This window comes from Trichosurus vulpecula, chromosome 4 (genome assembly GCF_011100635.1).
Source record: "Trichosurus vulpecula isolate mTriVul1 chromosome 4, mTriVul1.pri, whole genome shotgun sequence".
NCBI lineage: Eukaryota > Metazoa > Chordata > Mammalia > Diprotodontia > Phalangeridae > Trichosurus > Trichosurus vulpecula.
Genome location: NC_050576.1, coordinates 334,073,707 through 334,650,422, shown reverse-complemented (window position 1 = coordinate 334,650,422; position 576,716 = coordinate 334,073,707). Strand labels below are relative to the sequence as shown.

The window sequence follows — 576,716 nt, the reverse complement described above, 5'->3', positions numbered from 1 at the left end:
CCTTAAAAATTAGAATGGAGCAAATGGAAGCTAATGACTTTATAAGACATCAAGAAACAATCAAGCAAAATCAAAAGAATGAAAAAAAATAGAAGAAAATGTGAACTAATTCACTGGAAAAAAACAACTGACTGGGAAAATATATCCAAGAGAGATAATTTAAGAATTATTGAACTACCTGAAAACCATGATCATAAAAAAGAGCATAGACATCATCTTTAAAGAAATTATTAAGGAAAATTGCTCTTATATTCTAGAATCAAAGGATAAAATGAAATTGAAAGAATCTACTGCTCACCTCCTGAAAGAGACCCCAAAATGAAAACTCCCAAGAACATTATGGCCAAATTCCAGAGCTTTTCAAGGAGAAAATTTTGCAAGTAGCCAAAAAGAAACAATTCAAGTATCATGGAACCATAGTCAGGATACCATAAGATTTAGCAGCTTTTTCATAAAGGGATTGGAGGGCTTGGAATATGATATTCTGGAGGGCAAAGGAGCTAGGATTGCAACAGAAGAATCTGTTACAAAGGGTAGGTGAAGAATCACCTACCCAGCAAAACTGAGTATAATCCTTCAGGGGGAAAACATGAATATTTAATGAGATGGAGGACTTTCAAGCATTCTTCATGAAAAGATTAGAGCTGAATAGAAAAGTTGATTTTCAAATACAAGATTCAAGAGAAGCATAAAAAGGTAAACATGAAAGGGAAATCATAAGGGACTTAATAAGGTTAAACTGTTTACTTTTGTACATGGGAAGCTGATATTTGTAACTCATAAGACCTTTCTCATTATTAAGGTAGCTAGAAGGAGTATATATAGACAGAGGACACAGGTGTGAGTTTAATGGGAAGGGATAATACCCCCAAAAATTAAATTAATGGGTGAGAGAGAAATATACTAAGAGAAAGAGAAAGGGAGAGGCAGAATGGGGTAAATTATCTCACATAAAAGAGGTAAGAAAAAGTTTCTATGGAGGAAGTGAAGAGGGAAGAGGTGAGGGGGAGAAATGAACCTTGGAATTGGCTCAAAGAGGGAATAACATACGTACTCAATTGGATATAGAACTCTATCTTGCCCTACAGGAAAGTAGGAGGGGAAAGGGATAAGAGAAAGGGGGTGGGGTGTGATAGAGGGGAGGGAAGACTGGGGGAGGGGGTAGTCAGAAGCAAAACACTTTTGAGGAGGGACAGAGTGAAAAGAGAGAATAGAATAAATGGGGTTGGGTGGAATAGGATGGAGGGAAATACAGCTAGTGATAGTAACTGCGAAAAAAATTTTGAAGTAAGTTTCTCTGATAAAGGCCTCATTTCTCAAATGTATAGAGAACTGAGTCAAATTTGTAAAAATAAGAGCCATTCCCCAACTGATAAATGATCACAAGACATAATCAGTTTTCAGATGAAGTAATCAAAGCTACCTATAACCATATTCAAAATATTCTAACTCACTATTGATTGGAGAAATGCAAATTAAAACAATTCTGAGGTACTACCGCATACCTATTAGATTGGCTAATAGGACAGAAAAGAAAAATGACAAATGTTGGAGGGGATGTGGGAAAAACAAGATATTAATGCACTGTTAGTGGAGTTGTGAACTGATTCAACCATTCTGTAGAGCAATTTGGAACTATGCCCAAAGGCCTATAAAACCAGGCATACCCTTTGATGTAGCAATATCACTAATAGGCCTGTATCCCAAAAGAGATAAAAAACAAAAACGAAAAGGACACATATGTACAAAAATATTTATAGCAGCTCTTTTCTGAAGGTAAAGAAATTAGAATTTGAGGGGATGCCCATCAATTGGGGAATGACTGAACAAGTTGTGGTGTGTGATTATGATGAAATACTATTGTACTGTAAGAAATGATGAACAGGATGCTCTCAGAAAAACCTAGAAATCTAGAAAAAACCTAGAAAGTATGGGCTGGTACAAAGTGAAATGTTATGAGTACAAACTAACAGCAATATTTTAAGACTATCAGCTGTGAATGACTTATCCATTCTCAGCAATACAACGATCCAAGGCAACTCTGAAGGACTTATGATGAAAAATGCTATTCATCCCCAGAGAAAGAACTGATGGTGTCTGAATACAGATTGAAGCACACTTTTTTTACTTTACTTTTTCTTGAGGTTTTTTTTTTTTGTCTATGCTTTCTTTCACAACATGGCTATTATGGATATGTTTTACATGACTACACGTGTATAACCTATATGGAATTATTTGCCTTCTCAATGTGGGGAAGGGGCATAGGAAAGGAGGAAGGGAGAGAATTTGGAACTCAAAAATTTAAAAACAAATGTTAAAAATTGTTTTTACATGTAACAGAGGAAAAATAAAATGCTAAATAAAAAAAAGAAGAAGCAAAAAATGGTAAACAGGAAAGAGAAACCATAAGATATTCAATAAGGTCTAACTGTTTACATTCCTAGATGAGAAAACGATACTTGTAATTCCTAAAAACTTTCTCATCATTAGGGCAGTTAGGAGTATACACAGACAGAAAACATAGTTATGAGTTGAATGTGGTGGTATGATTATCTAAAAAAATAAAATTAAGGGATGAAAAAGAAGAATGCACAGGGAGAAGGAGAAAGGGAGAGGTAGAATGGGGTAAATTATCTGACATAAAAGAGGCCCTAAAGAAATTTTGTAGTGAAGGGGAAAATGTGGGAAGGGGGCCCCAGTTTCTTCATTTGTAAAAAATAATAACAAAAATGGGAAGTTTAGATTAGATGACTGTAAATGCCCCTTCCAGTTCTAAACCAATAATCCTATGATCCTATGACCTCTGATTAGTCCCCACCTCCAGTTTGCTATAACATTTCTGCATTCTGTTATTCCTAGTGCTCTAGATAAACATTCAACTTTCCTTGACCTATTGCTCCCAATCCAATGGTTAGACTTCATGAATTAAATATTGGAGCTGACAGGGAACTTTTTTAAATGTATAAACATGTACAGAAGGCCTATCAATAAGAATGCTTGTTTAAGAACATTGTCATGTACCACAACATGATTGATAAACTAGGACAGTGGCTACTTCTACACCACACCAAATTATCAGACTTCTTGTTGTGTCCAACTGATTCATCCGTCCAAAGACTTATCTGAGAACTGCATGAAGACATTTTGTCTTATTGACTTCCTTGGGAAAGTAAAAGCAAATACTCCAATTTTTTTTCGTTGAAATAAAATAACTTAGCTAATGCCAAAGGAAAACTAAATTTTTAATAGATCTGTGACTTCATTGATGTAGGTCTTCCTGAACTAGGACAGATCATACTGCCTCATGAAATAGTCTTGAGGGGTTACTATGTCTAAAAAACTAATCACACTTAAGACAATCTGGAGATGAGCCTCTCCCGACTTAGCCAGGCTACATCTAAGCCAAGCTGCCCTATGATAAACTCTCCGTCACTGGGCCTCTATTGTACTTGAAGCTTTTATAGCTTTGAAGAACTTGCCAGAGCTTGCATTCTGCTAGGATAGCTTTTAAGAAGCCAAGGTCACTTCCATGACGTCAGGATGTGTCAGAATAGTACATTAGAGTCCTGCTTCCTAGAGGAAAATTACATTCCTGAATATTCCTTGTCCTATTTAACATGGGAAAATTACAGGCCTGAAAATACTCTTCTGGAGTCATAATCCTCTTCCTTCCAGAGTCTCCATTTTAAGGAAAAGATTCAGGTCCAACATGTTCACCACTTTATTCCTCTCCAGGTTCCACTTCTGATTCTCTAGACCCCGTGCTCCAATATGAATATCTTTTACCTCTCCCTTCCCCCCTCCACTTTTTTGGCTTCCTTTTTATGTGCTGTCTTCCTCTATTAGGATATAAGCTCCTTAGGGGCAAAGACTGTCTGTTTTTTTGTTTATATCTTTATTTTCAGTGCTTAGCACAGTGCCTGTGCTCAATAAATACCTGATGATTTGACTTTACTTGATTCAGGAGGAGAAAAAAATTATTCTACCACTTCATAGAATCACACACACACACACACACACACACACACACACACACACACTTCTCCTAAATCTCACCTACTCTTCTTTCAAAGTGTTTCTCATACTAGAATTCCAGAAAGATGAAACAATGAGTCGTTGTGCCTAAGTCCAGTTTGCCTACCTTTCTACAAAAAGTGTCAAATATACCAAATAAAATAAAAGAATAAAAGTAAAGAAACTCTCCTATGAAAAACTTTGGAAAACTAGCAGAAAGACTGAAGAAATGGATAAATAACAACAACAAAAAAAAAAAACAGACCTCACTGCAATGAAGAGATGAGCAATCTCTAAGAGGAAAGAATAAGTCTGCAAAAAATAGCTGCACCCCTAAACAAAGAAAATGGAGATAAGGACCTCCAGAGTGGTTTAAAGGCATAGAAAGAGAAATGAAGGAAGATCTTTTATCTACTAGATTAGGAAGAATTCAAGAATACAACCATGTGACTCAGAAACTTAGAAAATATAATAGAAAATCTCACCAAAGCAATGGAACCCTGACTGAGGTAGAATTTAAAAAAAAAAAAAGCAGCAATGGATTGACAAATAACTAACAAAAAAATTTAATGGCAAAATTGGAAGAAGACTCAAAGAAAGTAGAGATAATGAGTCTAGACAAGTTATCAAAACTCTATATATGAGAAAACATCATCTTGTTTCCCAAACCAGGGAAGGAAAAACAGAAAAAGAGAACTATAGACTAATATCACTGATGAATTTTGACGCAAAAAAAATTCAGGTATTGTCAGGGTACAAGAATATTTCAAGTAAATTATTCATTGAAAGCAAGTTGGAATTCAAAGATAATATGACATTAAATAAATTAGGGATGGGTCAATTCTAAAATATAATTATTATAATAGATAGTATTAATAAGTAAAAAGGCAGCACCACACCTCAGACATATACTGATCATAGGCAAATCATTGAACCTCTCAAGCAACACACTAAGATTATAAATTCAATCAGTCAATCAATGAACATTTATTAAGCATCTACTATGTGCCCGGCACTTGGCCAAGTGCTAAATTGTAAAACATTTGCTGATCTACAGCAATAAAGAAAGTTTTCTTACCGAGAGGCATTCTCTATACCAAGGGAATCACAGGCCCAAACAACCAAACAACAACAACAAGGCAAACCACAAAATTATAACAATAGATGCAGGAAAATCCTGTGTTAAATTATAGCGCTCATTTATAATAACAGGAATAAAAATACTTTTTCTTAATATGACCAAAAGCATGAATCTAAAACCCAAAGCTAGCATTATTTATAATAAACACTAGAAGCTTTCCCAATAAGATCAGAAACAGGACAAGGATGTCCACTTCAATGGGCCCAAGTACACAAAGTATTGGGAAGAGTACTCTTTATTCAACCAAAATTTCTGGGTTATTTTTTAGCAAATATATACAAATACATATGTGTATATGCATATGCACATGCACAAATATCTATATGTCTACACACATAAATATTTTATATATTTAAAAGCCACACCATTTAAAAAGTTTAAATAAATGCAAAGTTATATCTCTCTCAGCTATTAATAAAGATATGTTTAGAGTCAACCACAACAAAGAAAATATTATAAAATTCAAAATAGACTGGTTTGAATATATAAAAACAAAATTTTTGCACAAATAGGGTGCAACCAAAAGAAGAAAAGATGGTCTTGGGGAAAAAAAAACTTTGCATAAAGCACTTCAGATAAGTCTGTTATTTAAAATCTATAGAATAGACACAAATGTATAAGAGCAAAAACAGTCAAGTGGTCAAATGAATGTCTTAAAGCTTTCAAAAATCATCTTCAAAAGTACTTAAAATTACTAATAATCATAGAATGCAAATTAAAGCAGATCTGAAGTGTCTCTTCACATCTATCAAAATAGTAAAAGATGAAATAATTCATTGTTGATGGGGGCACAGAAAAACACATACATTAATTCACCACTGAGGGAGCTGTGAAATGGCCCCTTTGTTTTGGAAAACAGTTTGTAATCATTCATGTAAAGTTACAAAAATTTTTGCATCCTTTGACTCAATGACCCTACTATTACATTTATACCTCAAGGATGTTATTGACAACAAGATCTCTCTGTAAGAAAAGAAACAGTCATCACAACACTATTTCAATACTCAGAAGTTGGAAACAAAGTTGTGCCCACTGAGTGGGGTAATTAATGAATGGTTGAATAAATTGTGGTACAGAAAGTAATGGAATATTATTACATCATGCAGTGCCAGGAATAAGAAGACTTCAAACAAATAGGGGACAATCTGTATGAAGTGTTACAGAGTAACAAACAAAGCTGAAGAAAAATACCAATACACACCATTACCATGGCTACATACATGAAAACAACTTTAAATGCCAACAAAATTCAGACTAAAATTAAGGGACGCAGTTATTACTAAGTTATAAAGCATTATATCTGTCCTTTCTTCTAACGAAGGGAAAGTTAACTGAGGTTGTCAAGTTAATGCTATATTAATAGCAATCATTTTTTAAAATGTTTTATTTAACTGCTTTCTGGTATTAATTGTTGTTGGGGAATCAGTCATGAGTTAATCTGATATATTGAAACTTAATATATCTATAAAAATAAGTCCAAAAAGATTTGCTGCCCATGTCCATCCTTTCCTCTCCCTTCCTTGTCGCCCCGTGACGTGGGGCAGGCTTTTAATACCTTGCGCTCTGGATTATTTCAATAACTGTCCTCTCCTGAGTGCTCTTGCACACTAAGAGGCAGCTTAGTGCTTTTAATGGATAGAGCACTGTGCCTAGAGTCAGGAAGACCTGAGTTCAAACACTAGCTGTGTGTCCCTGAGCAACTCACTTGACCTCACTGTGCTTGTTTCCTCAACTGTAAAATAGGGGTGATAATAATAGAACCTACTTTGCGGAGTTCTTGGGAGGATCAAATAAGAGAATGATTGTAAAGTGCTTGGTACGGTGCCTGGCACACAGGAAGCATTATGTAAATGTCAGCTATCATCATCACCATCATTATTAGTTCCAGACATCTTAAAACATTGCTTTTATTATCTTATCGACTGCTCAGAAACTTTAAGTAGCTTCCTATTTGCTACCATATTAAACTAAAAATCCTTTGCCCAGCTACCAAAGCCCTCTGCAGTCTCAGTAACACCTCACCTATCCAATTTTACCTCCCAGCCACAAATCTAGCACAAAGAACACTAATGTGAAGAAATTGCTCCTTACTACCAGTGTGACTTTGGGAAACTCATATCACCCAACTGGGCTTCAGACTCTGTATCTGTAAAATGAGGGAGCTGAATTGAATGAAGATTAAGGTCCCTTTGAACTCTAAATTCTATCATTCTACTCCAGTCGTTCTGGTCTGTTTCTTGGACAAGCTTTCTGCCTGCTTGGCTTTGATCATGTTACTCCCCAGGTCTAAAACATCCTCCAGTCTTCCTACCATCTATCTAGGTGCTACCCATTCTTTATGACACAAGGGCTTCCCTGACTAATGCCTGCCAACCTGGATATGTCTTTTTTGTGAACCTAATCTGTTCCATCTAGTTTAGTTTTGATTATATTTTAGTAGCTTTAAATTCATTAAATGGGTTCTGTATGTCAATTTATTTTCTACTGCCCTATATGAAAGGGTTTTTTTCCTAATACATTATGGCATTCCATAAAAATGTTACATTGCTTGAAGGTCAATCTGACCCAAAGGCCCCTTAAGAAAGATCATTAAAATGTTCCTATAATTGGTCCAGGTAACCCAAAGGATTTTAATACAACCATTTTTGTTACAAAATTATTTTGTTATATATACATATACATGTATATATATATATATATATACATATTTTTTTCCTTGAGAAAACCTTAGAACTAGATGAGCCCCAGTCACAGACCTCTCTAAAACAGGAGTTTGTAACCCTTCTTGTGCGTCACAGACCCCTTTGGCAGGCTTGTGAAGCCTCTGGCCCCCTTCTCGGAGTATTTTTAAATAATTGAAGGAAATATTAAATTTCAGTGAGAGGTTAATGAAAATAAAGATGCGATTTTTTCCCAATCCAAGTTCATACACTCCCTGAAATCTGTCCATTAAAAATCACTCTTCCAAATTATCATTTCTGAGCCTAAATACATATTCACAGAGAGACCCATTTTTTTTTAAATCTCAAGCTCTTGTACCTCGATTACTTGATTACTAATAGTTCAAAAGAATTTACCAAATACTATCTAGATTCGATCATAATAGTAATTCACAGCAAGGATAAAGAAGGTCTAAGGAGACTACTCGTCTGTCTTGAGAAGGTTATGCAACTGATGTAAGGAGTCGGTGAGAGATTCAATTATTCTCCAGGAAAAAAAACAGACTACTTGTTACAGGCTGTTTCTTCCAGAAGGAGCCAGCCATGACACATAACAACCTACTGTGAAGTTGCAAACACAATGTTAAATTACTTTGAGATCCTTGGATGAAAGGAAAGTGCTCTCAGGGCTATTATTATTGTCATAAATAATAATGCTTTATATTTTATCAAAGGAGCTCAAAGTAGTTTGCAAACATTAACTCATTAATCCTCACAAAACCCTTGTGAAGTAGGTAGAAGGAAAATATTATTATCCCCATTATACTGGTGAGGAAACTGGGATATATTCAGATCCAATGACTTGCCCAAGGTCACACAGAAAAGTTAGCCAGAGATGTGGAAAAAGAACCAAGGTCTCCTGATGCCATTTGCCCATTAAATGCCATTGCTTTTCATAGTGTGTAAAATATATGTGTGTGTGTGTGTGTGTATATATATACATATATATATATATGTATATATATACACACATATATATACATATATATGTATATATATTATAAAAAATAAACCACAGAGGAATTAAAAAACAAATCCAAGCACCTCAGTGGTGTGTCATATAATAAAAGAGCAGACATTGGAGAGACATCTTACAGGTAATACACGTGGGCAGAACATTTCAATAAATGCAATATTTTTTATCAAAACTTTCCAAAAGGAAATAGTGACTCTTGAAGGAATTTGATATTTAATCATTGCTGTTCTAATGGTTTAAAACAAAGAAGTGTAATCCACCAAGTTTAAAACAGAAACTAGTCAAACAAGTTCCATACCTCATTTTTGAACTTTATTTCCTTATTTTTCAGTGATCACAGGAACATTTTTAAACTTCTGTCCATGTGATACTTCTATCACATGGCTGACGAAAGTACTGCTCTCCAAGTAACTAGTCTTCAGTCAAATTCAAGGGAGTAAAATTTTACCCTTGATGTAGCTTAAGAGATTGACAAAGAGTCATAGATGTAGAACTAAAGAGGCCTTAGAGGTGACCTACTGCAGTCCCATCATTTTATAGATAAGAGAACAGAAGCCCAGAAACTTACCCAAAGTCACGCAGGTAGAAAGCAGCAAACTCAAAGTTTAAATCTAGTTCCTCTGACAACGAACTGGGTGTCACTATGCATCCATATCTCCTAGAAGTGTTAAATTCACCTGTTGAGAATAGGGCCCTGATTTGGGGGGATTGATTTAATGGACAGCTCCATTTTAACAATGTTACATCAGTTCATCTGCTTCCTTGCAAGGATATGAGTGCCCTCAGCCTGCTGGACACCAGCAAGAGTTTGGAAATATACTCCAGTACATACTAAATCAACAAACAGAAGTAATTCTCCTGTGTAGAATTTATCTTAATTCTTTGTAAAATTTATTTTATTTTTACTTTATGGAATGAAACAAGCATTTATAATACATTTCATTATATTTCATAATATAATGAAAAAAGATTGTAAATGAAATTCTGAATTTAATAAACAGCCCCCAAAATTCCACATATAAGTAGAATAGAAAAAGAAGTTATATGAAAATTCAAATGCCTAATATGTACAATTTGCTTTTAAATGTATAATAAATTCAACATGTTATTTGCAATTGTCCTGCTTTTCTGTTTCCTTCTGAATTTCTATTAGTTCTCTTCTATGCATTTAAAAAATTTCTCTGTTGACCTCTATTTCTTTCTTTTCTTCTTTTTTTTTGCAAAAAAAAGGGCAAACCTCCTCTCCAATCCCCCATCTCCTCAACTACTGAATTTAATGCCCAACAACAAAAACTAAAAGTACAATTTTTGTAACTATGTGGAATTTTTGTTTACTGAATTTAATCAAAAAGCCTGTATAAGATAACTTTAAAACAGGAATTCTTAACCTTGCTTGTGTCATGTACCTTTTCTCAGAATAATGTTTGTTATCTATATTCATAATCAAAGAAATGCACATTGCAGTAAAAGGTTAGAGAAACTAAAAATGCGATTTTTTTTCCATGTGAGTTCACAGATTCATTGAAACTTATCCATGAATCTGTGGACCCCAGATTAAGAACCTCTGTTTAAAGAAGAGGAATACATTGCTTCTCCTAAGAATGACTATATAGAACAATACCATTTTTCATCTTTAAAGCTCCCCCTAAATTTTCAGATCCTAATTTTCTCAAGAGTATTTATCAAGTCTTCCCAAAAGTCCAACTCCAATGCTTCATCCTGCATGGGGATGACTTTGGGTTCTAAAGGCTATGCCAGTGGGGCACAAGGGCTGCTGGGTTCTATCTTTGAGCAGAATCCTGGAACAAACTGTATTTGCTTTTGAGCACATCTGGCTAAGTATGCGGAGGCTCCTCTCCAGTAAGTTGACCATTTGTCATGGGCAATAGCAGCCCACAAAACAAACCAAAAAAAAAAACCAAAAAACATTCAAAATGGCCTGTGGTCCTGTTCAGGGGGTCCCTTCAGCTCATATAGTGACAGTGGCCAACTGGTAGAAAAGGGAACTAAGAATCTCAATAAGAAAATATGACTGGGCTCAGAGAGCTAGGGTGCCGTAACCTCTCCCTCACTACTATGGACCTCTCAGGTCTGAACCCATGTAGGCTCTCTGATAAAGCTCAGTCCTGAGGGAGCCTGACCATTTTTTAAAAAGTGTCTCATTCCTTTTCTCGGATTTTCACTCTTTACATCTCTACCCAGTGCACTATGGAGCAAACTTAAGTTAGCTCATGTTTATGGTCTTCCAAAGGTGGGAAGTGGGGAGCATAGGAAAGTACTCCATATAGATAGAAATCAGGTATGGGACAGGTATTTATTTCTTATGTATAACATAAATGCTGTCAAAGGTACAACATAACCCAGGTCTTTCTGACTCTCAGGCTCTCTATTATGTCAAGCTACATGTGCTTATGTAAGAGAGACAAAAGTCTTGATGCTATGATTTGTTAATAGAATGGTTTAAGAAAAAAATTTTATATATTCATATAATTTAACTCCTTTATTCTACCTCCTAAATTCTTCTTTAAATAATACAGAATCACAAAATTTTATCTCTCAGATGTATGAAAGAATATCATCAAGAATGAAAAGACTTGACCCTCTGAAGAACTGAAGAGTTTGAAAGACCGGGGTTCAAATATTGCCTTTAACTGACCAGCTATGTGGCTCTGGGCTTAAGCTCTCTAAGTCTCAGATCCCACATCTATAAAATGACTTGCTTGAATTAAATGACCTTTAAGGCTCTTTCCAGATCTAAATCTAAGATCTTATGAATTATATTAATTAAAACCCATAGAATTTTCTAGCATAATTAATTAGCTGACATTCAGAGGAGGGAAAGAGGATTCTGAACAGTGCTTTTTAATTTTTTTTAACACCTATCCAATAAATATGTACCTATTCAAGGTCTTTCAGTGGTACCTATTACCCACAATGCCTGTGGGGCTCTGGAAGCTATTCCAATGAAACAGAATGAGATTCTACATCAGATGGAGAGGTCCTGTTGGTTCAGACAGACTCAATACAGGATTAAGAGTTCAGACCTCTGAACTCTAAATGTCACTGACCTTGTAGATAACCACCTGCAGTGACCTAACTCTCCTCCCCTTTAGTTGTGTTTTCATGAGGAGGGAGGGAGGGAGGGAGAAAAGGAGGAAAATACTCAATGGCATCTGATAAAAGAACAAAACCTTTTGGGGGGGGGAGGGAAGAGGTAGAGGGGAAGGGGAAGTTAACTTTCCAATGGTTGTAAGAGTTAAGCAACAAGCAGCTTCAAAAATGGATAATTAATGCTATCAGATATTCCGCTGGTTTCAGTAGCTTTCTGTGACCCTCCCACTGCATGAGTTCCATCAGAACTCTTCTCCACCTACGAAAATAAACTGAAATCTATAAAAAGGAACTGACAGAACCTACTGCTTAACACACTCAAATATAAAACCCTGACGGCAAGCCCTCAGCTCTGAAAATAAAATTCTGGTCACCCCTGGGCTTATCTGTGTTAATTCCTAGTCTTTGCTGATAAAAAGTAACCTATCAGGATTTAAGCATTTCTTCAAACCTAGCAACCTGTTGAACAACTTCTTAATGTGCCTATCAATCACTTGGCGATAAGGGGAGTTTGCATTCATAATAGCTAGTTGTAAAAATAAATACAAGTTACTATAACCGATTCCAGCCACAATGAGATCTTGGAGGTCAGAGCAGAAACCATCAAACAATGCCCATGAATAGGTTGTAGGGGTTTTTTGATTAACAAATGTTTCACTTGTCATAGGTTGTTAAGAGCTTCTTAAAGCAGTAAAACAAATTCAGAATGTATGTATTTGCATTGGATCAGTGTGCATATATACACTTGAATTCAGAGAACTAGGAACCTGGGTGTCTTGTAAACATCAAGGGTTTCGCTCTCCTAAGGCTTTTCTCTTTGGTATACTCAGGGCAGATAGAAGTGTCAGCAAAGCCCAGAAAAGATCCATTTATTAAAAAAAAATGTTAAGCCCTGGTCCAATACCACCCTTACAAACCAACCATAATATTAAACTGACCGATTCCACTTGTTTTCCTAACAAAATTTTGTTGTTCAAGTGAAAAATAGAGATGAAAAGAATTTTTAAAGGAGAAAGAGGCATCTGAAACTTGAGTGCGCCAACTCTGAATGTTCTATGTGAGCTAAAGAGGCCTAATCATAATCTATTCCTTCTCATCCTATGCAACTCTTAAAAACAGAAGTCATAATCTAAAGAAAACCTACAATGTAGATGTATGTAAGTCTTGGCTCCTAACAACAATTATTACACACGTAGAAGCTTTTGTTTAACACCGAGAGGGAGGGCAGAGGCAGTAAATACAAATGTGAAATGTAATTAGCGCAGTTAAGCTGTAAGTTGGCCGGGGGGGGGGGGGGGAGAAGGTGGCGTTTGCACAGTGTTACGTGTTGCTGGCAGAAGGACAACATTCATTCCATGCATACAGGAATGCACGTAGAAAAAGATTGATGGTGGCTCAGAGGAAGGACATTTTCCCCATTTGACACAGCTTGCCTCTTGATCTCCACATTGCAATATGTGGGATGGCCCCGAAGTCCCAGTCTTCATAACAGCAGCCTGATTAAGCAAATTGCCCATCCCAGGGCCCTCATCACTTAACCTGGAGGAATGGAAATTATTTCTCTCACTTTGGTGCTTGAGTCTAGTCTCCTAGGGGAGGATTCATTAAGCACCTATTTGTGTATAGTGTAGTTCAGAGAGATCTAGACAGACAGAGAACCTTCCCTTGGGGGCTTTACAACCTATTATCTCCAGTATCTAAACTTAGATGCTTGAGATAAACTTGGTGGCAACCAGGTCCTAAGAAATACAAAGATCTGAGAAATATTTCAAATTGTATTTTCAAAGGAAGCAGACTGACACAAAATGAATAATAGAAGCCTAGTAATCAGATCATAAATGTCATCAGAAAATCAGGTATTTCTGGATGAACTAGGTTTTGACTGTCACTTTTCCTCTTACCTCTTCATTACATAGTCCATATAGAGGGATTCATTTTCAAAAGGATTTGCTTGAACTTCCACCTCAAAACCCAATTTGCACATGCACCTGCAATTGAATTTTCAGTCTGTAATAGTCACAGGTGCTACCCTTTGTATGCAAAAGAGTCCAAGTTAATAAGTCAACCCATGGCAACCAGCTGTGTTTCTGAGCACAGGTGATTTGCTAGGCCAAATCTCCACTATGGAAACAAGTCAGATAATTGAGGCAATTATCCACATTGTTCATTCCCCAAACATACCTGGGATGCGTCCTGCTCATATAAATATTGTATAAAAAAAAAAGTTCAGGACCTGAACAATTCAGACCCCAGAATTCCTTAGGTTTCATTTCATTTGGTGACAATGTGTTCAGAATATGCAAAGTGTTCCCCTGTTTTTAGGAACATGATTTGCATAGTAAAGTCACTACACAATACTGCACAGAACTCTTTAAGGTCACACAGTTACAACTTTTTTTTTCTTTTTTACAGTTACAATTTAATCAAGTTTCTAGAGTCTCTTTAACAATAGGTGGTATTTACACTTTACATAATTAAATTCATTTTAATAAATATTTATTGAGAACCTACTATGCACAAGGCACTAAGAGCAACCACTAAACAAAATCAGGACACAGTCCCTGCCTTCAAGCCATTTACCCCATACTGGGAGAATCCCACATGTATGCAAGCAAGGCAGTAATTTCAAGGAAGGAAGATTTGGAAAGGCCTCTTGTAGAAGGTTGTAGAAGGGTGGAAGCAAGGGATTCTATACAGTAGAGATGAGATAGAACACTCCCCAAATGGGAAATCCAGGGAATGGAATGAGGGAAAGCTACTAAGTCAGTTTGATCGAATAGAATGTAAGTGAAGCAATGTAACATAAAATGAGACTGGAAAGGTAGAGAGAAGCCAGATTGTAGAGAGCTTTAAATGCTCAGCTGAAGAGTTAACATTTTATCTTATAGATCAGAGCTTTTCAAACTTTTTTCCACTTTCAAGCCTTTCAGTACTTCTTAAACTGTGAATTTAAGAAGCATTGAATAGATGATAGAGAAACACTGAAGAGTTTTGAGTATCAGTGGCAAGGTCAGATCTGTGTTTTAGGAATATTGATTTGGCAGATAGATTGGAGAGAAGGAAAACTGGAGGCAAGGAAACTGATCAGGAGGCTGTTACCAAAGATCAAGTGAGAGGAAATAGGTAAGGTGAGAGTGGAGAGAAAAGGAAGGTATCTTAGCAATTGATTGGATGTAGGGTTTGAGGGAGAGGGAAGAATCAAGGATTACTCCAAGGTTGCCAACCTGCGTGACTGAAAGCTTGGTGGTACCGTCAACCAAAATAGACAAGTTACATACTTTATCTCATTTGGTTCTCACAACAACCCCTCTCATCTCCATTTTATGGATGAGGAAACTGAAGGTCGGTAACATGGAGCAGCCCGTGGTTGAGCAGGTAATATGTGTCAGAGGTGAGAGTAAAGCTATGGGAGCTCCTGACTCCAGATTAGTACTCTATCTACTACAACACTCTCCTCTCTCCTTGAGTGGACATATATTTATCAAAGATTGTCATTCTCGGACAGGTAACAAAAAAAAAGATTTATTGATCATCTAGAATAGGGCTAGTGACTTGTCAGATCCTAATCTAAAAAACCATTAGATAATCCTACTACTTTTTCCCCTCTGAATTACAGTTTTTCAGTAGCAGAAACCATAATAACAAAATCTATTCGTACCTCAGTTCATGAGACATAGATTCAACATGGTTATCAGAAAGGAAAACCTACATAAAATCAGAGAAGACTCTGAAGCACAGACTGTCCCAGGGAACAAGCAAGGACATATTTTAGACTTTACTGTTGGAACTTACTAGCTAAATAACCATTAGCCTCCTAATTGAACTCTCTGCCTCAAGTTCTCTCCCAATTCCAATCCAGCCTCCATGCAGCTAGCAAAGTTATTTTCCTAAAGCATAGATCAGACACTTCTTTACTCAGTAAACTCCAGCGGACCCCCTATTACCTCTAGGGTTCAATATATACTTCTATATTTGGCATTTAAGATCCTTCACAACCTAATCCCAACCTTTCTAGCCTTATTACGTTGATCACTCCCCTTCACCTACTCTACAATTTAGACAAAGTGACCCTCTTACTATTCCTCATGCATAGCATTCTACTTCCTCTATGTATGTATGTATGTATGTGTATATATAGATATATGTGTATATATCTATATATCTTTGCATTTGCTGTCCTTCAAACTTGAAATACATTCCCTCTTCACCTTCACTTCTTAGAATCCCTAATTTCCTTTAAAAAAAGCTCAAGCCATCTTCAGTATGAAACCTTTCCCTATTCCCCCAGCTTCTAAGTCCTCTCCCCTCCCCAAAATTACCTTGTATTTATTTTTATATATGTTGTGTATACCCTTTTATGAGTAAATTCCCATAGGTTACATTACATGCTATACACCCTCAGTTTAACATGAGCTCCCTGAAGACATTTTCGCCCACAGTGCCTTGCAGAGTCACTTCATAAATTTTATTGGATTTGATTAGATTAGACAGTTTACTTTAATACTAGCTGATGTAATGACAGTTGCAGCCCACAGATCATGCTCCTTGAGCTGACCCTGCAGGCCCCTCCTCCTCCCCAGAAATTTAGGAGGTACAACCCAATTACATTAAGGAAGGAGATAACATTTTTGTTTTTGTTTTTGTTTTTTAACTTGGGGTGATCTGGGAAGGATACACAAGGTGTGTCGTATGACTTAAATACCTTGAAGAAAGATGAGTAGTTAGAAAGGCAAAAACAAGGAGGAAATGAATCACATCCACGGGGAAATTTCATGGAAAACGGAAATGGCATGTCAGGTTTGGGGAACAGCTGGTAATCCAACTGGGCTAGAACATGGAATACCTGAAGAAAAGTCATGTGAAATAAGAATGGGAAGTTAGATTGGGGCCATATTTTGGAGAGCCTTAAATTCTAGGATAAGGAGTATGTGTATCCTGGAGATGATAGATAACGACAGAAAGTCTTTGAGCAAAAGATCTGTGCCTTAGGAAGATTATTTTGACAGCTACCTGAAAGATATATTAGAAAATTAAAAGACAGAAGGCAAAGAGACCCATTATGAAGCTATAACGATAGTCTGAGCAAGAGAGGGTAAGACTCTTAATTAGCATGATGGCAATTTGAGTGGAGAGAAAGGAATGTATGCAAGAGAAATTGCCAAGATGAAATTGACAACACTTAACAGCTGATTAGATATGGGGAGGAGTCAAAGGAGGGGGAAGGAAAAGGAAGAATCAAAGATGGCTCCTGCGTTTCAAACCTGGATGGCTCAGAAAATGAATACACCATCAACAAAAATGGAGATCTTGGAGAAGAAAACTATTTGGAAGAAGATAATAATGATGATGCTGTTTATATAGTGTTTTAGGTTTGCAAAGTTCTTTATGGATGCTGTCTTGTGTGGTCTTCACAATAGCCCTGGAAGAGAAGTGTTATTATTATCCCGTTTTACAGAAGTGGAAACTGAGATTGAAGCAGTTAAGTTACTTGCCTAGGGTCACATACTTAAAAAGACTATGAGAGAGGATTTGAACTCAGGTATTATTAATTTCAAGTCCAGACTCTATATACTATACAACCTAGCAAACTCTAAAATAGAAGATGAAGGAAGGAGATATATTCAGTTCAGTTTAACATACTGGTAGGTACTTCATAACCCCACTTCCCTCTTATTTAAAGATGAAAATGAAATTAATTTTACTTTCACTTTACAAAGTTTTTCACTTCCATTCAAAAACATTAGAAATATAGTATATGCGAAGCCTAGAGTTGAAAATCAGGTCCAAATTGCTTTCAGAAAATTACAAAGTTCTTTTACCAATCCAAAGCTTCCCATAATGGTGAAGGCCTTGCTTTTCAATACAAACATTGTATTAGTGTTGCGTTACAACATTGAGACTTGGAATATTAGTGCTTTGTAAGAGCTAAAGATGAACAAACATCCCTAAAAAGCAATGAAGAAGCCTTCTGGGTAGGAGAAGTTTATAATGTATAACTAAGGAATACAGAAGAAAAGGAATAAAGGATTCCACTAAGGAATAGCAAGAAAGAGAGATGATGGTCTGGTCATCTGACAAGATGGTGGGATGACAAGTAGAAAGTTTTAGTAGTTCAATGGCACCTTCGCAGTGTCAGGGAAAGTGAGGCATGCTTCTAGCATATTCAGTGGATGTCCTCTGTTGATTATTCCAGATGACAAGAATGAGAATCCCATAAGAAAGGCAGGTACCAGTGGGCTGCAATTTGCTGGAAGGAACTCCCAAATCAATGAGAAGATACACTTATTTGAGTTTTTGAGTACATGCAAAGCTCTAGGGTAAGGCACTAGGAATGCGAAGATAAAAATTTGGAGATTATAAATTCACTGAGGGCAGGATCTACTAGGGGAAATTCTACTTGTGTTCTTCCTTAGGTTTTTTTTTTTTTCCAAGAGGAGGACCCTGAAATCGTGACTTACAGTTGATTTTGATTTGAGTGAGGGAGGGCCAGTCCCAAGCTGCCTGAATGGGGACCCAGTCAGTTGGGTAACTCAGCTCGACCTCTCCCTCTCCCTCTCTCCAAAGGGAGGTAAATTTTGATGGCTGGAAGCTCCCTAGTTAATTTGGGGTTTACTGGCTAGATTCCTCCCTTCCTTCCCCATTTCACTCTGAAGTTCATAGATTGGACCACAATCCCTGCCCAAGATCCACTTAATGGCTATAACTCAGGCCCTCCTGGCTCAGAGTGAATGTCTATGGTAACTGTTTCTCTTTTGACCAGCAACCCTGAGGGTCTTCCTCTCCCAGTTTGATTTTTTTTCTCTTTTTTCTAATTGAAAGGGCCACTCCTTGACTCACTTCTTAAAGAGGACTATTCACAGAATGGGCATTACCTCACTCAATGTGAGAACCTGAAATGTCCTTAGCCTGAAAGGGCCAGAGTCTCCCATTGCATCCTGGGCCATCTCCAGTCATCCTGATGAATATCAGGCCACAGGACCCACATGGCTCTGGAGGAGAAAGTAAGGCTGGTGACCTTGCACAGCCCTCCCTCACTCAAATCAAGGTCAACTGCTGGTCATTTAATCATTTTCCTGATGTCATGGTCTTCTTCAAACACGAAGGACAAACACAACTCGTACACAGATAATTATAATATAAATTATAAGTACAAAGATCTAAACGGAGTGCTATCAAAGACCAGAGGGAGACATTACTTCCATTTGTATAGACCAGGGAGGAAAGCATCGATGTAGGAGTGAACATCTGAATTTGATCTTTTTTTTTTAATGTTTTCATTTCTTAAATTTATCTGTCCCTCCAGCTACTCCTCCCCCAACTTGAGCAAATTTTAAAAATAAATCCAAAACTAAAGCCCTCAACACAGAGTCATATAGTCAGACAAAACAAATTCCCATATTGACCACATCTGAAAGAGACATGTCTCTTTCTGAATTTTAAATTCATTACCTCTTGACAAGATAAGTGGTGTGTTTCATCTTCATTCTTTTGGATTCATAGTTTCTCACTGGGTTGATCAGAATGCTAAAGTCTTTCAAAACTGTTTCTCCCTGTAGTGTTATGATTCTATAAACTGCTGTAGGTCTGCTCACTTTGAATCAGTTCATAGAGGTCTTCCAAGATTCCTCCAAAAATGTCCATTCCATCATTTCTCATTGCACAATAAGATTCCATTACGTTCATATGCTGCAGTTTGCTTAGCAATTCCTCAATAGGACACCCCTTAGTTTCCAGTTTGGGACTACCAGTTTGTACATACAGATCTTTTCCCTTTTTCTTTGATTTCTTTGTAAGTATAGACTTGGTAGTGGTATTTCTGAGCCAAGGCACATTTTTATAATTTTTCTTTTTGTAACTTTTGGGGACATAGTTCCCAAATGCTTTCCAGAACAGTTGGACCAATTCTTAACTGTACCAACATTGCTCTAGAATACCTGTTTCCCCATTACCCCTTCAAAATTTGTCATTTTCTTCTCTTATCTTTGCCAGTCTGATAAGTGTAAGGTAGAACATCTGAGTTTGACCTTGAGAGAAGGATTCAAACAGAACAGGAAGTATTTCAATATATGGAGATAAAGATTGAAGGAAGTTATGAGGAAATGGTATGCCAAGATACAAAATAAAAACCATGAGTGATTCAATTTGACTGAAATATTGTGTGTGTGAAGAACACTACAACTGTCCGTATGATTACTGGCTTCCATATTTAACATTGCCCCATTTGGAGTATAGAGTAATTTAGGGTATAGGCTTCTAGAGAGTACAACTTGCGTCTTTGCTTAACTGGTGCTGCAAGTAGTCAGCACAAAACAATTCATGCATGTAAGGAAACCATCTGATGTTGATAATTCAGGGGTGGTAAAACCTGAAAGCATTTTTATCTATTTGTCCTCACTCCACCTTTTTTCAGTATACAATAAACAATTATGCAATGTGGTTTATAATTTGAGGTTTTAGGAGAAAGGTGACCACGTAAATTGCTAGATTACTTTTTTTTTTAATCCTTAGATTAACACGATATTAGCCAATTAGATATCTATTGGCAAGATGGGAATCTGGAACACTTCCCCTTTCACTTTCCTCGAATGAAAGGCTTGGACTGGTTGATTTAGAAGGCACTTTTCAGATCTGAATCTATGATCCTGTGATCTCCTGATTATATAACAGGTATCCTGAAATAGTGCCTTCTGAGTTGACACTAAGGTAAAGGCAGATTCCTAGCCCCAGTTTTGAAACACCCCAGGGTGTTTATAATGAGCTCAAAGAGTGGTGACAAGATAATGATCTCAAGAACAGATTCTGCCCTTCCCCAGCCTCCAGGCAGTACTCCATTCAAACATCTGGGCACTGATTACTTCTGATGCCACCACTCAAGAGATTAAGAAGGATTCTCCTCTGTAGACTTTGACTTTTAGATTGTGGTTTAGTTCCACTCTCCTGTTCTATATGTACCCACAATGAGTCATCAAAACATCACATGCTTAGCCTGCTGTTTACAATGCAAAATCTGAACGTATATGAGATAATTTGAGAGGTGGAAAACAGATTATACAGAAGCCTCATACCTCTCTAATGTGAATCCTTTCTCAAAAATTGGGAGGTAGTGGACATAGCAAAAAACAAACAATGTCACAAAGAATGAAATTTACAACATGTCATCAGGCAGGAAGAAACTTATGAATACTAGAATTATCCTTAAGTCAATTGTCTGTTCACTGTATGGCTGCTGCCCTATCAGAATTAATATCATCATTTATAATAAGCAAAAAGAAGTGAGAAAAAGATATGGCATATGGTTAAGAAGACTTAACCCTGAATTATTCAAACGAATTATTGAAAATGAAAAGTGAGAAACAGACAATTGAAATTACATTGACACCAACTATAATAACTTCATCCAGAAACTAAACCAATGTAAATTCGTTTATTCTGAACTTAACAAACAACAACAAAGTGGGCATTCCCACACACAGTAAAACAGAAAAATACAATTGCGGATGAAACTGCAAATATTGTATAGAGCTTGCTTTTATTTTGAAACATATCATAAAGTCTCTTCTACCTATTTTTCCTTCCTTTAAAAATATTATTTGTTATATGGGATAGCTCTCTGGAAGGGGACAAAAGGCAAAGATGCTGGGAGAAAATCTGGAGATGTAACAAACAAAAGATATTAATAAAAATTTATCAACTAAATGAGTGAATGAATAAATGAATAGACTAAATAATAAATTATACACGTACATTTTAAAGATGTCCTCTATCCTACTTGTCAGATTCTTCTGGCCATTTTTTAGTTCTCTTCATTTAAAAAAATAAATTTATTGATTTGTTTATTTCACATGCATATATAATCTGTTCCTTTTGTTCCTTACTCCAATATTATTTTTATATTTATTTTCCTTCCTTCAACAAATATTCACTGAGTGCCTGCTTGGTGGGAGGCTGTGGGGGATGAAGAGGTGTGTGTATCCTCAGAGAGTTTAGAGTTTAATATTCACAGGCTACAGGAAGATGAAGAGAAGTCCATGGTGAGGGGAAGAGGCCAGCTCTAGTCACTGTTGATAGAATAGTGCACACCCATGGACAAACTAAAATCTCTTTATGCTCATGCTTCATGCAAAACGGTCAATTCCACCAAAGGCTTTGAGTCTTCCCTGTAACACATGCAGTTTAACTCCTCCCAAAACAAATGAAAGATTTCATTGTGTTTATTAATCCCAACTTGGTAAAACAAAATGTTGCCTTACAGGCTCTTTTAGAAGTTGTTTTTCATCCATTTATCAAGATCGCTTTAGGTTTTTTTGGGAAGACATAACAATAGATATAACTGTTTGATGACCCTCTGATAATAAACATCTTGGAAAGCACTAAGCAGGGTGGTGTATGCTGGCTAAAAGCATTCACCACCATAATGCAAGGGCTTTAGCACAGAGTCCCTGGTAAGGAGGGACTTCCTGTGGATGGTGAGGTTCTCCAAATGTTCCTGTTTTCAAATGATGTTGTGTTGGTTGCATCAGACCCCAAGATACTGCAGAGCCTCCTTGCAGAGATCTGTAATCACGCAAAGGAGTTTGGCCTGTCCATCTACACCGGGAAAACCAAATGGTTGAAATATGTCTGTTGCCCAGATTTCAAGATCCATTTGAATGAATACCCTAGAGAGCTTATCCAACAGTACAGATGGACAATGAACTAGGCACAGAGTTTTAAAAAAGGAAGAGGTCAGACTACATTGCTTTTGAGAAATTGCAAAGCACTTTTACTGACCTTGGACTTGCCATAAATGAGGAAAGGGGAATTGGCCAAAAGGGGTCCAGGCCTTTGAGAACATATACCAGCATGGACACTCGAGGAGTTTTTTGGGAATGTATAGTGGAGGGTCCTCTACTTTAGTGTACTTGCAGGGATTGTCACCATTTCCTGTTTGCTCACTAAGTGATGCTCTCAACTGGCTGCAGAGTTTGAACTGAATATGCATACAGAAGGCTTCAAGGGAGAAGGCTGTCTCTTTCCTGTTGGCAGTGAGGTGTAAAGATGACTCTCTGAGCTCTTGTGGATTATTAGGGTGGGAGGAAGGGGAGGCATCCTACTTACTAATGTCCTTCATCTAATTGGCATAATCCATGAGTTAATGGCAAGCCTCTGTCTTGGATGGGGGCCCCCTCTTGTTTGTGTCATCTTTCCTTTGATACAATGCTTTGTCTCCAAAGGTCAGAAGAGCCACAGGAGGTTTGTTGTCTGAGCCTAGGAAGAAGCCAGACCTAAGGAGCAACCTGAATGACCTGGCCTAGCAGTAGATAGAACAGACAGCTAACTAACTGGGTCCTGCAAGCAAGGGAGCAACTTGCCATCAGCTATCCCACTCCTGGAGGTAAACTCAGTGGTGGAAATGTTGGTAACCATGACTTTATGTTAGTACCCACTCTTCCCAAGGATCAAGGTTGTAGAGGGGAGGAGGGTGCTCTGGTTGGAGGTTAGGGAAAAGGGATATATTTGTACTTCTGTTCTCTGATCTCACTAGGTCTTCTAGATAAATATCTCTTTGTAAAAGCTAATTAATGTTAATTAGTGAATTGATATTGAAGAGAAACCAACTACTAAGTTGAAAACAAGGTGTTTATCACTAGAATCAGTTATTCTAAGGAGCTATTAACTGGTACTGGCAAATGATATTGGGGAGAATATGCTGAAATGGAGACTTAAACTGACAGTATTAAAGAAAAATACAATCAAGGTACCATTTGATACCTAAGGTGGAGATGCAGTCAGTGGTAACCTGGGGACCCAACATGCTAGTGTGCTTGTGGGCGGGGAGAATAACTCCAAAATCCCATTACAACACCACTGGCTCATCTTTTCAACAGAAATATTTTACTAGCATTGCTGTACGGCAGTAAAAACTGGAGCACCACGGCCTCTGAAGAACTAGAGATGGGCATCATACTGAGGGCAATGGAAAGGCAAAAAGGAAGAAAGGCCTCCAGCATATTGGATAGACTCCAATGGTGAACTTTAGGGAGAATGTGGCTGAGTTACCTAGGTTAGGTAGACACAGAATGGTTGTGACCTGCATCTTTAGAGTGAACGCCTGAATTTATAAGATCACAGATTCGAATATGAATGAGAGATTTTAGGGTACAAGCTTTAGGCAAAGTATAGGTCCTCAAATTAGTCAGAGGATCTGCTTGACACAACTTAACATGTAAAATGGACCCTTTTCATTCTAAATTGATTCCCAGGCAGGTTGACTATATGTCTTAGTCTTGGTCCTAATGAAACCACGTCTTTTATGGCCCAGTTCCAAATGCATTCCCCTAATCCAAATCAAAATTACACTTGTTTTGTACCCAACCTGGTCCCAATCCTCTGGAGTCTTCAACTGGTAACTTTTCAAATCTTTTTCCTAGGATTTCCCTCCCCTGTTCAGCTTCCACATGAGACATCTTTTCTCACTACAGTTGTAAACCAGTCTTTTCTCTCTATGCCTCCGGTAGTTTCTGTCAACCATGATACTTATGGATTCTAAATGCAATTCAGTGCATCCCTTCTTTCCTTAAACTTATCTTTTTTTTTCCTTCTTCATTCCTGTCCCCATATATGACTAGGGCTCCTTTCATCTATCTTTGTGTTCTATTTCCACCCTGTCCATCCCTGGATCATCATTAAACCAACAGTCACTACGTGTGTACATGTGTATATACGCACACACACACATATACATATATATATATACATATGCATGTATATACATACACTTGTGTGTATATGTGTACATGTATATACACACATATATACACATATATGTTGTTGTTTAATCATTTTTTAGTTTTGTCTAACTCTCCATGACTCCTTTGGGGGGGTTTTCATGGCAGAGGTACTGGAGTGGTTTACCATTTCCTTCTCTATCTCATTTTACAGATGAGGAAGCTGAGGGAAACAAGGTTAAGTGACTTGTCCAAGGTCATATTCCTAATAAGTATTTGAGACTAGATTTGAACACAGATCTTCCTGACTCTAGGCCCAATATGTCATTCACTGTGCCCTAGCTGCTGTGTGTATATATAGATACAGATATAAATATAGACATAGACATAGATATAGATATATGTGTGTATGTATATATATGCACATGTATACGTGTATAATATGTATCTGTATCTATACGTGTATATACACACATATGTAAAACATTCTCATAAATAATTCACATATAAATTTATATCACATGCATAAAATAACTTTGACAATTGCAATTAGTTGATATATTTATAAAGCATGATTGGGGAAGTGAGGAAAAGGTAGTAGTATAGTGGAAAGCCTGGGCTTTAGGAATTAAGACACCTCAGTTCAAATCCCTGCCCAGCCACTAGCTAGTTGCCTGACACTAAGCAAGTCATTCGTGTAACCTGTTGCCCATCGATAAACTTTATAAATTAGAGACTTTTCAATAATTAATACTCTCTCCCCACCCTTCTCTGAGAAAACCTAAAGTTGGTTCATTTATAGCTCTTTCTCCATGTCCTCAGTTCCCTTGAAAGCACCAAATTAACAAAGCATGGAACATAGAACAAGTTTATTTTACACAATAAAAAATAATAGTAAGGACTTGTTTCTTAGCCCAGAGACAGTCAAGAAAATTCCCCTCTAGCAGCCCCTCCTTTCACAGTCATTCCAGCTCTGAATGGCAGCATGTGGTTATTGACCCAAATGGATAAATCACTTAAGATTGTTAATGAGTCAAGAAACCCATCAATATGATAAATACCACTTTTTCATTCTGTGCTCCAGACTTATATCGCTGCCCTGGTTCTATGATATCCCCAAGCATGGAAAGAACTTGGCATGCCTAGAAAAGTATCATCTTTCCCTCTGTTCTACGTAATCTGTAAGGCTCGCAGTATCAGTTAAGGGCAAGGATCATGTTCAATCTTGGTCATAGTTCTATGCTCCATTGCTTTGGTGGTTTCAGCCCCTCCTCTGGTCATTGTTTCCCTGTCATATTGATTACTCTCCTTCCTCTGATGAACCCCTGCTCTTGACGCCCCTGCCTCCAGGGATTCCATTTTCTCCAGCTTACTTGCAGCTCAGCAGAACCACAATGAAAAATTCTTGTGCCTGTATTGGTGCACTCTTGGTGGAGCTATGACTTGATCTAGCCCGTTCTAGAAAACAGTTTGGAACTACGGCTCCCCTCCCCCCTCAAAAAAACCTAACAAACTGTATGTACTTTTGACTCAACAATACCACTACTAAGCATACACTCCCCCAAGGAGATCAAAGAAAGAGGGAAAGGACCCATATGTACAAAAATATTTATAGCGGCTCTTTTTGTTGTAGCAAAGAACTAGAAATTTAAGGGGGTGCCCATCAGTTGAGAGCAGCTGAACAGGTTTAGATGGACTATTCACCTTTCCCCTATCTGCAGTTCAGCATCACCCCATCTCTTGCTTGGAAGTTCCATCGCTCTTATTGTAACTATTGTCGCATCTATTCCCTGCTTCTGTCGCACCTACTCCCATAAGTACCATCTGTTTCTCAATGCTGATATTGTGGCTGCCTTCCCATGCCACTATCTCTTACTCAAAGTGTTACAGCTCTTGTAGAATAAGAAACTGGGAGTAAACACACATGCACACATACATTCAGGTATGCATTTTCAGCTAAGGTTATTATGACACTGACGAAGAGACAGATGACTGCTATCAATTCATCATTAAAAGTACTCTTTAAGACAGAAGGTAAAGCACAGATTTGGAAAAATTCTGTTACGGCTTGAGACAACTTAAAGAATTTATTTGTCCCTGCACTCTTCCATATTTAAGTATTTCTTATAAAGTAGATGAAGATTATTTTTCCTAAACCATTATAAAAATTCCATTTCTTTACTAGATTTGAGAGCAGCTTCGCCTACAAATCCAGTTTCTGATCTATATATTTCCAGAAGGACCATAACATTTTTTTCTACTTTTACTAGCTTTATTCTGCTTTTCAATACGGAGTTCAAGTGGCTCTAAAAATAACTTACTATAATTATCTTTCCATTTATCTAGAAATAAGCATAGATTTTCTATTTGCTCTCCTATACTTCAGTACTATTGCAAGTTCACAAGGCCTTGAATAACTATACAAAGATACAGGTGCTAATGTACTCATTCTTATGCTGGCACATAAAGTATGTTCTATTCACTGAAGACCCACATGCATAGTAATACTCACACACACACACACACACACACACACACACACACACACATACAGATACCCCACTCCTGCTCCTCAAATTATCCCCAAAACAGTATTGGGTGGCTAGAAAGGGCTTGAAGCTAGACATCCAAGAACCAACTTGCATCTAAGTTATACCACTGATGACTTGTGTGACCTTCATTAAATTGCTTATCTTCTCTAAGTTTTCACTTTCTTCATCCTTAAAATAAAGGACCAGGGGCAGGTAGGTGGCACAGTTGAGTGCTAGGCCTGACAGCCTCAGGCACATCCTAACTCTATGACCCTGGGCAAGTCTCTTAACCCTGTTTGCCTCAGTTTCCTCATCTGCAAAATGAGCTGGAGAAGAAAATGGCAAAACACTCCTTCATCTTTGCTGAGAAAACAACAACTGAAACAATTGTATTACAAAAAAATAAACAATATTCAAGGTTCTTTCTGGCTCTAAATCCTACAATCTTCCCTCTAATTATCCCCTACCTTCCTTTCCTACACATGATTCCCCCTAACTTTCTGCCTGTAATGCCTGGTCTAGTTTATCAGTAAAGAAGACTCAGCCCCAGGGAAATGACTAGTGGGCTTGTACCTGCTGGCTCCTTCCTGGGGTAAGCCTGCCTTATGGGTGCTTACCAGGGTTAGGAGTTACAGGTACACATTAAGGGCAGCTACACCCTAAGGCACCAATGCAGTCTAAGCAAAGTATGAGCTCATAGGTCTCTGTTTACTTTTTAAAGAAAATATTACAAGATCCAATTAAGTAAAATGTCTTACTCATTGAAAAATTTAAGAGAATGGTAGAGACCATGTTTCTTTTCCTATACTAGGCAATAGACGAGATGATATGAATTGCAGTCTGAGGATCTTCCTCTTCCTAACCAGCTAACCTTAAAAATCCACTCACAGTAACAAAACTTTTATAGCTAATTTGGGCATTTATAATAGTCAAAATGACTTATTCACTCAAAGGTTGTTCTGAAAACAATATTGCTATTATTGTATATAATGTTCTGCTCATTTCATTCTTATTTCATGCAAGTCTTTCCATGTTTTTTAAGATCACTGAGTTCATCATTTCTTATGGACAGTAGTATTCCATCACCATCATATACCACAACTTGTTCAGCCATTCCCCAATTGATGGCCATCCCTGCAATTCCCAGGTGTTTGCTACCACAGAGAGCTGCTATAATCATTTTAGAACATATAGTTTCTTTTCTTTTTTCCTTAATCATCTTTGGAAATGACATAGTAGTGGTATTGCTGGGTCAAAGGGTATAGGCAGTTTAATAACTCTTTGGGCATAATTCCATGAATTAAAAAAATTAGTAAAACCCCCAGTCTGTGATATGCTTTTTGCTGGGTATTCAATATGGAGGAGAGCTTTTGATGACTGTTTTTTGACCACTGAGTAAAATTTAACACACATTAAGCCTATTATGTGTCAAATACTGGTGATATAAAAGCAACAAATGAAACAATTTCTGCCTTCGAGGAACTTATGTTCTACTGAGGAGATACGTGTACACAAATAAATGGATCCTAAGGAATTGGAGGAAAAGAGAAGTCTAGAAACGGTGATTCGAAGAAGGCATCATGCTAGAAGATAGCCACTAAACTGACTCTTGAAACTTCTGAGATGCATTCCAGCCTTGGGAAACCACTAATGGCAATATAGAGAGGTGAGAAATGAAATTCTGAGTACAAGAAGCAGTAGTCCAGTTTAGTAAGAATACAGAATACAAAAAGGGGAATAAAGTAAAATAAGACTAGAAAGGTAGATTGGAGGCAAGTTGGGGAGAACCTTAAATACTAAGCTCAGATTTTACATTTTATTCTACAGGCAACAGGGAACCACTAATGGTTTTTTAACAGAAAAGTGACAGCCCTCTGCCAGATCATTTTGGCAAGCATGTGAAAGACAACTTAGAGAGGAAATTCTAAAAGCAGATATGAAATACTGTATATAAGTCTTCCACTTACCTATTTCCAATGTCTGAAATTCTTTTATTAGAGATTTCATTCCTTTTAAATTGACTCTGGACTAAGTACATATAACCTGGGAGTTGTAATCCATTAAGATTTATCAGCTCTTAATACTTTAGTGTAAATGAGCTTATCCAATTCTTTCATGAAGCTAGTAAAGACTAATGTAGTCCGGTATGCCAGAGCAAGACTGCTACATCTCTACTTCAGAGATTTTTCTACCACCTTGGGCCTCCATTAGTTGTGTATCCCCTCTACCCGACTCCAGTTCTAGTCAACCAATCAACTCTTACAAAGAGATATTTACTTAAAAGACATAGCAGAAAAAAAAAGTACAAATATTTTCTCCTAACACTTCCAGAATACACTCTGCTATACCACCTTGTTCTCTTAGGGAAGTGGACTCATACTTAGCATTACTGAGGTCACTCACAGCATTAGTCCCACCAAGTTCACATCCAAATTCAGCATCGCTACCAGATGAGTCCTGACTTCAGCAACTACTGGGTTGGATCCTGAAGTATGTTCTTCCCTCCATAGGATACAGATGCTGAACTATCTACAAAAACTCAGTGTGAACTCAACTCCCAAGCAGTTGGGGCCTAGCTCTCCTGACCTTTTAAAACTCCCAAGTTTGAAGCTTTTCTCCATTACTTAAATGAAAGAATACATGCTGAGACAACATTGGAAACATCATCAGAGGCACTCTGAGTATGTATCACTTCCTTATTATAACAGCATTCCACAGAATGAAAAAGATAGTGCACAACCTGTGATATTGCTAAGTACAAAGTAGGCTTGGGGAAGAGGTTAATCAGTGAAGAAATTAGGTAAAGACTAATATCTCACACTAGACACCAAGATAAGCTCCAAATGGATACATGACACAAATATATAAAAAGTCAACTATGGTTAGGGGAAGAGTTCATTACCAAAGAAAGGAAAGAGAATATCATGGAAGATAAAAGGGATAATTATGATTACTTAAAACTGAAAAGCTTCTGCATAAACGAAATCAATTATAAAGGAAGCAACTGACTGGGGAAAAATCTTTGTAGTAAGTTAATCTGATAAAGGCCTCATTTCTTAGATACATATGGAATTCAAATTTATATATGTTTTTCAGAAGAGTCATTCCCCAACAGATAAATGGTCAAAGGATATGAACAGGCAATTCTCAAAAGCAAACATCTAAGCTATCAATAACCATATTAAAAAATGTTCCAAATAACAAATAATGAGAGAATATAAATTAAGACAACTATAAGGTCCATTTCCTTGCATCAAGTCTATTCCCATTCTTGTGTTCTGCACCCCCCTCCACTCAGCTGTAAAATTAATCTTCCTAAAGTTCAGATGGAGGAGAACCTGGCCTCTCCAGAGAAGGGTAAGGATCTTTTTCTTAGATTCTCTGACCATACCTGCATGCCCCAGAGCCTTAGGAAGAATCATTTAAAGCTTAGGTTTGCCTCATGTCTAAGGTTTTCCCAAAAGGGATTAGAAAGGTACTCAGTGTACAATGTACAAGAGAGAAATATGAACCATGAAAGCAGAATTTATGACCTATCTAGCAGAAATAAATAATAGAACAGGACAAATTGAATCATAGTGGTAAGTCTCTCCAAAAAGAAAAAACAAACAAAAGAGCAAATAACTGATTCAGAAAACAAATATACCAAAGTAAAGGACAATCTGAAAGAAGAAAAGCAAAAAAGTAATAATATTTAAAGTACAGAAGATCACTATAAAGGCAAAGCATATTGATCCCAAAGATAAGCTGCGTAGAAGCAACTTACGAATCATAGATTAATTAGCTAGCTGGACCCAATTAGTCTTTAGAAATAGGTATCTACTAAGTTGAGTTAACAAAGACAGTATAAACTATCATTCCCCCCCCAACTGGAGGCAAATTCTATTATAAGTATACATAAAGTCAGGGGAAAATTTGGCTCAAGTGTAGAACATATAACTACTGTGTCGAAGGAAGGAACTCACAGGTCCTAGAAGTCCTTTCTGCTAGAAGAACTTTTCATTCCTTCTCGAGGCCTTCATTATGTTTTCCTTAGGCACAGGGTAGCTTTCTACAGGATTCCCCAAAGAGTCTTAAAATTGCCTATCCTCAATGCATTCAGTTTCTCATCAATTCCTGATGTACACATTGTCATCTATTACTCTAGAGACATTACTAAGACACCCAATGAAAGTCCAAAATCTTGCAGCCTTTTAAAGTTCATTATGTCATCCTCTGGGAAAGAGACAGAAGTTCTTCTCCTTCCACAAGCAATTCCCTTTCAGAGGCTTGACTGGCACTTCTCTCTCCTTTAGATTGGCTGGCCACTCAAATACTGAAGTTCTAAACTGTTCTGCTATTTTATACAAGCCCCACAGGGCATGACTGAGTTTCTTCAACCAATCTCAATATACTTCTGTGTAACACCATTTAATTTCATCCTGTAGCTTTCACTCCTTTCAAATTAAGAATTTTTCACACCTAATTAGGTACCTCTGATGGATTGGTTGGTTTAATAAAGGTGTTCTCAATTGATTAAGGTAGTTTCCTTAAGTGGGATTGGGTAATTGATTAATTCAATCAACCCCTACCCTTACAAACCTAAGAATAGGGTGAGCACATGGGTATCTGCTCATTTATGCACAGTTATTTTCATTCCCATGTAACAGACAGGCTCAGGACAATTTCCTAAAAGCTTTTCCTGTCTGCTTACTCTCTTATACAGGTTGTCAAATGAGTCGTTGCTAGTTCATTTCAAGGGAGATGAATGTTCGTGGAGTCCTTCAGGAAGTCTACTCACCTTATTTCTATGTTGTTTCAGGATGGATGGATTAGAAATACAGTCCTTTTGAATAAGCTTAGCTGTTGGCTCAGATAACTTCTTTGGTAAACATCATCTATTACATAAACCAAAGGCCAGGGATATTTGGGCCAGTTCCTCCATAATTTCTACATTACGTCTTTCAACATCAGACCTCTCTCTACATTCAAATAATCCACACTCCATTCACTAATCTCCTGTGGTCAGCAAGACAGCTGATCAGGGTTGGGGTTTCAGCCTTTGGTTGTATGACAATAGAATCTCTGTGTGTGCTCTCCACAGTAAAAGTCAACTGTTATGCTTCTACTACTTGGTACATGTTGATGAGTGGGACCCTCATATTAATGGAGGGAAGGAATATGAAGAGTGTCTTAATTATGCATTCAGTACCTGGGACTTCCATCAGATGCTATGTAACCAACTTGGACCATTGATGACTTTTTCCACCAAACACAGAACAGATGAAGGAGATGGATGAATTAATGCAAAGACATTTATTAAGTACCTAATTATGGGTCCTGAAGTGTGCCAAGCATTTGGGATGCAAGGAATGAACTTATAAGAGGACAAATTTTTCAATTTAGCATAGTGCTAAAAACAAACTAACCAACCCTGGTTTTAGAGTCTGTTGACATGAGTTTCAGTCAGTCCTGGTTCTGACACCTACTATCCTTGCAACTGTGGTAAAACCATTTAGCTTCTTAAACCTAAATTTTCCCATCTATCAAGAGTGATCTATTTGTCAATTGGACAGTCCCACTATTTTGCACACTTGTCTATAGGAGAGGAGGCAAGAGGTGGAGATTTCAAAAAATATTTGTAAGTGCTTACTATGAGATATTTAATAAGGATATGAAGACAAAAAGCAAACAGTCCCCCCTCACGGAGCTAACAAATCTATTGGATGCTGTTAGAACAAAGAAGTAGCCTACCATGAATGGACTTGGACTCTGGCTTGATAGTAATTCTGCATCCTCATTTACAGAGGCTGGTCTGAGCATGTTTCTGAGTACAGTCCAAAAGAGTTATATGTTTATGTACATTTGTTCAACCCTGTCCAAGGCCTCTTCTGAGCAAGAGAAGAGAAGAGAAGAGAGGAGAGGAGAAGAGAGGAGAGGAGAGGAGGAACTGAAAGTTGATGTAAAAAGCCTTGAATACATTCAGTCTGTCTATCCTTGTCTGTCTGTCCCAGTAGATATCCTTTATTGATTGTTTTGAGGATCCAAAGCTATTACACTATATACTATACTACACCACTATACTAATACCTAACCCCACACCCCTATGTTTCTTCGGGCCTAATCCCATGATTCCTTCAACCTCAATCTCGCTGGCTACATATTAATAAGGAATGATTGGTAGAATCCCTGGATCCGGTTCCATGACATTATCTTTACAATCAGAAATCTACAGGATTGTAGATTTAGCCCCAGGAGGCAATATATAGGTGACCTAGTCTAACCCTTTCATTTTAAGGACTGGGAAATTAAGGCCCAGTTTGGCGATGTTACTTGCCAAGTAATAAATGATCAAGCTCAGGATTAGTACCCAGGTCCTCTGACTCCATATCTAGAGCTCCTTCCCCCTGGACCATGCTGCTGCCTAGGCATTTTTTCCATTTTCTACATTACATAATTAAATTACAAATTACAGATTTAAATAGAAGATGAAACAATTACCTTTCAAATAAAAATTCTTTACAAATCAAGATAGAATCGTTTTAATGAGGATTGACAGAATTCAGAAGGACAATCAGTGCAACGTTTGCATAACACAAAGCAGCTTGTTCTAGTAGAAAGCACAGCATTGGGGTGACCTGGACAGTAACCTCTCTGGTCCTCAATTTCCCCATCTGTAAAGCGAGGAAGTAATACTGGGCCTCTAAGGTCCCTCCCAGCCCTAAATCGATAACCCAATGAGAAATATTAAAGCTGCCACCAATTCGTTACCCCTGGGCTACAAATAAATGGGTGTTAAAAGCATGTAGACAAATTTTCATTAGCTAAGCAATGTTGAATAATGAAAAGGGGAGAGACAGCCACTCTACTTACCAGCGGCAACATTATCTGTCAGATTGCCACAATCACAGCAACATTTTGCTGGGTGCTGTGTACAAAATTACTAGGACATGACATTCACTTCTGAAATTAAGCCTTCTCAATTGGGTTTTTTTTTTCCTGCCGAAGAAGTGAGGGAAAGAAATGTCTAATTTTAATTTAACACTAAATCCAAAGGCAGTACAGCTGTTGTATTTGGGCTGTTGAGCTCAGCTGTTTTGTTCTGAGAGAGGCACAGCTGCCTTTTGATGTCGCCTGTTATTCAAGACTGCTCTCACAGAACAAGGTTTAAATGTATAATGAGAGGCCCTACATTGGAAGCTCACATGTCTCTGATGTGCTCAATTTCCTTTTTTTGCTACAGTTTCATTTCTTGGCCATGATCTTTCAAGTTCCAACATGGGCTAAAGAAATTGACCTTCGGTCCAGAATTAGGCTCTCAAAAGGATCTTCCTTATGTATAGATGACTAGAATTTATAGCTGGAAGGGGCCTTAAAGGTATTCTATTCTAATTCTCTGCATGTACCATTAAAGAAGCCCAGAAAAGTCCAGTGACTTGCCCAAAGACACTGGGCTCGTTAGCTGAAGAGCCAGGACAGAGCCTGCATCTTCTGGTCTTCTATCTGCTAGGCCAGGGTTCTTTCTGCTAACACTAGAATGCTTTCCTGGGCTACTTTTTCTCAGCTTTTATTGAGGTCTTCTCCCTCTCACCTCACTTTCATCCTGTTTACAGTTTCTTTTTCTTCACTGATGATTTTCATATTTTACCTACTTTCCTCATTTTCTCTGCTCAAATATCATATTCATGAATCCATCCATTCAACAAAGGGGTACAGAAGCTGTTTTTGACGAGTTCAAATGTCTAAGGCCACAGGAACGACATTCTTGTGTACTAAAGAAATGGGCAGAAATGATAACTTAACTAGTATCAGTGAACTTTGATGGACTGTATGAACATGAGACATACTGTTGACTAGAAAAAGGCAAAATGCAATTCTAATTTTAAAAAAAAGGTGAGGAGAGGAGGATATTGAAGGGGAATGGGGAAATGAACTCCGACAACATCAAGAAAGAGCACTTGACAGATTGCTGGCAAAATTCAAGAACATGTTATTAGTGAACATATTATATTTTTATAGAATTAGTGAAAGGAAGTAAAGGAAGAGGTAATCCTCTAGAAAAGAAAGTAGTAATCGCTAAGAGCTAATGACTTTGCACATTAATTCAATAAGCATTTATTAAGTACCTACTATGTGTAAAGTTTTCTTCTAGATGACAGCAATATGATAAAAATGCACCTCCCTTCATGGACCTTATATTCTACTGGTGGGATAAGCCAATAAAAATATCTAGAGAAAGTAATTCAGTGAAAGAGGGAGGAGCCCTGAAACCTAGGGAAATCAAGAAAGGCCTCTAGTGAAAGGCAGCATTTGGGATGAGCTTTGAAAAAAAACAAATAGGAGTTCTTAGGGCAGAGATGAAGAGGGAGAGCACTCCAGGCATAGGGTACAGCCCTTACAAAAGCGTGGAAGTGGAAGATGGGATGTCATGCACAGGCAGCATCAGGGAGGCCAGATTGGCTAGAACTCAGAGTACAGGGGAGTAAGTAATGTAAAATCAGTCTGGAAAAATATCTTGGCAACAAGTTGGGAAAGGCTTTAAATGACAAACAAAAGAGTTTGTATCTTATCCTTGAGGCAACAGAAAGCCACCAGTGCTTCTTGAGCAAGGGTGTGTGATATGATCAGACCTGTGCCTTAAGCGTATCAATTTGGCACCTGTGTGGAACATGGTTTGAAGAGGAAAGAGGCTGGATGCAAAGAGATCAATTAGAAGGTAAAGGCTATAAGTGATGAGGACTTGAACTAGGATGGGTGCTTATGGCATAAGTGGAGAGGTTAAATCAATAAGACTGACATCTGATGGGCTACTGGGGGAAGGGGCAATAAATGAGAGCAAGAAGTTGGATGGAAATGACTCCTAAAGGTTGTAAATCTGAGAGACTGGAAAAATTTCTCTCCCTCAAGAGGAATAGTGAAGTCAGGAAGAGGGGTGATTTTAGGGTGGAAAATAATGAATTGTTTTGAACATGTTGAATCTCACATGTTTATGGGACATTCAGGTAGCAAGATCCAGCTGGCAGTTGAAAAGATGGGACTAGAGCTCAGGAGAGAATACAATCAGTCAACGAGCATTTATTAACCACCGACTGTATACCAATCACAGAGCTAAGCACTGGGGATACAAAGACAAAAAATAAGCAGTCCCCATCCCCAAATACTTTAAAATCCTTGACTTTACACAGGCTGTCCTCAGTGCCTGGACTGCTCTCCTTCCTGTGAAATACTTTTTGGTCTTTTGAATATTTTTGCCACATCTCCATTCTCAGGAAAATCTACATTTAAGAAATAACTTTTAAAGCCTCGTTTTATTTCTTCACTGGAAGAACTTTATAACAAACTTTTATATAGATGTATAAATTTCATAATGCTTCAAAATTTTGTATTACGCATTCATTGTTGTTATTCAGGCCTTTCAGTTGTGTCCAACTGTGACCCCATTTGGGGTTTTCTTGGCAAAAATACTGGAGTGGTTTGCCATTTCCTTCTCCAACTCACTTTACAGATGAGGAGATTGAGGCAAACAAGGTTAAGTGGACTGCCCAGGGTCACACAGCTAGTAAGTGTTTGAGATTGGATGAACTCAGGTCTTCCTGACTCCAGGCCTAGAGTTCTATCCACTGCACCATCTTAGTTGCCCTATATATTCATATGTGCATAAATACAGATTTTATAATCTATATGTTTTCATTTTGAAATTGTATATTACACACACATGTATGCTTACATGCATATACAAATACCATATAAATTCCTTGACCATATTCTCTTGCTAGCTGTTTTTCAATTCTCATAAAACCCCTTGAATTTTAAGATTATTTTGTAACTTTAACAAACCACAGTTAGCTATTTCATGGCAGTTACTTCATCAATAGGAAAAAGGAAAATGTTCCCAAGACCACAGCAACATGCTAAGAATGAGTAATTTCTCATAGAGCTAGAATAGAAATGGATTTATACTGGGCTCTTGGGCAGCTGCCCACGATACCTTTGCAGCTTATTGAGACTCTAACAAGCCAATGGAACCTTTGAGTCTGAGTTTTAGTGATAATAAATGAAGGAGTCTACGATGTGTGTCAACTCATTTCATTAACTGCAAAGCCTTTTTCATAAGATATCTAAACAAAGGGATCCCTTCATTTACAGATAAGGAAATGGAGGAAAAGAGAGCTTCACTGACTTGCCCAAGATCCTAACACTGGTTAAATGCCAGAGCTGAGATTGAAAGTGTTCTGTTCTCTTCTACACCAAGCCATGGATCTCTTTTCCTTTCTTCCCTTCTGATCCATATTTCAGCCCTTCAAGGTCAAGCTCTCCTGCCTTCAAAGATAACAATTAGTTGATCTGATAAATCCATTGTTCTAATAGAAGGCTCCTTGTCCCCCTAGTTACATGTAATCACACCTTAGATAGGGGAGGTAAGGCAAAGGGCAGAACTCTATGTACAGCTCTAAGATTCTACGTTATGAATTACAGCTTTTCCGAAGACCACTGTTTCACCTTCTATACTCTTCCAGGTTGCTGTCAGGATTTGCCCTTACTCTAGCCCTGGGCTCCCGATTATAACTGTATTAGTCTACTCCCTAACTTCTCCGTGTATTCACCAGATACCACCTGAAGGCCCTAGGCTATCCATACCCTGAGACTGGCTCTTGCCCAAGCAGGAAACATAAGAAACTTTCTGGATGAGGTAGAAGTTTCCTTTATTTCATAGTCTTATTATAAGTGTCATGTCTGATTTCTGCCTTTACCCCACCCAGTCTAACACAACATTCTCTCAATTGCCAGTACCCAGTATATACTTCTTGGCTTTCCCTGCTTGCATGATTTCTTACCATGCTAAGAGCTTTAGGTTCTTTATTTTTTTCATAATAGTATTTTATTTTTTCCAATTATGCATAAAGACAATTTTTAACATTAATTTTGAATAAGATTTTGAGTTCCAAAATTTTCTCCCTCCCTCTTCTTCCTCCCTCCTCCTTAAGAAGGTAGATAATTTGATACAGGTTATATATGTGTAATCATGTAAAGCATATTTAAGTATTGATCATATTGTAAAAGAAGAAACAGAACAAAAGGAAAAAACTAGGAAAAAAAAATAAAGTGCAAATAGTATGCTTTGATCGGCATTCAGATTCCGTAGTCATTTTTCTGAATGTGGAAGTATTTTCTATCATGAGTCCTTTGGAATTGTCTTGGACCATGTATTGCTGAGAAGATCTAAGTCAATCATAGTTGATCATTGCACAATGTTGCTGTTGCTGTGTACAATGCTCTTCTGGTTCTGCTCACTTCACTCAGCATCAGTTCATGTAAGTCTTTTCAGGTTTTTCTGAAATCCGTTTAGGCTCTTTACTTACCAAGCTTTTGATCCCTAGTTCCACCTCAACTGCTAGTTTCCATCTGCCCCTGTGCCTCAGCCCTTTTATTCCTAGCCTTATTTTCCCTCTCTCAGGCCTGGCTTCTCATCTTGTCAAAGCAATTCACTCACTGCTGTACATAGTAGTACTATAACAGCTCTACTATACTGGGCAGCTACAGGAAAGTGTGAGAATAATATAATAAAGAAGGAAGCCATATTGAATTTTGACAGCAATTAAAATGGCTCTCCTCTTAAAAAATCACAATAGATTTTGAAGGACCTTAGATATGGCTGAGATCAATCCACTCATTGATATTTAAGAAAGGTAATACAATCTTATGCTACATTAAGAGAGATAAAGCTCCCTGGATTAGAGAAATGATGGTCCCACTGTACTCTGCCCTGATTAGACCACATCTGGGCTATCATGTTAGCTTAAGGGTACCACAGTCTAATAAGGACATTGAAGGCTGAGATCTGTCCAGCAGAGGACAACCAGGATGGTGACAAGACTTGTTAGGAAAATCTTCACAATTAGGGTTCCTTAAAAGTGGAATGGAATGGGAAAAAGCTGAAGAAGTTGTGGTACATAATTATAATGGAATACTGTTGTGTTATAAGAAATGACAAACAGGATGATTTCAGAAAAACCTGGAAAGACCTACATGAATTGATACAAAGTGAAGTGAGCAGAACCAGGAGAACATTTTACACATAATGTATGATGATCAACTGTGAATGACTTAGCTATTCTCTGCAGTACAATGATCCAAGACAATGCCAAAGGACTCATGATGAAAATGCTATCCACTTTCAGAGAAAGATGGAGTTTTCTTTCACTACATGACTAATATGGAAACATGTTTTGCATGACTGAATGTGTATAACCTATATCAAATTGCTTATGATCTTAGGGAGTGGGGAGAGGAAGGATGGAAGGAGAGAATTTGGAACTCAAAATTTTAAAAAACAAATATTAAAAAATGTTTTTGCATCTAACTGAGGGAAAAAATAAAATATAATTTTTTAAAAGGTGGTATGGAATGTCATAAGACGTAGAGGGTTCCCCCACCCTCTCAAATGGAGATCTTCAAACAAAGATGAATGACACTAGTAAAATGTAGGTAGCAAGGTTATATAGAGGAGAGAGTGCTAGACTTGGAGTCAAGAAAACCTGAATTCAAATCCCATCTCAGTCACTTATTGGCTGTGTGACCCTGCAAAGTTACTTAATCTGTTTGCCTCAGTTTCCTCGTCTATAAAATGAGTACACAAGCACCTACCACCCCGGGTTGTTGTGAGGATAAAATGAGATACCTTTAAGTGCTACGTAAATGCTAGCTATTACTGTTATTATTATATGTGTTTTGAGGAAAACTCTTACTTAAGTATAGGTTAGGCTGGATGTTCCAAAGGTCATTTTCAACTTCAATACTGTGATCTTGTAAAACTGAGTCCCAGAGATGTGAGTGACTTCCCCTAGGACACAAAGGTGGTTGAGACTTTCAGAATTAGAGCCCATTAAATGCAATGCTTAAAACACCTACTAATTAGAAAAGAATAAAAATTATAATACTCTACTTTCTATCAGAAAAAGTTAAGTACTAATAAATTAGCATTTTGTAAGATATATTTTTGACACAGTTAAAACATGTATTCCTTGTTCTGTGATTATTTTTCTTCCATGAAGCTTTCTGGGAGAATCCCAGAAGAGATGTAATCTCTTCTGCCTCAGACTTGTTGCAGCCTCAAATCAGGACCACCTGATTTCAAGTCCCACCTGTCTCTGACTCAGTCTGACTGTGTGACCCTGAGTAAGAGATTTAACATCTCAGTCTCTCCTTTCTTCCTTATATCAATTAAAGTGATATATAGCAGATGAGCCACCGATCTGCCCTGGTGAAGCAGCTTTTTAGTGGATAATTTACTATACCAAAGTCACAGGTTAAGTTAAAAAAAATCCTGATATGTTGTATTTTGTCTTATCATTTCTACTAGACTGTAAGCTTTATGAGGGCAGGAACTATGTTTATTGTTTCGGCAGAATTTCTTGAATGTCATAACAAGCTCTCCACAAATGAATTTATTTCTCCTTCAAAAAACGGTAAGGCATTTCTTGACATGCATATTTACTTTCCAAGGGTGCCTAGAGTATTGACAAGGGACGTATTAGCCTTCTTAAAGTAGAATAATTTACTACAATTCATTATGCTAGCCAACCCAAGTTCCAAGCACATTAACCAAGATCTCCACATTATTACCACAATGTAGTCGCATTGGCTTAGTTTGCTTACTTGTTTATTTATTTATTTCACCCTAGGAGTCCGACATCTGTGGTAGAAAGCCCTAGGTGGTAGAAACTTAAGCCCCTCCCATCTGTTTCATTATTGATCAAAATTTTGCCACCACTTAGGCCTTTCCTTATCTTTATAACAATAAAGGCTTGACCTCTAAGGAATCTTCCATCTTCAAAGCCTATGATCCTACTGGCAGAGATCACACTGTCAGAGCAAGAAACAACAAATCTTTCCATAAATAAATATTCCCTTTATAAGAAGCTAATTACTGCCAGGACAACTCATTCATTTCTGTCCTTTTATAACATCTAGGGTAGCTCTGACAGACTTTAGCAGGACTTTCAAAGAAAAGGCTGCTAGGTGGTACAGTGGTACAAGAACTAGACAGTCAGAAAGATCAGAATTCAAATCCCACCTCAGACTCTTACTATTTCTGTAACCCTCAGCAAGTCACTCAGTCACTTACTAGCTATGAGACCTGGGGGTGAGTAACTTAATTTCTTGCCTCAATTTCTTCATCTGTAAAATGTGGATAATAGTACCTACCTTACAGGGTTGTTGCAAGGATCAGATGATACAACATGTACAGTACTTTGCAAAACTTAAAAGCACTACATAAATGTTACCTATTGGTATTATAAAGTACTACATGAAACTGGAAGCTCATATAAAAATGTTTTCATTTTCACATAAGATTTCGACATATGGTTTATATTGTTTTCTTCCTAGCTTTATGTTTAATATGTTTAAGTTCAATGGTATCATCACCATAAAATTCCTGACCACCCCTCGGAGCTGGATAAGAAAAGCAGATTCTGACTGTTCCCTCTAGTATTATATCAAAATTTGTAGTCCTAAAATTTCTATTCATGTACAAATTCAGAACACAGGATGACTTATTGTTCTATGTGGAATTCATGCCAAATAGTCTCTAAATCTGGTATTTAGTAATCAGTAAAAGGAAAGAATGTTTATTGTAGTAAGTTTTAAAAAAAAAGCTTGCCTCTGGAACAGAGGAATAGTTAAAATCAATTGGCTACCCTCAAAAACTATAAACAAAATTTAAAAATACTTTTTAAAGAAATAGTGACTTAAATGATTGAAAGAATATTCAATACCCATGCTTGGACTACATGAATATAATTTTTTAAATGATGATACGACCTAAATCAATTTACAGATTTAGTACTATGTCTATCAAACTATCAATGGGATACTTTACACAACTAAAAAATAATAAAATTCACTTGGGGGAATCAAAGTTCTAGAATATCAAGACAATGAAAAAAAATGTAGGAATGAAGGATGAATAGCCCTCCAGATCTCAAATTATATCATAAAACAGGCTTTAAAACTATTTGGTATTCACTACTATGTCTGTATCCCAAAGAGATCATAGAAAAGGAAAAAGGACCCACATGTACAAAAATATTTATAGCAGCCCTTTTTGTGGTGGCCAAGAATTAGAAATTGAGGGAATGCCCATCAATTGGGGAATGGCTGAACAAGTTGTGGTATATGAATGTAATACTATTGTTCTGTAAGAAATGAGGAACAGATGGACTTTGGGAAAACCTGGAAAGACTTACAAGAACTGATGCTGAGTGAAGTGAGCAAAACCAGGAGAACATTGTACATAGTAACAGCAACATGTTGTGATGGTCAGCTCTGATAGACTTAGCTCTTTTCAGCAATACAATGATCCAAAACAATTCCAAAAGACCCATGATGGAAAATGCTAACCAAATCCAGAGAAAGAACTGTGGAGTCTGGATGCAGATCGAAGCATACCATTTTCACTTTTTTGGTTGTTTTTTTGTCTTTTCTTTCTTGCAATTTTTCCCTTTTGTTCTGATTCTTCTTTCATAACATGACTAATGTGGAAATATGTTTAACAGGATTATATATGTATAACCTATATCAGATTGCTTACTGTCTTGGGGAGGGAAGAGAGGAAGGAAGAAAGTCTGGAACTCAAAATCTTACAACAATGAATGCTGAAAACTATCTTTACATGTAATTGGGAAAAAAGTATTGTTAAATGTTAAAACTATTTGTTATTGATTGAAAAATAGAAAAGTAGATTAATGAAACAGACTAGAAAAGAATCAGCAACAATCATATTCAATGACCCAGTGTTTTATAAACCCAATAATATAAGTCATTTGGGGAAGAACTCCGTTTGACACGAACTTCTAGCAAAACTGGAAGACTGACAGAAATTAGGTTTAGACCAATGTTGTATACCATATACTATGATAAGCTCAAAATAGATACATGACTTGAATGTTAAAGGTCAAAAAAATAAAAAAGGAAATAGAGAATGAGATCAGGTATCTTTCACCGCTATGACTAAGGGGAGAGCTCTTAATCAAACAAGGGATACTCAATCACAAAAGATAAATTAGATTACTTTGATTATATGAAATTTAAAAAGCATTTGCATAAACAAAATCAATGCAAATAGCATAAAAATGAAGCTGTTGATTGCCCCCCCCAACAATTTGTTTCATCAAATATCTTTGATAAAGATCAAATCCAAGAGATATAATGTGGAGTAGTAGAGGATAATAATAATCTAGACATGAACTTCAGTGATAGAAAGGTCCCATATGTACCAAAATATTCATAGCAGCACTTTTTGTGGTAGCAGAGAATTAGAAACAAAGTAGACGTCCAGTGACTGGAGAGTGGTTGACAAAATGTGGCACATGAATTGAATAGATTACTGTGTTGTCAGAAATGATGAAGAATACAGAAAAACAAGGGAAGACTTATAAGTACTGATGCAGATGAAGTAAGCAGAAACAGAAAAACTATGTAGGATGATTGCAACAATTTAAATGGAAAGAAATAGTAACAACCACAAAACAACTGAAATTGATTTCTATAAAATTATATTTACCAAGTGTAGCCCCAAAGGAGATATTTGAGAAGATATCATCCCTTGCTTCTTTGTAGCGATGGGTGGCTACGGATATGGAATACTGCATATAACGTCAGGCTTTATAAATATGTTTTGATATGTTTTGCTTAATTTTCCCCTCTTTTTAAAATTTCTAATAAAGGAAGACAAAGAAGAGGGATGCTTTGGGAAATTCAGGTTATTTAAAAACAAAAAAAAAATCAATAGAATTTTTTTAATGATCAAAATGTCTGTACCCTTTGACCCAGAGCTAGGTATATACTCCAAAGACAAAAATAAAGGTACCAGGTACACCAAAATATTCATAGCAGCTCCTTTTGTGGTGACAAAGCACTAGAAACAAAGAAAATGCCTTTTGATTGGGTTATAAAAATTGAGTTATAATAATGATAGTTAACATATATAATAGTTTTACTATGTGCCAGGCACTGTGATAAGTGCTTTGCAATTATTATCTCATTTGACTTCGAAACAACCATGGGAGGTGGGTGCTATTATTATCCCATTGAACAGATGGGGAAACTGAAGTTAAGTGACTTGTCCAGGGTTACAAATCTAGTAAGTATCTGAGGCCAGATTTGAACTCAGATCATTCCTGACTTGAAGCCAAGAGCTCTATCTACTGGGCCATGAGGCTGTATCTCATGAATGTAATGAAATGTTACTATACCAGAAGCAGTGATAAATATGAAGAATTCAGAGATGCATAGGAAGGCATGAAGTTTATACAGTGTGAAATATAACCAAGATAACAATTACATAATGACTATAACGAAAATGGAAAGAAAAAAATATGTAACTGAATACTGAGCAATTATGACTAAGGCTGGCTCTCAAGAACAGATGAGAAAATGTACCTCCTTTAACATCTGCAAAAGTGGAAGACTATTGGTATGACACATTGCATATGCCATCAGACTCAGTTAATGTGTTGGTTAGTTACTGAACCGCTTTTTTTGCTTTTTTTGTATTACAAGGGATGACTTTCTAGGTCAGGGATGGAGAGGAATATGTTGATAAATGAAAGTAAGGAAAAACAAGAGTTATTAATAAAAAATGTTATGAATGCCATGGAATATTATTATTATAGTTTTCAACATTTACTTTTCTATGAGATTTTGAGTTCTAAACTTTTTTCTACCTCCCTCACCTCCCCAAGACTTGGCAAGCAATCTAATATAGGTTAGCCATGTGCAATCATATTAAACATATTTCCACATTAGTAATATTGTGAAAGAAGGATCAGAACAAAAGGGAAAAACCATGAGAAAGAAAATATTATGCCTTAATCTGCATTCAAATTCCATAGTTTTTTCTCTAGATGTGGATAGCATTTTCCATCATGAGTCCTTTGGAATTGTCTTAGATCATTGTATTGCTGAGAAGAGGTAAGTCTATCAAAGTTGGTCATTGCACCATGTTGCTGTTACTGTGTACAATGTTCTCCTGGTTCTGCTCATTTCACTCAGCATCAGTTCATGTAAGTCTTTCCAGGTTTATCAATAAAATTAAAAAATAAAATAAAATAAATTGGTGGAGAGACTCGGATGTACCACAGTTGTTGACTTCTTCAGACAAGTAACCCAGGGTTCTGGGTATAATTGGGATCCAGTATAGGCCAGGTGGGCGGCCACTGTGGGTATAGCATCAGTTAAGGATTTGTTCTCCTACTACTACTGTTATTAACTGGATGAACTGATACAGAATATAGTAAGCAAATCTTTACACAATGACAATAATATAAAGTAAAACAACACTCTTTGACAGCCAAACTCTGATAAATGAAATGACCAATCTTGACTCCATAGGACTGACTGACAGTTAAACATACTTTCCTCCACTCAAGAAAGAGTTGGTTGACTATAGGTGTGAATAAGGAAACCTATTTTGAGACACAGCCATTGTGTGAGATTATTTTGCTCAACTAGACTCCTTGATTATAAGAAACAGTTCTACTGAGGCAGAGACAATTTGGGAAGCAAAGAAATACAAAAAAAAGAAGCATCGATAAGACACTTTTTTAAAAATACTGTTTATAAATGTACACACTTTCCATGTCAAAAAATTTCATTTTCTACAGCACTAGGGATTCATTGTTGAAGCCCTAAGTGTTCAGTTAAGTCTCAAAGCTTCCACTGGTCAGTGACACACAAATGGAACCATTTTCAATTTCAAAGGAATTCAACTTTCAAATTTGGCCTAGGATATACAAGTACCCTAGCTTATCCAAGCTCTGGACATGAGTTAAGCTAAGCCAACACAGTTTCCCCAGCTGAATGTTCCAAGTGTATTATTAATGATATTTATGTTCAACAGTCCTAGCTTTAATGCTGAACTTTTACATAATACACAAATGTTTGTACAATAAATACTTCCTATCCCTCCCCTACAATGCAACAATAGAAATTTTCCATGCTTTTCTTTTAGAAATACCAAGTTCTAGCTGATGGATAAATGGATGGATGGGTTGGTGGGTGGATGATGAAAGAGAGTAAGAGAAAGAGAGACTGATAGAGGTAGATAGATAGATACAGCTATAGATACAGACCGATAGATGGATAGGTAGATAGAGCTGTAGATACAGACTGATAGGTAGATAGATGAGTGGATAAATAAGTAGATAGATAGATAGATAGATGGATGGATAGACAGATAGATGGACAGATGGATGGGTGGATGGGTGGATGAGTCTTCACACATATAGGAAATTGGCCACACTTTTATCACAGTAAAGACATTTGAATTTCTCCTTTGGTAGAATCAATAAGCATAGTACTTGGTATCTTTCATAGTGGTGAAAGGATGATTAATCACTTAATATTTTTAGAGGGTACTAGATTCTTGGATTAGAATCTGAAATTCCAGATGCAAATAGAATCATATCATTATTTACCTTCCTTTATTTAGAAACAGAGAATAAAAAAAGCATCATCTTTTTATCTCTTATCCTTGCTTGTGTTTTTTTTTTCATGAGATGTGCAAGTTTCAAAGATTTAAAATGGGGCTTTTGATCCTATTATGTAGATTCTACTATGTGTATTATTTGACGTAATATTACTGTTCCCTAAAACATTTTGCGAGTTATAATATTCAATCTAAGATAATCTTATGTTGATTTTGAGAATTGTAACACTTGAGAATTGAACTGAAAAACTGAAGGGCTGTATAACAGACTGATATTACCAGTTAAAATATTGTCTCAGATTATCACCCCATATTAATTTTCTAAAACTAATGGATTGAATACGAGGCCGGGAGTCAGAAAAACCTGAGTTCAAATATAGCCTCAGACATTTACTGTATGGCCCCATACAAGTCACTTAACCTGTTCACCTCAATTTCTTCAACTGTAGAATGGGGATAAGTACAGCACCTAACTAGCAGTGTTGTGCGGATCAAATGAGGTAGTATTTATACAACACTTAGCACAATGCCTGACACATGTTGTTGTTGTTGTTCAGTCTCATTTTAGTTATGTCCATGTCTCTATTTGGGAAAAGACACTAGACTGGTTTGCCATTTCCTTCTCCAGCTCATTTGACAGATGAATTAACTGAGGCAAACAGGGCTAAGTGACTTGCCCAGGGTCATACAGCTAGTAAGTGTCTGAGGCCAGATTTAAACTCAGGAAGATGAGTCTTCCTGACTCTAGATCCTGCACTCTATCCACTGTGCCACCTAGCTGCCCCCACCTGGCACATAGTAGGTGCTATAAAAATGCTTGTTCCTTTCTCCCTTCTTAGCCTGACATTTAACAGAGCTCTTTTATCTCTATTCACAGTATAAATGTCCCAGTTATATTCTGCAAAATAAAATCTGACCTCTTGATAAACAATTCACTCTTCCCCATGGACTTTAAAAATAAAAATGAGTCAGGAAGAGCAATGGTCTTTGACTAAAACCAGCTGGATTGAGTCCTACTTGTGCTGCTTGTTGTTCATCTTTTATTTTCAAAAAGGACCAATGACATCATGGAGTGATAACTTTCAAGTGAATTGGATTTAAGTGAGGCAGAGCTGCATAAAGTCATTCTTTGGAATGGTCATCAGAGGCCAGTGGCCAGACAAAAGTCAGGAAGACTGGCGATGGCCTGGCATGCAGTGGATGAACTTGGCATCTTCAATGCCTGACTAAGCTCTAAGCACTCCACATTACCAGCTTCCACTGTCTTCGTGGCCATTGGGATAAATTGTTCTCATCTATCCATTCCCCTGGAGGAAGTCTTCACATGCTTGAGGTAGACATCCCCCTAACTCATCCAATGGGTTTGAGGTCTGTTAGTTACCCTCAACCTGGTTTAGTGCATCTGCCAAGATGGTTTTGCCAGGGTGTGGCTGCTGCACATGCTACAGCTTCTTGGAACCACAGGTGAGAGTTGAATGAAGGTGGACACCCAAGGTGGATGAGCAAGCCCTAAAAAGGGCTCAGCAAGCCCTCAAATCAGAGGTGCTAGTCCTCCCTTAACACCCCAAACACCCATACATCTCTGAAACTCAGTTTCTTCATCTGTAAAATACAGATACTAACATTTGTATTACAAAGAACCATAGGTTTAGATCTGAAAGGAAGCTTAGAGATCTGACTGATTTATCCAGTCCCTTCATTTTACATTAGAAGGACTAAGGCCCAGAGAGATTAGGAAATTTGCTCTAATCACACAGATTAAGTGGCAGGAACAGGATTCATACTCAGGTCTTCCAATTTTGCTTATCATCATAAGAATGTTAAGTGAACACTTTCTTTTTTGTGAAGCTTAAAGTGTCATATAGCCACATTCTATTTCTGTAGAGCTACCTGGCCCCACACCCAACCTCGCTCTTCCACTCTGTCCTTTTTCTAATCTGCTATAGCATGTATTCACCCCTTCCTCCGTTTCCATTCTTTGCTTTGATAACTGTAATCAAATCAACGCTAACATTATTTCTGGACACGTCATTTTGGCTGTCCTGTTGTTCCAGTCATCATCTCTGTGACTTTCCAGACCAAAAATGCTCACCACGCCCCATTTCCATTATCTCCCTTTGTTAGAAGTTCCTTGAAGGCAGGAACCGTGTAGTTTGTTTGTTTGTTTTTTTGTATTCCCTGGTGCTGAGCAGTGTCTGGTTCGTAAGTTAATAAAAGCTTTTTTTCTTGCATAATACATTCATTCATTCTATTTACAAACAGAAGCATTTGTATTTACATTACTGCCATAATTTTATGCCAGGGGGCTTCTTTAAATCATTTTGGGTTATGACTTGAGGTAAACCAATGTCTTTTAAGTTCTCTAGCTCTATTACTCTATACTTATACTTTTGACTCAGTTTTCTTTTTCTTCTTTTTCTTCCTTCCTTCCTCTTCCTTCCTTCCTTTCTTTTTCTTTCTTCATGTATCTGAACCTCTGGGCCCATCCTAAGCCTATACCTTGACCAGAGGCATAGCAGGCTTAGGGGAATTCTACAGGAGCAATTAAAAAATTATCAGTGTGAATCATGGAAATTACAGTCCCTCCCTTCCTTGTTTCCTTTCTGCCTTCCCATTTTCTATAGATTAGTCTATAGACTATGGGGAAAGGAGAGTCAGGAAGAGAATTTGGGAGAGTATATAAGGCAACTAGGTGGTGAAGTAGATTGAATGCAGGGCCTAACACCAAGAAGACTTGAGTTCAAATCTGCCCTCACACTTACTAGCTGTGTGGCCCTAGACAAGTCACTTAACCTTGTTTGCCTCAGTTTCCTCATTTGTAAAATGAGCTGGAGAAGGAAATGGCAATGTGTGCCAAGAAAACCTCAAATGGGGTCATGAAGACTCTGAAACAACTGAACAACATAGTTTGTAGACCACGGATTCTCCCTGATTCAGTCTGGTAGCTAAAGCTACCAGATTGAGTCAGAAAAGACCCACAGAGGCCATATAGTTCAAATCTTCATTTATGTCAACTGATTTGCCCAGTACCAAAGGGGTAGATCATGGGGGTAGCATCAATCAATAAGTATTAAGAACTTCTGTGCCAGGCATTGTAAGAAAAGACCCAAATCCCAGATAACTAACATTGTCAATGGCTTATTTTCATCATTTAAAAAATTCCATTTCCTTCTGGTTTTAAGTTTCCCCTATTGAAGAAGAAATGTTTAACAACCTCAGTACTTTGTCATTACCAAATTATGGTTTGAATTTTCTCAAGTTTCATTTTAGTCTCACTTAAGAGGAAGATGACCAAAAAAGCAATTTGGTTAGCTTCTGAGAACAAAGGCTACATTTGGTTAATGCCGAATTAGACCTTCCCTACTCAGCAGTTTTTGTTATGACCCAGATGTAAATTTGACTATCCCAGAGGTGATCTTGCTGGTCTTTGCTGCAAATAAGAGAAGGTTACTTACTATCCAGGGTGATTAGATAAGCACCCACCCACCAGTCAGATTCCAAAGAAGTCATGTTCACTTATTTGGAATTACAAATGTTTGTCAAATTTAATCTAATTCATTTCATCACAGCCTGTGATATCATCAGAAAAAACAAGGATACAATAATACTGTACAGCTATAAAAAACAATCAGAGGGAAGGGGACACATTAAAAATAATCTCAGAATTTGGATTTTTTTTTCCTGTCTTTGTTGGTATTCTTGGCCTGTTTCCAAATTAGGTAGGCCAGATCATGTTTAAACACAAATCTACATTCAGGCCACATAACTTAAGAGCTAGAGGATATCTAGAAATCTAGCCCAACCCCCTCATTTTATAGATAAGGAAGCAGAGGCCCAGAAAGATCACAGTTTGGGATTCATAACCAAGCCCTAGTTTGAAATCTAATACTCTTTCCTCTAAATCATTTCATATAGCAAACTGAAATTAATATTTTAAAAATATCTACAGTTGTGTTTGACTATATGACTCCTCTAAAATAACTTTCATATCCCTCCTTTCTGTTAACAACTGGATCAACTGTTTCAAGATTTACTTGGGGTTTGTTTGGTTGGTTGTTGTGCAGCACATATTATACATAAGTAAAATGTATGAATAGATTTTTTAAAATAAAATCATCAAAACCCATTAATACTTTGGGAAAATACTTTAGGTATCAATAATTTGCAGAAATTTTCCTTTATTACCATAGCCATCCATCTTGCTCTTTCTTTTTTTTTTTTGGTTTGTACATTTCTAAAATGCCATCTTGCTTTAAAAAAAAACTCAAAGGTTATACATGTGAAGATTTGACAGTGCTGGGTCAATGTCATTGATGCAGGCTGTTAAATTTGGTCATGTACCATTCAGCAAGGCGAATTTTCTTTTTAGTTAAACTAAAATCAATGGACAAGTATTTGTTGAGTGTACACTAGGTGTTCAAGAGATTTTAAGGTCGTTAGGGGTAGAGACCAGCCCTATTCACAACTGAACAGCCCCCAACACCTATCAGAGTACTTGGCTTATTCTGTTTGTTGAATGAGTATTTATTCATTAGGTCAGCAGAGGATACAAGATAACACAAGGTCTTTGTCTTCAATGAGTTTTTGAAGATAACAAAGTACAATACTCACACAATATTCTCCAAACAGTAAGAACTAATAAGTTCTACAGTGGTACATTGGAAATGCCATTGGACTGATGAAATAGAAGTCTTCAAAAAGGGATAAGACTTGAGTGTCTTGAAGAATGGATAAGACTTGAGAGCAAGAAGAAGAGAGAGAAGAGCCTTTCAGTTTCAGGGAGAAAAACTGTGGGTAGACCCAGGAATATTATGTGAGGAGAGAAGCCATCATGCTGTGGGCTTGAAGTTCAAGACATGATAGAAAGGGTAGCTCTAGATTATAGAGGACTTGGTCATTCAGACAACCTAACTACCAAAGAGTACTGAACAGGGAAATCTGCTGATTTAAGTGGATTGGACTAATCCAGGAGTAATTAACCAGTAATTAGCACAGACAACCTAAGAGGTCCATGGATAGATTTTAGGGAGTCTGTGAACCTAGAAAGGAAAAAAAAATATATTTTGACTTCAAATGTAATTCGTCTCCCTTGCAATCCTATGTATTTTTATTTTATGCATTTAAAAATGTTATCAAAGTAGTCTTCAGAAATTAGACCTTGACCAAAATCTTCTACCATATTCCACAATAAATTCAATATGGATAAAAAAAAATTCTGAGAAGGGGATCCATAGGCTTTCACCAAACTGCCAAAGGGGTCCGTAACACAAGATTGATAACCCTTGGACTAATGTGATTTCTGAGGTTCCCTTCAATTTAAGAGTTTTGTGGTTTCAGAATCCATCTATTCTAACCTGGATGTGAACAGCAAGAATCCCCTCTACAACACCCAGAGGTGCTCATGGAGGCTTTCAATTAAAGATCAGTGAAGGACTCATCAAGTAATTCATGCCATATAATTCTCCCTCACTTCAATAATAGAAACTACTATTTCTGTTCGTGGAGAAAATGGGAATTAGTGACAAATTCCATGGAAAAGGTTTTTAAAATCTTTTAAAAGAATGGATGCCATAGTGAATATGAAGAGGTCTGTTCCTTAGAACAGACTTTCAAAAAGTTTAAGGGCCTTCAACACCAAATCTCAGTTCATGGGCAAGGAAAGGAAGATAGAGTTAGGAGGCAAAAGTTGATACAAAAGGACTATTTGACAAAATGAAGAAACCAACATGACTTCTGCCAAGGAATAGCATGTATGAAGTGATTGGGAAATTTTATGGTACATAATTAGTTTTCGTGTTATCAGTTCTCAAGATCATTATTCTCAAGGTACCATTCTATCTCCTTAGTATCTCTTGTATCCATTCCTAATCCTTTCCATTCTCACTGCCTCTACTCTAGTTTAGGCTTTCTGTTACCTCTCCTGGACTACATTATTATCCAGTCTCTACCTGCTCTAGTCTCCTCTTTTTGGGGAGGAGGCCAGAGTAAAGTTCCTAAAAACATGCAGGAAGTATGAGATGGTAGAAAAAAACATTACACTTGGGAGTCTAGAGACTTAGGTTAAAATTCACCTAACAGTACTAGCTATGTGAATTTGGGCAAGTCACTAATTTCCTCATCTATAAAACAGGGAGGAATAAATATATTTAAAATACTTACCTTAGGGAGCTGCCATTTAAAAAAACAAACCTTTGTAAACCTTAAAACATTATACAAATGAATGACCAGTTTGCTCCTATGGCTCAAAAGCATTTTGGTTTCCCAATACAATGCAAAAAAAAAAAAACCACCACCAACAGCAACAATGTCGTTCAACATGTATTAAACATCTACTACATACAAAATCAAGAGGTCACACTCCTTGGTCTAGCATTCACAACCTTTCTCACATACAACAATTTTCTAAGCTGTTTTTTTGGTTCACACCAAATGATTTATACATGATTTTATGGTGTCAGGAATACCATAGAATCTGAATTGGAAGAGATCTCAGAAATTATCTAAGCCATTGGAACTCATACACGAAAGGACTCTCCACTAAAACACCAGCTTGTGCTTGAAGATTTCCAAGAAGGGGTCACCTATCACTCCTTGAAGCAGCCTATTACACTTTTAGATAGCTCTTAAGTTTTTGTTTTCCTTACATCAAGCCTAAATCTGCCTTCTTTTCATCTTCAATACATTAATTCTGGTTCTGTTCTCTGGGGCCAAACAGAACAAGATTTATCCTTCTTTAATGTAACAATTCTTCAAAAGCTTGAAGATAACATTCATGGCCTTTTGAGTCTTCTCGCTGCTAAATGCAATCCTCATAACCATAGATGCAGACTCAGTCAAGTCTTCACCAGTCTGGTTACCCTCCTCTGGAGACTTTCCCCCTTACTAAAATGGGGCCAAGAATTAAAATACTCCAGCTGAGAAACTATTAGGGCAGAGTACAGTAGGACTTGACTGTTACATTATAGTAATGTCATACAGCTGGTAATCCACTAAAACTAGAACTTTGAAGACCCTCTGTCTCTCCCATCTTGTACTTGTGAAATTTATTTCTTATACCCAAGTTCAAGATGTTACATTGGCTCTATCGAATTTCACTTTATTAGGTCCAGCTAAACACTTAGGCTGGTGCTTTTGGTTCCTGTAATCCCAATGCCTTATCTATTTCTTCTAGCCTTCCGTTATTCGCACATTTCAAGTATTCCATCTTTGTCTTTATGAGTAAAAGACACAGGGCCAACCACAGATCCTGGAGCAACGCCAATGGAGACCTACTATCTTGACATCAAACTATTAACTACTATCTTGGATCCAACCAGTTCCAAATCCATCTAATTACATTATTTCATCTATTTCCTCATCTCCTCCAGGAGATTATTATCTAATAATTTCATCTACAAAGTAGGGGAATCCACCAGTTTAGTAATTTAGTCAAAAAAAAAAAAGACATGACTTGCTCTTAATCAAGCTATGCTAGCTCTTTTAACTACCACTTCCTTAAGAATTTTTCCCCACAAAATTTCTCACTGTCCCTAGTTAAGACTTCATGTTCTCTTTTCCCCTTTTTGAAAACTGGGACATTTACTCTTCCTCTCCAATCTTGCGTTAACTTTCCCATTTTCTACGATCTTTCAGATATCACTGACAGTGACTCAGCAATCTTATCTGCCAGTACTTTCAGGTCCCTAAGGTACAATTCAGCTGGGTCAGGTGACTTGAATTCATCTAGGGCATCTAAGTCCCCTTACAATCTCCTTATCTCTCTGGTAAAGATAAAAATGCAATTTCTTAAGAGAAAGTTGGGGGAGGGGATATGTGTTCCACCCAAAGGTTAAGTGACTCCTACAACTAGTGTCAGAAACAGTGCTTGAACTCTTTCTGAATCTTGTGGACCATGACTGTCATACACCTTTTTCCACGCTCCACACACAAGTCAAACCACAATTAAGGTTGGCCTAGAATAGTCACAGGAAGGAAAAAACAATTAGCTAATAATTATGCTTCCCCTTATGCTTCCATTCTAAAGGCTAATTACATGTTAGGTCCAGTCTTGGTTATCTTAAATGAAGGTTTTGGCTGTTATAAAATGCTATCTTTAAACATTCTTGTGAACTAATTCATTTACTAATTGCTCCAGTAAGGCAGTAGCTTAAATAATTAACTTCAGGAATGGAATTTGTCAATTGTCAGTATGATAGTACTCATTTGACATATAATGTACTATAAAATTTATAATTTTGATGATTTTAAGTTAAAAGGGATTGCAATTCAAGTTTACCAACTCCTGAGTGCCTAGGGTGACTTGCTAAGACCTAATCCTTCAGACATTCAGCAAAAGGGAGGTTCAATATAAAAGAACACCATAAATGTTTTAGGCACTTTTTATTTTTCAAAAAAAAAATTGTCATAATATATAAACATTTCATTCTCTCAAAAAAAATTCTACAACTATACAGCTGTTTGCTCCATTATTTGCATAGGAAATACCACAATACAAAAATAAGGGGGGAAAAGAAGCAAAACAGCAACCAATTTATGCTTTGTATGTATGTTTCCATGTATAAACATATTAAGCCTCTTACAAAATTATTTACACCATGTCAACTATTTACATTTCTTTTAAGAGCAAGTTTTCTAACAAACAAAACTATAATTTATCAAGTGTATGTAAAATTGTCTTCTAAAAAAAAGTCACTATACTTCCACAAAATAAATAAAGACAAACATTTTCAAACAAAATTAAATTTTCATTTTTCGCTTCGAGACCCTTTTTTGGCATTTTGCTTAATTATTCTGCCCTTTGGTTAACAGCATTACATTACTATTCTATATTGCATAAATGTAGCAGTTGCATCCTTAAATTTTCAACATGTCATTTAATATTTAAAGGCAGACACTGCGTCAATATTAACAATGGATTAACTAGACTGCACTGTAATTTAAGTAAAATTACTGTGTCTTATCTTACTGTACATTACTATAAAGTACATGCAACGTCCACATAAAATAAAATTGGCATTGAACCAGCAGCAGTACTGCACAAGCTAACATTTCAGTATACAAAAACTGCATCATAAATCCTTCTTTAGTGATACTGTGTTTAGCTTACTGTAAGAGGTTTAACATTTTATATATTGTAACTCTCCTCATTAAGCCACTGACATTTACAATTTATGTAAAATGCTTTGCCCCTTTAAAAGCAACCCTATTTCAATCAGTGCATAAATTTTGCTTTTAATCATTGTCTGAATGATTACCAGAGTGGGTTTTTTTCCCAGGATTTTGTTTTTTTACCATAAAGTAATGTCGGATAGTGTTTGGAAAAGCAACTTAAAACAAATTCCATGTGAATGTACTACTGTTATTTTCAAATCAGTAACTTTTGATTTTTCTACAAGAATCCTAACTTGTGATAATCCTAGAGCTGATCTGAACATTTACAAAAATTTGTATAGCAAATATATGCAACACATCCTTTAAAAAAAATAAAACCCACACATTTGTTCAATGGCTGCTTGTGAATTTCCACATACATTGCTTCTTCAAAGAATTCCAGAACATTTAAAAATTATTCAATGCCAAGTAAAATCTTGACATTGTAATTCATAATTCCATTCCATGCCTGCCAACTCATTTGTGAACTAAAGAAGGTCACAATAAATGATGGTACTTAGTAAAAACGAGGCGAATGTTCGCCATCCCCTTCCAAGGTAATCCCTCCCCTCCCTTCTTCCCTTTAAAACAAAACAAAAAACCCAAACCTACATACTCATGGTCTTGAGATGTGACTACAAGTTTTGAGATGAAACCTGCCAAATAAAGCCATATATGTTACAGCAAGCAATATCAGACTCTTAAAATGAATGAACACTTTGGTATTAATATAACATATTCGCTGTTATCTCTTAAATATACAAAATATACACTTCCAGTTTTCAATTTCTTTATGGTAAGTTCATAGTTAAAAATTTGCCACATCTAACTGCATAACATCAATAATGAATTGCATAGACTCTGACAAGCCTCAAGAAACAGTTCATCTCAATTCTGGTGTCTTTTCATGTGCAGAGCCAGGTGATCAGAGCGAGAGAAGCTCCGGTTACACACAGCACATTGAAAAGGTTTGGCTCCTGTGTGTTTCCTGTAGTGACGTGTTAACTCATCAGAGCGAGCAAATCTCCAGTCACATCCTTCCCATGTGCACTTGTACGGCTTTTCACCTGCAACAATTAAAGTATAGTAGGTTAGATAGCACATTCAAAGAAAATAGGTATCACCTAAGACAGAACAAGGAAAAGGGGAGTTACAGCAATTATTTATGATTCACCACTTCTGTTGGTATTTTTTTTTTACTTCCAACTGTTCATATTTTGAGGAAAAGGCAAAGATTAAAAGAGGGATGTGGTATTGTAATGTTACCAAAACCGGGACTCAACCTTCCCATTCCACAGGTGAGGAAGAGGCTAAATGACTTTAGCCACGACTACAAAGCTAGCAAGTTTCAAGACCGATACTAATACTGATATACCATCCACTCTCAGATAATTAGAACATAATTTATATTACATGCATTCCATTCGCTAAAATGTCTTGCCGAACACTTAAAATCTATATAAAAACTTTACCCAAACATTCCAAAAAGTCTAGTTCTTAAAAGCTTCAGAAGATGAGGAACACAAGAGTGGAAAGGGAGGGAAGAGCTCCTGATCACCTAATATATTATCTACTTCTTATGCAATAATCTTTTTTTTTATACCTATGTAAAACCTGAAAGTGGTCCTGGTCAAAAGATCACAGATTTAGACTTATAAGGAACCTCAGAAGTCATCTAGTGCAATCTAACTCCCTAAAGCCTAACCCAACTCTTTCCTATTTTAAAAATATTTCAAAGAACTACTACTATCACAGATTTGAGCTCTTTTACTTCCAAAATGTGTCTAAAGCATTGCTTTATTATTTTCTTGCATTTTCATTTTCATGCTGTATTCCCAATCCTGCAATTTTTGAACCACTTTTTGGAAATGAAGTTGACCTAATCTTGTCAGAAATCAGCTTGTTGATTGTTAAGTAGGCCTTTTAAAAAAAAATCTGCTGCACATTTTCTCCAAGTTTGTAAATGACTGTAAACTTGACTGAGAGTGAAAAAATCCAGCAGAGTAGGTAGTAGATTTACACATCAAAAAATTGCCTTATGACCGACCATACAGCATAGAAAAGCTCAATTGTCAGAAAGTAGCAAGATCCCTGCAAACAATCCACTGTCCAGCAGTTAAAGAGTTTAAAATATTGGGGCTGGGGGGAGTGGGAGGGAAGTAGAAAAGAAAACCTACTTGTTTTATTCACTTTATTAAAAGTGAAGTTTGGAAAGGGAATTTTACATGGATGCTAAATTTTTAAGACTTTCCACACCAACAGAGACATCTACAATTTGCAGATAACAGTTTTTGCTACATTAGTAACTATGCCTGGCTTAGGTACAATGAAATTAGTAAGTAAAATGTTCTATACTGCCAGGCAAATAAATACATCACACTTGCTGGAGGGAATGAGATAGGAAAAAAAAAAAAAGGGTGTTCCTATTTTTTTTTAGAACAATTAAGCTTCTTCACCTTTACTTCTTAGTGGTTGAAGTCTTTGATATAATGCCCTCCCCATCTTGTACCCTTCCTTTTCTCTTGTGCACTGATAGCCAAGGAGAAGGGGAATTACTAGTTTCTTTTTTAAAAGGTTTTCCATCTCAAAGCCTAAACTCCTCCCCGCCATGATATATTTTTAAATTTTACATATATTTTAATTTTGGAAAGGGGGTGAAAGAATGTATAATTCTAAAACTGCATATAATCAGGGTCTTTTTAGTTAAGACTTCCCCCTCATATTCACTTTAAAATGAATTCAAACTTAAATACACTTTCAACTCAAGCTAAGGTACTTATAACACAAGTGCATTTCCAACATTTCAATTATTTACTTCAACACCAACAATTGCTCACTTTTAAAGCAAAGAGGACGAACGAAGCTGAGAACAAGCCATTTATATAGAAGGTACCATGTCTGCTATGACTCCCATTTTGCAGTTGAGGAAACCAAGGCAAAATGGTAGTGATTTGACTGTCCAGAATCACACAACTAATCATGTCTGAGGTTTGATTTGAACTCCAATCTTCCTGAACCAGGTCTAGCCCTCTATCCACCTCACCACCAGCTGTGTCCTGGAGGAGCAGGAGGTGAATATGTCTTTATCACTTCTAGCATTTTTAGCCTGTTTATTTTGTACATATTCAAACAGGACACACTTAATTTCTGACTTGGAGATACAGCTAGTGCTGTGGCTGAAAAAAACAACTTAGGAGTAAATCAAAATAAGACCATCTTTTTTACAGGGAAGGAAAGTATTTTTTATTCCTCATGAAAAATATACAAATTCTGGAGCTAAGCATACTAGATATGTACTTTTCTGCTATTTATTGGAAAGAAGAATTTATCCCTGGTTTCTGTGGTGAGAAAAAAATTGCCTAAAATTACCTTATTTTAAAAAAAATCGTTTGACCCTTTTGCAGAATTTAACGAGCAAGAAAGATTGGGTTGTCAGGATTTACCTTAACAACAAGGGACAGTAGACCCTTTTGTCCAATATTTTTGTTGGCTATGAAGAAATAATAAGACTGCTGATAGTCTGAAAGTTTATTTTACTGATTGTGTGAAATACAGTAGCCATTAAATTTCTGAAATCTTGGTTCTATTCCAACACTTGTATGCCTATAGATTAATTCAAACAAGAATATTCTTGGTTTCCTAGACTTTAGTTATTAGATCATTGTATCAAGCAGATATTTTACTGTAAAAGCACAACCCAGCTCCTCCTCCACTTCAGCGAAGCTTCCATGGGATTTGTTAAAGTGTCAACACGGCTCAAGTAAAACACCATGGAGGAAGCTGGTACCAACTTCGGGCCAAATAGCACACTCTAGCCCTTTCTTCCACAGCCAGAAATACTATACACAGTACTTCTGGGAAACTGAACTGCCTTCCTTTTAAGTTATATTTCAACAGGATTGAGGTTTCATAAGTTTAATTGGATTTTTGCACAAACCCCCTTCCAATGCCACCAAATTTAAAATATTTTGTTAGGCTCTTTCAACATAAAATGTATTTTTTAAAATTCTTGCAGTTAATATAAAGCTTTCCAACAGCTAAGAAAAATTACAAGTTTTCACAACTTGGAAAACAAGCTCCCACTTTCTTAATCTTATGTATTACATAATTCTATTTTTAAGAAGTATGAAAAATTAGCAATCCTAATCTTTTAAGAAAAATATTAACTATGCATTGAAAATAGCCATGTTAAGTTTGGAATAGAATAATAAAAGGAGAAAAAATGCTTTAAGAAAGCAAATCAGGAGATGGACATTAAGAATAGGTGCCTGTAACTTTGCCTTAATATCACATTTAAATATTCCATTAGCAAAACGGAGAACAGATGCCTTGATTTTAAAAACACATAAGTATTGTTCCAAACTATGCATTGATTATAAAGCCACTTGTGAAATTTTGCTTAAGAGGAGTTGCTTAATGGAGGTAGCATTGGGGTTTTAAATACCTAGACTCTCTGGAACCACAAGTGGGAACTCTGGCAGCAGGGAAGCTCATTTTAAGATTGGAAGGACTCTTAACTTAAAAGGAAGATTCACCTAGGCAATTCTGAGAAGAGTTACATGTAAACAAAGCTAATTTATAATTTTCTAAAAAGTAGTAGCACCAGGTGAGAGAAAAAACAAATCAATGCCATACTTCCTCTTCATTCTGTCAGACTATATTTGTAAATCTTTTAGGAGTCATGATAAGCTACATTAAAAAACTGGCTGTTCATCTCATGTATTTACTGCCAGCATGCACAGAAAATCTAGTTAAGAAGCTAAGAGCAAATGATGCAATTGGAAATTGCAGATTGAGAAGAACCTACAGAATAAATGGACTGAGTCGTCAGCTTCATAGCTAATACTTTCATGAGAATGTGGTCAAGGTTCTTCTAATAAAGAGAAGTGGCAATATTTCTAGAGGAAATACTTTTCTGCATCATTTTAAAAGTAGTCATGACAGCCAATTCGTATAGCTCTCTCTAAATTATAAGTCAATATACAATGGCAAAAAATGAACCTGGTTCCTTGAAGACCCTACGCAAGTAGATCTCAAGCTAACAGGTTCTATCAAACTGGACGTTAACCATCTAATCTGGAAGCCCATCACCTAAGCTTACATTAGGGAAGTCTCATCAAAACAATACTGGCCACAACTACCCAAGAATGAATGCCCTTTATTAAAAATAGGATTACAGAGCTGAATCAATTATTAAGACATAGAAGGATTACAGAGCTGAGTCAATCAATAGGCAAATAAATACCCACACCAATGAAATTACAACTTCTAGGTGTAGCAGTACTCATGTAACATTTAGAAAAAAAAAAATCAAGCAAACCATGCCTAGTGTCTAATAGATGCCAGCACTGTGCTGGGATATAGGGAATACAGAAGTAAAATGTATACATGTATGTATGTATGTATGTATGTGATGTCAAAACCTAACTTAGACAATCTGCAAATCTTTTCTCATTTTTTTTGTAAGGAACAGAAAACTACTGCCTTGTCAACCCACAGAACTCCCTGGTAGTCTAAAGGAAAATAAAACTTACTGAATTTGTATCATGGGTATTTTATTACCCAAAATACAGACTGTGAGATAAAATAAGATCTTAGATTTAGAACTGAAAAGACCTCAGAGGCCAATTACTCCAAAGCCCCTCATCTTACAGTACCTATCTAGAGGTTACCTTAACCTGGGATAGATTTTGGGAGGAAAGGGGAGAGATTTAGCTTTATTTTCATTAACCTCTCATTGAAATTTAAAAGAGTTTGATTGAATTGTTAAAAATCTTATTTCTAGATCACAAACTTCAAAGAAAGCCTTCAACCTCACTGCCAAGGATTTAACTTCAGTTTTTGTGATGATAATGTTCAGCCACGACCACAGTAAGCCTTCAAAAAATTTTTAAACTGAATTGTTTACTTAAATACAATCTCAAAAGAAAAAAAATTGGTTTGCTTTTTATGACCAAAAGTTATAAACTGAACCATATTTCTAAACAAATGTTACCTAACATAAGAAAAAGCTCCACTGTGTGTGTGTGAGAGAGAGAGACCTGGAGGGGGGGCGGGGAAGATGGGGCAAAATAATTCCTAGGATAACAGATTAAGAGCCAGGACCTTAGAGATCACTTACTCCAACTCCTTTTATCTTACAGATGAAACTGAGGCACAGAGAGGTTGTGACTTGCAGAATTAAAACACAGGGCCTCTGGCTGCAAAGATATTGCACTATAATGCCCTTTCCTTGATATAAAGATCTGCCTTACTGCACACAGACTAAGTGGAGCAATGTGAAGATACACAGGTTCAGGAACAGAACCAATAAAACCACTCTGGATCATTGAAAAAGTATTCTGAGGTTCAGGCATAAGTTTGAATTTCTAAGTCTCACAAATCCAGGGTACCCAAGAGTATGGAGCCCCAGGTTCAGCTAAATTCTCTGCACCTAATCCTGTCAGAGAAGCAGGAGGGTCTGTCTCTTGAAACAGTCCAAGAATGTATCTTTCCAAGATACAGTTAAGCAGGAAACATATATTCTATAATGAATCATTATGTCTCCTGCGGTAAAGTTTCTAGTAAAGTAAGATATTAGAATACAGCTGTCTCATTAATGAGAAATATTATTAGAATGAACATTTACTAAGCTCCTATGTTAGGCACATCCCCATCTTCCTGACTAAGGCCATCCTCTTAGATTGTTAAGTGTTAAATGCTACAAAATTACTTTTCCATTCCCAAAAGCTTATTGAAAAAGTTTTTAAGATGATGTGAAATTTTTTAAATCATGTGAAATTTAATCAACATGCTATGTTTAGATCTTATCTATTCCTTTCTACAAAGGACTGCATTTCAAGGTCATCTCTAAGAATCTTTTTACCTCTTACGTAAAGACTTTTTTTTTTGGGGGGGGGGGGTAGGTCTAAGTGAGATTTCAATGGTATAGGCAATTTCTAGTAAGGTAACTTTTTTTTAATTACCAATTGTAGATCAGTACTTTCTTCACATTTTAGTCTTTGAAAGTGGCCTAGGACACCAAAGTTAAGTGATTCGCCCAACACACAGCTTCAGAGATAGACCTTGAGAGTAACTTATTCACTGTTTCATGTCTTACAGATCTCAATTTCTGTAATAAAAATGAAATTCATTCCTACAGGTATCCAAGTTTTCTAGACCTTTTACCCCAGTTTCACAAAGTACACGATAAAACTAGTTGTTGCATGTGCTACTACCAAGGAAAAAAAGGACATTAATCAAGTATTCATGATAAAACTAGCCTAATCAACAAAACTGAGCTCTCTGGATGCCTAGAGCAGTGCCTGGCACACACTAAGCACTTAAAAACACAGAATGTAATTTCCAAAGCATTTCCACGTGCCATCGTCTAAAAAGGATGCCAATACAAAATTCTAAATGGACGATAAATAATCATTAATGAGAAATGTATAAGCATTTGAAATAAATGCAATTATCAAAATATTAAGGAGCAACCTCAGAAACCATTTCTTGACAACCTTGAATTAATTTCCCAGGTACTAAATCCACTCTTTGAAATAAAATCTTTTTAAATCATTTGAGATTGAAAGCTTTCTTTAAAAGTAATGCATCTATCTATACATGTATGCACATATGAAATAAACACAAAACAGAAGTTAACTATATACTTAACCAGCTATATATACCCACATATCTCAATCTCCTTACTTACAAAATGGGGGGGGCAAATAATACTTGTAGGCAAAGCAAAATCTTTATAAAACCTTAAAGTGGTAAATAAATGTGATCCAGTTATTTAATAATAAACTTTAGGCATCATAACACCCTCATATATTGGGGGGGATGTCCTATGGAAGTATAGAGGGTTGTTTGCTTCTAGGATTGTCACCCTTGACTTGTGCTTTTTGAGTTCTTAAGTCTTTTTAATCTTAAGTAAGAGTAGAAGAGTAAATAGACTGAGAAAATAGGTTAAGGTCTTTAGTACATGAACTTGGTGTCATCTTTTGCTTTCAAGGCCTTGTTGCTAGTTTCCTAGTTCTGGGCCATGTTCTAGATCACTGAAATTAATGGGGAAAAAAATGACCATCGGGCGAGGGAGAGCATACAAACACAAATATCACATCTCTACATACAAGGTGGCATTGGAATGGTCTCTCAAAGTTAGCTACATTTTTGATTAATGCAGTATATCTCCATGTGACTAGGAAATATGGTAAAGACAAAATACAGATGACAAAATACAAGATGAAAAAATTGTCATTTAAAAGAAAAGGCTTTATATTTTTTTCTGCAAAAATTTATTTAAAACATATGCAACAAGTACACCCAATGGAAAAGAACTCATTCAAGCTTACTGCTCAGAATACTGATGCTTTGGGATACTTTCAATTTTCTTTTAAGGACAGGCGTGCCCCCCCCACACACACACACAGCTTGTTCGTAGGGTTCTCTTCTCTCCAGTTTATGGCAATTTATGATAGCACATTGGGTGGATTTAAAGATCAAGAGGGAAGATAAATGGGAAAAACCAAAGGGCTATGACTTTAGGTAACTTCAGATTAAATTGACACAGTTGTTAATAGAAGGAATGAGAAAGTATCAGGAGAGTGCTTACACTTTAGATTAACATGATGATTTAACTATTTACATCGACACCTACAGATCAGGGTTTCTTAATGTTTTTTGTATCATAGACCTCCTTTTGGAAGTCTGATGAAGACCATGGACTCGCCATTTTGAGAATGGTTTTAAACAGGGGTGAGGAACCTGAGGTCCTTGGGTGCAGACTTTTGACTGGGACCAAGATTTACAGAACAAATCTTTTTCTTAAGGGAATTTGTCATGTGAAGTTTGTATTCAGTCAAAGGGCCACACCTGAGGATCTACAGGGCCACATGTGGCCTTCAGGCCGCAGGTTCTCCACCTCTGGTTTTAAATGTATAAAACAGATGAAGTAGGATCAAAAGAAATCAAAGATTTAATAACATCTCTATGCCTTGATGTTCATTTTAATAAAAATTATCTATCTCCCATGATGTGAGCAAAGTGCTTTGTAACATACATCTTAGAAAATTGGAGAAATGTTAAGTTATTATTTTTAAAACATTTCCAAGTGTCCTAACATGCTAAATTTGCGCCAGTGGGAAATGAAACAAAATCTACTAAATAAGAGTGAAAACACTTTGAAAATTACCAATTATCCAAACCTCAACAGAAAAAACAAAGTGTATCTTGACTTGCTTAGGGCACCCGTATTTAACACAACTGGTGGGGGTGGGGAGCATGCAAAGAGATAGCACAGGCAAATTTAAAAGGCATTGTCTAAGAACTCAGAATAAGGAGAAAACAACTTCAGTGCTCAATGACTACTGAAGAACGGGTTTAGCCAGATGAACAAGTCTGCTAAAGCCCTCCCCAAGGCATTTGAAAGACTATCAAACAAAACTTTATTAAACTGGATTACATAGCCTCACTCACTTGTTAGATGAAGGAAAAACTTCTTAGTGAATAAATGAAAAAAGTTGATGGCTATGTAAACCAAACCAGGAATGATCTTTTTATTTTAACAATGTCTTGTTTTTAAAATTACAATGCACAAAGAAAAAGCCAGTTACAGGTCAAGTTCCTGAACCCAACCCAACACCCCCCACCCCCCCCATCACACTAAAAGTTTAAGAGCGCTAAAAATCTGACGTGGTTGAAAGGCTATTTAGATACAACTGGCTCCAACTCGGGCAGTATAAGATAATTACATAGTAATAAACAATTTAACTACAATGCTTCTTTTCTAGAAGATGTCAAATCTTTACCAACTCTTTTCCCTATCTCACACACCCAAAGCCTTTCAAAAAAAAGCTCAAAACCCAGTAAAAAGACAACCTCGACACTTAAAATTATTTTTTCAAGTAAAACATTAAGCCTATACGGAAAATGCAATGTGAAGGTATTCTTTCTTGGTTTTTAAAAAATCATGTCCATTATTTGTTCAACATTATCATATGCCTAAACCTAATATCACTCATTTTTCTTGATTAGAAAAGCAGAATTCCTTTATGGAATAATTTAATTTTAACTTTCCATGAGCTTCGCACATAGTAGGTCCTTAATGGTCAATTGTGTTTCCAAGGTTTTAAAAGTGATTGTATCAACATCATGTCACATTTGTGCCTATCATCAGCCAAAACAACCTGTTTTTTTAAGTGATAGTGAAGATGTCCTTTCATTTTCAAAATTCAATCAAAAGGCCAAGGAGTCCTGAATAAAAAAAAATACTTCATCTATTAGAAACAAAGTGTTTAGTGTTCTGATGTGTAGTATTGCCATCTCTAGACCATCAAGTCATGGCTCCTACTACATATACAAAATGTCTGAAAATCTTATTCCTATTAAGTATGTTCAAGCAGTGACCTTTGTTCAAATGCTTTTACTTCTTTAATGCAGCAGTTAGAGATAACTACTTCATTTATCAAAATTCAATTTCCATAGTAACATCTAGCCTGGGGAGATTCAAGTCTTTACACTAATCCAACAAACCATTCAAAGTAACTGTTGAATACTCTTGTTTCCATAGCAATGACAGAATAATACATTGTGCTAGGTCATTGCTTATATTAACAAACTTTTTCTTTGAACTTCAGGTAATACCATATTATTCAGACTTTATCTAACCCTTATTTTTCCTAAATGGAGGGTGCTTTTAAATCCACAGCTTTAAATATACTTTATTATTTGACTATACATATATTGGCTATAACATATATTATCAATACTACTTCACCATTAAATATGGTTTAGCACTTGACTAAGATTATAGTACTGCTAACAAAGCAATTAAGAATTAAAAAGCAATTGCCTGTGGAAATAGGTATATTATACAAAAATATTTTTTTATTTTTAAAGGTTCTAAATATAGACGTTCTGGTTTTCTGCCGTGGGTAAGTCTCAGATTCTCTTTAAATAAAATATTGTATCATCTCCCCCACATATCTAAGGGAAAATAAAAATAAAAGTTCTTGACTTGCAAACTCTGGCCAATTCCTGACCACTTATTTTAATATTTTAACCCCACCTGCCTAGGGAAAATGCACATAAAGAGATATTTTAGCTGAACTGAACAAGGTGAAATCTAAAAATATTAGCATAGCAATTATATTTAAACTGCTAAAAGAAAAAAAATGTTTAGTAATTACGGTGACAGATCACCAGAAAAATCATTTCCCAAAGGAAAAAAAAAGAAAGGGTTTTTTTTTTTAAAAAAACAGAGCTTTAAACCTGGAATAACATGTGCCATTGAGGTTTTTAAATCCATTAGTAAAAATCACTGTTTACATTTTTTGAGGAACTGAGAGCCAAATGACAGAACTACCTCTTCTATTAAGACTCTTTGACCATTCTGGAACCATACTGTCCTGGATGTTTAAACTTAACTGGAGGCTTGAGCCAAGCCCATGCTGAAAAGGCAGGCCATTAAAAAAAAAATAAAGTTGACAGGAGAAAGAAGAGATCAAACAGGTTTTGGCTTTTAAAAGGATGAATACCACTTACGATATTTACACAACTCCCAGAATTAACTAGAAAATTACATACCAGTATGAGTCCTCAGGTGAGCTTTTAAATGGGAAGACTTTGTATAAACTTTTGTGCAGCCTAAAATAAGAGAGAGGAGGAACAGCTTGTCATTTTGTGGATCCTTTCGAAATCTTTTATGTCTGATGATTCAATGTTTAAAATCAAGATGAAACCCCTCGTGTGGAGCTTCACATTTAAAATCAAGTTTTTACTGAAGTATCCCATTAGTCAAAAAACATTAGGAGCTTGTTCTTATAGATAAGAAAAATAGACCTAGGAGCCCAGTTACAACTGGAAAATGTCTGTGTTTATGTTCCAACAGATACTTCAGTGACTTACATCCTTAAATTTTTTAAAGTCTTAAATGTCCCCTAGAATTAACTTAGTTATTATTACCCAAGATTACAGTAATTTTCCATATGTCTACATTTGTTTCTTCATTCAGCATTTGTCATGCCATATCATGTACCACAGTAAATAAATTACACCCTGTATTAAAGGCAGAAACTATCTTATGTCAGCAACTTGTCCAAACCTACATTGTGGTAGTCACTCCATATTTGGGATCACGTATGTAGTTACAAAGTAACACTATTAGAACCCCATTTTCAAACTATTAAGTATATAGACATCTTTGCAGATCTTCAAAAAAGAAATAAGGGCAAGGAGGTCTGACTTCTTTTCTACCCACCCAAATCTCCCTGCTCTGAAGTCTGATTTCAAGTATGTGCAAAAGAGAATCAAATAACCAGAAGTGAAATTTAAGCCTAGTTTTTAAAAAATATGTTGTGAACTTCCAACGTAGATCTTAGAACACCACATTCAGTCATAGTATGTAGTGCAAACAATGTGTACCTCATAGTTGATGACAGAAAGAGAGAATTTCCCTTATCGGCTTCAGTGTATATGAATGGGTAATGTACGTACACTTGTACATGCAAGGTTAATTGTTCAAAGATTTGAGATTCAAAACAAATTGAAATTTGAAAAGTTGTCTAAAATTTGGGAAAGTACCACTAAATTGTCATAAGTATTCCACTTTTCCATATACTGCCTTATATTATTTTTAATTAAAGATATAACTAAAGTTCTTGATTTTCTTTTTTTAAAGAGGTGAAGTTTATAAACATCTTTTTTCCCCCCAAACTTGAGTTTTCCTGCCAGTACCTATTATTAGCAGTGCATGTCTTTGGATCCCAAATCTGAAGAAAGAATAAAAATCGGGAGCCTGATCTTGCTGCTGACAAGTAGTACTTTTCTAAGAAGCTTTAATCTTAAAATTGAAGATTAAAAGAGCACCGAAAATGCTAACTATGACGACTGGTGCTCTGCTAGGTGAGATGACTTACCAGGATAATCACAGTAGTGTATTCGTCTCTTCTCTAGATCTGGGTTACTCCTTCTATTGTATCTGACTGTTTGGATGCTCTGTGAATTAATTGGCAGGGTGGCTGGTAAATTTGGATTGTGAATTGCCAGTTTAGAAGCAATTGTAGCAGCATAAGAAGGAGGGGGTGTTAAATTCTGCAACATCTCTGCTTGTCTGTCTGGACTTCCAGGCTCTGAACTTGGTGGTGAAGGGGGGAAGTAAGTGGCCTGTTGTGGAAGAAACTGATTTGGCATTGTGTATGTGCAGGGGGGCATACCCTGGAATTGCTTCATTGCAGTCTGTGGAACAGCTGAGGTGAGTGTATTAAGGCCTGCCATGGCTGCTGGCATGGAGACATTAAGTGTGTCCATTACTGCTGTCTGGTTTGTAGAAGTGGGCATATCTAAATCCGGTGAACTCAAAAGTTGGTACAACTGGCCTTGCTGGGGGGTGACAGAAAGGTGAAGATCTGGTGTTGGAAGTTCTTGCTTGATGAAAATGTTGTTCACATCTGGAGTTGCAGTCTGGTGGGAGCTGAATATACTGGTGAATTCCGGAAGAGCCTGGGTGGGGGCTGGGGCAGGGGCAGGAGCAGTAGTTTCACTCTGATGGCTGAAAATGGTCACAGGTTCTGTCTTGATGTGGGTTACGCACGGTCTCTGAGTTTTGTACAAGCCAGTTCTCAGGTGGGTGATGTCAGGGAGGAAGACATTCATGTTGATACTGTAAGGTAACCCTTCACTGTCCGTGAAGAACTGGTCTACGACTGAGGCACTGTCTCTCCTGTACTTCTTATGCTCTGGGATGATAGTAACTGGTGGAAGCTGAGGTGTCAGATACTTCTCCATTTCACATCTCGTCTAAAAAAAATTCAAACACACACACATAACCCACCTATTTTTAATCATTTATGGAGGAAAAAAAAACACGTTATTAAATTGGAGGACGGGGGTACAAAAGCCAAAACAGACCCCTGACTACTCCAGTAAAGCATATTAGTGCAAATCTCCCCGTGAGCTATAAATATAGCAAGACATTTACTCCGGCCATTCTGTCTTTCATAATTAGTTCAGAGACTGAAAATTACACCACCACCCAATTAAAAAAACAAAAAACAAAAACTGACCCCAGACAAAAAAACTAAAGGAAAGGGAGACAAAGAAAAAAGGAAGCAAGAGTAAAAATATCATTCCTTTCTGATGCAATAAAGCATTACCCATAAAAAAGCACATGATTTTTGTCCTATTAGTTATTACAATTAAAGCACTGTATTGTGATAATGCTGTATTATGTCTTCCAGTCTTCACAACATACTTAAAGAACATTTTTGAAATAAGAGAAGCGATGTTAATTAACTTCAGGAAATTTCATCTTCAAGGCTATTTTCCCTTTTAATTGTTAAAAATTAAAAATATTAAAAACAAAATACATCTCTTGGATATTCCGGTGACTTTATTTCAAAAATTTAATGAAAACTTAAAATACAGTGTTTCCCCCCAAAAAGTGACCTTTGAACAAAATACTTGATTAAACATTTATTTTTATCAACAGAACCTGTAATTGGTTAATATGATAATGAAATGTTCCTATTCATATCCCTATCTTAAACAGATCTTTAATTACCTAGGGGAAAACCATTCCCTTGGTATAGTGGTGCTAAGGAGCCTGTGGGTGGATATAGCCTGACACATTACCAGCACAGTCATCAGCAAAACATTTATCATGTACTCTTCAGTGGACAAATGCTACATTCCCCCTTACTCTGTAAAAAGTCCAGCTATGTCATATTCCTTCAGTAGCCCTAAAACTACACACACACACACACACACACACACACACACACACACACAATCTCTCTCTCTCTTTCTCTCTCCACCTGAACAGACTCACAACCCAGAAATGTTAATCACAGGATTAGGTAGTCATTTTCTAGTCCTGCGTAATTTCAAAAGGAGTTTCATTTCTGAACTTGATTCACTTACTGTGGACATGTACTGGATTTCCCGGACTAGGCTCCCATTTAAAAATAAAAATTAACATGTCATGTGAGCCACATCACTGACAAACGACATTACCATCTAACAAACCCTGTGACATTGCTCCTCACCGAGTAGAAGGTTTGGGTGTTCAAGTACACAATACACCAAAAGAGGCTATTAAATAAAGTGTCTGGAAATAAAACTAAAGTAAACCCTTTCGTGCACTAGGCTCACGTTGTGGTTAGTGGTTTCTGATTTTAGCTCTTCCAGCTGTTTGCATGTGGGTATGTTTCCAACTTTTTTTTTTTTTCGGGACAGGCTAAAAGTCCCGGGAAGTTTTTTCTGGGCTATATGACTCTCTGCGTGGGCGAGAGAAACAGGCGGCTGCTCTAATTCTGCTACTAGGCAAGTGCAGAGCCAACTGCCAAGCTTTCAGCACTGATCCAAGAGGAAATTTGCGCGCACACTCCAAGAAAACGACTCTCTTATACACACGCAGTCCCTTTAGCCCCTTCTAAGAGGAACTCACGTCCACACATGTACCAACCTCACCACCCTCCCCGTTTCCCAACCACAGCCCCACCACGAGTCTAGGGCAGGTTAAGGAAGCCAAGATTTGTGCGGTAGTCTCCTAAGGAGCAGAGCATTCCCCAGCAACCCATTTCGACTACACGTTACAAGGTGGACGTACGGAAAACCGTTCCAAAAGCCAACACTCCCCCAGCAGGTAGGGTATTCAGGAAGAAGGTTTAGTATTGGAGGCTTTTGCGGGTGGGGGGGGGGGAGGGAAGAGAAATCAAGGGTTTAAAATTGTAGCTCTTTTTCCTCCCAGACACAGAGACGCATGTTAAATAGACCGCCCCCAATTCTGTTTTCAAACGCTTCCAGGCGGTTTCGCCCAGATTCACTCCATAACCAGTGTGTGCTGGATGGCACCTCGACTTTTCCTCCGCTTACGCGGGTCCCCGAACCTGCACACCCAGGGCGGAGGTCCCCCCTCCCCCCCTCCATCCACGCCCTAGCGCCGCTGTCCCTCTACCCCGAAGGGGAGAGTTACTGCGGGACACACCCGAGAGGAGAGCGCACTTCTTCCTACCTGGACCAGCTCCTCGGCCGGGAGCCTGGTGCTCCCGGGCTGGGGCTGCTGCTGCTGTTGGGGCGGCTGCTGCTGCTGAGGCTGCTGGGGATGGTGGGCATGGTGGTGCGGGTGCTTTATCTCCTCCCCGGGGAAGAGCGCCGCTTCGCGGGCCGCGTTCCCGGCTCCCAGCACGGGCTTGAGCTGGGCGAACACGGGCTCGTCCTGGGGCGGCTGCTGCTGCTGCTGCTGCGGTACCGGCCCCAGCCGGGCGCTCATGGTCAGCACCCTCGTAGCCATGGCTATGCTCGCTCGCTCGCTCGCAGGGCAGCTCCGGGGACAGAGCCGCCGCTCCGCTCGCTCGCTCGCTGGCTGGGCAGAGGCTGTGGATGGAGCGCGCTCCCCGCCTCCGCTCCGACCCCGCAGCGAGGGCTAGGAAGTTGGGGGGTGGAGGGGGAAGGGAGAGGGGGCACACCGAGAGGTGAGGGAGGGAGGCTCTGGGCGCTCCCACCGACCGACCCCGCCGAGCAGCAGCAGCAGCGGCAGCGGCGGTTTAAAAAAAAACAAACACCCAACAACAAGCCCAAAGTCTTCCACTCGCGGCACGCGTGAACTCCGACGTCCCGTCTTCCGGGCTGCCACTTTCTCCGCCGCCCCACCCCACTACAACACACCCCGGGATTCCAGCTCCCACGACCGCTCCGTGCAAACGCCCGTACCTGGCCCCGGCTGTCTACTGACACATGATGCCCGCCTCTATTTCACCCTACTCCAGGGAGGCGGGGCTTCGGCTCTTGACTGGCGGGGCCAGTGGCTTATCCGAAGGCTCCTGGGCCGGCCCTGCGTGGGCGGCTAGCCTATGAGAGGGAAGAGTCTTGTTAAATTAAAAAAAAAAAAGGCCCCGCCTTCCCTCTCTGGGACCGCACCCCTCTCAGGCCACGAGCGGAGCATCGCGCAGGCCGGCGGCGTAGTTTGTACACAACTTCTCTGACAGATTGTAGAGCCCAGGGAAAGGAGGGAGGGAAGGAAGAAGGTGGGGGCAGGCTGGTGGAGGAAAGAGCGTTTTGGGTGGAGACGCCGGGGGCAGATTTCTTCGGACTGTTCTCTCTCGGGATTAGAGGGAAAAAGAGTTTTGCACGTCGTAGGTGTTGTGCAAGGACCTGAAACTCCAGTTGAAATCCAGAAAAGCTACTAGGCGGGGGCTCCGCCGTGTAAAGTCTATTGAAATTAGCGGTGGGCGACGTAGTGCTTCTGATGGAAAACCCGTGCAATGGGTGATAGACGAATTAATTAACGAGCAGCTCCCTTCTTCGTGTGCCTTTAGCACTGAATGTATCCATTTAGGCAAAACCAAGTAGGAATATTCTCCATTAAGAGAATTATAGCAAGGTGTTTGGTTTTTACTTTAAAGCCCTTGCAGGAAAACCTGCCCACCCCCCCCCCCCCGTTTTCCCTTTAGAATTTTAAATGGCCAAAGAAAGTTTACTGCCTTACGTAGGAGTGGGACTGATGCATAAATTTGGCAGCCATTAACCTTTTCTTTTAAAAAACACATCTTGAAACTATACATTTCTGTATGGTGCATTTTTTTTTAAAAAACCTGTCCACAAATCAGCATATAAAAAAATAAGTTTTTAGTTACCACAAAGGAAGGAATTCAGTAATAATAAGTAGAGCACAAAATGTTTAAAAATAATTATTGGGTACTTACCAGGTGCTTGTTTGGACATTGAGATAATACCCTGGTGCCTTTCATTAAAAAGGATAAACAAGATGTGTTCATAAGTCATAGATACATAGTAGCACTGAACTGAAGGGACCTAAATCTGAAGGAGGGTAACAACCATACTTATTGGCTGTTATTAACAATTTTTGTTTTTGCTGTGGAAAGTGAAATCTTGCCAGTAAATAGCTAAAGAAAATCTCTTCCCCCATTTGATCCTTAATGTTTTCGCAAGCTGCTTTTATCAGCTGCGTTTTAAAAACCTCACACAATCTATTAGATACCCATTGTACAGATGTTTGTACACAAATACTATTTATCGTTTATGGTTTACATTATACAGCTAGATATTCTTCATTTCACAGTAAAGCAGGGGTAGGGGTAGGTAATGTTTCCAACACAAATAATATAAGAAAAAATGGAATATGCCCCATAGATTTTTTTCCTTACTACTCAATTCATTAACATGCTTGTAATAATTATAGGGAATGGTGGATGATTATATTCATGTTTAGAAACTGTAATTTATGAATTAGTATCAAAATAAGTGGACAGCCCCACATTTTCTCCTCCATTTCATGAGGTATCCAGTTTTTGCTGTAGCGTACAACTTGTTTCTTTCTTCAGATAATTTGTAAAATAATTGTAGAATCGATTTTGGCATTTCAAATAATCCCCTACATAAATTGGTGAGATTTTTAGTCATTTGATGCTTGATGACATTTTCTAAGTCCTTTGACTCTGGCAAAGGTTTGGTATTTCATTACTAGGTCTATTCAGAACTTTTTAAAAAACTGTACTTTGCTGGTTTCTCATTTTCTTACCTTCAGTGCAACTTACTACTCCAGTTTAATTTAAACAATTAAATCCATTATTTACTTCTTTCAGCTTGAGCTATAGTGATCTACTATTTCAGTCCAAATTATCATATTTGACATTATTTACAACACTAGAAAACACCTTATTATATTTGACATTATTTACAACACTAGAAAACGCCATTCAGCAAGCCTCTTTTTCTTCATGTATATTTTAACCAATTTTTTTAATCAAAAGAAAATTACTGCTAAAGCTATTTTTTTTTACAAAAAAAAAAACTTTCTATAAACTTACTATAATTTCTCAGATTTCCACCTTTCTTAATGAACATAGATATGATCACAGCTATGGATGTTGTGCTTTCCACATATTTATAGTGTAAAAGCTCAATAAATTCTTTTCTAGCTTAAATACAGAGCCATTTATTCAAATTAAGTTTCTGGCATAAGGTTTCATTAAATAGTGCTACTACTTTAAGTAATGGTTTCTCTGAAATGCCCAGATCTGGCAGTCTCACAGAAAATAACTAGCTTAGCTCTGTACAATAGTACGGAAATTGGAAAGTAATCCTTTACTGAAACATTCGCCATGCAGATCTGAACACATAAAGAGCATTTCTCACAAGCATTTTTGTTGCTGTTGAGTCAAACATTATGCCAGTGAAATTTTTTTTCCCTAAAGTTAGCTAAAAAGGGTTAAAACTTGATAAATATTTTCAACTGCTCCAGGTTCTCCATTGGCACGGAGCCAAGCAGTGTGAATGGACAGATCTTCAATTGCTTTGAACTTTTCTAGTTCTTTGCATTCCTTCCTGCTTAGTGGTTCTGTACCATTAGAGTAGATAGGAGAAAACAAAAAACAAATGTCAGGTTTCAGAAGTTGGTGAGTGGCCTGGCAAAAGTGTGTTGCTGAACACTGAAGAAGGATTGAAGAAAAAAAGGAGTTAGGGAACTGAGATAGGAGGTAAATAGTAGAAGTAATGTGCATGCTGAAGCCCTTAGTCACTGGGCACCACAGATTTAGTCTTAGAATAAACCCTAAGTGTGACTATCTTTACGGGAATAAATGTTTCTGAATGTGTGGGGGCTGTACAGGCATTTATGGGGGGGGGGGGAAGAGGGAGTGGAAAAAACGTGGATAAATAGCTCCTGAATGATGAGATGAGAGAAATGTGAAGGCTGCCCTGCCCCAGTGAGACCTTCATATCAGGACAAGGAAAAAGAAAATCTATATTCAGATGCCTGGTAAAAATATCAAGGGTTGCTGGAAAATTAAGAGGCTTAGACTCTTCTTGGTGAACTTATATGCCTGTTAGTACAATTTTCCACTGACTTTTAGGGGAAAAAAATGACTAAATTGTCCCTTATTTTTGCAAAATTATGATCAAGTTACCCAGATATTTGGAGATACCCATTTCAAATTAGCCAGTGATCACTGGGACTTGAGGAGGCAGGGTAGAAAAAGAGGAGTAAAAACAGTAGGGAAAAGAGATGAAGATTATCTGACTGAAAGTTATTGTTTCATATTTATTGATTGCCCATGGTATGTTAGGATCTGGGTCGATAACACATTCATAAGACAAATGCAGTGCCCTCTAAGGTGGTACTTTACATATACATGGAGGGGAGGACTGGATCTCTGGTTTCATTAAGTAAAGGAAACGCCCTTTGCCAAAACAGGCAAGTACTTTCTGTGCAATTTATAGTCTTTGAGAGGTGCCTAGAGTACTGAGAAGTTAAGGACTTGGCCAGGGTCAAACAACCAGTATGTCAGAAGCAGGACTGAAACCCAGATTTTCCTGGATTCTAAGCCAGCCTTCTATCTACTATATGACTCTCCACATAGAAATATTAGCAAGAATAATTTTTATTTACATATTACTTGACAGTTTGCAAAAGACTTTGTGAGCCTTATCTCACTTGAGCTTCACAGCTCTTTGACATAGGTGCTATCACCTTGTAAAAATTTGTTTATTTCTTTTTTTCTATTGACAAAAGGAATCAGTCACTATAAGTGCGAAACCTAGTACACCTACATTCCAGTTAATAATGGTCTGAACTTAAAGAAAGTAAAACTCTGTTTAGTGACCTCCAAAGAAAAGATTGGCATAAGTGTAATGCAGGAAGGTTTTATAGACCTGAGATACTTCAAGATCGTTTGATTCATCTTCTCCTTACCTTTTCAAAAAACACACAGCATCATTTATGAGGCTTAGTCATAACCTCATTTCCTTAAAAGTAATAATAAGATCCTCGATATCCTAATCTTTCCCCCTCCTTGTTCAGGGTGAAAAAAAAAGTAAAATTAATTTTATACTTAATGTTGTATTTCTCTCTCTCTGTTTTTCAAAAGGTACCACCTCACAGCAATGTCATTGCATTTTGGAGCCCAAACTCTAACTTTTCAAGTCAATGTTTAGGATTCTCACAGTGTAAAACAGTAATTTTTACCTTTTCTTCAAGTTGACCCTTCTCTTGAACACAGGAATCAATTTTTCCACCCTCCTATCACACGATGGGCTGGCAAAACACACACATAATGGAAGGCTTACGCCATTTTATAGGCCAAGTATAGTTTTCCTTAAACTGTATTTCAATTCTGACTCTGGGTAAAAAAAGACTAATCTAAAAAAAAAAGCCTCAACTGCTACAGCTATACCCAACAGCAGAGTATGAGGGGCTCACTTTCAGAACATTTAGAGTTGCCACATCACCCGCATCACAATGGGCAGAATTTTGAGCCAATTGCCAAGCACTGTGACCAAAGCAGCAGCAATGCTATGCATGTAGCAGGCCCTCAATAAAGACTTATTGAATGAACTGCCTACTGGCTACTCACAGAAATATTCTTTTGATCCCTGTACTACAAATAAAGCTTGTAAAGATGACACTATCAAATATGACTCTTTCATGTTTTCAACTCCAATTTGAACAAATGTTGATTGAGCACCTACTATATTCAGAGAAATATTTTAAGTGCTAAAGGAAAAAATAAAGAATAAGATATGGTTCCTGCCACCATGAATCTCACACTCTAAAGCATAGATGTAAACTATATACAAATAACCACAATACAAAAGAATACCAGAAAGATGTATGAGTGTTACCAATTGTGTTCTCTAGAAGTTCAAGGTTGGGAGAGAGTATTGCTGACTGAGGTGTTCAGAAGTATCAAGGAATAAATATTCCTGACTCCAGGAGGGCTGGGCTCTCCATCTACTGTGCTACTTAGCTGCCTAGGTGACAGGAAAAAAGGGTGATGGGCAGGGATACCTATATGGGGTGGGGGGATTAGGAGTCTAGTTTGGTTAGGATATAGAGTTTAACATGAGAAAAATCTGGAGAGGTTAAAGAAGGCTAAACAGTGGAGTTTTGTCAGCAATAGAGAACCACTGGAGAGTTGTGCACATGTTCATACTTTTCACAGTACTTTGGTGTTCTCCTTTGTACTTATCTCACTCTTGAAACAGTTATTTATGTACCCATCTTTCCAGTGGGTATATCATAAATGTATATGCTGTGTGAATGAATACATTCAAATCAGTACATAAGGACAATTAATCAGGGAGCAATGGGAAATATTAGAAGATGGAAGGGTTAGAGGTTGGAAATGGCTAATATAGCATCAGGAAAGTGGTCATTATGGCCTATTCTAGGCTGGAGAAGATAACAGATTCGTTAGATATTGGAGAAGTAGAAATAATAGACATTGACAATCAAAGAACTAGAATGTAAGCTCTTTGAGGGCAGGAAACATTTTTGATTTTTGTCTTTGTATCCCCTAGTGTTGGCCATAATGTCTTACAAATAGACATTTAAAGAACCGGGAGAACATTGTACACAGTAACAATAACATTGTATAATGACCAACCTTGATAGACTTAGCTCTTCTCAGCAATGCAATGATCTAAGACCATTCCAAAAGACTCATGATGGAAAATGCTGTCTATATCTAAAGAAACAACTATAGGGTCTGAATGTAGATCAAAGTATAGTATATTCTCCCTCTTTTTTTTTCTCTCATGGTTTTTCCCTTTTCTGATTCTTCTTTCACAACATGACTAATGTGGAAATATGTTTAATATGATTGTATATGTATAGCTTATATCAGATTGCATATGTTCTTGGGGAGGGGAAGAAATTTAGAACTCAAAATCTTATAAAAGTGAATGTTGAAAACTAAAAATTAATTATTTAAAAAAAACACAGATAGATGCTCAATAAGTATCTGTTGAATTGGATCAAATTGGCAACTAATTGTATATAGGAAGAGAGGGAGAGGGAAGAACAAATGATAATAATACCAAAGGTTTAGGCATGTATGCCTAGGTGAATGATGATACAATTGACAGATATAGGAAAATAAGGAGAAGTAGGTTTTAGAGGAAATAAGTTTGGTTTTGGTCATGCTGAGTTTGAGATGCTGGTTCATAGAGATATCCAGGAGGCAAAGGAAAACGTGGTTCTGAAGCTCAGGAGAGAAGTGAATGGAAAGTACAGATTGGTAAGTCATTTGCACATAGATGAATTTGCCAGGGAGAAGACCTCTGTGCAGCATTCGACATTGTTGTCTGCCATCTCCTGAAGACTCTCTTCTCTAGGAATCTTAGTGAAATGCTTTTTCTTGCTCCTTATCTTTCTGACTAACCCTCTTGTTCTCTTTTACTGGATTGTCATCCATACGGTATCCCCTGACTTGGGTATACTCATGTAAGGCTTTGTCCTGGACCTTCTCTTTTCCCTCTATGCTCTCTCTGTTAGTGAGCTCACCATCTCTTATGGGTTTAAATATAGTCCTTTCCATGTGGATGACTCTCAGATCTATTCATTCAAGTCTAGTTTCTCTACTAGACTCCAGTACTTCACTACCGATTGCCCATTGGACATTTTTAACTGAATGTCCTTTATGCATCTCAAAAGCAATACATCCAAAACAACTCATAATATTTTCTCTCAAATCCCTCTCCAGCTTCTATATTTCTTTCAGAGGATCACCATCCTTCCAGCCATCCAGCTTGATTCACTCTGGTTCACTTTATATATCTGATCACTTACCAAGTCTATCCCCATGACACCTTTCACATCCCCCACCTTTCTCTCTACTCCCATGCCTACCACCTTAGTTCAGTGCCTCATCATCTCTTCTTTGAACCATTGTAATAGCTTCCTAATTAGCCCTCCTAACTCAAATCTCTTCCCATTCCAATTCATCTTCCACACAGCCATCAGAGGGATTTTCCTAAAGGATAGATCTGGCCAGATCACTGTCCAATAAAATCCAGTGGTTTCCTATTATCTTTAAGATCAAATATGATCCTGTTTGGCATTTAAACCTTTTCACATGATTGCTTTAACCACATTATGTGTTATTTCCCTCTACGTACTTTATAGTTCAGCCCAACTGGCCTTCTTGCTGTTTCTTAAACATATTTCACCTGCTGTTTCTACTTTTTCACAGACTGTCCTTTGTGCCTGGAATGTACTCCTTTCTCCTTTCTGCCTCTTGAAACTCCTAGTTGTAGATTTAACTTAGTGCTAATCTTTTGCTGCATAAGGCCTTTCCTTATTAACACAGATGCTGTTTTCCCCTCCCCTCTCCCCTCTCCCCCCACAACAAAAGCAAACAAAAACAAAAGCCTTGTATTATTTTGTATGTGCTTATATATAGTATCTTATCCCCTGATAACATGTCAGCTCCTTGAGAGTAGGGACTGTTTCATTTCTGTCTTTGTATCCCTAGCACAAGTGCCTGGCACATAGTAGGAATTTAATGCTTTTTGATTGTTAAGAAAAGAAGAGTCAAAACCTTGGGGAATAATACCATTAAGAGGCAATGAAAAGGAGGGAAGAGGCAGCAATAAACGAATCAGAGAAATGATTAGAAAGGTGCGGGGAATCGGGAGAGCAATCCCATGAAAGTAAATGAAGAGTGTACAGGGAGGCAGTGTAACCAGAGGACTTGGATTCAAATCCCACTTCTCCTTCTAACTACCAGGGTAACCTTGGGCAAAGTGGATAGAGTGGTGAGCCTGAAATCAGGAAGACTCATCTTCTTGACTTCAAATTTGGCTTCAAGACACTTACTAGCTGTGTGACCTCAGCTAAGTCACTTAACCCTGCTTGCTTCCGTTTCCTCATCTGTAAAATGAGCTGGAGGGAAATGGCAAACCACTCCAGTATCTTTGCCAAGAAGACCCCAGATAGGGTCATGACAAGTGATACTGGACTGAAACAAAACAACAACCTTAGGCAAGTGACTTAAACTCCCTAGGCCTGTTTCTTCACTTGTAAAATGAAGAGCATGAACTGGCTAACCTCTGAGGTCCAGGCAAGATCTGTTATCCTAAGTCTAGACAAAATGAAGGCGTGGTCAACTGCTTCAGGGAGAAGTTGTAAGGATAAGATAGAATAATTGCATTAGGTAAAGGAATTTTGTATAACCTTTGTTATACAAGTCTAAGGTAGCCCTCTCCCACTACACTCTTATCTCTGGAAGGAAACCACCGTCTGCTGATACCACCCAAAAGGCCATACTAGAAGGAGCTTACGACACTTTTTGTGATTACTAGTTTTCTTCATATTTGATGTACATTGTTTACTGGAGCAACTTGAGCCAGGAAACTAGATCCAAAAAAGGCATTTATGAACATCCCCAATATACCACAATGATGATACAAGGATACAAATTGGAGGAAACAGAAACCTAAGTCATAGGCCTCCCAGCCTCTACCGATCTCTCTGGCCACAGATATTCTACTAACATATTATTTGATTTGTTCACTTCAAGTGATATACTCTCCACTTAGTTGCCTACAACATCAAATAATGGCTACCCCAACTCCTTAGAGCCTTGCCTAGGCACCTGAGGATCATTTAGTTGGGGGAGGGGGAAAACGGAGAGTGTTGACTAAAATGGGGCTACTGCCTTGCATGGCTGAGATAGCCTATAGAAGGAGGTGAGGAAGCTGAGAAATTAAGAGGACTGAGCATTCGAAGGGGACGGAGATTGAAATGGAGAAATCAGATATTGAACTTACTAGAGAAGAAGGAGAGAGTCTTGAAGGTCCATAGATGGCAAAATAAGGATCTGAGCAGAATGGAGTAAAGTTTAAAGGAGACTGCTAAATGATAGAGGCAGAGGGATATCCTGAAACTGGCAGTGAGGAACAAAGAACATCCCTCCTCTTCCTACTTCTGGCTGTTATTGTCACAGAGGGTGGGAGAAGAAGCAATTAGCCTGGGAGAAGGCTCCAAAGATGTGGGGTCTTCAGTGTGAAATCTAGGTTTCACCGAACACCAGAAGTTTAAAAACAAAGGTGAGAGGAAGAGATACAAGATGAAGGAGAAGGTTTTTTTTTTTAATTGATGTCTTTTGTTTTCACATGGACATTTTTTCTCCTTACAACTCTTCCCCTCCCCCCTCTCAGAGAATAATCCTTTATATTAAAAAACAAAATTTAAAAGCAAAAAATTCAGCAAAGCCAAGTAATGCATTGAAAAAACTATGACAACATATGCAATATTACATACCCATGGATTCTCACCTTTGCTGGGAGTGGGTGAAAAATATAGGGATTTTTTTAATCTTTTCTTTGGGACCAGGCTTCCTGCTTATAATTTTATATTGTTAAGTTTTAATTGTTTTATGCTTATATTCATTCCATTTATTGGGTTGTAGTCATCATGTATAATTGTTTTCCTGGCTTGGCTTATGAAAGAGTTTGTTACCAACAGAAGTGGATTCTCAATGGCACAGGAAAGGGAAGGTGGAGAAGGATAGGGATTGGGGAGACCTGGTGATGAAATGTATATGGATAAATGTGTGGGGAGAGGTAAAAGAGAAAAGAAGTTACAGAGATGAAGGTGGGGGAGAAGTGGGGAGACCCCAGAAGGCACCATTGCACAGTGATGGGGGCAATGGGTACTCTGCCTCTTTACTTTTCTCTCTGAAAACTAACACTAGCAACACCACCTCTTCATCCTCTCCCAGGGCCATATTCCTACTAATGCCAATACGGACATGGGCCACCAGCTCAACAAAGATGATGCTCCTAGGGAGGAGAAGTATAAGGATACCAAAATAAGTGAAATGTTTGTCAGAGGAGTGAGTCACTTGGCCATCTGTGTGACTCAGTGCCAGTGTGCTCTATATGTGTGCCCACTCTTCCAACTGATGCTATGTATATTGGTGGGAAAGCATATCCCAGATTTATAAGAGGAATTTTTTTTTTAGCTACTACTCTTACTATGCCATTTTAGTAAATTTAACTGCTATGAGCTAATTGTATTTACTAGTAGATTACTAAAGGTTGCCTTGATGGGAGCTCCTGAACTATATGTAGTTTTAGGAATAGAGACTCACAAATTAACTTTGAACCTGAAATAGCCATCCCACCTCTGTCCCACCAGAGACTCAATATAAAAGTTTTAGTTGGGAGAGTAGCCCCAGAAGGAGTTCTTTATTGGCAGTGAAACTAAAACCCAGAGAGGTAAAATATTAGAACATCAGACCTAGAACCATCACTGAGGCAAAAGAGAGTGGATGATCCTTAATAGGATCACTCAGGGTCTGTAATCAAGGTATTAGCATCTGTTGGGTAAACACTTACATGCATACACATGCATGCAAGCAATGGGCTTATTTGTTTGTAGCTTAAAGAGAAAATTTACATTCATTCTGAGCAAAAAAAAAAAATTTACTCAGAATACATGTGAATTTTTTTTTCTCTTAAAGACCAGTCTTAACCCCAAATCACTCTGGCCCCAGACCAAGCCCAAGTACTGGTTAGCTCAGAATGAATATAAATAATAATTCTTTCTGTTTTTGCCAGAAACCTTGAGGGTCTTTCCCTCCCAGATCTTTTTTTTTTTTTTAGGAGGCCATTCTTGTCAAAGGATATGAACAGGCAGTTTTCAGAGGGAGAAATTAAAGATATCTATAGTCATATGAAAAATTGCTCTAAATCACTATTAATTAGAGAAATGCAAATCAAAACAATTCTTAGGTACCTGTCAGATTGGCTAACATGACAAAACAGGATAATAAATGCCGAAGAAGATTTGGGAAAATTGGAACACAAAATTTATTGTTGGTGGAGTTGTGAACTGATCTAACTATTCTGGAGAGCAATTTGGAACTTTGCCAAAAGGGCTATAAAATGTGCATACCCTTTGACCCAGCAACACCACTTCTAGGGCTGTATCCTAAAGAGATCATACAAGTGGGAAAAGGAGCCATATGTACAAAAATATTTATAGCAGCTCTTTTTGTGGTGGCAAAGAATTGGAAATCAAGGGGATGCCCATCAATTGGGCATGGGCAATTGGAATGGCTAGGCAAGTTGTGGTATATGAATGTAATGGAATACTATTGTGCTATAAGAAATGAGGAGCAGAGGGACTTCATAATAAGCTGGAATGACTTATGAACTGATGCTGAGTGAGGGGAGCAGAACCAGGAGAACATTATCCACAGTTACAGACATGGTATATGTGATGATTAACTTTGATAGACCTGGCTCTTCTCAGTAATCCAAGGTTCTAAGACAACTCCAAAAGACTCATGATGGAAAAAGCAATTCACATCCAGAGAAACAATTGCAGAGTCTGAATGCAGATTGAAGCAAACTATTTGCTCTCTCTTTTTTTTGTTTTGTTTCTTCTTTCTTGTGGTTCATACAACTTGACTATTGCAAAAATATGTTTAATGTGAAGGTATATGTAGAACCTATATCAGATTGCATGCCATCTTGTTTAGGGAGGGGTGAGGAAAGGGAGGGGGAGAAAATTTGAAACTCGAAAACTTGAGGAAACAATGTTGTAAACTAAAAATAAATAAATTTAAGAGAAAAAAAAGAGGCCATTCTTTGCCTCATTTTTTATTAAATCTTAATTACTGAATAGGCCTGCCTCAGTCAAACTGAGACCTGTTAAATACCTTAGCTTGAAAAGGCCAAGGTCCCCCACTGCATCCTGGGCTATCTCCAGTTGTCCTGATCCACATCTGGCCACTGGACCCTGATGGCTCCAAAGGAGAAAGTGAGCCTGGTGATTTTGCACAGCCCTTCTTCACTTTTTAATATTATGGCATCACCTCCCTGATGTCATGGTCCTCTTCCAAAATGAAGGACAAACAACAAAGAGAAAATCACTGAATATGCTGATGGTTCTCTTCAGTTTCAACAGTTGGCATTTGCTATTTAGCTGTGACATATATGTATATTTAAATAAAAATATAAATGTGTACATGTGTGTATGTCTATATTTATCCACATGTGTGTGTACATGTGTATATATATATATATATATATATGTATAATATTTTGTGTATACACATTCATATGGAGACACAGTGAGATATAGAGGATTGAATGCTAGACCTGAAGCCAAGAAGATGAAAGTTCAGTCCCTTTTCCGAACACATACTTGCTATGTAACCTTGGGCAAGTTATTTAACTCTTCAGTGTTCTAGAAAACTCACCAAGACCATAAGTTGCAGAAAAAATGCTGACCTACATTGCTAGAATTCCCTCATTCAGATGTGAAATCATAGGTCTATCCCTGCTCCTATTCTATGATCATCTCTATCCTTTGGCTAGGAATTTTTTCCCTTAGACATAATTGTGATCAATATTTCCTTCCATCATCTTTATTTTTATGCTAGAATCCTCTATACTTGGATAGTGAATCCATTTTCATATGGTATGTCTTAAGATATTGGTATAAAGCTAATTTTTGTTAAATGATATTCCAGTTTTCCAAGCTGTTTTTGTCAAATAGGGAAGATGCCCCCTCCCCCCCATAGTTTATATTCCTGAGTTTTTCAAACACAAAGCTACTGTGTTCATTGCTTTGGGTTTTGGTTATATTGTCTAGAAATTTGAGGTCCAGAAATTCTATGCCCCCTTTCATTTCTCCTTTTTTTCATTATTTCCTTTAAGATTCAAAACTCTTCATTCCTCTAAATGATTTTTTTGTTATTTTGTCAGTTCCTTTTAAAAAAAGCAATACCTTAGTAGTTTGATTAGTATGGCACTAAATCCTTAATGTAGTGTAGTAAATATCACAATATTTATTGTATCATCATAGTCTATCTAGGAGCAATGAATGTCACCTCAATTATTTAATTGCTATTTTAATTTTGTAAAGAATGCTTTGTAATTGTGCTTATACCAGTCTGGAATGATCTTGGTAGGTTGACTGGCAGATATTTTATACATTCTGTGGGTATTTTGGAATTTTCCATTTTATTCTTTTGTGTTTTGTTATATGAAAATGTTGGTGATTTCTGTGGATTTTTTTTTGGTAACGTGCTACTTTATTAAAGCTTTTAATTTTTTCAATAGGTTTTTTTTTTTTTTGCTGATTCCCTAGTGTTATCTAGGTGAATTGTTATATCGTCTGTAGACAGGAATAATTACATCTATTCCTTGCTAATGTTTATACCTTTAAATTTTTTGTTTTGCTGCTATAACTAGAATTTCTAGAGCCATGTCAAATAATAATGAGAAGATGATATATTATTGCTTTACTAGCTCCAATGTTTTTCTATTATAAATAATCCTAGCTCTTGGTTTAGATATATACTTCATATTGAATTAAAGAAGTATCTTTCTATGACTATGCTTTTTAGGGTTTTTAACACAAATGAATGCTGAATTAATTGGTGGCTTTTTTATATCTATTGATAGAAGCATTTGGGGTTTTTCTTTATATGATTAAATAAAATTATTGTTTTCTCTAATGTTAAACCATCTTTGCATTCCTAGTATAAATCCAAGTTGGTCATAATGATTAATATTACACTTAACATTTTTGTGTCTATACTTATTAGTTATATTGGTGTGTAGTTTGATTTTTCTGCTTAATCCTTTCATAATTTTGGAACCAGAACAATATTTGTCTCATAATAGCACGACTTATTCTTAACGAATCTGTTCTGGCTCATAGTGATCATCATTTTCTTGCCTGAGAAATTTTCAAGGAATTGACAAGAAGTTCTTGTGTTCATATATTGAAAAATCTCCCTCACCCTCTCTTTAAGCATGGCAACAAATTTTTACTATCTTTAGTTCTTAATTACCAACCTTAATTCCCATTTTTTTCAAAAATAACCTGGAGTAGAAGATAGCAGCAATGAAAAAGATAGACAGCATAAATCAGGATGCATAGATTTGGAAGTAAGAAGATTTATTGAGCAGTGAAATGGTCTAGAAACAGCTACAGAAAGCAAGAAATATAGTGAACCCTCCTTTTGGTCCTGTCTATTTGGGGGGTGGGGGAGACTAGCAGTAGGTGGAAAGGGTCATGGAAAGGTTAGCTGTATTAGAGATTTCTAGGTAAATAACATCCTTAGAAAAAGCCAAATTTCAGTTAAATCTGAGATGTAGAAGGAGAATTCAAGGAGAATTTTGAGATTGTAGGTAGTGTATTCTTAAGAGAAAAGCTAGAGTTCCACAATGGAATGGATTAAGAAAGGTGCTGAAGTAGGCTCAGAAGGTATTAGAATCGATCTTAAAATTGTAATGGAAGTCTTGAACATGTGCACACCCTATCAGTTAGCTAAGATAGCATCATTCCTGTGGAAGATGTTTGCAAGCTACTTGTGGGAGAATCATGAGTACTGGAGCATGGGTAAACATTCTTTAACTGATTCTGGCCAACTAAGTTGTTGAGAGAAGCCTTTTATTCCATTGACATAGCCAGAACTATCTTTGTATTCCAAGGGACCTTAGTCAGCACCAGTCATGGCTGCATTTGTGTCTGAGAGAGTGAGATGGTTCCTTCCCTAATGCTTTCAGGAAGAGAATCATGCTATAAGGGCAAGAGACATGGAACCTTCTCTTTCTCCCTTTGAAGCTGTATGGTCTCCTAGAAACAGGCCTGGGTCTTTGGTCTTGTCATTCATTCCTTTCCGTTCTAGGTGCAGGGAGTGGAGTGTCCCTGGCTGAGCATGAACCACAAGGATCTGAGAGTCCAGGAATCCTGGCCAGGAGTTGCAATCATTCCAGCATTGACACTATGAGTGAGAAAAGTCTGGGAATCCAGGCTAGCAGAAGCCAGCCTTGAATGTGAACTTGGTGGGACCAATGCTATATAGTAACTGAATTAAATTATGAACCTAATACCCCTTCCATGCCCTAAAACTGAGGTGCTACAGGGGGGATATAATACTCCAAGGTATTGGGGAAATTGTATGTTTGTTCTTTCTATAGGTAGGAAGTAAATAAACCTATGTAAATGTCAAATCAGTGTTCAATGGTTAAATGTAACTAGAGTGCTAGTCACTGAGCCCCTAAAAATGAGCTGGTAGAGACTAGAGCCAAGCCAACCACAAACCCCTTGGCATACCCTAGAATCCCCGAGAATGTGGGGCAGCAGCATCCACTAAAGTCAAATCTTCAGTAAAAAGCCTTTCTCAGTTTTTCTTAATGTTATTTTTCTCCTTCTATTGTTTTCCTTCTAAAGCCACCCAGTTGGTATCTCCATTATCTCCATTGCTTTTCAATATTGTACTAGAAATGCTAGTTATAGCAATAATACAAGAAAAAGAAATTGAAGGGATAAACATAGGCGATGAGGAAACAAAGCTATCACTTTTTGCAGAGAATCCTAGAGTCAACTAAAAAACTGGTTGAAACAATGAACAACTTTAGCAAAGTTTTAGGATATAAAATAAACCCACACAAATCGTCAGCATTTCTACATATTAAGAAACCTTAGTAGGAAGAGATTTAAAAAGAGAAATGCCATTTAAAATAACTGCAGACTGCATACAATGCTTAGGCGTCTACCTGTGAAGACACACTCAGGAACTATATGACACAATTACAAAAAAACTTTTCATACAAATAAAGATAGATGTAAATAATTGGAGAAATATTAATTGATCTTGGGTTGTAAGCCAATATAGTAAAAGTAACAGTACTGCCCAAATTGATTTACTTATTCAGTGCCATACCAACGAAACTACCAAAGGATTATTTTATAGAGATAGAAAAAATAATAACAAAATTCATCTGGAGGAACAAAAATTCAAGGATATTAAGGGAATCGATGAAAAAAAAGAGGGTGGCAGAGAGGAAGATGCTCTAGCAGTACTAGATTTCAAACTATACGATAAAGTGATAGTCATCAAAACAATCTGGTACTGAATAAAAAATAGAGTGCTTGATCAATAAAATAAATTAAGCACACAATATATAGAAATAAGTGACCACAGGAACCTAATATTTGTTAAATCCAAAGATCCAAGTTACTGGGGCAAGAAGTCACTATTTGTAAAAAAATTCTGGGAAAATGTAAGGGCAAGCAAAGTGGGACTTTTTACTGTTTTTTCTTTTGGAGTGCTTCTCAGCACTAAGGCAATGAAGTGCCTTCGATGGAGTCTTGCCTTTGTTTGTAGGAAGGCCCACACCCTTTTACTAATTAGGTCAGGAGAGGTATGAAACCCTAGGAGAGACATGAAGCCCTCAAGAGGCATGAAACCCTCAAGAGTAAGGAAGTGCTCTGACCCTAAAGAACTGTATATATACTCTGAGGTTAGCATTTTGTTTGGGGCTCTCACTCATTGGAAAAATGTTGTGTCATTTGACCAGAGAAGACTCTGGGTAGCTGTTGCTAGGGAGCTCCCCATGCTCCCGCCAAGCTTGAAAACCCATATGTTGGTGCTTCCCTGGTAGACAGAAAGCTAGAAGCCTGTCTACTGGTTTGTGTTATTTGACCTGTTGATATTATCTGTTTGTAATTTCTGTTTGTATTTGCTCTGAAGTTCAAGGTGCTTGCTTTTCCTCTGAATTAAGTGAATGATATATGTATATTTGATTAAAGTGAGATTGTTTTTTTAGTTCAATTTTTTAATTTCAATTTTATTAATTTCTTTTATTTTCTTTTTTAAAAATGTATTTATTTCTTTAATATATTTAGTTTTCAGCATTGATTTTCACAAGAGTTTGAATTACAAATTTTCTCCCCATTTCTACCCTCCCACCCACTCCAAGATGGCATATATTCCGGTTGCCCCTTTCCCCAGTCAGCCCTCCCTTCTGTCAACCCACTTCCCTCCCATCCCCTTTTCCCCTCCTTTCTTGTAGGGCAAGATAAATTTCTATGCCCCATTGCCTGTGTATCTTATTTCCTAGTTGCATGCAAAAACTTTTTTTTAAACATCTGTTTTTAACACTTTGAGTTCCAAATTCTCTCCCCTCTTCCCTCCCCACCCACCCTTCCTAAGAAGGCAAGCAATTCAAAAGTCTGAGTCTGAATCTGAGTCTGTTTTCGCTGCCTGGCCATGTTCCCAGCCAACAACTTGACCCTTGAGTTTTTTGTCAGGGTATGACTGCTTGCAGGGTAGAGAGTAGTTTGCCCCAAACTTGAGGGGTTGTGCTATTGTTTTCAGAGCTATTTCTACACAGCAAGCTCTGCCACACCAGAACTCCTCCTTCCCCAAGAACCACCAACCTGGACCTGACTCAGATCTTAAGCAGGCTCTGAACTCCTGCTCTGATCCACCACTTAATTCCTCCCACCAGGTGGGCCTCGGGCCTGAAGCAGTTGCAGCTGTAGTTCTGTAGCTGTACCACCTCCTCTGCCCCTGGGGTGGTGGCTGAACCATGAACTCCTTTCATTCTGTCCCCCACAGCTTTTCCCACTAACTTTCTCTGATCTTTGGTGTTTGTGGGTTGAGAAGTCTGGTAATTGCCACAGCTGATTCAGGGTACTAGGGCCTGTTCCTCCTGGCTCCCTGTCTGGTTGGTCCAGACGCAGCCCACACCGAGCTCTGCTCTTCTCTGACCCCAGCTACGTGCTTGACAGACCTTACCCAGTGACCATCCAGGCTGTCCTGGGCTGGAGCCCTGCTTCCCTCTGCTATTTTGTGAGTTCTGCAGTTCTAGAATTTGTTCAGAGCCATTTTTATGGGTTTTTGGAGGGACCTGGGGGGGAGCTCACGAAAGTCCCTGCTTTCCAGCTGCCTTTTTGGCTCCGCCCCCTAAAGTGAGATTGTTAACCCCTTAAGGTTGCTTTCCTTAGAAAAGCAGATCAAAGAACATGTGCTGCAGCTCTTCTGTGTGCTGGTGTTGTTGGTCTTACACAGCCACAGTAGTGGCAAGCCACATTGTTGTTACAGAAAACTTGAAAGCAGTGTGGCAGAAAGTAGACATAAACCAACATCTCACACTGCATATGAAGATAAACTTAAAACGCTAACATGATTTAGACATAAAGGATGATAACATAAGCAAATTAGGGGAGCATAGAAAACAATTACCCATCAGATCTATGAATAAGGGAAGTTTATGACCAAATGAGAGATAGAGAAGATCATAGGAGGTACAATGAATAATTTTGATTAAATTAAGTTAAAAAGGTTTTGTACAAACAAAACCAATGCAATCAAGCTTAGAAGGGAAACAGGAAATTGGGGAAAATTTTACAGCAAATTTCTCTGATAAAGGTCTCATTTCTCTAATATGTTTTGCATGATTTAATATCTAATGACTATTGTGCCTCTTGCCTTCTCAATGTGTGAAGGAAGGGAGGGAAGAAGATAATTTGGAACTGAAAATAAAATTTTTAAAAATCCCCAATTTATCCTGTATATATCTAGTTTGCATATAGTTTACACATTGTCTCCCTCATTAGACTGTGAACTCCTTCACAGCAGGGATTTCTTTGTTGTTGTTGCCTTTTTTGTATCTGGAACTTAGCACAGTACTTGGTACTGTAGAGGCTTAATAAATGGTAGTCGACTTGACTTGAATTCAGGAGGGGGGTAGTGTTTTCAATTTAAATTGTTGAAATTTACTCATTAGTAATCAGATAGACAATGCAATAGCTTTGTTGCAGGGGATGTCCTAGAAGTTGTTTCTTTATCTAGTCATCTAAGCCATTCTCTAAAGTCCTATCCCAATGCCTATAAGATGGGATATACTCATGCCTTTACTGAGTTGGGAGGGCCATGGGCGTGGAATATTGAATTTTTTTTCAGACTTTTTTTGATGTATTGATTGGTTTTGCTGATTTTTTTTTCTTCTTCCTCTCTTTTTTTTGTTGGAAGGACAGATTAATAAAATATTTGTTACCTGAAAAATAAAAGTAATAAACTTTATTTTTAAGAAAATGAGGGATAAAACATGTACACTGAATGTTGCACTGGTATCTACAGAAATTTTTAGAACATATATCCTTTATGACAGATTTGAAGGAGGTCATGGACACAGTTATCACAGAATATGGTGGAGTTTGATTGGGATTTGCACCATTGAGAAGGGTGTATCCACAACAATTAGATCACAGACCCAATGAGATATTAAGGAAAATATTAGAAATGTGTGCATCCGTATCAAGAAGACCGTATTAAACATTTCTCTTGTCTAGGCCCTTCTACCCCAAAATATGTGCATGTTTTTGTACTTTAGAGAAATCTTTTCAGCATGCCTACTGACTGACTCCTGTACCTCTCAATCAGATTTTTGATGCCCACATATCACTGCTTTTCAAATTTCAAGTTAGCATGTTGCTGTAGTTGTTCCTAGTGGCTGAAAACATTAATCAAAAAGTGACCATGCCTGTAACCTCAAGAGGAAAACCCCCACAAAAAAATTAACTCCCCAAAACCAGGCCCTGAACTCAGAACAAAATGCTACTTATTTAGATTTTATTTTCAGCTGCTACCCTTCATCTTAAATTACTCAGGTCCTTCATGATTCCATTCCTTGTTTTTTTTTTTTTATGACACAGTAAGTTTATTATTCTTGGAAGGTGGGGATAGTAGGACAATAAGGGAAGAGAAGCTGGTTTCAAGGTACTCAGTGCAAGTAAAACATGCCTGGAGAATTCTAGGGCAAAAGTGTGAAAATGGATCCTCCTTCCCAGACCTTTGAACTCTAATGGTTTATTTTGAAATTACCTTTTTTTCAATTAATAAGCATTTATTTTCTCTTAAACTCCATTTTAAAAAAGTGAGTTCATTTGCTGTTATTTTCTTTCAGTCCTGTCTGACATTTTATGATCCTATTTGGGGTTTTCTTGGCAAAGATATTAAATAGTTTGTCATTTCCTTCTCCAACTCATTTTACAGATGAGGAACTGAGGCAAACAGGGTTGAGTGACTTGCCCAGGGTCATACAGCTAGTAAGTGTCTGAGGCAAGATTTGAACTGATGAAGAGGAGTCTGTCTGAGTCTAAACCAGTACTCTAATCACTGCACCACCTAGGAACGGTACTAACGGATACTGTATAAAGGCATAATTTGTATAATTAATTATTTAATAGGACATTTGTATGTTCAAGGTGCTAAAAGAACAAGAGGAAACCTTCTTCAGTTTTTTGGGTGGATTTCCCCTACAAAATACTTATGAAGAAACATGGGTAGGAATCACAACATGAAAAAGGGTAGAGTTGTGAGGTATCTACTGAGGCACAGGCACACATATTATGATGTTAAAGATCTATAAAAGCAGAGCTCATCCATGATGAATTTAATATCTGTTTTAATTAACCTTACTCCAAACCAAATTTTCAGTAAACTTCCAATTTTTATTAAATTTAAAGGCAAGAAGTAGCAATGGCTCACATGGTCACATCCCAAAAGACACAGTGACTAGAATGGATGAACTGGTGTATTTCAATAGAGAGGACTCTTATTTCATCCCTTCAAAAGGCCTAGTGGCTGAAAACATTAATCAAAAAGTGACCATGCCTGTAACCTCAAGAGGAAAACCCCCTACTGCAGATCAAAACAGTAAAACTCTAGAATTAGCTGAAAGTTGTTGTAGGAAAAGCCTGGTAGTTAAGATTTAATACTGGCATGAAATGAAACATCTATAGGATATCCAAAAGTTAACGAAAGGAGATTTTACCTAGCCACAACACGGGAAAGATATTTGACTATGATATTCAGCAAAGTCATCACATCACATTCAGTGTAACACACTCCCCTGCCCCTTCTTTGCCCATGACTATCCTCTTGACTTTTGTCAGGAAGGAAACAACAGTGAGCCTTTGGAATCATGGTTGATCGCTGCACCAATCAGAGAAAAAAAAAAAGAGGAAGAAGAAAAAAAAATCTCCAAAACCAATCAATATATCAAAAAAGTCTGAAAAAAATTCAGTATTCCACATCTATGACCCTCCCAACTCAGTAAAGGCATGAGTATATCCCATCTTATAGGCGTTGGGATAGGGCTTTAGAGGATGGTTTAGATGACTAGATAAAGAAACAACTTCTGGGACATCCTGTCAGTCACATAGCTTCCATTTTCAGAAATACCATACACCTCAGTATACCTACGGAACTGGAGTCCCAAAGCCCATCCTCACTGGTGAAGATCAATGTTCTGTGCTAGTGTGAGGGTTGGGGTGGAATCTCAGATCTCTTGAATCTCTTCAAATTGTGTAATTATTCAGTTGCTTATGGGTTCCATCTTGGAGAAAAGATGGGTGATGCCAATCCAATTTCACTTTGTTACTGAAGGGAAAGTAAGACTCTGGGAAACAGCAGACATGAGAGGAGGTAGCAGTCTCCTGCATGACCTTATACTCAGTTTGCTACACTAGAGACTTTGGAGAACTTCTTCTGGAGTGAGATCTGAGATTTTCCCTCTTGTTTGAGCTGAGTTACCTTGATCCCAATGAAAGAGCTACTTTACTCTGTATTGTCCAGAATATATTCATCTATGCATACTTCCTCTGATTACTATTTTACTAATGATTTGGATAAATGGATTTCCTTACTGCTCACTATTTGTCTTCATTTTCAAACAGGCATTTGGTTGGAAGGGAGTCAAGCAATGGTTATAAAGCTTGGATTCTCCTCTCCCCATTATGAATAATGATAAGAAGTTTTAGTTTGAACCTGAAAACTACATCTCTAAACTGATAATATTTAAGGTAGCAGATAGATATAATTCTAGCCTAATACCCCTTCTCTCAGAGAAGAGCAGAGTGGCCAAACTCCTGGCCCCAACTTCCTGTTACTCTTCCTGGCGGGAATTCAAGTCTCCCCTGGAGAAGAGGCTGGGGGTGGGGCAGGGAAAGAAGCTAGAGATATCTATTCTGCCTCCCTTAGAGCCACACAACAATACCCTCATGGTTATACCTATGAAGGATTATAAGAGAAATAGGGAGGAAGGAGAGAGAGAAGCAGAGCAGAAAGAGAGGATAACAGAATACAAAGAGGGATGGATGAGAAAAAAGGGAGAGGGAAGAGAATGAGCAGTAAGAAATAGGGGACTGGAGGAAGAGTAAACACATAGTTGAGGCTTAGAATCCAAAATTGTGCAAGCCACATGTGGTCTAATGGTATACCGTGATAAAGGGCCAATTATCACAAAAATTTTTGCATAGGGAACCATAAATGAATATATGTGCCATCCTTATCAGTCAGGATAAGGGGAAATATGATGAGTTAAGTAATTTGAAAGTACAGAAGAATTCACATATCAAAGGATTTTTTTTTTACAATTAAGCAAATATATATTGAACCTGCCTATTCTATTCAAGGCATAATGCTGAGTTTTTGAGGAGATACAAAGTATAAAACAATTTAACAAATACCTAATAAGTACCTTATGTATGCTGATGAGAATATATATCTTCAAAAGAGGGATAAAGATGTAAAAGTTTCAAATTTTAAGTAAGTAGTAAACTTTGAGAAAGCAACATGAATAGACTATTTTCTCAAAGTTTTTACTACCTCATTAAAATTCAAAACTTCTAATCTTTATCCTATCTCCTCTTCTGAGCACTGTGCAAAGGCGAAGAAGATAGATACTGTCTAATAAAGAGCACAGATTTTTAAGGAGACAGGAAACCTACAGAGACAGCCCTAAATCAAAATGGGAAGTGATTTTGTGGCTGCCAAGGAGAGCCACAAAATCCCTTGCAAGGTCTAAGAAAAGGTTATTTGCTCTTGAATGGTGTCAGGATGGAGGAGGTGGATGGAAGGGACGACTTCATCAGGCAGAGACTGTTAGGGATATGGGAGAGAGACAGTATTTCAGGTTAAAAGAACACAGTGAGCAAAGACATGAAGATAGTTCAACTCCAAGTATTTATTAATGATAATAATAGCTAGTATTTAAGCATATTAAACACTTGCTTGCCCTAGGCAGTGTGATAGGCATTAAAGGAACCCACTTTCTCCTAAGCTGATTTGCATGTAGTTGGTCTGTCCTGGCTAGAGCAGAGTGTATTTGGAAGAGAGTTATGTGAGATAAGGCTGGTGAGGTAGGGCTCTATTAGAGTATAGAGGGCCTAAGAAGTTTAGACTTTAATTGGTGTGCAACTGAGAGTGCATAAAAATTTTTGAATGGAAGAGTGACATAGTCAGATCTGTGTGAAAGCAAGACTAATCTGGAACTAATGTACTCTCATTAATGATTTCCTAATCACCAAATCCAATGGCCTTTTCTCAGTCCTCATTCTCTTTGGTTATTGGTAGTTTGGGGTTGGGTCTGGAAAGATTCTAAGCAGAAAGAGTGCTTAGGAAGCTATTGCAGTAGTCCAAGTGAATGATAATGAAGTCTTGCATTGGCACATTGGAGGAGTGATAATTGAAATAAAGAGGAAAGGATAGATGGAAGAGAAGTTATGGATGTAGAATTGACAGGAATTGGTAACTAGACATGGAAGGGGAGGAAGAAAGAAGAGTTAAAGTTAACAGCAAAGTTTTGAGTATACCTGACCAGGTAAATGGTGGAGCCATAGGGAGGATCAAGTTTTGATTGACAAAGACTGTGTATGGTTTTGGATATGCTAAGTTTAAGGTGCTGGTGGGGCATGTAGAGGAAAGTGCCCATTGGGCAGATGGAAAGGTGAGTCTAGAACTCAAAATAAATGAGGGCTGAATATAGAGGTTTGGAAGTCAGTCACCTGGTGAAGATAGCTGAAACTGTGAGAGTAATAGGATAATAATAGCTAACATTTATATAGTGCCTACTGTGTGCCAGGCACTGTGCTAAACACTTCACAAATATTGTTTCATTTGACCCTTAGAATAACCTTGTGGAATAGGTGCTATTATTATCTTCATTTTACAGAGGAGGAAACTGAGGCAAACAGGAATTAAGTGTCTTGCCCAGGGTCACAGAGAGAGTAAGTGTTTGAGACTGGCTTTGACCTGAGGTCTTCCCAACTCCATGCCCAGCATGTTATCCACTGCATCACTTAACTGCATGAAATCATAAAGAAGAGAATGTAGAGGAAGAAGAATCTACTGGATGCAAGATTGAAGGATACTAATATTATGGGATCAGAAAGAAGAACCAATAGTGGAATAGTGGAGTAGTCAATTCATTCCAGAAGCAGGTGAACTCTGAGAATGTAGTTTCAGAGAAACAAAGAGGGGAGGGATTGATTAATGAGTGGTGTCCAGTGCTGCAGAGAAGCCAAGGAGAATGAAGACTGAGGAAAGATCACTGGCTTTCAGGCAACGTCTTTGTGCCAGGCACTGTGCTAAGCATTGGGAATTCAAAGAAACGTAAAAGACAGTCTCTGCACTCAGGAGCTCATCTAACAGAAAAGACAGAATGCAAATAAATATTCACAAGCAAGCAATATACAGGAAATGGGAAATAATCAGCGGAGGAAAGGCACTGAAGTTAAGAGGGACTGAGAAGGACTTCCTGCAGGAGAGATTTTAGCTGGGACTTGAAAGAAGCCAGAAGATGGGGATGAGAAGAGAGAGAGCGTCCTTTGATAGCTCATGAAAATGCAATCATTATTGAGACCAGAGAGATGGAGATGGAAACCAGAAGGTGATGGCTGCTTTAGGAGTCAGGATGGGAGATTAGCGGTTGATGAAACTTAGTCTGCTTTTCTGAGAAGTTTGTCAGTGAAAAGGAGGAGGGGATGACAGACAGGATGATACTTTGGTAGTCTGAGGGATTAGAGGAATCAAGGAACGACTTTTTTTTTTCAATTGATGAGATATTGGCCAGTTTGTAGGCAAATGGAAGGATCACAGGGCAAGAACTTCATTTCAAGAAAAAAAATCTAGTTGGGGGCAGATAGTATTTAATTCAATACAATAAGACAATTCAAAGCAACTGAGGATCTGCTAGGTTCTGAAGATACAAAGCCAAAAATGAAAGAGCTCTTCCTCTCAAGGAAATTACATTCTCCTGGGAAGATACAACATGTACACAACCTTAAGCATATTGTCTTGGGGGCACTGTGCTAGGGATAGGCACGAGCAAGAATATACTACTGTTATTTACCAATTAGCAAAAGAGCTCTTCTATTAACTTTCAAAAGATAACATCAAAGGCGTACATTTTATTCACTGTGAGTTTTGTTGCTGCTTGACCTTTTTCAGTTCAATTCAAAAAGCACACGAAGGACAAAAACCAAAAAAAAAATCTCTGTGCATTCTTTTATAGAATGTACAACTATGCATAGTCATTTTTTCCCCTTTTTTTCACTCTAAATCATTATCTATATAGAGAGGCAGCAGTAGCATCATGGATACAGAGTCAGCCAGGAAGACCTGGGCTAAAATTCCTCTTTTGACACCTATTGGCTGTTTGATCCTGGGCATTTCTCTTAATTGCTCAGTGATCCAGGTAACTTGAATGCCATAAATTTCCAAGAATGTACTGACCTTCATTGACAGAAGGAGTTTCCTCATCTGTGGTTCCCTATACCAATGAAATCACAGGTCTGATCCCTATCTCCCATCCGCTATCATTTCATAGATGTCCTTCCATATTTCTCTGTATTCTTTATGTTAACCATTACTTACTGCACAATAAGATTTCATTACAGTCATGTGCCATGATTTATGTAGCCAATGCCCAGTTATCGGGCACATTATTTCCAGTTTTTTGTTATTATGAATAGCTGCTCAGAATATTCTAGCATAGACAGGTCCTTTCTGTTACCAACCATTTTGGGGGTATAAACTTAGAAGAAGAATTACTAATTAAAATAATAAAAATTAAATTAAATTAAAAATAATAAAAAATTTTTTAAAAAAGAAGAAGGATTCTTGGTGACTTTTTAATTGTATAACTGCACATTGCTTTCCAAAATTGAAGAATAAATTACTAATTTCACTAGTCCTGAGGTAATGCATGTAAATCACTTGCAAATCTTAAAACCCAATATAGTTACCAGCATGATATATTATGTAGAAGAATTTAACAATTCAACCTATTATGTATTAGGCTCTTAACAAAGACCTGGGGATACAAAGATAAAAAAGAACCAGTTTCTGCCCTAGAGGAGTTTAGATTCTACTATAGGAGTCCAAATGTAAGCCCGCAAATAAGTATAAAGCAAGTATGACCTAATTTCAAGAAGTTGTGAATAACTGCCTTTGGGCCTCCTTGTTAGTCCAGGAATATGATAAGCTGCCAAAATGCCAATAGAAGTTTCATGTGAGAAACTAGCTTCTGTGGGTTTCTGCCCCTCAGGCATGGGAGAAGTGTGTGGTTTGAAAATCATTGAGATACATTCTTACATTTGCAGATAGCTTTCAGAACAAACCTAACTAAATTAGCTATAGGTATGGTGTAGTTGATGATACCTGGACTGTTTCAGTTAGTTCACCCAATGGCTTTCATCACTTTTTTGTTCTGTTTTGGAAGGCAATTAGAATTAAGTGACCGGCCCAGGATCACACAGCTAGTAAGCATTTGAGGCCAGATTTGGACTCAGGTCTTCCTGATCCCAGCGTCGGAGCTCTATCCACCTGTACCAAATATATACATTTGTATATATTTATTTGTACCCTGTCTCCCCTATTAGATTGTGAGCTTGAGGGCAGGGACTATCATTTGCTTTTCTTTGTATCCCCAGTGCTTACACAGGGCCTAGCCTACAATAAGTGCTTAATAAATGTTTATAGACTGACTCACTAACTGATACCCCCTCATTCAAGTCTAAAGCATAAGATGAATTAATGTTCTCACCTGGTTAAATGATCAGAGTTTAATAGCATCTAGTCATATTAGAAATATACTTAGTCTTTAAGCCAAGGTGGAGTAACACTAATTGATTCAATTGGCCCTTATCCTTACACATAAATATCATAGTTTTACTTCTTAAATCCAGGCCCTGGCACAAGGGGTAAAGGGCAGAGTATGTCAGGCTTGCGTATAGTAGCAACTTAAAAGGTGATCTCAGAAATCACAATGAAAGATTAATTCTGTGAGGTTTTTATAGTCATCCTCACAAATAGTTAAAGGCAGTTTTCCATTTTTTTGTGGGGATAGTTTCTGAATAAAGGAGTTCCTCTCGTTCTGGTAAGACAAAATAACTCTAGAAACTTTCAACTGCTTGGTTTCATTCCTCAAAACACAGGGCAAGAGAGACTACCATCAGTAGGTCAAGAAAATAGACTAGTGGTATCAGTCCCATCAGTTGTGGACAAAGTGGCTTTTTGTTGCTTGACCTTTCTTCTCATTGTTTTTCCCTCCACACCAAGCAACAACGTGCTTAACAACCTCTGCCTAACTAGATTTTTCCTATCCTTTATATTTAAGGCTAGTGGTCACATAGAATTATAGGATAGGAATGGGACCTTAGAAATCACCTTGCATGTGCATGCACATTCATGCGTGTGCGTGCTCACACACACGCACGTGCGTACACACGCGCATGCACACACACAGAGCTAGTAAACAGCAGAGAGAGAATCCGAACCTAAATCTTCCAACTTCAATCCGCCCCCCCCCCTTTTTTTGCCCACTACCAGAGAACAGAAGCTCAGAGAGCTACTTACTAACTAGGACTTCTGATTCTCTTCACCTAGGGCTATATAGCTTGTCTCAGAATGGTGTATTGGAAAGAATGCTGTGATAGGGCCGACCATGTCCTCCATATCATTATCATTAAAGTTGTGAAAAAGCTATGTATTCTAGGACGCTTTTGAATTGAGTACCTATTTTTTTTTCATGAAGATTATTGAATTTGGAATGGGGGGAGGTTCAAATCCTTATTCTGCTAATTACTAGCTCTTAAACCTCAGTTTCCCCATCTGTAAGAATTAGGGAATTGGACTATATGACCTCTAAGACCGCTAAGGCTCTAAATCTAGGAACCTAGGATACTAAGCTCTACACTTCTAAATAAGCTATGCTGCTTGCCTTGAAGATGTCTACGGATACGCTTATTTATAATGTAGGATTAGTAGCAATATCTTGCGTTACCTTTTCAAGAATGTACAAAAAGGGAATTTCATTGTCAGGGAGTATTTTATGGGAAATGTTGGATGTCCCAGAAGTCTTAGTGCAGGTTTAAGCTTTAACATAAAAATCCCTTTTGATGGCCTTGCCCTTTAAAATACATACTGTATGTTCCAGGGCCAGGAGATTCCTTAGGTTAAAACCCATTCTGTTTAAGAAACAAAGTCACTTCCTGAGAACCATGTTTGCAAAGATCTGACCAATAACTCCTTTTTTTATGACAGCTTGGTAAATCTCTTAAAGAAAAGGGAGAGGTTTATGACAGAAATGTCGATAAAAGCTTTAACTACAAATGTGTGGTTAGCTCCATTTCAGTCACTCAAGTCAACTTCTACCTATATTTATGGGTTTGATTGCATAATATATGAAATTTGTGGGAAGTACCAGGATGATAAGGTTACGCTGACAAGTTATTTAAGTTTGAAAACAAACTGCTGCTTGTGATGATGGGAAACCAGGTTGAGGGCTGCTTTGAAAGAGAAATGAAAAATAAGGCCTTAATTTTCCTTGGCTTTTCTCTTATCCTTTAATTGCATGAGATGATTAATCATTTTTGGAACTTCCAGTGGAGTGATTTAACAAACTAATTTACCTTCAGGGAGAGATCAGCTTAACCCCTCCCCTCCCCCCCAACAGTGAATTAGATGTGAAAAATGAATGATAAACATTTGATGGCATTCAAATCTGCTGAAAGAACGTGCTGTTTTCTAAATATCATAGTGCCCCCAAAGAATGGCCCATCTCCCCTGCCTAATTCAGTAACAGGGAAGCTGTTTTACCAGCAAATGTGACTTGATCAATAGACCTTGCATTTGCCACAAGAAATGACCTTTCCTGGTTAATGTGTAACTGATGATTGTTCCTTTAAAGAAGTCTGAATTTTACAGTATAGAAATACACTGTCTCTATCTAGCACCCTAAAACACTAAAGCATGTCAAATGATCCTATAAAATCACCACATTATATATGGCATTATATAGTGGTCAGAAGACATATCTGTTTTGCTCCTACAGTGTTTCAAGTTCTTCCCGGAATGCAGTAATTTTGCTGTAAGGTTTAAACATCTGGGGGAAATCAAGGACATCATTTTTTTTTTTACTAGTTTCTTTTTAAGAGCATTAATGGTGACAGTGAAGGATGTTGAGTGATAACCCAGTGGTGGAAGGAAAAGTACTCCATTCTACTAAAAGCAAATTACCCGAAAATCTTTGTGGTGGAAAATTAAAACTAATGACATGTTCATGCTGTATTGCAAAACTGCCTGTAACCCAATTTCCCAGCGTGAGATGCTGTTTATTTCCAAACTTAAATAACTCGTCCATTTAATAATTTACTTTTCCCTATTTACTGAAAAAAGAGCCACTGAAAACAGCTAGCTTTCTATACCATTAATTGGCAAGAGCAAGCATAAGCCAAAGAATTTTCAGCATTTTGGCTGCTCTCTTAAAAAAAGATTAAGTTGATTCCACACACACACACACACACACACACACACACACACGCACAAACATATATTTGTATATGAATTCATTCTACTTTCTTATAAATCTTTGTTTTCCTCTTTTGAAACCAATTTCCACAGAAAGTTGTCACCTTCTTAGGTTTGTGATGGCTATTTTTTAAGGGATCTCTACATCTATATACATATATATAATATACATTTATATATAATATACATTTATATGTATACATATGTAAGTACAGAAAGACAGAGACAGACAGACGGACACACACACACACACACACACACATGCACACACTGTTTCTCTTTCTGGTTTTCTGTGACAAGTGAATTAATCAGGTGATTGAGACCGTGGCCAGGGACACTCCAGTCCCACTCCATTGTGCTGGATGGCACCCGGCAGTGTATTTAGATTAGCCTGGAGAGAATTTGCCAAGGTGACAAAGAAAGGTAAGCTCTCTCCTGTTTCTGGTAAACACCCTTATTGTTCTCCATCCCTGCTGGCTGGAATGAAAGCAATGCTACAAAGCTAATTACTACCATAATGAAAGAAACCACTCATGGATTTGGAATGTGCTAATTCAGTTGGGTCAGAAACCCTGTAGATAATCATTTTTCCCCCCTCTATACAGGTGTGCCTGGCTTTATTCATTGCTTTTAAGTTATGTGGTTAAATGCCAAAATAGGAATGATTAATATTCTTCCTGACAGTTTCTTATTGTCCTTTGAGTTCTCTAGCAGACACAGACACAGACACACACGCACACACGTACACACACACACAAGCTGCCACACAGGTTGACAATTGTGACTCCACAAGGTGCCTGGTATCTGGATGGTATCTGGGATACCGTCATTGTGGCTCTTTCCACTGAAAATCCCAATTTAAGCAAATAGTTATTATTGCATTAATTTTTAATCTTTACTGATCTTTTGGTTTTGCATCATGTTCTAGATGTCCCCCCTCCTTCCTCTCTGCCAGATAGCTATCCTTCGTAACAAAGAATAAGAGAAAGAGAAGGAAAAAGGTTCAGTAAAACTAACCATCCCATCACCTGAGTCTGATGTTATATGTAATATTCCAAACCCATTAAGTTCTTCACCTCAATTTATTTAGAAAAATCGTGGGGATGAAACAGACCTTGAGCTTCATCTAGTTTTACCTCACATCTTATCAGAGAATACCTAATTTTTAAAGGACCTGTCAGCAGTACATACCATGGTTTTCATTGCCCCAAATTTTCTTCTTGACTTTTCATTTTTTTTTCCATAGAGAGATTACTTGCAGACTCAATTTATTATCTTGTACCAGAATTTTAAAACAACTTTTAATCAGTCTATTTGGGGTATTCTATTGTGAACTAATGTAGCTTCTTGAAAAGTGTATTTCAATTTTAACATCTAAGGCTTAGACCGCTTTCAGAAATGAGATTTTCCTGCTTACCAGGAGAAGAAATTATAACAAACAGGTTAGAAATTAACCTTTGATCATTATTATATCTATTACTTAAATTTGAATGTAAAATGTCAAAATCAATCTAATTTTTTACTAAGATGACCATTTTGACCTTGTGACCATTAATGAAAACTCTTCTAATTACAGTTGTTATCCCAGGTAGCCTAAAATGATCTTTCAGCTATAATTAGACTTGAAGGGAAAACTGAAAAGACCCTCAATAAAATGCTGTCACAAGTTCCCCCCCAAACTACTTACCTGTACTTAAGTTGCATTTGCTGAGCTCATATTCTTTCAAAGGAACATTAACATTACAAAGCTCAATTATTCATGGTCAAACAAAGTATATGCCATGCCGGTCCTAACAAAGCAGTCTCTTTTACTGTTGTTATTTTTGAAGTATCTTCAAACAGAACGAACACTCATTGTCTAGGTAAATAGTTATAGCTCTGGGCTAATTTACTGTTTACTTGATTGGTCTATTTTCCCACAGCGCTCAGTCTCAACTTATACCCACTTTACTTCCCCAAATAGAGACTCCAAATTACAGAAGGGTTGTACACAATCAAATCACTATCTTAAAAAGGTTTTCCTCAAGTTCTCAGCATTCCTCTAGTCCTATTCCCAAAGTCTTATGAGTAGTTTTGTTATGTGGGATTTGTTAAGAAATTTTCACAAACATTTTTAAATGAGCAAAGGCAGAAAGACAAAGAAGTTAGTTGAAATCAGAATGTGTTTATCCTGGAGCATCTATGAATAACCTCTTTTAATCAGCGCCTAAGGAAAAATAGACCTAATAGTTTACATGATGCCAATCTTAAAAGGGTTCTGCTTTGCATATTAAAAGTTAAGTCAATGAATGGTTTGCTCCTACAGATGTGCCCTTCAGTTTGTGTGGCTTGTTACCATAGAAACTTTACTGTGCTGTGCGGTCCTTCTAGAGTTAAGGCTTTCTTGGAGAATATACAAAACCTGTCCATTGTGTCATTCTTTCTCACAACTCACGAGCCAAAAAAAAGGTAACCACAGACTTGGGCTGATACTAGATACTAGGAAGAGAATCTCTCTTTATTACCAATTACTTGTAAACACACAGAAATTCAGAATTGGAAGTGACCGCTGCAGCCATCTAGTCTGAACTGGAGTCATGACATACACCCAAAGTGGTCATACACCTTTTGCTTGAAGACCTGCAGTCAAAGATCGACTTTTGGATAGTGCTAATGGTGGGGAAGCAACATGCCTTCCTCCCACTTTAAAACAAAAAAAAAAAACTTTCATTTATTGCTGCCAGGGGCCAAACAGATCAAGTCTGATCTCCTTTCCACAAGACTGCTATTCAAATGCTTGAAAACAACACAAATGATTGCTTTCAGTCTTCTCTTCTGCAGACTAAACATTCCCATTTTCTTAGCTCGGATTGAGGGCTCTGCAAAGTCTTTTACCATCCTGGTTATCCTCTTCTGGACACTCTACAGCTTATCGATGTCCTTCTCAAACTGTGATGCTCAGAACTGAACACAGTACTGCAGATGTGGTCCGACAAGGTCAAAGTCAAATGGAGTCTGGCATGGCCTGTTTTTGATGAAACCATGTTGCTCTCTGTAATCACTGCTTCCTTTTTTTTAAAATTGTTCCTAATTCTTTTTTTTCCCCCAATTTAAAAAAAAATTTCTATTTAAAGTTTTGAGTTCCAAATTCTATCCCTCCCTACTTCACTCTCTTACCCCCTCCCTGAGACCAAAAACAATCCGATATAGGTTGTATATGTGCAATTATGTAAAAACATTTCCATATTTGTCATTTTATATAAGAAGACTACAACACTCTCATGGAAGGAGTGTTGAGACTCTGGGCAAGCTGCAAACTGCACCCCCGCCCCCAGCTTCGCAACTCAGATGTTGGTTCTTCTCTGATAACTATGTATTATGATTTGAATCAGACAAGGTCTGTCTGTTGATGTTTGTAATTTCTGTTTGTATTTGGAGAGGGAGATGGGGAAATTTAGGCAGCATCCAAAGATGTCAATAAAGAAATTTTTAAAAAAAGATTAATGCTTCTTTCAGGGTAGACCTCGTTTGTAAAAATATTGAGCACTCAAGTTTCTGCTGTTTATCTACAAAAGTATGTGCCCCATACCAACCATGAAAATTAGGGGGCAAAGGCTTGTCTCTGCTCTTGGCTATAGAAGCACTTTTCCCAATACAGAGCCAGCTCCACCCGTATCACTTCAACATCTTTCTTCATGTTTTGAATCTTTAGTTCCTCCAGTCGATCTACTTCTGACTGCAGCTGCAAAAGGGAGGAATACCAGAAAAAGCTTACCTTCTTAATCTGGAGAACAGTGGGAGCGCTCCCCCACTCACTGACTGCCCAGCTTTTCCCTGGCAGCCAGCAATGTACTCAGAGCCGCAGTTGAGAGCAGAAGAGACGTGACGAGTCCTTTGCTATCAGGCCAACCTCCCAAAGCATCCTGCGCCTCTTCAGTCCTTGGCACACACCATAGCGCCTAACTGGACCGTCACCTCCCTAAGGGGTGTCTCATAGAACACAGGGCAGTAGCAGCAACAGTTAACCGGGAGGAGGATAAGAATGGAAGGTCGGGCTAGCATTCAAAGGAATCAACTATGATGATTTCCAATGGGTAAGGAACGAAGGAGGTTTCCTAAATCTTGCAAATTGTATTAAGGAATTATAGATGTGTCTAGAATGTGTCACAATAGTTGCGTTTTTATATTCTAGGAGTATAATTCAAACCAGCAGGCCATGGAGATACGCTCATGTTCGATGAAACTTAAATGTGAGTTATAGGGGTCTGAAAATCTATGCATGCACACACTAAAACCAACACTTGGGATGACTGCCACTATTCCTTGAAAAAGCAGCTTACACAATCCTTTCTATAAAAAAAAAGAAGACTACAATAAAAGAACAACATGAAAGAAAGTGAAAAATAGCATAGTGTCTGTATTCAATCAATATCAATTCTTTCTCTGGATGTTGGTAGTAGGCTTCGTCATTAGTCCTTTGGGATCGTCTTGGGTTATTTTATTGCTGAGAATAGCTAAGTCATTCTTCACTCAACAATACTGGTGTTACTGTACAACATTCTCCTGGTTCTGTTCACTTCACTATGCATCACTTCATGTAAATCTCTCCAGGTTTTTCTGAAATCATCCTGCTTGTCATTTCTTATAGCACAGAAATATTCCATTACAATCAAATATCACAGCTTACTTAGCCATTCCCTAATTGATGGGCATCCTTTTGATTTCCAATTCTTAGCCACTACAAAAAGAGCTGCTATAACCATTTTTGTACAAATAGATGTTTTTCCTTTTTTTTTTTTGATGTCTTTGGGATATAGACCTAGCAGTGGTATTGCTGAATCAAAGGGTATGCACAGTTTTATAAACCTTTGGGCATAGTTCCAAATTGCTCTTCAGAATAGTTGGATCACTTCACAACTCCACCAACAATGCATTAGTGTCCTAGTTTTCCCATATCCCCTACAACATCCACCATTTTCCTTTTTTTTTTTTTATCATTTCCTCTTCATTGGTGATGAATTCACCCCTTTTGTTTTTGATACTAGTAATTTGGTTTTTTCCTTCCCTTTTTTAAAATAAAATTAACCAATGGTTTATTTATTTTATTGTCATTTTTTTTCATAAAACCAGCTTCTAGTTTTATTTATTAGTTCAATGGTTTTCTTACTTTCAATTTTATTGATCTCTTCTTTGATTTGCAGGATTTCCAATTTGGTGTTTAATTGGGGATTTTTAATTTGTTCTTTTTCTAGTTTTTTTAGTTCATGCCCAATTCATTGATCTGCTTTTTCTCTATTTTATTAATGTAAGCAATTAGAGTATAAATTTTCCCCAAATACCACTTTGGTGGTATGTATAGTTCCAAATTGCTCTTCAGAATAGTTGGATCACTTCACAACTCCACCAACAATGCATTAGTGTCCCAGTATTCCCATATCCCCTACAACATCCACCATTTTCCTTTTTTATCTTTTCCTCTTCATTGGTGATGAATTCACCCCTTTTGTTTTTGATACTAGCAATTTGATTTCTTTCCCTTTTTTTTTAAATAAAATTAACCAATGGTTTATTTATTTTATTGTCATTTTGTTTCATAAAACCAGCTTCTAGTTTTATTTATTACATACATTTTGGTATGCTGTCTCATTGTTGTAATTTTCTTTTCTTTTCTTTTTTTTGATTGTCAAGTTTTATTGTACAAGACAAATAGAAGGGTACTATGTACAGAGGTGATAGGGGAGGATCATTTCTTAGTCTCCTCCTCCTTGGACAACGTCTTGATGATCTCCTCTTTCTTAGCCTTCCCGATACTTTCATGCTTCTTTAGTCTTGTACCAGAGAGTATCAGCCTGGTCAGCCAAGAGCTTCTTCCAGGCCTTGTCTGCCTTCAGTTTATGGATGTGCTCCATGAGGATCTGCTTATTCTTGAACACATTTCCCTTCACCTTTAAGTACAGGCTGTGGTACATGTGGCAGTCAATCTTTTTGGATTCACGATATCTTTGGAGCAGATGGCGCAAGCAGAAAGCACAGAATCTTCATTTGCCTCATCCAGGTCACCTTCTCGGGCATCCAAGCGTTGGCAGTACCCTTCCTCTTACCAATGTCCGTGTGCCTGCCCTTCTGTCGAGCCAGAGTATTTTTCCGGCATCTCACAAGAGAGTGCACAGTAACAAGCTTTCAGATGATCAGGCCATCTTTAATCAACTTCCTGATCTACTGATGGGAATTGGCATTGGTAATTTCATTGGTAGGGGCGGAGCCGAGATGGCGGCTGGAAAGATAATTTCATTGGTCTCATTGGGGTCAAGCCATACCTTCTTCATTCCACATTGAAGGACACTAAAAGCAAGCTTACTCATGGCTGCAGCCACCTGGAATTTTCTTTAATGAAATTATCAATTATTTCTATGATTCATTCTTTGCCCTATTTGTTTTTTAGGATTAGATTATTTGATTTCCAATTAATTTTTAATCTTTCTTTCCGTTGTCATTATTGAAAGTAATTTTTATTGCATTATGATCTGAAATGGATGTGTTTACTTTTTCTGCATTTTGTTGTAAGATTTTTATGTCCTAATACATGATCAATTTTTGTGTAGCTTCCTTGTAATGCTGAGAAAAAGGTATATTCACTTCTATTCCTATTCAATTTCCTCCAGAGGTCTATCATGTCTAACTTTTCCAGAATTTTATTCACCTCCTTCTTGTTTATTTTTTGGTTAGATTTATCTAGTTCTGAGAGGGGAAAGTTGAGGTCTCTCACTAGTATAGTTTTATTATCTATTTCCTCCTTTAGCTCATTCAACTTCTTCAAAAATTTAGATGCTGTACCGTTTGGTGCATATATGTTTACTATCAATATGACTTCATTGTGTATGGCTGGGCTTCTTAAATCTTTTCTACTTATAGCCCCTCTTCATGGTTTGGTAGAGTTTCTTGGTGTTGTGTGGCCTGAGGGCTTGTGCAGTACAAAGTGAGCATGCTTTGTGTTCAGAACCAAGACTGCAGTGAAGTTGCAGGATGCAACACAGGCAAGGGCTGCCAGAAACACCTCAGGTTCATTACGTGTTTGATTTTGAATTATTTTTTTGGTCATTGTGTGTTCAGAAACCTTTACCAAATTTTTTCGCGACCTCACATGGGGTTGCAATCCACAGTTTAAGAAGTACTGGTCTATGATACCTTTCGGTAAGATGTAGTTTCCTTCTTTATCTCTTTTAATTATATATATATATATAGATATAGATATAGATATAGATATAGATATAGATATAGATATAGATATATTTGCTTTTGTTTTGTCTGAGATCACAATTGCTACCTTTGCTTTCTTTGCTTCAGTAGAAGCATAATAGATTCTGTTCCAGCCCCTTGCTTTTACCTGTGTATATCTCACTGCTTCAAATGTGTTTCTTGTAAACAATATATTGTAGAATTCTGGTTTTTAATCCATTCTGCTCTCCTCTTCTGTTTTATGGCTAAGTTCATCCAATTCATATTTATAATAATGATAACTTTGTATTTCCCTCCATGCTATTTTTCGCTTGTTTATCCCCTTTTCTCCCTTGCCCTCCACCTTTTCCCTCCTCACAAATTTTTTTTCTGATCACTGCCTTCCACAATATAACCTGCCTTTTATCAGTCCTCCCTCCTTGTTTTATTATCTCCTTCCCTTTTTTAAGATAGATTTCTATATTGAACTGAGTGTGTATGTTATTTCCTCTTTGAGCCAATTTTGACAAGAGTACGGTTTAAACTTTTCCCACCCCCACTTCTTCTCCTACATTATAATTCTTTCATGTCTCTTTTATGTGGGATAATTTACCTCATTCAATCTCCCCCCTCCTTCTTCCAGTGCAATTTTCTTTCTCACCCTTTTATTTTATTTTATTTTGGGGGGTATCATCCCATCAAAGTCACTTTGTATCCATACCCTCTATCTACATATACTCCTTCTAATTTCTCTTGTAGTAATAAAGTTGTTGAGTTACAAATATTATTTTGCCATCTAGAAATATAAACATTTTAACCTTATTGAATTTTTTATGTTTTGTCTTTCTTATTTCTTTCTTGCCTTTTAGTGTTTCCTTTGAATATCATATTTGGAGGTCAAATTTTTTATTCAGCTCTGGTCTTTTATTTTGTTTTAATTTTATCATTTTTATTTAATATTTTAGTTTTCAACATCGATTTGCATAAAATTTTGAGTTGCAAATTTTCTCCCCATTTCTACCCTCCTGCCCACTCCAAGATGGTATATATTCTGGTTGCCCTGTTGCCCAGTCAGCCCTCCCTTCTGTCACCCCACTCCCCTCCCACTCCCTTTCCCCTTACTTTCTTGTAGGGCATGATATATTTCAATGCCCCATTCCCTATATATCTTGTTTCCCAGCTGCATGCAAAAACAATTTTTTTTTGAGCATGTACTTTTATAACTTTGAGTTCAAAATTCTCTCCCTTTGTCCCTTCCCACCAACCCTCCCTAGGAAGGCAAGCAATTCAACAAAGGTCACACATGTATCATTATGTAAAACACTTCCACAATACTCATGTTGTGAAAGGCTAACTAGATTTCCTTCCATCCTATCCTGTCCCCTTTTATTCAATTTTCTCCCTTGACCCTGTCCCTTTTCCAAAGTGTTTGCTTTTGATTACCTCCTCCCCCTATCTGCCCTCCCTTCTATCATCGCACCTTTTTTATCCCCTTCCCCTTACTTTCCTGTGGAGTAAGATACCCAATTGGGTGTGTATGTTATTCCCTCCTCAAGTCAAATCCAATGAGAGCAAGATTCACTCATTCCCCCTCACCTGCCCCCTCTTCCCTTCCAACAGAACTGCTTTTTCTTGCCACTTTCACGTGAGATAATTTACCCCATTCTATCTCTCCCTTTCTCCCTCTCTCAATATATTCCTCTCTCACCTCTTAATTTTATTTTTTAGATATCATCCCTTCATATTCAACTCACCTTGTGCCCTCTGTCTGTCTGTATATATATATATATGTATATATATATATATATGTATATATATATATATATACACACATATATTCCCTTCAACTACCCTAATACTGAGAAAGGTATTGTGAATTACACACATCATATTTCCATGTAGGAATGTAAACAAAACAGTTCAACTTTAGTAAGTCTCTTATGAATTCTTTTTCTTGTTTACCTTTTCATGCTTTTCTTAATTCTTGTATGTGAAAGTCAAATTTTCTATTCAGCTCTGGTCTTTCCATTGAGAAAGCTTGAAAGTCCTCTATTGGAAATCCATATTTTGCCTTGGAGCATTATACTCAGTTTTGCTGGGTAGGTGATTCTTGGTTTTAATCCTAGCTCCATTGACCTCAGGAATATCATATTCCAAGCCCTCGATCCCTTAATGTAGAAGCTGCTAGATCTTGTATTATCCTGATTGTGTTTCCACTTTCCACTATATTCAAATTGTTTCTTTCTGGCTGCTTGCAATATTTTCTCCTTGACCTGGAAACTCTGGAATTTGGTGACAATATTCCTAGGAGTTTTCTTTTTGGGATCTTTTTGAGGAGGCGATCTGTGGATTCTTTCAATTTCTATTTTGCCCTCTGGCTCTAGAATATCAGGGCAGTTCTCCTTGATAATTTCTTGAAAGATGGTGTCTAGGCTCTTTTTTTGATCACGGCTTTCAGGTAGTCCAATAATTTTTAAATTATCTCTCCTGGATCTATTCTCCAGGTCAGTCAGTGGTTTTTCCAATGAGATATTTCACATTGTCTTCCATTTTTTCATTCCTTTGGTTCTGTTTTCTAATATCTTGATTTCTCATAAAGTCACTAGTTTCTACTTGCTCCAATCTAATATTTAAGGTAGTATTTTCTTCAGTGGTCTTTCGGATCTCCTTTTCCATTTGGCTAATTCTGCCTTTCAAGGCATTCTTCTCCTCATTGGCTTTTTGGAGCTCTTTTCACATTTGAGTTAGTCTATTCTTTAAGGTGTTGTTTTCTTCAATATTTTTTTAAGTATTTTTTTGGGTCTCCTTTAGCAAGTCATTGACTTGTTCTTCATGGTTTTCTTGCATCACTCTCATTTATCTTCCCAATTTTTCCTCTACTTCTCTTACTTGCTTTTCCAAATCCTTTTTGAACTCTTCCGTGGCCTGAGACCAATTCATATTTTTCTTGGAGGCTTTTGATGTGGGGTCTTTGACTTTGTTGACTTCTTCTGGCTGTATGTTTTGATCTTCTTTGTCCCCAAAAAAGGAATGTAGAGTTTGAGTTTGACTCTGAGTTTGAGTCAGAGTTCATTTTCGCTGACTGTTCATGTTCCCAGCCAACTACTTGACCCTTGAGCTTTGTGTCAGGGTATGACTGCTTGTAGAGAGTACTTTGTCCCAAGCTTTAGGGTCCAAGTACTGTTGTTTTCAGAGTTACTTCTTCTCCATTGTCACCACAGGCTCTGTCACAGCAGTGCTCCTCCTCCCCCAAGAACTGCCAACCAGGACCGCAATTCAGATCTAAGCCAGCACAGCAACAGAACCTGCCTCTGTGCCCTTGCACTCCCGCTCTGCTAGATTCCTCCTACCATGTGAGCCAGCGACTTGGGAAGCAGCTGATGCTGGAGCTCTGGAAGCAGCCTCAGGAGTTTGGTGCTGCTACCACCGCCACCACTGCACCACCTCCGCCACCCCCAGGGATGGGGCTGGACCACTCTCACCTCCATCCCACAGTTTCCCACTAACCTGCTCTTTGGCGTTTGTGGGTTGAGAAGTCTGGTAACTGCTACAGATCAATGATTCATGGCCTTAAGGCCTGTTCTGGCTGGCTGACTCCCAGTCTGATCTGTCCTGGTGCAGCCCACTGCTGGGCTGTGCTCTGCTCCCAGCACCATGTGATAGACGCTTCCCAGCAACCATCCAGGCCCTCCTGGGCTGGAGACCTGTTTCTTTCTGCTGTTTTGTGGGTTCTGCAGCTCTAGAATTTGTTCAGAGCCTTTTTTTTACAGGTGTTTGGAGGGATTTGGGGGAGAGCTTAAGCAAGTCCCTGCTTTCCAGCCACCATCTTCGTTCTGCCCCCCAGCTCTGGTCTTTTAATTAGAAATGCTTGAAAATCCTCTATTTCATTAAATGTCCACTTTCCCCCCTGAAAGCTTGTAATCATTTTTGCTGGGCAGGTGATTCTTGGTTGTAATCCTAATTCCTTTGCCTTTCAGTATATAACATTCCAAGATCTCTGGTTCTTTAATATGGAAGCTGCCAAATCCAGTATAATCCTGACTACTATAACTCCATGATATTTGAATTGGGTTTTTTTTGGTGGCCTACAATACTCTCTCCTTGATCTGTGAGCTCTGGAATTTAGTAATGATATTCTTGGGAGTTTTCACTTTTGGATCTCTTTCAGGCAGTGATCAGTGGATTCTTTCAATTTCTATTTTGCCCTCTGGTTCTAATATATCAAGTCAGTTTTCTTTGATCAGCTCTTGAAAGATGTTGTCCAGACTTTTTTTTTTCTTATCACGGCTTTCAAGTTGTTCAATAATTCTTATATTATCTCTCTTGTATCTATTTTCTAGGTCACTTGTTTCTCCAATAAGAAATTTCACTTTTTCTTCTAATATTGTTTTACTTTTTTGATTTTTTTTTATCATATCTTGATGTGTCATAGAGTCATTAGTTTCCACTTGTTTAATTATAATTTTTAAGGAATTATTTTCTTCAGAGAGTTTTTGTACTGCTTTTTCTATTTAGCCAATTTGATTTTTTTAGGGAGTTATTTTTCTTGATAAATTTTTGTATGTTTTTTCCCATGCTATTGACTTTTTTTTTTGTGATTCTCTCGCATTTCTCTCATTCTTTCTCCAATTTTTCTTCTACTTCTCTAATTTGCTTTTTAAAATCCTTCTTAAGCCCTTCCAGGAATTCTTTTGGGGCCTGGGACCAAATTACATTTTTCTGTGAGTCTTCACATGTAGCCATTTTGACACTATTGTCGTCTTCAAAGTTTATGCCTTGATCTTCCCTATCACCGTAGTAACTTTCTATAGTCAAGCTCTTTGTTTTTTGCTCATTTTTTCTGCCTCTTTTTGTGACTTGGTGTTTGTATGTTATAGTTGGGCTCTGGGCCTACACTGTCCCAAGCTTTTTGTGCTGGCTTTCCACTGGGCTTCAGGGCTTAGCTGCTTACTTTCTCTGAGGGGTAGGATTCCCTTCTGGCTTGTACTGGGGGCCAGGGGGAGCCTCCCTCTTGGCCTCCCCTAGCTGCTGGTCTGCTCCAGGGGTGGGGCCTTGCTCTTGGGTTGCTATGGTAACAGAGTCTTTCTGGTGGCTGGCCCTGGAGTGAGGATCTTGTTGCTGGTTAGCCCCAAGGGTGGGGCCCTGCTGCTGCATTGCTATGGCAACAGGATCTCTCTGCTGGGAGACTTCAGTGGTGGGATGTTGCTGTTGACCAGCCCTAGGGCAGGACTTCAGTACTGGTCAGCAATAGCATCAAGGTCTTCCTGGCAGCTTTTGCTGGGAGTGGGGTCTTGCTGCTTTACACAGACTGCTCACTTAGCTACAGTCCTGCTGGTTTGCAGGACCTGGGTGGGATCTTGCTGGTGGATCACCCCAGGCTTAGATCCTTGCTGCAGGCCTCCTGCTGTAAGCCTGGATGCTGCTGCTGCTCTTGGAACTTGTTCCCCTCCCACCCCAGTGAGACAGACCTTTCCTGCACTGCTGGTAAGCTGGTTCTCTGTTCCTAGATCAATTTTGAGGCAGTTTTCAAGTTGTTTTGAGGGATATTTGGGAGAGCTTCAGAGGGTTCCTTCCTCACTCCACCATCTTGGCACCAGTGAATATTATCAAACATTAAATACTATTAAACATTATTAAACATAAATATGAATAAACAATGTTACTCCCATCTCCTTTAGTCTATTGTTTTCCCTTTGAATAATTTACATCCAGTCATGTTCTATTGGTGAGTTTTATATCACTTCAAGTCTCTGTGATACCCATGAGGAGAAATTTGACATCTTCCATTAGTATTTCTAGCTTCCACTATTGTTGCCTAAACTTTATTCCTTTATTCAAAAGCTACTTAGGTCATGGGTCTGGGTCTTAATGCTTCTTCTTCTTCTTCTTCTTTTTTTTTTTTTGCTGTGAACTTGTGGATGTTTTAACTGATTTTCATTTTTTCCTGTATCCTCTATCCTTCTAGCTTAGGAGATATACGTAGGCAATTTCCTTTCTCCTCCATTTTATTTTAATTTGGACCTTTTAAATTTAGTTTTTAATTTAATTCAAATTTTGATTTTGATTATTTTAATTTAGATTTTTAATTAAGAATTACAATACACTAGGCAAGTATATTATCACTAGTCTTTGTTAGGTCTAACCCGTGCCTAGCTAGGAACATGCCATTTCTATATTTGAAGTGACACCAAATCTTTCTTTTAGAGGCCAACTTCTTAGACAACTAGTCACTTAGCAAACTGACTTTTGGGACATCCTGTACACTTCCCAGATTGATTTTTTTTTTCTCTTCTACATCCAGCAGTGAGAAAAATATCACCTATGCTCCTTTGGTTTTCCATTCCTTTCCCAAGACTTTGTTATCTTTGGCCAATTGTAACATTTTATCTGCTGCCAGATAATGTGAAAATGGAGAATACAGTTGACCAATCAACCATCAGCATTTGCTAAGTGTTTAGTATGTATCAGTCATTGTTCCGACCTGTAGTATAAAGACAAAAGTGAAATAGTCCTTGCCTTCAAGGAGCTTATATTCTAATGGAGGAAGCAATATTATTAATGAGAGGGAGGAGACAATACATACAAACAGAATTAAGTGCAAAATAGTTTTGGGTTGAAGTGCACAAAAAACAGCTGGGGGAATGAGGAAAGGCTTTGTATAGAAAGTAGTAACTGAGTTTAAAAACATGCAGGAAGTGGGGAAGATATACATTCTAGGCTTGGAGGATGAGAGGAGGGAGAGGGAACATGGAATGGCCTATGCATAAAACAAGGAGTAGTCCAGTAGGAATGTGACTAGGAGGTAATCTTAAAAGGCTAGAAAGGTATGAAGGAGCCAGATTGTGAAGAGGTTTAGATGTCAAACAGATCTGAGAGGAAATAGGCAAGTACTGTAGTTTAGCGGTGGTTAGGTCTGTGCTTTAGGAAGATCACTGTGGAGATGCTATGGCAGATGTTGTGGAATGGGGTAAGTCTTGAATAGGGGGATCAAAGAGGAGTCTATTGTAATTGTCCAGGTAGTAGGTAATAGGGCCTGAACAAGGGTGATGGCTGTGTTAGTAGAGATGAAGGGGAAATTGTGGGAGATACTGTGAAGTTGGAAATGACAAGATTTGGAAACTGATTAGACACACAGGGTGAGTGAGAGTGAAGAGTCAAGAATAACTCAGATTTCAAGCATTTGTGATGCTAATGCCAGGGGGCAGGATTAATCTGAGCTGAGCTAGATTGAATCTGAACGCCTTCATGAAGGCAAGATGGAGCTTATATACAGAAAGACTGTGGAGTCTGAAGTGACAGGAGAAGGGGTTTAGGGTGGATTGGGGTGACTGGGATGAGGTCAGACTCCAGGGTAGGAAATAGCTGAAGGCTACCTGGAGATGACCCAACAGAGGGCTACATAACAGACTTGGGTATAGATATTTTGATCTGGATCAATAGTGGGAAACAGCCAGAAGGCAATCTGGAGGTAACCTGACCTAGGAAGGTGAGGCTAGGCTATTTGGGCATGAAAAGCCAGATCAAGTGAGAAGATTCAGGGTGGAGTTCAAGGGGGTTACCCACAGTCTAAACCTAGTGGTTACAAAGAAATACGTTCAAGATACAGTTCCATTCCTGTCCTTGGGGAGTTTACAACCTCATTGGAGAGGAGAGGACAGATAAACACATAAAAGCAAACTAAGAAATCAAACATGATATCATAAAGGTCAAAGGCTGTGGGGATGGGATGGAGAAGCCTTTTTCTAGTCCTGTTTCAAAGTAGGCCAAGATCAACTTGAGCTAGCATAGTTGCAAAAAGCTTTGTGGAGAAGGTAGCCCTTGAGCAGAACCTTAAAATTTTGACAAGCCGAAGGGTGAGTAGGAAAGGGAAGTTCAACCCATGCAGAAAGAATCATTCCTGCAAAGGCATGGAAGTAAAAATTCCCAGGGTATTCCTTGAGGACAGTGGATGGATCAATCCAGTTGGAGCAGAAAGCTAGGCTGGTTTGAAGTAATAATAGCTAATGTTTGTAATAGCACTTAAAGGTTTGTAAGGTATTTTACATACATTATCTCATTTGATCCTAGCAACCTATTTTTATCTTTATTTTATTATGTGGGAAAACTTGGGCTGGATGACACAGCTTTTAAGGGTCTGATGCGGGATTTGAAGCTGGTCTTCAAAATCCTGTGCTCTCTCCACTTGGCTAGGCTGGCCCTTATAGAGAATAAGGCTGGAATCCTGGGGTGATGATAGATTGTAGAGGGTCTCCAATAGCTATATTATGAAATTTGGTTTTAATCCAGTGGGCATTGAGGAGTGGCTCACTGAAGGCTTTGGGGCAGGGAAAGAACAGGACCTGAGCTGTACATTAAGAAGTTTAATCAGCTAGTTTGTGTGTAGTATAGATTAGGGCAGGGTGAGACTGGAGGCTATGAGAAAAGTTAAGAGGTTGTTGCATCATGAGCACATGAGGAGATAAAGGGCTTCACTAGGTTTTTGCTTTAAAAATTGAGCAAATTTTAAACTTGTAGGGATTAAATCCCTATCAGAAGTGAGATTTCTCTGGTTGCCAGGATAAGGAATTATAGTAAACAGGTTAACAAATAACCTTTAGTCAAGATTTTGCCAATATGGAAAAATCATTGCAGGAAAGCCAAAGATTAAACAATACTAGTTCGACTATCTACCCAAACTCTTAAATTTTATTGAGTCAAAGAAAAATCATTTCAACATTTTAGCAGTTTTTTTTTTACCACAAACTTCCACCCTAGCTCTCCAAACTCCAAACAAAATAATCAAAAAAAAAACCTTCCCAATTAAACAATTGCTAATATTTGCATAGTACTTTAAAGTTTGCAAAGCACTTTACATATATTATGTCATTTCATTCTCACAAAAACCCTCTAAGCAGGTTCTGTTGTCTTCTGAGGAAACTGACTCCAGAGGTTAAGTGACTTGCCTACGGCTCCACAGCTAGTTGGGAGGCCAGAGCCAACTCTGATCTTCTGGACTCCAAGTTTAGTGCTGTCCACTGGGCCATCCAGGCTACGCCTTTGTTGTTGAGTTGTTATAGTAGCTTCAGATACTTCACCCCTTTTGGGGTTTTCTTGGCAAAGATACTGAAGCGGTTTGCCATTTCCTTCTGCAAGGCTGTGCCTAGGTGATGAAAAATTCTCAGCTAGTGATTGCATTTGATTGTGTGACTAAGTGAATTATTTGTACAGAAGTCCATCATCAAAAAAGCCCCCCCAAAGGAGATCTAAGTTCATACTGGTATAATCATGACATATGGGTAGAGACAAGACAATGGCCCTTTCTCAAAATTTTACTTCTGTTAAGTCCACCAAAGTTTTTAAAGGGCAACTAGGTAGCATAGTGGATAGAGCTCTAGGTCTGTAGTCAGGAAGGTCTGAGTTCAAATCCAGCCTCAGACACTTACTAGTTTTGTTACCCTGGGCAAGTCACTTAACCCTGTTTGCCTCAGTTCCTCATCTGTAAAATGAGCTGGAGAAGGAAATGGCAAACCACTGCAGTAGCTCTGCCAAGAAAACCCCAAATGGGGTCACAAAGAGATGGAAATGACTGAATAACAAGAAGTTTTATAAGTTACAAATCCAGTATAAGTCAGTACATTGCAGCCTAACATGGAACCTAGGGTGATCACGAATTAATAGCAGCCTAGGATACAGAAGGAGGGAGGTGTTTGAGAATCTTGATGTATTTCTGCCCTGGTCAGCCTCATCTGGAATACTGTGTTTCATTGTGGGCGTCACAATTTAGCAAAAATATTGACAGGTGACCAGGATCATTAGGAAATGGAAACCAGGTCATCCAAAAATGGGAAGAACTGGGAAATTTTGCCTTAGAGAAGTCTTAGTACCTTTAGACCACCTAAGTGACAGAACAAGCTCAAACGAGCATTTTAAAAAACAGTTTTGACCAGATCAGAGGAACGGTGCCCTGCTTACTGTAGCCCATATGCTTGCTTCCCTTTTTTCATTCCCTTGGTGGGACTGTGATAGCTAGTTTGCTTAGATCTCCTGGGGAAACCCTACCAAGGCGTATCAATAATAATGAATAAGTCAAGATGCTTTTAACCAGATATAGATTAAGGAGAGCAGAGGTAAGAAAAGCAGAGAGATTGAGTTTGCAGAGTGAAGCTATGCTTGAGAGGATGATGCTGCGAGTGTGTGGGGAATGGCCATGCTTGGATTTAGGATCACATTTTTAATGCTGGTGACATTTTGACTACACATGTTCAGAACATTAAAAACTTGCTTAATTATAGCACTAACAAGGCTGACATTCAGGGAGTAACATATGCTATGAACTAAATGTTTGGGGGATAGGAATTTAATTTTAGTCAATCTTACAAGTGTCTAATTGTTCATGAGAAGATGAAATTAGCTATATTATTGTGGATAAAATTTATATTAGGCAAATATCTGAGGAGAAGTGTAGCACAGGAAATCCAGGAAGACCTCCACGTCACATATACTTGCTATGTGACACTGGGAAAATCACTTAACCTCTTGTCCTTGGGGTGTTTTTCATTCATGTCAGATTCTTTGTGACCCCATTTGAGAGTTTCCTTGGCAAAGATACTGGGGTGGTTTGCCATGTCCTTCTCCAGCTCATTTTACAGATGAGGAAACTGAGACAAATAAGGTTAAGTGACTTGCCCAGGGTCACACAGCTAGTAAGTGTCTGAGGCCAGATTTGAACTCAGGAAGATGAGTCTTACTGAATCCAGGACCTGCGCTCTAATCTCCTGCACCACTTAGCTGCCCCACCCCGCCCTGTTGATAGCTTTCTCATTGTATGGATAAGGAAGGCACAACAAATTTCACTGAACTACCTAGCTGCCCCACTAAACCTCTTAGGGCCCCTATAGGTTGCAAACCATTGCTGATCAGTATTGATAAAGGGCATCTCTTCTGGGGAAGTTCCCTATACCGATGAAATTACAGGTCCGAACCCTTCTATTGAAAGTTATGTCAATTTTCCTTTTAAGACTCCCTCCCTCCAAAAGTGATCATTTATAAAGGGATAAAGTACATAGATTATTTAACAAAATGCAGAAACAAGTTATTATGATGAGTCAATCAAGAAGTCACATAAAGGAAATCTTTTTAAAAAAATCTTGATATATGAATGTAGCTAATTTACTTTAATTTCTTGAAAACAATATCAGTGAAAATACATAGCACGACTAAATCCTTTTGGGAGGGGGCAATTGGGGGTAAGTGATTGGCCAGGGTCACACAGGTAGTGAGTATCTGAGGCTGGCTTTGAACTCAGGGCCTCCTGACTCCAGGGCTCCTGCTCCATCTATGGCATCACCTAACTGCTCCCCAACTAGATCCTTCAAGGGAAAAAGTTTCTTTGATTGGCTGAAGGGCACTTCAAAGTTTGGGGGATGTACATGGTAGAAAAGAGACTCATTAATGGATTTCTGGAAGGAAAACAACCCCTTAAGCCTGACGTTGGGTAGAAAGGCAAGGTGTCCATGCTGTTAGGTCATGAGTGTCACCTTCCCTGCCCTGGTTTCTCTATTTTCTCTAAGGCAAGTCTTGAAAAGTAGGTGCAGTTGTACAGAAGGCTTTGCTCTGGGCAGAGGCTGGATACTGGAGGGAGTGGGAAAGAAAGACAGAGTGAGAGGTGTGCAGGTTGTAAGCAAAGCTCAGTATTTATTAGAGATTCTCACAGGTTGGAACCGGGTTTAAGCACTGAGTGGCTTATTTAGCCTTGCTATATCTACCTTGCTTTAATCTCTCTTCCCCCCCTCTTCTGGAGGCCACAGGGTTAAGTGACTTGGCCAGGTTCACAGAGCTAGTTCTGAGGTTGGATTTGAACTCAGGTGCTCCTGACTCCCAGGTTGGTGCTTCATCCGTTGCATCACCTAGCTGCTGGGCTTGCTTTTATCTCTAGATCAAGCAGAATTTGGAGTTTCTGTAGCGGGAGGCCAATAATGATTCATTGGGTTGCAGGTGGGGTGTATGTGCTTGCTTTGGGGCCTTTCCACAAGCTTGTGGTAAGTTGGTATTTTGGGGGACAGGTGTCTTTTGCAAAATTTATTGATTAGTAATAAACTATTCAAAAGAGAATTATATTTAGTACATTTGAAATGCAGTTGTGAAACAAAATGGCTTTAGGTCCTCTGAAAAAATAACAAATTTTTCAAAGATGTGCAAAGTACTTTCCAAATATTATCTCATTTTGTCCTCACAATAACCCTGGGAGGGAGGTACTATTATCATCCTCATTTTATACAGGCTGGATTTGAACTCGGGTCTTCCTGGCTCCAGGTCCAGTTGCTCTATCCGCCCAGAACATAGCCAAATGAATGTATGAATGACTACTCTCCTTGGTTCTCTTTCTTGGTGAACCTCTTGTTTTTGATGCCTTCAATGATGGTGTCTGATGACAGAGACTGGGGGTCGTGCTGGACCCCTAAAAGGAAAAGACCATGTCTTTGGAATCTGGACCCCAAAGCCCCTAAACCCAGGTCCCTGGTGTTCATCTGAGGCACCCATCCCATTCCAGTCAATAATCCTTTTAACTGCCCTTTTTCATTGCGGCCCTCATTGTCTGCACCTGGCCCACGGGACCACCCCAGGCTACTTGCTACTCCTTAATTCTATCCACATCTTCCCATAGTCTTTCTGTATAAAAGTGTCCATCTTGCCCCCCTACTCCTACCCCCCATTAAATTGCTCAGATATTTAAACTCTAGCTGGCTTGTATTGGCGTTATATAACACATATAACACATATATAACACATATAACACATACTCGCTAGGAATCTTGCTCATCCCAACCGATGTTTTAATAAATTACTTGGACTGAAAGAAGGCTTGAGTACGGTTGATTTCTTTCTAGGCAGACCTACACCCTTTGCCCTTGCATTTTGGGGTTCCCAAGACCCCTAGACCATAATACTATCCCTCCTCAGCTGACATGTGACCTGTGAAAATGAGCCTTGGTCTTTTGCCTCAAAGTTTGAGCTTTCATTTTAGGCAAAGATCTGACCTTGAGAGTTTTAAAAGGCCAGGCTTCTAGGAATCTGGAAATCCTGTAGTGGGAGCTTAGCCAACTTGGTTTTGCAACCATCACAGCATCAATATTCCCTGGAGGATCTAGGACCTTAGGGAGCCAGCCTGGCAGTAGCTGAGACAAGGTTTCATCTCTGCCAGCATGAAACATTTTGACCATAAGATCAAGGTAATATAGATACTGCGCAAAGCATTTCTCAGAGACTGAGTTGGTATAATAGAGGAGAGTGTGCTTCTAAGATGGTGGTAGGAAATTGTGCCTTTTGTATGTTTTTGAAATAATTATCCCTTTGTGGAAAAAAAAAGTGAATGGTCTTAGTTTTAGGTGATAACCCACTACTGTTAAAAAAGTGGCTGGATCAGGATAGATGGAGGTGAGATAGCAATTCCATATAGAGAGGAGCAATGAAAAGGGCAAAGAAGGAAAGCCTGATGAACTAGAAAATAACGGTAGGCAGTGGTGTTGTTGGGTGATAAGGTAGAATGGATTCCGAGCCCCTAAATAGCCTTAAAAACTTTGATAAACTTTTAATACAGCAATGTGCCTCTCAGAAAGTGAGTAAACTCTTTGAATCTTGAATAATTGCAAAGATTTGTAAGTGCTCATGACAACATCTTGTAGATTCAAACCAATGATAAGATGGAATTTTAAAAGTACCCGGTATTGATGGGTCTTTCCCCCACTTTAAGTGGAATTATCAGTTTATATCTATTAATTTAGTTTTAATGAATTATAAGACAATACTGGGATAAAGATGAATCTCAGAGGAAAAAACTACTTTTATGTGACTTTGCTACAGACTTATTTATGGAATACCCAATTTAAATGAAAGAATAAGACTTAAAGCCTCTCAATCCATAGTAGCAAAACTATCCCTAAGAAGGGCTTTTTTTGACCTTTTTGGCCTCTCCCTGCACCCAACCCTGGAGTGCTGTTGACTTTCGAGGTAAAAAGCAAATATTCTTAAAAAAACTCAGCAGAGAGAAACGTTGTACAAAACATAAAAATCAGAGACCGTGGTATTCAATCCAAGAGGCAGCCCTGGAATAGTGGATGGAAAATGGGCCTGGGAGTTTGAGTCCTGATCCGCTGTGTGACCCTGCTTAGAGAGGGTGCCGGTGAGCACTTGCTGGGCTTCTTTGCCAGATGGCTGGTGGAGAGAGGACGGACAGAGGCATCGGACAACAGCGCAGTGACTCTGGCCAAGTCAGTTAACTGCTCACGACCTCACTTTCCTCAGGTGTAAAATGGGAATAGTAAAAGCATCGGGGCAGCTAGGTGGCGCAGTGAGTAGAGTACTGGCCCTGGAGTCAGGAGGACCTCCTCAGGCACTCGACACATGTGCTAGCTGTGTGACCTTGGGCAAGTCACTTAACCCCAATTGCCCTGCCCCCCCCCCTCCAAAAAAGCAAACAGACAATAATAGCCGCAGCCACGCAGGGTTATTTTGGAAATCGAATGATATAATAATATATGTAAAGTGCTTCACAAATTTTAGGGACTAATATTTAATGCTAACTATATTATTCCCTACATGGATGAAAACAGTCCAAAAATGTATGTTGTTGTTCTGTCATTCCAGGTGTGTCCAACTCTTGGTGACTTCATTTGGGGTTTTCTTGGCATAGATGCTGGAGTGGTTTGCGATTTCCTTCTCCAGTGCATTTTACAGATAATGAAACTGAGGCAAACGGGGTTAAGTGACTTGTCCAGGGTCATACAGCGTCTGAAGCCAGATTTGAACCCAGGCAGATGAGTCTTCTTGACTCCGGACCCAGCATGCTATCCCCAAAATGTTTAATCTGGTATAATTTAAGACAAAAAAAGTGTGAAATAAACAAAATCCTACTGGTTTTATATTGGCATGAAATTTAGGTTATATTACACTTGGCTACTTGTTGATTCACGGACTTATTTAACTATTTCTATTAGTTTACTGATTATCTGAAATATATCTAATATATAATTAAATGGTAGCTGACCCCCAATTACTTCTTGAAGCCTTCCATGAAGCTACATTTGTTAGTGCCCTCTCTCTCTTGCCTCAATTTTCCATTACACACACACACACACACACACACACACACACACATACACACAGTATACACTCACACACACTTCGCATATATATGTATACGAATGTGTGTGTGCCTCCTGTCCTTTCCACCTGCCTCCCCCAAAAGAGAGTTCCTTGAGGTCAAGGACTGTTTTGTATTTGAATCTCCAGCTTATAGCACAGTGCTTGGTATATGGTAAGTATTTAATAAGTGTTCAGTTAAAATGAATTGCTTACTAGGATGATTCACACAATGGCCTTGTAATAATCTAAGAATATGTTAAATTGTAAATTTACAGGGCCTGGACATTTTTTGAAAAAATTGATGAATAGAAACACAAATATTTATAAGACATATACTTTAATGTAAATTAAACAAACGTAAAAAACTTCCTTTTTAGCCTAGATCATAAATAATTCACTAAAAATTATTATTCTGTATTAAAATAGATAAAAATAAGTATGAAATACTTTTTTACTCTATGTGGCTTAACAATTATAGTGAAATCAGCTAGCACAATTCAACTTTAAAAATATGACTAAAATAAATCTCAAAACAATCATTCCAAAGGTACAAAGAACATGATTAGGGTTAAAATGTTTCTCCAGAATAAGTCCTTTCAAAGTGATTGTCAATATTTGAAGTTCTTCCAAAAATTATGTCCTTTTTGTCTTCTGTGTCTTAAGCCCCTCAGATGGTCCTTTTTTGGTCTGTAAAGTGAAAGAATATGAAAAGTGTGGTCAGCTGGATCAGCTAAGAGTTTATAAATAGCTCATATACAGCTAGGTTTTTCATGAAATTGTCAAGTTGTGACAGAGTTGTAATTATTTGCTTTTCTTAACTTAGAAGTACTGACAATTTAATGGCAAAGAGTCATGATTACATAAACTAATATCAACATTTAACAGTGAGCTAACTGTAACTTATTCTGCAGAGGTCTGTGTTTTCTGGATCTATTTACATCTCACTGAGAATTATATGTAAGGATAAAAGTTACATCTGGAGGTGATATTCCTAAAGCATCTTGTCAATCCCCTGCTCATCAAACTCAGCAGCTCCCTCTTAACTCTGGGATCAAATCCAGACTGCCTTACTGGATATTTACCATCCAACACAAACTGACTCCAAGCAGCTAGGTGAGGTAGCGAACAGTGTTGGACTTGGGAGTCAGGAAGACCCAAGTGCAAATCCTGCCTCACATACTTATTAGCTGTGACCCTGGAGAAGTAAGCTAACTTCTTTAGGCTGTAATTCCCTCCTGAGGTGGTTGGCCTTGGGGATCTCCATAGTCCCAGCTCTAAATTTATGGCCTTATGATACCTTTCCATAGTTATTATATAATCCTCCCCTCCATGAACACTAAAGGCTGCCAAATTGGTCACTGACTTCCTGTTCTTCACACATAACGTCTCACCTCTTATCTCTGTGCCTGTACCTGTACAACGTTACTCCTTCTCATGTTCTCTATACTCCAATTAAACTGGTTTGGGGCATACGACATCCCATCTGTGTCTTTTCACAGGTTTTATTTTCTATGCCTTTAATATACTTCTTTCTCCTTATCTACATCTTTCAGATCCTTAAGACTCATTTTCAGGGTCAGCTCAAGTGGTACCTCCTCTGGAGGTCTTATATAACTTTCCCAATTGTCAACAGCTCTCCCCAATTCACTGTATGCTTATTTTGTACATAGTCTATACTTACTGATCTGTGAACATGTCTTTCACTTTAAGCTCCTGGAGGGCAAGGACTGTCACACTTTTGTACTTGTCTTCTCAGCTCCTAGCACAGGGGTTGGCACATAGTAGGCCCAAAATAAATACTAGACTGATTGACAGATATCAGTCCTTTCATTTTTCAATAACTCATTCTGTATTACACTCTCTGAATCAGCTGTAGTAAACTTCCCTTTCTTTAAGTCCTCAGCTATCCACTGCCCCCCACACAGCCCCAAACTTTAGCAGACAACTTAACCAATTAGTACGTCTGTGATGAGCTTCCTCGTTTTCCCTAATCCGTACCACAAAGCCTCCATGTGTTCATTCAGCTTTTCCTCCCTTGTTTCAGTCTCTGAGGAAGACCTTCTCCTTGCCAAGAAAGGCCTTTTCCTTGTCACCCTTTGATTTGATACTTTAATTCTGTGTGTGTGTGTGTGTGTGTGTGTGTGTGTGTGTGTGTGTCTCTCTCTTAAGGATAACATATCTGGAAGTGATATTCCCAAAGCCCCTCATCAGTCCTCTGCTCATTACACTCAGCAGCTCTCCATTAACACTGGGATCAAATACAAGCTGCTCTATTGGAGATTGAAACAAAGCTGCCCTGAGGTAGCCGGTGGCACAGTGGAGAGAGTGAGGGCTCTGCCTATTTAGTTGCTTTGTGCCTGGTCAGGGGCTAGTCTCTGTAAACTTCTGCAGGGAACATCTTGAGCTGGTACTGCCGCTACCTTCTTGGACTACTACGTGTTATATTATTCCAGGACCTCAATAGCTTCTCAGGCTGGAGACCTGCAAGCTTTCAGTGTTCCCAAATTGATCTGATCTGGGGCAAAGCCTAATTGCTACTTTCCCCTTCCTCCTTCCTCTGCCCTGTTCCCTCTCCTCCCTCAAGTTCAGCTCTGCAAATTCTGGTTTGAGGCTGAACAATATACCTGTGGGCTTGCTCTAGTTGGAGTTCCAGGAGATTGTGGCTGAATCTGACAGAAAGGAAAGTTTGCCTTTCATCTGGGATTCCTGCCCTGGTTATTACTTGGCAGGCTTCAGAATGGGCTGGAGCTGAGACCCTACTCTGCTCCTGGGGTCTGAGCCACATAGGTGGTGCTTGCTTCTGAACTTGCTCTTTGCTTGGTACACAGGACTTAGGGTCTGTGACCGCTGCTTACCCTGGAATGCTACCCCTAAGCACAGATTTCCTCCTCTCTTCCCCCAGATCTGTGACCTGAAGCTGGGTAGTGACAGAACTGCTAGTTGTTAACTATTCCTGAAACTCGCACAAGTTTTGGCCCTTCTTTGCTGGCTTTGGGACCTCTTCTTGTCCTAGTATACAGCCTCTCCTTATACTGGAATGTTTCAGGGGGGTGCTACTGGAATGCTCCACGGGGGTTCTCTTAGCTAGAGCTTGTTGCCCAGTATTCACATATCTCTTTTTCCCAGTGCCAACCTGCGCTGGAAAAATGACTCACGGTGATTTTTTCCCTTGGGTTTCCAAATCATGAAATCCAAGTCTGGTGTGTTTTCTAGATCTATGTAGACTATTAGATTGGGTGGGGGAAATGCTGAGGGGAGACTCACTATAATTCTTCCTGCTACTATGCCATGTTGGCTCTGCCTCCCACAAATATTTATTTTCTCTCTCTCCCACCCACCCCATTATTGAAAAAAAAGGAAAAAAACCCCTTTATTACAAGTATTTATAGTCAAACAAAATGTTGACTGAATCCAACTCCACTGGGGGTGGAGGGAGGAGCTATGCAGCATTAGTTAACAGTACCTCTTTCTAACAAAAAACTGAATGGCAAATCTTGTTATTTGTAGGTGCTTTGATCACTATGTTGCCAACTTGCCTCGGCGTGATCCTTTAACAACAATAAGGCAGCCCCTTTTGTCTAGCTTTTGGACAGTAGAAGGATATAAGTCTTAATTATGCCTTCACTGGTGCAGAATGTAACGCCAGTACTTCTTAAAAATGACCTCCTCTGCCCCCTGGAAACAGGCACAGAGGATGAAAAGCATAATGAAACAAATCAAATATACTAACAGATGACTTTTATCTTATAACTCTTTGGGTTATTTGAACACTAGTGTGTCTTCTTCAGATTACATTATTTAACCTGTACACCCAATGAGGTGGTGACTTATATAATCTTTCTTTGATATGTCTATCCATGAAACATTTTTACCTTTTAACTGGGGAAGGTGCACTTTTTGAACATGGTTTTACCTCTTCCCTCCACCCCAGTACATTGCTTCTGATTATTTAAATATCATAAAATCCAATATATGGAGCTTTTTTCCTTAAACATAACACCTCCCAATTAGACTACTATCAACAGAAAGTACCAATTTCTGTTGGGTGAAATGGCAAAGGGTGGTAATTTAATTTTAATATCTCTGTGTGATTATTATCATAAATCCATAAAGTTTACAGGTAGTCAGTATATTTAGACCACATGGATCTAGAGCTGGAAAGAATCTGGTTGTTGCTCAGTCATTTCATTTGTGTCTGATTCTTCATGATCCCATTCCGGTTTTCCTGGCAAAGATACTGGAATGGTTTGCAATTTCCTTTTCCCCCTCATTTTACAGACAAGAAAAAGAGGCAAACAGGGTAAAGTGACTTGCCCAGGGTCACACAGGTAATAAGTGTTGTAGGCCAGATTTGAACTCAGGAAGAGGAGTCTTCTTGATTCCTGGCCCAGTGCTCCATCTACTATGCCACCTTTCTGCTACACCACCATCACCACCACCACATTCAGATCATAGAGCTCTAGAACTAGAAGGAACTTTACAGGCTCTTTAGTCCAAACCTTTTATTTTAAAGATGAAGAAACTAAGGCATACATAGAGAGGCAAAATGACACAAGTAGAGTCCCGGAGATAAGATCTGAACCCAGGTCCTTTAACTCCAAATCCAGCACTTTACACTTCACTTTGCTGTTACTCCAAGCACAGAAGTAAAGTGTTCAAAGACAAGAGAAGCTATTATTCAGCGGTAAGAAGCATGCTAGTAACTAGGAAAGCCCATTCATTTTGTTTTTAATATTTTATAGACACCTTATCACAGTCATTTCCTTCAATACTCCCTTCCCAATAACAATGAATTCTCTTTTGTAAAAAAGAAAAACAGTTTAGCAAACTGACGGAACAAAGATGGCTGTGTCAGACAGTGCGCCTAACCATTTATTCCTGTAGCATCCTGCCTCTTCAGAGAAGTGGGTTTCATTATTTCTTCTCTGGGACCAAGACTGATCACTATAGTTAATCTGAATCTGGCTCCCTGTGAGCATAATCTTCCCATATTTTCCTGAATTCTTCATATTTGCCATTTTTCATGGCACATGTCATTGTTCAGCCATTCCCCAATCAGTGGGCACTCCCCACATCTTCTATACTTTTTTCTTGCCACAAAAAAATACTACTAGAATAAATCGAGCAGGACTAATCTTCTTAAGGGCAGAGACATTTCTTTTTTGTTTTCTAATGCCTCCCACTTAAGATAATGTTTTGCACATAGTAGGTTCTTTTTTGCAGGGGGGGGAGGGAAGGCAGGGCAATTGGGGTTAAGTGACTTGCCCAAGGTCACACAGCTAGTAAATGTGTCAAGTGTCTGAGGCCACATTTGAACTCAGGTCCTCCTGACTCCAAGGCCATCCTGACATTGCACCACCTGGCTACCCCCCACTTAGTAGATTCTTAAAGAATGTTTATTGAACTTAATTTAAATGAATAAAATAAAATGATTAACATCTCCTATGTGCAAGATACCATGCTTTACTGGAAGAGGACAATTCAGCAATCTCTACAAGAGTTGGATGAAACATCCACCTATAAGACCATGAAACTCTTTTGCTCTGACTACATGCCCATTCAGCAATCTTCTGGTGACTAATTTGTTTTTTTTTTCAAGTACTTTGTTCATTAGCCCTACATTTCAATATTTTACAAAATAAAACACAGGTGCTTTTGTGAATGCAAATAATTAACCTGCAAGCATAAAATGAAAAAAATATCTTTCACATATCTTGATATTAGGGCATAGGTCCTACATAAGGGTACCATGAATATTTCTGTCACTGGAAATTATAAATTAATTTTCTGGTACAAATGAAATGTATATTAATTTCAATAATGTGAGATAAGTATCTCAAACCTGGGTCACCCATGAGTAAGTTGAATATTGAAGTTCTAGAGCTGATAGGCCAGACCCTAGAACCTTGGTAACCCCACCAAGGTAAAATCCTTTTTAAGGCTTGGCTTGAAACCAAATGCCAGCCTTACCCATTATATTAGTATACCAAAGACAGTCTCAGAGTTCAATTCTGCCCAATAATTGAAAGCATTTCTCAATCAAATTTTTATAATAATAAGTGAAATTTTTTTTTTATAAAAATAAGAAGCCAAAAAAAAAAAACGTCTCTTGTTGTATCGGCAAATGTTAACGAGTGGCAAAGTGGTTAAAGGTCAGGTAGAAAGGAAAAAGAGAAGATAAAAGAATGCAAACCCCATACTAGATAGTACGTTCTTATCAACAGAATCCCACGAGGGAGAGAGGCAGACTAGAAAACATTTTACTATATTAATACATTTCTATTTAATTTTAAAGTTAACCTATATAGCTTTGTCTCTCCTCCTAGATAATCTTCTAAATTATTTTGGAAAATGATTAGTATATTCCATTAAATTTAAATGATTTAAAAAATATAATTTGCATAGATTCTATTCAACTTGGTTCTCCACTCCTACCCTTAACACAAAAGTACACAATACTAGAGACAAACATTTAGATACTCTATGTGTGGACTGGAGACAGAATATACCCATTTTATGCACATATCCTAGTACATATCCCACATAAGAAAATTCTAGATGACACTGCCCTAACCTCTTTTATCTTGAAACAATGTTAATAAGATATCCAAACCCTACCATAACCCTTATTAAATCCCACTGTAACCTTCTTCCAGATGGTTTCTGTTTTTCCTCTCATCCTCATTGTCTTTCCCCTTACCAACATTGTTCTAAAGGAACCTGTCATTCCTCTCTGATGTTGTTTCACTTAACATGTTCTAAGCGGAACCAATGAAAGAAATCATGTTTGTATAGACACAGACATCGTGGAGTTATTGTTTCCTATATCCTCACTAGACTCTAGGGCTATTTTTTATTCTGCTGCCCATACTCCACTTTGAGCACAGAGCTGCCAGTAAGTATATATTTAGGAGAGAAGTGGGAGGGCAGAGGCAATACTATGAGCCAAGGCACTGCATACCATTTTGGAATGGGGTAAGGTAGCAGAAGCAGTGCTAAAGACAGACACTGCTCTAAGAAGGTAAAAAGTAAGGGTCCACAAAGATGATCAAGTTGTTCCAGGTTATAGGAGGGAGTGAAGGAGGGCCTGAAGTAAAGGGCCGGCACAGCTTGGAGTCACTGTAGGATGCAAAGTGGATAGACTGGACGGAAAGGTAAATGTGGCTCAGGGAAAAAGACTGAGGCAGAACTGCAGTAGAAGGAGCAATAGCTGCAATCTGCTTCTTCACAAACTATAGCATTTCTTCCAGTGGGCTATTTTAATTTTGCTGTCTGTATAATTATAAGACTCTTAACAGCTAAGAACACAGTTAAACTGGAGCAGAAAAAAATTGAATTTCTGTGGCTCATATGGCTATGTTGGCTACATGAATGATCTAAGAAATAAGTTATTAGTTTATTTCACTGAGAATTTGTGATTGCATTTATTATAGCTTTTCCATAATGTTTTGTATTTTAGTTTTCGGTAAAGCATATAACTGGCAAATCATTTCAGTCAAAGGACCTAGAAATGAATTGCAAATGTCACCAGGCCATAACTTAGAAAACTATTATGGGATGGGGCGGAGCCAAGATGGCTGAGGAAAGATAGGGACTTGCCTGAGCTCTCCTCAAAACTCCTCTGAACACCTTTAAACAATGCCCTAAAACAAATTCTGGAGCAGCAGAACCCACAAAAATATGGGGTAAAATAATTTTACAGCCCGAGACAACTTAGAAGGTCACCAAGAAATGTCTGTTGCACCAGAGTAAGAGTACAGCACAGTAAAGGGCAGGCTGCACCAGCACAGACTGGACGCCAGAAAACCAGGAGCAGGCCTTGGGAACCCCTGAATGTGCAGCAGCTGCCACTATTTTCAGAGCTCTTAGTCCACAGACAGTAAGGGGGAGTCCAGCAATTGGTCAGAGGAAGATTACGGGGGTCTCTTTGCTAGCACTGAGGCAAGATTATGTTGCTTTGCCCATTCTTAGATCTGGGTCACAGTGCTTGGTGGCAGTCTCAGGGTGAGGAGGAGCATGAGCATGCCAGAGCTTGTGGCAGCAGTGGAGTGGGGACCCTCTCACAGTTCCAGGGCAGAAAAGAGTAGTCATTCACAGATTAGAACACAGGCCAGGAGAGAAGTAAACACCTCTCCTTAGATCATACCACTTGGAAGAAGTGAAAACTTGCAGGTCTCTATAAGTATCTCTCAAAACAGCTGCCCAAAACCCCTGAAGCCTGGGACAGTGCTTGCTCCACCCTGGAAGCAGAGCTGCACTTTAGCAAACAGTTAAAAATCAAGAAATAGGCTGGAAAAATGAGCAAACAATAGAAAAAATTCTCACTATAGAAAGTTACTATCGTGATAAGGAAGATCAAAACATATCTCTAGAGGAAGACAACAAAGTCAAAACTCCTACATCCAAAGCCCCCCCTCCCCCCCAAATGAATTGGTGTCAGGCCATTGAAGGGCTCAAAAAGGATTTTCTTTTTGTAAAAGCTAGAGATTTACTGTTATTTTGTGATTAATAAATTGTCAGATTGGCTATGATACTCTCCCACAACTAAATACCACCATTCACCAGTATAGAAGTTGGTACTTAACCTGATTAAGGAACAAGGCAGAAAGAGCAGACATGTGAATATAACTAGTAACTCAATTTATATTCTTTGTGCCTGTGTACTGCACATTATTCTTGCCAAAGAAGAGTGTCCAAATAGATTAGTGGGTCAATATGGCCTCCACAACCTTCAAAAAGGATTTTAAAAATCAAGAGAGGTAAAGAGAAAATTGGAGAAAGAAATGAGGGTGATACAAGAAAATCATGAAAAAAGAGTCAACACCTGGTAAAAAGGAGGCGCAAAAAACCTGAAGAAAATAACATCTTAAAATAGGCCAAATAGTAAAAGAAGGTACAAAAGCTCACTGAAGAAAACAATTCCTTAAAAATTACAACTGAGCAAGTGGAAGTTAATGTCTCTATAAGATAACAAGAAAGAACAGCACAAAACCAAAAGATAGAAGACAATGTGAAATATCTCACTGGAAAAACAACTGACCTTTAAAAATAAATCCAGGAGAGACAATTTATAATTGAAAGCCATGTTCAAAAAAAGAGCCTAGACATCATTTTTCAAGAAATTATCAAGGAAAACTGCCCTGATATTCTAGAACCAGAGGGTAAAATAGAAATTAAAAGAATCTACCTCTTGAAAAAGATCCCCAAAAGAAAACTCCTAGGAATATTGTTGCCAAATTCCAGAGTTTCCAGGTCAAGGAGAAAATAATGCAAGCAGAAAGAAAGAAACAATTTGAGTATTGTGGAAACACAATCAGGATAACACAAGATCTAGCAGCTTCTACATTAAAGGATCAAAGGGCTTGGAATATGATATTCTGGAGGTCAATGGAGCTAGGATTAAAACCAAGAATCACCTACCCAGCAAGACTGAGGGGACAGGGTGAGTTGAATATGAAGGGATGATATCTAAAACAATAAAATCAAATTAAGGGATGAGAGAGGAATATATTGAGAGAGGGAGAAAGGGAGAGATAGAATGGGGCAAATTATCTCACATAAAAGTGGCAAGAAAAAATAGTTCATTGGAAGGAAAGAGGGGGCAGGTGAGGGGGAATGAGTGAATCTTCCTCCCATCGTATTTGACTTGAGGAGGGAATAACATACACACTCAACTGAGTATCTTACCCCACATGAAAGTAGGGGGAAGGGGATAAACAAGGGGGGATGATAGAAGGGAGGGCAGATAGGGGGAAGAAGTAATCAAAAGCAAACACTTTTGAAAAGGGACAGGGTCAAGGGAGAAAACTGAATAAAGGGGGACAGGATACAATGGAGGGAAATATAGATAGTCTTTCACAACATGACTATTTGTGGGAGTGTTTTGCATAATGAAAAATGTGTGGCCTATGTTGAATTGCTTGCCTTCTTAGGGAGAGTGTGTGGGGAGGGAAGAGGGGAGAGAATTTGGAACTCAAAGTTTTAAAAGCAGATGTTAAAAAAAAGTTGTTTTTGCATGCAACCAGGAAATAAGATATACAGGCAATGGGGCATAGAAATCTGTCTTGCCCTACAAGAAAGTAAGGGGAAAAGGGATGGGAGTGGGGGAGTGGGGTGACAGAAGGGAGGGCTGACTGGGGAACAGGGCAATAGGAATGTATGCCATCTTGGAGTAGGGGAGAGGGGAGAAATGGGGAGAAAATTTATAACTCAAAATATTGTGGAAATCAATGCTGAAAACTAAAAAATATTAAATAATAAAGTATGGAATTAGAAAAATAAAAAATAAAACACAAAAAGAAAAATAAAAAAAAAGAGGCAATATATAGCGGAGGGGAAGATGGAAGAAGTGGCAGGTAATGCTTGAAAATTACACTCATTGGAACTGGCTAAAGAGGGAATAACATATACACTCAATTTGGTAGAGAAATCTATCTCACCATACAGGACAGTAGGAGGCAAAGGGCATAAGAGAAGTAGGGGGCGGTGCTCATAGAAAGGAGGGTGGATTGAGGGAGGGGGTAGTCACAAGTAAAACACTTTTTAGAAGGGAGAGGGTGAAAAGAGAGAGAGAATAGAATAAAGGGGGGGGGGGAGGATAAGATGGAGGGAAATACAGAGCAATCATAACTTTGAAAAAATTTTTGAAGCAAGTTTCTCTGATAAAGGCCTCATCTCTCAAATATGTAGAGAAATGAGTCAAATTTATAAAAGTATGAGCCATTCCCCAACTGATAAATGATAAAAAAAATGAAGTCAGTTTTCAGATGAAGTAATCAAAAGAGAGCCATATGAAAAAAATGCTCTAGATTACTACTGATTGGAGAAATGCAAATTAAAACAATTCTGAGGTACTACCTTACACCTATTAGATTGGCTAAGAGGACAGAAAAGGAAAATGGCCAATGTTGGAGGGGAGGTGGGAAAATTGAGACACGAATGCATTGGTAGTGGAGTTGTAAACTGATTCAACCATTTTGCTAACAATTTGGAACTATGCCCGAATGGCTATAAAAAAGGAAAAGGACTTGTATATACAAAAATATTTAGAACAGCTCTTTTCTGGTGGCAAAGAATTGGAAATTGAGGAAATGCCCATTAATTGGGGAATGGCTGAATAAGCTGTGGTATATAATTTTGATGGAATACTACTGTGCTATAAGAAATGATGACCTAGATGCTCTCAGAATAACCTGGAAAGACTTACATGAAGTGATGCAAAGTACAATGAATAGAAAACAGATCACTGTACATGATAATAGCAATATTGCATGATGATCAACTATGAATGGCTTAGCTATTCTCAGCAATACAATGATCTAAGACAGCGCTGAAGAACTTATGATGAAAAATGCTATCCATCTCCAGAGAAGGAACCAATGGAGTCTAAATACAGTTAGAAGCATACTTTTCTTACTTTTATTTTTCTTGGGTTTTTATTTATTAACATGACTAATATGGAAATATGTTTTGCATGACTACACATATGACCTATAAAAATTGCTTGCCTTCCCAATGAAGGGGTGGGGAGGGAGGGAACTTTTAAAAGCAAATGTTGAAATTTGTTTTTATGTGTGATTGGGGAAAAATAAAATACTAAATAAAAGAGAAAATTATTATGTATTATTACTCTTTATCATAATTCAAAATCAAAGACAAGACAGAAGAAATATGTCTTTTTAAAAATGGATTTTTTTCACCAGTCATTAATTATGAAAAGTTATAGATGAAGGACTATAAGATAGAGGCTGGCCATTTGCTACCTCCCGGCACAAGTGGGCATAAGCTAACTCATGAAAGGTTTAGTGTTAATAGAAAGCACTCAGACCTTCCTAGCTAAGTCACTTTGGCCAAATCATTCAGAATTGGGGTGTAATCCTGGCTCAAAAATGCCAAATCAAATAGTAAAGTTGGGCAGCAATAGATATTTCCAGTTTTGGTTGGGTAAGCTAGCTATCTTCAAACCCACAAGGACTGGAATGTCTGGTGAAGCAGATGCAACAAACATTAAATGAGGTATATGAAAAGTATAAGGAGATTAAAATTAAGTTGGTAAGCCCAAGTCAGGAACATAGAAGGTCAGGGTCAAGAAGGGTGGGGAAAGCTCATCAAAGCTCAATTTTAGGGGCTGCCACAGTGTAGGGCCAGTGGGGCATGTAGAGACAGAGTAGAGAACCAGAGTTCCTTAAACACCAGGCTGTACCTGGTGGTATCTATTCTATTGTAACTGCTAGGCAGGTTAACTTTATGTGAATTGCATATCTTTGTCCCCACAGGGATCCCTGACATTTAGATTACTAAAAAGAAAAACTTTCTAATTCTGAGGGTTATTATACATTCAAATAGGTTACTGAAGGAAGCTCTAGAATTTCTTTTGTTAACATCTTTAAAAATAAGATAAATTAGGATAATAACAGCACTTATCTCTCAGGGTTGTTTTGAGGATGAAATAACATAAAAACTGGAAAATGTTTAGCACAGAGCCTGAACATAAGTGCTATGTAAATGTTAGCTATTATTATTAATATATGAGGAAACTGAGGCCAATAGAGGTGAAGTGACTTGCCCAGGGTCAGACAGCTAGTAGTGTCCGAGGCTATATTCGAACTCCGGCCTTTCTGACTCAAAACCCAATGCTCTATCCACTGTGCTACCTAGTCCACCCATGGTCAAATATCTGAAGATGTGATAGTTGTTTTGATACATCTGAAGGGATACCATTTGGAAGGAGGCTTAGACTTATTTTCTGCAGATAGAACTTGGACCAGTAGGTAGAAGTTTCAAGGCAGAGTATTTTGGTTCAAATATAGTCAGATTTTTCTTGTTTTTAAAATAATTTTTTATTGATGTTTTTCTGTTTTTTTGGGGAGGGCAGGGCAATTGGGGTTAAGTGACTTGCACGAGGTCACACAGCTAGTAAATGTGTCACATGTCTGAGGCTGGATTTGAACTCAGGTCCTCCTGACTCCAGGGCTGGTGCTCTACTCACTGTGACACCTAGCTGCCCCTCTCTGTTTCTTACACTCACCATAGTATCCCATGTCCTTTGCTCCCTCTCCAAGAGCCATCTTATATGTGTTGTCTTTCTCTTTATTTGAATCCTGCTTGATCTTTATAATTTTGTTACATTTACTTTGATTTTTTTGGTGTGTTGTTCTTTTCAGTTACATTGCTGTAGTTTCTAGGTCTTACTTTACTCTGCATTAGTTCATATAGATCCTTCCATGCCTCTCTACTGATCACACACATAATTTCTTACAATGCAGTAGTGTATTCCATTACATTTATGTACCACAATTTGTTCAGCCATTCCTCAGTTGATGGGTATCTACTTGGTTTCCAATTCCAATTTCCAATATCCCAGCTTTCACCAAAAATATTGCTATAAATAGAAATAAATAAAATATATATGGGGCCTTCTTTGCTTTCTTTTTTTTTTTTAAATTATTGATGGCTTCCTGAAGGCACTAAGTCAGTAATAAGTCTCTGGTTCAAAGAGTATGGACTTTTTAGTCACTTCATTTGCACAATTCTAAACTGTTTTCCAAAATTGTTGTACCACTTCACATCTCCACCAATAATGTATTAGTTTTCTTATTTTCCCACAACCCCCTCCAACATTCACTGCTGCCATTTTCTGATCATTTTTGACAATTTGCACGGTATAAGGTGAAACCTCAGGGTTGCTTTGATTGTATTTCTTTTTATTATTAGTGATATGGAACATTTTTTTTCATGTGATTGTGAATACTTCGCAGTTCTCCTTTTGAGAACTGTTTGTTCTTATCTTTTAACCATTTATCTATTGGGAATTGGCTATCAGTTTTAAGCATATTTATTATTTACATATCTTGGGTGACAAACCTTTATAGGATACATTTGATACAAAGATTTTTTTTCCCTTTTGACAACCTTCCTTCTTATTGTAGATGCATTAATGTTGTCTATGCAGAAGCTTTTCAGTTCCAAGTAATCAAAGTTATATATTTTATCTTTGTAACTGCCCCTATTTCTTATTTGGTTAAGAATATATCTCTTACCCACGGCTGTGAGAGGTATATGATCCCTTTCTCTTCTATTTTTTTATAGTATGATCTTTACTATTAATGTGAAAAGTCCCTTTAGGCTATATTGTGGTGTAAGGTGTTGGTCTAAGCCTAATTTCTGCCAGACTGCTTTCCAGTTTTCCCAGTATATTTTTTTTCAACTGAATAGAAGATTATTCCCTAGGTAACTTATGTTTTCCACTTTATCAAACACTGAGTTATATTGCTTCTTAATCTCTCTTGTCTAGTCTATCCCACTGATTCCTCTATTTTTTTTAACCAGTGCCAGACGGTTTTGAAGACTGCTGTTTTAGAGTATCGTCTGAGGTCTGGAAGTGCTATTCTCCCCTTTGTCCTTTACTTCTTTTCATCATTTCCCTTGATAGTGTCTTTGTTTGTAAAATGTTTCTTGTAAGCAAAAGATTGTAGGGTTTTGTTTTCTTATTGAATCTGTCACTTTCCTTTTTATTGAAATGTTTTGAAGTTATAACAGTTTGGTTTATGTTTTTCTCCATCTATCTCTAATTTTTTCTAAGTCATGATATTTTGCCTTCTGCTGTAAACACTTCAGTTACTTTAGTCTTTTTTTTTTTTAATGTGGCCCTGTTCCCACTGGCTCTCTTCCCTACGCCTCTGACCCCTTCTTATATTGTTAACCCTTTCCCTTTTGGGTTTTATTTATTAATTCTTCTCTCTTGCTTTTATCTGGTTATATATTTATACCCCCTCTTTTTTCCTCTCAGTCAGGTAGATTTCCCCCTTATTCTCTTCCCCTTCAGCTAGTCCTGTTCCTTATATTTTTAACATCCTTTTGCCTCTTTTGAAAAGGGATTTTTTTTCATTCTCTTCATCATCCCTCTGTTTACTCTAGACTCTCATTCTCTGATTCAGGCCGCTATGACCATCTGGTCATACTCTCTTTTCTCTGTATTCTTCACATAATCAAAGCTTCCAAGTTATCCATTCTAGGCTGTGGCCTCTAAGACACTTTCTGCTGCCTTGTAGGGATTCCCTTTTTCTCTTTTGCCAATTATTGCAGGTGTCACAGATAACACTGCCCCATGCCATGGTAAAGCGTCTCCCCCTCCCTCTTGTTGACTCCTCCCCACCCCCCACGTTTGCCTGGAAATCTCCTTCCTGGGTCCATGTTATCCTAATCCTCTTGGTGCACTGCTCTCAGGGGTTCCAACTCACACCCCTCACAGGACAAAGAAACTTTTCAGGCATCAAAACCGCTCAGGAATAGTGTATTGTGGTTCCATGTTCTCCTAACTTCCACAGGGTCCTCTATTTTTATCATTTCCATGTTAGATAGTTTCTCTTCATTTCGCAGTGCTTATTCATAGACGCCTGAACCAGTTTACTGCATCCGGAGGCCATATTTCCTTCTGTTGTTACTGTTATTCCTATTGATTTACCTATTTATGTTCAAGGTCTCCTATAATCTTTGGTACTTTCAGTCTCTTCTTCCTTTACCCCGGCCCCCTTCCTATTTTCCTTATTGCTCACTTCAGACTCCCTTCTCTATGACTGTGGTTTCCTTGAAGACTGGGCAATTCACAGTTCATAGCCTAGGTCTCCGCCCCAACTGACTCTTGGGTGTTGAACTTGCCCTAACTGGACGCTACGCTTGGCTTGGTGGAGTGCTGCGCAGCTCCCTAAATGAAGTGTCCTGTCCTGGTGACCCATCCCTACTCTCTCTGTTCCATAGTTGTATGGCCTAGCACTGGCAGTTTAGAGCTTTGCAGTGTCGGTACTTCTGGGTTGCAGTAGCTGGTAGGCTTTTGCTCCCGAAGGGCCATGGTCAAGCTGGCTTTCAAAGCCTGAGAAAACTTCCACAGCCTGGAGCCAAAGACTCTGTGGCACTGGAAAGGAAAAGGGGAGATTGGAGTATAGGGGTGGGTTTTGATGTAGGCCTCTGTTGTGTCCTTGGGTCTGCTAGTGTGGCCTTGAGGCTGGTAGTCTGGGAAGTGGATGAGGACTGCTGAGCGATCTCAGGGTCAGTGAGCATTAGTTCCTAGGTTTGGGTTCTTTTTCAAACTTTGTTTTGGATTCTTTGTGTTCTAGACCATGTGAACAGATGAAGCTGCTTTATCTTTGGTGCATGATTTCTATTTTGGGAAGGTTTGAGAGGTTGTGGGGACTGGAGAAAATATTTAGTCTGCCATCTTGCTGCTCATGTGATCTGAAAATAGGGGAGGATTTTCTAACAATCAGAGCTGACTGAAAATGGAATGGATTACCCCAAGGAGGTAGTGAGTTCCCTGTTACTGAAGACCTTTGAGCAGAGATAGATATCTATTAGGGATATTGTAGAAAGGATTCAACCTCCACAGTACCTTCTAATTTGATTCTTTTAGCACATTACACTAGCAGGTAAAAGGGCTTAGTTTTATCCCCAGCTTTATCACAAATTGGCTGGATGACCTTGGGCAAGGCAACCAGCCTCTCTGGACTTTAGATATATCTGATGTAAAACAAAGGGGTTGGATTCATGCTGATATTTCATGAGTTGATATGACATTGCTTAGTGCTTTTGGAATGGGGAGACATGGTCTTCTGCAAAGCAATTCCATGAGATCTTTTCTAGGGTTATGAAGGTCAACATAGTTTAGCTAAACTTAGAAAACAAGGCTAAGAATACGTATCCTACTATGTTTGTCTTCCCTGTCCTCCTTGCCCTTTTCTAGCTTTTAAACTGACTTACTTCCTCATTCTCATTATGTCTAAATTCTTAGCTTATTCTTCCCTACTCCATCCTTCCCTACTCAATTTGCCTCCTCACATTTTTCTTTGTCTGATTCCGCCCCCCCCCCCAGTTTCCTACTTTAATTATTAAGGCATTTAAATTTATATGCAACGTATTTAGTTTCATATTTTTAGAAGTAACTCTTAAAACAACTTATGCTATTTCCCAAAGAAAGCCAAATCTTGTTTAGTCTAAAAATTCCCTACTTGTATTCATCTATAACCAGTGGCTAGGCAATGACAAACTCTAGATCTGGGGTAACTTCTGCACGTTGTTTTGGAAATGTTGGGGGGTCTCAATCCATAAGACACAAATATCAGTAGGCAACACAGCACATATCTGCATAGCACTTGAAGGATTATAGAGAGCTATTCAAAGGCAGGATAGGATCTCCAAAGTCCCTTCCAACTCTAGGAGCCTGAAGTGTATTTTAAAAAAAAATACAACAACCAATATAGAGCAAATGTAAGGTGAAATATATTTAAGAGTCTGAAGTAAATTCTATTTATATGACAGTGCGTATGACAAACATATAAGTTATTTCTTATTGTACTTACAAACACCGTTGGTTTGGGTATAAATATATTTTCTTCACTTTCTCTGGGTAGATCAATAGGATATGTCGTCTCAGTCATAATTTTTGTCTCATTTTTAGGAGTAGGTAATTTATCCCCACAGTGCTTGCTGTGCATATTAATTAGAGTTTGTTTCATTACTGCCAATTCCTGTTGAGTAATAGAATAAGAAAATATGAAACAACTGAAAAGTACAATTATATAAATCTATCAATCAAAAGCATTTATTTTAAAACTTAAAACACAAAGGAAAGCAAGAAGAAAATATAATTATGTAAATGAAATCTACAGAAATAATACAAAAAGTGTAAGTCAATATAGGATTGTAGAATCTTATGAGTTGAAAGGGACCTTAGAAATCCTCTAGTCCAATTCTTAATCTGAAATATGAAGTATACACATATATGCCTCACATATTTTGTAAATTGTCAGTACCTTTTAATACATGTTATTAAAATAACATCATATAAGTGACAACAAGTTTCTACTTACCTATTTTGTTTCTGTGTTAACATTTAGCTCTCGAACAGCCTGGGTTTGCTTACTATGCTTTTAGTTATCTGGGAATTTAATTTTTTTTCCTTCTGAATCACAGATGTAAAGCTGATAGAGACCTAAATGGCCATCTAACCCCTAATTTAACATTTGAGGCCCAGAAAAGTTAAGTGGCTTGTTCGAGGGCACATAGGTACTAAGTAGCAGAATGATGATTCAAACTCAGGTCTTGTAACACCATGTGGTATTTCCACTGCATGTCTGCATCCTTTATTATATTGTTTGTTTTGTTTATTTCACTCTTAACTACTTGACCTATCAAAATGGTGGCAAAATTTGGAAAAGAAGAGACACGGTCTAAGTATTTCCAATTGGTTATTTATTAGCAATTTTAGTAAAACATTGCACAGGAGAGCTTGATACTCCTGGCTGACATGTGGTTTACAAGCTGCCTATGTATTTTTTCTAATCCTGCTATAATTTCATCCTTCAGTAACTTGGGCAACCTAGAGTTAGCTTTAGGAGTTTTCTCTTATAATTCACAGAGCCTGCGCCAGACTTTTTGGGGCCAGATTAATTTGTATTATTATACAATGACAAAGTTGGAAGATACTTGAGAGGTCAATCAATACTTAAACAAGAATCAGTCATGTCTAAATACTGCTAAAAAAGTTACCCACTCTCTGTATGAAGACTTTTAGTAAGGGTAACCTACTGCCTCCTGAGGCACCCCATTCCAATTCTGGGTAGCTCTAATTGTTGGTGGGTTATTCATACATCAGACCCAAATATGGCTTTACAACTTCTATCCAATGCTCCTTATTTTATCCTCTGTCTGGAATAAGTCAAGTTCCTCTTCCTAATAATAGCAGTTAATAGGTCTTTGTGAACAGAACTCAAGTGATCTGTTTGAAAATGCTTAGCCATCGTGGAGGCTTCATGATTCTAAGCTAAGTAGAGTTAATGATGGTCAGTACAGGTATAATAAAGCCATGGTGGCTATTATCCATAACAGAAAGAACTTCCTTTTGTTCATAATACTTAAAGAAAACTATCATATCCCCTCTTCTTTAGGCTAACCACCCTTAGTTCCTTGAAATCATCTCTGTATGGCACATTCTCCAGTCTCCTTGCCATCTTATTTACTTTTTCCTGAATTCACTATAGCTTGACTATGTTTTTCCTAAAATGTGAGATCTAGAACTGAATACCTCAGAAATAGTCTAACCAAGAAGCATCCAGAAAAACTTTTACATCCCTTGTTCTAGACACTATACCTCTTTTAATGCAATTAAGGTAGCACTAGTTTTTGCTGACTACCACATCACAATGTTGATTCATATCGAATAATTAAACCTCTCAGATTTTGTTTCACAGGAACTGTTGGTTTAGCCACAACTCCCTTAGGTTGTACTTGTGAATCTAAGTACATAACTTTATACATATCCATATTAGATTTTTTTATAAAAGAGAATGTTCTAGCTTTTAAGATCTTTTTTGAATCCTGACTTTGTCAACCAACACATAGAGTTATGACACACCTATCCACTTCCCTATTTTCTTCCTCATTGGCAGCACAGAGATGAATTCTTCTGCCTCCCCAGACCCTAATTTCATCCCTATAATTAAGATAAAGCATCAATGGTGAAGTGTAGCTTATTTCTGTTATGTGCAGCAGCCACCATGGCTTATTTTTACTTACCTATACTGACTATCATTAGTGAAATGAGCACAATTGTTTGGTTATTTGAACATTTGTTGGCATTGCCTTTCTTTAGGACTGGGATACAAACTGATCTTTTCCAATCCTGAAGCCACCATTGTGTTTTCCAAATTTGCTGGCATACTGAGTGCAGCACTATAACAGCATCATCTTTTAGGGCTTTAAATAGCTCAGCTGGAATTCCATCAACTCCACCAGCCTTATTGTTAGCAATGCTTCCTAAGGCCCACTTGACTTGATTCACCAGGATGTCTGGCTCTGGATCAGTAACCACACCATTGTGGCTATCTAAATATTAAAATCTTTCTTGTATAGTTCTTTTGTGTATTCTTGTCACTTCTTTTTAATCTCTTCTTAATATTAATTCAGAGTGTGAAAAGCTTTAAATGAAAAATTAGGAATGGTATTTTTTCCTAGGGCAATGGGGAACCATCTAAGCCTGTTGTAGATAGAAGTCTATGAGAGATGAAAGGAGATGAAAGGCTAAATAAGTGTGGTAACTGTGTTGCTGGAGATAAGGGGATGGTTGTGAGAGATATTGCAGAAGTAAGAGCTGTAAGACTTGGGAAGTGACTGGATATGGGAGCGGTAACTGGGACTGAGTGAGAATGAAGCGTTGAAGACAAACCAATCAATCCTAAATAAATAAACATTTACTAAGCCCCTACGTGCCCTTAAGGAGCTTGGGGAGGGGAGAGACAACATACAAACAAATATATACAAAGCAAGCTATGTACAGGATAAATAGGATACAATGAACAGACTGAAGGTACTGGAATTAAGAGGGACTGGAGAAAGCTACCTGTAGATGGTAGGATTTTAGTTGGGACTTAAGGGAAGCCAGTGAGATCAATGGTTGAAGCAGAAGAGGGAGAACATGGGGGTACAGCCAGAGAGAATGACAGTCGGTTAGAAATGTCTAACAGCTTGTGACAGAGCACAGGAGAGGGACTAGGGCTAGATATGTAGCTTTGATGATCATCTACATCATAAGTATAAAACTTCATCGGCAATATGCTGCTCTTAGCACTCCTAAGTGCACCAATCAGATTAAAATATAATTGGGAAATGTTTAATAAACAAAAATGCAATATAACATAATATTAATTTGTGGTTTTCTATGTCAGTGTAAGGTTGCAGGGATCTGTTCCTATTTGAGTCTGACACCACCGATCTAAATCAACATAACTGAACCCACTGGAACGGCTAAAGTAACCAAATAACACAGAATAGAGAGAAAAGAGGTCACAGGATAGTTAGGGGGCATTTCATGGATGATAGAGGAAAAGACTGGTCAGACAAATCAGAGTAGAACCAGGAGGGAACAATGTTATGAAAACCTAGAGAGGAGTGAGTATTCAGGAGGAATGGTAGGTTAAGTGTCAAGTGCTGAAGGGAGGTAAAAAAGGATAAGGATTAGAAAAAGGCTATCAGCTTTGCCAATTAAGAAATTTCTGACAACTTCAGGACAGAGAATTTTCAGTTGGATAAAGAAGTTAGAAGATTCAGTTTGGCAAAAAGTTGAGTTAGTGAAAGGACAGTGAGTGGACACAACAAGTAGGCAACTTTTTCCAGAAAAGATTAGTGTTCAGGTCAGAGTGTAGTGTGTTGCCTTGGTTAGAAGATGGGAAATGGATGATGATTTAGCAAAAGATACTTTAAGAAAATCCACACTAAACGTCACTGTCAATTTTTAGGCTCATTATTTTGATGCTCTTTTACATCACTTAATCATTTTGAATTCTACTCTGATGCTTTATTGTGGTGTGAAAGTACCTGGGGTTCTTGATCTAAGATCTAAAAATCTGAAAATGAGGTTGTTTTTTTTGGTGGGGTATGAAAACAAAACCTATGTAAATGGGTTGAGAGAGAGGCAGAATTAGGATCTGGGGTTGTAATCAAGAAAGAAAAGCATTAGTATCTGTGTAAATTTATTGCTATCTTTTTTAATTCTCTTCTGTAATATTTCCCACATGCATTTATACTCTAAACCAGTGTCACCCTTCACTACCAGGTCTCTCTGGTTGGTGAGGAAATCAAGTATTTCTGAGCTGGGGTGGTTTCTGGGCTCTTTGGGCCTCTTCACTGTGAGCCTCTTCTGCACGCACTCAGTCACGTTTATATCAGTTAAACTTCTCTAAGAAATGGCACGAATCAGAATCTATTTATGTACTTTAATCCACCTCTCATTTCAGAGTTAATAGCTACTTTAAATACCTAATCAAATTCTTCTAATCTTTACCTTTTTTTCTGATTTAGTGTTTGACCTCCACTTTAACGTGGTTAGATACAACATAAACAGATGTTTTAGAAATGATGACATCAATATCTAGGTGTTTACTGTCTGTTAAGAAATAGTAATTTTAATTTTCAGTGATATTGTTTGGTGTTTGTCATGTCTAGTGTTTTCTAACTATCTTCTTGAAGAAAGTATATGATAAATAGAATGACACTTGATGAAGCATCTACAAAACACTGGCCTCTTTCATTTCTTGATCCCAAATCATATTTTTCCACGTATGTCACTATGTACCCCTGATATCCATCTTTACAGTGATGTTATGGAATATGCCAAGGTATATATCAGCTTGATTTTAAAAACCTTAATTTCCTTGAACAATTTCTCTGACTCTGTGATTTGCCAGAAATGTTGGCTACAAATACCTTTATGGCACATCATAAGCACTGTGGATGATCAATCTCCCATGAAATGATGTTTCTTATATAGAGTCTTTGGATGCACAATAAAAGTATCTCTGCAAGTTCCTTTATTTATCTTTTTGAGAACATGTGAGCCAACTTTTCATTTAGCTACTTCTACATGCCTTTTAGTTTTATAGTGAGAATATCAATATTGATGTGGTTCAGTTCTTTTAGTTTAAAAAGTGTCTATAGTTAAATTAATGTTTATTATTTAATATTTTATTTTCCCCCAATTACACATAAAAGCAATTTTTAACATTTTTTAAAATTTTGAGTTTCAAATTCTTTCCCTTCCTCCATTTCCTGCTCATTGGGAAGGCAAGCATAAATTAATGTTTATGAACATAAATAGCACCCAATGTCTCCTTATCCATCACTCTGCCACCATTATTGTGGTAGTAGAAGGAGACCACACTGGATGGAGGTCCATTCTATTTTCTTTGTTTATTATGTTGTCATGGCCAAATAATTAATCACCTAGTACCCAAACTGCTCCTTTGCTAATTCATGAACAGCTAATACTTGAAATCTGTCAACAGTATGATATTCACTAGTGGTTGTATAATCAAAAATAGCACTGATGGAAAAAAATGAGATTGCAGAAAGCTTGGCATGAGACTAAACTTTTGGATGAAACTAAAAGGATAATAATAATAATAAAAATGATGGCTAGCATTTATTTAGTACTTACATATATGATCTCCTTACAACTACTGAGGTAGGTGATCTTATTATCCTCATTTTACAGATGAGAAAACTGAGCCTTTAAGGTTAAGTGATTTGCTTAGGTCATGGCAAGTAATCCTATCTGAGGCAGGATATAAATTCAGATCTTTTCTGACTTCAAGTCTAGTGCTCTATCCAAATAAATTCAATACTTAACAAATTTGTTAATGATTTTATAGTGATCTATATTTATCATTAGAGACAATGGAAATGCCACATTTGGCCCCTTCAGTCCTTAGTAACCAATGCATTGTAGGATGAAGAGGAAATGGCTCTTTATTTTTTTCTTTTTTTTTAATAGTATTTTATTTTTTCCCAATTATACATCAAGACAGTTTTCAGCATTGATTTTTATAAACTTTTGAATTCCAGAATTTTCTCCCTCCCTCTTCTCCCCTCTTCATAAAATTGGAGGGGTAGGTTACATATGTGCTATCATATAAAACATATTTCCACATTAGTCACTGTCGTGAAAGAAGAAACAGATCAAAAGAAAAAAAAAGCCCATGGGAAAGAATAAAATGAAAAAGGTATGCTTCGATCTGCATTCAGACTCCATCAGTTCTTCTTCTGGATATGAACAGCAATTTTCCTCCTGAATCCTTTGTACTTGTCTTGGACCATTGTGTTGCTGAGAAGAGCGGAGTCATTCATAGTTGATCATTACACAATGTTGCTGATACTGTGTACAATGTTTTCCTGGTTCTGCTCATTTCATTTTGCATTGGTTTATACAAGTCTTTCCAGGTTTTCTCTGAATCTTGCCTGTTCATTTCTTATTGCACAATAGTTTTCCATTGCATTCATATACCACAGCTTGTTTAGCCATTCCCCAATTGATGAGCATTCCCTCAATTTCCATTATTTTGCCACTAAGAAAAGAGCTGCTATAAATATTTTTGCACATGTAGGTCTTTTTTCCTTTTGTATGATCTCTTTGGGATACAGACCTAGTAGTGGTATTGCTGAATCAAAGGGTAAGCAGAGTTTGGTTGCCCTTTAGGCATAGTTTCAGATTGCTCTCCAGAATGGTTGGATCAGTTCACAACTCCACCAACCACTAATGCATTAGTGTTCCAATTTTCCCACATCTTCTCCAACATTTATCATTTTCCTTTTCTGTCATGTTAGCCAATATGATAGGTGTGAGGTGGTACCTCAGAGTTGTTTTAATTTGCATTTCTCTAATCATAAGTGATTTAGAGCACTTCTTCATATGCCTACAGATAGCTTTGATTTCTTCATCTGAAAACTGTTCATATCCTCTGACCATGTATCAACTGAGGAATGGCTTGTATTCTTATCAATTTGACTCAGTTCTTTATATATTTGAGAAACAAGGCCTTTATCAGAGACACTTGCTGTAAAGATTGTTTCCTAGCTTTCTGCTTTCCTTCTAATCTTGGTTGCATTGGTTCTGCTTCTATAAAAGCTTTTTAATTTAACACAATCAAAATCATCTATTTTACATTTTGTAACGCTCTCTATCTCTTGTTTGGTCATGAACCTATAACTCACTTAACTTCTTCTTTAAGAATTTAGGTGCTATACCACTTGGTGCACATGTTTAGTATTGCTATTACTTCATTGTCTATGTGACAGTGAAGATGTATCATTTTAGCAAGATGTAGTTTGCTTCCTTATTTCTTTTAATTAGGTCTATTTTTGCTTTTGCTTTGTCTGAGATCAGGATTGCTACCACTGCTTTTTTTTTTTACTTCAGCTGAAACATAATAGATTCTGCTCTGTCCCTTACCTTTATTCTGTGTGTTTCTTGTAAAAAAAAATATTTTTTAATCCATTCTGCTATCTGCTTCCATTTTATGGGAGAGTTCAACATGTTCACATTCACAGTTATGATTACTGTGTATTTCCCTCCATCCTATTTTTCCTCTTGTTTGTCCTCTCTTTTTGCCCTTTCCCTTTTGTACAGAGTCCAAATGAAAGAGTGAAGTGATACGTAATTATAATATCCAAGCTTGGTCTCAAAGGAAAGTTAAGAAAATATATCTCCTTTCCATCAATGTGGAGGAAGGAAATTGTGCATGTGGAAGTTTACAAATATTGCCAAAGTTGTTAGTTTTGATGAACTGCTATTTCGTGTTTTTTTTTTTTTGAAATTTGTTATAAGATGCCTCAGTGCATAGGGAAGAGGGAGAGATATTCAGAAATAAATGTGACTGTAACCTGGGGTTGGAAGGGGATGCCCATCAACTGGAATGAATGGCTGAACAAATTATGGTATATGAATGTAATATAACTGTGCCAAAAGAAATAATGAAAAGTTTTAGGGAAACCTGGGAAACTTGTATGAACTAGTGCAGAGTGAACTGAGGAAAGAATAACTTATACTATAATGACATTTAAAAAATGAACAATTTTGAAAGATTTAAGACATCTAATCAGTGCAGTGACTAAATATGACTCCAGAGGACCAGTGATGAAGAATGAAACCCATCTCATGACAGAGAGGTAATGGACTCAAGGTGAAGAATGATATAAAATTTTGGACATGGTAATGCAGGAACTTATTTTGCTTGACTTTATGTATTTTCTTTTTATTTTTTTTTCTAGCCAGATGGGGAGAATTAGGAAAGAGAGAAGAAACACTTGATAAATGAAAAAAAATAATTAAAAAGGAATAAATGTGATATGAAACCAAGACACCAATGAAAATAAAATAAAAATCTTAAATTTCCTGTAGATGGCGAGATCCTCTAGATGTTTTTGTTTGTAGATAGCTCATATCACATGAATTTAATTATCCTTTTTATAACCAGATCTCTATGACCATCCCTAATCTCACTTCAATGCTCCAGTCCTGCCATCACTAACTACCTTTTCCACATTTCAGATTGGATAGAGGTATTTCAAAATAAAAATATCCATAACAGAGCTCATTGTCTTTCCCTCTACATCCTCCCTTTCTCCAGCTTTTCTATTATTACGAAGGGTACTGTCATTTTTCTAGTCACCCAGGCTTATAACTTCAGTGTCCTCCTAGAATCTTGACTTGCTCTCACTGAACAGACTGAATTTCCTATATATGAGAAAGATACTCAGAGGAAAAAATAGATTTTGAAAAGAACATATATGTATATGTATATATATGTGTATATACATACTCATACACATATATATGTATACATATACACACATATATGCATATCTCCCCTTATCTCCACTCATAGATGTCCTCATCCCCTCTTGCCCGCACTATTTTAATAGCCAGTTAATCTACCTCAAGTCTGTCCCCACTCCAATCCCTACTCAGCTAGCAGTCAAAGTGATTTTCCTAAAGTAGAGGTCACCATGTCACCACTCCCCCTCATCTTCCCTCCCCGATAAACTCTGGTGGCTCCCTATTACCTCCAGGATCAGTTAGAACATCCTCTGGTATCTAGAGCCCTTCACACTTGCCCCCTTCCTGCCTTTCTGTCCTCCTTACACCTTACTCCTTTCTTTTTACTCTATGATCCAACCACATTGTCTTACTTGCTATTTCTTGTGCACAACACTCTATTTCCAGCCTCTGTACCTTTGCCCTGACTCTCCTCCCTGACTGGAAATGCTCTTCTCCTCTTACCTGTGCCTCCCAGCTTTCCTTGTTTCTTTCAAGATTCACTGCAGCAGATTTCAGAAAAACCTGGAAAGACTCATATGGGCTGATGCAAAATGAAGTGAGCAGAAGCAGGAGAACATTGTACAAAGTAACAGTAACGCTGTGCAATGATCAACTATGAATGACTCAGCTCTTCTCAGCAATACAACGATCCAAGACAACTCCAAAGGCTCACGATGGAAAATGCTATCCACATCCAGAGAAAGAACTAATGGAGTCTGAATGCAGATGGAAGCATAACTATTTTTACTATCTTTATTTTTTTTCCGTGGTTTTTTCCTGTTGGTCTGTTTTTCTTTCATGATGCAACTAATATGGAAATATGGTTTTTTTAAATTTTTTTAAATTTTTAATTGTTTTTTGGAGGGTGGAGGGCAGGGCAGTTGGGGTTAAGTGACTTGCCCAAGTTCACACAGCTAGTAAGTGTGTCAAACGTCTGAGGCCAGATTTGACCTCAGGTCCTCCAAACTCCAGGCCAGTACTCTACTCACTGTGCCAATTAGCTGCTGTGGAAATATGTTTTACACAGTTGCACATATATAACCTACATCAAACTGCTTACCGTTTTAGGGAAAGGGGGATGAGGGAGAAAATTTGGAACTGAAAACTAAAGAAAAGGAATGTTAAAAATTATTTTTACATGTAACTGGAAAAAAATACAATAAAAAAAAAGATTCACTGCAAATCTCATCTTCTGCTGGAAGCCTTTCCCAGGCTCGTGCATTTCCTCTAAGATTACTTTCAATTTACATTACCCGTATCTGATATTTATGTAGTTATTTGCAAGTTGTTTTCCCCATTAAAATGTGAGCTTCTTAAGAGTAGGGTCTGTGTTTTTGCCTCTGTTTGTATCCTCATGGCTTAGCACAGTACTTGGCACAGAGTAAATACTTAATCCCCAGAACACTGCAAAACCTCCTCAAATAATTTCTATAACCTCTCAAAAGAAATCTGCCTAAAAATCTACACATGAAAAACTAGAGGATTAAAGGATACTTATTGTCCATACTATGATGAAAGTTTGGGAAGACAACATGTATATTTGGACAGGCACTGCAGTTATCTGGATAGTGAATCTGGCCCAAAATTGAATAGGAGGAAGAGAAGAAGCTACATTGTATTTAAGAAATTGTGTAGTGCTTTCAGTGATCCAAAGCTTTTTTTTTGGCTTGTAGATTTTAGCTTGTTCTCACATTTGCTTGCCTGAAAGTAGGTTAAAAGATTATCATCCAGAAAATATATGATCAAAAAAGAGACCGGCTACTCATTTAGGGAATGATGGATGAAAGATGGACAGACCAAGTATTGCCTTGGTACCCTGAAAATGTTAAAAGACAAGAAGGCATACTATTCATTAGTTGGGTCTGCTATGAAACACTAAAAGATGATTAAAATCAGAGACCTACACATTCTCACCCCCAGAATGCTGAACATGCACTGGACAGGAACCACTGCCTCATTCCATTCTAACTGAGAGGTAACTCATAGAGTCACTGAATGATATGCATTCCTTCCACCAAGCCTATAGGAGAAGGCCCAGTTTTTATTACACTTTGAGGCCAGGATAATAATATTAGCTGATATTTATACAGTCTTATTTCTGTCTCTATCCACCCCTCCCTCCTCCTCCCACCACTATGTTGTGGGATCCTGTAACAGCAAGCACCTGAGCACATCCAGGATGGCTTGCTAGCACAGGTTCTTTGACCTGCTTTTCTCAATGGAAGGCAACTTCAAGGAGGTCAACAATCTTACTTTAATTACAGATAAGTAGAAAATACAAGTAGAGAAATTAGCACAGAGATCGACAGGGTTCCAACTGTCTGAATAAAGTAATACAACTACCTACATATGCCACCAGATTGGGGGAGCATCAATATCTGTGTAGTCAGGGGGCTCTTAACAAAGGACAGAGTCCTGTCCAGGGAATCAAAAAGTCCTTCTCATGAGCGAACCCCCAAAGCAAAATCTCACCTCAGAGTATATATACATGCTTTTTGGCTAATAGGCTCAGAGCCAGAAGGTATCACAGCCCTCATGACTCAGTGCCTAATTAGCCTAGTACCAAAAAGTGTGAAAGCCTTTCTACCAGCAAGCCTCCCAGTAAGCAAGCCTCCCCCAAGCAAGCTTCTCCTTAGGCAAGTTTCTCCCCCAGTGGGCTCTATGTGACTGAGGATGTATCACAACTGTGATTGAACACATGTGGTCACACAGGCCTATTAACGGATGGGGAAGATCTTCCTATTTCATTAACATCATAGATCTCTCTGTTTTTTGCTCTTGTTATTTAGATCTCTACTCCTCCCTGCTAGTTAAAATCCTACCCCACCCTTTAAGGCCTACCTCTTCCAGTCCACACTGATCTCTCTCTCATTTCCTGCCATGTTTATTTATTATTTCATCATATAATTTAACAACTTATTATATCCTGCCTTGCCTTCTGATTGTTTCGGATATCCAAGAAAAATTTAAAGTTCTTTGAGGGATAGTTTTATACTTATAATTTTTCTTATGGCATTTTTCATGATGAGATATAAAGTATATAGTGCATTTGGTAAACCTTAAAGCATTGTGTAACCATGAATGACTATATTAACAGGCTTTCAATAAATATTTGTTAATGATCTTTGGTGGCCACTCCTTCAGAACTGGCATAGCACAGGGTCTCTCAGATACCTGTTTCTTTTTCAGATGATAAGAGGCAGGTAACAGATGACTGCTATGCTACTCCACTAAAAAACTGCAGTGATAATACTCAAGTTTCCTGTAAAGGCTTCAGTAAGTTGGTGAGTTATAACCTAGGGGAAATGCCATTTCCACAAGCTCTGCTAGTGATTCCCAAGCTCTGGGAGGGAGCTGTCTGAGGCTAGATCTGGATCCTGATATTACTGATACTGGTGGGCAGTTTCCTGGGTGACTACCCATCTAGCAATTCAGGTTGTTTTCTGTCTGCCAAGAAGAGTGGCACACAATCCTGCCACTTTTGAAAGTGTTGTGCAAAGCAAAGGCAGGAAAAAGGAGTATATTGCTGGAGAAAAAGCTGCCAAGAAAATTTATGCCATTACATAGTCACCCAGTAGTGACCCTTTGTATAGGGAGTTTTATTGAAAAGGCCAGAAAGTCATTTTATTATCTAACATAATTTAGCCTAGAGTAGTCTGAAAGACTTACAACATGTTAACATCGTGATCCCTACAGTATGCCTTCTGTGATTTTTACTTTTCCTTTTTACTAAGTTATCTCAAAGTACATTACTAACCACTTTTGTTTCTTTTCACTTCTTGCGTCTATTTGGCATCTTTCATTCATATTTGTTTTTTCCAGTTATTATTATCTATAATGATTTATATCATGGATCATGTCAACTCTTTCTTTTCTCAGCTAATGTTTGTTTTTTTTTCAAACAACTCTGGTCTGTTACAAGCTGTGATGTTTGATGAAACACCAAAATGACTAATTACACAATATAGATATAAAAATTTCATATTAAAATGCTGTTTCCCAAAATTAGTGTCAGTATAGTATAATTCCTTTTTTTCTTGCACTTTTCAAAAGTTTAAAGGTAGAATTTATGTTCACTACCATGCCAAACACAGGAGGAAAGTACAGTAAGTATAAGTGATTTACTGAAATGATCTGAATTAAAATGACTTGTATAGTTTGCTTATACTGTTGATGATATAATTAGGATCTATCACAAAAACTTTATTATCCTATCATAATGAACATGATGTAGACTTAAGAAGCAATTATTGTTATGCAAATTAAAATGTAAAATGGCTGAAAAACTAATGTATGGCACTCCGGGATTATATTTTTGTCCCAAACAGCTTCTCTAAGGGAGCCAAATCACTCTCTTGAAGTCAAAAGCGCATGTCTTGGTCATTTAATATTAACTATTTGCATAGTGTAGTGGCATGTTAAAACAGCTCAGCTGCACAGCAGCTGCTTAAGAGGACGGCACAGTTGATGCCAACATGTTGCTGAAAGTTGTAAACTCTGCAAAGATGTTGCCAAGGGGATACATAGACAGCATTTCTTGATGAAAATAGCTCAGACAAGCATAATACAAACTACGTGCTCCATTGGTAGAAATGAAGCAGTGTTTCAACATTATCAAGTATTTATATATGTGATCTTAAATTGTGCATTCAATTATACTGACTTACAAAAAAAACGGATATTGCTTTAGTGGTACTTAATTTTACATAGGTCAAACCCCATTAATTTTCTCATGAAGTAAAAAAAAAGCACAGTTAGCTTCAGAAATTGAAACTCTGAAAAAATTAAGAACAGAATCTCAGACACTATTCTGAATATTTTTAGATAACATGTTATAGGAGTAGCATCAAGATGAATTTTCCTCAAAGATTTATAGTAATAGGTGACATTTCTATAGCACTTGCAATGTACCAGACACTGTGCTAAGCATTTTACAATGATTATGTCATTTGATTCTCATATTGATGCTGAGAGGGCTATTTTACAGATGAGGAAACCGTGGTAAAGTAACTTGCCCAGGGTTATACAATGTCTTAAAAATCTAAACACAGCTCTTCCTGACTGTCCACTTTGCATCCGGTGCCCTGCCTAGTTTCAACTCCAAGGAAGAAGATACCCTTCCCAAGATAAGCTCACCACTTTTAAACTCACCTCCATGTGGCTAACTCAAGCCTGGACTGACTCCGCCTTCCTCAGTCTCCTCTCCCCTCTATCTGGAGGACTAGAGCGCTGACTACCAAACTCTTCCCAATGTTTTCCTTTAGAGAGGGCAGAAACTGGACTCTTAGATCACTCCATTTTGTATCTGCTGCCCTGCCTGGCTTCAACTCCAAAGAACATGATGCTCTTGAGCTGGGTACTCCCTGGCATCCCACCCACTCTCTTTTTTGACTCCTTTTGTATGTTGCCTCCCCTTTTAGACTGTAAGCTCACTGAGGGCAGGGATTGTCTTTTTAAAAAGAAAAATTAATTCTATCTCCAGGCTGAGTACAGTGTTTGGTATGTTGTAAGTACTTAGTAACTGGTTACTGGATTGGATTGACTCCAGGCTCAGTTATTCTATCCTAGTGCCACTTAGGTGACACTTTCTGTGCATTTTATGATGCTAAGAAGTATGCAATATTTTGTGGAATATGACACCATTTAACTTCAAATGCCAGTGCCCCTAGCTTTCATATATGCAAAGCATTTTCATAGAGGGAGTTTTTGGCAAAATTTCCAAAGAATACACATCCGGATTGGCCTTTCATAAGCTGTTGTTCTATATCACAATGAGGTGCTTCTTAGGATTTGGATCATAGGAACATATAGGAACAAAGATTTAGAGCTGGAAGGGACCTTATAGTCTAACCCCTTCATTTTACAGATGAGGAGATTATGGGAGAGAGGCTAAATGACTTGTTCCTGGCCACACGGTAGTACACAGCAGTTAAGATAGGAATCGATGGCCAAATCCAGTTCTCTTTCCAATACACTATGCTTCTAATTACCTGTTCCCAGGTTCAAGAGGCATTTGGATTGATTCCTGCTTCAACAGGAAGAATACAAAAGGTCTAGGCCTGAGTAGACAGACTTCCTTCTTGTAGTTCTTCTTCCTGCTTGTTTAGCTTTAAAATTTTTTTTTTAATTCCTAGTCCTTAATTGATCCTTGGGCATTAAAAATACAAACAAACAACAACAACAAAGCAAATTATCTTCTTCCTTCTGTTGTTATCTTCTTGGTTCCTAAACCTTAACTACTCCATTGCTCTGTATAAGTACATCTAGTGCCAGTGGTGGGGAATCTGCGTGAAGTTTGGAATCAGTCAGAGGGCTGCACTTGAGGACCTGAAGGGCCTCCCCATTCATTTGACTAGTCTCTGACCTATAGCACCCCCTCGAGGTTGGGTGTCTGGGGAGGGCAGAGTCTGACCCTGACCCTTTTGGTGCATACTTGGGCCATGGCTTGCCTATTGTGTTTCTTATCCCACTACAAACCCTTAGCTGTTCCACTCTCTACTCTAAATGGCTTATCCAGACCCCAATGCTAGCTTACCCACTGACCCTTCTCTGGATGTGGCTCACTTCCATGAGTATCTTCTTATCTCTCATTCACATATTTATCCCACCTCTGCTGGTTTTAGCTCTATAACCTACAGTCTGTGACCTCCTGTCACCCACAGGCACAGGTATGAAAACAAGGTAACTTCCATTACATTATGGTGGCAAGATCTCATATTATTGTCAACCTGTTATTTCCTGAATCATCATAATATCACAGAAAAATCTGACTTCTGATACTGAATGATTTGTGGATAAATATACCTTAAGATTTTATAGCTTTGCACTTCTGATAGTCATTTCAGATTTTCCACTTCACTACAACTGTGTAGAAATGCTTATTGTTATGTTTTATTGTGTACCAGAATCACTTTTAGTAATGTTCTACTCTACTACCTCATTGTGGCTTGGAGGTGACCTTGGGTTTTTGAAGACTATACTAGTGGTGTGCAAGACTTGGTGGGGAGCAGGGTTGGGAGTTGTTGAAGTTCTGTAAGACTGAGCTTCTGAATTGCTCTGTGACAATACAGCAGTCAGGAGAAGGAATCTGTAAGAGATGGGAGGTCTGACAAAGCTCAGAAAGAGGAAGATCAACATTCATTTTGCTTGTAAAAGGGCAAAGGTAGACAAAGGTGCTAACCAATAGTTGGCCTAAAAGAGGAGGGCTAGAGAGTATTAAAGATAGTCAGGGGAAGATAAAGTCTGTCTATGAGAGAAGGGCAGGACAGTGACACAAACCCTGTGGAGAACTGGTGGAAGCTGGTAGTAAGTAAAAAAATACAAATAATTTAAATAGGACAGATCTAAATCTCTCTCTGGACATTAGGAACTCTCCTAGCTGGGGTCTCTAAGCTCCAATATTAGTAACTTTTTGTCTTATATAAACTACTTAGCCTAGCAAAGAAAATGATCCAGATAGATTAGGGAGCCACGCTGCCTCTAGGATAAAACAAGTGCAACCTGAAGCCTATTGTAGCTAGAAGTATCTGTTCATAGGGGTGAGATTTCAGGTAAAATTCCAAAAGATAAGGGGGCAGGGTGTAAAGGAGGGGACCAATATGAAAGCCATACCTCTGTCGAGTCAGCTAAATAGTCTCTTATGGTTATAAAGGATATGCTAAAAAAATTTATTATTGATAAGTTTTTAAGAATCTACCTTGCCCTGACCCTGTGTTAATCAGAACATAAATTAAACAAATTTACTAATTCAGCAAACAATAATTAAATTTCTGCAGTGTGCAAAGGAGAAGTAAACATATAGCTTATCATATATGTATACAGCATAAATGTGTAAGTATATTTAAGAAATGACATATACACAAATAAGCATAACAGTACATGCTAAGTACCTAGAAGAGGTAAAAGTGCTATATGAGAGCCAACTCAGATTAACAAAGGCTTCATGGTAGACTTGGAATTTGAACTGGGTCAAGAAGGACTGGGACAATTTCAATATATGGTAATATGAAGTTCAATCTGCACAAACATTTTCTCCGTCTCTTTTATTTAGTCCTCACAATTAACAAAATAAAAAATCAAGCCCTGATTTGTAGCATTTGCTGGTTTCTGAGGTGCAAATGCTCACAATGAAAATTTAACAATCTTCTCTTGAGGGCTAGTTGGAGCTGGTTCCAGTACATCCCTGGTAGTAGGCAATGCTGCAAGATTATGGAGATCCTTGGATGTCACAAGTCTACAAGTCTAAACTTTACTTTTTCATCAATAGGTAACCACTGATGGGTTTTGAGCAAAAGAATGAAATGTATAAGGAGGATCTGTATGACATCAATATTAAGGGTTTCTTAGATGAATGGAGGTGGGAGGACCTATTAGGAGACTACTGTAAAAATTCAGATAGGATAGCAATGTCAACTGACTTGGTCACTATATATTTATAGTGCATATTCACACTAAGAAACTTAAGTGTTTTATGTTGGTAGGCACTGTTATAGACCCGGGGGATATAAAGACAAACTTAATCTTTCACTCTCAGGCACTTACATTCTATTTAGGAGGGACTTGGATGATACATGTACATAGACAAATAAACACAAAGTAGATCCAGGGGCTAGGGGAAGACCACTAACAACTGGAGTTGGGGAGGTGGCTATCAGCAAGTCTTGTGTTGAAGGTGGCAGTTCACCTGAATCTTGATTAAATCGTGAAGGGATCTGAGGCAGGGCCAATAAAACTTTTAACTGCTACAATACTTTCTACAGTGTGGGTTCTATAATTCTACACTTCTGTTAATAATGTATATAAGGAGGTATTTGCTATTTAGAATGTTATAACTACAAGTGCTATTCTTCATTCTGGGGAATGTAAAGAGTTGATATTATTTGTGATGGAAAATGTATGTGCATAGACACATTTACATAGAGTTATATAAATGATTCAAGGCCTTTTCTCCCTATTACAGCATTTATGTATTGGAAAATTATTCTGTCCTCTCCTCTGTAATATGAGTTAGCATTCGTATTTGGAAACCCAAGGGGGGTTAAAAAAACAACAATATAAGAACAGTCAAAGGTCAGTGTTTTAGCATCTCCTTGAGAATGTACAATTTAAGATTCCCTGGGAAGATTTATAGCCATTTAAGTTGGCTGGTATCCTCTAACATTTCATTTTTTCATTGCTTTGACTCAAAAGCAGCCGAGAATCCCCCATTTTCATAATTGTAAGTTTGCAAATAAGTGTTCCTTTGGATTCATATGTGCCCTGTAGTTCCTGTCATCAAAAATAGGGCTCTTTATACCCACCTTGTTAGCTAACCTGGAATAAATCAGCGAGAACTCTATGCTTATATGTCTATTGACCTCAACCAATAACTAAAGTATAGTTCTAGAAATGAAAGTAGCAGATAACACCTTGGTATCCACATATCACCACCCTGGAAATGGCTTTCCCCACAAAAGTAAAGAATATATCTAACACCTGTGAAAGATGGGACTTTTCTTATATAAAATGTAAAGCTGGTCAGATATCTTTGAAAAGCTGGGGAACCGCTACATTATCCTTTCAATCTGGTTGCAGCTTTGGAGGCCCATACCATCCCACTGCCATCTCTAGCCAGATGTAAAGAAAATCCTTTAATCAGTTTCTTTGGACACATAAATCTTGTACATTGGTTTTCTTTTCCCCTCCCTGGAATGGCGGCAAAGTTATTGCATAATGACTTATTTGGAGGCATTTGCCAACAGATTAAAGAAGTGATTTGGTATGAGAAACTGATCAAGCCTCCTGATTTTTTAAACACTTCAAACTCAGAGAGCTCCCATTCCACCTGCTGTCTAATAAGTGGTTATAATTTAAGGATTCCAGGAATTAAAGGTGAGGAAAGAATGCAAAAGTCATGGAAGTGGAGAGATGAAGTGTCCTCTGTGTGTGTGTTTATGTGTATATGTGTGTGTGTGTGTGTGTGTGTGTGTGTGTGTGTGTGTGTGTGTGTAAGTAAGCAGGCCAGTTTGCCAAAAAGTGCACAAAGGAAAATAATGTAAAATCAACTGTCAGGCTGGAAAAGACAGGCTAAAGTCTGATTATAAAGGTCTTAAAAATCAAACAGAGAAGTTATATTTTATCTTATAGGAAATAGAAGCTTCTTAGGTAAGAGAATGGCACGGTGAGACTTGTGCTTCAGAAGGATTATTCTTTTGGGGGGGGGGGGAAGGCAGGGCAATTGAGGTTAGGTGACTTGCCCAAGGTCACACAGCTAGTAAGCGTGTCAAGTGTCTGAGGCTGGATTTGAACTCAGGTCCTCCTGACTCCAGGGCTGGTACTCTACTCACTGTGCCACCTATCTGCCCTTCAGAAACATTATTCTGGAAGCTGGGTAGAGGATAAATGGAAAGGGGATCTGGATATAGAGAGTCCAATTAGGAGGCTATTGCAATAGTCCAGGCAAGAGGTCATAAGGGTTTGGTCTAGGGTAGTAGCTATGTGTACTGAGAAGTTCTGGGTAGTTTTCCTGATTCATTCCTGGTATTATGGTGTTTAGATTTTTTTTTTTATTTTTCATGTTCTTCTGCAAGTTTGATGATCCTCAAGTCATATGTGTATAACTTGTCTTTGAGAGAAATGGATTATGCCTTTGTGTGTGTGTGTGTGTGTGCGCATATATATATGCACATATATATGTGTGTGTATACATATATATGCACACACATATACATATATATGCTTATATAGAGATCATGTGGCATTTTAGTGGTATTGTGTTTTGCTTCTAATCTTTAACACTATTCCAGATATTATATTTTCAGATTTCACTTTTAGTATAGATGTATTCCAAAATCACCATTTTTTTTTCTTTTGTTTCTTTGGAGCCATTCATTACTATGGAGTTTTAAAAATTCTAATAATTATTTATCCTGTGTAGGCTATAAGTTCTGACATTTGTAGAACATCTTGTTATATACGCTTGGAATTCCATAAGGTTATGTGTTTTATCAAGTGCTGGCTCAATTTCCTTTGTCTTACAATATTTAGTTAGAAAAGTCTGTATTCTTTTGAATGTTTTGTTGTTCATTCTTTTTAATTTTAGTATCCTCTCTGCTGATTTATCTGCTTGTGCTGTAGCTTTTTAATAGAATTTTCTTGCCCTGGAAGTCTTTGGTGATTTGTCTTTTAATCAACACTCACCCACTCTCTTTCTCTATTCCTTGATTTTCTAATTCTTCTCACTTTGATGATAGGTATACTTCTGGGTCTGCTTTGCAAAAAGAACTCAGCCTACTCCCAAGTTGGGAAATTTACTTTTCACTGGTCTGGTCTCTGTCCTAGGGAGTTTTAGGAGGGGTAGGGCAGTATTGCTGGCTCCAGCTAGACTTCAGACCTCTTTCCTTCAGGCCTAGTATGGTCACTCACAGCGCTCTTCTGTTCAAGTTCTATCCTTGGTGCTTATCAACAGGGTATGTCAGCAGAGTCTATGTTGCAGGAGGGGAATCCCTGTGTTTATCCTAAAGCATATGCTCATTGGCAGTCTATAAAACCATCAATGTGTAGAGGCAGATGAAGAGATGTTGAGTTAGCTTATAAAGAATTAGCATTCTCCAGTATTAATTTATAAGGCCGTTATAACCTTACTGGGCTTCCTCTTTTCTTATCCTTCAGATTCAGCTGTAATTGCTTTACCTCTGGTACCTTATTCCAGAGTGAGAATATTACTGAAGATAGGAGAAAATGTCTAGTCCTTCATTTTGTTGATCACATGACCTAGAAGTTTCTTGGTAGTGACCTTGTGAATGGAGAGAAGGGGAAGATATGAGAGATACTGGGGAGGTAGCTACAGTAAGACTTGGCAACTGACATGATATGAGGGCTGAGGGAGAGTGAGGAGTTGAAGATGCTTTGAAGTTTGGGAGTATGGATGACTACAGGGATGATGGTGCTCTCAAAAGAGGTAGGATAGGAAGAGAGATATGTTCAGGGGGAAAAATAATGAGTTTTATTTTGAACATGTTGAGTCTGAGATGCCTTTGAGACATTAAGGTAGGATATGTCTAGAAGGAAAATACATGATTCTGAGAAGCAGAGATGAGTAGAGAATGCATTTTAGGCATGGTGAATGGATTGTGCATATGCAAGGAGGTGGAAGATGAAATGTCAGGTTTGGGGAAGTTAGTATTTCAATATGACTGGATCATATAATATCTGAAGATAAGCAATATGAAATAAAGCTGAAAAGTTATGCAGCAGCCAGGTTATGAAGGCTAAAGCTAAGCCTATAAAGATTTTGTACAAATCTATTATCTTTCTTATACCTCAATCTTGGTTTCCCCAAATTCTTAAGTAAGTATACAGTAAGCCCAACTACATGTGTTTTGGTGTGGTAAAATTTTCAAAGGGAACAAAGCGTGAAAGTATGTGTGCTTGTGACACCTCTGTTCCATGTACCAAATACCTCAACTAACCACATGCTTCAAAATAAGGAGACTAACTTTGTTATGAAAATATTTTTGTTGGTAAAATATGGCTTATACCATATTTCTGAAATATTATCACTCAGATGCTTATTTAATACATTAATTTTTGCTAACAATGCTAAGCACTTAGTGAGTGCATACTAAATGCTATTCATTCATTTATTCATTCATTCATGTGTGGGAGAAGTGGTAACACATTTAAAAATATAGACATTTATGAAATAAATTATTATATCCTTCATTTAATTCAGTAAGTTTTTAGATTTAAAATCAGTAAGTTTCAAAACAGTTAAGAATGAAACAAAAAACATGACACACATTTCGAAATACATCATTTGTTTGAAAACTTTGTTTGAAATGTATTTAGATTGCCTCAGGGGCTACTTGTGATGCTGAAATGTCCTTGTAACCTTCTGAGAAAACAGAAAGAACATAGAAGTAAGAATCTTGGAACATAAACATAGCACAAAAAGAATGATAATTATACCATGACTTTACTTTTTAGAAACCTAGTAGACTGTACACCAGTTTTTTATTTTTGGAGATGAAATATAATACTACAAAAGCAATGTTGCCTAGTATACTGGGATTCAGTCAAACATTCTCTTATGCACAACTCCTTGTATACAAAGGGTACTCAAAGATTTGTCGACTGGGTTGACTGATTAATTTTGGTTAACTAAAAGTTAACTATGAACTGAAGTTCTAGTAGGCCTAAACATATCATGGGGGCTACTGTATCACTGAGGTTGGATGGGTAATACAAGCTAAGCCTCAGCAAAGCAGTATCTGTCCTTGAAACAGAGATACTGGGCAATGTTACAGCTACGTCAATTGCCATTGTGAGAGGAATTGTTCTTTTTCTGGTAAACCCAAGCAAAGGCAATTTATTTTCTGGCTATTCTCTTAAATGATTCTTAGACATATAGATCCTGAATAGTTTCTATGATTACTTTGGGTAAAATTATTTACTAAAAATATGGTAACAGAAAAAATGACAGTTTGTAAAGCTTTTTAGTGGGTAAGGTGCTAGGTAATACAGCTTTTAATATGTACAGAAATATTTTCATGGAGTGCAGGAGGGACTGAAATAAAATATTTAATACATGCATTCCTGCCCTGGTTTGTGAGGGATAAGGAATGAGGAAGGAAAGGATACAACGTTAATTAATTGTAGAAAAAAACATAGCTGTGTAATCTTTTCCTTCAGGAGAATAAAAATTTATGTCACTACATAAGCTTTTAAGGCTCCCCGCTCAGTTAACTATTGGTGTACCTCTTGGAAAAGGGTAGTAGGGATTTGTTTCCACAATCTGGCTAGCAGCTTCTGTGGGGGTGTAAGATCCACCCACAGCCAGCACCCAGAAAGCTGCCAACAGCACAGGTTCTTTTGATCTGCTTAACTAAGGAAAGCAAGGTGAAGGGGTTGACAAGCTTACTTTAATTCAGCATACAAATATCATTCACTTAGTTCAGGGAAAAAAGCCAGCATACTGAACTTCAGAGCAAAATACAAACAAATTATAAACATCAACAGACAGACCCAATACCGAATCATAGTTACCAACATCTAGGTTCAGCCCAGGAGCTCAGAACAAGGGCTGGCCCAGAGACACCGCGCCACCACTGCTGCGGGAATGAGCTCCAAGGAAGAGGAGGCCAACCCCTGGTTTTATATCTTTTTCAGCGTCACGGGTGAGTCACACATGGGACTCACCCACGTGACCTAAAATCGTCACAAAGAGGTGACTTAAACCCACATGGTCTAAGAGCCTCTGCTGTCCCAGACATGTAAACTAGGCCCTCCCTGGAGTTAGCCCCACCTTGGGCCCCACCTTAGTTGCCAATCCACACCCACATAGGTTTTACACCTAATAGGGGTTTGGGCCTGGGGCTTAGCACTTAGTAAGACTCAATGAAATACACTGAATTACTCAAAGCGAACAAAAGCCAAACTCCTCAAGGGTACTTGTTGAACTAAGTGCTAAGGAGCCCATTTTGCTTACCAACACAGGATTGGGGTGGCAAAATGTGTGTCTATAAATTTTTAAACAAGTCAATATCTCTTATATATATATATATATATATATATATATATATATATATATATATATATATTTTTAAAAGAAAAGCAATTTCTTTGAAATTAATTTTATATTAACAATATGTAAATAGTATAACAAAAACAGCAATAAACTCAAGACGCTTTTTATGAGATTGTGTCATTTCATAAATGGAAGGTTTTTATAACTGTGTCATCTTATGAACAATAATGATATGTTAATATAAGTTATATTTATCAGAGGAACTGAGCGGAGTAAGATCCAATGCACATACATTAACATAGACAGTAAATGTTTTTCATTAATGAATTTAAATTGAAGTTGATATTAAGCACCTGTATTTTGCTAGAACCTAAGTATGACGATATAAAATAAAATAAATTACAAGTGAATGCTGTGATATAGCTATATCTATATATGATTCACTTACGTGAACTCTGGTTTATAATGTTATTAGAAATCCTTGATAAAAGTTCACTATATATCTTATATTTTAGTATAATTTGGGCAATCAGAAATATTTAACTTTTTGGTCCTTTGAAAAAGTTACACTTTTTAAAAAAGATGACATTTAATTGTTAATTTTCATTTAATCTTGTTAATTTTAATTTAACAATTTGATAAAATTTCAAAACAATGCTTTAAGCAAATAAATGCACATATGAACGGTTCTAAGCGTTAAAAATAAACAATTTGGATTTGACCAACAAGATGAAGGACTAGACATTTTCTTTGTTCCTCATGACCTTTAAACCTCTCCAAAATAGGAAGTATGTGCAAGGGATAAAACAATTTCACCCTCTTCCACAGTTTCTAACTAATCTGATGACAATAATCTGATGAAACAACAATAATGAAGGCAAATTTCTAACCCCTAATTTGCTCATTCAGTAGGTCCTTTTCCCTTCCACCAGGATATGGTTGGGATGCACAAGCCAACCCCAGGGTTTACAACAGAATTCAATGCTACCCAGCTCCCTCCCACAGTGCCTCAGAAAATGAAAAGGCAGGAGCTAGTCCTGGTTAGCTCAGCAACAAGGCTCTGTGGTGAAACAGCTCTGCCAGGGAAAAGAGTGAGGTAGGGAACTAGGTGAGGAAACACGTGGCACTCCACTACGGCCTGTTCTGGTTGGTCTGGGTGCAGCCCACACTGGGCTCTGCTCCTCTCTGCTCCAGCTCCGTGTGATAGACTGTACCCAGTGACCATCCAGGCTGTCCTGGGCTGGAGCCCTGCTTCCCCCTGCCATTCCGTAGGTTCTGCAGCTCTAGAATTTGTTCAGAGCCATTTTTTATAGGTTTTTAGAGGGACCTGGGCAGGGAGCTCATGTAAGTAGCTGCTTTCCAGCTGCCATCTTGGCTCTGCCCCCTCAATTGTATTTTTTAAGCACTTGGTTTCTACAGTCAATTTTTGTCCTTCCTTTCCCAAGCTATTGACTCTCTCTTGCACATCTCTCATTTCTTTTCCCAATTTTTTTTTCTATCTCTCTCTCTCTCCTTTTTTTTTTTTTTTTTTTTTTTGTTTTTGGCAGGGCAATCGGGGTTAAGTGACTTGCCCAAGGTCACCCAGCTAGTACCTGGGTCAAGTGTCTGAGGCCAGATTTGAACTCAGGTCCTCCTGACTCCAGGGCCAGTGCTCTACTCACTGCGCCACCTAGCTGCCCCCTCTTCTATCTTTCTTATTTGACTTTTAAAATCCTTCTTGAGCTCTTCCAAGAAGGCTTTTTGGACTTGAGACCAGTTCATATTTCTCTTTGAGGTTTGTTTTGCTTGTTTGTTTTTAATTTTTAATTTTTTTTCCCTTTGAGGTTTTGGATGTGGGTATATTGATAATGATGTCCTCTCCTGAATTTGTGCCTTGAACTTGTTGCCTTAATAAGAATCTATGGTCATTGTCTGTTTCTGTTTTTTGCTCACGGTGTTTGCCTATTTCCTGGCTTTTAAAGTTGAACTCTCTTGCTAGAGTGCAGAGGGCACTGACCCAAGCTTCTTGTGCTGGAAGCCTGGGACCTGGTCACTAGCTTTGTGTGCTGGGGCCTTAGGTGGTGGCAGCTGGAGGCTGTAGTGGTTCGGCAGCTTGCCTGGTACTGAGCTGGGTTCAGCAACAATGGAGCTCTCAGGGTGGGGGTGGGGAGTCTGAACTCTGGGGGATGCCTGCTCTTGCAGGCTTCTTTAAAGCACTCTAATGTTTGGCTCCTGGAGCATGTCTGCCAGACTGGAGCTGTGCTTCTTGGAGTTGTGATGAAGCACCGGGAGATTTGGTTGTGCTGAGGCACTCAGGGGTTCTGGTATTGGCACTTGCCTTCTCTACCACCCACTAGGGCTTAGGATTTCCCCCTGGTTTGCTGAGGTGGGGCTTGCTGCTGGGTTGGTGGGACACCCCTTACCCTGCACTGCTCCCCCTCCCCCAGAGCAAGAAGGGCCTTTCCTGTTAATCCCCCAAGCTTTCTGGGCTATAAGACTGCTGTACCTTGTTTTTCTGCTGGCTCAGCTGTTTGAGGGTTTTTCTTGAGGTGATATTTTCTGGGCTTTCAGAGGTCAATAAAGGAGGGTGAGAGCAACTTACTTCTTACTCTTGGCTCCCAGAAGTGGAGGAAAATGACTTTTTATGCTATGACTGAAGTAGAAAATGTAAAATAAAAACACTTTGCTACTGTGTACAGCTTAAAATGTTGAGGTTCTAAGAGTTACCCAAAATACTTTTCTGTTTTCTAGTTATGTTTACATTTAATAGATGCATGGCAATTAATTATTTTCATTTATTTATTTTTAAAATTATTCTATTTTTTTGGAGGGGGGAAGGTAGGGCAATTGGGTTTAAGTGACTTGCCCACAGTCACATAGCTAGTAAGTGTGTCAAGTGTCTAAGGCCAGATTTGAACTCAAGTCCTCCTGACTCCAGGGCTGGTGTGCTACTCACTGTGCCACCTAGCTGCCCCAATGCTTGGCAATTAAAATAATGACTTGATAACATATCATATTAGAAGACCATATAGGGATTCCTTTAACTCTTCTTTGCAGTTTAAGCAAAGAAAATCTGGACTGAAAAGGGCTAACCAACACTGCTTGTGAAGGCATATAGCTATTGCTAAAAATGAACAAATGGAAAATTCCCAACTCTAAATCTGTTAAATTGTTACCTTTAATAGGCACCAAATGAAATAATCTAAATTTAACCAAATGTTAAAGCACTGTTCTTGAATTTTTAGAGTAAATGACAATTACATTCCCTGATCATTCATATTAAAAGGAATATTTACATTCAATAATTTTAGCATTTACCAACTGTATTAATTTGTCTGAAAAGCTGCCTTTCTACTTCTCTATGTATAGCATATCTGCCACAGTCACAGAGTAGGAAAAAATATTCCGACAATCCCATTTTTCTTCAGGATAAAGGAGGGGACAGGCAGAGAATGGGGAGTAGTGGGGGTCACCAGGGATCTCCATGGGTCATGTAGAAGTTCATATGAGGTTAGGAGAGACTTTCCCATCCTTACATCAATCTATAGAAGGTTTCTCTCATAAATTTGTGTATAGCCAGTATCTACTTTAACTTATGTCTGCGAAGTAGACTAACTAACTACTGTTTCACAGAAATGAAATGAAATATGTGGCTTCTGTAAAAAATTCTTTTATTATAATCAATGCTAAACATATGGCTTTTGCTCTTAGAAAATTACTTTGAAAAGGAAAAAAAAAGTATTGCCTCTCTTTGGAATACTTAGTATATAGGTGTTATGCTTTTGGGTTCACTGAATTATTATGGCTGAATGAAAATCTCTTATGCCAAATGACACAAAATTAAATGACTACTATGTCATCATATAAGTTTCTATACAAATTTCATCTGTGCAGTAGCAAACAATTTATTGGGGATGTTTCATCCTGCTACATGTACAAACATATATTTCCCTAAATTCTATTAAAAAATCAATAGTGTGTAAATTAAAAAAAAATTCAAACTCATGAATAATGCAATTCTAATTAAGAACAAGAAAGTATCTAGGCTAGAATAGTAGTGTCAAACTCAGATGTGGGGAAGACTGTGTATGTAAGTGTATGTAAGGATCCCCAGGCACATATTGACTTAGAAAACCATATATTAACAATATCTATGTTCTATTGTATTTTTGCTTATTTTGCTAATATTTCCCAATTGCATTTTAATCTGGTTCGTACTGTCTGAGTGTGGACATCTCTGGACTAGAATACGAATTTAATTTTGATTCTATCAGTGTGCTTTTTAGACAAATACTTAACTTGTTACATAAAAAAAGACATAGTATTTGTGAACAACCTATAGCTTCAGTTCCTTACATATTCAGTTTTATTAAAAACATTTAAAAATTATTTAATCTTCCTTCAAAACTACTCTAAACAGTACATCCATCTGCTTTACTACATAAACAGGACTGATTAAGAATCAAAAGGGTAGAGATGGTTACTTGGGAGGCAGAATCCCTGGAAATCTGTGATAGTAATAGTGGTAGGTGGGCCTGGAAATTCATGCTGTCAGGACAGAAAAGATTCTGAATTTTTTTGTGGGGGTCATGAAACCCCCTCTGGTAATTTGGTGAAGCCTATAAATCCCTTCTTGGAATAATGTTTTAAAATGCATAACCTAAAAAATATGGAATTACAAAGGAAACCAATTATATGGAAATAGAATTACCAAAATATTAAAAGTTCCAAGTTCAAGGACTCCTTAAAACCTACCCATGAACCACCCTAGGTTAAGAACCCTTAGCGTAAAGAAACCCTCCCCTCCCTTCCTCCAGGCTCATAAGCTTACTACTCTCATCCCCTGTCCTAGGACTTTTTGCCCCAAAGGTTATTTCTATGACCAGGAACTGCTCTACCTTCCGAATTCACTATATAGCCACTTCGAACTCCTTAAGATATCTCCACACTTCCTTTCTAAGACCTGGCACATCTGTCTGAGACCAGGAACTACCATCACCAGGGATGACATCAGAAGAACAATCCTGTAATTCACTTTTTTTAAATTTTGTAGTGGTATTACAGTAAAATCTGATAAGTTTTCTGCAGATAGATTAGGATGAAGGACACTCCTATTTGCTCAAGCTAATAGACAGATTCTGGACTCGTCCCAGGAATAAGAATATCAAGGGGTAGGAACAGTTTTCAGAAACAGCAATCACAATTCCCCCTCTAACAAGCTGTTTGAAAAAGCATAAAAACAATGAAAAAAGGGTGAGAAATATTACCTCACGGTGACTTAGAAGTTGTTCCAAATCTGCTGCCATTTGATTCTTAATTTGTACCAAAGCCATCTTTTCTTTATGCAAATTACTGAAAGAAAAAGAAGAATATTCAAACATTCCTCATAATGGTTGAAGTCTACAATGAAAACACATAAAATTCAAAAGTGTAAAGGCAATGAACCTTTCTTTACCCCATCATATTATGGCTATAGTACACTATATACTTTTTCTATAAAGTAAATTTAGATAATAAAAGTAAAAATTATAAATCAGGTAATTTTATTTTAAATAACATTTATCTTACATTTATGATTTATAAGACCATCTAATTGATGCATGAATTCACTTAACAAATGCATTAGTATGTTAGCATGAACAATTTTCTAAAGCCATTCTTTTCCTTGTACAAACATTTCCCCCAAACAAGTAACTAAACTATTGTAAGAAAGCAGTCCCATATCCCTACTGCAATAATTAGAGAGACCGAAATTCTCAACTGAATCAATGGAGGCATGAACTATGTGAGGATTAAATGTTTCTACTGAAGCAACCATCAATTAGATATTTTAACTAGATGAGAAATGTCCTCGAAAGGTCTTTGAAAGCCAATGGATAAAGTGTGTTAGGACTGGTTAAGAGATAGGGCATATCCTAAGGATTTTGTATAAAATAGCAAGCCAATTAAGAACTTAAAAATTTGAGTGTTTGGTAGCAGAGAGCACAGGGGCCACAGGTCAAAGAATAAAGATAAAATAGGGCTGACTGAGTTGTTAGAAGACAAGGGAAAAGTGGAAGACTTTACAGGTATCTTGGAGCAGAAGACTTCAGTTGTGCCCATCTCTTTAAGGACTAAGGGAAGTTTTAAGAAAAAGTTTGTTCTTTCTAAAACTTCTCTTCCTTGTGCCTTACTATTAAGAGAAGTGATGATAAAATTGTTCATTTCTCTAAATGTTTCTAGTAATTTGAATTTTGCTTCAATCATGAAGAGGCCAGGGTTAGCTAGAGGTAAATAACAGATTTAAATTAAGGCAGAAAGCCAAACCTCGGCACAATATTAGGAATTTTCCTAAGCAGAGGCCCTGACCAATTGTGATTTTACTACTTACTTGTTGTTTAATATAAACTCCATAAAGCAGCAAAAGAGGGAGTCTCAGGGAACTGAAGGGCTATTATATCGCCCACAGCCTAACAATGTTGTAATAGGGTGTGGCTGATTAAATTTCCAAGACAAAGGGGAAAGGGTGGAAAGGAAGGTGATGATAATGAACTACGACCAACTTTGTGACTGGTCACCTCCATTTTCCACAGGTATGGCTATATCTACCTCCCACTGGCTTATGCATGCACACATATATGTATACATATATGTAAACATGTAAAGATAATAGAAACTATATGTATGTATTTTATTAAGCTATAAGCATATGTTATGTTTATTTAATAGTTGAGAATTTACTCTGAGGATAAAGAAAAAAACTGAGCAAAGACTCAGAGACGTAAGTGATAGAGATTATGCCTGTGATCTCCCAGATGAGGAAACTCCCTCCTGGCACATTCCCTCTTAACTTACAGATGCAGAAAGTTGGTTACTACACTGAGAGGTTAAGTGACTTGCCCAGGGTTCCAGGGCTAGTAGATACTAGAAGCAAGCCTTGAAGTCTTCCTGGCTCTGAGGTCAGCCCTCTATATACAACAAAAAGTGTTGTATTGAATTAGTTTTGTTTTTTCTTTAAAGAAAGCAAAAACATGGAAAAGAACAAGAATTCAGAATCATGACAAATCATGTATTCCTAGTCCTATGATTTTAGAAAGTTTAAAAAATGAAATTTATATATTTGAATTAATCTCTTACAAGCATTAATTTCATTAAGATGTATAATTTATGGTAGTTATGTTTTTATTTTCACATTTTTCTGAATGTGTTGTATTATCTCATTTTCCCTGAAAACATCTTCCTCACTTTTTTAAGATACAGAATCAGAAACTGATTTAGGATTAGTTATTTGTCTAAACTCCTATAAGTTCACTGGGAGACCTAGGCTTACAATCCAAATTTCCCAATTTTCAGTTCAGTCTTTTCTTTGCTAGTTTACATAATTTTCTTTATGTTTATATTATCTTTGTAGTGATGAAAAGCTCTCTCAAATCCATTCGATTCCCTTTGCTGTAACTTCATATTCAGCAAGCAATCTACTTTGCTTAAATCTGTTTTCTAAATAGGTTTCCATGAAGAACGACTGATTTTTAAAAAATGTACCAGTATTTATACATTTAAAATGTGTTGTCCCTTTAGGTATTCTCCTTGGGTGGCTATATATTTATTCCCATAATGTTGCCATTGCTCAAAACATTTTGAGATTCCCAAAGCCATCGGTGCAGTCTTTTGAAAACCCTCAACAGTGGCAAACGTTCACAAAATCTTGGGGTTGGAAGGGATGTCAGAGGATATATGGAAGGAATAACTGGAGCTGAACAAGAATCTTTTCTATACTATCCCCAGCAAATGGTCATCTATCGTTGGTAAAAAGAGCTCCTCATACAGCCCATACTATCCTGAATTTGCTTCTTTGTAAATTCCAACCATTATTCCTAATTTTTTGCCATGGGGATCAAACAGAACCAAGAAGAGTATAATTCCCTTCCACATGACAGCTCTTCAAATACTTAATGTCTGCTGTCATGTCCTTCCTCCTCCAAGTTTACTTTGTTCCTCGTTAATGTCCCTATTTCTTCAACTGATTCTCAAAAAGCAAGATCCCTCATCATTCCCTTGCTCTCTTTTGGATGCTCCCTAATACATTACTCCATATATTGGTCATATGAGGCCGAGTATATTGGTTCTCTCATCATCCATATTCTGGAAACTTAGTTTCTCTCAATGTAGCCTAGGAGATCATTTTTTAGATGTTGCATTGCTGACTCATACTGAATCTGCAGCACCTAGTATAGTGCCTGTCACATAGTAGTAATAATGACATATAATATACACTAAAAAATTTATCAATTAGTGAACAAGCATTTATTATGCTCTTAGTGTGTTCTAGCCTCTGTGCTAATCATTAGGGATTTTAGAGCATGGTCCCTCTTCTCAAAGATCTTACATTCTTTCAAATAATTAAGTACATACAAGATATAGACAGTGTAAATGGAAAGTATTAAGAAGTAAGGGACTTTTAGATGAGGAACTTTTCAATGGAAGGTGAGATCTGAACCGAGTCTTGAGGGAAGTTGGAGTCAGAATTAAGAAGGCACAGCATTCCAAACATGGGAGACAGCCAGCTCAAATGCAGAGAGTTTAGAGATGGAGTGTCATTTGTGAGGAGAACCAAGTAGGCCGTTGCAGTTGGATCACAGAGTAAAGGGAAGGAAGTAAAGTGTAAGAAGATTGGAAAGGTAGCAAAGACCTATGTTCTGAAGGGCCTTAAATACCAGAGTTGATCCTGGAGGTAAAGAGGAGGCACTGGAGTTGAAGAGGAGGTGAATGGTCAGATTTGTGCTTTAGTAAATTATCTGGCAGCTTGGTGAAGGATAGAGTGGAATGAAAAACTACTTGAGGCAAGGCAACCAGTTAGAAAACTTTTACAATAGTTCAGATAAGAGGTGATAAGGGTTTGCACAAGGACAGTGGCTGAATGAGTGGAAAGAAGGGAACATGTACAAGAAATGCGATCAATGCGAAAATTTTAACATAAATTGGATATATGGGGTGAGTATGAATGAGGGTGGCAGAGTCTGGGAGCTTGGGTGACTTGGAGGATGGTGATGCCTTCAGCAATAATAGGGAAGTTGGGAAGGGAGAAGGTTTGGGGGAAGGATGATAAGTTATGTTTTAGACATATTAGATTTGAGGTGCCTGCAGGACTAACAATCTGAGATGTTCAAGAGGCAGTTGGTGATGCAAGACTAGAGCTCAGAAGAGAGATTAGGGTAGGATATGTGAATGTCGATGTGCACAGATATATGGAAATCATTGGCATAGATGATAGCTGAACCCATAGAACCATGTCTAAGACTGAACCCATAGGAGCTGATGAGCTTTCTGAGCAAGAGAATATAGAGGGAAAAAAGAGGACCCAGGATAAAGCCTTGGATGACACCTACAGTTAGTGAGCAGGACCTGAAAGGAGATCCAGCAAAAGACACTGATAAAAAGCAGTCATACTGATATGAAGAGAATCGGAAGAGAGTAGTGTCAGAAAACCAGACTGACAGTGCCAAAGGTTGAGCTATGCCAAGAATAAGAATCTAAAAAAGGTCATTAGATTTTATCATAGGTAACTTCCATTTCAGTTGAAATATGAGGTGGGAAACCAGATTGCAAAGAGTTGAAAAGGCTGCATACAATCAGTGCCTCCCATGTCCTTTCCTTTCATTCCCTTCTTAAATCTATAGTCTGGACTCCTTCAACTGAAACTGCCCCCCCTGCCCCTCCCCTCCAAGTTAGCAATGAGCTCATCATTGACAAATGTGATGGTCTTTTCTTAATCCTTATCCTTCTTAATCTTTCTGAAGTCTTTGATGTTGGAAATCACCTCCTTGATACTCTCTTCTCTCTAGGTTTTCATGACTATACTCTCTTCTGATTCTCCTCTTACCTGTGTGACCCTCTCCTTCTAAGTTTCCTTTGCTGGATGTTTATCCAGCTTGTGCCTACTAGATGTGGGCATCTCCCAAGGCTCTATCCTGGGTCCTCTTCTTCTTCTTCTTCCTCTAGACTCTTTTGCTTGGTAATCTCATCAGCTCCTATGGATTCAGTTATCATTTCCATGCAGATGATTCTCAGATTTACTTATACTTTGGTTTATATATACACACGTATATAAATATAAAACTAACATGTCTAAGACTGAATCCACTCCCCTTCCCCCTAAACCTCCTCTCTTCCAAGCTTTCCTATTACGGTCGAAGATACCACCATCCTCCTGGTCACTTAGGTGAATAACCTAAGTGTTATCCTTGACTCTTCCCTAACTCACACTCACTCTTTCTCCCCCCACCCCCCACACATCCTATTTGTTGCCAAGTACTATCAATTTTACCTTTGCAAAACTTTTAAAGATTAATTTTTAAAAAATTTATACAATAAAACAAGCATTTCCATAAAATAGTACAACAAAAAAGATGATTGCGCATGAAACTGCAAATTCATGATATGCAACTTGCTATTCCTTTTAAATATATGACAATGTCACTGTGTAAATTTCCTTTCCCTTTATCATTACCCCCCCTCCCACCATGGCTACCATTAGACACAAATACATATATGTAAAATTATTCTATGCATACTTCTACTTTTCAGTTCTTTCTCTGGATGTAGATAGCATCTTTCTTCATATGTCCTTTGTAGTTAATTTGGGTATTTATAATAGTCAAAATGATTTATTCACTCATTCTTCAAACAATATTGCTATTCCTATATGCAATATTCTGTTGGTTCTGTTCATTTTATTCCTCATTATTTTGTGTACGTCTTTCCATGTTTTTCTAAGTTTATTGAGCTCATCATTTCTTATAGCATAGTAGTATTATATCACAATAATATTCCACAACTTGTTCAGACATTCCCCAAGGATGGACATCCCTACAGTTTCAAGTTCTTTGCCACCACAAAGAAAGCTGCTATAAACATTTTAGAACATATAGATTCTTTTCCTTTTTCCCCAATCATCTTTGAAAATAGACCTAGTAGTGGTATTGCTGGGTCAAAGGGTATAAGCAGTTTAATAACTCTTTGGGCATAATTCCATATTGTTCTTCAAAATGGTTGGATCAGTTCACAATTCCACCAACAATGAATTAGTGTCCCAAATTTTCCCACATTCCCTCCAACATTTGTCACTTTCCCCTTCAATCATTTTAGCTAATCTGATAGGTATAAAATGATATCCCAAGGTTGTTTTAATTTGCATTTCTCCAAATAATGAGTTAGAGCATTTTTTTTCATATGACTACAAACTGTTTCGATTTCGTCATTGGAAAACTGCCTGTTCATATCCTTTGACCATTTATCAACTGGAGAATGACTCCTATTCTTATAGATTTGACAAAGTTCTTTTTCTGTATTTGAAATATGAGACCTTTATCTGAAAAACTGTCTATAAAATCCACCCCCACCCCCCATTTTCTGCTTTCCTTCTTATCTTGGATACATTTGTTTTATTTGTACAAAACCTTTTAAATTTAATGCACTAAAATTATCCATTTTACACCTAACTTTGCTTTCTATCTCTTGTTTAGTCATAAATTGTTCACCTGTCTATAAGTCTGATAAGCAATGTTCCATGTTCTTCAAATTTCTTTTGTAGCATCTCTCTTTATATCCAGGTCATGTATCCATTTTGATCTTATCTTTGTAAATGGTGTAAGATACTGGTCTATGCCCACTTTCTACCATACTGTTCCCCAGTTTTCTCAATGATTTTTTACCAAATAATGAATTCTTATCCCCAAATCTTAAGACCTTACACTTGTCAAATACAAGGTTATTAAATATTTGTTGCTTTACATATCTCTTGTATGTGTCCCCTTTTCTCCTGTGATACTATAACCATCCTGGTGCAGGCCCTCATTACTTCATGCCTAGACTATTGTTAATAGCCTTATGACTAATCTTTCCACCTCAAGTCTCTACCTACTCCAGTTCATCCTCTACTCAATTGTCAAAATGATCTTCCTAAAGCACAGGTTTGATTATTTCATCCCCCCTCCCTGCCCCAAATAAACTGCAGTGGTTCTATATTATCTCCAGGATCAAAGAAAAAATTTGTTTGGTTTTTAAAGCCTTTCATAACTTGATTTCTTCCTATCTTTCTAATCTTATACCTTACTCTCCTCCATATACTTTGTGATCCAATTTTAGCTTCCTCACTGTGCCTTATACAAAAATATTATATTTCTCTACTTTGGGTATTTTCACTGGCTGTCTCTGTGTGTCCTCCCCCTCCCCCCCCCCCACTTTGGATCTATCTCTCTCCTCACCTCTGCTCCCTGGTTTCCCTAGATTCCTTCAAGTCACAACTAAAGTTTCACCTTCTTCCAGAAGCCTTCCTAGTTCTCCTTAGGCTTAGTGCCTTCCAATTTATTATACACACACCCACCCACCCCCCATCTTATTTGTACATCATTGTTTGCATTGTCTCTCCCATTAGAATGAGTTCCTGGTGAGTGGGGACTGATTTCTTTTTTCCAGTGCTTAGTGCAGCATTTGGCACTGAGTAGGTGCTTAATAAATATTTGTTGACTGCATAATGTCCTTTGCATGCCTCCTTTTTCTCCACTCACATGTCTCCAACCTAGTTCATATTGTCTTGTTTCTAATTTAACTGGTCTATCTGTCTCAAGTATCCCCACTGTGATTGGATCACAAAGTACACGGAGGGAACTAAGATGTAAGAAGACTGGAAAGAAAGGAAGGAATCAGATTATAAAGGGCTTATAAGCCAAACAGAAGATTTTATATTTGATACTGGAGATAACAAGGAGCCACTATTGCCCAAAATGTTACAAGTCTCTGATAAGGATGTTTATGGCTGAAAAACTATTATTTTTCTCTTACAAGAGACAAAGTATATAAAGTTCTGGACTTGGAGTTAGGAGACTTGTATTACAATGCCACCTGAGACATTTGACATCTGTATAATGATAAGCAAGTTACTTAACTTCCTGGAGTCTTAGGGTTCTTCATCTGTAAACTGGAGATAGTAACTGTATTTCCTATTTCAAAGTGTTATTGTGGAAAGGGGTTCTACAGATCTTATAGCACTACATGACGTGAATTAACATTGTCATTATTAACAATACAAAGTATAATCTGGGATTTGATGGTATTTAGATGTTGCCCAAACTATAGGAAGAAGAGTACTTAAGACTAATGTGGCCTGATTATGTAGTAAGCTAGAAAAATAAATAAGAGGCTAGACTCAGTCTTAAGAGTTGTCTCCTGTGTTTTAAAAGGCAAGTCTTTTCTATCTGTTTTGTAGTTAAAAAATTACACACAAAATAGAGGCTGTAATAACTTGTGGACTAAAATACATAAGAAGAAACTTAAAATACTGGTCATAATAAAATTTTCAATATGCTCACTATATTTAAGTCAGATACATATATGTAAAGTAATTCCTTATATTTAGATTTTATTTCTATGTCGCCATTGTAAGAGCAAATGATAGTTTCCCTAAGAGTCTATTGTAAGGTTGTGATGGTTAAGTTGAATGCTTGTCCTTATTTTGTTGCTTGGGGTTACAATTTTCAATATTATTCAATGATAATGATCTTCTGAAAGCTCAAGAATGGATCTTTTTTGACAGGATATTAAAGAGAATCAAGATCATCAATAAATAAGTGAAGCAGAATACTGCCTCACACATAGGTCCAAATAAAATTCTGAGTGCATAAATTAGTGGAAAGAACCAGGCCCAATGGAATCTGACATAACCTCGAAGAAGATGGGAAGACCAAAATTTTTAAAACATCAGGTTGGCTGAGATTTAGGTGGAGATTTTCTGGAAGAACTGGTAATTCCAGGCCTTTGGAAGTAATACTTTAATTCCTTAAAAGTAACAAAGATTTTCCTTCCATAAGAGGGATCACAATCTATAGTCTGAGTGCCCAAGTTAATTATAATTTTGATTTATGCTTCTACCTCTGCCCCTGACTCAACTGTGACCTAAAACAACACAACTGCATTTGCCTTGGTTTCCAAATCTGTAAAAGTGAACAATAACTCATGTATCTCAATGGGACATGTGGATTAACTAATTAATGATTACAAAAAACCTTTGAACACATAAAACTCTCTATAAATACTATGCAGTATTAGGACTTTGGATGAAAAAACAGGCATCGGAGCAAAATAGTAATTAAGCACCAATAAAGGTAAACAGCTCAGCAGAAAAACCAATAGACGTTTGGAGTCAGGCGCCAGAGAGCCTACTGATCTGGGTAGTTGAAAAGAACTGTGAAGAGTCAGACTGGGTAAGCACCCTAAAAGTCATAGTAAGGATCTCATGTTTCTTTTACCTGTAAAATTCTACTTGATTTTATGCTGACCTATTCACGGAATCATTTTTTTTTAAAGAAAATTCACATACATACCAGTAGGCAAGTTAAAGTGCCATGTAAAAGAACAGAATGTTCAAAGCAACTAAAGGAATCTTATTGGATAATTTCATAGAAACAGTCTTTGCTTGATGATATTTCTTTGTTTCAAAATGAAGTAAATACACTGTACTTAGAGGTTAAACTGTAAGGATAAATTTGGACGATGGAATCAGGGATTAAGTTGGGAAATCGGTTTTTAAAACATCTCTTTTCCACGTTTAATCCTTGAAACCAGTCATCAGATATTTGGAAATGTTGGCATACTTAACTTGTGTATTTTCAAAATTTGTACAATTTTCTCAGGTGCTTTTCACATTAAATCATCAAATAAGTATGCAAAGATCAGATTACTTTCTTATACCACTTTGGTTCATCATTACTAGATAAAGTTACTAAGATACCCAGTGCTCTTCCTCTATGCATTTATATACAATGCATTTATATGCAATGACTCAGTAGAAATTTAGCCAGTATAAGATGTATTTCATAACAGTGGAAACTCACCTTTTAAAAATAAAAACCTCTTGCGTGACTCACAAAGCAGCCACAAAACAAATCTCTTTGTAAGCACATCTACCTTGAATAGTATATTGCATACATAATTGTTCAATTCCCTGTTAATTATTACTCAGACACTCATGTTTATGGCTCTGTTTCACCTGCTCTATGAAAACATATTCCTGTTATATTGCTCCTTCACTTCCTGGATCAATATAGTCTGGCTAATCCTTAAAGGAGAAGCTGACAATGTCGTCTTTTCTTCTTTAACTGGTAGTTAAAAAATAATAAAAAAAAAACTGAGTACTGACACTAGGCAATGAAATTTATGCTAATTATTTGTTCTTCCCACACATACACTAGTACTAACTTATGATCTAGTCTGTTTAACTCAGGTGGAGGGAGAAGAAGCAACATCACTTCTTTTAAGATATGCTTTTACTTTTGTTGTGGGGAAAATTTAAAACACTGACAGTGGTGTTCCTAGTATTCACTTTTAAAATCATTTTAGAGAAAGCTCAGCATGAATACAGAGAAATCTGATTTCTACTTCCTAAACCGCAGTGTATGACCAAACCAATTTTCTAAGTTTGTTACAAGATAATGCAAAATTATTGCAGCCCAGTTATCTACTTGACAACTTTAAACAATTTTTACATTTTTAAAGAAAAAAAGAAAAACTATTCAGTTTAATTTTATTTTGTATTCTTTGGAAACAAAGTGAGACTTTTTCTTCAGATAAAATTAAAAAAAAAAACTAGTAGAACAGGATCCCCAAACACTTGTTGTAAGGAACTATTAGTCTGCTCAGCTGATATGGCAAACAGAAGTGGGTTTGGGATCTGGGAATACTGATAGATTATCAGACTAGGAGTTAGTGACTTAAGTATTTAAAATCCTCAGGTTTTGGGAAAAAAGTATTCCTATGGTTAAGACAGGAGAGTCAATAAACTGTTCTTCTAGCAGTTGTGTGGTGTCCAAAGCCATGAGAACAAGGCCTTGAGGGTTATTTGCCCGAGATTGAATTATAATTATTCTGTTGGGTCTCCTTGTAAAGAAGCATGTACTTAGTAGCATTCTGCACTGTAATAATTTCACAACTGATATTGCCTTAATTTTTCAAATGAAAGCTATCAGAAACTACAGCAGAATATAGTACCTTGTAATGTTGCACAAGACTACAAGACTTCTGGTAGTTTTGCAATATATTTGCATAGCACAGGCAGTTTAACTTTAAAGGATACAGATACTTAGCATGAAACATTTTATAGTGTCTGATTCCATAATAAGTATAGCCTTTGTGATGCATATGACTATCATAAGGTGAGGCTGATGATGTAATCATGAGGATTACACATATGTATATGCCAACCTTCATGTTGAGAAATATTTCTAAATCTGAGATTACTTTCAGCTTAAGATTTTTTCATAATTAGGAATGGTGTTGATGTTTCTTAATTAACAAGGAAATTCACTGACCTATATTCAATTAAGAACATTCATTAGGTGTACACAATAAACTTTGATATGACCTATTTTAATTTTTGGCTACAAAATTGATTTCCTAGAAAATAATTTAAGAAAGGTCATTTCAACAGCAAAGAAGATCCAATATTTACCCAACAATTGCCTTTATGAACATGTCTTGTGACATTATGATTATAATCCTCAGCTTACAGCAGAAATGATTCATTTTCACTTACAAAGTCTTGACTAAATGCTTGAGAATAAAGTTCACAGGAAGAAAGGCACTATACCAGTACACAACATTATTATTATTATTGTTAATAAAACTATTATAATAACTTTGCTTCCCATACTTATGGCTTCTGTAAATGTTTTATTCAGAAGTGGTCAGAGGCAGGGAATCCTTTTAGTAACTTTAAAACCCAGTGACTAAATTGTGAGAGAAATCAATATCTTATGAACCTCTTTCTTATGCACAGTCATGTCTTTTTATTTTAACTGAAGAGAACTAAAAATGATGCTATTATGCCTTCAGTTCAATTGAACAAATATTCACTAAACACCTTATGTCAAAACTAAGATGAGAATTACAGGGATACGAAAGTGAATAATGCATATTCTCTGTTTCAACTTCGGGGAAAAAAAGGGTGATGACAACATGATATAGTAGAAAGAAGAGTGGATTGGTAATAAGGAGACTCATGTTTTAGTCTTGACTCTCTAATTAATTAGCTTTGTGACTCTGGCCAAATCCCTCAACATTTCTGGGATTCTTTATTGGGGGTGTGTGTGTGTCTGTGAGAGAGAGAAAGAGAGAGAGAGAGAGAGAGAGAGAGAGAGAGAGAGAGAGAGAGAGAGAGAGAGAGCACAAGAGCATGAAAGGGATAACTGTGACTAGATTATCCCAAAAGATCATTTTTGCTCTAACATTCTATAACCCAATGACTTTATGACAAATGCAAACCATGATATAGTGGGAAGTCAAATGAAGGTAATAGAAAAAGGTATATTAGCAATCAGAAGGTTTCAGTTAGAGTACGAGCTTTACTGTGTGATGTGATATTGAAATTGGGTCAGTTTCCTCATCTATAAAATAAGGGGAATAGACCTCTAAGGTCTCTTCCAGTTAAAAAATTCTATAGATCTAAAAAATAACTATAACATAAGGCAGATTATGATAAATTTCATTAAAAGACGTAAAATTAAGTGCTATAGAGATTTCAAAAAACAAAGAGATTCTACCCAGTTGGGGAGTATCAGATAAGGTTTTGTGAAGGAATATGTTAAACTATCAAGGCCTGTGGTAATTTTTTTTGTTCTAACTCAGGCCTGAACAACCTGCTGCCCACCAAAGGATTTCCTCTACATGAAAAGGTTTTCCTCTACCTTATTTTTGCAGCCGCAAGCAGCCTGAGGGCCAGGCCACCGGTTGCGCAGGCCTGGTCTAACTGGTCCTAGCCATATATAAAAGTATTTTCTTGTTCCTAGCTATGCTTCTCCAATCATATGCTCATGTGGTTGATTTTTTTGAACTCAAGTGTAGTATCTTACATTTGTCCCTATTAAATTTCATCCCACTATATTTGGTCCATTGTTTGATCATCAAATCAAAGAGTTTAGAACTGAGAGAGACTTGAGAAATCATCTGTTCCAACCATCTGATTTTACAGATAAGGTAACTGAAGCCCAGGACAGCTTAGTGAATTTCTTCAAGTCACACCAGTAATAAATGACAGAGTCAAGATTTAAACCAATGTCTTGTGACTTCAAATCCATTGTTCTTTTTATTATAAGAGGATGCCTCACTTGATACCATCATCCAAACTGTTAGTCATCCATGTTGTGCCATTTGTAAATTTGAAAAGTATGACATAACGCTCTCATTAAAGCCATGAATAAAAATACTGAACAGCATAGGGTCAAGGGCAAATCCTATGGGTACTACACTAGAGATCTTCTACTAAATTGGCACTGACTCATTCGTTAATAATTATGGTTAGGCTCTGTTCATTCAAATAGTTCTGATTCACATAAACTATACAGTTATTTATCCTACATGTATTCCATCTTTTTTTTTCAAGTTTAATGAGAGAAACTTCTTCAAATGCTTTACTAAAATCTGGTTATGCTACATACCTAGAATTCTCTTAACGTGCAATTTAGTAACCCTATAAACAAAGGAAATGAAATTAGATTGGTATGTTTTATTCTTGATGAAGCCATGATGGCAATAGATTTGGCAATGAGGAGGGGAGAATAAGTATATTTATATAGCACCTCCTATGTGCCAAGAGGTAGGTGGTATTATTATTCCCATTTTAGAGTTAAGGAAACTGAGGCAAACAGAGGTCAAGTGATTTGCCCAAGGTTACATAGCTATAAGTATCTGATGCTAGATTTGAACTCAGGACTTATTGACTCTAGGCCCAGTGCTCTGTCCACTGGGCCAACAGCTGTCTCAAAGTTAATGGCAATTTGAGTAGTGTTTCTAGCAGAATATAGGGATTAAAGAGTGAATGGGTTATGAAAAAGTAGTGAGTGCAAATTACTCTTCTGAAAGGTTTGATGATAAAAGGGAAGAAGACAGATTTGATGGTAATTTATAGTTCGATTAAGAGAAAATAATTTCTGAAGATTTAAGAATCAATATAAATTAAGAGACATAGGAGGGTAAAGTTGTATAGGATCAAGAATTCAGGTTAGTCATGTCTGTTAATCTCAACTGCACCTGCATCACCACATGGCAATTCTTTTATTTTTATTTGGTGAACTATCACATTTCAGATAATTCCAAACTTTATTCTCTTTAAGCTCCTCAAATTCTATAACTTTGTTCATGCTTCTCCCCCTTGTCCCCGCTGAAATCCATTTGTCCTAACCTAATGCGCAGTGTTATCTATACACAAGTCTAAATTGCCAGGAAAGGAACATGTCTTATATTTGTGTATCCTCTAGCTTAGAACAGTGTAGGGTATTTTCCCCCACGTGGGGCCGAGTGCTGCAGACTTTCCTTGGCGAGGCGACTTCGAATTCACTGTGACTGCTGGGAGGCTGGGAGCGCACCCGGCCACGCGGGGGCTGAAAGAGCAGCTCAAAGCCACAAAGAAAACTGACAAACCCAGCTCAGAGGAGAAAGATGATCTTGAAGTAACTGAACTCACTAATGAAGAGCTGTTGTCTCGACTTGTGAAATAAGGAGTAAATCCTGGCCCTATTGTGGGAACTACCAGGAAGCTATATGAGAAAAAACTGCTAAAACTGAGAGAACATGGTCCAGAGTCAAGATCTTCAACACCTCTGCTAGCAGTTTCTTCATCATCAGAAAATGCTAGACAGAATGGAAATGATGACTTGGACAGATACAGTGACAATGAAGAAGAGTTCAAGCTTGAGAAGAGACAGCCATTAAAAGGCAAGGCAAAGCCTCCAGTAACACTCAAGAAAAGAAGAGTTGAACATAATCAGACCTATTCTCAAGCTGGACTTACTGAGACTCTCTGGACTAGTGAGTGGATCTTCAAAAAGCAGACACCTGCAGGGATTAACTAGGGAGCCTACAAAAGGCTTGAGAAAAACTCCAGGGAAGAGGGTGGAAACTGCAGAACAGTTGCGTGTAGATGGTGAAGTAATTTCAGAGAGTCTTCTTATAGCTGAAGCTATAATGGCTTCAAGCAACGAGACCTTAGGTGTCAATAGGGTGACTGGAAATTTCAAGCATGAAGCTCCTATTCTGCCAATCAGTGAATTCTCAGACATACCCAGAAGAACACCAAAGAAACCACTGACAAGAACTGAAGTAGGAGAAATAACATTAACAGAAGACAGAAGAATTGAAAGAGATGTTCTTAAAGAAATGTTTCCCTTTGAAGCAGCTACACCAACAGGAATTAGTGCTAGTTGTTGCAGACCTATCAAAGGGGCCGCTGGTAGACCATTAGAACTTGGTGACTTCAGGATGGAGGGAACCTTTTTGTCAAAATATTTCCCTAAATATGCTCCCTTGGCTGATGACAAGACAGAAAAGACAAGAAAAGGACGCTCCATTCCTACGTGGACAAAGATTTTGCTTTTTGTTATTGTGGCAGTTTTCTTGTTTTTGGTCTATCAAACTATGGAAACCAACCAAGGAAATCCCTTTTCTAATTTTCTTAGTGATAATTCTAATACTTTTCAGGCAAAGGCCAACGAGGTGTTATCTCGATGGCACACCCAACCAACTTGGTCTCCTATTTTTAATAACTGTAGAAAGAACTCTTGTTGGCTCAAGAGTTACTTTTAAAAATGTGATTTCAACTTCTTAAATTTAATATCCATTGAAAATGAACAAGACAGTACAAATAGACTCCAGTTTAAATGTTTTGGACCTTAGACTAGTAGGAGATCACTTTGTGCCATATGAGTAATCTTTTTGTAGCTCTCTGGAACTTTTTTGTAGGCTTTATTTTTTTAATGTGAGCATTTTAATTCTTTTTTGAAAAAAATGCATATTTGGTTTGTGTTTTGGGGAAATGAGATGGGCAAAACATTGTAGAATAATGTGAAGCTAAATGTTTTAAATGCCCTGAATTCATGCAGAAAAGATTTTTAAAAATTATTTCTCCTGGACAGAAGGTTTAGAGAAGAAATGTGAAACATAACCTAATGCAGGATAAAGGGAAATTCATTGGAGGTTGTGTTTTTTATAACTGCAGCCCAGTATTTGACATTGTTTATTTGAAAAAGTACAGCAATAATCACTTATGTAACTTTGTAGCAATGTTACTGTAATCCTATTGTATCCATTTTTGTAACAAATTTCTAGTATCATGAGTTCTATTAGTAAAAAGTCACCTAAGCATAGAATCAGGTGTTACTTGATGATCGTTTTTTAGTGTTACATTTACATGTTTGCAAAACCTATTACTGTAGCACCATAGTTCAAAACTTAATACTTGTTTTCCCCAGAAACTTTTTTTTCTTATTGATTGGTTTAATCAATTCCAGTTTACTACTAAAGGCACATTTAGATGAAGATGTGTGTGTGTGCGTGTGTGTGTGTGCAGGTGCCCACGCAAAGAATTTAGGAAATTTATAATACCATGCTTACATTTCTTCCACTCATTTAATTTTGCCAATTCTTTTTGCCCTATATGTAATGTAATCTGATTATATGTTTCATAAATGATTATTTTTAAATTGCATTGTTACTTTCTTGGATACTCCATCCTTTACTCATGAAGTTCTATACTCTTGATGTGAGGAGAGCATTATAATACTATGTATTCACTCACTGTAGTTCTCTTATTTTTTAAATTGAAATTTACCTCATATATAACTTGGTTAAGTAGACATATACACACACACACACACACACACACACACACACACACACACACACACACACACATAAAGAATAGTGCAGGGCACAGAGCAGTTGTTTTAATAAAAGTTTTGTGAATGCATCAAGCCAATAAGTAGGTAATAAAGAGATGCTGAGCAGCTGGTAAGGGCCTAGCTCAGTTTAAATACTATGAATTTGCAGTGAATCACATTAGCATGGTTTCTTAACTCCCTCCAGAAACTCTGCAGTCCAGGAGAAATGTATATTGAATTGAGTTCAGAGGTTACACGGGACAAGAATTGGCAAGGTAAGATGGAAAGGTCAAAGGGGTACACAGGTACTCAATAAATATTTGTCATGTTCAACTGAAAAAGATTTAAGGGATCATAAATGGGCTAAGTTAATTATCTGCGGTATCAAATAAGACACCAATTTGATAATTTAATTGTATTTGATTGGGGAATTTTTTTTACCATGAAAGTTGGGAGGTGGTAGGTAGGGTCTATTAGTTCATATGCAGAATATAAATTTACTAAATGTAATACTTTTATTTTTCAATAAAGTATTTTTAAAGCCAAGATGACCCAATAAATAGAAGCAGGAAGTACCTCCTTCCTACTCTGGACTAATTCTATCTATCTATCTATCTATCTATCTACCTACCTACTTACTTACCTACCTACCTACCTACCTATCATCTATCCTTAGAAAGTACAGATCAAGATCTGACATCTGGATCCATTAGATTGGGTTGGTATTTTTATACTGGATTTCTGATCATTTCTGATGCTTACTATAGTGTCACTTTATTGTCTAAAAGAAAATCTAACACCAATTTAAGTCATTCTAAAAACCTTTATTTTCACAATATGTATTTTTGTTGAATAGCATTTAAACTTGATATCATCATAGTAGCATTTTATATTTATAATGTTCCCATTATTCAAATAGAAAGATATTTAACTGTTTTACCTGACATCCATTTCAAGTTGTGAAATACGTTCACTTTGTTCACTGATCTTAGAATCTCGCTGACGAACAGATTCAATAAGATATCTGTAAGGTTGCTGTGTTTGGTCTAATAGGGAATTGGCCCTTTCAAGCTAAAAAGAAAGAGATTATTGCATTAAAAATTTCATAAATGGGACAAGTTATGATCATGTATTAATGTTCTAAAAGTCAGATGAAAATCCACTTGAAAACTATTTTTTAAATTACATTTTAATTTTTTTACATTGTCTACATTTTCTCTAGTAACTTCCTCTTCTCCTCATATTAATCCAAACCTAAAAAAAGACTTTTAAAAAAGAAAAACAGAAAAAGAGGAAGAAAAATAAAAGATCAGTAAAGCTAAAAAAAAGTCAATATAAACAATGTTCCATACTCATGAATAACTTCGCTTCCCAAAACCCTTTCAAAGGAGTAGGGGAGGAGTCTTCTCAAATCTCTTTAGAAGCAATCCTGTTCTTTATAATTTTTAAACATACACTTTCAATTATTTGTGGTGCTCTTTCCATTAAAATTGTGGTTGTCACCATATATGTTTTCTTGGCTTTGCTTACTTTACTTTTGCATTAGTTCATATAAGTCTTTTGATGCTTCTCTGTATTCATTATTTTTGTTATCATAGCACAATGGTATTCTATTGCATTCATGTACCGCAATTTGTTTAATTATTCCCCAATCTATGGGCGTCTGCTTTGTTTCTAGTTCTTAGTCAACACAAAAATGCTACCATAAGTGGTCTATATGGAGCCTTTCTTTTCATCAGTGACCTCTGTGGGGTATATATTAGTAGTAGAATCTCTGGGTTTAAGGGTATGAGCATTTTAGTCACTTTATTTGCATAATTCCAAATTTCTTTCTAGAATGGGTTATGTTTGTCCTTCATTCTTGAAGAGGACCATGACATGAGGGAAATGACGACATGACTTGCAGCTGACTTTGATATGAGTGAGGGAGGACTGTGCAAGGTTATTAGCCTCACTTTCTCCTCCAGAGCCATCTGGGTCCCGTGGCCTGATATTCATGAGGACAACTGGAGATGGCCCGGGATGCATTAGGAGACCCTGGCCCTTCCAGGTCTTTTCAGGTTCTCACTTTGAATGAAGTAATGTCCATTCAGTGAATAGGCCTCTTTCAGAAGTTAATCAAATATGGCCCCTTTAATAAAAAACTCAAAAAAATATATCAAACTGGGAGAAGAGGACCCTCAGAGTTCCTGGCCAAAAGAGAAACAGTTACTATTTAGTGTTTACATTCACTCGGTGCTAGAAGGGCAGGGACCTATTGTCCAATCTATGAGCCCCAGAGAAGAAAGTGAGGCTTGTGATCTTCCATAGCTCTCCCTCATTCAAATCAAAGTCAGCCTCAAGTCATGTCATCATTTCCCTGATGTCATGGTCCTCTTCCAGAACAAAGGACAAACACAACCTGTGAGTAGCCTCTCCTCTCCTCACCTGAGGGTGCTCTGCCCAAAGGAACGTACATTTCAATGGCCAAAGGCTGACTCCTTAACTTTGAGATTACTGGCTAGATTTCTTTCACAAAAACCAAGCCTTAAACCCAACTCACTCACTCTAGAATGGGTACACTAAATCAAAACACCAACAATGCACTAGTGTGTTTCTCTTCTTACACCCCCTCCAACAATGAATATCTTAATTTTTTTTCATCTTTACCAATTTGTCTGGTGTGGGTAAAACCTCGTTGTTTTGATTTACTTTTATTATTAGTCATTTGTTGCATTCTTTCTTATGATTTTTAACAATTCACAATTCTTTTAACAACTATTTGTTCTAATCCTTTGACTACTTATCTACTGAGGAATAGCCTTTGGTCTTATATACTTCTATGAATTACACATCTTGGATACCAAACCCTTATCTGGATACAAAGTTGGTTTTTTTTTTCCCATTTGACTGGTTATTTTCTTATTCTATATATATTAATTTTGTTTGTGAAAAAATTCTTCAATTTCATATAATCAAATTATCAATTTTTTCTTTTGTAACTGCCTATATCCCTTGTTTGAATAAAAATTCATCTCCTAACCATGCCCATGAGGTAGATTCACATCTAATTTTTTTATAATTATCTTTAATATTCAGATCATATAGTCATTTAAAATTTATTATGGAAGATAGTTTAAAATGCTGGTTTAAACCTAATCTCTGCCAGAGTGTTTTCCTAGCAGATATAATAAACTAGAGAATTCTTTCTTAAGTAATTCATGTTTAACACTAGGTTACTGAGTTACTTCTGCTCTTCCCTTTTCTAGGAATTAACAATTTTTTCTTTGGTAGTTTCTTTATAGCTAGTTCTATTTCCTTTCTAAGATTAGATGACTTAAAGCTCTTTTTGTTGTTATGCTACTTTGAGTATTTTGTATTTTTGAAGGCAATCCTTTATTTCTTTTATGTCCTCAGTTTAACTGGCATTTAACTATTCATATTAAGTTCAAATCATTTAAAAAAGTTTCTTCTGTTTTTGTTGTAATTTTACCTGTAATTTTATGATTTGACTTTGTCATCTTTAGAATCAGATTGGCTAAAAGTTTAACAATTTTATTAGTTTTTTTTTCAAAGAACCAGATTTTGGTTTTGTTTATCATTTCTCTAGGGATTTTAAAAACTGGTTCCAAATTTATCTACTTTTCCTGTAATTTTCAAGATTTCTTCTTTTGTATTTATCTCGGGTTTGTTTAATGGGTTTCTAATTTTTAAAAATGTATATTCAGTTCACTAATACTCTTCTGTTTTGTTAATATTTTCGGGGATATATTTTTTTTTGTCTTTAAGATGGCTTCAGCTGTCTATCAGAAATTTTTTTCCCCCATCATTACTATTGTCTTTCGCATACTTATTATTTCAATGATTTGTTCTTTGACCTGCTGATTATTTAGGATTTCATTATTGTCTCCATTTAGGTTTGTATATTTGCTCCCTGGTTTCACTACTGTTTTTAATAGCAGCACAGTATAGAAAGGCTATGTTTATAATTTGCAGTATCTCTGTATCCTAATTTTTGTTATGACCCTGAAGAAGTCACTTAACTGTTCTGTACCTCAGTTTTCTCACTGTGAAGGAGTGACTAGATGGCCGCTAAGGCTCCTCCTCCTACTTCTAAGTCTATGATCCCATGAGTCTATAGCTGATGTGATATAGTTGATCAACCAGAAGAGGAGACTGAGGAGTGTTAGACATTTAGGAAGAGAATCAGGAAAAGTAGTGTCATGAAAAACCACAGGGGAGGAATGTCCAGGAGAAGAAGGTGGTCATCAGTGTCAAAAGGTAAAGTGTGATGGAATTCTATTGTGCTATAAGAAATGATGAGGGGGATGGTTTCAGAAAAGACTTGTCTGAACTGATGGCAAATGAACAAAACCAGGAGAACTTTGAAAATTTTAGGAACTCTAATCAACACAAAGCCAAACACAATTCCAAAGGACTCATGATTCAGTATGTGATCTACCTCCAGATAGAGAAGTGATGGACTCAGAGTAAAGATCAAAGCATTTATCTTCCCTTCCTTCCCTCCCTCACATCCTCCTTTTCCCTTTATTTTTGTTTCTTTCTCATGGCTAACATGGAGATTTGTTTTGCATGACTATGCATATTTGTAATGGGACCCTCTCCCCACAGATACCTTAAAAAATGAAAACCAAAAGACAGTCTGTTCATTTCTGTATTTGCTAAATATTCCAAAAAAAAAAAAAAAGAAACCAGTTTTCTCCAATATGTTAAATGCCCATAGGGTGATTGTCCTTGGAGAAAAGGGGTGGGGAAAAGCTATGGTTGGTTTAGGGTAGAGAGAGAAGGAAACTAGATTCCTCCAGGCTCTGAAAAGTAAGCTTTCACCTTCTCTGGTCCAAAACCAAATATCCATGCCACTTTTAGGCTGTGACCACAATTTGTTATCTCCCTTCTATCTCACTTTCCAGCTCTCCTTAATGTGTGGTTTTCCCCCATTAGAATACAGGTTCCTTGAGGACAGGGACTACTTTGCCTTTACCTATATCCTTAGTTCTTAGAACTTATTGCCTGTAATATATTAACAAAGTAAATGCTTAATACATGCTTGTTCTAATCCACTTTTCCGTCTCTTTTCTCTTTGAATTTTCTCCCTCCCCAAATCATTGATATCACCATGTAGGGACACTAGACAAAACAAAGACATTTCATTGCTACCTACTATTCTACATATCTTGGCTTCCCTTAAGCCATGAAAAGAATTAAATAAAGCTGGATGTATACTTAGATACCAAATGAAAAATGTGCCAATAGTGTGGTAGGAGGAGAAAGTTTGGCAGTGACCCTTTACTGCCTCTCCTGGCTTAAAAAGCCCCATTCTTCTCTAAGAGTGAAGTAGAAAATGATGACTAAAGGAAAAGTCATACCCATAGAGGTACCTGCATTGCTGAGAAAGAGTGGCTTCCCTACCCAAACTCTCCCAGAAAGGGAGTGGCTAGTTTTTCTCTTCAAACAAATCTATGCCACCATGGTTAGATTTTTCCAAAACTGAAGAAATCATGTAAGTATAACAACAAAAATAACAAACTGGGTAAGTAGGAAATCAAATATCCAAGGAAATCACACATAAGCCTACATTTTTGGATAGACTTGAGAAAATTCAAAATATAATATTAATTTTCTTGTGGTTAAACTAAAAATATTTTCTAAAGTACTATTTTAACTTTAAATAATATAAAATACAATCAAACAAAAAAATTTTTAAAAAAAAATTATTATTGAGAGTTGGTGTTTATAGAGAATTTGAAATACTTGTGCTATACATCTCTGGTTTCACTTTGAGATATTTTTTATAGTAACATATATAACCAAGCAACAAATATTTATTCATCTATGAAGCACTTCTGATGTTCCAGGTACTGTACTAAATGCTAGGTTACCAAAAACAAACAAACAAACAAACAAAAAACTGCCAACACTCCAACCCTAAATCAAAAAATCAACCAGCCTTGCCCTCAAGGAGTTATATTCTAAGTGGGGATAAAACACACACACACACACACACACACATGTATACACACATAATATGTACACATATATGTGCATGTGTATATATATCTGCATATGTATATGCATGTGTGTATATGTATACACACATGCATATATAAATTAGTATATGCAAGATGAACGAGTACATGGAATATAGCCTTATAGGGAGAGGCCTTAGCAGCTGGGAGGACCATAAAAGACCTCATTCAAGTGATGGTGCTTCAGGTGAATCTTGAAAGAAACTAGGGAATTTAATAGGCAGAGGTGAGGAAGGAGAGCATCCTAAGTGTAAGAAATAGCAAATAGATCAGTATGGCTGAACCAGAGCTCAGGGGGGAAGTAATAGGTTCAAAGATTGGCTGGGTGTCAATATGGAGGGAAGTGTCTGTTGGAATGCCTCAGGGACTGTCTTTGGCTCACCAAGTATTAAATGTTATTATTAATGACTTGCACAGAGGCATCTTGGCTTAGTCAACAATAGCATAGTGAATAAAGCTGAGTTCAGAAACCCCCTTGAAAAATACTGGCTATTTGACCCTAGGTATATATTTCCCTTTCTCCTTTTCCTTTCCTTCTTTCCTCAGCTATTGGTAAAGCCTTATCAGACAGACATTTTGCTTTTTTGCTCTTCTTTTCCTTTGGAATGTTTTTTGTTGCTGCCCCCTATGTAAAATTGTTCTTCAGGCACTCTATCTACTAGACTTACTCCCTTAAATCTATTCATCACATCCACTTCATCATATTCATAATGGATGTTAGTTAGGTTACATCTATATGGTCTGATAGTTTTCCCTACTTCCTTCAATTTAAGTTGGAAATTTATAATAAGAAGCTCATGATCTGAGCCACAGTCAGCTTTGGCTGCAAAGTTTTTAATCAATCTGATTTCCATACTGACCTGCTGGTGATGTCCATGTGTCAAGTTGTCTTTTGGTATTATGGTAATTAGGGTGGGACTTTTTTGCTGTTATTCTCTTTTGGACTGCTAAGGCCATCAAATGCCTTTAATGAGCTTTGCCTTTGTTGGAATGGGGCAGGTAAAGTGGGACCCTTTTGTCTTTTGTTTTGGAGTCCTTCTCAGCACTGAGGTAATCAAGTGCCCCAGGGCCCTGAGATGTGTATGTCAGATCTGAGGTTGGTGTTTTGTTTTGGGGGCACACTCATTGAAAGAGTGTTGGTGACAAGACTCTGGAAGTCAAATTTTCTATTCAGCTCTGGTCTTTTCACCGAGAAAGCTTCAAAGTCCTCTATTTTATTGAAAATTCATATTTTGCCTTGGAGCATTATACTCAGTTTTGCTGGGTAGGTGATTTTTGGTTTTAATCCTAGCTCCATTGACCTCTGGAATATCATATTCCAAGCCCTTCGATCCCTTAATGTAGAAGCTGCTAGATCTTGTATTATCCTGATTGTGTTTCCACAATACTCAAATTGTTTCTTTCTGGCTGCTTGAAGTATTTGCTACTTGACCTGGAAACTCTGGAATTTGGTGACAATATTCCTAGGAGTTTTCTTTTGGGGATCTTTTTCAAGAGGTGATCAGTGGATTCTTTCAATTTCTATTTTACCCTCTGGTTCTAGAATACCAGGGCAATTTTCCTTGATAATTTCTTGATTTTTTGATCATGGCTTTCAGGTAGTCCAATAATTTTTAAATTATCTCTCTTGGATCTATTCTCCAGTTTAGTGGTTTTTCCAATGAGATATTTCACATTGTCTTCCATTTTTTCATTCCTTTCGTTCTGTTTTATATCTTGATTTCTCACAAAGTCACTAGCTTCCACTTGCTCCAATCTAATTTTTAAGGTGATACTTTCTTCAGTGGTCTTTTGGACCTCCTTTTCCATTTGGCTAATTTTGCCCTTCAAGGCATTCTTCTCCTCATTGGCTTTTTGGAGCTCTTTCGACTTTTGGGTTAGTCTATTTTTTTAAGGTGTTATTTTCTTTCCTTTAGCAAGTCATTGACTTGTTTTTCATGGTTTTCTCACATCATTCTCATTTCTCTTCCCAATTTTTCCTCTACTTCTCTAACTTGCTTTTCCAAATTCTTTTTGAGCTCTTCCATGGCCTGAGACCAGTTCATGTTTTTCTTGGAGGCTTTTGATGTAGGCTCTTTGACTTTGTTGACTTCTTCTGGCTGTATGTTTTGATCTTCTTTGTCCCCAAAAAAAGATTCTAGAGTCTGAGTCTAAGTCAGAGTTCATTTTCGCTGACTGTTCATGTTCCCAGCCAACTACTTGACCCTTGAGTTTTTCGTTGGGGTCTGACTACTTGTAGAGAATACTTTGTCCCAAGCTTTAGGGTCCAAGCACTGCTGTTTTCAGAGCTACTTCCACTCCACTGTCACTGCAAGCTCTGCCACAGCAGTGCTCCTTCTCCCCCAAGAACCGCCAACCAGGATTGAGACCCAGATCCAAGCAGGGCAAAGCAAGCCCTGCACTCCTGCTCCGGTCTGCCGCTTGATTCTTCCTACCATGTGAGCCAGGGACTTGGGAAATAGCTGATGCTGGAGCTCTGGAAGCAGCCGCAGGAACTTCCTGCTGCTGCTGTCACCACTGCTGCACCACCTCCGCCACCCCCAGGGCTTGGGCCAGACAGCTTTCTAACCCGATCTAGCAATTTTCCCACTAACCTGCTCCGTGGTCTTTGGCATTTGTGGGTTGAGAAGTCTGGTAACTGCTACAGCTCAATGATTCATGGCCCTAAGGCCTGCTCCGGGCCAACTCTCAGTCTGGTCTGTCCTGGCGTGGTCCATGTTGGGCTGCGCTCTGCTCCCAGCACTGTGTGATAGCCCCTTCCCAGTGACCATCCATGCCATCCTGGGCTTCCCTCTGCTATTTCATGTGTTCTGCAGCTTTATAATTTGCTCAGAGCCATTTTTACAGGTGTTTGGAGGGATTTGGGGGAGAGCTTAAGCAAGTCCCTGCTTTCCAGCTGCCATCCCTGGTGACAAGAGTCTGGATAGTGGTTGAAGCAGCCTCCCCAGCTTTGAAAAAATCTAGATTTTGGTGTTTCTCTGGTAACTGTGTGATTGTGATTTGGTCAGACAGAAATCTGTCTATTGATCTGTTTATATTGTCTCTGTAATTTCTGTTTATATTCTCTCTGAAGTTCTGGGTGCTGGCTTTTCCCACTGAACTAAAGGAATGGTATGCGTATGTTTAATTAAAGTAAGATTGTTTCCCCCTTAAAGTTGCTTTCCTTAGAAAAGCAGATCAAAGAACTTGTGCTGGCAGCCCTTCTGTGTGATGGTGTTGTTGGTCTTACACAGCTATAGTAGTGGCAAGCAGCATTGGTCATTGTTGTTACATTTGGGTTGTTGAAAAAGAGTGTTTTTATGACCAATGAGTTATCTTGACAAAGCTCTATTAATCTCTGCCCTGACTCATTTTGTATTCCAAGGCCAAACTTGCCTTTTATTCCAGTTATCTTTTGATTTCTTACTTTAGCATTCCAATCTCCTATGATGAATGTGACACCTTTTTTGGTGTTACTTGTTCTTGTAGGTATTCACAGAACCGATCAACTTTGGTTTCTTTAGCATCAGTGATTGGAGCACAGATGTGTATTACTGTGATGTTGAATAAATGGTTTGCCTTGGATTCAAACAGATATCATTGTTACCTTTGAGATTATAACTCCAGTACTGCTTTTCTCACCCTTTTATTGGCTACTTGATTTCTTCTAAGGGATTCTTGCCCACAGTAGTAAATGTAGTGATAACTTCCTGGCAAATCGTGGGAGAAGAAATAAAAGGCAGTGTCAGATTTTTTATTTTGGGGTTCAAAGATCACTGCAGACAGTGCCTACAAGCCACGGGATTAAAAAATGCTTGCTCCTTTGAAGGAAATCTATGTCAAATCTGGACAGCATACTAAAAACAGACATCACCCTGATGACAAAGGTATGTATAGTCAAAGCTATGGTTTTTCCAGTAACAATGTATGGCTATGACAGTTGGACGCCACAGAATTGACTCTTTGGAATTGTGGTGCTGGAGAAGACTTCTGATAGTCCGTCGGAGAGGAAAGTGATCAAATCAGTCAATACTTCAAGAAATTAATTCAGGCTGTTCGCTGGAAGATCAAATACTGAAGCTGAAATACTGTAGCCACACAGTGAGAAGATGGAACTCACTGGAAAAGACTGAATGTTGTGAAAGACTGAAGGCAAAAAGAAAAGAGGACAGCAAAGGATAAAATGGATAGATAGTGTAAAAAAACAAACAAACATGAACTTGGACAGACTTTGAGGGATAGCGCAGGACAGAAGGGTCTGGCAAGTCAGGGTCCATAAAGTCATGAAGAGTCCAACACGACTGAACAAGAACAAATCTGACCCTGGGCAAGTCATTTGATATCTCAGGGCTTCAAGTATACTTTAAGACTATGAATTGCTGTGAAGGTGCTGATCTGTATTGCTCAAGGGAATTTCCTCTGAGGAGTTCTTACTCCTCAGTGAAATAAGAGGTCCAGTCCCATTCCAATGAAGGCATAGATAGTACACTTACCAATTTGTAGATAACAAAATACTTGAAGAGACAGATAACAGCAGTGAAAGAATCAGGATCTCAAAAGCTTATGACAAGTCAGAATGATGTATTCAGATTTAATAAGAAATTTAATTGTGATAATCTTCACAAGTACAAGATAGGGGAAGGCATAACTGTATAGAAGTTTATTTTATTTTTTATTTTCCCACTTAATAGCATTTTATTTTTTCCAATTACATGTAAAGGTAGTTTTCTGCATTCACTTTTATAAGATTTTGAGTTCTAAATTTTTTCTCCCTCATCCCCAAGATGGCAAGCAACTTGCTATAAGGCTATACATGTACAATCATATTAAACATATTTCCACATTAGTTATGTTGTGAGAAAAAAATCAACAGAAAAGGGAAAAACCATAAGAAAGAAAAAATAAATAAAAATGAAAATAGTATGTCTCAGTCTGCAGTCAAGACTCCATAGTTCTTTCTCTGAATGTGGGTAGCATTTTCCATCATGAGTCTTTTAGGATTATCTTAGATCCTTGCATTGCTGAGAAGAGCTAAGTCTATCATAGTTGATCATCAATGTTGCTGTTACTGTGTACAATGTTCTCCTGATTCAATAGCAGTTTATTTTAAAAGTGATCTGAGGAGCTAGTGGACCACATCCTACATATGAGTCAAGAATAAGTAGCCAAAATGGTTATTGGGATCTTATGCTGCATTAAGAGTAGGATAGTGATGAGAACATGAGAGATGTGAATTTCACTGTTCAAGGCATACTACACATGGAATAGTTTGCTCAATTCCGGATGCCATATTTTAAGAGGGACATTGATATATGAAGAATGTCCAGAAGAGGAGAATCGGGATGAACAAAGGGCTTAAGAATACGAGCACTTGAAGGAAACTGGGATATTTAGGTCAGGGAAATAGGACTTTGGGATATCTGAACACACATGGAAAAAGAGACTAACAAGAAACTTCTTGGATCCAGAAGGTGGAAATAGGAGCAATGGAAAGAGGACATCTGGAATCTGAAAATTTAGGATTGATGTAAGAAAAACACTCTGAGTTATCCAAATGTGACAAAGCCTGCTTTGGGAGGTAGTGGGTTCCCCGGGTATAGTATATAGCGTGGTAGGCCTGGAGCCATGAAGACTTGAGTTCAGACACTAGCTATGTGACCCTGGGAATGTCACTTAGCTTTAGCTCCATCATTTGTAAAATGAGGATAATCATAGCACCTATCTCCCAAAGTTGATGTGAGGATCAAATGAGATTATATTTGTAAAGTGCTTAACTAGTTCCTGGATCATAGCAGGTACTTAATCAATCAATCTTTCCTTCCTCTCTATCTTTAAGTGAAGTATGAATGATCATCCCTTAGGGGCAGTAGGATAATGTCATGGGGATTTGGGGGAGATTTAGTTGGCCTTGATGGTCCTTTTTAACTTTGAAATTCTGTCACTAGTTATTAGTAGATTTTTAGTCTAATGTGGTTATACATAAAAATGACCAATTCTAATTCAATAACACCAAAAGTTTATGAGAATTAACCTTAATTATTTTAATTCAGTTTATTTTATGAAATGTTTGTTAACTTTTAAAATCATGCACTTAAATGTAAAAGAATAATAAAAATACCGCTAATATACTACCCATTACTTTATTTCTTCTATAGTAAAGTACAAGCAATACTATATCATTGTTGGTCATAAGGATATACTTATCATAATGTGTGTGGGTTTAATTATCCTTCTGACCCAATTATTATTTATTTTTCAATTTCCAAGATAAAACATTTAGGACATAGAGGTTCTAAGTGAATATAAACATTAAATTTTCTTCTTAAATTTTAAAATTATTAATCCACTATTAACTGACAAATTTGATTAAATTTTTTCTAGGCACATAAGAAATGTCAAGTGAGCAAATAAGGTAGGATTTATGCCAAATAAAACTCTTTAACTTAGGATATATTTATCCCAGCTATTAGTGTTTGGTAAACAAGGTTATTATTATTATTTATTTAGTATTTATAGAACTTCAGTAATAGTATGTTACCTTGAAAATGTACTTTTATATGTATGATATAAATCATTATTATTACTTTTTCTGCTCCAAATTCAAGTAAACAGACTCTGAAGCCAAATGAGTTACTAAAGAAAATCGATGAAGCAATTAAAATGATAATTTAGTTTTTTACTACCTTAAATGTACTTAGCCTACTTAGTAGAGTAGAAGATTCTATCTCATGAGTAATTTATCTTTATAAAATCAAAAGTTTAATTTCTAAAGATTGTGGTAATTTTTAGGTAAATAGACTAATGGAGAAAATTATATTGGTATATAGAAATATAACTGAATTTTGCTCTGAGGAAGAATTTTTGACACTTAAAAATATCACAAACCACCTCATTGAAAAGTAGCTTAGATTTTACTTGTCTAGCAACTGTTGTCATTTACGAAATGTCCCGCAAGAGCTCACTTTCAACTTTGCCCATGATTACTAAGTAAGCCATTTCCTTGTAAGAAGCCTTAGTAATTTGTGACTCAGAAATCATATATGCAATGAATGACTCATAAAGTTATTGATGAGAACTAGTTATATCTGAAACTTTGAAGCACACATTCTGTAGAATTGTTACTTCTTTCTTATGTCAATATTTTATACTTATGATTCAGAGAAAAGTAATATCTGATTAAAATAAAATTATATATTCTGGTTCTCCAAATAGCCTGTTTGGTTATCTTTGATCTTAAAGAGCAAAATAAACAAAAGGTAACTAAAGTCTTGGTTTTCTTTCTTGTTAAAAGTGCCTTTCTAAGAGTTGTAATTTTGGAGTGAAGTTTCATACCTCTGAGGTGCTATACTTTGCCTGCCTTCATGCCTCTCCAAAGACAGAATGACCTAATTTTTGCTTTGAAGCATGTTCACCAGGCCATGTAACTAGAACTTTCCCAGTAGCGATAGTGGGCTTGAATTGATTGAATCATCCATATATCCTAGCCTAATATCTAAGCACAGCATGAAATATAAAAATGTGGGACTGAGATTAAGAGGTTCAGTTTGTGGCAATGCCACACATTCTGTGAGACTTGGAAATGCTAAATGAATATTCATCTATTTTCTCTCATAGTTCTATCAAATCAAGCCATCTTTAATATTAACAGCAAGACAGAAATAGCATTAAATGATGTCCTTTGATGAAGTCTGCTAATTCTGAAGAAATGTTTGCTAATAACGCTTCTGAATTGAACAGACATATGTGGAGAACACAGAAAAACAATTCCCCAGTGGCTTCCATGTAGTGAGCTAAAAATCGAACAATTATGAGAATTTTTTTTGATGGGGGGAGGGGGAGACGGAGATGAGAAAGGTGGAAATAATTTGGATCTATGCTATAAAGTCTGGCAACTTATCTGTAACTGATAAGTTTTACACAGGTACCTGGGGAACTCTGAGATAAATAAATTGTATATAGTCACAGAATTAGTATGTGTCAGAAGCTTTTTCTCAGGTCTTTCTGATTTCAAGGCCAGCCCCTCTATCTATTATACCATGCTGCATCTCATCAGCATTTGCAGAGCATTGTACAAGTTGCTGAGGGAGCTATACAAATAAATAAGATATGGACCGTGTTTTCAAGAAGCTTACAATTTAGTAGGAGAGATAAGATGTACACAAATTAATAGCATACAAAATAGAAGAGCATAAGTGTATAAAAGAGGTACAAAGTGACACAAAAATTATGAGAAAGGAAAGATAATTTCTGACTTGAGAATCAGGAAAAGCTGCACAGAGAAGGTGGCTTTTGGTCTGGGTCTTGAAGGACAGGTACAATTTCAATATATAAGAGCCAGAGGCTTGGCATTTCAGCCACAATGATCAATCTGACCAAAGGGACAAAGGTGGAAATGTATTCATGGAACACAGAGCAGGCTGTTTTGGATAGAGATATCATAAATCTGGAATATGCAGGGTTCTTAGAGATCTCAATCCATTTATTTTATAAATGAAGAAACTGGGGCCCAGAGGGGTTAAGTGATTTGCCCAAGTGATTCACAAAGGTCAATAGAATTTAAGCCCAGGTTCTCAATTTCGAATTCTGTACTAAACAAAAAAATCAAATAAAAAAATTAAACCATGAACTTCATTCAAGGTGTATATAGTATGTGGCAGGTAATGAAGGGGCTAATAACTTTGAACTTTATTCGGTGGGCAGAATGGGGGGCACTGGAGGTTTTTAAACAGGAAAATAGTATGGTCAAATTTATGCACGAAGAATATTAATTTGGCCGTGATACGAAGGATTGATTGGGGAAGGGGAGAGATGGACAAGCGGGGGTGGGGGGGAGTGGGGGAAGGAGAAGAATGATTAAGAAGGTGTTGTAATTACACAGGTAAGAGGTAATGAAGGCCATCAGAGTCTAATGTTGATGTTGGCAGCAATGGGAATAAAAATCAGAGCCCTGATGAGTGTCACATTCTGCAAACAAATATTTTAGTTGTAAGCTAAATAATTTTTGTATGAGAGTAATATGGAAAGGGCTGCTGATTACAAATAGGTCTTTTCAGCTCAATCTAGAAATATGAAGACCCTTTGCTTAAAGGATTATTAACATCTCACACAAGAGAAATCTATGCAGTCAGCACAGGTGGCTTACAGATTCTAAAGTGGGTATCTTTCTGATGTGAAACAGAGTATTATTCTGAGATGGAAGCTAATAAGATGAACATAAAGTATGAGAGATCAACAATTTGCACTAGTAATCCAACATCCTGTCTTGTTTCTACCCATATGGGGCCAAAGCAATTCAAAGTCCTAGGCAGGAAATTAAGGATAGAGGTGGCCAGAGTTCAGCTGTAAACAAGGGACTGAGTTTACTGAAGGATCTATCAAGTAGATTGGGAAGGAAAAAAAGATCAGAAGCACTTCAAAGCAACATTGTTCAGCATTTAGGCAAGAAGAGTGAGGTAAAGTAACCAAAGGCAAATAAGACAGACGGGAAAGGGACCATGGTTTAGGCAGAAGTCATTGGCAGTATAGGCAACCTGCATGGGAAGAGTCTGGATAAGATGGAGCTAAAGAACAATGCTGTCATGGCAACAATTTGGTTTGCTCTTTATCCAAAGTGGTGCTTTGTTTTTGTTTAATTTCAATGCAGGAGGAGTTTACGGAGCGCCTCTCTACCACCCCAGTCCCCCAGTTTGGAGCTGCTGAGATACTAACCTAGGAGATTATTTTTATTGATTTGCTTCCAAAATCTTATAGAGGAATGAAGATGCCTCCCCCTTCCCATGAGACAGATTATAGCATCTTCCAAATCCTGCCAAAAAGTCTAAAATGTTAACTAATTTAAGATAAGCTATGATTTAATTAACTGCAATATGTCTTTTATATGATAGAAATCTACATGGAGGATTAAAAAAGGAGAATCAAAGATCAAAGTTTTGTTACAATATCTCCGGCACCATCCAGAGGAAAAGTAAGTCTAAATCTATGACTTAATACCAGTTCTCTAGAGAGAAATGATTTGGATGAGTAAATACTCCCAATATACAAAGGGTTAATATGGTACAAGTGGCAATAGTGCTACAAGTGGCCACTAGGGGGCAGCCAAAGGCCAGGGAAGGTATTCAGGTTCAAGTGATGGATGTACTGAAGGTAGCTGTTGACAGCCAAGTCTACTTCCCAAGAAAAGAGGTTTTCCTGGGGTTCAGTGTTCACTGGGTCATTTCTTAAAGGAAGGTTTAACTTGCCAAAGAATGCGTGGAAGACCCACTATACAGCCAGGAAAGCTGGACATTTCCAACACCAACAACAGTTTTTGTAGTAGGTAATGATATCAGGAAGTGTGATAGATGGACCGCTTAACTAGAAGTGAATGAAGTACTTTTGATATAGGAGGCTCATGTAGTTTTTGTTGCAGGTGAATTTGGGTTGTGGGGTAGAAGGATAGCCAATCATCTTTGTGGAGGTGCTCTACACCATCACCAATAATGCTTCAGGGTATAATTTGTTCTGTCTGTCAATGTATCAGAGAGTGAGGATCTGAAGAAGCATACTTTTTCCTTTAGGGAAGAAAGCAGGAAATTTAAGAAGATGGGTAAATTGCCAGGGTTCTGCCTTTGGGTGTTGGAGGACAGAAGGTTAACTTGGCCAGCAACTGATTAGAAATCAACACAGGAGATGTACGTTAGCTTCTTATTGCATCTGGCTATGAAAGTGGTACAAATATCTTGGGGTCCTGCTCAATACATGGGATAGCCTTGTTTCATAGCAAGCATGTAGGGCTAACAAAACCTTACAAGGGCATATAAATATGAGCTGCTGTTACATCAGGGGTTTACTTGAGTGCAAGGAACATAAGACTGGAAGGGATAGATCTAAAGAAGTAGTAGCTATTTGGTTTCCAAGTTGATGTAACTATAATATGGTTCTGAAAAGAGACAGCCAAGTGGGAAAGAGAAAATGGAAAAATCTAGAATAGAGAGTAGCTCGGGTAAGAATTACAGTGGAAAAAGCCAGCAATTGAGGGAAATGGCCAAGATGAGTAGTAGCATTTGTAGAAGTGCATGGATTTACCCATCCAATGTAATCATTAAATCTATGTTGGCTTGGATTTGTAATAGGTAGGGGGTGGGAGGATAGCAGTAAAGATTGGGGAATAAAGGAAAGTAAGAAGGTATGGGAGCTTTCTAAGTGCTGAGCTTGTGAGGTGATCAAGATTTTTTTTTTGTCCATTTATGGATATTTATGTTCATATGGTTTGCTTATTTGTGAGAAATCTATATTTGTTTTTATCTGTCATTTTTCTGTGAACCAGTTACACAGAAATTTTAAGTCTAAAATTCTTTTGGCTTAACTGAAATCTATGAACTCTAGGCTTTCCACAAGTGAAATTAAATTGTGAGATCCAAAATTTGTATGTATTTCATATAAGAGTAAGAGATTATCACTGAAACCTAGAATCATTAAAGGACTTGCCAGTGGTCACCCAACTAGTGAATGGCAAAGCTGGAACTAGAACCTAAGTTTTAATTTAGCACCCTTTCTATTATATTATATAATCTCCACATCTTTCCACAATCTCAAATTCATGTAATATTCACCTGAATTCACTTCAATCTTTAGTTAACTCTCAATTATTCCAGGACTGGTTTATAATTTGTGAAGTCAAACTCTTCTACTTGTGCCATGGATTTCCTCCACTCCTTTTAGCATGTTACTTGATCTATCATACACTTTCTTACTCACCTTCAATCTCACATCTTTCACTGGTTCCTTCCATATGATTTTCAAATATGGCTAAATTTCCCTAATCCTTGAATTCTCTAAATTGTTGTGCAGGCAACAATTGCAGGCACCTTCTTTTACCCTCTTCTCTCTTCTCACTGTTAACATCCCAGTTCAGACTCCCATTCTATTTGTTGAACTACTGTGACACTCTTAACAATATACAAATTATTAACGAAAATAAGCTTTATTACATCAAGCAATAAATATGTGTAAAGATGCAAATTATAGCTTTAAGCCATTTATCTAGGTTAAAAAAATGATTCTGTGGCAAACTCAAGATCTGCAATCTCTAGCCATCAGGGTTCTTGTTAGCTATTTAGTAGGCTGAGAGGTTGTCTGTATTTGTAATTGCAGAATTTTAAATGGACTTCAAAGCACAAAGAACCATGTAAATAACTTATACAATGTTATTTTTGAAAGCAAGGCTTACATCATATGGCCAACTGACATATAACAAACAATTTAAGGTAAAACACACAGCATCTACTCATGAAATACAAACTCCTTAGAGACGGATCTGCTGGATAAAAAGAGCAAAGAATAACAATTTGGGTGATGTTAAGTGTACTCAAAGAAAGAAAGTCAAAGGAATGACATGCTGGTGCAAGTTAGTATACTATAGTTTTTAGCAACATAAACAGACCTTTTTACATGCAGTTTTGGGGCCCAATGCTTTAAAAAAGGAACCTATGTCATTCCTACCTACTTAAAACGCAAATTCAAATCAATTGCACAATTATCTTTTCTCATATTCTTACAGACTATGTTCTAAGGCCACAGAGGAAGAAAAGAACAAAGAACCCAGCTCTTAGAACATTCAAAATAGGGGATTCATATTAATATTTTGGAAATCTCCAGAGGAATAAGTAGTAAAAATAACAGCTATCATTTTTGTTATCTCATTTGATTCTTACAATAGCTCTTGGTGTTACTATCATCTACATTTTAAGATTGAGGAAAGTGAGGTTGAAAGCACTTAAGTGACTTACCTAGGGTCACACCACTAGTAAAGGTCAACTTCAGGGCTTCCTAACTCCAAGTTCCAGCACTATATCTACCATGTAACCTAGCTACACCACAGAAAACTCTGGAAACAAAATGGAAGGTTACCTTGCATTCTGTTCTGTCTCTGTCAAGCATTCCTAGATAAATCCTTTGAGAAAAAGTGATTATCTCATGTTATCCCCTCTATCGTGCTTTTGCTCTCTCTATACTTGCTCCTTGATGACAGTTAGAAGTTTTGCTCTTGGTTTTGGGGTACCACCTCTATCTATAATCCATAATCACCAATTAGCTGTTAGCCCTAGGTGCATGTATTATACAAGTGGAAGGACCCTCCTAGATTGTTCTCCTAGCATGTGGCAAGCTGGGCTTGTAACACAGGACTGGTCTGGTTCTGAATGTGCCAACATCTCTTGATGTGGCATCTCTCTTTCTCTCGATGCAGCATCTCTTTTTTGTGTTTTTTTTTTGAGGGGGGAAAGGCAGGGCAATTGGGGTTAAGTGACTTGCCCAAGGTCACACAGCTAGTAAGTGTATCAAGTGTCTGAGGGTGGATTTGAACTCAGGTCCTCCTGACTCCAGGTCTGGCGCGCTACTCACTGTGCCACCTAGCTGCCCCGATGCAGCATCTCTTGATGGGTTATCCAGCATACTTTTTATTTCAGGCTCCAAAAGTACTAGCAAGTATCTATACTAATAGCCTATTAACAGTTCTATTTACCTCCTTCAATCCTCTTCTTCAATGTATCTTGAATATAGATCTGATCTGTGATTCCTCTGTCCAAAATCTGTTAAAGGCTTCTGATTACCTGCAATGCCTTAGCACAGCCTTTCTTGCATCAAGGTTTTCTTACCCCTCTGATCTGTTCTGGATACTGCCCTTCATACTGAACTTTCTCATATAGAGATCTGATGATTCATTTAACAACAAACATTTACTGTATGCACGTCAGTCCTTCACTCATCACACTTCAATGGTGTCACAGTGGTGACCCAGTGAAAATCCAGATCTTTAGTATGTTATTTCAATTTCTCAACAGTAGCTCCAATCTACTTTTCCACCCTTGTTTCACACTCCTCTCCAACATGTATTCTAGAGCTTCAATAAATTTCTTATCCTCTTAACTTATTTTGTATCTTCTGTGTCTGTGTGTTTACTCATGCTATTCCTTTTCCCTGGAATGCCTTCTTTCCTCAAATCTGCCTTTTGAAAGTCTATCTACTCTTCTGAACCAAGTTCAAATGTCACCTCCTTCACAAAGCCTTCCCTGATCTTTCTCCTCCCCAATTCAAAAAAGAAAACCCAGTAATGCAGGCTAGAGCATTTACAATAAGTTAATATCCCCTGAAATCAAACAATTATTTTAACAAAAAGTAAAAATAATTTAAAATTCCTTTTAACATTTGGTCAACAATTATAGAATGTGAAAAACACGAGACCAATTATTTGTTTCATAGAATTCCCAGTAAATTTGTATTGTAATGCTTCTGAAAACATGACCAGAAATGTAATATTCAGCTTTATAATAAAAAAATACACTTTAGAGCAGTATATGTGTTATGGCAAATAGTCAAAGATTCATACAAGGAGAGAACAAAGGGAAGATTACTGAATGAAGTTTTCTGCTTCTATTTCACCTTCAACTTCACACCATTCCTAGGGTATAACTAACTAGGGCAAGTGTCCCTCATTCCTATAGTCTTGGAAAAAGAGAATACTACACAAGAAGGTAGCTGGGGGAAGAAGCAGCAGCTCTGTAATTTTTTACTATAAGGGATAAAAGACCTGAAACTAATATCCAGAAAATTAGACCATAACACCTTCTTACCCATAAAAAGCAGAATGGTTGACTTTTAATAGTAGTTACTTATGGAGTGTTATCAAGGCATTAATACTTCTTGGATAGAAACACATACAAAGTAACACCCATGCCCATCTAAATAATAAGCTAATTAGTCTGAAGCTTAATGAGAGAATTACTAATCAATATTTTTATCATTCTTTACTATTTTAACAGTAATTGGAGAGGTGGAGCCAAGATGGTGGCTGGAAAGCAGGGACTAGCATGAGCTCCCTGCCAAGTCCCTCCAAAACTCTATAAAAAAATGGCTCTGAACCAATTCTAGAACTGCAGAACCCACAAAATAGCAGAGGGAAGCAGGGCTCCAGCCCAGGACAGCCTAGATGGTTGCTGGGTGAGGTCTTTCGCTCATAGAACTGGGAGCAGAGCAGAGCCCAGCGTGGGCGGCACGGACCAACCAGACCAGGAGCCAGGCGAAGCAGGCCTTAGCGCCCTGAATCAGTGAGCTGTGGCAGTTGCCAGACTTCTCAACCCACAAACACCAAAGACAACAGAGAAGAATTGCAGAACCCACAAAATAGCGGAGAGAAGCAGGGCTCTAGCCCAGAACAGCCTGGATGGTCTCTGGGTAAGGTCTATCCGGCAAGAAGCTGGGAGCGGAGCAGAGCCCAGTGTGGGTGGTGTGGACTAAACAGACCAGGAGCTGGGTGGAGCGTGCCCTAGCACCCTGAATCAGTGAGCTGCAGCAGTTACCAGACTTCTCAACCCACAAACACCAAAGACAACAGAGAAGGTTAGTGGGAAAAGATGCTGGGGACAGGGGGATAGAGTCCATGGTTCAGCCACCGCCCTGGGGGCAGCAGAGGTGGGGCAGCTACAGAACTAGAGCTGCAGTTGCTTCTGGCCCCAGGCCCACCTAGGGGGAGGAATTAAGTGGCAGATCAGAGCAGGAGTGCAGAGCCTGCTGAAGATCTAAGTCCAGTCCAGGCTGGGGGTTCTTGGGGAAGGAGGAGTGCTGGTGTAGCAGAGCTGGCTGTAATAGCTCTGAAATCAACAGCGCATCCCCCCAAGCTTGGAACATAGTACTCTTTACTCTACAAGCAGTCATACCCTGCTGAAAAACTCAAGGGTCAAGTAAGTTGGCTGGGAACATGGCCAGGCAGCGAAAACACACCCAGATTCAGTCTGACTTTGAAATCTTTCTTTGGTGACAAAGAAGACCAAAACATACAGCCAGAAGAAGTCAACAAAGTCAAAGAGCCTACAACAAAAGCCTCCAAGAAAAATATGAATTGGTCTCAGGAAGAGCTCAAAAAGGATTTGGAAAAGCAAGTTAGAGAAATAGAGGAAAAATTGGGAAGAAAAATGAGAAGGATGCGAGAAAACCATGAAAAACAGGTCAATGACTTGTTAAAGGAGACCCAAAAAAATACTGAAAAACATACTGAAGAAAATAACACCTTAAAAAATAGACTAACTCAAATGGCAAAAGAGCTCCAAAAAGCCAATGAGGAGAAGAATGCCTTGAAAGGCAGAATTACCCAAATGGAAAAGGAGGTCCAAAAGACCACTGAAGAAAATGCTACTTTAAAAATTAGATTGGAGCAAATGGAAGCTAGTGACTTGATGAGAAATCAAGATATTATAAAAGAGAACAAAAGGAATGAAAAAGTGGAAGACAATGTGAAATATCTCATTGGAAAAACCACTGACCTGGAAAATAGAACCAGGAGAGATAATTTAAACATTATTGGACTACCTGAAAGCCATGATCAAAAAAAGAGCCTAGATATCATCTTTCAAGAAATTATCAAGGAGAAGTGCCCTGATATTCTAGAGCCACAGGGCAAAATAGAAATTAAAAGGATCCACCGATCACCTCCTCAAATAGATCCCAAAAAGAAATCTCCTAGGAATATTATCGCCAAATTCCAGAGCTCCCAGATCAAGGAGAAAATACTGCAAGCAGTCAGAAGGAAACAATTTGAGTATTGTGGAAACACAATCAGAATAACCAAAAATCTAGCAGCTTCTACATTAAGAGATGGAAGGGCTTGGAATACAATATTCCGGAGGTCAATGGAGCTAGGATTAAAATGAAGAATCACCTACCCAGCAAAACTGAGTTTCATGCTCCAAGGCAAAATATGGACTTTCAATAAAATAGAGGAATTTCAAGCTTTCTCAATGAAAAGACCAGAGTGAATAGAAAATTTGACTTTCAAACACAAGAATCAAGAGAAGCATGAAAAGGTAATCAAGAAAAAGAACAAGAAAAAGAAATCGCAAGGGACTTACTAAAGTTGAACTGTTTTGTTTACATTCCTACATGGAAAGATGATGTATATGACTCATGAGACCTCAGTATTAGGGTAGCTGAAGGGAATATGCATATATATATATATATATATATATATATATATACACATATATATATATGTGTGTGTGTGTATGTATATGTGTGTGTATGTATGCATATATGTATGTGTGTGTATACATAAAAATATATATGTATATTAAGAGAGAGAGAGAGAGGGCACAGGGTGAGTTGAAGATGAAGGGATGATATCTAAAAGAAATAAAATCAAATTAAGGGATGAGAGAGGAATATACTGAGAGAGGGAGAAAGGGAGTGATAGAATGGGGTAAATTATCTTGCATAAAAGTGGCAAGAAAAAGCAGTTCTGTAGGAATGGAAGAGAAGGCAGGTGAGGGGGAATGAGTGAATCTTGTTCTCATCGAATTTGACCTGAGGAGGGAATAACATACACACTCAATTGGGTATCTTACCCCACAGGAAAGAAGAAGGAAGAAGACAGAAAAGGGAGGATGATAGAAGGGGGGCAGATGGGGGAGGAGGCAATCACAAACAAACACTTTCGAAAAGGGACAGGGTCAAGGGAGAAAATTGAATAAAGGGGGATAGGTTAGGAAGGGGCAAAATATAGTTAGTCTTTCACAACATGAGTATTGTGGAAGGGTTTTACATAATGATACGCATCCGGCCTATGTTGAATTGCTTGACTTCTTGGTGGTGGGGGGAGGGGTGGGTGGGTGGGAAGGGAAGAGGGGAGAGAATTTGGAACTCAAAGTTTTAAAAACAGATGTTCAAAAACAAAAAAAAAAAGTTTTTGCATGCAACTAGGAAATAAGATACACAGGCAATGGGGCGTGGAAATTTATCTTGCCCTACAAGAAAGGAAGGGAAAAGGGGATGAGAGGGGAGTGGGGTGACAGAAGGGAGGGCTGGCTTGGGAACAGGGCAACCAGAATATATGCCATGTTGGAGTGGGGGGGGGGTAGAAATTGGGAGAAAATTTGTAATTCAAACTCTCGTGAAAATGAATGCTGAAAACTAAATATATTAAATAAATTAAATTTAAAAAAATAGAAAAAAAAAGAAAAAAACAGCAATTGGCATTCGCTCTTTAGTTGTTACATATGATAACACACATCTGTATGTACAGATATGCATACACTATATGTATACCTATATTAATATGGAGAGTTAGTGGGGGATAGAGGATAGATGGCCTAAAAACCAGGGAAACCGAGGTTCAAGTCCTGCCTTTGGCACTTAAAGGCTATGTGACACTGGGTGAGTCACTTAACCTCAGTGCCCCAGGCAGCTCTTTAAGACTTCCTTGAAGAAGCTTTTGACCTCCCTTAATCAAAGGAGTTTCCTCATTAAGGAGGAAATCACTGTCAAGATTCCAGGAGAATATGTAAGAATTGGCACACAAACATGGCTTAAAGAACAAATTCTTGCACACTCTCCTGGAACCATTGTGAAGCATAACAAAAATCTCTTGGTTTAAGCACTTGACAAAACTACATGTAAAGTATAGCCAAAGTACTGAGTTTGCACAGTTAAACTGAGTACAAAAAGGCAAAGCAAATTAAATAGTTTATACACAAGTCCTCAGACAGTAATTTTTGCAGTGTACTATTATTATTAATCAAATGCAAGTTTATAAACATTACCCTTAATATGAAAATGGTATGTGCTATCTTTCCTTGGCAGCTAGGTGGCACAGTAAACAGTGCTGGGAGACCTAAGTTCAAATTTGAGCTCAGAATCCTACTAGCTGTGTAGGACCCTGGGCAAGTCACTTAATTTCTGCTTGACTCACTTCCCTCAACTGTAAAATACAGATAACAATGGCACCTACCCACCTCAAAGGATTATTGGGAGGATGAATAATAATAATGATAGCATTTACATAGCTGCTACTAAGTGCTTTACAAATATTATTTCATGTGATCCTCCCAACAATCCTGGGAGGCACCTAGTTTCCTCTATAAAAAAAGATTTTTAAAGCACTTGGCTTAGTGCCTGGCACAGAACAGGTGACTGCTTATTCCTCCTTGTCTCCCCTTCCCTGGTATACCATAGGCATACCAAATTCAGCATCTTAAACCGGACTCACCTTCCCCTCCTCCCTTCCTTTTCTTTGTGAGGGCACAGCTCTTAATGACCTAGGCTCACAACTTTGGTGTCTTCTTTCATTCTTCCCTCTCTCATTTCTCTTTCCATTTTTGCATCTGTGTCCCTAGGGGCCCAATTTCTTAATCCCGAGATGCCACCAGTTGCCAAGTTAATTCTGCCCATAACATTGCTTCCAACTGCTCTACACTCACACAATCACTACCCTAGCTCAGGCCCTCATCACCTCGCACAGCAACTACTTTAATAGCTCCCTAATTAGTTTCTGTGCCTTTGGTCTCCTCTCTACAATTCTTCCTCCACATGGGAATGAACATGGGACCCTTCTCTCTAATTAACTCTACTTATCCAAGCAGTTACTGAATATTATAATTTTGTTCTCTACAAAACCTCTTGCATATGAACCCTTCATGCCACTGCCACAGTCACCACTTCCCCCCCCCCAGACTACTGCAGCAACTTTTATATTGACCTCACTGCCTCAAATTTCTCCTCCATCCAGTGCTTCCTCCAAAATGACTACCCTATTCAGTAAACAACAGCTCTCTATTAGGACTAGAATCAATCTTCTGTCATTTCAAGTTCTTCACAATGTCCCCTCTCTATGTTTCCAGTCTTTTAACTCATCACTGTATGGTGTAGCTAGCATATCTGTCTACTTGCTGTTCCTCCGCCACAATGTTCTCCTGCATTGTGCTAAGCCCTGGGAAAACAAAGAAAAATAAAAACAAAGTCCATGAGGAGCTCCCTCTGTAATTGGGGAGACAATATGAAAATAATGATACAAGTATAAGGGATTAGCCTGAGTAAGACTCAGCCTTGAACACTAGAAGGGTTTCTCAGAGGGATGTCACTGCGGTTAGGACTGGAGGGGAGAGAAGAAGGTAGGATTGGAGCTGAGACTTTGAGGAAGCCAGGGAAGCTGGGAGGCAGTGCTGAGGGGGGAGATAATTCAGGTGGGGGGCAGCCAGTGCAGAGTCTAAAGATGGAGTGGGAGGGGTAGCAAGTAGGCCAACGTAGCTGTCTTGTTGAATGCACAGACGGGGGGTGTACGTAGAGTGTGAAAAGACTGGAAAGGCAGTAACGGACTTTAGATCTGATCCTGGAGGTAACAGGAAGCCCCTGCAGTTTACTGAGTAAAAGGGCTGCCATAATCACACCTATGCTAGAGGAAAAACATTTGTCAGATGAATGGAGAATGGATTGGAGGAGGGAGGAGGGAGAGACAAGGCAGGGAGATCAACTAGAAAGTTCTCATAATTCAGATGTGAGGAGATGAGGCCCTGCTTTAGGGTTTTCTCTGTGAGTACAGAAAAGTGGACATCTATGAGAGAAAATGTGAAGACAGAAACAAGATTTCACAACAGAATGAATATGTTCTACCCACTCTGAATTTATCTTGTATATACTAATTTATACATATGTTATCTCCCCCATATGAACATAAGTTCCTTGAAAGCAGGGATTGTTTTTGCATTTTAAAAAAATTTCCAGTGCTTAATAAAAGTTTGTTGATTAATTATTGCTTTAACCATTCTAGGAAGTAAGAAAGTAGCCACATATAACTACAGAACTAACTTTTAGTATGACCCTCCTGCTGAGGATACTTTATGGGAATGGATCCAAATGTTATTCTTTATTTTTCCCAAAGCTAACTACAAAGTTAAGTGAGCTCTTGCTAGGCTAACTGGCTAAAAGATGCACTCAGGGTCAGGACCATTTTGATCCTAGAAAACATGTAGCAGGGAATAAGAAGAACTGAAGAGAATGTGGGTCATGAGTGGCCTTTAAATATCAAAGCTTCCAGAAAAGAACCATAAATAAAATGCTATGTTCCAAAATACTCAAGATATAGAGAGGGTTTTGTGTATGTGAACTGGATCTTCAGCAAAATAATTTCTTCCATTTCACACATACAGATATGTATATATTAAAAGGAAAATTTTCTATATAAAAACATCCCTAAAAAAGAACAAATTGAACAACAAAGTCAAATACTCAAATGTATCTATCTTTTCATCTATGTTGGGAATACCCACCAATGATATATATCAAACCCTGTCCATTTTGTTCCATTCTTGTTCATATTCTCCCATATGTTCACAACACGAGAGTCTATATAGAAATCTTGACTATTTTGGAATATAGCATTTTACTTATGGTTCTTTTCTGAAAGCTTTGAATGCTTTGATAAAACTAGAAGCTTTTTTTTTAAACTAAAAGAATAGATAAATTATTAGCTAATCTGATTTTTTAAAAAAAGATTCAGCTAAGCAAAAGTATTTCAAGAGCTTTTAGGAATATAAATGCAAGGAGGTCAGCAATAGAAGGAAAATGGAAAAGATTTGTAAAAGTTGCTGTAGCAAACTGTCAATGAGTTTTTTTTCACACATTGTGGTTTTTTTTTCTGTTGTTTTTCTAGTGTTTTTTTTTTTAGTTGCATAATCAATGATCTGTTCTTTCTTTTGTTGATAAAAATATCTAGTGATGTAAAATTTTTCCTAAGGATTATTTTGGTTACATTTTAAAAGAGTTGGTGCACTGTCTAATTATTATAATTTTCTTTGATGAAATTATCTATCATTTCTATGATTTGTTCTTTAGCTTACCAATTCTTTAGGATTACATTATTTAGTCCCATTTACATTGGAATTCTGACTTCCAAGGCCATGTACTGATTACAATTTTTACTCTGTTTTAATCAGTAAAGAGTATGTTTAATATATTTTTACTTTTATGCATTGTATATGAGGATTTTATGTACAAGCACAAATTTAACTTTTGTAAAGTGTCATGTACAACTGAGAACATATATGCTTCTTTCTATTGCCTTTAAGTAAATGCCAGAAACTTATCATATATACTTTTCTAAAACTGTATTCAAGTCTTTAATTTCCTCCTTGTTTATTACATTTTGTTAGATTTGTCTAAGTCTGAAAGAAGTTCATTGAGTTTGCCAACTATTATAATTTTTGCTGTTTTTATTTCTCCATAGGTGGCATAGTGTATAGAATGTTGGGCCTGAAGTTAGGAAGATAAATCTTCCTGAGCACAAATCTGGCCCCAGGCACTTACTAGCTGTGTGACCCTGGGAAAGTCAGTTAACCCAGTTCCTCATCTATAAAATGAGTTGGAGAAGGAAATAACAAACCACTCCAGTATCTCTGCAAGGAAAACCCCAAATGGGGTCACGAAGAGTTGGACAGGACTCAAGCAATTGAAGCAACAACAACAAATCATTCAGTTACCTACTTCTTTAATATTTAGATACTATACCATTTAGTGCAAATAAAGTAATGATATTATTTTATTGCCTACAACAATTTAAGCATCATCTTGATTCCCTGTTTACCTCTTTTAACTATGTCTATTTTTACTGCTGCATAATCAGATTATTGCCAACCCTGATTTTTTGAGTCTTCCTGAATATTAAATTCTGCTCCAATCTTTCATTTTGATTCTGTGTGGATCTATTTAAAGTGTGTCTCTTATAAACAACATACTGTTGGATTCTGCTTTCTAATCCATTCTGTTGTCTTCTGCTTTCTTTTGAGTGAGTTCATCCTATTCATGTTTATGTTTATAACTATTATGTATTTTCCTCAATCACATCCTCTTATATTTTCTCCTCTCTTTGCCCTTGGCCCTATTCTTTACAAAGAATTTGGTAGTGAAATGAGAAGGAATTAGCACTACAATCCATAACTGAAATGAGTTTTTTCCATTTGGTTCTTCTCTTCCCTTCACCTAAACTCTGATCAATAGCTCTGATTTATATTTTCTTTCTCTTTACTCCCCCAATAAGGATCCACACTAGGAATTTGAAATTTATTTTGTCTGTGATTAATTCCCTCTCTGACTTTACCTTCTTTCTTAACTTCCTTCCCTTCTCCCTGTCCCAGACTTTTTACTGTTGAATTTACAATATTTTTACACCGAACTCTGATTCCACCCTTCTTTGGCCAGTTCAGATGAGAGTGAAGTTTATGTGATGCCTGTTCCTCCTACATCATCCTCCAATTTTGTGTATTCTTCATCTTGCAGACCCCAATCAAGAGAAATAGTGAACTTTATCCTGTTCCCTCTCATTTTTCCTCAGTGTAGCACCTTTTCCCTCCCCTATCTTTATACTCTTAAGATCTTTAATACAGATTAATATAATCCTCAAGCCTTTTGTCCTATTTAAATAAAATAAAAAAAATTATAGCTACTCTAAAAACTGTGATTCTTAACATCCCCCTTTACCCCCTTTTCCTCCTTTCTGCCACCATCACTCCAGAAGGAGAAGGGAGCTGCACGTGATTGCAGGCTATTTTGTATTTTTGTTCCATAGGGTTGTCATGGCAAAAAAAAAAATCATCACCAAGTTGCCAGCCTACTAGAGATAAAGCTCTCTGAATTTAGCAGGGCTGCTCCTCTGAATGCAGACTAGGTCTGTTGCTTGGCAGACCCTCAAAGTACTATGCTTCCAACATGGTAGAATTTTAAAGTAGTAAAAGTACTAGGCTAAGATACATTAAGGCTAAACCAGTTCAGTTATTTATTTCTATAATGGCAAGTTATTCGTTTCTTGACCAAATTAAAGGATTCTCTCTTAAAATATTTTATCTCCATTATTACACTGTAAAGTTTCTTTAACACCAGAACCATACCTTATTCATCTTTGTATCTCCAGCATCTATGTATCTTGCATATAATAGATAATTGGTAAAGATTTGCTGAATTCAATTAAATCCACTCTTTCTGTGTGGAAAGTTCTTGTCTTTTAAAAATTATCATCTCTTGCTGTATCTATTCTATCATGGCTTTTGATTATTTTATACTAGAAGAGTGGGAAGGAAAGCACTGCTTAAAAAAAAAAAGGTCTGATGCTAGTGATTCATTATCAGTAAAATTTATACTTCAAGACATTTTTCCTGAACTTGTGATAGTTTGAATTGTTAGTTCCTCATTTGGTTCCCAAGGCAAATACTGTTAAGATTGACCACCAATGGTGTCATCATGAAAAAGAATATCTGTGAAGCTAAAAGAATACAGAGGGGTTGAATTTGTAGCTTCAGTCTCACTAGCACCATGCTCTAAAAATCTAGGTTAACTAATTCCAGCCCTTCAATGCTATCCTTTGTACTGTTTTCACCTAAAATGCTATTCTTTTTATTTCCACTTAGACCTCTTTTCTCAGTTTAGCTCTTTTTATTTTTATTCCCTCAATAGGGCATACTAATCCTTGATGAATAAAATATTTTTAAAAACCTCTTCTAATCTTCATAATAATAGTAAAATATATTTATATTACATCCTACATTTTGCGAGATGTGTTTCTCACATGAGCTCTTTCCAAGTATCAAAAGCTTCAGCAAAACTGCTAAATGTTGGAGCTTGAACTCAGATCCATCTCCTAACTACAAGTCCAATATTCTTTTACATTTTACTATGCCAACTCATATTTGGATAAAGCAGTTACCTATCTATTTTAACACTCATCCCTTTAGAAGGCAATTCTCAAACACTTTTGGCAATGCATTACATGCATGTATTGATAGTAATAAATGATATTTGATGGCAACAATAACAATGATAAAATATTACATTTTGTTTTGTTAGAATAACGTACCTTAAAATTTAAGCCCATTTTCTATTACTTTGTAATTAATTGTTAGAGAGAACAGGATAAGATAAAATGGGCTTAGATCGATATTAGATATCAATTAGATAAAAAGAACTTTTCTTGAAAAAATAATGAATAACAGGACAAAATAACAAAGGGAGCTGTGCATCTCCATATATGGAGGTGTGATGCTTTAACTCAATTCAACAAACCCTTACTAAGCACCTGGTATGGGGTACAATGGAAAGAGCACACTGGATTTAGGAAGAAGACCTATGTCCAAATCCCTGCTCTGCCCCTTACTGTGTCACCCTGGACAAATGACCTGACTTCTCTGGGCCTCAGTTTCCTCATCTGTAAAATGAGAGCACTGTATTAGCTGATTTTTGAAGAACTTTCCAGCCCAAGTCCTCACTAAATCCTGCCATTACCTCTAGTTATCATCCTTCCCTTTCTGAAGTAAACTCTTGGGAAAAACTGTCTGCAATCATAGCATCATGGATTTGAGCTGGAAGAGACCTTAGAGCTGATCAAGTCTAACTCTTTCATTTTCCTCAGATGAGGAAACTGAGGCCCACTGAAGGGTCACTGAGCTAGGATCTGAAGCAGGATTTGAACCCAGGTCATCTTGATGACAACTCTAGCACTTCACTACACCATACTCGCCTCTCTATTGTTAGATCCATTTCTCTTCCTTTCATTCTCTTCACAAACGTTTGTAATCTGGCTTCCAACCTCATTACTCAACTGAAACTGTCCTCTCCAAAGTTGCTAAAGCTGAAGGCCTTTCCTTAACATTCTTCTTGACATTCCTTCAGCTTTTGACATTGTTTTCTACTCTTTCTTCCTGGAGAGTCTCTCCTCTCTGGGATCATGTCACTGCTGTAACAGCGGCCGGTGAAGGCCCCATCCTTATGAGCATGTGCAGCATATTCTGCCTGATGCAGTCCCCGTGTGGACTTAAATATGTGGAGGCATCTCTGTAAGCCTGCTAAATAATGAAGAGCAGTCTTTGGATTGGCTGCTGCATTCAGAAGACACTAGCCAGCCAAAGTGTGACATGTTCTGAGCCTTTGAATGGGGGGAGGCATCGCACTCTTTGTATGAACACAGAGATTGCGGACACTCTGCACTTTGTCTCACCTGCTTTTAGGTGAAGGAGTGTTGAAGACAGCCACGGTACTGCGAGTGTTGAATGGCAAGATGCTTAAAGATAGAGGAGCCAGAATCCAAATTAGGTTTTGTAGTCAGCTGAGATGGAGAGAAGCAAAGTCCAAAGTGACTTGTTTGACCACAGATCCAAAGCAGTCAAAAAGGAGTAACAGTGACTATGCCACATTTGGAAGTGAACTTGATTGGGCAAATTGGCTATGGGATATGTTGAAGAGGGAAGAGTAAAAAATGATACCAAAATCACAGAAACCAGGGAAGACTTGTATGAACTGATGAAAAGTGAAATGAGCAGAACCAGGGGAGTAGTAGTTTAGACTATTAAAATGTTACATAAAACAACTTGAAAGCCTTAACAACTTCAATCAATGTAACTATCAATCACGACTTTGGAATACTGATGTGAATCATATTTTCTACTTCTTATAGAAAGCTATGGACTAGAGATAGAGTACAAAACATAAAATTTCTTTTTTTAAATCCGTATTTGATTTTTTTTTATTTTTAAAATGTGAATGATTTTATTTATACTACTTTCCTAACAGTGTTCAGAGAAAAGCATTTGTCAAACTTAAAGACGGTCTTAGCACATTTTGATTTTCACAATAGTTTGAATTACAAATTTTCTCCCCATTTCTACCCTCCCCCCCACTCCAAGATGGCTTATATTCTGGTTGCCCTGTTCCCCAGTCAGCCCTCCCCTCTATCACCCCCCTCCCCTCTCATCTCCTTTTCCCTTCCTTTCTTGTAGGGCAAGATAAATTTCTACGCCCCATTGCCTGTGTATCTTATTTTTTAATTGCATGCAAAAACTTTTTTTTGTTTGTTTTTGAACATCTGATTTTAAAACTTTGAGTTCCAAATTCTCTCCCCTCTTCCCTTCCCACCCACCCTCCCCAAGAAGTCGAGCAATTCAACCTAGACCACATGTGTATCATTATGTATAACCCTTCCATAATACTCATGTTGTGAAAGACTAACTACATTTTGCTCCTTCCCAACCCATCCCGCTTTATTGAATTTTCTCCCTTGACCCTGTCCCCTTTCCAAAGTGTTTGTTTTTGATTACCTTCACCCCCATCTGCCCTCCCCTCCATCATCCCCCCCCTTTTATTTTTTTTTCTTCCTCCCTCTTCTTTCCTGTGGGGTAAGATACACAACTGAGTATGTATGGTATTCCCTCCTCAGGCCAAATCTGATGAGCGCAAGGTTCACTCATTCCCCCCTCACCTGCCCTCTCCCCTCCTCCCACAGAACTGCTTCCTCTTGCCACCTTTATGTGAGATAATCCACCCCATTCTATCTCTCCCTATCTCCCTCTCTCAGTATGATGCTCTCTCATCCCTTAATTTCATTTCTTTTAGATATCTTCCCTTCATCTTCAACTCACCCTGTGTCACACATATATATACACATAGATATATACATACATACACATTCACTTATATATATACATAAACATATATATATATATATGCATATTCCCTTCAGCTACCCTAATACTGAGGTCTCATGAATCATCCATGTCCTCTTTCCATGTAGGAATGTAAACAAAACAGTTCAACTTTAGTAAGTCCCTTGCAATTTCTGTTTCTTGATTACCTTTTCATGCTTCTCTTGATTCTTATGTTTGAAAGTCAAATTTTCTATTCAGTTCTGGTCTTTTCACTGAGAAAGCTTGAAAGTCCTCTATTTTATTGAAAATCCATATTTTGCCTTGGAGCATGATACTCAGTTTTGCTGGGTAGGTGATTCTAGGTTTTAATCCTAGCTCCATTGACCTCCGGAATATCGCATTCCAAGCCCTTCGATCTCTTAATGTAGAAGCTGCCAGATCCTGGGTTATTCTGATTGGGTTTCCACAATACTCAAATTGTTTCTTTCTGGCTGCTTGCAGTATTTTCTCCTTGATCTGGGAGCTCTGGAATTTGGCAACAATATTCCTAGGAGATTTCTTTTTTGGATCTATTTGAGGAGGCGATCGATGGATTCTTTCAATTTCTATTTTGCCCCGTGGCTCTAGAATATCAGGGCAGTTCTCCTTCATAATTTCTTGAAAGATGATATCTAGGCTCTTTTTTTGATCATGGCTTTCAGGTAGTCCAATTATTTTTAAATTATCTCTCCTGGATCTATTTTCCAGGTCAGTTGTTTTTCCAAGGAGATATTTCACATTGTCTTCCATTTTTTCATTCCTTTGGTTCTGTTTTATAATATCCTGGTTTCTCATAAAGTCACTAGCTTCCACTTGCTCCAATCTAATTTTTAAAGTAGTATTTTCTTCAGTGGTCTTTTGGACCTCCTTTTCCATTTGGCTAATTCTGCCTTTCAAGGCATTCTTCTCCTCATTGGCTTTTTGGAGCTCTTTTGCCATTTGAGTTAATCTGTTTTTTAAGGTGTTGTTTTCTTCAGTGTATTTTTCGGTATTTTTTTGGGTCTCCTTTAGCAAGTCATTGACCTGTTTTTCATGGTTTTCTCGCATCCTTCTCATTTCTCTTCCCAATTTTTCCTCTACTTCTCTAACTTGCTTTTCCAAATCCTTTTTGAGCTCTTCCATGGCCTGGGACCAGTTCCTGTTTTTCTTGGAGGTTTCTGTTGTAGGCTCTTTGACTTTATTAATTTCTTCTGTCTGTATGTTTTGGTCTTCTTTGTCAGCAAAGAAAGAATGCAGAGTCTGAGACTGAATCTCGGTGCATTTTCGCTGCCTGGCCATAATCCCAGCCAACTAACTTGACCTTTGAGTTTTTCAGTGGGGTATGACTGCTTGTAGACTACAGAGTTCTATGTTCCACGTTTGGGGGGGGAGGTGCCAGCTCTGCCGCACTAGCACTGCTCCTTCCCCAAGGACCCCCAACCCGAACTGGGCTCAGATCTTCGGCAGGCTGTGCACCCCTGCTCTGATCCGCCACTTAATTCCTCCCACCAGGTGGGCCTGGAGCCGGAAGCAGCAGCAGCCGTAGCTGCCCCACCTCCGCTGCCCCCGGGGCTGGAAGCCTAACCGCGAACTCCTTCCACTCCCGCAGCTTTTCCCACTAACCTTCTCAGCAGTCTTTGGTGTTTGTGGGTTGAGAAGTCTCGTAACTGCCGCAGCTCACTGAATCAGGGCGCTAGGGCCCCCTCAGCCTGGCTTCTGGTCTGGATGGTCCAAGTCACTCAGGCTGGGCTCTGCTCCACTCCGTTCCCAGCTCCCAGCTCCGTGCGGGATAGACCTCACCCAGAAACCATCCAGGCTGTCCTGGGCTGGAGCCCTGCTTCCCTCTGCTGTTCTGTGGGTTCTGCCGTTCTAGAATTGGTTCAGAGCCATTTTTTTATAGGTTTTTGGAGGGGCTCGGCAGGGAGCTCAGGCTGGTCCCTGCTTTCCAGCCGCCATCTTGGCTCCGCCCCCCATATTTGATTTTTTAATTGAGAAGCAATTATTTTCTTTCCTTCTCACTGCATCCCCAAAATGAAATAGAATTTCAGAAATGGCTAACGTGAATTGATTATATGCTTGTTTATGCTAACATGGTGAGGAGCAAAGTTCTAAGCTATCTGTTGATACAGAACAGATTAAAGGCAGCCAAAAGAGAGAAAATAATTTCAAAAGTCATTGGGGATGATGGCCTATACACATGTATTACAAGGGAGAGTTAATTTTTTTCTTGTGGGGAATGGGGAGAGGGGAGGGTTAGTGATGCTAATGTGATGAAAAGAAAGAAGAGAGCATCAATGAACCATTTAAAAATGTGCGCAAATGAACAGAAGGAAGTTCAAAGGGATACACAAACATGCCAGTCTGAAATTAATGTTAAATTTCATATATAGTCAATCTTCAACTTTCATGGAGGAAATGTTCCTAGAAAATGGAGTGAAAGCAAAAAATGTGTATGTCGATACATTGAACCTATGGTAAACAGGGGGTTAGGTTTCCACAACTACCAAAAACTGTAATCTTTTGCTACAGATTACTGAAAATACACTTTTCTTTAAACAATTCTTTTTTGTTTGTTTGTTTATTTTTTTTGGAGAGGGAAAGGCAAGGCAATTGGGGTTAAGTGACTCACATAGCTAGTAAGTGTCAAGTGTCTGAGGCCGGATTTGAACTCACGTCCTCCTGACTCCAGGGCCACTACTCTATTCACTGAGACACCTAGCTATCCTTAAACAATTCTTTATAACAAAACTTTAATTCTGATAATATGCACTTTTCCATAGTAACCATGAAATAACCTAAAAAAAATGCAGTATATAAAGTAAAATTGATAACATGCATTTTTCTTGCTAGTAATTCCCTAGAATTCTGTGACCTTTTGTGCTAACGTCTCAATTAAAAAACAAAACAAAACTGATTTCACACAATATTTACTCTTCCTAACACATGAAATCCATAGTACTATAAATGCTGTACGGCAAAGAAAATTCTTAAAACTAAAACATTTTTTTAACCTGAATCTCACCTTCCACTGTGTCGGTTGGCAGTGTGAGGGTGTTGTACTGTACGCTATACTGCTGTAAACCTCACTACCTTGGCCACCCTCTTAAAATCAAGGGAGAGGTTGCTGGGACTTTGGTTGCTGCTGTCAGAAAATGCCAATACTGGTGAAGTCTTCACATGACCTCTGACACTCTGTCCTTCGTAGCTGGTGGGTGGTGTTGGGAGATCGTGAAGGGCATACAGCTTGAAATCATCCGTTAGTGATGTCTGCTTCATATACTGTTTGAGATCCTTAAGGGTCTCAGAGATGGGAGCATAGCAGAGGCAAGGTGCCATTTAACCTTGGGGCTGTGATGGATGATGGAATCGGCAGCCTTGATGTCTCGAGCCAGCTGGTTGATGAGGCTGATGGGGGCTGCCGACATTCTGACATGAAGTTTATCTAACGCTTTTATTTCCTCACTAAGCTGCATCACTGACTTTCTTGCTTGGGCTTAGAGCTCAAAGGACTTGCACTATGGGTTGGGGGCATAACTGCAACGCAAAACTTGAGTTTTAAAGGCAAACAACGAAAATATGCAACGACTGTACAGAGAGCTCTTTACAATGGTAGAATGCACAAGACCAGTGAAGCACCTAGTAGGATACCAGCCACTCCACAAACTTATGGGCATAGAAAATCTCATTTTTTTCTCTACTGCACAAAACCATGAGTATGCATGATTGCCAATGTGAAAGTGAAAATGAGGCTAATAATAAAATTACTCATATGCTTGAAATCACAAAAGTTAAACATGACAATGTTGAAGATTGCCTGTACTTAAAAAAAGGCAGGGGAAATGGTTCAACCATTTAGAAAGCAATGTGGAACTATGGAAAGCAAAGGACTAAAATATCTAAACCCTCTGATTCAGAGATTCCACTGTTAGGCATATAACCCAAAGAAATTAACAAGAAGGAAACCTCCACATACAGCAATATATCTACAGCAGCACTTCTTGTAGTGTGTAAAGAACTAGAAACAAAGCAGATGTCCATTTACAAGGGAATTGCTAAACACTGTAGCTCATGAATGTAATGAGCAGTATTATTGTTCTGTGCAGATGATGAATGTAGAGCATAGAACACTGCTATGACCTGAAGCAAAGTAAGCAGAACCAGGAATAATCACTATATTAATGGAAACAGAAAAAACCAATACAATTGAAACTGAATGCTGTGAAATTAGAATGACCAAGATTGACCATAAGGAAGAGCTACGAGAAGATATTTTTTTCTCTTTCCTGTGCAGAGGCTGGAGAAAACGACAGATAATGCTATACTATTTTGATGTGGCCACTTCTGCCAAACTGTTTTTTTCCCTTTCTTTTAAAAAATGCATGCTAAAATATGCTTCTCTGGGAATACTATATTGGGAAATGTTGGTGATATAAAAATAAAGTATATCAATCAATAAAATTTATTTTAAAATGACAAAAAACAGAGAGGTAAAACTGTGAAAGATATTGACAAGAGAGAATTAATAGAACTTACCAATTGATCGTATGGAGGATGACAAAGAGGGAAAAGTAAAAAATAATAATGACAAAATCAGAGAAATCAGGATGACTTGTATGAATTGATACAAAGTGAGATGGACAGAACTAAGAGGACAAATTATATAATGACTACAGTAATGTAAAATAAAGTAACTTTGGTCAATGTAATAATTATGACTTCAGAAAACTGATGAGGAATCATTTATCCTATCTTTTCGTGGAGAGGCTATAGACTATAGGTGCAGAATAAGACATGGATTTTTTAGATATGGGCAATGTGTGGATTTATTTTGCTCAATTATATACTTATGTGTTACAACTGAGTACTTCTATTTTAGGTGAGGACAGAGGAAAATTGTTGGGTAGTGATTGTGATGCAAAAGAAAAAGAAAAGAGCATAAATAACATATTAAACAAATACATAGAAGAGAACAAAAAAAATTTCCGAAAGGGACACACACTATCAGTGTAGTTTTGTTATAATGTTAAATTTAAAATACACTAAAAACTGTATGTAGTGAAGGTTTGTAGTTTAATATACAATTCTTTTCTTTTCTTTGCATATTGAAATGTTTGTGTAAATTGATATTCATAATAAAAGAAGCTAAAAAATAGAAATAAAGAATGTTAGCATTTTGAGCCTGGGTAACTGAGACGATAGTGGTGCCATTAATAGGAAGAGCAAAGTCCGAATGAGAAAGTTTCCGTGGGAAGATGAATGTTTGAAGTGTTAATGGAATATGCAGGAGGATACATCTAGCAGGAAGGTGGAAACAGAAATAGAGATCAGGAGATAGACTGACACTGGATATGTTGATGTGACAGTCAACTATATAGAGGGTGATAATTGTAGCTTTGGAAGGTACAGAGAGACAATATAACTGAGATGAGAGTATTAAGACATCAGGAGGAAGATGAACCAGTGAAGGAGACTAAGAAGAACTAGGAGAGAACAGTGTTGTGGAATCCAGTGGAGGAGAGACAATGTTCAAGGAAAAAGGAGTCAGCAGTGCCAAATACTGCAAAAAGGTCAGAGAATATGGCATGAGAAATGACCACTGGATTTAGCAATTAAGAAAGATGTTGAATTTGAAATGAGGAGCTTCTATAGAGTAGTGGGGAAAGAAACCAGATTGCAGAAGGTTGATAAATGAGTGGGTGGTGCAGTTTGGCAGTGAAAGGAAGGAGAGACAGGATGACAGCTTGAGAAGATAAGGACCAAGGGAAGGTTTTTTTTTTTTAAAGAAAGAGGAGACTACTATAGCTATTGTAGATTTATGGAATCTCTTGAAATATGTTTTTCCTCAGCAGTATTCAGCCTGTCCTCAGTGGTGTCACTTTTCTATATCAGACACCCAGTATCCTTCTGCATTCTAATCTCTCCATCACTGTAACAATAAAAGATTTGCTATCAATTATTTACATTTGTCTCCAGTGGTCCAAGTTTATCCTTCTACATGTCTTCCCTGATTTGACTATCACTCCATTTTCAGAAACATATTCAATGTTATTTAATTAAAAGATAGATGTCTGTAACTATGAACAGGTATCTTTCATGTCTAATAAATTCCTGGAGGATGAGGACAGGATATGGGGCCCGGACCTCTGATTTAACAGGTATAGGGAGGTCTTGGTGAGGAACTTCCACTACCAATGCAGGTTGGCACCTTCTCTGCCACCTAAGAATGTCTCAGAGAGTTACCCAAGAAGTGAAGTGATTTGCTCAGGGTCACGAAGTAAGTTTATGTCAGAGGTGGGACTTGAGCCCAGGTCTTCCTGGCTCTGAGAGCAGTTCTTTCTCCATACCAACTCTCGTGGACAACAGTCATATCTATATAATTCTTTCTGTGTGTTCCCTAACACAAAGTCCAATAAATATTTTTTGGTCATGAGATTAAAAATGAAACTCATTGACATTGTATCCTCAATACTTGTAGAGGGCCAGCTCTGAGAAAGTCCATTCTGGGATAAAGATACAGGCCAGGTTTTCCCTGAAGCCTGTTCTTGCCCTTGGGCTGATAACTCAGTATGTGGGCTCTCCAAACCCCCTCTACGACACACACGTGCTCTCTCCAAAGCTCTCTAAAACCTCCATGGCACACATGTGCTAAACACCACCTGTGGACTATTAACACAATATCGTTATGGCAAAAAGTGGAACAGTGCACGAGGAAGCCATGCAAAGGGGAACTAAGCATGAGGAAGTCATACATTATAACAAATGTCTCACATGTGAACTTGTTGATCTGTTTGCCTAAAAAGGTATATAAGCCCCTTTCTTCAGTTTAATAAACGGAGCTGTCCTATACTCTCCTGCCTGGCCTGTGTAATCTTTTCACTCTCTGCAGCATTCAGCCATCTCCAGCCAATTTGGCACCACAGCTGCTGGGGCAAATACTATTCACTGAGACACAATGGTAGAAAGTGTCTGTATTACTTCAGCAAATATTGACAGTGGTTACACCCAAAATATTTAAACCTAAATCTTTAATTTAATTTTCCTTTTAAAAATTATCTGTCTTAATTGGTTCTGGTTCTTGTATAGTTTGTGAATTTGGTTTATGCTTTTCCTACTGTGAAGGGCATAGCATTTTCTATAATGAATTGGTTATATTAGTAACTTTCTGATTGGATTAAAAGGGCAAGGTAAACAAAAAGGGCAGAACACTATGAGCAACATACTCAATAGAAAGATGATAATAAGGTACAAAAATCTGAATATGTGTTTATCTTAAAATATTTGTTTTCATGCAAAAATCTGTATTATATGATTAACTTAAAATATTTGTTTTTATTAAAAATACTTGAACCATCTTATTTTACAGACACTAACTACAGTATATTATCTATGACTGTCTGTTAGCTGGTGAGCTATTATCTCTACAAACATTATTAAAATTTAAAATATTTAACCTCTTTCAAAGACTATAGATTCTTATAGCATTTTTTAATTTTTAAAAATAATTTCAATTTTAAAATTTTAAAGTAATTTTAATTTACTTTCTTTAATTTCATAAAATAATTCAATACTTTAGCATCTTTTAGATTATCATAGAATTATAGGATTTATGGCTACATGGAACCCCAGTGGCTACAAAATCTAAGCCATATCAGACAAAGAACTACCCCCCACTACAATAATATCCAATAAGAACTCATTCAAATCTTTGCTCGAAGACTTCCATTCCATTCCACTTTGAGAATGCTATACATGTTGGGAAGTTTTCCTTATATAAGTCTAAATTTGCTTCTTTGGAACTTTTACCTAGAACTCCTAGTTATACCATCTAGGGTCAAACAAGATGTCTAATCTTCCACATACCTTTCAAGTATGTAAACACTGTTATGATGTTCACCCTGTTTTTTTTTCCTTAAGTTACTTTACCAGTTGCCTCCAAATTATATTTATATCACTTTAATTTTAGATAATTATTTTTATTTTAAGCAAAATACTAATTATAAAAGATGGGAAAAGTTATGGAACTTTAAGTCATAGTACTTTTTTCTCAATCATATAAAAGCAATAGTTTAGAACTTTATGCACCATAATCTTGTAGAACTTGTTAAGATATGTCTTAGTAACTCATAAGTACTTATATCAGAGAAACTGGAAAAATTGCTATTTCACTCATAGAATTCTTCATATTGTATACCTAATTTACAAATATTTATGGATTCTGATGTTTTTATTTAGTGAGTCCTTTAGGAATATAGAGACTCCTAGTTTAGTACAAACACACACACACACACACACACACACACACACACACACACACACCAGTAATTTATAAGTATATATAATTGCAACTTACAATATTTTAAAATATTTTGGGGGTTGAGATAAAGTATAACACCTGTGACATTAGGCTTCTTCTAATCTACTGAGTAACATAGCTGTTTTAGTAAAACTGAATTTAGTTCAATAGAATGAACATTTGCTATGTACATAGAAATGTGTCAGATATTAGAAGAGTTTAGAGGAAACATGGTTCTTGCATAAAAAAGTAACTGGAAAAGTTTGAAGGAATTTTACTTTAATAAGAGATGTTAAAAATAGGAATAAATTAGATAGTTGATTCTTAGCATATTTATTCTACAGCATAAAGATAGTTTAGATGAATGGTGTTTCAGCCATAAAAGATACACAGTTAAACTTTAATAACAATCCAAAAGGAACTGAGTATTTCTGAGCACAAAAAACTTGTCACTGTTAGAACTAATGAAATACAAAGAATATCTGGCAAAATATATTTATAATAGCTACTGAAGTAGCATCTTTTATTCCTACTAAGACTTATAATTTTAATGCAAAATTCAATAATATTTTGGATTACATTTTAAAAGGATAAAACAGTACTATGTAAAATACGTGTTCATTCTTTAAATGACATAAGGTTGAGGAAAACAGGAAATATCAATTACTCTCCTGTAAATTAAGGTAAGTTGTTTCAGTCATGTCTGACTACTTGTGACCCCATTTGGGCTTTTCTTCTCAAAGATACTGGAGTGGTTTGCCATTTCCTTCTCCATTTTATAGATGAGGAAATGAAGCCCAGGGTCACATAGCTAGAAAGTGTCTGAGGCTGAATTTGAACTCAGGAAGATGAGTATTCCTGACTTCAGGCCCAATATGCGAACCAGTGGCCCCAATTTAATCATGTATCATATACTGAAGGATTCAATGATTTGAGATCTTAAGAGTGCAGCATGTGGTGCGTTATTAGATAAATGATCACCAACAATACCTCAAAAAGTAAATCCATATAAAAAATAAAGTATTAGTTGAAAACTTAAAATGTTACCCCAACTACCAAACTTGTTTTACTAGGTGGTTTCCTCAGAAATCAAAGCTTTGTCTGTCTAGCCTGCATTTATATTTAGTCTGGGTAAAGTAATCTCTCTTTTGATCTTCGTTTTGCCATATACTATAAATTGCTTCATAAAGCTTTAACATAAATTTAGTTTCATAAATCGTGGATCATTTTGTAACAGCAAACCGCTTATTTGAAAACTGCCTTAAAAACAAACAATGTGTCTACAAAGGACTGAACTGAATATTGTGACTCTTCCTATGTGTTTCTTTTGTTTCAATTATTTACCTCTTGTGAAATCTGTGTTACTTGTTCCTTTTGATGTTCCAGGTCTTTTACAAACAACGAGTTTTGCTTTTCTAACTGAAGTAGTCTTCTTGCCAAGTGAACGCTGTGCCAATTAAATGAAAAAAATTAATACTCACAAACTGAAATGCCAGCCAAAACATGCTAACTGCATTTATACTACTTCCAAATTTTCATCATAGTTTCTTAAGATGATTAAATATTCACAGAAAAGTCAATGAATTATATTTTTAACATTCTAAGACCCCATACCAACTCTCAGAATTTTGAAGTATTAAAATTCCTGTATAACACTACTATGATATAATGATTACTATAGTAGTTGCTTCTGTTCTTTATAGAATGCATGTGTTATGCAATGCTATAAAAAAACTTCAAATGATCCTGTTGGTTATTTACAGAAGCATTTTTCCTCCTCCTAAAAACATTTTATAATTAAAAATTAATTAAACTACCACTTGTGATGAATCAACCTGTTACAAATGACAATTGTTGATTTAATAATAATAACTAGTGTTTTAGTAAGGTTTCTGTGGAAGTGATATGTGAGATGGACTGGAAAAAAAGAGTAATTTGAAATCAGGGAAAAAAGTTAGCAATCTACTGAATTAATCAGTTGGGTGTAATATAAGTTTTTCAATTGGTATTTCATTTTTCTGTATTCATAAATTCTGGGCAGTTCTCTTATTTTATTTGTGGCATTAGTGTCCAGATTTTGTCATGCCATGTTCCTCTGGGAGACATATACATTTAATTGCCAGTGCTATTGATTTTAAACTCTGAAATGCTTCTCCTTTCTGTTCCCTCCTTTCTAGTCCTACTGCCACTATCTTAGTTCAGACCTATGGAATGTCCCAAGGATTCAGACTCCAAGACCAGAGTGGGTTAAATTTAATAATTCAATTCAGAAATAACAACTTCTGCAAGTGATTAGGAGAAAGATCTTCAAATACAAAGGAAAGGAAATGAAAAAGCAAGACTATTCTGCATCCACCAGAAAAAATAGGAGGTAATGGAATATTGTGTTCTGAAAAGCAATGGAGCTCAGGATGCTGTCCAAGGTGACTAATCCTGTAAATCTGAGTTTGACCATGAATGAAAAAACATAGACATTCAATAATAAAGACATGCTTGAAACTTTCTTAGAACAGAAATCAGACTTGAAGAGACAGTTGGCTTCTTGAATACCCTGGACAACAGAAAGGCAGGAGGAGTGAATGAATGCAGCATGAGGGATGACAAGAATAACTGCGTGACAGCAGAGATATCAGGAAGAGGCTTTTGTTCCGAAATGTATACAAGGAGACAGGGGTGAAGGAGGAAGTCAAGGGAAGCAATACTGAAGAGGTGAGCCTGGAGTATTATAGACAGAACCTGCTAATGCTCTGCCTATGGGTGAATCAAAAAAATTTTTTGGGGGGGATTACATTACAAAATGGGAGGGTACCTGGAGGGGGAAGGGGAAAAGGGGGATAGAAAGGACTATGTGATATTCCCATGTCATGTTGAGGGCTAGCAATGAAGGGAAGGACCCCTGTGGTCTTTCAGGAAGAGAAGAGTTGTAGAGGAGGTGGTGAAGAGAAAAGAGGGAGGTTTAAAAGGTGGGGAAGGAAGGAGCTTGCTTGGGGAATGTTCCTCTGGTTGAAGGGAGATGGTCTGTGAAGGGAGATGGAGAGCTTGTACTGGGTGTGGTCTAGGGGATTTGGTGCTTGAAAAGACCACAGTCCTACTAGTGGATGAAGGGAACTGGAACTCCTTAGGAGTGGAAAGGCATGGACATAAGGAGGAGATTTTGAGGCAAATTGGGAAAAGGTAATCGGGGAGGGCATCAGTGATGGACTGCATAATCAGAGGCATGCACATTTGTTTGGGTACTTACTATCTTGGAGCAGTGTCCTCTCTGTGATCTATAAGAAATGACTGTTCTGGGAGGGAGGTAAAATGAAAAAGGGGATTCCACAGGTCAAATTCTACAAGGTAGTGGCAGAAGCTGCCTAGTGGGGAGATACCAGAAGAGACTACCTATAAATTTTGATTCCATGAGGACTATAGAGAGTAATCTCTATTAGGATTCATGAACCAGAAAATGAGGGTCTAGAATAGACAGAAAGGACAAATAATGAAGAGAGTGAGAGAAATCCCCTCTGCAAAGAGTTGCAAAAATTATTTTTTAAAGATTAATGAACAAGACTAGTTGAAGGGGAAGAAAAGAAGAGGGAATCTACTTAAGGGGGGAAAAAGCAGAGAATTAAATAACTAGATAAAAGCAGGAAAGAAAAAGGAACTAATAACCAAAACCCTTAAGGGAAAGGGGTAAAAAAATAGATGACTGGATCATGGGTAACAGGAAGAGAGTCTGTGGGAATACAGTCACCTTGAAAATGATTAAGCTTATGTAAATGAAGAAACACAGTACTATGTTTACAGCAGAAGAGGGGAAAAATCATAACTTGAAATAAAACCAACATTAGAGACAAATGGAGGAAAATGTAAACCTATTTCTCATAACGTTAAATGTGAATTGATTAAATAATCCAATAAAACAAAAAAGAATTGGATAAGCAAACAAAACCTTACAATCTGTTGCTTACAAAAACATTTAAAATGCAAAAACATACACAAAATAAAACTTATGGGAAAAATACTATGCATCAAATGGATCCCAAAAAGTAGGATTTGCAATCATGCTATTTGACAAAGTAAAAACATTAAAAAAATAAAGAGGGATAAACAAGGAAAATATATATGCTAAAAGGAACCCACAGATATAGATAACAAACCAATATCAGTAAATGAACTTATATGCTCCAAACACCTTAGCATCCAAATTCATAAAGAAAACATTAACTGAGTTACAAGAAGAGAATAAACAGTAACACAATAGTGAAGGAGATTTCAATATCCCTCTTTCAGTTTTGGGTAAGTCTAACAGAAAGATAAAAGGGAAACTTTATTAGATCGATATTTTCTAAGGTCATTTGGTGAGTAGTGTACTTAAACCAATCTGGCCTTAGAAAAGCTGATCAGGATTCTGTAAAAAGATAGGTTTAGTAAAGAAGATGCTGCTACAAGTAACTGCTGTAACTATGTGGAATATTTAACAGGGAATCTGAATGTAGAGGATATGTCCAGGAAGAATCTGATAAAGTACTCCTGAATATCTATATCTACTTAACATTTAGGATGACTGGTCCATATACCTGAGTTATACCCTTCAACTTGGCCTGTAAATGTGAGAACAGAGACAGGTGGCTTTAGAGAGTGAAGACAGGTGCAAAAAGAGGAGGCTCAACCCTAGGGTACTTACTCTAAGTTGAGAATTCTATATAAGTTCTTGTGGGAGGTGGGGCTGACCAGAAAAGGGAGGCACTTGATTCTCTATCAACCCTTCAGCACACACACACACACACACACACACACACGTGTGTGTGTGTGTGTGTGTGTGTGTGTGTGTGAAGTGCAAGGGGGAGGTCTCAACTCTAGGGAAGTATTTATTTTAACATTAAAATTACTAAATATCTGTAGGTCCCTGGGAGTTATGAGGCTCACCACCAGAAGAGTAGGTTGCTTGACTCTTTGGCAACCTGAAACGTTTTCCTTTTGAAAGGGTAACAGGCAGGGGAAATCCAGGGCATGGCTCTAAGTCAGGAGGATTATCTAAGGAGGTGGGGCTAACTAGAGAGAAGAGCTGTCCTGGCTATTTATGATACTGAGTTCCCTACTCACTTCTTAACCCCTAGCATGGCTTCCAACCCCACCATTCAATTCAAACTGCTTTCTTACTGCTTGTCAATGACCTCTTAATCACTAAAACCAATGTCTTTTCCTCAGTCTTCATTTTTCTTGATCTCTTTGTAACTTTTGACAGTGCTAACCACCCCCTCCTTCTGGACTGTGACACTTTTTTAGATCTTCCTCTTCCTGGCTTATTAACTGTGGTTATACTAAAGGCTTTATCCTAGTGTCTTTCCCCTTCTTTGTATATACAATTTCCTCTGGTAATCTTATCAGCACTCATGGATTCAATTATCATCTCTACACAGATGACTTCCAAATCCATACATTCAGCCCAAATTTCTTTCCTGAACTCCTGGCATTACCAACCCGAATATCAACATGGATGTACCAAAGGCATCTCAAACTAAACATGCCAGTGTTATGTCTTATGTTACATTTTCTCTCAAACTCACCCCTACTCTAAAGTTCCTTAGTTCTAGTAATTGCCCCTCCATCCTTCTAATCATCCAAATTCACAACCTTGAAGCACGCTTGACTTCTCTCTTTCTCTCAACCCTCCCTCCCCCCATCCAATTAGTTGCCAGTTAGTTGTGTAGGGTCCCACTTCCACAGTATCTGTTGTATTCATTTCCTTCTCTCTATTCACACAGCTTCAGTTTATAATTGAGGCTCTTATCATCTCTCGCCTGAACTATTACTGGTATCCTGCCTGACTGGTACCCTTGACTCCACTCTCTTCTGTCTTCAGCATATCTTTTATACAAGAGCCAAATTCATGTTTCTAAAACACAGATAAGATCATGTTGCCCCCTACTCAAAATTTTTCAACGGCCGCTACTATCTCTAGAATAAATAAAAAATTCTCAGAATGGCACTGAAAGCTCTGTAGAATTTGCCATTTTTCTACTTTTCCAGTATTAATTCAAATTATACCCTTTCTTGTATTCTCTGTTCCAATTAAAATGGTCTGCTAGTTGTTACTTGTACATGACATTTCATCTCCCACTTCAGTGCTTTTGTTCAAGTGGATTGAATTTTATGTCTCTCCTCACAATAACCTTATGGAATTCCTGGCTTCCTTCAAAGCACAGCCCATGTGCCAACTCCTATAAGAGTCTATTCCTGACCTTACCAGTTGGTAGCACTCTCCTCTTATTCAAGCTTCACCGATATTTATTATGCAAAATCTTCTTAATTTTTTGTAATCAGAACTCTCTCTTAAGTTTTATGGTAATTCCTATTCCTTGATTGGTTATAACTTTGTATATTTAGATTGCACAGTCATTTGAAGCAGATAAATGATGTAAGATACTGGCATAAACCGTTTTTGTTTGTTTTGCCAAACTGAATGTCCATTTTTATACCAATTCTTGTTGAACTGGGAGTCTATCCCAAAAGAGTTTGTATTCTTGGGTTTATCCAGCACTGCTCTAAAGATTTGATTGCTTCTGAGTCTTGTGTGGCTAATCTATTCCACTGATATACTTTTCTATTTTTTAACCAAAATAATTTGATGATTATGAGGCAGCTAGATGGCACAGTGGGTAGAGCAGTGGGTCTGGAGTTAAGATATTATTTTACTCTAGTTTTATTAAACAGGACAATGGATATCTGACAAGTTTTCCCAAGAATTATCCTTTGGCTTAATCAGTAGTACTTGACTCTAGTCAAATATCATTCCTTTTGACTCCATTAGTGGTATTCATTATTTACAATTATAAGCTACTAATGTATTATAGTATAGGTTTAGCCAATAAGAATGTGGCAAAGCTCTGTTTATCTTTAATTATCAAAAGTATTATTGATATGATACTAGCACTCTAAACTGAAAGCTGGACTTGAAGTCACTCTTACAGAATCAGGTAATTGGTCTGAATTAATGTATAGATAGTTGTCAGCTCTACAAGTATTGCTAGAAAAATTGTGTTTCTCCTTTCTTAGCTTACCATGAAAACTAGTTTGAAACAAGAGCACATGTGTCAGAGAGATTTCAGCCTCAGTTGGCAGTGAGCTATGCTCTCCCTCTCTGGTTCTCCTGATGTCTATGGATTAAATAATGTTTTCAGGTTGATTAAGTATATTTAAATTAGATTTCTATACCCTTCAACAAGTATAATTTTTCAAGTATGTCATCAAGATTGAATGAGAGTAAGATTTTTAAAAGACTGTTTAAAATCAAACCCTAAGTAATGTAGAATTATTTTCTCAGTTGTAGTAACAACTGGCAAGGGATAGTATCCTATTCTGGTATCCAAGGATAAAAATGAAAACTAAATTACAGACAGGGGAAAAAGTGTCAAACTGAATAAATACTCATTTGTAGGTTACCTTCCTCAATTGTTTTCTTCTCACTATACTATGAGAGTTTCAACCTGAATTTTCAAAGAATTGCATAGAAACAAAAACAAAGGGCTCAAAGCACACAAGAAATTTTACAACATAATTCTCCATCCTGAAATTTCTACACATTCAAATCCTCCAAAATAAACAGAAAAGTTCACTCCAAGAATGTCATTTTATTGCCTGGGTTTCACCCATTCAGTATTGAAGGTTAAATAGCATAACCAAAACACATAACTAGAAAATCTTGTTTGCTATTTTCAAAACAGTCATGACTGAAACAAAAACATTACTTCAGATTTTCAAGTTCAGTCAAGTCAAGCAGTTTATTTTATGCGAATTTATGTTAACTGTATAAGACATTGTAACTTTTTACAACAGGGCAGTAAGGAGATAGGAGAATTGTACCAACAACTGTATCTGTCTGCTGTTTCTACCTCTTTTAAAAATGTGAGAAATCTGAGTTTATTTTGAAGTGTTTTTATAAGGCATCCACATGGAAGATATTTTTCAACCAAGTAGGTAGAAAAACTAATTATGCTACTCCTTTGTGTGTAAACGGTATTCAATTATGTAAATTAAGAAAAGCCAATAAGATATGGATTCCCAATCCTGGCTTTCTGACTAGGGTATCCTCTAATTATCTCAAAGGTCTTGTAGAACTCTCAAAACAAAACTAATTTGAACTCATTTTAATTTTTAAAATAACTAAATCCTCAACATGATTACAACATGGAAACATGTTCTTCATGATTGCACATGTATAACCTATATAAAATTGCTTGCCGTATTGGGGGTGTTGCAGGGAAGAAGGGAGAAAGAGAGCATTTGGAACTCAAAATTTTAAAAAGTGCTAAAAATTGTTTTTACATGAAATTGGGGAAAAAATAGAATATCACTCAATAAAAACAACAACAACTATGAATCTATAACATGTTTGGCAGGAAAGATACCCTAAATTAAATGAATAAAAAAAAGTGTTGCAACTTCCCATAGTTTGGTAGTTAACTGATCCTCATAATAAAATATTTCAGTCAAACAATGTGAAACAATATATGGCTATTTAAGCAAATTATTCTTTGCAATCTCTTTGTAATTAAAAGGTGACTAATACAATAAGTACGTTGCAAGAGATAGTGGTTTTGATGGAGAACAAAACACATTAGACACAATGACATATTTCACTGAATTTTACAAAGTATGTTTATTAGTTGGGTGTGAATGAAGTTCTATTGCTAAAACTTCAAAGAGTTTTTTTTGCAATGTATGTTCGTCACGTTCATCCAGCTGGGGGAATATGTATAACAGCAAAGTATCTGGCATGTAAATGCTTTTTGCTTTGAACATTAATATTTGAAAAGTCAAACTAAAAAGCAAAATCCCAGAAATTCATTGATTTATTGAAAGGACTGTTTTACTAATCCTTATTTCTACCTACCTATTTCCACTAATATCCCTTGCCTGCCTCCTTACTTTTACAGCAAACATGTTAGAAACAACATACTGTTGGTTCCTACTGAATGTTTTATGTTGCATCAAGAGGAAAAACAGAAACATCTACAATTGTTTTGTAAATCATATGGAGCCTATATAGTATATATTCTGTAGGTTACCATTAATATAATTATCTTTGATTGAACTCAAAGTTAAATAACTCAGTCTTTTTCAGACAAGCTATTATTAAATCAAAGCTTTTCAATCTTGTACCTAATGTAATGCTTTTTAAAAACCTAAGTGTAAGACTTTACATTCATCCCTATGAAATTTCATCTTGTTAAGATTTGGACTACAGATTTTCTTTAGAAAAATCGCTCCAAGCAGAGAATAACTGCCATTGTCTTGTTTACAGCTGAATACATCATGGGAATGGGCCTTCTCAAGAGAAAGAGGAAAACTGGGAATTGCTAAACCTTAGAAATTCACTGTAATGGCCAGAAACAAACACATCTCTGTATTATGTTCCAAACATAGTTCTGTGTATACAGTAGGTTCTTAATAATACTTGTTGAATGAATGGATGTATTTTTGTATCTTAGCCCATCCTGTTACTCTAGTTTAGATGACCTGAGAAACTCTTCCTCAAAATAACCCTCTGGTTCATCATGAGAAGAATGCCTGGCATCAACTAGCAGAAAGATATTAATAGCATACCCATTAGGCACTTGTTCAAGGCACATAGATAACAGTGATAGGATCTTTAGAAATATTTGGACAGTTGGATTGTAGAGAAGGTGGACTCAGTTCTGATTCCATAAATCTTGACTCTAACCATTAAGAAAGAGGGATCTTTCTGGAAATTTCTTTAAAATTTTTACATGTGTGATTTGAAGATAAATAGATAGGCAGGTATACTTTACTTGGTAACGTTCTCCTTCTGTAGTGACAAAGGTTGTTCTGGATGGGAGCCAGAGATTGAATTTGAGAACAGAGACTTTTCCTTTCAAGCTTCAATCTTTAATATTTCATATATTACATACCACAGAGATTAAGAAAGTCTATTAAAATCAAGCTATAATAATGCTACTGCCTAGCCATCACTATGTTCAGTAACACATGCGTGTGTTAAAAATAACAAAAGAACATAAGTCATCCTCAGCATGTTGTCTCTAGGGAAACTCATATGTACCAAATTGGATTTTAGAACCTTATGTATCTTCAACAAATAGAATTAGCTATTTTTACTATACATATAATTCTCCAGGCCTTCTACCCTTGAGCCAGATTTTGCTGTTCCTTACCGATCTCTTCAAAACTAACAAGGAAAGTGTATCTTGTGTATACTCATGCCAATTCCCATGTCAATGCTCTACCTGATATATCTTATAGCATTTATTCATACTGCTTATTTATCCTAAACACTACAACTTCAGATTTTCCTCCAAAAAAGGAGAAAGTAAGTCAGAATTTATTCTAGCTTAGTCTGTAATGCTTTTTATAAACCTTAAGTCTATCCTAAAGATAAAGAGGGTCAAGTAATCAGCAAGACTTTATTGAGTGACTAGTATGTGCCAAATGTCCTGCTAGGCATTTACAGAAGAGGAAAATATGGTCTCTATCTTCAAAGGTCTTAAAACCAGCTTGGGATCAACAGGAACACAGCATATAATTAAGTGCTAAATTACATGATACAAATGATAAGTGCTGTAGAATTTCCAAGCTGATTAAGATTAATAAGGTCTAGAGTAGTCAGGAAAGGCTACAACTACCTGAAACCCCTTGAAAGAGAGGTGGGATTTGGGTAGGCAGAAGAGAAGCAGGAGGGCATAATGGTTTTTAGTGAAGGCAATAAAGGAAACCTATCTGATTAGCATAAAGGGTACGTGCTGAGGAGAAGTAAGAAATAGAGTTGATTGGGAAAAAAGAAGCCATATAATGGAGAGCAAAAATAGGGCAGTGAGAGATGAAATAATAATAGTGAAAAAAAAGCTTTTGAAATATTTGATCAAGTGAATAAAAAAGATTGAAGAAATATTTAGACAGATTAGCATGGTAGTAGTGTTCAGTCAGTAGGAATATTTGGGTGATATAGCCAGGAGTTTATATTAGAATGTTTTATAATGTGGTACATAAGTTAATCCTGATTTCTGATGGGCCTCACCAAAGTTTTTACTGTTTCTTCAGAATCTGTGTATTAACTTTCTGTCTACTTACACATTACTGGGTCAATAATGGTAGATGTGTAAAAAAGACTACATAGCCAATAAACCTTGGATGGAATGGGATGATGTGTATAGGCAGAAAGGTTTGCCTTGGTAAGAAACGCCATCTCTTCATGTGAGACAGGGGTAAAGGTGAAGATAATGGCAGAAGGCACTTGAGTGATAGCAGATAAAGAAGAGGGAGCTCTCTGCAAATGGCCCCATTTTTTTCTCAGTATAATATGAAACAAAGTTCTCAGTTGAGAGGTTGGAGGGAGGGAGAGCCATGAAGCACTTGAAAAGGGATGAAAAGGTTTGGAAGAGTCAGTGTGAGTAGGATAGTGAGTCAATTAGGGAGGTATAGAAGGTTTGCCTGGCAGCAATGAGGGCTCACTGGAGGTTATGTTAACATAAATTTGCAGTGGATTCAGTCAGAATGGTGGTGTGATTTTCTCCACCTCCATTTAATAGCATGTGTGTGGGAATGAGAATGAAAGTAGATGATGATGAAAGCTATCCAAAGCTGAGGCCAGGCCAGGTAAAATCTGTGATAGGAGGCAAACCCTGAACTGACAAATGAGGAGAAACAGAAAATGGCAACAGTATGGATAACTACGAGAACCACATTTTAACTTGAAAATTCTGTTGCTTATGAAAGCATGAGTAATTCATATGGAAATTAGACACAAATACATTTATACGGCTTTATTATCCGTATCAGTGGTCCCAAGGAAAATTCTAATGGAGATAACTGCTTTGTGAAATACTGATTACCATCCGTTATTGCTGTTGTTGCTGAAATATTGATTACAATCCATTGTAGTAATGTATGAAAAGCTAAAATGTAGAGTTTTTCTTAGTGTATTTTATTAGCAGTTTTAAATGTATGCATATCATCAATCAATTCAACAAGTTATAAATAAATGCTATTAGTACTTAACTAACTTGCCTGAATAAATAAAACTAATATGCACCAAATTTACCTTTGCTGTAGTCGTCTTTTAGCTGTTGTAGGAACATTTGCACCATAACCATAGGAAAAAAGAACTCGTTCTGCCTCCTCTTCATTTTCAACTGTAAAACAGTAATAATACGCTAATTAGCACATTAGTTTTCTTAAAAGTGTGACAAAAGTGAGGAGTAATAATGCTGTGGTATACAATGTGGTAATGCACAAAACATGAAAAATATTCATATATATTTTCAATATATACAAATGAGGACTTCCTTTTGATAGTATGTACATGCTAGGATACATTAGGTTTATTTTTAAAATGCTTTAAGTAATATCACAGAGATGGTATAGTTAGATGCTAGTTCAGTTATTTCAATGATGACAAAGATTTTAATTGCAATTTATGTGGTAAAAAGCATGATAAGATACAATGGTCATTCCATCATGTCCTTTTCATATAAGAAAGATATTTTTATTTAGAGATAGTCACCATTTCTTCAGGTAGACAGTATTACTTGAACATATATTAAGAAAATTATATATTCACAGAGGGGAATGATATAGAAATAGAATGTATAACTCCAAATTTGTATTAGCAGCAATATTTAATTTATCCACTTATCTCTCAGCTTTGTTATTCCTGTTAAATGAAGCATATATGCTAAAGCCAAAAAATTTACAAATGAAAGCAATATTAAAAAATAATCTGGTATGTTGAGTCTTATAACTAAAAATGCTTAATAACCAAAGTATATACAAAACATAAGGGTTGGTTACATCATTGAATCACTATTTCTGATATAGACTTACAGAGAATTTATAACAACTGTAAACTATCTCAAACTTTAAAAAGGAAACCATTTAAACTGATTGATCTTTCACTGAGCACTGTGACAAATACAAGGAAGACTCAGAACTTAACTAGGACTAAACTGAAGGCTGGAGTTCAATCCATGTTGAGAAGACTAAAGTAATAGTATCATAGAATCTGAGATCTGAAAAGAATCTGAGAGGTCATCTCATTCAATTTGTATCTGAACTCATATCCTTCCTACATCGCCGCCAACAACTGGTCACACAGCTTTCTCTTGAAGATCTCAATGACAGGGAAACCCATCACTCTATCAGGGAGCCCATTCTATTTTTGAACAACTCTAGTAGATGGGAAGCCTTTCCAAGATTTGTCTCTGTAATTTTTATCTATTGTTCTTTATTTTACCCTTTGGTGCTAGACACAAGTCAAGTCTCTATTCCAGAATGAGAATCAGAGAACTTCCTAATTCAATGGCCAGGAGTTCACATTAAACCCCAAAGAGAATGCCTAACAACACACCCAATAAGTGCTCATCCAGCCTTTGCCTGAAGACCTCCAGTGAAAGGGGACTCAGTGGCACCAGAGGCAGCCTATTCCACTTTTGGATTGCTCCAGTTGCTAAGAGAGTTTTCCTCATAGCAAACTTAAATCTGTCTCTTTGAAAATTCCATCCATTCCTCCCAGTTCTGATTTTTAGGGGCTGAACAGAAGAAGTCTAATCCCTCTTCTATATGATATTGCCTTTCAAGACCTTGAAAACAGGTATCATGGCCCCTCTGAATTTTCTTTTCTGTAGGCTACGCATTTCCAGTTCCTTCAACTATTTCTCATATGGTATGAATTTGAAGTCCTTTTGTGATACTGTAGCTTATCAATGTTCTTAGAACTGCAACCAGAGTCTCGATCCCTTTCTGTCCTGTAACTGTGACCCAAAACTGGACAATGGGCAATGGAGTTGTCAACACAGTGCCCAGTCCTATTCCTTGTGCCCATATGTGGGTCCCCTTTAATATCTTTCTGACCAGTTGTCCAATTCTCTTACCTTCTCTAGGCAGTGAGAGCTCCTGAAGATGCTGCTGCTGCTGTCACTGCCTCAAGGCCTAAAGATGTTGCCCCTGCATTGTACTCCTAGCCAGTCTCCACCCCAGTGTCACAGGCTTCCCTTCTGATTTCCTAAACTGTCCAGGGATTGAAAAATGTCTCACCTTAACCTTTTATTGACTATGCAGCTCCAGAATTTAATTTGATGTGTTATTTTAAAGCTGTCTGGAGGGGAATGTCGGGAGAATCTGGCTAGAATGTTCCCTTTTACTCTGCCATCTCGGTATCACTGCTTTCAGGAAATTTCAGAGCTCCCTGAATGATACTAAACTACTCCCAAAAAGAAAAATCCATCTTTTTGATATCAACATTCTACCAATGTGTTATGTAACTGTGAAATATGGAAAATATTCTGAAGATCTGAAAGTGAACATTGCACAGAAGACAATAGAATCATATGAGTAGTTTGGTCAAGGTGCAGCAGGCAAACTCATCTTTTTGAGTTCAGATCTGACCTCAGACACTTACCAGCTGTGTGACCCTGGGAATGTCACTTAACCCCATTTGCCTCAGTTTCCTCATCTGTAAAATGAGCTGGAGAAGGAAATGGCAAACCAGTCTAGCATCTGCTAAGAAAACCCCAAATGGGGTCATGACTAAAACAACTGAATAACAAGTTCTTTTCCCAGTTGAGGGATTTTTCAATCCCAAAATAGAGCTATTGTACTGACTATAAAGGTCCTTGTGGAAGGTGGGTCTCACTAGAGGGGTAGGCTGCTTGGATAATTAACAATGCTAAGTTTCCTTTTGGCATGCAGGGATGTCAATCACAAGGTAGTATGGTAATTATAGAGAGACTATATAGTCAGTTAGCTAGCTTTATGAAGTCCCTACTATGCCCTACAAACTGTGTGTGCTAAGCACTGGGGATACAACGAAAGGCAAAAACCAAATAGTTCCTGTTCTCAAGGAGCTTACTGTCAAATGGTGGAGGCAATATGCAAATTTGCATAAACAAGATATACACAGAATAAACTGAGGGTAGTTTCAGAGGGAAGATATTAAGATTAAGGAGGACTGGGAAAAGCTCTTATAGAAGGTGGGACTGAGCTAAGACTTAAAAGAAGCCAAGGAAGCCAGGAGGCAGAGATGAGGAAGGAGGGAATTCCAGGCATGTGGGAGAGTGAAAATGTTCTGAGTTGATTTCTGTATCACATCAGCAACAAGATGCAGGACTAGACATTTTTTCTGATGATAGTGACTTTTAAAACTTTTCCATAACATGAACTTTGCACCACAGATAAAGCACCTTCGGCTATCTCCATGGTCTAGGACACCTAGAATACAAAAGGTTTAACTAGTCTCCATCCCATCCCCCCAAAACCCAGGAACTGATGCTCACTGACCTAGAGCTCATTTAGCACCCCTCCCCCAACATCCCATGCTATTGGCAGTGAGGATGCATCGGCAGACCCAAGGACACAACACAGACAACAAAACCTGTCCCTAAACCCCAGTCTCCCCTCTCCTTTTCGGTGCCAGGGAGACCCCAGCTCCAGGTTACAGTAATTTTTCCTCAGTGCAACAGACAGCCAGGTAGTCTTAGCCCCTCAGAGGCAAAAGCCTGCCAGAGGCCACGACCCCATGCACCAGCACTCCAGTGATCTCAACTTCTGTTGCCAGGATGGACAACCCTGCAGCACCACCAGAGCCAGTGCTGAGGCAAACAGCTTTATAGCACCAGCACTGAAAAGTTCTGAACACTGGTACCAGACCAAAGAACTAAGGAACAGAGGGAGCAGGACAGGACATTGTGCTTTGAGGGGCTGTACAGCACTCTACTAAGCCTGAGAGGAAAGAGTCCAACATCCAGATGGGGCCAGTTCTGACCACCCCAAAATCACTTAGGGTAGAGACCTAGGCTGGTGAAGCGTGAAATGTCCTGTGTGGGAAGAGTCTGAGATACTTTGAATCCATCCCCCATAGAAAAAACAATCAGAGGGGAGGGAATCAAAAAGTGAGCAATAGGGGGAGAAAAGACTGAAATTACCAAAGATCTCAGGAAGGAGAAAACCCAAAGACCTTGCAAATAAGCAGAAAAATCAACCAGGAAAATATTAACAACAGAAGGAAACATAGTCTCCAGATCTAGTAAATGAGTTCAGGCACCTATTAATAAATACTATAAAACAAAGGAAAATGATCCAGCAGTTGGTGAGATAGAGAACCTTGTGGAATGTGAGAACATGGAACCACTACTGAATGGTTCCAAACAGAAAAGAGAATTGTGAGACTGGGACTACATTACAACACAGGAGGGTACGTGAAAGGAAGGGAAAGGGAACGGAGAAGGGGAATAAAGAGATTTTGAGGCAAAGATGATAAAAAAGGTAAACTAGTGGAGTGTATAGATTAATGGTCTGTATAACCAGGGATGTGGTACGGGAATGTCCTCTTTGTTACCTACAGGAATTGACATTTTTCTAGGAGTGAGGCAGAGGAAAAGGAGAATACACGTGGCAAGCTCTGAAAGATAGTGGCAGAAACTGCCTAGAGGTGAGACCCTAGAACAGATACGTTGGAAGATCTGACTGCATGAGGCATGCAGGGAAAAGAGAGAGACCAGATAATTAAAATGGTCATGTTTGGTATTTTTTGTTTTGTTTTTTTGGGCAGGGCAATTGGGGTTAAGTAACTTGCCCAAAGTCACACAAGCTAGTACATGTGTCAAGTGTCTGAGGCCGCATTTGAACTCAGGTCCTCTTGACTCCAGGGCTGGTGCTCTATTCACTGCGCCACCTAGCTGACCCAATTAAAATGGTCATGAATCAGAGAACGAGGTCTAGAGTAGATAGAAAAAAGAGGATGGATAACAGAGTGAGAGAAATCCTTTATAGAAAGGAGCACAAATAAATGAATAAAAAAACCACAAATGAACAAGACCAGTTGAAGGGGAGGAGAAGAAAGGAGAATCTAGATGATTGACAGGAAAAATGAGGGGAGGTGGTTTGAATTAGATACAAGCAGGAGAGAAAAAGGAACTAATATACAAAATCCCACAGGGAGAGGAGTACAAATGAGAAATAGGGATCAGGGGAATTGAGCCAGTGGGAGCAGGAGCACCTTAAAATAAAGTAACTGAAGGAACATAATACTGTGTTATACCAGAAAAGGGGGGGAACCCATAAATTGAAAAAAAAAACCCAAACAGTACAGATAGATGGAAGTAACTATAACCCCAAATCTCACAGTTTTAAATGTGAATGGATATTGAACAATCCAATATAATGAAAAAGAATAACACTGGATAAGAAAACAAAACCCTAGATTTTGTTGCTTATAAGAAACATATTTAAAAAACAAAGCCATAGACAAAATAAAACTGAAGAGATAGAAAAAAAATTTACAATATATCAAATGAATCTGGAAAAACAAAAACAAACAATCAAAAAATAAAAAGGGATGAACAAGGAAACTATATTATGCTGAAAGGAACTACAGACAACAAACCTGTATCAGTAATATACTCTCCAAATGTCTTAGCATCCTAATTATAAAGGAAACATTATCTGAGTAACAAAAAGACAACAGATAGTAACACAATAGCCACAAATAATTTCAATATCCTTTTATCAGTTTTGGGTAAGTCTAACTGAAAGATTAAAAAAAAAAAGGAAAATATGAAACAGAAAAGTTAAAAAAGTTAAAAAAAAAGTTAAAAAAAGTTAAAAAAGTTAAAAAGTTAAAAGTTAAAAGACTATGGGATCTTTTAAATGGGATGTTAAAAAATAAGTATATTTCTCAGCACAACCTGGAAATTTTATCAAAAATGACCATGTAAGGCAGATAGACATTGCAAAGAAATGCAAAAAGGCAGAAATCGTCAATACATCTTTTACAGACCATACTGAAATAAAAATAGAAATTGCTTCATGAACAATAAAAAATACAGAATCAAATGGAGACTTAACAATGAAATCTTAAACAATAAGAGGGTTAAAGAACACTTGATAGAAATAATTAATAACTATGTAAAAGAAAATAAAAATGATGAAAGATACCAAAATTTCCAGGAAGCAGTTAAAGTGATCTTGAAAGGAAAAATCTGGAGACAGAATGTTTTGTGTGAGGAATACTGAAGAGGTCAGTGTCACTGGATCAAAGAGTACGTGGAGAGTACTGTATAGATCTCTGAGGAGAGACTGGGTAGTTTGCAACAGGGGAAAATTTTCTTGACTGTTTATTAGCTTGAAAGGGTATACCTGCTCTATGGTTTCACTAACAATCTTTGTGACTCCCAAGACCAAGATTCCCTTCCCTTGCTATAGCTACCTTATATGTGCTGTCTCTCCCTACTAGGATGCAAACATCTTGAGAATCAGAGACTGTCTCACTTTCATAATTTTACAATTGTAACTATACATGGGTTATATTTAAAAAAATGGTAAATAAAAGGAATGTGGAGAAATAAGGAAAGACTTACTAAAAGTAATGCAAAGATACATACATTGGCAAAATATACACATTGATTATGACTATGCATATTAAAAACAATAGTAACATTTTATGAATATATAGATAGAAAAGAGACTACTCAGGTATGCAGGTCAAATAGCTTGTTTTCTTAAAGTTTGTATTTTTATCTCCCTTTTCTTCCTCAGTATGAGAATGTTAGCTTTGATTTCTTGGCTTTATTTGGAGTATCTATATTCCATTTATCTATCTATTCAAATAAACACAAAGCAATTTAATCTGTGAAAAAGTAAATAGCTTATTCTACTGGTATAAAAGGATGAGTACTATTCGCTACATTAAATATGACTCATTACAGGCAATATTTTGCTGCATATCTGCAATATTGTCTATGGAATTATAAGCCATTAGTGGGAAGAAATGATAAATAAGGATGAATAAATTGAGTGTGGGCGGAATAACGGGCCTTAAAAGAAAGGTTTTTAAATTTGAAATAGTAAGAAAAGGAATGCTAGTGAAGGTCTTTTACCAGTGGAAGAAGATGGATATAGTATTTAAAAAAAGAAAACCTAGTCTGGATGGATGTCTGGTCAATATGGTCATCTAAAAAGAAGAAGGTTTCCCAGCTTTCATAGACATATTCCGTCAAAACCCTGAAACTCACATCATATGAAATAATGACTGAGAAATCCAATGAAAAACTATATAGGCATAGCTCATTTTATTACACTTTGCTTTACTGTGCCTCAAAGATATTGCTTTTATTTTTATAAATTAAAGGTTTGTGGCAGCCTTGTGTCAAGCAACTCTATCAGCACTATTTTCCAAATAGCACATGCTCATGTCATGTCTCTGTGTCACACTTAGGTAATTTTTACATTATTTCACACTTTTTCATTATTATTACATAATATTACATTATTATTACAAATGCTATGGTGATCTGTGATCAGTGATCTTTAACGTTACTACTGTAATTGTTTTGCGGCACCACTAACTACACCCATATAAGATGGTGAACTTAACTGACAAATGTTTGTGTTCTGACTCTTCCTGCCTGATCATTCCCTTTTCTTTCTCCATTTCCTTGGGCCTTCCTATTCTCTGAGACACAATAATAGGGAAATGAGGTCGGTTAATAAACTCACAATGGCCTTTAAATGTTGAAGTGAAAGACAGGGTCAATACAATCATTAAATCGTAAGCTGTTATTTCACGTATATTGATTTGCAGATAGACTGGGTTTCCTGAAGAGAGGCCTTTCCATCCCCATGCTCTCTGAGGAGAGGAGCTGTGTCCTGCAGGAGGAGCAACATGGACCTCTCCCTTTGCTGGTAGATGAGTTATGTGGACTGTATATATATGTCTCTGAAAAAGGCAAGACAACTAAAGAACAACAGTTACCTTTACTATTTATGGATTCAGGTAAAAACCCTTTGCATTTTTAGCTGGTTTAAATAAAACCTGTCACTATATTGTTGTCTTAGTGTAAGTCCCCTTTTTATGCTGAAATAGGTACATCTCCTCAATTGACACATGGCTTACACAGGCTAGGGAGGAAATATGCTTTAACAGAATCCATTTACAAATAATGTACTGATTATAAATAAACATATATTTTCTAAAGCAATTCAACTAAGAACTATATGTGGAACTACTTTGCTAGCTATTAAATTTGAAGTAGGGTTGAAACTACTTTGTGGCCATTGGGAATCATTTCCCTGAGTTTTCTCGTCCCCTAGTTATTAATTTATATGTACCCCATAAATGTTTCTGGGGTTCATTGAATAATAACAATAGCTAGCACTTACATAGCATTTGCTATGTGCCTGGCACTGTGTTTGGCACTTTGCATTATGCTGTACAATTCGTATAGAATTCTTGGATGTGACTTGGCTTAAATTACTGAATGTAGGAGAATACAAGGAAAATGACTAACAAATAGCAGGGATTTAATATATACTTGTTGTTTGAACAAATTAAATATCATCTTGTGGTACTAAGAGTGTTGGAGTAAAGCCAAGAAATTGAAATTTAACAGAAATAATGTAAACCTGTACACTTACTTTCAAAAATCAACTGCACAAATATAGAATGACAGAAGACTTAGTCAACAATATGTATGAAAAGATTTGGAGGAATTTAGGCAGAGACTGTATAGACACCTCTAATAATTGCTTTAAATGGGATTTAAAAAATTATGTTTGAGGTTGAATCTAATTTATTCAGTAAATACTTATTAAGTATTTGGTATTACTACCTACTCTACACTGCTGTATGTACCTACTATGTGAAGTCTGGGAGAGATAGAGACTTTAGATAAGACGCTGTCTCTGATGGTCATGAATTATATATATATTCTAAGACAAGAGTTCTTATTCTTAACTTTTTTGGTCATGGATCCCTTTGGCAATCTGGTGAAGTCTACAGATACTTTCTCAGAATAATGTTGTTTTTAAAAAAGTTGTAGCTGAAGGAAATACTAAATTTCAGCTATAGTTTACTAAAATCAAAGATGTAATTTTTTTCCTACCCTGAGCTCATGGACCCCTTGAAATCTGTCCAGAAATCACAGACTAAGAAGGTCCAAGACACAGATAATGCCAATACACACTGTAAGTGTGCTAGAGAATTAAAAAACAAATACATGAAGCTTTAGGTGTAAGTAAAGTTGTTATTGACAGGGTGATTAAGTGAGTCTCATAGGAGGAGGTAGCATTTGAGCTGGTTTTTAAATGATGGGTAGAAATGTGATAGGCAAAGAGGAGAGAGATCACAGAACCTGCTCTGAGAGCAGTGTTCAGTCTGATTGGTTTTTAAGATGCTTTCCAACTCTAATTTCTATGATTCTATGATTCTACTACATATGTTTTTTAACTCTGATTTTCCTTTCTTCTAATTGCTCTGAATCGGCAGGATTTTGTTACTGAAACACAGAAAGGAAATCAAGGTTAAAAGCTTAAAGTAGTATTATAGTTTTAAGTCTTCACAAAATCATATACCTAGGCACATGAGACTCTCATTGAAATCAAGGTAACTGCAAATATTCTAGTTATGTGAAATGTGAGAAAATTTTTAAAGGAATCTGACCATCTTTCTCCCCATTAACACAAGCCCTCAGGTTCAGGCCCTTTTCCCCTCTCTCCTGGACTACTGAGACAATCTCCTAACTGGTCTCAGGGATGAGAGGATCACAGATCCAGAGCTAGAAGCCTCATTATTTGTTTCTCTAATCTTTCTCCTCTTCTAATTCATACTGACAGATGTTGTAAGCATTTTTTAAGCACAAGTCTAAGTAGGTAGCTCCCCTGCCTAGGAAGCCTTCATGGTTCCCCATTGCCTCTGGGAGAAAATACAAACTCCTCTATTTGGCACTGAAAGCAGTTCACAATCAGATTCCAACTTCTCTCCCCAGGCTGCTTACACATTCCTCCTCCTCATACACTGTATATTCCAGCCAAATCGTCCTTCTTGATTTTCCTTGTATGTAATCTCTCACACAGAAAATTTTCTCCTCTTGACTGCCTCCTACAACTCCCAGCTTCCTTCAAGATGCAGCTCAGCTCTTCCAATAGGGATTTCCTGATGTTTCTAGTAGTTAGCATCCTTCAAGTTAAATCACTGCACTTATTTTGCACATATTTTATATTTACTTATTTATGAAAATGTAGCATTCTGGTACAATGTAAAACCCTTGAGGGCAGGCACACTCTCACTTTTGTATTTGTAAATCCATTCTTCAAAGTGCCTAGCTCACACATTGCAAACAGCATTTAATAAATGCTTATTGATTTAAGAATATTATTCCCATTGTCTTAAAAGTAATTTATGAGGAGAACACATAATACAGATTTTCCATAAAAAATTTCCATGAAAGTTTTCATTTTGTGTTTAACCACAAATTTGTGCTACTTTTTATTGAATAAAACATTATTTATAGAAAGAACGATGATAATATTGATAAGGTACAGTTTCTCTAATATTATGTAACTGGACAGGGATCTGATGATGAGCCTAGAGTCCTATGAAAATGCTTCCTCATGCCCAGCAGGTAACCTTATGAAGACCATCCAAATATAAATTCTGGCAGGTTCTACCAGGCTCAAAAGGCTTTGAGTAGATTTCCAGTGACAGACTGTGTCTACGTTACAAGGACCAACCCAGATAGGTACAAAGAGACTCATCACAAAGAGGTAGGCCATTGGGTGACTAATTCTTTAGTTATGGCAACCTGTGAAATAAGGAAAAATACAAGATGGTCCTCAGTCCTGTGTGATTCACTCAAAGTATTAAAAAAAAAGGGATCTTGAGGCTATTTTTTAATCCATTAGAATCATTTTCTGTAGAATTGCTTCAGCTATGGACATGGCATAGGTCCCTTTCTGAAAATCCCCTCCTGAAAACTTCCATTATCCATGAGACATGGTTAAACCAATTAGGCATAATTAAGTGAGAACCTACCAACTATAAAATACAAGCCCTTCAGCTGCCTTATGGAGATGCCCTGAAGTGAAGGCCTCTGTAATCCCCATGTAAATGCAGACTACCTGTTTCTCACCAACGAGAATGAAAGAGAACTTAGGGAATGGAATCTTGGTTATATCTTTCCCTCCTTGTTCGTATTTCCCCATATTCCTGTCCCTTGGGTGGTTTGCTTTAGGTCTTGAGCCTTCCCTTTTCTAAGTTAAAACTGACTGTAATAAAGATTCTATTGCTGTATACCTTTATTGTTCTGTCAGGTTATTTTTTGAAAGTCCTATAACTGCTAAGGACTGGGAGAGTCCTAGCTTCAGTAATGATGATTGCAGAGCCATGGAAAAAGCCAAGACGACTGACTCAAACGGATTTTATGTCACCTATGGGTGACATAATTATAATTTTAATTTTAATTATAGAGCAAATGAATCACAGCAATCTTGATATTTTCATTAAAAATGAGACTAGAAGACTAAGCAAAGTCCCAGCTAAAAGGAAGTACGATTGAAAATTTTTTTTTTCTTAGAAAGGCATAAATGAGGCATTAACTGAGTTGGTTTTATTGTATGTACAAAGGGAAGAAGAAACATAATTTCCTGGGACAATTGTTCCTCTCATATTCCTGTTCTCACAATTGGCATTTAAAAAAAGAATACTATGGAGATAATTGTGTATTTATGGGACCTTATCTGTTGCAGAGAGTTGAGATAATAAAGATTTCACTGAAGAACTCTGAAGTCCTTCCAAGAAGAATCAATATATACTTCAATACTTAGTATTGCAATTAAATGCAAAATATTGCCATTGAATACAAAAGTTCAACAGTGGGAAAGAAAGTGAAAAAAAGTTGGAAAACATGGCTGAGGAATAAGAAAGGAAAGAGGTAAGAAGCTTATAGATTATGCATATGCTTCATACATTGAATATTTTCTTCAAAAAGAAAGGTCTGGGGCACTGAGCATGAGGAATACTGAATAACACCACACAAAAAATGAAACTTACATAATTTGACAGATAGGAAATGATTGGTTACAAATCAGTAACCATGCAAATCAACTAGTAACTGGTAAATTATCTAGTTTTGAATCAATTATCTGGTGTACAGTGACTTGTTGTTATCAGTCATAACAATAAGGACACTAAAAAAGTCTAACAAATACCTTATCCAACAAACAATTTGATTTCTGAGCCTTAGTGAAAGCTCATTGAGAGATTCAATTGAGATAGATCATCCTGAAAGCATTTAATAAAAAAAACTGGAAAGACAAAAACTAGATGAAAAATGAAAATGATCTGTCAAGACTTCTAGATTAAACAATTTTCTCCAGCTAGGCCAGAAGATGCACCACGATAGGACTCTATCACGGTCTGCAATGTGCTACAGGAAAAAAAGAAACAACACTAAAGAAAACAAATATGGGAAGAGAAGCTGGACTAGGCCAAGGTTACTTAATAGAAGTATATGCTGTAGATGTCAATGCTGGGGCATTGGGGAATTAATTTTTAAGATATCCGAAAGAGAGGGAAGAAACTAAGCACTCGGAAAAAATCACAGACGTTATTATTACCCCCCAAAAAATTATCATGAAAACATTAACAAGTAACTTGTGGAACACTTACTTTTGCAAAGGAGGTTGGGAGCACCCTTTCACATCTCCTTTTGGTTTGTTCTTCATAATTTTGTAACATTCACTTTTGATTTTTTTTTAATGTGTGATTACTCTTTCTAATTACACTGTTTTAGTTTTTGTATAGTGTTCCTGGCTCTGCTTAATTTACTTTCATCAGTTTACACAGATCTTTCCATACTTCTCTGTATTCACCATACACATTTTTTAACAGCACAGTAATATTCCATTACATTCGTTTACCACAGTTTATTTAGACATTCCCCAATTGATGGATATCTACTTTGTTACAATTCTTTGCCATCATAAAATGTGCTGCTATAAATATTTTGGTGTATATGGCAACTTTCTTATCAATTGCTTCCTTGGGTTATAAGCCCAGGAATGGATAGGGGTTTGCTTTATTTGCCTAATTCTAAATTGCTTTCCAAAATGATTGTAATGATTTCAAGATTCAACAATAATGTATTAGTGTGCCTATCTTCCCATAGCACCTCCAATACTAATTATTGCCAATTTTTGTCATCTTTGCCAGTTTCTAGGATATGAAGTGATTGTCAGGATTGTTTTGATTTGCATTTCTCTCATTAGTTATTTGGTGTATTTTAATGTGGTTGTTAATACTTGGCAATTCTTCTTTTGAGAATTCTTCGTTTATACCATTGACCACTTGTTATCTATTAGGGAATGGCTACTGGTCACATATATTCGTTAAGTGTTTATATCTCTAGGAAATCAAATCCTTATTAAGGACTCTGAATGTCAACAAGAGACAGCCAGCCAGCCAGCCAGTCAGTCAATTTCATACCGGCAACTTAGGAAGATCACTTTGATAGGTAAGTGGAGCCAAGACTGAAGCAGGTTGACTTGATGGAAGGAGACTAATTAAAAGGCTACTGCAATATTCCAGAAATAAGGTGATGAGAACCTGCATCAGGGAAGGTGTAATATCAGAGGAGAGAAAGAGGAAGTTTACAAGACATGTTACAAAGGTAAAACCAACCAGACTTGAGGGTGGAGGGGTAAGTTGGTGAGAAGAGTGAGGAGTTGAGGATGATAACCTAAGTTGGGAGCCTGGGTAACTGGGAGGATCATGGTATCCTTGAAAATAATAAGTTCAGAAGATGGAGAGATTTTGGGGAAAAGGATGCTGAGTTTGGTTTGGGACATGTTGAGTTTAAGATGTTTGTGGTATGTCCAGTTTGAGACCAAATATAGGCGTGGAGGTCAAGAGAGAGGTTAAGACTGGAAAAGTAGATTTAAGAATCATCGGCGCAGAGATGGCACTGGAGTCCAAGGGTCAGAAAAGATGGTGGACCTGTTACATAACAAGAGTGAATGATGACCAGTTATTGCACCATTACCCATGCCACATGAAGTGTTTAAGGTAAGACTTCTTAGGTAAGCTTATTTATTGGGTGGAACCTTTGTGGAGGGTTAACAAGAGGATATGGACCAAAATCTTACAGGATGAAAAGGTATGACTCAGTAACAGTCTGCACAACTGGAGACAGAAGTCACATCAATAAGGTCACAGATCCATCAAAAAGTATCAAAGTATTTAAAAACTGGAACAAGATTGGCTATTTTGAGAAAAAGGAAATCAGAAACTGGCATAATAGAAAGAGCACTGACTCTGGAGTAAGGGGACCTGGGTTTTCAAATTCCATCTCTGATGCATATTACTTTTGAGACCTTGGTTGAGTAACTTAATCTTCCTGGGCCTCAATTTCCTCTCATCTCTTAACTTGGGGCTTGGACTAAATGGTCTCTGAGGTCTCTTCTAGCTCTAAATCTGTGATGGAACTCTATCTTGTATGAATTGGAAGAGCACTGGGAAGTGGCATGTGACTATTGAGCAGAAGCAATGGGCAATTACCCCAACTATTGGTCGGGTTCATCTGCCATAGCACTCCAGGGGCAAGCATAAGGCTGATGTAAAAAATAAAAATCCCAAGGGTCTTGGCAATTAGGTTAGTTTTACAGTTTACTTATAAGAATAATTACAGGTCCTTGAAGAGCCTTGTAATAATAAGATTTTTAGGGGCAGCTAGGTGGCACAGTGAGTAGAGCGTTGGCCCTGGACTCAGGAGGACCTGAGTTCAAATCCATCCTCAGACACTTGACACACTTACTAGCTGTGTGGCCTTGGGCAATCTCTTAACCCCAATTTCCCTGCCTTCCCCCCTCCAAAAAAAATAAAGGTTCTACTAAAAAAAAATAAGATTTTTAGAGGACAGATCAGACGTAGGCCAGTGATATGTCAGAATTATGACGTGGACTTCTAGATACATTTATTTACTATTTGAAATTTTTTTTTTACATTAGACACCTGCAGTAAATACCCAAATGATTCACAAGGTACAGTCTCTAAAAAAAGTTAAGTAAAAATGCCCAATAGAAAGATTGATGTTGTGCATCACACTCTTTTTCTGTAGTTTCTCAATTATTAACAGAAAGGAATTTGTCCAGTTTAAGCTGTTGGCTCAGCGTCCTCCTGCTGGCATTTAATAACTTCAAAATAAATTCAAACCACTGGGAAAGCCTCAGAAATGTGTGTCTCTAAAAGTTGTATGAAATGGATCATTGTCAACTTGTGTAGCAAGGAAACTTATTAAAGTTAGGCTCTTCAAATAAATTAAACCATCTGTAAGAGGGGAAGGCTGATTAGGAGAACTGCTGCCCTCTCCCCACTATTAAGTATGGACATATTCATTGGTAACTTGTTAAGGGATTAAGACAATATGTGATTGATATTCAGTAATTGGTGCCAAAGATGGACTTTGTCCATGGCTGAATGGTTGTTCGAGGATCCATCCCTGTGCAGGTGTAAAGATAACAGACCTGTCTCCTTTCTTACAGTATCGTGATGACAGTAGTAGTGGGAAGGGATTTTCTGCTCCTCTCATCTCTCAGAGGCGAAACTAATGGTAACTTACAGCAAAGGCTTAATGTGACAGGCTGAATGTGCTTGCCCAGGTAGCCAGAGAAGGAAGACTCTGAATTCCCTGCTGCCTTGCACCTTTCTATTTCTATTCCGGACCACATGTCAGAAGTCAGAGATACTGTTAGGTTTTCCTAGCCCAAGTGATGACAACGGCTGAGGCAGTGATAGTGCCTATGCAGAAATGCATGGCAGACTAAGACATGTGCTCATTTCCATGTACCTGGAATTATATTGGAAGTTGTTTTTTATTTTTAAAGAGTAAACCCTTGGTGGGAACATGATGAGTTAAAGAGATAAGGAACTTTTTTTGTGTAGGTCCCAGAGGATGGACTTTGTGAGATCAGTCACAGGGTGGGGGGCTTGATAGAGGGATGAGCTGGGCTGTAGGTTTCACATTCACCATACATTTTAAAAGTGCTTGGATTATCAAAAGGCCTCAGAATAATACAAAGATCTATCATGGTAAGTCTTTACGCTTGGTGTAGTAAACAAATGAGTTTTTGGAAGACCCACAACAAAAAGGGAAAAAAAATGTATATCCCAAATGTCAGCATAAGCATTGTAACACGTGAATTTTGCAATAAGCTTACTTATAGGAATACTTTGATAGACATAGGAAGGATGTGTTGCTGGAGATAAATCAAGGTAGAATCTAGGAAGCTGGTTGTTAAAAATCTATCGAGTGGCTGTTTTCACTGGGAATAGGGAACATTTTTTATTTTAAAAATGTCCTGGCATAGGACATTCTTAGTACATAGTGCTACACAGTACACACATACATAGTACATTCTTAAGAAAACTTAAGAGTAAAGGGTTGGCACAATATAGGGCAGCTAGGTGACTCAGTAGATAATGTTGAGATTGGAATCAGGAGGCCCTGAGTTCAAATCTGGCCTCAAATTTTATTAGCTGTGTGACCCTGGGCAAGTCACTTAACTTCTCTTTGCCTTAATCCACTGGAGAAAGAAATGGCAAACCATTCTAGTATCTTTGCCAAGAAAACCCCATACAGGGTCAAGAAGAGTTGGGCATGCCTAAATGACTGAACAATAAGACAACATATGGTGCTCTAGAGAAGGTCAGTTTTTAAAAGGACTTTACAGACAAGTTGTTTTTAATGTCAGAAAATCCAATATTCAGGGTTTCATAAAGACTGACTTTGTGATAAATTCTATTGGTTATAGATGTATTCAAATTGATTTTTATTGTCTTTTTTGTTGTCTTTACATTGCTGTCATCATTGTGTGTCATAGTTGAATGAAGCAAAGCACTATGCCAAGTGTTGGGGGTATAAATGAAAAGTAGGAGCTCACATTTATTCTAATGGGAGAAATATCACATATGGAAGGTTTTACCTACAATTCATATGGAAAAGTCCCATGATACTTAGGTTGAAGTGGCAAAGCAAATGTTAATATCGATTTCTTAACGTCACTTCCACTGATAAAACTACATCAGTTTCTTACAATGAACCATTTGACAGTGCTAGGGACTTTGAGCTTCTTTTTCTGCATCTTCAGTAGCTACAGCTATAACAAGACATCTGGAGTGTAACAGGTGCATGTAGCAAGAGTGGTGCTAAGCTGTATCTTCACAGGGGCTGTTTCCAGGATGATGGCTAAGGGAAATGGGCAGAAAGTATTGTTATTTCCAAGGCTCTTGGGTTTTGGGTCCTGGTTTGCCTCCCTCAGGATATGAGGGGAAATGGTGGTCAAGGCAGAGCTGATGGTTTGACTTTTCCTGATATACCCTGCCTACTATCTCTCCCTGAGTGTGCCTTACTTCATCAGCTGGGCTGGCACTGAAGACCATCAAACCTATGTGAACTAGGCTTTCTTGTTTCTTAAACAGGTCATCAAAGACTCCCAGATTTAATCAAAGAAACAAAGGCACTGTGATTACTTCAGTGCTCCAAAAGGGAAAACAGTAAAAAAGTCTCACCTTAATTACCAATACACTTGTTTGTCCTATGTTTGGCAGCTGGTGGGGATGGCTGGCCTCTTCTCCATAGGAGGTGCCTACACTGATGACATCTGCAAGGGCTAGGCTGGCCTGGTAGGTATTGTCACTCCCTGGGTTCCTGTACCTTTCTTTGTTCTTTTAGTTCTGCTTTATTCACCCTGCATCATCTTCAGAGAAGTCTTTTGAAGTTTCTCTAAATTCTTTATATTCATCATACCATTAAATTTATATGCCACAGTTTGTTCAGCCATCTCCACACCACTGGGCACTATTTTACTTTCAGCTTTTTATTATTACATATTATGGTCCCATGACTTTTTATTTTTTACACATGGGTCTTTTTTTGCTATCATTAATATTCTTAGGGTAAAAACTCAGCAGTAGGACCTCTAGGCCAAAGGGTATAAACAATTTAGTAAATTTACTCATGACATTTTTCAGCACAGCCTAACTTCCCATAGCCCCTTTAAGAATGATTTTTACCATTCTGGATCATATTTGTGAATTCAATAAGTATAAGCTGGTACTTCAGACTTATTTTAGCAATTTTCTGATTGTGAATTTAAACAATTTTTCTAATGATTGTTGATAGTTTATTGGTCCTTCTTTTACAAAATAATATCATAACTTTTCTACTGAATGGTTCTTAATTTTATTAAAAATTTCAATTCTTTCTATATTTTGGATGTTATACTTTTATGAGATTTTAATATATAACTTCAATCTGTAGCTTTTTGACTAGCTTTAGCAATACTGATTTTGTTAATGCAATATATTTTTAGGTAACAAAATAGCCTATTTTATATTCTATGTCTAGTTGTGAATTCCTTGTTGAGATAATTTTTTTACACCATGAGTTTTATATTAAGACCATTTATTCACTTGAAATTTATTTTGATAATGGCATAGATATTAGTATATCCATAATTTCCATCGAAGTGCTTTTTGGTGTTCCTAGCAGTTCTTATCAAATACAATGCCTTTCCTAGTGGTGTGCAGTCTTGTATTTATTAATCACTAGAAGACTGTTGGATGTATTTGCTTTTTGGTCTTATAGGATTTAACTTTATATTTTCTATTTGGTACCAGGTAGTGATGATAACATAAATGATATAATCTGAGATCTGGTAAAGCCAAGTCCTCTTCCTTCTTCCTTTATTCATTATTTTCCTTGCTATTCTTTAACTTGAAGTTAAAATTAATAATGAATAGTACTAAAGACAAAATTATTGTTTCTGTAAATAATAAATGTCATCAATCAATATCTTACCTTTCTTTAAGAAAAACACTGTTATATAAATAGGGTAAATAGTTTTAAAAGCATTCTATGTTGCTACAACAGGCGCTGTATATCCAGAATGACTGAGATCCTGATGTTTATTATACTATCCCTGAGTTACAACATTAGGATTATTACTACAATAAATTAGTCATGCTTATTCAAATATCATTCCTAACACTTAACTAAGTATATGTTATTCTTTACATATATTAGGAACTATATGTGGAAATCTTTCTATTCAGAGATAAAGCTGAGGTGTATATTCTAAATATATGTGGATGAAATGATAACAAAGGGTTTCAGGTTCAAGAGGGCAGGAACTGTTTTTCGTTTTAATATTTGTTTTCCCCAGTACTTATCACTGTGCCTTACACAAAGCAAGTGTTTCAGAAACGTTTATTGAATTGAATCAGAAACTGATTCAAAGACATGAAGCTTCTTCACAAGAAATGCAACCTATCTGAACCAAAAAGGAGCATGTTTGCTGGCACTGAAAAGCAGGAACGGTAATGAATATGGAAGAGAATAAGATTCATCCTGATACAAGTTGCACGCAAGGGAAATTCAATGGCATACACTTTATCTTCTTTATCAGACAACTGACAAATATAGAAAGCGCCAGAAAAGCAAAGCCAAAATATAGAAATTTTCTATACTTCAGTATTTAATAGAAGGGTATCAGACAAGTAGTTCTACTGTCCAATAGTCTTTAGAAGCAAAGAGGTCAGATGTATATAGGATATTCTAGGCTGAACTGATTAACTAGATAGCATTCCCCAGACTTTTGAAGTAACTCAAGATTGAAATTGGACTTTTGGTCAAAATATATTATGACCTGTCATTGTGAGGAATGACTGAAGGATTCTGCAAGTCTTATTTACATGGCCAGCAGTAAGTTGATGCAAAACATAATAATGCACAGGATCACTGGTCCCTTAAACAGTTATCAAAATCATTAAAGTTATATAAGGGACTATGGTATGGGGACAGATTAAAATAATTATGACTCTGAAAATGAGTCACATGAGTCACTATGAGTCTGAAAAGATGAATGCTGGGGGTGTATATGACTGAAATTTATAATATGATGAGACAATTAACTGAAATGTTCACTAATCAAATATCAGAATTCTTAAAACAAAAGGAATCCACCTATGACACCAAAGAGAAGAAGTTTTAGGATATTAAAGAATATTTCCCTGGCATACCGGATCTATACAAAATCTATACAACTCAATACTTCAAATAGATGACAATGTCTAAGAACATAAATAGTTTCAAGGCAGTTTTAGTTACGTTCAAGAATGAAAAATCTATAACAGGTTAAAGAAAGTGAGTGATAGTTCTCATTCAAGATCAGAATGAAGAATAAACCACTACTGAAGAAAGAGTTAGTTCTGCTGCTTTTTTCAACTATTTAGAGATATAAAATTGTGAGATGGGAAACAGAATTTTCTGGAGTTAAAAAGTACATGCATTTATAAAAGGAACATTAAACAGTGTCTTTTGTTGTACCCAAGGTAGCTACCTACAATGTCTAGTCCTAGCCCTGGGTTGTGGTTACAATATATACATACATACATACATACATACATATATATATGTATATATATATATGTATATGTAAATTTTAAGAAAAAAAACCCTCAAGGACTCATAATAATTTGTTACAAATAAAAAATATAACTTCTACAAAGAGCAAGATTTTTTGATTCCTCAAATTCTTTAAAAAAAATAGGCCAAATAAATTAATTGAAAACGACAGATCCTTTAGAAATACGGTCAATGACTATTTTACTGAACTATAAACTAACTGCTTTTGGAAATGCTACTCTCTTATCTGAATTGCCAGGGAAAACTTACTTTCTGCAGTCTGTATTATTATCTCATCAAGTTCTTTTTCTAGTTTTTCATAATTCTCTAGTCTTGCCTGATGATCAGCATTTTGCATCTGAAGTTCAGAAATGCGTTTCTCAGAAGAGGCTTGAAGACCATAAAATTCTTTAGTTAAAACCTAGTGGTTAAGTAGAAATAAAACAAAGATATAATAAAACAATTGGTTGATATTAAGATAATGAAAAAAAGATACAAAATAGGTTCCCCCCCATTTGTAGCATTTAAGAGAAATAAGTCCAATTGTTATAATTGAGTATTAGATGAAGCACAAAGAATGTTTTACATTTTTTACATCTTAAGGAAAATGATTCGAATATCACGATTATGAAGTACCTCCTTACAAAGCTGAATAAAAATGAATTTAATATTTGGAAATGTTTTGGTGGTTAGGAACAGTATTTTTAAATTTAAATTCTAAAAGCACAGGCATATCTCACTCATCTATGGGTTGCTTATCTAATGCTTTCAATTATGCAGAACACAGTCAAGAACCCAAATTCAAAAAGTAAGCCTTAAAAAAGACCTTTGAATAGCTGAAACAAGTTTCAAAATGTCTATCCATTAAAATTCATGTAATTTTACATACCGAAGGATCCCTTAAACCCTCACTCTGACCTTATTTATGCTTTAGACACAATTCTCATAAGATGGTTACTATTTTCCTGGCTCACAACAGTTAGAAACAGCAAATTAAAAGGGCTGCTAGAGGCAGGAACACCAACAACCCAAAGAAGTGATTGCTGCTAGTCCAAAAGGCAAGGAAAAGCCATCAAACACTAAAAATCATGCATCAGAACTTAAAAAAAAGCAAGCATTGAAATTTGGGTACATCTTGGTAGGAACCAATAGTTCTTAACACTTTAATAGAAAGCTCCCCAAAGCGTCATTGTATTTTTAGAATAATATAGTATTTAAGTATCCTAAGGTCCAGGGCTGTTCAAAAATTCGGACTCACACAGACTGGGTCTGTTTTCTGTTACTGAACCCAAAAGGCATATTTCCTCTTTTTGGTTCATTGTGCCCTAATCCCGAGCTTACTTGTGGAAAATCACCAAATAGTCTTCTATCCAGATTTCCTCAAAGGTGGGTAAGAAATAATATTTATATAGCACTTTAAGGTTTGCAAAATGCTTTGCCAAATATATCTCATTTTATCCTCACAAAGAATTCTGGCAATAGATGCCAGTATCCCCACTTTACAGATAAGAGATTAAGTGACTTGCCCAGGATCACGAGCTAGTGAATATCCAACGCTGAATCTGAACTCATGTCTTCTTGACTCCAGGTCAAGTGCTCTGTCCACTGTACCACCTAGCTGCTCAACAGGGTTCCTGGCTCTTATACAAGCACTCAAGGTAATGTATACATAATGAGTATATAGGACAATCTTCATCTCACAACCACAAAAATTGTAGAAGACATAACAGATTCAAAGGAATTCAAAACAAACTGAAAATGTATACAAAAGCACTGAATGAACTCACAGGAACACAATGGGAAACAAGAAGTATATGGCACTCAAAGGACTCTCAAAAGCGCATAACAGATATAAAAGACACATAAACCACTCAACAGTTCCCTTTGAAAGGAACTGAAACTTGGGGCAATATTCTGACATCACAGTGAGAACTATATGTTCCTTACTACATTCATAATGGCCCTTATGGTTTGGATTCCCTACTCTTAGAAGGCAAACACAAGCTGGGGCAGCTGGAAGGGCAATCCTCTTCCTTTCAGACTTCCGTTGTCATATGAAGTGTTAAGGACCAGATCTCATGTACTCCTACATCTTTCTTGCCTCTCCTTTCCAGCTATAGGGACCATGTGAACAATCTTCTGAGGCACATGGCTCAGGAAAGTCTCTAGAACAGTGGTACAAAACTTAAATCTAAATAAGCAACTAAATTATATTGACTTAGGAAACCACAAATTAATATTACTTATGTTTTATTGCATTTTTATTTATTTTGTTAAATATTTCCCTATTGCATTTTAATCTGGTTCCAGTTGCACTTGTGAAGGGTTGTTGGCCTTGGGCATGTTTGACAACTCTTGTTCTTGAAGACCTGATTCCCAAACTCTCAAACTCAGGGCTATTCTTAAGACAAAGTGAGTGTTGCCCAATAAATTCTCCTTTTTCTAAGGCAAAGCAGCTACATTCTAGCATCATGTTGCCTAGCACATCATTCTTGCCTAGCAAGCTGGAAGTCTATATTCTGGTACCATACTACTGAGGAAACAAAAATTCCTCTTTTTCTACATAGAACATTGGGCTTCAGAAACATTGTCCACGAACACCCTTTCTGGGTCACATGTCAAAGTATACTCCCACTTCTTCTGTGTGCTCCTGCAGGAACTGTATCATAACTGGCTGTTGCAATCTTTTTCAACCAAGAAAGTTCACCATCAGAAACTTTTCTCTGGTGCCAAGTAAAGATATGGGTGAACACATATAACTTCATGTGCTTTTTCTTCAAAGCACCCATTATTAGTTCCTGTGCAGATATTGCACAGAATATAAGTCTTTTCTGTTTTTTGAAGAGGAAAAAGTAAAAAAAGGCAAAAAGTGTGAGTATACTCTTTTAAGGGCAATCATAGAGGAGTGAAAACCAGACAAAGACTGTACTCCTCTGAATTTTAGTCATTGCAAACCCATCAGGCTCCCAGTCATTATAAAACAGTCAAGAGTTACCTTTGTCCTCTTAACAGGGAACCAATGGGCATGTCCATATTCTAGGCAGGGGTGGGGAACCTATGGCCTGAAGGCCACATGTGGCCCTGTAGGTCCTCAAGTACAGCCCTTTGACTGAATCCAAACTTTACAGAACAAATTCTTTCATTAAGGGGACTAATTATTAATTAATAACTTATTAAAAATATTAATAAAAGGATTTGTTCTGTGAAGTTGAGGACCTAGAGGGCCACATGTGGCCTCGAGGCCATAGGTTCCCCACCCCTGCTTTTGAGAGTGAAAGGTATGCTCATCAGATTGAGAGTGGGAACTCAAACTGTTTATATTTGCTATAAATAATAATTACTAACTGTGAAAAAATTAAGTCCTACTCATAATATTTCTATTTCGAAAAATGGAAGAATAGAATGGATTGTAGAACAACTTTCATTCCAAAAATAAAAATAGCTAGTGCTAAAAGGAGTAAACTTCAATTGTCTAGAAAATCTACTTACAAGGATTACTTTGTTTCTCAGCTAAAGAAGGTATTATTAGACCAATTTCAAAATAAAGATCATGTGAAATTATTTTAGATTGGATACAATTAAATGAATTCTTTATAAAGAATTTACAATGAAACTATGTTTGTCACCACGGATGTTCCAAAGTAACAATGGTTTCTGATTTAGTTATATTGAATTCTCTATATCCTATACAAAAAAGGCTTAGATGCAGATCCAAGTATCCTCTCTCATGAAAGTACTTTATTTTATGATTTCTGCAACACAGATTTTAGGGAGGAAATTAGTGCTGAATTTTCTCTAAATTTTAAATCTTGCCATCAAGTAGCAATTACTTTTTCATTACCTGACCTTGAATGCCTCATTTACCACACTAGAAAATGTGTGTGTGTGTGTGTGTGTGTGTGTGTGCGCTCTCGTGCGTGTGTGTGTTTGTATGGAGCTGGAGAAGGAAATGGCAAAACACTCCAGTATCTTTGCCAGTAAAACTCCAAATGGGGTCATAAAGAGTAGGAGATGACTAAAATGAATGAACGAAAATAAAAAGAATGCCTATAGTCTATATTACAATGTGCACTTGAATGAACAACCAAGAGTTTACTCACAGGTTTATAGGAAGAGATGTGATTCACATAAAGACAGAAATATCTTAATAGACTACTTTCAGTCTGGGTGAGACAGGGAAATCTATTCACAAAACAAATAAGTATACAACAAACAAATAAATAAATCTGATCAACAGCTTTTATTATTTAATTTTGGGTCCAGTTTATTGTCTCTATAGCATATTCATGCTACTTTATGTTGTAATCTGGGCATTTGGCATTCGTTTAAAATTTTTTTAAAATAATTGGTAGAAAATAGTAATTGCCTGAATTCTTAACAAAATCCTATTATAAAGAATTCCACAGGACTTCAATTTGTCATGTTGCAGTGAAACTTTGTTATACTGGATGAATATTGTTAGAAGTCACATTCCCTACTATTACGCTATGAGAAATGACAAGCAGGATAATTTCAGAAAAACCTTAGAAAGACTTACATGAATTGATACAGAGTGAAGTGAGCAGAACCAGAACATTATACGCATTAACAGCAATATTGTGAGGATGATCAACTATGAAAGACTTAGCTACTCTGATCAAGACAATGATCCAAGACAATTCCAAAGGACTCATGATGAAAAATGCTACTCACCTCCAGAGAGAACTGATAAACTCAAGACATTTACTAGCTGTGTGACCCTGGATTTACTAGCTGTGTGAATGCAGACCAAAACATACTCTTTTACTTTATCTTTCTTGATTTTTATTTTGCCTGTGTTTTCTTTTGTAATATGGCTACTATAGAAACATATTTTTCATGACTTCACATGTATTACCGATATAATACTGTTTGCCTTCTCAAGGGGTAGGGGAGGGATGGGAGGGAGGGAACTTGAAACTCAAAATTTTTAAAAAAAGAATGTTAAAAGTTTTCAAAAAATATATAATTGGGAAATATTTAATGAAATAAAATATACTTTAAAAAGAAAATAGTCCTGTTTCAAAAAAACTGGGAGATAAAAATAACAAATTTCTGTTCTGTGATGAATTAGCAAGTCAATATCAGTCTTTTGGAACAAGTAGGTGAGGTATTGTACACACACTGTTCCAATATATTTTCTAAGACCTCATGGTTCATGTGTGTGTATGCCTATATGTGTTTACTTATCTATACATATATACATATATATAAAAATATATAATGTATGTGTGTACGGAGGAGAGTTTCACAGCTATAACTGTTTATCATCCACCTTGTTAATCCAATTAGATGGTAAGGCTGATTTCTTTTGAATGAATTACATTAAAGAGGCATTCTGGTGTTCTTGGCCTCCATGTAATTAATATAATCTGTAAATAAAAGCATTAGAAGAACCTCGGCATCTATACAGAGTATTTATTGTTTGGATTGCATAGGACTTCTCCATGATGCTCACATGCATATTTAGAAACGATACATTTTCTATGTTTTATATCTTCACTGTATCACCGAACAAAGATATTTTTGTGATCATATCTGTCACAGAACCTTACATAATTTTTAAAATATGTGGAAAACATCTTATTTGGGGAAAGTTACATTTTGGTTATATTTTGTTCTACTGAATCTAGCACTTTAAAAAAATTAACATACAATACATAAAATGGGATCTAAAATTCTCTGTACCAATTAGAAGTATGATTCTGAAGATGTAGTCATAGTAGAAAGTAATTTATGAAAGCCTACTTATCCTTCTCATGTTTTCATCAAGAATGCCCTTGATGTTTACACAGACCATTATTAACCAGATTTCATAGAAATAAGAAAGAAGTGATATTGGTCAGTAGAGCCTAATGTTTTCTATATCACTTCTTTTGGTCAAAATACCATTATGTAATTGTATTTTAAATACTTTTGCAATCTTCCCTTTTGAAATACTTTGAACATCGACTCCTGGTGGAGAATTCTAGGGAGATGGTAAAGTAGGTCAGAAAATTCCAGGGTCTCCAGATTTTCCTCAAAAATGAGACAGAACTTCACCTCAAAGGGAATGTAGAGTGGCAAAAATACACAAAAGTTGTGGTAAAGTAGTTGTCCTCCTAAGACAATTTGAGAGGACCTCAGGAAAGACTGGATCTCCAGGGGCAGAGGTTTGGCCCAGGGAAGTGCAAACATTTCCAGGCCAACTCTGCTGAATCAATAAACAACAAGCCATGGGAGGTACCTGAAAGCCTTAGGAACTTTGACCTCATGAAAATGTGGGGGTTGGAAGCTGAGCAAGGGAAGCCTGAAGGACTCCCCTATTGTAGGACATCAGGCACAGCTGTGCTAACTAGACATAGTCCCAAGCTGCAGCTGTGGGTGAGGAGTGAGCACATGCCCAGTGAGCGTGGTAACAGAGAAGCAGGTATCCTGATGGCTGTGGGTACTTATAAGAGAGTAGGAGGCCCTGGTTTCAGTTCTGAGGGCAGAAGGGAGAGCTGAAGTTTGCAGTCCCAGGAGGGACTACAGGGAACAAGAGCATTTGCAGGGAAGCGTGGTTATGGGATAGGGCTTAGGTGTAGAGAGGACAGCCCAAGGTTGGGACCTGGATAGATCTCAGAAAATAACAATAAAAAGGACCTCGGGTCTGGGGCACCACTCTCCACAACTTGGGTCTAGAACTCGATTACAACAATAAGTTGCTAAAAATAAAATGAAACAAAATTAAAAAAAAGGAAGAATGAATAAGCAAAAGAGGAAGAACCTGACCACAGATAGCTATTTATAGGGATAGAGAAGATTATAGGTTGATATTTAAAGGAAGGTAGTGAAGTAAAAAAAGCTACTATTATTTCAAAAAGAAATGTCAAATGGTCACAAGCCCAAAAAGAATTCCTGGAAGTACTTAAAAAGGACTTCAAAAATCAAATAAGAGAGAATAAAGAAAAAAATAGGAAAAAAATAAGAGCAATCCAAGAAAATTATAAAAAGAGAGTTGACTAATTAGAGAAAGAGACCCATAAAATTAAGGAAGAAAATAACTCCTTGCAAAAGAGAAATGGACCAGGGGAAGCAAATGACTTTATAAGACACAAACAAATAATGAATAAAATCATAAAAAAAAACAGATGAGAATACAAAGCATCTCATTAGAAAAAGAACAGATCTGGAGAACAGAGGAGAGACAATATAAGAATTATTGGACTACCTGAAAGTTATGATTTAAAAAAAGAATCTTGATATAATAAAAACTGCCCTAAAGTTCTAGAACAAGAGGATAAAGTAGAAATAGGAAAAAAAAAATCCACCTAACACCACCTGAAAGAGATCCCAGGATGAAAACTTACAGGAATATGCAGTCAAGTTTCAAAGCTCTGAGGTTAAAGAAAAAATACTACAAGCAACAAGAAAATAAACAATTTAAATACTGTGGAGCCACAATCAGTGTTATGCAAGACCTAGCACCTTCCACACTAAAAGACCATAGGTCTTGGAACATATATTTCAAAGAGCAAAAGAACTGGGGTTGAGACCAAAAAAAAAACTTACCCAACAAAGTTCAATATAATTCTGAATGGGAAAAAAAGGATATTTAACGAACTGAAAGACTTTCATGTATTTGTGAAAAAAAAAAAACAAAAAAACAAAACAGAGCTCAATGGAAAATCTAACACATAAGATCCAGGAGAAATATAAGACTGATTATAAGGGACTCAATAAGGTCAAACTATTTTCTACTTCATATGTGAAAATGTTATCAGTATTCTTAAGACTGTCATTATTACTTGGGTAGTTTGGAACAAAGGTTGGGACTTAGCTGAGTATTCTGGGGTAATTCTAAAAAACAAAATTGGGTAATAAAAGGCAAAAAGAAGTAATTATCTCATACAAATGAGGCATGAAGGGATGAACTGATACAGAGGAAACAGGTGGGGGTGGAAGGCTGGTAAACAGTAGTACTATAATAGTGGGGGACTTTCCCTCACAGAACTAGCTAAATCTAACCAAATATATATAAGAAGTTGTAATGACAAGAAAAGTGGAACTTTTCACTGTTTTTTCTTTTGGAATGCTTCTCAGCACTAAGGCAATCAAGTGCCTTTGTCTTTGTTTCAATCAAGAGTCTTTGATTGAATCAAGAGTCTTTGATAACCTGCTTAAGTCACAAGAAAGCCTAAGTCACATGAGTTTGAGCCACAAGTTTGTGAGGCCCTCTGACCCTGAAGAAGTGTATACACACTCGGATGTTAGCATTTTGCTTTTGGGGCTCACTCATTGGAAGAGCGTTACTGTGATTTCGCCAGATGAGACTCTGGGTAGCCATTAAGGAACCCCCTGGCTTTGAAAACCCAGATGTTGGTGCTTCTCTCTCTGATAACTATGTATGTATTGCTATGGACAGATGGTTAAAAGCCCTGTCTGCTGATTTGTGTTGTTTGATCTGTTTATATAATTTCTCCTTGTAATTTCTGCTTGTGTTTTCTCTGAAGTTCAAGGTGCTGACCTTTCTCCCTGAATTAAGTGAATGATATATGTATGTTTAAATAAACTGAGATTGAAAACCCCTTAAAGTTGCTTTCCTTAGAAAAGCAGATCAAAGAACCTGTGCTAGCAGCCCTCCTTTGTGCTGGTGTTGTTGGTCTTACACCTCCACAGCAGCTGCAAGCAGCACTGTTGTTACAGAAGTCAAGAAAGTGAATATAATTTTATATTATCTAGATATGATAGATATCTGGAAAGAATTAAATGGGAACACAAAGGAATATCCCTTTTTCTTAGCAGTGTATGGTAACTTTACAAAGATTGACCATATATTAGTGCATAAAAATATTATATAAAAGCAGAACCATTAAATATATCCTTTTCAGATCATAACACAATAAAATTACATTTAATAAAGGACCATGGAAACATAGAATAAAAGCTAATTGGAGACTAAACCTTAATATTAAAGAATGAGTGGGTTAAAGAACAAATCATAGAAAAAGGCAATAGTTTCATTAAAGACAATGACAATGAGACAACATATCAAAACCTATGGGATACAGAAAAAGCAGTATTTGGAAGGAAAATTCATATCTCTAAATGCTTAAATCAATAAAATAAAGAGCAGCCCAATGAACTGGGTCTGCAATTAAAAAACTAGAAAAAGAACAAACTGAAAACCCCAACTAAACACTAAACTGGAAATCTTAAAAATCAAAGTGTGATTAATAAAATCGAGTGTAAGGAAACCATTTAATTAATAAATAAAACTAGGAGTTGGTTTTATTAAAAATTAATAAAATAGAAAAATAGAGCAGTTAATATGATTAAAAAGAAAAGCAAATCACTAGTATTAAAAATGAAAAAGATGACGATACCACTAATGAAGATGAAATCAAAGCAATTATAAGGAGTTATTTTGCCCAATTACATGCCAATAAATTTAACAATTTAAGTGAAATGGTATAAGATACCTAGATTAGCAGAAGAGGAAATAGAATATCTAAAAGAGATTATTTTAGAAAAATAAATTAAATAGGTCATAAATGAGCTTCCTAAGAGAAAGGTACCAGGACTAGATGGATTTAAAAGTGAGTTTTATCAAACATGTAAAGACCAATTAATTTCAATATTAAATAAATTACTTGGAATAAGAGGCAAAGAAGGGGTCCTACCAAACTCCTTTTATAAAACAAATATGATATTGATACCTAAACCAGGAAGAGTGAAAACAGAGAAAGAAAATTATTGACTAATTTCATTAATGAATATGGATCCAAAATTCTTAAATAAGTTTTTAGCTAAGAGAGTACAACAATACATCACAAAGATCATACACTGTGATCAAGTGGGATTTATATCAGGAATGCAGGGCTGGTTCCATGTAAGGAATATTAAGTAAAAAAAATCATATAATTATATCAACAGATGCAGGAAAATATTTGAAAGTATAGTTATAAATAGATTTTTTCCTTCAATTGACAAGAAGCGTCTCCCTAAAACCATCAGAAAGAATTATTTGTAATAGGGACAAGCTAGAAGCCTTCTCAGTAAGATCAAGTGTGAAACAAGGATGTCTGTGTCACCAGTATTATTCAATATTGTACTGGAAATCCTAGCAATAGCAATAAGAGAAGAAAAAATAGAAGGAATCAGAATGGGCAATGAGGTAATAAAACTATCTCTTTTTGCAGATGATATGATGATATACTTGGAAAAAATCCTGAAGATTCAAATAAAACGTTAGCTGAAAGAATTAATAATTTTAGTAAAGTAGCAGGATATAAAGTAAACCCACATAAATAATCAGCATTCCTATATGTCACCAACCCTGCAAGAAGACATAGTAACAGAAACCCCATTTAAAATAACTTTAGAGAGTATAAATACCTGGGAGTACACCTGCCAAAACAAACATAGGAACTACAGGGTACGTAAATAAAATTAACAGAAAATTATTTTACTGAGTTAGAAAATGTAAGAACAAAATTCATTTGGAAGAACAAAAGGTCAAATAACAAAGAAATTAATGAAAAAAATGTAAAGTAAGCAGGTTTAGCAGTACCAGATCTTAAACCATATTATAAGCAGAAGTACGTCAGCTTCATTTAAAAATATAAATTTCTCTCTTATATCAAAGATAAAACAGAAAAAGTTCAGCAAAACCAACCAACCTATCAATGAAGTCTCAACAATATGTGCAATAGTTTTCTCCCTTTGCAAAGAAGAGAGATGTATTTTCTCGTTTCTTATTCAGGATCAGCGTTGGTCATTAGAATTACATAGCATATAGTTCTTGTTGTTCTTTTATTTGCTGTAGTCACTGTTCATTGTTTTTCTGCTTTTGTTTACTCTACTTTGTATCAATCCATCTGCTTAAGTCTTGTGATACTTCTCTTTTTCATATTCACTCATCATTTATGGCAAAGTAACAGACCAATACATTCATGCACCACAATTTGTTTACATATTACTTAACATACTGGAATCCACTTTGATTCCAGTCTGTTGGTACTACCAAAAGAGCTGCTATAAATATTCTGGTGTACATGGAACCTTTCTAAACTTGACTTCTTTGGGGTCATATGCCTAAGAGCAGGATCTCTGGGTCAAATGATATGGACATTTTAGTCACTTTTCCAGCATAATTCCAAATTGCTTCTCAGTTCAACATTTCTACAAACAGGTTATTATTATGTCTGTTTTTCCAAAAGCTAACACTGATTGTATTCCTATCTTTTGACATCTCTGCCAATTTGCTAGGTGTGAGGTGAATCCTCAGAATTATTTGATTTGCGTTTCTCTTATTATTGGTGATAGGAAGAAATCTTACACATGGTTAATAATTTATAATTTTTCTATTGAGATCTGCTTATATCTATTGACGACTTATCCATTTATTTGTGCTAGTCTTCCATGTGTCTGGGAATATCAGGTCTTAGAGATATTTGATGCAAAGATGATTTTCCCAAATGACAGCATCCTTTCTTATCCTAGCTGCATTGATTTTGTCACTGTAAAAGACATAATTTCATGTTTCCTCAGGAGTTCTCGTCAAGCAGGAAGATTTTCCCCAAGTAATTAATGCTTTCAGGTTCACTATATACTAGGTTACTGAATTCAATTTTTGCTGTATCAACATTTCAGTCTTCTAACCAGTACCAAACAGTTTTGATGATTATTGTTTTACAGTGTAACTTGAGGCTATCCCTTTCTTCACTCCTACTTTTCCCCCTACTATTTTCCTTGAGATTCTAGTCCTTTTGTTCCTCCAAATACACGTTATTGTAATTTTTATCTGGTTTTGTCTGATCAAGTATTCTTCTGATAATTTGATTGGTATGGTATTAAGTCTGTAAATTAGTATTGTCATCTTTTATTATATTACAGCATCCCAGGTATGAATACTGATATCCCTCTATATACTTTTTAGTCTTTATTTCTTTAATAAGTGTTTAGTAAGCCAATGTGAGAAATTTGTTTCACTTGACCATGCCTTATCTGTTACAAAAAGCTGTTATCTATTTTTCTTTTTTATTGTTGGTTGGGGTGTGGGGGGGGGGGAAGGGTGACCAGGGATGGGGAAAAAAAGGATAAAAAAGAAAGAAGAGATTAAGTATTTAAAAAACAATAACAACAACAAACAGAAGAGAACTGAAGGCCAGAAAGAATTGAAAGCAGGATAGCTTTGAAAGTTGTGTGTTAAAGAGATACAGAATATGATGGGATATTAAATGGATAATTTTGATTATATTAAATTAAAAAGTTTTTGCACTAACAGAACCAATGCAGAAGGAAAGCAGTGAACTAGGAAAAAAATTTTACAGCAAGTTTCTATGATAAAAGCTTTGTTTTTCAAATATATAGAGAACGAAAGTCAAATTTATAAGATTATGAATCATTTCCCAATTGATAAATGGTCAAAGGATATGAACAAGCAATTTTCAGGAGAAGAAAAAAATGCTCTAAATCATTATTTGTTAGCAATGTAAATTAAAGCAACTCTTATCACCTCACACCTATAGATTGGCTAATATGAGAGAAAAAAAGTATTGGAGGGGATATGGAAAAATTAGGAAACTAACATACTATTGGCGGAGTTGTAAACTGACCCAACTATTCTGGAGAACAATTTGGCTATAAAATTTTGCATATCATTTGACTCAGCAACACCACTACTAGGTCTGTATTCCAAAAAGATAAAAGAAAAAGGAAAATGACTTCTATATATAAAAATATTTATAGCAGCTCTTTTTGTGGTGGCAAAGAATTGGTAATTGAGGGGATTGTCCATCAGTTGGGGAAGGGCTGAACAGGTTGTACGGCATACGATTGTGATGGAATGCTACTATGTTAGGACAAACAGGATGCTCTCAGAAAAAGGTGGGGATGAGCAGAACCAGGAGATAATGGCAATACTGTACAATGACCAACCATGAATGACTTAGCCATTCTCAGCAATACAATGATCCAAGAAAATTCCGAAGGACTTATGATCAAAAATGCTATCACTAGAGAAAGAACTGATGGAATCTGAATGCTGCCTACTTTCAAACTTTATTGGGGTTTTTTGGTCTGTTTTCTTTCGCAACATGGCTAATATGGAAATATGTTTATTTATAATATTTATAATCTATAGGAATTTCTTGCCTTCTCAAGGAGGGGGTAAAGGAGGGAAGGAAGCAGGATGAGAATTTGGAACTCAAAATCTAAAAAAAAGGTTATCAAAAATTTTTTCTATGGGTAATGGAGAAAAAATTAAGAGGGAAGATAAAAACGTGCTTCTTGAATTCGTTATAAATTTAAAAGGAAAACCAGTTTTATGTTTAATCATCTTTACCTGCTCTACTATGTATGTAGAAATGCCCATTTTATTTAATATTTATTGAGTTTGGAATTTAAAAATGTTTTAAGAAATGTTTTATAATTTTGTCTATACAAGTCTTGAATAGACTGCCTTGGGAGACTGACTCTCAGATATTATGTGTAAAATAATTGTCCTTCATAAAGCCTTGCAAATGAGGTTTTAGCTGCTATTCTTCGCCATTTTTGAGTCATTCAAGTTAATTACCTAGAGATTATTCTTGCCTCTTCTCTCATACTTCAGTTGCTTACTTTTGTCAATGATACCTCCAGTTCCCTTCTGCCCATTCACATTACAATCACTCTAATCCAGGATCTCATTAGCTCTCAACCTAACTGTTGCAATTACTTCCTAATTAGTCTCCTTTCATCTAACCTCTCCCTTTTGCAATCCATCTTCATGCAACTGTGAAACTGATACTTTGGGTACTCAAGGCTTGCTGTCACTTTTCTGCTGAAGAATCTTCAGCGATTCCCCTACTGTTTTGAGAACAAAATAAATACTCCTCCTGTTTGGCATTTAAAATCCTTCATGACATGACTAATTTATACATGACTTCATTTGATGCTTCCAGAAAACTGGCTCACTTGTTGTTCCCTACGTACACAATACATGTTCTATTATTTCTGTGCCTTTGCACAGCTTTTCTCCCATGTCTGAAACACTTTTTTGCCTCACCTCCTGGAACTCCTTTCAAGTTTTAGCTGGCACCTCAGAGTGGCCTTTTCTTATTCCCATAGTTATTAGTCATCCCCTTCCCCATTATTTTGTATTGATTTTGCATTCATTTGAGGTTGACTCATCTATGTCAAGCCGTTTCCTACCAAAAATATCTCAGCTCTTTAAGAGTGGGGATTTTTTTTTCATTTTTGTCTGTGTATCCTCAGTGTGTAGCACAGTGCCTAGCAAAAAGTAGGCATTTAATAAATGTTTAGTGAAGTGAACTGAATCTATCATTTGAGGGATGAGATGTTTTCTGATTCTTTCGGTTTTCTTTCAGTGATTATTTTATGTGAGGTTAAACATCTTCAGAAATACAGTCAGTAGGTCTTTATCCATTCGTTATTTATAAGAGTCAACAAATTGCTTAAATAGTTTGGACTAGGGCTGGGACAGCCACATGTAGTTTGTTTTCATCTGTACCCTTTCTCTAAATTTGGTTTTGTTTCTGTGATCAGCAGCTAGTGATTTGACTACACCCAGAGAGTTAATTCTGAATGACTGCTGTATCAAAAACTGTTTCTGGTCAGGTTAAGATAGTCAATTTCATTTTTAATGATGTCTATATTCAGTGACTTTATGAATCTCTTTTCAAAGGAAGTATTCATAAAAAGCAAGTGAGGCTTTTGAGCAGTCTATAAGCTCCTTGGAATCTTGTATTTCTTGATCCCAAAACACATGAAAAATAAGTTTTGCACGTCTTATCCTGCACTCACCTTTAAAGCTGAAGTCATACAGTATCAACACATTAGTTTGGAAACCTTGATAAAATCTCCATAAAGTTGCTAATTTCTTCATCTTTGCAACAGAAGTGTATGGTGTAATTATTTTCATTTTAGATCTTTTTTTTTATACTCATTGTGAGCCCTCCCTGCAAAGCAAGATGCCCAACTGTTCAATCAAATGACATTTTTATGGACACATGATAAAACCTATTCCATCAACTCTTTTAATTGCTTCTCTCAGGTGAGACTGGATCTTTCCATCTATAGTTTTAACTTCTTTTTGTCTTCCAGTTTTATTAATGATAAGGTTAATGTGGGTATGCCACTTGTTAGCTGGACAAAGATTGATCATTAATATTACCAAAAATTAAAAGAATGCTTGTAGTGCAAAATTACGTGATTACTAACACCCTTTATATGTTCCTGCCAATCTACCTCTATCACTGAGGAAGCAAAAAGAGTCATACATGACAGAGGTTCATTTTATATTTTTAATCTTTCATGAATTCCCATGGCTCCCAAATTTAACTCCTAGTGGCCAACCTTCTGTTGACAAGCATTTCCTTTAGGAGGATTTACTACACATCCTGCCTTCTGGCTTTAGTATTCTCTCTTTTAGCTTATCTGCTTATGTTCTAGGCTTTTTAATTGAGGGTTTTCTCTTGAAGTTATTAGTGTTTCAGTTGTTTTTATTGGGGGGGGGCATGAGGGTATTCCTCTATTACTAACTTGATGGCTTTTCCCCCTTTGTTCATACACTTCCAAGTCTGGGCAGCAAGGCTACCTTGGCTTCTTTAAGTAGGGCAATATGGGGATATAGAGATAGAGGCCGTGAGTATCCTCTGGAAGGACAGGAGAGGCTCCAGCTGGACTGAAGTCTGCTTTTCTTTAGGTCTGGCATAGTCTTGCATACTTAGCTTTCCTCTCAAAATCTTCCCTTGGCTCGCCATTCCTTTTCAAAGCTGAGTTGAATTAGTATTGGAGGGAATGCAAGAAGGTGTTTAAGGCAAACTTTCTTGAGATCTGGGTGGCTAGTTCCTAAAAGCCAGGCCACAGTTAGCAAGCAAAACATTTTCAAAGACTTATATTAACTAATGCTGAGTGAAGTGACCAGAACCAGAAGAACATTGTACACAGTAACAGCCACATTGTGCAATAACTAACTTTGACAGACTTATCTCTTCTTAGCAATGCAAGGATCTAAGACAACTCTAAGAGATTCATGACGGAAAATGCTGTCCACATCCAGAAAAGGAACTATGGAGCTGAATGCAGATCGAAGTATATTATTTGCTCTCTCTCTTTTTTTTTGTTTCTTCTTTCTTATAGTTTCTCCTATTGGTTCTAATTCTTCTTTACATATTCCATGCCATCTTGGAGTGGGGAAGGGGGGAAGATGGGGAGAAAATTTGGAACTTACAATCTTATGGAAGTGAATGCTGAAAATTAAAAACATATAAAGAATGGATAAATATTTTTTCAAATAGATCTATGATACCATAAATTTTGAAGAAATAGTGCTTTATAATAGATGAAATGTGTAGAATAAGTTTTTAAACTTAGAAATATAATAATAAAGGCCAGATACAGGAAAAAGAAAACTAACAAAGTAACTGATTCTTTTAAATAACCGAATGATTCATTAAAAAATACTGATCATCAATACAATGTATTAAACTCATTAGCACATTCTGTCACTGCTCAATGGCTTCATTCAGTTTTCAGTATAATAGGGTTTTATTTTTTAAAAGTACCATTAATTCTGGAGATATAATTTGAAAAATTCATTTCTTAGTAGGATGGTATCCGATAAACTTTTGATCTTGCAGGTTACTTTAAAACTGACAACTGAACAAACCTAAGAGTGGAAAATATCTCTATGTATTCACATGTTGCCTGGAATCTAGGAATGCTACCTCTTGGTCTTTGTATTATCCATGGTACCTATCACAGTGCCTTGTAAAAGTAAGATCTCAATAACTGTGTGGAATCCATCTATGACTGAGAATTCATTTTTGTTTGCCATGAAAGTAGCTTTGGATTTATTCTCTGGTGTCTTTCCTGACACAAGTATGATCTCTTCAGATCCCCTATTTTGTGAAGCTTACTTGGAAAGCAATTACATCAAGGCATTCCTTGATTTATGAAAAGTGAATGTATGAAAAACTGCATTTACAGATCAGTTAACAAAATAAACTAGGTGTGATTATTTGACTCACAAAAATGCATTTGAAGTGACTCCAGTAAGTAACCAGCTCCTTTAGGGGAAGTTTATTCTAAATAATGGTTTTCTTAGGGTTTAAAAAATGTTTGGTTATGGGTGATTTAAGTACTTGACAAAGTCTAAAGGAGACAGAAAATTTAAATTGGTATTAATAAGCACAACCAATTCAAGATTATTCAGAAATTTTTAAAAAATACACCTTAAAGTTGTAAATACAAGCCAATGAGAAAAACAGGACTAAATTTATGAAAATTAAAAACCTTTTTGGTGACATATACATAATGTATAGTTTTTATAATGGAACCTCTTCCCATTGCTAAAAAAATACCCCAAAGGAACTAAAGTTTGGACTTAAAAGAACAATCTTTGATAGTTTAAAAAGTAATAGCTTCTCCCTAGCTTCTCCCTATCTTAAACATCTTTGAATACTAAATAAAGGCTTGATCCAAACTTTTGATTTTATCTGTACTATTTCATGTTTCACACACACACACACACACACACACACACACACACACACCACAGAAAGGTCACTTTTTATTTAATTGATGATTAAGCGTAAGGGTAGTTTTTGGTCGGTATTGTGGAATTCAATTGTTGAAACGATTTCCAGACCCAATGTGGTCATTAAGAATAAATTGAAACCCAATTCTAATAAGGTAAAACACTCACTCTGCATATAATGTCTGCTTACATTACTGCTGTCATCTATTCACATATTGGTAGAGATCGCTGAATAAGCAGGTAAGAGTAGCGAGATGTGAGTTACAGGTGAAGGGAGTGAAAGAAGCACTGAAATGTAAATGGTCAAAATTAGGAATTGCCTATAATTCACAGAATGATGGTATTTTAAATCTCAAAGGCACCCTCGGACCCTTTGGGCTAACCTCTACTTACATTGAATGGATTTTAAGTAATGAGACTGCTTTTTTTGTGTGATTTGTGAAATCCATCTTGCTGTCTTAGTCACAATGAATCTATTCATACCACTATTCCACGTCATTTCTTTATCAGCAAGCACTACGGTTTCCTAACCAAAAATCAACCCATATTCCTTTGTAAAGTGCAAAGTATGCAGTACTTCTTCAGGCTTGCTAAACTTTTGTTTTTTTTATGAGGAATCATCTCATGGACTTTGGACTGTCATTACAGACTAATAAAATATAAAACAAACATAAATTAGTTATGGCTCCTCGAGATTTATTACTTTTAGGATCTACCAGAGTGATGCATATAACTATCATAAATTTGGGGCTAGAAAGGACTACACAGTAATACAATCCAAACCTCTTAATCTTACAAATGAAAGAATTCAGACCAAGAAAGGGAAATGGTTAGTCACATAGGTATTAAATGGAAGCTAGGATTCAAACCAAGATCCTCTAATTCCAAATCCACTCCTCTTTCCTCTGCACCATACCCACATGTGGTTTTCAAACTTCTAGATGCAGGTTTTGTTCTATTTAGCTACAGGAGGCATCTGCTATCAGATGTTTCAAACTGAGATATTTAATTAATACAAATTCCTGATAGCAGTTTCTTTGCTTTCCAATGAGCTGGTCAAATTAACGTTTAAATAAAACACAGTTGAACCTCAATTTAAACAAACATGATATATATAAACTCCACACTTAGCAAAAAAGATAAACTGGGAAGTACTCACTACAGGGTTTCTTTAAATAATATTCTCCACCTATAGAATATACAATATAATTTCACATGTAAAAACCTCAATGTATTTACATTACTTTTTCAGAAACGCGATCATAAGCACCGAGGCCAGAGTTAGAAGCAAATCAGAAGTAAAAAGGAGGGTCAATACTAGGTCAAGTGAGACAGCTGAGCTACTGTGTTACTATTAAAGAGGTACGGGAGAAATGGTGTGTTTGGAAGATTTGAAGAAGAGAGGATCTGCTGCTACTACTTAATAACTTTATGGAAAGTCCTTGGGCAGGGTTTGCTTGTGAAGATTCGCTAAAATCAAGGTATATTTCCGGGTTTGGGAAGATCCTGGCTATACTGTCTGGGACCCTTAGGGGCCTTTTTAAAAAATTAAAATTTTTTTCAATTAATAAGTATTTATTTTATCTCCCTCCTATCCTATTCTGTGGGGTGGAGGAATAAAGAAAAAAACATTACCCTTGAACAAATATGCACAGTTGAATAAAACAAATTCATTCCCATACTGGTCATGTTAAAAAAAGTGTCTCATCCTGCATATTTAATACATTAACTATCCCTCTGGAGATTGGTAACATTCTTTAGCATTGCACTTCCAGAATCATGGCTGATCATCTGCATTGATAAGAATTCTTGAGTCTTTCAAAAAATTTTCTGTTTTATAATGTGGTTATAAATTGTTTTCTTGGCTCTGTATACTTTATTCTGTCTTTCCAGGGTTCTCTAGGAAGTATTCACCTAGGTTTCATCATTTATCATTTCTTTCAGCATATTACATTCATATACCATAATTTATTCAGCCATTCCCCAACTGATGGGCACCTCCTCAGTTCCTGAGAGCTTTTCTTGATACAGATGTGTTTCTACTGGTGTGATGACTTGAGGAGCTGTGTGTTGTATCTAGGTTTTCTTTTCCTTGGAAATGTTGTGTGATTTGAGATATGCTTGTCATTTCTCATTAAACGAGGGAAGAAGTTTATCTACTACTACTAAAAGCCATGGTTAAGAAGACTTTCTTGAGTAGTCCAAACAGCTTATACAGAATCAAAGAATGTCATAATCAGAGAAGACATCAGAAGTCAAATAGTCCAACCAATATCAAGCCAAGAATCTCTTCTATGTTATAAACACAAAAGTCTCCTGGACTCCAATGGAAAGTCTCAAGCAAGAAGGAATTCAATAACTTTTGAGGTAGCCCATTCTACATTTTTTTTAAAGATAGCAGTAACTTTTAAGAAGTTAGATCTTCCTTCTTCAAACAACCCAAATTCAAGCTGAATATTGCTTTTCTGCAATATACACAATGTTCTTTGTTCTGCTCTCTGAGACCAAGAAGAACAAGTTTAATTCCTCTTCTATGTCTTCAAATATTTGATATCAGCTATCATACCCCCATAAGAGGGCAGAACTCTATCTATCCTATGAAAAACAAGCCTACGCTACTATTAAAAAAGAAAAAAAAGCAGATTTTCTGTTTAAAATGTAATTAAATTAAACTAAAACTATATTTATTAAAAACCTACTTACCATCTTTCCCTCAAAACCAGTTCCTTCTCCTACGAACATACAAGTAGGAAAAGTCTACTTTGACTCTCCTCTCTCCCTTACTACTCACATCTAGTCAGCTGTTAAATGTCAGTTTCTTCCTTAAGAATATTTACCAAGAATTTCTGCTTCCGGGAACCAAGATGGTGGATTGAATAATAAGTCGCTCTCACCCTCCCTTACTAACCTCTGAAAGCCCAGAAAATATTGCTGCAGGAGAAACCCTGAAACGGCTGAGCCAGCAGAAAGATGGGGTGCAGCAGACTTGTAGCCTAGGAAGCTTGGGGGATTAATGGGAAAGGCTCTGGGGGCCGGGGTTGGTGGGGGAGCAGTGCAGGATGGAAGGTATCCCAGCAAGCCAGCAGCAAGCCCCACCTCAGCAAACCAGAGGGAAATCCTGAGCCCCAGCATGGTGGAGAAGACAAGCACCAACACCAGGACTCCTGGGTGCCTCAGCACAGGCAGGGGAACCAGCAGACACTAGCTTGGAAAACTACCATGTGTGCCAATGTTCTCCAGCAGCCAAATCTGATGTTTAAGCCCAATTCCAGGAAGCACACCTCCAGGAGGCACAGCTCCAGTCTGGCAGATGTCCTCCAGCAGCTGAACATTCGAGTGCTTTAAAGAAGCCTGGAGAGCAGGTGTCCCCCAGAGGACAGACTCCCCACCCCCAACCTGACAGCTTCAGTGCTGCTGACCCCAGCTCAGCACCGGATAAGCTGCCACACCACTACAGCCTCCAGCTGCCAGCACCTGAGGCGCCAGCACACAAAGCCAGTGTGACCAGGTCCTGGGTTCCCAGCACAAGAAGCTTGGGTCACTGCTCCCTGCACTCCATTAAGAGAACTCAACTTTAAAAGCCAGAAAATAGGCAAACACCATGAGCAAAAAGCAGAAATGGATTATGGTGACAAGGAAAATCAAGGCACAAATTCAGAAGAAGATAACACTGTCAATATACCCACATCCAAAACCTTAAAGGGGAATACAAATTGTTCTCAAGCCCAAAAAGCCTTCTCAGAAGAGGTCAAGAAGGATTTTAAAAGTCAAATAAAGGAGTTAGAAAAAAAATTGGGAAAAGAAACGAGAGGTATGCAAGAGAGAGTCAATAGCTTGGAAAAGGAAAGAAAAAAATTGACTGTAGAAAACAAGTCTTTAAAAAATTGGCCAAATGGAAAAAAAAAAAAGTACACCGAAGAAAATAAGTCCCTAAAAAGTAGAATTGGCCAAATGGAAAAGGAGGCACAAAAACTCACTGAAGAGGAGACCTCCTTAAAAAGTAAAATGGACCAAATGGAAAAGGAGGCACAAAATCTAATAGAAGAATACAATTCGTTAAGAAGTGGCGCAGTGAATAGAGCACCGGCCCTGGAGTCAGGAGGACCTGAGTTCAAATCCGGCCTCAGACGCTTGACACTTGTACTAGCTGTGTGACTTTGGGCAAGTCACTTAACCCCAACTGCCCTGCCCAAAAGCAAAAAAAAAAAAATTAGAATTGGGTAAGTAGAAGCTAATAACTCTATGAGATATTAAGAATAAGTCAAACAGAAACAAAAGAATGAAAAAATAAAAGAAAACATGAAATACTTCACTGGTAAAACAACTACCCTGGAAAACAGATCCAGGAGAGACAATTTAAAAATTATTGGTCTACCTGAAAACCAGGATGAAAAAAAGAGCCTGGATAGCGCCTTTCAAGAAACCAAGGAAAACCGCCCTAAGGTCCTAGAACCAGAAGGTAAAATAGTCATTGAAAGAATCCACCAATCACCTCCTGAAAGAGATCTCAAATTAAAAACACCAAAGATTATTGTAGCTAAACTCCAAAACTGCCAGGTCAAATAGAAAATACTGTAAGCAGTCAGAAAGAAACAATTTAAGTATCATGAAACCACAGTCAAGATTACGTAGGACCTTGTAGCTTCTACATTAAAAGATCGGAGGGTATGGAACACAATATTCTGTAAGGCAAAGGAGCTGGGATTACAACCAAGGATCAACTACCCAGCAAAATTGAGCATAATCTTTCAGGGGAAGAGATGGACATTCAATGAAATAGTATTCCAAAACTTCCTGGTGAAAAGACCAAAGCCCAACAGAAAATTTGATCCTCAAATACAAGACTCAAGAGAGGCATAAAAAGGTAAACAGGAAAGAAAAAAATAACCCAACATGTTTTTAATAAGGGAAAACTGTTTACATCCCTACAAGGGAAGATGACATTTGTAACTTGTAGAGGGCCAGCTCTGAGATAGGTCCCAACAGGACGAGTTCAGGCCAGGCTTACACTGAAGCCTGCTCTTGTCCTCGGGCTGATAATACTCAAGATGTGGGCTCTCCAACCACCTTACGTTTAAGTGTATGTATAGAATACTTTGTTCCCAGAAAGGATACAGACGCAGCACTGATAAGGTGCAAGGAAACAAAGTGCGCAATGTGGTTAACAATTGCCAGATGTTTTCATGAGAAAGTTGTTATGTTTACTAGCTTGGAGAGTATATCTACCCTTTCTTTCTGGTCAATAAACAGAGCTGCTCTTAACTTTCCTGCCCGGCCTGTGTTTTTCTTTCACTCTCTCTGGCATTCGGCCATCTCCGGCCATTCCATGCCACAGCTGCTGATGGCAGTAACTCTTGAGAACTGTATTGTTATGACATGTAAAAGGGGTATACATAGAGGGTGTGGGCATAAGTTGACTTTGATGTGATGATAAAACATTTTACTTAAGTGGTAAAAAGGGATTGTACTGGGAGAAGAGGAAAGGAGGAGGCAAATAAGAGTAAATTATATCACGTGAAAAGACACAAAAACCTATTACAGTAGAGGGAAATAAGGAGGAGGGATGAGCATTATTTGAACCTTACTCTCATCAGGTTTGGCTCAAAGAAGGAATAACATACTCAGTTAGGTACAGAAATCTAACTTACCCTAGGAAGTAGGAAGGGAAAGGGGAAAGACAAGGGAGGGAGAGGAGATAAAGGAGTGAAGAAGTAGTAAAAGTACAGGGGAAGAAAAGGGAGGAGGCTGATAGAAGGGAAGGAGGACTGAGGAAGGTGGTGGTCGAAAACAACTTGATACTGGCTAAGAAACAGAGTGATGGATCAGTGGAAATGGTTAGGTATACAAGACACAATAGTCAATGACTATAGAAATCTACTATTTGATAAATCTAAAGACTACAGTCTGGGATAAGAACTCACTATTTAACAAAAACTACTAGGAAAAGTAGAAAATTGTATGGCAGAAATTAGGCACAGACCAACATCTTACACCCTATACCAGGGCTGTCCAACCTTGGGTTTTTATTTAAACAATAGACAATATATTTTGATTTGCCATTTTAGTGAGAGCTCTGCAGTAGCTCAGCTTCATTTACTAAAGCATTTATGCAAATTTCTATGCTTGTAGGCAGGCTGCATTTTGGACAGCCTTGCCCTACATAAAGTCAAAATGAGTACATAATTTAGATATAAAGACTGAGCAAACTAGGAGAGCAAGGAATAGTTTACCTGTCAGATCTATGCAGAAGGGAAGAATTTATGACCAAAGAAGATTTAGAGACTATTATGAAATGCAAAATGGATGACTTTGATTACATTAAATTGAAAAGTTTTTGCACAAAGCCAATGCAACCAAGATTACAAGGGAAGCAGAAAACTGGGAAACAATTTTTACAGCCAATATCTCTGACAAAGGCCTCATTTCTCAAATGTATAGAGAACTGAGTCAAATTTATAAGAATATGAATCATTTCCCCAACTGATAAATGGTCAAAGGATGTGAACAGGCAACTTTCAGATGAAGACACTAAAGCTATCTATAGTCATATGAAAAAATGCTCTAAGTCACTATTAATTAGAAAAATGCAAATCAAAACAACTCTTAGGTACCACATCACACTTATCAGATTGGCTAACATGACAAAACAGGAAAATGATAAATATAGGAGATGTGGGACAATTGGAACATTAATGCATTGTTGTTGGAGTTGTGAGCTGATCCAGTTATTCTGGATAGCAATTTGGAAGTATGCCCAAAGAGTTATAAAATTGTGCATACACTTTGACCCAGCAATACCTCTTTTAGGTCTATATCCTAAAGAGATCATAAAAATGGGAAAAGGACCCACAAGCACAAAGATATTTATAGCAGCTCTTTTTGTGGTAGCAAAGAATTGGAAATTGAGGGGATGTCCATCAATTGGAAAATGGCTGAACAAGCTGTGCTATAAGAATATAATGGAATACTATTGTGCTATAAGAAATGAAGAGCAGACAAACTTCAGAAAAACCTGGAAAGACTTATATAAACTGATGCTGAGTGAAATGAGCAGAACCAGAAGAACATTGTACACAGTAATAGCCACATTGTGGGATGACCGACTTTGATAGACTTAGCTCTTCTCAGCAATGCAAGGATCTATTAAGGTAACTCCAAAAGGCTCATGATGGAAAATGCTATCCCACATCCAGAGAAAGAACTATGGAGTCAGACTGTAGATGGAAGCAGACTATTTGCTCTCCTTTTCTTTTGCTGTTTGTTTTGTTTCTTCTTTCTCATGGTTCCTCCCATTAGTTCTAATTCTTCTTTACATCATGACTAATGTGAAAATATGTTTAATATGAACGTATAAGTAGTGTCTATATCAGATTCCATGCTGTCTTGTGGAGTGGAAAGGAGAGGAAGGGGGAGAAAATTTAAAACTCAAAATGTTATAGAAGTGAATGTTGAAAACTAAAAATAAAATTTATATACATATATGTGTTGTGTGTGTATACGTGTACATATACACACACACACAGACACACACACACACACATATGTAAAGAGGAGAAAAAAAAAAGAATATCTACCAAATACTCACTATACAATAAGTGTTGGGGATACAAGGAATAAAAATATAATCCCTGTTGGCAGGAAATATAATCTAGTGGATAAAATTTGTTGTTTAGTTGTTCTGAGTCATGTCTGACTCTTCATGATCCCTTTTGGGGTTTTCTTGGCAAAGATACTGAAATGGTTTGCCACTTCCTTCAGCTCATTTGTACAGATGAGGAAACTGAGGCAAACAGAGTGTCTTTGGCCAGATTTGAACTTAGGTCTTCCTGACTCTGGGTCCTGCACTCTAACCACTGTACCACCTCGCTAATCCAGCATAATACATACACACAAATAAGAACTATATAAGACAGACTATGATAAGAACAAAAGAGAGATTGAGAACAAATGCTATACAGTACCTTGAAGAGGGAGAGAGAGCTTTTAGCTAGGAGGATTAGGAAAAATTTCAGGAAGGAAGTGGTACTTGAGCTGGATCTTAAAGGAAGGGAAATATTTCAACAGATGGGTGTGTTCCAGGCAGATGCAAATAAGTGTATAAGATGGTATGTTTAGCTCAAGCTACTAGTCTAGTCTGACTGGAACACAGAGTACATGAAAGGGGAATAGTGTGAAATAAGGCTAGAAAGGTACTGATTATGCGCCACACTGAGGAATATGTATTTTATCCTATGGGTTACCACTAAATATTTTTAGGTATAGAGTGACAAGATTGGATCTATTCCTTAGAACGATTATTTTGGCAGCTTTACTTAGGATGAATTGTAGAAAACAGAGACTGAAGGGAAACTATTAACAGGCCAGGTAGGAGTAATGAGGCCTGAACTAAGGTAGTGACACCATAGACAGAAAGGAATTAATGTAAGAAATACTGCAGAAAGAACTGACAACACTGTTCAATGCTGGATATAGAATCTAAGGGAAAGAGAAGGATAACATTAACTTGTCTTGTTTTACCATGACAGAAAGGGCAAGTTTTTGAGGAAAGATGATGAGTTCAGTTTGGTATGTGTAGGTGGAGAGATGGAATTTCTTGGTACGTTCAAATTATATTGTATAGGTGATTACATATTCCTCTTACACAGCTGGTGTTAATAAGCAGATATTTTACTGGATTACATAAATAGATAAATGTCTTGGCTATTATATATACTCCAGAACATTTTCTACAAAGGGCAAATATGCATGTTTAATTTGTAGAACATTTAATGATTTTCACATTATTTTCACAGAAATTATTTCATTTAACCCTTACAATAACCTTGTGAGGTGGGGCAGGCAGGTATTTTGACCTCTTTCTAGCTATCTTATATCTTACTATTTTCTATTTATATACACAAGTAGGTATGCACATATATGTACGCACACATACAATATATGTACTTATATATATGTCTACTAAAATAGAATGTAAGCTTTGTCATGGGAGGGGTTGTTCCATTTTTTTGTCTTTGAATACAGAGTGCCTGGCACATAGAAGGCCTTTAATAAATGTTTATTGTTTGATGGACTAAATGAAAAAGAAGGAAATCAAGCTGAGGATTAACAATTTACCCACTTAATGTAATTTTGCAACAGTATCGTAAGAAAAAGCATGAAATACTTGGAAAAACCTGCTCTTTGAGCAATATTTTTAATTATTAATCTGCACTTATTGAAGGGAAGATTAGTCTTAATTAGTTAAAAGTTTAAATTACTTTAAAAAAGAGTTTTATTTATTTTAAGTAATATTCTTTTAAACAAATGAGTATAAAAACTATCACAACCAAGTCTTTCTGCAGGGTGTTTTGCTACTTATTTGACCCATGAAACTAGGCAAGTCCTTTAACTTCTCAGAATATCAGTTTACTCACTGGTAAAACAGGAATGACAATCCCTTACATCTTGACCTGTGAGTATGTTCAGGAGGCTCAATGAGATAATGTCTATAGGACTCTATCAATAATAAACCTTCTAAATATGTCAGCTAGTAAAATTACAATACTATTGGATGCACTTTTATAGCTAGTTAAAAAGTAAATTGTAAATAGCATTTTGTATGAAAAGAGTGACTTAGAAAACCTTTAAAATAGTTTCCTTAACTAGAGAAACTCTACAATATGGTTTACACCAGTAATTTTCTTAGGAAATTAGTTTTATTATACAGTTTGTAAACTTCAAGTCATCTTAATTGTCATAAATCCTATATTCTCATAGTCTGAATTAATGTAGATTTGCAATATTAATTTTAATTCACTGTTAATTATTTGTATGGTAAGAGATTAACTGTAAATTAATTATCCAACAGAAAATGTCCATGACATGTGCTTACCTCCAATTTTTTCTGATATTTATCACATTCCAATTGACACTGTGTGAGGTTTCTTGCTGTTTCTTCTTGTAGAAGTTGAGCACGCTCACTTTCAAAAGATTTTAATTTACTCTGGTGGAGAAATTCAGCCACTTTGCTTTCTGAACTGAGTTGTAATTCTCTGTATCTAAAAGAGACAGAGTAGTTATGGAGACACAAAAAGTCAAGCCAGTTTAATTAAAAAAAAATAACCACTCTCTTTTATTCCTTTATGTTTTTAAATGATGTAGTAATTTTACTATTAAATAAAAATCTACGTATAAGGAAACATAATACATGTATAGATAAGAGAATGTGCTTTAATTCATCCAAAAATATTTATTGAACACTTTGTACAGTGAAGTCCATTTTGTGTTTAAAGTACAGATAGCCAGGTTTCATACTGACATGAAAGAAAGATAAAAAAGGCTGGAAACATAATCTGTGTAATAGATAATGCCATGTAGACTGTCCTAATTTAAAGACACATGAAACGCTTCTCCACTAGAAAGTAGTAAGTAGATTTGTCCCAGGCTTTATAGAGATAACACTTCCCCCCCAATCTTTACTGTCTCTACCCATCTTGGATAAGTAGATACCTTTAGTTTCTAAAAGGATTTTTCAAGCTAGTCAAAGACCACTATCAAGAAAGGATCAATGATTAACTATAGAAATCCAAAGGCAACTATATATTTTCTGGGTCTGGCATACACATTAAAAAACACACATGCCAGCAAAAAGAGGAGATGAAGCATTCCTAAAAAAGATATTATTCATGAATAATTTCAACAAATTTTACTATTTGTCTACTGTATACATCAGTGATACAAGGATTAAATAAGATACTCCATAGGATAAGAAATTTACATATGCAAGTATAATATAACTCAGACTATGACAAATACAACGAAAAGGTCCCAAAAATATTGGGGAAAGGAGAGAAGGTTTTTCAGTTGGGGAATAATTGGGGTGGGGAGGAGAATGGATTAGGGAAAGAAGGCTTCACAAAGAAGGTTGAAACTAATTTGGACCTTGAAGTAAGGGAGGGTTTTCAAAACAAGGAGAGTTGATGAGTGTTAATTCTAGACATGGGAGAAAACAAAATCAAAGTGTAATAACAATTTAGATTTGAAGATCTTTCCCACCTATTAAGAGGCCATGTGAACTGCTTACATCACAGGAAGCCTAAGTCACATGTAGTAGGAGGAGCTTACTGAGAGGAAAAGGAAAGTATGTCACAGGAAATGGAGAGAGAGTAGTTACTACAGTTAGAGCTGAGGGAGAGAGTGGTGGCTGTGAGTGAGTTTTTGGCAAGGCCCCAGCAGGGGGGTGGGGTGGGGTGTGTGGATGGTTACGGAATAGAGTGGTTCTCTGATGTGATACTGTGTATTGAATTCTTTGCTGCTGTGATGGATTAGGTGTATTGGTTTCGGGATCTGGTCCTCTGGTGTCTGAATAAACGTTTTAATTCTACCTTCTATGTGGAGAGTTTCTTCTATTTTGTGATACAGAACCACATAGGCATTTTGACAATTATCATCCATGTTGTGTTTATTGCCTTGCTAATAAACAAAGGGACATAAGTGGAAGTGGTCAGGATGAGAAAAGGGTATGATGAGTAGTTTAGTGGTACAAAGGAAAAATTGCTGAACTTCAGTCAGTAGAAACTTGAGTTCAAATTGTACCTCTTGACACATATTAGTTGTGTGACCATGGGTAAGTCACTTAACTTCTGAGCAACTTTGGTCTCCTCCTCTGCAAAATAGGAATAATAATACCTATAATAGTTCTTAACTCACAGGGTTGCTGTGAAGATCCAATGAGATAAGGTACATAAATTGCTTTGCAAAGAATTTAAGTTCAGTTACAAGTATTATTATTATTATTGTTAAGTGATGGGGACTAGTGAGACATAATATAGGAAAGGTTCCAGAGAATCACAGAATTTGAGAGTTGAAAGGCATATTAATAGCTGACTGGTCTAACTCAACAGCTATCTGGTCCATGCCCAAAAGAAATCCCTCCTTTAATATAACTGAGAAGTCTCTTCCTAAAGACCTCTGAAGAGGGAAACATGGCATCCCTAGAATGAGCCCATTTCTCTTTTGGATAGCTTCTACTGTTAGGAAGTTTTCCTGCAATCAAACCTACATTTATCCATTTGGAACTTCAACTCATTGCTTCTAGTTCTGTCCTCTGGGGCCAAACAGAACACAACTAATCTCTCCACACTGGGAGCTCTTCAATATCTGAACATAGCTATTATGATTGCTCTCCTACCGAGTCTACTTTTCTCTAAGCTAAACAACCCCAGTTTCTCCAATTGATGCTAATGTGACATGGACTCAAGACCCTTCACCATGGTTGCCCTCCTCAGGACACTCTTCTGTTTATTGATATAACTGTTTAAAACTATAGTAAACAAAACTAGATATGATATCCCAGACGAGCTTTGATGAAGGCAGAGTACAGAAGGACTATAATCTCTTTTTACCTGGAAGCTATGATTCTCTTAATGCAGTTCAAGATTTATATTAGCTTTCTTGGCTTTCACACCACACTGCTCACTCAGGTTGAGCACACAGACCACTAAAACAACTCCAGATTTTTAAAGACAAAATGACGTCCAACTATGACTTCCCTATCATATACTCATGAAGTTGATTTTTTGAACCTCAGTGTAAAACTTGACATTTATCCTTAATGAATTAAATCGGATTAGATTTAGTCCAGTGCTTTAAGTATTACATCTTTTTGGAGACCGATTCTGTCATCCAATGTGTTAGCTATTTGTCCCACTTAGGTTAGTGTCATCTACAAATCTAATGAACATGCTATCAGATTACAGAGAGTCTTGAATGCTTAATAAAGAACAATGGAATACTTATTCAGTGGGAAGATACAGAACATTTTCTAATACAAGAGTTGCAGGATCAGGGTAGAACAATTAAAAAAGATTACTCAGGCAGCAATGTGTAAGGATAGATTGAAGAGGAGAGAGCCAGGTGGCAGCAAGACTATTAGGAAAGCTATTAAAATAGTTCAGGCAATATAAATGACTAAAATAATATAAATGGAAAAAGCCACCACATAACAAATGAAAGTCAAAGCTGAAGAATTACAATGAACAAGGAGGAGATCTAAGAAGACACCATGTCTTCCTCTATAGTGGTGGGAGGTCCCAGGTTTGAAACACTGCTTATATTTTCATTTGTTCAAGGTATATATATAGCTTTTGCTGATTTTCTCCTTTCTTTCTTTAAAAAATATTCTTTGTTTTATGAGATGGCTCTCAGGAAAAGAGATAATAGAAGAAATTTAGGTAATGTAAAAACAAGTTATCAATAAAAATTTACTTGAAAAATAACATAGTTCAGGCAAGAGGTAATGAAAGCCTTATCTACAGTGGTTGCAGTGAGAACAGAAAGAAAAGGATTTAGGATATAGTGAATAGGTGGTATTGTCAAGTATTGTCATTAATAAATGACTAATTGTGGTGAGGAGAGAAGAGTCAAAGATAACTCTGAGCTTATGAGCACAGATGACAAGGAGGATGGTAATGTCATCCACAGAAATAGTGCATTAAGGCACAGTACATAAAAGTCTTTTTAGAAGGGAGGTCAGTTTTGGACATAGCAAACTTGAGGTGCTGGGGGTATCATCTAGGTATAGAAAATATGATCAAAAGTCTGGCACTAGAGTTCAAAAGAGGAGGCGGGTTATGGAGTGACGTGCCTGAGCTTACAAAATTAGTAAGAGGCTTCACATAAAGATGTTCCTGATTCAAAGAGCAGCTGTGTATCCACTATACTCTTAGGTCTTTCTACAGGTGTTAAGAATGCATTTTCTTCTGGTCTCCCTGACAGTCCCTCACCCCACCAACAAGTATACAGTTATCCATTACACATAGTGACTTTCCCCACAGTGGTTTTGGTATATTGCAGGTTGGTATAAGAAACTAAATGGGAATTTTGGGGGGGAGTTTTCAGGAAGCCACTGACTATACATGAAGGCCAGCAAATGATGCGGAAAAAGTTTAGAAACTCAGAAATACATTAATTTATATGTACTGTATTGTATAATATCAATATATTTTATCTTTTAATACCATAATAATTCAGACTTCTTCTCTGGTACAAAGGAAGGACCAAAAAATTTTATGCAGATTTTCAAAATTGTGGGGGGTGCCATGCTCCTAACCCCTGTGATATGGAAAACATAATTTTAGTAAGTTTATAAGTAACCAATATTAAGGGGCAATAACAGGAAGTAAGATTGCAAAGGGGAACCTGGGAGTCATGAACAAACCATCCCAAAGATCAAAGGAGCATTAATTTATAAATTGTTATCATATATTAAGAAAAAATAACATCCTGGTAATATGTGCTGAATCAGGAGAAGCTACCTAGGCTTTGCTGTCAGGACATTTTGGTCCCAAAATACATAAATCCCAGATAAATTCCAGACCTCCAAATAAAGACCAGCAGATTAGCAAATGGTGCTGATAATTTTGAGATGATACGGACATGTTAACTTTAGAGTTTTACTGACGACTTTGAAAAGATTTCGATATGTAGATGAACCCCAAGGCTGCATCGATAAGAATTAGACTGTCTCCCCCAAATCCTAATATAAATGAGACTTCAAACTCGTGCTCCCCTAAAACACTCTTCCATCTCCACTGGGTCCATACTACCTAGTATCCCCAACTCTAATCTATGGTTGCTTGAGTGACACATCCTGACTCTCTGTCTCCCCATACTACCAGCCTTTCTTCAGCCCTGTCCTCATGCCATCTATCTCTGCACCCCCTTTCATTGCTTGTACTTCCTGTGCTTTTTGCTTCCACACCTTCTATGCCTAATTATGGTGTGATTGCTGCCCCATTTCTTGCTGCTACTCATGATCTTTCCTTTGAATACTCAAAGAACTGAGTGTGCCTGCCACCATCTCATAAATTATCAATTCAAGTGCATACATAGCTAAAAGACTGGAATACTTATTTTTTCATAACTAGTTTAAATATAACAGTTAAGAATTCCTGGTTTTAATTGTGGAAAAATAGCTCCTGACTTTGATGTACACATCAACATGTGCAGCTAGGTTCCAATTAGTGCAAACAATGAATTCTCCTGAAGCAGCAGTATTATTTGAATTCCCATTACATATTTCAATTGGGCTGGAGCCAATTACTATATTTTACAAAATTATAACTTTGAATACTGTGAATTCTAATACATGCAACCATTTCAAGGGAGTCAACATTTGCACTAATGAGGACTCCATTCTAAAAATTACTGTACTCCATTCTAAAAATTAAGCCATAACTGGACTCCTTTAGAAAGGCTGATGACAATCTTAACTCATAACTCATTTTGGTAAATCCCAAAGTCAACTACACAGAGAATCAAGATCATGTATCTAAAACTGAAAGGGACCTCAGATACATCTGGTCCAACATCCTCATTTTGTGGAATTTTTGAGGAAGATTAGACCCAGAGAGATTAAAAGACTTGTCCAAGGTCACACAAAGTAGTAAAGGATCACAAGTAAAGCCTTGAACATAGGTCCTATTCAATGTAGCAATTAAAAGAGGGCAAATAAAAATATATGTAGAATAGGATTTAACTTGAAACAAACTTGAAAAGGGTAAGGAGGATGCCAATTTAAAAGAAAGAATACACAGAGGTTAAGGGTGAATAAAAAAAATCCTAAAGGAGATATCTGATTTCGAGTACATTTTTGTGCATGATGGGCACTGTCTTTAAAAACCAGAAAAGTAGAATAATTAGACTCTCCAGTAGGGAAGAATGTTTTAGTCTATTAAAAAAAAACAGACAAAAAGATAAAACCTAATAAAAGACACAAGAGGCAGACTGCCCATTTAGGGACACAATGAAGCAAGTACCAACAAAACACAAGTCACTGAGGCCCAAATGCTCTTGACTATGGCATTTACTTATTATCTGTGACTTCAGTTATGAAACCTAAAAAAACTAAGGTAGAATGGGATAGTTTTCTTCTGAGATTGTCTAGTAATTAGATGACTCTAGGCTCAACATGAGTTAACAGGGTGACATTACAGCCAAATAAGAAACATTATTTTAGGCTGTGTTAACAGAAGCACAACATCCAGAAAATTGGAGTTGATGGTCCTGCTAAATTCTGTCCTGGTCAAATCACTTCTGGACCACAGAGTCGAGTTCTCAGTGACACATTTTTAAAAAACTTTAACATCCCTCCTCCCCCAATTACATGTAAAAGCAATTTTAAAATATTCATTAAAAAAACTGGAGTTCCAAATTCTCTCCTTCTCTCCCTCCCCTTCCCTCTTCGGAAGATGGCAAACAGTTTGATACAGGTTATACATGTGCAGTCATGTACTCCATATCAGTTATGCTGTGAAAGAAAACAGACCAAAAGCAAACAAAAAGATGTGAAAAAAAGTTAAAAAAATCCTTAGATCTGCATTCAGATATCAGCAGTTCCTTCTCTGGAGACGGATAGCATTTTTTTTTTCATCATAAATCCTTCAGAACTCTCTTGGATCTCTGCTGAGAACAGTTAAGTCATTCAAATTCACTGATCATCATGCAATACCCCAGTTACTGTGTATAATGTTCTCCTGGTTCTGCTCATTTCACTTTGCATTATTACATCATGTACCTCAGGTTTTTCTAAGATTATCCTGCTTCTTATTTCTTATAGTACAACAGTATTCCATCACAATCACAACTTGTTTAGCCATTCCCCAATTGATGAGTGTCCCCTCGATTTCTAATTCTTTGCAATGATAAAAAGAGTTCCTTTAAATATTTTTGTACATATAGGTCCTTTTCTTTTTTGTCTTATCTCTTTGGGATATGGACTTAGTAGCAGTAATTCTTGGTCAAAGGTGGCCTCAAGGCCACATGTGGCCCTATAGATTCTCAAATGCTGTCCTTTGACTGAATTCAAACTTCATAGAATGAATACCCTTAATAAAAGAATTTGTTCTGTAAAACTTGGACTCAGTCAAAAGGCTGTACCCAAGGACCTAGAAGGCGACATGTGGCCTCAAGGTTACAGCTTCTCCACCCCGTTGCTGTAATGGCAACATAAATTTAAAGATCGTTTTCACCCATTAATAGGCCCATGTACCCTGCTTATATCACAGGAAGACTAAGTTCCATGAAGTGGAAGGAGATTGCTGAACTAGAAGAACAAGAAAGGGTGGAGGAAATGCTCAGAGCAGTTAAGAGCTGAGGGAGAGAGCAGACACAGGCATGATAGCGGTGCCGTGAGTGTGTTTGTGGGAAGGTCCCAGCAGGGGGGAAGGTTATGGGATGGTGAGGCTCCATGCTGTGATACTGTGTTTTAAGTTCTTTGTTGTTATGCTAAAGTGGGCTTACTGGTTTTGGGAGTTGGTTGCTGCTTGGATGGGATGGACTTATTGGTTTTGGGATCTGGTCCTCTGGTGTCTAAACAAATATTTTATTTCTTCTACCTTCTATATGGAGAGTATCTTGTATTTTGCGATATAGAACTACACAGGCATATTCACAATTACTGTCGACGTTGTGTTTATTGCTTCGCTGATACAGGTATACACAATTTAATGGTCCTTTGGGCATAGTTCCAAATGGCTCTCCAGAATGACTGGATCAGTTTACAACTCCAACAACAGTGCATTAGTGTCTTGATGTTCTCATATCTTCTCCAACATTTGTTATTTTCCTTTTCTAGCATATTAGCCAATATGATAGGCATGAATTCATACTTCAGAGTTGTTTTAATTTACAGTTCTCTAATCAATAGAATCTGGAGCATTTTTTTGATGTAACTATAGATGGCTTTGATTTCTTCTTCTGAAAATTGCCTATTCATATACTTTGACCATTTATTGATTGGGGAATGACTTATATTGACTTGTATTCTTATAAATTTGATTCTCTCTATATTTGAGAAATGAGGCCTTTATCAGAGAAACCTGCTGTAAAATTTTGTTCACAATTATTTTCCTCCAACTTATTTCTCTCCATTTATCCTTCTCTCTCCCTCTTTTTAACCTGGCCATCCTCAATAGAGTTTTGCTTTTGAATACTGCCTCCCTCAATTTACTCTCCCCTCTATCATCTTCCCCCTTCTCTTATCCTCCTGCTTTCCTGTAGGGTAAGATATATTTCTATACCCACCTGAGTGTGTATGTTATTCCCTCTTTAAGCCAATTCTGATGAGAATAAGGTTCAAGTGCTCTTCCCACCTTCTCTTCCACTGTAAAAGCTCTTTCACACCACTTTTACGTGAGATTATTTACTCCATTCTACCTCTCCTTTCCCCCAGTGCATCCCTCTTCCTCATCCTTGATTTTATTTTCTTAAGATATCATCCTATCATGTTCAACTCATACCTGTCTTCTCTGTGTATGTATACTCATTCAAACTGCCCTAATAGTGACAAAGTTCTTAGGAGTTACAAGTATTATCTTCCGACGTAGGAAAAGAAAGAGTTTAACTTTATTGAATCCCTTATGATCTCTCTTTCCTGTTTACCTTTTTATGTTCTTCTCAAACCTTGTATTTGAAAATCAAATTTTCTGTTCAGCTCTGGTCTTTTTCATCAAGAATGCTTGGAAGTCTTCTATTTCAGTAAATATACATTTTTTCCCCCTGAAGCATTATACTCAGTTTTGCTGGGTAGGTGATTCTTGGTTGTAATCCTAGCTCTTTTGCCCTCCGGAGTATCATATTCCAAACCCTCTAATCCTTTAATGTAGGAGCTTCTAAATCTTCTGTTATCCTGACTGTGGCTCCAGGATAGTTGAAATTATTTCTTTCTGGCTACTTGAAATATTTTCTCTTTGACTTGGGAGCTCTGGAATTTGTCTACTATATTTCTAGGAGCTTTCATTTTGGGATCTCCTTCAAAAGATGATCAGTGGATTCTTTCAATTTCTATATTACCCTCTAGGTCTAGGCTATCAGAGTAGTTTTCCTTGATAATTTCTTGAAAGACCTCTTGAAAGTCTAGGCTCTTTTTATTTTGATCATGGCTTTCTGGTAGTTCAATAATTCTTAAATTATTTCTCCTGGAATGATTTTCCAGGCCAGTTTTTTTCCAATGACATATTTCACATTTTCTTCAATTTTTTCATACTTTTTCATTTCATTTTATTGTTTCTTGATGTCTCATGCAGTCATTACCTTCTACTTGACCAATTCTAATTTTTAAGGAATTATTTTTTTTCAGTGAGTTTTTGTACTTCCTTTTCCATTTGCCCAAATTTACTTTTTAAGAAGTTATTTTCAGAGTTTAGAGGGGAGGAGCCAAGATGGCAGCTGGAAAGCAGGGACTTGCATGAGCTCCCCACCAAGTCCCTCCAAAAACCTATAAAAAATGGCTCTGAACAAATTCTAGAATGGCAGAACCAACAAAATAGCAGAGAGAAGCAGGGATCCAGCCCAGGACAGCCTGGATGGTCACTGGTTGAGGTCTATCGTTCACGGAGTGGAGGGGAGCGGAGCCCAGCATGGGCGGTGGCAGGCCCTAGCGCCTTGAATCAGTGAGCTGCGGCAGTTCTCAGACTTCTCAACCCACAAACACCAAAGACAACAGAGAAGGTTAGTGGGAAAAACTGCAGGGGACAGAGTGAAAGTTTGCAGTTTTGCTACCGCCCTGGCATCAGCGGGAGTGGTGCAGCTACAGAACTAGAGCAGCAGTTGCTTCCAGCCCCAGGCCCACCTGGTGTGAGGAATTAAGTGGCAGATCAGAGCAGGAGTGCAGACCCTGCTGAAGATCTGAGTCGAGCCCAGGTTGGGGGTTCTTGGGGAAGGAGGAATGCTGGTGTGGCAGAGCTGGCTGTATAGAAACAGCTCTGAAAACAACAGCACATCCCCTCAAGCTTGGAACAAAGTACTCTTTACTCTACAAGCAGTCATATCCTGCTGAAAAACTCAAGGGTCAAGTAAGTTGGCTGAGAACATGGCCATGCAGTGAAAACACACTCAGATTCAGTCTCACACTTTGGAATCTCTCTTTGGTGACAAAGAAGACCAAAACATACAGCCAGAAGAAGTCAACAAAGTCAAAGAGCCTACATCAAAAGCCTCTAAGAAAAACATGAACTGGTCTCAGACCATGAAAGAGCTTAAAAAGGAGTTGAAAAAGCAAGTTAGAGAAGTAGAGGAAAAATTGGGAAGAGAATTGAGAGTGATGTGAGAAAACTATGAAAAACAAGTCAATGACTTGCTAAAGGAGACCAAAAAAAAATACTGAAAAAAATACTGAAGAAAACAACACCTTAAAAAATAGATTAACTCAAATGGCAAAAGAGCTCCAAAAAGCCCACGAGGAAAAGAATGCCTTTCAAGGCAGAATTACGCAGATGGAAAAGGAGGTCCAAAAGACCACTGAAGAAAATGCTAACTTAAAAATTAGACTGGAGCAAGTGGAAGCTAGTGACTTGATAAGAAATCAAGATTTTATAAAACAGAACCAAAGGAATGAAAAAGGGGAAGACAATGTGAAATATCTCATTAGAAAAACCACTGACCTGGAAAACAGATCCAGGAGAGATAATTTAAAAATTATTGGACTACCTGAAAGCCATGATCAAAAAGAGAGCCTAGATATCAAGAAATTTTTCAAGAAATTATCAAGGAGAACTGCCCTGATATTCTAGAAGCAGAGGGTAAAATAGAAATTGAAAGAATCCACAGATCGCCTCCTCAAAAAGATCCCAAAAAAAACACTCCTAGGAATATTGTCACCAAATTCCAGAGCTCACATGTCAAGGAGAAAATACTGCAAAGAGCCAGAAAGAAACAATTTGAGTATTGTGGAAAAACAATCAGGGTAACACAGGATCTAGCAGCTTCCACATTAAGGGACTGAAGGGCTTGGAATATGATATTCTGGAGGTCAATGGAGCTAGGATTAAAACCAAGAATCACCTACCCAGTGAAACTGAGTATCATGCTCCAGGGCAAAATATGGATTTTCAACAAAATAGAGGACTTTCAAGTTTTCTCAGTGAAAAGACCAGAGCTGAATAGAAAATTTGACTTTCAAACACAATAATCAAGAGAAGCATGAAAAGGTAAACAAGAAAGAGATATCATAAGGGACTTACTAAAGTTGAACTGTTTTGTTTACATTCCTACATGGAAAGATGATGTGTATGACTCATGAGATCTCAGTATCATAGTGGCTGAAAGGAATATGCATATATAGGTGTGTATGTGTGTGTATATATATATATGTGTGTGTGTGTGTGTCTATGTATGTATATATGTAGGCGTATGTGTATATATATGTGTGTGTGTATATATATATATATATATATATATATATATATGCATATACATACATATATATACATTCACATATATATAGACAGAGGGCACAGGATGAGTTGAATAGGAAGGGATGATATCTAAAAAAATTAAAATCAAATTAAGGGATAAGAGAGGAATATACTGAGAGAGGGAGATAGGGAGAGATAGAATGGGGTAAATTATCTTGCATAAAAGTGGCAAGAAAAAGCAGTTCTGTAGGAAGGGAAGAGGGGGCAGGTGAGGGGGAATAAGTGAATCTTGCTCTCTTTGGATTTGACCTGAGGAAGGAATACCATACACACTCAATTGGGTATCTTACCCCACAGGAAAGAAGGAGGAAGAAGATAAAAAAGGGGGGATGATAGAAGGGAGGGCAGACAGGGGGAGGAGGTAATCAAAAACAAACACTTCCAAAAAGGGACAGGGTCAAGGGAGAAAATTCAATAAAGGGGGATAGGTTAGGAAGGAGCAAAACATAGTTAATCTTTCACAACATGAGTATTGTGGAAGGGTTTTACATAATGATACGCATATGGCCTATGTTGAATTGCTTGCCTCCTTAGGGAGGGTGGGTGGGGAGGGAAGAGGTGAGAGAATTTGGAACACAAGTTTTAAAAACAGGTGTTCAAAAACAACAACAAAAAAAGTTTTTGCATGCAACTAGGAAATAAGATACACAGGCAATGGGGTGTAGAAATTTATCTTGCCCTACAAGAGAAGAAGGGAAAGGGGGATGGGAGGGGAGTGGGGTGACATAAGGGAAGGCTGACTGGGGAATGGGGCAACCAGAATATATGCCATTGTGGAGTGGGCGGGAGAGTAGAAATAGGGAGAAAATTTGTAATTCAAACTCTTGTGAAAATCAATGCTGAAAACTAAATATATTAAATAAATTAAATAAAAAAAGTTATTGTCTTTGGTGAATTTTGTACCTCTTTTACCATTTGGCCTCTTCTGCTTTTTAAGGTGTTATTTTTTCCAGTGTTTTTTGTGCCTCCTTTACCAAGCTGTTGACTTTTTTTTCCCATGACTTTCCTGCATCACTGTCATTTCTTTTCCCAATTTTTCCTCTACTACTCTTATCTGATTTTGAAAATCCTTTTTGAATTTTTTTGAATTTTTTTTGGGCCTGAGACCAATTCACATTTTTTTTCTTTGAGGCTGTGGATATAGCAGTTTTGACTATCTGAGTTTCTGTTTTGATCTTCCCTGTGACCAAAGTAACTTTCTATGGTTAGGTTCTTTCTTTGCTGTTTGCTGATTTTTCCAGCCGATTTCTTGACTTGTAATTTTATGTTAAATTTGGCTTTTTTTCTCAGAGTGGAAGAGGACCTATATCAAACTTCTGGTTTTTTTGTTCAGTTGCTTTCAGACCTAATTCTGGGGGTTTGTAAGTTTTCAGTTCTTCCAAGGTGGTATGCTCTAAGGAGAGATGTGTTTACTACTCACCTGGTCTCTGCTATAGTCTGTAAATGACCACAAATACTGCTTTCTGCCCTGGAACTGTGACCGGGGCTGCTGTTCCCCTGTGGAAGCAAACTCTGGTATGCTAATGCTCCTCCTTACCCTAGAACTATGATCTGGATCTGTGTATTAGCAAAGCAAGAGTTCTGCTCCAAACTGCCAGGAAAGGGACCCTTGCAATCTCCCTCTGACCAGTTGTCTGACCCCCTTACTCTCTCTGGACTGAGAGCTCTGCAAGCTGCTGTTACTGTTAATTCAGTTGCTCCCAAGGTCTGCTGCTGGCTTGCTGAGGCCTGGCCTACTCCTGGCTTTTTAAGGCACAGCCTACTAATGTCTTACAGAGGTCTTGCCTGTGCTGGACTGCTCTCTATTTTCACCCTGGTGTGACAGACCTTTCCTGCTGACCTTCTAAGTTGTCTTGCACTGGAAAACCATTTCCCCCATCTTTTTGTGGGTATTATGACTACAGATTCTTTTTGAGGCATTATTTTAAAGTTGTTTGGAGGGGAATCTGGGAGAGCTCAGGTGAGTCCTTGTCTGTTTTTATGTTGGCACTGCCCCTCAGTGAAACATTATATGAGGGGAGTTGCAAAATGAATTGTGTCCAAAGAATGAAAACTAGAATGATGAGAAGACAGGAAATTATAACATACAGGGATGGAACATCTGAAAGAACTAGGATATCTACCCTGTATAGAAGAGGACTCAGTGGGTACATGATAGTTTCTTAAGTACTTGAGGAGGTATCTTATGGAAAAAAACTTAGATTTTTTTTTTGGCTTGGCCCCAGGAGGCAGCATTACAAACAATGGGTACAAGTTGTAAAGATGCAGATTTGGGCACACTAAGAATTAGAGCTGACGGCATTATGGTCAAACAGTTGGAGAACTGGCCTTGGAGTCAGGAAGAACTGATTTTATGTCCTGCCTTAGGTATCTATTAGCTGTGTGACCCTAGGTAAGTTACTTAACCTCACAGAGACTAAGGAACTCTCTAAGATTATAAATTGCAGAAAAGGTGTTGACTTGCTATGTAGAGGGAGCTTGCTTCTTATACTCATGAAATCACAAGTCTAGTTAAACAAAAAAGAATTAGAGCCATGAAAAAGTGGGTTCCCTATAACTGGAGATCATCCAGCAGTGATAATTTCTGGGGAAGTTATAGAGAGAAAAGATATGACCTGAACTAGATAATTTTTGAAGTCTTTTCAAATTCTGCATCTATGATTCTATAATAGCATTCCAGGCATAAAAGAATGAACTAATATGTCACCCTCCATTCCACAAATCACCTCAGAGACTAACCTTAATGACTATATGACCATAGGAAGGTGGAAGCCTTGGGTCAGCAAGGGTACTACAGAATTTTCTTTTGATAAACTAGGAAAATGGATATTAAGAACATTTAAAATTTGTTATCCCAGTGTGCATAATGGGACAACTTCCCAGGTACACAATGAAATTTTCTCTGTGTGTGTGTGTGTGGGGGGGCAATTGAGGTTAACTGACTTGCCAAAGGTCACACAGCCAGTAAGTATCAAGTATCTGAGGCTGCATCTGAACTCAGGTCCTCCTTACTCCAGGGCCAGTGCTCCATCTACTGCACCACCTAGCTGCCCCACAATGAAATTTTCTTTTTTTTCTTCATTTATTTAATTAATTTATTTAATATATTTAGTTTTCAGCATTGATTTTCACAAGAGTTTGAATTATGAATTTTCTCCCCATTTCTACCCTCCCCCCACTCCAAGATGGCATATATTCTGGTTGCCCCATTCTCCAGTCAGCCCTCCCTTCTGTCACCCCACTCCCCTCCCATCCCCCTTTCCCTTCTCTTGTCGGGCAAGATAAATTTCTACACCCCACTGCCTGTGTATCTTATTTCCTAGTTGCATACAAAAACTTTTTTTTTTTGAACATCTGTTTTTAAAACTTTGAGTTCCAAATTCTCTCCCCTCTTCCCTTCCCACCCACCCTCCCTAAGAAGTCAAGAAATTCAAAATAGGTCACATGCGTATCATTATGTAATACCCTTCCACAATACTCACGTTGTGAAAGACTAACTATATTTTGCTCCGTCCTAACCTATCCCCCTTTATTGAATTTTCTCCCTTGACCCTGTCCCTTTTTGGAAGTGTTTGTTTTTGATTACCTCCTCCCCCTGTCTGCCTTCCCTTCTATCGTCCCCCCTTTTTTATCTTCTTCCTCCTCCTTTCCTGTGGGGTAAGATACCCAATTGAGTGTGTATGGTATTCCCTCCTCAGGTCAAAACCAATGAGAGCAAGATTCACTCATTCCCCCTCACCTGCCCCCTCCCCCTCACCTGCCCCCTCTTCCCTTCCTACAGAACTGCTTTCTCTTGCCACTTTTATGCAAGATAATTTACCCCATTCTATCTCTCCCCTTCTCCCTCTCTCAATATATTCCTCTCTTATCCCTTAATTTGATTTTAATTTTTTTAGATATCATCCCTTCATATTCAACTCACCCTGTGTCCTATCTATATATATATGTATATACACACATACATATAAACATACACACACACACACACACACATATGCATATTGCCTTCAGCTACCCTAATGCTGACAAAGGTCTCATCAGTCATATATATCAACTTTCCATGTAGGAATGTAAACAAAAGAGTTCAACTTTAGTAAGTCCGTTGAGATTTCTTTTTCTTGATTACCTTTTCATGCTTTTCTTGATTATTGTGTTTGAAAGTCAAATTTTCTATTCAGCTCTGGTCTTTTCACTGAGAAAACTTGAAAGTCCTCTATTTTGTTGAAAATCCATATTTTGCCTTGGAGCATGATACTCAATTTTGCTGGGTAGGTGATTCTTCGTTTTAATCCTAGCTCCACTGACCTCCAGAATACCGTATTCCAAGGCCTTCAATCTCTTAATGTAGAAGCTGCTAGATCCTGTGTTACCCTGATTGTTTTTCCACAATACTCAAATTGTTTCTTTCTGGCTCCTTGCAGTATTTTCTCCTTGACATGTGAGCTCTGGAATTTGGCGACAATATTCCTAGGAGTTTTCTTTTTGGGATCTTTTTGAGGAGGCGATCTGTGGATTCTTTCAATTTCTATTTTACCCTCTGCTTCTAGAATATCAGGGCAGTTCTCCTTGATAATTTCTTGAAAAATTTCTTGATATCTAGGCTCTCTTTTTGATCATGGCTTTCAGGTAGTCCAATAATTTTTAAATTATCTCTCCTGGATCTGTTTTCCAGGTCAGTGGTTTTTCTAATGAGATATTTCACATTGTCTTCCCCTTTTTCATTCCTTTGGTTCTGTTTTATAAAATCTTGATTTCTCATCAAGTCACTAGCTTCCACTTGCTCCAGTCTAATTTTTAAGTTAGAATTTTCTTCAGTGGTCTTTTGGACCTCCTTTTCCATTTGGGTAATTCTGCCTTGAAAGGCATTCTTTTCTCATGGGCTTTTTGGAGCTCTTTTGCCATTTGAGTTAGTCTATTTTTTAAGGTGTTGTTTTCTTCAGTATTTTTTTTAGTATTTTTTTTTTTGGTCTCCTTCAGCAGGTCATTGACTTGTTTTTCATGGTTTTCTTGAATCATTCTCATTTCTCTACCCAATTTTTCCTCTACTTCTCTAACTTGCTTTTCCAAATCTTTTTTGAGCTCTTTCATGGCCTGAGACCAGTTCATGTTTTTCTTAGAGGCTTTTGATGTAGGCTCTTTGACTTTGTTGACTTCTTCTGGCTGTATGTTTTGGTCTTCTTTGTCACCAAAGAGAGATTCCAAAGTCTGAGACTGAATCTGAGTGTGTTTTCCCTGCCTGGCCATGTTCTCAGCCAACTTACTTGACCCTTGAGTTTTTCAGCAGGATATGACTGCTTGTAGAGTAAAGAGTACTTTGTTCCAAGCTTGAGGGGATGTGCTGTTGTTTTCAGAGCTATTTCTATACAGCCAGCTCTGCCACACCAGCATTCCTCCTTCCCCAAGAACCCCCAACCTGGGCTCGACTCAGATCTTCAGCAGGGTCTGCACTCCTGCTCTGATCTGCCATTTAATTCCTCCCGCCAAGTGGGCTAAGGCCCTAAGCAACTGCAGCTCTAGTTCTGTAGCTGCACCACCTCAGCTGTCCTCGGGGTGGTGGCAGAACCGGGAACTCCTAACACTCTGTCCCCCGCAGCTTTTCCCACTAACCTTCTCTGTTGTCTTTGGTGTTTGTGGGTTGAGAAGTCTGGTAACTGCCACAGCTCACTGATTCAGGGTGCTAGGGCCTGTTCCGCCCAACTCCTTGTCTGGTTTGTGCACGCGGCCCATAGTGGGCTCCACTCCCCCCCACTCCCAGCTCTGTGTGGGGTAGACCTCACCCAGCGACCATCCAGGCTGTCCTGGGCTGGATCCCTGCTTCCCTCTGCTATTTTGTGGGTTCTGCTGTTCTAGAATTTGTTCAGAGCCATTTTTTATAGGTTTTTGGAGGGACTTGGTGGGGAGCTCATGCAAGTCCCTGCTTTCCAGCTGCCATCTTGGCTCCGCCCCCGCACAATGAAATTTTCTACAAAGCATTCAATCAAGAAAGGTAACTAGGTAAGAATAACACAAATCAATGAAACATATCAACTACTGAAGAACATAAAAGCTAATAGGCTGCTTTGTTGTTGTTTAAAATTAGTACAAAGGTATGATACTCTCAGCACTTTAATAAAACACCTAGAAATAAGTCTTTTTTAAAAATCAAGTCTCAGAAACAAATAATATTTTTGAACTGAGGGTCAGAGTACACAGGTTTTTTGGTTGTTTGGTCTTGTAATATCTACTGATAGTACAAAATGACTCAAAATACTGGCACTCTCTACACTACTCCTATTCCAAAAGATTATCCACACTCATAAATTAACTACTCTAAACATAAACCTGACATGCTTTCCAGCTGGCTAAAGTTTCACAAAGTACAATATCAAGTTTGTACATATTTTGGACTCCACACTTAAAACTGTCTAGTTATGTATCTCATAGATGACCAAAGCACCTTTTATTGAGGTTGGCTTTTTTAGACTTTTCTATTCTTATATACTACTTATAGAAACATACTAAACTAATTAATTCAGCTGCTTGAAAAAGCTCCTTCAGTCGTGCTTATTTCAGAATAGAATAAATTATGACTGTAACTAGATTGATTTCCTAAGTATCTAGCTACTCTAACAGGAGTCAAAATAGCAAAGCACTTTCCAAAGCTGTAAACAGAGTTAGGAAAGAAAATAAGATGATGAACATTTTAGCTACCACTAAGTGTTAATGATGACGAAGTGTCTCAATAATAACGGTTGCCATAGACTTCCTGCTTACATCTTTGATGATTTAAAAAAAAAAAGAACCATAGTGGGCATTTTTCTGTGTCCTTTTCCTGGATACAGTAGTATAAGCAGCTCCCTAAAGCATATGTTAAATGTTTTAAACCTTTAATAGCTCAGCTACTACCAGATATTACACTTGCTCATTGAAACTAATTAAATATAAATTATTTTTTAAATTCAGTTTTGGGGAAGAAGAGAATTTTCTTAAGTCACAGTAAATTTTTCTGCTTCACAGATTTTCAGTCATAAGTTATAACACTATATAAGGTATGTCATAACAATACGCAAAACTGAGAGTTTTTAGGTCTAGTTCTTTCTGTGTGGCCTAGGAAAAACCCGATTCAGAAGCCTTAATATAAGGAGGTAGGTAATTCCTTAATTTTTTCTTTTTCTCTAAAAGAGGTTAGAAACATGTTAAAGCTTTAAGGAGGGCTATCTATGCTGGTTTTGAGTTTTTGCTTCATTTCTTCTTTACTATTCACAAAACATTGAAAGCTAAATAATTCCTAAATTCTCTTACTTTCAATGAAAATGTTCACATATGCTGGCTATGCAATTTAATTTTATTGAATCATTACTTGGGGATGAGGCAATGGCTATCCATATTTCATTAAATATACGCAAACTTAGCTTTCTAAAGACCAATCAGATATTTTAACCATGAAAATGATGAATGTTAAACTGCTTTAAATAAAAGAAAGCGTAGGAAAAACCCAATTGAGAATACTATATATCATGCCAGAAATATGACATTTTCATGTGAAGGAATGAACATTTTCTCGCTATTTTTTTTTTGTCAAGTGCTGCAATTTTCATTTAAGTCTATTAAAAACCTGGTACATGGACTCCTACCATTTTGATTACCTTAAAATTGTAAGCTTGAGAATCAATAAAAAACCACCTACCCTAAAGCAGAGACAAAGATTATCACTTTGTTTTGGAAATCACACGACTTCTTTTGCCTGCTGACCAACTTTTTTCATTCTTTGGTTAACAGAATTTAGTTATACGTATGAACAAAAAATGCAAAAGACACAGTAGTTGAGAACATTATTGCTCCACTGATTGACCTACTTGCAAAATATGCTCTACAATCTTCTCTCACTTTTATCTTTCTATAGACCTCTTCAAACTATCCCCTACCAGCCTCTACTACTAGAGGACTTTTTTTTCTATTTTCAACAAATAATCCCACAAACTTGAAATTTTCACTTACTCCATAAAACTAATTCCAATTCCTTAACTGAAATCTGGCTTATGTTATTCCTTTCACAGCTCTCTGTGAGAAAGACCATTCTTTCACTTCCCACAACTTTTGGAATGAAGAGGGAATTCATAATATTCCTTGCTTCTCAATGATATTTCTAGGCCACTTTTTTTTGCCACCATATCTGACCATCCAACCATTGTTTTCCTTCTTTTCTTCTGATCCCTAGGACACTCTTCTATCTTCTTAATCATTTCTCCATGTGACTAGTCTTCCCCTAGAGTTTATCCCAATACCATCCTTAGTGATTTGAACATGAATATTTATGACTCCTGTGAAACCCTACTTCTTGAATTCCCCAACTTCACTTCCCCACCAGCAATGAGACACCCTATACCTTCATAGAATCACAGACTTAGAACTGGAAGGCACTTTAGAAATCATCTAGTCTAATCCTTAATTTTACATATAGAGAAACTGAAGCCTGGAGAGGTTATGTGACTAGGTCACACAGGTACTCAGTATCAGAGTTAGAATTTGAACTCAGGCTCTCTGACTCCTAAGCCACTGTACTATTTTCTACTCTCTTATTTCCCTAAAATTCCTGAATATACTCTGTTTGTCCTTATCATGATGAAAAAAATCTCATAATGCATTTTTTAATCTTCCAGGATGTCACTCCAATGATAGCTTTCATTTATCTTGCAAACTCAGATTAGATACCATGGCCAGGAAGTTTAAAGATGTTCTGGCTAATACTCTAGAATCCCTCCTGCCCTTCCTATTTCCCTGTTCCCATTTGCTGAGCCTCACTTAGCCAGACTAACTAATAATATATAAGATGGCATACTTGGAAGATCCTAGGGAATCACCAAAGGTACTAATTGGGACAATTAATAGCTTCAGCGAAGTTGTGGGCTACAAAATAAATCCTCAAAAATCAACTGCTTATCTACGTAATAAGAAAATCTAAAAAATAATAGTAGAAAAGGGATATTCCATTCCATATAATTTCAAAATGCATAAATTATCTGGGAATCAATTTACTAAAGCACAGAAAAGACATATATAGATTGAGATACAAAATGCTACTTAAATAAAGAATAGCTTAAATAGATGGAGGAATATACAGTGTTCATAGCTGGGCTATGCCAATACAATGAAAATGACAATATCATCAAAGTTAGTCTACACTTTTAATGTTAAACTATTCAAATGTTCAAAGTACTGTATTGTATAGAACTTAGTAAAATAACAAAACTCATTTGGAAAAACAAAGTAGAATACCAAAGGAAATGGTGAAAAGAGGCAGGGATGAAGAGGAAATAGCATTCTTAGACCTTAAACTATATTATAAAGCACCAGACATTAAAACCATCTGGTTTTGGTTAAAAAGTAAAGAAGTAGAACATTTGAAGAGACTTGACAGAGGAGAATTAGAAATAATGCAACTCAGTAAACCAGTATTCTATAAAATGGAAAACAAATTACCTAGGAAAGAATTCCATATTTGATAAAAACTGCTGAGAAAATTGGAAAGCAGACTTTTAATTTTAATTTTTTAAAATTAGGCTTAAATGAACCTTACACCAACTAGAGTATATAAATATTTATAGTAGTTTGTTGTCTATGGTTATTTCTAGCATAATATCATTTCCTGCTTTTATCCCTTCTAAAGTTTTGGATATTTGTTTTGATAGCGTGATTGCAATTCCTTTTTTTTAATTCAATTGACACACTCCCTTTCCCATTCCCTCATTTATATTCTGTTTGTCTTTTTAAAATGTAAGCAATAGATTGTAAGAATTTGTTCTCTTGTCCAATCTGTCACTTTATTTTATTTTATTGGACTGTTTAATCTATTTACATTCATGAGTTATCTTTATATTTTCTCTCTTTATCCCTAATATTATTTTTTTTCCAGAATTAGGATCCCTCCTCTGCCCATGCTGTAAACACCGCACTATTATCTCTTCAGTTATTTAAGCTCAATCTATTTTAAGGCAACTCTCTTCTACTGGCTTTCTCTTCCTCACTCTTAAGCTACCACCCTACTTTCCATTTGTTATCCCTTTCCCAAGCGTTAGAGTTTTGCTCATTAGTTCCTTTTAATTTCTTGTTTTTATGTAATTAACTCTCCACTCTGTTTTTTAAGCCTTTTAGTTAAGCAGTGAAGTTCAATACTCCTTCCTCTTCTCCCTTTCAACTTATTTCCTTCAATAGTTTTAAAATGTTTATTTTTGTGCCCCTTTCTCTTTTTCTTATCTTTTTTGAATTTATCTGGTATTTTATTTTTCCTCAGTTACATGTAAAAACAATTTTAAAAACTTTTTGAGTTCCAAACTCTCTACCTTCCTCCCTCCCCACCCCTCTTAATTGAGAAGGCAAGCAACTCGATGTAGGTTATACATGGGTAGTCATGAAAAACATTTGATATCAGTCATGTTTTGAAAGGAAACAGACAAAAAAAGAAACCTTCAAGAAAAATGAAGAAAGTAAAAAAAGTATGCTTCAATTTGTATTCTGACACTATCAGTTCTTCTCGTTGGGGTAGATATCATTTTTCATCATAAGTCCTTCAGAGTTGTCTTGGATCACTGTATTGCTGAGAAGAGCTAAGTCATTCACAGCTAACCACTGCACAATATTGGTGTTACTTTGTACAATGTGTATTTCATTTTACATCAGCCCATGGAAGTCTTTCCAGGTTTTTCTGAGAGCATCTTGCTCATCATTTCCTATGGCAAATAGTATTCCCTCATAATCACATATCACAAATTATTCAGCCATTCCCCAATTGATGGGCATTCCCTCAGTTTCCAATTCTTTGCCCAGAGAAAAGTGCTGCTAGAAATACTTTTGTACAAATAGGTCCTTTTCCTTTTTTTTTAAATCTGTTTAGGGATACAGAACTAGTAGTGGTATTGCTAGGTCAAAGGGTATGTATGCAGGGTTTTGTAGCCCTTTGGGCATAGTTCCAAATTGTTCTACAGAATGGTTGAATCAGTTCAGAACTCCATCAACAATGCGTTAATGTCTCATTTTTCCCACATCCCCTCCAACATTGGTCGTTTTCCTTTTCTGTCTTATTAGCCAATCTAATAGGTATGAGGTAGTACCTCAAAATTGTTTTAATTTGCATTTCTCCAATCAATAGTGAGTTGGAGCTTTTTTTCCATGAGGCTATAGATAGCTTTGTCTTCATCTGAAAATGGTTCATATCTTTTGATCATCTATCAACTAGGGAATGGCTCTTTTATAAATTTGACTCTATTCTTTATATGCTTGCAAAATGAAGCCTTTATCAGAAAAACTTGCTTCAAATTGTTTTTCACAGTTACTACTGCTAACTGTATTTCCTTCCATCCTATTTCCCTGCCCACCCTATTTATTCTATTCTGTTTCTCCTTTCACCCTGTCCCTCCTCAATAGTGTTTTGCTTCCGACTACCTCCTGCCTCCATCTGCCCTTCCTTCTATCACCTCTTCCCCTTCTGTTATTCCCTTCCCCTCATACTTTTCCTGTAGGGTAAGGTATATTTCTATACTCAATTGTGTGTGTATATTACTCCCTTTTTGAGCCAATTCTGACGAGAGTAAGTTTCACTCCCTTTCAGCTCTCCCATCTTCCCCTCCACTGTAAAAGCTTTTTATTGTTGCTTTTATGTGAGACAATTTACCCCATTCTACATTTCCCTCTCCCTCTCTCACCCCTTAATTTTATTTTTTGGATATCATCCTTTTATATTCAATTCACACCTATGCCCTCTGTCTATATATACCCCTAAATGTCCTAATAATGAGAAAGGTCTTAGGAGCTACAAGTATCATCTTCCCATGTAGAAATGTAAACGGTTTAACCTTATTAAGTTCCTTATGATCTCCCTTTCTATGCTTTTCTTGAATTTGAAAGTCAAATTTTCTATTCACCTCTGATCTTTTCATCAAGAACGTTTGACAGATCTCTATTTCACTGAATATCCATTTTTCCCCCCAAGGATTTATACTCAGTTTTTCTGGGTAGGCGATTCTTGGTTATAATCCTAGTTCCTTTGCCCTCCAGAATATCATATTCCACAGCCTCCAATCCTTTAATGTAGAAGCTGCTAAATCTTGTGTTATCCTGACTGTGTCTCCACAATACTTGAATTGCTTCCTTCTGACTACTTGCAATATTTTCTCCTTAACCTGGCAGCTCTGGAATTGGGCTATAATATTCCCAGGAGTTTTCATTTTGAGATCTCTTTCAGGAGGTGATTGATAGATTCTTTCAATTTCTATGTTACCCTCTGGTTCTAGAATATCTGGGCAGTTTTCTTTGATAATTTCTTGAAGATCTTTTTTTTTTTTTTTAAATCACGGCTTTCAGATAGTCCAATAACTTAAAAAGTATCTCTCCTGGATCTATTTTCCAGGTCAGTTGTTTTTCCGATGAGATAATGCACATTCTCTTCTATTTTTTCATTCTTTTGGTTTTGTTGGATTGTTTCTTGATTTCTCACAAAGTCATTAGCTTCCATTTGCTCAGTTCTAATTTTTAAGGAATTATTTTCTTCACTGATGTATCTCCTTTTCCATTTGGTCAATTCCACTTTTTATGGAATTCTTTTCTTCAGTGAATTTTTGTGCCTCTTTTCCATTTGGCCAATTCTGCTTTTTAAAGGCATTTTTTTCCTCATTGGCTTTTTTGTACTTCTTTTACCATTTGGCCTAGTCTGTTTTTAAACTGTTATTTTCTTCAGTATTTTTTTGTGTGTGTCTCCTTCACCAAGCCGTTGATTTATTATTCATGATTTTCTTGCATCACTCTCATTTCTCTTCCCAATTTTTCCTCTACCTCTCTTAATTTTGAAAATCCTTTTTGAGCTCTTCCATGGCCTGGGACCAATCTTCTTTTTCTTGGAGGCTTTGGATGTAGGAGCTTTTGACTCTGATTATCTTCTGAGTGTGTGTTTTGACCTTCCTTATCATGATAGTAACTTTCTATGGTCAGAAATTTTTTTCTGTTGTTTACTCATTTTCCCAGTCTATTTCTTGACTTTAACTCTCCATTAAAGTGGGGCTCTGCTTCCAGAATGAAGGGTACACTGTCTCAATCTTCAGGGGCTTTGTGCAGCTGTTTTCAGAGATAGTTCTAGAGACCCATAAGTTCTCAGTTGTTCCAAGGTGGTATGATCTAAGGAGAGTTGCATTTACCACTCTACTGGCCTGTGTGCTCTAATCTGTGAGTGACCACAATCACTCTTTTCTGCCCTGGAACTGTGACAAGCGTCCTTGGAACTGTGGCTGCAAGCTCTGGTGTGCTAGTCCTCTATCTTTCCTGGGGACTACCACCCAGGACTGCACCTCTGATCTGAATATGGGCAAAGGAACAGGGTCTTGCCCCCAGTGCCAGCAAAGAGACCCCTGTAATCTCCTTCTGATCAGTTGTTCAACACCCTTACTATCTGTGGGCTGAGAGCTCTGGAAGCAGCTGTTGCTTCTGCTGATGCAGTGACTCCTAAGGCCTGCTCCTGGTTTGCTCGAGCCTGGTTTGTGGTGGCACAGCCTGTGCTGGATTATGCTCCATTTTCACCCAGGTGCGACAGACCTTTCCTGCTAACCTTCTAAATTGTCTTTGGTTGGAAAACTATTTCACCCTATCCTTTTGTGGGTTTTGCTGCTCCAGGAATTGTTTTATGGCATTATTTAAAGGTGTTCAGAGGGATTTTGGGCAGAGTTCAGGCTAGTCACTGCCTTTCTCCCCCCCACCCACACCATCTTGGTTCTGCCCCTTGTGCCCTTTTCTTAGAAGGATTTATTTATCTCATTCTCTTCATTCTTTATTTCCCTTTCTTTGTTATAGAATTTTATTTTTTTGGTTCATGATCTAATTAAATTCCTAATTAAAACTTTTGGGGTATCTATTTTGGGTTCCTTCTAAACAGTCTGTCAATGCTTTGTAAATCTTGCCCTTCTCTTTTTTCTGTTGTGCCTCATTCTTGGAAATACCATTTCTTTCAGGTGATAGAGAGGATACTACCCCATGGTAGTATTCCAATTACCAAGGGAAGAGCGAAGGTCAGTATGAACTGCATAGCTCATATTGACCTTTGCTCTTCCCTTGGTAACTGTCCCCACCCCCATTTTTCCAGTCCCTCCCTTTGCCTCCTTACTTATTCTTCAGTTCTTCCTGAGAAACTGTAGGAGCTATTTTCCTTCATTGCTGGCCTCTGACTTCATCAGGGTCCAGCACATATTTCCCTCTTCTTCTTTCCCTCTGTTTTTATGCAGTCTCTTATTCAATAATTTAGTCTCACAAAAACACATGGATTCAACTATAGGTAGGGTATTGTCAAGTTTAGTCTATGTGTATCAAGCCTGTTTCTCCACCATCACTTTTATGTGACTTCTGTTTTCACCCTTGTCTCATTTACATTTAGAAAGAAATCTTTTAATGGTCTCATTTTTTTTTCTTTGGTTGCTGAATTTGTTTACCCTTTTTACTCTTATCTTAAATGTTTGAAAAGAAAATACTTTCTTCAGGTCTAGTTTTCTTTCTAAGAATATTTCGACTACCTGTTTTAAAGCTGAATGTCCATCTTTTTTCATTCATGGTTAAGTTTAGATTTTCATGGCATGAAAATCTTGGGCTATATCTTGAGCTTCTTTGCTCTGCACAAGAAAACCATGCAGTTGTTCAACACTCTCTTGGGAATGCATAGGGACCTTTGCCTCATCAGGTGTTGTTTCATTTTCCTTTGTCTAAAACTTTTTACTCACAGATATCTGAGGAAGTCATATTTCCTTCTGCTATTGAAATCTTTCTTATAGGTTTATCTTCTTATGATTAAGGTCTTTGAATTTTTTTACCTCCTGAGATTGTATGTGATTTTAATCATTTTTTTTCATTGTCTTTCTTCATTACTCACTTTCTGATTCCTGCTTTTGGTGGCAGTTTCCTTGGGGGCTGGATTTCAAAGCATCTCAGTCTCCTCCCATGCTGGGTAATTCATGGTTCAATAGCTTTGGCCTCTGTCTCCAAATGACTTCTATGATGAGAGATCTGGCCCCAGTTCGATGTTGAGCACTTTCCTCCAAGATTAGTGGAATGCCACATAGGTCCTTATACTTATTCTACCCTAATTCCCCCGTTTCTCAGTTCTCTGGTTCAGTGCCACAGAATGTTGTCATTGCTGCTATCACACCCTGAGAGAATTCATGCTCATAATTTGGATTTCTGTGGTTCAGGGAGAATGTGTGTGTAGTGTTGAGTTTTGTTACAAGCAAGTGCTTGAGCAACCCTGCTACTGGCAGGGTGGTAGATAATGGAGTAGGTACTGGCTGAGTGTGAATTGGGGTTAGGTATAACTGGTTTCCTCTACTGTTACTTCATTGAGTGTTTACTTTATTTGAGTTCTTGATACCCTAGATCATGGAGACAAGTAAAGCAGCTTTCTCTGGTGCATGATTCCCATTTCGGAGAATTTTGAGGTCGTAAAAATCAGACAAAATGTCTAATCCATCATTTTTTTGGTCACATGACTCGGAATGACTTCATGTGTTTTATCTAGCTGCCCTTCCCTGCTTTCCTTTGAGTCCCAGATAAAATCCCTTCTGCAAGAAGCCTTTCCTGATACTCCCTACTGTTGGTATCTTCCCTCTGAGATTACCAACAATTTATCCAGTACCAATTTGATTTGTACAGTTGTTTTCATGTTGTCTCTTCCATTAGATTGTGTGCTCCTTAAAGGCAGGGGCTTGTTTTTGGGCCTTTCTTTGTATCTCCTAGCACTTAGCAAAATGCCCGGCACATGGTAGGTACTTAGTAAATGCTTACCGATTTGGCTTGATATTGTTCTTTCTTATTTCTTTTCCTCCCTTTCTGACTACTTTTTATCAGCCTCTGTTGCTGAATCATCATCCATCTCACTCCCTTCCCTAAAATTTACGTGTGACATAAATACTTCTGTACCTAGCTTATATTTTTCTGTACACGTAGATTTTTTTAATTTTCTATTTTCCACTAGAGAATGCAGGACACTCCTGAAGGATGTCTTGAAGGAAGAGAAGGCTTCTGAGACAAAAGTGAGGAAGAGAAGCATTCCAAGCAGAGGGATATGAACAGTAAAAAGGCACAGAGAAAGGAGTTCGAATGTTTTGAGTGACAGAGAAAGCCAGTATGGCTGGAATGAAGAGTATGGGAGGTGGAGTAGTGATGTCCAACAAAGTTAGAAATGTAGGGCCATGTTGCATGGGACTACTAAATACAGGACTTATATTTATTCTTGAGTTAGTATGAAGGCACAGGAGTTAGTGACATTGTCACTTAGCACGTAGGGGAATAATTCTGAGAGCAGTATATAAAATTAATTGGAGTAATAAAACTATGAATTGAGAAGAGTCCAGATATTCTAACATTGCACAGTGGGCTTCTTCACATATCAAAATATAACTGCAATTCTTTCACTGAAACAGAGCTATTTACCAAGAACTATTTACTTTGTCACTTTATCCAACTTTGTAAAAGTCCAAGGAAATTGTACAACTATTATTTTTTACCCGAAGGACAGAAAGCTCTAATCTGTAATTCCATTTTGTTTTCTATTTTCTCTATAAACACTCATTAACTTTTAAAACATTTTCCTTAGTGCCTAGACAGGCTTTTGGACTAGTTCACTCTCAGGTCAGCTCCACTTCCACATTGGCCACCGAGCTACCCTGATAGGTCCCTTTTATCTTTTGTTTTCCCCTTATATTAAGACATAATCCCCTTATAGTAGGATATAAATCCTTTGGTAGTAGGGATTGTCTTTTTTTTTCCTTTCTGTATCCTCAGAGCTTAGCATAGTGCCTGACACATAGTAATTGCTTAATAAATGCTTTCTCTCTTCTTTCTGTCTCTCTCTCACACACACATCCACAAACATGTAAATTCACTCTTTAGATTCATTTAAATCACCGTTAATATAGATAACAGGTATCCACAAAGAAAATGAGAATAATGATATGATCAGAAAATATTGTGAAATAAAATTATATAATTAATACAATTTGGAAAAATAGCAATATTAATAAACCACAGTCAGTCAATGCCCACTGGCTATGGGTGTGGATCAAATGAAATGATGTATGTAAGGTTCTATGTAAACATTAAAGCTCTATATAATGCCCATGTAATTACTACTTTGATTAGATACACAGAGAGAGAGATGATCCTCCTGCCCCCAAATAAATGCTGTTTATGCCTGTGATGAAGGGAGCTAGGCTGCAGAGCACCAACCCAGGAGTTAGGAGCTCAAATCTGGCTTCAGAAATTTACTAGCTGTGTGACACTGGGCAAGTCACTTAACCCTGTTTGCCTCAGTTTCCTCATCTGTAAAATGAGCTGAAGAATGAAATGGCAAATCACTCTAGTACCTTTGCTAAGAAAATCCCAAATGGAGTCATGAAGTCAGACATGAATGAAAAATGACTGAACAACAAATGCCCATGAGAAGCTTACAGTTAATTTGAATGGACAAAGAATATTTCTTCATTTGTAAAAAGATAAACAACTATAAATAAATATGATGCAAATTAGGTATAAAGCACAGGTTCCTTCAGCACTGAGAACTAAAATGAGGAGAGTGGTGTAAGCTTCTTGAGGAAAGCTTCACAGAAGAGTCTTTGGAAAGGACTTCAAAGAGAGAGGTAAAGACAATAGTAGGGCATGCTTTGCGAGGAAGGAAGCAGAATATATAAAATTTAGAAGCTGGATTTAGATATGGAATTAAAAAAGAACGTGATAGGGAAGAAAGTCCCATAGTGGAAAGTTCTAAGACAGTTTAGAAAGAATACTCAAAATGATTGCTATTCTTTCTTTTCTTCAATAAAATTATTATGAACTTAAACATCTGAGTTAAAAAAAATTTCCATACTATATGAAGAATAAAAAAGTGGATTCTCTATGAAACTATGAATTTCCAATTCACATGGATGCTTTAAAAATACTTTTATTCTCCTTTTTTTTTAAAAAAAATTTCAATGTCTCTCCTCTTTTGTTCATTTTATATAAAAATGAAGTTTATCTGATGCTCAATGCTTTCCTCCATGATTTTGTATACCTCTTAAACAATGTAATTATGAGGTACAGCATGTTCCACCCCCTTCTTCCTTCTTTCTACTCTAGAATATTCCTTTTACCACCCTTTTTCCTTTCTTATTTTCAAATACTCAGAACGTAACCAATCTACTCTCAGGCCCTTTGTTTTTTGTTTTTATTTAACTCTTTAAATACCTATAACTTCTCACTTCAGGCAGGGACTGCTTCCTTTTGTATCTATATTCCCAGCTTTTAGCACAATGCTTGGAACCCAGTAAGTCTGTAATGAAGTCTGCTTTTGCATTCATTCATAGACTCTTCTCTCCAACCCTATCATCACAGGTTTAAGTCTTACCCCCTCCTGTTAACTGTAAAAATAACAACTGCAGTTTTATTTGAAAATACTTTCCTATTTGAGAAAGCTAGCTTCCACAAGTCCTCTTATACATGTAAAAATTACTTTGTGTTTCTTGGGGAAAGCTGCTATGTAAATACAAATATAAAAAGTTTGTCAAATCAATAGGCTTTTGTACACCCTAAAACACGGTGCAACACAGAGAGCACATTACAGTAATAAATTTTGCTGTACTTTAAGGCACTTTGGGTATAGGTTATAAGATGCAATATTGATCTTCATAAAAATTGGTTCTGGGTGGATGAAACTACGAATTTTAACTTTTTTTTTAATGAACATGTCATTGTGGGTGCTTGCTCAATCAATGCCATCTTAAAATACGAAATCAAAGATCAAAGTTGTATTATTATTAATTTTACAAACTAATTATATAACAATGTTAAAGTAACTTTTATCTTTCTCTCAAAAAGTTACGAAGTACTATTACTAGTAGTTTCTACCTGAGGTTTTACAAAAGTATATTTTATTTATTCCTTTTGTCTTTATGCCATATTGTCCTCCCTCAGCAGACTGAAACTTCCCTTTTAAGAAAAATAATTAAGCAAAAATATTTGACGTGGTGACCAATATATAATATTCTGTCCTTTATTGCTGTACCTTTCTGCTTTGAGGGAGGAGGTAGGTTTCACTATCTGTTCTTCAGGGACTGCACTGGTTTTTTTGATCACCTACAATTCAACTTCTTTTTAGTGATTTTTTTCATTTATGTTTTTGTAGTTATTGTATATATGATCCTCTTGGTTCTACTCATTTTAAACTGTATTAATCCATATAAATCTTTCCAATTTTCTCCAAATTACTCATTTATCACTTTTTGCATTAATATTCCACTATAGTCAAATACCACAGATTTTTAAAAAGCCATTTTTCTATTGATGGACATCTATTTTGTTTATAATTCTCTGCTACCCCAAAGAGTAATGCTATAAATATTTTAGTATACAGTGGACCTTTGCTTCTGCCCTTTACTTCCTTGGGGATATAAATCCATCATCTGAGTGTTTTACAATTATCATCTCATCTGATCTTCACAGCCACCCTAGGAGGTGGGTACCATTATTATCACCATTTTATAGATTAGGAAACTGAGGCAAACAGAGGTTAAGGGACTTGCTCAGGATCAGACAGCTAGTCAATGTCTGAGGCTATATTTGAACTCAGGTCTTCCAGTGTCCAGGCTGGCACTCTATCCACTATCCACTGTGCCACCTAACTAACCATTTTGCCAACTCTATCCTACCAACTCATGGCTTATGGAGTTTTGGGGAGAGAAGATGTTCTGGAAGAAGGAATGGTCTGCCAAGCATGGTGACACATGCCTGTAATCTCATCTACTGGGGAGGCTGAAGCTAGCCAATCTCTTGAGCTTGAGTGTTCTTAAGTGCACTGGCCTATGCAGATCATGAGTTCATAATCAAGTGTGAAACTCAATCAAGCTTGGGATCAATATGGTGGGCCCTCAGGAACACGGAGGCTGCCTAAGGTGGGAAGAACTGGCCCATGTCAGAAACAGTTAAAGTTCTTGTTCCAATTAGTAGTGAGTCATTGACAATGAGGGTGAGATTGGAAGAAGGATTCTTTAAAAACAAAAAACAAAACAAACTGCAAGCCTATAGACTCAGAAGTATTACTTAGTGAGCAGGAGACATGGTAGACTTGACCTACTACCATCATGCCACTCATCATCATAGAGCCAAAAAGGCAGAGAGCGACTACAAAAACACCAAAGCACTTGAGAGAAAGGTGAAGTAATATAAACAACCAGATCCCTGAATATCTATTTATCTTGCTTGTATCCTACTCTGGTATTGATTAACCAGACTGAATTTCTCCATATAACTAGTTCTCCTACTTCAATCTCAATCATTCAGATTTTGGTGCTCTGAAGAATGACTGGTATTGACCTTGTCTGGTCTTCTGTTTTAGGCTTTTTCGATCTTTATTCAGAACCCACTAATCTTTTGAGGTTTCTTTGCAACCCTGGGTGATTGCTCCAGTCACAGTGTCTATTTCACACAAAACACTATTCTAGGAAGTAAGTGCTGCATGAAACTCCAGCCACCCACCCCATCCAGTGGTGGGATTCAGCTGGTTCCCACAGGTTTGGTAGAACCGGTACCTAATTTTAGGTTGAGCCTGGCCTGGTTGTTAGTGGGGGTGGTGCCTGCGCCAGCCACAGTGGCAGCAGTACCTCAACGTGGTTCCGGTGAACCGGTTGTTAATTTATTTGAATATCACCACTGACCCCACCCCAATCTTTTATTTAAAATGTATTAAAACTATAAGTAATTTTTTTTTACAGATTTTAAATGGATGTTATATTAGAAAAAAATTATATGCATTCACATATGTAGATTGTTGTTCAGTTGTTTCAGTTGTATCTGACTCTTTGTGATCCTATTTGGGGTTTTCTTGGCAAAGATACTGCTGCAATGGTTTGCCATTTCCTTCTCTAGCTCATTTGACAGATGAGGAAATTGAGGCAAACAAGGTTAAATGACTTGCCCAGAGTCACAAAGCTAGTAAGTGTCTGAGGCTGGAATATGTGTATGTAGCTATGTAACCATAATTATCCAAAGCATTTCTATGATGGCATTTACAAATCAAGGATGTAAAATCACCATCTGACTGAATGCTTAGGTTTTTTTTCCTAATAACTTCATTTCCCTTTACCTTTATTATTTGGTATATTTTAAAAAATTGTCATTCTCTTCAAATAAAGAGTCCTCCTACATATTATAGGAAGAATTTCAAGACTCTTCCCACCAGTGTGAGCTTTCAGATAGGCCAAAGTAACTGTTTGGGCCAAGAATCAAGGATCCAACGTTAGTGGAACAATAAGATGAGCAATCAGTGTTCATTCTACTCTTTTTAGTTGTTTAGCTAAAGCTGTCTGTACACCATGGGATTTATGTGACCCTTTATGCCATGTAGGGTTTAAAGAGACAGAACTATGTAGAATGAAATCTATCTTCAGTGACAATCATTATACCAATTTCAAATATTCAAAATCATATACACAAAAATTATGCCCAGCACAAAACTTTAATTCCTTTGGTTTTTATTTTTTAACAGCGTAATAAAAAAAATAGAATACTGCTAGTGACAACTTATAAAACTAACAGACTTGGTAAAGGAATGTGAGAGGCCTTTTTTTTTTTCTTTTTTTTTTTGGTGACTTGTCCTAAGCTAACCACCGTTTAGGCGATTTCCTCAACCACTGCACTTCTCAGAAGTAACATAGCATCTGTCGTTTTTGGCTTTAGGATGACTCTTGAATGAATGTGGGCAATCTCTTTTTGCTTACTTAGAAATGCTGGGTATGTTCAACAACTGTACTATGGATTTTTAAGAATTCAAAACATGCATTTGGAGTAATTTAATGCATCTTCTGTATCATGATGAAATAAGGCATGTGATATGATTAATAAGCAGAATGCTGTAACATCTGGTTATCTTGTAAAGGCAAAAAAGTTACATCTCAGATACTTAAGATAAAAGAAATCGTTTATGTAAAATAAATGTACCCAGAAACGCTGACCTAAAATCAAATCATGAATGAAATGAAATCAAGAGAAAATTTTTATAATTTAATAAATCTGGCCTTTAGAACTTTAAATGATAACATAGCAGTAGTTAAAACATGGTTAGGGAAGAGAGTGAGAAGGGAAGGAAAGAAAGTATCTTTGCAGCCTTAAAGTCAACATTAGTACATTTTGCCTTTCAAAGCCTCTTGTATCACTGTTTGAAATGATTGACACAGCATATTAAGCTATTTCAAATAAAAATGGGAGCAATGATTTTATTCACAAAGTTTAATAGAGAAGAGCCATAAGAAGGATCATTTTGTTGAAATTTCTTTAAGGAATAATGTTAGTGTGATTATAGCACGGGATAGAGACAGATTATAATTCTGTCCTCATTTCAAACCCAGCACTGCTTTATAACTCATCTCTGCCTGAGAGGAGACCAGCCCTATGCCTTGGTTATCTTCTGATTATGTGACATTAAAGGACTTACAAATCATTTCCCTAGTAACTAGCCAGTTTTCATGAATTAGGACCTGAATGAACAGAGTAAATTTACAAAGTGGGGGTTAATCTTATAACATTGTAAGAAAACCTGAGACTGGAACCATGGCACTTCAGACAGACAGTGGTGGTTATAGTGTGGCTAAATAGCAAGTCTTCCTTCACAGAATCACAGAATTTGAGGGTTGAAAGAGATAATAGTGGCTATTTAGTCCAATCCCTACAACAAAGAAATCTCTGAGTTCCTTCTTGAGGAACTTTAAGATGGGAGAATCCACTGTACCTTACCGCAACTCATTCCACTTTTGGAAAGCTGGCCTCTGCATCTTCCACCCACTGTCCCTAGACCAAAAGAACAAGTCTAACCAATCTTCCATATGACAGCACTCCTCTGAGTCTTCTTTGTCAGGTTAAACATCCCTAGCTCAACCAATATCCCCACACATTTCCAGCTTATCAATGTACTTCTTAAACGTTGGGGCCTAGAATTAAGCACAGTATTCTAAATTAGTTCTGACAAGGCTGTAGTATATTTTGACACTTATCTTCCTGTTCCTGGAAGCTATTTAATGTAGTCCAAAAATACATTAGCATTTTTGGCTGCCCTAGCTTGCAGTTCAGTAAACTTTTCCAGATCAACACACACACACACACACACACACACATATATACACATACACATATATATGTATGTATATAACTGTACCATCCCCATTTTATACTTGTAAATTTAATTTTTCATAAGCAAGCATGTGATTTTACATTTATCCCTTTGAATTTCATCTTACTGATTCATCCTAATGCTCCAGAGTGTCAAGGAAGATCTTCTAATATCCAGTATCTTGGCTATCCTTCCCAGCTTGGTACCATCTGAAACTCTGATGAGTATCCTATCCTTGCCTTTGTTCAAATCATTGTAAACAATATTAAAAACATACAGCCAAGCATCAATCTAGGGTGGGATACAGCAATGAAGATCTGTAAAACTGACACTGAACCGTTAAAAACTAATCTCAGAATGAACTCTAGTGAGTTTTCAGTCCTTCTGATAGTATTCTCAGGTTCTGATAGTATTCTCTATATCCTTTCAACTTCTCTATAAGAATAATAAGAAATAATTTACCAAAAGTTTTTCAAAAATCTAGGTAAACTATATCCACTGCAATTCCCTCATCTTTTAGTTTAGTAATCCTGTCAATAAAAGGAATCAAGGTAATTTGGCATTACTTTAAGTTTTTTTAAACATCTGTTTTTAAAAATTTTGAGTTCCAAATTCTCTCCTTCCTCCCTCCAGTCCTTCCCCACTCTTTAAGAATGCAAGGAATATGATACGCACTATATATATGAAGTCATGAAAAACTATTTCCTCATTAGCCATGTTGGGAAAAAAAAGGCAAGAAAAAGAAAGTGAAAAGAAAATACTTCAATTGGCACTCAGAATTCATTATGAGTTCTTTGGAACTGTTGTGTGTCATTATATTGACAAAATTGCTAAGTCTTTCACAGCTGATCATAACTAAAATATTGCTATTTCTGTGTACAATGTTCTCCTGGTTCTGCTTGATTCATTTTGTATGAGTTCATAGAAGTCTAAAACTAAGGTTTTTCTGAACTTATCTCCCTCACTGTTTCTTATAGCACAAAAATATTCCATCACAATCATACACCAAAACTTTTTCAGCCATTTCCCAACTAAAGAGGATCCCTTCAGTTGCTAATTCTTTGCTAATACAAAAAGGGCTGCTATAAATATTTCTGTACACATAGGACCTTTCCCTTTTTCTTTGATCTCCATGGGATCTGGATCTAGTAGTATTGGGAGGTCAAAAAGTTCGCATAGTTATAAAGTTCTTTGGGCATAGTTCACAATTGTTCTCCAGAATGGTTGGACCAGTTCACAACTCCACCAACAATGCAATAATGTACCTATTCTTCCACATCCCATCCAGCACTTGTTGTTTATAATTTGCTCTTTAAGTAATATTAGCCCTAGGCAATTACTAGTTCTCTATGTAAGCTGATGATCTCTAATTTTCTGTTTGAGAATTTTCCCTGGAATATTAGTCAAGCATATAGTAGTGCAGATGCTCTTCTCTTCACTTTTTGGAAAATCAGGACATTTGCCCTTCTCTAATCCTTTATTAACTCTCCTCCCTATTTTAGCCAAGATCTTTCAAATATCACTGATATTTGATCAGCAACTATAACTGCCAGCTTTTTCAGGATGTAGTTCATTCTAGGCATGGTGATCTGAATTTATCAAGGACTGCTAGGTGTTCTCTTACTACCTCTTCCTTATGAATTTCTTTTCTTCAAGGGGTAGGAAAGAACCTTTGCTGGACAATTTCTTTGAATTATATTGTTCTGACTACTATTATTACAACCCAAAAAATAAGTTACCTACCGCTTGCTTTAATGAGGCTATCACATTCGATTATAGCTCCTCAGGTTGGAAGGTGTTCAGTACGCTAGCAAGGGACAACTGCAAGTAGCTCCAGTACTAATGAAGTGGCTGGGCCAGATCTGAAAGGAAGCTCAGTTGTGGATGCATCTGGCGATGAAATGAAAGTCTGATGCTGTAAAGATCAATACTGCATGGGAACCTGGAATGTAAGATCTATGAAACCAAGGTAAGCTGGATGTGGTCAAATAGGAGATGGAAAGATTAAACATCAACACCTTGGGTGTCAATGAACTTAAATGGACAGGAAAGGGTGAATTTAATTCAGATGATCACTACACATACCACTGTGGGCAAGAATCCTTTAGAAGAAATGGAGTAGCCCTAATAGTCAACAGATGGGCAAAAAAAGCAGTACTGGGGTATAATGTCATGACTGAATGGCAAACCATTCAACATCACAGTAATACAACACAGTGATGCTGAAGAGGCCAAAGTTGATCAGTTCTATAACCTACATCATCTTCTAGAAATAACACCAAAAAAAGATGCCACATTTGTTATAGGGAATTGGAATGCTAAAGTAAGAAATCAAAACATAATTGGAATAACAGGTAAGTTTGGCCTTGGAGTGCAAAATGAAGTAGGGCAGAGACTAATAGAGTTTTGTCAAGATAACTCACTGGTTATAACAAACACTCTTTTCCCACAACCCAAATGGTGACTCTGCACCTGGATATCACCAGATGCTCAATATGGACATCAGATTGATTATATACTTTGCAGTCAAAGGTCTCCGGAGAAGCTCTAGTCAGTTAAAACAAGAAATGGACCTGACTGTGGCTCAAATCATGAGCTTCTTATTGCAAAATTCAGACATAACAATTAGAGCTACATTATACTATACTAAATTCCACTATATAAAAAGTGGAACAATGGATCTTAGGAGATGGTGGCTTCATTGAAAATTGGCAAGCAAAGGCTGGATGATCATTTGTGGTATGTTTTAAAGGAGATTATTCTTTGGGTACGGGTTGCAAAAGATGATGATTGAGGTCCATTTCAATTATGAAAATCCAGTTTCATGAATTCAATCATATCTGTGGTTCTTAAATCCCTATCTTCACTCCTGTCTTCTTGGTCCACTTTTGTTATCTCTGGCTACAGAATAATCATTCATTTTCTTTTAACCAGGAATGAATCTTCAGAATCCTCTTTTTGCTCTACATGTCGCCATTCTCAACCAGCATCTCCTTACTCTTAAGTCCTTACCACCTCTTTTCTACAACCACTATAAGCTTCCTAATTGATATTTATCTTTAATATCTTCCCTTTGCAAGTCTTTCTGCATAACACTCCAGAAAAGACATCTGAAAATACTGCTTTCATCATGCTATTGACTTATTCGCATCTTTCCAGTGATTCCTAATTTAATTCAGTTCAATTTAACAAACATTTTAAAATATCCAGTTAACGCTAGGCAATAGGGATACAAGATGAAAAATAAAGCAATTCTTACTTCAAGGATCCAATAATCTAATAGTGGTGGAGAGAGTAACAAGTATGTACACACATGATGTATGAGATAAGGTAAGATTAATAAGTGCAAAGGAGAGGTCTAATTCAAATGTTAAATGAAGTATTTGAAGGAGTTCAGTGCTTACAAAATACAAGTTCAAACTCTTCAACAAAGCATTCAAGGCCCTCCCCAGCCTGGCATCACCTGCTTTCAACCTCAGATCTTGCTACTCCCTAATACCAATTCTTCCTTGACTCAGATTGATTTATTCATTGTTTCATATTGCATATGCCTTCTCTACTCTTTTGCTCATGCTGTTTCTCTAATATTCTAATACTTTCTTCCATTCTATCTATTTAAATCCTGCTTATTCTTCAATGAATAGAGAGTACAATTTGGTTGGACTACAGAGGATTTTTAAGGAAGTAATGTATAATAAAGTGGATAAAATTAATGTGGAAATTTAAAGCATCAATGACTTTCCGCAAAAATGCTAAAAAATCTACATCATTTGGAAATTAAACTAGACTAGAGAGAAAAAGCTGTCCTATAAAGCCTTTCCTGATGATGCCAGCCTAAAGTTTACCTTGCATTATTTAAATTACAATAGTACAAATTGTCTCAACAACTCATTTGAGACTTAATCAGGTACTGTCGTGTACAGTTCTTTAATTTTTTTAGAGGTTGGGAAAGGCTTCCTATAGAAGATAGGATTTTAGTTGGGATTTAAAGGAAATCAGGGAAGCCAAGAGATGAGAATGGAGGACATTTCAGTCATGAAGGATGGCCAGAGAAAATGCCTGGAGCCAAGAGACGGGAATGTCTTGTTTGTGGAATAGGCAGGAGGCCAGTTTAACTATATTGAAGAGTATGTGGTTGGAAGTAAGATGCAAGAAGACAGGAAAGGTGGTGGTGGTGGTGGTGGGGAACTAGGTTGTGAAGAGCTTTGAATGCCAAACAGATGGTTCTGTATTTGGTCTTAGAGGGACAGGGAGGCATTGGAGTTTACTGAGCTGGGCGAGATAAAATGGTCGGACCTGTGCTTTAGGAAAATCAATTTGGTAACTAAATGGAGGATGAATTGGAGTGGGGAGAGACTTGAGGCAGGTAAAACAACCAGCAGGCTATTACAATAGTTCAGGTGTAAGGTGATGTGAACCTATATCAGAGTGGTGGAAGTATCAGAGGAGAGAAAGGAGCATATTTGAGAGATGTTGCAAAGGTAAAATCAATAGGCTTCGGCAGCAGATTGGATGTGGAGTGGTGATAAACAGTGAGGATGATTCTTAGGTTATGAGTCTGAGGGACTAGGAAGGTGGTGATGCCTTCCATAGAAATGGGGAAGGCAGAAATGGGGAAGGTTTAGAGGGAAAGATAAGGAGCTCTGTTTTGGACATAATGAGTCTAAGATGCCTACTGAACGTCTAGTTCATGTCTGAAAGGCAATTGGAGATGTGAGTTTAGGGCTCTGCAGAGAGGTCAGGCAGGATAGGTAGTTTTCAGAACTGTAAGCATAGAGATGTCGATTAAATTAATGGGAGCTGATGAGATCACCAAGTGATGTAGTATAGCTGGAGAAAAGAAAAGGGCCTAAGACAGAACTCTATAGGACCCTTAGAGAGCACGATCTGGAGGAGGATCCAGCAAAGGAGACTGAGGAGTGCTCACATAAGTAGGAGGAGAACCAGGAGAGAGTAGTGTCTGAAAATCAAGACAAAAGAAGAGTATCAAGGAGAGAGTGATCAGCAGTGTCAAAAACTACAGAGAGGCCGAGGAGAATACGGGTAGAGAAAAGGCAATTGAATTTGGTAACTAAGACATCATTAGTAACTTTGGGGAGGGCAGTTTTGGTGAAATGATAAGGTTGGAAAGTTAGATTGTAAGGGATTAAGAAGACAGTGAGAGGAGAGAAAGTGGAAGCACCTATTGTAATTTTTTCAAGGAGGTTAGCCATAAAAGAGCAGAAGAGATATAGGATGATAGTGGGGATGGGAGGTTAAGTGAGTGTTTTTCCAAGATGGGGAAGATATGAGTTCTTTTAGACAGTAGGGAAAACCATAGTAGAGAGGGAGAAACTGAAAAGTACTAGAGTGGGGGGTGACAGGAAGCAATCTGTTGGAGGAGATGAGAAGGAAGGGGAATGATTGAGGAGGTAGATGGAGATTAACCTTGGTAAGGAGTAAGGCCACCCCATCAGATGAGACAGGTGGAGGAGGAGATGGTGGTAGAAATCATATGAATGATATGAGATGAGGAATAGGGGAGAAAAGGGAACTCATGGTGAATCACTTGAATTTTTTTCTGTAAAATATGAGGCAAAGTTCTCAGTTGAAAGAGTGGAGAGAGGAAGAGGCATAGGAGGTCTCAGGAGAAATAAAAAGGTTTGGAAAAGCCACTGTGGAGAGTGGGATAGGGAGTCGATGAGGCAGGTATAAGAGTTCAACTGAGGTTATGTAACAAATTTGTACTGTGCCCAGTCAGAAAGGTTGCGTGATTCTCTCCTCCTTTGTTGAACAGCACATGTGTAGGAGGGAAGGTGGCAAATGGTAGGAGAGATCCAAGGCTGAGGCTTGGTTGGGCTTAACTGGTAAAATGGTAAGAGAGCTAGGGATTCAAGAGAGGAGAACAATGTAGAGTTGTATTGGTTCACCAAGGAGTCAAGAATGGGCAGAAGAGGAGAGAATAGTGTGGTGATTCCAAAATTGTCCAATCTGCAAGAAAACACCCCATGGCAGAGCTCTAAGCCAATAGCACTTCATTAAAGGGCTCATAGCTCCCTCTAATGAAGTGGACCTCAGATCTTCCTCACAATCTGAGTTGCCCCCTTCCTCCTGGGCTTTAGTTTTATAGTGCTTGATACACAGACAATATAGGTATAGCAAACCAAAAACACAGTCTTATTGGTGGACAGACCTTGCCCTTGACCCTCCAGGAGAATCTACAAAAAATGCAGAATCCCACTGGCTGACAAATGGGCCAATAAGTAGACCTTGAGAGACCTATCTTGACCTCTCAGGAGGTCCCACCAAGCCATTGAGCACAACCATGAGCCGGCAGAAAGGGTGGCAACCAGGGTCACTCACTGGCCAAGTGCTCATGGTTGTCTCCCCATATTGGGCAATAGAGGAATGACAAGGGATGGAGAGGCAACAAAAATAGCTGAGGAACTTTCCATGTAATTGAGTCACCTCTGCCATTCTGGGCTTGATCACTGTAACAAGGAAAAACAAGAGTGAAGGTCCTTTAATTAGCTTCCTGTGATTAAGCAAGTAAAACTATAATCTGCAGTTCATAGCTCTGGGGTCTATTATCCGAATTTATAATCACTAATTCTATGGAATTATATATCAAACTGATTAATACTGATTAGAGTAAAATAAGGATCCAATTAATCATCTCTCACAATAGCTAATGCAGGGGAGATGGCCTGGGAGAGAAGTGTGGAGTTAAAGGATTCAGAGTCACAGGTCTGGACCAAGAGCAGGATTTTTTTGAAGGATTGCAGAAGGAGAGGTAAAAAGCCAGTACCTTATTGTTGTATAAGATTTCAGAATCTCTGAACGTGGAGATGGCACATTTGTGGGGGATGGCAAGATTAAAGTATGATTATCACTGTCTGTGAATGAAGTGAGGTGAAGGAATAGGTCATGAGAAGTGAATAGGTTAAAGAACTGAGTACTTAAGGTGTTTGAGAGAGAGTCAACATGTATGTTGAAGTCCTCTAGTAGGAGGGCAGGAGTTCAGGAGGACAGAAAAATTGTGAACCATGTACCACACTCATTAGAGAAAGGAGAGGAGTGACCAAGTGTAACAATAAAGTTATTTGCAGCTACTGTGGATGTATAAGGCCAATAACACCAGTACACAGGAGAACTGCTAGCACAGGTTCTTTGATCTGCTTTTCTAAAGGAAAGCAACTTTAAGGGGTTAGCAAGCTTACTTTAATTAAACATACATATATCATTCACTTAGTTCAAGGGAAAAAGTCGGTACCCTGAACTTCAGAGCAAATACAAACAGAAATTACAAACAGAGAAAATAACACAAATTAACAGACAGTCTTCTAACTGTCTGACCATAGTAATGCATACATAGTTACCAGAGAGAGAAAAGCACCAACATCTAGGTTTTCAAAGCTGGGGGGCTCCTTAATGACTACCAAGAGTCTCATCTGGCCAAATCACACGAACACTTTTCCAATGAGTGAGCCCCAAAGCAAAATGCTAACCTCAGAGTATATATACCGTTTCCAATCAACGATTCTTGATTCAATCAAAGACTCTTGATTCAAACAAAGGCAATACTCAATCAAATGCACCTGACTGCCCTAGTGCTGAGAAGCACTCCAAAAGAAAAAACAGCAAAAAGCCCCACTTTGCTTGCCATTGCACCAAGAGGTCTGCAGACAAGAGCTACCAGTATGTTGATTGGATGTTAGTTACTAATAGCATGCACTTCAAAGGAAGAGAAATTATGGACTGATGGAGTAAGGGGAGGAATCTGGAAAGGGGGAGAAAGGAGTATCCTAACTCCCCCACTTTGACCAGTGAGCTAAGAGGAAGGAGTAAAAGTGCAATCAGTACTGGAAATTATCAAGGAGTCAGGTTTCCATAATAGCTAGTAGATGTAAGGAGTGGGAGAGAAGAGGATTTAGGATGAAGGGAAGTTCATTGCCTATGGAACAGGTTTTCCACAGGGCACAGTGGAAGAGTTGGGTGATGTTCAAATGAAACTTTGGGATGGGGTCATTGAAGACATTGGGAATAAGGAATGAGAAGATGGCGCTGGGGAATGCAGTTTGGATGATGACCTAACAGGGATTCAGAATCACTGGGAAATGAAGAGCATGACTAGGTGTGAGAATGTCCATCACTGAACTGAGGATGGAGATTGGGCTAGGGATCAGATAGCAGTACCAAGTGGTAAACTACCTGCACAGGGGGAAGTAGGTGTGGGGCAGATGAAAAATGCCACACTAGCCTCTTGCTGTCTTTACTCAGGAGATGTGCTGCACTCAGCAGGAAATGGAAAGTGCTGTGAATAAATAAATTTGGAAATTTAACTGGAGTAATTCAAGTGAAAACTTTGGAGTAGACTTCCCTGTGATTCTAGCCTGAATTTGGATGATCCTGGTGAGCTGCACAGAAAAATATTATGAAGGGTAAAATAATTAATAATAATAATAATGACAGAGGCTTACATTTCTAAAATTGCTTGGCAGAGAAAACAGAAGCACAATAGGAAATGAAGAGCTCTGATTTTATCTGTCTACATATCTGTCATTAGTTTTCATCATCCCCATTCAACTTTCTGCAACTCAACTTTGGTCTTATCCTTTTTCTATGTTATGAGACAAGAAGAAAGGGAATTAGTGAAGGAGCTATAGGAAATATGGTAGTTAGATAGGTGGGAGTATACAGGTGATGACATAATACCAAAGAGGCAATTCAAGAGTTTATGGAATTTGGGATTATTAAACCCTCAATCTATCTTGAACACAAGAAAGTGGGAAAAGAGCAGGGAGAAAGATTATAGAGAAGCCACGTGCCCTGTAAACTACATATATGTATGTAGAGAAATGGTACTAGAAGGAGAAAATGAGGGTGGCCTGATCTTTTCTTGTGACCAGTATTAGCCACCAGTATGTTTACCTAAGCATTATTTAATGTTTCTATTAATTACCCAATCAAGGAATACTTATGTCAGCAAAATTTCCAAAAGACACCATATGTCATTTTTATAACTATTGCTGAGAATGGATAATTACTTTAAAAAATGAATAATAGCTAGCATTTATAGAAGCTTTACAAATATTATCTCATTTGATTCTCACAAGGGAGAAGGAAGAATGAAGGAAAAGGAAATAAGTGCCAGGAACTGTGCTAAGCGCTTTACAAATACTAACTCATTTAATCACAATCCTTCAAGGTATGTGCCATTATTCTTCCAGTTTTACAGATGACAAAATTGAAGCAAATATGAATTAGGTAACTTGAACAGGGTAACAAAGCTAACTGACCTTTATGTGACCGCTAACTTTGAATTTGAACTCAGATCTTCTTGATTTTTCCTGACTATTCACTGTACAACCTAGTTGCCTATAAACAACAAAGAGATCACTGATTTGAACTAGGAAAAATTCAAATGAATAAAACAATCTAGTATAACTAAGAGGAAAAAAGTCTCAAATATTGATGTAACGGAATCAAAATAAATGTGAAAAAAACTAATGTCAAAAAATAGCAAAAAAAAAAAAAAAAACAACCCCAAAACTTGGGGCTAGGATCATTTTAAATATGCAATGTTTAGATGCCAGAAAATTTAAGTTACCAAAATAGGACCAATTCTTTTTTGGCTTGGATAGAAAACAGTAGTAGTACATCAGAGACTGTGATGATGGGTATTCTTTTCTCAAGTATGATGAGACTGAACTGAGACTATTATTTCCAGTTTTAAATGCCAGAAAGATGAAAACAAATTACAGGGAGCTTAGAAAAAAAAAAAAGAAGCCAAAATGATTACAGGACAGGTATGAGTGAATTACGAGAAAGATGAAAGTGTCTAAATATGTATAGTTTGGGTAAATGATGACTAAGGCAGTTAAAGGAGACATGACAACATTCCTAAAACATTTAAAAGGTATAAACACTAAAGATACAGAGAGGAGTAATTAAGTGTGATAGGAGGCTATAACAAAGTAATATAATAAGATAAAATTAAGATAAAATAAATCTAAAATTTTAGAGCATTAATCAGTGACTGCCCACAAAAATGTAGTAAAGTATACATCATTTGAAAATTAAAATTAGACCACAGCAGAAAAAAAGTATAAAATAATGCCTGAAAGTAAGCTGAATGATTAGGTGTTCCTCTCTATCTCTTAGATTTCTCTCCTTGTATCTGAAATATCAATAGTGTCTTTGTAAAGCACTTCCCCATGTCATCAAACATCCATATGTTAAATACGGGTTATTTACAGCTTTGTAATGCTTATGCATGATGTTAAAACATATCATGCTTCTGCCACCTTAAAAACTCCCCTACTATTTTCAAATGTGAAATCACATGTCAACTTAATGGATGTTGCAAGTAACTATGTACATATTTGTATTCTTTGGAATTAAAAAGAAATATAACATATCTTGTTCTAAATTACTGTTCTAAGAAACATCATTTTTTGGAGAGTTGCTTTGCATCACTTCACATATATAATGATGCTGCTACCTGCTCAAGCAGAAGAGAATTTGGAACTCAAAAATAAAAAAAAGAATGTAAAAATCAATCAACCAATTACTTTTTTTTAGGAGAAACATTTAGTATATGATGTATAATAAGGCTGGTAAGACATGTTGTGGAAAGTACACTGGATCTGGAGTCAGAGGACCTTCCTTTAAATCCCTGTCCTGTATAACTTGGGGCAGTGTAGTAAGATGGAAAAAGTTATTTTTGGTGTCAAATGGAGGTGGATTCAAATCCTGTAACCGCTGGCAAGACACAATCTTTTTGGGCTTTAGTTTCTTTACTTGTAAAATGAGGACGCTGGACTAGATTACCTCTAATGTCCCTTTCAACTCTAAATCTATGTGATCCTACAATAAAATGAATACCAAATTCTAATGGGAAATATAAATAGGACTTGAGAGAAATAATCTGTGCACACCTCTCATATATTCAGTTGCCTTCTTCATCTAAAATTTCCCCATCTACTTTATTTTTCCATCTTTTTCACCCTTTAAGGTGGGTGGAAAAAAAATCTCAATTGCTATACAGCCTCTAGCTATTCCCTTTCTCTCCATTCTGTTCCAAAGCAACTACCTCCTAAGTGTGATGAGATTCATAGAAAAGGTCTGACATTATGCCTGAAGGCCCACGAACTAAGAGAAAACCAACCTTGGCCTTATTTCACTCTACCCAGTCTTGCTACTGCTGCCATAAGGAGATATTTGTAAATAGAAAGGCCAGAAGAAGTAAATAAAAGACCACATTTGACAAGCAAAGGTAGGCTAAATTAGGACAGGAGAAGTATAGTCAATTGTCAACTTTTGTGGGGGTAATGTTCCTAGAAAATGGTACAGAAGTCCAAAAAGTGAGTGTTAAAATATTAAATCTTATAAGAAAAGGGAAGGGGGGTATTGTTTGAACCTAGCCCTACATGGCTGGGAAAGTGAACCATTTCTATGTGCCTTTAACCAAGGACTTATGTTATGCTGTTTTCTCTCAATTACCAACTCATATGTCTTGTAAGAGCCCTTATCAGGTCCGTTTGACTACTCCCATAGCTGTCGACTTGTGGATGTGGACTCCTGGGTCCATCTGCCCTCCTTGCCTTCCCTGACATCTGAGCCAATAGGAGACCTTACCCTCCTATTCTGAAGGGCCTGAAAAAGATGACACCACACATAGACAGCTTTCCCAGGAGTCTGGACCAGGCCTGCTTGAAGAACCTGACCCCCTTATGTTCCCAAGAATAGTTACCTATATCTTTTGGTAGCTTTAGCTCACTTTTACTTAGTTGCTCTATACTCCCATATAATTCTTTATAACAAAACATTAATTCTGACAATATGCACTTTTTCTAATACAGTGACCATGAAATAATTCATAAAATGCATACCCAAAACACGTTAAAATGTAAAACATCCTTGTTAATAATTCCCTAGAATTCTGTGACTTTTGTCAACACCCCAATGAAAAAAAATGATTTCACATAATATTCACTTTTCATAACACATGAAATCTACAGTACTATAAATACTGTGCAGTAAAGAAAATTCTTAAAACTAAAACATTTTTTAACCTGAGTCTTACCTTCCACTGTATCACATGGCAGTGAGGATATTATATCATACACTACACTGCTGTAAACCTCTCTATCTTAGCCAACCAATAGAGAGGTTGCTGGGACTTTATTTGCTGCTGTTGGAAGATGCCAAGACTGGTGAGGTCTTGACATGACCTCTGACACTTTGTCCTTCATAGCTGGTGGTGTTGGGAGATCGTGAAGGGTGTACCAGCTTGAAATCATCCGTTAGTGAGGTCTGCTTCATGTGCTGTTTGAGATCCTTAAGGGTCTCAGAGATGGGAGCATAGCAGAGGCAAGGTGCCATTTAACCTTGAGGCTGTGATGGATGATGGAATCGGCAGCCTTGATGTCTCGAGCCAGCTAGTTGATCAGGCTGATGGGGGCTGCCGACATTCTGACATGAAGTTTATGTAACGCTTTTATTTCCTCACTAAGCTGCATCACTGACTTTCTTGCTTGGGCTTAGAGCTCAAAGGACTTGTACTATGGGTTGGGGGCATAACTGCAACACAAAACTTGAGTTTTAAAGGGCAAACAATGAAAATTTGCAATGAATGCTCATGGAGTGCTTTACAGTGGTAGAGTCCACAAGACCAGTGAAGCGCCTAGTGGGACACAAGCCATGCCACAAACTTGGTACATCATGCCTCTCATTTTTTCTCTAGCTGCCAATGTGAAAGTGAAAAAGAGGTTAATAATAAAACCACATGAATGCTTGAAGTTTCAAAAGTTAAATGTGAGTGTTGAGGACTGACTGTAGGTATGGCTGAAAGTACTCACTGGCTGAGCCTGAGTCTCACTGCATTTAAAGTGTGGGAAGGATGTCCAAGCAGCAGCTAGAGATGTGGGCTTGTTTTGTTTGTTTTGTTTTTACCTGCTAAATTACAAGGACCAGCCTGGAGCTTGCAGGCCACTAAAATCCCTGTATCTTTTCCTACACAAACTACTATCTAACTAGACTAACATAACCCAAATATAAGAGAAACCACCAGAACTTACAGATATCTAGAGTGAGAGGAGGCAGGAGTTAGGATGCTAAATATTTAAGGAAACTGCTGACAAGAGTTAAGGGAGAGCTTGATCTCTAAGAGGCACAAAGGCTATACTGGATACCAATTGAAGTATACTCTGGAAAGCTACATAAAAATGTTAACCAATTAGATTTTTCTCTTTAAAATGCTGAGTTTATAAATCAATTTTAGAGATTAAGGATCAGTGGTATAGTTAGAGTCTCAAACCCACATTTTGCAAGTACAACCTATCACTTAGGGTTCAGAAAATCTATGTTTACTACATACAGATGATTTAGTTTCATAACACACATTTCTCATTTAAACATCTGTTGACTTATTTCTGGATCAAATGCACACTGGTTTAACCAATGGCAAAAGAGAGCAGATGAATAAGAATAGACATGTTTTGTGGCACCAACATAGAGAACATTCCATTCTCATAACTGACAGGCTACTGAACATACATACCTTGATTTTCCAGTAAACTTCTTTTTAAAACTATTTCAATGCTAACATCTCTTTAACATTTAAAGGTAAGCAAGTTCCTTCACAGGTATAAGCATGGACAGACTATTTATCTTGGATGATTCTAGTACATTTTTGCTTGAGGTATGTTATAGTAGAAAGAGCATTGGATTAGTAATCAAAAGATGTGGATTTTAGACCACACTCTACCATTCATTAGTTGTGTGACTTTGAGTATATATTACTTAGCATTCAGGACCTCACTCATCTCCTCATTTGTAAAATAGAGATACTGGATTAGATGACTTTTAAGGTTCTTTCCAGCTCTAAAATTCCATGACTCGATAGAAGCAAAGATTCCATCGCTAAGATTTTTATGAAGTGTAAAGAATTTTAGGTATGGCAACAATTTTTACATTGTAGAGTTTCTATGAATAATGACCCCAATGAAAATTCTGAGTTTGCACCACAATGATTCCAATTTGAAATATACTAGAATCCTAAAGGTAGATGCGTGAATATAATTTTTAGATGAAAGAGAAGGCAAGAAAACCTTACTTTCTGTAGATATAGAAACTCATCTAAACAACTTCTTTTACTTCTAGTAAACTAAGTGAGAGCCTAGTAACTAAAACAAGTCACTACACTTCTTACCAGTAGAAACATGTCCAAGAGTCTATAATCTTAAAGGATTAACCATCTTTTTTGGACCAACTAAAGCATTTCTTATGACTATAAAAGAAATATGACCATGAAAATAACTTAAAATATTTGAAAGATTGCCTTGTGGAAGAGGATTCAAGTCATTCCATTTGCTTCCAGGAAACAAGGCTGAGATGTTAGAGGAAGGTCTATTTGAGCTCAAAATAAGGAAAAATTTCCTAATACTTACTAGTATATGAAAAGAGAATGGGCTGAATTCTCTGGTACTTGAGGAGTTCAAGCAGGACTGGATGATCATTTGCTGCAGATGTCATCTAGAGAGAATCATACTCTAAGTAAAGGTTAAACTACATGCTTTCTGAGTTTCTTTCCAAACCTAAGATTGAGAGTAGGGGTTCTGAGTGAAGGGAATAAATAACTGAGGAAAGAGATGTAACCTCTCAGGGCATTTTCCATTTCTAACATTTTTACAAAGTGCAAAGAATTTTACTTTGTTTAATGTTACCTACTTACTTTTCATAAAACTATTTCATTTTTTTAAATTAAAAAAAATTTTTCCAGTCAGCAAAATTTTGCTTTCTCTTCCTTTTACCCCAACTGGATTTGTTTTGCTTGACAAAGGCAGCTAGGTGGCACAGGCCAGGAGTCAGGAAGACCTGAGTTCAAATCCAGCCTCACACACTTACTAGCCATGTGACTCTAGGTAAGTCGCTTAACTTCTATCTCAGCTTCCTCAGCAGTAAAATAGATAATACCACTTATCTTCCAGAGGTTTTGTGAGGATTAAATGAGATAATATTTGTAGAGCACTTGAAACAATGCCTGGTACATAGTAAGAATTTAATAAATACCTGATTCCTTCCTTGACTATGTTTATTGATCATAAAGGTTTAAAAAATTAGGGGGAAGTAAGAAACTGGGGAGGAGAGAGGAAAACTAGTGAGAGTAACACACACACAAAAAAGAATAAGTGTTGATGAGGCATGAAAAAAAGGAAGTTCCCTGGGAAACAGAAAAGCACAACAGCTTTGGAAGTAGAATGCTAAATGTATCATGTACTTTAAAAAACCCCAAGCTATCTATAATTCTTCGTTTCCTGGGCAATCTTCTTTGTGTAGGGAAATGCTCATATTTCCTGGTGTTTGTCAGGTTCACAACAACAAAAACAATGTGTTTTTATTTTAAAAATTCATTGTGCACAATAATTGAAAATATGTTGTTCTATTAAAATTTAGTGTTTTATAAACACAACACACCTGTCAGATTGGCCAACATGACAAAGCAGGAAAATTATAAATGCTGGAGAAGATGTGGGAAAATTGGAACATTAATGCTTTGTTGGAGTTGTGAACTGATCCAATCATTTTGGAGAGCAATTTGGAACTATGCCCAAAGGGCTATAAAAATGTGCATTTTGGACCTAGCAATACCACTGCTAGGGCTATATCCCAAAGAGATCATACAAATGGGAAAAGGACCCACATGTACAAAAATATTTATAGCAGCTCTTTTTATGGTGGCCAAGAAATGGAAATTGAGGGGATGCCCATCAATTGAGGAATGGCTGAACAAGCTGTGGAATATGAATGTAATGGAATACTATTGTGCTATAAGAATGATCAGCAGGTAGACTTCAGAAAAACCTGGAAAGACTTATATGAACTGATGCTGAGTGAGGGGAGTAGAACCAGGACAACATCGTACACAGTTAGAGCAACATTGTGCAATGACTAACTTTGATAGACTTGATTCTTTCAGCAATGCAAGGTACTAAGACAAATCCAAAAGGCTCATGATGGAAAATGCTATCCACATCCACAGAAAATATAAGGGAGTCTGAATGTAGATCAAAGCATACTATTTGCTCTCTCTCCTTTTTTATTTGTTTTGTTTCTTTTTCTCATGATTCATTCCATTGGTCATAATTCTTCTTTACAATCTCACTAATGTGATAATATGTTTAATATGAATGGCTATGTAGAGCCTATGTCAGACTGCATACCATCTTGGGGAGGGGGAAGGAGAAAATTTAAAACTCAAAAGCTTGTGGAACTGAATGTTCTAAACGAAAAATAAATAAATTAAAATTTAAAAAAAATTAGTGTTTTATTTTTATCTTCAATAGTATTTTCTAATAACATGAAAAGTCCCCAATCATGGAAACATTACCAAATATAAAACTAAAAATCATAAACTCTGCAATATCAAGCATATAACTTACAAGTATTTCCCTTTAACAAACAGAAAAATTCCTCTCAGTTCCTATCACAAAAAATATCCTTGAATCTACTAATGAATTTCTAGTACACTAAGGTGGGACCATGGGGATCTTATATTTGATAGCTAAAAAAAAAGAAAGTAGAAAAATTACACAAGGAGGACTAGGAACTGATTATTACGAAAAAATTCAAAACACAATATAACTTATTATCAATAACTGTATAGTTAAGCTCATATAAAGTATAAAGAAGAGCTGTTTGCTTCTACAATTGGGCCAGTATCTCCCAGTGTGTCTAGGGCCATGATCACCAGTCTTGCTTTTATGACATCTTTGCCTCCAGTGATTTCAAAGGGTCTTAGTAAAAGCAACATTATTCTTAATAATAAATAAAATAATTTTAGTTTAAGTTAATACATACTATACAACACATGGTACATATATTTTGGAGAGATTTCTGGGTAGGAATCACAAAATCAAATAAGTATAAAGCATTATCACAGTTCCAAAAAGATTGATAATCATTACTTTGGGACCTCTAAGGTATCATTTTGTGTTAAATATAGTAATTTACTAAGTGGCACCTTAGTAAGCCCAAAAGACTTAAGACAACTTGAAAATGGGCTTCATTTACTCCCAAAAAGAAGTTTCCATACACTTTGGAAAATCAGGCTTAACAATAAAATAACACAATTCATATAAATGGATCTGAATTAAAATGTATTGTTTATGATCTGAATAGGTATAGATATGACTTTTAAAAATTATCCCTCAACTTCTGGTGCCAAGATGGCAGACTGTGGAAGGAACCCTTCGAAGCCCTCTCAAATCCCCCTCCAAACAACTAGAAAACCACCTCAGAATTTATCTAGGAGCTGAGAAACTCTTTACAAGCACAGCAGGAAAGTTCTGTTTCAGTCAGGTGGGAGGATAGCAAGGTCCAAGAGCAACAGCAGCAGTAGCCAGCCTCAAAGCAGGGGGCCTGGAGCAAGGCTGCAAGCTTGGGGCAATCCACTAGGTAGGTCCCACCCTCTTACAAATCTGCAACCCCCTAGGCAAGTGAGCAGTCTGTACAGTGCAGCAAGGTCCCACCCCAGTGACCCCAACCCCAGCACAAGCCACCAGGGAGGACTTGACCCCACTGCTCACCCAAGCCTCACCCAACGCTGGCCAACAGTGAGACCCGGCCCCTGGGGCCTACCAGTAGAGAGATCTATCTCCATAGCAACCCAGCAGCAAGGGCCCACTCTTCAGGCAGATCAGCAGTGCCAGCAACCAGAAACACTCTGTTACCATAATAACCCAGCAGCAAGGCCCCACCTCTGGAGCAGGCCAGCAGCTGAACCCCACACCCGAGGAGGCCAAGAGGGAGGCCTACCCCATAGTGCAAGCCAGAAGAGAAGACTATCCTCCAGAGAAAGCAAGCACCTAAGTCCTGAAGCCCAGTGAAAGACAGCAGTAAGTCCCAGAGCCCCAGCACAAAAACTTTGGGACAACGGAGGACAAGAGCCCAATTCTCACATACAAACATCAAGTCGCAAAAAAAGCAGAAAAAAGAAGCAAAAAACAACAACAAAAAAAGAGCTTGACTATAGAAAGTTAGCATGGTGATAGGGAGGATCAAAGCACAAACTTTGAAGAGGATAATAGTATCAAAATGGCTCAATGACGCCTCAAAGAAAAATGTAATTTGGTCTCAGGCCCAAAAAGAATTCCTGGAAGAGCTTGAAAAGGATTTCAAAAAGCAAATTAGAGAAGTAGAAGAAAAATTAGGAAAAGAAATTAGAGTACTGCAAGAGAATCATGAAAAAAGAGTAAATAGCATGGGAAAAGATGTTCAAAAATTTACTGAAGAAAATAACTCCTTAAAAACAGAATTGGTCAAATGCAAAAGGAAGTACAAAAACTCATCAAAGAAAATAATTCCTTAAAAATTAGAATTGAACAAGTGGAAACTAATGACTCTATGAGATATCAAGATATGATAAAACAAAATTTAACAAAGTAAAAAAAGAGAAGAAAATATGAAATTTCTCACTGGAAAAACAACTGAATTAGCAAATAGATTCAGGAGAGATAAATATAAGAATTACTGAACTACCTGAAAGCCATGATTAAAAAAAAGAGAGTGGACAACATCTTTCAAGAAATTATCAAGAAAACTGCCCTCATACATTAGAACCAGAAGGCAAAATAGAAATTAAAAGAATCAATTGATCACTGTCTGAAATAGATTCCTAAATGAAAACTCCCAGGGACATCATAGCCAAATTCCAGAGCTCACAAATCAAGGAGATAGTACTGCAATCAGCCAAAAAGAAACAATTCAAATACCATGGAGTTTCAATCAGGATTACACAGGATTTGGCAGCTTCCGCATTAAAGAACCCAAGGGCTTGGAATATGATATGCCAGAAGGGGAAAGAGGACATTAAAGAAACAGAGGACTTTCAAGCATTTCTAATTAAAAGATCAGAGCTGAATAAAAGACTGAAGGGAAACATAAAAAGGTAAAAAAGAAACAAGAAAGAGAAAACATAAGAAATTCAATAAAGTTAAACTGTTTATATTTCTATATGGCAAGATAATATTCATAACTCTTAACAACTTTATTACCATAAGAGCCACTAGGAATACATGTAGACAGAGGGTGCAGGTATAAGGTGACTTTGATGGGATACCCCACAAAACAAAAGAAAAGGGTGACAAAGAAAATTGCATTGAAAGAAGGAGGGGGGACACTGAATGGGGTAAATTATCCCACATAAAAGAGGGATAAAAGAGCTATTATAATGGAGGGGAAGATGGCCCCCCTTTGTCCCTTCAGTGGGCAAGGTTTTAACCTTATTCTCATCAAAATTGGCTTAAAGAAGGAATAACATACACATTCAGTTGGATACAGAAATTTATCTTACCCTATAAGGAAAAAGGGATGGGGATAATACAAGAGGGTGGGGGGACTGATAAAAGGGAGGGTATTTTGGGGAAGGTGGTGATTGGAAGTAAAAAACTTGTGAGGAGGGAAAGGGTGGTAGGTAAGAGAGAGGGGGGGATACACAAGTGAAAAATAGCATGGAGGGAAATACACAGTTATCAAGACTACAAATGTGAATGTGATGACCTCATCCGTACAGCAGAAGTGGGTAGCAGAATGAATTAAAAACCAAAATCCTACAATATATTGTTTACAAGAGACATATCTGAAGTAGAGAGATACACACAAGTAAAAAGGTAAGGGGCTAGAGCAGAACCTATTATGCTTCAGCTGAAGCAAAGAAAGCATGGGTACAAATGATGATCTCAAAGAAAAAGCAAAAATGGATCTAATCAAAAGAGATAAAGAAGGAAACTATATCTTGCTGAAAGGTACCAGAGACAATGAAATCGTATCAATACTCAACATATATGAATCAAATAGTACAGCATCTAAATTTTTAAGAAGTTGAATGAGATCCAGGAGGAAATAGATAATAGAACTATACTCTTGGGGGACCTCAACTTTTGTCTCTCACAATTAGATAAATCTAATAAAAAATAAACATGAAAGAAGTTGAGGAGGTGAATAAAATGCTGGAAAAGTTAGATATGATAGATCTCTGGAGAAAACTGAATGGGAATATAGAAAGGAATATGTCTTTTTCTCAGCAGTACATGACACCTACACAAAAACTGACCACATATTAGGACATAAAAACCTTACAACCAAATGAAGAAAAGCAGAAATACTAAACACGCCCTTTTCAGATCATAATGCAATAAAAATTATATTCAACAGTAGACAATGGAAAGAGATTAAAAATGAATTAGAAATTAAATAATCTAATCTTAAAAAAACAAGTGGGTCAAAAAACAAATCATAGAAACAATCAATCATTTCATTAAAGAATATGACAAGAAGACAAAATACCAAAATTTATGGGATGCAGCCAAAGTGGTAATTAGGGGGAAATTTATATTTCTAATTGCTCATATGAATAAAATAGAGAAAAAGCAGATCAGTGGACTGGGCATACAACTAAAAAAAAACTAGAAAAAGAACAAATTAAAAATCCTCAATTAAATACCATATTGGAAACCCTGCAAGTCAAAGAAGAGATTAATAAAATTGAAAGTAGAAAAATCATTGAACTAATAAACAAAACTAGAAGCTGGTTTTATGAAAAAAACCCAACAAAATGGAGAAACCATTGGTTAATTTGATTAAAAAAAGGAAATAAGAAAACCAAATTACTAGAATCAAAAACGAAAGGGGTAAATTCACCACCAAGAAATAGGAAATTGCAACAAATGTTAGGAACTATTTTGCCCAATTATATGCCTATAAATTTTACAATCTAAATGAAATGGATGAATATCTATGAAAATATAAATCAGCCAGATTAAAAGAAGAAATAAAATACTGAAATAACCCAATCTTAGAAAAAAAAATTTGAACAAGCCATCAATGAAATTCCTAAGAAAAAATCTCCAGGACCAGATGGATTCAGAAGGAAATTCTACCAAACATTTAAAACACAATTAACCCCAATACTATATAAATTATTTGGAAAAATAGGTGAAGGAGTCCAACTAAATTCTTTTTAAGACACAAATATGATGTTGATAACCTGAATCAGGAAGACCCAAAATAGAGAAAGAAAATTATAGACCAATTTCCCTAATGAATATTGATGCAAAAATTTTAAATAAAACACTAGCAAAGAGATTACAATAATATATCATGAAGATCATGAACTATGACCAGGTGGGATTTATACCAGGAATGCAGGGCTGGTTCAATCCTAGGAAAACTATCAACATAGTTGACCATATCAATAACAAAACCAACAGAAATCCTATGATTATTTCAACAGATGCTGAAAAAGCCTTTGACAAAATACAGCACCCATTGCTATTAAAAACACTAGAGAGCATAGGAATAAACGGAGCTTGCCTTAAAATGATAAGTAATATGTATCTAAAACCATCAGCAAGCATTATCTGTAATGGGGAGAAGCTAGAAGCCTTCCCAATACAATTGGGGTGAAGCAAGGATACCCATTATCATCTCTATTATGTAATATTGTACTAGAAATATTAGCTATAAGAGAATAAGAGAAGAAAAAGGAATTAGAATAGACAATGAAGAAACAAAACTATCACTCTTTGCAGTATACTTGGAAAATCCTAGAGAATCAACTAAAAAACTACTTGAAAGCATTAACAACTTTACCAAAGTTTCAGGATACAAAAAAAACCCTCATAAATCATCAGCATTTCTCTACATTACCAACAAAACCCAGCAGCACAAGATAGAAAGAGAAATTCCATTTAAAATAACTATAGACAACATAAACAGCCAAGACAAACCCAGAAACTATATGAATACAACTATAAAACACTTTTCACACAAATAAAGTCAGATTTAAACAACTGGAAAAATATTAATGCTCTTGGAAAGGCTGAGCCAATATCATAAAAATAACAATTTTACCCAAATAAATCTATTTTATTTGATGCCATACCAATAAAACTATCAAAAAATTATTTCATAGAGCTAGAAAAAAATAATAACAAAACTCAACTGGAAGAACAAAAGCTCAAGCACACCAAAGGAATCAATGAAAAAAAATGAGAAAGAAGGTGGTCTAGCTGTACCAGATCTCAAACTGTATTATCAAGTGGTAATTGTCAAAGCAATCTGGTATTGGCTAAGAAAAAGTGTGGTAGATCAGTGGAATAGACTAGGTACAAATTACATTATAGTAAATGTCCATGATAATCTAGTATTTGATAAACCCAAAGATTCAAGCTTTTGAAACAAAAACTCATTATTTGACAAAAACTACTGGGAAAACTGGAAAAACGGTATGGCAGAAACTAGGTATGGACATCTTACACTGTAAAGTGCAAAGGTAAAGTCAAAATGGGTACATGATTTACACATAAAGGATGATACCATAAGCAAATTAAGAGAGCATGGAATAGTTTATCTGTCAGATTTATGGATAAGGGAAGAATTTAGAACCAAAGAAGATATAGAGAGTATTACAAAATTTTAAATAGATAATTTTGATTATATAAAATTAAAAAGTTTTTGCACAAACAAAACCAATGCACCCAAAATAATAAAGAAAGCAGAAAACTTGGGGAAAAGTTTACAACAAGTATCTTCGATAAAGGCCTCATTTCTGAAATATATAGAGAACTGAGTCAAATTTATAAAAAAACAAGTCATTCCCAATTGATAAATTGATTATCAAAGGATATGAACAGGGATTTTTTGGACAAAAGGAATTAAAGCTATCTAGTCATCTAAAAAATGCTCTAAATCTCTATTGATCAGAGAAATTCAAATTAAAACAGGTCCCATCTCATACTTATCAGAGTGGCTAATATTACAAAAAAGGAAAATGTTGGATGTTGTAAGGGGTATGGGAAAACTGGGACACTAATGCATTGTTGGTGGAGTTGTGAACTAATCCAACTATTCTGAAGAGCAATTTGGAACTATTCCCAAAGGGTTATAAAACTGTGTATACCCTTTTATTCAGCAATACCACTGCTAGGTCTATATCCCAAAGACATCCAAAAACGGGGAAAAGACCTATTTGTACAAAAATACTTACAGCAGCTCTTTTCTGGGGGCAAATTATTGGAAATCAAAGGGTTGCCCATCAATTGGGGAATGGCTAAACAAGCTGTGGTACATGATTATAAAGGATATTATTATGCTATAAGAAATGACAAGCAGAATGATTTCAGAAAAACCTGGAAAGACTTAAATGAAGGGATGTATAGTGAATTTAACAGAACTAGGAAAACCTTAAACACAGTAACAAGAAGATTGTTCAATGAAGAACTATGAATGACATAGCTATTCTCAACAATACAATGACCCGAGATAATCCCAAAGCACACTAATCATAAAATCATAAAGCATACTATCCACCTCCAGAGAAAAAACTGATATTAACTGAATACAGAGCGAAACATGCTATTCTTTTTTTCTTTTATCCGAGTCATCTTGTATGAAATGACTAATATGGAAATGTTTTACATAACTGAACTGGTATAAACTACATATTGCTTACTGTCTTGGGGGTGGGGAGAAGGATGGTATTTGGAACTCAACTTTAAATAAAAATGTTTAAAAATTGGAAAAAAATTATCCTTTCTTCTTTAATTAAATAGCTGAAAAAATTACATGTCTTGCATTGCATAGTGTTGCAAGTATTATGCTTGTGCATACTCATGAGAAGGCAGCATGGTATAGTGTGAGAAGAAATGGTCAGCAAATGCGGTTCTCCCCCTCTGTGAGTACCATTCTTTCTTCTCTTGTATGTGCTGCCACACTCTCTTCAAGATGGTCCTCTGTGTCACTGCTATTATTTCTCCTTTCAGTCCCCTACTTTATTTTTCGGTGGAAAAAAGCCCACTAACTTGAGCTTCTGAATAGCACCATGTCAGGATAAAAGGAAAACAGAAGACATTGCTCCTAAATCTGAGGAACATAAGTAATCCTTTAATCTAAAATTCTTTTAACTAGAAGGGCATCATAATTATGATTTATTTAAGAAACATTTGTAGAAGCTGAAATTAGAGATATTATGTAAAGACAAAAAAAACCCTCCAAAGTTTAATTATTCAACTTTCACTGGAAAGCAACCATTTTCTGGCAGGTCACCTTTACGCTCTATCAAATATACCTCCAATCAACCCTGTGTTTCTTTCTTTCTGAAAGGACTTTTCATGGTGACTGAAGTATAATTTAGAAGCAGTCTCTAAAACTGGAAGTAACATTCATCTAAATATGCCTGCCAAGTTTAAAAATGTTTTAGGAGTTAAACTGAAACATGTTCAAAATGACTCATTGTGGACCAGAATATACACTGGAGGAAATAAGAGCTCATTTACAAGTGGGAGAAATATACTCACACTTCATCTGTGGTAATTCACTGGAATTCCCTTCCAGTAAACATCATATTTTAAAATAATCATGGAAAATATCTTACTTTTAACTGAAATTTTATGAGTTGATTTAGGCAGCTGCCACTGCAAATATTTTATATGTATCTTTTTATAGGACATGGGTATAATTACCAAATTTAAATCAATGAAAAATTTCCCTCTAAAGCAACAAATCAGACATCTAAAAAGAGGGCTGCTTGATCATTAGATATCCATAAACTGTTAAACAGTACAGTTTTAAGCACATAGATGGAAAATATCATCACTTATGATCCCAATTGTCTAAAATATCATATTGAAACATATCTGTAGATAAATAATGGCCTTTCTTTTGCATACAAAAAATTCTCCTGATGAGAATGGTGGGCAACTTGAATACCGCAACCCCCCCTGCCCCCATCACTATAGATTTGCATTGATCTATGTTTCCTGTCTCTTTGGTCCTTTCTGTAATCAAATAATTACACATTTGTTATACTGAAAGCTGGGATAAGGAGCAATCTGTACCCACAGAAGAGAAAACAGCTAGATCAGACCACATATGGGCAACAAATGAGGAACTCTGGTCTCATTAGCTACATAAACTCACCAATAAAGAACACAGTGAAATACAACTATGGACAACTGCTTTAATTGTTGTCTTTATTATAGAAATGCTTACATGGTTTCTTCTGCATAGGTATCTTGGAAGAAAATTTCATCCAATTCAAAAATTATTTCTTGAGTACTTTTTATATGCAAAGCCTTACATTTCATGTAAAGCATGAGAATTTTATTGAGGTTATAAACCAATCACTCTGAATTGAGAACTAGGCTACCAGTATTATTTGATAGCTATGTGACTCTGTAAAAGTCATTTGAATTTTATCTTTCTCATCCAAAAAATCAGGATAAAAATACACATACCATTTTCTCAAAGAAATATCGTGAGATAAAATGCAGTAAGAAATGTGAAGATGTTTGAAAGTAACTGATAACAAAACGACTATCATGATTAATTCTTACAGGTAGCAATTCATCTCATGATGATTTTGATTCAATTCAATTCAGATTGATAAGAATTGTTTAACTGCCAGGCACAATGAAGCCCTGGTTGATTGAAACGCAAAAACAGAATAATCTCTGACCTCAAGGACCTTATGTTCTGTTGAAGATACGGGTAAGGGAGGAAGGAGAAAACACATACACAGAGAAGCAAATACAACACATGTAAAAAAAAAACATGCATATATTGGTAGGGAAAGAGAGCACTAAAAACTAGGGGATTCAGGGAAGACCTCATAGTAGTAAGTAGCACTTGACATTTGTACTTCCCAGATCATGGGGCTGTTCATGAATTGATTTAGACAGTTACCATTGCAAATATTTTACATGCATCTTTTAAAGGATGTTTCTAACGTCCTTACCAGCTCTAAACCCTTTGACGTTATTAGATTTTCCTGCTTCAGTAAAGTTCATGCCATATGATTGACTTAGGTGCCAATCAAGGAAATTCTTGCATGAAAATGCCAGATACTTTCTTCACTAAAGAGATTGACACTCAATGCAATGTCAATTTTAATAATCTTCTAAACATGACTTTGCTCAAAGAGAGTTGGAAGAAGGGACTGCCTTTAGTTTCTAAAAGTCTGCCTTGACTTTGAGGGATCTTGTGGGAAGGAAGTCATAGCTTATGGAGTTGCCAAAGCTTGGATCAGTATGAGTGGAACAATGACCCTTGGCTGGGGCCATTCTGAGTGTGGTCTGTAGTTTGGGGAAAATCTACATCGATGATTCAGTGTAAGCTAGGAAGAGAGATGGTGTACCTTTCTCCTCTACTTTTCTCCCGGGGGGGGGGGGGATGGGGGAGGGAGAGAATGCCTTCCATGTTACCTACTCACTTTCACCTCTATTTATTCCTGCTAGGCTGTCAGGGGTTAGAGGAAGAACTCTCTGGAAGTTTTGTTTACCTTCAATTTTAAGCCTTAAAATTGGATAAATTTTCTGGTCAACAAAAACTCCCAAACACAAGTTCTTTTATATTATTCATTTGGACAAGGAGGGAAAATTGGACTCATCTTCCTGAGAAAAGGGTCATATTTATCCAGCAAAACTAAGCTGGGAGGCATACAGACCCACAAATCAGGATCACAACTGGTACTATATATTCCATAGACAGTAGAAACATTTGTGACCAAACATCTAAAGATGGCTTTAGACCTGCTTTTATCCTTTTTGTAAATGAAATCCAGAGCTCAGAAAGTGCCTGGGCTGAGCCCTTTTTCATCAGAAAGGCTCCAGATATTTTTCCACTCTCAAAGTTATCAAGGACAGGTCAAAAGAAACCTAACTGCTAGAAGCGACTGGGGAAGTTAAGAGCAGGAGCTAGGAGGAAGAATTCAACTGATCAATGGTTGGTTGATAAAGCAGCACCACTATGGCAACACACAAACACCAGATGCCTATCATTCACTAGTTAAATGTGCAAGTCTCAAAATCCTTTATTGCAGTAATTCTATCCCTTGAAAATAGTAGGAAAAAAAAGCTTACCCAATTACTAGCAGCTCAATATTAAATCAATGCCAGATAAGTGGCAAATAGAGTAAAAGAATATTAAAAATTCAGAAACTACAGGCTTGTCCAAAGTGGCCTACTACTGGAATAAAGCACAGAACTGAAATTTTTCTAAGCACAACATTTGAACTGACTCAATGAATGGCCTTAGAAAATTACTTTTCCCTGACCTGCAGTTTCCCTTCCTAGAAATGAGGACAAAATATGTTATTTACCAGAGAAGTTATGAGGATGAGAGAGAGACAATGTGAGACACGAAAAAAACAACATAAAGTACTCTAAAATTGCTTGAGAAAAAAGGTACTATATTTAATGCAATATTCTCTAATTAGTTGTTACGTAAGGACTACCAAGGACATGCACAGTAGTTTAAGATAAATAGGGAATTTGTTTTCAAAGACAATTCAGGGCAATCAGTATGCTAAATGTTTTTCAACATTTGAAGCATATTTTTAGATTCTGGTAGCAAAAGAGACCAATATTTAGAATTTATCATGATACAACTCAACACACAGAGAACATAGAATGTTTTTGTTTTAATCATACAGAGATATGGGAATAATCATATATTCATATAATAAATGTAAGCCCAAAGCTTACCATGTATCCTATGTCTAAAAAAAGGGGAAGCCTTTAAATAACTGTCCAAATCAAATCTTAATGAATTGAATGTTTTTGGTATTTTTTTAAAAATGTAGTTACATATTTTTAAATTAATATTTGGATCAGAAAAACTATAGTCTTAATCACTGCATTCCTTTTAAAGAAAACATAGTGAAAACAGTACACAGAGATCCATGAAATGCAAAAATAACCAGTGTTCCTATCCTATGGATCAACAAATAATCAGGAGGTTTGTTTCCCAGCTTTATCATTCACTTTCCTCTTATTGACTTTTGACTTTAAAAGCTACCCTGGATATCTGCAGGTGACAGGAGGCTGTTCTCTATATAACCAATATTTTACTTATGGAAATATCTGAGGAGGTGTGTGGGGGAGGGGAAGGGGGAGGGGAACGGGGAGGGAGAGAACTGTGATTTGGTACGAAATTGCCTCTAACCTTTTTCCAAAGTGGATCAGTGACTGCTCTGCAACTTGGAGTCTTAGAGGCAACGGTGGATGTCCTATAGGGCAGAGCCCTCTTCTCTTTTCCCTCTCTTCTATCTTACTTGGTGACCTTATTAACTCCCATGGATTCAATTGTCATCTCCATGCTGATGATTCTCAGATTTTTATTCAGCCCTACCTCAATGGACTTCTTGTTTTGCATCTCAAACTGCCTATTAGACATCTAAAAGTAGATGTCTGGTAGACATTTTGAAGTTAACATGTCCAAATTGAATTCATTATTCCCCCCTCCACCCCTTTCAAACTTCTCCATTACTCCCAGTCTTCCTAAGGCTATCCTTAAGTACTGAAACCTAGAATTCCTGACTCTCTCATTCCTGCCCCACCCCCTCCAAATAAACCTCCAGTTTGTTGCCAGGGCCTGTTGATTTTACCTTTGTAGCACGTCTTGAATATAACCCTTTCTCTCCCTTGATATTGCTACTACCCTGGTACAGGCCTTCGTCTCCTAAACCCTGGACTGTTAAAATAGCCTGCTCTTTATAATCTTCCTCACACAAATCTCTCCCACCTCCAATCCATCTTCCACTAAAACATCAAGGAAATTTTCTTGAAGTGTAGGTCTGACTGTCACTGTCCCTCTACTCAATCAACTTCAGTGACTCCCTACCTGTCCTGGGTCAAATCTGAAGTATGCTGCTTGGCTTGGCTTTCAAAGCCTTCATAACCTATCCTTCCAGTCTTCTTACAGCTTATAAGAAACCATGCATTCTATGAGAGTGACACTGGTCTCTTTCCTGTTCCTTGATCAGGACATTTTGTTTCCTGACAACAGGCATATTAACTAGCTGTCCCGAATGTTCTCCATCTCCTGACTTCCTTCAAGTCTCAGCTAAAATTCTACCTTCTACAGGAAGTCTTTTCCAATTCCTCTTAATTATAGTGCTTTCTTCCTGTTGATTATTTACTATTACTCCTGTATATTGTTTGTACGTAGTTGTTTACATGTCTCCACCATTAAATTGTAAACTTCTTCAGTGACTGTCTTTTGCCTTTTGTTCTATTTCCAGCACTTGGCGTAGTGAATGGCACGTAGTAGGCACTTAATCAATGTTTACTGACTGCCTGAAAAGTTAAATGACTCACTAGGATATATTAAAGAGCCAGTCCACATTAAAGATGGTACCTGAAACCTAAATCATCCCCATTCCACAGGGCCATCTCTCTCTCTACTACCACATGCTGCCTCCCATACCATATCATTAAAGGACTTCAATAGTAAAGGAACCCTCTTTTATTCATCTCTTTGATGAAACAGGATATTCTGGTTAACCAGATATAGAATTATTATAGGTAACCTACCTTTTAGAAGTTAGACAAGATATGGAACAGAGCAAGGGAAGAGAGGGTCAGGGCTTCCTCCTGGGCAGGGAGCAGTACGCCAGTGGGTTATTCAGTATTCTAGACTTTATCTGGGGGTAAACTACCCAGTGGGGCATGGATCTTGACCTTAAAAAAGGGGCCTGTAAGCTGGAAGGGAGAAATCAAATCAAGCAAGACAAACACAATGGACAAGAGAGGCCAATCTTTTTTTTTTTTTGAGGGAGGAAGGCAGGGAAATTGAGGTTAAGTGACTTGCCCAAGGTCACAGAGCTGGTAAGTGTGTTGAGTATCTGAGGCTGGATTTGAACTCAGGTCCTCCTGACTCCAGGGCCAGTGCTCTACTCACTGCGCCACCTAGCTGCCCCAAGAGAGATCAATCTTGATGGTCAGTGGAGAATTTCGAAGATTGGAACAAGAGTGAGAATGTATATACCACTCTGCCTCGGTGGGGTAAGTGTCAGTTATTATTGCTTTTCAAATGCAGGCGTACTCTGGGAAGTTGGGGACAGAAAGCCCTGCTGTATCTTGTGGTTCCTCAGGCTCATTACCTTAGGTATCAATTACCACTGTATTTTTGTCATGCATAAGGGTCAGTAAAAGAAAATTCTGATTAACAGAATGCTGGAATAACAGACTAGTATAATAACAAAAGAGTTAATCAAAGTCACAGTTTCCATCCTCTTCTCCTAAGGTTTGAAAAAAGAAGTACTGAGTTTGAGAACCTATGAAATGCTGTTTGAGCATGAACACTGGCTGATTACTTATTACCTGGATTTTCTTTTTTTCATTTCTTTTTATTTTCAGATCCAAGTTCCCTCCCTCTCTCCAACCCCTCCCTTAGCCACTGAGAAGGCAAGAAATGCTAACCATTGTATATATGAAATCCTACAAAACATGTTTCCTCATTAGTCATGTTTTGATTTTCTCTTAAGATCTCTTTAGCAAATATTAATCTGATATTAGTACTAAACAAAAAATTAATATTCTGAAACAAATATAAACAAAGAAGATGGTCTAGACAGAATTTATTATATCAAATACTTAAAATTTATATGTTAAAGAACAGGAAAAAGAAAAGCATAAACTATCTGGTATAGTATTCATATATACATATATTGAAGGCATTTGTTTGATTTCTTTATTTAGGAACATGCTTTATTATATCAAAAAATCTTTTGTAATATCCCACATCTAAAAATTTCTCTTGAAAATTATGTGGGGGAGGGAGAAAATTTGGAGCTCAAAATTTCAAAAAACTGAATGTTAAAAATTGTCTTTACATGTAGTTTGGAAAAAATATTTTAAAAAATGAAAATTATGTGGTAAATTATTAAAGGCTCATTCAAGCCATTTATAACATGTAATACTTATTTTGAAGTGGACAAAATACTTGATGGCTTCTATGAGACTACTACACATGTGTAGCTTTAAGTATGGCTCAAATGTCAAATGAAATTAGACAGACAGAAGGGTGAAGTTCTAATACTTCATGAATCAATAAGTTTAATTTCATGATCTTTGTTTAAACATTACAAGATTCTGATATGAAGCATAATGCCTTCCACATTAGCAAGCAGTCAATATTTATATGTGGTGGTTGAGCAGAATTAAACTTGTTATGACTACTACCAACATAATCACTTTACTCAAAGTATAAAGCATCTGAAAACTCAGGATATGATTGGTGGTAAGTTCTTTTGTATCATCAAAATTCCTTTAAGAGAGTTTAGATGAAATAAGAGCTAAATATTTTTTGCCCCTCAACAAAACGTAAAAGTTTGAGAAAGCGGTGAACGTTAAGAGCTATCTTCAAGATACTCACTGTTCAAAGAGTTGATCATGTTTTTCCAAAGCATCCTTTTCAGCCATAATTGCTCTTTCTTTTTCAGCCAGCGCATTATCCCTTGCTTCTCGCAGATTCCTAGAGTAAAAATAAATCTTCAGTCATGATTCCTATTATAGCTGTTTAATACTTCAATGCAGAATGTACAACAAAACAAAAATTTAAAATACTTAGTGTACTGTTTGGAATTAAGTCACAGTGTTGTAACAGATCTGTGATCAATCTTTAGAGAAGACCCATTATGTTTTAAATTTGACTTAAAAAATTCTTATTAACCCGAACTCTAGTAGCCTGTTAAATCTTAAGATGCAATACACATGTGATTTATCATTATTGTGTTAAAGGTAGAAATAGGGTGTTAATAATGCTAAGTATTAACTATTAGGAGTGGTGTGTGTATGGTGGAAGGCATACTGAATTTGAGGTAAGAGGATATATACTTTCAACTTAGAGAATGATCACTCCACCCTAAAGTATAGAAGGAGTAAAGCCTGACCCTGGTACTAAATCTCAAACCAAAAGCTGAGTGGGAAACAGAATTCACTCAACACTGAGGATAATACAGAAGAAAAGAGTGATACCATAAGAAATTTGAGTAGAGCTTTAGAAAAGAAAATGGATTGGCCACAAGGACTACAAGAATATCTGGAAGAAATGAAGCAAAAGTTCATAAATGAAATGAGAGCTTTGGAAGAAAAGACTTAGAAGAATTATTAGTGTAGAACAGAAGGTAGTAAATTTTACCTAAGAAACAGACTCTAAAAATTAAAATGAACCAAACAATGAAATAATTTCATGAGACAAGAAATATAAACCAAATAAAAAGATGGAAAAAATAGAAAATGTGAGTTATCTACTATCAAAAATAACTGTCCTAGAAAAAGGTCAATGAGACATAATCTAAGAACTTGAAAATTAGAAACAAAGAGAAAGTCTGGATATAAATACAGGGTATCCCCAAAATAATCACAAACAAAAACTGCCCATATCTACTAGAACCAGAAGGCAAGGAAAAAAAAAGATTCCATAAAGTCACCTCCTAAAAGCTTAAAATGAAATGTTCTAGTAACATCATAGTCAAACTCCAGGGGGAAAAAAATCAAATAAAAAACACCACAAGTTATTAACCTGAACTTTAGTAGCCTGTCAAGTGGCCAAAAAGAGTTCAAATATTGAGGCACCATAGGCAAGATAATATAACTACAGTCAGCATCATACAAGATCTGGTACCTGTAGCTATAAAGGAGACTGTGAAATGCAATATTCCAAAAAGCAAAAGATAAAAAGTTTATAAAAAAGGATACCTTATCCAGTAAAGTAGAGCTTAAACCTAAAGGGAAAAAAAATGGACCTGTAATAGAAAAGAGGATTTTTCAACCATTTCTGAGGAAAAGGCCAGAATCATCATCAGGTGCTTTGAAATACAAACACAAGAGTCAAGGGAAACCTAGAAAAGTAAGTATATTTTTGAAATTATAAGGGGCTTCTGGATGATGGGAGAAGGAATAAATGCCTCTTTAAAACTCAAATTTCAATACCTTCAAGGGTCACAGAAGGAGTTAAATAAGACAAACAGACAGCCTAGGAAAGACGGCGAAGCTCTGTTTTGATACTGTTAGAAGAACAGAGAAAGGGAACAGTAATACACTAGGGAAGGAAGAGGAAGGGCAAGAAACTTACTATCTTATATAGTATACAAACATGAAGGAAAGAGTGTAAAGGAAACTCACTTTCATCTGAACTGGACAAAGGAGGGTTGGTTGAACACACATTTACAGAAAGAATGATTTTAGTGTAGAAAGAAATTAAACTCAAAAGGAAATAGGGAAAGTATTGAAGTGCCTACTATGTCCTAGGAACTGTGGTAGGCCCTGGGGATAGAAGTAAAAAAATAATGAAACAAAAGATAACTTCAATTAGCAGGCTCCTCTTTTACCACTTCCTTCTTTGTAAAGAGGGGGCCAGGGAGCAAAGAGAAAAAGAATAAGAGCACAGGAAAGTGAGAACTAAACAATTAATAGTTATATTCCTGACCTGGAGGAGAAAGTGAGGCTGGTAACCTTGCACAGCCCTCCCTCACTCAAATCAAAGTCAACTGCAAGTCATGTCATCATTTCCCTGATGCCATGGTCCTCTTTGAGAAGGAAGTACAAATAGAACCTGTGAGAAGTCTGAGTTGCCTGAATGGGGACCCAGCCAGCCGGGTAACTCAATGCAGCACCTCTGCCTCTGCCTGTCCTCTCCAAAGGAAGGTAAATTTGATGTCCGAAAGTTGCCTAGTTAACTTGGGGTTTCCTGGATAGATCTCTTTTTCAAAGACCAAGCCTTAAACCCATTTTACTCTGGAGCTCATAGATTGGACCATTATAGGTTCCTGCCCAAGCACCACTTAATGGCTATCTTTTGGGCCCTCCTGGCTCAGAGTGAATGTAAATAGTAACCGTTTCTCTTTTGGCCAGCAATCCCAGGGTCTTCCCCTCGCAGTCTGACTTTTTTTTTTTATTAAAGAGGCCATCCCTTGACTTCTTAAAGAGCCCTATTCACTGAATGGGTATTGTCTCACTCAAATTGAGAACTTGAAAAGACCTTAGCTTAAAAGGGCCAAGGTGTCCCACTGCATCCTGGGCCATCTCTAGTCATCCTAATGAATATCTGGCCACTGGACCCAGATGGCTGTGAAGGAGAAAGTGAGGCTGGTGACCTTTCACAGCCCTCTCTCACTCAAATCCAACTCAACCTCAAGTCACGTCATCATCTCCCTGATGTATTCATAATCCTCTTCAAGATCGAAGGACAAACACAACAACCCAAGAGGAGAGCAGAATGGATCGGAAAGCAGACTCCTGAGAGGACCTGGTTTCAAATTCTATCAGCCACTGAACTACTTGTGTGAGCTTACAGCAAAACACTCAACTGTTCTACACCTCAGTTTCCTGATCTTTAAAATGAGGGAATTAGACTAGATGACCTCTAAGCTCCCTTCTAGTTCCGAATAGAGCATTACAAAACAAAAATTTAAAATATTTAGTGTACTGTTTGGGTCTCAGTTTCCTCATCTGTAAAATGAGGAATTTCTGCCTGAAGTCCTATGATATTAAAAATTTCTTCATCATTTGAAATTCTGCCCGCAGTCAGCCCTGTGTCTAGGCAATAAAAATAATATTAATGATGATAACAATGATGATAATAATGATAAGTCACAATTATATAGCACTTTAAGATTTACAAAGTACTTTCCTTACAACAACAACCTTGTGAGGTTGATAGTATATTATTGTCTCTATTTTCAAGATGGAGGAATTGAGGTTCCAGGAGGTTATGTGACTTCCTCAAGGTCACCCAGGTTGTATTTGTCAGAACTGGGATTTGAAACCACATCTTCTGGGGCTGAATATTTGTGGAAACAGGGTAACTTAAATTAATCCCCACATCAACTGGGCTACTGTGAGCCAAGATTCTGTGAAGATGTAGGGACCCAGCTGTGACTACTTTGGGAAAGGGGTATATAGAGATAGCTCTAGGACTCTAAGGGGACCTCCTGATGTGCCAGGGAACTTACTTGTGGACTCCTTTTATCTTCTTATAGACTGCTTTTACCTAAAGACTGATGAAATGACGAATATACTTTTATTAGAGAAATTGCACTATCTTAATCCTTAAGCTTTGAATGGCCCATTGTGGCAGATGTGGAACCATGAGACTGGGATATTACCTTGCCACTTCCCTTAATGCACAGGCTCTATCCTTCAGACAAGTCTTTCCTCCTTTGGTTCATCTGCCCATACGCATGTAATAAATTATTCCTCCCTCATTCCTTTCCTTCATTACTTTCCAATCTTCATCTATGGTATCCATATATTCATCCTCCTTCAAAGGCCAGGTCAAATACCAATACGATCCATGTTCAAAATCCTCTTGTTCCTTAATGAAGTCTCTTATGCTACTTCTTAAATATATGTGTTGTTGGTAGTATCCTATGGCCTATTTAAAAGTCCCAGGTATCTTTTTCCATTGAGCTTTGGGTTACTGTCACTTTGGATTCTTGAGATGATTCCATAATTCACAGCCACATACTATCGCTAAAAATAACAGTTCTATGATGTTTTATGCTTTACCAAGCACTTTGCTCAAAATATGACGATGTAGACAATGATAATGGAGATAGGTAATAATAAATAATAAATGGGTAATAACAATGTAGGATAATAATGATGATGATGATGATGATGAGTGTAAAGCAAATATTATACTATCACTTTTAGAGATGCGATAGTGTCTTTCCTATGGTCATACAACAGATTATCAGAGCCAGGGTTTAAATCTAAACTGCTGGACTGCAAATCTTGTTCTTTTTATGCTATATATACACCATCTTGCCTTTAATATAACATTAATTAGAACATTTTTATTTATTGGGGGTGGGAGGACGAACCTTTGATTTCAACAGTGTGGGGAACTCCCAGTGAAGAAGCTCCATCCACTGAGGTAGTCTGGCACCTGTTGTTGTCCATCCTTGGTTCTTGAAGGGGATTAATGATATCATGAGGGTGATGTCTCGACTTGCAAGTGGATGGGATATGAGTGGGGCAGAGCTGTGAAAAGTCATCAGTCTTACTCTCTCTTCCAGAGTCAACGAAGTCCAGTGGCAGGACAAAAATCAAGATGACTGGTGAGGGCCCAGGATGCAGTGAGTGACCTTGGCTTTTCTAAATTAAGGTATTTCCCAAGTCTCAGTTTATCTAAGGGTACTACTCTATAGTCTTAGAGAGTTGCCTCGGGGCCCTGACTTGCCATAAATACATAACCATTATGCGTCATTAGAGAAGTGGAGAATGTTATAATTAATTAGAAAAAGTTGCTTTGTTGTTCATTTTGCTTAAGTTAATCAATTTAAACAATCCATCAATCAGCAAGAATTTACTAAGCACTAGTATATGCCAGGTATCATGCTAACTCTTCTAATGCAAAGAAAATTATAGTTTATATCCCCACAGAATTTCAGAGTTGAAATCCATCTATCTAAATCCATACTAAAACCAAAATAGGGGTTTGTCCAGTGAAGAGTTGTTTAGCCTCTAGTGAAAGAGAACACTTCACCTCCTGAGGCAATCTATTCCACTTTTGTTAGGCTCAAGTTGTCAGGTCTGTTTTTCCTCATATCAAGTAAAACTTCTGCTTATTCTTTTAAATTCTACCCTTGGGGACCAATGGAGCACCCTGATTCATCTTCCACAAAAATCCTTCAAATATTTATTCACTAAGACATCTTATATTTTAGTGCTAGACTCTAACAACTCCAAAAATTTAGAACTCAAAGAGAACTGAAAGCTCGTATAATCTGAACTCCTTTAGTTTAGTAGATGAGAAAACTGAGGCTTACAAAGAAGAAATGATTTGCCCAAGGATGTGGAGCTTGTTAGGCACTGTGCAAGAAACAGAATTTAGAGCTTTCTACACTATACCACATTGTCATTCCCATCAAATCAAATCAAGCCTTTCTGCACATTTCTACTACATCTGACATAATTTTTACTCTTTATTTTCTTACAAAGGAAGGCTCAACAGGAAAGGGAATAAATTGAGAAATGTCTATTGTATAAAAATGCAACAAATAAGTCAAACTTTTTAAAGGGGAAAGGCAGGGAGAAAGGCAAGTTATGAAAAATCTTATAAAGCTGCAAAGACTGTGAGTAGTAGACAAGTGGACAAGAAACAGACTGTTTGCCTGTCTTCTAAGCACAAGCCTAGCTATGGTCAGAGGCCCAGGATAACCAGAATGTTGGTCCCTACGTGATATTTTTTTAAACACCAGAATTCATGAAGACTATTTGCTTTGGCATGTAGGGGTCACAGTTTCCAGTGGTAGAAGGAGTACTAGACCAGCGAAACCACAGATCCTTTAAGTACTAAAGTAAACACCTATTAAACTATTCTCTACACTAGAAGTACATTTTTAGTGGATAATGTAAAAGGTCATTATTTGAATTATAATGATTTCTTATTAAAACTGCCCAATTACATTTTACATATTAATGGCAATCTTAAAGCAAACCAAACATTTTTGTATTACTCCTTTTCTAGATGATCTAGTATGTTTAGTCAACAAACTGATAAAAAAAGTATACTTTTAATTTTTATTTCTTAAAAAGAGACTCAATACTCTACAAATATTTCTTTAATACAAGAGTACCTTAAACATGTTTATTGCCACTGAGTGACTGCAGTACTCAATGCAGTCAAACACAGGGCTGTTTATCATCTTGGGCCAAATACCACTCCCTGCTCCATATTAGAACTTCTAAGAAAACAGTAAGAATCAATATCTGAAAAAAAGAGAAAAAATAAGCCCCCCAAACAAAAACATACAACTCACTGCCTGGATGTAGTAAACAAGTAAAAAAGCAAAGAAGAGAACAAGATCCTTTAAGAATTAAGGAAAGTGGGGCAGTTAGGTGGTGCAGTGAGTAGAGCACCGGCCCTGGAGGCAGGAGGACATGAGTTCAAATCTGGCCTCAGACACTTGACACACTTACTAGCTGTGTGACCTTGGGCAAGTCACTTAACCCCAATTGCCCTGCCAAAAACAAACCAAAAAAAAAGAATTAAGGAAAGAAACCTGCAATGGCAAAAACTTTTAGAAGAAATAATGGATAATGGTGGCATATATTAGGTTGTCATTATATTGATAGAAAAAAATTACATAAAAAAAGTCAGTATTTCATATAAAGGTCTATAGTGTCCCATTGATGGCAGAATGTCTCGAAGGGCTCCAGATAATCTTATTTGTTAAAGGCAACCCATTCATTCCCTCTCTCTTTTCCCTATATTTTACAAACTACCAAGACGGAAGTCAAGTTAACATTTAAAACTACGTGGAAAAGAATGACTTGCTCTTCAGATACTGGGGAAGAGAAGAGTTAGGGGGGAAATCTCCACAAAGTTAAAAGTAATTTAACTATCACTACAAGTTGAGTATCCAGCCAGCTGACTTTTCTCTTTGAAGGCAAGAGAGAATTTCAAGACCTCGAGGGTCTGAAAAAATTTGTCAACAAAATACCATAGCTGCAAAGATCATTAACAAGATGAAGTTGAAATCTGAAAGCGGATAAAAATCACTTCAAAGAGATGAGCGGATTTGAAGGTTAACAAAAGGCGATATAAAGAAGAATCAATAGGAAAATTGGATAACATGTCAGAATTACAAGGTGTAGGCATAGAATATTGCCAAGGGTTTCAAATAAAAAATATAATGATGTACTATGTTTTTGGTTTTTTTGGAGGGGGGCAGGCAGGGCAATTGGGGCTAAGTGACTTGCCCAAAGTCACACAGCTAGTAAGTGTCTGAGGCCGGATTTGAACTCAGGTCCTCCTGACTCCAGGGCTGGTGCTCTACTCACTGTACTACCTAGCTGCCCCTGATGATGTAGTATGGATGAGAGAAAGAAAGGGTAACTTTAAAAAAATTTTATATTAGCTCTTAAAGGGGATTTGAGGTTTATTTCGGTAATAGTATAAATTAACAAACAGTAAAAAGTAAGTTATTCAACAGACATGTTAAAATATTTGAAAAAGTTCCTCTTGAAAGCCTTTTTTAATAGAACTTAATACAGGATATTTTAGCAGGTGCATAATGAAGTATCTACAAGTTTAAAATGAAGACTAATTACATTTTTAAACAAAAATCTATAAGAAAATAAACTATTTAAATGACTTAATTAAGTTTCTACTTCTAGGAATCCTGAAGTGAGTTTTGTATTACTGACAGAATAAATCAACTGTCAAATGTGAGACCTAAAATGCAGAAAACTTTATACTGGCTTTTCAAAATTCTTATCCATAAGAAGAAGTTAGAGTGGCAATGGAAACAGCCCATTAATCTGAGACTTGCCAAAGGAAGCTAGGTGGCACACTGGATAGAGTGCTAGGTCTGGAGTCAGGAGGACTCATCTTTGTGAGTTCAAATCTGCCCTCAGACACTTACTAGCTGTGTGACACTGGGCAAGTCACTTAACCTTGTTTGCCTCAGTTTCCTCATCTGTAAAATAAGCTGGAGAAGGAAATGGCACACCACTTTAGTATCTTTGCCAAGAAAACCCCAAATGAGATCATGAAGAGTCAGAAACAACAACAACAAAAAGCCATGGTTCCATCCATTAACCTCTGGCACGGTGCTTGGTACTAGGGACACAAAGACAAAAATGAGAGTATGGTCGAGAGAGCTCACATTTTCTATTGAGGGAAAGCAACAGCAAAAGAGAGAATCAAATACAAACACAAACAAGTAAATACAAGGTAACTGTAGGAGTTGGGAGAAAGGAGAGTTTGTGCCCCCTACCAGCAGAAAGGCCAGTCTGGATGGAATACAGAGTCTGTGAATAGCTCTCTCTCCACCCAATTGCCCTGCTGGTCACCGAAGCTAGCTTATAGCTACTAACTTCTAGCTCTAAGCCATCCTCCAACCATCAGATCCAAAGGCAACAGAGATGGACTGACCACTCATTTAACCTCACCTAATATGTGTGCTTAATATATGAAGGAGAGACAGGAACCCAGGTCTCTCAAACAATTCCCAGTAAAAATCAAATAAAGTTTAACAGACCCTCCATCAAGTCAAGATCTGAAGAAAAAAAGATGGCCAGAAGCCAGCGGAGGCCAGGAGTCTGCATTGGAAGGGAAGGGAATAAGCATTTATTAAGTGCCTACTGAGTGCACGGCACTGTGATAAGTGCTCTAAAAATACTGTCTCATTGGATCCTCACAACAACCCTGGGAGATAGGTGCTATTACTATCCTCATTTTACTGTGGAGGAACTTCAGCAGGGAAGCCACAAGTCTTAAGCCTATGATGTTCTCATCACAGAAAATCTGAGCAATCAAAAGAAAGTACCAAATACAGAGAAGAAACAATGAAAGGAACAGATTTAGAGAAATCTGGGTAAATTTGGATGAACGCTGATGCACAGTGAAGTAAAACAGGAATACAATGTAAGCAATGACAACCGCACTGTAAAGGAAAACAATTTTGAAAGACTTGAGAACTCTGATCAATGGGATGATCAACCACAGCTCCAGAAGACCAATCATCAGCAAATACTGATAAAGTGCCTACTATGTGCCAGACACCGTACTAGGTACTGGAGATATAAGAATGAGACAGTCCTACCTTCCAACTCTTAAAGGTGCGGAATAAGACATGCATTTCTTGACACAACGCACATGTGGATTTGTTTTGCATGATTCTACTTCTTTGTCACAAGACGGGAAGTATACTTCATTAGCTTGTTGCAGGTATGGGAAGAAACATAAGGCAGGGGAGGACAGAATGATAGTGATGGCAAGAAAAGAAGAAGAAAGGAATGTTAGTGAAATGTACCAAATACACAGAAAACAGAAAAAAGAAACAGGACATTAGATTTACCACATTCAATTCACTGCGTGCCTAAAAGCCAAGCTCTACACAATGAGACTCACAATCTCACAGGCAACTTTTCATTCTTCTCTACATATGGGAATGATTACATTGATGTTTGTAAAGTTCGCAACAGTAAAAAAATGAGGAGAAAAAAGAACAAAAGGCTAGGAGCAGACTGACTATGAAAAAGCCAAACAGAGGAACTCGTGCTTGAGCAGGGGAGAGACGTAGGCAGATGTGTCCTTGAGGATATCAATTTGGGAGCTGTGTGGAAATTCAATTATAGAGAGAACAGGCTGAGGCAGAGAAACAAATAGACAGCTACTGGAGTGGTACAAGGGAGAGTTGATGAGCGCCTCTACTGAGGTAGTAACTGTGTGGGTGGAAAAGGATATAAGACACAACTTAGTTATTTTCACAGTAACAGCCAACCAAACTAGTCTTCTCTCCTTTTCTTTAGGTAAAACTAGTAGGTTTTTTTTTTGTGAATAAAGAAGATCATGTTTGTCTTCTGATGAAAAACATGGAAGGGAAACCATCATTTAGAGGGCAAATCTCAAAAGGAAACATATTTAGATTTGCTATTCCTAACACAGAGGTTTCCCAAATAGTGCCCCTTGTCTGCCTATCTTCCTGATGACTCTAAATCTATGACTCAAGATTACAACAAGGTAGGGAAAATTTGGTATTATTCACTCTGTTAGTATTCTACTCAATTAGTATCTACAATATCCGCTCAATGAGTATTCACAATTGAAGACTGACAAGTATGTTAATAAGGATATCAGAGGAGAAATTTTGTGGGAAAAGAGAGTTGGGAAATTCATGAAACCATAACATTTTAAAGCTGGAAAGTGCCTTACATATAATCTAAGCTAAAGCATTTATTTTACAGGTGATAAAACTGAAACCCAGAGAAGTGGTGACGAGTATATATTCACAGAAATACCAAAAAATAATAATGAAGTAATTCTTAAATGAAAAATACTCATTATGAATCTAAAGTATACGAAGTTTAGAAGTTGTAGAGGAGAAACAAATTACAGTATAAAATATAACTTTGTGAACTTAGTATATATGCTAGCTATAGAAATAAAAATATCTGAATAATAAACACTAGACAAATTAAAGGTATGTCCCTGGTATCAGTTTTCATGTAAATAGTGGTGACTTTAAAAAACAAAAGGCATTTTTGTGTGCTTGTAGCAGATGGGCATTTCATTAGTTTAAGAAGAAATGTGAAAACACTAGGTAAGAATAAAGCCTTTTCTAATAACAATAACTTCTGTAATCATTTGAAAATGTTTATAGAATTTTGGTACTCTTTTCTCAGGAGAGAACTAAGCTATAAAGGTAGCTTTACAAATTCATCAAGATACAACACTTGAGTAACCACAGTGTCATGTTTTTTGATAATAAATACATGGATACGTAGGCATGCACAACACAATTTATTAGTATGTATGTCTGGGGAAATTTTTTAAGGGAGTGATTATAATACACTCATTCATAAGGGCCATAATGTTTTATTATTCAAACAAAGAAACTAAAACATAATTTAAAACAAATTAACAAGTAAGCTTGAAAAATAAAAACTTTAAAAATGAGAAGCAAAATAAAATAACAAAATTTTTTGAGATGTTGGGGTATCCTTAGGGACCACTGGCACATACCCAGTACACGTGCAATACATGTTTGTACACATGTTTGTGCAATACACTAAAAGGAAATACAGACAAGCAATGAAGTAGGTATGATATACATTTAAAATTTAGTACTTTACCATAGTTTACATACCAATCTGAAGAACTCCATAATGGATCACAAAACCAGGTATTTAGAGTTGGGAGAGACCTTAGCCAACATTTTGTCCAGTCACTTGACTTTACAAAACAGCACAGTGCTATGAGAAGAGTTCTGGGTTTGGAATAAGAAAATCTGGTTTGAATTCCCAGCTTTTACTACTTTATATCAACTTAGGGAATTCACTTCTCTCTGGGCTTCAATTTTCTCATTTACAAAATGACAGAGTTGGAAATGATCTTTCTAGGTCAAAAACCTATTATCCTATAATATAATATAATATAATATAATATAATATAATATAATATAATATAATATAATATAATATAATAATATATATGATATAATATATAAATAATATAATAATTAATAACATATGTGTGTGTATATATATAGTGTCTTCTCTTTTTTCTTTATGTAAAACTAGTGTGGTTTTTTGTGAATAAAGAAGATTATATTTTTCTTCTGATGAAAAATGTGGAATGGAAACTTTCCATTTAGAGGGCAAATTTCAAAAGGAAAAGTAGATTTGCCACTCTTAACAGAGAGATTTCCCAAATAGTGCCCCTTGTCTGCCCACTTTCCTGATGACTCTAAATCTATGACTCAAGATTACAACAATAATTAATATATTAATACCATAACATTAAGATTAATTAGATTAACTAGAATTTTGAGAAGCATTTTACTAATTTATAAATTAGTGATATAAATTATTATTAAAAATATTGTAAAATGCTATACTTGCTATTATGGCAAGTCCTCTTCTCTGGCCTCATTCTACCAGATCTCAGCCAGTCACATCTTCCCTTCAAGGTTCTAGGGGTATCCCTGAAGGATTAGGGTTATCTCTTTTCTAATGTTATCAGCTAGAACCTCCATTCTGGGCATTTCCACCCCCTCCTCCCAATCCTTACTGTTAATTGCCAATGATTAGGCCTCAGTTACATTTAATCACTTAAAATTGATTCACTTTCACCAAAGGATATTTACTTTAAAGATAAAGCAAGAATGAAAGTACAAATATTCCTGTCCCCCCACCCCGAGACCTCAGAGTAATGCTCTCCATTATATCACCTTGGTCCTGGGGAGAGTGGGCTCAGATTTAACACAGTTTCTACACAGCAACTGGTCCCACTAAATTCAGAGCTAAATAAAGCAATGATGCTGAATGAGACCTCACTTTGCCTATTAATGTCTGGGTTCTTAAGGTAATTCCTTGAACCCAGACTCCAGATTGGCTGGCTGTAAAACCTGGCCTGGAATCTACTCATGGATGTTCTTCTGGCTTGCTCTCTTGACCCTTCAAAACTCCCAAGTTCAGAATTGCACTTAAAACAAAAGAACAAGTAACAAGGCATTGTAGTAACCATATTGGCTTCCAAAGTGGAAATCTGTCTGAGGCTTCTACTATCACAATGCTGTCTCTGTTCTTTGACCAGACATAACTGGGCAGGAAGAAGTCACCCAAAAAGAAGGTCATGAGTGTGACCATCATCTTCTGAATGCTGCTCCCCCCAATCCAGTTCTAGCTATACAACCACAGTCAATCAAAGAGGTTCCTCTTCACCACATGGTTAGCATGCCAAAATCAGTTAAAGATTGTGCATTCTCTAAATCCATCCAGGGCAATACCACTACATGTTATCATAACTATCCCAGAAACAGTCTTGTTAGTCTCCTACACACAGGAAACTGCATCAGTGGAATTCTGTACATACTCATAAGGAATGAACTCATCGGCCGGTCATTCCCCTGTTATATGAATTGGGAAAAGACTACATTTATAAGACTATAAACAAGTTCAAGAAATGTGACTCAATCAGATCTTTTTCTATGCTCGTGGCTAACCTGGTCAAAGATAAAGAAAATCATGTTCAACAGGTAAAACACTGGGTGGGAGAAATCATAACAGAGCGAAAGGTTTATCATACTCTTCTTAGAGACCAGTGATCCTTTTATCTCTATGTATCTCTTGTCTTTAAGGTCAATTGTGTTGGCCTGTAGAGAAGGCATGTTGTTGTCTTTTACTTCTTTTCTGCCAGAATTTCCTCCACTTCAGTATTTTTGTGTTCTAAATCTGTTAAATCTGTCTTTAATGTTTTCTAGTCTCTAAATGGGTTTCAAAATTTCACGTATTCATTTTACTGATGAGGAAAATGCAGCACAGGAAATTTAAGTAATTTGCTCAAGGTCACAGAGCTTGTAATTATAGAGGCCAAATCTGAACATAAGTCCTCCTGATTCCAACTCTAATGCCTTATCCACTAGGTCATGCTGTCTCTGACAGTATGCACATCTACTATATAATTCCTTTTGTGGATGTTTAGAAATTTAAAAGGATCTGGAGAAAGTGACGAATCCATCACCTTGTTGGTCATATAACCCAGAAGTCGATGGAAAAAGGACATAAACATTCTGGAGGAAGCTAGGTGATGCAATGGATAGAACACTGGATGTGGAATCAGAAAGACCTGAATTTCTACATAGGAGCAGACACTTGCTAACTGTGTGACACTGGTAAAATCACTTAACCTCTGTATGACTCCATTTCCTTAATTATAAGACAAGATAATAAAGCACCACCTGTGAATCTGTGAAGTGAGCAGCAGGTGGCCTGGAACATAGTAGGTGCTTATAAATACTTCCTTCCTTGTATTGGTTACAGGAAAATAACAATAATAATAATAATAATAATAATAATAATAATAGATATCACAAAACAATTGAGATTATTTAGAAAAGGATATGAAATGATTCAACAACGTTCTTCAAGATAATGAAGGTTGCTATTTGGAGAATAGTAAAAAAAAAAAAAGAAATCATTGAATGAGAATTATTGTTACTAACTGCATGAATGTGTGCATGTCACACCCTTTGGGTCTCATTTTCCTTATTTATAGAATGTGGATCTTGGACTAAATCTCCAAGAACCTTTTAAAACAATACAAGAAACAGCTTTTGTAGTCCTGTGGAAATTCAACCAGATTCTGTAGGTGTAAAGGAGATGGGTAGAAAGAGGAGTTCTTGAGTACAAGGAATAACAAGGGAGAAAGCTTTTTGTGTTCTTCTAGAGGCCAGGGTATTGGTCTCCTCTTTCCACTAATATAACTTGCTTATTCAAAACAAGACTCTTCTTGCCAGATGGAAAACAGAACATAGTCTCACAGCTTCTACCCACTTCAATGGGTTATAACTGCTGGCAACAACAGAAATACAAAGGCTCTTTTCACTGTTGCTCCATTCTCTTTTCCCAGCTTTTCACACTGACCCCTATAGAAAACTAAAGATACAAACAGGTGATAATGGGGACACATAAAGAAGTGGGAAGGGTGTTGTTAGACAAGAGAAGGGGGACAGGAGAGGGTAAATACTAAACCAATGCTTGAACAGAGGCAATGATAGTAGAGTAGAGAGAGGACTGCCATCTGAACTTTTCAATTTTCAATTCCAGTCTCCTGAGAATAATGGACTAAGATTGGAGGGAGAATCCTAGACAGTATGGTATTTGCAATGCAAAAGGACAGAGAAGACAAAATACCAAGCAGCAGAACCTGCCATGAAAAGAGTTCCACTACAGTCTATGGCAGTTCAAATAGATAATCACTTACTAATATAAATGGGACATATCTATTTATAGGTAGGCAGGTAAATTATGTTACCTATTGCTATATTTGAAAATGGAAAGTAAAGAGTTACTTATAAAGGCATACCCTCCAAAAGTAATTTAATTTACTGAGATGACAAAGAAGAGCTGCTTAAAGTTTTTCCATAAAAAAGCTTTTTAAAAAATTATAAAGATATCTGCTGAGATATGAACAAGAAAAAGATTTTTTGGCAAAAACGAAGAAATGCACTTTTGAAATGACGAATGGAAATTCTGAAAATTGGTTCCAGTAATATACAAAATATCTTCAATTGTAATGCATTATATCTTTTCAACTAACCCCCATAAATAAACTTGGATTTAAAGCTGTTTTACATCACAGCAAGTTTCTGCAAGAAGTGCTAAAGCTTTTTCTTGGACACTTGGAAAATGATATAATTTGTGGTCAAGATGGCTTTTGTTGATATGGTGGGAGAAAGGGAAAAAAATTACTAGAGTGACACTAATTATTGTACTTAAAAGCACCCTCTTTGTATCCTTTTCTACTTCCTAACCTGACAGACCAATTATAAAACTACTTAAAAATGGAATTCCACATTCTGTGAAGTTGCAACAACATTTTACAGCCTTTTGACAAACACATTTGTTGATCTATATTCACCTATATTCACATCTTATTCTTTTGTCATATTTTTCTGTTTGCAATATGTAGTTTGCGTTCTTACAGTAATAATAATGCCTAATTTGTGGTTTACTTTCCCAAGATCTTAACATTTCATCTCATTTTGTAATCGAAATATCCCCTTCTCCACAGAAAGCAAAGTATTCCTCCATTTTATCGGCAAACTCAAGCAATGAGAATGTATAATCCCAAGAAAATTCACTAAACCTCTTTTCTGACAGTTCTCTAATTTAGGCCCATGTAGATGATTAGTTTGTTTAATGAATAATAGGGAAATTTACATATAGATATGAACTGCTCATTTTCAAAAGTGCCTTTTACAGTCACAAATGATTCTATAAAATAAGTAGCCTACTTTTAAACAATGTTCATTTTAGTTGGACTAAAGTGATAGAATCAAAATGTGGGAAACAAAATGATAACATAGCAAAATGGTGGTATTATTTCTCTAAGTTTCATAAAACTCAAAAACTAAAATAATGTTAAGTAATACAACTGTTTGAGACGCTCCACATGAATTCAACAGATAATGAAATACAGTGCCCTTCTCTTGGTGGAAAAGTAGGGGACTACTTTGTTGGTTTTTTATGTTAGATTAATTATTTTATTTTTAGTTTTCAACATTCATTTCCACAAGATTTTGAATTCCAAATTTTCTCCCCTTCTCTCCAATACCCTCCACCTCAAGACGGCATGCATTCTGATTACTCCTTCCCCCAGTCTGCCCTCCCTTCTGTCACCACCCCCCCCCATCTCTTATCCCCTTCCCCCTTACTTTCTTGTACAGGGTAAGACAGATTTCTATACCCCATGGCCTGTATATCTTATTTCCCAGTTGATGTAAAAACAACTTTTTTTGAGCATTTGTTTTTAGAACTCTGAGTACCAAATTCTCTCCCTTCTTCCCTCCCCACCCACCCTCATTGAGAAGGCAAGCAATTCAATATAGGTTATACATGTGTAGTTTTGCAAAACATTTCCATAATAGTCATATTGTGAAAGACTAACTATATTTCCCTCCATCCTATCCTGCCCCCATTTCTTCTATTTTCTCCTTTGACCCTATCCTTTTTCAAAAGTGCTTGCTTCTGACTACCTCCTCCCTCAATCTGCCCTCCCTTCTATCACCACCCCCCTTTCCCCCTACTTTCCTTTTTGGTAAGATACGCAACTGAGTGTGTATCTAAGAGTAAGGTTCACTCATTCCCTTTCACTTCCCCCCTCATCCCCTCCATTGTAACAGCTTTTTCTTGCCTCTTTTATGTGACATAATTTACCCTATTCTATCTCGCCCTTTCTCCTTCTCCTAATATATTCCTCTCTCACCCTTTAATTTTATTTTTTAGATATCATCTCTTCATATTCACTCCAACTACCCTAATACTGAGAAAGGTCTCATGAGTTACAAACATCATCTTTCCACGTAGGAATGTAAACAGTTCTATTTTAATAAGTCTAGGGGACTACTCTGGGAGAACACTGTAAGACAGACAGGTGACTATATCTGTTGTTTTTTCTGTGTATTTCTTTGTTACAAAGAATGGTTCGATTTTGGGGCAGGGAGTAGGATTTATCCAGAAATGATGATACAAAACCAAAAGATGTCAATAAAATATATCTAAAATAAAATGCAACGAGTTCAAGCTACAGGTCCCAGTATACTGTAAAGATGTGGTAGATATGATTGTTTATCCACTGTTAATGATTTTTGAAAGATCATAGTCATTATGAGAGGTACGGCAGGATAAAAGAAGGGCAAATGTTACAAATTTTTTAAAAGGAATAGACTAGCCTACAAACTATGAGTGAACTTGATTTCAATTACTGACAAAATTCTAGAACATATCATAAAAGGGATGGTTAGTAACATTAAAAAAATAAGTAAACCAAGTTCTTTCTTTTAGAAAAAGGACCAAATACAGCTATATCAAAAACAGATCATGCTGGGTTAACCTCATTTATTTTCTGACAATATTCCTAGACTCACAGATAAGGGGAATGATGTAGATATAGTTTTCTGGATTTTAGCAAAGAAGTTGATGAAAGGGTCTCATGCTATTTTTGTGGAAAAGATAGATCTCTGTGGGCTATATGATGATGTTATGTCATTTCAGTCATATCCAAGTCTTCATGACCCCATTGGGGGTTTTCTTGGCAAAGATACTGTAGTGGTTTACCATTTCTTTCTCTAGCTCATTTTACAGATGAAGAACGGAAGCAAACAAGGTTGAGTAACTTGCCCAGGGTTGCATAGCTAGTAAGTGTCTGAGGACAGATCTGAACTCAGGTCTTCCTTACTCCAGGACCGGTTCTCTTTCCACTGTGCCACCTTGCTGCTCCACATGTTTGGAACTGAATGGTCAGGCCCAAGGATTAGTAATTTGGTGGTGTGGTATATACACACAAAGACAGATCAAGTTTTGCCTTGGCTCTGTATTATTTAACTTTTTTTTATCAGTGACATGAATAAAGGCAAAGGTGGAATAATCATTAAATCTTGCAGGGGTAGCTAATAGTTTGGTTGATAGTGTTAGGATCCCCAAAACTCCTGATGGGCTAGAACACTAAGGTGAATCTAATGAGATAAAATTTAACAGGGTTAAATGTAAAGTCCTTGGGTTCCAAAAACTCAACTTTATAAGATAGGGGAGGTGTGGTTAGCTCATTTGAAAAAGAATGAGAGTTTTAAGCATGCTTCAAGCTCAACATTGTATCAAGAGAGTGATACAACAGCCAGAAAACCTAATTCAGTCTTAGTGGCACAGTGTCCAGGACCAGGGAGGTTGCGACTCAGTCCAGTACAGTATTGTGCTCAGTTCTGGAAACGACATTTTAGGAAGAACGTTGATGAATTGTAGAGTGGCAATAATGAAGTGTAATTTGATGAACCGTAGGATGGCAGCTAGAACAGGGATAGGCCTTATGGTCTTGCTATATAAGGTTCAGTTTAAAGAAGTTGGAATGCTTAGTTGGAATTTTGAAGACTTTGGGGCGAAATGGTATCTGCTTACACCATTGTAAATAGCATACTGCCTTGACTCCCCGCTTGCTGAAGGCATATAGAAGCATGTAAACCCTTGGTACTATAGGGTTTTCATCATTATCAGATTAATGGGAGAAGAGCCAGGAAGGAGAATGATAAGAAAAACCAGAAAAAGGCTGAAACAATAAAAAGATAAAAAGGAGCAAAAAAAAAAAAAAGAGAGACTGTTGATCAATATATGATCAAACTAGGGAAAATATGAATTATTAATTATAAAATGAGTGAGCTGGATTGGATAAGTGATTCTCCAAGTATGGAGCATGTGGTCCCTGCAAATTATTGCAAAGGGTCCAAAAATCCAAAGTTGCACCAGTCATTTCTATTTTCATTTTTAACTTCAAAATAATAGATAGTATGGCTCAAAATTATAAATAAACAAACATATCTCCTAAAGACCAAATATCTCACAATATGCACATTACTATCTCGAAATATATAATTTTGTTATAAAAATCTGAATTTACCTAAAAGCATTATTCAATTCATAGTTCACCACATGTTTTTTTGGTTGTTTTTTTTTTTTTTGGCAGCAAAGCAATCAGGGTTAAATGACTTGTCCAGGGTCACACAGCTAGTAAGTGTCAAGTGTCTGAGGTCACATTTGAAATCAGGTCCTCCTGACTCCAAGGTTGGTGCTCTATCCACTGTGCTACCTAGCTACTCCCAACATGTATAGTACCAATTCACTGATGATAATAAAGATTCACATGATAGATGTACGTTTTAAAACTAATATTGTGTGGAGATGTGAAATTTTTTAATGTTAAAAAGGGCACAGTCTATAATAAAAATTAAGGCTAAATTTCAGGCATTGTTTTGAGTTTGCTGTTTACTGTACATACACTCAAAATCCTACTGCTAATCAAAGGAAATGTTCCTTCTATGTTAATTAGCCAAATGACATGCATTCAGCATACTAAAAACCTTGAACAATTTGTTACACTCATTAGTTGGCTAAAATGAGGTACTTATTTCTTATGAAGATATCCTGTAGAGCATTTTAAAATGAAATAAATATATGTCAACTACACTCTGAATTTCAAATAGTTCCACAGAAGATTAGAGATTATCATCTTTTTTTTTGGAAGAGTTTTTTTTTAAAGCATTAATACCAAAACTCATTTAAACCTCTCAGGCAGGTAGATTGAGAGGAAATTAATTAGATAATGGACCCATTCAAAATTAGTTTCCCTCATACCATAGTAATTCTATGAACTAATCCTTTCAAGCAGACTATCAAGTAAATGATATTCTAAGCACAATTAATATAATCAACACTTTTAGTAAACTGCTTTATCTACTATATTTCTTATGGGCTTAATTTCATATGCATATCTTATTTAATGGCACTGATAGAACTTTTAACAACAGAATATATTAGGCAACAACCTGGAATTAAAGAAGGAAATTGCTTCTAATTCTGACTTTGCCACAGACTTCTTAGGTAACTACAGGCAAAAATCACCTAGTTCTTCTTTTGTCTTAAACTTCCTATTTATGAAATAAAGTATGCAGACATTTCATTACTACTTCCCACTATAGGCAAAGGATTCAGAAGGGAACAGCTAATTTAAGATGTAAACATCTGGCTAAGAGGGTGATGTCTGAAAATGGGATTTAAATTTGTGGACCATATATTAAAATATAAGAATGACAAACTCTTGGTCCAGGAGCTCAAAAGAATTTGGTCTAACTACATAGTCAGAAAAAACTAAGTAGATGATTAATTCTTATTGTAGAGACAATAATAGTCAGTTGTACAGATGATCCTTAGAGCCTTTCTACCTGTGTACATACACACACATCTGTACACACACACACACACACACACACACAGGCGCACATATATTAGACAGACATTACATATTGGGGGGGTGGGCAGAGAAACATAGTCTAGTCATGAGATTAATTTTAATAAATTGTGCATATCCCATGTGCTAAATGGGTGTCCTTATACTATCAAAAGAAAGCAATGAGTGGACTCTCTGTCGTAAATTTATTAAAAGACATGGTCAAGAATCACAAAGAATGGTAACGCATTGCTGGGTTGCAATATGAACTACTAAAGGGAGTACCTATATCTGCTAGAGTATCAAGGAAAAATATACTAATAATTAGAGATAGCCTAAAGAAGAATGGGCTGCCTTAAAGGATAGCAGATTCTCACACATTAAGTAACCAGCTGTCTGGCACATTATATTGGCAGCATGGTATTATGGACAGAGAACTGGTTGCAGAGGAAGGAAGACCTGTGTTCGAGCTCTGTTTCTACCACATTGTAGCTGTATAATCCTAGGTAGGTCCCTTATCCTTTCTGGGCCTGTAAAATGAAGGGCTATACTTCAAGATCTCTAAGGCCCTTCCCAACTATACGGTTATGATTCCATGGTCCTAGTAAGAAGCCTTTTTCGGGTATAGGCTGGACTATGAATTCTTTGATTTTATTACTTGGGCCCTGAAAAAAGGGAATCTACTCACTTTTCTAAGGTCACACTGATCGAGTATACCATATAAGAGTGAAGAGGTAGATTAGAGACAGGCTGTGGCAGGCCTTGAATGGCAGGACAGGGAGTTTATATGCTCAATGATAGGCTGAGGAGCCACTGGAAGTCTGTGAAGAGTCACATAGAGCAGTGAATTAGTAGGGTTACTTTGTCAGGAATGTGAAGGATGGATTAAAGAACATATATACTGGAGTCTTATTCTGTTCTTCGAGTATTATGAAACATTTTTTTTTTCCTAATATGCTCCTATATGACATGGTAGAAGGATGAGCTTAAACTAAACAAACCTAATCTAAAGTAAGATTCATTGGAAAGTGATCAGCAATTTCATGGTTCCAAGACAAATAAAGCACTCAAACAGATCTATCAACTCAAGATTTTCCACCAATGATGCAAACCATACATGCCATCCTGTGACACATTTCCTTGTTTTCCCAAAAACGACTGCATTAATGAACTGGAAGTCTTTCTTTCATTTCCCTGATGTTAAGAGGGTACCAGTAGAACATTCTGGCTATCCACTTGTCATTTCTCACTTCTGTCATGTGACCAGAGCATTTTCTCTTCTTGTCATATAATTCCTTGATGACATACTTTAATCCTATTATTCAGAAATCCTCAATGGTTTTGTGTTCAGCCTGCTCACAGCAACTATGTTGCCTTTCCTTTGCTCTTTGTATAACACTGATCTCTAGTTCTTCAGAGTTCATAGTGCTATGTCTTCCTGACATATAACAAACCCTTAAGATGATAGTGATGAAAAGATGAGACTCCTAGATGACACCAGCTTATACCTGGGGTCAGCAAAAGAGATCTGTAATTTCTCAAAAGCAGTTCAGCTGGCTTTCCTATTCAACTCTGGGTCTAGCTTATTCTGTCTACATCATCTGCCTCAGATCTAGATATTGTTGGGCAAACTCAAAAGGACATCATCCAGTGTTAAAATGAAGATAAACAGACATTCTTTATCCATTTAGTCTTAACAGAGTGGATAAACAGAGCATCAATCCTTTGAATGATGACTAAATTCTTCTAGGAGATTCTGTAAGGTCCTGATGTTTGATGTAATAAGCACAAATGACATTTGCAAACAGAGGTAACCAGAGGATCTTAACATTCAAAGGGAATCCCTCCTCAACTTAGACGTCTATGCCCGATCTCTTTCATACAGTGGCAAATAATTTTGGTATTTCCCCAAATACCTTTGTTATTTGGTACAATCTCCTTGTGTTATATATAGTCTTATATTTATTATCAAAGGGTCACCAAACAGTTATTTCTGTGTTAGATCTTCCAATGAATGTTGAATGATCTTGAAGGGAGCCTGCTGGTTCCCTACCAACACCCTCGTTGAGGAGGTTTTCAATTCATAAATTGATGGCTCTCAAGATTTTGTATTGACAAGAGAGTAAGCATACAGGTCAATAGAGACTGATGTTGTCTCAGTAACTTTTTTTGGTATTAACGATGTTGTTGTTCAGTTAGCTGTGTCTGACTCTTCAAGACCCCATTTAGGGTTTTCTTGGCAAAAGTACTAGAGTGGTTTGCTCTTTCCTTCTCCAACACATTTTACAGATGAGGACCTGAAGCAAACAGAGTTGTGCGACTTGCTCAGGTTCATATTGCTAGTAAGTGTCTGAGGTCAGATCTGAACTCAGGAAGGGGAGTCTTCCTGACTCCAGGCCCAGCATTCGATCCACTGTGCCACTTGGCTGCATTTTGTAATTACTGTTCAGTTATTTCAGGTGTGTCCAACTCTGTGACCTCATTTGTGGTTTTCTTGGCAGAGATTCTGGAGTGCTTTGCCATTTCCTTCTCCAGCTCATTTTACAGATGAGGAACTGAGGTATACAGGATTAAGTGAGTTGTCCAGGGTCACACAGCTAGTAAGTGTCTGAGGCCAGATTTGAACTCAGGGAGAAGAATCTTCTTGATTTCAGGTCTGGCATTCTACCTATTGTGCCATCTAGCTGCCCCCATTTAGGTATTAATGTCACTCTCTAAATGTCATCACTAGCATGGGATTATCTCCTTTATATATTTGGTCCAATCTAGGTGTTTTTTCCATCTTCATTTTCTTTAGTGCCATTTTTACCTTTTCCATAAGAACATTACCTTTCCAGTCTATTTACACTACCCTTTTCTGTATACTCTATGATTCAGGTAAACGACAAAACACTAACAAGTATTAATTAAGCACCCATTCCCCTCTCCCCCTTTTGTTTATAATTCCTCTGTTTTCATCTTTGAATGCCCTTGGCTATCTATCTAGACAAGCTTTCCTCTTTTTTTTGCTTTATGAAATGATGCTATTGATAATACTTTTTTGTAAGATTTTATAGACAAGTTTAAATTCCAAACCACTGTCGCATTTGTCAGTCATCATTCAACATTTGGCAAGCAAGTCAGATGTTTGCTTACTAAGTGACTTTCAGGGCTTTGTGAGTCTCCTGGTTGTGACAATTTGTACTGTTTAAACTTCTGAAGGAAGTTGCTGATATTATTTCTATTTTCTAATTCCTAACTTAATTTTTAACAGATTGTTTAGATAATTCAGGGTTAAATTATTTTAATGATATGTCAATAGCTTTTCCTCATCATTATTTTTTTCTTTTCTTTTTTTCCCCCAGTTTCTGATCTTAGCTCTAATAAGTTGATGGTCTTATTGTACACAGACAGCTGATTCAAGGGTAACTCCCATATCAATAAGAAGTCTTTTTGTGTTTGTTAAAAATATAATTTTTTTCATCCTTTATGGTGTTATTTCATGCTTGCCATGTACAGCACCTTCTGATCCTTCTTTTAGTGAAAGTACTCATGATAAAGAGACAGGAAGTTTCTGTATAATCTAAGTTTTTGGTCTCTCTCATTTCATTTTACTAAATCCTACTTTCCCACAGATTTCTCCGCACCTTGACTGTTTCCCACTTTTGCTCTGTAGTCATTAAGCATTGCAGTACATTTGATCAGATTTGGAATGTCTTCTAGAGCTCTTCACAGAATTCATCTACTACTTCAACCTCAGCAACAGACAATGATGCACAGACTGCATTTTTTTTTTGTAAATATTTATCATTACTACTGTAAGGTACAATGACCAAATGTCTAATGGAAGAAATGTTTCTTATTGATTCTGGCATGTGATAGAACTCACTCTGTATATCTTTTTTTTTTCCCCACAAAGGTGTACCTGGGAGCCATCCATACTTCCAGTGAATCTCATAATCCTTATTCTTCTGCTTTATGGTAAGAATTTCAAGATGAATGTGTTTCAGCTCCTCTGGTAATCTGTTCTTTTGCTCATCACTGTATAAAGATCTCACATTTTGACTACTCTATCTCTCCATGATTAGGTTGGTCTCTTCCTGGGACCATTCTTGAAACTTCCCCAGTATGGTAAAACCTGCCACAGTTTGCACTCTGCTGGCAGAATCTTCAAGAATGCAGGGTAATTTCAACAGTACAAAGAAGTGTCGAAGTAGGATATTGTGGAGGCCCAAGACAGCACTAACAATAAATCAGTAATTAAGTTAATTTAGAAGTCCACTAGCTGATTAAAATAGGAACAGTCATTACCCTACAACTATACTGACTAAAGACCCTTGAAAATTGGTTTTGTACAACAAATCACAAACTGGTCTTGTCCTGATTCTTTTGAGAATTCCAGTTTCAAAACCTAAGTTATCCTTGACTCTTAGCTTTCCCATATATCCCTTAGCTAATCAGTTGCAAGGCTTTGTCAATCCTATGTCTACATCTTTTACACCTGTTGCTCTCTACCATTCACATTGCTACCGCACTAATTCAGGTTCTCATCACTTCTCATCTGGACTGTTATTGTAGCCTCCTAACTGGTACCCTTATCTCCAGTCTACCTTCTCCAATTCCTCTTTCATCCACCTGCCAAAATAATTTCCTTAAGGCACAGATATGATGTCACTCCTCTGGTCAGGGAGTTTCAGTAGCCCCCTATTGTCTCAAGGATTCAATACAAACTCCTTAGGACTTTAAAGATCTCTACTATCTGTCTTCGATACGTGTTCACAATCCCTTTGCACTTTTTACACTTCTTTATACTCTGCTTCAGAGCCAAACTAGGCTACTAACTGATTCCTGAACTCGAATTTCATAGAATTATGGAAACCTAGAGTTGGAAGAGAGCTCAACAGCCATCTTAGTCTCACTCATATTAGAAAAGAATCCCCATTATCACATACACAACAAGTTGCCATCCAGTCTGTGCATGAAGATTTCCAAGGAGAGAACACTACCTCTCAAGGCAGTCCATTCCATTTTTTTGATAACTCTGTATTAGGAAAGTTTTCCTAACATAAAACCTTGAGTTGCCTCTTTGTAAACTTTCACCCATTGTTCCTGGTTCTGTTTAAACAAAATGAGTTTCTTCCTCTATGTAACAGCCTCTTAAACAGAAAAAGATAGCTATGATGTCCCTTCTGAGTCTATTCTCCTTCAGAAACATCCTCAGTTTCTTCAGTTGATTCTCAAAGCCCTTCAACAAACTGGCTACCCTACACTTTCCAACTTATCAAAGTTCTTCTTCAATTGTGGTATTCAGAAGTGAATGCATTTCATCTGCTTTCATGTATACAAGCAGGCAATCATTTTCTTACCTCTGTCTTTCAAATTCCTTAACTTCATTTAGACATTGGCTTGCCCTGTGTAGCCTTCTTGCTATTGGGCATTCTTCAAACATACCCAGAGCACTATCTCATCTCTTCTTTACCCCTTTCTCTTTACTCCCTGTTTTCAATCATCTGTGTACATGTCATTGGCTCATGGAGAACATAAGCTCCCTGAGAAGCTGTTTTTTCTTTGTGCCCTTGGATATGAAGATTATTCTGCATAACAGAACTAACCCTGACACCTATTCTAATAACTTTATTCCAAAGTTAAGCCAGTGTTGATTGATTGCTCCAAAACGGTGACCAAAAGGGCCCAGAAATGGCTTAGCAAACATTTGACGTAAGCGCCAAATGGAAAGAAACAACTACCAATGTCAACACTGGTTGGAATATAAAATCATTTATAAAAATTTACTAAGTATGATTATAAGCAATATTATGTCACAAAAGGAAGCAATTAAGGATAAAATCAGTCTAAAGAAAGGTGGGCCAAGAAAAAGGAAACTAAAGACCTATTCTCCTACTGGCAAAATAGCTAGACACAATGTGGTATATGAATACAACAGAATATTATTATGCCATAAGAAATGATGAAACAGACAATTTTGGAGAAAACAGAGAGCTGTTTCCAGAGGAAATTATGAACTGATGTAGAGTGGAATGAGAAGAAACAGGAAAGCAATTTATACAATGATAATAACATTATAGAGAAAACAACTTTGAAAGACTTTAGAAGTCTCATTAATGCAAATGACAAACCACAAATTCACAAAAATGAAGACGAAACTAACCTCCTCACAGAGGTGGTGAACGTAAAATGAAGAAAGAGACAAACATTTTTGGAATGGCTAATGTGGAAATTTCTTTTGCCAGACTAGGGAGCTATGTATTGATGGACTTATTTTTTTTTATTTGCTCAATGTAAAGAGAAGGAAGGAATGATGGGACAAATTAATTTTAAAAGTTTGTGAATTGAAAAAAATAAAAATAAACTTGTTTAGAAAGGTTGGCGAGCTATCCAACTAAGCAGTCATTCTACAGGAATTCAAGGATAAAGATAGAAAGAGGACTACAAATTTAAAAAATGGAAAAGATTTGTAAAAATTCTTATAAAAACTGTTTTCCTGACCAATAATAATAGAATAGGACCCTACCACCACAGTGCCTAAGACATTTGTAGAGGATGCAGAAATGGCACTAAAGAAAAACAAAGACAAGAAAAATAGCTGCAATGGTTCAAATATACAGTATATAGAAGAGAACTAAGATAGAAGTGATACAACTGGGAAAGGCACTGAGGACTGATCTGAAAGGTATCTAAAGGAGAGGAAGAGATCAAAGTGTGGAATAAATCTTGGACCTTGCTGATTTAAAAAAAGTGACTAGAAGACATCAACATGAACATAAACATCAACAACTACCAACCTATATGCTTACTCATTTATACAAATTTTTTCTGATGGTCATGTATATAAATTAAGGGACTCCTCTATGAAGATACTGTAGGAGCTATATGCAACAGTGGACCACATTTTTGTCATTTCACAAGTGAATGAAAGATAAAGAGAGATATTATGCTAATTTTGTTGGGTTTTTTTTTTTTTTTTTTTTTTTTTTATTTTTTTTTTTTCCTTTATTTATTTTTAGTTTACCACACACGGTTCTACATAGTTTTGAGTTCCAGTTTTTCTCCCCTCCCTCCCCCCTCCCTCCCCAAGACGGCATGAAGTCTCATATAACTGTCATGTATAACTTCGCATTGAATTAATTTATGCTCTATTCAAGTCGTGGAGAAGAATTTTGACCAATGGAATGAATCATAAGAAAGAAGAAACAGAACCAAAAAAAAAAAAAACAACAAAAAAAAAAACCCAAAACCAAAAACAAAAGAGAAGCAGAAAAGGCGAGCATGTAGTGTGCCTCAGTCTGTATTCAAACTTCGCAGTTCTTTCTCTGAATGAAGATAGCATTCTCCATCGTGAGTCCCCTGGATTTGTCCTTGCCCCTTTAGGTTGCTGAGAGAAGCGCAGTATGTCAGGGTTTGTCCTCACGGAATCCACATATCTGTGGCTGTGCACAACGTTCTCCTGGCTCTGCTCCGCTCACTCAGCATTATGTCGTGTAGGTTTTTCCAGGTTGTTATGAAGTCTGCATCATCCCCATTTCTTATGGCACAATAGTATTCCATCACCTTCATATACCACAGCTTGTTCAGCCATTCCCCAATTGATGGGCATCCCTTTGCTTTCCAATTCTTGGCTACCACAAAGAGAGCTGCTATAAATATTCTTGTACATATGGGTCCTTTTCCCGCTTGCGTGATTTCTTTGGGATACAACCCTAGAAGTGGTATTACTGGGTCAAAGGGTATGAACATTTCTATAGCCCTTTGGGCATAGTTCCACACCGCCCTCCAAAATGGCTGGATCAGCTCGCAACTCCACCAGCAATGCAACAATGTTCCAATTTCCCCACATCCTTTCCAGCATTTATCATTCTCCTGATTGTTATTTTAGCCAATCTGACAGGAGAGATGTGGTATCTAAGAGTTGTTTTGATTTGCATTTCTCTAATCAGCAGCGATCCAGAGCATTTTTCCATATGCCTGTAGATAGCTTTAATTTCTTCCTCTGAAAACTGCCTGTTCATATCCTTTGACCATTTCTCAATTGGGGAATGGCTTGTATTCCTATATATTTGGCTTAGCTCCCTGTATATTTTAGAAATGAGGCCTTTATCAGAGATACTAGTTGCAAAGATTTTCTCCCAATTTCCTGCTTCCCTCCTAATTCTTGTTGCATTGGCTTTTTTTGTACAAAAACATTTCAATTTGACATAATCAAAATTATCCATTTTGCATTTTGTAATGCTCTCTATCTCTTGTTGGGTCATGAATTCTTTACTTTTCCACAAATCTGATAAGTAAACTATTCCTTGCTTTCCCAAATTACTTAGAGTATCAACTTTTACTCCTAAATCATGAACCCATTTTGACTTTATTTTGGTATATGGTGTAAGATATTGGTCTATGCCCAGTTTTTGCCCTACCATTTTCCAATTTTCCCAACAGTTTTTGTGAAATAGTGAATTATTAGCCCAGAAACTGGCTTCTTTGGGTTTATCAAAGAGTAGATTGCTAAACTTGTTGATTTCACCTACTTGTGTACCTATCCTATACCACTGATCCACACCCCTGTTTCTTAACCAGTACCAGGCAGTTTTGATGACTGCTGCTGTGTAGTACAGTTTAATATCTGGTGTGGCTAAACCACCATCCCTAGCATGTCTTTTCATTAATATCCTAGATACTCTAGACCTCTTGTTTTTCCAAATGAATTTTGTTATTATTTTGTCCAGCTCAGCAAAAAAAAATTTTGGTAGTTCGATTGGTATGGCACTGAATAGATAGATTAATTTAGGTAGAATTGTCATTTTTATTATATTAGCTCGGCCTAACCATGAGCAACTGATATTTCTCCATTTATTTAGATCTGATTTTATTCGCGTGAAAAGTGTTTCATAGTTATGTTCATATAGGCCCTGGGTTTGTCTTGGCAAATAGACTCCCAAATATTTTATAGTGCCTTCAGTAACTTTGAATGGAATTTCTCTTTCTATCTCTTGCTGTTGGGCTTTGTCAGTAATGTATAGGAATGCTGAGGATTTATGTGGGTTTATTTTATATCCTGCAACTTTGCTAAAGTTGTTTATTATTTCAAGTAGTTTTTTACTTGATTCTCTAGGATTCTCTAGATAAATCATCATATCATCTGCAAAAAGTGATAATTTAGTTTCTTCTTTTCCTATTCTAATTCCTTCAATTTCTTTTTCTTCTCTTATTGCTACAGCTAATGTTTCTAGAACCAAATTGAATAATAGGGGTGATAATGGACATCCTTGTTTCACCCCTGATCTTATTGGGAATGCATCTAGTTTATCCCCATTACAAATAATGCTTGTTGATGGTTTTAGGTAGATGCTATTTATAATTTTGAGGAAGGTTCCCCTTATTCCTATGCTTTCTAGTGTTTTTAATAGGAATGGGTGTTGTACTTTGTCAAAGGCTTTTTCTGCGTCTATTGAGATGATCATATGGTTTTTGCTAGTTTTGTTGTTGATATGGTCAATTATGCTAATAGTTTTCCTAATATTGAACCAGCCTTGCAATCCTGGAATAAATCCTACCTGGTCACGGTGTATTATTCTCGTAATGAGTTGCTGCAATCTTTTTGCTAATATTTTATTTAAAATTTTTGCATCAATATTCATTAGAGAAATTGGTCTATAATTTTCTTTCTCTGTTTTAACTCTACCTGGTTTAGGTATTAGTACCATATTTGTGTCATAAAAAGAATTTGGTAGGACTCCTTCTTCTCCTATTTTCCCAAATAGTCTGCAAAGTATTGGAATTAGTTGTTCTTTAAATGTTTGATAGAATTCACATGTAAAACCATCTGGCCCTGGAGATTTTTTCCTAGGGAGTTCGTTGATGGCCTGCTCAATTTCTTTTTCTGATATGGGGTCATTAAGAAATTTCACTTCCTTCTCTGTTAGTCTGGGCAGTTTATGTTTTTGTAGATATTCATCCATATCTCTAAGGTTGTCAAATTTATGGGCATACAGTTGGGCGAAATAATTCCTAATTATTGTTTTGATTTCCTCTTCATTAGAGGTGACCTCACCCTTTTCATTTTTTATACTGGTAATTTGATTTTCTTCTTTCTTTTTTTTAATCAAATTGACCAAAGGTTTGTCAATTTTATTGGTTTTTTCATAAAACCAGCTCTTTGTTTTATTTATTAATTCAATAGTTTTCTTGGTTTCAATTTTATTAATCTCTCCTTTGATTTTCAGTATTTCTAATTTGGTATTTAATTGGGGGTTTCAATTTGCTCTTTTTCTAGCTTTTTCAGCTGTATGCCCAGATCATTGATCTCCTCTTTCCCTATTTTATTCATGTAGGCATTTAGAGATATAAAACTTCCCCTAAGAACTGCTTTTGCTGCATCCCATAAGTTTTGGTATGTTGTTTCATTATTGTCATTCTCTTGAATGAAATTATTGATTGTTTCTCTGATTTGATCTTTGGCCCACTCACTCTTTAGAATTAAATTATTTAGTTTCCAATTAGTTTTTAGCTTATTTTTGCATGGTTCTTTATTAAAAATGATTCTTATTGCATCATGGTCTGAAAAGGATGCATTGACTACTTCTGCTTTTCTGCACTGGATTGTGAGGTTTTTATGCCCTAGTACATGGTCAATTTTTGAGTATGTGCCATGTACTTTTGAGAAGAAAGTATATTCCTTTTTATCCCCATTCAGTTTTCTCCAGAGGTCTATCATATGTGCCTTTTCTAAAATTTTGTTTACCTCCTTAACTTTTTTCTTATTTATTTTGAGGTTAGATTTATCAAGTTCAGAAAGGGGGAGGTTGAGGTCTCCCAATATTATAGTTTTGCTGTCTATTTCTTCCTGTAACTCCCTTAACCTCTCCTCTAAGAATTTGTATGCCTTACCACTTGGTGCATATATGTTAAGCAATGATATTGCTTCATTGTTTATGGTGCCTTTCAGCAGGATATAATGTCCTTCCTTATCTCTTCTAATTAGATCTATCTTTACTTTTGCTTTGTCTGAGATTAGGATTGCTACACCTGCTTTTTTTACTTTAGCTGAGGCACAATATATTTTACTCCAGCCTTTTACCTTAACCCTATGTGTATCCCCCTGTTTCAGATGTGTTTCTTGTAAACAGCATATTGTAGGATTATGGTTTTTAATCCATTCTGCTATCTGCTTCTGTTTTGTGAGAATGTTCATCCCCTGCACGTTCAGGGTTATGATTTCTATCTGTATCTTTTTCTCCATCCTAATTCCCCCTGTTTATGCTTTTATTTCTCCCTTTCCCCTTCTCCTCCCCAACAAAGTTTTGCTTTTGACCGCCGCTTTCCTCAGTTAACCCTCCCTCTTTATTCCCCTCCCTTATCTAACCGTTACCCACTTGCTACTTCTCCTCTTCCTTCTGCCCTCCCCCCTCCCTTTTTCCCCCCTTTCCCTCCCACTTCCCGTAGGACAAGTTAGATTTCTAAACTTATCAGAGTATGTTATTCCCTTCTTGAACTAGATCAGATGACAGTAAAGCTCAAATACTGCTCTTCTCCCTCCCTTCTTTCCCTCTACTATAATACGTTTTTTTGCCACTTCCTTTGGTGTAATTTACCCTTTTCTACTACCTCCTTACCACTTCCCTCATAGCCCTCCCTTTATATCTCTTATTTATATTTTATATCTTTACATCAGTCAATTTATACAGGCATTCACAACCTATGTATATCCCTTTCATTTGTAAGGGATTCATTGTAAGGGATTCATTTTTTTAAAAAAAATTTTGATTGAGTAGCACAAAATGCTTCCTTATACCTTTCTTTATAACAAAATGTCTCCCATCCATATGTCAAGATCAATCAATATTCCTTGGAAGATTGTAACAGAAACAGCTCTGTTCGATGACTTTCTAATAACAAACATCAGATGAGGCATAAAACAGAGAAATGTATGATCACCAAAAGTACTCGCCACTGTGGAGTCAAAAAGCACTTATTACGTGCTAACTATATGTCAGGTACTGTGCTAAACACTGGGGATACAAAGAAAGGCGAAAATATAATTCTTCTCAAGGAACTCACATTCTAATGGGGGAGAGTACAAGTGAAAAAATATATATATCTCAGATATGTATTATGTGTGTGTGTGTGTGTGTCTGTGTGTGTGTGTGTCTGTGTGTGTCTGTGTCTGTGTGTGTGTGTGTGTATGTATAGAGCAAGTAGAGAGTAATCCTGGGGGGAAGGGACTAGCAGCAAGAATAAGAGAACAGAAAAGGCCTCCTCTAGAAGCAAGTACTTGACAAGGGTCTTGAAGGAAGCCAAGGAAGACAGGAGTTGGAGATAAGGAATGAGAGCATCCCCAGGTATGAGGAACAATACAATACGAATGGAGAGTTCGGAGATGTGGTGTCCTTTGTGAGGAACAGTAAGAATGCCAATGTAGCTAGACTGCAAAGTGTGTGGAAAGGAGTAAGTCCAAGAAGACTGCAAAAGTAGGAAAGGGTCAGGTTGTAAAGGTCTTCAAATGCTAAGTACATATTTGATCTTGGTGGTAGTAGGAGTTTGGGGCTTACATAGTCAGAGATGAATTTTAGGCATAGATTTGAGTGGGTAAAAGACTTGGGACCAACCAAGAGGCTACTGAAATAGTCCCGGTGGTAGGTAATGAGGGTCTGTACAAGGGTGGTATGTCTGTGCGAATGTAGGGTACAGTAGCACTTCTTAAACTATGGGTCATGACCCCATATGGGGTTGTGTAACTAAAATGTGGGGGTTGCGAAAAATTTGGCAACAGTAAAAGGTTTCTGAATACACAGTGACCAAAAATTAATTCAAAATCAAACATGTAATGAATCCAAGGTGTCTCTGACTGCACTTGCCTGTGTTGCATTGCACAACTTCACTATAGCCTTGGTTCTGAAAACATAACACACGTACTTTGCATTGCACATGTGCTTGTACTGCACAACACCAACAATTGCTCCCAGAAACACCTTAGCTCAGATTTGAGACTATTGTATATCATGAATTGCAGTGTTTTTACTATACATATAAAATCATTAAATGAATTTTGGCTTGGAATTAGGATAGAATTTCCAACAATTTCTGAAATGGCCCTAAACATACTTCTGCCAATTTTGCTACGTATTTATGTGAAGCGGCATCCTCAGCATTGATGATTATAAAATCAAAATTTCAATCAACTCTGAAAAACACTGAAGATGTTCTACAGTATATGCACTATCATATACATATCATATATCACATACAGGTATGCAACATCAAATATTATGCCAAGATTTAATTCTTTATGTAAAAATAAACAAGCACATCCATCTCATCAGTAGGCAAATTTGCTTCCATCTTTAATAAATGGTAACATTATATGTATACCAAAGAATTGTTTTAAAATAAATTCTTTTATGGTTTTCAGTAAATGTTTGATAGCTATATAAATTTTATATACCTATATACCCACAGTCGTATAAAAATTTCTCAGGTTAAGAGTGGAAAAAGTTTAAGAAGCCCTGGAGCAGAGGATGTATAAGAGAAACATTATACAAGATATGACAGTAGGGATGAGGGATGAGATATTAGGGATGACAAAGAAGTTGAGGATCACACTAAGGGAATAAGCCTGGAAGAATGGGAGGATAGTGGTGATCTCACCTATAATAGGGAAATTGGGAAGAATGGAGAGTTTTGGAGAAAGGATAATGAGTTCTATTTTGAACATTTTGAGTTTGAGGTGTCTACATGCCATTCAATTCAAGATGTGCAAGAGGCAGTTGGGTGTTAAAAGATTAAAGTTCAGTAGATAGAATAGGGCTGGATATATGAGTGTGAGAGTGTGTGAGAGACAGTGTGAGAGAGAGAGAGAGAGAGAGAGAGAGAGTGTGTGTGTGTGTGTGTGTGTGTGAGAGAGAGTATGTGCATATACACACCAACACCAACATATGGGCATCGTCTGCATAGAGATGATAATTGAACCTGCAGGAGTTAATGAAATCCAAGTTGAGGAGGCATTCCATGTGAATGGTGAGTTTCTCTAGATGCTCGTTTGCAGATAACATGGTGCTGATTAGAAGAAATCATTCAAAGGAGTTTGGTCTGTCATGGAATGACCAAATGGATGAAGAATATCTAAAATCCAATTTTAGCATATATCTGAATTAACACCTAGGGAGCTTGTCCAACAGCATGTATATCTGGGACAGACAATAAAGATGGATAAGAAAGCTGGGCCCAGCATTGAAAGGGAGGAAGAAGGGCAATCCTGACTGTCTTTAGGAAACTGGAGTACACTTTTACTTACACTAAGCTCCCTATAACAGACAAGGCCCATCTTTTCAATATAAACAACTTCCTGATACTGTTGCTGAACCACTACCCTTGAAAAACCAAAAATAGCTATTACATAGAGAGCAATGGAAACTTGTTTAGTAGGTGTGAGCTGGCGTAACACATGAGCAACAAAGAATTACAAAGAATCAAAGTAAAGAATGTAATGAAATAAATATATGAGAACGAAAAGATGGGCTGGTCACATGGACGAGAGATGACAGATGGATAGTCAAAGTGTGCCACTGCTTCCTGTGAAAGCTGGGAGGAACTAAGGTGTCCAGATGCTGGGTGGGTGCTCTGTAGTGGCCTTCTGGGAGAACACTGATATGAGTCACATAGGATATGCAAGCATGGATGGCTTGTGATCTCCACTGACGGAAGGAACTCTTAGAGCCTAGGCCACCGACCTATTAGACCCATGCTTTTCATATATTAGATGTCAGTGAATGTTTGTTGAAATGAATTGAATCAAATCATCAATGATACAGTGAGATATGATAGCCTCTTTTATTTGTATTTGTATCCCTAATGCCTAGTACAGTTCCTAGGACATACTAGATTCTTTTTTTAAAAAAATAAATATATTTTTTATTTTTAGTTTACAACACTCGGTTCCATAGGTTTTGGGTTCCAAATTTTCATACTAGATTCTTACTAAATACATAATGATTAACTGATTGATAAAGAGTAATTTATGTCTCTACAATGACTAATTCTCAGTGACGAATCATAATGTGATGCCTTTGCGACTCACTATATTTTCACCACACCATCTCAGGACAGAAGAGCTCACAAGGGAATAAATTAGAATGCCATTAGTAGTATTAATGATTGCTACATCCACAACTATCTGAACATAAGTGAAATCATCCAGGAGTTTGGGAAAGTAAGTAAAGTGGTAACAGAACTGTTGGGTTGATATGACGGAAAGGGGATATTTAAGCCACAGTAAAAGACTGGTCTGCCATGTAAGATGGTATAAATCTATCCCCATATGACTGGGATTTGCCAAATTTTACTTTAAGTTGTCAGGAGCTGTTGCCACAAAGACATCATTTCAATCAGTTGAATAAATTGTTTTTATACTTGAGAATATGTATATTTGAGACATTTTTCCCCCCAAATCCCAAAGAAATATAACTTAATTCCTACAAAACTACTCTTTCCTTTAACCATGGAGAAACAAAATGTGATTTAACTGAGATTTTTGTTCTTACCTATTCTCACGTTCATACATCTCCTTTGAGGTGCTTCTAAGGTGTTCAATTTCTTGATTTGTTTTGAATTTGATTTGTTCAAGTTCATCACGTAGTTTATTTTCATATTCTGTTTTATAAAGGTCTCTATGAGTATTTGAAAAAGAAAGAGAAATTTTACTGATTTAAGATAGCTATACCTCCACAAAAAATTCCATCATGTCATATATATTTTATATGACCCTTTTTGGAAACGTTGGCTGTGTGAGAACGAAAAGACGGGCTGGTCACATGGACAGAGAGATGACAGATGGATAGTCAAAGTGTGCCACTGCTACCATGACTCTATAATTTAGAAAATTTTGTGATTCTTACCTAAGATCTCAACTTGTTAAACACATATGCCTTTTATTCTTGGTGCCAACATAAAATATCAATAATTTCTGTGTCTTCTGATATTTTACTAATAGTATGTATATATTCCTACAGACCTAGATATTCCTGCATATTAAAAATAATTACTTGGTTGTTTTTCCCTAAAAAGGGAGTAAAAAGAATTCTGGAGGATGAGGGGGGCATCAGGAGAAAAGCCGATGGGCAGTGAGGGATATGATTAAGACATGATTTTTCCATCTACTAGCACCCCTTTTTCTAACACAAAGATTATAGGACCTTCTACATAATAAGGATGGGTTAATTCTATGTACATCCTTAGTGCCTAATCCTCGGGATAAATGAAAATTCAAAGCTAGCATACATATAATGTGCAGTCTATTTTCCATAAACAAGCAACAAAAATAACCAAGTTACTTTAAAATCAAAATCTTATAGGAAGGAGATCTTAAAATGTTGTGTCATAAAATGAAATGAAATAGTTGCAAGCTTATTCCTCGTGCTGTAGGAAAAGACAGGATTTTCACACTGGGAAAAAAACCATCAGTGCCTAGAAAGATCAATTAGCCTAAATACAACTTCTGTGGAAGTAAAATAAAATGTCAGTCTAATGATTACGTGCAGAACAGGAAAATAAAATCACCACCTTTCCCCCAAAAGACAATTTCTCTAAGAAGTGAAGGAAGGACTAAGATAGTAGCGTCATGCTCAAGCATACAGAAAATAAAGTAAAACTTGCCTGGAGGTCACATATTTTTCATACATTTCCTCTCTTGCCTTTTTGGCTTCCTCAAGTTGAACTTGAAGTCTTTCAAGGCGATCTTCTTCATGGGCACAACGTATATTAAGTTCCATGTTTTGGCGATTAAGATACTCTTTATCTTTTTGTAGCAAAGTAAGAGACTGCTGTAAGGCTGCAACCTATGAACAAAGAAAATGTTCAACAGGATATGGATTTTATTGTTTATAGACCTGGCAGGTCTAAGATACTTTATATACCTACAATTTTAATCAAGACAGAATTCACTTCAGTTATTCGATTCTGAGCTCTTTTAAAAAAAATTAATGTAATGTAATAATGTAATTCTATATTTTGAGTTCTGCGCTGTCTCCTTCCCTTTCTCCCTCTCCCCCCCACACTAGAGAAGGCCACCATTTGATACAGATATACATAAATATGTACATATATATATATATATATATATATATATATATATATATATATATATATATATATATATTTGTGCAAATATATATGTATGTAAACCATACTATGCATACCTCTATTTGTCAAGTTTTTCTCTGGAAGTGGACAGGTCCTTTGTATTTAATATGAATATTTATTATACTCAGAATGGCTTAGTCATTTGCAGCTACTCTTTGAACAACATTCTGTTATTGTATACAACATGTCTGTTGGTTCTGCTCATTTTCCTCTTCATTATATTTCAGGCAAATCTTTTCATGTTTTTCTAAAATCAGCATTCCATCACAATCATACACCACACAATTTTTTGTCATTCCCCAAATGATCTCCTCAATTTCCAGTTCTTTGCCACCACAAAGACAGCTGCTATAAATATTTTAGAACATACATGTTCTTTTCCTTTTTGCCCTGATCACCTTGCTAGGTCAAATGGTATATACAGTTTTATACCTCTTTGGCCATAATTCCAGATTGCTTTCCAAAATGGCTGGATCAGTTCACAGTTCCACCAACAGCGTATTAGTGTCCCAGTTTTTCTACAACCCCTTGGTCATTTTTCCCTTCTACCATTTTATATTTTAGCTTAATTTTTAAACATCTGACTGGGTTAATTTCCTTTTGCTTTTGTATTTGCATTTATCACATAAAACAATTATGCAATTAACGAAGAAAACAACCAAATGAATACCTATGTAACAATTTCCCATTGGAAAACCATGCAATAGAAATAACTGTCTCAAGGAAACTATACCAAAAATAACTTCTCTTCTACAAACTCCACCCAGAATCCCTTACTAATTTGGTAAGTAAAACTATTCTAACATGTACAAGCGATTGGACCCAAAAACTTACCTCTTTTGACAAGTCATTTCTTTCTTTAGTTTGAGCTTTATAAGAAGCTTCTAAGATTTCATATTTTCGTCTAAAATCAGATAATTCTTGCTCAAATGTGTCCCGATCACTGAAAAAAAAAAAAGTAAATTGGGATATATTTGTGAATCTTGCATCACTTCTTAAATTCTGATGTTCAGATAGTGGATTCTATAGGTTTGATTTTTTTCAAGAACTGGTCATATAGCTTTGAGAGAAGCCAAGCCTACAGTTTGGTTATACAGATACCAAATGATAGAGGTATCTTTCTGTTAAGGTACAAAGTAAAATGATAGAATAACAGAACTTTAGAGACTAAAGGGGCCATGAGCACTCTAGGGTTTGGAACAACTCCCTTATTTTTAAATGAGGAAATTGGGTCCATCAGGGGTTGGCAATTTACCTAAAGTTAATGAAAAAGCTAGGGACAGCGAGGTGGCGCAGTGGGTAGAGCGCTGAGTCTGGAGTCAGAAAGACTCATTTTTGTGAGTTCAAATCTGGCATCAGACAATTATTAGCTATGTGATCTGGGCAAGTCACTTAATCCTGTTTGTTTCCATTTCCTCATCTGTAAAGTAAGCTGGAGAAGGAAAAGGCAAACCACTTCAGTATCTTTGCCAAGAAAATCCCCCATGGGGTCACAAAGAGCCAGATACAACTGAAAAATGACTGAACACAATAGAAACTGGGAAAGAAACCCAATTAAGATGGGGCTCATTGTCCAAACCTTTAAAACAAATCTATAACCACGTATTTTCAAATTTTCTTATAACAAACATTATAAATACTTTTATAATAAAAAGTATTATTTTACTAAAACGAAAGAACTTAAATAACCTTAACTAGTATTCTCAAAAAAGCAAGCTTTTTAGAGAAATGAACGTCTATGATAATGTTCAGTATCTTTTCTAGTTATGTTTAACTTTTGCTTTTTCTACTAATCCTAAATCTTATCTTAGAATTAAAACCCTCTTCAGGACTTATACTTTATTTTTAGACTTCAGGACAGTTTGACTTACATAGCCTCTCCTGGGTGCTACTATAGGGGACAGGGCTTCAGAAATTATTTCTGTGACTGTTCTGTTCATAGCAGTTTCTAAAGTCATAGCTTACAGATTTCGGGCCTCTGAATTTGGAGTTGCTCCTTTCTTTGCTCTACATAAAAGCCAGAAGAGAAAAGAAAAAAACTACACAGATCATCTTGCTGACTGGAGATACCTTCCTGTTATCCCTAGAATTCTTCTTCCCAATTAGAATGGTAGAATTTTCCACAGATGTATATAATGCTGTTAGTTGTACAACTTAGTGAATAGATAATGAATTCCATTTTAGAGGAGAGGAAGCTGAAATTCAGAGAAATAAAACGACTTATTAATCTACACATAAGACCTGGGATTCACTCAGGTCTCTTGACTCTCTAAATTCCATTTTATACCTACTTCTTATTGGATATTTCTAGAAGGGAATGGTTCTAATTTGTGAACAATAAGAAAACAACCACTTGACAATTTCTTAAGATCACGAAGATAGCCTCACATGAAGTCTTCAGTATTATCTTTTAAAAACTCTGTTCTCTTATCAGAAATGAATATTTTAAACCAACATGAAATTTCTCAAAACATATTTAAAATGCCTTGTTACCATTTGAGATACCATGAAATGATGTTTTCAATTGTCAATACATGGCATACCATTAATAGTCTTTCCTTCCAAAAACTTACTACATTTTAAAACAAAAAGTAGCAAGAAAGCCAAATAAATTAAAATTCCAAAGGCACACAAAAATCTAAAATTATTGAGAAAATATACAACAGAATTATAAGGCAAAAGAAAGTACCAATTACACTAGTCAGTAATTTCTGAGTAGAGGGGCTGTTAAAAAGTGAGTTGCATATCAAAATTAAGGAGTGGATGGTGGCAAGATTGTTGGCCCAATGAAAATAAATGTTTGATGGGAGTAAAATTTTTAAAAATTATATGATGACTTGAGAGTAAATATTTTGTATGGGAAGACACTTCAAGAATCACTTAGATTCTTTTTTTTTTTTTTAACTTTTTTTTTTTTTGGAGGGAGAAGGCAGGGCAATTGTGGTTAAGTGACTTGCCCAAGGTCACACAGCTAGTAAGTGTGAAGTGTCTGAGGCTGGATTTGAACTCAGGTCCTCCTGACTCCAGGGCCGGTGCTCTACTCACTGCACCACCTAGCTGCCCCTTCACTTAGATTCTTTTTTTTTTTTTTAAATGCAATTTATTTATTTAACATATTTGGTTTTCAGCATTGATTTTCACAAGAGTTTGGATTACAAATTTTCTCCCCATTTCTGCCCTCCCCCCCCACTCCAAGATGGCGTATATTCTGGTTGCCCTGTTCCCCAGTCAGCCCTCCCCTCTATCACCCCCCTCCCCTCTCATCCCCTTTTCCCTTCCTTTCTTGTAGGGCAAGATAAATTTCTACGCCCCATTGCCTGTGTATCTTATTTTTTAGTTGCATACAAAAAGTTTTTTTGTTTTTGAACATCTGATTTTAAAACTTTGAGTTCCAAATTCCCTTCCCTCTTCCCTTCCCACCCACCCTCCCTAAGAAGTTGAGCAATTCAACCTAGGCCACACATGTATTATTATGTATAACCCTTCCACAATATTCATGTTGTGAAAGGCTAACTACATTTTGCTCCTTCCCAACCCCTCCCGCTTTATTGAATTTTCTTCCTTGACCCTGTCCCCTTTCCAAAGTGTTTGTTTTGATTACCTCCACCCCCATCTGCCCTCCACTCCATCATCCCCCTGCCTTTTATTTTTTTTTTTTTAATCTTCCTCCCTCTTCTTTCCTGTGGGGTAAGATACCCAACTGAGTATGTATGGTATTCCCCCTCAGGCCAAATCTGATGAGAGCAAGGTTCACTCATTCCCCCCTCACCTGCCCACTCCCCTCCTCTCCTAGAACTGCTTCCTCTTGCCACCTTTATGGGAGATAATCCACCCCATTCTATCTCTCCCTATCTCCCTCTCTCAGTAAATTACTCTCTCATCCCTTAATTTCATTTTATTTCTTTTAGCTATCTTCCCTTCATCCTCAACTCACCCTGTGTCTGCTCTCTCTCTTTTACATATATATACATATACACATACATACACATACATACATATACACATAGATACATGCATACATACACATTCACTTATATATATACATAAACATATATATATGCATATTCCCTTCAACTACCCTAATACTGAGGTCTCATGAATCATACTCATCATCTTTCCATGTAGGAATGTAAACAAAACAGTTCAACTTTAGTAAGTCCCTTGCAATTTCCGTTTCTTGATTACCTTTTCATGCTTCTCTTGATTCTTGTGTTTGAAAGTCAAATTTTCTATTCAGTTCTGGTCTTTTCACTGAGAAAGCTTGAAAGTCCTCCATTTTATTGAAAGTCCATATTTTGCCTTGGAACATGATACTTAGTTTTGCTGGGTAGGTGATTCTAGGTTTTAATCCTAGCTCCATTGACCTCCGGAATATCGCATTCCAAGCCCTTCGATCTCTTAATGTAGAAGCTGCCAGATCTTGGGTTATTCTGATTGGGTTTCCACAATATTCAAATTGTTTCTTTCTGGCTGCTTGCAGTATTTTCTACTTGATCTGGGAGCTCTGGAATTTGGCAACAATATTCCTAGGAGATTTCTTTTTGGGATCTATTTGTGGAGGCGATCGATGGATTCTTTCAATTTCTATTTTGCCCCGTGGCTCTAGAATAGCAGTTCTCCTTGATAATTTCCTGAAAGATGGTATCTAGGCTCTTTTTTTGATCATGGCTTTCAGGTAGTCCAATAATTTTTAAATTATCTCTCCTGGATCTATTTTCCAGGTCAGTGGTTTTTCCAAGGAGATATTTCACATTGTCTTCCATTTTTTCATTCCTCTGGTTCTGTTTTATAATATCCTGATTTCTCATAAAGTCACTAGCTTCCACTTGCTCCAATCTAATTTTTAAAGTAGTATTTTCTTCAGTGGTCTTTTGGACCTCCTTTTCCATTTGGCTAATTCTGCCTTTCAAGGAATTCCTCTCCTCATTGGCTTTTTGGAGCTCTTTTGCCATTTGAGTTAGTCTATTTTGTAAGGTGTTGTTTTCTTCAGTGTATTTTTCAGTATTTTTTTGGGTCTCCTTTAGCAAGTCATTGACTTGTTTTTCATGGTTTTCTCGCATCCTTCTTATTTCTCTTCCCAATTTTTCCTCTACTTCTCTAACTTGCTTTTCCAAATCCTTTTTGAGTTCTTCTATGGTCTGGGGCCAGTTCATGTTTTTCTTGGAGGCTTTGGTTGTAGGCTCTATGACTTTGCTGTCTTCTTTAGGCTGTATGTTTTGGTCTTCTTTGTCACCAAAGAAAGAATCCAAAGTCTGAGACTGAATCTGGGCGCGTTTTCGCGTCCTGGCCATATTCCCAACCAACTAACTTGACCCTTGAGTTTTTCAGTGGGGTATGACTGCTTGCAGATTACAGAGTTCTATGTTCTACGTTTGGGGGGGAGGTGCCAGCTCTGTCAGAGCCGCACTCCTTCTTCCCCAAGGACCCCCAGTCCAGACTGGGCTCAGATCTTCGGCAGGCTGTGCACCCCTGCTGTGATCCGCCACTTAATTCCCCCCACCAGGTGGGCCTGGAGCCGGAAGTAACAACAGCTGTAGCTGCCCCACCTCCGCTGCCCCCGGGGCTGGAAGCCGAACCGCGAACTCCTTCCACTCCCGCAGCTTTTCCCACTAACCTTCTCCGCAGTCTTTGGTGTTTGTGGGTCGAGGGGTCTGGTAACTGCTCACGTATTCAGGGCGCTAGGGCCCCCTCCGCCCGGCTTCTGGACTGGATCGTCCACGCCGCTCAGGCTGGGCTCTGCTCCACTCCGTTCCCAGCTCCCAGCTCCCAGCTCCCAGCTCCGTGTGGAATAGAGCTCACCCAGAGACTATCCGGGCTGTCCTGGGCTGGAGCCCTGCTTCCCTCTGCTGTTCTGTGGGTTCTGCCCTTCTAGAATTGGTTCAGAGCCATTTTTATAGGTTTTTGGAGGGACTCGGGTACGGAGCTCACTCTAGTCCATGCTTACCAGCCGCCATCTTGGCTCCGCCCCCTTCACTTAGATTCTTACTACTTGTTCCAGAAGCACATACTCCTCCTAGGTCACCAAATACCCTCTATATGCCCAATTAGAAGATAAGCTCCTTGGGAGAAGGGGTTGTCTCGCTTATGTTTTCATCTCTAGCGCTGAACACTGTGTCTAGCACATAGTAAATGCTTAATAAATGTTTTTTCAATCAACTGAAAGTGACATAATAGATGATGAATTATAGTGAGGAGTTAGTGAGTTATAGAAAAACTAGATAAAAGGGACAATAAAGGAGTTCATATGGCTTAGGAAATAAAAAAGATAAACATAAACCATTAATTAATCCAAGGAATTAATCAAAAACTCAAAATGAAGAATGGGACTTTTTCTTTCCCTCTTCCAACTGGGTTAGGAGAGGGATGTGGGAGGGAAACTAAATGTTTGTTAACTGAAATAAGTTTAGAAATAATTAACTAAAGACTACATTGTTTTTGTTCAGTTGTGTCTGCTTCTTTGTGACCCCATTTGGGGTTTCCTTGGCAAAGATAATGGAGTGGTTTGCCATTTCCTTCTCCAGTATGTCCCCATTTTACAGATGAGGAACTGAGGCAAACAGTGTTAAGTGACTTGTCCAGAGTCACGTAGCTAGTAAATGTCTGAGACCAGATCTGAACTCAAGATGAGTCTTCCTGACTCCAAGCCAGGCACTCTATCCACTGTGACACCTACCTGCTGCTCAACTTCAAACAACTTTAAACCTTAGATATCTAGTATATTCTTACCTTTTTACCTTATCATAGTTCTCTTGCCTGTAGTCACCATGTTGAATTAACTGTTTTGTATCTGCTAATTCCAATGTCAAACGCTGACATCTAACCTGAAGTTCAGAATGATTTCTTCTCTCATCCTCATAAGTCTATATAAATAAAAATTAGAGTGAAGCATTTCAAATAGAAGATAAATCAAATCTGTAATGAGTCATTTTTTAAGTAAAGAATGCTTTTGTGATTAAAACAAACAACCCCTAATTTTTCTCTTTTGTAGTTTAAGGTCTTCATATAAAAAAAACCCAAAATATATAAATTATGTAATTTTTTTAACATTCTAATTTTTATACCAAAATCATTTCTCTTAAACCCATGTCCCTCAGCACCATCAGACTGAATCTGCTTTTGTCACAAAGAAAAAACACAAGCAAACAGAACAGACATACCTGCATCTAATACTATCAAGTTCTTTATCTATAGTTTCTCATCTCTTTATCAAGAAGAGGGAGATGCATTTCATCATTAGTGTCTGGGACTAAGACTGGCCACTACAATTAATCAGATTTTGAATCCCTTTTAGTGTTGTTTTTGTTATGTAAATGATTTTAAAAATTCTACTCCCTTTATCCTGCATTTATTTTTTTATTTTTTTTTAATTTTTAAAAATTTATGCATTTAACATATTTAGTTTTCAGCATTGATTTTCACAAGAGTTTGAATTACAAATTTTCTCCCCATTTCTACCCTCCCCCCCACTCCAAGATGACGTATATTCTGGCTGCCCTGTTCCCCATTCAGCCCTCCCTTCTGTCACCCCACTCCCCTCCCATCCCCTTTTCCCTTCCTTTCTTCTAGGGCAAGATAAATTTCTATGCCCCATTGCCTGTGTATCTTATTTTCTAGTTGCATGCAAAAACTTTTTTTTTTTGTTTTTGAACATCTGTTTTTAAAACTCTGAGTTCCAAATTCTCTCGCCTCTTCCCTTCCCACCCACCCTCCCTAAGAAGTCAAGGAATTCAACATAGGCCACATGTGTATCATTATGTATAACCCTTCCACAATATTCATGCTGTGAAAGACTAACTACATTTTGCCCCTTCCCAACCCATCCCCCTTTATTAAATTTTCTCCCTTGACCCTGTCCCCTTTCCAAAGTGTTTGTTTTTGATTACCTCCACCCCCATCTGCCCTCCCCTCCATCTTCCCCCCCCCTTTTTTTAATCTTCTTCCCTCTTCTTTCCTGTGTGGTAAGATACCCAATTGAGTATGTATGGTATTCCCTCCTCAGGCCAAATTTGATGAGAACAAGATTCGCTCATTCCCCCCTCACCTGCCCTCTCCCCTCCTCCCACAGAACTGCTTCCTCTTGCCACCTTTATGTGAGATGATCCACCCCATTCTATCTCTCCCTATCTCCCTCTCTCAATATATTCCTCTCTCATCCCTTAATTTGATTTTATTTCTTTTAGATATCTTCCCTTCATCTTCAACTCACCCTGTGTCCTCTCTCTCTCTTTACATATATATATACACATATATATACATATATAGATACATAAACATATATATGTATATATGCATATTCCTTTCAGGTACTATGATATTGAGCTCTCATGAATCATACACATCATCTTTCTATGTAGGAATGTAAACAAAACAGTTCAACTTTAGTAAGTCCCTTATGATTTCTCTTTCTTGTTTACCTTTTCATGCTTCTCTTGATTCTTGTGTTTGAAAGTCAGATTTTCTATTCAGTTCTGGTCTTTTCACTGAGAAAGCTTGAATGTCCTCTATTTTATTGAAAATCCATATTTTGCCTTGGAGCATGATACTCAGTTTGGCTGGGTAGGTGATTCTAGGTTTTAATCCTAGCTCCACTGACCTCCAGAATATCGTATTCCAAGCCCTTCGATCTCTTAATGTAGAAGCTGCCAGATCTTGGATTATTCTCATTCTGTTTCCACAATACTCAAATTGTTTCTTTCTGGCTGCTTGCAATATTTTCTCCTTGATCTGAGAGCTCTGGAATTTGGTGACAATATTCCTAGGAGATTTCTTTTTGGGATCTATTTGAGGAGGTGATCGGTGGATTCTTTCCATTTCTATTTTGCCCTGTGGCTCTAGAATATCAGGGCAGTCCTCCTTGATAATTTCTTGAAAGATGATATCGAGTCTCTTTTTTTAATCATGGCTTTCAGGTAGTCCAATAATCTATTTTCCAGGTCAGTGGTTTTTCCAAGAAGATATTTCACATTGTCTTCCATTTTTTCATTCCTTTGGTTCTCTTTTATAATATCTTGATTTCTCATCAAGTCACTAGCTTCCACTTGCTCCAATGTAATTTTTAAGGTAGTATTTTCTTCAGTGGTCCGTTGAACCTCCTTTTCCATTTGGCTAATTCTGCCTTTCAAGGCATTCCTCTCCTCATTGGCTTTTTGGAGCTCTTTTGCCATTTGAGTTAGTCTATTTTTTAAGGAGTTGTTTTCTTCAGTATATTTTTCAGTATTTTTTTGGGTCTCCTTTAGCAAGTCATTGACTTGTTTTTCATGGTTTTCTCGCATCCTTCTCATTTCTCTTCCCAATTTTTCTCTACTTCTCTAACTTGCTTTTCCAACTCCTTTTTGAGCTCTTCCATGGCCTGGGACCAGTTCATGTTTTTCTTGGAGGCTTTTGGTGTAGGCTCTTGCACTTTGTTGACTTCTTTAGGCCATATGTTTTGGTCTTCTTTGTCACCAAAGAAAGAATCCAAAGTCTGAGACTGAATCTGGGTGTGTTTTCACTGCGTGGCCATATTCCCAACCAGCTAACTTGATGCTTGAGTTTTTCATCGGGGTATGACTGCTTGTAGAATAAAGAGTTCTATGTTCCATGTTTGGGGGGGGATGCGCCAGCTCTGCCACACCAGCACTTCTCCTTCCCTAAGAACCCCCAACCCCCAAGATCTTCAGCAGGCTGTGCACTCCTGCTCTGATCCGCCACTTAATTCCTCCCACCAGGTGGGCCTGGGGCCAGAAGCAACAGCAGCTGTAGCTGCCCCACCTCAGCTGCCCCAGGGCAGTGGCCAAACTGTGAACCCCTTCCACTCCCAAGGCTTTTCCCACTAACCTTCTTTGCTGTCTTTGGTGTTTGTGGGTTGAGAAGTCTGGTAACTGCTGCAGCTCACTTATTCAGGGCGCTAGGGCCTGCTCCACCTGGCTCCTGGTCTGGTTGGTCCGAGCAGCTCACGCTGGGCTTTGCTCTGCTCCACTCCCAGCTCCCAGCTCCCAGCTCCGTGTGGGATAGACCTCACCCAAAGACCATCCAGGCTGTCCTGGGAAGGAGCCCTGCTTCCCTCTGCTGTTTTATGGGTTCTGCAGTTCTAGAATTGGTTCAGAGCCATTTTTTATAGGTTTTTGGAGGGACTCGGCAGGGAGCTCATGCTAGCCCCTGCTTTCCAGCTGCCATCTTGGCTCCGCCCTATCCTGCATTTATACAAGTTTTCCTGTTTTTCTGATTTGATCATTTCTTGCAGTTCAGTAAGATTCTGTTACAGGATCACAGAATCCTAGAATTTAGGGTTGGAAGGGACCTGGTTGGACATCTAGTTCAAGCTTTACCCAAAAGGGATTCCTATTACAATTAACAAAATGTTACCCAGCCTATGTCTTAAAGTCCTCCAGTGAAGGAGATCCCACCTTCTACCAAGGAATTTGTAACTGACCATAATTTGTTCAGTCACTTTCCAGCTGAGGACCACTCACTTTGTTTCCAGGTTTGTGCTACTGAAAAAGACCAATTCTGTATTTAGGGATCTTTAGCTCTGTCTCTGACCCTCTTGGGGCATAGACTCAGTCCACATGGGATGGCTGAGTCAAACACTATGAAGAATCAGTGAATGTTCTCATATAAATGCAAATGATCTTCCAGAAGGCTTGTTTAATTCATAGTGTTAACAGTGTACTTGTCTCTCTGTAACTCCTCCAACATAGATATTTTCCACCTTTTATCATTTTTGGAACTTTGAGTGGTGCAAGGCAAAATCTCAGAATTAGTTTTATTTGAATTACATTTATTAGTACAGATTTGGAACAATCTTCTATAAAATTGTTGATAATTTGCAATAAAAAAGTCATATCCCTTGGTCAATTATGTATTGGACAACAGCTCTTGTTCTTACACAGGGTATCCCAAAAATCTGAGTGAAAGTTTTAAGTTAAGACTTTTGGGATACCCTGTATATCGGTTGCCTACATATCTTGCATATCAGTCTCTTATCAGAGATTATATAATGCACAGATAATAGCATCAGAGATCATCTAGTTTGGAAGGTTCTTAACCTGGGATCCATGAACTTTAAAAATTTTTGTTTTTGATAAATGCATTTCTATATGTTCCCTTTTGTAATCTTATAAATTTATTTTATGCATTAAAAAAATTTATTCTGAAACATGGTCCATTAGGGTTTCAACCGACATCTGAAGGGGTCTATGACACACAGGGTTAGACTAGACCTTGATCTAGTCTAATCTGCTCATTTTACAGATAAAGAAAATGTGACCCAGAGAAGACCTGAAGGTCTAGACAAAAGAGTTGTTAAACGGCTTCCTTTTCTCTTTTCCCAAGCTTCCTCTCTCTCCCTTGCATTTCCAGACTGGATAGTGTAAGGACGGGAAGGGGATTTCTTGCTCTATCCCTCCCACTCCAAGAGCCAATCATGGTGATTTGCCAGAGATGCATGTGCCAAGTGACCTCTGCATGTCCAGAACAGCCCTAAGAGGAGAATGACTGGGCTTGTAGTTCTTAAATACCTTATTCAAACTGTTTTCTTTCATAAGCACTGATCAGACAAAAATTTCTGATAGTGGTCTTTTTATTCAAGTTTAAAAGTTTTCCAAAATAATCAGAGCTCCTGAGTTCAAGAGTTGGGAATTAGTCTTCCAGGGTTGGAAAAAATTTCATTAGCCTTCTTAGAGAAAAAAGAGTATTCTCAACAGAGAACTATCCTGTAGTTTAAGGACCAAAAAGCCAAACCATGAAGGGGTAGAAGATCTGGACCTAGCCAATGGATATTACTATTTGCTCATACAGTACAAGTCCAAGATGAACGGAGAATGTTTGTTCAGGAGTTTCTGTGAGTCCTTTAAATTCACACATTTTCTGTGTTAGGTGAAATGAAGGTTGTCACATAGTATATGTATTGTACATGGAGACCCCATCTGGTGGTCGGGAACCCTCTTCCACACTTTGGAGAAATCCAGACAAAAATCACACCCAAGTTTTATTCAGACATTCTTGGAGTTTTACTCAAAGGGAGGAGCAATGGGCTCAAGTGAGATAATGATCTTGTGGTCAGGCCCCTAAGACCAACTCTGGGCTTAATAAATGTGAACTATTTACTGATGTTACTGATGTAGGAGTAACATTTGTTTTTACCTCATCTTTATTGCAAAAGTTAATATTTTGCCAGTGAAGGTAATACTAGATCTTGGTTTAAGATATTGATTATATTAAAGAAGGGCTTTTCCATGCCTAGACTGGTTAGGCTTTTAAAATATAACTGAGTTCTGTATGTTTTCAAAGACTTTTCCTATAACTATCAATATAACCATTTGGGTTATGTCAAAGAGAGACTGTAATAGAGTAGAAAAAGTCAAGGGACCTGGGTTCACATCCCACCTTTGATATTTCATTGCTGTGCAACTTTGGGCAATTCACAACTCTCCTGGGCTTCTGCTTTTGCATCTTATAAAATTAAGGAGTCTGACCATATGGTCTCTAAGTTTTCTTCTAGCTCTAAGATCCTAGGTGGCTTATATGGTTAATCTTGTTCACTGATTAGAATAAATGAACTTGGTCACAGTGATTTCTTTTAAAGACACTTATGTAGTTTCTTTCCTAAGTTTTGCTTAAAAGTTTTGCAGTGACACCTTTGCTGTGTGACCTTAAGAAAATCATTCAACCTCTCAGTACTTTAGATAACTAAGAGTATAAATGGCAAAGCCTCTTTACTGGCAGAGTGAGTTTCTGCATCGTGTGTGTGTGTGTGTGTGTGTGTGTGTGTGTGTGTGTGTGTGTACGCATGTTTGTGTGTGGAGAGAACTTTGCAATGAAATGATCTTCTACATTCATACAAACCAATTTGTTTAGTCATTCCCCAGTCAACAGACATCTGTTTTGTGATTAATGTTCTTTGTGACTACAAAAAATGCTGCTCTGAGTATTTGGGTACATATGGGACTCTCTTCTATCTTTAATCTACTTTGGGGTATATGAGGATCTCTGGGTCAAAGAGTATGGACATTTCATTTACTTTTCCAGAGTGATTCCAAGTCTTCTTTCAGGATGACTGCACAAATTCACACCACTACCAAGGGTGTTAGTTAGCTTATCTTTCCAAAGCCTCTGCAAAACTGACCATTTCTATCTTTTGTCAAATTGCTTGATGTGAGGTAAGACGTCAGAGATATTTTCATTTTTATTTGTCCTTCTATTTACTTTACCCCTCTTCTCCCATAACTAATAAAGCAAGTAAAGAAATGAAGAGACTACTTCTTCCTCTCTTCACCAAACAAGGAGTAGGAGATATCTATGGCTTTCTAATATTATTGGCTTCGTTTCTCCCCAGTTGAATTACTTCTCTCTGAATTATCAGCAACTTGACATTCCCTGTAACTCACTCAAAATAGCTCATTTTAAGGTAATTTGAGTTTTAGTTCATATGATTTTAATTCTTTTTCCTTCTTTCCTGGCTCTTTTATCTCATTTTGAAATCTTCAGCCTGATTAGATCTTTTTGCCCCTAATGGTATTCTCTGTTCTTTTACTAACGTAAGAATTTTCTTTTGTTTTTTTTAAAAGAATTTTCTTTGAAATAATATTATCTTTCTCAAACTCATGAGGACTGACTTCATCTAGTCCTTTCTTGTTAACTATATTTACTTTTCTTCTGGTTACCCTATTTGAAGCGTTTAAATGCAAAATAAAACCTGTGTAAATCAGGTTAATGGGGGTGAGGGGGAAGATTCAAATGCTCTCTTTTATTATTATATTGTTACTATTGAATAACCCAGCTTTGCAGGATGCTCTCCTTGGATGGTTCATAATCATCTCTGCTTTTGGTTAACACTGTATGCCAGTAACTGTTTTGGTTTCTTGTTAGAAAAGGAGCAGTCTTGGATTAATTAAATGTATTTTCCTTGATAGCAAAAGGTCTTTTTCTTGGCTGCTTGCAATAATTTTTGTTTGGCACTGTAAGAAATGGGAGGAGGAGTTTTGTTTCCATAGAACTAAAGGTGCACTTCCCCCCTCCTCCCCCACCCCAGCTGTAGCAGAAACCAGGCCTCAAGGTCGGTCAGGTGAGAGGTCAGAGGCTTGTACACATGCACATGCTTTTTGAGAAGGCAGTCAGGGGAGGTAGAGAGGACAAACCGCTTGAACCAGTTCAAGCTTATCTAGGGTCTGGTCTTCGTCAAGAATCTAGGCCTACTGATTTGCATAATTTGCCTATGTTAAAGAGGGAAAGTAGGGGAAGTAAAAGAATGTAGTTTAATCCTAAACTAAGACAAGGAAAATCTAATTAACTTCACTTTTGCTTCTGTATCCTTATTATCCTACCTATATAAACTGTATAACCTAGGAAAACTATGTAAAAAATAAAGATTGTAAACTAACCATAACTCTAGCAGGAGTGGAGGGAATGGTTACCCCTGCTCCTGCAGCTGTATCAGTGTGAGTGTTCCAGCGAGCACTACACCCGCTCTCTCGAGGAGCGTAATAAATGCCTTCCTCTGCCCACTCTGGTCCTGAGTTCTTTGGGTGAGAATGCGCAAATCACATGGATTTTCCTAAAGTTAAGGAAAGGAAAGCAATAAGAAGCGGAAGCTCATCTTGGGCTTACTTCCTGATCCTGCCTTGGGGAGTCCTGTGATCCCCACTGCGCCCACTCCGGATTCCCTTGGGGAACCCTGTGGTCTGCACAGCCTTCTTAAGGGGACATCACTTGGGTCTTCCGGCCCTGTCTCGGGAGCCTTGCGATCTTACCGCCGTCCTAAGGGGCCATCACTTGGGTCCTCCTTAGGGTCTGACCCCTAGGAGGTCCTGTGATCCCCACAGATTAAGGGGGCTACCACTTGGTCTTCCTCTGGGAGTCCTGTGGTCTGCACAGTTTTCCTTAAGGGTCATCATGTGGCTCTTTCCTGGGGTCCAACCCTAGGAGGTCCTGTGATTTCCCCACAACTGTTCTAAGGGGCCATCACTTGGGTCCTCCTTAGGGTCTGACCCCTCAGGGGCCCTGTGATCCCCACAGATTAAGGGAGGGGCTACCACTTGGTCTTCCTCTGGAAGTCTTGTGTTCTGTACAGCCTTCCCTAGGGATTATCACAGGGTTCTTCCTCAGGACTTTGGCCCTGCCTAGGCAGTCCAGTGATCCCCAAAACTGCGTTTTCTCACAGTTTGGGGAAGTCCAGTGATCCCCAAAACCGCGTTTCTCACAAGCCCTAAAACTCTTAAGTTTAATCATTACATTCCATGGTTACTCAAGCTTGGAGATTTCTCTGTCAGAATCTATGGATTCTCTGAATCATTACTTTGCCTTTAATAGATATGAACATTTTTCTTGTATTATTCCTAGGGTATAGTGTTCAGACTTTTCAATTTATCATGGGAGCAGAGCCCAGCTCTGTGCTTGATAGGCCTCACCCAGTGACCATCCAGGCTGTCCTGGGCTGGAGACCTGCTTCCCTCTGCTATTCTGTGGGTTCTGCAGTTCTAAAATTTGTTCAGAGCCATTTTTTATAGGTGTTTGGAGACTCCTGGGGGAGAGCCCTAGGCAAGTCCCTGCTTTCCAGCTGCCATCTTGGCTCCACCCCAGAACTTGCATTTTTAAATGCTTTTTCCTTATTTTGTCAAATTTTCCTCCACATGACTAGTTCTAAGTTTCATAATTCCTATTCTCTCTTCTTAAGCCTTCAGTACCTTTGAGAGATTCTCTGCTGTGTTCTAAATTGTCTATCCTCTCATTTTAGTTTAATTTCATCTTTGAGAGGTCTAACTTTCATTCTAATTTCAGTTCTAGTTTTCATCTTTATTCTCTCTTTTAATTTTCTTCTCTCTTTTGTACCATTCTATGGTTCTCCCCTGCAACCTCCATTATACGATGGGGAACTGCAAAATTTGTTTGTTTTTTGCTTTCACTTTCTTTTTACATTTTTGTTTAGGTCATTCTTTCTCATTATAATCTCTATTCATTAAATTATGACCATGGCCTTTCCTGGTTTTCCTGATCATTTTGCCTCCTTTATGATTCTACAAGCCGATATTCTGACTTGGAAGCTTGGTTTACTCTCATGCTTTTTCTGTTAAGTTTTCTTGTTATCTGCCTCCTCTTCCTTTCTGATCAGTTAATCCAAAGGTTCCCAAACTTATTTGGCCTACCATCCCCTTTTCAAAAAAAGATAAAATACTCAGCATCCCCCTGGAAATCTACTTTCTTTAAGCCTTTAATCCTTTTTTTTTGGGGGGGGGAAGAAATTTGGGTTATTTTAAAAAAATATGTCTTTTTTTTTAAATGACACATCCTAAATTTAATAATTTATTGTAAATTTGTGGGGTTTTCCTGCATTGAAATTTTGATGATGCAATATTGTGTCATGTAACTATATAGTACTGTATTGTAAACAAGTCATTACATGCACATATTTCTGCCCATGCATGCTGAACTTCCTGACAATGAACAACCTTGCCTGTCAACACTTGCTGGTTAAGATCAGTCAATGGACTTGACCACTGATTGGTTATAACTTGCATTTTGTTTTTTTATTTGGAAAATAATGTAATCACTATGACTTTAACTCTGTTACACAACGGACGAAACATGAAGGAATGGCTTTTCAAAATTTTCTTCTCTTCTTTCCTTATGCTTCTACCACCCCTTTATTTTTATTCAACACCCCCCAATTGCACTCAAGGCTACTATCACCTGGATCATTCTAGCACCCCACCCCCAGCCCTGGGGCAGTATTGTCCATTTTGGGAACCTGTGAGTTAATCTATCAAGCATCTGGTTGGTCCTTTCTCCTTCACAGCAACTTCCTCTACTTTTTTCTCATGTCCAGACCACGAGAACTCAGCAGTTTTCTCTAGTTAAGCACTAAGGACATAGAGCTTTCTGAAACTCTTTCACAAAAGTAAATTCCAAAGGTAAACAGCTGAACTATTTTTATATTCCATACTCTCTTGGCATTGAAGATTAGGTCTGCCTTCCTGGGCTCCTCTCCCCTACCCTTGGTCACTCTCTCTGGTAACAGAGGTAGGAAAACATGATAGCCTTGACACTCAGTAGAGGTAAGGTATAGGGGTGGGGGTGTGTGTGTGTGCGTGCGCTCTCTCTCTACAGGGAGGGCGGTTTGAATCAGAAAAAATGGTAGTGACAAAATTCACCTCAGTCAAAGCTCAAAAGTGATGTCCATGTCATTGGTTATAAGAGGTACAAGGCAGGTTAAAGCAGAGATAATGGTATAGGAGTATGGACTTATTCACTAAACCTTCAACTGTTATTTCAGGAGTGTAGAGGTGCAAATTTATTTTCTAATTGGCTAATTACTTATTGAATCAAGGTATTGGAATCTGGTTCTTACGCTGAGAATCAGCTTACTTTCCCATCTTGCATCTCAGTTAGTTAAAAGTAGAACTTAAAACACATTTTTCCTTAGGAACAATTTTATAAATGTTAGTTCATTCCCCAGACTAATTCACAAAAGTCTATTTGGAACTAAAATACTACACATTTACAAGGAAAAGTAATTTTTAAAAATATCATTAAAAGTGCAATACATGGAAATATAAGAATATGGAGGGTCCAGAATATATCTCCCACTTTGTTCCCCATATAGACATTGGAAAAAGATAATTTAGTCTCATAACTACAGAAAAATGCCATCATAGAAAACTAAGGCCCTAAATAAGATCAAATTATGGGACAAAGGATTAACATCTAAGAGGTTGAAAAATACACTTTTAAAGATTTTATATCTTTTAAGTAATCCCTTTCTATTCTATTCTTTAATCATCAATATGTAAATAATATCTTTAGGTTGACATCACAGAAACTGGAATACCACACTCCTCTAAATGAAACATTCTAAGTGAAAGCAAAATAGGTTGTCTAAGTAAATATGCTATTGCCCCTCTTTCACAAATCTATAAGGAAAGAAAGAAAAGGTATGTTAACTGAAAAGCTCTCCAACATTTGCCAATTTTACCACTTCCCCTTCCTACCCACAGTCTTAAATGTCATATTGACCTTCCATCAACTGGATAACTTAGGAGGAATTATTGTTGTTAATAATAATAACAACATTTTTTATGTGCCTTTGTTTGCAAAGTGCTTCACAATTGCTACCTCATTGGATCCTCACAATACTGTGAGGTAGCTGCTACTGTAATCTCCATTTTACAGATTAGGAAACTGAGTCAGTCAAAGGTTAAATAACTTTCCCAGGGTCACGGAACTAGTATGTGTTTGAGGAAAGATTTAACTCAGTTCTTCCTAACTCTAAGTCCAACACTCTATCCATTGTACCACCTAGCTACTTCTCAAGGGATAAAATCAGTTCAATTTTCACAACTTTAAATGGGATTAAAATTGCTAATTCAAGAAATGAGAAAAATTGTTCCTCTTTTCTTAATTCATTGCAATGACAAATGAATGTTTCATAATAAATTATTAATATTATATCATTAAAATACTGATAGCATAAATTATTCTTATGTAACACTAAAAATTGATAGCCTAAATTTTTTTAAACATCCAAAACCAAAATATTTACATAAAGATTTAAATTTTTGGTAGATTAGCAGAAAATAGGCATTGAAAATTATGTAATTATGCTACACTGGTTAATTTACCAATCACTGGGGCAGCTAGGTGGTACAGTGAGTAGAGCATGGGCCCTGGAGTCAGGAGGACCTGAGTTCAAATTTGGCCTCAGACACTTGACACACTTACCAGCTGTGTGACCTTGGGCAAATCACTTAACCCCAAGTGCCCTGCCTTCCCCCCTCCAAAAAAAAAAATTACTAATCATTTCAAGTAAAATGGAAATGATCTTTTAAAATTATATGCTTAGGTTGATTCTCTTCTATAGAAAGGTCCCTTGAATTTAAAAACTAAATAGGATTAAACATATATTATTTCAAATACCCCTTTAAGGGAAAAAAAACTGCTCAATGGAAGCAGCAGGATTAATTACAAAAGAGTGGCCCTATATTTGAAAAGAGAAAAATGACTTGCATTTTGTGTTTTTTAATTGTAGTCTTTTAACTAAGTTTCATAACTGACTATGGATCCCATCATATAAAATATCATTGTGATTACAAATTAAATAATAAAAACTCACTGACTAAAATAACATATGATTTAAAACTAAATTTCTATCTAAAGTATAAAATGGCTAAAAAAAAGATTTGGACTAGCACTTTTTAAAGTCACCAGCTATATAAATCAAAATGTAATTACCTTAAATACAATTAATTTCATTTACATCTTTTTTGCCTCACACTTTATAACCTGGGATCTAAGTGGTAACCTCTCTATGTCAACATACTATTGAACAACATATTGATGAATACTGATGTTCTTCATGTAAAGAGACAGAACAGATATCAGATTGGAAATAGGATACTATGCCTTTCACTCTAAAATCAATAGTTCAAAACAGAAATCACTTAGTAAATTTTTTGAACAGAAGTGACATATAGGTTCTTGGATGTAAAATATTCACAACACAAAATCTCTAAAGTCTCATTCACTGCTAACAAATCTCACCTAAACAGCTAAAAGAAGAGACATATAAAGAATGTTCAAATTACCATAAAGGTGTGCTTATTTCACATGCCAGCAAAGTTATGCTTAAGATTCTACAAGATAGGCTTCAGCAGTATGTGAACCAAAAATTACCAGAAGAGCAGGCTGGTTTTCGAAGAAGGCAAAGGGACTAGAGACCAGATTGCCAATATTTGCAAGATCACTCAGAAAGCAAGGGAGTTCCCGAAAAACACCAACTTCTGCTTCATTGACTACACTAAAGCCTCTTGACTATGTGGATCAAAACAAAATGTGGCAAGCCATCAAAGAGATGGGAATATCAGATCATCTTACTTGTCTCCTGAGAAACCAGTATTCGGGCCAAGAAGCAACAGAACCAAACATGGAACAACTGATTGGTTTAATGTTGGAAAAGGAGTATGACAAGGATGTATATTGTCACCTTATTTAACTAATATGCAGAATATATCATACAAAATACCAGGCTGCATGAATCAAAAGCTGGAAATAAAGTTGCTGGGAGAAATATCAGGATTCTCAGATATATAGATGATAACACTCTGATGGCAGAAAGTGAAGAAGAATTAAGAAGACTCTTGATGAGGGTGAAATAGGAGAGTATAAAAGCTAGCTTGAAACTTAACATGGAAAAAAACCAAATATCAAGATCATGGCAACTGGTCACATCGATTCCTGGCAAATAGAAGGAGAAGAAATGGAAGCAATGTCAGTTTTATATTCTTGGGTTCAAATACCACTGCAGACAACAATTTCAGCCATGAAATTAAAAGAAGCTTGCTTGCTCCCTGGAAGAAAAGCTATGGCAAATCTGGACAGCCCCTTGGAGAGTAAGGATATAAATCAGTCAATGCTTAAAGAAATTAATTAAGATTATTCACTGGAAGGTCAAATACTGAAGCTGAATCTTAAATACTTTTGCCACACAATGAGAATACAAGGATTTATCGGAAAACCTGATGTTGGGAAAGACTGAAGGCAAAAGGAAAAGAGGATAGTAGAGGATTAAATGGATAGAGTCATGGAAGCAAAGAACATGAGCTTGGACAGACTTTGGGAGATAGTGAAGAATAGCAGGGCTTGGTGTGTTATGGTCCACTGGGTCATGAAGAATCAGACAAGACTGAATGACCGAAGAACAACAACAACAACAATGTAATTATTCTTCTATTATTATAGAACACAAATTCTTAGCTTGGGGTTCACAGACCCCCAAGGCATCCATGGATGGATTTTAAGAGTATTGTGTCAACTTGGATAAGATCAAAAATTACATATTTATTTTCATTAACCTCTAAATGAAAATTTTTTTTCTTCAATTAAGAATGTAGGCAACAAATCATTATTCTGAGGAGAGATCTACAGGTTTCTTTCTTTCCCCCCATTGTATCCTCAAGGCTTAATTGATATAGAAAACACGGAATAAAACAAGGGGTTTGTTGCCACAGTTATTAAGAAAACAGAAGTCATTCCTAAACCAAATAGCATCAGTCAAGTAACAAAGTGAATCCAAGAGCACCCTTTGATTACTTATCCTCTTTCCTACAGTCCAATTATTTGTAGAAATTTCAACTGGTACAAGACACCTCATTATCTACAGCAAAACTCCAAAATGGAAGGGCCAGGGCATAGGTTTCACCTGCCTGCCAGAGGCATCCACCAAATAAAAAAAGGGTTAGGAAATTCTGCTATTGAGGATCTTTTGATTTCACAACTAAGAAAAAGTCTGCTTTGCTACTAACACTAAGCAAGTCATACTTTTCTAGTTATGAATCAAGACTTCCACTCTACAAAAGTACTATGTTTCTCAGACTCTGAAATAATTTTAAAACTTTCCAAGACAGGCATAAATGCATAAATGTATGTATTTTAAAAGTCTGTTGTAGCTATTAAAATAGATAAGGAACTAATAACAGTTTACTTATGATAGGTGAGTTTTCCTTCATACTTTTAATTTATTTGATCAGATTTCAAACATATTATTCAGTTTAGTCTAAGAGAATTCAAATTCAAGAAACCTTTACTAGATGTCTACTCTGTGTAGGCATGTAATAATAGGGACAGTTAAGATGAAGAGAATAGAGTGCTAGCCTTAGAGCTAAAAAGACCTCAGATACTAGATGACAGGGACAGCTCTGGAAAAGTCACTTAACTTTTTGGAACCAAAGTTTCCTCATCAGTAAAATGATGCTAATAACAGCATCTATCTCACAGAGCTATGGAAGCATCAAGTGATATAATGTACATATAGCACCTTACGAAAGGAAAGTATGTTATAAATGTGAGCCATTATTAATAAAAATATGATTTGTACTTTTAGGTATTGAGGCAACTTCCATAAATTCACTATTTTGAGTGGCTTAATATCATCTTGAAGATATCAAAGTTATATTATAAAAGTATTGGCATCACTTTCTGTAATTACTATTTATCTTAGTTATTTTTCATCTGCTAGATAACTTACTTTTACCATGGTTCCATTTCTGTGCAAATAGTACAAAAATGCTTTAAACTATAATTTCTGATGTAGGAATTGTGTCTAAATATCCTTGGGCATCTTATTACACTTATATAATATTCTATTCATAGAGGATACTTAAATGTTGCTGTCTAGCTGACCTTTAACTTTCCTAATACTAGTTATTTTCACTTGTTATATCTTCCCCACTCACTGGTATATTTTATTCCTTCAAGCCACACGGTTAAAATTCTCAATTCTACACAAGAAAGAAATGTGTGGCTTCATAGAGTCCTAAAGTATTATCATCAATTTAAAAAACCCAAAAGAAGAAACAAGAGAATTTAAAGTTAATCCTGAATTCTGATTCTGCTTTTCATTTTATCATTTGCCATTTCACTTTTATAATACAGAATTCAAGATTTCACTTCATTTTCACTGTGATACATTTGAAGTCTGTAATTTCTTTGGTTCTTTGGTTTCTCTACTAATATACATGGGGTCTAGAGGTAAGACACCATGAGTACTGGTAGATGGTCTTTCAGAGTTATTGCACCTGAAAATGAACTTTTCTAGCTTCAGCTGAAAATGGGCCTAACACAATAGACATACAGCTTGTTAGCACCTGTCAGAGCTTGCTCTCTATTTACACAGGCTTAAAGAAACAAAAGGTCCCCATCATACCAGCATGAAGCATCAATGTAAGAACTTAGTGTAGGTTCCAATGAAACACAGTCCAACATGAGAACAAAATATCCAAGATATATTAAAAGAAGCAAAGATTTATAGAAAAAAAAAGATGGACAAAAATCACGTAAGAAAAGGTGCAGTCAGTTAAGAGCAGTAACAGTTAGCATTCATATTGCCTACTATGTGCGAGGCAGTGTGCTAAGTGCTTTGCATTGCAAATATTATCTTATTTGATCCTCACAACACTGGAAAGTCAACGGTGCTATTATTATCTGCATTTTACAGTTGAGGAAACTGAGGCAAAAGGTTACATGACTTGCCCAGTGTCTGAAGCCAGATTCCAACACAAGTATTCCTTGACTCAAGGCCCAGCGATCTATTCACTGCACTACCTAACAGGTCAATTATGTTCTGTCTATCCAAAATGAAATTATACCTTGATTAAAGTAATGAAGTATGAGAGCAATTACATAGAAAATAGCATGTAGAGAACCCTGGAGCTCCATTTCCAAAAGTACATGTTAAGATACAATAACAAGAAATATTAAATGCTTAACTATAACCAAAACACTGTGTAAGTCACTGAAGGAGTTTCACAGTTTCTATGAGATACAGTCCTTCACTTCATTATACATGCTGTTTAGTATGGGGTAAAACACCCACACAGATAAGAAAAAACATATGAAGTATATGATGAGTCTGCCACTTCTTACCTATGTGACCATGCGTAATCATTCAAACTCTCTAGGTCTCAGCTCCTAAAATTAGTTGGTTGGATTAAATTACCTCTACGGTTCCTTCCAGCTCTAAAACTATGATCCTGTGGTCCCTAACCATTTTCTGAGAGTTTAAATGACCTGCCCAAGGTCACTCATAAGAAGCACAACAAAGCTTCAAACTCAGATCTTATAATTCTAAGCCAGATAATAAAAACCAGAGTTTACCAATGCCTATAAAATTGAACTGAATAAAACTATAACATACTATGTACAAAGATGGTTACAATTAGTCATAATTTAGTCCCAAATGACTGTAATATCTTTTTAAATTAAGTAATATTTTACATTACTAAAAAGTAGTAATCAAGTTCGTCAAAACTATTCCTGATCAAAGAGTTAATTAAAAGGGTCTCCAGGTTTATTCAGCATCAGAAAGATTATAATAAAATCAGAAGAAAAAAATGTTTAGGTTCCATACTGAACAAACAGGAGAAGTAATGAAACTATTCAACATTATGTTTTTTTATTTAATATGTGCTACAATTCATACATATGTCATACTTTAAAATTTTTTGCTAGTTTTTCTATATTCTTTTATTGTATGCTATTTACATATGTATATACATATATATGTGTATATATATATATAAAATAAATACATGTAAAATAGGTGCATATTTTAAGATCCAGAAAATTTATAACGAAGCAAAAAGGCTTAATGTTCTAGGCAAGAACTAGGTTTCCATAACTCTAAATCTTAATCTAATTCTCTATTATACAACATATTGTTCCTGTATAACTTACTGCTTAATATACTATTTCATAGTTATATCACTTAGAATAAGAATAATACTATCTTGCTTCCTTGGCAAGAATGTTATTTGCATTAACAAATTAGAAACTTATGTTTTTTTTTATATATGTTAATTCCTGAATCTCCTCTTCTTAAACTGTGTTCTTAACCCATAGATAGGAAGTAAATGAATATTCTCCCTGTGGTATATATATCTATGCAGATTTTGGTTAAGCAGATGAAGCTTTAACTGATTTCTCAATGAATTTGTTAAGTACTCTAGGATCCCTCAATCAAACAAGTATTACTAAGCACCTGCAGTGTGAAGCACTCCGCAGGCACTATAGATACAAAAGCAGTGACCTCTAGGAGCTTACACTCTGGGAGATTTCAAGCAGTAGAAGAGAAGATGGAGAGCCTTCGGGGAATGAGGAAGAACCTGTTCAAAAGCATGAAGACTGGAGATGGAAAGTCATGGCACAGGAAAGAGCACGAAGGCAATCTGGCTGTATTACAAAGTATAGAGGGGGAAGAATATGCAACAGTCCTGGAAAGAGAGGTTGAAACCAGATTACAAAGAGCCTTAAATGCCAAACAAAGGTGTTAATATTTTATCCTGGAGGCAATAAAGAGTCACTCAATCTTCCTGGGTTAGGCCAGTGGTTAGGAATATCAATTTGGCAGCTTTGTGAGAGACAGACTGAAGAGGAAAAAGGCTTTATCAGCGAGAGCTTGACAACATAAAAACATATGATAAGTGACTCAGTGGATAGAGTGCTGGGCCTGGAGTCAGGAACACGAGTTCAAATCCAGCCTCAGACCCTTATTAGCTGTATAACACTGGGCAAGTTACTTAACCTCTGTCTCCCTCAGTTTCCTTAACTGTAAAACAGGGATAATTATAGCCCCTGCCTCACAGGGTTATTGGGAGGGTCAAATGAGATATCTGTAAAGTGCTTGTCAGAGGGCCTGACACATAGTAGGCACTTAACAAATGCTTGTTCCCTTCCCTACTTATGAAGGTACTTTTGCTCACTGTGACAGCTGATGCCACAATAGCTGGTTTGGAGTTGATCAGGAAGACCCAAGTTTAAATTCTACCACTCAGAGTTTCCAGCTGCACAACCTGGGGCAAGTCATATAGGCTCTCCAAGCCTTAGTTTCCTCATCTATAAAACAGGGATAATAATTAAGCACCTACTTCACAGGGTGGTTGTGATGATCAAATGTAAAGTGCTTTGTGAACCTTAAAAACACCATATAAATGTTTGCTTAAAAAAATCAGTTGGGTCTGGAAAGAAGACACTTTAGAAGACAGTCTGATAACCATAACGCATTATAAAAATCTCAGCGACAGGAATGTGTCACTTGTTAAAATGACTACTTTTTCATCCAGTGCAAATAAAAACTTGCTCTTCAATGTTTAAGTTCAGTCTAAAAGTTAACTTGCAGGTTTTGTTTCCAGAAATATAATGAGGCTGCTAAACAAGGAAGTATCTTCAGTAAAATATACTTTCATTGCTTCCTAGTCACCCAAGTTTTCACAAGATAAAAAACATTTTATTTTGGTATTTCCTCATGGAACTTAATAGCCACTTTAAATGGAAACTTATTTGTTCTTTACAGTGAGTTGTTTACATTTCCCTCATTAGACACAGATGTATAAGTATTAACAGCATATAATGCCAAATTAGCTAAATAGCTACATATAGTAGACTACAATTTTGACCTATTATGGAAAAAAACAGAATTTCTCAGAAGGCAAGAACATTCATGACATCAATGAACTCAGTTTTTCCTGATTCCAAGTCCAGTGCTCTATCTGGTACTCCAAACTGACAACACATTTGACAAATGGTCAAATGTAACCTTTACTTGAAGACTTCTAGTGAAGGAGAACCCTCTGTCTCCTGAGGCAGTCTTTTCTGCTTTGGCAAAGCTCTGTTAGGAAAGTTTTCCTTCCATAAAGCATAAGTTTGCACCAGTACCTTCCAACTACTTCCCTTAGTTCTACCCTTAGGGGTCAAGCAGAATAAATCTAATTACTTTTCTACAAACAGTCCTTTTTGAGTTCTTGAGGACAGCTATCAGCATCTACCTTCAGTGTTCTCTTCTCTCAGCTAAACATCCTCAATTCTTTTCAAATGATCCTCATAAGGCATGACCTTGAGACTCCTTTTACTTTGGACACTTTCAAGTTTACTACCATTCTTCCTAAAATGTGGGGCCCAAAACTACATATAAATGTGATAGGGTACAGCCAGACTGTTAATTTCTAAAGTCTTAAAAATCATTCCTTTCAAATGCCTCAGGTTAAACCCACACTAAATAAGAGTAAACGTGAACAACAAAACTAAGATGTTCAATTTACCGTAGACTTAGGTAGCTTTCAATTTAGGAAAAATTTAATAGCCGATAGGTGTTTTAATTCTGAGGAAATAAGTTCCCCCCGAGCTGAACTGTGGATTTTATAATCTTTTCAAACAGAACATTATATGGCTAATTTCATACCATCAGAATTTATTAAGTTCCACTGGAAGCTGGAAAGATTTTGTAATTGTTTTGTGGTGATCATCATACATTCTGCTTATGGGTTTTAAAAAAAGGTAAATAACTATATTGCTTCTGATTGTTATAACAAGAATACAACTTCCGATTTCCTAAATTTAGTGAAAAATCAAGTGGAAAGATGCTGCCATCTTGTGGTGAAAAGAATTAAGACCATAGTAAGATCAGGCATACTGAGTCAACCAATCAAATTGAGCATTGTCTTTGACAGAGCATAAAAGCTAGCATGCAGATTCTGCTGATGGAGATGAACTTCCTTCTCTCCTCCTCCCCACCCTAAATATCCTAGTCTCTCCTAATGAGCCTTTATGGACCTACCATTTCTGAATTTGTTCACACTTTCTGAATCCAGTTATTTTTTTAGTTTCTCATATGGCTCATAAATTTACTACCCAATGAAGAAATATTGTGGCAGCTAGGTGGCACAGTAGATAGAGTGATGGGCCTGGAATCAAGAAGACTCATCTTCTTGAGTTCAAATGTGGCCTCATGTACTTACTAGCTGTGTGACCCTGGGAAAGTCACTTAACCCTGTTTGCCTCAGTTTCCTCATTTGTACAATAAGCTAGAGAAGGAAATGGCAAACCACTCCAGTATCTTTGCTGAGAAATCCCAAATGTGGTTGTGAAGAGTCAATCATGACTGAAATGAATAAACAACAAAACAATAAAGTGGATTTTTTAAAAATATCTATCTTAAACTTACCCTTCTCTCAATCCCAAATTCAATTTACATATACTGTTCAAAATTTTTTATGGACTTCTATCATATTCCTTTTTTGGATATAATTTTTTCTCTAAAGAGTACTAAACCTATTCAGTCTGCCTTTAACCATAATCTTTCTCCATCTTGATGATTTTAATTGTCCTTCTGTGGACCTGGCTTGTTGCAGAATACCTTTCTTAAGGTGTGGCAAGAAGAATTCCAGAATATGACACAGAATATTCTAAATGTATGTACAAACAATGTAATTTGGTAACGTTGATTTATCAAGTGCCTAGTATGTGGAAGACAGTGATAGGGGCCAAGAAAAGAAAAAAGAAAATCAGACTCTGACCTTAAGGAACTTTATATTTTTAGGATAGAGGAAGGAGAAGACAACATTTACACAGATAAATAAACAGAGATAATTTGGAGAGGGGAAAAAATAACAAGTAGTAAAATCAGTAAAGGCTTCCCACAGGAAAGTACAGATGAAATAAGCCTCGAACAAAGTTAAAGATTATAAGGGGTTGAGGGGAAGAGGTAGTGCCTGGGAGGAAAGTGGGATAGCCTATACAGTGGAACATAACTGGAATATGGAAAATAGGATAACTGAAACCATGGGGATCAAATACGTTAAGAGATTGCAGAGAGGGAAGAGCCAAGTTCGGGACAGAGATCTTAGGGACACCCACAGTTAAGGAGATAATGATCAGCAAGAGAAACTAGAGAGGTCAGATAAGGAGAGAATGGACAGTGTAGTGACCCAAAAGACAAGGGAGGAGGGGTTATGCAAGAGGATCAGAAGCCATATTGCAAGTGGTTGAAAAGTGAAAGATGAGGAAGCAGAGACAATTACTACAAATGACCCATTGTAGTAGTCTGAATATGAAAGGGAGAAGAAATAAAGGATAACAGTTTGAGGGAACGGCAGAGTCAAATGAAAACTTTTTTAAGGATAAGAGAGACTAGGGTATATTTGTAGGCAGAAGGGAAAGAGCCAATAGATGAAGAGAAACTGAAAATAAGAGAGGGAGTGATCAAAAGGACAAACTCTAGAAAATATGGCTGGGGATTAAGGGTCCAAGTAAAGGCATCGGTAAGATGAAGACTGGCATACAGAAGACAATGGGGGATGATGTAGAGGGGCTTTGAGATACAGAATAAGGTGGAAGAAGGAGTTCATGATGAGATGGCCCTTATTTTCTTAGCTAAATAGAAGCTGTGGCCTTCTGCAGATAGGTGGTAGAGGTTTGGGAAAAGGAGAAAGCAGCTGTAGCTCTGATAGACGATAGTCTATCAGAGAAGAATAAAGCATTGCTATGCATGAAGTAGGACTGAGTTGCGAATATATAAAGTTAAATTTGAGGTGGACACAATTCTCAAGATTTCTTTCAGAGGTGTTCAGCAAGATACAAGTAGGAGTAGCTAAAGTAAATGGCAAGAGTAATCCATAGCTGAGTTTTGGGAGGCACAAACCACTAGTGATAGAACAAGTACAGCAAGGGATTTGAAAGCTGAGACCACGTATTAACTGGTTAACTTCAGCGACTGAAAGGAATAAAGTATGGCCAGAGAAGAGGCAAGAGACTGAGAAAGCCAGAAGGAATGGAGAGCATGGTGAGGAGAAAAAAACAGATTTAGGAGGAGGGAGAGGGAGTGATGGAAGGATAAGCATAGGATAACATTTTCTACTTTGTTTCCAATGTGTTCCTAACAATGTTCAATATGTCAGTTATCTTTTTTTGTCATGATAGCATGTTGCCTTCAAGGATGAATCTATAAATGATTGTTAGGTTGCTTTCCTAACTTTAACCAATAGCTCAGGGCCCACCAGTTCTATAAGTATGAATTGTTTTTTCTTGATTAAAATATGTCGCAATTATTCATCCTGAAATTCATTTTCCATCTATACAATCTTATCACTATCTACTACATGTAAAGACATGGTAGTATGTACAAAATGGGAGATATCACTGTCCATTTTCTTCTATTTTCCATTTTCTTTATGATAAAATCATAAAGTTAATCTTAGCCCTTAAAAGTGTCTATTTTATCCCTAGCCTTTGTTTTTTATTCCCAAGCCAATTCTCATGACTAAATACTCCTCCAAATCCTAAAGTAACTCTTAAAAAAAAGACTGGTATGAAACCTTGGCAGTAACTTTCTAAAAGTACAAATACATTGAATCTATGCACTATTTGCCTTTCATACATGTGCCTATTTACCCCTTATTTCTTTTCATGAAAACAAAGTTGCCTCCTCTAACAGATTAAGTTTGCATATCCCTATTCCTCTCTATGTATATTTATATCAGCTCAAACATCATGGAAACTTAAAAGATGCCCCTCCTCCAGCCCAAACAGTTTCCAGGATCCTATTTAGAACTTTCTTGTGAAGAGGATTCAGGATAGCAACAGACAGTCCTCTAGCAAAATGTTTTATAATGCCACAATTTACATAACAATTCTATAATTTCAAATATTAAACTTAAATATAAGTTCCTTCAAAACTTCCAGCTAACCAGTCTTCTTAAAGGGGATGGATTCAAGATGCAAAACGAAACAAACATTTGTGGACATATGGGCAATGCAGTAATCAGTTTTGCTTAACTATGTATGATATTAAGTGTTAGGCATTCTTCCAAGTGCTGAGAATAAAAAAGAAAGGTAAAAGATAAAACCTGTCTTAAAGGAGCTCATGATCTAATGGAGGAGATAAAGTGTAAACAATTTGTACAAATAAGATATATGTAGGAGAAGTTGGAAATGATTAAAAGTAAAAGAGGAAAGGAACCAGAGTTGAGACTGGTTAGAAAAGGCTTCCTGTTGAAAGTAAGATTTTAGCTGGAACTAGAAGTCAGTAGCAATTTGAAGCTGATGGTCTTAGAGGGTTGGCTAGAGTACTGAGAAGTGAGGTGACATACCCCAGGTCACAGAGCCAGCAACTGACAGAGGTGGGACTTGAACCCACTAGGCCAGGATGCCTAATTAAATGAATAAATGAAATGAGGGGATTAGACTATAGAAGCCTGGAGGTCCTCCCAGCTCTTGTTTGCCACAGTGATCTCAAACTGGGCTTGTTTGTTACTCCTGTGGCTCAGATCCCCAGGATGGCTGAATGACGCTCTGAAGTGGGAAAGGTGCCTCCACTCCTCTGGAAAAGAGTTAGGAGTGCAGAGAATCTCTCTTCTTTCTTTCACCTCCCTTTCTCTTCCAAAGCTGTCAGGTAGACTGCTTTGGAGTATTGCTCCTTGTCTATTCCTTCTGCCAAGGAAGATCTGGGGAAGGAACTGGGACTTATTTCTTAAGAAAAATTCTCATTCACACGAACATGCACGTATCACATTTGTATGATTACACAGAGATTACTCAGGGATGGGATATACTGAGGTTCCTTGAAAGGTAAATCGAGTCTTAGTGGATCAACTTCTAAGCTAGCTGTTACGTTTCAGCTTCTTTCTCCCTCTTTCTTTGCCCGCACCCCTGCCCCATCTCTACCACCACCACCTTTTCCATGGTATTAATTGCTTGTGAAGATCCACAGTAGACATGATATGGCAAGCAGCCATTTTCCCACACCCTACCTATCCTTCATTAGAAAAGTGGACCCCTTCCAGCCAGGCCCCTTGACAATCATGAAGACATTAGAAAGATCAAAAGTAATTTGTTATCAGGAAAAGATTAGCGTATAACATAAAAGAGAAATATTACTTCTCTTAGACAGTAAATCCAACTGTACCAACCTCTAATAGTCGCTTTAACTGGGATTTGTAATCAGTAAGTTCTTCTAAGAGGTCATTCCTTTTCACCTGCAGTTCATTTACTTCTTTTCTTAAAGGATTCACTACTTCATAGAACCGAATCTGAAAAAAAAAAATAGATGTCATTAATGAGTGACTTTGAATCCAATTACAATTAATACATACCAACATCCATAGTCACCTGCTCATATACACTCTAATGGAGGGGAAATGGGGAGGGGGGAATTAACCTTCAGGCTGAACCATCCATCTTGATCAACTAAGGCTACTTCATCTCAATCACTGTTTCCTAGGATGCTCTTCTTATTGGATCCTTATTGGGTAGCATGCTTCAGGGGAAAGAGTCCTGTACTTAGAATCAGAAGATCTAGCCTAGTCAAATTATGCCTCTGCCACGTATTCTATGTAACCATGAGGAAATGACTGAACCTCATTTGAGTCTGAGTTTCTTCAATTACAAAAGGAGGTGGTAAGACTAGGTGATTACTAGGGTCCTGTCCATCTCCTCAATGAATAATCCTGATTTTCTATGGAGCGCTTGCTCAATTAAGGAATTCTTCTGTGAAGTTTTGGCTGAACTTGCATACCAAGGTATAGGAAGACATGGAGGCCCATAAATTCACTATGATTATCATGAAGCATCAAATGAACAGCCAAACTTCCACAAATTTTAAATAAACTGTCTAAGTATTCATTACAAAGCACTTTTTTCCTTGCCTTTCCGTAAAAAATAATATTTTGGGGGCGGAGCCAAGATGGCAGCTGGAAAGCAGGGACTAGCGTGAGCTCCCCACCAAGTCCCTCCAAAAACCTATAAAAATGGCTCTGAACCAATTCTAGAACTACAGAACCCAAAAAATAGCAGAGGGAAGCAGGGCTCCAGCACAGGACAGCCTGGATGGTCTCTGGGTAAGGTCTATCCTGCACGGAGCTGCGAGAGGAGCGGAGCAGAGCCCAGCATAGGCGGCACGGACCAAACAGACCAGGAGCCAGGTGGAGCAGGCCCTAGCGCCCTGAATCAGAGAGCTGCAGCAGTTACCAGACTTCTCAACCCACAAACACCAAAGACAACAGAGAAGGTTAGTGGGAAGAGATGCTGGGGACAGGGGGATAGAGTATGTGGTTCAGCCACTGCCCTGGGGGCAGCAGGGGTGGGACAGCTACAGAACTACAGCCGCAGTTGCTTCTGGCCCCAGGCCCACCTGGTGGGAGGAATTAAGTGGCAGATCAGAGCAAGAGTGCAGAGCCTGCTGAAGATCTAAGTCCAGTCTGGGTTGGGGGTTCTTGGGAAAGGAGGAGTGCTGGTGTAGCAGAGCTGGCTGAAATAGCTCTGAAATCAATAGCGCATCCCCCCGAGCTTGGAACACAGTACTCTTTACTCTATAAGCAGTCATACCCTGCTGAAAAACTCAAGGGTCAAGTCAGTTGGCTGGGAACATGGCCAGGCAGCGAAAACGTACCCAGATTCAGCCTCAGACTTTGGAATCTTTCTTTGGTGACAAAGAAGACCAAAACATACAGCCAGAAGAAGTCAACAAAGTCAAAGGGCCTACAACAAAAGCCTCCGAGAAAAACATGAACTGGTCTCAGGCCATGAAAGAGCTCAAAAAGGATCTGGAAAAGCAAGTTAGAGAAGTAGAGGAAAAATTGGGAAGAGAAATGAGAAGGATGCAAGAAAACCATGAAAAACAAGTCAATGACTTGCTAAAGGAGACCCAAAAAAATACTGAAAAATATACTGAAGAAAACAACACCTTAAAAAATAGACTAACTCAAATGGCAAAAGAGCTCCAAAAAGCCAATGAGGAGAAGAATGCCTTGAAAGGCAGAATTACCCAAATGGAAAAGGAGGTCCAAAAGACCACTGAAGAAAATATTACCTTAAAAATTAGATTGGAGCAAGTGGAAGCTAGTGACTTGATGAGAAATCAAGATATTATAAAACAGAACCAAAGGAATGAAATAGTGGAAGACAATGTGAAATATCTCATTGGAAAAACCACTGACCTGGAAAATAGATCCAGGAGAGATAATTTAAAAATTATTGGACTACCTGAAAGCCATGATCAAAAAAAGAGCCTAGACATCATCTTTCAAGAAATAAAAAATAATATTTTTCAATGATGCCCTAGTATTAAAGAGTTTTAAAGAGATAACAACAGGAATTATGTTGCCTGTTACACTCACATTAAAACTATGTGCTAAAATGTTTGTAATAGTTTTTTTTTCAAAAAAACTCACAGATACATATTCAGGAATAGAAAGCTGATCCTCAGGAAGAGACTTCAATTTCATATAATGATCTTCTGTTAACTCCAAGTCACGCAAGCTACGACGAATATCTCCAGTCTTCTCTATTAACTGATGATTTGTCTCCTCAAGCTGTTTCTGCCTCAATAAAATGGTTTCCATTTCCTGTTTCATTAATTCCTGATATTTTCTACATTAAGAGAAAGTTTATGGTAAGCTTACATAAAACTTCTGAAACTTCATTTTAAATAACTTTTTACTGTGGTACAGTATGTAAAGAAATGTCAACTAAATGCTGCTTTTTGCTGCTGAATGATTATATTTCAAATCATCAGATAGCTCTGACGATAAAAGCATACCATGTGCCTGAGTTCTGACCCATTGTTAAGCAAATGAAAACCTTAACGAAAAATTCCAATGGAAATATAAACAATATCAACAAATCACTACATACACATATTACACATGGATAAAGAAACGAATCACTATCGAATAGCCTGCTCCTCTGACTTAAATCTTTCCCTTCCTTTCATTTCCAAGTAGAAGGTGACAAAGATAGCATCAATAATCATGCAAAATGACATTTTCATAATTATTTTTTAGTAAATGGTACAGCTCTTCATATTTCTTTTCATCTCCCTCCCAACAAAAAAAAAATCTATTGCTATTCCATTTTAAAACAACATGAGCAGCATTTATCTAAACTTATCGGAAGTAGGTAAAACCAATACCCTAATTTTCTTGTTTACACTTTTTTAAATCAAGAAATCAGAAACAAATCAAAATGCTGTTATTTATCGTCTGTGAATATGGAGTTACTCTCCCTCTACAGTTGGGGCTGTTAACAGAAGTTGGCCCATGCTTGATAGGGCATGCTGCGGCTTAAACTAAAGAAAAAAAGCATCATTAAATACATGTATTCAAATGATCATTATTCCAACAATTCCCAGAGTGGTCAGCTGTAATAAGCCTCAATATAAGCCACATTACAGTGTCACATTTATGAAAAGGGAAGAAATTCAACATTTTTAATAAACAAGCTTCAAATAAACTCACAAAGGGGATTTCAGAAATGAAAAAAGTTGTACTGTTTCCAAGACATAAAGTTTTCATGACATAAGTAGTCAGAAACTCAGCGTTTACACTGGAAATAAATGATACTCAAAATGGATGCTGCTGTAAAATATTATTATTATAATTGTAAAATATGAGGGGTTTTAAATGATCATGAGCCTATAAGGAAAAAAACCCAAACTTCTAATTAAGAAAATTCTCCACAAATTTATAAAAAGAGACGAACAATGGTTTCTCTTTCTCTGGGAGTAAGTGGTATTACTCAAATCTTTTCTAAATCATACAATCTTTGTGTGCAGGTCCATATGTGCTAGGCAAATCTTAGGGCAAAGCAATGGCCCCTAATTTTCCATGATATCACTTCATATTTGTTTCTTATAAATATAAGCTTCATTAATTCTCTGTTCGAACATTTGGGGCAGAGAATCAGGGAGTACTGCAGATCACCAAATGTTTAATTCAAGACTCCAATTTCTCTGTCATTTTTACTTCAAGATACTTGATGGGACAATTAAACACCAATCAACTGCAGAATACATCTTTGGGTCCACTGTTTTGAGGCATGTATCATCCTATAAACAGCATAGGAAATAAAGCAATGATATCCTAAGTCACACTGTCATTAATATTGTTGCTTTTCAAATGTCTTTATACCTGGCATCCTTTTTCTGGAATGTCAACTGGTTGTCCAATTTCAATGCTAATAGCTGCTTCTGGTGAAGAGTATCATTAAGTTTCTCCTCCAACTCTTCAATCTGCATAAAAAGAGAATCAATTATATAGCCAATTCTTCAAGCAAGTTTCTTTTTTAAAAAGTGATTTTTTGGTCAAAAAAAAAAGGAAGCAAAGGAGAACAGGAAACAAAATAAAAGGTGGAATTTCTACTTTCGTCTTTAGAATTTGGATCTAGCAATTGCCACATGTTTATAAGCTTCAATGACTGCTCATGAGAAATCATCTTTCCACTCTACTTGTAAATATGAGAATGTATAAAGCAAAATACTGCCTTTGCCTAAGACAACTTAGGGTATAAGACACAGATCTCCTTCCAATAGGCCATAATTTTAATAAAAGGGCTGAAGCATGGATTCATAATAAGCTAAAATGCCTCTGTATTTAGCAGTTTCTTTTGTCCCTGCTTATACTGGTAAAAAATGATCTTGGATTTAACTGGAGTCACTGAGTTTCAAAAAGGAAAAGGAAAACAGAGATTATATAGTTATTGAATAATAGAAACCTGTATATAATTCCTAAAATAATTAAGGTGATCCTGGGTTCGTGAAGGCTTAGAAAACAAGTCATAATAGGTTCCACCAAAACAAAATAGGCTTTTTCTAGTATGAGCCTAATAAGACTATATCACTTGGTCCTATCAGGAAATTAAAAGGCCAGCCCTGTCAAGTGCAGAAAAGCTCAACACCAGAATGTTGGCCACTGGTGATGATTTTTCTTTGTTTAGTAAACAAACAGAGGTTCCCAAAGTGAGTAACACCATCCTCCACTTGGGTGGTGCTGAAACAATCCAGGGGGGCAGTAGTAGCCTCAGGGGTAACTGGGGGGGGGGGTGTTACATAAAAATAAAGAGGTGATGGAAGCATAAGGAAAGAAGGTAAGAAAATTTTGAAAAACTGTTTGTACATGTTTCATCTGTTGTATAACAGGTTTAAAGTTGTAGTGATACATTATTTTCCAAAACACACACACACACACACACACACACACACACACACACACACACACACACAAAATGCAAGTTATGACCTATCAGTGGTCAGGTTGGCCAACAGGTCTTAACAAGCAAGTATTGGCAGATGAGTGTGTTGCGCATTGTCAGGAAGTCTAGCATGCATCAGCAGGAATACATGCATGTGACTTGTTTACCATATGATACTATACGGTTAATATGACACAATATCGCATCATCAAAATTTCAATGCAGGAAAACCCCACAAATTTACAATAAATTATTAAATTTAAGATGCATCATTTAAAAAAATTTTATATTTTTTGGAAATGATCCAAATTAAAAAAAAAAAAAACTTTAAAGGGTTAAAGAAAGATTTCTAGGGCGAGGTGCTGAGTAAATTTTTTTTTTTTGAAAAAGCAGCAGTAAGCCAAATAAATTTGAGAACCTCTGGTTTACAACAATGAAATGGAAGGAAAAAAAACCATAATATTTCTCAAATCTGAGTTGACTGTTTCCACTTGTTCAGAGACAGTTGAATGGCTAAAATGAGATTAGTGGGTGCTAAGAATTATGTGGATCTTAGACTGTTTACATTTACTTAATTAATGTTCTTTTTACTCTCAAATTTTTGACCACTGAATAATCAATAAGTTTACACACTACTAGAAGAACTCAGTATCATCCATATTGATAGTCTCTAGATCTTAATTAAATGAGAAAACAAAAAAAAGTGTTAGCCAAATCTAAGAATGGCTTTGCAGGTTCTCTTGGCACACATGAATAAGGAGTTGTAGCAGGAGTAGTTTTCTCATAACGAGGCCAAAGAAAATAAATATAAATTCACAGGGCACTTGGTGATCTTCCCTTACAGTGATCATAAGCAAGCAGACTACCATGAAGAAGATAACTAAAGTTTAAGTACCAACATCTGTTGAAGATGAAGAAGTATGAAAATTCTGCGAAGAATTTCACAAGATCTTCCAAATAAACATAAATTTAAATATAGTAACTTCAATACAAAAGTAGACGCAACAAAAACTGTTAGAAAATATGCTTCATGATCAAGAAGTGAAAGATGCCAAATGCTTATAAGCTTGTTCTGAAATAACATGAATACTATCTTCAAAAAGAGAGTTGAAGTCTGATACCTTCAAACAGAAAACCAATACTGACAACAATTGCATAAGACCACAGATTTATAACAGGAAGGGGATTTACAGGTCATGCAGTTTAATACTCTCATTTGACAGATGAAGAAAATGAGTATCAGAGAAAGGTAACTTATACAGTTTCTTTTTTAAAAAATGTATTTAGTATTTTATTTTCCCCCAATTATATGTAAAAACAATTTTTAACATTTTTTTTAATTTTTAGTTCCAAATTTCCTCCCAGCACCCCTCAATTAGAAAGCAAGCAATTTGATATAGGCTATACATGTGCAGTCATACAAAACATATTTCCATATTGGTCATGTTGTAAAAGAGAAAACAGACCAAAAAAAAAACCACCAAGAAAAATAAAATAAAAAAGGTATGTTTAGATCTGCATTCAGAATCCATCAGTTCTTTCTCTGGAGATGGATAACATTTTTTATCCTAAGTCCTTTGGCATTATCTTTGGATCATTGTATTGCTAAAAATAGCTAAGTCATTCACAGTTGATCACTGTACAGTATCGCTGTTACTGTGTACAGTATTGTGGTTCTGCTCATTGCCCTTTGCATCAGTTCAGGTAAGTCTTTCCAGGTTTTTCTGAGAGCATCCTGCTTATCCTTCTTTATACTATAATACTATTCCATCACAATCATATATCACAACTTGTTCAGTCATTCCCCAATTGATGGGGTTCCCTTCAATTTCCAATTTTTTGCCACCAAAAAAAGAGCTGCTATAAATATTTGTGTACATATAGGTCATTTTCCTTTTGGTTTTTTATCTCTTTGGGGTACAGACCCAGTAGTGGTATTACTGAGTCAAAGGGTGTGCACAGTTTTATAGACCTTTGGGCATAGTTCCAATTTGCTCTCTACAATAGCTGAATCTACAACTCCACCAGTGCATGAGTGTCTCAATTTTCCCACATCCTAACATTTGTCATTTTCCTTTTCTGTCATATTAGCCAATCTGAGAGGTGTGGAGTGGTACCTGAGAGCTGTTTTAATTTGCATTTCTCTAATCAATGGGGAGCTAGGTGGCCCTGGAATCAGGAAGACATCCTCATAAGCTCAAATCTAGGCCCAGACATCCAGCAGCTGTATAACCCTGGGCAAGTCATCCAACCCTGCCTGCCTCAGCACCCCATTCACAAAATGAGCTGGAGAAGGAAATGGCAAACCACTCAACACCTCAGTCAAGGACACCCCAAATGGAGTCATGAAGAGTTGGATACAACTGAAATGACTTTTTATGTTTGAGTCTTGTATTTTAAAGCCCAATCATCTATTCAGCTCTGGTCTTTTCATCAAGAATGCTTGAAAATCATCTATTTCATTGAATATCCATTTTTCCCCCTGAAGGATTATATGCAGTTTTCCTGAGTATGTGATTCTTAGTTGTAATCCTAGATCCTTTGCCATCCAGATGATCACTTTCCAAGCCTCCTAATCCTTTACTGTAGTAGCTGCTAAATCTTGTATTATCCTGACTAGCTCCACAATATTTGAATTATTTTTTTCTGGCTGCTTGCAATACTTGTTCCTTGACCTGGGAGCCTTGAAATTTGTCTACAATATTTCCTCGGAGTTTTCATTTTGAGATCTCTTTCATGTGGTGATTGGGAGATTCTTTCAATCTCTATTTTACCCTCTGATTCTAGGATATCAGGGCAGCTTTCCTTGATAATTTCTTGAAAGATGATGTCTAAGCTCTCTCTTGTTTTTTTTTTTTTTTTGGAGGGGAGAAGGCAGGGCAATTGGGGTTAAGTGACTTGGAGGTCACACAGCCAGTGTGTCAAGTATCTGAGGCTGGATTTGAACTCAGGTCCTCCTGACTCCAGGGCCAGTGCTCTACTCACTGCGCCACCTAGCTGCCCCTCTCTGTCTTTTTTTTAATGGCTTTCAGGTAGTCTGACAATTCTTAAATTATCTCTCCTGGATCTATTTTCCAGATCGGTTTTTTTTCCAATGAGATGTTTCACATCCTCCCCTCTCGCCCTCCTCCCAACATTCTTCATTCTTTTGATTTTGTTTCATTGTTATTTCCTGTCTCATGGAATCATTTGCTTCCACTTGTACAATTCTAATTTTTAAGGAATTATTTTCTTCAGCAAGCTCTTGTACCTCATTTTCCATTAGGCCAATCCTATTTTTTAAAGAATCTTTTACTTTGTTAATTTTTTTTAGACCTTTTTTTTTCCATTTCACCAGTTCTGCTTTTTTTTTTAAATTTATTTTTAGAGTTCAACATTCACTTCTACAAGACTTTGAGTTCCAAATTTTCTCCCCATCTCTCCCCTCCCCCCATCCCAAGATGGTGTGTATTCTGGTTACCCCTTCCCCCAGTCTGCCCTCCCTTTTATCATTCCTCCCTTCTCTTATCCTCTTCCCCCCTACTTTCCTGTAGGATAAGATAGATTTCCATAGCCAATTGAGTGTGTATGTTATTCCCTCTTTAAGCTAAATCCAATGATAGTAAGGCCCACTCATTCCCTCTCACCTCCCCCCATTCTTCTCCACTGTAAAAGCTTCTTCTTGTTTCTTTTATGTGAGATGACTTACCCCATTCTACCTCTCCCTTTCTCCTTCTCCCAGTACATTCCTCTTACCTTTTATTTTTTAGGTACCATCCCTTCACATTCAAGTCATCCTGTGCCCTCTGTATATGTGTGTGTGTGTATATATACATATATATACATATACATGTATGTGTGTGTGTGTGTGTACACACACATACATACATACACGTAACTACCCTAATACTGAGAAAGGCCTCATGAGTTACAAATATCATCTTTCCCTGTAGGAATATAAACAGTTCAACCAATAAGTTCCTTATGATTTTTCTTTCCTGTTTACCTTTTCATGCTTCTCTTGAGTCTTGTATTTGAAAGTCAGATTTTCTATTCAGCTCTGGTCTTTTCATCAAGAATGCTTGAAAGACCTCTATTTTCACTGAATGTCCATTTTTTCCTCCTGAAGGATTATACTCAGTTTTCCTGGGTATGTGATTCTCGGTTTTAATCCTAGCTCCTTTGACCTCCAGAATATTATTTTCCAAGCCATCTGAGCCCTTAATGTAGAAGCTGCTCAATCTTGTGTTATCCTGATTGCGTTTTCCACAATACTTGAATTGTTTCTTTCTGGCAGCTTGCAATATTTTCTCCTTAATCTGGGAGCTCTGGAATTTGGCTACAATATTTGTAGGAGTTTTCCTTTTGGGATCTCTTTAGGGAGGTGATCAGTGGATTCTTTTGATTTTATTTTACCCTCTGGTTATAGAATACCAGGGCAGTTTTCCTTGATGATTTCTTGAAAGATGATATCGAGGCTCTTTTTTTGATCATGGCTTTCAGGTAGTCCTATAATTTTAAAATGATCTCTCCTGGATCTCTTTTCCAGGTCAGTGGTTTTTCCAATGAGATGTTTCAAATTATCTTCTATTTATTCATTCTTTTGATTCTGTTTTATAATTTCTTGATTTCTCATAAGTCCTTAGCTTCTATTTGCGCCATTCTAATTTTTAGGGAATTATTTTCTTCAGTGAACTTTTGGATCTCCTTTTCCATTTGGCCAATTCTGCTTTTTAAAGCATTTTTCTCCTCACTGGTTTTTTGTACCTCTTTTGCCATTTGGGTTAGTCTACTTTTTAAGGTGTTATTTTCTTCAGCATTTTTTGGGCCTCCTTTAGCAAGCTGTTGACTCATTTTTTCATGATTTTCTTGCATCACTCTCATTTCTCTTCCCAATTTTTCCTCTACTTCTCTTACTTCAGTTTCAAAATCCTTTTTGAGCTCTTCCATGACCTGCGACCAATTCATATTTTTCTTGGAGACTTTGGATGTAGGAGCTTTGACTTTGACTTTGTTGAATTCTTCTGGCTGTATGTTTTGATCTCCTTTGTCACCAAAGTAAGATTCTATAGTCTGAGTTTTTTTCCTGCTGTTTGCTCATTTTCCCAGCCAATTAATTGACTTTTTAGCTCCTTGTTAAGGTAGGACTCTGCTTCCAGTGTGGAGGGTGTACCGTCCCAAACTTCAGGGGTTTTGTGCAGCTGTTTTCAGAGATACTTCTAGGGACCTGTAAATTTTCAGTTCTTCCAAGGTGGTATGATCAAAGGAGAGGAGTTTACTCCTCTCCTGGCCTGTGCTCTAATCTGTGAGTGACAAGCACTCTTCTCTGCCTTGCAACTGTGAGGATTCCCTCTCCACCACTGCCACAAGCTCCACTATGCCAGAGTTCCTCCTCACCCCAGCACTGCCACCTAGGCCTGTGACCTAGATCCAAGCAGGGCAAAGCAAGAGAATCCTGCCTCAGTGCCAGCAAAGAGATCCCTGCAATTCCCCTCTGATCAGCTGCTCAATCCCCCCACCGTCTGTGGGCTGAGAGCTCCAGAAGCAGCCACTGCTGCCTCTATTGCTGCCTCTGCTTTCCCGGGGCCCGGGCTGAACCATGCTCCTCTCTCACCTAGGTGTAACAGACCTTTCCTACTGACCTTCTAAGTTGTCTTTGGCATTTGTAGGTTAAGAAGTCTGGAAACCACCACAGCTGCCAGTGATTCTGTCCCCTGAGGCCTGGTCCGAGTTTTCTGGAGCCTGGTCTGTGCTGGCACATTTTGTGCTGGACTGCGCGCCTCTCTCAGACTCGTGCAACAGGCCTTTCCTTTCAAACTTCCAGGTTGGTTTGGGCTAGAAATTTGTTTCACTCTGTAATTTTGTGGGTTCTGCTGCTCTAGAATTTGTGTAGAGTCGTTTTTTACAGGTATTTGGAGGGGTTTCAGGAGAGGTCAAGGAAGTCCCTGCTTTTACTCCTCCATCTTGGCTCTGTCCCTTCACTCTCCCCTTCTGCTTTCTGAGGAGTTCTTCTCTTCAGTGGATTTTTGTGTCTTTTTTACTAATTGGCCTATTCTGCTTTTTAAGGTGCTATTTTTTTCAGGGTTTTTTTTTTTAATTCCTCCTTTACCACACTGTTGACTCTTTCTTCATGATTTTCTTGCATCACTGTCATTTCTTTTCCCATTTTTTCCTCTACCTTTCTTATTTGGTTTTGAAAATATTTTTAAGCACTTCCAGGAATTCTTTTTGTGCCTGAGACCAATTCACATTTTTCTTTGAGGCTCTGGATATAGCAGTTTTGACTTCGTTGTCTTCTGAGTTTGTGTGTTGATCTTCCCTGTCACCAAAGTAGCCTTCCATGGTAGGTTCTCTTTTTTGTTGTTTGCTCATTTTCCCAGTTAAAGTAGGGCAATGCTCCTAGGGAAGGGGGCAATGTCTCAAGCTTCAGGATATTCTTGCTGCAGCTCTCAGAGCTAGTTCTGGGGGTTTTTAAGTTTTTAGTCCTTCCCAAGTACCATGATCTAAGGAGGTGTGGTCTCTGCTCTCCTGGCTTCTGTTCTGGCCTGTGAACAACCACAGTCTTTTCTGCCCTGGGACTATGATAAGAGTCCCTGCTCCCCTGTGGCCACAAGCTGTAGTGTGCTAGTGCTCCTCCTTGTCATGGGACTATGATCAGGATCTGCATATGGGCAATGCAATAGAATTCTGCACTCAGTGCTAACAAAGGGACCCTGTAAATCTGTTGACCAGTTGTCTGACCTCCCCACCCCACTCCCTGACTATGGGCTGTGAGCTACAGAAGTCAAAGGTCCCACAGCTGATTCAGTTGCCCCCAAGATCTGCTGCTGGTTTGCTAGGGCAGCACCTGTGCTTCACTCTCATGCTGGGGTGAAAGACATTTCTTGTCAACCTTCTAAGTTATCTTGTTTCACTCCATCCTTTTGTGGGCTCTGCCACTCCAGAATTTGTTTTGAGGTATTATTTATAGTTGTTTTGAGGGGAATCTGGGAGAACTCTGGCAATTCCCTACCTTTTTTCTGCCATCTTGGCTCTGTCCCCATGATTTTCACAATTTATACAGCTTAAGTAGCAGGAATAAAATCTTAATCCAGGTCTCCTGATATGAAATATAGTGTTCTTTCTACTATAGCACAGTGCCTCTTAAGAAGTAATAAATAGAAATGTAGCAGTTATTACATGACTTTCATTCACTAAGCATGTATTAAGGCACTATGTTAAGTACTGGGGTTACAAATCAAAGGAAGATCAGTTCAAGGAGCTCATATTCCAATAGGAGAGGCAACCTACAAATTATAAGTATAGAAATCAAAAGAAATCACTGAGGGGAAGGCACAAGCAGCTGAGGAGCAGGGAGAAGCCTGGTGGGATTTGAGCTGTCTTGAAAGAAACCAGGCAAGTTAAGAATCAGAGGTAAGGAGGGAGAGCATTCTTAGCATGCAGGACAATCAGTCAGTCAAGAAGAATTTACTCGACATTTACTATATTCCAGGCACTGTGCTAAGTGCTGAGGATACAAAGAAAAGCAAACACACAGTTCCTACCTTCAAGGAGTCTACGTTTTAATGGAGAATAAAACATGTAAACAATTACGTCTGTGTGTATGAGATAGATACAGGCTCAGTGGAAGGCATGGTGAAGTGAAAGGCCTCCTGCAGAAGAGCTGAGCTGAAATCATGAAGGAAAACAGGGAAACCAGTGGCAGAGGTGAGGCAGGGGAATATTCCAGGCATGGAGGATCATCATTACAAATATACAGTCAGGAGATAGTGTTTTCTATGTGTGGAACAGCAAGCAGGCCAGTGTATGGTAGGACCTGAGTGTATGGTAGGAATAAAGGTTAAGATGACTTGAAAGATAGAAAGGGGTCAGGTTGTAAAGAGCCTTAAATGCCAAAAAGGGCTTTATATTAGCTTCTGGAGACAATAGGGAGTCCTCTGAAGTTTACTGAGTAGAGTGACACTATCAGACCTGATCATCACAGTAACTGATAGAGCCTTCTTGGGGGTAGTGGTTGGGGAGGGCAGGAACCAAGGTTTGTGGGCTTGACATGGATGAAAATGAGTAAAGGAGACCTCAAAAGAGCCACCAGAAAAATAGGAGAAGAACCAGGTGACACAAGTGTCACAAAAAACCAGAGAGGAAAGTATCAAGATGGAGAAAATGATCAACACCTTCAAATAATCTTGAAGAAGGATGCTGATTGCAAAAAGGCCCTTAAAGAGAAAAATAAGAGGTCATTTGAGAGAACAATTTCAATGGAATGATAAGAGATGGCTGGGGCATTTAAGAAATACTGGCTATGTGCCATGCCAGGTGCTAAGCACTGGGGATACAAACACAAGCAAGCAAGACTGTCCCTGTTCCCAAGGAGCTTATATTCTAATGGGAAAAGACAGCATATAAAGGGAAGCCAGAAGGTGGGATATAGGGGAATGCCCTTGCAGCGGCAGGTGTGGAGATGGCTGGGAAGTAGAGCAGAGGCCTGGTTCAGGACAAGATGAAGTGAAAGCTCCCCTATCATAGCCCAGCTTCACAGGGGCAGAATCAAAGGTTCTGGTGGCATTTGGCAGAGTGCCTGGCACAGCATAGGAACTTAATTTAACGCCTAATTTGCTGACATGGTAGGAAGGACATGAGGATGATGGCGAGAGTGAAGGCAGCATATTGTGGACATGGCTGGAAAGGAAGACAGGAGAGTGAGGAAGCTAGATTGTAGAGGGTTTTGTAAAAATTAAAAGGAAAAGAATAAAAAGACTTTGTTTACACAATGGCGTCCAGAACGGAGCACTAAATTTCAGATGTGGCTTAAATAGGACACAGTAGAACAGAATTATCACCTTTCTTGTCGGCCAATAAACATTAAGTGCTTACCATATGCCAGATATTGTGCTAGGCCTGGACGCTGTGCTTTTCTTAATGCAGCCCAAGACTTCACTGTCTTCCTTGGTTTCCATATCACACTGTTGAATTTAGAGGAAACTAAAACTCCCAGATATTTTTTCAGATTAACTGCTACCTAGCCATACCTCCCCATGTCATATTTGTGAAGCTGACTTTGTAAACCCAAGTGTAAAATTTTACATTAATATCTATTAAATTTCATCTTACTACAGTGCTCTAGCTTGTCAAGATCTCTTTAATCCTGACTACCATTCACTGATAGCTTTGTGTCATCTGCAAACTTGATAAGCATGTTATTTGTGCCTTGATATGTTATTAATAAAAATTTTAAACATCATAAGGCCAAACAGATCCCTGGAACAACCCACTAAAGAACTCCTTCCAAAATGAAATCAAATGATTCACATATTTTGAATTCAATTATTCAGCCAAATTCAAATCCACCTAATGATATTATCATCTAGCCCACATATAGTATGATCCACTATCAAAAGCTTTGCTAAAATGTTGGTAAACTATGTATATATGATGCTCCTTTTTTCTACTAGTTTAGTAATCTTCCCAAAAAAGGAAATAAGGTTAATTTGGCATTGCTGGCTCTTTTGCAATCACTGTTCTTTCTCCACAGCATACATGGTTCTAGGCAAAGCATAAAAACTACAGCTTCTCTCTCTGCCCAGCTTTCTAAGGATGGCTCAGCCAGTATTTTGGTTTTCTTCTCCCTTTTATCTACATCTGCTTGGAAAGCCTGAGACAGGTAATACAGAGAGAGGACACTGTCTTCAAGTACCAGAAGCATCACAATACAGTAAAACACTGGATTTGAGTCAGAGGACCTGGGTTCAAATCCCAGCACTGCTGGTTTCTTATCTGTAAAATAAGTGTTGGCCTACATGGCCTCTTAGGTTTCTCATAGGTCTAAGTCTATGACGCTATTTGAAGATCCAGCACAGAGATGAAGTATTAAACTTATTGTCTGGTCCTAGGAGGCAAAGCTGGGAGAAATATATAGATACAAATGAGGAAACTGAGGTTCAGTGTGAGGGAAAATGTCCAAACAATTAAAGCTTTCCAACTGATGATGATAAATGTATTATAGAAACCTTTAAGAGGTTTCCTCTATTGCAGCAAATTCTAGAACATTACTTTACTCCTCAAAAGATACTGTTCAAATTTCTCTGGGTGATGAAACAATGTACGAGATAAAAAACCAAAACAAGTTAGAGATCTCGAATGTTAGTTATGACTATGTTTTCAAAATGCTAAACTAATCTTTTGGAGAGAGAATCCAACTTGGAATCCATCTTAAAGGACAATTTTAGATTTACTTAGGGGCTTCCAACTTATGAAATCTCTCCTCTGAGGCTTCATTCCAACTTCTCCCCCAAAGGTTTCTTTAGTCCATTTCGTTTATTCTAATTTCCTTGCTACAATCAGAGAATTTCAGAACTTGAAAAGCCTTGAGTGGAAATGCAGTCCAAGCTACTTTTGGGGGGTGGGGGGAAAAAAATCTCCTCTATAAGATACTCAACAAGTGCTCATCTTTTACTTAAAGATCTTCCTCCAGTATGGGAGAACTCCATTCCTCCTGAGGTGCTATTTGCCTTTTGCCTGGACAATAATAATGTATAATAGGCCTGGAAACAGCTCAATTCAGACTATGAAAGACTTAGAAAGCAAAACAGAAGAGACTGTATTTTACTGCAGAAGGCACTAGATTCTAGTGCTAGAACTTCCAAGGATGGGAAACAACAGGGTTAGACAAGTGCTTTTAGGAAAAAATCCTCTGGTAGTTATGTGAAGGATAGATTAGAGAGGGGAGAAACTAGATGTGAGGAAACTAATTAGGAAGCTATTTCAATAGTCCAGGCAGGATGTGATTAAGGGCCTCGATGGTGGTGGCCGAGCTGAGGGAAGGGAGATGTTGCAAAGGTAAAACGGACAAAACTTGGCAATGGATTAGATCTGAGTAGGGAGGGGAAAAAAAAAAAGAGTCAAAACAACTCCAAAGCTGTGAACATAGATGACAGAAGGAGGGAGGTGCTTTCAACACAAACAGGAAAGCTAGGAAGAAGGGAGGATACCTTGGTGGGTAGTGGGTGGTGGGAAAGTAATCAGTTCTAGGTCAGACATGGCAAATTTAAGATGCCTAAGTAACCTGTGTAAGAGATAGTTGGGGATGTGAGACTGTGCTCAAGAGAGATGAGGGTTGCATAGATCTGGGACTCATAAGTATAGAGTTGACAAACTCATGAGAACTAATTAAGACCTCAAAAACAAGTATATTTAGAATACGGCAGAATGTCCAACAACGAGTCCTAGGGAAAGATGAACATGTGAGGGCAGCAAAGGAAAATGATAAGAAATGACCAGACAGATAGGAAGCAATGTTATAAAAAAGACAGGAAGGAGTGTCTAGAGGGGAGAGTTAACACTGTCAAGTGTTGTCAACTAGTCAAAAAGATGAAAACTTAGAGAAAGTCGTAGGATTTGCCAATTAAGATATCACTGATAATAGTCAACAAGGATTTATTATGTACCCACTATGTGACAGGCACCGAGCTAAGCCCTGGGGATACAAAGAAAGGCAAAAAGTCAGCCAAAAAGTCATTCAGCCTCAGATACTTATTAGCTCTGTGACCCTGGGCAAGTCACTTAACCGGTTTACCCCCATTTTCCTTATCTGTAAAATGGGGATAATAAAAGCACCTATCTCCTAGAATAGCTGGGAGGATCAAGTGAGATAACAACTGATAAAGCATTTCAGAGTGTCTGGCACAAAGTCAGCACTTTATAAATGTAAGCTATCAATATTATAGCTATCAAAAACAGTCCTGCACTGGAGCTCACAGTCTAAGGGAGAAGACAACATGTAAACAATTAAGTACAAACAAGATAACACAAGATAAATTGGAGATAATCTCAAAGGGAAGGTATTAGCATGAAAGAGGATCAGGAGAGGCTACTTAGATATGGAGGGATTTTAGGTGATACTGAACTGTGGATACTGTGGAGGCCAGGAGTTAGAGATGCGCAGAGGGAGAATTCCAGGCATGGAGGACAGGCAGTAAAAATGTCCAGAGTTGGGAAAGGGAGTATCATGCACAAGGAACAAGAAGGAGGCAAGCATGACTAGATTATAAAGTTAGGAGTGGGGGAGCAATACTGGAAAGGTATGTGGAGGCCAGACTATGAAGGGCTTTTAACACTAAACTCTGGATTTTATACTTGAAGCAGGGGGGGTGGGGGGGGGGGGGGTGGGGTGGGGGGGTGGGGGTGGTAGTTAGGGAGCTACCAGAGTTTAGTGAACGAGGGAATGACATAGACCTGAGATTTAGGAAGATTAAACAGCTGGGTGGATGTTGGAGAGAAACTTGAAGCAGAGAAACCAATTAATAGGCTTCAACAGTTCAGGTGTGAGGTGATAGGGGCCTGTACCAAGGGGATGGTAGTGTTAGAGGAGAAAAGGGGGTGCATAAAAGAGTTGTCATGAAGGTAAAATTGACAGGACTTGGCAACAGATTGGATGCGGAGAGGGAGTGAGGCATTGAGGATGACACCTAGGTTGGGTGGTATGGGTGACTAGGAGGATGGTGATACCCTTGGTAACAAGAGAAAACTTAGGAAGAGGGGCCGCTTTGGGGTAGGAAGATAATTACTTTAGTTTTGAACATGTTGAGTTCAATATTTCTATGGAATATCCAGGTTGAGAGTTGTGTAGAGCGCCTTAAGGAAAACTTAAATAACAGCAGTCATATAGAAAAAAAAATCCAATGAAAGAGACAAACAGCCAGAACATTTCAAGAATATAGTTTCACAAATGACAAATAAAACAATATTAAGAGAAGACTGGAAAATAAGAGTCAAAAAGCTAGGAGAGTTAACAAGTCAAGGGAAGTCTGTTTTTTAAATGGAAAAGACCCAAATATGTTTGTAGTAGTGAGATAGGAACAAGCAGAAAGAGTAAGACAAGTTGGAAGAAAAGGGATAACTGATGAAGCAAGAACCTAAGGGAATGGAAGGAAGAGGATAAAGGACAACAGGCTTAGGAGGTACCCTTGACAAAGAGGAGGGACATCTTTTCCCATGAAACAAAGAGGGAAAGGGAAGGAGATGATACAAAAAGGTGTGGAGGATGGGAATTGAGGATGATCTCAGCCTTCTCAGTAAAAAAAAGAAGTGCTCTTATCTACCAATATGAGGCAGGGGAGAAGAAGACACCAGAAGAGACTATAAACTTCTTGAGGGCAGGGAACATGTTTTATTCATTTTTAAAATCCCTAATAGTGTCTTGAAATAAGAGGCATAAACCAGGTTAGGAACAGAAAACTACGGGCAATATCATAGGAAGCTAATGGGAATAAAAGAATTACTAAGCAATTGCGAAAGCACAACTGAGGTCAAATACAATGAATTTATACTAAAACATATCAACCATTTTATTCATTTGTCTAATAGTATTTAGAAGTCTGGAAGTGGAAGAAAGAAAAGCTAAGGGTTGCCTAGAAACAAGTTTATCTGGATGAGAACTCCAGAAGGACAAAGGAAATAAGAGATTCAACTGGGATGAGTGCCCACACACAGAGGCTACCTGGGGAGACAGGGCTGAGTCTGCAGAAGAGTGAAACTGGAAATGTGGTAGACTACAGCAGAGTTCTTAAACTGGGGCCCATGGATAGATTTCAAGGGGATCCACTAATTTTTTTAAAAAATATTTTGATAACTGTATTACAATATAACTAATTTACTAATCTTATGTAATTCATTTTATGCTTTTATAAACATCACCTTGAGGTATCCATAGGCTTCACCAATATGTCAAAGGGGTTCATGACACAAACAAAGGTTAAGGACCCTCTAGACTAGACAATCAGGAAGGGCCAAGGGTTGCCGAGGTTACAACGAGGATGACCTTCAAATTCAGTAGGGGGGAAGGAATACAAGTTTCTACTGCAGACAGTGAGAAAAATTTTATAGAGTTCAGTATCTTGGAAGATGCGAAATTTTGGTTGATGGTGGGGCTGATGGTGTGACCATATCAGTGGATGAAAGTGGAGGAAAGGCAGTGGTCATTGCTATGTCAGGAAAGTTGCCACTATTCCACACATTTTTGGAAGTTTGTGAAGCCTGCAGCTTATTCTTTTAAAAGTCCAGAGTTGGGGACAACTTTTGCACTTTGTAGATAGATATGATTTTTTGGGAACACTCAAGTTGACTTAGAAACCAATTTCAACAGATAAGATAAATGACCACATGTCCCCCCAACCAAAACAAAACCAATGTCTGACTACGGAGTAATGAGTTTGGGTTCTTCCTGTGAACAATCAATTGGCTTTAAAGAGATACCAAAAATGGAGTTCCAAAAATATTTTGAGCATTAGAATATTACTTGAATAAGTGTATGTAGTCCAAAGTACATTGTAAGGACAATGCTTCAGTATGCTAGTAACCACCCACCCATACACACAGCCACTAGCACTCTAGATCAGCCCATCACCTCTTGCCTGGACTATAGCAAGTCTTTTCCTAGTCTAATATATTTTCCACCGGGGTACAAAGTGATTTTCTTAAAGCACAGGTCTGATCATGTCACAAACTTACCATCTGCCCCCAACTCAATAAGTTACAGTGGCTCTGTAAATCTTTAGGATCAATCAATCAATAAGCATTTATTAAGTGCCTATTGTGTGTGCTGGGTGCAGGGGATACAATTCAACGAATGAAACGATCCCTACCCACAAGGAGCTTACATTCTAATGAGGAAGACAAGTATACATACAAGTATATACAGAATAAATGTAAAGAGAACAAATACAAATAAATACAAAGTATTCAAGTAAAAGGTAGCTTGAGAGGAAGGGCATTAACAGTTGAGGCAAAGTTATCAACCATTAACTCCTATACAGCATTTAAAAATCTTCATAGCCTAGCCTCAATGTATCTTTCCAGCCTCATTACACATTAGTATCGACCATGAATTACAAGATCTAGTCAAACTAGCTTTTGAAATTTTCTCTTACACACCACTCTCCAGCTCCCATTTGCATGCCTCACAATGTCCCCACTACCTGGAACAGGGCTGTCCAAAACGCAGCCCACGTACAAGCATAGAAATTTTCCCCAATGTTTTAGTAAATGAAGCCCAGCTACCACAGAGCTCTCACTAAAATGGTAAATCAAAATATATTGTCTATTATTTCAATAAAAACCTAAGGTTGGACAGCCCTGACCTGGAAGGCACTTCCTCCTCATCTCAGCCTCTTGGAATCCCTTCTAAGATTTGGCTAAAAAATGTAAAAGAGGCCTTTCCTGAGTGCTTTCCACTGCAAAATATGTATTTTGTGCATCTGTATACGTGTATACATGTGCCTGTTATCTCTTGTCTAAATGCAAGTTTCCTATTTCATTTTTGTCTTTGTACTCCTGTACCTAACATAATTACCAGCACATAATAGGTGATTAATAAATGTTTGTTGATTGATTGATGTTTGTTTACAAATCGGCTTCCTTAGAGACATGCCAAGCAAAGGTTCCCACTGTACCAGCTATACCAACTCTAACCCTAAATTTCAATCTTTTTTATTTCCTTTAGTCACTCAACCTAATAAAGAAAAACATTCTCTGAAACTATTCTTTTCCTTTGGAGAATTACAATTTAACTATATCATCAAATGCATGCATGTGAAGAGCAAGATTCACAAATTCTCTTACTTTTGTAAGATAGTCCACTTTCATGTTGTCAATAATTAGGTTTTTCTGGGACAGCTCTATTTTCAGCAACTGGATGTTATGAAGCAGTTCCTTTCTTTCAATAAGCTGCCTTGTGATTATGGTTTTCCCTTCTTTTTCTTCTGATGAAGAAATTTCATCTGTAGGCACTGTAGTTTCTAAACTAATATCTTCAGACTCCAAAGAACTAGAGATGTTGACTCTTTTTAATTCTTTAGGAATTTTTCGTGACATCTTTGCTGCTAATGATGGATTCTCCTTTGCAACTTTCAATTTAAATATCCTGCAGATAAAAACACTAAGATTAAATTTAAGTCTACCCCAAAACATAAATATATACGTAAAGTACATAATGGATATTAAGTTTCTCCTTAACATAAATTAACTACAGGACACCTCTAAGCTGCTGCTTGGCAAATTACTATTGTTATTAAGCAGTAAATTGGTGTGCAAATCACCTGTGGTGTGCAAAATACAAAGCAATAATTTTGGCGTGGTTTCATTTTGTCAAAGCAGTGTGTGTGTGTGTTTTTATTTCTACAGATGATCTATGCTCACTGAGGATAATTTTGTCTTTGTTTCCCTAGTGCTCAGCATAGTTCTAGGTGGTGAACTGGTACTTAATAAATTAATGTTGATTGGTTGATCGGTATTCTTTCTGAAATACCAAGCATGCATCAATAATGTTGGAGTAGCATACAGCCATCAGGTTAATTTTCCTAAATCAGAACTTTATCACATCACCCAACTAAAGAATCTTCAGTGGATGCTCACTGTTTACAGAATAAATTTGAGTTCCTTAGCCTGGAGTTTAAGGAATAGACAACTGAGTCCCAGGCTAACTTTTCCATCCCTTTCTCTCTCAACTTCAAAATACAAAGTATCTCTACTACAATGACTAGCTCATCCCTCTTAGATTCTTGTCCTTCTAACTTTGCTGACACGTCCCTCCTTCTATCTTCCGATCCACAGCTTGTTCATCCTATAAAGTAGTTTTCAAGTCCCACCTCCAGGAAATTTTCTCAAACAATCTGAACCTTTTCCCTCACCTGCACCAACTACTGGCATTTAGGGAAATAAGTGTGCATGTGTACACACAGAGACAGACACATATCACAGTGTGACCGCAGGTTGATCTTTTCAGACACAGCATTTACATACACCTGCACATGGACCTATATAGAGAGAGCTATATATAGAGATATACATCTCTATATATAAAAACATAGCTACATATGCTAGAGATAGCTTGATAGCACAGTGGATAAAGGACTAGGGTTAGAGTCAGGAAAACTTGTGTTCGAATTTAGCTTCTGACACATACTTGCTGTGTGACCCTGGGTAAGTCACCGTAATCTGTTTGCCTCAGTGTCTCCAACTGTAAAATGGGAGTAACAGCAGCACCAACTGCTCAGGGTTTTGTGAGGATCAAATAAGAATTGTAATCCCTTTAGCACAGTGTCTAGCACTTAGCATGCTATATAAATGTTACTTTATTACTATTATTATTGGACTTAAAGTAACGGAGACCTGAGTTCAATCCTGCTTCAGTTTCTTCCTAAACAGGAGACCAGGAGATGTCTCCTAACCTAGGACTGCCTCAATTTTCCCATCTGTACGATGGGAATAATAGCACCTACTTCCCAGGATTTCTGAGATAACGTAAAGCACTTTGCAAAGCTTAAAGCGAAATATAAAGGCTAGTCTACAGGAAGCCTTCCCCAAACCCTCTTAATTCCTGCGTCCTTCCTCTGTTAATTGTTTACTATTATATATAGCTTACCTTGCAAATATTTGTTTTCGTGTTGTCACCCCTATTAGACAGTAAAATCCTTGAGGGCAGGGAAGGTCTTTTGCCTCTTTTTCTATGCCCAGCGCTTACTACACTGCCTGGCACGTAGCAGGCGCTTAATAAACGTGTACTGTCTTGAACTCAATTGAGTAGAGGTCGATCATTCTCTTCTATTAAGGAAACCAACAAAGGGAGGCCTTCGGGCCCTGCTCCTTAGAGAGACCGCGGGCTGTGGGCAGGCCGGAGCTCGGGACGGATAATTACCATGGGCGAAAGCGCTGAAATCGCCTGCGCTGCCGCCGGTTGAAGCCTTCTGGCTCCGCAGTTCGGGCTCTCTGCAACCGCCCGGGCTCTCGGGGAGGTAGCCGTAACCAGGACAACCGTGCTAGCACCGGTGAAACAAAGGAGAAAGCCGCAACTTGCCGGGTTCTGGAGTCATGCTGATACCAAGCCCGTTAATTAGGAGCCGCGGGAAGCAGCGGGGTATGCCGGGAAGTGGAGTTCTTAGAAAGGCCGGCCCCAGGCGGGCCAACCCGAGAGAACCCTCTCTCCGACTCCTCCCACCTGACTAAGAGCATAAAAAGGGGCGGGGCATGCCGGGAAGTGGAGTTCTGAGGCATGCTGGCCTCCGCGGGCCAAGCCGAGAGTACCATCACTTCGACTTCTCCCGCCGATTACGAGCGGAGGAAGGCAGCGGGGCATGCCGGGAAGTGAAGTTCTTAGTAGTCGTAAGACGAGCCAATCCGAGAGCACCATCTCTGACGTGGGGCCGTGGGTTTAGCCAATCACCGAGGCCGCCGGAAGGGCCGACTGCTTGAAGGCGTTGAGTTTGCCTCCCGCTTCCTCTCTCCCCCCCACCCCCCGCTTCCCCTCTCCCTCCGCTCCGCCGCACCACCTCGTACCGGGTTTGGTTCTTTACTCGACTTGGTCGGAAACCAGAGCGAACCTTGGGGTGCACTTAAGTCGTCCGTGCACTTCAGCGCCGCCCTGGTGTGTGGCTTGATCACTTCTCGCCTGTCAAGTTGATCGACCGCCCGGTTTGCCGGGAGACCGGTCAGCGAGCGCTATGCTCAAGTCCAAAACGTTATTGAAGAAGACCCGGGCCGGCGGAGTGCTGAAGATAGTGCGGGAGCATTATCTGCGCGACGACATCGGCTGCGGGGCCTCGGGCTGCACCGAGTGCTGCGGTGCCCAGGAAGGGCCGGCCTTGGAGCCTCGGCCACGCGACCCCGAGAGCAGCCTCTGTCCGCAGCCCCACTACCTCCTGCCCGACACCAACGTGTTACTGCACCAGGTGCCACCCGGAGCCGGGGAGGAGGCCTCTGCTGGCGAGGCCTTCCCCAAAGCAAGCCCGCCTCGTGAGGCGGTGGGGGGGAATTGTGGTGTTTAGGGACCCCTCGAGTGAGGCCTTGGGAGATCTGGGTTCGAGTCATCGCCCGATCACCTGCTGCTTCTGGGACTGTGGGCGAGTTTTGTAGAACCGCGTAGAATTTAGAGCTAAAGAGTTTAAAAATGCAAAGCAGATTAAAGCTAGAGGCTTTAAAAGTTACAATTTCAACGGAACATAAGTGTCATCTGTTTCTTTGTGGTAAAGATCTTAATACCAAGAAACAGAATCTGTTAGGTGTGGATTTTGTGGCGCGCTTCAAAAATAAGCTCGACTTTCCTCTGGGTCTCAGTTTCCCCATTTGTAAAATGAGGAAGACGGACCTTGAAGGGCTCTTCCAGTTATAAATTGTATGATATCCCTTGAGAATAACCTCCTTTGGCTTCGTTTTTTTTTTGGGGGGGGGTGGTTCTCTCTCGTAATAAGTTGAAAATTTCTGGATTTTGTGTCAAGATCTGAGTTGGCGTTGAATTTCTTAGCAGCTTTGTGATTTAGGACAAGTCCTTTGAACCTAGCCTGTTTCTTTATCCTTGAAATGTGGGCATAGTAAAAGTTACAATACACGCTTCATTTAGTGGTTGTACTGTGATTTGCTCATGCATGGGATGCTCATACATTTACATTATGTAAATGTAACTTAGTGTGTTTAATTTAGTTATTATTCTATTAGTCTTATAAGTGCTCTGAGACCAGGGACTTAACTGGAATAGTCAGAAACCCCAGCAGCTGAGGGATTCTCATAAATGCTGAGTATATGCTGATTGGGTTGATGGTCTTCCCTAGCTATAAGGGGTCTATGCAAAATTTAGAGAGTGAAGTTCACATGAAGTGGCCCCCTGCCTTTGACTAATTTTTATCCTTACTTAGATTCAATTTTCAGTAGTAAATGTTTAACTTATAGAAAGTCAAGTTTGATGAGAAGGTATATCGGAAAAATAGAGTATGTTGGAAATAGGTATATTGCAAGAGCAGAACAAAGTTAGGACAAATTTTGACACATTTTTCTTTTTTTAAGATTGATATACTTGAGGATCCAATCATCAGAAATGTAATCGTGCTACAAACTGTGCTCCAGGAAGTAAGGAATCGGAGCGCGCCAATATATAAGAGAATTCGAGATGTGACTAGTGATCTTAGCAAACATTTCTATACCTTCACTAATGAGCATCATAGGTAAGATAAATATCTGTGCTGAAAGTCCAAAAAATGTCAAAGAGGTTGGAATGGATGGGAGTAGTAATGTGTAATTTTGCCAAAAATATATGTAATTAAAATAGTTTTAGTTCCAAGATATCTTTTATTTCATCTGATCAGTTTTGTATTCCAAAATGCTTTCACACACATCCTCACTTAATCTTCAGAAGCACCTAATGAGATAGGTAGGGTAACCGATATCTTTTTTTCCAGATGAGAAATTTGAGGTACACAATAAGTAATTTTCTTGTGGTTCAGTGCTAGAACCAAGACCATTTGTCTTTAAGGAATCTTCTGACTGATACTCCTTTGGATGTTCCTCCATAACTCCATATATGCTTCCAAAATTTCTCTGTAACTGACTTTAGGGCAATATTAACTGAAAATTTAAAGAGTGGTTTTACCAAGAATTGTGAGCAAAACCGTAGGTAAGCTATATCAGATAGCAAAGGAAAGTTTAAAAAATACGGGGCAGATTAAGGCTATATAGACTTTAAAAATAATTGTAAATATCATGTTTCTTTGTGGTAAAAACTATAAGACTAAGAAAGGGAATCTTTAAGTTTGACTTTTTGTTTATGTCTCAAATATGGGTTCTGTGTTACTACTGCTATTAAAGTTATAATGATTTTTGATCTTGGAAAATATGGTGGTGCTTTTTAACAAATTATACAAATAAAGTAGAATTAGGACTTGGTTATTCATTTACATTATACTCTGTGTTAGTCACACTTACATAAAAATGATGTAGATAGAACATTGGCCTCAGTCAGAATGACTGTCTAAGCCATTTTGTGCCATTGTGACCTTGGGCATCATTTAACCTTACTGGGCCTTAGTACTCATCTGTAAGATGAGGAAGTGGAACGTCCCCTTCAGTTTTCAATCTGTGATGATACATTGAGGAGTAAACCCCTCCCCCCTTTTTTTTCCTGGACCACTCTTCCCAAATCTCTTCATCATATCTCTGTTTCCATACTCAGTGCTTTTCTAGTAAAGAACACTGGCAAAACATTTTAAACTTTTGATTTCTTGCACTTACTGGAAACCTTGAACTACACAACTTACTTTCTTCAAATTATATGCATTTTTCCATTGCAAACCTGGTAAGATTTTGTTGGGAATAGTACTGTGTTAGGTAGAGAGGAAGGTAGAGTAGGAGCCTGAACTGGAGGAAGAGTAAGAAAGACTTGGGTCCAAGAACCACCATGGATGCCTTTTGGCTTTGTGATCTGGCCAAGTGCTTTCCCTCTTAGTCCCAGGTAGCTCTTTAAGACAGCAAGCTGTGGATCTACAAGTGCTGATCGTAATTCTTAGAGGTGGTATGTGGTGCCAGTGAAATGGCAGGTTGATCCATAGTACCCTTCCTTCCCCCTCACCACCCCATTAAGGGCCATAGGATCTGATGATTCCACTTTGTTAATCTTGGATTAAGCCTGCCCTGCCCATTTGGCCATGTTGGGGACCACTGGTGGGCTTAAAACAGAAACAAGACAACAGGTGGCCCTGGTGCCTGAAGAGTCTCCACAGTTGTCTTGGGTAGTACCTAGGTGCCTCAGTGGCGATAGCACTGGGCCTGGAGTCAGGAAGACCTGAGTTCAAATTTGGCCTTAGACACATAGTAGTTGTGTGGCCTCCGGCAAGTCACTTAACCTCTGTTTGTTTTAATCCACTGGAGAAGGAGATGGCAAACCACTCCAGTATCTTTGCCAAGAAAACCCCAACTGGTCACAGAGAGTTGAATGTGACTTAAATGTGTGAACAACAGCAGCATTCAGAGCAAAGCGTTGTCTGTTAATAGTAATTCTCTATTATTACTTCTGAGAATGGAGAAGAAAATGAAAGAATCTCATTGTTTTTGTTTTGGGGGGTGTTTTTTGTTTGTTTTTGAGAGTTCAAATGGATAGAATTGGAAGAATGTGAATAGGACTATACAGATTAATTTTATCATTGTATGTATGTTAAAGTACCATCATAGATGACATTCCTCTTGTGTAGACTTGTTCCTTGATACCTCCTCATGCCTTGGCTTCTTAAAAACCCTTCTATTCAAGCACAAGGAAGAAAGGCCCTGATGTTGGCCCCTATAGCAAAGTGTAGAGAGGTTTCTTACTAGACGGTTGTTGGGGTGATAAATTTTTTCGGCCGCAGCCACTCATGAAGTACCCCAAGGCATGAAGGGGCTTCAGTCTGTCATCAGTGGAGTGAATGCCCACAACAGTGAAATCCCAGGTCCTTGACATATTGAAGTCATTGTTGCACATGGATTATGTGAGGGCATATATGAATTATAATTACATTTCTTGGTAGCTTTCATGGAGTGTTAAGCATCATCTATCAATCTGTGTTTCCCCACAGTGATGACTTTGGTTCAATGCTTTGACAGATTTATTCTATGCCATTTAAATGCTTTAAGATCCTTTAGGAGTAAGAAATACTATACCAAGTTATTATTTTGGATACCTGAACTTTTTTCTGTTCCTTTTTTAAAAGGCTTATTTTAGTTTTTGGCTTTAAAATGAAAAATTACTTACCTTAAGGGATTCATAAAAAATGTAGCATGGTTATCCACTAATTTCCAATAGTGTTAAAACTAGGTTCTCACCTCTGAAAGTATGATATTTTAAGAATTGGACATCTACCACCATAAATGCTTAGTGATAGTCCTTTATAGCTTCATTTAATTGAGTACAATTTAAATATGCTGAGTGTAGTTTAAATGTCTTTACATTTTAAACATAAATTGTTTTCATAGATGGCAGCCTATGTGCAGTTGTGTTAGACACTGTGCTATGTGCTGGAGTAAAGACTCAGTTAAATCTTTTATGACATCTGTGCCCTCATGGAGCCTATAATCTAAGAAGAAATGTGACACATATGGAAAGAATGTCACAGAGTAGTGCAAACCCAAGTATTTTTGGTTCTCATAGAAAATGATCATTGCTAAAGGAGGGTTGGGAGTGGACTCCATTGATAAGGTGACATTTGATCTGGACCTTCAAAAATAGAATTGCAACTGGTAGAAATGAGAGAAAGACATATTAGCTACAGGGAAATTACTATATATTTAGCGTTTTCCCTGTTACCTTTGGATAGTTATTTGGGTGCTGTGAAGTAAGGCTTTAATTGATATGCTTTTCATTTGCCACATTAATTAGATTATATTTTTTCTTCTCAAATGAAGTATATTTGTTTTAATATTTATATTAAAGGCCCAGTAGAATTGACTCTTCCCTGACTTTTAGATTCTAGTCTTTCTTAAGGAATAAATTGAAAGAGTATTGTAAGAAAAGGTATTTACCATTGATCCAAATTGATACAGTTGGTTTTTTAAAAATTAGTGGCATAAGTTTTTAAAAGGTCATAAAACTTTGTCACCAAAATGAGATACTTGATTGGTTCATTTATGTGCTGATTTCAGGCTTTTGATTTGTCTTTCATATCTAGAGAAACATACGTGGAACAAGAACAAGGGGAAAATGCTAATGATCGGAATGATAGAGCCATCCGAGTTGCAGCAAAATGGTACAATGAACACATGAAGAAAATTACAGCAGATGAGAATCATCCTCAAGTTATCTTCATAACAAATGACATAAAAAATAAAGAGAAGGCAATAGAAGAGGGGATACCAGCGTATACATGTAAGTCAGATTATTTATTCTGTTTACTACTAAATTTCAGATGTAAATAAGTCATTCCTAGCTAGTCCTGTGACATATTATAAAGTAATTAGCGTGGTCACTATGTACTTTTTTATACTGACAGAAGTCTTCAAGCTAAGGAGCTTGTGAAAATTAGTAGCATGTATTTTTTTCCACAACCTGTTTCCTCATATTGGCAGCTACCCCTTCTGTATCAGTAAGGCAATAATAACAACATAGATGATAATCGTCAAAAGGCATATGTAGTTCTGTACCGCAAAGTATACAAGACTCTCCACGTAGAAGGTAGAAAAAGTAAACCATTTATTCAGACACCGGGGACCATATCCCACAAGCCATTTATCCAATCTATCATAGCAGTCAAACATTCAACACATAATACCACAACATGGAGCCTCGCCATCCCAAAATTGCCGCGACCCCCTGCGGGGTCTTCCCAAAAACAGACTTGGAGCACAGCTAAGTCACAGTCTGTTCAGCTCTAACTATCACAACAGCCCTTAGGAGCCATCAGCAGCCATAACTGCTCACATGTGCTCGCTCTCTCTCTCTCTCTCTCTCTCTCTCTCTCTCTTTTTCTCTTGCTCTCTCTTTCTCTCTGGGTGTGTCTCTCTGTCTCTCTTACACACTTACACACATACACACACACACACACACACACACACACACACACACAGCATTTCCTGTGATGTAACTTCCTTTTCCTGTCAGGAAACTCCTCCCACCACACATGATCTAGGCTTCCTGTGATGGAAGTGGGTCACATGGTCCTATTAATGGGTGGAAAAGATCTTCAAATGTAAACAGCTGTTACACACAAGACTTTAGGCCCAAAGGAAACTTAAACCATTGCTCATGGACTTGGATAAGTAAAAATACCCTCTACTCATACTTGTCTACTTATTTTTTAATCTTATCTGAAAAAAAATTTATTTTTCAGGTGAAGAATACATAAAAAGCTTAACAGCAAATCCAGAACTTGTAGATCGTCTTGCTTGTCTATCTGATGAAGTGGTATGGTTTGTGCTCGTTTTTTTGTTTTGATTTTGTTTTTGTTTTTTAAGATTTTTTAAAAGTAAGAATAGTAATTGAAACATGCAATTTGACAAGTTGGGGATGTAAAGCTTAAAATTATGAAGTTTAAAAGTGTAATTACTGAGAAGTAAGATACTAAGAGTTCTGTTGGAAATAATTACTGATGTTATATTAATCTTTCCCATATGACTGCCACAAAAAGTTGGAATCTGAATTCTCAAAATTCACGGTACTCCTTTCTGTTTCAGATAGAGTCTAATGCCTAGCTCCTTTGTGATTCCTGTTTCTTTTTTGTCAGTTTGTCAGGGAGATCAGGGATGAATAGGCTCTTAAAGGAATAGGTAAAATACCATTGTGGTAAAACTTCTATATGTGTCTCAGTAATGTTTGATTTATTCTTGTATAAAAGCTAATTAATTTTACTCATACTTCTGTCTATCAGAATTGGAGCTCTTTGTTCTGCTATCTCCTGCAGTTAAATCAGTTCACTGCCAACTATGTATAAGCATACCAAAAAGCCCCATAATACACAGTCTACTTGGGGAAACAAAATATAAACATAAATTTGTGAAAAGTTAAAAAATAAAAATGTTTAATTCACCACATAAAGCCCTGTGCTAGGTGCTGAATGAAGACATAAACATGGGGGCTTTGATAGTACAATGGGGGATGGGGACAGAAATAATGGTACATGATAAATACGAGAGAGGTGATTATCAAAGTCCTGTTTGACGTCTGAGGACAGGAAGGTCATTGCTAACCAGTTGGATCAGGAAAGACTTCCTGGAGGAGATGGCATTTAATTTTCACTTTAAAGAATGGGTAGAAATTCAGAAGATAAAGAGTAGGGTTAGGGGGATAATCCAGCAAGAGGGACTAAAACAAAGAGATTGCAGCAAGTACAGTCTATAAAAAGTGGGCCATTTCAGCTGGAACACAGAGAAGAGTACTTTTGAATGCGATTGGAAACAGAGTAGCACCAAACTGTGGGGAGTCTTGTATACCTGGTAGGAGATTTTAAACTTTCCTCTGTGGAGAGTAGGGAGCTATTGAAAGTGTTTTGAATAGGTAGTATTTTTTAATTAATTAATTTTTAGTTTTCAGCATTTACTTTTACGAGATATTGAGTTCTAAATTTTTTGTCTCTCCCATCCCCCTCCCCTCCAAGATGGCATGCAATCTGCTATAGGCTATATATTTCCACATCAGTCATATTGTGAAAGAAAAATCCGAGCAAAAAGGAAAAAACCAGGAGAAAGGAAAAAAAAAGACAAAATAGTATGCTTTGAACTGCATTCAGACTCGATAGTTCCTTTTCTGGATGTGAATAGCATCATGAGTCTTTTGGAATTGACTAGATCATTGCATTGCTTAGAAGAGCTAAGTCTAACAGAGTCAGTCATTCCACAGTGTTGCTTTTACTGTGTACAGTGTTCTCCTGGTTCAGCATCAGTATATGCAAGTCTTGCCAGGTTTTTCTGAAGTCTACCTGCTCACCATTTCTTATGGAGCAATAGTATTCCATTACATTCATATACCACAACTTGTTTAGCCATTTCCCTATTGATGGGCATCCCCTCAGTTTCCATGGAATAGTTTTTAAGAGCATGAAGGGAAGAAAGAATCATGGTGGGAAGATCTTAAAGGAGACTGTTGTAATATTCCTGGAGAGTGGACAATGGGCCTTTGTTGGGATATCCAAAGTGTGAATAGAGAGTAAATGATATTGCAGGGATATGATAGAGAAGACTTGGTAACTTATGTTTCCTTTTCACTTTATATTAAAAGAGAAAATCACAGCTTCTAACATTGGAAACTTGAGCTCCTGATGGTGCCCTTGACCAATAGTGAACTAAGAAGAAAAGCAGGCTTTAGGAAAAAGATAAGCCACAATAAAAACTCACAATATATCATGTGATTGTCATTTACACAGATGATAAGCAGCTAAGTGACTAGAGTCCTGGACCTGGAGTCAACAAGATCTAAGTTTAAATTCAGCCTCAGGCAGCAATTAGCTATGTGACTTTGGGCAAGTCATTTTACTTTTGTCTGCCTCAACTACCTGTATTAGCAAGGCAATAAATACAACATGGACAATAATTGTGAATATGCCTATGTAAAGTTCTGTATTACAAAATATAAGAGACTCTCTCCGTGTAGAAGGCAGGAGTAAAACATTTATTCAGACACCAAATAACCAGATCCCAAAACTGATAAATCCAAGGCATCAAACTAGCAAACAACTCCCCAAACCAGTAAGCCTATTTTATCATAACAGCAAGGAACTTAAAACACAATATCACAGCATGGAGCCTCACCATCCCATAACCTTCCACCCCTCTGCTGGGGCCTTCCAACAAACACAGCACACCTCTGCTCTTTCCCTCAGCTCTAACTGCTCTCTCTATTTCCTGTAACACGTTCCTTTTCCTCTCAGCAAGCTCCTCCCACCACACATGACTTAGGCTTCCTGTCACATGGCCTATTAATGGGTAGAAAAATCTTCAAATCTAAATTGTCATTAACACTCCCTCATCTGTAAAATGGCACCTAAATCTCAAGTAATATTCGTAAAGTGTTTTGCAAACTTTATAGTTTGCATATAAATACCAGCTGTTATAGATCACTTTAATCTTATTCAGGGAAGTCTTTATGTAGAACTTGAGTTATGTTAAGAGACATTAACTCATTTGACTAGATCAGAATATTTGTGTAGGGCAATAATAGAATTGAAAAGAAAGGTTGGAACCTATTTGTGAAGGTGCTTAAGTAGAGAGGCTGTACAGTACAGCAAGCTATAAGACTTGAAGTAAAGAAAATTTGAGTTCAAATCGCACCTCAGAAATTTATTAGCAAGTCACTTATTCTTTCTTTGCCTCAGTTTCCTCATCTATAAAATGAGAAGATCTAAGATCCCTTCCAGGGTAATCTATTATCCTGTAGTTAAGTAGTTACAACTTTCTCATTTAAAACCATCAATAGTTTATGAATTTAAGAGTGACAGTGTTTGAAAAGATGAATGTGGTAAAAGTGTAAAGAATAAATTAGAGGAAGGAGAAACTGAAGCCAGAGTGGTTGGATCCTATAGTAAGTCTTTACTATCCCACCATTCATCTTGAAGGTCTAAATATGTTCTCATAGAAGTTTTAAAGTGAAGTTTAAAACTGGAAAAAGAATCAAGTCTTTAGTCATGGGAATGAAAATGAAAACATGAATTTTAGTGATACTGTGAAGAAGGAATTAATATAACTTGGTAACTCAGTGACATAATATGAGGACAAAGCAGGAGAGAGGAATCAAAGATGACTCTAAGGTTCAGTCCTTGGTTACTGGGGATATGATACTATAATTGACAAAAATGAGAAAAGACATAATAGGGAAGCAGTTTTGTGGAAGGGGGGAATGAGGAATTTGAATTTAGAATAATGGATTTTTTAAAGGAATTAGATATCAATCTTGTCTGTCCCATCACTTAATTGATGAGGAAATCAGGATATAGGAAAGTTGTGACTTGCTCAAGGTGACAAAAATGGTGTTGAAGTTGGGGTAAAAGCCGGGTCTCTTGATTCCTCAGGTCAGTGTCCTTTTTATTCTTGAGTTTAAGAGGCAGCAGGACAGCCAGGTAGAAGTGGCCAGAGGACTGGTAGAAATGTGAAGCTAGGAGAGAGGTCAAAATATCGTCTGTTTATTCCTTTTATGCCGATGGACATTTATCATACCATACTCTGGAGTTTCCTTTATTTTAATTTCTTTTCTTCTTAATACCAACGTATTGAGTAAAAAGCAGCCATCCCTTTATATTTGCTTTAGTGCTTTTAATATATAAAATTGTTCTGTTTCATTGTTATTTGAATAAACATTAAATGTACATCTTATTTTTAAATTGGAAAGAATTTTCTGTGACTTTCTATTGAAGACAGGTTTGAGTTCATTATTACTAATTTCATTTTTTTGGTTTATTTCACAGAATGAAATAGAAAGCCGGAAAGTAATATTTCCAGAGCATCTTCCCCTAAGTAAGTTGCAGCAAGGCATAAAATCTGGTGCATACCTTCAAGGAACATTCAGAGCAAGTAGAGAGAATTATCTTGAAGCCACAGTATGGGTTCATGGAGATGATGAAGACAACAGAGAGGCAAGTTGGGAATGATATGAGCTACATTGCTTTTTTTCTTGCCTTATGCATGCACCCTGTATTTAACATGTTTTAGTGAGATGATTTGGATTTGCCCATACCCGTTTCATTTTATCAGTGTGGGGAAAGTTATCAAGACCTTGGGTACCAGTGTATTTATTCCCTTTATATGACTTTTTTGAGCTTACCTTGACCAAGCTTACTGTCTATTTTGCTCACTGTTCATATGATAATAGTAACAATAACAAGATTTATGTAGTTCTTAATAATAATAGGACAGCTAGGTGGCATAGTGGTTAGAGTGTTGTTCCTGGAATCAGGAAGACTCCTCTTTGGGTGTTCCCATCAGGCCTCAAAACAGATACTTAGCCGTGTGATCTTGGACAAGTCACTTAGCCCTTTTTGCCTCAGTTTCTCATCTGTAAAATGAGCTGGAGAAGGAAATGGTAAACCACTCCAGTATCTTTGCCAAGAAAACCCCAGATGGGGTCAGAAGAGTCGGACACAACTGAAACAATTGAGCAACAACGAACAGTAACAGCAACATTTATATAGCACTTACTGTGTGCCGGAAACTGTAGTAAGTGCCATTATGTCCTCACAGTGATCCTGAGAAGTAGGTGCTATCATTATCCCCATTTTACAGATGAGGAAACTGAGGCAAGCAGCAGGTAAGTGACTTGCCCAGGGTACACAGCTAGTAAGCATCTGCGGCCGAATTTGAACTCAGGTCTTCCTGACCCCAGGTCCAGTGCTTTATCTACTCATCTGATTCTCCCATTCTACCCATTGTAGTAGTGCTCTCATTACCATTTTATAGGTGAAGACTGAGGCTGAGGGGTTAAGTGACCTTCCTGGAGTTGCAGAGCTAGTAAGTGTGTTAGGAAAGACTTGAACTCAAGTCTTAAGCCCAACATTCTGTCCAGTATGCTCATTATCCTTTATAACAACTCATCTTGCATAGGAGTGCTATGAACAGTTTTCCCCAGGTTATATGGCAGAAGCTGCTCTCTTGACCTTGGCTTTGTTTTATTGTTAGCTGAGAAAATATAAAATATTCCACCCTTTCATTTTTAAAATAAACAGGGGACATTCAGTAAATACAGTCATGATAAAAACCAACGTTTTGCTCAATATAATTTTTGAAAATATTCCTATCATGACTAATCGTTGGAGATAAGTGAAGAGGCATTGTAAACTGAGATAAAGCATGCAGTGTACACCTATTAGTATAGGTTAAATTTGGACACATTTTCTTTCAATAATGGGATTGTTTCTCTTTCTTCTACCCTTTGTATATAGATCATCCTCCAAGGACTTAGAAACTTGAACCGAGCTGTTCATGAGGACATAGTAGCTGTGGAGCTTTTGCCCAAAAGTCAGTGGGTAGCACCATCTTCTGTGGTCCTGCAAGATGAAGGTCAAAATGATGATGATGTCGAAGGTGAAGAGGAGAAAGAAAACACTGTATGAAATTAAACAGGTTTTCATGCTCAGTTTTATTTCTCTTTCTGACCAGTTAAGATAAACTTCATAGTATTTTAAAAATTAAAATTTTAAACTCTGTGTTACTTTTGTAATATGCCATTTTTTTCCCTGAAATATACTTCCAAATCACTGAAATCACAAGTGGATTTGAGTATGTGTTTTAAACAGACTATTTTTAAAAGAAATCAAATCCAAAGTCTATCATTTTTTGAGTAAAATGGCTAAATACGTATAAAGCATAGAAATATCTTAGCAGCATTTGGGGTTATTTTAGTCATCTACTACACAAAATTAACCCAGATACAAAGAAATTATTGATATCAAAACTTGAAATGCATGAATTTAAAGTTAATTAGGTAGAGGCACGGTATAGTGGAAAGAAACCAGGATTTTTAATCATAGGACTTGCATTTGAATCTGCTTTGTTTTTGTGTGATATTGAGCAAATCATCGGTAAAGTCTGGACAGTTTTCTCATCTGTAAAATTTCTCATCTCTAATATTACTTCCAGCTGTTGATCCTATGTTTCTATTAACTGACATCCAGGTAAATACAATTTTTAAAATTACTTATAAAAAAGTACAGTAGTACTATAATTTATAGTTTAGTCTATTTTATCCAAAATTTCCCTTTACATAAAAGCATAATGACCCTCTGGACCTTTTATTGGATGTTTCCCAAATTTTCTCCATTGCCTTTTTCTGTGTATATTTATTGAGACCCAATATGAAAAAGGACAGTTTCAAAAGTTTATCATCATCAAGGACACAAAGTTAAGAGTATATGTCATAAACATTTATATTTTTAATTTTATTTTTGTGAGTCTTGGAATATGTTATTCCAAGCAGAATTTGTAGTGGCGCTATATATTATTTTCCCCATCTGAATGATAATACTCTGGAATTTTACTCTTAACTTTGTCCCTGGAGGGTGTGTACGTTGTATTACAGGTGAAAATATTGTTTTCATTCAGTCCTTTTGGTCCTTCTTGTAATCAATCTTTTTAACATTGAGTCATAGAATTTTAGAACTACAGGAAGCTTAGAGCTCATCTGCTATACTGCCTCATTTTACAGATGAAGAAACTGAAGCCCAGACTGATTAAATGACTTGCTCACAATAACAGAGCTAATTATTAGTCCTGGTTGTTGGATAGAATACCAGACTTTTCACTATACCACATTCTTCCTTTTCTATCTGATTCTTATAATTAAGGTCCATGATAGTAGGAAATTTTTTTCTGTTAACAGATAATATTTATTCCTGATTTTTTTTCTAAATTGGAGGTGAAAATCATGACAAGGTTCACCAAAAATCTAGTTACATGTCCTATTTCGCCAGTAAAACTATATAACCAACACAGTGTCATATTAACATAGAAAAGATCATGTCTTCTGATCAATAAGCAGTAATCCATTAGGCCCTACTATGTGCCAGGCACTGTGGTAGGTGCTGGAGATACAAAGACAAAAGTTGAAATAGAACTTTCCTTTAGGAGATTACATTCTTCTGGGAGATACACATGTATGTAATAATAAATTTAATGTAAGGCAGCAGTACTAACATCTCAGGAGATTAAGAAATATCTCATGTAAGTAGTTCTTGATCTGAGCTTTGAAGGAAACTAGGGCTTCTAAGAAGTGATATTAAGGAGCAAATGAATTGTAGCCATGAAATATAACCCATGTGAAGCCAGAGGTGGGAGATGGAGTGTTTGATATGAGGAACAGCAAGAGTGCCAGCTGAGCATGAAGAATAATAAAGTATAATGAGGTATAACAAGACTGGAAAAATATGTTGGAGCCCGGCTCTAGAAGGTTTTGAGTGTTTTTAAACAAAGAAACTTGTATTGGATCCTAGAGAATGTAGGGTCAAGCTAGAATTCATATAGCATCTGATTTTTAGGTGTTTATTCACAGTTTTGTTGGTTTAGCATATACTGCTTCCTGGTGGAAGAAACTATTTTGAAAGTTTGGTCACACTATTTCACAGAACTTTAGAGTTAATATAGTTTATTATGATGTCATAATTTAGGACTGGAATGTTGCAGTGTCTATTTACATATGTTCATGAAAAACTCATTTGTTTTGTTAATGGGGAAATAGCTGAACACTTGCTTCTCTTTTCATTTTTAAATTGCAGCTAAAAACTGCTATAAATGAGAAAATGTTAAGACCTTCAGGAAGAGTGGTAGGAATAATAAAGCGGAACTGGAGGCCATTTTGTGGCATGCTTTCCAAGTCTGATATTAAGGAGGTAAGTGAAAACATTCTCCTTAAGCAATATTTGAAATGCCTACATGAACTTAATTCAGCAGCCACTCATTAAATGCCTACTGTGTACAGTATGCTAGATGCTAAGTGATATATAACATTTAGATAAGACATTGTCTTGGCTTTCATGGATCAGTTTTAGGTTCATAACTGGATAAGACACAAACATAGCTCATATACAGTGTTCCATGATAATTGCTTTTAAAAGTTGCAAATTGCAGTATTATGTGAATTGTGAGGGAGAAAGTCCAGACTGAGTCAGACCAGGTAAGGCTTTATAGGAAAGCTGGCATTTGAGTCGGATTTTAAAGGAGGGTAGAGGCCTAACGGAATATATTAATATAAAAAGGATTCTACACAGTTTTAATGTACTGCAATCTCAAAATGAGTTAAGTGTGACATGGTAACTAAAAAAGCGAATGCTGTCCTAAACATAGTACCCAGATTGACGGAGGTGATAATTCTATACTTTATATTCATGGAATTTTGTATTTACTAATTGCTACCACAATTTGGGGAGGCCATTTAAAAAGCTGCTTCTCACTCTGCTGATGCAGAGCCCGGAGACCATTCTATACAAGGTAAAGTGAAGGAATATGAAGTGCCTTCTGAGAAAACAAAGACTTGGGGAGAACATACCGCCCTTCGAGGGCTGCCATATGAAATTGATAGAATTATCCTTTGAATAAGGGAAGTTTCAGATGCGTAGATTTTCATTCATTGAAAGGAAAAATTTCCTAACACTTAGAGCTGTCCAATTTATTAAGTGTCTGCTTTGTGCCAATTACTATGCATAAATGCCGAGGATAGAAAGGCAAAGAAGAGTCTAATGGAGGACACAAGCAAACATATGTACAAACAAGCTATATGCCGAATAAATATCAAATAATTAACAAAGAAGACACTAGAATAAAGAGGGATTGGGAAAGGTTTTCTGCAGAATCTGTAATTTTATCGGATTTGAAGTAAACCAGGAGACAGATGAGGAGAGGAGGTCATTGTAGGTATTGAGGACAGCCAGAGATAATGCCTGGAGCCAAGAGATGGAGTATCTTGTTCATGGAACATCCAGGAGGCGTGTCACTGGACCAAAGAGTATGTGGCAGGGAGTATGGTATAAGAAGACTAGAAAGGTAAGGGAGGTTACGTTATGAAAGACTTTGAATGTCAGATAAAGGGTATTGGCGTGAACCTGGAGGTGATAGGAAGCTACTGGAGTTTATTGACTATGAGGGTGACATGGTTGGACCAATGCCTTAGGCAAATAATTTTTTTCAGCTGAAGGGAGCATGAACTGGAATGGGAAGAGACTTGACATTCCTTGGTCTTTCCAAGACCAACCAGAAGGCTGTTGTAGTAGTTCAGGTATGAGGTGATGAGAACCTGCACCAAGGTGGTAGCAGTATCAAGAGAAAGAGGGAAAGGGCTTTATTTGAGAGATGTTACGGAGGTGAAATTGATAGGCCTTGGCAAAAGATTGAATATGAAGGGTGAGAAATAGTGAGGAACAAAAGATGACACCGAGGTTTCAAGCCTGGGTACCTAGGAAGATAGTAGTACTATAGAAAATAATACATGAGTTTGGAAGGGGATAGGACTCGGGGGAAAAGCTACTGAATTCACATTTGGACATCTTCGGTTTTAGGATGTCTACTAGACAGCCATTTAAAGATGTCTCAAAGGCAGTTACAAGATGCAAAATTGGAGGTCAGCATAGAACTCATGACTGGATAGGTACAATTGAAGATCCTCAGCATAGAGATTAGGTGATTAAACCCATGGAAGTTGAAGAAATCAGTAAGTGATGTGTAGTATTATGGAGAAGAGAAGATGCCCCAGGACAGAGCCCTGTGGAGGCCCCACAATCCAGGCATAACCTGGATGAGGATCCAATAAAGGAGACTTGAGGAGTAGTCAGATAAAAGGAGAACCAGGAGAGAGTGGTGTCCCACAAACCTAGAGAGGAGAGAGTAGCTGCAGAGAAGTCAAGAAGAATGGGGATTAAGAAAAGGCCATTGGATCTGGCAATTAGGAGATCATTAGTACTTGAGAGAAAGAAGTTTCTTGAGAAGATCAGAAGCCAGACTGCAGTGTTGAGAAGAGAGCAGGAGGAAAGGAAGTAGAAGCATCTGTTGTAAATGGTTTTCTCCAAGAGTTAGCCACAAAAGATAGAAAGGTATAGGACGATAGTTGGTGGGGATGGAAGGATCAAGTTAAATTTTTTTGAGGATCAAAATACATGGGCATGGTTATAGGCAATAGGAAAAGTAGCTAGTAGACAGGGAGAGATTGAAGATAAGTGAGAGTGGGGATGATAGAGGAGGCAGTCTGCTGGGGAAGAAGGTTATGGAATGAGATTGATTGTGCAGGTAGAGGGGTTTGTCTTTGCAAGGAGTTGGACCAGCTCTTAGTATGAGACAGAAGTGGGGAAGATAATGGTAGAAGACATCTGAATGATGAGATGAGGAGGTAAGAAGAGAGAGATGCCTGAGTGGCCTCAATTGTTTTCAGTAAAATAGGAGGCAAAGTTCTTAGCTGAGAGGATGGTGGGGGATACGGGTGGGGAGCCATGGAAGTTTTGAGGAGGGATGAAAAGGACTTAAAGAGCCTATGTGGAAAATGGGATAGCGAGTTAATGAGCGAAGTGTAGAAAGATTGTCAAGTAGCACTGAGGGCTCAGCTGAGATAGAACAAATTTTTAGTGGACCCAATCAAAACAAATGCAAATTTTCTCAACTTTTGTTCAACCGCATGTGTGGGAGAGTGAAGGCAGTGGGTGATGGGAATGACCCAAGGCTGTGGCTTGGCCTGGCACAATCAGTGACTTGATTAGAGGACCAGGGACTCAATAGAAGAGGACAAACTGGTTCACCAGTTGATCAGGATGGACAGTTAGGGGGGTAAGTTACCCTGGAAGGTAAGAGGTTTTCAAGTAGATACTGGATGACCACTTTTTAGGACTATTATAGGTGGGATTCTTGGTCAGGTACAAGGTAGAAATAACGGTCTCTGAGGTAATTCCAATGCCGAGAGAGAGAGAGAGAGAGAGAGAGAGAGAGTGTGTGTGTGTGTGTGTGTGTTGTAGGTGAGAACAGTATGCTGCAGGCATTGTGAGTAATGGGAACAAAGGCAGTAGAGGTAGGAGAGCACATGATCTGTTTGGGTCAAAGGTTACTTGAAGTTATGAATGTAGGAGATAAGTGGTGTCACAGACAAAAATAGTGCAATCTTCAAGGACATATTTGCAGGAAAAATTGCAGTCTTGGTTTGGGCATGTTGCATTTGAGCTGGTTGGGAATCTGAGTGGAGATGTCCAGAAGGCAGGCAGTTCAAAGTGTAGATTTAGAACTCAGAAAAGAGTTCAAGCCTCGTGATAAAAATTTGGGAACCATGTGCATAGAGATAGTGCAAGCTGTGGGGTTAAAATAGATTGCGTAGAGGGAGAAGAAAAGAGGGCCAAAAGGACACAGATTCTTGGAATGCTCATTTTAGAGGATTAGGAACAAGAGTAGGGAAGGAAATAGTGGAGTGGTTAGAGAGGTAGGAAGAGAACCAAGACAGAAGTGTCATCTCTGAAGCCAGAAAAAGAGACAGTATTGAGTAGATGTAGCCAGAATGGTCAAAAGCTTCAAAGTGAGAGAGTATGAGAAATGAAAAAAGAAAATTAGATGTTTGAACTTAGAACCACAAGTGTTGTAAACTCTCAGCAACCATATGAAAGATTTTTTCAGATCAAGAATAAGGGAAATCAAAATGAAAACATCTATGTTTTCACTACATTCTCCAGTGATTGACAAAGATAACAAAGGCAGAAATGCTCAACATTGGAGAGGCCATGGAAAGAAGGGCACACTAAAATACTGTTGATGGAATTATAAATTCTGGAACCATTTCTAGAAAACCATTTAGAATTATGTTCAAGAAACTGTCTGAAAAATCCATACCCTTTGACCCAGAAATCTCAGTGTCAGAGACCCATAGGTACCAAAACATTCATTGCAGCATTTCTGGTACCAGCAAAAAGACCTGAAAAGCTAGAAACAAAATGAATATCCATTGGTTGAGAAGTGACTGAACAAACTGTGTTATATTACTAATGAAATATTACTTGTACCATATAAAATGCTAAATTCATGAGGAAGTTGGTGAAAACATCAGAAGGTGAAGTAAAATGAAGTGAGTAGAACCAGGGAGAGCATGACTACAGTAATGTAAATGCAGAGACAACAGAAATGAAGCAGTCTTGGCCTTGTAGCAATCCTGTCTTTAACTGAAAGATCTTGGGTACAGAATGTTTCTTACACTGTCAGGCATAATACCTTTATCTTTTGGTTTTCCTTAATCCATTTTTTTTTGTTGCAAGGAAAGTGACGAATGCTTAAGGTGCTGTGTTGGTGGTCATGTTCAGAAATCTCTGATTGTAATGAAAAAACAAAAAGCATCAATAAGTATACTTGTAGCCTTGAAAAAATAAAAAGTCATCTGTGATCTTTGAGGCAAATAGGGCACTGAACTTGGAGTCTGGAAGATATGGTCTCAAATCTTACCTCAGACTTAATTAGCTGTGTGACCCTGCGCCAGTCAGTAAACTTTCAGCTTCAGTAAAATGGGGATGATGACATATTTCACAGGATTGCTATGAGAAACAAGAGATAACACTTAAAGCACCATGTAAATACCTTTTTGTTTAAAGTTTCAGTAAAATGGTTGGAGCTGAAAGCCAATTTTAAAGGGTTAAGGAAAGAGAGGCTATAGGTAAAGAATACCTTTTAAAAGAAGTAGTAGTGAAAGATAAGACAGTAGATAGTAGATGAATCAAGGAAGGCTTTGTAAAGATTTTTAATAAGGTGTTTATCGGCAGATGGGGAAGAGTCATTGGAGGAGAAATTGATATGTGAATGAGGGGGAATGACTGTTGAAACAAGTTACCTGAGAAGGTGGGAGGAAAAACCATCAAAGGTTCCAGTGGAGGGATTTTTTTTTTCTCTTACTGATGGAATAGGATGAGGTTTTTACTTTTTTGAAGAACTTACAACCCACCAAGAACATTTTCTGTATTATCTGTAGTCAAGAAGACATCTCTTTACACCTGCTGACAAGAGAATACCTCGGATTCGTATAGAAACAAGACAAGCTTCAACCTTAGAAGGACAGAGAATTATTGTTGCTATTGATGGTTGGCCCAAGAATTCTAGATATCCTAATGTAAGTTATTTTTAGAGGACAGATCCTTTCTGTAATGTCTAAGAGAAAATCCATATGGTGTGAAATTTGCACTGAAATTTAGTGTGTCCATTCTGATCATTTTGTTACTTCATACATCTAGTCCAATAAACTGTGATGTTATTTTCAACTTAATTAGCCAAGTTAAAATATTGTTTGTAATAGTTTGTTTGGCTGTGTCTATGAGAAATAAATTCATGAAAAGGCTGATTTTTGTCACTAAGAAAAAAATCAACAATTCTAGAATTTAAATCTTATCAGTCGCATTCTGAAAAAAAGTTCTTGACAGAAATAGCTGGTGTATTTTGAAATACACCCTAGGAAATAAACCGATTCAAAGATCTTACATATTGAACACCTTTGGAAGTCTCTCCATCTCCAGTTTTCCCATTCATTTATTGGAGGACGCTGTGTCTACTCAATGCCCTGGGTTATTTTAGGAATAGTAAATTGTGAAAAGCATTTGAACAACAGTAACTTAGTAAGAGAATATATTTCTGGTGATGAAAGAATTGTAAAATATGTCTTCTGAAATAAATATTATTTTTAGGGTCACTTTGTAAAAAATTTAGGTGCTGTTGGCGATAAAGAGACTGAAACCGAAGTTCTCCTCCTTGAACATGATGTTCCCCATCAGCCCTTCTCCCAGGCTGTTCTTAGTTTCCTGCCAAAGATGCCCTGGAGCATCACTGAAGAGGTGAGAGAAAAATGATGTCAAATGAGCTGTACCCATTTAGGGAAAAAGTGGGGCCTCAGCTGAGCAGAAATACATTTCCTGTCATGTTGTCTTCTGCTCCTTCCAGTAAGAGATTCTAACTGTGTTAGTTTTACCTTTTTTTAGTTGGAATATCTATAACATTTTAAGCAAAATGAGAAACCTGAATTTCTCATTTTCCCCCTCACATTTATCTTATTTATTGATCAGTTGATCCGTCTATTTTGCACTGGCCAAAATACTTTAAATGTCTGGAAAAACAAAAACATTTATACTTGATTAGAAATTAAACTCTCAGGAACAAGGAAATTGTGTATTTTGAGTTTTCAAGGATAGAGGTCTAGATATATTCAAATAAAATTAAGTTTAGTCTCAATTTATATTTGTGCTGAGATGGGAAAAATGGGATATGTGTGTATTTAAACCCACTCATTAATATACAAACTATCACATTGTATAAATTTGGGTGGCCTGGAGGGCTCTTGTGGAGGATTTACCGGAGCACTTGGGCAAGAATCATGCAGGATGAAATAGCATAGGTGGATTGTAATCATGCTGTTAGAGGGAGTTACCCACACCAGTGAGGTGCAGGTAAAAAAAGAATAAATATGCGCGCATGTGTGTGTGTGTGTGTGTATGTGTACATATATATATATATATATATATGTATGTATATATATATATATATATATATATATATATATATATATATGAAAGTAGTGTAATAAGGCCTCAGGACTTCAAGAAATCATAATTTCATGAGTATGGATTCTCCCTCCACTGATACAGACTTTAATCCCCTAACTAACTTAATGGGTGGTATCACAGAGTTGCTATAACTGAAAAAAATGGAGGCCTTCACCAGTTCCATCGAAGGCCCCTCCAGCCTGCCAGAGCTTCTCAGAGCTCAGACTCTGCTGGTATAACTTTGAGGACCAAGGGTAACCTAGACCACAATGTAGCACTGAAGGATGAATCATAAAAGTTAAAATATATTGATCTTCCCCCAACTGTTGAATTATTGTTACATGTAATTATTTCTTCTTTTTATGTCATCTTGTAGGACATGAAGAATAGGGAAGATCTGAGGCATCTTTGTGTTTGTAGTGTGGATCCTCCAAAGTGTACAGATATAGATGATGCGTTACATTGTCGAGAACTTGAAAATGGAAATCTAGAGGTATTCATTTTACAAGTCCTTTTTGCTGGAGATGTTAGTTTTACAGCTTATGTTCAGGTAGAACTTTACCTGAACAATTTTCAGTGGACTGGGTAGAATTTATTTGTTAAGTGATCGTATAACATGCTGTTTATTACAGCTAGAGACACTAATGGATTTGTATTATTAGATCAAAATGTTAGGTGTAATGTATCATTTTTCTTTTTGTTGTACTTCTTTCTCCTTTGACATTCTTTAGAAAAGTTAATGAATTATGCAGAATCTTTTCATGTTTTGTATTACTTCTTGTCTTTTTGAGGTTGGTGTTCACATTGCAGATGTTAGCCACTTTATTCGACCAGGAAATGCTTTGGATCAAGAGTCAGCTAGAAGAGGAACAACTGTCTATCTTTGTGAAAAAGTAAATATTTTTCATTCAGGAAATATTTATAATATGCCTACTGTGTGAAAGGTACTGTAATGGGTGCTGTGGGGCATACAGAGAAGACTAAGACAATGCAAACTTAAAATGAAATTTTGATCTGTTTTTATTGTAACTTTTTTTTTTAAGGAAAATTGCTTAAAGGGTTTTTGACTAAAATTATTTGAGAGATTTCCTAGACAGGAAAAATATACTCTGGATTTATTAAAGCCTTGACTTCTCAGTGCTTGCCTTAACTGGATATATACAGATATTTTTTTGTGAACTTAGGCATCCTTGGAGGACGTAGGCTATTTATTTCATGGAAAATAATGTACTCCTTGTAATTGAGTATCTTAAATGGCAATTGGAGATAGTTGATCTGTTTTTTAATATTTGTTGCTTGGCTAGCTCAGAATAGTCTGTGTTGTCATAGAAATATAGAATTTTCTAGAGGGAATCAGTCAGCAAGCATTTATTAAATACTTGCTATGTGACAAGGCCTGTACCATTCTCTAGGAATATGAGTACAAAGAATCCAATCATGCTCACTTCCAAGGACCTTACATTTGAATCAGGAGGCAACATGTCCATATGTAAATATGCAGCATTAATTGAATATGAATAATTACAAGAGAGGGGACTTTAGAAGTCATTTAGGCCTTTTCTTTTATAAGGTCATATCTGACTCTATTGAAATCAAAAATGAGGTTTACCAAAAGTGCTATTAATTCAAAGGTAAAGTATAAAGTTTTTCTTTGTTTAAAAAAAGTATCAGCTCTGCCAGAGCTAGGTCCCAGAACTCTTTTTTTTTTTAAACAAGTTTTGGCCCATTTATTAAAGTATACTTTTGTACAGTTTAGTTCTCACTGGTCTGTTCTGGCGTGCTTCTAATGATATCAGAATCGCCTGGATCAATGATAGCCAGTGTACATACTCTGTAGTACTTCCCACGTGCTGTACCCAATTCAATGTTATTGCCCCTGTAGTGATGTACGCCAGTTTTGGCCAACATAGTGTAATATTCAATCTCTGATTTCCTCAAGGCTGGGCAGTTGTTGGCTGAGAGGACCAATTTGACTTTGCCTTGTTGGATCATTATCAGGGTCTGTTTGTAGCCTAGCGTGTTATTTGCTGCTTTTCATGACCAGCTGGAGCCTCAACTTGACGGACTCCAGCGACTTTTTCATCTTCTTTGCGGCACCATCTTCCTGCCTGCGGTGTGGGAGGACCCTCAGCCAGAGACCTGCTGCCCAGATGGCCGGGAAGCAAGAAAAAACGGTCCCAGAGCTCTTGAATCCTAATCTAATCTTCTTTCTACTATACCATGTTGCTGTAATTCTTCCTCTGTGTTCTAGAAATGTAGAAGTATCATTAGGATTTCACTTTGAAAAATGATTTTTCCTTTAATTCATAAAAATTTTATTTACCTTCCTGTTCAGTATTTAATAGGAAAAACGAATTAAATTTCATATAACACTGCTAAATAATTTTTAAGGTTTCATTCCTGTTTTTTGTTTCTTTTTTTACAGAGAATCGATATGGTTCCGGAATTGCTTAGCTCTAACTTATGTTCCTTAAGGTCGAATGTGGACAGGTATCTGTGTATACTTTTTTTTATAAGACTTTATATTTACATTTAATGTTTACCACTATATTTGTTTTAGCAATATAATCTGTCCTTTTTCCTAGGCTAGCATTTTCATGTATTTGGGAAATGAATCACAATGCTGAAATTTTAAAAACCAGATTTACCAAAAGTGCCATTAATTCAAAGGTAAAGTATAAAGTTTTTCTTTGTATTAAAAAAAAATCAATGCTTTGAAAAACATTGCCTTATAAAACTAACATTACTGAGTCAGAAAACACATTGTCAGTTTCCTCAGTATTTCTTTTAGAAAATAACTCCAAGACTAGAACTTTGAACTATACTTTATCCCTGTGTTCCTATTAGAGAGTAGCAAGACCGACAAGTCATAATGTTTTACTTGGCCTATTGAAAATTATATTGAAAGCTGTAAAGTTTAGTGTTTTACAGGGGATTAGAATAAAAAATTTCATGTCCTTATAGACTGGAGATTGGGATAAAGAATTTTTATTTTCCATTGGGTAATATTTCAGAAATACATTTAAAAGTTTATGTGGAATGCTGAATGAATTATGACATAGAAATAGCATTATCCATATATATGTTTGGGGATTCTAAGTCTGTAGCAGTCCCTTTTGTTCATATTATAGCACAATTTGCTAGCCTAAAATCTGGGTCTGGGAAATAGCTAGTTATGAGATACAAGAGGAAGGGGGTGGGGAAATATTTTTTCTTCTGGTCACAGAAGCAGCCTCATGCAAAATTTTGAAATAAGCAGAATTTGTCTTTGTCACCATGCCATCTTTCTGTCTGCACCCATCCCTTCATATATTTTAGTGCCTTTCTCCCCAGACTCTAGACCCTTATATTGCTTTGGGCCATCAACCCTGGCACTTTATTCCAGCCTGCTATGCTTCCAAAGAGTTCCGTTCTTTAGAATTTACCATCTTCTTCCCTGCTAATCAGAGCTCCCAGTCATCACCTTAGTTGACAACTAGATTATAAGAAGAAAGCAGACCTTATTGAATTGATTAATATTGTGAATTATTGATAGCCCTTTAACTATTTCAGGAGTATTTGTATTTTTAAAAATATTTTTTAACCCCCAAAATTTCTAATTGATGGTTACAAAATGAAGTGAACTGTGCAATAAAATTCAGGCAGTGTGAGATATGCTAATGGAAAAGAGATTCCAGCAGGCCTTCTATGAGTCAAGTTTTCTCAACTATTAAGAATTCTTAATTTCTCTACTCATAGAGTCTTTAAAACACATTAGTATTTTCCTTTTTTTTTTAAATTCTTTTTAAACAAATATAAAACAAGAAAAGAAAAAAAAGAGCATTTCCATTTACACAGCAGACCGTGATAGGATAGTTGTTTTCAAAGCTACCCAGCTTTTCTGTGCTTCCTCCTAAGATTTCTTTTGTTCTCTGCTGTATATCTTTTATATTTTTCTCCCTCTTTCCCCACCCTGCCCTAGAGAAGACTACAGTTAAATACAAATAATGTATGTGTATGTGTACACACACATATTCATAAACATAAACCCCCATATACACATACATATGCATACATGTAAGACCATACTGTGCACGTGTCTACATGTCAGTTCTTTCTCTGGAGATGAACAGCATCTGCTTTCATAGGTCCAAGTCTTTCCATGTTTTTTCTAAATCAGCTCATCATTTCTTATATCACACTTGTATTCTATCACAATCATATACCATAACTTGTTTAGCCATTTCCCGAAGGGCATGTATCATTTTAGCAAATCTGATAGGTGTGAGATAATATCTGAAAATAGATTTAATTTGCATTTCTCTAATCAGTAATGATTTGGAGCACTTTTTCATATGATTATATGTAGTTTTGATTTTTTCATCGAAAAACTGGCTATTCATATCCTTTTGATTATCACTTGGGGTATGACTTGTATTCTTATAAATTTGACAAAATTCTTCATACAGTTGAAGAATGAGACCTTTATCTGAGAGATTGTCTATGAAAGTTTTTCACCCAAATTTGTGCTTTCCTTCTTATCTTAGCTGCATTGGTTTCATTTATACAAAAACTTCATGATATAATCAAAATTATCCATTTTACATCTCAACAATGCTCTTTGTCTTTTGTTTCTTCATATATTATTCACCTTTCCATGAGTGATGAATATGTTCCATGTTCTTCTAATTTTCTTATGATGTCTCCCTTTATATCTAGGTAATATATGCATTTTGACCTTATCTTGGTACACGGTTTAATGTATTGATCTATGCCCGATCCTGCCAGTCTGCTTTACAGTTTTCTCAGCAAGTTTTGCCATATAATGAATTCTTATCCTCAAAACTAAAACCTTTTCTTTGTCAAATACAAAATTAATATAGTCCTTCTGAGTATTGTATGTCTACTCGGTTCCATTGATAGATACCTTTCTGTTTCTTAGCCAGTACCAGATGGTTTTGATATTTACTGCCTTATAATATAGTTTAAGGCAGGCTTGCACAGCCTGCCACCCTCCAAAAGAGTTCCTCTCCATATAAAGGATGTTTTCCTCTACAGTTTTTGCAGGCTGCCAGAAATCTTTTGGCCTGCTGCGAGTGATCTGAGGGCTGTAAGTGGTCTTCAGGTCACAGTTTGTGTAGGCCTGGTTTAAGGTCTGGTACTGCTGAATCTCTTTCCTTTACATTTTTTTCATTAGTTTCTTTGATATTCTTTACTTTTTGTTCTTTCAGATATATTTTGTTATTATATTTTCTAGCTCAGTAATTTTTTTTAACAATTTAATTGGGACGGCATTGAATAAGTAGACGATTAGTTGGTAAGATTGTCATTTTTTATTACATTGGCTTTGTCTACCCACAAACAAGGAATACTTCTCTAATTATTTAAATATGACTTTATTTGTATAGGGTGTTTTATATTTATGTTCATGTAGTTCCTGTGTTTGTTTTGGCAGGTATACTCTCAGATATTTTACACTGTTTTAAGTGGTCTAACAATATGTTCCCAAAGTGGGTGATACCACCCCCTGGGGGTGCTGGAATGATCCAGGGTGGGTGGTAATACTTTGAAATGATGTGTATTTTTAAAAACAATAACTATTAAAGGGTTAAATAAAGTATATTTCTAGGGGGACACTGTAATTTTTTTTTGGAGAGGGACAGTAGGCCAAATAAGTTTGGGAACATCTGGAACAATATTGAATAATATTGGTGACACGTAGTATAGTTTCCCCCTTTTTCTCTTTAAATCTGTTTCATCTTTGAGATCATTACTAGTCCTCTTTTTTTTAATATAATAAATCTTACTCTAGCCCTTTATTTTAAAAGTGTGTGTATCCCTAATTTTTATTGTGTTTCCTGAAAGTGAAATATTGTTGAATTCAGATTATTACTGCATTCTGCTGTCTGTTTTATGAGTAAAGTCACCCTGTTCACATTCAAGGTTATAACTTGTGTTGTATTTCCCTCCATCCTGTTTTTCCTTACTATTCCTCTTGCCCTATGTACTCTATCCCTTCTTATTCCTCTGATTTACTTCTACCCATTACCTGGCTCTCATATGCTTTAATCTAACCACCCTCCTAAGAGTCCCTCTAATTATCCTCTCCCTGACTCTCCACCTTAATCTACATATCTTTCTATAAGGGAATTTCTCCCTTATCCCTTTCCTTCTCCTAATTCTTAATCTACACACCCTTCTAACAATCCCTCCCTTATCTTATCCCTCACCCTCTTATTTCTTTCTAAATTTAGAAGACTTTTATACCTTTCTATATATATAGTTCTCTTTTTAACCCATTTCCAATGAGAGTAAGGTTCCAGCACTACCAGCCCTCTACTCCCTCCACTAGCTTCTTCTGTGTCAGTTCTTCCTTTCATGTCTCATTTGTATGAGATAATTGTTCCATTTTATCTTTTCCTACCCGGTTTTATTTTTAGAATTACCCCATTGTATATAGCTTAACTCAAGCCTGTTTTTCAAACTACCCAAATAATAATGATAGTCATAAGAGTGCTGATAACATTTTCACATATAAGAAGTAAACAGTTTGACCTTATTGAGTTCCTTATAATTGGTCTTTAATGTTTACCTTATATTTGTCCCGTATCTTATATGTTGAATTTTCCATTAAGTTTTGCCTTTTTTGTTACAAATACCTGAAAGTCAGTTCATTGAATGTCCTTTTTTTTTTTTAATTCAGGATTATACTTAACTTTGTTGGGTAAGTTATTTTTGGTTGCAGCCCCAGCTCTTTTGCTGTAAAAAAATATAGTGTTCCAAGACCTACTGTCCTTCAATGTAGACACTACGAGGTCTTGTGTGATCCTGATTATAACTCCATAATATTTAAATTTTTTTTCTTGTTGCTTGCAGTATTTTCTCCTTAACCTGGGAGCTTTGAAACTTGGCTGTAATATTCTTGTAAATTTTCTTTCTGGGGTCTCTTTTAGGAGGTGATTGGTGGATTCTTTTTGAATTTTTGCTTTATCTTCTTGTTCTAGAACTTCAAGGCAGTTTTCCTTAATGATTTCTTGTATTATTGTATCAAGATTCTTTTTCTGATCATAACTTTTAGGTAGTCCAACAATTCTTATATTGTTTCTCCTCGAACTGTTCTCCAAATCGGTGTTTCTGATGGGTTGTTTACATTGCCTTCTATTTTTTATCATTCTGACTTTGTTTTGTTATTTCTTGATGTTTTATAAAGTCATTAGCTTCTCCTTGTCCAATTCTAATTTCCAAGGAGTTAGTTCTTAAGGTTTTGATTCTGTTTTTCCCATTGAGACATTAAATTAGATATTGTATGGGCTACTTCATTTTTCTAATTATTTGCCTACTGAATATCATATGTTAAAAGAATTTTGCCTTATGGTTGCTAGAACAGTACTTGTCTAGGCCAATTTCTAAACTGTCATGATTTAGTTCACCACAGTGATTCTTAGGTTTAATTAAAAACTAAAGTAACCATTGGCAGGGGGGTGGGGGTGGGAAAGAAATAAAATTATTTCTGTATAGTTTAGTATAATGTTGACTTTAGGTACATAACAAAGTTCTGCTCTGATAAATGCTTGGTTAATAGACCAGAAATAGTACAATTGAAAGTAGGAATCTTTACTCAATATTTCCTTTTCATTATTGATTTTAAGCAGTTTGACATTATGGATTTTAGTTTTCCACTTGAGGTTGGAAGGCACAACTTTAATTTCCTTGTTCATAATTGTCATATTAATTTACAATTTTTTTTCCAGGCTTCCCTTACATATGCAGAAGCTCAAATGAGAATTGATTCAACAACCATGAATGATGATATTACCACTAGTCTCCGTGGACTAAATAAACTAGCAAAAATTCTGAAGAGGCGGAGAATAGATGCAGGGTATATTTTCTTCATTTGTTGGCTATATCCACCTTGGATACCATTATTAAGCTGGCTTGTTAACCTTTTTTTGAAAGGCCATGTTTATCATGTGTAATAGAGAAACATTTAATGGTTTGTATAGCAGATATTTCAAGTGTACATTAAGCACTGTATTTAAATTTTTATGCATATTAAATATATAATACATGTATGTTGAATATGTATCATGTGTATATTTACATAACAAATACATGTTAAATACTATAAAGGATATATGGTATATTGGATAGAAAGCTGGTCTCAGAAGTAGGTAAGACTTGCATTCAAGTCTCATCGCTGACACGTACTGTTTCTGTGACCTTGCGCAAATCACATAACCTCTCACTGCTCTAAGCAACTAAGATTATAAGTGGCAGAGGATGTGCTGACCTGCACTGGTAAAAGCACTTTTATTACCAGCAATTTCTTACACCAGTGAAATCACCAGTCCAGTCTCTATCTTTAGCTTTTACTAACTACTATATAATAAGATGCTTTATAAAAGGTAAAATTCTCCTCTAGTAGCATTATATCCATTAACTAGGAACAAGTTATATCCTCAGACTACCTAATGAAACCCGTGATTACTCATTCTGGAGGAATCTTTGTTTAACAGTTCTAACTCTTTTTTTGATTCAGTAAATACTTGTTAGAAAAATGAAGATAAAGAATTATAAAAACAGTCCATGAGGAAGAAACTACTTAAAAACTACTTGTCTTTGGATGAGTTCTGCTATGTTTTCTTTTGGAAAGTCACTTTTCTAGATTATTTAACTCTTTTCACTAAGGCTGATCTCACTGATTATTGTGCTTAATTAAAACAATTAACCTTCCCAGAGGAATAGTTGAAGAATAGGAATTTATTAACTCCAGTTGCTAGACTACAGAGGGTTTCCTATATTTTTTAAGACCTTCAGGAAAGTTCAATTGTACACATTCTCCAGTTTTCAATCAAAGAATTATTTTGAGATTCTGACTGTAATAGGGTCATTTAACCAGTTGTTTTTTTTTTTTTCTTATAGGGCTTTGATACTTTCCTCTCCTGAAGTTCGATTTCATGTGGATAGTGAAACTCATGATCCTATAGATCTTCAGACGAAGGAACTTAGGTATGTTGTTTTTAAATAAAGAATGAATAAGATTTTGGTTTTCAACATGAACATTTAGGATTTATGTTAACAGCTAAAATAATCACTGATAGCATTCTCTCTCTACACAAACATACACATACATATGATGTGTGTATGTAAGATCTGTTTTCCCTTGGTTAGTAAAAGATACTTCAGTGTATTTGTGATCTCATCAGTGCAGCGTAGATACTCTCTAATGGTGCAGATCCCAAAGACACCTTCCCATTTGAATGTCATATGCATGTCTCATGATAAATGGTCTCTAAAGATTATAATCCACTGAGCTAGAGGATTTTCTCTAGATCTTTTAGTACTGGGTACCAGAGCAGTATTCATATTATCTGTTATATCTTGGTCAACTTGGCCTATTTCCTTTTCTCATCATTTCATGGCCATCTTCTTTGCCTCTTTAACGTATTTCATTGAGACTTTGCTAAAACCTGTATACACTTACCTTGCATCTCTCCATTGTATTGTGATATGGAGGTAGCCCTTGTTTCCTTTAAGTGTTTGTCAATGGAACCTCTCTCCTATCTTTGCTATTGTGAGGCTGTGGGTGTGGAATACTGTATATAAATTCTGACTTAGTTGTTGTATGTTGGTTTTACAGAACTGCTTTTTATCTCTTGTTTTTATCTTTGTTTATGAGGATTGGTTTGCTCCCAGGGGAGGGAAGAGAAGGGATATTCAGAAATAAAAGTGATATTTTAAAAATGAGTAAAATTTTTTTGTCATTTATCAAATATTGTTATTAAATATTTATAAATCTGTGCCTGTGGAGTGTAAGCTCTACCTAGTGCTACCAAGATGGAAAGGTTTCTCAAGGTCCTGGTAATAGATAAGTCTGAGGACCAACATAGCTAACTGTAGTGAATCAATTCACTAGTAATATTGGCCACTAAATGGTAAATTACTTGGTCATGGTAATCTATGAAAGTAAGTAGCAGAAAAAATCAGAATGTTAGAGTCAGATATTACTGTGCTTATACCAGCTTTTATTAGACTGCTTTAATTTTAAGGTCTTACCGTTTCCCACATTTTCAGTATTTGGCTTCTCATAGTGCTCAGAAGTACCCCTGAGACCACCTAGTTCATCCCCCTCATTTTACAGATGAAGTAGCTGAGGCCCAGAGAGTTTTAATGAGCTCCCCAGGGTCAAGTAGCTGGGTTCTAAGGCAGGACTTGCATCCAAGTCTTATTCTTTCCTGTGGCTTCAGTGTCATCTCTTTGTAGATGGTTTCCAAATATAAATTTCAAATCCTAATCTCTCTTCTGAACTCCAGACCTGTATCACCAAGAATTTTACAAATACCTCTTTGAGGGTGTTCTACTCACCAGCACCTTAGTATATATGCCCAGAAAAGGAAGTGGTTCAATTATGCTGTAAAGAATGAAAAATAATAGTTGGACAGCTTGAATGCTACACTCTGAGATTCTCAGTACATTGAGTGGATTCTCCATTGGGGATTTATGGGAAGACATGCGCTTCATTAGGCCTTGTAATTCCCTCTAGCTAGCATTCTTTATCTTCTCTTTTTCATTCAAATTCCTAGGTTAGAACAGAAACCGAAGGAAAACATTTAATTATGAAAAACTATTAGGTATATGGGGGGAGGCGTAGTGTAAGAAAACAAAAAGGGAATAAGGTTTTGTTCGGGGTAGATATGATCATAGATTTTGATCTGGGAAGGACCATAAGACCATAAGATTCGGTCTCTTGCTCTGACAGATGAGTAAACTGAGACCTAAAGCTGAGGGACATTATCCTGAGAGAGGTGGTAATATCACGACTGTCACAATCTCAAGTGAAGTCAAGAACAGTGGGGAACAAAGAGAGGCCCAGCTTGTCAAACTGTACTCTGCTATCAGAGCCCTCAAAGATGCAAGATCAAGACGGCGTGAGGATGAAGTAGCAGAGGAGGATTTTTAAATGTGTGTGTACAGTTGTGCATTTAACTGATGGGATAGTAGGATCATGAATCTAGATCTCAGAAAGCCATCAAAGGTCATTTAGTCCAAGCACTGCTTTGACAGATGAAGAACTTCAGGCCTAGAGAGGAGAAGGTCCCACAGCTAGGAAATGGCAGAACTCAGAATCAAACCTGTGTCCCCTAACTTGAAGTCTAGCACTTTGTACTGGTTACGCTGAAGCTTCCCTTTAGTTGCTAGTAAAAATAATGATGTGGTTTGTTAAATATTCCATTATGGTGTTTTAAAATCTTGAGTTCCCTTTTGTGACATTCTTTTTTATTGACAGAGAAACAAATTCCATGGTGGAAGAATTTATGTTACTTGCCAATGTCTCTGTTGCAAAGAAAATCCATGAAGAATTTTCTGAACATGCCCTGCTTAGAAAACATCCTGCTCCTCCTCCATCAAATTATGAAGTTCTTGTGAAGGCGGCTAAATCCAAAGTAAATTCCTTCAGCATCCAGATTCTTGAATGTGGTTCTCTCATTGGTTAAATGATGAATCGCTTATTTCAGGAGTTGGGAACCTGTGGCCTCGAGGTCACATATAGCCTTTTAAGTCCTGTGGCCCTTTGATTGAATCCAAACTTCACAGAACAAAATTTAAACAAAATTCAGTTCAAAGAGCCACACTTGAGGATCTAGAGGGTAACATGTGACCTTGAGGCTGCAGGTTCTCCACCCCTGATTATTCCATTATGATTTTGCTTACTTTAGATATATTGTAAAACATGCCAAAAGTTCTGATTCTTCTGATATAAGATAATCTGATCTTTGACTGCAACCCAGTTTGCCTGCCTCGTAGTTTATCTTTTACATATTTTCTTTTGTTTTTACTGGTATCATTGTCTCTGCCTACTTTTTTATTGTCATTTTCCTGATTTTAGTATAGAGACTACTTCAAGATGCTAAGGCCAAGTTACTAATAAGCAAGGTCTTACAATCCTAAATTGTTAAAAAAAAAATCACTTCTCTTTCTCCCCATTTTCTAACCCAGGGATGGTTTGAATCAGGCACATAGCTAGCTCTGTTAGTCATTGAGAATTGACTTTATGTGGCACGTAGTCCTTGAGTGATGGAATATCCGCAATGTCATGGAGCCTCCTTCAGTAGACATGAACTCTCTTCTTTGCAAGTTCCAAGAATCCTTGTACTTTGGATCTTTAAACTTGAGTAATAATGGTACCTCTTAATAGTGTTTGTGTCCAAGAACTCAAACTCCAGCTTTGAAAACATAAATGTGCTTTTATTAGACATGCAGAATCAAGCTGTCTGTTGTTCAGTTTACTGTGGGAAAATTTCAGCTCAGAAATAAATGTGGAAAAGTGTTGTTTATTAAAATGAGAATTACCTCTGATAACCATTTTGCATGAAGAACATAAAGTAATTCCTGTCACCATATACAGGGAGAGAGCGACAGAGCTAAAATTCTAAAGAGGGAGAGTTTGCATACACCTTCAACAACAGAAGATTAGGAGCAGCAGAACATTTTTGGGGGGTTAACACCTGAAGTGTTCTTGCTTGTCTAGTTGAGTGGAATGAGAAAGAACCTGGCTTTCGAGTATAGTAAATTCCCTTGAGTCCACCCTAATGCCAGACTTTACTCTAAAACCAGAGTGAGGTAATGGGTATGCTCTGAGTTAGTCCTTTGAGTTCAGCATTCCTGTCTCTGCTTTTGATTTCTCCATCTTCTTCTAAACTCAGAAATAGAAATTATTGGAAGGTGGGAAATGACCACTCTGACTTTGCAGTAGATAAAAAAGAAAACTGGGCAGAGCCTAAAATGTGCTCTAGATTTTGAGAACAGATTTCAACTGGCTTAAAGAAGGGAGCATTTTTTTGATGCATTTAGCTGGCCAGGCCCAGACACCCTCTGTCTTGCACAGTTGAAATAACCAGTGCAGGTGGCTGCTTAACTATAGTCTGTGATCTGGCAAAGATCATGAAGAACATAAAAGAGGTGCTACAGAACTGCAAAAAGGCAAATGTCCTGATTTTCAGAAGAGTGCATTATGGGAATAGTTAGCATTATCTAGAAAAGGAAGTAGTAATTACAAAACGTCAGTGGCACTTATTAAGAGCAGGTCATGCTAGTAACTTCACTTTGTTTTGTTTTTTAAAAAATTACTAGACTAGAAGATGAGGGAGGCTGCTCTCTATACAGTTTATGTAGTGTCTCTCAGGTTTTTCTTTTTGACAAGATGGAGATATATTGATTAGGTAAGTAGATTTAGAAAAAGTTAAATGGCCACACTTGCTGAGTTGTCATCAAGGTCAACTCAGGATGTCTTTAGTGGCATGCCCCACTTATTTAATATTTTTATCAATAATTTGGATGAAGGCATAGGTGTTATGCCAAAGAAATTTGCAGAAAATACAAAGTTAGTCAGGGTAGAACACATTGTATGATAGTCAAGATCCTGAAAGATGTCAACAGGCTGGATGAAATGAGAGTTGTGCAATGTAAGTTTTATGAGTCAGCATTATGACAGCCAAAAAAGTATATGTAATCTTAGGCTTATGGTCTTGAATTAGCTGAATTCAGAAGGACATGCTATCCAGGACTGTCTGAATTTATTTTATTCTGTTATACTGTCTCTGCGTTGAGATCCTACAATGCACACTGTTCTGGGAGGTTTGGGAGCATCAGTTATAAGCTACAAGGACGTAATCTAACTACAACATTTGCAGAGATGATGGCTACGTTTCGTAGTGGGGAGAGATAGTTGGCAGGTAATTTTAGAGGCTAAGTCATTTTAAGGGTAAGAGTGGGGCAAGCCTGGTTGGGATGCTACAGTGAGGAAGTTAGCATCAGAGAAAGGACATAGTGAAAGTGAGCTACAGAATAAGAGGTAGGATATTGAATAGCGTTGCCCATTCAAAGGGCCATGGAGTTAGGAGTCTTGGATTCCAGTTCCACTTCAGGTACAGTGACCAAATTCTCTGAATTAGTTTCCTCATTTATAAAATAGGGATGATATCCTTAGGATTAATGTAATGAAAGTCCTTTGCAAAACTTCAAGAATTGTAGATGTGGGAGTTCAGGTATTGAATCAGAATTAGATTGTTGTATGTGTGCAGTGGAAAGAACCCTAGTTTTGAAATACTGACTTAGCTACTCTCTATCTCTGTGACTTAGTGTAAGTCACTTACCCTCCTGGGGGTTTCAGTTTCTTCATCAATAAAATGGAAAGTTTGACTGGGGTCGATCCCTGTTCTAAATCCTGTATTCCTAAAAAAATCTCATTCTCTTAAGAACTTGTACACCATTTAACTGGCCTTCTAGAAGCCTAGGAAATAATAATGACAAACGACAATAGAATGTTGTAAAATTGGCAAAGTATTTAACATTTGAACTTACTCAGGGTCACAAAGCACTTAAATCTCCCTTGACTTTACTAGTTTTGGTACTCTACCACTGTCAGGCTTTCTTCTCATTTTTTGTCTCTGGAAAGGAAGAAGAAGACTAGATGAAGGGGGAAACACTTTCTCTCTAGTACTACTGCTTTTGTGTTAGTACTGCTTCTAATTCCTGCATCCCAGGTCTCAGAACTTAGTCTAGTATGATAGTTTAACTATATTATTAGTTTAAAAGATATCCATCCCTTCGTCTTTGAACTTAATCATTATTTATAATAATGTTTTTATAGTGAAATATGTTCAGAATTCTACACAACTTATTTTAAAACATACTTTAAAATATTATCTGTTCAGAAATTGGAGTGGGCTGTTTTGAATTCCTTAATTTATATTATATTTGAAAGGCTAATTTAAAAATGAAAATGGATAATGATATTTTCCCCCTTGTCTCTTTTCTTACAGAATTTGGATTTTAAGACTGATTCAGCAAAGGCTTTGGCTGAGTCTTTAGACCAAGTGGAATCTCCTCATTTCCCGTATCTAAACACACTATTCAGGATATTAGCCACTCGCTGTATGATGCAAGCAGTTTACTTCTGTTCTGGAATGGATAATGATTTTCATCACTATGGCTTAGCGTCACCAATATACACACATTTTACTTCACCCATCAGAAGGTACTTTAGATCATAAAACTCGAAAAGAATATAAAAGTGATGCATCAAGTTTTTTAAAAAATTGATTTATTTTTAGTTTTCAACATTGACTTCCTCAAGATTTTGAGTTCCAAATTTTCTACCCATCTCTCCCCTCCCCCCACCCCAAGACAGCATGCATTCTGATTACCTCTTCCCCCAATCAGCCCTCCCTTTTATCACCCCTTCCCCCACCCTTCTCTTTTACTCTTCCTCTTCTATTTTCCTATAGGGCAAGATAGATTTCTGTACCCCATTGCCTGTATATCTTATTTCCCAGTTGCATATAAAAAAAAAATTAACATTCATTTTTAAAACTTCGAGTTCCAAATTCTCTCCCTCCCTCCCCACCCACCCTTATTGAGAAGGCAGGCAATTCGATATAGGTTATACATGTGTAGTCAGATGCATCAAATTTTGATGGAGTATTTTTTAACCTGTATAACAAAATTTGTATATTTTTAGTTGTTTTTGCAAGTATTTCTGCTTGCTATGTTAAAAGTATTTTTAAAAGTAGTGCTTTAAATGTAGAGCACAATTATGTGCATTGTACAAAATGACATTTGAGACAATGTTGATGTGTGAAAATATTTTTCTGTTTCCTCCTTATAAAGATATGCAGATATAATTGTCCATAGGCTTTTGGCAGTAGCTATCGGAGCAGACTCTACTTATCCAGATCTGACGAATAAACATAAACTAGCAGATTTGTGCAAAAATCTCAATTTCCGGCACAAAATGGCACAATATGCACAGCGGGCATCTGTTGCATTTCATACACAGGTTAGTATTTAATTTCATGTGGTGATTAAAATTGGAATTTTATTCCTCCAAGGTAAGATTATGCAGTCATTCAGGGTCCTTAAAATGATATCAAAAAGAAAGAAAAAACTAAGGTTTATGAGGATGCTACATAATTGAAATAAGAGCACTGTAGGTGTGTGTTTTCTTTGAGCTCCTGCTTCCACCATTCTAAAGATCAGTAACTATTTGAAAATGACTTAGTTTACGATGATAATCATTTTTCCTTTTCCCTGTTGATTATATTAGGGAAGTAAGATATTCCAACTTGGCGTCAAGAAGAAACTTGACTCAGAGCCTAGATGAGTCAATACTCTGAGCCTTATTTTCCTCATCTTTAAAATGAAAGTGTTGTATTTTATTACTTCTAAAGTCCCTTCTGGTTCTAAATTTATTCTCCTGTAAATTTCCATTGATAAAATGGTTGGGAAAAAAATCACAGACTAGATAAATTGTTACTTATATTTTAGTAACATTCAAAAATATGACTAGTGTGATTTCAAATTACTTGTTTTTAAAAGTTTTTTTTTTCTTTATAACTGAGAGAAGTTTTCTTATTTCTTACAGCTGTTCTTCAAAAATAAAGGAATAGTGAATGAAGAAGCCTATATTTTGTTTGTAAGAAAGAATGCTATTGTGGTGTTAATTCCAAAATATGGTTTAGAAGGAACTGTATTTTTTGAGGAAAAAGACAAACCAAAACCAAGACTTGCTTATGATGAGGAGGTATGGTATCATATACGTTTTTTTTCTTTCTGGCATACCTTGTCCCTACATTGCACCTTACAGAAGAGTAATGACACAGCCAATGGATTTGGGAACTAAGATAGGTCAGCCTAGAGAGTTGGCCAGATTTGTGAGAGGTGGTGACTTATCTATTCCTGGTCTCACAATAAGCAGATGTCAGAGGAAGGACTTAAATCCAGGACTTCTTGAATTCCAAGGCAGCCCTTCTATATACTTGCCATCCTGTATATTACCTATATGCAAAGAAATTTTTAAAATATGTTTAAATTGTTTTACCTGAAGTCAATGATTGCTTGGGAAGGGGGAGAACTGATTATTTTCCATCCCTGTGTAGCTGCCTTTCCTACTTTGGTTCTTATTTCAGTTTCTCACGAATTTCTTTTCTCTCCTCATCTCTCCTGTTGTTCCTGGTCCCTCCTAGGATATCAGAGTGAGCCTCCAGTCCCTCCACAGTTTATTCCTAATCCTGTGGGAAGACTTGATCAGTGAGTTAGCTGGTACAGCTACACGTTCCTTTATTCAGGGCTGGAGTTGCTTAATTAAACCCCAAATTTAAGGTCAGGAAATAATAATCAACATAACATTTCAATAGCACTAATTCCTTCCTCTTGAGGATTTAGATGAATTCCAGTTAGGGTTGAGAACTATTCAATAGCATGTGGGCCCTGAGCTCCCTGGGGAGCCCATAGTAATGAACTTCATCAGAGTTTGGGTAGAGTGAGGAGAGAGCAGAGAGAGAGGAGAAGAACTTGTGTACGTAAAATACCATGTTTGTATGTTATGGGTACTAGATCAGCTGTTGTTACAAATTGGCCAGATCACATCATTGTTTGTGATTTTGAAATATTTTAATTGAACATAAGATGTATTTGAAATGAAATTTTTTAATTGAAGTATATTTAAGCAATAAGAATGAAGTTTCAAATGTCTGAAAGCAATAAAAAATAGTTTTAAAAATGTATTTTTAAAAATTTAGATGCCCTCACTAAAAGTAGAAGATACAGAATTTCGTGTTTTTGATAAAGTTAAAGTGAAAATCACCTTAGACTCATCCAATCTTCAGCATCAGAAAATTCGTATGTCCCTAATAGAACCACAGGTAAGACTGGCTTTAAAAATAACTACTTATGTTGTGGTAGAATAATATGCGTGTACTACTATTATGGGAGATATAAGAAGAAAAGGTTGTTTGTGATCAGAAGTTCTTTTAAAGCTCCCCCCCTCCATTTGATGTTTAGGAGTTTCACAATGGAAATGTCTTCAGCTCTCATTTGTTATTTCTCTTACATACAATTTTGGACAATTAGATTGAATCAGTCGTTTAAAAAGTTCCTGCCAGGCTAAGTGATGTTTCAGTATTTTCATCAAAAAGAATTTTAAAATTTGACATAGTATGCTTCACACAAACTGAACGTGAATATAGGTTTGCCTGACTTTAGACAGATTCCTGAAAATTGTCTACATTAAATACTTGTTTGTCAAACTTATTTTTCCATTAACTTCCATCATCGTTTCAGTAATATATTTCCATTAGAAGTATTAGGGTCTCCAGAATGCAATAAAAAATTATGAGCCCTAGCTTCAAAAAAAAAACAAACCCAAAAAACTGGTTTAGCAAGTTCACTTAACTTGTAAATAAATTACAGTGTTGTATATCAGTTTTCATACTTAAGGTCTTGTTTGCTACATATTTGTCTTCTTTTGTTCCTGTAGATGGTTGCTTCTTTAGTTTCTGTATTAATGGAACTGTGGGGTATTTTGTGTGGAAGGTGGTGTGGGAGGAGGAAAGGGTGAAGAGTTTGGTCTGAGAGGTAAGAGTTGAAAATCAAAAAATCTGGCTTTTCATTTGGTATTTTCTAAAGAATGATTAACACTATCCATTGGTGGGGAGAGGACAATGGCAGGAAGAGGGACAAAGGGGAAGTAAAAAAATTAGAGATCACTTTAATATAGTATCTTCTATCTTCCCCTACCCATCTTCCTAGACTGCTCTTTATTAGAAATTTAGAATCAACACTAGCAGAAATCAGGAAGTAAGTACATAATTCCAATAAGCTAAACTTATCATTGTAATTTGTTTTTGTTGGCAGTTTATATTTTTAATTAATAACAGCCCATCTCTTATGTTTTTATAATTTTTTAATGACATCTTAATTTTTTTTTCTCCCACTGCATTCTGTTAGATACCAGGAATAAGCATTCCTACTGATTCTACAAACTCGAACACCGATGAACCAGAAAAAAAGAGAAGCAAGCTAGAAAATTAGCTGTATCTAACAACAGAGACTATTACAAAATTGATTTCCTTTTGTAACATTGGGGAAGAACACTGGCAAGTTTCATGGTTAAAAGTATCGGGTGCAAATTTAATTTGTTGCTTTTAAAATGCATTTTAATCATTTTTAGAATTTGCATTTTTATTAAACAATTGCCTTCAAGTCTTTCCATCATCTTTGAGAAAAGTACTTCTCTTTTCATTTTCTAGATGTAACAACTATTATTTATGCAGAAATATTAAATTGAATGCCCATCACTTACATACTGATAGGACAGCAACTTCAGGGACCAGATAAAGATCATTTAAATGAATTTACTTCAGAAATGCCAATTACTTTACTGGCTTATTTTGGAGCATTCATCTCTCTATTGAAAAGTTGACTCATTTGGCATAAATAATTCCTGATTTTTTAAATGAGGGGAGAGAAGAAGACCATCCTGGATTTAGAGGATAAAAAAGCAGGATATTGTCTAAATGCCTGAAGCTATCAAAATGCGTAAATATAATGGTAATTTATTCTCCCCCAACCTTGAAGCGTCCCCTTGCCTTCTCACGTCCTGGAGCTCATGTTCCAGTATCCCTTCTCAGAAAATTACCAGCCCCTCTCCCACTTCATCTGTTACAGGAAACTGATCTGATTTTACTAATCCATCCTAGGGTATGAAGGACTGATTGCCTTCTCTTTAACATTTCAGAGAGAATTGCTTGTTTGACCAGAAATGAATCTTTAATTGGTAGGATTTCAGGTAATGTGGAAAGTCACTTCCAATCTTTAGGTTTGTTTTTTTTTTAATTAAATTCTTTGACTGTGTGGGGATCCTTCCCTATTAGCATACTTCTCAGTCTAAAATACCTCTAAGTAAAGTCAGTCTTAAGAAAAAGAAAGATGGATAGTACTTTTGCATAGCAGAAAGAATACTGGACTAGGATTTAAAAAACCTAGATTCTAATTCAAGCTTTATTGCTAACTCATTGTACATGATCTTAGACATTTGCATGGCACTGACCCTTTGGGGCCTCAATTTTCATATTTGAGGGTTAAGAAAATTTCAGCTTTGAAAGATATTTTATAGCACCTTTTCTTTAGGGAGATGATGAATAGTGGAGAGTAGGAAACTGTTTTTTGGCCTTCATATATAACTTAATAGAATCTAGGAGACAGAACTTATGATTCCTTGGCATGAGATGCCAACAAACTTTCTGGGAGCTTCCAGCTGACTATTGTGGCTACCACCGGGTTTGGGAGACTGGAACAAAGACCTTCTGGACTTAAGATTTTCTTCACTTAACAACATCATCTTCCATTCTGCTATAAGAATTGTACCCCATAATTGATTGACTGTTAAACATCCATTCTCTGGTTCCCTGCAGGAAACAGAGTAGATGACTCTTCGGGTCTTCTGAGTGTTAGTAAATAGAGCTCAGGTGGCCTTAGGTTCAGGGGAGGAAAAAGGAGCGTTTCTGGTCCTTTCCTGCCACAATTCAAATCAGGTATCATTAAATGTAGGAATTTGTTTTGTTTGAAAGCACAACTAATTTCTGTTCAATTTGGATGATCATACTATTTGAGCTCTAATTGCAACTTTCTCCTTTGAGAGTTAATACTTTCTTCAAAAATTCTTTATTGAATATGAATTTAATGCATTTTGGTGCTAAAGGATGCGTTCAATATATCTGGCTTTGGTTTTTATGCTCTTATTAGTGGTCACTTATGGAAAGGTTCCATGTACAGCTGAAGATGTGTTTAATTCTTTCTGTTCCTAGAGGTCTATTATATATAACTTATAAAATTCTATTCTGGTACTTAACTTATCTTTTGGTCAGATTTCTCTAAATCTGAGAGGGATAACTTGAGATCTCCAGCTATTATAGTTTTCTTATCCCTCTTATTCTATAAGTTAACTTTTCCTCTAATGACAGTGACATGAGGTGCTATGCCATTTGATGGGTATGTATTAAGTATTGATACTCTTTATCTGTGGTGCCTTAAGCATAATGTACTTTCTCTGTTTCTCTTTTTTAATCGTGTCTTAATATTGTGTGTCTTAGAGAATAACTGCTGCCCTTGCTTTTTGAGTTTGCTTCAAGCGTAACAGATTTGCCCTAGCCTTTTAGTCTTTTGGATTCTGCTTTCTATTCCATTCTGCCCTTCTTCATTTTATGGGTGATTTCATCCCATTTCCATTCCCAGTTATAATTTTTAATTATATATTTTCCTCTATCTTATCTTTTTATACTTTTACATTTTTTAATCCTTGCTACTCTTTTTATAACAAGGAGTTGAGAGGAGTGATGTTGAACTATTGAGAGGAAAATGTTGAGAGAAGTATCTTCAACATTGCTGATCTATATTTTATGTAATTCTGTTCACTATTGTGTTTCATTCCCATCACCTAGTTCCCAATCACAGATTCTTACCTTTCATTTTTTTCTCCCTTCAAACCCCAAACTCTCCAAAGATGGAGTTTGTGTTAGGGGTCTCATCTCCCTGAATTTACCTTCTCTCAATCCCTTCTATTGTTTCCCTGTCTCTACCCGATTCTCTATGAAATTTAATTTCTACACCACATTCATTGCATATTTGTATTATCTTGTGATTATTTGAAATAATCCATTCTGGCTTCTTTTTTTTGCTGTTTCCTAGTGTATTCTTCACTCCTCTCATGTTAAGATCAAAATATAACAAAACTATCCTTTGTCTTATTACCTCAGTGATTCTTGAAGATATTAAGCTTCTGAGATCATTTTTGTTTCTTCTCCCTCAGTTATAAATACTTAATCATGATATAGTTTCTTCTAGTTCTGAGTAGATAGTTTCTTAATAAGGAATATTTAGAAGTCCAGTATTTCATCAAAGGTCCATTTTCCCACCCATATGATTATATTGTTTCAATAAGTAAATTATTCTTGCATGTCAGCCTTTATCTTTTGCTCTCTTTAGTATTTCAAGCATCTCTCCTATATGATGATAATTTCCCAGCTGTGGCTCCTTGGTACTTAAATTCTTTATTTCTGACTGACTGCTTATTCTCTCTCTGCTCCTCCTCACCCCACCCCCTCTTCATTTATTTTAACCTGGAAGTTCTAGATTGTGGCATTGACATTCCTGGTAGTTTTCTTTTGGGGGGGATTCTTTTAGCAAGTGACAAGTGAATTCTTCCTTTTTTCATTTTGCCCTCTGGTACTAAGCCCCTATCCCACTTCATCTGTTACACAGGAAACTGATCTGATTTTACTGATCCATCCTAAGATATGAAGGACTGATTGCCTTCTCGTTAACATTTCAGAGAGAATTGCTTGTTTGACCAAAATGACCAAAAATGAATGAATAGGTCTAGGCAATTTTCATTCATGACTTTTTGTAATTAATTTTTTTTCAATTATCAAGCATTTGTTTTTTTTTTTTTCTCTCCCTTGTACCCACCCTTCTTCCCCCCAGTAAAAACCCTTGGAATAAATATGCATAGTCAGACAAAATACTATGTGCTTCTCCATGGCCTTTTGGGTAATTCTCAACTCTGGTACTTTACAGACAGTAATGTTTAATCACCAGAAGAATGTTGATGGATCTTTGTTCCAGGGAAAACTTGGGTGTTATTAAAAGAATTCTGTAGTTTGCTGAAGGCAGTCCAATCCATTCTTCTGTTGAATTCTGAGCTTATTAGTAGTATCTGTCCATTATATAAATGTAAGAGCTAAGTTGTCTATTCAACTGCGTATCATCACCTGTACCATATACCTTCTTCATCCACTCATCTTTTCTTGTACGAATGATTAAGCTGAAGTCTTTGAATGACTGTGGATCTTTTTTTTTTTTTGCAATCTGCATAATGCCATCGACAAATGGTAGCATCTAGAAGACCCCACTATATACAAGTTCTGTTATATTTTTCAAGAATTCTTGAATTCTTTTATCAGATGTATAGGAGATACCTTTGTTTAATAAAGTATTAAGTGCTTACTGTGTGCCAGGTACTAGGTGCCTGGGATACAAGTACAAGGAATGAAACAGTCTCTGCTCACTGGGAGCTTACATTCAAATGAGAGAGAAAAGTACATATAAAACTACATCCAACATAAATACGAAGTTAAGACTCTTTAAGAGTTTTGCGAAGGCCTCTGTGTAATCGTTTTATACTCTCATCAAGGATACCATCAATTCTTATGTAGATACTACTCAAAAATTTTATTTAAGTAGGAAAGTATCGTGGGTTCGTGATTATTGATGCTCTTAACTGCCTTTTCTGTTTGTAATAATAAAGTCAAAGATTTTTGTCAATTACCTTTGAAATCTTCCTTTCCTTCACACACTTTGAAAACCACTCACTCACTGAACACCCTTCAGTATTGTGCCAGCTCTAGCACCAATCCCCTATGTGTACACTTCTGATATTTTATTTTTTTCAATACCATTTCCACTTCCTCTAGTAGCATTCCTGTAATTGTGACGTTTGGGACCAAATGTGATTACACTTAATACGTATATTCAACCCTACTTGAACAGCCTTTCCAGCATAGAATCTGCCAAAATTTGTACTTTGGTGATATAACAGTTAAGAACTAAGGTCACTTCCACTAAACAAATGGAGTAGCATTTTGTGGAAAACTTGAGTCATAAATGAACAAATTTTTTGTCCATAAAATAAGGAGACTGGCTCTTAGCTGACCTCTTAAGATCCCTTTTAGCACTAACAATTATTTTACATTATAGCAGTTGCCAACATTACTATTATTTCCATTCACTTTAATAACTGCTCACATTTATTAAGAGTCTATTCTATGCCATGGACTGAACTACAGAAACAAATGAAAAAAAATTCTCTGGGGGAATTTTACTGGATGAAACACTAAACAAAATAAATACAAAATTTGGGGTGGATTTGATTTTCAGTAGAGGAGGGGAAAGCACCAATTAGCGGAGGGGATTGAGAAAGGTCTTATGTAAGAAGTGTCAACTTGAGTTGTCTTAAATTCTGAGAGGTGAGGTAGTAGGTATTGCAGGCAGGAAGAACCTGGGAAGTGGCAGATGAAATATCATGTATAGGGAACAGCAAGAAGACCAGTTTGGCTATAATGTGGAATGTATGAGAGGTAGTAGTCAGTCTGGGTTAGAGACATATTGTACAGGGCTTCACGTGACATAGTACTTTGTATTTAGTAGACTTAAGGAGCAAGGGCTGGTATCCAGGTACTGAATGAAGCTTTTTGGCTCAACACAAGTCAAACTACTACCCATGGGGACCTGATGAATTGTTTTTATATGAAGCTGTATTGTATTTTTAAATGTAGTGCAGGAAAGAAGTGATGAGGTCCTGAACTTGGGTGGCAACCATGTTCTCAGTGGAGAGAACAGGAGTGGATGCAATAAATATTATTGATAAGACTTAGCAACTGATTAGATCTGGAGTGTAAGGCAGCCTGAGAAGTTAGCTTCCAAGGGTGTGAACCTGGGTGGCTGCAAGAATGATAGTGTACTTAACAGAAATAGGAAATTTAGAAAGTAGAAGAATGGATTAGTTTAGAAACATTAAATTCAAAGGAATCCAGGAGGCATTTAGTGACGGAGCACTGAAACTCGGGAGAAATATGAGAACTGAATATGTAAGTTTGGTTAATCACTACATAGACATAATTAGGAATTAAGTTCATGTATCATACTAAGAGTAGGCCCATGAAGACCTTGGGACATACCAAATGGCACAGGATGATCCAGAAAAATTTACTATTAAGAATCCATCAGAAGCAATTTCACAAAACTCAGGGAGGAGGGAGTGGCCATGAGTGTCAGGAAATGCAGAGATGAAGAAAATCCAGTGGAGTTTGCAAATGAGATCATCAGTGATCTTTGAGCAAGAATAGCTTTAGTTGAGTGGTGGGATATAAAAGACTGCAAATGAATTAAGTAAAATGAACAGGAGTTGAAATGGTGTAAAACTACATAAGGTCTTTAGCCAAGTTCAGAAGAAGATAAATAGGATGGTAGCTTGATTAAAAGGCAGAGTCAAGCGGTTTTTGTTTGTTCATGTTTGTAATTAACAGAAGGCCAGTTCACAGGTTGAAGAAAAATGGGGTCCAGGTATAGAAGGCCTTTACCTACAGCAAAGGAAGAGAATGAAGAATAAGAGATTTTGAGATCTAGAAATGAGGACGAAGACATTAGGAATGGCCTCAATTTAAAGTACGAACTTGATGAACTTTGCCAAGATGGACTGTGTAAAGGGCTGGAAGAGAGATGGGTTAGAACAGGTGCTATGGAGAATGTGATAGCCAATCAAGTAAGAACAAAAAGATTATTGAGAGGGCTTAGATGAGATTAGATAAGACCTTGTTTATGGTTTCATAACTTCTCCATCAGGATTTAGCCCTATAGAAAGGGAGTATCATCTTAATGGATACTTAAAGTTTCACGTTTTAAAGTAAGGCAGGGTGGCCAGAGGTGCTGTAATGAACCAGTTAAGCAATTAAGACAACGACTAGCATTTGCAATGAAGACAGTGGTTTAGAATTGGTAATAAGATACAGGGAGACAAAGGGTTGAAGTTAAAATCTGATAAAACAATTTCATGTTTCAAATCAAGTAGAACACTTGTGGATTTATTTCTGTGGAATAGGTTAATGAAGGGGAATAAAAAGTTTTCATCAAACATCTTAGTTTTTGCAAATAAGGAGTGGAAAACTAGGTCTAATGATTGAAGACTGCCTACTGAATAATCATTATAACAGTCTTACTTAATGATAATCCCTTTTAAAGAGTAATGCTGAACAGAAATGTGAAAAATAGGACAATTTATTAATCCTCTACATCAGAAAAAATCATCATCATGTCACATTAAACAAAAATTTAGTTATGATCAAGTCACTTGAGGTAATTTTGAAGATTTAATGATAAAAACAAATGTCTACTTCTGTGCTTTGGGGAAGTTCCAGGAGCTCTTCTGCCCTTTTTCTTGTAAACATCAACTTGGGCATTTGATTTTCAGTGCCAACTTTCACATTGGGAAGGGAAAGAAAAAAGGTTCACTATGTGGTCAAGGCAGTTTTCTCCCAATCATAATCACATTATTGAGCTGGTGCACAGAGTATCTTCAATTGGCAATTCAGTGATGGTCTACAGTTCTGATACACACACTTCTATGAAGGATGTGCCGTTTTCCTCCAATATCCTTGTGTTGTATGTTCTTGCTAATTAAAGAAAAAAAGAGAACACCTTGTTATCAGTCTATCTGATGATAAAGCACTAAGATTTCTTTTGGGATCAAACATTAGCACAGTCAGTCAGCACACTTGGGCCTATAGTCAGGAAGATCTGGGTTCAAATGACCCTGGGCAAGTTACTTAACCTATATTTGCCTCAGTTTCCTCATCTACAAATGCTAATAGCACCTACCTCACCACTGTTGTGAGGGTAAAATGAGGTAACATATATAAGACACTCTGTAAATCTTAAAAGTACCATATAAATGCTAGTTGTTATATCAATTTAGAAACATTTATCTACTTATGATTGGATTAGGGTGACGATTAGGGATTGAAATTTATTTCAGAAGCCCATAGTCCACATAGCACAAAAATCAATGAGAAGTAGTAAAAGCTAACTTTAATGGGAAAAAATTACCTTTAAGATAAATTCATTTTTTAAAATGATCCAGCAATAGATAAATTTTCTAATAGTTATCTATATTTCCTAATGAATAAATTGGCTTGCAATTCAAATCAGAATCTCTTGACTAGTAATTAATATTGTTACAAGATTCTTCTACCATGGAAATATAAAGTTAAAGATGACAGAAATATTAACACATACACAGGTTACTGTGAAAATAAAAGTTTTAAGACTTACAAAGCACTTTTCCTACAACACTAAAGGCAAATGCACGTAGTACTTGTATCATTTTACAGATGTTAGGAAACTAAGACTGAGAAAAGTTAAGTGGCACACTGAGGACGATGAGAGAAGCACGAGTTAGAATTCTGGCTCCAGGCAAGCCTTGGAAGCCTTTCAGTAATAATGGTTGACTGCTAACAAAGCTATCCTTACAACTGCCCTAAAAGTACCATCACTAGTACATAGGTTATCTCCATTTTTTACACATGAAGAGGCACAGTTGTAGTAAGTGCTAGTCCTCATATGATATCACAGCTATCTCACTAATAAGGAAAGGAAGCCCTTGCTGTTAACTGTTTTGAATCTAGTCACTTACTTCTAGGTTCCCCTCCCCCTTTACAGAATACACATTAGCAGAGAATAGTAACATTATTAATGCTTGGTATTTATATTTATGAACACGCCTGATAGTCTTGTGATTGGGATACTTCAGACATACCAGAAGTGTACCAGAAGACCAAACACAAAAACTGGAAACCCAGCTGTACTGTTTTGCTACTCTCCTTGGAAAAGCTTTCCCTTTAATGCCGAGTTAAAGCACCAGGCTAAGTAGGCCTATTTCTAAATTTTCTGTCATTTCACACCATCTCTTAGAGCAGGGTTCTGCAAACCACAACCCACTGGCCAAACCTAGCTATACAACAAGGGAGCTAATGATTTTAAATAAAGTTTTATTGTATTTTAAAATACCTTAGAAAAAAGAATTAAGCTCCTACTGAAATTAGACCTGGAAAAACCAGTTGATGATAGTGATAACTGGCTTTACATAGATTTTGTTTAGGATAAAGAACTTCACCACAATAAAGCCAAAATACAAATACAATATTGTATTTTTCCCTCCAAAAGTATCCCATACCTTTGCTTCAGGAACTTGAGATTTGTTCTGAACTTCAAAGGATGGTGCATCATTTTCTCTACAATAACTCTCTGTTCCTATTCCGATTGAATCAATAATACTGTTCCCACAAGTCTGTGTATTATAGCCACTATCCACCTGAGAATATATTAAAAGAAAAATCACCTAAGAATTAAATTGCAAACTCTAGACTTTTTATATCAACATAGTAACATACATGATTTTGGAGAACCCTGAAGACATTTTAAAATTTTAATACATCTTTAAGGAACCTTAACTGTTAATAATTAGTACTGTATATATCAACACTATTTAACATGCAATAAAATTATGCTGAAATGAATAAAATATACATGAGTATAAAGTAGCAAGACTGTGGGACTGGATTAAAAAATTTTTTTTTTTTAACAAATCCAGAATATACCCTTAAATGAGCTTGGTTCCCCTTCAAAGCTGTCACATTTGAGGGTAATATAAACTTTTGCCAATAATGCTGTCATTATTAAAAATGAAAACAAAATCTTTTGCAATATCATTTACAGATGCATATGCCACTCAAGAAAAGTTATTTCGTGATAATAAGAAAGGTGGATAGTGGACAGAGCTGACCCAAGATTTGTAAGTGACCTTGGTTCAAATCTCATCTCTGATACTGCCTACGTGACCCTTGGCAATTCACTTAACCACACAAGTAACCCATTCAGGTGAAGTTGAAGAGCTGTTGCCTGCTGTGCTGTGGTAGTGAGTTTCCTCAAGTGGAGCTCCTTATATGCCCATGAAATTACAGGTCTATGTCTCACTTGACTTTAACTGTATTATGCAAGTCATTCCCCTTATAGATCACAATGGACTCAACGCCTTGCGGCTGTTTACAAAAATCAAATGCCCTTGAAGAACAAAAATTTGTTATATCTAAGGATCATTAAAAGAATGTGCTACAGATTCCCAAAGAGATCACATTAAAGGGGAAAACATTCAGCTGTCAGTGTTACAGCATGTTTGTTTTGGCATTTTTTAAAGACTGCTTTATTTTATAATCACACCTAGCAACTAAGACATAAAAAGTTCACTCACTGGCTTACATATGTAATTTAAACTTTTTACATCAAATGGTAGCACTCATAAGACTAATACAAATTCTTAATTTCAGAGTTGGATGAAATCAGAGGTCATCTAACACAATAGATACTTGAATAAGGATTCCTTCCTCTAACATATCAACCAAGTAGTCATCCAGCCCCTGTTGAACACTGCCAATGCTTGCTTCTTAGCAGTACCAGAAAACTTCTTTTTGAAATATGCAACCATTAAAGTGCATGCCACTTTTGACTACCAGCTTCTCCAATTTGGCATAAATACATAGGACAGAGAAGCAGGAAGAGGATCAAAACCTATTCTTGTTTCAAAAAATAAATGGAAATAGGGACAGTGAGGAACATCATAAACTAAGGTACTAAGTGTTCTTCTCCCTTTGAAAAATGTCTAAAAGCAATATTCGGCAGGATCCTAAATTTTTCCCACCAAAAGTAACTTTCTTTTTGGCAGAACCTCTGGCCACATAGAAAGTAATTCTTCATACCCTCTGCTTCAGTTAAACTATTAATTCTCATTAAATGGTTCAGTATTTATTTTTCAAAAAGCTGAAAATATTAGAGCTTTGAGACCCTACCCATTATTCTTAAAGATATTTTTTACTGAATAAATTTAGTTGAATTTGCTAAACTACCAACACTGCCCAATATTTATCTTGTTCAAATCTACAGTATTAAAGCTGTATTATAGTGAAAATGAACATCGTTATCAGTTATTATCATGTTAGCTCTTGCATACAGAAACCATATTCGACTGGGGATCAATATATTTATATTGGCTATTGACCTTCTGCCAATTTCCCTCCTATAAAGGATATACTGATATATTTGCTTCCCAGGAATAATACTCCACCTTGGGTCACTTTGAAATTAGGTATCTGGTCAGGACAGGCAAGATAGGGTGGAAAATAGGATCATGATGATAGCTTAAATCTCCAGAATGTTTGGAATCCTAGGTAAGGCTTTCAGAATTCATTTCTAAAATTAAAGCAACCTCGACCAAGATGAGAAAGGTGGTGGTGTAACCAGAATTGTCTTTGTTTTCTTTGAGTGACCCAATTTATCTCAGTGAGCTTTACTAGGTGCTAAGCCCCAGGCCCAAACCCCATTAGGTGTTAATGTAATCCATGTGGATGTGAACATCCCAGGGTCCTAAGGGGAGGGGCCAACTCAAGAACCAATCACCAGAGCCTGAGCTCTGGTGATTCAGATGATGTCTGATGATGTCTAAAGCCCTATAAGAAGGGAGGACAGAGCTATTGGTGCGGGGGCTCTGGAGATGGTGTTGACGAGGAGACTCCGGGCAGCTGTAGTTAAGGAGCCCTCCAGCTTGTAAACCCGGATGTTGAAACTTTGTTGAACTCTGGTAACTATCTGTTGGGATTGAATCAGACAAAGTCTGCTGATGTTTGTAATGTGTTTGCATTTTGTTTTGAAGTTCAGGGTGCTGGTTTTTTCCCCCTGAACTAACTGAATGATATTTGAATTAAAAGTAAGCTTGTCAACCCCTTCACCTTGCTTTCCTTAATTAAGCAGATTGAAAGAACCTGTGCTGTTGGCAGCTTTCTGGGTGCTGGCTGTGGGTGAATCATACCCCCACAGAAGCTGCTAGCCGGGTTGTTGACACAGGTGGTTACTGGGAATTGTCTCAACTACAATCGCAACCTGGGTGAAGTATACTGAGAGAAATCTAGAAATCTAGATCATAGAATGTTAGAGCTAGAAGAAATTTAAAGATGGCATCTAGTGGATGCCATAATCTTTATAGATTACGAAATACGCTAGAAAAATGCAGCCATGACAATTCTCATGACATACAGTACAATGTTTTTCAAATATGCCATGGCTGCCTAACCCTTCTAGGAAACTAAAGATTCACTTCTGCAAGAAAAATTTTAGTCCTAATATTTTTTCTTTTTAATCTTCATTTAGCAATGCAGTAAACTGCATTTCCCCCTAAATCACAGAAATGATTAATTCTATTTCCTAAGATAAGGTTTTAAAATAAAAATACCATACCAGAAACTGAATTTCCTTAGGGCTAGATCCACATGAGAAAGATGCATCCTGAGAGGTTGCCTGGACCTTTAAAAGGAGTCTGTAGAGACTATGCAACTTGATTTCCTTCTAAATCTTTCCCCTAGCCTAGCATTTTCTTTTAAAATCCTAAGGTCAAAAAAACAACTGACCTTTCTGGTGTTGTTTATTGCCTAATTAACTTAAGAGAACATGAGAACCCTTATTACTTTACTAAAGGTTCTCATGCTATTACAAAGGCAAGCTGGTGCACTGAACGGAATTCTAGGTCTGAAGTCAGTAAGGCACGGGTTCAAATCCTACCCTGAACACTTATTAGTCTATGATCCTGGGAAAGCCACTTAATTTCCACATCTCTAGCTTCAGGAAGCTCCATCAGCTTTTTCCCTTAGTGGAGAGCATTCCACTGTTCCAAATCAGATTCTTTGTGTAATAGTGATATTTTTAAAGGGCTATGAAATAACTTATTTGGATTTCATTAAAAGTATTACAAAAATCTAACAATTTACCATAGAGCTAACCATGTACCATAGATAGTATGCCAATACCGTGGACTTGGAGATGGAAGGGACCTTAGACAACATCTATTCCAAATTCCTCCTTTTGCAAAAAAAAAAAAAACAAAACTCAAGCCTAGAAAGGTTTAAGGATTTTCTCAAGGTCCCCAAACTTTTAGTGGCAGAGCCAGGATCAAAGCCAAGTACTTGGCCTCCCCATCTGGCACCTCTCCCACTGCAGCAAGCCACTCATGAAATATGAATTTTCATTAGTGCTCACCCACTGAATTAAAGCAACAGGCCCTTCGGGCAGTTAGGAGTTCATGAGATAGATTTCCTACACTCCAAACTACTTATTTTATAACTCAGGAAAATGAGGCCGATTGAGTTCAAGTGACTATATGATGGGAAGGGCAGAGCTGGTGCTCATACCCAGGTCCCTGTCCACAAACTAGTCCTCTTTCTCCAATGTGATTTTTAGCCTACTGGAGGCTGAGGAGAGAGTACCCACCTGGCTAGGTCACAGCATGCGGCGATAACCCTTTCAGCCTGCAACACAGGCCACTTTTGTAATGAATTTGCATGCCTGCGCTCCCGAATAACTCTCTCCACTTGTTGCAGCATGGACGGGCTAAACTTAGCTGGTTTTATGAAGTGGGGGAAGAAGATAAGATGAACTTTTCTGACTGAGCTACTCACAGGACCCTGGCTAACCAACAGTAACAGTAACATGCACCAAGAAACAGAATATGTGGTACATTCCAGGTTTCAAAAGATTTGAGAATATTCTATTTTGATTCTATAGTGTTATAGTAACAATATTAAAGTTGTTTTCTTTCTACCTAAATTCAGAGAAGTAGAGGAGGGAGAATGTGTGGTTGATGCCTTAAATGAAGGCAATGGAGAATACCAACAAATAGGTTGAAATGCCTTCTAATGCCTTACCTGAATGCTGCTGCTTTCACAAGGAAGGACACTGCTTTCTGCAAGAGGTGACATGCACATATGAGAGCTTTCAATACTGAAGGCAATGCCTGTCATAAACCCAGTCATTGGTAAACTCCCGTTACCAGCTGTATCCTTAACCCAAATGTTCTCATCTGCTATCTCCACAGGATCAACCATGTCTACAGATGTATTCTCCTTTTCACCTTCAATGTCTTGCAATGCCAATTCTTTCTCACAAGCACTAGGTTGATCTTTTGTAATAGACATGGTAGCCACAACTAAATGTGTGCCGTGTGCAAAAGCATCCCCATCTAGCTGTCGCAGATGTACTCCAGCAGTATCCACTGGTGGTAAACAGACGTCCGTGGGAGGCGAGTTTTCTTTTTCTTCTTCTTCATTATGATGCTCAAGAGTAAAAGGTATCCGAATAAGTGAAGTACGGTACTGAGTACCTCCTTTGCACATCCCAAGTCTCACAGGAGACCAATTTTTAATTGGAGAACAGCCATCTATATATGGACTTCTGGTACAGGAGTTGGTAATGCCATTAGAATTTGGAGCAGATGGCACATCAGGAGAACGAAAGGTAAACTTCGTTGGTTCTAAAGATGAAAAAAAAAATACACACACACACATACAGTGAGTTTAGAAAATGTATTACTTGCATACTTATGACACTAATTAAAATTCTTAGTTATTAAGAACTTTTATTTCAGGAAAACTAGCTTCCTACAATTAGAATTATTTAACTGTTATTGCCCCAAAAGAGTATGAACCTTTTGATTAACAACGATCTCTCATATCATACTCCTCTCAATCACAGACTAGTAGACACCAAGAGAAATCTTTTAAGAAATATTTTCCATTATAACAATATTGTTCACATTAATATACTAAGGGATGTGCATCTCATTATATTGTTAACAGATGACTAGTAAAAAGCTCACAATTTTAGCTTCTAAATATAATAAAAGCAAAAACAACCTGCATAATTTACCTTAACAAAATGCTAAAACTTTAAATGCAGAAAATAAATAAAGTTTTGACCACTACTAGGCTAGGTATAAAATTTCAGGGAAAAAGGCTTGACAATAATCCTTTATAATATAATCCCACCTTTGCTGACTTTCTTTTGAAAATGTAAAATGCTATGTGAATGGAATTGTATCCAAATCTTCACTATTTTAAATTGTTAGAAAGATTTTTTAACCTAAACTACAGATTTTTAGAAATGTAGAGCTCAACTAGGAGGCTCCACCCATAAAACTATACTAACATAATTACAATTCCATTTATATCAAACACTAATTTTATACTTACATGTTTCATAATATCCATAATTTCAATAGTATGGAACATCCTACACCCATACAGACCTAACTTTTAATGCTTTCCTGATCAATTGTTGTGGCCAAAACAAATTAATGGCCAAGATTCTAGTTGTGAGTTTCTGCAAACTTTCTAAGCTGGTCTTTTGTCCTCAGGGCTGTAGTGAAAGCCTATGCAGCCTGGTGAGACCTGCCAAAGCTCGAATTCCATTACATATTCTTCAAGGTCCCTAGGCCACTTTTATATCATGATGAAATAACTGACTAGGACTGTTAAAAAGGCCTCATTTTACATTTACAGACATACCAGAGAGTGGTGTTTTTCCTATCTGAAAAGCAATTGGAGAGAATGCTGGTGAAGCAATAGTTGTAGGGGGGTGCCGTGGAAATGAGGGACTTGTTATGCTTTCCAAGCTGTATTTTCTTGTACCTCCTCGGATAGGACTGGAGGAAAACTGACCCTATCATTAAAAAAAAAAAAGAAGTTAATATAAGTAGAAAAGAGATCATTTATCAATCAACCAATACGCATTCATTAATCCCTAAGCACTTGGGCTACGAAGAAAAAAATGAAACAATTCCTGCCTCCGCAAAGCCTGCAGTCTATTAGGGAAGACAACATGTATAGAGCTGAATCTTGTAGTCATCAGTCAATGAATATTTATTAGATACTTACTATGTGCCAGGCACTGAGCAAAACAGTTCCAGCCCTGAAGGAGTTCATAATAAACAAGCGATAGAAGAGAAAAATCAGTGGGTGAAGGTACTAGAATTAAGAGTGAGAAAGGCTTCTTGCAGGAGATGGAATATTTGCTGAGATTTAACGGAAGCCAGGAGACAGAAATAAGAGAGCATTCCAGGCATAAGGGATATCAATTGAAAATGTCTGGGGGTAGCTAGGTGGCACAGTGAGTAGAGCACCGGCCGTGGAGTAAGGAGGACCTGAGTTCAAATCCAGCCTCAGACGCTTGACACGTACTAGCTGTGTGACCTTGGGCAAGTCACTTAACCCCAACTGCCCTGCCCCCCCCCGAAAAAAAACAAACGAAAATGTCTGGAAGCAAGAAATGGAATGTCTTATCTGAGGGACAAGGAGGCCAATGTCACTATATTGAATAGCACAGGTGGAGAAGTAGGGGGGGCTGGGTTTTGAATACCAGACAGAAGATTTTATATATGATCCTGGAAATTTAAATGGAAGTTTACTTAGTTGGGGTATGTGTGTTGGGAGGGGGTTGATATGGTCAGACTTGTGCCTTAGGAAAATCAGGCTACTGCAACAGCTGAGGTGTGAAAGGAGGCACCAAGGTGGTAGAAGTATCAGAGTAAAGAAGTGGGTATACTCAAGAGGTGTTACAAAAATAAAATTGACAGGCCTTGGCAAAAGATCGGCTATGGGAAAGTTAGAGTGAGGAATCAAAGATGAAACCTATGTTGTAAGCATGGAGACTAAAAGGATAGTGGTGCTCTGGACAGGAATAGGGAAGTCTGGAAGGGAGGAGGATTTAAGAGCAAAGAGTATGAGTTCAGTTTTGCATATATTGAGTTTAAGGTGTCTATAGGACATGGAGGTGGAGATGTAAAACTAGAGGTCGGCAAATAGATCAGGGCTAGATAAGCAGATTTGCAAATCATCAGCATAGATAATAGCTGAACCCTTAGCACCTGATGAAATCAACACATGAAACAGTATGGAGGGAGAACTGAACCCAGGAGAGAGACCTGGGGAATACCATAATTAGTGGGCATGACTTCGATGAAAATCCAGGAAAGGAGGCTGAGAAGGAGCAGTCAAATAAGAGAACCAAGAGAGGATTGTGTCACCAAAACCAAGAGAGAATAGAATATCAAGGATATGAAGAAAGTAATTGGACAATGTCAAAGGCTGCAGAGAGGTGAAGAGGACTTAGAAAAGGCCATTGGATTTGGTGATTAAGATGCCGGTAACTTTGAAGAGAGCAGTTCTGGTGAATGATGAGGCTTGAAAGCCAGACTGCAGAGAGTTAAGGGAAGAGTAAGAGGAGAGGAAGTAGAAGCACTTATTGTAAATAGTCTTCTCAAGTTTAGCCACAAAAGGCAGGAATAATATAAGGGATAATAGTTAACAGGGAAAGATTGATCAAGTGACTTTTTTTTTAAATGAGGTCTATTTGTAAGTAGTGGAAAAGGAGCCAGTAGTCAGGGAGAAATTAAGTCTATGTGAGCGAATGCAGATGATAAAAGAGGCAATCTGCTGGAGGAGATGGGATGGAATGGATCACTTGTACAAGTAAAAGCATTGGATTTGGTAAGGAGAAAGGCCATCTCATCATGTAAGATGAGTCAAGGAGGAAAGTGACGGAAGGCATATAGATGATGAAAGATAAGGAAAAGAGAGAAGAGGTGGCTCTTGGCAAACAACCTTGATTTTTTTTCCTGTAAAATACAAGCTGAGAGGGAAGTTGGAGGGGAAACCATGGGAGGTTTGAGGAGAGATGAAAAGGTTTGGAAGACGCACCATGCTGAGTGGGATAGTATGTTAATTAGAGAGGTGTAAAAAGATTGCCTAGTGGTAATGAGGGCCCAGTTGATATTATGTAACATAAATCTGTAGTGAACTGAGTCAGGGTGGTTGTGTGATCTTCTCCACCTTCCTTCTGAAGCAAGTATGCAAGAGCAAAGGCAGGGCATGGTGAGAATGAGCAATGTAAGTGGAAAGGGGGCCTCAATTAGAGGACAGTGCAGAGAAGATAGAGAGAAAAGAGGAGTTAATTCTGTAGATGAAGGTGTGGATGAAGAACAGGGTTTGGAATTGGGAGGCATAGGCAGAGATGGAACACTAATAGATTGTGCGTAGATAAGGAAATTTTAGAGGTTATAAACATGGCAGTGGTGCACTTGTGAGTGATGGCAATATCAAAAGTAGGACCATTTGTGTGTGTGAGAAAGAGAAGGTCTTGGGAAATGAGTAAGTTGAGGAACTGGGAGGTTACGATGTTTGAAGGAGTATCAATATGTATGGTGGAGTCCCCTGGTATAAGGGGAAGGAAAGATAGTTAGCCAGGTACTGAACTCACTGAGGAAGAAAAGGGAGTGTCCTGGAGGTCTGCAGTCAACAGCTATCAGTATTTTGATTGGGTAGTAGTTATGGATTGCACGACCTCAAAGGAGGAGAGGTTACTGAGTACTGGCGGTAGGAAGAGAACCTAGAAGAAGCAATGGGGATCAAGGAGTGTTCCAAATCTCCCACTTCAACCAGTGAATCAAGGGAAAGTACAACCAGTGCTGAAAAGCAGGAGGAAGTGAGGTCTCTGAGAGCCAGAAGAGAGAAGCGAGAAAGGAAAAGATTTAAGATGAAAGCAAGATTTTTGCCGATGGATCAGGCATCCCAGAAGGCACTGTGGAAGGGGTGGGTAGCTTCTGGATAGACCACAGGAGTACGAAAGTTGAGAGGAATAAAAACTGGCAGGTGGGGACATGGGGGTGGGGAATAGGGTTTGAATGATGACCTGTGGGGCTTCAGAATCACTGGGACAGGTAAGTTATGACAGTTTGTTGACCATTAAGAGAAAATTTCAGAAAGATTATCAATGTCAATAGTATTATGACCTAGGAAATAGATATGAAACAGTGTGTTCCAGGTATGATGGGAGCTGTAATTTCTACAACATATGGAAACTCCCTCCATCAATGCAGATCAGCACAAGATGCACAACTTACAGTCTCTGCCTAGGACACTGAAAGATTAAGTGACTCGTCTATGGTTACACAGCTAGTATGTGTAAAAAGGTAGAATTTCAATCCAGGTCTCCCAAGCCAGCCCTCCACCCACTACACTCTATCCACATGCTGCCTCTCACATAATAACCAGACAATGTCAATAAAAGTTAATCAATAAACTATGAAACTGAGTGTAGTATCTGTCACAATCCCACAACTAAGAGGCTTTACATAATTTTTTTTTTCGGGGGCAAGGGTGGTTGGCAGGATTTACTTGGTGGAGGAGATGGTTCAGGGAATTTTTTTGGTAATCCCAGTAATGTCATGTGCCATTCTCACCAGTAGAATGTGATTTCTTTAATGACAGAGACTTATTTTTGTACTCCCAGAGCCTAAAAAACTAGCATATAATAGATAATTAGCAGGTGCTTGTTTAATAAAGGAATAAAATGACTTGTGTCAAAATAAAGTTGATCAAAATTTTTTAATGTGTTAGATATACAAAGATAGTACTGTATTCCTTAAGAAATTAGTGAAAAAGCATTAGGTACGCACTTACCGAGCTTGGTGTTTCCACAGGGCTCCTACACCTAACTGGGGATAAATCTATTGAATAAAGGACTTCAAGTGATGCTGGAGCATTACTATACGGACTCTTGGGAGAAGCTGAAGACAAGGAGTCAGACATACTTCCATTTCCATCTAAAAACAGTTTTCTTCTTAGAGATGAAGAACTCAGGTTTTCTTGAGATTGGTCCGCAAATTCATCTGCTCTGAAATATTCCCCTACATTGATTAAACAGATAATTAAGCCATTAGGTTTGAAAAACAAAGGGCAAAGGTTTTTTGGGGGGAGGATTTTTGTTTAATATGAGTAAGAGCGCTGTCAGGTACATAACTGATCCTTATCAATTAAAATTATGGGTTTCAGTCTGTGGCAGTTTGATAAAGCTTAGTGTGTCAGAGTCCGTTCAGGTGATTTTAGGAGAAGAGCAGAAATTTCAAGATCTTCCCCCTCTGAAAAGAGGTATTTAAATACAACGTTCTGATTTATAAAACAGCAAACAATACATAAAAATCTAACACCTAAAATAAAAATCTGAATAAATATAATACTTACCCAAAAGTTTTTCTAAATTAAAATCCACAGGGAGAGACAACAGTGTCTGACAAGCAACTGCAAAGGATAAATAAATAAGGATCAGAAGAGTAAGTAACATAACCACGCTCACAAGTCCAGTAGCTCTCTTCTGCAGGGGTTTGCCAAAATTAAGTTAGCACAAGCATTACACCTAGGAAATACTATTTGCTATTCATAGTTCCACAATTCCAACAGCAAGGTTTTAGACTTTCCCGCTAAACCAAGAAATTTTTCAAGGCTCAACAGTGTGCCACTGCTCACTACAGGAAAGAATTTGGTATCCTGAGGGCACTTAGTCAGCAGGGGATCCCAAAAGGTCCCATTTATTTCAAATTAAAATTTGGTTCTGATATCTCAGAAGACTATTAAATAAACTATTAAACTGGGTAATGCTGAATTCATGTCCTTTGTCCAGGCCTTTCACTTTCTAGCTTATCTTGAATAAGGAGGCTGTTCATAAGTCTACATAAAAGCATGGAAGCTGATTAAAAAGAGGCGAAGACGGACATTGGAGAGCTCCTCTCAGATCTTTCACTATTTAAGGATGGTACCCATGGAATTCCCATCCTTTTCCACCAATTTTCCTGGTGTTCATCATTTCAGGAACTCCTCATTCTCCAAGATGAAATCAACCCAGAAACTCCCAGCTCCTCAGATCCTTTTCTGCCCAGCTACATTATTTTATCTTGTCCTAGCGCCTGGTAACGTCTTCCCACCCTCTTTTCAGCTTCTAGCTTTGTGACGTCTCCCCCATGAGACCGCGAGCTCCTTGGGGGTAAGGGCTGTCTTATGCCTTCCTTTGAATCCCCAGTGTTTAGCACAGTGCCTGGCACACAGTAAACACTTAATAAATGTTGGCTCTGAGACGATCTCCTGATCTGCCTCCTGTTTGTGAATAAATCTGTAGTCTTTTTGGAAATTGCTATTATTCTACAAATGAAATAGTATTTTTAAAATATTTGGCATACACAGCCTGGCACATAGTAGGTGTCATATAAATATCATCATTGTCATCGTCATCATCATTAACGTTACTGTATGATCACTTCCCTCTACTTCTTAGGTTGACGACTCCTTGCTCACAGCGAGCAGAAATATGTAAAATCAGAGAAAGAAGCCTAGGATTACAGGTCAGTAGGTAAAGCAAATGATCATAATAGTGAGGAATTTATGGAAGGCTGATGGAGAGGAGGACACAGGATCAGAAGTAGAGAGCAGTTACCATTAATAGCTGTAAATTTCTTAAGTATGAGGCCAATTTGCAAATTCAGAAGTGTATTCCTGAAGAATAAGATCCCGAATTTGTAGTGTGACTCCAAAGTAATGAAACCATTTTGCTTGCTGATCTTGCAATGCTCCCAAACTGGACTCAAAGGCAATTTATTTTTGGAGCAAAGTGAATATCCTTTGTACAACACCACTCATTTGGATGTGTAAATTCTATCATTTCGGTATAAAGCAGTTTCATTACTTTATACATATGTAATTCCTTTTCAAACCCAAATGGTATGGACCTTGTTTCCCAGATTTGACTTCAAATAACTATTTGCTATTACAAAGGAAAAAAATAATATATTACCCACCATTAAGAAGATTCAAACAATTGTACTTCAGGTTCTGAAGGCAATAGTTCCAAAAACATTTTAAGTAATGGCAATATACAAAGTGACCGCCTTGAATAGGACAACTCTCATTTGGGTGTATAATTTTTACTTAAGAGTCACATTACTTAGTGTTTCTATAGTTTGTTTATAATGAACTGAAGGTATATTAAAATTTAAACACGCACTAAGATACACGGGTTTTAGTAATGTGTACCATTACTTATAACATGTTTTTATTTTAGATTATAGTTACACATACCATTGTTCTTTCCAGAAGATAGGGTCAGTTCTCTTCCAATTGAAGATACCTTGTTTATGTCTATATCTGTAAAAAATTTAAAATTGAAAGTACTCAGTTTAACATTTTAAGTTTTGGGGCTTGGTCTTTCCAAAGGAAGTAGTAAGGCAAGTGCATTTTTTACTAGATGCCATTTGTTTAAAAAAAAAAGTGAAGAATAATAAATAAAAATATACATTTTGGCATATTTTGATACTACTACTATTTCTCTGGTCAATACAGTAAATATGAAACACAAGGTAGTTATAAAAATTGCCATACTGGAAAAGACACACCATCCATCCAGTCTAGACAGATTACTGACCAAAGGAGTATTTGGGGATAGCAAGATTTTCTGTGTTATCTATTACAAAATATATATGATGCAACACAAAAATTAGTTTCCCTTGTGGCTTTATCATAAATTAATTTATTGAAACCAGAATTTCCCAAGCTAAACTGCTTATGAAATAAATACTTTGGAGACCTAAATATACTGATGGAACACATAAATGCTGGTCTAGAAGACTTATAATATCTCCTAGGCCTGGGAAATGTAGAAATTTGAAGCAAAACAGAAAATAAACCAATTATCATTTAAATAAATCTATTTTTATTCAAAATTACAAGAGTATCCCAAAAATCTTAGTGCAGTTGTAAGCTACTGAGGTTGCACTTAATAATTCTGGGAGGAAAATATCACCAGAATTGAAATTTTCTCAAAAAACCACTCTATACATAAGGTAGGATTCTAAACAACAGTATAGGAAATAATGATCTAAAGCTTTATTAAATATATTGGTTTGTGAAGGTATAAGCTAGAAACAGAAGACATTAACAGTCTGAGAACAGAAAGGCAGATGAGGGCATAAATAGCTCATTAAGAAGATCATGAAGAAAAAAAAAATCTGGAATTTTGGTCCATAAGTTAATATAAAGAAATGATATAATGTTGTCAGGGATGGGTCACATCTAATAAATATTTCTCTGGAGACACAGAAAGATTTAAGCTGAAAATGATGTTAAAAAGTGAAAACTTAGCTGAGTGTAATGCTCCAAGGCAAAATACAGACTTTCAATAAAATAGAGGACTTTCAAGCTTTCTCAATGAAAGGACCAGAGCTGAATAGAAAATCTGACTTTCAAATACAAGAATCAAGAGAAGCATGAAAAGGTAAACAAGAAAGAGAAATCATAAGGGACTTACTAAAGTTGAACTGTTTTGTTTACACTCCTACATGGAAAGATGATGTGTGTAATTCATGAGACCTTTCTCAGTATTAGGGGAGTTGAAGGGAATACAGACAGAGGGCACAGGATGAGTTGAATATGAAGGGATGATATCTGAAAAAATGAAATAAATTTAAGGGGTGAGAGAAGAATATATTGAGAGAGGGAGAAAGGGAGAGATAGAATGGGGTAAATTATGTCACATAAAAATGGCAAGAAAAAAGCAGTTCACTGGAAGGGAAGAGGGGGCAGGTGAAGGGGAGTGAGTGAATCTTTCTCTCATCAGATTCGACTTCAGGAGGGAATAACATACACACTCAACTGGGTATCTTACCCCACGGGAAAGAAGGAGGAAGGAGATAAAAATGGGGGGACGACAGAAGGGAGGGCAGATGGGGGAAGAAGTAATCAAAAGCAAACAGGGTCAAGGGAGAAAACGGAGTAAAGGGGGACAGGACAGGATGGAGGGAAATATAGTTAGTCTTTCACAACATGAGTATTGTGGAAGTGTTTTACATAATGATACATGCGTGGCTGTATTGGAAATCAAGATGAGCTCTTATCACTCATTCAACCAAGTGCCCTTGAAGAGTTTGGCCTTTATTTCCTTGATTAAATTAGGAGCCCTTGATGATCTCCTTGCCTCAAGGGAAAGCCTAATTTACATGGGTTTGAGTGACATGTTTGTGACATCAGGGGCTTTTACACCATGTGGGTTTAAGTCACAATTTTTGTGATGCTTTTAGGTCACGTGGGTGAGTTACATGTGTGACTCACCTTTGACCCTGAACAAAATATATAAACCCAGAGGTCAGCTTTCTCTTTTGGAGCTCTGAGCCACAGCAGGAGTGGCAGGTGACTCTGGGCCAGTCATTGTTAAAAGCTCCTGGGCTTTGGAGAAAACTCAGATGTTGATGCTTCTCTGGTAACTGTATATTGCGATTTTGTCAGATGGGAATCTGTTGATTCATGTTTATTTGCTCTGTTTGTATTTGCTCTGAAGCTCAGGGTGCTGGCTTTTCCCCCTGAGCTGAGTGAATGATATCTGTATGTTGGATTAAAGTAACACTGTTAACCCCTTAACATTGCTTTCCTTAGTAAAGCAGATCAAAAGAACCTGAGTTGGCCGATTTCTGTGTGCTGGTTGTTGTTCGTTTTACACAGCCACAGTAGCTGCTAGCAAGACTATTGCAACAATGGCCTATGTTGAATTGCTTGCCTTCTTAGGGAGGGTGGGTGGGAAGAAGAGGTGAGAGAATTTGGAACTCAAAAGTTTTTTAAAAGTAGATGCTCCAAAAAAAAAAAAAGTTGTTTTTGCATGCAACTGGGAAATAAGATATGCAGGCAATGAGGCATAGAAATCTATCTTGCCCTACTAGAAAGTAAGGGAAAAGGGGGTGGGGGAGAGTAGGGTGACAGAAGGGAGGGTTGACTGGAGAACAGGGCAATCAGAATATATGCCATCTTGGAGTGTGGGGGAGGGTAGAAGTGGGGAGAAAATTTGTAACTCAGAATCCTGAGGAAATCAATGCTGAAAACTAAAAAATATTAAATAATAAAATATGGAATTAAAAAAAGTGAAAACTTCCCAAATACACTATAAAAAGACAGTAAGTAGAAACAGTAATTGATAGGAGAAAACATTCAAAAGTAAAATAGTAAGAAAACTCATACAAATATGCATAGCACAGGTACTAAACAAGGTGAAATAGACACCTTAATTCAAGAGGGGAAATTAGACAAAGCAAGTATCAGAGAAGGACAAAGTAAAGACACTTCTGTGTCACACAGCTTGCAAGTGTTTGAGGCCACATTTGAACTCAAGAACATGAGTCTTCCTGACTTCGGGCCCAGAGCTTTATCCACTGCGCCACCTAGCAGCCCAAAAAAGTAAATACCAAATCACAAAATTTTAGGATTGGAAGCAGCAATCTAGTCCAACATACACCCCAAAAGAATCCTTATTATAACACCCTTTAGAAAATGGAAAAGTGTGGGGGTGGGGGAGGCACGTGGGGCTGGAGACAACAAATACTGATAAATGGCCAAAGAGTCTGTTTGAAGGCTTTTAACGAAGGAGAACTTATCACCTCTCAGGTCGGTACATTTTGGTGTTGGACAGCTCTATTGTTAGGAAGGGTTTTGGTTTTTTTCTGACATCAAGTCTATATGTATCTTTTTGCAACTTCTACCCATTCTTCCTGCTTCTGCCCTCTAGGGCCAAAGAGGGCAAGTCGAATTCCTCTTCCACACAACAGCCCTTCAAATATTTGAAGGCAGCCTTCATGTCTCTCCTGAGTCTTCTCTTCTCCAGGATAGCCACCCCCAGTTCGATCAATCATCACATGACAGACTCAGTCTTTCACCTTCCTCTGGAAGGTAAATAACTTGCTCAGAACAGAACTACCTCTGACCAGGACAGAGTACAGAAGGATCATCACCTCCTGATTTCTAGGAGCCAATGCCTCTTAACGTATCCCAAAAAATCAGTTTCTTTGGTTGCCACTTCACACTGCTGCCTCATATTGAGTCACCAAAATCCCCATGTTCTGGGCTGGATCTGACTCAGGCCTGTATCCTGTTAGTTTGGTTTAATACTGGAACAAAATGAGGCACTTGTAGGTGATTCAACAGTTAAAAAAAAAAGATTTACTTAGCCATAGCAGAGAAAGATATCCACAGCTATAGGCACTGAGGACATCTTGAATTGGTTGAACTGAGTGAAGCTCCCTTGACTGAGTTACCCAACCTGAGTCTATCGGCCAAGCCTCAGAGTTCCTGCGGAGACCCTCCTGGCTGCTGTATACTCAAGCAGTGAGGAAGTTATGTCAGTAGTCTAAGACTTTAGCCCCCTGAGACCACCAAGCTCCTGAAGGTCCTCAACAGCAGAGGTATCAAACTGGCAGCACATGTGTTTAACACCTCTCCCTTTATCCAAAGCATTCAAACCCTTCAACAGCATAGGGCGAAGGACAGATGCCTCCACCAGAGACCTCCTGCAGGTAAATAATGAATCATCATTGACAATTTCAATGCCAGCTATTAAGTCATTATTGACAACTCTCAAGCCAACCATTTAGCCATTTCCAAATCCACTTAACTGTATTACTGTCTTGCCCATATAAGAATCAGTAAGACATTTATGAATATAAATATAAACATATATAAAACAGAAATTTTCCTTAAGAATAAGATGGGATACTTAATCAGATGTTTTGCTAAAAGAATTTGATAAAAAAATATGTGTTTAGATACAGAATATATATGAAATAAACAAAGTGAATAAGGAAGGAGGTACTATTAAAATAGGAACGAAAAAGGAACACTTGAGCTTAGCCTTGAAAGAAGCCAGAGGTTCCTAGAGGTAAAGGTTAGAAGGGAGAACATTCTAGAGATGGGGGATGGAGAGCCTATTTTACAAAACAAAAGGGAGATATATGCTGTATAAGGACAACACCAAGTGGGCCAGTTTAGCTAGATCAGAAAGGAGAGTAATAAGAAAATATAGGTCCCTAAGGGTTTTAAATGTCCAAAAGAAGTACTTCCATTTTATCCTAGAGAGAAAAGAAAAACACTGGAGTTTCTTAAATGAAAGAGTGATGTGGCCAAATTTGTACTTTAGGAAAATCAATTTGGCAGCTATATACAGGATGGATTGGAAAAGACTTGAGACAAGTCAGGAAGCTCCTGCAATGGGCCAGGCAGGAGGTGATGAAGGTGCTTAGCTGCACATATAGAGTATGACAAAGTTTACAAGAAGTAAGCATTTCTGGAACATCCAACTAAATATCCAACATTTATAAGCTATATCCTTTGGAAGTCTGGTAAGATTTAAGATGTAAGGATCTGAGAAAGTTATTGTATGTGTATGTGTGCTCTATGGAAAAAATAAACACAACCTCTGTTAAGGACTGTGCTTTGTGGGAGCCAAGATGGCAGATGGAAAGCAGGGACTTGTTTAAGCTCTCCCCCAAATCTCTCCAAACACCTGTAAAAAATGGCTCTGAACAAATTCTAGAGCTGCAGAACCCACGAAATACCAGAGGGAAGCAGGGCTCCAGGACAGGAAAGCCTGGATAGTCGCTGGGAAGGGTCTATCGAACAGAGCTGGGAGTGGAGTGGAGCACAGCCCAGCGTGGGACACACCAGGACTAACCAGACTGGGAGCTGGGTGGAACAGGTGGTAGGGCCCTGAATCATTGAGCTGTGGCAGTTACCAGACTTCTCAACCCACAAACGCCAAAGACAACAGAGAAGGTTAGTGGGGAAAACTGCTAGAAAGGAGTGAAAGGAGTTTGTGGTTGGCCCCGCCCCAGAGCTGCCTCCAGAGTTACAGCTGCAGTTGCTTCTGACCCCAGGCCCACCTGGTGGGAGGAATTAAGTGGCAGATCAGAGCTGGAGTGCAGAGCCTGTTGAAGATCTGAGTCGCGGTCCAGCTTGGCGGTTCTTGAGGGAGAAGGAGTGCTGGTGTGGCAGACCTTGCTGTGTAGAATTAGCTCTGAAAACAGCAGCACAAGGCCCCTCAAAGTACTTTCTACTCTACAAGCAGTCATACCTTGACAAAAAGCTCAAGGGTCAAGTAGTTGGCTGGGAACATGAAAAGGCAGCAAAAACGAACTCAGAATCAAACTCAGACTTTGGAATCGTTGTTTTGGTGACAAAGAAGATCAAAACATACAGCCAGTAGTAGTCAACAAAGTCAAAGAGTCTACATCAAAAGCCTCCAAGAAAGATATCAATGGGGTTCAGGCCATGGAAGCACTCAACAAGCATTTGGAAAAGCAAGTAAGAGGAGTAGAGGAAAAATTGGGAAGAGAAATGAGTGTTGCAAGAAAACCATGAAAATCAAGTCAACGAATTCCTAAAGGAGGCCCAAAAAAATATTGAAGAAAATAACACCTTACAGAATAGACTAACCCAAATGGCAAAAGAACTCCAAAAAGCCAATGAAGAGAAGAATGCCTTCAAAGGCAGAATTGGCCAAATGGAAAAGGAGGTCCAAAAGACCATTGAAGAAAATACCACCTTAAAACTTAGATTGGAGCAAGAGGAAACTAGTGACTTTATCAGAAATTAAGATATTATAAAACAGAACCAAAAGAATGAAAAAAATGGAAGATAATATGTGAAATATCTCATTGGAAAAACCACTGACCTGGAAAACAGATTCAGGAGACAGAATTTTAAAATTACTGGACTACCTGAAGGCCATGATCAGAAAAAGAGCCTAGACACCATCTTTCAAGAAATTATCAAGGAAAACTGCCCTGATACTCTAGAGCTAGAGGGTAAAATAGAAATTGAAAGAATCCACTGATCATGTCTTGAAAAAGATCCCAAAAAGAAAACTCCTAGGAATATTGTCACCAAATTCCAGAGTTTCCAGGTCAAGGAGAAAATACTGCAAGAAACCAGAAGGAAACAATTTGAATATTATGGAAACACAATCAGAATAACACAAGATCTAGCAGCTTCTACAGTAAGGGATCGAAGGGCTTGGAATATGACATTCCAGAGGTCAAAGGAGCTAGGATTAAAACTCAGAATCACCTACCCAGCAAAACTGAGTATAATGCTCCAAGGCAAAATATGGACTTTCAATAAAATAGATGCCATTCAAGCTTTCTCAGTGAAAAGACCAGAGCTGAATAGAAAATCTGACTTTCAAATACAAGAATCAAGAGAAGCATGAAAAGGTAAACAAGAAAGAGAAATCATAAGGGACTTACTAAAGTTGAACTGTTATGTTTACATTCCTACATAGAAAGATGGTGTGTGTAATTCAGGAGACCTTTCTCAGTATTAGGGGAGTTGAAGGGAATACAGACAGAGGGTACAGAATGAGATGCATATGAAAGGATGATATCTAAAAAATGAAATAAATTTAACAGGTTAGAGAGGAATATATTGAGAGAGGGAGAAAGGGAGAGATAGAATGGGGTAAATTATCTCACATAAAGTGTCAATAAAAAAGAAGTTCTGTTGGAAGGGAAGATGGCCCAAGTGAGGGGGAATGAGTGAATCTTGCTCTCATCAGATTCAACTTGAGGAGGGAATAACATACACACACAATTGGGTATCTTACTCCACAGGAAAGTAAGGGGAAGGGGATTAAAAAAAAGGGAGCATGACAGAAGGGAGGGCAGATAGGGGCAGGAGGTAATCAAAAGCAAACACCTTTAGAAAATTGAAAAAAGGGGGACAAGATGGGATGGAAGGAAATATAGTTAGCCTTTCACAACATGAGCATTGTGGAAGTGTTTTACATAAGGATACATGTGTGATCTATGTTGAATTGATTGCCTTCCTAGGGAGGGTGGGTGGGAAGGGAAGAGGGGAGAGAATTTGGAACTCAAAATTTTAAAAGTAGATGCTTTAAAAAATTAAAAAAAAAATTTTTTTTGCATGCTTCTGGGAAACAAGCTATATGGGGAACGGGGCATAGAAATCTATCTTTCCCTACAAGAAAGTAAGGGGAAAGGGGATTGGGGCGGGGAATGGGGTGAAAGAGGGGAGGGCTGACTGGGGAACAAGGCAATCAGAATATATGCCATCTTAGAATGGGGGGGAGGGTAGAAATGGGGAGAAAATTTGTAATTCAAGATCTTGTGGAAATCAATGTTGAAAACTAAAATACTAAAAAAAATATATACAGAAAAAAAAAGTTTTAAATAGTAATTTTCCTAACATTTTCAAAAGTTGTCTCATACTTACTGGAATGACATTGTGAAAGTTGTTTTCCTTCGTGATCAGTCCAAGGAGAGGGTACAATAACGCCTTTAGTGAAAAACTGTAAGAAATCAAAGACTTTTAGACACCAATTCTTCACAAAATGTAATTTTACGCATTGATCATCTTCTAACAATTTACAAATGCCTTTTGCGTACGCAAACATACATGAATAGAATCAATTAGAATATACACCTAAACTGCTAAAAAAAAAAAACAAGCTAAAATTGAAAAAGTACATTTCAAATTAATTGTTTTGAATGCTATGGAGCAATAAATTCATCTGATTTTAAAACTAGTCTGTTACCTTAAAGAAGCCATTCAGATTGTAAATAAATAAATGTGCATATATGCATACTCTCAGTTAGACGTTAATACCAATAAAATTGATATAAACAAACCCCTATGAGTAAAGCGCCAATTACAAACATAAAAAGGAACTAAGGATTCACTAAAATGTTTATAGTGCCTGGCATAAAGTAAGCACTTAATAAATACTTAGCTATCTATATTTCTATCCAAAACTCACTTAATAAAGAATATTTGATCCTGATACAAATCAGTCCTTTTCAATAAAATCAATAAGAAGTTTGATTATCTATTCTTATAGACATATTTTACCCTACTTTCTTTGTTTTTAGGACAACTCAAGAGATTTAATCGATCAATCAACTCAGATATTTAACTCTAATCTTTGGTCTGTCCTTCATTCTTCCAGATTTTACATTCTAAGCTTTCACTTTAAAACAAGGTAAGTGAGCATGGAATTTCAGAAAGAAAAAATATATACAGCATAGCCAAAAATATTTTCAACACCATAGATATTTTTTTAGTAAATAACTAAAAACAACCATTTTAGGAATAACTTTTATTTCTTCTCTCAAACCATTGATTACTAACACATGTTAAAGTAATTAAATGTTTCTAAAATGCATATTTCTAAAACAAGAGTTTATATGACTGATATATGTTAAAAAATGAAGGGGAGCTGTTTCTGGGTCACAGGTTTTAGATGTGAAAGTACTAGATGAAGGAGGCAGATGATAGTACTTATTAAGAGATAAACTTGAGAGTACTGTAAGACTTTTTAAAAACAAGTTTTATCTGGAAAACAAAGGACAGTGTCTGCTTAAGTGTATAGAGAAGACGACATAGGGATATCTGGTTTCTGATCGTATTACATCCAAAGACTTTAGCAGCCGATTGGCAAAAATTACAGGAAACAAACAAGTTGATGATGGCTTAAAATTTTTTAAATGTGTGCATGCATACATCTCATGCAAATGTGTATATGAGGTGTAGGGGTGTGCGTAGGTATGTGTGTAAGACCTTTTTAAAAGGAAAAGAGGAACAAAGAATCTTAGATCTTATGCATAAAGATGCTCTACAACAGCAAAAACAGTAAAACACATGAGGACCTGGGTGTCTTTAGACAAGAGCTAGCTAGAAAGGAAAAGGAATGAAAAATGGATTTTGTGTTTATAGTAAACTAAAGATGCAATTGTCAAAATGTTTTTGGTTTCTAAAGTGGTAAAAAAAAATTGCCTATATTTATAATATATAAATGCACTTTATAATTTAAAAACCTTTGAAGGCATTCAAGGGAGGGAAAAAAACCTATCCATTCCCATAAAGATTTTCACCAGCTCAAAATATTCAATATATTTAATTTAATATAAACTCCTACTCAAAAGAGCAATCTATGTCCATCAATATTACAGAGGCATCAGGGAGAGCTTTAAACACATGCACATGCACACGCACACGTGTGCATAAAATGTAAATCATTTTCAATGTACTGAATGGAAACTCGGTTTTTAAATTTCAGACGAGCCTCTTAAATGACAAGTTCAGAATGTAAAATATTCTAAATAAAATAATGGCTAAAAGTAACAATGATGGCAACTTTTGGGAAAAACTATTTTTTGAGTTATATTTTCACACTCATGACATCTAAATCACAGGAAATCCTCATAAATAGTGAGCAGGTTTATACTTCTGATTTTTTTTCTTGAAGAAACTCAGATCAAGAAAAAAGGGTCAGCCAAAATTTAAACAATTCTTCCAGAAAAATGGGGATTCTTATGATTATGGGGCATCTTTAGAATTCTAAGAGAATCTCTTAGGTACTCTAGGGGTTAAAAAAAAAACCCTTTGGTGAATGTTTATTACAAAAGGGAAAGGAAAGTAGAAAAAAAGACCAAGACAAAAGCAAAAATGACAGAGTTAGTAGTTAAACTGCATATTTCCCTGATGTACTAGGTAGATACATTAACAGAGAACAAAAGTTTATCCAGCTTGATGTTCAAAAACAATTTTAGTTACCTCTTCAATCGCTTTTTGTCTTTTGTCTTCCACATCTTTATCTATTCTATATAAGGCAAAGAAAAAAATAACCATGCCATTACTTCATCTAGTTGGAGATTTTTAAAAATCCTATCAAAGTAGCAATTTTATTGAATGCAAAGACGGTAAATTTTAGATTCATTTTACAAAAACCCAGCATCTTGACACTAATATGTGTACTCTGAAATATTAGTGAGTGTTTGCCTCTTTTTCCTTAAAATATAGGATTAGAACAATTTCCTCTCAAGAGGTTTTTTATTTATGCAATAATTTTTAATTTTACCACATTATAGATTTATGTGAACAAACTTTCTTCTTCAATACTAACAATTGAAATGTTGCAGAAAACTAAAATAACTATCCAAATTCCTATTTCATTTTTCAGTATATAAATACCAATAACAACTTATTCACATGATCAGTTGTACTGTCTTTTTTACAACTTCCAAACATCAAACTAAAATTTAGAATGATGAAGTAAATTTAGGTAGAAAATGTGAAGTTTGCTCCTATTAATTCCTTCTTCACCTTCAATATAATGCTCCATAAAAACAAATAGCTCCTAAAATAAACATATATATGTCAACACGTCAGATCTTAAGCAATGTTTAAACATGTCCCAATGGCTGGCGCAGCTGACTTTAAGACACATACAAGAACAATAATAATAATATCTTAAGCTCCCAATGTGTACAGAACATTTTATTCACTGAGGAGAAAAAATTTAGATAATACACAGTCCCTACTCTCAAGGGCCATGACATCTAGTAAGTTGAAAAGACATTAACACAGATTAACTATAACACATGATAAGGAGAGACAGTAATAGGATGGTGACAGTACAACTAAAAAGGAGAAGATGGACACAAGAGGTATTATAGAATTGAGAAGGCCTGGTAATTAACTGGATACAAAAGATGAGAGATTATAAGGCAGTGTCAAAGTCAGTAACATGTGTGACCAAATACACAATATTTAACACTGATAAATGAATAGTGGTACCATTGACTAGAGGGAAGTCAGAAGAAACTGGGTTAAGAGCTTGAAATTAGTATTCTAACACCATAAAATGCTATACCTAATATGTGCTAGGCATTGTGAGAGGAGCTGCAAAATACAAAGGCAAAAATTAAACAGTCCTTGCCCTCAAGGAATTTACAAATAGTATTTAGAAGAAACAGCATACACAGAAACTGAATCCAAAATATATGCAAAGCTCTTTGAATCAGGGGCATTCTAGGTATAGAGGACAGTCTATACAAAATGCACAAAGATGAGAGATGGAATGTAGTGTACAAGCAAGTCACTTTGACTGGAACAAAGAATACATAAAGGAAAGTCCCCTAAAAAGACTCTTTGGCTTCCTTTTAGGACTTCTGTGCCTTCCACCAACTTTGGCAAGTTCAGGTTTGCTCATTCTTAAAAAAAAAAGCCACTGAATGTTGCCATCAAGAATTAAGTATTCCTGGAATTGAGTTAGATGTCTATAATTTATTTACTACGATAAAAAGAGAGTGAAAGTAACCACAGCCTTTGCCTTTCCAACCTTAATCCAATCAGTTGGTACAGAAGATACAAGAGTTATTTGCTTCTACCCCAATACTATTGTGAAAAAGGATTTTTCATAGTCTTCATATTTCTTGTAAATGGTAGTAACTTGGTTTTATTTACAATTTCATCAACTTGCATCATGAGTATCACAAGTATAATCCATGTGGAGATATCCTGAAGGCAGTATGAAGAACTCAGAAAAGAGGTCAGGAATGGAGACAGCCAGCTATTAGAACTATTACCAAGAATAATAAAGGAGAGGAATAGAGAGACGGGGAAATTTTGTGGTAACCTGCACAGTGTAATACTTATATTTCTGCCATGCCCAAGTGACTGCTACTAATGCTTAATGTACAAGCACAACAAGTACCTCTCCACATCCCATTATCAGGAAGAATGAAATATTCCTCTGAAACAGAAAAGCAAGAAGGCCTCAACATGAAAAACAAAGAGACTGAGAGGACTCATGAATGGTATCAGAAGAATGAAAGAATGTGATAGGAGAAAGAAAAAAAGAATCCCTTAACACTTGGAGATGAGTAACAGAAAGGAGGCTGTTTCAGAAGAGGGGTTAATTCAAAAATTTGTAGCACAAAGAATCCAGGAAAGTAGCCAGCAACTAAACCCATTGTCTCAGATGTCTCACAAATGCACAAAGTATGTCTAATAAGATAACTAGAGATCAGAAAACAAGGAATTAAAGTTGACTTCATAAATAAAAGTCAGATTTAATGGGAAGAAACTGATGGGACTTCTTCCAACTCTGATTCTTCATTCTTCAATTTTAGCTCTCTTTCTTCTTCAGCTTGAGTCTTCCTTCTCTTATTCCTTCTGCAGCTTGAGTGAGCCCTTCTTTTCTTCCTCCTCCTTCTTCTTCTTCAACTCAGGCTCTTTTTAACTTCTGGTCCTCTCAAAATTCTACTTCCCAAATTTATTCTGGCTATCTTCCCAATGACAAAGCCCTTGAAAATCACCTTCACAATTTCTGAGGAGACTTCAATTAAAAAAAAAAAGTCCTAAAGCTTAGAATGACCTGAGACTGGTTAAGAAAAAGGTATTGCTGTTTGTCCTTTGTTTTTGAAGAGGACTGAAGACATCACAGGGCAATGTCTTGGCTTGCATGTGAATTGGGTTTACGTGAGGCAGAGTTGCACAAAGTGGTCAGCCTCACCTAGCTACCCTGGGAAGAAGTAGATTCTCTCACTGGAAGCCTAGGGAACGGCTCAATCACTATCATAAGTTATGTTCAAGAGAATTCTTGTTGAAGTACAAGTGGAACTAGATGAAATCTCTGAGGTCCTTTCCAAATCTGCAATTCTTTGACTCTCAGCCTGGGAGATTGTCAAAGAAGAGAGAATAGGAACCCTTGAGGAACACCCATATTAAAGGGTTGAAAAAATGGATGAAGTGCCACTGAAGAAATCAGAGGACTGCTTAGAATTAAAAGAGCCAGGAAAGTAGAGCACCACTAAAACCTAAGGAGAAACTGAATATCTAACAGAAAAAAGTAGTCAACAATGACAAAAACAACAGAAAATTCAATGTAGATACAAACTCCAAAAAACCCATTAGACAGGATAATAAAGTCATCATTGTGTGAGGTAAATAAAATGTGAAGACTTCACGGAGAAGCTATATGTGTGTGTGTGTATGTGTGTGTGTATATACTAAGAAATGTTTAAAAATCAAGAAATAGGGAAATGGGGAAATGAAAAAAAAATTCTGAGGCTGTGAGAGTCTGATGGCTCAGCCTCTGGGAAAGTTTACCCTGAAACTTTTTGTTCTTTCTTCTGGTTCTGGTTTAAAGATTTGCTCAGTAACGACAGGGTCGCTGTGGCCTGCTTTCCTTTACTGTAAAAGTACTGTAAGAGAATGGAGAGCATCTCCCCCTCCCCTTATCCTATTCTCCTTCTTTAGATTTATAGATGTCACCTCAGTTGTAATCATTAACTAAGGGAATGGGAATTGGAGTTTCTGTGCCTCAATTTCCAGGTTCTTTGTCTAGCTTTTGTGCTCAGATTGTAAGCCCACCTCCCAGCCAATGGTGAGAAGGATCAGAGGTGGGTGGGAATTCTCTTGTGTCAGGTATAATTATTGGTGCTTTGCCCCTTGTAAAGCGCCTCCCTTGTTAGATCTGTTCTAGCAGAGGATGCCCTATTCTTGAGAATTGAATAAATTTATTTCTATTCCCACCCTAAGATGGTTCCTTATTATAAATTTAATTGGTGAGGGTCTTTCATCCCACACAGTTTTGGGGGCTTGTCCGGGATCCGCCATCTTGTAAGTGAGACTCCTGACTGGCTCCGAGACTGGTGCACACTCCAAGATTTCTCCGATAATCTCTGGAACTGTTTGGATATTTTCGCTTTGGCTGGGCAAAGTCCCAAAGAAGGAGAGACTCAGGGGAACAGAAACCAAAGAGCTCTGATTCTAAAATTAAAATTCCCCAAGTGAAACTCCGGCCAGTGGAGAGAGAAATCAGTCACGTTAAGTTATACATGTATAGCCCAGTGGGGGAGGGCAAGAGCTTGTGGGCCCAAGGGTCTTTATTAGATTGGGTGCCGCCAAGTGACCCCCCCCCCCCCCCGGGTGACTGGGAGAAGCTAGGTGACCAGCTTTCCAGGTATACTGGTAGATAGTCTTTAGGGAAAAAGCTTTTGGATTTCCGTACCTACCCGTCTGTTTTTGTGTGTCTGTGTAGCCTGTCAGAAGCAGCAGCAGCAGCAGCGTAGGCAACAGAACAGTCAGTAAACTCCCCCTTGCCCCTTCCTATCCCACTGGCATTCCTGAGGAAACAGGTTGGAGCAATGGCAATGGGAAGGAGTGAGGGGGAGCAGAGCAGGCAATTCAGTTTTGTTCTATGTGTCCATGGTCTGGTTAAAGTTTACCATTTGTAAGGAGAAATACCCACAAGTTAAAGTCTAGTTTGGGGGTGGGGGGTGGGAAAGAAAGCCTGAGAAGTGTTAGACTGAGTTCTCAGGGCTTTGGATGTTTATTATAACCTCCACTCAAGAGGTAGAGTCATCGGAGCAGGAGGAAGACTTAATGGTGCATGGGAAAAAGTTCTTTTTGAACTTTTTTTTTTTTTTGCAATAAAAAGCCTGAAGGAAAGAAACGATTATAACTACTATAGAGAAAAAAGGAGAAAGAAGAGGGGGGAACTTTTCCCTCAGATCAAAGGGAAGCAGGCTAGACAAGTATTTTAACCCTTTTTCTGCCTACATCAAGGAGAAAAGTTTTTATGTAATGGGACCCAACCAGAAAAGAATTGAACTAAATGTGAAAAGTGAAGATGTGTCATTCCTATTTAATGCTTAAGATAAATTAGAGTTCATTTTACTGTTTGTCACTCAAGTTTATGGGAAAAGGCAAGGAGAGACTGATAAAAAAAAAATCTGGAGCAGGCAGCTTAGAGTAAAAGGCTTGATAGCCTGAGTTAAAAACCCAATAGACGAAGTTATAGAGAGATGGAAGGAATTATGTCCGCCCACCCTTTGGACTAGTTCTGTGAGTGGGTTCTATTAAATTTAACATGAATATTGGTCCAGTATGTCACTCTATACTGACCTGGTTATAACAGTTGATTCAAAATTGTTTGTAAAACTTTTGCAAGAAAATGTGGACATGAATGGGGAACTGAAAAATTAAGGAAATATATGAAATTGTGGATAATAATTTTTTCTAAGGGCTGGGTATTAGAATTGTGTGGCCCTAAGAAAGTTAATTTACTGTTCAGAGAGGGGATGAGGGTGGAATTCACTCCTAGAAATAATGTGGGAATCACAGAATTGTAAAAGTATTTGGTATACTGATTGGCAAAAACAAACGTTTAAGTTTGGATTTTCTCAGATGTGAAGTTTATGTCAATGGTGATAAGATGAAGGTGGAAACACATCCAGCCAGATTGGTACTTAATTAATTATGGCTTTAAAAAGGTTTAAATACATGACATCTGTTTATGGTATTGTTGTATTTCTAAAAATTTTGATATATTGTTTGGTAAACAACTGTATCATCTGTGTTGTTAGAGAGGCAATTTCTCTAAGTGTTGTTAGTTGACAATTGTACTGTTAAAATAATGAAGGGATTAGGAAACTGTTAAGTTATTTTATTTGACCATGTCTTTCAAAGAAGTTTAATTTAAAAAATTATAAACTTCCAGGTTTTGTAGCAGCAGTTACTGGGATCCCTATTTGTACAATAAGTTAGGAAAGCCTGGAAGTTTTACTGAAAGAGAGATAACAGTGGGGTCAGAAACTAGCTAACCTCCGAACCTGGCTTTTAAAGTCAGAGGAACTAATTTTTAGTAATTGGCTTTTAGGACATCCTTTTAAAAATTAAAATTTGATTGTGAGGTCCTGGTAAAGCTTTAAAAAGGAAAGGTATTTGTCAGAAAATGCTATTATTGTGAAGTTGTGATACCCAAAGACCTAGAAGGTTTTATGGTGGGAAATGGAAAAATTTAATTAATGAAAATATGTGAAATCTTGTTGTTTTTAGTCAAATAACTGGGGAAATTGGTGCTCTTGCACAGTCATGTGAAGGATAACATTTTTTTTTTAATATTAATGGGACCAGCTAGATAATAGGAGGATACAAATGGAATGCTGAATCATTATCCCATAGATTAAGGCTGGGATTATACGTTATATTGTATCCATGTAGGATAAGGTTAAGTGTTTTAAAGTGGTATAAAAGCAATTAGGTATTACTACAAATGGTAATTAATTACCAGTAACTAATCACTGGAACTAAATCAGAGACATGCAGTTTAGGAAAAAGAATTTCAAAGTAAGTCTCTCTAAGAGAGATAAGTTGTAGTATATTTTTGTATTGACGGGAAAAGTTAAATGTGGATTTGAATTCATTCCATCGTCTAAAACATAAAGTTATATGGTTCAATTCTTTCAGATCAGGCATAATTAGAGAAGAACAGAAAAATAGAGGAGAAACTGATACAAATGTGTTAGAGCAATAACTTATGATCTTAATGGGAAGATTTTATGAACAAGGGAGGAAATGCATGCAGGCTATTTAGAGCTAGTTTTAAGGATGTTCCTTAAGCAATGTAAGATCATAGTCATATTCTAAACTGATTATTGGAACTTGCTATTTAAAGACTTGATGGGACTGTTAACTGACTGTTTTTCTGAGTCTAACTCCAGGTGTGAATATCAAGGAAGGCTGACCCAGGATGCCAGCAGCCCTGTGGAAGGGCAGGCATGAGCTGGAGGTATGATTTCTTGGCAAAGTTGAGAGGGCAACTGTTTAGCATGTGCTGAGGTGGGATCCTCTTGACTTGATCCCCCTAACTGAAACCTGGCAGACTAGGCCTGGCTCAATGCAGCTTGCAGTTTGACACAACCTCTGCCTGGAGTTGATAGGAAGCTGGGGAAAATATGGCCTCCTTACTCTAAGTCCCTACTCTCTTGGTGGCAACTTTCTATAATCAGAAGGTTTTGTAAGTACAGTAACAAATCTATTAAAATAATTGATTATGGAACATCTTAGGTTACCATAGGCCTGGGACTAGTGTTCCTGTGTGTGGCCCTGTATAAGTGAGGTTAGTTTGTATTTTTGGTAGTGGTATTAAAAGAACAATGGATTGTGGCTTATTTTGTAATGCCATCAAAGAAACATGGCAGGACTAAAAGGTTGAGATTTATATGTACTGTTTTTAAAAAAAATGGTTATTTAATGTATTTATGTATGTACTGGAGTCTTATCCTCCTGGTGGGGAAATTAATAATGAGTCAATGTAAAATACGAGAATTTGGGTTCTGATGTGAATTTCTTAAATATGGCAATTGGCCAAGGTTTCAATTTTGAATTTGTAAAAATGATCAGGGTATAATTATTAGAAATGGTAACTTAAAATTGTGCTAAGGTAACTTTGTAGGAGAATGGACAGAAAGCTGGTTCCTACAAGAAGCTGTGGAAGTGGCTGAAACAACCAAGGACCAGAAGACTTCATTAATGCTCTTTGCCAGACAGCTGTATGGAGAGACTTTTGAAATTTAAAGGGACGACTGTATTATAGTTTTCCTTTGGGTCTCTGTCTCCGTATTTGTACTTATAAAGGGGACTGCCCCCTTTGATTTGTCAATATGTTGATCAATCCTTCCCATATAGGTGGATGGAGAATTCATATCAAAAATGGTATATGAAGTCTTCAAAATAGTGTCAAGAAAAAGGGAGGATTGTGTGAGGTAAATAAAATGTGAAGACTTCACAGAGAAGATATATATATACACATATATATGTGTGTGTGTATATATATGTATAACATATATATATATATATGTATGTATACACATACACATACTAAAAAATGTTTAAAAATCAAGAAATAGGGAAATAGAGAAGTGAAAAAAAAAATCTGAGGCCATGAGAGTCTGATGGCTCAGCCTCTGGGAAAGTTTACCCTGAAATGATTTGTTCTTTCTTCTGGTTCTGGTTTAAAGATTTGCTCAGTAATGACAGGGTCGCTGTGACCTGCTTTCCTTTACTGTAAAAGTACTGCAAGAGAATGGAGAGGGTCTCCTCTCCCCTTATCCTATTCTCCTTCTTTAGATTTATAGATGTCACCTCAGTTGTAATCATTAACTAAGGGAATGGGAATTGGAATTTCTGTGCCTCAATTTCCAGGTTCTTTGTCTAGCTTTTGTGCTCAGATTGTAAGCCCACCTCCCAGCCATTGGTGAGAAGGATCAGAGGTGGGTGGGAATTCTCTTGTGTTAGGTTTAATTACTGGTTCTTTGCCCCTTGTAAAGAGCCTCCCTTGCTAGATCTGTTCTAGCAGAGGATGCCCTATTCTCAAGAACTGAATAAAATTTATTTCTGTTCCCACCCTGAGATGGCTCCTTATTATAAATTTAATTGGTGAGGGTCTTTTATCCCACACATTGTTGACCTCAGAGAGGGTAAAACTGAGTAGCTGCAACAAAAGCACAATTATAATGGGTTAAGGAGAGAGCGGTTATAAAGTGGGGCTCCTAGACATAGAAACAACTTTTTTCAAGAATCACAGGATCACTGGAAAGATCTACATGCTACAATGCTGAGTGAGGGCAGCAGAACCAGAAGAACATTGTATACAACCACAGACATATTGATTCTGTGATGACTAACTTTGATAACTGGGCTCTTCTCAGCAATACAAGGTTCAAAGACAGCTCCAAAAGACTCATGATGGAAAGAACTATTTACATCTAAAGAAAGAATTATGGAGTCTGAATGCAGATTGAGGCAAACTATTTGGTCTCTTTTTCCCCCTCTTCTTTTTGATTTTGTTTCTTTCTCATGATTGATTCCATTGGTCATAATTCCTCTTTATAACTTGACTATTATGTAAATAACTTTAATGCGAAGGTATATGTGGAACATATATTGGATTCCATGCCATCTTGTAGGGAAGTAGAGAGGGGGAGAAAATTTGGAACTCAAACTTGTGGAACTGAGTGTTGCAAACTAAAAATAAAAAAATTAAATTTAAAAAAAAAAAAGAATCACAGGATCATAGATTTAGAACTATCATCTTAGGGACCATTTGGTCCAAATCCCCTCATTTAGAGGTGAGGAACCTGGAGAGAGATGAAGTGACTTGTCCAAGGTCATACTGCTACTAAGTGTCTGAAGTCAGAGTTGATTGTTGCATCACTCCAAGACCAACGTTTCATCCAATATATCAAACAGTTGCTTCTAGCAGCAAAGGGGAGGAGACAGACATGGCAAAATCGTGAAGGATTAAGAAAAGCTGAGCATATGTATATGGCAAATGGGAACAAGTCAGTGGCCAAGGAGAGCCATGAGAAAGGAGGAATGACAAATGAAGCAAAGTCCTTGGAGGAGGCCAAAAGCAATAGCATTAAGCTTTTCTTGGAGCTCATCCTTCTTGATCTTACCAGGCCACAGCATTTGGCCCTCAACCCTGTAATGTTAATACAATTTGAAGATCTTCCCATCCATTAACAGGTTCATGTGACCTGAGTCACATGAGGTGGTGGGGGGAGCAGGAAGGGTGGGGCACAGCTGAGAGGAAGTGAGTCAGAGCTGAGAGACAGAGCAGCAGCGAGTGTGAGTGAGAGAGAGAGGGCTTTTGCCCTTGCTTGTGGGGAGGCCCTAACAGAGGGAAAGCTTAGGGATGGAAGTGCCCCCTGCACTGATAATGTGTATAGATTCTTTTGTTACTGTGATGGGTTTGTCTCTCTGGTGTTTTGGTTCTGCCTTCAATGAAGAGTCTGTTATTTTTGTGACTCAGAACTGTGCGGGCATATTCATAGCAGCCATGGCTGCTCAATGGCACTGACACTAGGAACCCCACACCCATCACACTCTTAGTCATTTAGGTTAGCCGTCTCCATGTCAATCAATCACTCCCTCACCCCTTACAGCTAGTCAGCAGCCGAACTTTGTCACTCCCACCTCTACGTAACCTCTCAAAACAATCCCTTCTACTAGCCAAAATAAGCGCAGTGGCCACCCTCATCATCTCTCAGCTGAGTTACTGCAGTACACTCCTAATTGGTTTCCTTGCCTTTATGTCTCCCTTCTCCACTCAATCTTCCACACAGATGCCAAAGTGGTTTTCCTTAAGGGTAGGACTTACCGTGTCATTTTTCTATTCATATTCCGGCAGCTCCTTATTGCCTTTGGGATCAAATTATAAACTCCTGTTTGGTTCCCAAAGTTCCTCACAAGTTGGCCCCAACCTACCTTTCCAGGCTTATATATATGTAAAGTACTCTCACTCCAGTACTATATACTTTCCACCACTTCTTGCCTCTATTCTAGCTACAAAGTATTGTCACCTCATACCTGCCTCTTATAATACTATTTCCTTCAAAAATCGGCTCAAATATCACCTTCTATCAGGCTTTCATGATCTCCCCCAATTGCTACTTTCCTCCCTCAAAAAACTTGGATTTTTAAATTTATCAGATACGTGTGTGTGTGTGTGTGTGTGTGTGTGTGTGAGAGAGATGTGATAGAACATAAGGTCTTTGAGGATGAGGTGATTTCATTTTTGTCTTTGTATCCCCCATGCCTAATACAGTACCTAGTACATGGTAAGCATTTAATATTTATTAATTGAAGCACACAGCTAGAGGTAAAATGCAGTATCACTACTACTCACTAGAGGCAGCACTCTAATGCCCTAATAAGTAGGCAAGTCATATTTGTGCCTGGAGAGAACAGGTGATGGTGATAAAGTTTGAAGGAGAGACCCTCCCTTGTTCATTGTTTAAATATCTACGTCTTAAAGGATGCCAGTGTACCATCTAGTTTAGCAACCTGTTTTCCCTCATTCTTTTTCTCATTATACGCAGTCTCAACATCTTTAATCAAGACCCTGCCCTCTGGGGTAAGCCCCAATCCTACCTTTCCAGTCTGCTTAACACTTTACTTTTCTTCTCACTCTGAGACCCAGCTGTAGCAGCCTGTTTGCTCTTCCATACACAAAGGATGCTATGTCACCTGTCTCCATGCCTTTTCACTAACTATCCCTTCTTCCTGGAATGCAATCCCACTTCATCTAGGTTTCTTGAAATCCATCATTTCCTTCAAAATTAAATACTACTTCTTCATGAAGTCTTTTCTGTACCCCCTACCCCCGAAGCTAGTAAACTACTTCCTCAAACTACCTTGTATTTATTTTATCTTTATATACTTAGATGTGCACACATCATCTCTTCTGTTAAAACAGAAGAGCCCAACAGGTGCAGACTCATTCGGCTTTATCTTTATATGACCAGTGCTTAGCATAAGGATTGGCACATGGTAAGCACTTAATAGGACAGCTAGGTATCAAAATGGATAGTGTACCAGGCCTGGAGTTAGGAAGACCCGAGTCTAAAAAAATCTGGTTTCAGACTCTTACTAGCTGTGTGACTCTAGGCAAATCACTTAATGCTGCCTGCCTCAGTTTCCTCATCTGTAAAATAAGCTGGAGTGAAGAGTCAGATATGATTGACAACTGAAACTACTGAACAATAACAAAAGCTTGTTGACTGATTTCATCCCACTTCTTGAATGCTAGCTGTCGTAAGAAACATGTTCACCACCACTTAGGAGTCTTTCCATTGACCTTTGAATTGTCTGTGATTTAATTCTTTCAAGATCTTTGTGTTACATGTCAATCAGTGCCACCAAAAGCCTAGTGATGTCAGAAAAGACAGGCTGTTGGAGCATCATGAAATTCAGCGTTCTGTAAAGCACTACTCAAATTCCAAATCCAAGGGAACAATCATCACCTGTCTCTAACCGCCATGACACAAATGGAGTTCATCAAACCTATCTCTCTGGCGAAAAAGGGCAATAGTACCTATCATCAAAATGGGTGAATAAATTTCACGTGGCTGCTGACACTTGATTTGATCTTCTACTCTGAGCTTCTCTTCAAAGGAGTATCACTCTGAATTCAGATTCCATTTTAGCTTAAGCCCTACTTGGATACTGTATACTATTTGTATATAGTACTCTATATTATCTCCTTTCTAGACAGAATTTTGAATGTAACTCTTTTCGAGTTTGGGACCTCATGTTTAGGAGAGCCAAAGCTACCCTTTCTCTTCCATCTGGACACCGGTTGTTCCCCTGCTTTTTCAACCCATGGTTCTTAATAGGTACATGAAACCCATCAAAATAATCCATCTATGGGTGTCTTAGACTCAATCCATAGATGAAAAACTGAACTGTCTCCCTTATCTCCTTCTTGGGCAAGACTAAAGCCAGAAAAACTAGTTGCTTTCCATGACAAGGGTTAGAGAAGAGGAGAGATGGTAGCTTGTCATAGCACCAGGGACCAAGCCTGTGTAAAAAATCTATATAAAATAGTTTATATTTACATAACATTTTAATATTTACAAAGTCTTTTCTTTACAACAATCCTGTGAAGTAGATAGTGCAAATATTATCATCACCATTTCAGAGATGAAGAAACTGAGACTTAATAGGACTTACCTATGGTTACATACAAGCATAAGAGCCAAGATGAAAACCCAGGTCTCCTGAGCCTATATATTCAGTATACTCTTCCCTATACCACACTGAATGCATAGGTAGATAAAGATTTCCATTTGGGGTAAACAGCTCCCCTCAGTCCAAAGTTTCTACACTCTTTGGGAAGTTTCCATTTCCCATTTTGTTTCCCATTTCCTATTTATGGGGAACATTCAAACCAGTCTTCTGCTTCCCTCATATTCTGAGAAATAAAATATTTTCCTAATTACTCCCTAAAACCAGTAGTGGATATCTCAACTAGATGTGTGTGGAGTAAAAGAATTCCAACACATCCTTCCTACAACTACAGGAAAAATCACCTGACTTCTAAAAATCTGCAAGACTAAGTCTATTATCTAAGACATACAGGCAATGGGGCATAAACATATATCTTACCCTACAAGAAAATAAGGTAAAAGGGGATGGGGGGCGGGGAGTGGGGTGACAGAAGGGAGGGCTGACTGGGGAACGGGACAATCAGAATATATGTCATCTTGGAGTGGGGAGGAGGGTAGAAATGGGGAGAAAATTTGTAATCCAAACTCTTGTGAAAATTAATGCTGAAAACTAAAAAATATTAAATAAAAAAAAAAGACTAAGTTTATTATCATGAGGAAGGATTCCCATTCAGAATTGGAACAATCTATACTCTCTGACAGTGCATCATCCCTGTAATACATCTCTATCTGGCCTGGTGAATCTGCACAAATTACTCCACCTCGATGCTTTTGTATCAATTTAAAGGCTTCACTTTCCACTACTTTTCAAGAGCAGGTTCTTACACTTCAGAGCAAGTAGAGGAAAACTTACCTAGAATGACTTAAATATAAAGCTTGACGATGAATGTCTTCTGGGTCTATTTCCACAGGATTTATGACGGCAAGTTGATCAATAGACCATCTAAATTTCCCTGGAGTCTAAACAACAACAACAAAGAAGAACATTTATGAACAAAACAGTGAGCTGTGCAATGTTTACTATTCTATCAAAAAACCGGTAAGTCACCTTCAAGAAGAGTAGGAGCAACCAACATCTAACACAATGCTCTCTACAGCTGATGACACACTAAAAGTAGGGTTTTCGGGGGTGGCGTTGGAGGGGCAAAACAGTGGGAAAAGCAGGGCAAGATCTATTATTTGATCAGAATAGGGAAACCTGGTATGGAAACTCTCTCCATCAACCTAGATGAGCAATTTATCAGTAACTAGTCTTAGAAAGCTGCCTAAGGCACTGAGAAGTTAAACTATTAGCCCACAGCTAGTAATGCCTCATGTAGGACTTGAACCCAGGTCTCCCTAAACTTCCTTAACGTCTACTATGATATTTTGCCTTTCCAAAATTAGAACAAAAACTACTAAAATTAAAAACAAAAGGTAATTTAATATGGACAAATTGATTGATCAAATTTCTATTTTAAATAATCAAACAACCTACCATGATGACTCTGCATAAAGTAATACCAACCAGTCAGCAAATAAGAATTTAAGTGCTTGCTATATGGCAAGCACTGTGCAAAGTATCGGGGAAACAAAGAAGGGCAAAAGACAGTTTCTGCTCTGAAGGAGCTCACAATCTAATGGGATTATGGGCATATCAGGACTGACTTTTCCCAACAAAGAAATATGCTAAGAGAACATTATGGATGTAAAGAAAAGACCACTGGAATTGGGAATCAAAAGACCTCAGTTCAAGTCCCTGCCATGTTACATTAGTGACACGCTGTCATTTAGTCTTTTTCAGTCATCAGCCATATCTGACTCTTTGCAACCCCATCTGGGCTTTTCTTGGCAAAAATATTCAAGCAGTTTTCTGTTCCCTTCTCTGGCTCATTTTACATGTGAGGAAATGGAGGCAAACAGGACTGAAGTGACTTGCCCAGGGTCACACGGTGAATAAGTGTCTGATGCTAAATCTGAATTCAGATCTTCCTGACTTTAGGCCTGGCTCTCTATCCCCTGCCCCACCTAGCTGCTGTATTAGTTATGTGACTTTGAACAAATCTGACAACTTCTCTGGGTGTCTCAGTTTCCTCATCAGTAAAACAAACACATGAGCAAAGAACTGCATGAAAGAAGAGGTATAAAGGATGTCAGTGAAACGGAGCACAGAAAGATGGGTAAAATCATGTAGTAAAACAGAGACATAATGGTAACAATAAAAACTAAAATTTGTATAGTACTTTAAAGTTTGTGAAGCACTTTACATACATTACCAAATTAGAGCCTCAGGATAAGATGAAGTAGTTATGACATGCATTACTGGCCCCATTTTAAAGCTGAAGAAATAAATCTTAGGACAGTGTGACTTGCCCAGGAACACATACCTAGCCATTAAATGTTATGGGGCAGTATTTAAATCTAGGTGTTTCTGAGTCGAGGTCAAGCACTCCATCCACTATACCATGTTGCCTCACCTAATAGCTGACATTTATATAGTGCTTTAAAGTTTGCAACGCAATTTATATAGATTATTTCAAGTCTCACAACAACTTCATGACGCAAAAGGAAACTGAAACTCATTGAGATTAAGTGATTTAACTGTGGTCAAAAAGGTGAGACGTATCACAGGCAGGTTTTGAACTCAGGTTTTCCAGATTCTAATTCCATCATGCAACCCATGCAGCCATACATGAAAGGTCGCCTTTGTCTTTTATCATACGGACTTCACCCTCAAGAAATGTAGAGAAAGATCTCATCTCTTTGGATGGGGCACTCATTAAGAATTTATAGGAGGACATGGTCCAGTCTTCCAGGATGAAAGCACATAGATGGGTTACAAGATAGATTTATGAAAGGAATGCCTACAATGACGAGATCAGAAATCCACTGAATTATCTGTTTCATGGGTCATCATGGACAAATAATCCATTATTTAATGGCCAACCTCTTGTTGATAAGCTTCTCTAAAACGGATCCTGAAGAGCACTGAACTAGTACTTAAAGACTTTCTACCTCAGTGCAGTGCAGAAGTTATGCTATTAGTATCATTATTAAGAATCTAGAGTTACCTTCATAGTAGGATGACGTTGGAGAACTTTCCCAGAAATTCAATAAAAAATTATAATCTCAATCTATTTTAATTAAATGCATTATCACTTTGAATTTGTGACGTTAGGACTTTCTGATAAAATTTGTCAAGTTAAAAGATGAACTCAGGAATTTTTACTTTTCTTCTGGCCATCCACAACGCTTTGCCGAATACTACTTTTGGCTAAAACTGAAGAAACTTAGGAAGCTTAAATGACTTTGTATTTTTCACAGACTCCAACAAAGGAGGCAACAATAGAGATTTAGATGTGCACTGGCTTTGAAAGAAGAAGACGAGTATTAATCTTAGCTTTGGCACTTATTAAACATGTGACTGCAGGCAAGTCTAAGTTCAATGAATTCATCTGTAAAATGGAGATAACATGCTGCTGACAAGGCTGCTGTGAGACAAAGCGCTTAGAGATATAAAGCACTATATTAGTCAGACACTGCTATTACTGTTATTAATAAACATGTTCACTAAGTGTCACACTGCTACCTGTAGTGAGGAAATAGTTTTATTTGAATGTATATTTTTATAAGTCATATAATTCAATTCTTACTGATGAAGACTTTGTTGATTTAAAAGCAGAAGGACTGGAAACGATTTGCTCTTGCAGACTAGAATAATCACTTGGACTTTCAAAAGGATTTAGGACAGTGATCTTCCCTGGAGTTTCTGGCGTTATTTGCATTTTAGCTTCTTTGACATCTCCCATAGCACGGTGATAAAACTGAAAGAAAATCAAGGGATCATCAGTTGCCTGTTACTAAAATCTGACGACAGCATTCATGACAGTCCTTTACAAAACAAGAAGAAATGACTACAATGGTTAAAAAAAAAAAGCTGTGGCTTCCAACAAAAGAGGATGGCTGAATGTCATGTGAAAAAATCTAGAGTGGAAAAAAAGGAACTTTCCCTTTCCCCACCCCCACCCCCGCCCCACTGAGGAACTCTGACACAAGCCTAATCAATCAGCTTAAACTTCTAACATCTTGCCTTGATCGATATTCCAGCAAACTAGGTTGGTCAATCAATGAATATTTTATTCAGGCGCTACTATGTGCCAAACACTGTGCTAAGCAATGGGGATACAAAGAAGGGCAGAAGGGAATCCCCGCTCCTTAGAAGCTCACCGTCTCTTGGGGGAGAACTCATGCAAACAACTACGTATAAAACGTGAAAAGTACAAGACAAAATGTAGATTATCAACAGAGGGAACGGACATACCCTCTCAACCCACCTAAACCAAGTCCAGGCACGATTATACCAGAACCTCACCTCCACCAACCCTCTTTGTTCTGTCTATCCCAACGATTAGTCCCAAACAATATGCTGGGTCAGGGCTCAGACATTTACAGGCTCACGATCCCTTAGATGGGTAAAGTGTCAAAGGCTTCCACGACAGGGCACAAGGCTGCCTCCGTCCCAAGACAGAGCGGGGATGGACAGACACCCCAGGTGCCAGCAAGGGGAAATGCGCCTTCCTAGGAGTTCTACAAAGGCAGCCTCTTCGGAAAGAGGAAGTTCACAGACAGATTCCCCTTTTGCCCCCATTCTCCTAAGGCACACTCGGTGCGGGCGGACCGGCGAGCAAGGAGTCCAGGAAAAACGCTATCTCCTTACGATTCGGGAATTGAAGAGGAGACCCCCCCTCCAAAGCATGTACCTATATGCCGCGGGTGAGAAGCCACGACCCTCACGGTGGGGATCTGCAGAGATCGAGAATCCAGCTGGCTCTCCCGGGGGTCAAGCAGCCGCCGCGGCAGCAGCAGCCAGCTACTCTTTAACTCCCAGATTCCGAGATGCCTGGGGCCAACCAGGGCTCGGGGCTTCCGGGAGCTCAGCCAATCGCGGCTCCGAGCCGTCCTCGAACTGGCCAATCAAACCGCAACCGCGTAGGAAATTCGAATGGAAACTTCGCGCTTCACGCCCCCATAGTAACGAGGCCCTGGGATTCAAATCAACGCAACTTTATGGAGCGCCTCACGGCGGCGGACACACAGCGCGAGGGGCGGAGCCTCCCTCCGGCGTGAGGGGACGACGTGCAGCCTGATTGCCCGGGAGAACAGGACACTCCCTCCTGTTCCGGGTCAAACCGTTCTCCCGCTCTTCCCCCCCCGCCTTGGCTGGCAGTAGCCATGGCGGGGAGTAATAGCGGTGCTGCTGCGGCGGCGGCCGCGGCCGCCAACCTGAATGCGGTGAGGGAGACCATGGACGGTGAGTCCCCGTCCCTATCCCTTCCTCTTCTCTCCAGTTCGCAGCCAGACTCGGGGCCCAACAAAAGGGGATGGTTCCATTGTAAGCTTGATGATGAGCCCTTCTTGCCCCGGACCCGACACCCCCGAATCAGTCGACGCCTCGCCCTCGAGAGGTGTCCCTTTGGCTTCTACGTAGGCGTTCACGCGCGTCGTCCCGTTTCTCCACGTCGGCGTCGCGCCCGGGGCCCGGAATGCGCGCGGGCCCGTTACCCCTCCACAGGCTGGAACCCCGGGGCCCGCGGGGCATCTCCAGCCCACTTTCCTCCCCACCCCCTCCTCGCCCTGTTTGCTCTGAAGCGGATCCAAATGCGTCCTGGCGCGGGGGTGCTGACTCAGGTGGCGTGTGGCCGGGCCAGGTTGTGTGTGTGTGTACACGTGTGTACACTTACTGAGTGGTGAGGGTGAAAGGAACACACCTTGTGTCTGTGTGTACGTATGAGGGTGATGGAATTAAAAGGAGCGCGCGCGTCTGTGTGTACGGGTGATGACGTTGAAAAAGGGTCTGCGTCTACATGAATGTGGTCAAGTGGAAAAGGAAAAAAAGTAGCGTCGGTGCGTGAGTGTTTGTGAGTTCCTATGGTGTAATTGACATTCGTTATGTCGAGATGGTTTTAATATTGGCTAGGCATGAAATAACAGCTTCCTAACTGGGGGTTTCACACTTTCGTGGCGGTTTCCACTCCACTTTTACCCCGCAGAAGTGATGATTATTTCCAACGTATCTTGATTATAGCTTGTTTGTACGTAGTTGTTTGCATGTGATTTGACTGAGCTCCTTGAAAGCAGGGACTGTGTCTTACCAAGATATCTTAGTATTCCTAGCGTGTAACGCAGTACCTAGGACTGATTAGACGATTGGCTGCTAAGTAGGCTACTGAGTGGATTTGACTGACTTTACTTAACCTGCTTTATTCCTGCTGCCCCTTTCTTGCATTGTACTTCCCATTTAAGCTTTTTACAAATATGCCCAGGACTCCCCACCCTTTTAAAAGAAAAATGCCTTTACAGGAATCCCTGGATCCCTTGGATTTACACCCAAACTTCTAGAGAAAACTTTATACTCATTGCCTCCTCTTCTTTTCTCAATTCTCAAACCCTTGTAGTGTTACAGCCTCATCATCCAGCTAACACAGTTCAAGATTACCAGTGATATCTTATATGCCAAATCTAATGGTCTTTTCCTATCCTCATTCATCTTAGGGTCTTTACAGAATTTTGCACTCTGCTTCCTTTTGGATACTTTCTTCTCTTGGGTTCTATTGACACTTCATTCTTTTGGTTTTACTAGTCTAACTGCTCCTCAGCCTCCTCTGCTGACATTAATATCCTACCCTCTAACTATTTAAGATTAAGTCTTCCCCTCCCTCTTCTCTCTGTATCCTCTTTTTTGGTGATCTCAGCAGCTTCCATGGTTTCAATTATCATCTTTATGCAAATGACTTAGAATCTGGGATGGGGAACCTTCCACCTCAAAGGTCCTCCGTAGGCCCTGAGTGCAGCCTTTTGACTGAGTCCACTTTTTACCGAACAAATCCTTTTTTTGAAGGGGCTCTGTTCTGTGAAGTTTGGATTCAGTCAAAGGCCAAAGGTCCCTTACCATCACTGAGGGAGTTTGTGATACTGTTCCATCTCTTGGTTCTTCTACCATTCTTGTTACTGCTTTTTAATCTTTTCTGGTATCTCATTGATTCCACACTTTCTAACTATGGCTGTTCCTAACACTTTTCCCTAAACCTCTGGGATTATCACTTCTAATCATAATTTCCAGATCAATATATCCAGGTCCAGTCTCTCCCCTGACTTCACCGTCACCAACTGCCTTTTAGACATTTGAAACTGAATGTTATAGAGACTTGTGAAACTCAGCATATCTAAAACAAAATTCATAATCCACCTCCCCCCACCCTTCATCAAAAAATACACCTCTTCCAAACTTCCTATTTCTTTCTAAGGCATTATTTTCCTAGTCTGCCAACTTTGTAATTTTGACTTTACACTCAATTCACTCGACATATCCAACAGGTTTGTCAAAGTGTGTTGATCATCTTGAAAGAATTCACAGACCAAGACCATTTCCAACCCAAGCAAAAGCATTTATTGATGATTACACTCTCAGCAAGATGGCTAGGCTCCTTAGAGGAGCTAGCAGCTTAGCAAAGCAAGATAGACTTTTATAGAGCAAACAGTGTTATTAACATAAGAGAATATACAAATATTAAAATATAGGAGAGATTTACTAATATGGGGAGAGGTCCTAGCCTTGGTGGAACTTTGCATGTGGCTACCCAGGATGCATACAGAAAAGCCCCCTGGATGGGGTTATTAATGTAGGATAGTTATAATAAGCCTCTCTACATCCTAAGTTCACCTAAGGGCAGTTCTTTGCTATTACCGCATTTAGGAAAAGTCCGTTCTATGATTTAGTGGTCAAACATCTTGCTCGGTATCCTGTTGGTGCTGCTTTCCTGTCGGCTGGCTACTGTGGTCTTGTCTAAAACTGGATGGATGTGGTTGAGGACATGCCTGCTGTTCTAGTGAGGCATATGAGGAAATTGAGATATTGGGCAAAAAGCTGGGGCTCAAATTCATTTAGGAGAAGGACGAAGGTCTTGGTTTCTGTAGCTTCTTCAGGCTGACAAGTGGCATAGAGACATCCCTGCCTCAGTGTGTCCCAAGGAGGAGGTTGACTGGAACTGAGCAGATGGGTATAGGCTGGTATCATTGTTTGCTACCAACTGTAGGTGGATGGCCTGTAGTCTGGAAAACACAAATCTGACCAGCAAGTTCAATATTGCAGGGCCCAAATATAAGGAGCAACAAAATAATTAGAAGTGGTATCAGAATGGGGGAAAACAAAGAAAGAAACCAAGAAGCCCATTAAAATCATTTATATTTGATATGCAGGATTATCTGATTTTGTTACTTTCTTAAAAGTTTCCACTCTGCCTCTGTAACTTTTTTTTTCCACATGGCTCCTCTCTGCTTGCATAGTCCCCCTCTTGACTAGATTATTGCAGTGATCTCCTCTTTGGTCTACCTGCCTTATCTCCATTTCAGTTGGTCCTCCATACTGCTCTCAAAGTGATTTTCCACAAGCACAGTCCTGATTCCTCTAAACTCCGGTGGCTCCCTGTTTAAACCTCCCCACCCCCACAAAAAAAAATGTGAACTTCTCCACTTAACTTTTAAAGCCATACACAACTTGTCAGCTTATTCTTCCAGCCTCATTGTATATCATTCCCCCTCATCCTCTTGCACTTCACCTAATACAGCCTTCTTTCTGTTCCTCATAAAGAGGACCATTTCCCATCTCTGTCCCTTTGCATTGGCTGTCCTCGTACCTGAAAGACATTTATAAGATCATAGTTAAAGAGCTAAAAGGGACCTCACAAGCATCAAGTCCAGTTTCCTCATTTTACTTTATTTTAGCTTTCAACATTCACTTCCATAAGATTTTGAGTTGCAAATTTTCTCCCCATCTCTACCTTTCCCCTATCCCAAGGTGGTGTGTAATTTGATATAGGTTCTACATATGCATTCTTTTAAAAATTTTAGTTGTTTTTAGTTTTCAACCAATTTCCTCATTTTACAGATCAAGAACATGAAGGACAGAGTTTTTGAATTACTCAGCATTCCCCAGAGCTAGTGTCTTGAGGGAATATTTTAACCCAAGTCTTCCTGATTCAGGCTCAGAGGTGGCAAATTCAAGGGCTACAAGTGGCTAGAAAAACTCGCAAGTTCAGCCAGAAGCAGATTAAAATGTAATTGGGAAATGTTTAACAGAAAAAATAAAAATGCACCATTTTTGTTGTTTCCGTCACGTTAAACTCTTTGTGACCCCATTTGGCATTTTTTTGGCAAAGGTGCTGGAGTGGTTTGCCATTTCTTCCTCCTGTTCATTTTACAGATGAGAAACTGAGGCAGACAGGATTAAGTGACTTGCCCAGGGTCACATAGCTTATAAATGTCTGATGCCAGATTGAATTGAGACTATGAGTCTTCCATAATCCAGGCCAGCTGCTCTATCCACTGTGCCACCTAGTTGCTATCCCCTTCTCCTCAATAGAACATAGATAATGTTCATTTGTGGCTTTCTAAGTCAATATCAGCCTTTAGAAATCAGTTTCTATTTGAGTTTAATGCCATTGTACCACATCATGTCCTTTTCACCGCTACCTCATAAAATCCCTTCTTTCAGGATGCAGCTTAGCTACTACCTTCTAAGTCTTTTCCTTATTCTTCAGCTTTTCATGCCTTCCCTTCTATACTTCTTTTTATTTAACTACTTGTATTTAGTTATAACTATTCTTTTGTGTTTGTTCTATATATACATACATGTATTTGTTTTCTCCCCAAGGTTGAATGTAAACTCCTTCAGAGTAGAGCTTGTATATTTCTTTGTCTTTGCATCCTCAACACTTAGAATAGTGCCTGGTACATAGTAGTTGCTTAATAAATACTTACTGATTGATTGATAATGGTATCAGTACATAAAATGTATTTTCTTCCACCAATGTTCCAGCTTTTGCTTTGGCATATGGTGATGAAACCAGTAGAATAAGCATGATTGAACTTTGGAAAAAAAATTGTTTTCTAACAGTTTGGAACTCACAGTAAAAGTTAACATAGTGCTTTACCTAATCATATAAAGAGGAAACAGACCACTTTAGCAGCAAAGGAATGTTGCTGGTAAAGCTGTAAAAGTCCAGAGACAGTAAATGCTTTCACATAGTGCATGACAGGTTAGAGTATAAATGATCTAACCTTAGGCTAGAATGTAGAGAGTCTTGATATAAATGACTATTATTAAGTGCTAATGACACGAGCACATCAGTAAGGCATGGATGCTAAAATAAGATGCCAAGAAACACTAGCCTTTGGTTAAACTCTGATCTACTACTTTTGCATTTTTAGATTCATTTGGTTAGATGTAAAAATGCTGCCAGAATGTTTTTATTAAATGAATCTGTAGGTAATATATAATACTGACACTTTCTACTATAAACACATTCACATTTCAGTTAATTATAGAGTTTCAAGGTTAAAAGATTTACCACCAATACAGTTAAATGTATAATATGAGGTATTGTGTGAAGTTCCTTTAGATTTAAAGCAGCTTAATCAGTGTTTACTGACATGTAAGTGAAAAGTTGTTTCACATTTTTATTTTAATTTTATTCTAAACTGTGATTTAGAGATGAGAAAAGGCACCTTTTATGCCTAAGTATAATAAAGTTTTATTAACAAAAAAAAACTTTTAGCAAGTAGATTTATGCCTTTTTGTAATACTAGGTTAAAAGGATGCATGAAAGAAATATTCTAAACACCTCTTCTTAACTTGATTATTTAATCTAAAAGATATGAATCTCCCCTATCCTTTTGTTTTGCTTGCTTTTTGTTTTGTTTTCACTACCTTCTCTACTCTTTACCCTTCTTGAGCATAATACAGTAGAAATAATATTTGACTTAGTCTTCTGACACCCTGGCCTTCTGGTTGGTGGCCATTCACTGTATCTAGCTTTGGACCCAATCCACTTCACCACTTCCGTGCCATGCTTCTGTGTTTCAGCCTCTATCCTGGGACTCAGTGCCCCAAGCTCCTTGGCTTTTGTTGCTCAGTGTTTACATTATCAAGCCCAAGTTCAGACCTCGCATGCTACTCCCCAGCTATCTTCATGCCTTGCTGCTGCAGCGTCCTCTTTCCATCCCCTTTCTGATTCTGATTCTGAAAATAGTAATGAAATCAACACTCCTTTCTGGCCACCACTTCTCCTATGAGTTGTCTTTTCCCCATTAAAACGTAAGCATCTTGAGGTCGTTTCCCATTAAAACATTAGGCACCTTGAGGGCAGGAGTTGTCTTGCTTTCTTGTATTTGTATCTCCATCACTTAGCACAGTGCCGGCACATAGTAAGCACTTAATGCTATTTTTAGTAATTCATTCTTCAGACTTGTGTTGAGATCACATGTAATGGTTATTAATGCAACCCTGGTCAAGGCAAAACCTAGTTGAGTTTCATTTTCCTTATTTGTAAAAGGAAGTTACAATATTTGTAAAACCTCCCTCACGCAGGTGTAAGGAAAAGCACTTTGGATTTAGTGCTAGAGATCATCCGTCTTACCCATCTTTGTATTTCGTAATAGGTGCCCAGTAACTAACTATGTGTTGAGTTGGTTTTGGGCTTGTGGGGAAATATTCGTTGCTGTTGTTCAGTCCTGTCTGACTCTATGTGATAAAAGTCCATAGGGTTTTCTAGTGAAGATACTGGAATGGTTTGCCGTTTCCTTCTTTGTTGTGTTCCCATTTTACAGCTGTGAACTGAGGCAAATAGGGATTAAGTGACTTGCTCTAGGTCACATAGCTAGTAAGTGTCTGAAGCTAGATTTGAACTCAGATCTTCTTGACTCTAGCCTCAGTGCTCTATCTACTGAACTGCCTATTGGGGAATATAGGGAAGAGTAATTCAAAGGAACTAATTAAAAGGACACCTTCCAGGTTAGAAAATTGCTTAAGGAAACATAGCCCAGATCTGTTAAAAGTACCATAAAGCTGACAATTTTGCCCTCCAAAACCTAATGAAGTATACAGTCCTGCATTTGAAGTCATAGAACCTGAGAGTGAATCTTGACCTTGTTGCTATGTGACTTGGACAAATTACTTATCTCTCTGGGCTTCAGTTTCATCGTTTGAAAAATGGGAAGTGGAGTAGAGTAGATAACCTCTGAAGTCCCCTTCCATCATTAAATCTGTGACCTTAAGTATGCTAAAGACCCCAAAACAAGCTCCCCCTCCCCTCCAAGTTCTGCACCAGTGGAAGCTTACCAGGACTCATCAAAGATCCCCTCCACAAATGGTTGAATTGGTAGATATGAAATTACAGAATTTTAGGTCTGGGAGGAACTTTGCTGGTCAGCTATTTCCAACCCCTTTTGTTGATAGTGATAGAGCTTTGACAATTTACTACTCCTTAACAGTGTGTTCTAGGCGAAGCTGCATTATTTTAGAATGGAGCAAAAAGAAAATGTTAAGCAAAATTATAGTAATTTATGCAATGCCTTACTTCATTTGTTCCTCACAACAATCCTCTGAGGTGCTATTATTCTCCCATTTTATAGGTAAAGAATGATGATTAGAGAGTTAAATGATGTACCCAGTTAAGTGGCTAGGGCAGAATTTGAAACTAGGTCTTACTGACTTCTCAGGTCCAACATTCCACTGCCCCATGGTGCCTTTCATGTTCAGCAGTTCAGAATTATGGACAGGCAGAAAATACCATATAGAGTATTTTTGGAGAAGCAATTGGTAAAAGATAAATCATCAGAAATTTATAATGTGTTTTTACTTTCATGGTATCTTTGCTCTAGGGCCTAGAGTCTAGGCTATTGTCTTATGTTTCATTTTCTGTGTTACAAAAACTCTTTACTCAAACAGTTCTGTACTTCATTGAAGTTATATGCACCCTCCTTTAAGTGAAATTTAAATGAGATATCATTTTTAGGTTTTTCTTTTTAGCACTTAAAGGTTTGGGTGATTAAGCTTTTCTTTGGGAGATCAAGACATTATCTGATCATAATCAATATTCTTATTTCTCATACTAAACGTTTTAGAACATTCTTTTCTTTTAAAGGTACCACGTTTCCAGTTCTGGTTCGAAAGGTGTATAAACATCCATGTGTGCATCTGAGCTAACAATAGGGTTTGGTTTGGATTAGATGGAAGATATACCACTGGTGAAACACTCATCAAAAAAAGACATATGTTAACACCTTACTTTAGATCCCAATCCCAGAATTTTGGAGTTAGAAGAAACGCTTAGTTGAAGTCTAGATAAACTGTGTCTACAGCAGCCCTCTAGTCCAGCGGTTCTTAAAATTTTCCACAGTGGTAGAAGCCTTCAGATTAAACAAAACTTTGGCAGGACCCGTGTAGTAAAATCCTCTAAAATTACTGTTTTAATGCTTATTAAATAACATAGGGTTCATTTAAAAAAACAACCAAACTTAGGGTGTTTCAGGATCCCTTGCAGGATAGTATGAGAAAGATTGTCCTAACCAGTTTAGTGATCCAGAATAAAATGAAGATCATTTTAGTCTGGTAGATTTATTCTCAGTGACTTTAATAATCTGTTGTAGAAAATATTTGCAGGGATCTAAGTTAAGCTAACTGGCCTATCATTCAGAGATGCTTTTCCCTTCTTTCTTTTTTGAAGCAGAAGAATCAGGACATTTGCCCTTCTCTAGTCTTGTGGTGCCTCTTGTTTTCTCCAGAATTTTTGAAATATCATTGATGCTTGCAGAGCACTTTTACCTTCCTTTACCCTAGGTTCCAGTTCATCTGAACCAGGTGACTTGAACTCATCATGGGCAAGTACCTGCTTTTATTATCCCCTTACTTTCTTGGGTACCAACTCCTTATTAGCTTTTGTGCTTTTAGGCTCTCATCCAAAGGGAAACATTTTTCAGTTTTCATATTCTATCCTAAGCAGTGGTTCTGTCTCTTCTTTAGTTAGTCAGTAAGCATTTATTAAGTACCTACTATGTGCCAAGAGGCACATAGTAAAAGAGGCAATGGATAGTCCCTGCCCTCAAGGAGCTTACTATCTAGTTCTCTTTCTCTCCACATAGTTTCTGGGATAGGAAGAAGAAACTGAACTCTTATTGTTGTCTTTACCTTTTCTAGCTCGCTTCAGCTTATTTTGAACTTTTAGATTCCTAATAATGTTTACTAGTACTGTGCCATGCTTTTGTATTTATGCTTTATTACCTGTATTTGCTTTTATATTCTGTTCATTTTAATTTTTTTTTCCCACACCTGAGTTGTTTGGTGAGTTCTCTAACACTAAACCACAGTGTCTGTTGCACCATTTGTCAGATGAAGATAATATCAACTTGTTTTCCTATCTCAAGAATTATTATGATTTTTAAAAATAAAATAATAGATATGAATGCACTTGGAAAAGTTAGGAGTATCAAGTATATGGTATTACTAAATTCCTGTATTCCAAAATCCCTTAGGAAATTACAGCCTTGTGACAATATCTGGACTAAAGGATACTGTCTACATAGATTGGAATTCTGATACCTAACTTTTAAAAAGCTTTTGTATATGTGTTTCAGTTTTGCTTGAAATTTCAAGAATATTGAATACTGGCTTGGATATGGAAACACTCTCTATTTGTGTACGTCTATGTGAGCAAGGAATAAACCCAGAGGCCTTATCCTCTGTCATTAAAGAACTTCGAAAGGCCACAGAAGCACTAAAGGTGAGGAGGACTATTAATTTTTGCTTCCAAGCAAGAGGTTCTCTAATTCTTTTTCCAAAATATTTATATGAAAGTTAAAACTAGGTCCTTAGTAGAATAGTTCGGGTAATGGCTAAACAAATTGTGGAGCATGACTATAATAGAATATGACTGCACAATAAGAATCTACAAATATGAAAAATATGGAGAAATATGAGAAGACCTATGAACTGATGAAGAATGGAGCAAGTAGAACCAAACACTATACACAATGAATGCAACGATGTAACACTCCCCTACCCCTCCCCCCAAAAAAGACCCAAACTTGAGACTGTAATTATAATGACCAGACTTGACACTGAAGAAGAGTTAATATACTTTCTTCAACTTTTTGCAGTTGTGGTAATATTTATTTGGAATATTATACAAATTGTCAGATAAAGTGGTTATGTTGGTTTTGCTAAATTGCCTTGTTTCTGTGTACAAGGGTTGATTGACTCACTGGGGAGTGGGGTATATTCAGAAATGAAGGTGTTATAGAAACAAAAGTGACCAATGAAAATAATTTTTTTTTTAAAGAAACATTAGAATTCTCCAAGTCCAGGAGACTATAAGAAGCCCACTCCTGCCTTTGCAGGCACTGCTTCTTCAATATTCTTGGAGAAGTGACCTTTCTCCTTAGCAAGGTCAATTTGCATCCTTGATCCCATCCCCTCTTGTATTTTCTGGTAGATTGAATCCCCCACCCCCACTAGCATCCCTACTGTATCTTCAGTTACTACCTATCTAATGATTCCTTCTCTGCTGCCTACAAATATTTCACTGTCTGCTGTACTTAAAAAACGCTCTCTTGATTCTACCATCCCCAGTAGTTATAATCCCATAGCTCTCTTTAACTGAACTTGAGAAAGCCATCTATACTTGTTTCTTCCCCTTTTTTTCTTCTCAAACCCTTTGCAATCTGGTTTCTGACCTCCAGCTGAAACTATTCTCTTTAAAGTTACTAATGATCTTAATTGCCAAAGTTAATGACTTTTTAAAAATGTTTATGTGTCTGCAGCATTTGACACTGTTGATCACCTTGTTCACTTACATACTCTAGGTTATCTTGACTCTGCTTTTTCCTGGTTCTCTTAAGTTTCTAATCACTCCTCAGTATCTTTGGCCAATTCTCCACATTAACAGTGGGTGTCCCTTAAGTGTCTTTCATGAGCCTTCTTTTTTTCCCTTTATGTTCTCTCAGAGATCTCAGTAGCTTCCATGGATTAGATTATTATCTGTATGCAGGTGATTCCCAGATCTTTATATATATATATATAGTCCTAGTCTCTCTCCTCAGCTATAGTACCATATTACCTACTACCTCTTTTTTTATTTATATATATCAAACTCAGCATTTCTACAATAGCACTTTTTTTTTCCTTCAGACTCTACCTACTTTGAATTTCCCTATTACTATCAGGCACTACCATCCTCCTACTCAATCAGCAAGTATTTATTAAGTTCCTACTGTGAGCCAGATAACTATCCTAGGCAATGTGCCTACAACTACAATAAATAATATTCCCTGCTTAATAGAAAGGGCAACTCGGTAGCGAAATGATAGACTACCTGGCCTGGAGTATGGAAGACTTATTTTCCCGAGTTCAAATCTTTCCTCCTACAGTTCCTAGCTGTGTGACCCTGGGCAAGTAAGTCACTTAACTCTGTTTGCATCAGTTTACCTTACCTGTAAAATGAGCTGGAGAAGGAAATGGCAAATCATTCCATTATCTTTGCCAAGAAAACCCCACGTGGGGTCATGAAAAAATGACAAGAACTTAAAAGAAGCTTATATTCTAATGAGGGAGATGAGAATATGTTAGTATAAGGAAAATAATTACAAAGCAGTTTGGAAAGGCTAGCAGTAACAGCTAAAATAATTAGTAAAGTGGTACCATGTCCACAGGCATGTTGTCATTCTCAGCTCTTCACTGTCAACCACATCGCCAATGCATTGCCAAAATCTTATTTCTACCTTTATTATGTTTTTTATAGGTCCCCTTCTGTTCACTTCCACAGCTTCCATTCTACTTACGGTACACATTGCTTCTAGCCTGGACTATTCAGTAGCCCTCTGGTTGATTTCCCAGCCTCAAGTCTCTTCTCACTCCAGTTCATCCAGATTCAAATATAAACTCCTATGTAAAGCTCTTCATAACTTGGCCGCTTCCTACCTTTTCAGTTTTCTTGCATTTTACTTTCCTCTACAAACTCTACATTTTAGTAGTTCTGTTCTATTTGCGTTTCCTTGAACACAACACCATCTCCTATCTCAGTACTAGAGTTAGTACTGAGAAGTGGCTAAGCTGCTGTCCTCTCACTTTGAATCCTGGTATCTTTTCCCTTGGAACCAGGGGGAAAAATGATAATAAAATCTCTATAGTTCATCTGAATGTTTGCTAGCATGAAACCTCATAATTTGTCATTTTTTCATTTGGTTTCCCTTTTAGGGTCAAAGACATAAAACTTTGAGCCAAAATACACCCAGTAAAACCCCCCTCACCCTCACTTTATAAATAAAAAACATTTCAGTCCCCAATAATAACATTTATACAGCACTTAAAGTTTTACGAAGCACTTTGAATATATCTCATTTGATCAGGAAACAGACCCAGGAGGCTTCAATAAAGTTCATTGAGGCATTGTTCCCTTTTTTTCTTTATATACTGAGGACCTAGCACAATGCCTGGCACATAGTATGTGCTTAGTAAATACTTGTTTATTGATCGAAAGGTTCAGAGACTTGTTCAAGATCATGTAGTTGCCAATTTGGGTCACCCAATTCCAATCCATTCTTTCCATTGTACTATACTGCCTTAGTCTTTATTGGTTTTGCATCTTTGTAAAGAGAAGACTTCTCTTTTCCCTTCTTTTGATTCTCCCCGTTTTTTGATCCTGGTTACTGGTCTTACAACCTGCCTATATTGTAACTCATGAACAAAATAAAAACAAAGGCACCATTCTGGTTAATAAATAAAATCCATTTAAGCACATCTAATAAGGTTTTTGAACAGACAGAGAGTAGTTTCTCCATACTTTACAGAAATTTAATCAGATTGTGCTTGATACTACAAATAAAATAATAATAAAAATACTAATAAATAGTATTTTCAGTTAACTGCTCCTTTCAACCCACCTGGAAGGATGTCATCACATTCCAGAGTAGCCCAGGAAGAGCCCTTTGAGTCTTACCCAATGTTCAGCTTTCTTTGCCATCCATATGCATAACCTAGCTGTTATATTGATATAAGAAAAGAAAGTGATACTTACTGGAGTTTCGTAATGGATGGAAAGAGTATTGTGCACAAAACATGTCCAGGCTCTATTTGTAAACTGGCCTGGTTTTTGTGAAAGGACTTTAGGGATAGGGACTGGACTTCTGATGTCACTAGCATATGGAATTCCTGGGTGAGGAAACTTCTATTAATGCATGTCAGCACCTGTTCTGCAACTTACAGTCTTGGAGTCATATAGAGCACTGAGAGCTAAGTGTTAGCTTAAGTGTTAAGTGTCAGAGGAGGGACTTGAACCCAGGTCTTCCTGACTCCTAGGCCAGAGCTCTATCTGTTGCATCATATTGCCTCTAGTAAAACACTCACTCTCTCTCTCTCACTCTCTCTCTCTCTCACTCTCACTCTCTCACTCACTTACTCACTCTCTCACTCTTTTACTCTCACTCAGACTCCCATTCTCTCCTTCTTTGTGTTGATGTTCAACATGTCCCATCCCTTTCTCCCTGCTTTTGGATTTCCTCCATACATCTTAAATACACAATGCTAACCCTATTTTCTCCATGGAGAGTAAGTTTTCTCCTTGGTTATGCATTTCATTCTACTAAACCCCAATGACTTATTAGGTCAGGTGTTTCTCTGCATGAGGACTATACTATATTTAGTCTTTATTGGCAATCCAAATATTATCTGATTCAGATTAGTCTGGTGCTTCATGTTTGGAATTAGAATCAAATGAGGTATTTGTGGCCAGTGGTGCACTAGTAAATGTTTAACAAACAGCTCTTCATAAATTAAAAAAAACAAAAAACTGTGTACAGCACATTTTTAAGTTTAATTTACATTAACATTTTTTCCTCTTGCTTGTTGCTGAAATGTTGGGCATTTATAGAGAAGCATTTGAGTTTTAACAGTGGCTCCTTTTTTGGATTTTTTTCCCCTTCCATGAACTTCTAAGTCTTTGAACTTCTAGGTTTTTCAACTGTTCTTTTGTTGTTGCTTTATATGGTATTTAGCTTGGTGGATATGCATTGGCAATTTCCTCCACCCACTTCCCTTTCAGTTAAAAGCCTTTTTTTAAAACATTAGATTTACCAGACATTGAGTAAATACATTCTTACTCTCCCTTGTTAAGGGTACTTCTTCCCTGATCAGGAGCTATGGACCAGAAATCCAGGTGTTATTTGAGGTAGGCTTGGCGTGTTTCAGGCTAGTCTAATACTTCATGTTTATAATTAGAATCAAACAAGATACTTGTAGCCAGAGGTGTGCCAATAAATGTTGAACAAAAGTTCTCCACAAATTAAAAAACTATGTTTAGCACACTTTCAAGTTTAATTTGCAACATTAAAATTTTCTCCATTACTTTAAGTCTGGACAATGAACCAAAGAATAACCAACAATAACAAGCAACCAAAGAAATAACCTCGTAGGGTTTGCTCATTTCTGTGGTATAAATGCTCACAGGGAAACTTTAACACTGAAAATTTAATTTTAAGCTCTCAAGCTCGATACAAGCTAGCTCTGGTACACCCTGCTTGTAGCCCATCTAACAGTTAACAAAAGATTTTAGCCATAGCATGGAAAAGATACTCAGCAAAGATACTTATTGACATAGCAAAGCACAGCTTCTTTGTCCCGCTAGTGTAACAATCAAGCCTGATTATATCGTAGCTACTCCGGCTTTTTCATGGCATAGCTCTTGTGATTAGGCTGCTAGGAAGCTGTCAAAGGCATTAACCACCCCCACCCTCAGCCAATTAAGTCTTGGTGGTGATTTTAGCACCTTTTAAGGGAAAATTAACCTAGCCTCCTTGGGGTAGATGTTGCTGCTACGATAGCATCCATTCTCACATATTGCCTTAACCAGTTCTTTTCCTAAATCAGTTTTTCTCTTATGTACCCTTTTCTTTTATTGAGCCACAGTGATAAAAATATAGTCTGTGTGCTTTTAATGGTCTTCAGCTTTCTTGCCTAAGAGTCTTGTAGTGCTTTCCAACTTCTTTCTGGTAATAACACTTGGGAACATTTGAATAACCATAATTGTATGGTAGTAATGTGTTTGAAATGGAAGATTCTCTATTATGTCTTGATAATATGACCTATCAAGACAAAGACTCAGTCAATCAATAGCCACCTAGTTGGGTATTCTATGAAGCACTGGCAAGACAGACAAAAATGCAATTGCCTCTATCCACAAAAGAGCTTATAGTCTGTAAAGGGAAAGAACGTGTACACGTATAAATATATACAAATAACTACAAGATAATAAGAGTAGGGAAAAAAAACACTATCAGTTAAGATCAAGAAAGGCTTCATGTCGTGTGTGAGCTATTCTTTGAAGAACTAAATTTTGGGAGTCAGAGGAGAGGTAAGTAAACTTCTCTATATTTGTTATCATGCCAATCAATAGCTAACTTCATACCCATAAGCAGGCCGTCACCAACCATCATGACTATTTTTTTTCCTTTGACCCTTATTAGCTGATGTCTTACCTGGAAACGCCTGTGAATTTCAGTAATCTGCCTTCTTCCTCTTCAGAAAGAGCCTCTGATTTGTTGTGTTTGTTTTTGTTGTTTTTTTTTTTAGCTCCAGGTGTTTAGCAGTCTTTTCCTTTATTTGGTATTTTTTAATCTCTAATTTCCTGGCATAGGTCATCACCCTTTTGCACTTCGCATTTTTTTTTAAGCATCTTTCCCCTCTTCCCCCACACTCCCACGTTAAACCTTTGCTTTTGTTTTGTCCCTGATAACCCTGAATGTGAAGAGGTATTTCTTAAGCCCCTTTATCATCTTTTTTTAGTTTTAGATCACCCAACACTCTTATCATTCTCAAATGTCCTTGCTCTTTTGCTTTTTTTATTTCCCTATCTAGTTGGAGAAATGGCAGATAAAATTGTTCTTTGTCTTCTCATGGTTTTGGTCAGGTAATGGCAGAATTAAAAGTGTACCACTAAAGGTGAATTCAAGGATGTAAATCAAACTTTTTACATATAGTAATAACTTAAATATGTTTTTAACATTACAACCTATTAAATGCAGTTTTAAAAAAAATGATCGTTTTGAATTGCCAAAATCTTTATCTTTAAAATATCTCTTACCGGTTTCATTGTAATGAATCTTTTCCTCTTTCTAGGCTGCTGAAAATATGACAAGCTGACTTCATAGAGGGATCTCTTGATGAGATGAGCATCAAGATCTGGAACATTAGAAGATTGCACACTGGAATGAAATTACTTTACAGCAATGTAAAATTAACAAACCATAGCTTTATACATAGTGGGAAGTAGCTTATTGAGATATTATCAGATTACTGTTTAGTTCACATCTTTATTTCTTTTAACAGTCCTAATGATTTACACATAATAGGCTGTTATTTATATATTCTTTATTTATAGCTTTCAAAGGTTTAATTTTATAACTCTGTCAAATATTGCACATTTGCTGTACCTAGTGGAAACTATCAACACTGATGCAGTAGTTGTGACTTGTTGACATTTCCATTATAAACTCTCATTTTGAATTATTTATGTATAATAACTTCATGGTTTTACTTTTCACTAGGCTGGAAGAATGCAGAATTTCAGAGAGTGTGTCAGTTTTTATTTAAATCCATTGTGTGTCAATTTTGTTTTGTACAAAAGCATGTTAATTTCTTATAGTCTCTACTATTGTAACTAAAAGACTTAGTTTGTTAACAATTTACCTGAAATTGAATAATGTGAACTAGATCACTTTTTTATTAAAAATAAACTTTGGAAACAGCTATTAGTTGCTGTTTGAATCATCTAAAGTTAATGAGAGTATTTTAGTTAATATTTTGCCTTTTAAGATTTACACTGTTATCACTCAGTCCTCAGTAATAATGTATTTATGATAATGTGACCAACATGCAAAATCTCTTGTTTAGTAAAAAATAGTTTGGTTGCTGAATAAGAGATTATCAAATCTTCATTCATTGTATGAAAATTCTTTTAAAGTTTAAATTTAACTTTTTTTTTTTTTTAAGAAAAAAAGATTTCAAGTCATTATACAAAGACTAAATAAAATAGGCCAAATACCAAGAATTGTTAGACTGTGCCTTCTTAAAATCACTTTTGTGATATTATTTGATCCTGACAGTTCTGTTTCTGAGTGGTGCAGTAAAGAGGGATTTTTAGAAAGGACAGAGTATAGAAATAAAGAACTAATGTTACTGATTCTCTCTATATCATTGCTTGTTTTTATGGAATATTAATGTACTTCTTAAAAAGGCTTCTGCTTCCTCCACTGTTGCTTTTAAAATATAAGCAGAATTTTTTTCATCACTTTATCATTCAAAGACATGTGGAATTCACTGGAAAACTTGTGTTTAGGAGGAATAAGTAGCCAAATCTGTTTATAATTGTCCAGAGATGGAAGGATAAAGGAGGGCAGGGAGTAATAACTTTCAAGATCAAGAACATAAAAACTGTATGTTAATATTTTTAGACTGCTAACATCTATAGAAAATGAACTCTTTTGGTTTGCTTTTAAATAAAAAACTTTGCATCTGGCTCTTAAGTCTGAAAATGAAAAGCAATTTAGAGCATTCAATCTTAATTTTTTTCTTCTAATGTAATAGCCCACATTCAGCTTGTGAATTTATAATGTCATAAATTAAGTTATATGGGAAACACAGGAAAAAAATGTGGGAAGAGGTCTATGTTTACAGAGGGCTTCCTGAATGTGTTACATTTCTGAAATGTAAATCTATTTTTTTAATGCATATTCATAATCTTGCAAAGGATATTTAAGGAAATGAAACAAACAATAACTGTAAAATCACAGTCTTGTGCATGTTATCACTGACAATAAAACTGAATAGTCTTGAAAAGTACTTTTAATCTGTTTCCCATGTATTATGTATTGGAAAAAGAAATAACCATGTGAAGTACTATAGTCATTTTATACTTACGTGTTAGCACTAATATTTCTATTATAAATATTTATGTACTTAGTTATTCATGGTTTACTTAATTCCATAGAAATGCTGTGTCAATGTGTCTTTTTTTAAAATAAATTTTTACTAATATCTTCTGTTTACATGTCACCTACCTTTCCCATACTATATTCTCATCCCTTCCACATATTAGAAAGCCATCCCTTATAACAGGGAATAAATATGAGAAAAATGGGGAGGCAGTTCAGCAGATCTAACCAAACGTAGCCAAAAAGAATCTGACATAATACAGTATTCCACATCCATAGTAGCCCAGCTGCAAAGAAGCTGGGTGAGGTGACTTCTAGCATCTCTTCTATGGGACTAAGCCTGGTCATTCTAATGTTGCATCATTCACTTTTGATTATTTTCTGATTATTATTCTTTCCTTTTCTATTGTTGTAATTGTGTATAGTGTGCCTTTTCCTGCATGTTTCACTTTGTATCATTTCATGTAATTTCCCATGCTTCTCTGTGTTCATCATTTCTTATAGCTCAGTAAATACCTTTTCATATGCCACAAGTAATTTTGTCATTGATGGACATCAGTTTTGTTTTTAGTTCTTCGTTGCTACAAAAAGTGATGCCACAAGTATATTGATGAGGAAAATTTATAAGATATTTGATTTTTTTATTCATGCTGCCATATTCTTACATTTTAATGAGTTATAATTATTGTTCAGGGTTTAACTTCATTTATTGCTTTCATTTAGTTATGTTTTCTCTTATGTCCCTTCTCATCCCCCCCCCCCCTTTCAGGTGAGTGGGTAGTTAAAAATCTCCCTCTCTTCTAGCTTATTTTTTCCAGAATTTTTTATCTTCATTAACTTTTCTTCCCTTTTAATATATTCTGAAATTTTATAAGTATTGACTTATAAGTATTGAAAATATGACAAGCTGACTTCATAGAGGGATCTCTTGATGAGATGAGCATCAAGATCTGGAACATTAGAAGATTGCACACTGGAATGAAATTACTTTTTACAGCAATGTAAAATTAATAAACCATAGATGCAGTCCCATGTAGAAATTACTCATTTCACATTATGCAATTTAACAATCTAATTTTGCCTTCTGCCTTTCCCATGATCTTTCCAAGCAAATTCCATCTCATGGAAACAAGAAATTGCTCTCCCAATGCTTCACCTCTTTTAATACCCTGTTAGTGGGTAGAGTGTTGAGGTTGGCATCAGGAGAGATGAGTTCAAATCTAGCCTCAGAAACTTCCTAGCTGTGTGAACTTGGACAAGTCACTCAACCTCTTTTGGCCACTGGAGGAGGAAATAGCAAACCACTCCAGTATCTTTGCCAAGAAAACTCCATGGACCAGAAGTCCATGGGGCATGAAAAGTCAGATACAAATGAACAGCAAAGTCTTTAAAAAATTAATTTCTAAAGATAGGAGGATTTTTTTCCGCTTGGTAATTGCACTTTATTTCCCCTTTTGAGTCTTCTTCCTCCCACTGTGTTTTTGTCTGCAAATCTATTATTCTGGTTTTCTCTGTGTGTGTGTGTGTGTGTGTGTGTGTGTGTGTACACGTATATATGTATATAAATATTTTTCTGTTGCTGCTTGAACCCCTTTCAAGAATATACTAATTCCATTCCATTATCTTGTTCAGGGGCAGCTAGATGGCAGTGAGTAGAGCACCGGCCCTGGAGTCAGGAGGACCTGAGTTCAAATCTGGCCTCAGACACTTGACACACTAGCTGTGTGACCTTGGGCAAGTCACTTAACCCCAATTGCCCTGCCTTTCCCCCCTCAAAAAAAATTATCTTGTTCGAATTGCCTTTTCTTAAAAAAGTTGAGTTGGATGTGTGTGGTGAGAGCACAACCCATTGACTCCACAGTTAATGTAAGCTATCTTGAATGAATGTAGACAGCAAAAGAAGCTATCCCATGGAAAAACTTAGACTTGACCACGGATCATCCCTGGCAATCTGCCTCCTTTGTTCTGTTTCTGTATAATAACTTGGCCTGGCCTTAGGCTCAGTGTTGGGGATTCACCATTTTGTCCTGTTGCCTCCCAGGACTGGCCTCCTATGAATAAACTCCCCCAATTAACCTAAAAAACCCTAATACATCTATACATGTATCACACACTGGCATGAACTGCCCTGCTTCAGTATCTCAGTATTCTTTCAGAGGGTCTGCCACCCTCTTGGCATAATCAATGCAGGACAGGTCTTTCTTCTTTACAAGGTGAGAGTGGGAGTAGGGATATAGTCCTCTACCCCTTCAAAATGAGAAGAGGACAAAAGGAAGGCCACAAGGAATCACAGGTAAGTAGGATAGTTTTGAAAAATTAAAAATTGAATGCTATACACACACATGTTTAAAGCAGGGCCTATACAATAGAAGTTTCATGTACAAACCTCTCCTGTCTTATACTGTATGTGGAAGTGCTAATTATACTTAAGTTATATTTATATGATAATTATTTATATTGCTATATGTAATATAATGTTATGTTTATATTATAAATAATTGTATTTAAATTTATAATTTTAAAGGGAAAAAAAATTCCTCATAACAAATTACCACCTTGGCTATGCCCAAAAGTGTAACTCATTCTGCGTCTTAAGTCCATCTGTCAACTGGTGCTTCATTCTCATTGTTGGTCATTACGTTGATCAGATATCTTAAAGTCTTTGAAAGTTCTTTTTCTTTGAATTGTTGTGGTTTTTACTTTACTCTAAATCAGTTCACATTTTCCCTAATTTCTCTGAAATAATCCTTTTGAATATTCTGTCTTTTAATATTTGAAGGTCTTATTTTTTAAATTCTGCATTAAGAACTCTGAGTTCTCACCTATAATAAATCCTCATTTCTTTTATGAATTTAATTTCTCTTCTGAAATTATTATTTTTTTTAAATGCAATTTATTTATTTAACATATTTGGTTTTCAGCATTGATTTTCACAACATTTTGAATTACAAATTTTCTCCCCATTTCTACCCTCCCCCCCACTCCAAGATGTTTTGTTTTTTTTTTCTTCTGAAATTATTCTGTAGTTTTTTGTTCTTATGCTATCTTAGGAGTCCAGCATTCTGTATTTCTTCAGGCATTGATTCATTTTCCTCTTGCAATAGTTGAGAGCTTTGTATTTTCTTTGAGGAGTTACTGCTCATTCCTTTTTTTTTTTTCTAGTTTAATACTCCTGTGTGCTGATTTATCTGCTTATGCACTGGGCCTTTATAGAGAGTTTTTCTACTGAGATAATTTGTTAGCTTTTAAAAAAATTCCTCCATCACTCAGTTTTCTTGCTCCTCTTCCTTTCCTGGTGCATATACCCATAAGGTTGAACTACAACACAGCTTCATTCTACTGGTGTTAGAAAACATGAGGTTCATCAGCGTAGGTCACTACACTGAAATATGCTCTGGTGGTACAGGTCTGGCCATAGCTGAGTTGCATCCATTCTACAGACCCGGCATAGCTACCTCTTCCTTAACTCCTTGTGATTGGACTGCAATAGGCTCTGGTGCTTTTCTGCAGAGTGGTGGTAGGATAAGCAGACTGCAGCCCAGCCTTTGGGGATTCCTAACCTAGGTCCAATCCCAGTCAGAAGGCAATGCATTTTTTTGTTTTCCCCTGCCCCATCCCCCCACATATCATATAGTAAAGGACTGCTACTTTTGTGAGGGTAAAAGGAGAGCATAGGGTGTGCTGTGATAAGTCTGGGTGGTGGTACAACAGGATTTTTCAGTAGACCCCAAGCACAAGCCTGCAAGAAAGCTCGTTAGTTGCTGTGTAAGTTGGTGCTCAATGCTTAGTAATTACTTTAAGGCTTAGTTGTCCAGTGTTAATTCATAAGGATTTTACTTTGTCAGGTCTCTTATTTGTCCTGTGGTCCCAGTATAATTGTATCTGACATATCATACTTTTTTTTCAAAGGTTAGAGAGTTATAGGAGAGGAAGTGATTACTTTGGCATCTTACTGAACATGTGACCTAGACTACAAATAGCCATTTAAGTATTTTAATATAATTCTAAGAAGAAATATTGCTTGTATTTAGCAAATGCTGGAAGGTGGAGATGTATGTGTTATCTTCTAAGTTAATATTGTTCCAGTACAATATAAACGTCAATATTTGAAATACATTGTTTAATGTAAATATTTTTACTAACAATCTTTTAATTTTTATCCACTTCTAAACCTAAATAGAACGATGAAATTAAACCATATCCCACAGTGCCCCTACCAGTAAGGGCAATTTAAAAAAAAAATTGTTTGGCCAGCAATAGCCTGTGCTTATCTGTACAGACCCTCTTATTTTCTTAGTCAGCAGTATGCTTTTATGAGAATTGTCTAAGTTAAGAACATAGAGTGTGGTCACTGAATCAAATAAAGCTTAGACTGCATTATTAGAGGCATCCTATTAGTATAAAATAGATTACGCAACCTTTCAAGTATTTATTAAACACCTACCATGTGCCACATACTGTGCTAGGGATACAAATACATTGATAAAAATTTAGTGAATGAAAATTTCTACATTGGAACTTGTATTCTAATGGGGGAAACAACTAGGACATATGTAAGTATATACAAAATAAAAAACAAGTATAAAATAGAAGACATTAGCAAATGATGGGATTGAGAAAGCCTTCATGTTGAAGATTTTGCTTGAGTTGCCCATTGAAGGGATAAAAGGATTTTACGAAGTAGGAGAGGAGGGCATAGTAAATTCTAGGCTTAGGGGATGACAAACGGAAGTTATGGAAACAGGAGATGGAATGAAATGTCAAGTATGAGAATCAGGGATGACCAGTTTGGCAGGATTCCAAAGTACTGGACAGGAGTTAGGTCTAATGAGGCTAGAAAGAGATCAGGGGCTGGTTGTAAACAGCCTTAAAAGCCAAGCAAAAGAGTTTATATTTTAGTTCTTAAAGACGATAGAGAGACTGGAGTTTGAGTTAAAAAGTGATGTGGTTAGATTAATGAAGTAAGGGAAAATACTTTTTTAGCAGTGTAGGTGTAGTGAGAGCAATATCCCAACCCTATCTCCCTTCTGTTTCCCTACATTACAGATTAGGCTAATTTTTCCTTAAAAAGTGTTGAAACCATCCTCAAAGCTTGAGTAGTTCAGGGGACTATAAAGGCTCAAATGACCTCGTTTCTTTGTTGCTTGAGTAAAAATTAGCCCTTAGGAATTTCAAGCATCCTCTGATGCTTGGCTGGCACACCAAGATGGACTGCTTAGGCGGGGGAGCTACACTCAGCTGAATCAACTCAGAGGGTCCTCGATGTATATCTTTATTGAATATCCTCCTGTTGTAGCTAATTAAATATTTTGTTAACTGTTGAGTGATTTACAGATACCTTATTTCATCCCAAAATTGAACATAAACTACCAGGAAACTAACCTGAGTCAAGCACAGTCCAGAAGTAAGGAGAGACTTGAGACTGGAAGACCAATTAGGAGGCTGTTCCCTAATTGTAATCTAGTCAAGAAATTATAATAGCACCAACTAAGTTGGTGGATGCTTGAAATATTATATAAAGAGAAACATGATTTGCAACTGAGTAGTTATGTAGGGTGAGGAAGAGTCAGAAGTCAATAATACAAAAGCTATTAACCAGGGAGAATGAAAGAATGGTGATAGCTTCAACAGAGATAGCTCTGTTTGCAAGAAGTTTGCAAGAAGAGTGAGTTTGGGGGAGGAAATATAAATTATTTTTTGGACATTCCAAGTTTGAAATATCTCCAGGATATGTAGTTTGGTAATTGGTGATTCAGAATTGAAGTTCAGTGGAGAGACTGGGTCTGAGTATACAGATCTTAGGGTCATACGGACATGAAACCCATGGAAACTAATGAGGTCACCAAGAGAGTATAAAGAGAGAAGAATTGGGAGCCTATCAAAAACCAAAGACTACATAATCAATTTCCAGTTAGCCATGTGTGGATTAACTTGTGTAGAATGTGTGGGAATTGAAGCACTTTCTATACAGAAGTATCTGGAAACCTGCTCTCTTCACTCAAGGCAGCTTTGTGTCGGTCAGTGAACACTGGAATATGAAAAACTCAAGTTCAAAGTCTATTCCAGACACTAGTTGTGTGATATTGGACAAGTCACAATCTCGCTCAGCCTCAGTTTCCTCGTAATAAGAGGGTTTGACTTGCCTTCCAAATTCCCTTTCAGCTCTAAGTCCATGAACCTATGATCTGGTAAGATAAGTTTAATAGAAAAAAATTAATGCAGCTTTGTTATGGTAAGTTATTTCTAGCTTCTCAAGACTAGTTTAAAGAATATCAGCTCCTGTAGATTGCTTTTCAATTCTGAGATTCTTAATAACTAATGGTTTCTTAGAATTTTAGAGATGGAAGTCATCTAAATAATGATACATATAATTAGAGATCATCCAACCTTCATTTTTCAGATGAGAAAACTAAAGCCTGAGGTCATAACAAAATTAAAATAAAAATAAATATTTTAAAAAATATGGGGGGGGGGCGGAGCCAAGATGGTGACTGGAAAGCAGGGACTTGCATGAGCTCCCCGCCCCCAGGTCCCTCCATAAACCTATAAAAATGGCTCTCAACAAATTCTAGAACTGCTGAACCCACAAAATAGCAGAGGGAAGCAGGGCTCCAGCCCAGGACAGCCTTGATGATCGCTGGGTAAGGTCTATTGCACAGAACTAGGAGCAGAGTGGAGCAGAGCCCAGTGTGGGTGGCAGCAGGACCAACCAGACCGGGAGCCTGGCGGAACAGGACCTAGTGTCCTGAATCAGTGAGCGGTGGCAGTTACCAGACTTCTCAACCCACAAACACCAAAGACAACAGAGAAGAACTGCAGAACCCACAAAATAGCAGAGGGAAGCAGGGCTCCAGCCCAGGACAGCCTGGATGGTGGCTGGGTAAGGTCTCTTGCACAGAACTAGGAGCAGAGTGGAGCAGAGCCCAGTGTGGGCGGCAGCAGGACCAACCAGACCGGGAACCGGGCAGAACAGGCCCTAGCACCCTGAATCAGTGAGCGGTGGCAGTTACCAGACTTCTCAACTCACAAACACCAAAGACAACAGAGAAGGTTAGTGGGAAAAGCTGCTGGGACAGAGTGAAAGGACTTCACAGTTTGGCCACCACCCCGGGGGGCAGTGGGGGGTGGTGCAGCTAGAGAACTATAGCTGCAGTTGCTTCCGGCCCCAGGCCCACCAGCTGGGAGGAATTAAGTGGCAGATCAGAGCAGGAGTGCAGAGCCTGCTTAAGATCTGAGTCAGTCCAGGTTGGCAGTTTTTGGGGGAGGAGGAGCACTGGTGTGGCAGACCTAGCTGTATAGAAATAGCTCTGAAAACAACAGTACATCCCCTCAAGCTTGGAATAAAGTACTCTCTACTCTACAAGCAGTCATACCCTGACGAAAAACTCAAGGGTCAAGTAGTTGGCTGGGAACCTGGCCAGGCAGCAAAAGTGGACTCAGATTCAGACTCGGACTTTGGAATCTTTCTTTGGTGACAAAGAAGACCAAAATATACACCCAGAAGAAGTCAACAAAGTCAAAGAGCCTACATCAAAAGCCTCCAAAAAAAACATGAACTGGTCTCAGGCCATGGAAGAGCTCAAAAAGGATTTGGAAAAGCAAGTTAGAGAAATAGAGGAAAAATTGGGAAGAGAAATGAGAATGATGTGAGAAAACCGTGAAAAACAAGTCAATGACTTGCTAAAGGAGACCCAAAAAAAAACACTGAAGAAAACAACACCTTAAAAAATAGACTAGCTCAAATGGCAAAAGAGCTCCAAAAAGCCGATGAGGAGAAGAATGCCTTGAAAGGCAGAATTAGCCAAATGGAAAAGGGGGTCCAAAAGACCACTGAAGAAAATACTACCTTAAAAATCAGATTGGAGCAAGTGGAAGCTAGTGACTATGAGAAATCAAGATATTATAAAAGAGAACCAAAGGAATGAAAAAGTGGAAGACAATGTGAAATATCTCATTGGAAAAACCACTGACCTAGAAAATCGATCCAGGAGAGATAATTTTAAAATTATTGGACTACCTGAAAGCCATGATCAAAAAGAGAGCCTAGATATCATCTTTCAAGAAATTATAAAGGAGAACTGCCCTGATATTCTAGAGTCAGAGGGCAAAATAGAAATTGAAAGAATCCACCAATCGCCTCCTCAAATAGATCCCAAAAAGAAATTGCCTAGGAATATTGTCACCAAATTCCAGAGCTCCCAGATCAAGGAGAAAATATTGCAAGCAGCCAGAAGGAAACAATTTGAGTATTGCGGAAACACAATCAGAATAACAAGATCTAGCAGCTTCTACATTAAGGGATCAAAGGGCTTAGAATATGATATTCTGGAGGTCAAAGGAGCTAGGATTAAAACCAAGAATCACCTACCCAGCAAAACTGAGTATCATGCTCCAAGGCAAAATATAGACTTTCATTAAAATAGAAGACTTTCAAGCTTTCTCAGAGAAAAGACCAGAGCTGAATAGAAAATTTGATTTTCAAATACAAGAATCAAGAGAAGCATGAAAAGGTAAACAAGAAAGAGAAATCACAGGGGACTTACTAAAATTGAACTATTTTGTTTACATTCCTACATGGAAAGGTGATGTGTATGATTCATGAGACCTCAGTATTAGCTGAAGGGTAGCTGAGGGGGATATACATATATAGAGAGGCAGAGGGCACAGGGTGAGTTGAGTATGAAGGGATGATATCTAAAAAAATAAAATCAATTTAAGGGATGAAAGAGGAATATGTTGAGAGAGGGAGAAAGGGAGATAGAATGGGGTAAGAAAATGCAGTTCTGTTGGGAGGCAAGAGGGGGCAGGTGACGGAGAATGAGTGAATCTTACTCTCATCAGATTTGACCTGAGGAGGGAATAACATACACACTAATTCGGGTATCTTACCCCATAGGAAAGAAAGAGGAAGAACATAAAAAAGGGGGGACAATAGAAGGGAGGGCAGATGGGGGAGCAGGTAATGAAAAACATACACTTTCAAAAAGGGACAGGGTCAAGGGAGAAAATTGAATAAAGGGAGATAGGTTAGGAAGGAACAAAATATAGTTAGTCTTTCACAACATGAGTATTGTGGAAGGGTTTTATATAATGATACGCATGTGGCCCATGTTGAATTGCTCGCCTTCTTGGGGGGGGGGGCGAGAAGAGGGGAGAGAATTTGGAACTCAAAGTTTTAAAAACAGATGTTCAAAAAAAAAGTTTTTGCGTGCAACTAGGAAATAAGATACACAGGCAGTGGGGCATAGAAATTTATCTTGCCCTACAAGAAAGGAAGGGAAAAGGGGATGGAAGGGGAATGGGATGACAGCAGGGAGGGCTGACTGGAGAACGGGGCAATCAGAATATATGCCATCTTGGAGTGGGGGGGAGGGTAGAAATGGGGAGAAAATTTGTAATTCAAACTCTTGTGAAAATGCTGAAAATGAAATATATTAAATAAATTTTAAAAAATAAAATGAAAAAATGTGTGTGTATATATGTACATTATATATATATATATGTCTATATGTGTATACGCACATATAGAAATATACATATATAGGTTAGGTGTTATCCAAAGGTTTGTCCTGGCTCCCCAAACCTGATTATAAGCTAGAGTTTGCACTCCACTGGCATGTGAAAACAAAAGAATAAGCGTGTTGATAAGATTAAATATTACCTCAATATAATTGCCATGGGAAGCTTAAAAGAAGTAAGTGTTGATTTCATTAAGAAACATTTCAACATAAACTCCTTATGTGAAAAAGCAACAGAATTGTTAAGGTTAGCAATACAAATGAACTTGGTGGGAAGAGGAAAGAATAAAAAAGAGATAGGTATAAAAATGTTCAAATGAAGAAAATAAGCAGGGCAAGAAATATTTTGCTTTTGGCATCAGATGAGAAATAAGTGTGAAAGGGAGAGCAAATAATTCTGGAGTAACCTATGTGGGATGAGGGAGAGCCAAAGAAGTCAACATTTTGGAAATAAAAAGAGAGGTACTAGAAATTTAGAAACTGATCAGTGTTGTATGTGAATATGTGCAAATAAATGAAAAATTGGTATTGAATTGTTAACAGTGAAATAAGTATGATCTCATTCCTTGCTGCTAAGACAAGTAACAAAATGATAGAAGGAAAATTAAATTAACTGTTACAACCTTGAGCATAAATAGAATGAATACTTCAATTTAAAAAAAAAAGAGGAAAAGTTTACAGAATGTATTTTAAAACACGAAAAAGCAAACCAACTATATGTTGCCCACAAGAAATTGCCCTAACAGATGGTATTTGTGCTGGAAGGTTTAGAGTAGCTGTTCTCTAAAATCCAATTAAACTCTGAGATTCTAGATTTTGTGGGTCCTGAATTAAAATAATACTTAGATTTTATAATTAAAAGTCTAAAGATGACTTTGTGAACTACCTTTTCTTAGAGTGGTATCTGCAGTATCTATTGCAAATAGTCAATTAGCCTCTGCTTCAAGACCTCCAAAGATGGGGGAGCTCAGAATTTATAAAAGCAGCCTGTTCCACTTTGGGATGGCTCTAAATTGTTAGTACAATTTTCTGGAGACCACTTTTGTTAATGTAGCCTATGGCCAGATTTGGCTATTATGAACCATTGTTGAATCTTACTGAGATTACAATTCACAATGATGCTTATGCAGCTAAAAACACTAGTAACAAATAATATTAAAAGCTTTAGATTAGCCTCTCTCTCTGAAAAGCAGAATCTAATACATTCCTTGTTTTCTAACCTAAATATGTACTTATAAACACAAAGCACATAATTCTTGAGTAAACTATTAAATGATTACAGAAAAAAATTTTAAAAATCATAGTACAATGAGAAAATTCTTCATAAAAAACTGTGATGGGAAATTTAAAAATCTAGTCAACATAACATATTTATTGGAAAGAACAGCAAAATTCACAGAACAATCCTATTGATGCAATCAGAAAGACATACATAATATTTCACTAAATGTGAAATTTCACTAAATTTGTAGAAATAGCTAACAAAGCTTCCTGAAAGGCCATTTAAGACATTTAAAATCAATTAAGAACAGATTTGAGATAGGATATGAAATAGTGAGGGAGGGAAATTAAACAAAAATGAGCATTTATGAATAAACAAAAGTATGGGAGAAGCAGACTATCACTTTTATTAGTCAATCTTTTTTATTGATAGCATTTATATTTAAAACAATCTTATTTCCAAATATATCTCTTTTCTTCTGCTGTCCAGCAAGCCATCCATTGTTACAAAGATTTAAAAAAAAAGAGGAAAAAAAGTTCATCAAAACCAACCAAAAAGTCTACTGTATGACAGCATGTGTGAGTTTTCTAAAACCTATAACCCCCAAGCTGTGCAAAAGGGTTGGGGGAAGGATAATTTCCCCACCTCTTTTCCAGGGATGAGATTGGTCATTATAATTACACATTGCACAATTTGAGAGTATTTTGCTCCTGCCTCTTTCATTTTCATTGTTGTGTTCATCGTGTATATAATTTCCTGGCTCTTCAATTCATGTCTTCCCATGTTTCTCTGTATTCTTCGTATTTATTATTTCTTATGGTTCACTAAATTTTCATTATATTCATGCAGCATAATGTTTAGCTATTCTCCTGATCAATGGCTGTCTGCTTTCTTTCAAGTTCTTGTCAATATTTAATAGGAACTTTTATAATTTTTAGAATATTGCTACATATTCTTCGTAGAACCAAATATAGATAAAAGGATTTTTATCAACCAAAGGAAAAATACTAAAGAAAGGATCTGTTAATAAATAATACAGTTAGTGAGGAGACTAACTTGGCTAAGACATTGAACTCATTAAAAAAATCTTTAATGAGGAAAATGAAAAAAAATAGAGCAATTAACAAATAGTAGAGATTTTAAAATTAGCTATTTTCAAGTATAAAGGATACTTCTCTTGAAAGTCAGCATGTATAATACATATTTTGGATTTTTAATGGAATTCCAGCAAAGAGGCCAAAATGGTTGTTTGATACCAGGAAGATGAGGGTGGTGAAAGAAGCAAAAGTATTTCTTATCTTGAAAAAAGATGAAGCTGGGGGTAAAAATTGCCACCCTATAAATCTGATGCCAACAAGTAGTTGAATGATAAAACAAATCTTAAAGAAATTAGTCACTAAAGGACAATAAAAGCATAAGCAGTAAGCAGCATTGAGACTAATAAAGGGCAAATTATTTTAAATAGCATAGATAGCTTTGGCTATAGAATTACTGGAAAATATTATTGCCTTATATTTATGTAAGAATTTATGGAACATTCACATATATTCCCTCGTTTGATCCTCACAACAACCTTAGAAGGTAGGCAGGATAAATATTATTATTTTCATTTTAAAATAAGAAAAAGAGAAATAAACAATGGGTGTACTATTTTGTAGGATATTTATGACGTTGCATAAATTATGATACCTTGGGATAATCATAATATATGCTATTATATATTAAGTATGTATTTAAATTGCATCAGCACTCTACACATTTTTATCGTAGTTTCTGTTTGTTTTTCTTATGTATGTGTGTATTTTTGTGGTATGTGGAAGGAGCCTGGATTCCTTCAGTCCTCCCACTCTGTCATCTCAGATCAGTTTGATATTGTTAAATATACTTATTATAGTTCAAATAGATAGATAGATCAAGGGGATCAATAATAAGTCTAAGAAGATTTCAGTAAGTGGCATTTAAGCTAGATATTGAAGGCTAGGTGAAGAATTGGGTTGAGGAATGAAGAGAAGATGTCTTGAGTAAAGTTATGCAAGGAAAGAATACACAAAGTGTGTTTAAAGACAATAGTTCAGTATGACTAGAATGTAGAATAAATATCGATAGTTATTAAACATTTATTAAGCCCCGACTACTATGTGCCAGGCGGGGTGCTAAGAGCTGGGGATACAAATATGAAAATTATTTAAATAAAGTACGTTTGGGAACAATTTGAGTTAAAATAGAAAGGTTGACAGAGACCAGATTATGGAGGAGCATTAGGCTAAGGCAGTTTGGCTTTTATCCACTTGGCAATGGGAAGTAAGAGTTTTTGCATGGGGGAATGACTCAAGCACTGTTTCAGAAAGTTTAATCTGTCAGATATGTGCAGGCTGGATTGCAAGCAGAGGTCATTGCAGTAGCCTATTCATAGCTATGAAAAGTACCAGATCTGGTCCTCTTCCTTTTTTTAATAGTATAAATATAAATAAATTATCCTTAATATTAAGATTACTTATACATTTTGAGTATATTGTGTCATGTAGTATGAGAAATTGTTTTTTTAAGCAGGCCTTTAATTGCATCTTTTTTACTATTCTTAGCATTTCTAGAATGATTTCTAGAACATTTCTAGAGCGGCAGGGAAAGGAGATATCCTTTCTTTCCCCCTGTATTTATTGAAAATACTTCTAGTGTTTCCCTATAGCATAAAATGCTAGGTTTTGGCTTCTGAAAGATATTCTGCCTATGTTTGTTGGGTTTTTAGCATAAGTTAGTATTGTATTTTGTCAAAGGCTTTAGCATATATTAGTATTGTATTTTGTCAAAGGCTTTCTGCATCTATTGATGTAATAATGTGAATTTGGATGTTTTGCTTTAAATATGATTATGTTGTTTTACTAATGTTGAACCATCATCCTTACATGCTTAGTATATGTATAACTTGATTATATTAAATAATTTGGAGTGGGGTGGGGATAAATTACTGCAGACCTTTTGTCAGGATTTTTTTTTAAATCTATAGTCAAAATTTAGTAATGAAATTTATCTATAGTTCTTTCTTTGCTTGATCTTTCCTTAGTTTACATATTAGGGTTATATTAGTCTCAGGAATTTTTAGTGTTTTCTATTTGAATTTTTGAGATTAATTTGAAGTATAGATATTCTTTAAAAGTTTGATAGAATTTTGTAAATTCATCTGGACCAAGCGTTGTCTCCTTTCTATCCCCCCACATTGCTAATTTCTTTTCACCTAGTCCATTTTTCCCTTTAAAATTGGATTATGATCTCTATATTTTTGCATTTTACTTTATGGGTTTAGATATGACATTTGGTACGTATATTCAATATTAATATTTGTTCATTATTATGATTCCTTTGAGTGTAATATAATTTCCTTTTTTGTATCTGTTGATGTAAATTTTTATTTTTGTTTCATCTGAAAGCATGTTTCTAACTCTTACTTTTTTTTTACTTTCTCATCTTTTATTTATTTAATATTTTTAGTTTTCGGCATTAATTTTCACAAGAGTTTGAATTACAAATTTTCTCCCCAGTTCTACCCTCCCCCCATTCCAAGGTGGCATATATTCTGATTGCCTCGTTCCCCAGTCAACCCTCCCTTCTGTCACCCCACTCCCCCCTCAACCCCTTTTCCCTTACTTTCCTGTAGGGCAAGATAGATTTTTATGTCCCATTGCCTCTATATCTTACTTCCTAGTTGCATGCAAAAACTTTTTTTTTTAACACTCTTACTTCTTTAGATTCACCTGATGCATAGTAAATTTTATTCCAGCTTCTCATTTTGATTCTCTGCCTATCTTTAAAGCTATGAAAGTTAAAATTGTATTTTCCTCCATTTGTTTCTTTAGGCCTTTTTTAAGATTTTAAAAATGTACTTCCTCTTTTGAGTCAAAACTTTGTTTCTACAATTAGTTTTGCTTAAGCTTCTTTGCCACAACTCTCTTCTGGGACTCTCTTTCCACTCCTGCACCTAATTGTTGATCCTGTCCCTAGTTTGATGCTTTGACTTTATTTATGTATTTCTTTCACTTAGTTATGTCTTCCCTTTTGTCCCTTCTCTTTCCCCATCTCAGGTGAGTGGGTAGTTAAAAATCTCCCTCTTCACTGGCTTATGTTTGTTATTTTTTTTCAGAAGTTTTTCTTTTCTTTGTTCTCTCTATTAATTTTCCTCCATTTAAATATATTCTGAAATTTTATTTTCTGAGTTGTGGGTTCTATATGATCTAAGTATAACTTAAAAATATGTACCAAGTTATCTCAGTAGAGGAGATAGATAGTGTACTAACAGATGAAGAATAATAAATACAAGAAGTGGCACCTGCTCTGTCCTTTGAAGGAAATCACCAATTTTAAAAAGTGGAAGTAAGAAGGGAAGAATCTTCCAACCATGGGGAACTGCCTAGCCAACTGGGTGGTGCAGTACATAGAGTACTAGGCCTAGAGTCGGAAAGACTGACTTCAAATTTGTCCTCGGACATTTCCTAGCTATGTGAGCCTGGGCAAGTCACTTAATCTCTGTTTGCCTCTTCTGTATAATGGGGCTAATCATAGCACCTAACTCCCAGGGTTGTTATAAGGATCAAATGAGGTAATTGTAAAGCACTTAGCGCAGTGGCTAGCACATAGTAGACATTATGTAAATGTTAGTTATTATAGCTATTATTTGCAAACCTCATAAAGAATAATAAGTAGGCCAATCTAAGTGGCCTGCGCAATGTATGAAGGGGAGCAATGGGCAATCAGTCTAGAAAGTTAGATTGCAGCTAGGCAGGGAAGGACTTAAAATGGCAGAATTTGGCAACCATTTGGAGGGTAGCTTGGAGAAAGGAGAGAGACCTGAGGCAGGGAGTCAAATTAGAAACCTGTCACAACAGTCCAGGTGAGGACCCAGTGAAGACCTGAACTAAGGAGGTGTCCATAGTGCCAGAGAAAAGAAAGACTGTATATGTGTATTTCAGAAGTGGGGGAGCATATTTAAGAGTTGTTCGTGCAAGCGTCCTAAACCCCTATACTTTTCCAATGTCTTAAGGGCAGGGACAATGTCTCATTTCTTCTTTGTGCCTACTATACCTGAAGATGAATTTGAGGTTACAAACCTGGGTGACTACAAGTATAGAGACATCATCAACTGAATAGGGAAGTTTTGAAGGAGGTTGAGTTTTGGTGGGGTGGAGTGTTTGAGCGTGTGGTAGAATCAATGTTTCCCCGATGCAGCTTCTTTCCTCCCACCAACAACATGATAAGGCTTTACCTAAAAGAAGGCAAGGCTCACACCATGACCTGATTGACCCCCAGCTTCCCGATACAGCTTCCTAGTCATCTAAGGGTGCAGAAAATCCTAGCAATGTAGAGTCTAAGCCTCTCACACTTGGAGGGTTTCTGAAGACCACACAACTCATTATGTCCTTTGCTATATCCGAGAAGCCCTTAACTATCCAATAATTTGTGAGTGCCTCATTTCATCCCAACAATGGACCTGGTCTCAGGGTGTTAGTGTTGGAACTATCTCCTACAGGGAAGAGGAGAAAAAATGAATTCCATTTTGGATAGGTCAGATTTGACATACCTATGTGACATGCAGGTGGAGGGGTCCAAAAGGCAGTTCAGGTACAAAATAAGAGCTTGATATGTAGATTTTGGAGTCACTTACATAGAAGTGATAACTGAACCCATCATTGAATCGTATTGTATTGTTGAAGTAAAATACGTGCACTACCTACACCATAGGGTAGTTAATAAAGAAAGTGTTCTGCAAAATTTAAGGCATTATATAAACATAAGCTATTATTATTGTTTTTTACACCCATTATACATTGCTTTATACATCCCTGAAATTCGCTATTCACCCTAATACTGATCAGACATCTGGCTAGTAGAGCCTCCTCGTGGTGAAACAAATACAACTAAAAGCTCCTTAGCTTTATGTTCAGGGTCGGCCAGAGTCTGGCTCTACCAAACCTTTTCACCTTTGTTTCAAAGTACTTCCATTCCTGTTCTCTCAGTTCCAGCCAAAATAGGCTACTCACTCTTCTCTGATCTCCTCTTATTCTCTCAGGTTTCTGTACATTTTTCAGGCTGCCCTCCCTTCCAGAAATGGAATACACCACTGCCAAGCATACAAAACTGACTGTAGTTTCTGCCTGCAATATGAGTATGAGCTCAAGGTATCAATTCCTCTATGATGACTTCCTTGATCTCTGCAACTATAAATGCACCCTCTCTTGAATTTCTAAGACATTTATCATTTTCTTACATGCCAGTACTAGACTGTAAACTCTTTGAGGACAAGAACTTTATTTGTGATATTTATATTTAATTTATGTTTATGCATTTACATTTATGATAATTTTATTATACATTTGGAAAGAATAGCAAGTTGTACATAATAGATTTGCAGCTTCATGTGCAATCATTTTTTTTATCACACTGTGTTATGGAAATGCTTATTTTATTCCATAAACTAAAAATAAAATTAAAAACAGAAGAACTATGCTTTATTTCATCTTTGTGTCCTTTAAACCTTTCACAATATCTTGCAAACAATACGCACTTATGTTTATTGAGTTGAAGTGAATTAAATTGGAATGCACACTTTTCCAACTTTCAGGTATAATTATTAAGTTTATTCTTTGGATAGATCTAGAATAGGGGTGGGGAACCTGCGGCCTTAAGGCCACATGTGGCCTTCCCTAAATCCTTAAATGCAGCCTTTTGACTGAATCCAAATTGTTTTTGTTCTGTAAAATTTGTATTCAGTCAAAAGGCCCGCTTAAAGGTTTAGAAGGCCACATGTGCGGTTTTAAGGCTGCAGGTTCCCCACCCTGATCTAGAATCTTAACAGAGGCACTGTGGTATAATGAAAAGAGGATTGAACTCATAAGCCAAGAGGACCTGGGTTCAAGTCTCACCTCTGACACAAACTGACTGTGTGACCCTGGTCAAATCACTGACAATAATCTGTAGAAAAAAATGCCATCTCAAATTAGTAGAGGAGATTTCCTTCCCTAGGAGTACATTGTATGAATAAACTTATAGGCCTAGCCCCTATCCCTATAAAGAATCTTTATAAATTAAGTTCTTGAGTTTTTTAAGTATACTTAGGTGCCCTGAATTAGTGCATCTCCAAAATATATAACCTTTTTACCAGCAGAATTGAATCCAATGTTTTAATAAGTATTCATTTAAAGATATAGTTTGGGAGCATAAGCAAATTATCTTAAGTATGTATATACCATACACAGGAAAAAGCATAGACATGGCATATTAACAGAACTTAAAAGAATAAGAATTAAGTGTTAGAGACTTGCATAGCTAATTTTTGAGGGGAGCCTCTGGAAAAAATGTGTTGGGGGCAGAACTGAGAAATATGAATAATTTTAAAATCTCTATTCAACATGAAAAGAGCTCACTGTTCTCAGTTGCTTCAGCTGAACCCAGTGGGGATATCAGTGATTTTGTTCCTGTTGAAAAGCAGGACCTTTCATGTAAAATAGGAGCAAACAGCTGGCAAAACTAATGGAGGTTTGGAAGCTTGCTGGCACAAGTCGGCAAAAGACTCTTTAAAGTTTGTGTTCAAACCCTGAATAAATACCGCTCCTGTTTCCCTAGGCCTTTACCTAATGGAGTTTGAAAGGTTTCTATCATCAGAGCCAAAATTCAGAGCAGAAACCACTTCATCCTCATCATAATTGTGAAATAAAGGGGGAAAAATCCTCAGTAACACTGTGAAAGTGTCCTCTTTAAAGTGTGCACGCCCTGAAAAGAAACTGATAGGGAGGAATCTGGGGTGCCCCCTGTAGATGTAGGAAAATACTCCAAATAAATTCGAGAGAGAACTGGATTGAGGACTACAAGTGTCTCGATGAAAGCCAGGTTGAGTAGTGGGAAAAAAAAAAACAAAACAATGGATTTCAGAATCAGAAGATCTGGATTCATGTAACTGGCTAAATCACAACCTCGATTCTTCATCTGTAACATGGGCATCATGATACTTGGCACCACTTGTGGGGGTTGTACAGAATACTGCTTTTTTAAATGGTAAAGTGTTATAGCAATAACACTTTGAGGCAGCTAGCTGGTACAGTACATAGAGTTCTAGGACTGGGATCAGAAAAAGTCATCTTCATGAGTTCAAATTTGACCTCAGACACTTACTAGCCATGTGACCCTGGGCAAGTCATTTAACCCTGTTTGCCACATTTTCCTCATCTGTAAAATGAACTAGAGCAGGAAATGACAAATCACTCTGGTATCTTTGCCAGAAAAATCCCAATGGAGTCACAAAGAGTCAGACGGGACTGAAACAACTCAACAACAAAAACGTGACTAAAGAGCCATCAACCTGCCCTTTCAGAACGAGGCTTTCTAACCATTGCACAGAAAGGAACTGGGATGGTTAGCAAAGAGTCCTAGGGAGATGACGTCTAGAAGACCAGGGCCATATGCAGTGTTCAGGGAAGACTGGTACTTCTGGTGTGAGAGCTTGCTGAGCCCTTTTCAGGAGTGCTTATCCACCTTTGGTGTCTACCTGTCACCCAACTCTCATGTGTGGCTCCAAGAAACTGTACCGTGCGCAGCGGCTACATTCCAGTAAAACTGTCTTGGCAGATAGGCTAAACCAAGTTAAGGGTGACCAATAGGCTTCTGTGAGGTCCATCTGTGGGTTAGGGGAATGCGTACCTGAAGCATGTGAAGACTTACCCCTCCCCACAGTGGACAGATGAGAAGAATTTATTCCAAAGTTTATGAAGGTGTCTGAAGCAGGCTTTGTAGAGCCCCTGTACTTTGGTCGGACATTAAAGATGCCAAGGTCATCCATTGCATCCCAGGCTATCTCAGTCATCCTGACTTTTGTCTCGCCACTGGACTTTGATGACTCTGGAAGAGGGAGCGAGGGTGATTACTGCAACCCTGCCTCACTTAAGTCCAATTCATGCACAAGTCAAGACTGCATCATCTTTAGTCCTCTTCAAAAGGAAGGACAACACCACCACCTAGAAGACTAGTGGTGGTGACAGCAGAGGGACAAATCCAGAGGTGGGGAGCAACAGAGACATAAGACCCAGCACGGGGAGGGCAGCAAAAACTGTGATGTGATGCTCAGCACAGAATCATCGGAAAGAAGTCCCCATCAAGGAGCAGGCCCAAGGAGAAGCACATAACGTGGTCACCAGCGGTGTCAATAAATATTTATTAAACCCTTATTATGTGCCAGGCATAGGGCTTAAGTGCTGAGCATACGAATAAGAAAAAGAAAGGCCGTCCCTGCCCTCGGGGAGCTTACAATCTAGTGGAGGAAAATAAGACACAAAAGGAAGCTGGAAAGTGTAGGGGAGGGGGTCACTAGGGCCAGGGAGTACAAAGCAAGCAGACCTACAGATGGAAGATGGAGTGTGGGCTGAAGTTCTGAGTTCAAATCTGCCCTCACACACTACCTAACTGTATGACCCTGGGCAAGTCATGTAATCTCTGTTTGCCTCAGTTTACTTGTCTGTACAATGGGGATAATGATGACACCAACCCTGGGACGTAGGATCCAATGAGATAATCATTGTAAAGCACTTAATATGGTATTAAGCACATAGTAAGTACTATATAAATATTAATTATTGTTATTAATTATTATTATTATTATTAGGAGGAGGAGGAGGAATTTTAAGCTCCACCTCCAAGGCCCCCAAACAGAGGGGAGAGGAGGCTGAGGGAGTTAGGAGGGCATTGCATATCCAAGGCTGAGTTAGCTGCATGGTGATGAGATTTCCAATAATCAGCTTATCTTGGGAAAGGCATCTTATTCCTTGGGGTTCAAACCAAGTGGAGCTGCGGATGGAGAAAGGAGAGGGCGATAACTTTCCTTTTATACATTTCCTGTGTTCTTTGCATGTCCCTCAGTCAAACATATTATCTGTATATATGATCCCACACTATGCCCTCTAAATGCATGGACAATTGTGAATGAGTGTGCCCCAGGTTGTGAGAATTCTTTGCAGGGTGTCCCTAAAGTCTGGACACATAAGCAAAAATGCATATTTTGAAATATTTGGAGTATTAACAGACCTTAGCCCCCTTGACTTCTTTTTGGGGGTATGCTAAAGGAGAAGGTGTACTCAGTGAAAATCACAGATGCAACACACTTGATTGAACGTGTAAAGAGTGAATGATTGATGGCAGTTGATGGCAATGTGGAGTTATTGCATTGAGTACATGTGAATCTTGCAAAGCACATCAACCTTTGCATCACAGATGATGGAAATCATCTTGAAGATGTTATTGGTTAATATTTCAGTTCAATAAAATGTTGAAAATTTCATTCATTTCATTTCTTGAAAATATAAATTTTTGCCTATGTGTCCAGACTTTAGGAACACCCTTGTCTTACTCCTTGTCTTACCATTGCTATTTCATTAAATATCTTTGTTTTGAAATAATGATGTCCCACAGATAATTAACAAAAGTAAACACATGAGTGAGGGCTTGTGGGCCATTATTTTTAGTGGATAAAAATACACAGAGTACTTTGAAGGTGGGGTAGCTATTCAGGGCCCTCATGTTTGAGAGGTTCTACAAAGGTCAACATAGAGGAAGTTATATATAAAAATATATATATATATATATATATATATACACACATACACACACATATATATACACATATATATACATACACACACACACATATATATATATATACATATATATGTATGTGTGTATTTAATGAAAAATTTTTTTATAGTTTCCCTTACATTTAACTAGTCTAAAAGTAATAGGAGAAATTATGATATTGTCTCGATTGAGTACATGTACATATGCCTCAGTTTCCTCAATATGGAGTAGGTTAATTTTTTCCCCCTTAGTAGCGTTTTATTTTTTCTAATTACATGCAAAGCTAGTTTTCAATATTCACTTTTACTAGATTTTAAGTTCCAAATTTTTTTCTCCCTCCCTTTCCTCCTCCTTCCCCAAGACGGCATGCACTCTGATATAGGTTATACATGTAAAATAATATTAAACATATTTCCACATTTGTCATGCTGTGAAAGAAGAATCAGAACAAAAGGGGAAAATCTGATATAGGTTCTACTTATACATTCATATTAAACATGTTTTCACATTAGTCATGATGTAAAGAAGAATTAGAACTAATAGGAGGAAACACGAGAAAGAAGAAACAAAACAAAACAAAAATAGAGAAAATGGTAAGCTTCAATCCTCATTCAGACTCCATAGTTCTTTTTCTGGATGTGGACAGCATTTCCTACTATGAGTCCTTTGGAATTGTCTTAGATCATTGCATTGCTGAGAAGAGCTAAGTCTATCAAAGTTGTTCATTGCATAATGTCGCTGTTAGTGTATACAATGTTCTCCTGGTTCTGCTCACTTCACTCAGCATCAGTTCATGTAAGTCTTTCCAGGTTTTTCTGAAATCCACCGGCTCATCCTTTCTTATAGAACAATAGTATCCTATTACATTCATATACCACAACTTGTTCAGCCATTCCCCAATTGATGGGCATTCCCTCAATTTCCAATTCTTTGGGATTAGGCTAGTTTTCCCTCAAAAGGTAGCCAAATTGTCCCTAGGACTTAATTGGTCTCAGGTGGGTCAAGGCTCACGTTAAGCCCGCTTTGATGCGGTTTCCTGGTAGCCTCTGGCAATATTGTCTTGGTTTCCTGGTCACCTAGTATATAAAAAGTCTCAACCGTGGAGTCAGGGCTCTTCAGATGTCTCAAGACACCCTGTTGCAAACTGCCCTGTTTCCATATAGAGCTGAGGGGGCCAGAAAATTCCTTTTGTTAACTCTTGAATATCCCACTAGTCCCAACACCTAATCTAAACTAACAGGGTATGCTCTTGAATCAGGCCTGCCCTTAACAATGAAGGATCGAGGATCAAAGCCTTTAGGTTTCTAGCAAAGGTAGATTTGTATTGATAAGGATTTGGGGCCTCATTTAAAGTCTCCTCTCAAGTCCTAAAGGACTCCAGTTCTAGGAAGTTATTTCTCTATTTTTGTTGTTGTTCAGACGTTTTTCAGTCTTGTGGGACTCTTTGTGATCCTATTTGAGGTTTTCTTGGCAGAGATACTATAGTGGTTTGCCATCTCCTTCTCTAGCTCATTTTACAGAGAGGGAAACTGAGGCAAACAGGGTTAAGTGACTTGCCCAGGGTTAAGCGACACACAGCTAGTAAGTGTCTTGGGCTGGGTTTGAACTCAGGACGATGAGTCTTCTATAGTCCAGGCCTGACACTCTATCCACTGTGCCATCCAGCTGCCCATATTCCTCTATTTAGTTCCTAGACATTCCTCCTGTTGTTTTCTGGACTTTTTGCCCTGATGGCTTCTTCACAGCTAACCCAGTATCTCATGACCCCTTGGCAATTTTGTCTACCTATTGATCCAGCCAATCAAATATCCATCCTGGATAGTTCACCTGAAGCAAATTCATTGTCTTGTTGTCAAGGCTGTTTTTACTCTTTAGTTAAAGCTTGACTACGGCATTTTCTACGGCTCTAATTCCAATATGGTAGTGACATGGCCATTGGCTGTGAGGCAGATCACCATCATTAACTTTTTTTTTTGGAGGCAGTATTGTTAATGTAATGGGAGTATTGTTAGTATAACGTTAATACAATTTGAAGATCTTTCCCATCCATTAATAGGCCCATGCGACCTGTCTTGAGTCACATGGAAGTCTGAGTCACATGAGCCTGTGGTAGGAGGAGCTTGCTGAATGGGTGGAACAGGAAGGGGTGGAGCTGAGCTGAGAGGAAGTGAGACAGAACAGTCAGAGCTGGGAGAGGGAGAGAAACAGAGCAGCAGCCAGCTGCAAGTGAGAGAGGAAGGGGGAAGGCTTGGGGATGGCGGTGCCCCCTGCATGGATACTGTGTATAAATTTCTTTGTTGCCATGATGGATTTGGCTCTCTGGTGTTGGGATCTGACTTTCTGGTGTCTGAATAAATGTTTTGGTTCTGCCTTCAATGTTATATTTTGCGACTCCGAACTACGCCAGTATATTCATAGCTGCCGTAGGTGCTGTGAGTACTGCTTTGGCGCTACAGAGGCAATCAGGGTTAAGTGACTTGCCCAGAGTCACACAGCTAGTAAGTGTCTGAGGCCAGATTTGAACTCAGGCCAGTGGTCAAGGCCATCTAGCTGCCCCCATCATTAATTTTTGTCTTGAAATTGTTATCTCAATCTCTACCATGTGGAAGGATTCCCACCAGACTCAAATTCTCTTTCTGTTTTAAAGCTCTTGTTCCCTGTGGGACATATCTAACTTTCCATTTCAGGTCTGACTGACCTTTTAGGTTCCATTTCATTTCCAGAGCTGTCATCCCAATGAATCACTATGACCCAGGCAACATGCTCTAGTCATCTTTTGATGATTCACTTATCTCCAGTTTCTGCCCCCTTCAATTAATTCTGCACATTTCCCCCATATTAAATTTCCCAAAACACTCTTTCATCATGGCACTCCTCAGTTCAAAAACTTTCAGTGGCTCCTCATCACTCACTGGTTCAAATTCAAGCCACAAAGACTATCATTCATAGTTTTAAAGATAGGGGAACCCTAACCCGGTTCCTTTTCTATCTGCCGTTAATGTCTTCTACAAACTCTCTGCTCCAACCAATCCAAAGTACTCCCTGTCCTTTAAATAGCCCTTAAATTTTCCTATTCTCTGCTTTTTCCCAAGACTTTTTCTTAAC

General features: G+C 37.3%; 5 protein-coding genes and 2 pseudogenes across 7 annotated transcripts; 3 read left to right on the top strand and 4 right to left on the bottom strand.

Moving 5' to 3' along the window:
• Positions 1-55,030: 55,030 nt before the first annotated feature.
• On the bottom strand, positions 55,031-72,217 carry KLF5 (Kruppel like factor 5). Its single transcript, XM_036756479.1, has 4 exons — positions 71,813-72,217; positions 68,718-69,597; positions 67,387-67,446; positions 55,031-56,885 (listed from the first exon to the last, which is right to left on the bottom strand). Exons 1-4 carry the CDS (start codon positions 72,089-72,091, stop codon positions 56,707-56,709), a joined length of 1,398 nt encoding a protein of 465 aa, XP_036612374.1. The 5' UTR covers positions 72,092-72,217; the 3' UTR covers positions 55,031-56,706.
• Positions 72,218-107,733: 35,516 nt separating this feature from the next.
• On the bottom strand, positions 107,734-114,359 carry LOC118847206 (annotated as a pseudogene).
• A 10,436-nt stretch (positions 114,360-124,795) lies between these two features.
• On the bottom strand, positions 124,796-445,103 carry PIBF1 (progesterone immunomodulatory binding factor 1). Its single transcript, XM_036756551.1, has 18 exons — positions 444,898-445,103; positions 442,824-443,124; positions 426,170-426,270; positions 424,433-424,631; positions 422,174-422,293; positions 397,695-397,828; positions 391,803-391,911; positions 390,483-390,664; positions 389,372-389,497; positions 353,490-353,588; positions 287,794-287,959; positions 260,669-260,819; positions 240,211-240,301; positions 229,494-229,596; positions 187,571-187,701; positions 170,218-170,302; positions 141,677-141,844; positions 124,796-125,012 (listed from the first exon to the last, which is right to left on the bottom strand). The coding sequence occupies exons 2-18, from the start codon at positions 443,073-443,075 to the stop codon at positions 124,959-124,961; spliced, it is 2,271 nt and encodes a 756-aa protein (XP_036612446.1). The 5' UTR covers positions 443,076-443,124; positions 444,898-445,103; the 3' UTR covers positions 124,796-124,958.
• On the top strand, positions 174,217-185,557 carry LOC118845971 (annotated as a pseudogene).
• DIS3 (DIS3 homolog, exosome endoribonuclease and 3'-5' exoribonuclease) lies at positions 445,076-489,570 on the top strand. Its single transcript, XM_036756546.1, has 21 exons — positions 445,076-445,927; positions 447,036-447,193; positions 450,662-450,858; positions 451,820-451,893; positions 455,882-456,049; positions 457,352-457,516; positions 459,680-459,793; positions 464,878-465,015; positions 465,584-465,730; positions 466,812-466,928; positions 467,227-467,328; positions 468,861-468,925; positions 469,021-469,105; positions 474,166-474,293; positions 475,337-475,423; positions 477,702-477,858; positions 481,237-481,451; positions 482,084-482,252; positions 482,838-482,996; positions 483,994-484,116; positions 485,201-489,570. Exons 1-21 carry the CDS (start codon positions 445,700-445,702, stop codon positions 485,282-485,284), a joined length of 2,880 nt encoding a protein of 959 aa, XP_036612441.1. The 5' UTR covers positions 445,076-445,699; the 3' UTR covers positions 485,285-489,570.
• Positions 489,571-492,066: 2,496 nt separating this feature from the next.
• On the bottom strand, positions 492,067-534,941 carry BORA (BORA aurora kinase A activator). 3 transcript variants are annotated; one of them, XM_036756547.1, is made up of 12 exons: positions 534,212-534,941; positions 533,105-533,275; positions 530,326-530,432; positions 516,943-516,988; positions 514,603-514,678; positions 506,641-506,706; positions 504,757-504,813; positions 504,196-504,422; positions 500,245-500,398; positions 498,607-499,211; positions 494,037-494,174; positions 492,067-492,477 (listed from the first exon to the last, which is right to left on the bottom strand). In XM_036756547.1, the coding sequence occupies exons 2-12, from the start codon at positions 533,258-533,260 to the stop codon at positions 492,427-492,429; spliced, it is 1,683 nt and encodes a 560-aa protein (XP_036612442.1). In that variant the 5' UTR covers positions 533,261-533,275; positions 534,212-534,941; the 3' UTR covers positions 492,067-492,426. The 3 variants fall into 3 exon arrangements, with proteins under 3 accessions (XP_036612442.1, XP_036612444.1, XP_036612443.1); XM_036756549.1 differs by having other exon boundaries at positions 492,067-492,473; positions 534,212-534,301; XM_036756548.1 differs by lacking the exon at positions 494,037-494,174 and having other exon boundaries at positions 534,212-534,301.
• MZT1 (mitotic spindle organizing protein 1) lies at positions 534,649-552,174 on the top strand. The gene is made up of 3 exons (XM_036756550.1): positions 534,649-534,762; positions 543,921-544,066; positions 550,453-552,174. The coding sequence occupies exons 1-3, from the start codon at positions 534,684-534,686 to the stop codon at positions 550,474-550,476; spliced, it is 249 nt and encodes an 82-aa protein (XP_036612445.1). The 5' UTR covers positions 534,649-534,683; the 3' UTR covers positions 550,477-552,174.
• Positions 552,175-576,716: the final 24,542 nt, after the last annotated feature.

Excerpts from the sequence above, each read along its gene's own strand:
- KLF5 (XM_036756479.1), bottom strand. The coding sequence starts at position 72,091 with ATGGCTACGAGGGTGCTGACCATGAGCGCCCGGCTGGGGCCGGTACCG. Across the intron at positions 69,598-71,812 it reads CGGCCGAGGAGCTGGTCCAG|ACGAGATGTGAAATGGAGAA; the intron begins GTAGGAAGAAGT and ends AATTTTTTTTAG. Across the intron at positions 56,886-67,386 it reads TCACCTGAGGACTCATACTG|GTGAAAAGCCGTACAAGTGC; the intron begins GTATGTAATTTT and ends TAATTGTTGCAG.
- MZT1 (XM_036756550.1), top strand. The coding sequence starts at position 534,684 with ATGGCGGGGAGTAATAGCGGTGCTGCTGCGGCGGCGGCCGCGGCCGCC. Across the intron at positions 534,763-543,920 it reads GGTGAGGGAGACCATGGACG|TTTTGCTTGAAATTTCAAGA; the intron begins GTGAGTCCCCGT and ends TATGTGTTTCAG. Across the intron at positions 544,067-550,452 it reads AGGCCACAGAAGCACTAAAG|GCTGCTGAAAATATGACAAG; the intron begins GTGAGGAGGACT and ends TCCTCTTTCTAG.
- DIS3 (XM_036756546.1), top strand. The coding sequence starts at position 445,700 with ATGCTCAAGTCCAAAACGTTATTGAAGAAGACCCGGGCCGGCGGAGTG. Across the intron at positions 451,894-455,881 it reads CTTGTCTATCTGATGAAGTG|AATGAAATAGAAAGCCGGAA; the intron begins GTATGGTTTGTG and ends TTTATTTCACAG. Across the intron at positions 484,117-485,200 it reads TGTCCCTAATAGAACCACAG|ATACCAGGAATAAGCATTCC; the intron begins GTAAGACTGGCT and ends GCATTCTGTTAG.
- BORA (XM_036756549.1), bottom strand. The coding sequence starts at position 533,260 with ATGGGAGATGTCAAAGAAGCTAAAATGCAAATAACGCCAGAAACTCCA. Across the intron at positions 514,679-516,942 it reads GACAAAAAGCGATTGAAGAG|TTTTTCACTAAAGGCGTTAT; the intron begins GTAACTAAAATT and ends GATTTCTTACAG. Across the intron at positions 506,707-514,602 it reads ACTTTCACAATGTCATTCCA|ATATAGACATAAACAAGGTA; the intron begins GTAAGTATGAGA and ends AATTTTTTACAG.
- PIBF1 (XM_036756551.1), bottom strand. The coding sequence starts at position 443,075 with ATGTCACGAAAAATTCCTAAAGAATTAAAAAGAGTCAACATCTCTAGT. Across the intron at positions 187,702-229,493 it reads TAACACAGATTTCACAAGAG|CTTGAAAGGGCCAATTCCCT; the intron begins GTAAATAATTGA and ends CTTTCTTTTTAG. Across the intron at positions 141,845-170,217 it reads AACTTCTAAGTCACCGTGAG|GAATTGGCAGTAATGAAACA; the intron begins GTAATATTTCTC and ends ATTACTCAACAG.